A 576,716-nucleotide genomic window follows, 5' to 3' on the forward strand; every position below is an offset into this window, starting at 1 on the left:
TCGTAAAGGTAATCATCCAACACATATATTGCAACTTTCGCATCGAAAAATGTAAAAAACTGGCTTGGTATAAAGCATTATAGGTAACATTATACCCTCTCGAAAACAGGGTTTCTACCATCTGAAGGCCGATTCTAACACCTCGTGCACTCATTGGTTAATTTAAAATATAAGCTTCCCGGCTTCCTGTTACACACTTCCGTCTCTTTTCTCGAAATTCACTACCACACATTACAGGAAAGCGAGATGTAAGATATAAAACATCCAAAAGCTGACTATATTTATTTCTTTATTCCCATAATACATTAAATATTTTTCATATACAATCCATGCAGCGGCTCAGCGAAGAAAAACATTGTGAGGAAACCTACATGTGTCGGATTAAATTCTGCCACATGTATATGCACCAACCCACATTGTAACAACGTTATCAAATAAGCTCCAAAATATTTAACCTTAAACCGGAATACAATAGCATTTTGGGTGTACCTCCCTGGGCCTAGGACTAGTATTAGGATGATTACATGCTATAGATTGGATCCAGAAACAACACGTTAACTTTATCATATAAGTAGAGAAAATTTTAAGACGCTTATAGCGCAGTAGCGCAGTATATCTAGTGAAAGACGAGGTTAAAACTTACCGCTTAAGTTTGTAAGTTGCAATCTGATGCATTTATACATATTTAAATTCCAAGGAAGATAGTTCCGCCGGGGAAATGGGAAGCCAGAGGAAATGTTATTAGTAGTAATGAGAGTGGCAAGTACGACTAAGTTTTTGGCGTTTATTCGGAAATTTATAATAGACATTCCGTTAAATTCTCTATTCATTTTGTGTTACACTTGAAAGTTAATACAATTTTAATTGAAACGGCGCGGCGGTAGATTTGTTTTATTTGCTACTATTGTTTCAAATGTTTATCGAGTCGAGAAAATCAAATTAAATTACATATCTTCTGAAGTGAGTATTTTTTTCAAATAACTTTCTAAATATACTAGCGAAGTGGTCTAACAAAGTCTTGAATTAATTAAATATAAGACTATAATAACCAATATAGCATTTCGACTTTTATTATATTCCATTCAAAGTCCAAGTCGGTTCTGTATTAAAACTATGAATTCAAAACAGAACTGAAAGCGTTGCAATTTATTGAAGTTGATTATAAGTCTCGTATAGTTCCCATCAGTCAGTTATGAGGTGTCGTAAAAAAGGTATAAACCCAGATAAAATGTGACGTCCTCGCCTGCAAATGAGACGAGCAAGCTGTTGGAGATTTATAACGAAATGACGAACATTTTCTGCAAACTATCAAATTATCAGCAACTAGTTCTGTCACCAGATTTGTACTCGAATCCGTGCTAATTATCCCGTGTCTCAATCTAAACTGTGAAGATTTATTGAAGCGTTAAGATTGAATCTAAAAATGCATATCCACATGAAACTCGCTATTGATTTATATTACTATTTTTGTATAAAAATAGTTGTTAATAAATTGTCTGTATCAGTGAAGAAAGGTCTTCGTCACTCTTCAGTGATCTCCTAAACCAATCACCATGAAAGTTGGCGTGTTTACTTCATGGAGTTTTTTATAGAGACCATTTCATTTTAACTTGCCCCTGGATGCTAATCCAGGCACGAGGCATGAGGCACATCAACTTTAAACCGTTCAATCGATCTCCATTACAATCGATATACACACACAGACAGAACAACATCAGCTGGGTTTAACGAGTATTTTATAATATTGTAAGTAAATGGTAATGTACGATCGCGTTTAGCACGCCACTGTTGAGCAGTTCTATCTGTGGGTATCTAGGAGAGTACTCACGGAGAGCATTTATGTCTTATGTAATAGCCCCGAATTAGCGTTATATCAGTGAGTACAGATAAACATGCGCTTTTAATGTTATTGTGCACTAAGTACATTTAATGTACACTGGTACTTGCGACTCTTATCTTGGTTTAGCGTGTTATTCATTTATTTATCATAGCTAAGCTAACTGACAAATGTGCCACCGCATGCCAAAAGATATCGGTACTATAAATATGAATAATTTATGCTCTCTATTATTATGACCTGTTTTAAAATTATCCTGGTATTTCTAACTTTATATCCCAATTTTTGAAAATTAAGATTGATTTTCGTAGTATAAGCACAAAAAATGAGTACACTCATCCACCAGTTTCAATAGGTAATACGTCTTAATTCAATTTATTATTTCCAAATAACCCATGGCATAGCATTAAATATTGGCATGTAACACAATTTCTTATTTTAAAAATGATTGAGCTGTCATTAGAAATAATACAAAATCAGTTAGAATAAATAAATATTACCAAATTGAATATTCAGAAAAAACATGTATATGACACAATCATGCAAGCCGTTTCCAATAATTCAGGTGGATTATATTTCTCGGATGCACCTGGTGGTACGTGGTACAGGAAAACGTTCGTTATATCATTGATTTTAGCAACTATTCGATCGAAACAGAAAATTGCATTGGCACTTGCATCTTCGGGAATTTCTGCTACATTATTAGGTGGGCGAACCGCACACTCTGCATTAAAAGTGCCATTGAATGTACAGATGATTGAAACTCCAATTTGCAATATTTCGAGAAATTCTGCTATGGCAAAATTCTGCGATTAACGTCAATTATTTTATGGGATGAGTGTACAATGGCGAATAAAAAATCACTAGAAGCATTTAATCGAACAATGCAAGAATTACGTGGTAATCTTTTAATCGGGAAGCATTTTGGTGGCGCTTTGATATTACTGTCAGGGGATTTTCGTCAAACATTGCCTGTCATTCCTCGATCAACTCCTGCTAATGAAATAAATGCCTGTTTGAAGTCATCAGTTCTTTGGAGATATGTACAAAAATTTACACTAAACATTAATATGTTTATTAACCTATAAAATGATCCAGCTGCCTATGAGTTTTCAAAACAATTGTTAGAAATTGATGATGGCAAAATACAAATGGACAGGACCAATGTATTGATCGCTATACCGAACAATTTTTGTACTATTGTGCAATCGATAGATGAATTGATTGAATGTGTTTTTCTGAATATTCTTCAGAATGATATAAATCATGATTGGTTGAGAGAACGCGCCAATATTAGCACCAAATAACATTCATATCAATGCTATTAATTTTCAAATTCAAGAGAAATGCCAGGTGTATTCACGACATATAAATCAATTGACAGTGCTATGAATCAAGATGAGGCATTGAACTTTCCAGTTGAATTTTTAAATTCATTGGAAACGGCTGGTATGCCACCGCACTGCTTAAATCTGAAAGTTGGTTCTTTAATTATATTATTGCGAAATAGAAATCCACCAAAACTGTGTAATGGCACCAGATTGACAGTGAAAAAGTTATTGCAAAATTTGATCGAAGCTACGATCTTAACTGGTAAATCTAAAGGTGAAGTTTGATACCGCGTATCCCTATGATTCAAACTGATATGCCATTCGAGTTCAAACGATTACAATATCCTGTTCGTTTATCATTTGCGATGTCCATCGACAAGGCCCAAGGGCAAACACTTCACGTTTGTGGTGTGAATTTGGAAGAATCATGTTTTTCACACGGCCAACTTTATGTTGCCTGTTCTACAGTCGGTACACCCAGCCGTTTGTTTATTCACACTCAAAATGGAAAAACCAAATATATTGTTTATCCAAATGTTTTGAATTATTTTTTTAAATAGCTAGCAATTAAGTAAATATATTTTTTTAAGAAATGAATCGATATTCTAACTCATTTTTGTATTATATCACTTTATACGTAGCGAAGCACGTACCGGGCCGCTAGTCATCTATATAAACTTGTGTTGAATAATGCTGCTTTATTTATTAAAGTATTTTTTACAAATGATTTTAAATTATTAATCGTTAAAAATATCTGAAGAAATTTATTATAAAAACGAATACCTTACCTGAAGAAGGATTCATTGTCTATGCGGAGCCGGAAACTTAGCGTTATAAGCTTATCCACTACGTCTTGTGTGCAGACAATGACTATCACCGATTCTGTAAAAGTGATCAATGTTAATGTAAATATACATAACATTATTGTAAATATATTGTGACACAATAGTAAGTACTCCTACTTTGTTAAAAACAAAGGGAGTCTATAACTCCAAGATTATAAATAGGCAGATAGATAGATAGAATAATGCAGTAGAATACAATATAATTTTGCAAACACCACTAATTAAATAACCGAATTGGTTTAGATAACAAATGAAAAATAAAGTAAGTACTTACGAAATGACTGATTATTTCATTTAATTTGCAAACAATAACACAAATTATATTGGAAAACATACCTACATATTTTATAAGCCTTTATTTTCAGCCCCATCTATTTACTTGAAATTACATATATGTATTGATGAGACGAAACGACAAACGACAACCTAAATGTTTTACCCGCTTTATTCTTCGTAACGTCCAGATAACAAATAGTTTTATCATTTACTGATAGATGGCGCTGATCTGTATTACATACTATATTTCTGTTCCTTAAAATTAATATAATAATGAAACAATATATATGCACAAAAAATACTAAAAAATAACATCATTATAACTACAATATTATTCATATTTTTTATTTATTATCTTATACACGATATACGTAATGATTTTATAACGTGTCCATAGATGGCGCCTTAAAATTTTTTAAATTAATATAATATTTACGTATATACACTGCAGTAAATATAATTAATATAAACAGTTAATTATTAAAAACTTTTGTTGTATTTCAAATTTATTTTCAGATTTTTTTAAAGAAAAGTCATATACCTGTAATGTAGAGTATTGTCTATGACTGTTAAGAAGACAAAAAAAATGAAGTTGTCTCTGATTTTATATTTGTGTCGGATAGAAATACGTCGAGAGATACGCCGGCGAACAATTTATTTCAATTATCATGAGTAAGCTCACTAGACTCACTGCGTTGTATTGCTTTATATAGAAAAATCTTTAAACTTTACATTTTGAAGAAAAGGCTTTCTATTCTGTGTCGTGTTACAAATAATGGTTTGGGATGAAACGTTAGTGACATCTAGTCTTGCAACCTTGGTTATGGTTACAAGAAAAAGTGTATTTTGAAAATATTTCCTAGTGTTTTCTTCGTAAAAACATCAGTGAATTATTTGTTGACTGTGCGGTGATCACCTTTGTTTCTGTAGTGTTACAAAAAAAGTGTTATGTCGGGCGGCAGAAGCATCGACAAGGAGCGCAAGTCGCCCAGGGAAAGTGGAGAGGATTCCGAGGATGAGAGCGAAATCCTGGAGGAGAGTCCTTGCGGCCGCTGGCTTAAACGTCGTGAAGAGGTAAGTACTTGTATTTATTGAGAGCAAGTAGATAATTGACGAAATAATCGAAATGTAGGCCAGAACAAAGGTATCATCAGCTGATTCACAAGGTTAGCAGATATTTAAAATAAGTCGTAGTTAATTTGTCGTAAAATGATTAAACTTGACTCATTCTCTTTGTATATGTTTTTATTTAATTCATATAATAACAATATTATTGTAATCATAAATAATTATCTTGAATTTAAAATAAGTTTTTATATCTTTAGATTTATTTTGATATAAATTATATAAACTTAAATAAAAATTTATTACTTTTAAATCGTTAGTGTCAGTTGTTTTTTCTGAAAACTATAAGAAGCTGTTATCTTTTTTTATATAATAGAAATTATAATAAAATAAAATCCAAACTAAATATAAAAAAGTACTATTTAAGATATAATGCAAATAGTTTTTACCCACAGATTTTATTTCAAATACTTTATTATTATTTATAATTAATTAATGAGGTTTTCAGTCTGCGGTATCAATGATTACAAAAATTATATTTTAATACAATCGCTCGCTCCAGTGTAAGATAAAATGTGGTCTAAATTGAATTCAAAGTATTATTAAAAATTAAAAAAAATATATATGTTGCTATAGTACTTTTAAATTGACATTACATATTACTATTCTATACTAATATTTAATACAATTTACAATCTGTATTGCTATCTGATAAACTACATTGAAATAAAATAATAAATATTTTTACTACAGTAAGTTTCAAATCGAAAAGAACACTTTAAGCAAATCATTAATTTAGCTTAAATGACAGTTCGTCTCATTGTTGTTTTTTTTACCTGTAAGGAGAATAACGACATTTTGTAAGGATATTAACTACACATAAACACTACAACATATTAACAGAAATCTAATAAGGTAATTAATCATAGAAGCACCATATTTTAATTATTTGTTCATAATTGGTTATCATTATATGATAAAATATTAAACTCGGAATTAATAGTGAAAGTACATGAGATACCGTGTGTGGCCATAAAATAAAATTAAAACAAACTAAAATAATATGTAATTATTTCTAAATATCTAAATAAAGTGTATATATTGTACTTCTAAATAATTTACAACATTACACATTTTTTTTAAATTAAGTGGTGAATAGTTTGAGAGACTGTGTCTCGTAATATGTTACTGCTTCTCAAAATGTTTTGAAATCTGTGTGGGAACTTGCCTTTACTATTTTTTAAATGTAACACTTCTCAAAATACATAACTAATTTTTTTATTTCATTTATATGAAAATATTTTTTATGCTCGCTTATATACATTATATTTTTTTATTAAATGTTTTTTTAATAATAAAGTTTGTAACGTCAAACAAAAATATGGTGACTCATATTTTAATGAGTAATAATCTGCTTTGCAAATTATATATCAATTAATATATTTGATCAGTAACAACTTGTTGATAAGCTTTTGTTGTCACTGTAGAGAAGTTTCGCCCATATACAGATAAGTCTTTTGTAAATTGTTTTCCTTACGTTTTTCAAAGAGAGTTATGCTTTCTATTCCAGGATTGTTTAGTTAACTACATATCTAAATATATTCTAAAATTTCTACGCAAAAAAGCGAGTTATTGTAATTATTGATATTTGTAATTGTTGTTGTATTTTCTCTAATTAAATAATATTCTTAATGATAAACTAATATCATTATCTTTATGTAAACCAGCTTGTAAAATCAATATCTTTTTTCAATTAATAGTGTTAACTAATTGAGCGAGCAATTAGTGTTTTAATATATTTAGAATTGGTTATTTTTAGAAGAGGAATTTTCTAGAGATGTTTCGTCATACATTACTGTGATGACTCAATAAATATACAGTAAGTAATCGAACTAATTCATGAATAATGTCTAGAGCTGTCTAGACTTTGGTATAAACTATTTGGGTATGACAGGCGAACGTTTATGACCCATAATCGTAAGTCATTACTAAATGTATAAAATACATTGACTAATTTTGGCATGCGTAATGAAAATGGATATATTTTAAATAATCACAATGTTTCATATTAAATATGGTTGTAATTTCAGGAGGTATGTAATTTATAAAGTAATAATAGGTTGAATATATTTTTGCGTGTTATATCGACTTAGTGGGAAAGAAAATTGTCGGTCTGGGTGCTTTCCAAGCTTGCGCTGCCAAAATTTTCTATGTAAGTTAAGTAGATCTCCAAAATATCAACCAAAACTTCAGATCGCGTATATTATATTTATGTTAAAAAAAAAAAAGAGGAAAACATTAACGTAAACGGAACAATGCTTAATCGTTATCAAAATAAATAAAATGAATTCTAAGCGTTATCTGTAAATACAAATTACCGTTTACACTTCGCTACTTGGACCGGTACTTCGGGAGATATTGAATGATATTTAAATAAACACACGAAAAAAACCGTGCGGCGTGCGCTACGGTGTTTATTTATAGTAGATAGATAATAAGCGCCTTTATTATGGTAAAGGTTGATGGCTGTAAGAAATATTAACCATTCCTTACCAATCACCCATGCGCTACTAACCTTGAGATCTAAGATTCTGTTGATGGCAAGAGTTAAATTTAAGTTTTGCTGTTTGGCGGTAGAGTATGTGGTGGAATGGATGATAGGTACCCGGACGGGCTTGCACAAAGTTCTACCTATAATGTAAATGCTTGCTTCGATATTGTTAATAATGACGGTATTGAAATATTCGTTTGTACAACGGGTTTAGCTATTAATATTTTTTTAGATATTTGATTAGTTAAATACTCTTTTGAATGAAATGAAATTTAATTTGAAATTAAATTAATCAAATCGTAAAGGTTATCAATCAACCTGCAAGCCTTCCTGTGTCGCAGATGTTAATGGTTGGTGGTAGTCACTTTCCATAAGATAAGCCTCTTGCTCGTTTGCCATAAATGCCATAAAAGCTATATTTTTATAATACAAGTTTAAGAATTTCATACATTCTGAATGTAGATCATCATAAAAGTATTGCAGATAATTCGCTAATCATTAAAATTAATTAATCTAACTCGTGGCTAATTTAGTGGCCACCCCCCGTCTATAGTCTCAGCGTACGCACGAGAGTTAATTAAACAGTCATTACTTAGTAACGCGACTTTCCCCGCGCTGCGCCCGCGCCGGTCACTGACCGCTGGCGATTCGGCGCTTACGCAACAAAAATCACTGTCGCTTTCTAGGCCTGGGGTCATTTTTCATGCTAATCGAAACACCTGTAATAACTAATTGTAACTGCCTCACTTACTCAACATAAGGTAATTCATATTCGTAGTTAGTAGTCAGTAATATTCTATGAGTATTTCACTGCTGGAGAAAGGTCTGATCTTCACTTAAAGCCTAAAATGTTTTTTAATTTAACCTATCTCTTACAAGATTTATATCGAAATAATAATTAACACAATACTAAGGGAACCTTACTACCTAAGGTAAACACGGATTGTGAGGTTTCCGTGCGCCATATCTATCAGTAACACCCTATAGAGCAAGATCAATGACGCAATTTCGCCCCTTTAGAATAAAAGTTTAATACCAATTTCCAAATGACTATTTCATTGTGAGTTGGTTGAAGATGATGAGACAAATGTAGGTTTTTTAACTTTCGCCGCAACATGAATAGGTCCACATTTGATTCCGCGATATTCAGTTAAGTTAATTCATTCTATACAAATTTACACATTCGTAGACAAGCTTTCAATGAATTTCATCATTACGCGCTCATCAGCGGGAATATATCGTATAATTTCGAATTTAAAACTTTCAATCCAATTCATAAACTTTTCCTGCTTAAGACCATATTAGTTTGATCCAAGTGGCATAAATCTAAAATTCCGTAATACGAAGTTTTGTTCTCAACTTACTCGAGTTTCTAAATTTTCGGATGAACTGAGCCAAGTAATGTCGAATTTCTGTCGAGCTGGATTAACAAATTAGGAATATATAAGTAGCACCAAGAAGAAGTAGAAATTGGTAGTGTAGGAATACATTATCAATTTTTCTTCTTTCACGGAAATTTCACAAGTCGTTTCTCTTCGGGTATATCGGCTTAAGTTCCCATCTGATTATGAGTTGATTTAGTCTCCGTGACCAAAGTCGTTTAGGAGAACAATATCATTATTTCATATAATCAGTACTTATAAACTCTGTATTATAAATTCTACTATTTTAGGATACTCTATATTCTACATGCATTTTAACCTACAACAAACTTTAAATCGTTACCATCATTAAAAAGAGATCGCCTAGTAAGTAATCAACTTTGCCCATAGAAAATTGCAATGCAAGTCATAAACAACTCCTTACACCATAAATACACCGTCAATCGGTTAATCGATGTTCTTCTTGGTGGGATCTAAATTCCGAATCTGTGGTAGCTTAATATTTAATTCTGTAACATGACTCAAAAGTCCTTATAAAACCCTCCTTGAAGAAAGAATATTTTTATTTTATAAGATCATAATTCCCTCTTGACTGCAATTACACCAATTGACTCACTGTTCAAACCGGAACACAGAAATACAGAGAATTTATTTACTCAACAATTATATGTATCAGAAAAGAAAAAGTATTATTGATGTTTGACGGTAGAATAAATGACAAGTGGCTAGCCCGCGCAAATTTTAACCGCTAGGCGAAAGACGTTCTTGTAACCGCTTGCACGGTAACCGACGCCGTTTAGGTGTTAATTGCTCAATAATTACCATTTCCATCGTTTTCCGTGAACCGAACAAAACCGCCACTTCTTCGAAGACACGTCTTGTCAACTTGCAAGTTTATTTGAACCAACGACACGCTATTAATACATTTCAGAAGATGACGTATTCGTGGAACAGCAATTACATTGTGCCTTGTTTGTTTAGGAGATGTGCGCGATTTCATGCATTTGTACTTATGTTGTGAGGCTTAGATTTTTGTTTAAGTTTATCCTTGGGAACAGTAAAGCAAAAACTTTTTATTTTTTTATTTAATACCTTTTATTTAGTACTCGTTTATCAAAACTTGTCAGACATTTAGACGTATTTTAAATTTTATACGTACGAAACGTGTAAAATTTATACTAAGTCAAAATTTTCTCCCTTCTAATGTTGAATTTCCAAAATAAATCCTTTATTAGCGGATACCTACGTTATAAAATAACCTTATGTTCCAAATGCTTTCTCATACTCGTTGGTTTTGTCAGTGCGTCTATAATTAGCCGGGACAAACGATTTTATAAGATATTATACAGATAGTAAGAAACTAGTTTACTGAGATATTTTAATTAATTAGATGGGTATCATTTATATTATATATCTTCAAAAATCGAATGTTGAGTCTAGGCATAACTGCATAGCTAATAGTTCTACCAGTCCGGCGACGACGTACACGAAGATTGGAAAAATCTATTAGGAGCAGCAGTAATTGAGTGTCAACGATACGTCTGTCAAATAGATGCTCCTATTCCTGGCCCGACCTCGTGCTCGAGACTAGCTTTCGTCAATTGTCGAATCTATGACCTAGACGTAGTCCAATGTCATTCCATCAGTTTGCATATTGACATATATAACCGTGTATGTATTTTTTGTTATCGCTGACAAACGCTGTGAGAAACGCGCGACCTTTAGCTATGTTAATTTGAAATGTAAATTAATAGGAAAGCGTGCGAATGTTTTAGAGTTTATCTTAAAAATGAAATTCGATAATTCGAGACAAGGACGACATTTTTCCGATACGTCACACATGTTTATAGTTGATTGCATAAAGTAGAAATTAAACCAAATCGTACTCTTGTTTTCTGATCATTACCTTGTTTAGCGGCAACATTAGATTATTGTATGATACATATTGTTCTAGAATTATTTGCTACTAATGGGTTTCCCGCGAAAGTTTGCGTTTATTCAAAAGATTCTTTAGGAATTTCGATATTTATGACAGGTTTTGTTTTGATTTCATTTCATTGTAAACTGCAAGTAATTTTTTTCCGGTCCCTAAAATTAATTCTTTGTTAAATCGTAACAATTTAGTAAATAGCAATCAAGAATCCCCTTTACTTATCACTTGGTCAAAAATCGGCTTACGCTATTGATATATAAGATTTTCATCATCATCATCATCATCAATTACAGCTTATAGGTGCTACTATATATACAACAGGTGAAGTAAAATACAAGGTAAAACACATTATACATTTGAATTATATAATCCTAATATTTAACTGTAACTAACTAAATGTAATAAAACTGATTGAATTAGGTACGATTCGCTATCATCTGCTTGATACATTATAGCAACTTTATTTATGTGTGTGTTAACATTATGCACATTTAGGTCACTAAGCTACGATGCTAGCTCTTGTAAACTTGAGTATATGATAGTATATCATTTCAAATTAGTAATACATACAAAATTGTATGATATTTACATTATATATAATATCCACATCCGTGTCCAGGAATATTTTTTCGGAAGACGTAACCAATACTATTGATGCCACTCCCAGCTATGACGAGAACACTACGTTAATTACCAATGCCTAATTCCATTAAGCATGCGAATCTCCAATTATCCAGGTCACGTAGTTTATTGGCTGTCATTAAAAAACATGGGAATCTGATAATATCGATGAGATCATTGATCTCTTTGAACGAATGTCCGTGACTCATTGTCTTCGGCATGAATACGGCCAACTTCAGACAGGCACTACTGTTATTGGATAGTTCATTGTTAAAAGTCAGTGTGATGTTTTTTATGGTCACCTGATGGTAAGATCGTGGTTACCAATCACCATCGACAACCAGAAACAGACATATGCGCTGTAAAAAATATTAACCGTCTTTAACATAGCCAATGCACCACCAACCTTGGAAGCTAAGATTTTAGGCCCATGCACCTATAGTTACACTGGCTCACTCACCGTTCAAACGTTTTCATCTTATCACCTATATTTTTTTTATAAAACTAAAAAGTATGTTAAATTAATTGTTTGTATTATTACTTATCGGCAGAAGTTACAATTGGTCATAACTTTGAAAGAGATAATATTTGTACAGATTTAACTGGTTTTCCAAAAAATAAATAAATTCATAAAGTCTAATATTAATTTATTTTATAATTTCAAAACGGATCTACTATATTTTTTTACATGTTGCGTATTTTTGAGATCAAGCTTAATGTGACGAAACAGTAGATGAGAAAATCGTTGGACTGCGCGCTTTCAAAACTAACAGATAAACGAAAACTTTGTGAAAGATTTTTGTCGGTCTCTAAAATGTTTGCGGAAAAGTTCACGACCACTTTCTTGTTCACGAATCTTTAATATGTACTATAACAGGTAATTTTTTTACTTGAAATAACGGGCGGAAAATGCGAAATAAATTTAATTTATTTATCAAATAGAATAAACTATTATCAATATAAACATCATATTCATCATTTCAAATTAATGTTTATATTTTATGTTTTGGCGAGTTTTAGTATATTACGATGTGTTTGAATACTTGCATTGGATGTTGGCATGAGGTGACCGTTTTCGTGTATTAGCATTAGCATAGCACAAGCAGATAGACCGCTTACATTGGTAGACTAATATGTATACACTAACAGAAAGCTGAATAGTTTTTTTAACGGCGCTAATTTCAGGATGTACCAGTTCGATTTGCTGTCTTTTTTAATGTAGGTAGACGGACGGACAAGTGGGACATCTGGTGGTAAGTGGTGATCACTGCCCATGTCTAAAGCTGTAAGAAATATGTCCCTTGTGCCTGTAGTTCATTAGCTCACTCACCAAAACGCAACAATACCAAGTATTGCTGTTTGACGGTATAATATATGATCAGTGGCTATTACCAAACCAGACGGGCTTGCACGAAGCCCTAGGGACCTATGATAGTTAATAAAAAATAACATAGAAAAAGTTTCAATTTTACCCAAAGTGTCTGTCTGGCAGCAATCTAATCCATACCAATATTATGAATGCGAAAGTAACTCTGTCTGGTTGGTGCTCTTTCACGGCCCAACCTCTAAACAGAATTTGATGAAAGTTAGTATGAACTATTATGCCAATACCTGACGATATATAAATCACCTTCTATAGAAAATCCAGAAAATCAAGCTACCAAAATAAAAGCGAATGGTACCGAGGGCACTAGTCGTATATATCTTCCTTGAAGTGAGTTTGTCACGTGTGAAATTTTTATACGATTGGCATCAAGCCTACACGATGCCGATTCATCATGATTCGTTCCATTTATTTGACACCGATATTACACATCGAATGGTACGATTAATGTATCCTACCCCACCCTATTACGTATACATAAATATCATATTCGAATGGCAAATTTCAAGTTCAAGACTGCTTATTATATATTCCTCAATGGGTCACCGTTACTTTTATTTAGTTTGACGCGTACTTTTTGTATGAAAGTGAAATTATAACGTCGATTTATTAAAAGATGTGCAAAAGAAAGTCGGGGGATTCGCATTAAGTTTTTATAGACGCCAATCAAATTTAACTTTGCTCGAAAGTTTCGTCTAATACAATTTGATGGATGGATTCGTGTCTGTACACACATACATACATACATACATACATACATACATACATACACACAAACAAGCTAGTTAAAAAACCATATGATCACTGAGCAAAATAAATTAAAACCCACTCTCATTTGCCCAACTCGATACATATTAAAATAAATCGTTCGGTAGGTATTGGTTATACCCCACCGACTACGTTCTGAGCCGAGGTGCGATCTCATAGGAGACACCCTCAGGACGAACGTCACTCGAGCCCAAAAGGGTTCACCTTAAGGCAGAGTTTTAACACTCGCCCCAACGTTCGGTGACGCTGTAAAGGCCAGTAGGGCCAACAGCACTACTTCAAACAAGATACAAAAAAATAAATAATAGGTATTGGTTCGGTAATACATTACAAAATTAATAAGCCAGTGAAAAATATCCTCCCGACCAATAAATCACCCAACGTTATGTTTAATCATAATTTATGATAAAATATGATACTCGTGAAGCCTTCGACCTAAGTATATAATTTATGACTCTTTATATTTTAATGAAGAAATGCAATGTCTTCTTGTTAACTGTTTGTTTTAGCAATGCTAATGCTCGATTTACCACCTACCATCAAAAATGAATATCGTAACAACTCATATCAAGTAACGATTTCTGTTTCAGACTCGTAGGTGAGTAGTAAATACATATGTCTGTAATATGTTATAAATATTTAGTGCTAAAATGTTTGGTATCATTACTAGACATATACCTTTGCCATTTCGTGAGCGGCCTTATGTCGGAAACTGTCGCATTATGCACTAAAACAATGGGGGTTTTACACGCGATTTGCTGCTTAGATTGTAGCATCGTTATGGTTTTTTCCGTACGAACAACCATAATACAAATATACTTTATCGTACACCAAAACACGAGAAAAAATAATTTATTCCTAAAACAGAAGTCTCCCAAAAATCCTTTGTATAGATCCATAACATGAACAATAAAAATTAAAGTGACTAGGCTGTGTACGGACGTTTTCTTGATATTAGGTATCATGTATTTAGGTTCTTTCATAATATTAGCATTATCTATTATCAATTAAATGTATTCAAATGATTTGTCATCGTTTTCAAATTTTTCCTCAAGTATAGCGTTAGCGTTAAGAGCACATGAATGTTACTTATTGCTTTCGAAAAATCGAAAACAAATTTCACGTAAGTACTGGCCGTATGATGCCACATATATAATTTCGTTATCTGTAACCATTAAAGTCAGCTTGCATTGGTTGCGAGTTGCTTATTTAATAATACGGCTTTATCTAGATTAAACTCATGTATTGGTTTCAAAGTGCGGTATTTAATACCGCCCTACTTACAGCTCCAGCACTCTTCATCATCGGCACGGTTGTTAAGGCAAGACTGTAGTACTTTTCTCTGTTCATATTACATTATTTACACCCAACATAATAATTTTGATATAGTTACCTGATAAAATCAAGAAACGCTATGAGATTAATATCTTAAACGATCGCAGAGTTCAACGCACCACAAACGGCCATCTATTTTATGAAACACGTGATAGTGCTTGTTAAAACACGTGAAACTCTACCTCCAACACCGTCTGCCTAAAAGGAGAGGAGGGCCTTACCCAGCAGCCGTTATTATCACAGTCTACAACTCACTATTCTTAGTAGGATTGCCTTGAAGTTTTCTCATTAAAAATCCAACCGCTGAGATCTATTTAGCCTACATCCCTCTGCACCACAATTACCGACTTGCTCACTGCCTGCAATCTGCATATTTGCATCCACTTAATGGATTGCATAGCTACGCAAGCTCAAGGAATGAAAAATAACGTTTCGAAACTACGAATACCACCGGGAAGTTACTAAACGAAAAAAAAAAACCGTACTGATTTGTCATGCTTTTTGATCTCGTTGAATCTTGTCGTCAGACTTGTCTCAACATGTCTGAGACCAATTTAAAATCCATTACGTCACACAGTTAATAGACAATCAAACAACAATTTTTACATTGTTACATTGATATCGATTTTAAACGAAACATTTCGTAATATTAATTACATTAAATTCTTAACGATACATATCGGGGTTCTAAACAAGATTTTAGTTTTTATAAAACAAGATAATCTTATTAGATTTTACAAAACTGCGCACTTATCTTAAAACAAGGTCACGGCATTGATGAATTATATAACCTGTGATTATGTCCCTCTTTCTTGATAACTTCCGGTGTTAATTATAAGACGCAATCAGAGATTTTTAATGGTGATCTTTTTTAAGACTAATTGGAAAAACTAGGCTAATATACATTTGTATGAACTGAAATAAACTAGAACTTATAAAATGTTCTATCTTTTAAGAATAATGCTATCAATTATTATAGTTAAAATATTGTGTTGACACGATTATATAGACGGATTCAACAGGTACGTAACCATAAGTAATCTAGTGTTAACAGCTAACAAACACACTTACATTACCCACTCAACTTGGGTTTATGAGGGTTTATGTCGTTTCCTGTGTCATTATCATACGTCACGTCTACTTTTTGTTACTAGTTGCTGTGAACGTTTACTGCTTAAATATAAAGATCGAAAAATGAAAAATATTTTTTAGTAAAGGTAACGTCTACTACTGACAATATTTTTTTATCAGTTAATTTAGTTGTCTCGCCATTTAGCAGATTAATGTTGCGTCAAACTAAACTAGCAATGGAATTCGTATCTACAAAGCTTTTCCTTAAATTTTGTATGTGTATCAATGAATTTGGTATGAATGAATGTATTATATTCACTGAAGCGTGTTAAGGCAAACTGCTGCGAATGTCAAATGAGTCAATGAGAGTAGCTGTCGAAATAAGTATATTACTAATTTTATTATATGTATAGATTTTGGTATCGTCTTTAGAAAGAACGTATTTTCTATAAAATACTAATAAGGTGCCTTAAATATAACTGCTTGTTTTTTCAACGCGATAACCATTACATTACGCGTGCGTTCACCTTTAAATGGTTTAATTAATTATAGCAATTTATTATATTGCCTCGTTGGTTCTATAATGTCATAATGATGACCGAGAGCCTACAATTGTACAACTAGTTAAGCTCGATCGTTACCTCCATTAGTTTCATATTGGTTCGAGCTTATAAATTTGTTTTCAATTCCAAAAACGTATTGAAAGAGGAAACATTTGCGTTTACGTACCAACCTAATTACATAAAATATATTTTCCATTCAACAATCACTATCGTTGCCGTGATTTTTTTTTCGTACCATGTATAGGCGTCATATCTAAAAATAGAAGCTGAAATCAGACTGGTCGTTTTTGAATGCTGTAAGTACAATAGCGATGTGAAAGTGTTACCGTGTTACCGCATCCATGAGGCTGCCCCTCGCCCAGACAGACGACAGACAAGAGAAAGGCTGTGATTCAGTGACCAACAGGGCGGGTGCAATGATCTTAGCCTCACTTCCATTTAGAGGCCGTTCCCATTTAAAAGGGCCGAGTGTTTAGACGATACCATCAACCACGATCACGTTTCGATCAGACGAATAAATTTATACGGCAAGCGAAAGCGATGCAAGAACTGCGCGAACATTTTTGACGTAATTGGTTCCATTTTAAAATATATTATTTTGTACGTACTAAAAGCTTGTATAATACTTTATAATGTTAAAACTAAATGCAAAAGCAGTTTTCAAGTACTCTGAAAGTAAAAAGAGAAAATTAAATATGGCTTCTATCTATGCATGCATTTACGTAGGTAGCATAACGATGGCTGTTTTGAAGCGTTGACGACATTTTGGCGGAACATTGTTCAAACATTATTGCAATGTGAATCTGACGTGAGCGAGCAATATCCGTTGCAGTACGTATAGCCTTATCTGCTCAAAGATCTGCCTTGAGAAATAGCTGTCGTATTTTAAGACGTTGATATGTATTTTAATGTTTTCCGGTCGTTACTCTCGTGACGTCGGCCTTCTAGTTTCCCTTGTCAGCGCTCAACTGGTTATTAATGGTTTAGATTTATCTTATCGCGTTCTGGACTTTCTATATATAGATTATATTTATTTATTTTCTTATAAATACAACGGAAATTCTTTATTTAATTATTTGAATAGTAATTAAATTGACTAAGTGACAAACTTTGATGACAATAATGAATTTTATATAAACTACTGCATATATCAAATTATTTTATTTATGATATGTTTTTATAATGATAAGAATATATTCACATTCAACTTTGATTCATTCGAGTCCATCTCGATTCTCGTGGTACGTTAAATATTGAAATCAATAATGTTTTCAGCCGGCGTGTGTAGTGATGCAAGCGCATTGATTGACAATGATGAATTGTTTTCTATTTGCTCGCTCGTTTATTGACGATAGCAGTTAATGATATATCGAACGATGAAAGTTAGGATTTATGAAACATACCTCATGTTTCTCAAGTGGATACATTGAGTAGTCTCGATGTAGTTAATGATCGTGACCTTTGCTGGGCACCTATACGTTTGTTTATTGTTTTACAATCGCGATATTCCTAATGCGTAGAGGCGAATAGCATTTTTATTGTACTTGCAGTGGCATTGAACGCAGGCAATGGGCCGTGACATGTGCGGAATAGATTGCCGGATCTTAATATTTTATTCCGTCTGTCTATAAGTCTTATATATATAAAAAATATCTTAAATAGCTCCGGCTTTTACACAATTAACCACTATATTGATGATTACACATAAAACCTTCACCATAATAAGAAAAATAGAGATGAGAGTATTCAAATATATGTATAGATTATCGTATTAACGTTTTAATTTATTTACTATTGTAGTTTGTCTCATTATTATTGTAAAAGCTACATTCTCAATCCATAATTGACTCTACAATAGAATTCCCACACAAATTCATTAAAGTTACTGTCCATTCGGACCAGACAAAACACTTCGGTCTCGCAGCTTGTCCCGCTGAAATAATGAAATTGTTACATTTTCGTCGAAATATCTTTGTAACAGCGTTAAGTTTTACGAAGTAAATATTTTATCGTGCATGTCTTTGGTAATACATGATCTACGAAAATTTTTTATATATGTACATAAAAAAAAATCTGCTACCAGTAGAGTTTCACCCGATACCAGCGGTTTCGCTTAAAATGATCGACCAGTTGAAACATTATTGCTTCAACTCGGAACACCTGGGTTAGTTTGTGTAGCTTTCCAAAATGCCTATAGCAACGGGTTTCGAGTCTTACATTGCAGATCAAGTTGAAGGCGACTATAAATTTTGTCGACCGCCTGCGCAAATTGTCGCGTAGGCTGCAGAACATCAACTTGGCGTTGGGAGTACGAATTTAAATGTAAGGATAAATTGCGGCGTGTTCCGAGAAGTTTCAAAGTCCACATTATACTTTTCACACGGTTCGAAAGTATTTGCATTATCCATAATTAGAATAAATAAACTAGTTGATCTTATGTTATCTAGCTAATAAATAAACAAAAACTTATCGATTAATGAATTCTATTTGCGATAATTGTCGTCACTGTTTACCAGCCTGTATCTCGACTGTCCAGAATAGTTAGTCGACCTATTTGTATTTTACCTCATCAATAAGAATAAAATAAATTTGGAAAGTCCCGAATCTTTTCGGAGAATTCCAAAAGGTTGTAATGTCTACTTTGTTAATAAGGATATCCAGTCCATTTAAATATCCAATCCTTCCATTAATCGAAACAGAATTTCACGCAGCGACTTTAGTATCTAAGGTAAATATTGAATATTCAATTGAGCTCCGATCGTGATTTGCTCGAAGCTTAGTTGCATTTATATGTCACGCTTGTAAGTCTCGTATTAATTACATTTTAGAGAATTATTATTATGAATTTATCTGTATATTATGAAGTGTTTACATTATTCTAGTCTTTATTACGAAGATGTTCAGCAATTGCAACTATGAGTACATTAAATAGGATCAATAATACTAAAATGGCCCAGCTTTATAGCTTAATTGTTATTTATATGCCATAAGACGTTATCTATTAGATCTATTATTAGATTTGAATAATCCGTTTGATAGGTAGAATGTGTCAGTTGTAAAATCATAAATTTAAGTGTTGAAATTAAATATTGCTCAGTCGTTAACGCCAGTTCTAAAAGAAATGAGGATGAATGTTGATAAAAAGTAGACAAGCAATATAAAATCAAGGCCTATAAAATTTAATAACGTTTAAATGGAATATATAAAGTTTATTTGATACATTTAATATACGTTAAGGATACGTGTGGGGATTTAAATACCGGTTTTAATAGGCATGTTTGTCAAAAATAACATAGTTATTGGACATTTGTGTGGTGATGTGATTCTTTATAGTTTTATCTAAAACTATATTTGTTTCGGTTTATTTGTAAAGTATGTCGATATTTGTGTTGGTAGATTGAAAATATTTATTGAAACTATTGCAAACTATTTTCTTGTGTACAATTTTGAAAGCATCGTTCAGACACATGGCAAAATGTCCTCAACTTGGTTCGCTAGATTTACCTCGCTATTATCTGGATGATTCGCGACCGGCACGCCCACGGCGCCCATTGTGCCCCTCGTGTTGTCGGGGATTTATTGTAATTTATCGCTACACATCTCGACTCGTAACTCGCAAGTTTTTGTAACGATGTTTAGTATCGATAACTTTGCGAAATTAAGACTTCGAAATTTACTATAAAACGGTGAATTCGTTTATTCGTATTTTTACGTAGAGATGATTCGAAATAGTGGAGCTATTTTTAGTTTTTATTATATTTGTAATAGCGTATGCTTTTCTTGTTTTGTATTTTATTTATCCAATTATATTTATCTATATAATAATGTCATGTAAATTTCCCACCGCTGCACTGGGCTAAGGCCTCCTTTCCCTTTTGAGGAGATGATTTGGAGCTTATCAAGCATCACGCTGCTCCAATGCAGGTTGGTGGATACGTATGTGGCGGAAAAAGGGGCACTACCCCACTAATTGTTTCGCAATTAATTCTAGAGAATTTAGACAATTTTCGACGAACACTTTCGCCTAATTGACAGAATTATTTCTCTTTCTCTTCTTGATATGATTTTCCAAATAATATTTTTTGAGCAACTATTTCATTATACTTAATAAAATCCAAGAAAATATATTACCTATAACGTTTATTCATGTATAGTATACAAATTAGATTTTAGGCAGTCGATATATAATGTAGCTATTTGACGTCACTTGAAATCCAATATGGCTGACAATCATCTATTTAACGTAAATGGCGTTTTAATAAAACGTAGTCGGTATTTTATTTCTTTAAGTAATACGGTCAAAGTAATTCAAAAAAAATTCAGAGTTTTTTTTTTGTTAAGACAAGCAAATAGGCCATCTAAAGGTGACTGCAAGACAAACTTTACACAATTTCCATAGTTTGACAGCCCATGGACGGCGAAGAATGGTGAATATTTCTTCCAGTGAGAATGACCACGGTTGTCGGTGACCTATTTAATGCTAAGTATGTTAAATCAAAATATAAAATTACGCAGCGATACAAATCTCACATTCTAAAATATTATTTAGTGACATATAATTCCGACTTCTGTATCACGAAAGTTTTCTCCCGAAAGTTTGACACGCGAAAGACATTTATATACTTGTATTAATAGTACAAAAAATCTTCTTAATATAGATAGGCTATTTTTAGCACGCCTTGTCTCCGGTCCTGACGCACCCTACTCAAACCAATGCAAGGGTGACCATGTGAATGTTTGTGTCGAAACAATAAAGTATTATTTTGTATGACTATTTATATATCGAATTAAATAAAAAAATGTGTATTTTTGAATTACTTGACCGATTAAACCAGTGATTCCCAAAGTGGTCCAGGTGGATCCCCAGGGGTCCACGGGAGACTTGCTGGGGGTCTACGTAGGCGTGAATAAAAAAGGGGGGTCCATAAGATGTTAATGGGGGTGCACGAAAATTTATCTGCTTTTGATAGTAAAGAGCAAAAATGTAAGCATAGTTTTTATAAGGGCCTACCTACATTGTTTTAAGTACCTAAATAAACAGATAATATTTTACTAAGGCAAGCGACTGTTACTTGTCCAAACTTGCGTATTCGATATTACGTACAATTTCGTGTTTTTTTTTTTTTTCGTTATCAGTTTGAGAGAATTACTAACAAATCATAGATTGCTGAAATACTCGTAGGGTTACTAAGGATAGAATTAAAAGAACCAATATTAAACAAATTTAAATTTAGTTCATATTTTAGTGTTTCTCTCAAAGTGTGGTTACAGACACATGCCAATAGGTGGTCCACGAGAAAAATAAGTTTGGCAACTACTGTATTAAACATTCACACAATATATTTGTTCCACTGAGACGATGCCTTATTCATACCCCATCGAGTTGTTAACAATAAGTATATCAATGGACCAAACAAATAATTATGTTGGCTAACCATTATTAAATTTCACAAAACCGCGACGTAGTTTGGTAGTACAGGACAATAAATATAATATCTCGGTCGCTCCAAACTAAAACGAGTATAAATTTAATATATATCTTAAATCTATAACAAGAATTATTATGAATCTATGAAATCGGTTTGTTATTGTCATATCTGCGTCTCCCGTTATCGTGTCAAGATATAAAACCTACGTACATAAACACCTTTGCAGTCTAATCATCCTAATCTTAATTATACCTATTATATATTCGAAAGTTGTGATGGATGGATGTTTGTAACCCACTTACGCCAGAACGGCTGGTTAAATTTGGCACAGAGATAGACAGTCTGACATAAATATTGACATACATTTTTATCGAGGAAAAAATTACCTAACACCAGTAAGAAACAATCAACAAACAGACGAGCAAAGTCGCGAGCGGTAACTGGTGAACTATAAGTAAAACAAATAAAGTTTCAGCAAAAACTGTGTTGTGGTATTTGCTGACGCTGAGAAGAACATTGTACGTTAATTAATGTACAACTTTAGTAGTACCGATAGAATGTATAGACACACGCACACACGGCACTATTAATAATGTTAATCTATTTCTAATACTCTATCATTATCTTACGATAACCCTTCTGTGATATTAAAATAATTTAATATGTGTTTTTATTAACATTGTTGATTAAATTATTTTAAACGATTTTATTTTGATTAATTATAATGTGATATCATTCCTTCGTGCACATTTTTATTTCAAAAATCTGCTTTTAAAATCCTATTAAAATGTACACGCATCCTTTTACCTAGTATTCTTTGATTGTGATTTATACCAATACGATTTCTCATTCGGTTCTTTTCTGTTCCTTTAGTTTCTTAACTAAAGATTCTATTTAAATTTCTGTAATCGATTTGTTTATTTTTTTTTTATATCGGCAGCCTTTTCTTTAAATTGTTTTTATTTAAGCAACTTTGGAACAACAACAACAAACCTCAACAAGTCAACGGCATTACACGTCAACATCTCATTACTCCACTGTTGCCGAATGTTGACATTAAAATAATTATCATGTCACGTCTCAACGATTCCGTACCTATGCAGAATTCAAAACCTGACAGTTCTTTCCAACATCACGTATTATATTCTGGTCCTTGCTTATATGGTAATGAGGACGTTAATGGCGTGCAGCGTCACCGTACAAGCTGTGATTCACCAGCGTACCCTCTGATTCATGCTGTTAATTTATTCTTTAATGATGAGTGCTTGCCTACTTACGACACGTGCCGTTTCGTTAACGTCGTGGTAGATTATATCGTACGTTAACGATTAGGTACATAATAAAACGGATTTCATTTGTTTCAGCTGTTATCTCTACGGAATCCATTGATAAAATGTGATGTTTAATTCTCATATACATCATACCTACACTTTCAACAAGACTTTGAAAATAATTAATTGAAAAAAAATTACAATATTGAACCTACTTAGTTTGCACCCACGCCTTCAATGTGTGTATAAATTCAGCTCAATCGGTTTCGTGAAATTGGCGTAAAAGATACCAAGGTTAAACAAATGTTTGTAAAAAATAATATATTCACGTCAGGTGAAATTATATAATTGACACAAATTTCATCCGAGGAAAAGGGCAACTACTGCGTTTCTTGTCGGGTCTTTTCGGTAGAATCTACATTACTAACCAATTGTAACTTTAGTTTAAAATTAAATCTTGTTAAATGACGATTCGAAATTTCTAAAGGTTTCGTATATAATGTCGAATAAAGCTAAATTAAAGTAGGCTATGGAAATTTAGCTTAGACTTATCTTAATTTAATTTTGTTTATATTCAAGGTACATTAACACTTATGAGGATTTATTAGCATTAACGTGGAATTAACAAAGTGATCTATTTAAATTCCATCTAAATGATTTATTTATTTTACACGAAAGTATTACTTTTTAAAGAGTACCAATATTATTGATTTTAAACAAGACTACTGAGTTTAATTACTATGTTAGCGCCGTTTCAAAGTCTAGCGTATTCGCTGGATATCGTTCGTGATAAATTTAAAAATTATTCTTAGGAAGTCAGTAATAATTGAATTGTATACGACGTTTTTATTTAATAAAACAAGGTAATTTTTATTTTTAGACTTACTTTCTGCTTCCATAAATAGCATAGATATTGTAAATACATATTTTTGACTTTTGACAGTTTAAATTGAAGCTATGAAAATAGAAGATTAATATTTAATTTAGAGGCAAATCGTTAACAATTGATTTGCGGTATACTTATAACGTGACGTTTTCTCCTAAAAGACAACCGACGTATTATAAGTAAGGTTTTAAAAACGAATCACAAAATTCCCAAATGTGTGATTAAAATATAAGTATTTTAGTATCATCTAGTACATCTATTACCTACCCGTACTGACTTTAAAAAATAATATGAATTATAGCGTCAATTATATTAAAAATAAACAAAAAACTATTCTTTTTCTAAGTGAGTTTTATGAGATTCTAAACAAAACAAATGACCCCGTAAAAGTTTACTAAAAGCCATTCAAAAGTTTCACTACCCGCCCTCTGCCTTTATCTTTAGATCAGCTAGATGGTGTTAAATCATTGTATTGCCTTTCAAGTTAAATATACAATTCTATACTACATTTGAAAAGTTTTTTTTACGTACTAACTTTGTTTTTTTTACAAACAAGTAAAGCTAATTTAAAACCTATTAAAAGTGTCAAAATATCTTCTGTTCGGAATTAACATTGAAGAAAAATATCCTTGACCGCTAAATTAATTGAAAAGTTATTAGAATATAAGTTTTTTTAGTATGTATTATAATAACTGTGTCATGTGGTAAAACCACTCATTCAAAAATATTGTTTTAGCAATCAAGATGTATTAAGAGATACGGCGCCTGATGACCTTAAAAAAATATTGTAAATAAATATTTTAAAACAAATTTTAATATTAAATTGTAGTATTTTTTGAGAATGTAGATAAGTAATTATCTTAAACGCTTGACCAGCGTCTCTTGTAGCCTGGACCAAAATTACCAGAACAAAAAACCAGTTGTTCGAAAAATAGGGTAGTCTGCAATAAAGGACATCATCATTAAACTTTAAACATTCCTTGAACTGTAAATGAAGCAGCGTACTTTAAAATCTGTTTACATTCTAATTGTCCCTCAATTTTATATATAAATGCAGTAAATACGGCAATACTCTGTAGTATCATAGTGGATTCACTGGTATGGTATATTCCAGTCAGGCATGCAGTAAAGAGATAAAAGGAAGTATTTGTGTAAATGCGAGAAATATATCGATACAAAGAAGGAAGGAAATATAAAATTGGTTCTTGTACAAACAAACACCACACACGGAGCAAAGTCAGTGAGTGTAAAAATCCAGCGAGACCATAACCTCCAGTCGATAGTGACAAATTATGTAACAATATGGTTTCATTCTGCGCATACATAAAACGAAACAAGTTTAATATTTAAATTTTACTTGGTAGTAGGGCTCTGTGTCAACTTGTCTGGGTAGGTAGTACCCGCTCACATATTCTACCGCTAACGTCTTAGTTTCTAAGTTAAACTTTCTTACGGCGCCTGTGTCTGCTCGTATGCTGCTCGTCCGGCTTCTTACTTACAAAAAGGTGTAGTATTTTAACGTCTTAAGTAATATATGCAATTATTATAATTTATACCATATCGTGTATAACTGATTTATTAAGCTGGAAAGATGGTTATGGTTGAACGCGCTAATCGCAGGAATAACTAGACCGATTTGAATAATTATTTCTGCGTCAAATAGTCCATTCATTTTGAGCTAAAAACTTAACCGTACGGTCACGATTCGATTATTATCATTATCGCTAACCAATTTCACAAATTGTATGAAATTTGCATGGATGTATATCATAACTATAATCCTAATTTATAACAGTTGAAACCGCGGAGCATAGCTGGTGATATAATAAAAGTCTGCCCATAATTTTATCTAAGATTTACAATTGAACAGTGATTATTTAATATACACTAAACCCATGGATCATCATGGATATAATCATGATTATCAAATATGTAATGAATCTGACTAGCCTCCGCTTTCGGAAACGCTGATCAAAGTAGGATTAACTAATTTGGATTTAATCTAAATTGTAATTGATCGGTTTCAGTAAAACCAATGAGCGTTCAGATTAAATAAACTGTCAGAACCAGGGGGTAAATATGATTATGTTACAAGAAATAATTCTAATCTCTAAAGATTATTTAATACTCTTTAGAGATTAGAATTGTATCTCTTAAGAGTATCCAAATAATCAAAGTTAATTCGAACAGCCTCAAGCTCGGCTAGCCGGCGATAAAATTTGCACTAAAGACACGGCCATTGTAATTTTCCGCCACACGACTCCGACATTGTGCACCGAGTCTGAGCGTTTGGTGGCTGTGGTTGATAGTGACAAATGATGCAGCGAAGGGCGGTCCAGGGTACGTGACTCGACTCGCGTCGACCCTCCCAATTTTGTTTTTGTACAATTCCCCGTTTCCATTCATAAGAACGATGGCTTATCGCCGTTCGGCTGTTGGGAATATTCGACTACGATGAAGCAAAAAAGTTTACCCTAAGTAAACAATAGACTCGGACGCAACGGAAGATTCCTAACAATGAATGTCAATCTGCTACTCAAATAGGAGATTTGGATACAGGCCACGAAATTTCAAAATTGTTTTGATCACTTCGAGCCCCAAAAATTTGCATTGCTTTTGATTGAAAACATCGAAAAATCTCTCTCTATTTCCAAAAAGGAAAAAAAATCTACGTCACACTGTTTCGTTAGAAATAATTGTAATTTGGTATTAGAATTCGTTGATTTTGATGTAATATATGTTATTTAGTTGCAAACAATATATAATATTTAAGTAACTACTTACTTCTCAGTAGTTCAGTTCTCTCTACATTTGAACGGGATAGAAACAATACGTACAGTACTAGTAGGTATAGTAGTCGAACTTGAATATCTTGTATATATTGATGATATTAATTTTTAATATGGAAATCTAACAAAAGGTAGAAAGAACTGTCTCTAGAACATGGAATCCTATCTTTATGTTAATTAAACTTCTATAATTTCAGTCTGACCTCGCTTCACGGAAAGACTATTAACAAATTTACTCGGAATTTTCGTTTTCGTGTTCGGTGTTGCCTTCCATGTTTATCGAAAGTCGATACAATAATTATAAAGATAAATTAACGCAACATTTACGAGTAACAGTTTAACTTAACAAAATTGTCTGGTTGAGGATCGTAACAGATAATGAACAGTTTAAAGGTGTGAACTTTATAATATTGCGCTTACTGTTGACTCGATTAATAATATCCTGCTTATTATTATTACTACTCGTATTATTGTTGACCACCTAAAGTTATTTAGATGTGTAAGCATAGCTTAGCTGACGCACAGTGGCGATGTCTTCCAGACAACCTTCACATTAACGAGATTAAGCCAAGAAATATTCAAAACTATCTATACTATATGAACATACATGTGAAGGTATATACATAATAAGACATAAGTGGTAATAAAACTGCCTTATTATTTGATAATGAGACAAAAAATATCAGCGCAGATAAACGTCGTATAAAAAATATGGAATTCCGTATAGAATCAACTACCGCAATCTGGGATTTGCGGTTGCTTTAGATATAATAGATGCATCAAACATTTCTCTGCAAAAACTGCGACTCCATAAAGTTTAATGAGTTTGAACTTTCACGATATCCAACATGAATTTAATAATTCTAAATCTTTTGTTGTAATATTTTATATAATTACCAAATTCTGATTACTCGTCCACTCGTTCGTTATATAGGTTTAGATGTTTGATGTCTAATTGACGGGTCGGACGGGTGAATTTGCCACGTGATATTCAGCACCGCCCATACAAATGGCGCTAGAATGGCGTAAGTCATGTCATGAAATACGCCACCATTCTTGAAAACTGAGACGTTATGTCCCTTATGGCTGTCCTAAGTATTAAAATTAGATAAGTATACAGTATATATTAAATAAATAGTAAATAGTATCATGTTATAAATTAAACCAGCTATAGTTAGTTCAACAAAAACTTATTCTAATTGTTACGCCCGTCCACAAACAGAATTATGCTATCAAATTAAAAGTGTTGCTGATTGCTATTAGTTATTATGAAGTTGTAGAACAATTATTAAATTTGAAAACTCACCCATCTTGTCTACCTTGCTGAATATTAAAAAAAAAAACTTAGCCCTTTATTATAAATCTTACATACGAGGTTCGCTTACATAAATATACTTTTATTTGTATATCCGTTTTATTAAAAAAAAAAAAAACAAAACTAATTATTGGGATAACGCCTCGCATGTATTAAGTATACTATACTTATATATTGACGTTTGTTACGCATAACATTATTTGTGTATATAATAAACGTAGATCTCGGATTCGATTTGCTCTCCGGTAAAACGTTATAAACGGGTTTTACTGACAAGGATTTTCAGCAGCCTGGAGTAATTTGGCAGTGTCTCGTATTCGTCGTAAGGTAAAGCCGTTGGTTCTGCTTCTAATCTCTCCTGTACGTATAGAATTACTGTTCCATTGCGCTATGAAACTGGATCGTGTGTGGATCGATGAGCTTGTGTACTTTAATCCTCCGTGCGAATGTTGGAAAATTCGTTATAGAGATATTATTAATATTATAGTTTCTGTTACAACAATAGCACCTAGTATGAAATGTAGTATTAAATAAATAACTGATGACATTGACATCTCTTAGTTTAATTGAATATAACAATGCCCCCTAATTAGATACAGACAGAAGTAATGTATTTACCTAGATATAAGTAGACCGTCTAATTCAATTCAGTCACCCACTGGCGTGCAAGCTCCAGACTCGTAAGGCGATTAGCTTTTATTGTATAATAATAATCGATCACATACCGACGTATACACGCTAGGGAATACAGTAACGGTGTTGAATTATTTCATTTCTGTTATTCTGTCATTATTTCAATTCATGCACCCTGTTAAATGCAAGGGGAACTCTTCACAAATGATCTTATAGCTCCTGGATTCATATTGGATTCTCTTGTACTTAAATTCTCAGAAAACACGTAAAGCATTTCCGAGGATTCGGGCGCAGGATGTTCGTCCTCCGGTCGTGTCAAAATGCAGTCTCATCAGCTTATGAGACGGAATTAAAGAACTATGTTTGCGCACAATATCTCCTGCCCAGTTGTCTTTTCGATAAGCTTTCTTATATGTGATCGAAATTGGTCGGGCTGATGTTTTTATATACCACAATATAAGCTCAGTTCAGAAGGGAACGATACATCCACCAATCCGCATTAGAGAACCTCGAATGTTTCAATTGTAGCTTATATTTTAAATGTGTATACGCGCGGCTTGTCTTGAAATCAAGATATGAAATTCTAAGTTGAAGGACAAGCTCGTACTGTAATGGAATCATAACAAAAATTGTATTAAACTTCTTTTTAATAACACGTTTTCACTTAAATTATTTATTTCAACTGTAAAAAAAAAAAACGAAAACCAGTTTATACTTTAAAGTAAATTGTAAGTAAATAAAGTTATTATTAAATATGTATAAATATAGCTTAGTATAAGTTTTGCTATTTCACTGTAAAAAAAAAAGGAAAAACATATATCGGCCTATTTATATATGTATATGGAATATCCTCTATAGTGTGTTGAATGAATATGGAAAGTTGAAAGTTTACTGTAATATTGTGATTGCGAGACCCAAAAATTTTAAGTTTGTCATAAATTTATGTTTATACTATTTTAAATTACATTCTGTTGAGTTAAAATGTTACTAAAGACCTGTTTCGCGTCGCTCAATAGTTACAAAAATTATAATGAACACACGCATATTTAATTTCGATTAGCTAAAAAACATCCACCAACGTAACTGCATACACCACATTCATAATACTGATTTTAATTTGCCGCAACATAAAGAAAATTTGGATGTGGTCCAATTTTCAGTAAATAACGTAATGGATTACTTACTATTCTTCCAATCTTCAGCGAATGTATTCCTGAGGGGTTTATTTAACGTTCGTAAGAAGACTGAGGGAAGAAAACTTTTCTAGTACACCGGTTTATACCTAATAAGGTTATTACTTCGCTGGACTCTTTGTTTTGATTTAGCCAGAAAAGGCAATTTTCTGAACTTTCTCTCTGTACTGAACCACAGCTTTACTGAATGTAGCTGAAATATCTCAGAAGAGAAATCCTATCGAGCACACGGCTAGTCTTATTACAATAAAAAAATCCTCATTTTCCTCAGTCACGAACAGGTTTTCCAGAACTTTTCTTATATAGTACTTCCTACAGTAACCAGTAAAATTGTTTCGCAAAACTAGTACAGTTGGCATCAAAATTATTACTAAATTTTTCGAAGTTTTTTTACAATATTTTGTGAAATACAAATCATTAACTGACTATATAACAGACGTTTTCACACAAATACGTGGGGGTTCAATATTTTTCATATTTTTTGCGCATTTATTTATTATTCCTCAAGTATTAATCAGTACAACAGAACACGAACGAACAAATAAAAGTATTTTTCATATACAATTTGCCATACAATAATGCAATACTACATTACAAAAGCTGTTCGTCGATGTATAAATCATTTCGAGGCAACGGTACGTATTGATGATCCCCGTTGACGTCACGGTAAATTGACACTTGCGCACATAGACGCGACGTGTTTCATTTCGACTGACTGCCGTATATTTGCTCTTCTTTGTACGTGTCATGTGTCATGTGTCATGTGTCATAAAACTACGAATAAATAACGAGTGTAACGTGCGAATCTTGGAAATATATAATTTAAACGCTATAAGAATTGTTTTGTTCTCGGATTTTATGTTTTCTCTGTGAATTTCGTAATTGTTCTGAAAATAATTGCACAATTTGTTTTTTACGTATTTGAGGGTGTAATGTAATAAATGATTCTAATCACCTTTCGCACTAATATTATAAATAGCATCGAGGAACAACTAAAGCGATGAAATACGACGTAAAGTAGCTTATAACTTCAGTTATTTTGTGAGATTTAGTCAACACTGTCGGAGATAAATCGTCGGTTCGGGTACTCTACAACACTGAATATATGAAAATTATGAACATATATTACTGATTTGCGACGGCATCTTTAATTATCTCATGCTCGGCTATGAAGGAAAATATCGTTAGGAAACCTACACGTGCGGACGACATTCTGCCACACGAAAAAAACGCCTTAGATGTAAGGTCTTGGAGAGTGTAAACCTCTAACCTAAACCAAACCTCGGCTCAGTGAAACCTCTCCAACAGCTGTTCCATAATTATTCAAGTACATAACTGTGTGGGCGCATAAACTATCCAAAGATATTAATTTTAGTAAACAAACGACGAAAAGCTTACTATTCAAAACAAAATATGCATTTGATGTGACAATCATTATATTTAAGACTCTTGCGTTTCTGCGGACTTTGAACATGAAGTTACAATTGTTTATAAGTTTGAAATAATGTAATGCATTTCTATTATAATACAGGCAAATAGGCACATGTGATATGCTAAGATTGGAGCTATAAAGAATATTAATCATTCCTTAAGTCGCCAATGCGCCACCAACCTTGGGAACTAAGATGTCCCTTTTTCCTGTAGATATATTAGCTCAAACACTTTTAAAAAAAAATGCAGTTCGGCGTTTGAATATCGAATCAATGGGCCTACCTATCTAGCCTACTACCTAGAGAGGCTTGCAAAAAACGTTACTACCAAGAACACACCAGAACTATGCTTAACTCCATGAGGTCCATGAAATTCCGGAGGTTCAAATCCCGGGTCGGATCCTTTAAAATTATTGTGTTTTTCTGTCAATATATTCTCACTAGTAGCCTGAGGTTCGGTAGTGTTTACACTCCCGTGCCCTTTTCAAACAAGTAAAACCCTTGGACTCTTGAACTCTTTCCAATCTTGTTGGACTGTCCGTGCGACTGGATTATAAAAGGAAAAATATCGATAGTGCACTTGTTTTTGCGCGAACACTTGGTGCATTGTAATATGTCCAACCATTCAGGTTGCCGTGGCCGAAACCTGTCTGAGGAACATCTTCATCTTCATATATACCCGTGACAGTTAAAAAGTGTGTAATGACTATATTTTGAGAAAAACGTCTGATTGTTTTTATCTGTTTCTATTTTAGGTACAAACTATTCTTCGAAATAGTTACGCTCGATGGCTCGTATTGTACAACCAATTAGTTTAAATTATTTAGACTATAAATTAATTATCTGAATCGATACTAGCCATGGTCTTGTCCCGAGCTCATCCTCTTAAACATATCCTTGTTGATTTGATATTTCTAATTTAAGTAACGATTGACCTCAAGCTGGCACAGTGGTTTGATAACGCGAATCTTAGCAGAAGATTGCGAGTTCAAACTCGGCCAAAGAAGAAAAAACACATCCATTTTTCATGTTCTTAATTTATCTTCAAACTTGAGACAACATCGTGACCCTGAGGCAACTTGCATGTGTTATATCTGTGTGAAGCAGCATGGTAGAATAAACTTAAATAAGAGAAGAGCCCAGCGTGCCCAAAAACAGGATGTTACTTAAAATGTTCTTAAATACTTTAAATATAAGTCATAGCTCTAACTTTCACGATAAGACAGCGGGTGGTCTGCGGCCGTCCTTACAGCGCGACTTTGGTCATTCACCTCCAATTAACCTTTGTACGACTGTTACACTATTTATGTAATGAGAGATAGCCGGAATCGTACCTATTGTTATATCAGTTTATTGCGTAACGAGCGATAGTGAAATTCGCTTCACTGTCTCGTTTCTCGGAACTGTCTATGCATTAATAGATATTAATGTTGCCTACGAATCGTGAACGTTTTGATAATTATTAGTTACTCGCGACCCGCCCCGGCTTCGCGCGGGTGCAATGTTGATACTAAATATACTACAGAATGTCTTACAATACAAACCGCTATGTTCCTGCGAATCCGTGCGTAAATCTGTAATATCTTCGAAAACAATCATTTAAATTACATGCTGTAAAGGGCCATATTGATCTATATTAAATTCACAATGTATTTAAGGTGCTTAATTGGGGATTAATGCTTTATTGCTTAAAATCGCTTCGAAAATAAGCCATTATAACTCGTAAAAAGTATATGTACAAAGTGTTATATACTATGTAATGTAATGATTAAGAATGTGTGAATACATATATATTCGACGATAAGACGATCAAACAAAAGTCAAAGCAAACAACATCAAATTTTATTAATAAATTTAATTATTCATATAGTTTAGGATTCCGTAAATCCGATGTAAAATCGATACCATACACTGTGATCGTAAGTTTTTGACTGGCCATCTGTCAAAGCGTATTTGTTCTCTGAATTTATTCAAAATCAAAATATAAGTTTATTCAAGTAGAATATATAGAATCGGAAGAATGTTTTTTTTTTTAATTTATGATAAAATTTAAATTAGTTATTTATTAGTCATGTGATCCACTCACGGGTGGACAGAGAAAATTATTAATTTTGACTTTAAATGATATTGGGATAATGGATGAAAAAATTATAACAAAAGTAAAAAAAGATTCATTCCCTTTTTAAATAGCATCGTTATCGTATTAGCGGCGAATCTTAAATTTAAAAATAGAGGAAATAGAGGAAAACTAAAAGAAAATTCTGCCCTGAAAATTCTTCAAAATTCTTCTGATTATTCAATTTAATTTTTACGGATAATGTGAATATTATTTAGTTTTACTTTAATTTTTGAATACTAATTTAGTAAGTTAAATATACTCGATAAGTTATTTTTTTTTAATAAAACCTTTATTGCTTGTTTTTATATAATTAAACTCACTAAAGAACTTTTTGTTCTTTTTACTCCTTACCTACTTCAACTATTGTTAGTCGTAAATATTTGCAATTGAAATTGAAGCTGTTTCCACCCGACCAAATCAACTGAAGGCTCGCACAGACTTTAGATACTAGTGACGATATAGACTAGTGCCCTTGTTTAACTAAGATATTATTATGATATAGCTCCTTAGATTTTGTTCTATCGTTCTATTCATAGCTAAGGACTAAAATAATTTTACCGTCTTTGTGGTAAGAAAGAAAGAACCCTTCCATAGGAATCCTTATCGGTCTAGTTCTTCTTTCTTTTTTATTTTATTTGAATGTTCTACGAGACGCTCTCTGCATTGCCATCTACATATAAGGGTCCAGGGTCATCAGCGACACCCTCAGGACGGACGTCATTTAGAGACCTTTCCTTTCAAGGCGGTGTCTTCACTGTAAGTTCATAGACATTTTACACTATAAAGAAAATAAAATATGTATTTGTTTACAAGATTTAAATATTATAATTATAAACAAAAATGTTTTTCATTTTATCGAATATCTGCAGGTAAAAATCTGCATATTATAAATATCTTATAATGGTCTTGTAGATATAATTTATACTGCAGACGGGCAATATTAAATGTATAAAGTATATTTAAACTGCCAATATTTAAGTGGTGTTAAACAGAAATAAATATTTTTATACAATTTATCGCATTGAATCTAGACAATTCTAAATATAAAAATATAAACAGTTGACCTTACGTCTAAGAAAAACGAACGCGATGTATTTAGTTCTCAAGGAACTTTAAGCGATCTTAAAAGGATTTGAGGAAGGAAAATAAATGTTTGTCGACTGGGAATTCTATCGTCTGCTTATATAATCTGAGACCAGATCGACATACTCGCTGCGAGATAGACTAATAAGACTGAACGAACAAAGTCCGGTCGAGAGATTGAGACGTTCGACCAAATTGAAAGTAAAACGTTTATTCGCACGTTAGATATAATTGAATAAAATTGCCACTGATGGGCAAAGATTGGAAAAGGGGATAACCACGAACCACATATATGTGACAAAATTGTTAAAAATAATAATAATAAATTATTTCGCGATGAAATATGAACATAGAATAGACAAAGTCTATCTAGATTTAATTCCCGCAAACTTCGGTTAAGTTTAATATATTCTGGCACTGTTCCCTGTCGGTTCAACAATTATAACTAATGTTTATTTAGTTGGGAGGGTGAGATGAGAATTCCAAGTAGACTATAAAAGGATACATAATATTGTCTGACGAAGTTTGCACAAGAATTGTTCATTCGGCTTGAAATCAGAAAAAAAATTATAGCTTGACACAGATCGAAAGTCGAAGTAGTTTTTAATTAAAGACTGGCTTTAATGACCACCTGCTTAGAAGACGGTCTAATGATTCTGGATTTTGCTAACAAAGATTGAACTAGGAGAATTTATAGTTGGTTGCTATGGTGGGTTAGAACCTGTCCGAGATCTCTGTTTTTATGAATAAATCGATAATTTGCTAATTATCGTATTTATGATTTTGTACCGTTTTTTATATTTTTCATGAAGTGGTATTTGGGATTCACGGGAAGTAAATACCCATTAGAAAACAAACCAGCGGTACCCACTGCGTCTTTTTTTAACACGTAACCTAAAAAGCCAAGCTATTAGAGCCATTTCAGCAAAAAAAGATAAAACAAGTATATTTTCATTTTAAGCCTATAAATGATATATATGCGATACAATATCCTGATATATAATATACTACAGTGTATTATGTCACCGGTATCGAGTACGTTATAACGCCTTTTAAATGTTTTTGCCATTTTTTGCATCTACGATATGGATCATGAACAGGGCGTCGGGTTTCAAAAGGTTTCTTTACACCAACTATTATTTTTTACTTTTATTAAAAAAGTAATGTCTGAATGACCTGATAAGTGGTCAGCAGACGGCACTTCATGAAGTATTAAGAATAACTGTGTGAAACAACGCTCTGGGATTAAACTTTTGACTCATGTTCTGCAGCAATACAAAGTTCCCGCTACTTTAATGAGGCGATCGGGGGTAATTCATCACTCTTAAGGATCCATATGAAGGTGATCACCGATCACGATTTCTTATTCGGTTTATTTAATACATTTTTGGAAAGACGATCGTTTTCGAAAAATTTTGCTTGATATAATATACTTAAGGAACGAATCGATAAAAGCAATTTGAGTATGAAGTCCGCCTTTGCTAATTTATATGTCGAGGTTGTTTTATTACTAAATTAAATGTTTATGATTATTATCAACTGTCCGTATACTTGAAATACTCAAGGGAATATTTTTACGTTATCATAAAAATGGGGCCAAATAACTTAGGCAAGTAATAACACAACTAAAATATTTAAAAGAAAACTTTCGATATTGTCCTGAATGTACGCATATGTTATTCGATATAATACACATATAATTTACATACTAAATCCACAGTGAAAAATAACTATCAAAAACGGTTTACATCTAAAAATGTAAGTACACAAAAATCTGACACATTTGTGACGTATTGGTACTGATAATGAGTTACTTAGTAACATGTGCTGAGGATCACAAGCACTTTACCCTTTCAAATCGATGACTATATAGGACATATTGTAATGCACAAATGTGTGTGCAAACTTATGTGCACTCTGTTCCGCCGCTTTCGTAATCCGATGGGATGGCGAGTTCAACGGGACCGGAAGTGTGCCGGGCAGTGTAAATATTCTAGTGGAGAGATTGCCTTTGAAACCAGGACCTGCGGATCTGTCACCTCATAAGCTAACCACTACACCACCGAGGTAAAATAGATATACGGGATCTCGTTACAGATTGATCATGTGTATATATTTTTAAACCTCTTAAGTTTATAAATGTGTTAAAGTAATCCGATATTGTAACGCGAGGCAAGTGCGTCTAATGTGCTCGCTCGTGTCGCATGGCCGAACGATGGAGGCCATTGTGGCAACTCGTAAGTACCACTGATTCCGATACGACGCTCTGATGGGATCATAAATGTTACATATGAAACATTTCATTGGGACTTTTGATTTTGATTTCGGACCAAAAATAATAGTTTGAGCACGATAATTACATTGTAATACATATTCTTAGCATTTGTTATGTATAGATAGATAGACGGACGTGCAAAGGGGCCGACTGGTGGTAAGCGCAAGCCACTGCCCATTCCATAGTCATTTACGGCGTAAGAAATTTTAAGCATTCCTTACATCACCAATGCGTCACCAACCTTGGTAATTCAGATGTTATGTCCCCTGTGCCTGTAAGTAAAAACGTCAATAAAGAGATATACGTTTAATTGTACATAATTAGCTCATTATATTAAAAGAATAATAATAATAGAGCTTCTTGAAAAAAACTCAAATGTTTTTATTGAACGCGCCAGTTTATCAAATCAGTTTTATGAATTGCACCACATTTAAAGCATAGAAATCAATACAAAACAATGGCCTTCAATCACGTCAACAATACTAACAGGCTTAGACAAAAGATGCGTTTTATAAATTAAATAATAACATACTTTTTTATTATGAAAAACAATTTTAAAAAGTAGAGTACCTATATAATTATAAATTTACAATTGTTGAAAATATCTAATCTTGTAATGAGTGATGCATTCTTATTCTTTTTTTCCTTTTTTAAATGAGATATTCATCTTTTAATTTAAACGAAGTTAATATATATTGTGGAACTTTATTTGAGAAAAGTTTACCTCGACCCAAGAAGGATTTATTACCTTTGCGTAGTCAGAAATTTGATGTTAGGTATAGGGCCGGATTTACGGTATCTTCACAATAAAAAAATTCTAAAACAAAAAAAAAACATTATTAAATACTTATTTCGACATTTAAAAATAATTTTATTATTTTTCCGTGTTTGATAAAACAATTTAAATTGTTCTTCAATAAATTATTGAAATACCCAACTGACAAAAATTGTAATTTATTAAGAAAACTAAGCATCCATGGACTTGTAAATCAGAACCTGGTTAGGTTAGTTTATTTTTAGTCTGTGTTGATCCAATAATTATTGTTACTGATTGTAAGAAAAAAAAATGTTGTGTCTATTATTATATTTAAATACAATGAAGTTAGAAGGTGCATGGATTTATAATTTGAAAATAGACATTTAATATACTTACGTAATACAACCGCTGTAGATTTAATATTAAAAATGAAATTCCTAAGAGCCAACGCCTCGAAGTCATAAGCGTATGTCATAGTGGTTTGAGCTTCAGGTAGGGTTGGCGAGTATTATTTATTATACACCAGTTGCTAGTAGGTACTCCTTGGCTTCGCCCTCGAAACTAAATATTCTTGCATTTTATTGTGACACGTTAGTATAATCCCAAAACGTTTATGGATACATATGTAGCGCTCTAAAGGGAGTCACAAGTGAAATGGGTCGTTTAAATTAAGTTAAATTTGGAAAGAGAGCAACGAAGGGGTGGTGTTTTTAAAAATAGGCTATAATATGTTAATCTTTATCGAAAGTTGGGGGTTCAATTCTAGGCAAGCACTGCTGTATTTTTATGGACTTAACTTTTGTTACACTTTATTTCGTGCTTGGCGATAAAGGTAAACGTAGAGGAACCAGCATGTGTCAGATGATCATCTACCACATGTACATCGACGAACCCCATTGAAACAGCTTAATTGAACAAGCTCTTAACCTTCTCAAGACGAGTAGGCTTTAGGCCAACTGTTGGATCGTTAATGACTGTTACTTTACAGATTAAAACTGTATAGCGGTCCTATCTTTATTTAAATATATAAATATTGTAGGTATACAACACGATTCAGTAATAGATATACTGTAACGTGTCGTATACCTAATATTTATATAGTCAACTATTTTTGGTTATTTATTATAAAAAATATTTCACATACATATATCCACAGCTTACATTATTGTTATACTGTAACAGGGCTGTACAGAAGAACGGTAAAGGTATTCCACAAGCAGGGACGGTACTAAAAGGACTTAAAAGATTAAGTTTCTGGAAACGGGTACGAAGAGAAAAGGTATAAGTTACAAAATAAACAATGTGAATAAGCAAAATATATAAAATAGTGGTTGGTACTTAAATTATAAAGTTTTGGTATCTGATTATAACTAGATTATGGGATAAGAAAACACATTTCAATATACTATCTCTTATCCGTCGTCCGGATGTCAGATAGCAACCGCTTTGAGTATAAACGAAGTCTGCTTAAAATATTTTCCTCAGCTTGACAATAAAAAAAAAAAAAAGTATTACACAAAGTATGTTCTCAGCTTATACTACCCTCAGCTAATCTGAAGTTGTGATAATAGGCTTAAATTAAGAAAAAGAAAAAGCAAGTCAACGAAGAAGGCACTGTTGTGAGGGATTGGCTTGAATACATTTGAAATCCAAGGCTAAGTCGTTTTTTACGTTGTTTTGGTTGAGATGAATGACACAGTTTTTGAAAGAAACCGAACTATGAAACACTTTATCGGACCTTGAGTTTCTTAATAATTTCATTGTTTTATTATCATCAGCTTGGAACGTGAATGATTTTCGTGTCTGTCAAGTTATATAGGTTCCTTAAATAAAGTTTACGATTAAAACAGTTCTCCACCTTTAATATCTAAAATGCAAAAACCTGTCTTTGTTAAGGCATAATATTGCGAAATGAAAGTATCCTCTTCAATCTGGACTGCTTATATGGTTTGATTATGTTAAGTTTTTAAATAGACATGATTTTACTCTACTCTCTACTACTTTTTAGTAATAATAAAAAATTGAAATTGCTTTTATGAAAAAAAGAACTATAGTAATGCATAATAAAGAACGGGCAGACTGATAGACGCAGATACAAATCCGTAAATCGCTTAAAAAATTCACAACCGCTTAAAAACATTTTGTATTACTCCTGTTTCATATTCAAAGGATGGAAAGAAAGAAATCTGTTTTGATATTGAATATTTATAGGTGATAGTTGAGCAAAATGGATGGCCAGTGTCTTGATACAGATATACATATGTATATATTAAAACTTACTAAGTCTGTATGAAAAAAAAAATTGTTAATATCATGATATTATTCAGTCCAAAAATATACATGTAAATATTTTCTACCGGTGCGATTGTGCATAGGAAAAATGGAAATATGGTAGTGGTAAGTAAAAGATAGAAAATATTATTTCGTCCACTAATAATAGATAAAGGTATTCTAAGAATAAAAGTACTGTGGTAACTTTTCTTATGAAAAATTCTTTCTACTTTCTTGATAAATGAAATGAATATGTAAACAGAGGCCTTATTGTAAAATTAACTCGAATGGAAACCTTGACGGTTAGCTTGCTAAAGTTATAATAGCACGAGCGACAAAAGCTCGCTTTGAAAAGCATAAAGCGAGCGCATTGTTTTGTCCTACGTTAGATCCATTCTATTTTCATATTACACAAGAAATAGCATCTCATTGATGTACCTAAATGTGTCCTACTTTAAAAAATATCAAGGGAATTTCTTCACTCTTAAACCATAAGAGAACCTCGGGTTTAATCTATTCTTAAGTATTTACTATTTAAAAATGATTAAATAGTTATCAAAACTAATAGTCATGTCTCTTTTGCCAAACGAATTTAAAATAGTTAATTTTATTCTCCTATAGAATACTATGTATGAACATACACGCGATTCACACATACATACTGTTAAAGAATGAATACTCGTATTATATTTTTATATAAAAGGTAAAAATTATTGGTTTATGTATCTTTGACTTATATGTTTATTATTCTCGTACAAAGTCAGTACAGATCGCTAGTCCAATATATATATATATATTTGAATGTAACGAAGCTAACTTTGTTTCAGGTAAGTCACGATAGCTGATACAACTTTCTCTTTGGTCGCACGACCTGGGCGGGTTTCAGGTGCTCTCGACCATAAAAGGTAACTCTAATGTAGGTACTGAACAACTATTTACGGCTCAGATTAGTAGATGTACTTCATCGTATATCTTAAACCCTAACGGCATTATAAACGTTTAGCGGGATCTTAGTTTAAATTAAAATCCAATGATGAAATTACCACAGTGATTTGATGAATATTGCGTACGTTTTCCGATGGATAAAAGTTGTTGATCTTTATCGAAAGATTTATTCAGTACGGTATTCTGTAACTCGAAACTCGCCGGAGAACACGGTCGTGAAATGTTAGAATGTGATATGTGACATTGATTATAATTTATGGGATACTCGTAACACGTGAGTGGCTTGTCAACATTTCACGAGTGAGATACGAAGTGAATTCTTATAGAATCGAATTGCTGTGTTTGCTATCATTAGTGTCTATCATTGATATTATGCTCGACGGTGAAGAAAAACGTGAAATATTATGTTTATATATTGGTAATAATAATATATTGATACATTAGTTTTTTCCTTTCATTTAGACATTACAAAAACATCTTTTCGTGTATTAGTATGTGTATTACACAAGAATGGCTGGTTCAATTTTGAAATAGAATTTACAAACACTATTACTGCTAGTGACAAATCAATCTAATATTTTCAATTTCATTTGTTTTAGTACTTATCTACACGGTTTAAATAAAGGCCAATTGGGTTTACCAAGTTTTATTTTTTTTTATTTAAAGAAATCGTATCTCTAGCTCTGATAAATAAATACATTTCGGAATTAAGTTTCACAATAATACACTTAAAAACAACGAGTATATAAATATTATTTCAATTGCATCACACGTACAAGCGAGCAAGTTGATTCATATTGTACAAATATTTAAGATGCAATCGTTCGCCGCGAACGACTAAATAAATAATTCACAGTCAATCAATTCGCCTTTGATATTGCGAACTTGTAATATTTGTTATTCGTTTGCCAATGCTTTTACTAAAACGCTTGGAATGCCTCGTCGGTCCAGTCAATACTATACGCTGCTGCAGCTCCTGTATTCTAAATTCGAATCGCTGATCGAGTAAATAATTATACTATTTAAAAAATAAAAATCTAATTCAAATGAGCATGAATTTGCGCTTCGAATAAAAAAGAACAATGTCCAAAACCAATATAATTGGGATGACTACGATAGGGTTTTAACCCAATATAAAAATAGTCATCAAAAGCAATTAATATAAAAAAATTAAACGCGAACATACATAAAATAATATACCTCACAGAAGAATTGCGAGCGTTCTCCTTTTTTGAAATCGGTTATTATAATATGATTAGCCCCGGCATTTTAATTCATCGCATCTCCTATCGGTCTAGGATAGCGAAGAAATAGTGCATCTGTGTACAAACACATAATCATTTAATTTTAATTCTTGCCCAGTTTACTAGTCTCCGTTGAGAAAGGCGATCGGTCAGGCAACTTCATTACTAAATGAAACGTACCACTAGAAACAAGATAAGACATTTATGTCGCGTCTTCTTGTATCTACCGTTGATAAGATTTCATTGTGGACACTCATACCTCGCACAATACCGTCGTTGTTAGACTACAATGGAACCAACCACGTCACCTTTAAATGGTGTCCGTCTTATTGACGTGATGCTATCTTCTTTCAAATGTCAGGGAGAAATATGTTTTTAACTAAACACGCACAAAACGACGTACGTAAGGTCGTTGTTTATTATGATATTGAACAATAATTATCTAAATATGTGCATTTTGATAACAGTATCAAAATGCATACATTCAAATCATTATTAAACGAACCTTTCCCAAACACTGAATTTTATGTACAAACTAATCACCCATCCCGACTTCGTCCGGGTCAAGTAATCATTTTATTTCCTTCCCGATTTTAGCGCCTCGAATCTAAACCAACAAGGGGCCACTCAAATACACATCCAAATATTTATTAAATATTGTCCAACCGTTCAAGAGGAGTTCGGTTACATACACCCGAACATATTTGTATATTTAAGATATTTGTAAATTTTAAAGCTATAAAGGCACCAAAAGTCTAGTAAATAATGCGTTCAGGATGATGTTAAAATAGAGTTTCTGTTCTTCGGATATATTGTGTCAGCTTATTTTAATTTTTGCTAATATTATAAAGCCGATGCATCTGAAAAGGGTATAGCCTGTACATGACCCTCGGGAGTGGAGAGGTAAGGCTCAAAGTGCGTAAAAACCTGCGGAAGAGATAGTTATTTTATTTTTTTATCGTATAGTTTTATATCGTAACTTGGGCACCTGATCATAAGTTTTAACACCGTCCTTAAACATTAGCACTGTAAGAAAAATTTACCATTACTTACATCGCAACTAAGATGTTAGGTATGTCTCATGTGCCTGTAATCATACTGGCGTACTCGATCTTCAAACCGGAACACAACGATACTAAGTATTGCTGTTTGGCGGTAGAATATCTGATTTGGTGCCGACCCAGACGGGCCCGCACAAAGCCCTCCAAGTAAACAAAAATATCTAATGATTAGATAATCGTAATTGGAAAGCCATTTAAATTGAAATATCATTCCTTTATATAATAATACGTTGTTAATCTTGTTAACGAACGCGTATTAAATACGAAAGAATTATCAAAACAATTAATATAATTATGATAATCTGTTATCATATCGTCACTTTACGCGGCGCCCGCGCCGGCGTCAACGCACACATGCTCACGCGCTTCCATCTAAATGACTAATTATTTAATTGCGTAAATTGTGTGTAATTATTTAGTATTTTTTTATAAATACAAATTTTGAAATAAAATACAATAGTTTTAGAACGTTCGATATATGTAGGTACCTACGATTTCTGGTAAAAAAATTCTTGGTTCCTACATTTAACGAATCGTTGTAGGACATCAGGCACTAATCGTTTTTGAGTTACAAGTGACGAGCCGATGGAGCCGTTTTTGTGACAAGCTTGCGATTTCGAAACTTACCCAATCTTTTTTAATAAGACGCTTTTGAATTAGTGCGTGTTGACATTTCTATCATCCGTACATACAGTAAGTAAAATGAAACGTTTTGTGAACATTTTAACATAAGGAAACAATAGTTCATCATTATACGTTATAATTTATCAAACGGTTTATAGTTCGCAATATCTGGATAAGGCAACCTTCACCTCTAGGTCGTGTTATCATATAGTATTAGAATTTCGAATGTCTATTAACATAACAATAAATTAATTATAATGAACGTCAAAATACCTCTGATTCTAACCTCGATTTATACACTATATTTAATCGGTCGTAAGGTAAAATTTATCTGATATTAATCCAATCGGTGCTTTAAGTGTATCGCAATAAGTGTAAATTTCGCGTGTACAAAATGGCGTAAGTAGATTGGAACGCGATAACACAGTCCATTAGGACCATTAGGCACCGACTCCAAGACCTAGACGGGTAATGATAAAATTCCAAGCCCAGCAAAGGTTAACATTATAATTGGAAATTAAATTAAACTAATGGCGTTTTGCTTTCCAAAAGCCCGGAGAGAATATTTTTATTGCGAAAATCGAGATAGGCAGGGTTTCTCCGTTATGACAAATTCAAAAACCGGCCTAGAATTCAACCGGTGAATACCAAAAAGAGCTTATATTGATGTGTGCGTTGATAGTCCTTATATTCAACTACGCACGTCCCATATTTGTTTATTAATATTATACAATCGATAAAGTCGTCAATAGTTTTATATTTCTATAAAAGAAATTCTGGTATAACGTAACTAGGATTTGTGTTGCGGTATAATAAATAGTTTGTAGAACCCCCATCCCCGACACGCGGTCTGAGTGAGCACGTCTTAATAGAGGAAACATAGATCCGATCACTCACGAAAGGCGCGTCTTAACTAACTAACGTCTAACTCTACGTTAAATTAATATATTTTTTAAATAAATTAAACATCACAATAACAATTGATTTTGTTTTTTTTTTTGGCAGTCTTTACTCTTACTCGTATCACTCACACTTAGACATCTTGAAGGCACGAGCGTCACTCACACATACTCATAAAATAATTTACGTGGAAGGGCGCGTCTTCGCGAGTGAATGGACCTGTACCAGTGTAACAAGATTTTTCTGTATCCTTAGTAAACAATGTAATCGTCAGTAATTTGTTCCTGCCGCTGTCAGAATTAATGCTAATAAATCATGATAACGTTATCACTGGTATTGAACATTGTCAGATACGCCACGTATCACTTCATCTTAAACAAGGCTATAGGACAATCTTAATGGATTTAATTTGTATTAATATGTATGTATGATAGTTATAAATGAATAATTCAATTTTGCTTCTCTAAGTGTTTTATGAATCGTCATTTTTTAAGATCTCTAAAGTGATTTCTACAGAGAAGAACCGGTAGGAACTCAGTAGTTACTATTTTCCGACAATTAAATTACATCGGTGTCTAGATTACATTCAATTATTATATAACCCAATGAATACTAGAGGTACTGATATAATATAGATCATGATCTGAATGTACGTGCTCATAGTGTTTGGCACTGTAGGAGGACCTTATCAATTCTTCGCATTCCATTTTATATATTGAATTCGGATTTCTACTACCAACATACCTTTTTTATTTCACCCGACGTTTTTCCCGAGGGTTTTCAAACCTCAATTATAAGCCTCAGGCGATCCCTGAGGTCAACACTCTTTACATTTCAAATGACTGCCCCGTTAATCTAGTGGATAGCTTATAAAACCTCAGACCCTGAGATTCTTGGTTGAATCCTCGACCAATAAGAAATTTATTGGATGCTTATGTCGAGAAATCTTCAGTAACAACTTCGAGTCTAAAAGTTGAAGGTATTTACGTTCCTCGAAAAGCATGTAAAACTATTGCTCCTGCGCCTGACTATCCGATCGTGTCGGGTTGCTCGTCCCTTCGGATAGACCTGTGTTTGCGCACACGCTCGTGATCAGTTTAGTCTCCATTGCGGAAGGTCGAACTCTGTCGGATAGTTACCATCACCTTGTTGCAAATGACTGGCGGAAGTAGTTACTACTTATAACGTGGGCCGTATGCTCGTTTTCTCATCTAATACCTGTACAATTTGATTATAAAAAACCTAACCAATAATGTATTTAAAATCAATCGTTTAAATAAGACAGCATAACATTTCCAACATTAAAGCAGCAACAGCATAGAAAATATCGTAAATGGGGAACTATGTAGCCGTCGGTACGAATGCGTGTACGTCTTCAGGGCGAACACAATCGATTCACATGTATAAGTCATACATAACTAAAATTACAAAGTTCCACAGAAATTCTGTCTAAAATACTTTTATTTCATGACAAGATTTTTTGGCACAGTGGTTAGAGAGTTAATTTACGTAAAATTTAATATTCAAAGATTTTTAAAGAATTCAAACCCTGGCAAGCACCACTGAAGTTATGTGCTTAATTTATTCTTATACTTTATGCCGTACTCGTCGGTGAAGGTGTTTTGCGTTTGTTTATGTCTTCTCCGTTCCGAGTCGGTATTTGCCCGCGTTAAAGGATACTTAGGCCTCCATCGAGCGAAAACGTAAGTTTATCTACACTCGTGTGTAAGCTTTAGTGTGGGAATTTACTTTTATATAAACGCAATAGTATTTTTCCAAAGGACACAGCGCTATGGCGATAACATAAGCTAATTCTTAGCGCTGATGCCAGTTGAGTGCGTAAACTAAAGCTATGAACGCATGCAAGTTTCACGAGACACGTCTGTCACACCGCCATCGCAAGTACAAAACACGTCAACAGATACGCACAAAAATAATTGAGTTGGTATTAATTATTTTTGGTGACGTTGTCTCATAATCTCGGAGAAAATATTACTTTCGCCCGCGGCTTCGCTCCCTCGTAGCGGTAAATGTTACCAATGTCCTTTACTGGTACCCCTGGCAGCGTGTATGCAAAATTTCATGATCGGTTGAGTACGTGAATTATCGTGAACGCAACGAATAATCGACCACACTTTCCCTTCTATAATATTATTTAGGACATGAAGGACAACGTTAAGAAAATACTCGTAGCAATTGATTATTTTTTATTCGTAGTAGTAATCCATATCGAATCCACACAAAGTCACGAACAACGGTGTATATTAACTTTAAATTAATTAAAAATATATGTCCTACGTGTTAATGAAATTAATATAATACGTTTAATATTTATGTATGGCTGGTTTATGGCAACTTTCTTTTTAATGTTATAATAAAGTTGTTTAATTTACGTAAGAGATAAAAGCAGTTCCAGTGTTGATATGTTCGTGCAAATAATTTTCTGTGCCAATTTAATTATATTATGTCACATTCGTTTTGTAAACATTATAATAATATCGACAAAGAATAAGTGATGTTTAGGAAATAACGTATTACGTAGAAACGTTGAAAAACGTGTTTCGATTGACTATACAAAGTAATTAATGTTAATTTTATAACGACGCGTCGAACAGAAGTCATGGAAATGATTTTAATAACAATCGTCTAAAACACTTCATAAAAGAACAACAGACGCATGTTTAAACATCATTTTTATTAGATACGTCGTATTCGTTGAATACGTCGAATAACATAAAGTTTACAAACAGTGCTGTAAAAAATGATTTACGACAAAAGGTATGCGATCATTACGTTGAATATGTAAGTCTTAAAACTCAAAGTTCATACATTTACCACGTAAGTACAATAGTGTGGTTCTTTGCGTCGAATTTTGTTGATACGATTTCATTTCGTAGTATCTTCCATTAACTTGTGCGGGCGTATCGAACACTTGGTACGGAATTGTAGATAGTAAATTCTACTGCCAAACAGCAATTCTTAGTACTTCTGTGTTTCCATTTGAAGGATTACAGGGTAAATATTTCTTACAATGCCAATGTCCACGGATAGTGGTGATGACTTCCTATTTGCCAATGGCCAGTCTGCCAACCAGTTTTAATGAATTAAAATGAGTTCAATGAACAAGTTCATTTTCGAGGAATGGATTTGATCTTTTGTCCTGTCTAACATTCCAAACATCGTCATTGCATCTTTTCTTATACGTATGTATGTAACTCATTATTATTACTTGTTTAATCAACGGCGTGTATAATGAAATGAAACATTTATGGAGGTGCTAAAACGTAAAACAAACGATGACAAAAGACTCGTGTTATCTGTTATCTTAAGAAATAAATGTGGACGGAAAACAAAGACCAATGTTTATGAATTTATATACATATATAAGACTACGTATGTTTATATGTATGTTTCCCAAAGTTTGCGGAAATTAACAATTCGTTCGCTGAAAAAAAGCAAGGACATCGCTTTAGTATATATTTAGTGTTTTAACTCAGGGTTAGGTGCAGAGTTTTTCGTGCGCTCGATTTTTATTTAAATTCATCACGTGCTCAGCGTCAAAGAAAATAAACAACGTCATAAAAACTGCATCCATGCGGAACAGCTTGCAGCGAAGCCTTAACCTTCTCTACGGACTGGGTCCAGCCCAGCTGTGTCACCTTTATGGAGTGATTGTTTGCGATGCATGAGTTTTGTATATTTACTCATAGGAGATATCGATTCGTTTATTAATGGACTTAATAAAAAAAAGGCTTTAATATTGGAAAAAATAAATACAATACGTACTCATTTGTCTGTTTTAGTAGACTGCATAACTTCGTTAGTATTAGTGTATTGTAATTAGTAAAGTTTTAATCATATTTAACATTTTAACTCGAGCTAGAGGAAAAGTCGTGCACATAATGCATTCTAATTTTTGTTGTTTTTTTATTGAATAAGTATTCAGACGGAATTTTGGTTTCGATTTCGAAGCAAAAAATCGATTTCGCTTTGTCTCGATAAATACTACTACATATTCTCAATATCATCTTTCTGGTGTAGACAGGCGGATAGACAACGGTATCCGATTGTAAATGGTCAGCACTGCCCATAGAAAACAGTGCTGTAAGAAACATTCACGATCAGTTAGTTCACCAATGCACCACCAACCTTTTTTTTTCCTCGCTCGCGTTTCCCCCAGTAAAGTGTGGGGGTATGTGGGACTCGCCGGTTCCCAGGACTGCGCTAAGTACACCGGAATACACACTAAAAAACCAGCGGTACCCTCTCCGTCTTTTCAGCGGGCGCCACAGGATCGCTTTCGCATGCTACTGTGACGATGCACCACCAACCTGGGGAATTAAGATGTCATATCCCTTACGTCTGTGTTGTAGTAGTCTCGCTCTATCTTCAAACCGGTAGGTCGGCAGTATTTTTAAAGTGACGCATAGTCTAACAATAAATTTAATTTCAACTTCAAACGCATTACCTTTGTTCGCGCCGTTATAGGTGAACAAACATCACAAGCAGAGGATTAATATGCGCAGTATTTCGTCCGTCGCGTGCCACTACGTATCATCAATCGGTCTAACAAACTGCGCATTTTCGATCAACGTCAATATTTGCTATCAATATTCCGGATTTTACGCCATACGCCATACGTTAACAGGCAAGCAATAAATCGAATTTGTCTGTCTATAACGCGGTATGTGCTAATTAATTCGGCTAATAGCCACTTTGTCAAACTTCGATATGTGTTATATTGATTCGAAATATATATGTAAACGGGACGTGCTTGTGTATTTGTTATAACTTAGTGATTTTGAGAAGGAACTTAAATCTTAGGATTTTTTCGAAATTTATGTTTGTAGGAAATTCTAAGAAATATTTTATCTTTATAACTTAATCTGTAGCATACAAACTTAGGGTATAGCAATCAGCGGGGTATCATTTTGCATGCTCGTAATACCCATGTACATGTGTATGATATTAATTCGTTGAATATTTGTTTCGTGTAAACTTCGTATCACAAATGCAATAGGCAAGCTAGAGGGCCTGAGACACCTCGTAATTTTGATATCAACCATTTCATTAGGCATTCTTACAGTTTTAATCTCACTGGATTGTAAACGTAAAATATTTTATGAAAATATGTTTTATATAAATTGTTTGTAAATAAGTGTTTAATTTGGAATCTAATGTAAATGCCTGAGTGGTCCCGATCAAGAAATAATTTTAAATGCAATAAACATCTTGTGATCATCTATGAAAACACTTCGAGTATAACATTTTTTAGGAAAATGATTAAAAAAACGCTTCAGACTCGGTTTAAAATCACTTATAAACTTTAATATTCAAATGATATACTTACTTATTTAACCATGTTAAGATCGAACCGCAATTGTTATACATTCACACAATCACAATAGAATTGTTGTCGACAGCTGAACCGGACTGATCGGTAAGCCAAAATATAAATCAAAACGTCATCCATTCAACTCAGAAAAATATTAAAATATTATCGCAATCGAGATCAATTTCAGTTTTATACTATAGGTATTTAAAAATCACCTACTGCTCAATAGTAACAGAAAACATTGCGAAGAAACTTACATGTTTCGGATGAGATCCTACCACATGTACCTCCACCAAGTATTCGAGCCGCGTTGTTGAATAAATTGCTCAAACTGTCAGGACGCTGCCAGCCTGTTAGGTTAGGTTAGGCTAGCACAATAGGGCGTTTGTTTATTCCGCACTAAACTCGTTAACTGATTAACATTAACGATTATCTGAAAATAAAAACGAAAACAATGTAATTTGATAAAGCAACACAATATAAAGGCCACGTGAAGTTATGGTTCAATTATGTTACACGAGCTTAACAATGACTCATATTCAAGTCATCTTGCTCGTTTTAGTTGCAGCGATCACAAAACGAACAAGAGTTATCATACACACGCTATTTATAGCCCGTCGTATCCAATAACAGCGCATAAGGGATGATCTCCATATAGGGAACGTAGAAACGTTCATACAATAATATGCTTTATTGTTTAATGAATAGAGACGAAAGCTGTAAGTGTTCAATAAGACTTATTTTGCAACAAATTGAATCGAAAAATGAATCAACAGAGGATAGTATTTCTCTTTGGACAAATACTCTGATGGAACTAATGGAATAAGTGGTTCTGAGATATATCTTTAGATAATAGTAATTCTATGGAATGAAATACATATTAACAATAGATTTTATATGTTAGACATTTTCATTGAAATCACGACATAATCTAATCGTATATAACAAATCGTATTTAAATTTTTTTATGTGTTTTATTATCATTGTCTGATTTGAAAGAGGTCCAATTCTTAGGACTCAATCGTAATCCCCAAAAATCTCAATCAATATAAATATTGCAAATGCCTCTGGATTATTTTATATAATTACAAAAGTATGAAGAATTATGGCCAAATTATTACAAAGATGAATTTTAATACAATTCAGTTTATTATAGTAATTCAGATAGATTAATGCAATTCAGTTTGCATTCTGAAACAAAAGAGGCTAAGGATTCAACTAGAAGGCTTACTAAAATAGAATCGTGCCTAGCTGAAATGGTACTTTCACTTGAAGCGTACTTATATGGGCACGGATGTCCTGAGATATATCGCATTGCGCGCTAGAACGCGGCCGAATGACCAATCGCCACTTTCGTTGTCGCATCGTGTTTACTTGTTTTTATTCTGGAGTATTTGTGGACGGCACGCGTAACATTGCGAGTCTTATTTCACTTTGGAAGTACATTATTCTTGTTGAAGAGGATTTTTTGAATTTTAAATCGATAATTAGATATAAGCAAACTTCCTCTAGAGGCTGCTTTTGCAGAAGAAGAATATTCTAATTACGATAACTGTCCTTTTTTATCTGTCAAATAAATAGGCGACCTGGCAAATGGGCTACAACTGTAAAAAAAATTAACCATTTTTTATATCACCAACCTTAAGAACTAAGATATATATCCCTCGTGTCAGTAGTTTCACTGGCTCACTCACCCCTCAAACCCGAACACAATAATACTAAGTATTGCTGTTTGATGATAGAATGTATACTGAGTGGGAGGTACCTACACAGACGGGCTTGCACAAAGCCCGACCACCAAGTAGTGTTACTAATTGTTAAACTGTTTATGTAAATTGCTCATTGTCTTAATCGTATTAAGCTGAACGTGGAATACTATCGATATTTGTCAGCTCTCCGAGATAGAACACTGTCGGTAGGGTGAGTAATTTAACAAATATTTGCAACGACTCCATCAACTCACATTATCACATTGTAATTTGATCTGAAAACTCAAACAGGTATATTCAACATACGTTAAATAAATTACAAGCGGAAAAAATATCCATAAAAGCAAATATCCTTCTGATAACATGTAATCTAATATTTTAATCTCTAATTTGCAAATATTACAAGTAAATAAATTATGGTTATTTTCATATTCATATCAGTTTTAGGTTAGGTGTTTATGTTCGGTTTTAAAATGTCGTCTCCCAATGATTACCATTCGTTCAATAAGTTTATGCATTTCTGTTTATTAGTAAAATATGTCAGTTAGATAATGCGTTTACCAAATTGTTTGAACGGTCCAATTACGTTATTGCTATTTCAAATGTCGAACGACGCAAATATTCACGTAATACTGAGCGGAATTTACAAGGAAACAGATTTGAAATTCATTTTATTTTTGTCTCGCCGTTGCAATTGTAATTTTTTTTCCTTTACATATGTAACATCAAAGTACAAAGGCAATATATATTTTGACCGACCAACATATGCTGAGTACTTCAACTTTAAGTCTCTGTCGCCTCTCCTATGATCAAATTGGTGAGGTATTTCAGATAGTGCATTGGCGTTTGGAATAATGCCAAAGCATTGTGGCAAATAGTGCGCCGGCGCCGGGTCGACGACACCGGACGCGTCTTCGTGATATGAACGACAAAATTGTAATGATGCAGTCATTATCGAACGGACAAACTGCTATTATGACGATAAAATGAAATTCTTATTGAATTTAGAACAGCTTAAAGATACGAAGATCAAAATAAGAAATGTTGTTTTTTTCTGGACATTTCGTAAAAACATTCGAACCGTTTTAAACACACGGTACGCTTATCGAATGCACCATCGTCCCACGTAAAAATCAATATCACGATAGTATCGGGTGGGTAGAAAATTGCATTGATATACATATATATATATATATCTAATGCGTAATTACTCACATTCAAATCAACACCTTCCGAGCCAACATTCGTCATGAGAATTGGAGACTCCATCGTCCGAGATGTCGCCAACAAAACGTAAAAAGTATAAGATCACGTCACGGATTCCGTTCGTCACTGTCTCGTAATGAAAGCTTATTAATAAACGTGTTAATTCCATCGATGTTGTACATAGAGGTGGGCGTGTTTTTGCGAAATTCACTAGACGTAATTCGTGACGACATTCACTAAACTGTAATGTATAAGAATAGACTCGACATTAATCCCCGTTGGTGCGTGCCTCCCTGAAAGCCATCGATTCCCCTTTCCCGGTCCGTTGAAGGTGAAGTTCAATGTCGTGACCTCGTACTGTATCATTTTTCGATTGCTATTATTATTATTTCGCTAGCTATTTGTGTTGTGGAACGCTACCGTGATTTATAGAGCTATGGTTGAAAGTATTCGTGTACTTTTATAGCAACATTATAGAATTATTTTAATCTAGCGTTGAGAGTCATGGTGAAGAAATGGATATTTCTTTTAAACATAGTATCTAGACGTACCAAAATCGCATGTATGTATTCCATTCGTATGTATATTATATGCGTAGCGGCTATTTCGTTTAAATTAAATATAGATAAATAGATATACCTAAGTAACTGCGTGACATGAAAATCATAAAATTAAAATGGAAACTTAAGTTAAAATAATTTCAAACGTAACATCCCAGTACTATTTTTTTGAATTCATTGAAACGAAATTGGTTGTGTTTACAGATTGAAATGCATCATCACATGATAAATTCCATAAAAGCAATAAAAAACATACGTATAACCTTAGAACCTTTTCTGAAAGTATTTAAAGTGTGAGATAAGTCCAATTTTGAAATCCCTCAAAAACGCGATAAAGATACGAAATTATGAATTCGTACAATTACACGTTAGTTAATGAGATAATTTTAGATGGAAATGTACAAAGCGATGTTAATGTGGGCAATACATTATCATTTTTGGCTTCTTATGAGACTTGTGTAACTGTCAAATTGCCAACATTATTATTTCGGTTACATGAGGCGCCTCGAAGCGTGCCTCATTAAATTCATTTGTTGTATAATTAAAAACGTACTGAAGCAAAACTTAAACCGAGTTCACATATGTAAATTTTAGTCTATCAACACACTTGATTGACAGCGTTTGCCATCTTTCAACTTTTGTTGAGCCGATTGCATTATATTCGTATTCAACTTCTAGGCTAATTAAAGACGTACTGTGTGTTTTTGACTAGACTATTTCTTATAACAAGTACTATGTTTATCTATGAATCATAATTAAAACAACATAATTAACTTCATATTATCTTATCATATCAAAGGTGACATCAAACTGCTACTAAAAATGACCTTATTTAGGTAATTCCCACACTTATCGTCGCCGGTTCGAATTGAATCGACTAAAAACTCGATTTTCAATAACACTAAGTGATACCTTATGGTCAAGCAAAACTATACCTTATGTTCAAATGAGTGCCAAGTGGTAATCTACGCGGGTATGCAGTATCGTTTCTCTACTATCTGTTTCCTTCATCGAATACCTGTTGAAGTATTCCTGCAGGTGTGCAATTAATGTCGATTATATTTGCCGGCGCAACCATTAAGATCTGCGATGGGTCGGCGACACCATGCCAAGAGAACGAACATCGTTGAAACGGTATAATTTATGTATATTTTTCAAAGGGAAAAACTTACGGACCGATTAAATTGCATAAAATTTAATTCGATCTCTCATTAACAGCGAATATGGAGAACATAACAAAATAAATGTCACTTTTAAAGTTCAATTAATGTTATAGATAATAAAACTCGAGAGCCGAGATGGCCCAGTGGTAAGAACGCGTGCATCTTAACCGATGATTACAGGTTCAAACCCAAGCAAGCACCACTGAATTTTCATGTGTTTAATTTGTGTAAATTTATAATTCATCTCGTGCTCGGCGGTGAAGAAAAACATTTTGAGGAAACCTGCATGTGTCTAATTTCAACGAAATTCTGCCACATGTGTATCCACAAACCCACATTGGAGCAGCGTGGTGGAATATACTCCAAACCTTCTCCTCAAAGGGAGGGGAGGCCTTAGCCCTGCAGTGGGAAATTTACTGGCTGTTAATGTTATAATACAACATTGATAATCCGACGAGATCCAATTATTTTGAGCGATGCCTCCATATGAAATCCCCTGTGAGCGCAACGTCCAATTTAATTAGCACCCGTACCTACAATGTGTCTGTTTATTACGCTCCAGTGCAATAACCAGGACTTGATAAATTGTAAATCGAAAATATACAGATGTATCTCTACACCTCTCTGTAATCTCTCCATACAAAACTATTAGCACGTAAAGCCTTCCAACCACAAGAAGAGTAAAGACAGCTAACTTTGACGTTGAATTCACGTATCATTATGGTTTCGAAATCGGTCAGAAGGTCACCACAACACATAAATAGCGTTTTGAAAAAACGGTTATTACTACTACGGTACTGTCCTTTAAGAATCAAAACACAGATTCGAAAATTGCTACCTCTATGCTTTCCATATAATATTTTAAAAATATAAAATTGGTCTTTAGTTCTGTCCGATTTCCCTCTTTAAAAATCCCAAGACATTTTTGTTATTTGTAATTGTCTATTCGCAAAATAAAATCGTGGAAAGTTCACAAACTTAACTTTACATTAACAAATTCCCCGCGGTTGAAACGATCGCGTTACATACACTGAGCATGATCACGACTGTGACGTCACGGTGCAAGTGCAACACATCGACATACATCGACTGCATGTGAACGAACCCTGCGCGTGCGCCGATAACAGCGAACTCTGCTCCGTGCTTAATTGTCGCTATAAATATTAGTACCGTTAAATTAATGTGTGTTTAATATTTTAATTACAAAGTATTTCGACATTAATTATACGATAATTAAAATATATTCGTTTATAAGTCGAGAAAATTGTTTTTTTTTTTTCGTTAAGTAAATAAACGGAACTCGAAAATAAAATATACAACATAAATTTTCTTCTCGTGACCCAAGTTAAGCCATCTGCGCCGGAGATATTATTATGCACAAGTTTGTACAAACTAATAATCCGATAGGATTATGAGTTATGGGACTTGGGTCATGACCCAACGTTAAATAGGTTGGTGTCGTGCTTTCCGAGGTACGGCGATCTGTCAATTCCCCATCTCCGGGTAATTGCAAAGTATTCTGTTATAAAATCCCTCATTTGTATACCCAACATGGAATTCGAATCGTAAAGCTTATGTTCCACTAGATGGTTAAACTCTAACTTCTAATACAATAACAGCCTGTAAATTTCCCACTGCTGGGCTTAGGCCTCCTCTCCCTTTGAGGAGAAGGCTTTGAAGCATATTCCACCACGCTGCTCCAATGCGTGTTGGTGGAATACACATGTGGTAGAATTTCGTTGAAATTAGACACATGCAGGTTTCCTCACGATGTTTTCCTTAATCGCCGAGCACGAGATAAATTATAAACACAAATTAAGCACATGAAAATTCAGCGGTGCTTGCCTGGGTTTGAACCCGAAATCATCGGTTAAGATGCACGCGTTCTAACCACTGGGCCATCTCGACTCTTAAACTTCTAATAACGACCATATAATATATTTATGCCCTATTAAATTGACCCTGAGGCATTTTTAATACAGACCTTAATCTTAAATAACTATAAGAGTTTTTTTTTTTATATTTTTTACAAGTTAAATAAAGTGTTAATGAAACTCATATTTTAATGGCTCTGATATTATTTGTCAAGTGGCCGCAATACCACTAGTTGGAGTGTTGGCAGGCAGCAAAACGTTTTTAAATGGAAATGCAGCTGAATTAGAGGTAGCCATTTGAAGAGGCGTCAAGTGCGTTGCCGGTGCATAAACTGCACGGAGAGAAATCGCTCGTTATTCGATATAAACGCGAGGCCAAATCTGATTACTCTGATGAAATGTTGAATTACACGCTATAATTATTTTTATATTAAATTCCAACTTATTATATAACTGATACGGACGTTCGTCGTTTCAGACCCGAGTTTAGATACATAATTAATGTATAAAGTGAAAAACATTTCTCGTAAATAAATTTCTTTATTGCAGAGAAAATGCTCGATTTCAAACTCAATGAAGTATAATAAATCTAGCTTTTACCTTAAACTCGTTCGTATTCGTATTCTATAATTAAATCGTTCAGGTCTTCTTTTAAAGAAATTCCCTTCGCCAGAGTTGACGTTCATTGATGTCGATGGCTAATTTTATTGAAATCGATTCACATATTTAGTGAATTGGAAATTGTAACAGACTCGTCCCGGCTTCTCATAGATAGCGCTAAGTAGAGCTTTAGTGGAGTTTTCTTCGGAAGCTGATTGTCAGGGATCAAATAGATTAAACGACTGTGAAACGTACAAAACAAATGAAAACAGCTGCAACAACGCAAATACATAATAATATGATATATACTTTTAAAAATATAATTCATTTATCTGAAATATTTTTCGTGCTAATAAAAAAACGCCACCTTTACTATTCAGTAGAGTACACAAAATTAAAAAGATTTTCTTACATGAAAATTATTTCAGACATGCTCATAAAAAGCGCAAACTACGAATGTACTTCGACCTGAACTAAATCTCTCTCCGTCCGCAGCCCATACCTCACTCGTTACGAGTTCGCTACCTTACTTCTGCACATCGGCAACTATATTTTCCGTATAAGATTGCGCTGTTCGATAATGCATAAAATAAGACTTGTGAAGCTAAAATATTCATACGTTATGCAAACGATATTATACAACTCTAATGTATCATAAAGTATGTTGGGTTGTACGTTTTTTTTTTTTCATATCGGTTCCTAAATTAAACATACTATTTCAATGCTTTCTTTAAAGCTGTTGTTTTCATCGAGGGTCTGTTTTTTTTTAAATATTTTTTCACCTCATATAAACATTATATTTGGTGAAATTGTGTGTTTTTACTTTTATAGTATATTAATAGATTTTAATTCATTATTATTATAGTACACTCAACTATGGTAAAAGTAAGAATCAAAATTAATATCATCCGAACGAAAATGTGCTCTTAATGTGCAAAAAAATTATCTAAATCAAATTTTTATCTCACATGTTGCAAGTAGATAATATTAATCTTGACTGCAAGTATTTGAATTCGAATTCAATTTCAAATCAAAGTTTACAAGTAGGCAGTGAGCACATTTGAAACGTCGAGCGCTACCAACAGTTTGGAACGTATCGAATTTTTTCTCCAAAAAAAAACTTGATAAGACTTTTGTTATTAGATTATTTACTAAAGAAAATTTTAATTGTTACTTAAGACATTATTTTTAACTAAATATACGAACATAGTTGGGAAATAAGCAGTATATATAAATTGTACGATAACACGTTTATAACTGTCAGGGGTTATCTCAAGACCTTTAATGATATTCGTATCTTATATAATATGAATGTAATGTAATGTCATGTCATGATTATATAGTAAAACAGTCAAGTGTTTATATTGTTTAATTGATATTATGTACGATATATGTTAACATATATATTGTATGTTTGATAAATATTATATATATAAACCGCTATCAATTAAAAACTTATCTAGAATAATGTTTAAGACTTCCAACTGGCATCCTATAGCCGTGATTATATTATTTTCCAAAAACCACTTCAGGCATAGGGTGACTTTTTCGTAGATCTGTTATATATCTACTACTAATTAACACGATACCGTAACCGAGCTGTTATCATTGGTAGCGCTTTATAATGACGCCACATGCCTTGTAATGAATAATAAATAGTCAGTTAATGACGCCATTTGATGCGATAGCCTCACTAAATGCTCGTGCCTCGATAAATTATATGCTATTGGATTGGTCAGGCACTGTGCCCATATCGAAATATACTATAACTCTATCGTATAAGTCGCCCGCTATTTCTGTCTGTATTTATTTATGTGTGTTTCGAAAACTGCATGGATGTTCCATTTTCACCAATATACAGATTGAAAGATAGAAACGGTAACAGCCTGTAAGTTTCCCACTACTGGGCCAAGGCCTCTTCTCTCTTTGAGGAGAAGGTTCGGAACGTATTCCACCACGCTAAACCAATGCGGATCAAACAAGTTTCGATACGATACTTCTCTTCGGCGGCGATCCCGATCATAATCATCAACGCTTATAATTAAACTAGCGGTGCTTACTGGGCCAAACCTAAGGCAATCTTTGGTGTAGATTCATGCGTTCTGCGTTAGTGGCTACTAACGGGTTGTGTATATCATTTTCATAATCAAAATATACTTAACAATAGTAGCCTCTTACAATGAGTTTAGAATAGATATCTTACAAGATTATTATAAATGTAAAGTTACTACCATTTTTACATTCTACCAAGAGGAACCGGTCAGAAGCTCAATCGTTTTACAGTTTGACATATCGTTTCCTGCTTCGTTGCTGCATCACCTACAGCATCGGAGCAGTAAGCAGTAACGCGGAGTCTTATAGGCTAAAGACCTCAGTTCAACATGATACAAATGCACTATCATAAGCAAAATAAAAATATATATTTAAACCACTACTTCCAGATATGAGCGCGGTTGAACAAACAAATTCTCGAAACTTCCGTAGGTCATTTTACGAGCCGCTTAACGATGTAAAAGCGGCCGGTGTGATAGAAGACCTTTGAACTGTTGTCTGACACGAGCTTAACACTGAATTGAGCGGTAAAATTGTCGCTTATTTTTTTAAATCTCTACCTTAACATACAATTCATTAATTCAAACATTGTTCTCATTTCATGCTTGTTACTGTTTTGTAATATTAGAAAAAATCTCTCTAGTTCGAACTCTAGTTCGAAATGACTGCATACTGCTAAGTATTTTGCATTATTTGAATTATTGGAAAATTGCAATAGAAATTAATAAAAACTTGCATTGAGATTTTTTCTGATATTACAAATACACAGTAACGAGTCTACTCTAATTCCTCGAGTCTACTCGAGGAATTAGATTTTGTCCTTTTCCTCCTTTTTCTACTTGATTGCAGACGCTTACAAAGCATATTATAATCCTATTTTTTACTAAACTTTTTCTTTTCACTAAAATTTGTAATGAACTCTTTTGCGAACAAAATCAATTTTATCTTACTATCTTTGGTAGACGAGCAAACGATCCACCTGATTGGTGATGGTCATTATCGCCCTTAAAGAAACTATTTCACATACCGTGGATGCGCCGCCAACAATTGTACCTAGAATGTTGTAACCTTTGTAACTACACTGGCTCACTCAGCCTTCAAACTGGAACATAGCAATACTACTACTCAGCGTAAATATATTCCAGTCTATTGATTTGATCAAAAACATCGTCAAGATCAAAATCAATAATAAATGATATAAAATTATATTTATATACAATGTCAACAGCGTCACGTAAGTTTACAACTCGTTTATAAATAACTCAAAACGCAAAGTGCGCAGAGGATTCAATTGAATGATTGGTCCCTGAAGGAAACACGGCCGACGGCTGATTCGCCATCATTGCATACATATATCATCTATATGATAACAAAAGACCATTGTTTGCAAATTGTATAAAATATGGACGATAGGACATATGTTGTTACGGATTTATTCATCAAAATGCAGATTAAGGGGTTTATATTTCAACAAATAGATATAATATATATAACTTTAGTCGAATTACTACGAATATCTGAATCGTAGACTGATTATAATTTTAATATTGCAGAAAGTTACGTTTTGTTACGTGAAGTACTAGGAGCTCATAAAATATTATACAAATAACTAAGCCATAGCAGCCTGAATACATAACCTAACATTAGTTTCTTGCAAAGGATTTTAGAAAATCGATTGTCTTGAGTACTGCCGCATATCGTCGCAATACCTTAAAAATATAAAATTTTAAAATAGCTTTGTTATATTTGCTTTCAGGTCGAACAGCGAGATGTGCCAGGTATCGATTGCGCGCACCTCGCAATGGACACAGAGGAGGGCGTGGAGGTCGTTTGGAACGAAGTCCAGTTCTCCGAGCGAAAGAACTTTAAAGCGCAGGAAGATAAGATCCAAATGGTATTCGACAACCTCACACGGCTTGAACACCCAAACATCGTCAAGTTTCATCGGTATTGGACAGACACACACAACGATAAGCCAAGGGTGAGTATATATTCAATTTGCATATATTTTCAATGATAGCTACTGTAGATAGAGGTATATATGTATATGATTTATTCTATTTCAGGTGATATTTATAACAGAGTATATGTCGTGTGGATCTCTAAAACAATTCTTAAAGCGAACTAAGCGAAACGTCAAGAGGCTGCCACTACAGGCGTGGAAACGATGGTGTACTCAAATACTTTCGGCTCTCAGGTATGTAAGGTTATTTAATAACATTGGTCTACTAGATTAGTATAAAATCTAGTTGACCACGTCATGTGAATTGTCGAGACATATCTTCATATAAATTAAATGATAAAATCTATCAACCAGCTATCTTCACGGTTGTGTACCACCAATCGTCCACGGCAACCTAACCTGCGACACGATCTTCATTCAGCATAACGGGCTTGTCAAGATCGGTTCAGTGGCACCAGACGCTATCCATCACCACGTCAAGACCTGTCGCGAGAACATGAGGAACATGCATCTCATCGCTCCAGAATACGGATGTAAGTACCGCTCTCCTAGTTAAACTGGTTAGCTGTAGGGGTAGCAGCTAGTTTTCCTTATCTCGACCAAAGCACAACTTATTTCATTAATTAAAATCAGATTTCACTGGTTTTTAATGAACCTTGTAACAAAAACGGAATATAATACCAATATTACCTGATAAAGTCACGCGAAAGTTGTGTCTGTGTCGATGATAAGTGAAAACTATAGTCACATTACGTATTTATTGCAATTTTATTTTCCTCGGATCAGCATCTCAAATGGTGACGCCAGCGATGGATATCTACTCATTCGGCATGTGCGCTCTCGAGACCGCAGCTCTTGAGATTCAGGGCAATGGTGACTCCGGTAGCCACGTCACTGAAGATCACATCGTTCGGACAGTTGAGTCTCTCGAGGAGCCCAGGCAGAAGGACTTCATATACAGGTACTTTATTTTCCCCCACAGGTTCAGCGTCGGTAAGTTGGGCGACTGGGTTTTAACTTTGTGTTGTGCCATCGGGATTTTGAGTGGATATTAATGATATCGGATCTTGTGTTTTCAGATGCATAAATAAAGATCCGGCGAAGAGGCCTACGGCCAGAGAGCTCCTGTTTCATCCTTTGCTGTTCGAAGTTCACTCCCTCAAACTGCTAGCGGCTCATACTCTCGTCAATACTAGTGGTAAGTTATTGGTACACCTCTCTCTTGCTCTCTCCAGTCTGAATAGATTGAGTTGTTGATTTTTTGTTATATGAGGTCGTAGGTTCTACACTGCGGCTCTTTTCCTTACAAATGTATTCTCGATTCATGTTTTGTTTTTAAATTTTTTATTTTGAACAATTGTTAAAGTTAAAAATGAATTTTCCTCAGAACTTCTCGTTTGGGCATAATTAAGCTTACGTTGAGGTAGTTTATACGAAGGGAGGTTACATAATTTTCCGTTTTAAATTTTTATAAATTTTCGGCCCGAACGATGCTCAACGCTTCGATAGTAACTAAACGAGACGATTCCTTCGAAATCTTCTCCCAAAACTAATCGGCAACGGGAGGAGCTCGGTGAAAGTGTGGGATCTCGTCCGCAGCGAACATCTCGGAGACGATAACGGACGAGGTGTGCGGCGGCGCGGGCGGCGCGGCGCTGGCGTGGTGCGAGCGCGCCGGCCTGCGCCACGAGCTGTCCGCCAAGGACCTGCCGCACGCCGAGAAGCTCGAGAAGTTCGTCGAGGACGTCAAGTGAGTGTCCCCCGCGCCCCGCGCCCCGCGCGCCGCCGCGCCACCCGCCGCCGCCACTCACGCGCGCTGTCCGCAGGTACGGCATCTACCCGCTGACGGCGTACGGGCCCGCGCGCCGCGCCGCGTCGCCGTGCGAGCGCGCGCGCGCCGCGTCCGAGAGCGCGCCCGCCTCGCCCGAGCCGCGCGCGCGCGACCTGGAGACGCGCCGCGTCGTCAACATGATGTGCAGCCTCAAGCCCGCGCCCGCGCCGCCCGCGCCGCCCGCGCCGCCCGACACCGACCTGCTGGTGAGTGCGCCCGCCCCCGCGCCGCCTCCCCGCCCCGCCCCGCCCGCACTCACTCACGCGCGCCGTCCGCAGATGACGATCCTGCTGCGCATGGACGACAAGATGAACCGGCAGCTCACGTGCTGCGTGTCGCGCCGCGACTCCGCGCACGCGCTGGCGCACGAGCTCGTGCAGCTCGGCTTCATACACGAGGTGGGTACCGCCCGAGTGGGAGACGCGTAGCGTGAGTCGAGCCGTCTGACCGTCCCCCGCCCCCCGCCGCAGGCCGACCGCGACAAGATCTGCCGCCTGATGGAGGAGTCGCTGCGCAGCAGCTTCGGGCAGCTGCCCCGCGCGCCGCTGGTGAGCTAGTAACGCCGCGGCCGCCGCGCCCGCCGCGCCGCCCCGCCCGCCGCCCCGCGCCCCGCGAGCCCGCGGGAGCCGATCGACGCGCGTCGTTGGCGATTGTAGATTTGAGGTAGTATCGGTTTATACAAAACATATATATATGTAAATTTTATGGAATAAAATTGTATCTACTATGCTTAAATTTCGTAATGTAACTATTAGCTAAACAGTAATCAGCGGTACGTTTTGCCATTTGTAATAGTGTTGATTTTATGTAAGATAATAATAGATTATATCGATTAGAGACTCTAAATTTATTTATATTAGTAAAATATAGTACATATCCGACCTCTAGAATGTATTCGCTTTGTTTTGTCATTCGTATGGATTTTGAAAAACGACAGCACAACATGTCACCCCGTGGAACGCCCGCTGATTTTAGACTAATATTTTCCTATCAAATATTTTTGGTATTGTAAAAAGATTTTAAAATATTCAGGTCGGTCGGACGACTGAACTTCCATTACATTGTAATTGCTGATCGGATAATATTTAAAATAATAGGTCGGGATTTATCACTAGCATTTAAAAAATCTACTAGTTTTAGATTTTTCTGGATAAAGGTCCCGACGATCAATGGCCTCTAGCATTTCTTCGAACTTCAGAACCACTTAGCTTTTACCGATGTCCTATCGAGGTCTCGATAGCCACCGAGCACCGGGGCCGAGTGGCAAACGATTTTCATATGATCTATGAAAGTTGCGGATAATTCGTACCCGTCTATTATAGTTTAGTTTTAAAATGCATATAATTATATAAAAAAGGTCTTATGAAAGAGATTTAATATCGAGAACGTGTATTTTTGCATACGAATGAATTGTAAACGATTGAACGAATAGTCGATGATCGACATCGATTTGTGTTAATAGTTTTAGCTGTTAACGCGTTGTGACTGGGATTGTTAAATTTAAAACTTATGTACCTTCTAAACTTTAGTGTTTAAAACATAAAATGTCGATTATAACAAAGTTACGAGTCACGAGAGAGTTTCGTCGGAGGTATCAAAGTTTGTAAGGGCTGAGATTACAAATTTTGTCTCTGATGATATACTTGACGAGCATTGTACACATCTACGCAGTTTCCGGTAGTGAGTATCGCTTATTGAAAATAAAATATGTACTTATATACTTGTAAAATACAAATCGAATGGTTCAATGCGTGCATAGTGATCGTCAAACTGTATATCGTCATGTTTAATGCATTTCGCCTCCGCGAGAACTATTTGCTAGTCGAAAATGAATCTAAATCCGAGCAACCACAATGTCATTTTGTATAGATTTGATACGCTTTTAACAGAAATTGTTGAGAACCGTCACTTTAAGGACTCCTGTGTAAATTGTAAATGAAAAAAAAAACGTTTGAAATGAATCGTAGTGGTTAGTTTGGACGGTAATGCTTTAGTTATTTAGAATTTGTATGAATGTGTAAATGTAACAAATGATATTTAAAAAATATTTAATTAAACGATTACATTAATTATTATAATATATGTATAGTGAGGCTTCCTCTTAGAGCTTTATGGATATGGTTATGTAAGTATACGGAAATTTAAACATACTCACTATTGAAATAAGGTTGAAATTTGTACCGTCGCTCGCGTTCCGGTTAACATCCCGAGTGTCGTCGTGGAACTGCTCCGTCTCCCGACGCCTAAACGAAAACAGTCCCGTCGTATGACCTGTCGAAATAATAGGACACAAACAGGAATATTATCTGGTTCACGTCTCTGTATACCTAAAATCTAAATCTGCGATTTCCTACTCGTTTTTAGATAAGAATTTAGACAAAGTGATGAACGTGACTATAGCAGATTAGAGGATGGTACTTTGGCCGATTCGGATCCTGATAGTTACAAAGAAGACTTAGATATGTCATGTTCACGGCGGAAACGATCGCCCAGCGCAAGGTCATGTCAGCGTTCCAGAACAAAAATTCGAATAAATTCCGCCGCCGTGGTGCGGTCGGCTGAGTCGGACGAGATTGCATTTATAGCGGTTCCGAGTGTTGGCATTGTTAAGGTTCGCCTCGCGTTTGCGGCTCCAGGTTCCTATCGCTCGTGTCGTGTCGCACTCGCAGGTTCTTCGGTTATCGATAGCGGTGCCAAATATTAGGTGCCAATTATGAATTGTTTTAAATGAGATATTTTCATTTCTCTAGCTTGTACCCCGGCGTGCTTAAACGTAGTTTGTGGAGTTTCGTTTGATAGATTTCGAATTTTATTGAATCCTTTCGGTGTGCTCGCATCCGTCTCTCGCATTTAGTCAATAATTAAAGAACGTTTAACTAATTGTTGCGTTGCGTAAATAGTTTCATATTGTTGAAGTTAATTGGTTTCGACGGTAACTCTGTAGAAACGTTTTCGGTCGTTATTAATTATTAAAAGATAATCGATTTCATAATCTTCTGTCACGATCCATATCCATGAATACTATAACACGGTAGTGTGTGTGGCGAGCGCTTAGTGTAGTGTAAACGAAAGACTGGCTAATGTAACGAGGTAGGTTCGCTGAGGGCACACGCGCTCGCGTCTGTGGCCGACGTACTTCATTTCAATTATTACACTTTTGCATCATTCTATAACGAACTCAAAATCTCTACCGAATACATCACCCACTATATTTATATCGACTACGAAATGGGACTACAAATTTTTCAAACAGTTGACTTTTAACAATTTCGCAATAATTGGAATGTGTACACGTTTTCGTTTTTAGAAAAATTAGAAAATATTGTAAAATTATCAAATTTTGGGCACAGACGTACGAGGGCGTGTTCAGAGGGAAGGTATGTAGCTAGTAAAGTGGCGTGCCCTTGTAAATATTCGCTTAGTCTAAACTATACTTATAAATGAATATTATAACTATAATACTGATGTAATGTACCTATCGTGATTGTACGAGCTCGGTGGTCAGCGCGAGTCCAACTTCTTCTATTGCTTTAATATTTATTGGTTATTCATTTGTTGTTCCGTTGATATTTGTTTTTTAAATGTTTACGTTTACAATTGTATCTTGTGCTTCGACTGCTTGGTTTTAGCTGATGTCGATAGTGTCGTGATCGCTGGGAGTGGTGGCGGCATCAGCGGGAGATGATCTCTTCGTTGATGGTATTGTTATTGCTGCCCAAGGTCATATATCACCATAAATATATGTTAAAAGTATTTTTCGTGGATACGTTTTCTTTACTTTTTCTTCCCGTAACAAATTTTAAAATGATAAAATCTTATATTAATATAGGTGCGTTAATATCGATATATGTTATCACAGGATAGGGTAGGCGGACCATAAAATTATCTAGGGTCGATTTACGATGAGTTAACATTTAAACAATTATAAAACTAGACTCTGCTTCTAGATCGTGAACGGCCGTCGTCTGGGCAGTCCATGTATAGTTATATACAGCAATAGTCTTTAAAGAAGTTTTAAATGAATTTTTACACGAAATTACCTTCGATTGTACCTGTTTCTGATATATTAAAAGCTATATTATAATTAACAGACCCCAAGTTACGTCATGCGGTTAAAGCCCTATTTAGTCGATATCTTCTAGCAATAACGAAATAGCAATTTTGCGTTTGTTTTTTTTTTATAACGTCGATACTTTGCAATATATAGAGATTTACTCGTGTACCTCTGATCTTACCTGCCTTTTTATTATTATTTGTAATATACACCTTTTTTTGTTTTAACATTTCATTTTATAACTATTTATTTCTAGTAAAATGGACACATAAGTCGACTTCAGTCATTTGTATATAATCTGAATTGTTCTTTTTATCCAAAGATGTATGTGTTCATTTATGAAAATTGTATTTTTTATTTTATTTGATTATTTTTTTTAAATCGAAATTGTAACAATTATTTATTGGATCCAGATTGCATTTCCACTCGATTTTATTTCCCTCAAGAACTTATTGTAAGCTTCCGTACCGTATGTTATCGCCTAATATATAAATATGCTCAAAATCACATAACCAATTTCAGATGATCGAACGATCGAGTGATGTTTGCATACTATTATAAAATGAAAATGTCAATAAAGTGGTATTTTAAACGGCCGAATGTATTTTCTTAACAACCTATCTTGTCAATAGCCCCGTATCCAGACCCGATATTGTCATGAAATGAACACTTTGGAGCCTAAGTTTAATATGTCTTCCTTCCGCTTCCTCGATCCTGTCCCATCGGTCCCAGATCACTATGAAAGAGTAAATGATTCTAAACTTGTGTTGGTTGTTTTTTTTATCCTTTTTATCGTACACCATGTGTGTAGATACTTACAACAATATCTATATTAATACAATGTAAGTTCTAATATGAGTTTTTTATGAACTTTTTCTTGGTTACCACCAATGTGGGCTTTGTGCAAGTGGTTAGAAGGGTGAGTGAGCCAGTGTAATCACAGGCACAAGGGACATAACATCTTAGTTCCCAACGTTGGTGGCGAATAGGTGATGTAAGGAATGGTTAATATATCTTACAGCGCCTTTGTCTATGGGCGGTGGTGACCACTTACCACCAGATGGCCCATATGCTCGTCCGCCAACCAATGCCATAAAAAAAAACTGGTTTTGATAATTATGCATTTTAGATTAGGTCCAGCACCTGCAGCTCCAAGGTCTCTGTCTCAATCTTATTCTTATTGGATATCGTGACGCTTTTACTTGAAGCGTACGTTCAGGCAAACTCTTGAAATCTGTTACTATTTATGGAACAAAATATTGTATATCTACATTATTGGTATAATAATATCCAACGAAAGTCACGCTTTAACATGTCGCCTTAATTATAATATTTATGTGTTCCTTCTATTTTATAGTAGATCACAGCTTATAAAAAAAATCATGCAAAACAACCTAAGTGAGCGTAAACAAATTGGAACGATGGAAGGTGGACTATGAGCAAACAAGCAATTACATGCTTTATCAGGAAGTACCTTTCCTGGTATGGGTGCTCTACTATCAGGAATACTATGCATCTGAATTTCGGTTTGAAATACGAATGAACCAGTAAATCTTAGGTTATATGTAAGTTGGCTCATCGAAGATGTAAATTATAGGTATTTTTTCACAATTAAAATTCATTTATTCAATGAAGTAGCACGAAAAGTGTAATCTTGCATTAATGCATAATCGGAGTAAAAAACTACCACCGGTTCGGAATAGAAAATACACTACATGAGAAAAATTAACGAAACTCAAGAATCACGTCCAAAAGAAACAAAAGAATTACAAGCAAACAGAGTTATTTATAGAAATGGAGATGAAATTAAACATATTCAACGATTTCGTTTATTACTTTCAGGACACGTTATCACAATAACATTTCTTTGAGTACAGCCCCATCTCAGACGATGCTTACACGACGTTACGTCGTAAAGCTAACATTTAACCTCAGATTCAACCTTATATGATTATAAACATTGATATAATATCGTATAGTTATTTACAAACTAACCGAGGCCTTTTAGCATTATTTATATATTTTACATCACAAAATAAAAAACAATTTGATATCAATCTTAAACAATCGATTGTGTGTGTTTCCTTAGTTCATTTTCTTTTTAATAAATATAAACGAAAAAAAATCAACAAAAACATATTCTACTACTAGAACTAAAGGTATCATAGTTTCTACGATTTAATTAAGATATATTACCAGTAATACATCGTTATATTTCAATCAATTTCATAATCTGTATTGGTATGGCAGCGTAACTTGTTGCGGGACCGCTACTTCTTTTTCTTCCTGCTCGGGCATGTAATAATGTAGCTCGTAGGACGGCGATAGTTCTACGGTCATGTTATCGTTATTTGGATCGTAAGATTCCCTTTGAGCGTGTTTTATCTTCGGATTTGTGTGATAAAGACCTCTCATAAACGCCCTCGATGACGCGATATCTCTACCGTTTTCTGTATCTCTATGAATAACGCTGTTGTTAAATAAAATTGGGAATTCTGATTTATAACGTTCGCTGTTTTGATTGAAATTATCAACGAATCTTTGTAAGACGTCTTTACGAAACTGTGTTTCATAGTCATACTCGTTATCTATGTTCATTTTTGCTTTTTCCGTCACGTAAGTTATGAGATCAGTCTGGGTGACGTCTTGAGGCGGAGCCTTCGTGTACGGAACGTAATCTATATTCTTATCGAAGTCATTATCCTTCGCGGCTTCGCTTAAGAAATCTTTATAGTGTCTAATAACATAGGAATCTCTATCGTAATTTCCGTCACTGTTCAGTAACGTGAATTCTGTTTGTCTCGTGTGTGGTGGTTGGGTCGAATAGAAAGAATTTCTATTAAAGTCTGGCTTTGTCGCTATCTCAAAAGGTTTAACTTTTTCATTTTGACTTTTATGCTGATGAGAATTGTCTATAGTTAATGGTCTATCTAATGATACAGGTAAAATATTCGTTGGCGGTTCAGTGTTAGTAAACGAATTAACTTTATGTTTAAAATCACTATCGTAATCGTTAATGTTGACTTTTTGGGTGGAGAGCGGTGGGAAATACTGTATTGTAGCTTTACGCTCAGGTGATATTGTGTGTGATACCTTGTTGAATGTCCACGGCCGTTGTGTTGGCGTTGGAGTTGTGGTGGGTACTGTTTTGGGCGAAGTGGTGAATTTTTTTATGTCTATTTTAGCCATATTCAAATAGTCGACATCATCCTCATCAGTGCTATCGTAGTATTCGGGAACGTTGAAGAATTTTCTAAACTTCCTCGTTGAATATGAATTTCTAACTTTGCCTCTTGCTTTTTCCGTTGTGAAAATAATAGGTGTAGTGAGATCTGAAACTTCTGATGAATTGTTGCTGTGCTCGTCTAATATGTCAGTCGCCAGAGATTCGGCAAAAAATGTAATAGCCGATAAAGGTTGATCTGTCGTGCTATGTTCCCCCGAACTGCTATTTTCTTCATAATCAAAGTAAACAATATTACCGAAGGAGTCTGTTTTCTTCCGTTTAGATTTCCTCATTTCAGCCATTTTCTGTAATCGTTCTTTTAAGTCAGGTATGTCATTTTTGCTGTCTCTCTCCATTAAACTGTTCCATTCTGTCTCTGTCTTATTTTTCAAGACTTGAGTGAAAGGTTTTGAAGAATTCTTTGGTTTAAAAACTATTCCCAATGAGCTTAAGCTTTCATTCCTCCAGCTATTGTCGTCGGGGTCTCTAACAAATTGCTTAGGCGCTTGCACTTCTATTTTTTTCAATGGTTTGTAATTAGGATTTACTGCATATAGTGTTGTGTTTTTTACTTTGTCACCGTTTATCGGTTTTACGCTCAGTTCATTAAAAGTATTAAATTGTATTGAAGTATAATTTGAATTATCTACGTCAAGCAGAGGTTGAATTGTAGGATCGAATCGATCAGCATTTTCATTGTTTTCATTTATTAATTTTTCTTTCAGAAGCTCCTCTTTAATGGCGTCTTCGTTCTGAAAAATAAAAACATTATAAAAGTTTGCGTGAAAAGTATTTTTAATGAAAAATATATGTACTGAAAATATAATAAAAGAGACGTAATTACATTAATTTGTGAAAATGAATTTCTCATACTTTATGTTTTTGCCTTACCAGTTGACTCTGCGACTGCATTCTATTTTCATTTTTGTCTTCTGCCATATCGGCTTCTACACCTTCGATTTCAAACATTGCACGTATAGTTTCTTTAGAATTAACTTTAAATTCGGGATCTCCTACTACAGTCCGCTCATTTGACACTTTTTGTGATAAATCCAAATATCCAGCTCTTTTTGATTCAAATGTGTCCCATTTAATTGAAGACTGGTGTTCTGGTGGTGTATTTATTTCCGTTGAAATTAAACTTACTGTTTCAGTTTCACTTTCCAACGCTCGATCTTTTAATGTAGAATTCAAGAGCTCATTTTTTAATTGTTCTAACGAGGGTATATCAGAAGTAACAGTATCCTGAAGAGAAACCCTTAATGGTTTTGTTTCAGCTTTGATCATTTCTTCTGTTTTATTTAACGGAGTACCTTCGTCATCGATTGTTGTAGCTACTGGTCGTTTTCTATCAATCGTCGTATATTTTTTCCATGTTGGACGATTTTCCGATTCATAAGATGTTGTAATTTCAGGCTCATCTAATTTAAACGTAGAATATGGTAATATATCTGTTGAATCAGATACAGCAGTGGCTTCATTTTGAATGAATTCAACTTTCCTAGAATTGCTAGTAATTGCTTTAGGTTCATTATTGATTTGGTCTGATATCGGCGTGGTTTCATCGACAGATTCATTTTTGTATTCGCTCGTCGTTGCAGGTTCCGTTGTCGTTTCAGCACCATTTACTAGCGCTAAATCGGGCTGATCGGAACTTAAAACTTGGCTTTCTTCATCCGGATTTTGTGAATTATTCGATTCTATAATTTCGTAGGTATCAAATCCTTGTACTCCATTACCTGTCCTAGGCGTCGATAAGGATGAGTTCAATATCAAATTATCATTACTTTTTAAAGTCGAAAGAGTGGTAGTTGATGCTTTAAGCTCATTTTTTACTTGTAATGAAACGCTTTCTTGAGCAAGATCTCGGCTCGACTCGCCGCCGCCCGCAGTGCGACGGAGCGTGAATGCTGCTGGTGTGTCAATACTTGACAACACGATAATCAAGCTTACAACGAATAACCTGAAACAGAAATTATGATAATGTTAACACAAACATAAATCGATATCGACAATTATAATCGTCTTTAAAACAATGTAAGTATATAAACACAATATATGCAAGTTATCCGTTGCTCCATCAATTATCATACAAGCAATTATTGCTGAATTAAAGTTGCTTAATACTTCTTAACAACAAAGTTGAAAACTGTTTATAATCACGCAATATTCTAATAAAAATCAAAATATTTATTATACGCTCGTTCAATCAAGACACGCGTAACCTTCTAGCCGATGAAACTCAAATAAAAGTGTTCAGTGTAAACCTATAAATCATTAAAAGTATACTAGAAATCAAATACACTATGATACTTTATTGCGTAATGATAATAATTACATAAATTTAAACTCAAACTAATATCATTCCGAAACGGATGCGGATGGAAACTGGTTGAAAAATAATGTATTAGACATTATTTGTTATTAAACAATTACTTGTCGGATAATGTTATACACATATATAAAAAACACATCAACGTTGTTTATAAAATAATTGTATCATATGTATTGTATTCAATTGTTATGATTAGATGCTGACGAAGTACAATCATATCGTCATGTGATTATAATCAAGATTGGCCGTAAGTTCAAAATAAACCCCTCACAATATGACATTGTTCGTCGCACCGCCTGCCAAACTCGAAATATAAATTAATTTGATATAGTACCTACTTGGACAAATCCTCCAAATATAATGATGTTTCTGCAGTTCTTTAATATTGTAACCCGACAATATTCAATATTTGATATGGATTTATTGACTACAGGACGAACTTTATAATTCTTGGAAAAAATTAACCAGTATTTTTTTAATCTTTATGTTGTAACGTTTTTGTTACGGTGTTGTTACTAATATAATTAAAAACTACATAAAATAACAAAAAGAAATATTTAGATTAGTATTTTTAATTGAATGTGCTGAAATGATTTTCACGTATCTCGCAACACGTAGTTTATTAGCAACAGCGAGGCCTGACACAAATTTGCATGAATTATTCACATTGCATCCAGCAACATATAGGTATAGACGTAGGAACTGGAAGTATTCATTAAAGGGTGTTTGCATCTGTATTCATCACTTTCGACTAATTAGCGTACTGATATGATCAGTGACTAGGTCAATATTGATTTAAATTACCGTATTCAAATTTACATCTTAGTATCATCCTTTAATACACACAAGTCCCTATCCTCACCACTTCGCATAATCTACCGCCAAACAGCAATTCTTAGTATTATTGTTTTCCGGTTCCGGGGTGAGTGAGCCAGTGTGAATACAGGCATAAATACATAACATCTTAGTTCTCAAGGTTGACGGCGACGTATTGACGTTGTAAGGAATGGTTTATATTTCTTACTGCGCCAAATGGAAGTGCTGAAGGCTTCCACCCGATTATATCAATTTGTATAGCTGCCCAGGGAAGCATTGCAAACAAAAGTAACTAATTGTCAGTTAGAATCAAAATAGTCTATATTTAAGTTGCCCTTACAAATATTTCAGAATTAAATTTAAAGCTGCCACCGGTTGGGAATGTAGATTTAGTATCTAGTTACTAGGTAGTAAACAAGTTGAATTTAATCTACTTTAAAGTGTCGACACTTTGCAAGAGTATGTGATTCGTTTGACAATACTCTCGTTTTGCAGCTGTCAGCTGATCTGTTTAAGTCCCGAAATAAATAGAGGAACTTTCAATTACCGCTAGACTTTTTCGGATATTTGGACTTGTTTTGACGATAACACTTACAAAGGCGGGGTGTTTGATTTGTTAATAATAACTATTGATTCATGCTTTATATAAGTCTATGCCGGACATACTCATTATCCATAAGAGATCATCAGATATACTAGGTATACAGTTAACTTGAAATTATCGGCCCTCCCCGCTAGAATTAAAACATAATGAAAAATATATTTTTTTTGTCACATTTTCTTAAACTAAATTAAGTAGTTAGAGTTTTATAACAATGACTTCCGTGATAAATAAATATAATAAGTTTATTTCGAACATATTAAATTCAAGAAAAGTTATCCACGGTTTTTTTTTTTAATTTACACTCAACTGAGAAAAACTAAATGTTTTAGATCAGAAACCTTCTTTTTCATCAATGATATAAATATATTGATTATAATCAACTTATTAAAATAAATTAATTTATTAAAATAATCTGACACGAGACAAGGTACACAACAGAACATTAAATAAAGGTTGGGGATTTTATGAAGCCTTAGTCTTCAAATCCAAACATACTTAATTCAAGATAGTTTACTCTCAGATACTCGTGAACAGTCACTAAAACATTGCACTAAACTTATAACTATGACCAGTTCAGAAGTAATTGTACCGATAAAGTACTCTTTTTATTAATTAAATTACATACGACAAATTTTTTGCCAGTTCGCCGGTCAGAGTATTTTTATTTTCGAACCGATTAATTTGACAATCAATAAGTGTAATGCTATATATTCAATAAATTACATTAACAGCCTGTAAATTTCCCACTGCTGGGCTAAGGCCTCCTCTCCCTTTGAGGAGAAGGTTTTGGAGCATATTCCACCACGCTACTTCAATGCGGGTTGGTGGAATACACATGTGACAGAATTTCGTTGAAATTAGATACATATAGTTTTCCTCACGATGTTTTCCTTCACTACCGAGCACGAGATGAATTATAAACACAAATTAAGCACATGAAAATTCAGTGGTACTTACCTGGGTTTGAACCTGAAATCATCGGTTAAGCACGCGTTCTAACCACTGGGCCATCTCGGCTCATATATAATGAATAAATTAATTAGATTAATATTAGTTATACAGGGTTATTGGTAATTCGACGTATTCCCGTTAGGAGGTGATAGGGGTGATTATTTGCGATAATTTTAACCCCCATATGCATGATGCAAAAGTGAACCGTTAATAATTGTTTAAATATTGAAAAATATCCAGTGTTTAATCGTTTTTATAAATCAGAAGAAAAAAATAGATTTTAATTGATACTTTTTTTTTTAAAAATTTTGAGTTGCAATTTTGACTTATTTTGAAAAAATCTAAAAAACGCGATAACTCAAAAATGGTTCACTTTTGCATAATTCATATGGGGGTTAAAATTATCGCAAATAATCATCCCTATCACCTCCTAACGGGAATACGTCGAATTACCAATAACCCTGTATATGTTCATTTATATTTACTTACCTGTATGAAAATCAACGAATATTAACTCAACGATTTCTATCTATACTACCTACTATTATAAATGCGAAAGTAAGTCTGTCTGTCTGTTACTCTTTTACAGCTAAAACAACCAAACGAATGTGATGAAATTTGCCATAAAGCAAGCTTGATCTCCAAAGAAGGACATAGACATATATATTTTTTGACCCGCACCTGACGACTAACCCCTAAAACGTGAGCAAAGTCGCGGGCGAAAATTAGTCTATATTTATCTAATTCAATAACTATTTTTTTTTTATGTAAGAGTTAAATGTATTAATTTGCAGTATGTAATTATAGAAATAATACCTTCCTTCCTATTTATATGGATTCAAAAAATTGCCCTTACAAATTTATATTTGCGCTGATACTATTTGTTGGTTCTATATAAATAGTCAGATATATTGGATGTAGAATATTTTATTATAAATAATGAAAATGATATATTTGTCCCTCATTACAAAACATTTTATGTATAGCCTTATTGTACCTGTGCAAAGCTAGGAAGGGTAGTCGTTACTTCGTGGGTACTTCTGCACTTATAAATATTTTATGTAAAAAGCCGTTATAGCTATTTTTAGTAAAATAAAAACACTCACAGTATCTATTACGTCATTTAAATGACATTTTAATTATAATAATATTTATAAGTTCTCTCAAAGTTACGCACACAAAATATGAGATATGCATAAAAATTGTTCTGTTCGTGCTTTTTCTCTTCAGATAATAAACTGAACCGAACGCGGCTCAGTGATGTGCTAGAACACCTCTAAGTGTTACGGTAAGACAGCTAAAGTACTTCACGAAACTAGTTTATTACATCGGCATGTTATATTGTTCCTGCACGTAGTTATTCCACTAGTAGTACATAATTCACTTCAACCGCTTCATTCGAAAGATTTTGTAAACTACACATGCTAATTTCATGTAACATTAATAGGTCTAACCGACTTTACTAAATTCTTTCATAATTTAAATGAATAAACGGACGTACTTGACAATAAGCGTGCGTGTGCAAGCACTGGAAACATAAGCAGTTCAATAAGTTCACCAAGAACAGAACTTATTAAATGAATACTATATTTATTAATAATTACTTATGTTTATCTATGGTTAGCACGATAAAAGGCGCTTCGTTGCGTTTAAAAACAACTTTTTACTTGAAGCAATTATCGATAAATTTAGTTAAAAAATCAATAAATTATGTGAAGTGATGTTCGATCGCTAAAACGATTTTCATGCACTAATTAACGTACCTGAAAGTGTTGCACAGTGACATCTTCATAAGCACGTTGCGTCACAGTTTACACATGATAGCACGCACGCGCGCGCGCCGCGGTAGCCGCTCGGTCACTGCAGAACTATAGAGCGATCGACATTAGCCGATAGCCGATACTAGATTAATACGAGTGTCGAAGAACTTCCTTCCATTGAGCAACGAAATGCAACAGTAAACAACTCAGAGTGTCGGCTGAAACTATCTAACTGCTCGACGGCCTCGTCCCTCTTTCGGTTTCCATCCGAAAAACTAGGAACTAGCAATTACTTTAAATACAACAATTATAACCTCTTGATGGATAAATTATATTGTTTCCGAATTAGCTTTTTTTATCGTTTGCAGAACGTTTTGTAAATCATCTACGGATGCCAGCTGTCAGGACTTTTGGAGAAAAATTGTTTTTCCATACAGGCTCGTCTTAGTACGAACAATGCAACTCGCATGATATTATAAACAGACAGGTGAAAATTTTATAATGTATTATATTTCAGAGTTGAGGATGTATGTGCCGGTGTAATTATCATCAAGTACAATAGCAACATCGGCATTTAACAGCGTGGCTTGCAATACGTTATAATCTATTAGGTAGGTACCCTTGACTTTGTCCATATTCATGGGCTGAACATGAAATTTCCTCTTTTATTTAGTGGCTAGCTTATGCTGCATACTTCAGAACTGATTTTAATTTGTGGGTCAGAATAATTAATACTCAGTCCGATAGTTGTGAGTAAATTAATTTAAAATTCCCGGCTTTAGCATGTAAAACCATTGACCATGCGTCTGATATTTCTACGATCGTTGGATTCTTTTGCCAATGTAATATAAGAGTTAAGGAGTCGTGGAATCGAGGCGTACATATTTGTGAACTATAATATTGCAGTTAGTTCTCGAACTGGGGCCGGCTAAACTTAGACCACTTCAACCCCAAAAAGATGCAAGTTTGCGCGTTACCCGCTAATAAATTACCATTCCGCGGGCAATTGGAAGATAAAGCCAAAGTGTCATCAAAAAAACTCGGTGTGCTCAGCAAGGCCAGGCATTATTTCACGTTGGCCCATCGCCTAAGACTATACAAGGCGCAAATTCGGCCTCACATGGAACACTGCTCTCACCTCTGAGCGCGTGCTCCCAGTGCCAGCTCCTTCCATTTGGCCGAGGAATTATTTGGATTAATCCCGGCTGCTGAATTTCACCATCAGACATCATTACAAAGTGATAAAATTAGACAATATAATTTCACTGTTTTTGATTAGTTATTAAGGTATCTGTAAAATATGAAAGTACTCCAGAAGGCCGAATAAGTCTGTATTATAATTACGTATATAGTGAACTAATAGTTAAGCAACACTTATAAAACAAATGTACCGCCATTGTATATATACATACATAATACAGAGAACTATATAATTTCTGTAACAGCATTACAGAGTACATTCAGCGAATGATATGGAAATCAGGTAAGTTGTTTGCCAAATAAGTGCGACGACTTGGTATCTCGTTTCTATAAAAAATATTTAGTAAAATAAAAAAGTCTGTAAATATTTCTCGGCTTCCACCACGCTGCTGCAATGCGGTTTGATAAGTATACGTTTCGTAGATATCGATCCGAAACAATCAATTTACCACCAGATAAATTTTAAGCATATGAAAATTATGTAGAGCTTGTCTGGCTTTGAACTCGCAAGCATCGGTTAAGATTCACGTGTTCTAACTGCGGCCATATCGTATATATATATTATATCGCGAGTTTTATAAATTTCTTTTTGTTTTAAAAATTTTTACTTTGGGTTTTAAAAATTTATAAAACTCGCGATCAGTGAAGTATAGTAGTGGGAAAGGATCCAAATCAATCATAGAGAGTGTCTTTGCCTAAAAGGTAATTCACTGGCTGGTAATACTACTTCTACGAACGATAAGAGAAAACATGCAAGAAAAATTATTTGTGGCCTAGGAGAGAGTAGAGGACGCCTTTATTTACATCAAATAAACACGTGTGGCACTAGCAGAGGTATAGCTAGACGGATAGAAGCCCCGGTGTACCGTTACATGTAAAATAATAAATTTATCATTTTATTATTTTTACTATTCATAAAAATATATACATTTTATAATTTGTCGATAAAATTAATAAAATAAATAAAGCATTATAGATGAACGTTTTTTTTTTATCTTTTAATATGTTGCCCCGCCTCGCGGAACCTGGTGCACCGCTGCCTTGCTCTATAATATCCTATTTCAGTCGAAAAATTAGTGATAAACAGACCTTAGACTTATTAAATATTTATTATACGATACATTTTTATTATTTGTTGATTAGGCTTTTCGGTAAACTCCTGCAGTCAGTACGTGTCAAACTAACGTGATCAGACACGTAGAATGACTATGCTGACTTTTCAGTTTCGACAATAAAGTTTAGAATGTATGTTACTAAGCCATTGCTTAAAAGATTCTTAGATAATATAATGTAGATTGTTTTTATACTAAACAAGAGCAGTTTTAAGATGTTTATTTAAGTAAACTGCTTATGTATGTGTATTCCATAGATAGGGTTAATATATTTAATATTTTTTATGACAAAACCACGTTAAAAAATGCTCACTACTATTACCGATATTTTTTTAATCGTTGGAGAGACGCATGTGGGATTCACCGGCGTGTCGGAATGCTCACTGAAAACCAGTAGTACTCTCTTCGTCTCTTTGTAAGGGACATTGGGATCGCTTGCGCTTACAGCTGTGACGCCCCAGCGGTGGGCTCACCTAAGCAGGCTTCTAATCTAGTGGGGTTCCTGAAGTGACAGAGAACACAGGAAAAAGGTCGTCTTCTCCTCGGTCTTCTTCGTTGGAGCGAATCATCGGAGGCACTCGTTTCACACACCCGTTCTGCGGCCTCCTTTTGCGATATTACATTTTCGCGGATCGTCAACTTCCAGCATCTTTTGCTTCCGAATATGGCATATATCGGCAGCGACAGGTGTTCGCCGATAATGACCGCCAGAGAAAAAACATACAAAACCTATATTTTGTTTAAATTCTAATTGATATAAGAATTCCGCAAGGATCAAATCTTGGACCTATTCTCTTTCTAATTTATTAAAAACATTATTTTGTTTTAACTTATTAGCAACAAACATGAGATAGATTATATTAAAGATATATCATCAGCAAAAGAATACCAATATTTTCAAAAATAAAAAGGGACAAAATTTTGCCCACCAATCGAAAGGATATCCAAGGAAATAAAAATGGAAGGAAAAAAAAATGAACGCGTGCATCTTAACCGATGATTTCGGGTTCAAACCCAGGTAGGCACCACTGAATTTTCATGTGCTTAATTTGTGTTTATAATTCATCTCGTGCTCGGCGGTGAAGGAAAACATCGTGAGGAAACCTGCTTGTGTGTAATTTCAACGAAATTCTGCCACATGTGTATTCCACCAACCCGCATTGGAACAGCGTGGTGGAATATGCTCCATACCTTCTCCTCAACGGGAGAGGAGACCTTAGCCCAGCAGTGGGAAATTTACAGGCTGATTATGTTATTTTATGTAAAAATGTTCATTAAAATTCAGAAAATATCTTGGCATTATTGTTTATGCTAAAAAGTGGCTTAAGGCATGGACCACGTGGGCCACGGCCTCGCCGTCCAAGCTTACAAAGTCAAGATTAATTTCGAACTATTGAAAATTATAATAAAGTATTGCATAAAGAACGAAAATAATAACAAATATGTTTCTTTTATTTAAGAATTGTCTACATTCGTTATGAATTGAATGTTGCTTTGTTAATGCTTTTTAGTTACATATTTCATTCCGAAATTTTTTTTTAACATAAGTTTCAATATAACAATTACAAAAGAAAGAATAAATGTTTATTTCTTTTTGTAATCACTACTTAACGTTTAAATTAAATATTATTGTAATACAACATTATTAAAAAAAAAGTATGCAATATTATTTTATTTCAAATTTTCTAAGGTGTTTTTAAAACGCATCACTGAAATCAAATGTCAATGTCAAATTGAGTTGTGTGTCCGCTATTCGAGTCCGTTGTAATGACAAGTGTTTAAAATTTAAGGATAACAACGTATCATAACACATTTAAAAGTTATTTTATTAAATTTATAAATCAAAGATGTCTGAATTTCGAACACCAATTAAACCAAAGAAGCCTTTAGATGCAGGTGAAACAATAACGATTCCACCTTCCCCATTTTTGAATAGACTCGGATATGGCACAGGTATTTTCTATTATTATAAGTGTTATATATTATTCTTATAAGTAATTTATGTTTACTTAACGAGATAACTAACGATATTTGGTGTATATCACATAATGTTTTATGATTAGGTGTATCAGTGATGCAGTTGGTGAGATCGCCTAGAGCGGGACAAATTCGTTCACCTTGGGCATTAAAAATGTTAAACAAGCGCGTGAAACCCAATCGTGTTTACACCGATCGTTTAAAAGTCGAGGCGGAGCTTTTGCAACGCATGTCTCATCCAAACATCGTGGGGTTCAGAGCCTTCAGCAAGTCCAAGATACTGTATTTGGGTATGGAGGCTTGTGACCTGTCCCTTGGTGACATGATCGAAAAAAAGATTGAGGATGACTGTGAGCCGTTTTCTTCAAAGCAGATATTAAAGGTAATTTTCGTTATATGCTTTTATAGATGTTACTTTACAATTTATTGATATATATACTATTGGAGTTAATCTTAATAGTAATTAATCAAAATATCATCTTTATTTAACATATGCAGGTTGCAATAGATATTGGCAAAGCACTGGACTATTTACACACAAAGATGCAGATTCTTCACGGAGACATGAAATCTTATAACATTCTAGTAAATGGCGACTTTGTCATATGCAAGCTATGTGACTTTGGTGTTACTTTGCCTCTTGATGAGAATGGAGTATTTGATAAGGAAAACGCAGGACAAGCTTTATATTTTGGTAATATCGCAATATAAAGTATAATTAAACTAAACCCATTTAATAAAACATCTTTCTATCAATGTCTAAAATTAATACAAAGTTATATATAAGCCATAAATCATGTGGAGGCTGATTATAATACTGATATAAAAACAGTGTTAAATCTAGCATATACTTACCGATCTTGATATTTTTTCAATTATTACTGAGGTTTACATTCGCATTTACATTCATAATCAATATTAATATCAATTTCTTGATATGTAGGTACTGAAGCCTGGAGTGCACCAGAAGTTATTCATGGGGGAACAATAACAAACAAAACAGATATCTGGCCTCTCGGTCTCACACTGTGGGAGATGATGGCCCTCATGCCTCCACACTCACGAGCTGATGACACACTGGATGAGAGTGTGACCAGTGTTGTAGACGATAGCATGGAGGAAGATTACTTTAATGAGAAATATGGTAAGATCAAAGAATTTTACTACACAATTTTAGATCATGCTGTATTTTGATCATAAATTTATTATTTTAACTCTAGGATATTTGTGAAATGTTCATAAGTTATATGAAACTTATAATACTGACCCTTACCTAACACCAATACTTGTACATATTTAAACAATTAAAGTTATTGCTTATTAAGCTTGTAGAGGAACTCCATGAAAACTTTTATTACAGGCACTCGTCCAGATGTTCCTGCTAACATATTGCCAGACCTATACTCTAGTGCTTTGACACTGTTCTACTGCTGCACTGAGACAATACCCTCAGCTAGACCTTCAGCACAACATCTGGCTGAAGCCGCTGAACACATGTCTATATTGACATGAAGATATTTTCAAATATTTGTCTTATCATATTAAAAGTATAAGTCATATTAAAATACATAAAATTTGGTATAAAGCTTTAGATGCATTCTTATAATTTATATTCATTGATAATGAAACAACAAATTAGTTTAAAATAACTATATTCAAGTAACATAAATAAAAATTCAACAACGTCCATAATAAATACCTGCCTGTACCGCTGTGTCGGTTACAATCTTAAAATCTATATAATATAGTTATACAATCTTGTGATCCTAGATACTAGATGATGTTGAATATTATTCAAAAATATACTTTTTATTGCATTGTGTTGTATGCTTGAGACAAGCTGGTTTTGTATAAATCAACAATCTTAAGATATGCTGTGCAAATTTGTTAAAGTATAATTAAAAGTGTACTTATATAGAGATTCCATTTACAAATAACAAGTTAATTTTAACTTAATTTCTCATGTTTAAGAGTAATGAGATGATCCCCTAATTGACTAGTAACTTAGTATACTTACTCATAGGATTAAGTTAAACTCAGAGCTTAAACAAAAAGCACCACAACTGTTCTTTATTATTCACTATGTAAAATGACCACAAATGTGATTTATGTAAAGTGTAAAATTTATTGTGAAATAATTTATTCTATTATAAATCTTAGTTCTTTTATTACAAATCAGATGTGTGTCCTGCACATACGCGCATACAATATTTCAGACATACATATATCTATGAGGTATATGTACGGCATAAAGACGATACTTAATGTACGAACATAACGTTTGAGTTATATTTCTTAGTAGTCAAAACAACTGAAAAAAAATAAGATATTTAACTTAAATACTACAACAAATATTAACTAATTCATCAAAAAACAGATAAGAACAATCAAGTTTTATCTCATGATTTTCAAAGCGAGATTGTGAGTAAACAATATATTCTGATTTCTTCAAAGTATTCCAGGAACAAAAAAAAAAGCATTGGGGAGTTGCAGACTCTGCCATACAGACTCGAGTCATAAGTATAAAGATTTACATCGTTATATTTATGTGAGATTTTATATAAATAATTACATATATGTAATTTTAGCTAATCAAAATGGCAGCTCATGTGTGATACTCGATTCGAGACAAAACTTAACATGCATTTTAAAATAGTGGAGTTAATATGAGATACAGACGATATATGAGACTAAATATAATTTACACTAGGAACCTGATGCTGACAGGAACTACATGTTTATGAAAATATCATTTTGGACAATTAATATATTGGTTTTTAATATACAAAGTCATGTTTGATATTTAAGAAAACTCTTTCAATAAAAAAGATAATAATTGGTGTCCGTTATCCTGAAATGTAAAATACAATTAGTTTAGTAGTTAAATATGTGTAACATTCAACATCGTTACGAGTTAAGTTGTTGGTAAAACATAAGAACTGTCGGTGAACTGATTTCGAATTTGTGAAAGTTAGTCCACGACTACCACGGGGTTCGCGTTCGTAAACCTCATTCATAGGGTGTTCACATTTGATTTGTTTCAATTTGCACACAGGCATTTGACTATTACAACAATATTATGTGTTCACAGTAACACTGATCACTTTGATAGAATCAGTGATATTGTACGTGCACGAGACGTAAATATATGCTTATAACGCCAAGATTCCGACGAAATGTAACCGTTCCTATAATAAAATTCCGCAGATATTTTTCACTTTGCCGATTCATAAATTCAAATAATTTGTAAAATATACATTGGTAAAGGAGGCTTATTATTCAATACAAGATTCTTCTCGGTAGAATCTACATTCCGAACCGGTGGTAGTTTCACTTAATATAGTTTGTTAACTGACGATTCAAAAGTGCTCGTAGAAACCTACTTGAATAAAGTTTATTTTGATTTTGATGACTAGATTGTACACACTTGATTGATGATCAGAATAAAAAATGTTTTATTTGCGCATTAGGGCAAATTAATCCCGAAATTTAGATAAACCAGTATTTCGGGCATCGAGAAAATAACTCTGATTATTAAAATATGTATTATATTCGCAATTTGTAATATTATAACTTCGAATAATGATTTTAATTATTCTTAGAACAGAACGGAGACACCAACGCCATCTATGTGTTCAAGGAGTAGTATATTAAAGTCGTCTGCTTTCTACTCCTCGTTACAGGATTCCGTGCCTTGTGACGAAATTAGTACCACCGAAAGCAAGATGTTACACATAAATACAACGCACAATAGTATCATACATCGCAGAAAACTAAAAAAACGACGAACGAGATAAATAAATTGATACGTCAGAAAAAAACGAACAAATTACGAAATCAAAAGAGACGCATTTACTGCAATGACATACTTAGACGTTCAAGAAAACCGCTGCGGCGGCTATATTTGTCTCGGTCCTGTGAGCCTCTACGTGACGCCTCCGCAGTAAATGCGTCGCGGACGTCCGTCTATACGTACTCCAATGTTATATCGTTAAGAAATTAAATTTCCCCGCCGGGCGAGGGGGCGGGGGGGGCGCGCGAGGGGCGCGAGCATCACGTGTGCTCGAGCGAGCGCAGGTAGGCGACGACGTCGCGCTTGCCGGCCGCGGCCGCCGCCTGCAGCGGCGTGAGGCCGCTCGCGTTGCGCAGGCGCGTGGGCGCCGTGACGTCACGGCTCGCGCGCCGCGCCAGCTGCCGCACGCACGCCAGCTGCCCGAACATGGCCGCGCCGTGCAGCGCCGACTGCCCGTTCTGGGGGCACGGGGTCGGTCCGGTCGTTTCAGAACTACTTCAGTACCGAGTGAACAGTCGCAGCGAGGAACATCGGGCATCGGTCGATTAAAATATCGACCGATAACTCTGGGCCCAGGCGTCACTCATGATTACACAAAATCGTACACCGTCGACTCACCGGTAGCAGGCCGAGCTCCGGGTCGTGTCGCAGCAGCTCCGCCACGACCGCGGCGTGCCCCTTGTGCGCCGCCTTGAACAGCGGAGTGGCGCCGTCCTGCAACATGACGCACCGTGAGCGGGGCGTGCGGGGCGGGGCGGGGCGGGGCGGGGCGGCGGCGGCGCGCACCTGTCGCAGGCGGTCGACGTGCGCGCCGTGCGCGAGCAGCGCGCGCGCCACCCGCTGGTGCCCGCACTGCGCCGCGATCCACAGCGGCGACGCGCGGTCGCTGCGAGTCGCGTCCACGCGCGCGCCGCCCGCCAGCAGCGCCAGACACGCGTCCTCGTGCCCGTTCTGCGCCGCGATGAACAGCGGACTGGCGCCGTCCTGCGGAGTTGGGCGGAATTCGATGATCGGTCGCGTGATCGACGAACACCTCGCGGCGTCCGTTACGTTACTTTTTAAAATGACGTCGCGCTCGAATTTATCGAAATCTCGATTAGAATGTTTTACGGATAAAATCTTAGGTTGAGTCGTGCGATCGAGGAGTTCTGAATGATTGATTACCTTCATACAAGAGTTGACGTCGGCTCCCCGTCGTATGAGCTCCTCGACGACTGACAGATGACCGCATTGACACGCCACAAACAACGGAGTGCCGCCGTCCTGGAATGTTTCGTAAAACTTATTTTAAGATGGAAGACAATACCGAGTCAATATTTTAATTAGCTTTATTTCCTTAAAATTATAAAAATAGACAAAATAAAGTCGACGAAGACAACAGAAGACAATTTTTTATCCTATATATACAGTGGTAATTTTGCAAAAGACAGACTTAAATTTGTCGCTACATTCACTCGTGCTTCAATATTTATTAAATTCTAAACACATTGTTTTTTTTACAGACATGCTAGCGTGTGTCGTTCATGGCAAACAAGATGACGTTATTACATCTCAGATTTGAGCAAAGCTTTTGATCGCTCGTTACATAATATACTTTTATATAAATTATTTGCGTATGAAATCACTGGCACCTTTAGAGTAGGTTAAGTTTTTATTTTATTTACAAAATCCTCTGTCAAAGTTTCCCCAATCCCCAAATCCCCAATCAGAAACCTGTACCCGGGGGTTCCGCGACGCTCTCACATGAGGCCGACTGATGCCGTTCAACATCTTTATCATCGATTGTTTTCAATTCTCTGAACAGCAATAAAATGTATTTTAATATTGAGAAATCGTACAATGTCAAAAGGAAAGGAAATAGGAAAAAGATATCAATACAATCAATAAATATATCACATCGGCTCTAATGCTACCGATAGGGCGAGTAACATAAGGACTGCAGTAATTACATGTCTGTAATGGCAAAACTTTTTTCTCTGGTCAATTGCTCAGGAAGTTTATTCCCCGTTTATTATATTGATGCGCAATATGGCTCTCTTGCCATATTCCGTAAAACAATGTTTAATCCATAATCATAATATTGCCTATGCATTACGTACGCGGTAGGTACCGAAAATCGAGCTACAAGGACAAGCTGCACGAAGGAATCTTCACTGAATTCCTTATGCTGTTTTAAATTAACTATATGTTTGCTTATTATTTGCCATGTAATAAATAATCGTATGTTCTTACCGTACTAGGCGCGTCGATGGCCGCGCCTGCGTCCAGTAACAAGCACGCTATGTCGAGGAAACCGCCTTGTGCTGCGAAGAACAGCGCGGTCGTTCCTGTCTGCCATCATTACGATAATACTTCACTAATTTGGTTAATTGAGTACATTGCTATAGTAATTTAGTGAATTACTTAGAAAAATAGACTTGTACCCACAATACGTCTTGAGCTGGAGGCGAATATCTGTCAAACCGTTCGCTCGGACTTTTGTAGCAAAACTTATTTTTTTTATGATAATGCTTATTGTTCTAAAAGGTGTACTACATTTCCTTCGACCATTAAGACAGATATTCAGATTTTTCATAAAACGAACGAACAGAGGCATCCAGACATAGTGAGATTTCAGATGAATGATAAATGATTCAAAATCAAAAACAAAAATTTAATCAATTAGGAACCATCGGTTCAGAATATACATACATGCTGCCGAGAGGAACCGACACGAAACTCTGCAAGTTCCCTTTCTGAACCGCTGGTAGGTTTACATTCAATACATTCCTGTAACTTGTCATATCGATAGTGCCTACTTAAAGTACTTTTCTACTCGTACGAACAGTTTTATTGCATCATTATTTCTAAAGGAGTAACGAATGGGTTTAATTTTTGTTTCTTTTCGGTAATATAACATTCTATTTATGGCCAGTTCTAATTAAATTTTTGTTTAGAAAGTTTTAAGTTTAAAATTATTTTCCTTACTACTTACTACATGTTTGAAAACATTCATAAACAAATCCCATTTTTTTATCAACTGTACGTATAAACGTATTCGTGATAAATTGTGAAATTGAAACCTGACCTAATTTTGAAATTTAAGCGCAGTTACAAAGAAAGGCCAAAATGGCTCGAATATATATTTTTTTTCAAAGAAAACTTAAGCCACATTTTGTCTTGAACGGCGTATGAAAGAAGCTCATTCATATCAAACAGCGCTGCTCTGATGAAAAGACCTCTTACAAACGAGCGCTCTCGAGCTGAAAAGTTTCCAGAAGGTCGCTACATGATTAAAGACTCATAAACCAACATCCGAGAATGAGCTCTTAATATTTCATGCCTAATCTTTTCCCGTCTAGGACTAAGAAAACGGAGGAATAGAGTGCATCTGTGTTGCGCATACATCTACACTATAAAATATCCTGCGCAGTTCTTGAAATAGCTAAGTGGGCGAAATTCGATCATAATGACATTTGTTTTAAACATGTCTTGATTTATTTTAACTGCAAGTTGTCAAATCATATGAAGCATAAAGTGTAGGTATACTGAATTATATAGAAACGCATACACGTAAAGAGCAGCAGCGGGTTGCGGATGTCGCTATATTAAAAAAGTCCGTGTAAAGGAACACCAGCCACAACACGTAAACACACAACTGGTTTCGAAGTTTATTTCAAGATTAAAATGATATCAAGTGCATAATATTAATATAATTATATTGTGATTGACGTATTCGACTTACTGAACTTATACTGACTCTTACAAAAATTTGTACCTAAAACAATAATTAAGTCTATAAACTTACCGTTCTACTGCACGCGGGATCGGCGCCCTGAGCCAACAGTTCCCTCACGCACTCCGTGTGCCCCATCGCTGCTGACAGAATCAGCGGTGTGGTGCCATCCTGTAACATATTGTAGGTACACATTGCTTTAAAACATATATATTTTTGGTTTTAAAGGGAAGCAACCGACTGTAGATGTTCCCTCGAGGGAAATTTTGGATTTCATTCCACTCATGCTCTGTTTTGTCGAAGTTTTACTTCACATGAAACGTCAGTCAATCATGGTAAAGATTCCCGTGTTCTAACCGGCACTGGCAATCGTATCTTTTTTGGATAACGTGAAACTATTTAATGATACCACGAGGGACAGCGCTTAATAATGTTTCACCAACGTATTCCACGTAATTAAATAATTATGTTTTCAGTCATGAGCTGTGTCTATTAATACTGAGCTATGGTTTTGTCAATAAGCGTTGATGGCAAAATATTTAGGTACTGAATTAGTGGTCAACAATGTAAATATGTCATTTGTTGTGGTTGACTTTCCGAAAAAGCAATCAAAGTATTTGATAGAATTTGAAAATAAAATGAAACCATTCTAAAGTACATATATTCATTACGTCAATACAATTTATATGATGAACTAAACTTACCTTGAAATCAAGGCAAGGCATATTGCCACAGGTACATCGCATTAGTAATTTAAATTAGAAAAGAAATGTTGTTCAAACGTAAATATCTAATTAATATAAAATTGCATTATGTGTCGCTCCAGCGACCGCGAAGGTTGATGTTTTAAAGTAACTGCATTCGCATGTAAATTATGTTAGTTCCCATCTTGCCTTATTAGAATTCTCAACGCAATAGCTTTGACCGTCCGAGCATGATGGTTAAAAAGTTAATGGAAATATTGTACCGAAGGAACAAACAGATAATGAAAAAGTATACCCTTAAATTATAGCTACTTAAGGCTGTAATAATCCTAGACTAAGAAATCGCTACAAACCTAATATATTTAAAACTGTCTTTTATTTCGTCACGCAAATGTTTTAAGCTAAAGAAAAAATATCCTCAAGTGAATAAAACCTTTAGTTATGTAAACGATTACGTAGCGGGGAACGGTACGAGATCGATAAATCATAGCCGGTAATAATGATTACGACCTCGGGAGGTTGGTGTGTGGAGTAAACTGGAGCAAGATTAAAGAAAGGGTACCAATTGTAAGATGAATTTAAAAAAATAATATAAATAGTTAGTGGAAGTTTATCGATCACAATAATAAATTATATGACGCTTGATTGTAAAATTCCTAAATGAAAATAATGAATCAGAGTCAATCCAAATATAATGCAATGATAAACGCTGTCGCCAATCACTTGTAACTTTCGGAAGAGCTCCAGGAGTGAGCGCAAAAAGAATAGGAATTAACTGAATGTGGGCCAGTCTTATTTTAGTACAAAGTTGCTGAACGGCAGTTATAGCTTTAAAGAATTCAAGAAACAGAAAATTCACTGAGAGACAGAAAAAATAAATCGTGAACATTCAAATTTGATTCTTAATACTGTTTCTGTTCATGAGATATGCTATCATTTCTTTTTATGTTTATCACGTGTTTATGGATTCTTCACATGTATCTATGTTTTAAGAAATTTCAAGGAAGTGCATTCCGTTATAAATCATCGTCCATCATATCCTGCTACAAACACCTCATTAACCTAAAAACTGGAAAGCTCTTCAGCGTTTATGGCGCATGTTGAAATACTATAGTAATGCTATAATTAGATGAGAACTTTAAGTTATGACTAGATTTATTAAGTTACGGTTTCGTAACGTTGGTCAATATTCTATGAATAAATAAAATTTTATCACGACTTTGGTACATGGAATGAATGATGTAAATTTATACCTACAATTGGAACCGCTGTACCAATAAATTTATGCGTAAACTCATAAGTTTAAGTAAACTTATGGAGATAGATCTGTTCTTGTCTCAGTTGAATACAAAATATTACAATTCCACACACGTTTTACATTTACCGGACCTGACCCACTTGGAGGTAAATTATTGTATTTTAAAATATCACAAGAATAATGTTAGAAACTATTAAAGTTTAACGTAGTTGTGAAAATTATTTACGCTTCCAATAAAAAATCGTTTAAGTTCTATGATTTCTATTGGTAAGTTGTGCTTAAATAAATGTCTAGAAAAACTGTGGGATACGTTCATTTTTTTTTTAGATAGCTTCAATGAGAATTCAACTTGAAATCAATTCTTTGTTATTTCTTTTAGTGGCATAAATATATCGACAATTACTATTTGGATGTATTGATTTGGTTCTGTTGATATGTTTTATTTTTAACTTGATTATAATTTGATTGCTTTCCTAATAGTTCAATTCGTCTTCCAGTTTTACGTGGTATTCGTTTTCGTTTTGAAAATTGACGTTTTTATTTTTATTCCTACGAGTTCTTTTCGGATTTCAATTTTGTTATCTCCTATCTTTGCCCTTCACGCGACCATAAAGAAAAAATGGCGTCCAAAAAGTTTTTTGTCTATTCTTCCTGTCCGACTTATTTTACTGTAAAAGTAGGTCTTTAATCAATTTAACTCGAGAATCTAACTCTATATAGTATTTAATCTGTAAAATGAGTACAAATAGTAATGAGAGGAGAGTAGTAAAGGAGTAATGAGTTTATACTAACATACATAGCACACTTGTTCGTAGTATAAATTAAATCAAAAATAGTATTTAAGATAACGCTTTCCGTTTCTACTGATAATTAATCTTTAACAATGAATATGATCTGTTATACTTCATCCATTTCTTATCAGGTTACTACAACTTGTTATTATTTTCTCTACACACAAGTTATTTATGAATTTTGTCAAAATTTTAAGTATCAAATTAATTCGTCCGTAATATGTCTATGTCATTGCAATTACGTACCCGATCTCTGGAGTCGATGTGCACTTTCCCAGTATCCAACAACTGTTTAAGTCTCTCGCAGTCGCCCCGCAGCGCCGCCAGATGAAATTGTACATCGGTGCGAGACTCTTTCTGTAAATCAAGGAGAAAATGGCTCTTCATTACCTAAACACTATAATAAAACTAGATAAAGGATAAAGGGTCATGTTTGTACATAAAATTACTTAAAAAAAGTATAAAACCGAAGTCATCATAGAAAATAGGTTACTTTATTCAAGGGGTTGTATCAGTTCGAATTAAAGAATCAATTGAGAAAAATGCACTTAAAATGACTTTATGAACGTTTTATAATAACGCTATAAATTATGATTATTGTTATAATTAAATCGTTACAGTGTGGGATGATCTGAATATTTCACATCGCACGTTCATTACTGATTTCATTGTCAAGTTCAATAAAGTTAACGAGATCAAGCAATCGGCTTTCATGTCGGTTGTGATTTAACAAAAAACGTTTCATTGTGTCATTGACAATCACGCGTATCGCATCCACTGATTCGCGTGTTATCAGACACAGCCGCGAACTATTAATATAACTGTTTTGCTAGCTGTACATATGTGTACCGTTCACGCGAAACAACGATTCATTTTAAATGCCAAAACTGACGTGAATACTCGTGTGGGCGAACTGGTGCGGCAAAATCTTTGCTCTAATGAATATTGTATTAGTACCGGCCGTTATGGACAACGAAAAACAAAAAAAAATGCATTATGAATCGCACATATAAAGTAAATCGGTTTGATCAAGTCATTCTGCATTGAAAAAACACGTGACTCATTAGTATAAATTTAATATCAGAATATATAATTGACAGAAATACATAAATTTCTGGATCGTGTTGATACATAAGTAACCCACTTTGGACAGATGCCACATGGCTGCATTTTATCGTGTCATGCACATTTTAGGAGTTTTTCCTTCACTTCTGAATTCAAGACGAATTATAAACACAAATGAAGCACACGAACATCCGAACTGCTCGGCCGGGTTTAAGCACAAAATCTATGTAAGATTATCGTGTAACGTTGTAGCCCATAGATTTTTTGAATGTGAAATATTAGTTGGTAATATAAAAAAAAAACTAAGTTTTAAAGAGTAAGTGGATAATATTAAGTTTCTTATCTTTTCTTTTTAGTAGGATAATGAGCATTCCGAACCGGTACTGGTAGTAACGCTCGAAGAATCAAAAGAACTTGTTAAAGTATCATTAAATTGAAACATACTTGATTGGTATTATAGACGAATACAAATACAAATGTATTATATGTGTATGTTTCATGTAGTCTCAGTTTCCCCTACTCAGGCGGGGTCAAATTAATCAGAACGCTTTATAAACCAGCTCAAATAGACACCAGTTAATTACGAAGTATATAGAGACTATTACATAACAAATTTCACTAAAACTTCAAACGTTGATTTAAGTGAACATAAAATTTTCAGGTAATACAGGTCTATAATTTTTATAAAACGATTTTCGAACATTACAATTTAAAATGATATTACAATACGGTTACCAGCATTATGCGACCTGAAACGTCCATTTGACGTTGTTAAATTACTTCTCGCATATACCATGATAAACTATCATTACTTTAAAATCACAGCGTACTCAGAAAATTCCAACATCGCGTGTTCGAGCTCAAGTAAAGATGTAATAATGGCGAAATACCTCCGAGGAAATGATCTAAGAACATCCATTTGTCATTTTTTCACGTCTTCGTTCCGAGTCTGATGTGACATTAAAGATATGATTTGCTAAATTGGTTAAAGGTCGGTGTCCTTTTGATAACTAGACCTCAATTAATCAATAAAAGCAACGGCTATTGTTATAAAAATTGTGATAAAACTTCATACTCATTATAACGTGGAGGCGGTGAAGCGAGTCACGGCAGGAAAGGCAATCCGTTCATTCCGCACACCAAACCGTGCGACTCCGTGATACGTATTGGATTTCTTACAGCGCTCTCTGAACCATATATGTAGTTATGATAAACAATATTTGCTTCGTTGTGGTTATATGCTTTAAATAGATTCAATGTTTATACAACGAATTTAAGTTTATTCAAAGTCAATACTATTAGCGTCATTATCCTCATCCGCAATTAGAGTCTACCCACTGTTGATCATCAGCCTCCTCTTGTCTGCGATAATCTCCACAGTCCTGGGCTAAGATAACCAAGTTCAGCCAACAGCTTTTGTAATGTTATTTACCTTGCTCGACAATCGACGTTTATGCAGTGTTTCTTAGGGATTTTTTTGATAAATAAATGGCATACAAAAATTGTTAGCGTTAACATAGCGATTTCGATTAAGATTCAAAATAATATAAAATAAACAAGCGGTCCTTTATGTAACTAAAACTACGATTACGGAAAACTTTTGCTTAACGAATAAAAATAAGTTTAAATATTTTTTTGCAAAAATGTTAAATAAGTTACTCGATCACTCTTTAATGGATCAAATAAAATGAAATCGAGGATTCTGTGGTTGTGATCATGTTTGCTCGTAGACAAGACGTGACCATTGATCTACTTGCTTGTAACAACTAGAATACCTAGATTTCTCCTCTTATTAAGGCTGTTGTCATTTTATAATTGGCTTCAAATCTATTTACGATGAAACATTTTAAAATATTTAAATAAGGTACAATGATGTTTATTAAATTCACTTTACCGAAGCTAATTATAAAGAATTTAGTTTAATAGGTAAAACGAATCCCATCAAAAACATAAATGTAAAAATGAGAGCCAAGTCCAATATTATGATATATAACTTGGTTTTTGACTTCAACGACAAAAGAAGTGAGATCTAAATGGGAGCCAAATTGAATGGTCCTTTCTGAAATTTATTTATAACTACATAAAATATAATTTCTTCTTATAACTTAGGATAATATATTGTAGCATAAGGTCTGTCTATTTTTGATCTATAGGTCAGTCAGTGATAAAAATGACGATTTTTAGACGTTAATATCTAAATAACCGTTTCAGATACGTTTATGAAATTTGGAACACATATGTATCTCGCGAATTTGACACGTTTATGTCAAATCGTTTTTGAGTTATGAGGAGGTCAAAAGTGGCTCCAAATGGTTCGTGTAATATTACACACGGTGCTGCTCGCCAGTTCTGTTACTTGAACTTGGCTGACACGCTACCGCGTGTCTAGATTACAATCTGGAACTAAATCAGATATTTAACATATTGAACAATTATTCAATTTATAATTGAAGAGACTTCAACCGTTTAAATGTATCTATTGTACTGTAAACAAGAAGGTAAAAGGCCTACTTTTTAATCAAACTTCTTTGTAATACTTTCTTTCTTACGTAAATAGAAGATTAAAAAGCAACCAATTGATATCAAAGAGAATTTTAATCTCGTTTAAAGTAGACTTGTGCTGTATGTGCCAAAGGCAAGTAAAGTTTGTTTATTTGATCTAAAGTATTTTTAACGGAAGTTGTAGTAGGTAAATCTGTCTGAAGAAAGCTCATGCAAACTATGTCTATTTATAAATGATTTACAAAATGTTGATAGGACTTAATTCTGTAGGCGATTCTGTATTGGGTTTATTTATTGTTGAAAACCAGGTGAGCTCAAATACACTCAAATACGCTCAAAGACAAATACACTCGCATCGGTATTTGTTTTTTTCTTTCAAGAAAGTCTCAGTAATAGCCCGGGTTTTGGAAGTTTGCAGTGTTCATAGTCCCGAATCTCGGAGAGCACGTTAAGCTTTATGTATATATTGTCGTCTCTTTACTCTTAGGATTATGAGAGGAGGCAAATGGAGAGTGCGTGTTTAGTGCGTACTTATACACTATAGTATATCCTGCACAGTTGGCTACTGCCACTTGAGAATTGCCGCCACGGTCAAAATCGGTCTGGCATCGTCATAATAAACAACGCCAAACTGCCTAAAACTATACTACTCGATACACCGCATCTTTAACACCATCCGGAAAACAGACTGATCACAATATTCAAATTCAAAGTTTTTCTGATAACGATTTGCTAATAAGACATGCAACACTAATATCGCAACTTAGCGATTACAGCTGGCCGATTCCATTCCATTGTTTCGCCGAGTTATTTGCATAACCTAAACAAAATATGTCCTCATTACTATCAAAACCAAATACCCATTGCTAGACAATAAAGTTATTTAATCAATTGTTTTTTCTGTGTAACTGGGACATGGTAGACTTTGAAAGACCGCAATATTTCATAACAAAGGAGTACTAAAATTATGTAATAGAAGATTATTTTTAAGATTTCTTTCTAGCGATTAATTTAACTGATACTATCACTAATCGTAGCTGGTTTGATAAAAAATACAAAAGCGATTTATTCAAGAAAACTTTTGCTGCTGTAACATAAAATACCGCATAGAGGTATTTTATGTTTACGTCTAACATCAGTTTTCTAAATATCTTAAGTTATATATTGACGGTAAAACGGTTATTCCTTTATTGTTAGTCTCGTGTTTCACTGAATTATTAAAAACAATAATATTTGCGTCACTATTTGTGTGCTTAACGCTATATTTATTTTGATTGGTTGTTAAAATTTAATTGCAATACTTGTTTTTCCTTTTTCGAATATTCTTGATCTAGATCTTATATGTCTTAATTGGTATATTCGCTGTTTTCGTATCTCAATCTGTCAATTATATCTGTTTTACATCCATTTATTCAAGTGCAAGAATCGGTAAACTTTTAGTTAGCGGTTACGTGTCTGTAACATTAACAAAATGATGACGACGAACAGCAGTCGGTATTCGGTGCGCATGCTTTAGAAATAGAGAGTTGTTTACATCCGGATTTCAGTGTCAGTTTTTGTGGTCTACAAAAAAACTGACGGACGGTCATCGACGCCTGCCTCCGTACTGACGTCGGTATTGTTCGAATTGCGTAACCGGTTCCTCAAAGGTTGTTACAACTATAAATCATGTTACGTATTAGTCATAAGAAGCGGTCCTGCAAAATAAGGTAGACAATATGGATAATGTGTACACATTATTCATTGTTTTATAAATATTCAAAAAAAATCTTTATTAATTAAAATTTAAGTAGGTAATGATATTACAACGATGTTGGATACGACGATTCTGAGCTATATTAATGAGGAAAGAAACGGAAAATCTTTCTTCTTATTCCTGGGTATGATTGAGCGTCAAAGCATGCGACCGAGACTATCACGATCATACAATTAAATGCAAAATGTATGTGATGAATTGTTTACTTCGTTGAATTCAATTAACGTGAGCAGAGAAATAATATCAATGTATAGTTATATTTCTATATTAAACAAATAACATCAGAGCTGCCTTAGATAAGACAAGCAATAAAATCGCGAATAGTTTTGCGAAGTAATCTGCTGTTAAATTGGTACGACGAAAATTAATTCAGAAAGCAATTAATAATTGGAAGTTTCGACTTGATAAGTTTTTAATTAAAAGTACAATGACGTTATATAATTATATTATTATTTAAAGCGGATGAATTAGTTTGTCTCAACGCTCCTATTTAGGATCGATCACTACGATTTGCTTATTAATTGAGGAGTGTTATATAACATATAACATCGTCATACGACCCAAAAGGGCGGGTAAATAACGTTAAGAGTAAATGAATCCTCGTGGAGCAGCTAATTTACATAATAAAACTCAACTCTTTATCTTATATTTATTATAAAATAAACTATTTAATGTTTCAAATTTTATAAAAAACATAATTATGTTAAATACAGCGAAACTGTACTGGTAATTATAATTATGTAAAGGGCTACTGTTAAAATAGAAATGACGACCTTATCCTCACAAGAATATTATTATTAATATAAATAAGTTGCTACAAAATATGAATGCACTCGATGCGTTAATGGTGTAGGAGTTTTACCTCGCGCGTAAATTGTCCATGTAATTCATAACCGACAATTTTCTTTGAATCGCTTTATCAAATTAAGTAAAGTAACAACAGCGCATGACAAAATATTTGTCGAATATTATATTAAGAATGTTCTCAAGAATATTTTAGAAAAATAAAGATCCTTAGTATATATTAATATATTCAAAGTCACAATGTTTCTTAAATGTTTACGATGTTTATTGACTGTCAAATAACTCAGATCTATAAAGAAATGCCAAAAGATGACTTAAATATTATACTAAAAAGTACACTGTCGCGACATTACAATATATTTGCATCTAGAACTCACGCTCATGATCCTATTAAGCAGTGATAGCTGATGACCATGACCACAACTTATACAGCATAAAGATTAAAATTGTCAAAACAGTTGACAATTATTTGTGATTAATTATATTTACGACTGCTGTTTCCCAAACATATTTTAGTAATTCATATGACATTTGTATGTCGACCGACAGTCACGACTTATGCTTAACGAAACTAATTACCTACTCGATAAATTGTCAGTTATTGAAGGAATAGACTGGCTTTGACGAATGGCTATGAATAGTCTTCAAAACCTGATACCACTTGTGATATTGACAACCATGTCCTGTAATGATATGTATACAGTTTTGTATTATACATAAATAAATAAATATTAAAGTTGTCAGTGTAGTAACATTCAAAGTCTCCCTTTACATTTAGAAAACTAAAAATGATGCAAACAGAACATACCTCTATCTTGATCAACCTAAATATCTTGAAAGCAAAAGCGAGATGAACAAGCGAGATGTGTGCGTTACTGATATGCTTTATAATAATAGCGTTGAACAATGTGACCCAGAAGGAGCGTTATCGGTGTCAAAAGTAAACTTTCTCTGAGACATCGCGTGCAAATATGTTTATAATATCGTTCATCTACCGTGGAAATACACAGGCCGATTAGCTAGAAAGTCATAGATGAAGCGGATTCGAAGCCGAAAACAATAACATGAATCTAGAAAAAGGATATTCAGAACTCCAGCTAACTTATTGTATCATTGGTATGTGAGTCTGAAAACAAAAGAGTATTTATGTTTTCTCTAATGTCCATCGAAATAAAATGAGCAATTACAAGCAACGTATGTAAACTAAATCTTGATAAGCAAATTAAAATGTTAAATAATTCAACAGCAAGAGCACAAAATAACCTTCTCCTTCAATAATAATCCAACGAAAGCTAACAATTTTCAATATAATCCATTACAATCATTTGCCATTAAGGTTGCACAACAGCACAGCTTGACCTTTCCTGACGTATAATTAACTAAGCCAAGCACAACGTTATGTATTACTTCAGGAACTTAGCTATTGTTCTTGCGAGATCTCTTTAGAGATATTTTATAAAAAATGTATCGAGATGGATTCATACATACATAAAATATAAATGAAATCCGGGCAAATGATTTAAATCCTACATACGTATTTACAATTCATCATGCTCTCGGCAGTTAAGAATAAAATCTACATGACTCGTCAGATAATCTGACGCATGTAAATGTTAGACAACAGATACTGTTTGGAAATCAAATAACGTGTAATTACGAAGAAAGTTAAATATATATAAAAAAACTTGGCATTCATTTTACGATGTTTCTGTTTCTGCAATAACAAAACCTCGAAGACAATTTGAAGTCATTTTTGCGAGAAATAACGTAATTTAACTTGACATCCTAAGACGACTCTGTATTCTAAAGTGGTAAATCAATTAACAAACATTATACGTCTCTAAGGTCCTATTTACGAAGAGTCACATGTCCCATTTGTATTCAGTACGTCAATGAATCAAAATGTGACACGAGTCAGTTAAATAAATCATTAGAAAGTTGCCTTTAGAATTGACAAACTCCAAATGGTTCGCTATTTAATCTCAAAAACTGTTTGATGGTGCAATGAGAACAAAGCCTACGTCTCGGGTTCAATGCCCCCCGGGCGGGCCCTTACTTTTTGTTCGATGCACCAAGCATTGTTGCATAATGTTCCATTAGATTTGTGAACGGTAATTATTCACTAATGCTGTCATTATATACTGCAGATTGAATTTGCGCAATACATCGACTGACTGTGATTGGGCTGATTGCATCGATTGCTGAAGTGCAGTCGGATTGTAGTTTTTATTTCAATGGGAACTGTTATCAACGTTTAATGGTCTTCTAACTAGAATCGTTTTCATTCCGATGCTATTTAAGTTGTTAACATTTAAGTGGTGTCATTAACGGTTTTAATATCAGACAATCTTGTCTGTTGAAAATTAAATTAAGCTCCGATTTTCTCTTTATGGTTTTAACAACATAAAATACTTCTTGCAATGAGATTCGAACTTCTTACGAAACTAAATAAAGGGTTTTTTGGGTTTTGTTGATTTTTAAATATAATTGTAATTCTAAATAAATAATTATTTTATACTTAATTTTTACTTTTGTTAGATTTTATAATCTAAGAAAAAAACAATCTGTTGTTAAAAAAACGATTTACGAATCAATGCTAAAGTTGCGAAGAGAAACATATCAAATATTGGAATTTCATTTAACCATTTTCATCAAACAAAATCACTTCAGTTCGGTATGTTGCAACTTTCTTTGACATAAAATTGCCGATATTCCAATTTCAATATCAAAATCGTTTATTTCCTCTCCTACAGTCGCCGAATTGTTACTAACGATCATTATTAAAGACATTTGTTTTGAAATACACAATATAAAAGCTAAAGATATTGTATCTATATTTTAATAATTAAATATTCGAAACAGTGGATTAGTGGAGAATCTCTAATAAGGTGACCTTGCAACAATGTTTAATTCTCAGTTAAAACTTCGCTACTCATTAAGTATATACATAAAAATTGCAAATTAGTTTTCAAAATGACGCTCATAATATATATTTGAAGCCGGAGTCGTAGGATGCTTTAGGGATACTCTGTTTGTTTGCAGCTTTAGTTGTTTTGATTTATGTAAGGCTTTTGAATGCGTGAAATATTAAACTCTGATTAGGAAGTTAAGTCACATTAGCGAAACAGCGCTCAATTCTCCGATTTCTTAAATGAGCAAGAAGTAAGAAGAGCAAGTTCATAGAATAATATGAATATATGAAAATGGGTCGTTCACAGGAATCTTAACAGAAATTTGAAGCAACAAGAATATGCTTGTATTGTTTGCTGAAAATAATTCCATAATTGACGACGAGAACTACATTATAAAACCTCCAGACCGTTCCAATAAAAAAAAAACATATACAATCCCGCTGAGTTTACATCGCCAGTTCTTCTCTTTCCAAACCATTTTTAAATTAACAAACAATAAATATAACGCTTCATTGAATAAAGACATTGACATTGATTTTCCTCTAAAATATAATATCGTGCTTATTATATAGAAAGTGCTTGTAAGAAACTGAATGTATGTAGATATATAAGGATTATTATTCACAGCGCGTTCAAGATACATGTAAATATAATTTGAAAGGTCTCTGTAAAAACAAGACGGAAACATCCGACCTTGACTTGAATACAATTATTTTAAAATGCAAGACATTCATGATAAGATTATTTATTTGTTTAGGAAGTTGTTTGCATCAAATTCAACCTTGGCATGTTCACTTTTACCGTCGCCATTTAGTTCTGCAGTTTAATTATTTGATTAAATTGAATTGGATTCGTTTCATATCTACAGCTAATGTACAAGCGGATAATTTGGAGCACCTAGGACATTTTTCTGTTGATCTGAACTAGTTGTTCTGTAAAAGGAGTTTGAAATTATAAGCATAGATATAATTATTCTTATTTCGTCATGTTTATATTACTTTAGTGTGTTACAATTTGATTGTTAAATATTGAGGTACTACTGATATTATTTGAAAAACTCGCAGCCATGTTAAATTCAAAAACCTGTTAGTACATACGAACGAAATACATAAAAACATAGAAACCTTGACTTCTGTACTTGTCGTTATAAATAAGTTAGTTGTTGGCAAGGAACTCCGTCTCGTAGTTGTTAATATTCCTCGAACAGCTCTCAAGGCCGCTAAGACAATTAGGCTCAGTTTGTTTGTATTGTTTCAACTTGTAGAAAAATTCTACGACCGATATTTTATGTGTTTTATCATCCACACATAAATTTATAACAGACATACACACTACCTAACTAGACACTAGCCTTTGTAATTACACTGGCTCACACTGATCATAGGATCTCAGGATCTCGGAATTCCTTTCAGCTGTCACTAGAGGAAATTTTAAACATCCAAATTTTTAGGTCTTGCGGCTATTTAACTAAAAGTTTATAGAAATAAATATCTGTCTGTCTTTAACTTTACTGTCTTTGGATATGTTATTAATTGTACGACGGTCAGATGGGCCACCTGATGTTAGATCACCGCCGCCTACAGACATTGGCCCTGTAACAAATATTAATCATTGTTTGTATCGCCAATGCACACAAACCTTGGTAGCTAGGATGTTATGACCCTTGTGCCTGTAATTACACTGACTCACTCAACTTTTAAACCGGAACACACAATATATTACTGTTTGGCGGTAAAATAGCTGAGGACTGAGCGGTACCTACTCAGACGGGCTTGAGAATGCAAAGCCCTACAATCAAATAATATAAATCTCCACGATCAAAGATTACAAAAATACTTGTATAGGGAACAAATAGTGAACAACAGAATCTTCATTCGGATAAAAATCGAATCGGAGTCGGATAAAAATACGAAAAACATTACTGATGAAATGGTTTACAATTGGAATTGGTCATCAACGTCGCCTTGTCTGCTACGTCTACAGATTATAATTTGATTTTACATGAATATCTTTTATTCGTCAGACAGGAATGTTTTGATGGCAAGGAACACGTGGGCGGTATGTTGGATATAATGATAGAAGATTCGTACAACGTCCCGCAAATTAAGATTGGCAAATCCGAATAAAAAATAGAACAAACATCTTAAAAATGTTAACTACGAAAACAAATAGTTAAAGACACAAGTAAGAATGACCTGCGGTTTAAATTTGCACTATAGAATATAGCTGACAGTTACATTTAGTTTCTTAGACAGTTTGACGTATAATTAAAAAATATATATATTCATAATTATCACATTTAATCTAACTTTTGATTAAATTGATTTGGTCTTTCCTTTTATTTCTTGTCTATAGAGTTCTTTCCACCAAGGTTCTGTTAATAAAATAATTAAAAAAAACTCCACCATCGACGTTCCTGCTCTCACTGAGCATTCTTGATTTAGTCATGATCAAAGGGAATGGGTCTCGAGTGTGGAACGCTACAAGTCTCCCGTAATTATTCGTCACTAATTTAAATAGTTATAATAGTCTTATATAGTTCCGTTCGCAGTTGAAACACTTCGATTTGGTATAATAGAAGAAATACATTTCTAAAATATTTACAACCCGTGTTCTTCTATTGCCTTCCACTTGGTGTCAGGAGCGCTGATTCATTATTCACCCAAAGAATCGGAATAGCGATTTGTGAACGGAAAAAGCTGCCAACATTAATCCTCACCGACATAATTTGTACCCTGGCTATTCTAAGTTTTCATTTAATAATTGCTATGTAATTAAATGTTCCCAATTGATTAAGAAACAAGCGTTTACTCTTATGTCTGAATATTAGGCAACAGCTTTTTTTATGTATATTACAATAAATGCTGAGTACATTCCTAAATGTATATTAGACAATTATTATGTGATCGTGACTGTAAATACATTGGGTCTATTAAATCACATAAAATAACATGTATCTATAAATAATGCAAAGTGTACACACGAGTAGGTGCTAGGTTGTATCGTTTAACGGGAAAGTCCCTCAATCGATAGTGTAAACGACTATTTATACGGGACACGTTGACTAAGTTATTAAGTATACTGAGAATAAAATGTTAATGCCTACATTAACTATTAACTCGATCCATTACAATTTTGATGTACAAACATTTATTTACAAATTTGAGATAATATATGATATAGATATTTGTTAAATAATTAAAAAGGTGGCTAAGGCTAAGGCTAATGGCGTAGGAATGAAGGATAGACATGTGATAGACTTTATATAGTATTGTCCAATAATTCCTTACTATTCTATGAAAACTTCGATAATTTTACATGGAGGGACGCGCCTTCGTGATAGATGATAGAATTCACGTCGCATTATATTTGAGGAAAAGTATATGTTTGCGACCTTGTAGATTTTGTACTATTAACAGAAAGGTCAAGTTAATAGTTCGTCAGCTGTTTAACATAATACCGAGTCACGGTTATTTACGAGTTGCGCAAACATTATAGATCGTAGGACAAATCGCAAGTGTCTCTGAAATTAGTTCTTGTGTGTAATACATTAGTTTAAACAGCCCCGCATCTAGTGAATAATAAACGCTGTCCACAGAGAAAAAAATTAAATGAAGCTGAATGTGTAATGTATGTGTTTACAATTATCTCAAAAGCGTTTTCTCAAAATTCACTGGAAATACTTTATGAAATATTATAATATTGATACTGAGGTCATGGTTATATCCTGCATACATTTAGCACTTTTTTATTTAATAAGTAGTGTGTACTGTGTACGTCACGTAACTTACAAACAATGTTTACCTATTCATGCACATGTTAAATATTTCTAAGTAAACTGTTAAGATAACTTAAAAGCTAACAAACTTTACACAAACAGCTTTAAGTGTCTATGTATCTATACGATATATTTGTGAGATTCTATTACTTATTTTACGATATTTTTAGTGCTGTTCTAAACTCTTAGTTAAAGCCTTAATGAGAGAAACTATGTTCCTCTTTATTTTATATTATCATTAAAATATTAGATCGTTAAACAGATTAATTAAATACAATTATTTTGCGTAATGATAGCGTTTCTATCGGCAAGTCTTTGGTATAAACTTTTTTTTTTTTTGTTACCAACGTATAATCTTTCTATTTATGACAATTATAACCATATAGAGAGTCAGTTAAACTAAAGTCGTTTTTTTGTGCTTTTCCGGTGTTAAGGATGAATGAGAGGGGTTAATTAAAAACACAAGGGCCATAACATCTTAAATCGCATTTTTGGCAGCGACAATTAAAGAGTTGGTTTTTGTCTTTTTATTTAGTTGGTTTTTGTCTTATTGTTTAGTCAACAATATTTTGAGACACTGTATGAAAAAAAAGGGCTGGGCGTGGGTGTATTTCTTCCTACATTTATAAAAGTGAGGACTAACCATCATTCCATGCATATGCGTGTCTGCCCTATATACTATTAATACTATAAAAGCAACAAATAAGTGTGACACTGGATTTTTAAAAAAATCCAAACAATAAGTTCTCTTATTTTTAATATTTCTTGAGTCAGCGCTCTTAAGGTTTCTGCCAGACTTACGTGTTATAAACTGCAGACATAAGCAGATTAAACAAATAATAAATATCGTCGTATGGACAGTACGCGTCTGTCTTTCAGACGGATCTTACTACATATGTATATAATACTATGATTACAACTAGTATATAGCCTATTCCAATCTAGGACGGACGGATATAATATATTTATTTATAATACAACACCAATACACTTATCTATATGTACTTTCATTTTAGTTTTTTTCCGAAAACAACTTCGTCGACCATTAAAACCTCATTTTGGTGCGAATCCATAATGAATATCATAGATAGGTCGAGATCTCGACCTTTTAACTAATTAATTTTCCAACAATGTTGTTAACTTGTCTTTACGTCTCTTGTCGTTGGAATAGGTTATACTTTAATAGTTCTATCGCAGTAAGTATACATGATTAAGATGACAGAAAGATCAGGCGCAGGGTGAACCTGTGAACTGCCAGTAATAATTTATCAACAGAAACTCCCATATATCTTTTACCATACCGGATAGAAGGTCGGGATCAGCTATCTTATAAGTTATAGTTATAAACCATCAGACTAAGGACTCAAATATTCGTGTAAATTCTACTAACATTCTATGTTTACTACTCTATTCCATTATAGTAGTAGTAGTTTTCATTCGATTACGACATAGTAACAATTTTTTACTAGAAAGTGATTAGTTTATCGGGAGAAAATTTTACAACATTCTCTACCAACATTTATATTTTGTAACTTTATTGCGAAACAATATCGGGAAGTCGTTGACCCATTTGGCTCGATGTGCTTAACAAAATGTCAAGAGATAGGTCACATGAAAGGTGCTAGTCGGTCTAATAAAATCTTATTTTTAAGGACACACAAGGTAATCAAGTGAGCAAAGTGTTACCTTGAAATATTAGGGCATTTAAGATCACCATAAAAGATTTCAAATGAAAGATCACTTAAAGTATGGGTTACAATTTGGTTAAGAAAAGGCCATATTGGTCCAGTTAAAAATAAAGATTACGCAATCATCAATAAGGTTCTTGTTGTAATTATATTTATATTTATTAAAATATAACATACTTGCTATAGTATAATCAAAACTTCAACTTCATCCAACAATATAATAAATATATTAGCACTTTACAAATATTAACCGCCCGAAAAAAATATTTGCATATATTTCAAGAAAATTGAAAAAAAAGCAATTAGCAAGACATACTAAGTGCGGACATCTCAGCTTGTCAAACAGTAAAGCGACCGGTTTGAGCTGAGCTTGCGCAACCGTGCCGCGTTTAACTAGTTTATTATCGCGAATTAGGCACACATGAGTAATTATCTCACCAACTACGCACTATTACATGACGGAGCACAATTAACCGGCAGAGAACAAGTTAACTGTGCGTTTTAACTGGAATCGATAATGTGTATCTATGAGTTGTTAATATTGTTATTTTGTTAATATTTGTTATTTGGCGTACTCGTGCGCGATTTTCGAGTATGTTAAATTGCAATCTTGGGCTTGGATGATGAATGTTTATTACTTGGTGGGAGGGATTTACGCAATCTTGTCTGGATAACACCCTCCTATATATGTATATGTTTAACCGCCAAGCAGCAGCACTTAGTATTGTTGTGTTCCCGTTTCAAGGGTGAGTGAGCCAGTGCATCTACAAGGTACAAAGGTTATAACGTATTAGTTCACATAGTTGGTGGCCCATTTGCGATGCAAGGAATGGTTAAAATTTCTTACGGCCCCAATGTCTATGGGCACTCGTGACCACTTACCATCTCGTGGCCCGTTGCCCGTAACAACTCGCCTAGCAATGATATAAAACAAAAATACAGGTGGTAGTGATTTATGCCGGCGCGTCTCCTTGGGTTCACCACATTGGTAATTCTATTGCGAAACAGGAATACTTCGTCTTAACAGATTTTGTTATGAAAGACGAGTGAGCCGTGGAATTAAAGGCTCAATATCGAGTGCAATATACTAGGCCAAAAATTATGACGTTCATCGTGTACCGTAAAGTTTAAAATTATTTCACTATGCTTTAAACTTCTCTTGAAGGGGCCTATAGGGCAGAGGCATCAGTTAGATATTAACATGTTTTTTCCTCACATTTCATTTATAATGCACCAAGATATAATGATGATGATGTCCTCCTGATTTCGGCTAGGGCAGCCAATATCAGCCAGATACGCAGGACATAAAGTGTACAGGTGTATAGGCAAGCAAAGGTACACTCTATTCCCTGACTCTCACAATCCGATTAGACAGCAAATCCAACATTATACAAAAAGAGTTCGGGCGCAGAATCAAATCAATAACAGCAGTATTCATTATTGTTGTGTTCCGGTTTGAAGGGTGAGTGAGCTAGTGTACAGGCACAAGGGACGTAACATCTTAATTTCCAAGGTTGGTGGCGCATTGGTGATGTAAGGAATGGTTAATATTTCTACGCCAACGCCATTGTTTATGGGCGTTGGTGACCACTTATAATCAGGTGGCCCATTTGCTATATCATAAAAAAAAATCGATTGCGCCTGGAATTATATAAAACAAACTTATATATCTAGCCACTTGACCAAATCTATCCATGGTTGGCTCCAGATTAAAAAACTCAGGTTTTTACTAACGAAATAAAATAGGTTGTATTTTTTTTATTATTAAATTATATTTTAAATTTCATATTACTTTATGACCGGTTGCGACCGCTAACTGCGGTTATATTCGAGTTTGTTCTTACAGAATACCCTACTGTGTATTATGCGAATGTTCAATGAACTCGAGCAATCAGTGACGTAATTCTAAAGTCTCTTATACTGAAAGAGTGTATCATTTCACGATAACGGATGCGACATTTTTTTCTTTTTAAATCAGATGGCCGAGCAACTACATCGGGCTTGCCATATGGTCCCTTCCTAACGGAAAGAGGCAGTCAGTAGTAATCTTTTCTTGTCTAAGAAGATAAGAAAAATCTATAAATAATGAAGATAAACAAACCTTAGATTTATGTATTCCATGCGATTTGCTAATAGCTCAGCTATTCAGATATTGTGCATGCAAAATGTGCTCTTGTGCTCTTGATTAATATATCTCTATTCCCACTTTAATTTTATTTCGAAGGTTTCGCCATTTTTCGGAAATCCATAGTCAATATCATAGATTATCCAAGCAATCAATCGCCTCAATTTCATGTCAAATGTTGTTATGTTGCCTTTGTAATCTTGTGCTTGGAATAGATTTTATATGCCTATTGGCATTTTTTGTTAGCAAACGTGAGACCTAGCCTAACTTTATACCTATTGATTTATTCATAATAGTTTTGCCGTATTGGATTAGGGTCGGAAGAAATAGTAGAACAAATGAATGTAAAGGAGACAATCGACCAAGTAGCTCGGAGACCTATCATTGTTATATAAATACATAGTTGATGTTTAGTGTTCACGAATCGTTATGTAATTATTGTTTGTTTGTTGTTATAAATACACCAACCAGCTCCATTTCTATTTTTACACGTCCTGACCCAAATCGCGGGTATTCGCGTTATTCATACCTTTGATATTGTTTTTACTTGTTTTGAATTCTTACCTTATTTTTATATTAATATAATATGTACGATAATAAATACTTGGACCTAAATTAATTACTTACATTTATTGTCGTTACTAATTTATTACGGATATTTACGGATGTTAAACGGTTATTATTGCCGATAAAAATATTATACAATATTTTAGTATAGAAAAAATTATATTTCTGAATCACGCTAACATTTGGTTCTCCACGATACACAAATATATTTTTTTAAATATAGGATTGTCATTTTTGAAACGTGTTTTATTGCAACTATCACGTAGTTGTAACAAATGTCACCCAAAGCTACGGAAGTGGTTTTCTGATCGTGACTAAATTAACAAACCGCATGTACCTTGAAACGATTGCCCAACCCTTTTGTTCCTTTGGATACCGATTATTTAGTTTGATTTAGTAATAACATTTGTATTTCATAATTTCTGATGTATGTATACGTAAATTACTTAGAATTGAAACCTCTTTTTGTCCACTTAACTCGAATTGACCGTTATTTAACAATAAATTTCACATGTTCTTATGGTATTGTATGATTCAGAAATAATGAACGTTGCGGCCTTGTATTTCTTGTTGCATTTATTCTGTGACAAACATACAAACAAAGCAATCCCACGACTCTGCAACCATTTCCATTGTTATGACCGGCAATTGTCACTTGAGGTTATAATTTAATTATGTATGCTAATACAAAACTCAGTTATGTAAAGATCTATAATGCATACGGTAATTCTTCTATGTATACGATATTGTTGTCGTTTGTCGTTTTGTGCAAGCCGGCTTGGGTAGGTACCACCCACTCGTCGGGTATTCTCCCGCCAACAGTAATAGTTAGGATTGTTGTTTTCCGGTTTGAAGGGTTCGTCAGTGTAACTTGCACAAGGGACATAACATCATAGCTGCCAAGGTTGGTGGCGCATTATCCGCCTGCCAGCGAAATAATCACTATTGTGATTAAACTTTCATAAAATAAAAAAATAAAAACTAAGACACTGATATAAACATCTCAATATATTTATCGAACGTGAAAATTTTAGGCGCGAAAGTTATATTGTTAACCAAACGAATCTCACGTCTGTTGCCCTTAAAAATTGTATAGCTATAGTAACATATAACTTTCATCGATAAATTAAATTTCGAATGTATACGCACACAGAGGCACAGATATTTATAATTCAATATATTTTTTAATATTATGTATTAATGCTTAAATGAGCCGAGATGACCCAGTGGTTTGAACGCGTGCAGTCTTAACTGATGATTTCGGGTAGCACCAGTGAATTTTCATTTTGTGTTTATAATTCATCTCGTGTTCGGCGTTGAAGGAAAACATCGTGAGGAAACCTATGCTCCAAAACTTTCTCCTCAAAGGGAGAGGAGGCCTTAGTCCAGCAGTGGGAAATTTACAGGCTGTTAATATAAAAAAAAGCGTAATATAATCAATTCGCTGTGTATTTCTTACAGTCAAAATGTCTTAAATACATTTGTTAATCTATGAAACCTTTTAAAGAGAAAAAGGTAAACATTGACTGACAATTTGACACAATCTTGCGCCCTCAATTTCTCATTCTTTCTACATTTATGGAAGAAACCTAAGAATATGGTGATGTAGTTTCACTCTAAATAAGTTTATGTGGGATACGCATCAAAGCGAATAAATTTTCTAGGCGTTAGTTACATTGTAAATACAGTGCTGTTGGTATGTTACATATATTTTTGAAAACTGACTTCTATTAAAAATTTCAAGGTCGATTTGGAATCCGAATCGTTGCAACATGAATATTTTACAACACTGTGATAAACAATCATTTTCATGGTATAATTTTATTTGATTATATAGATTTTTGAAGAATTTATTTGATCCATGTGTTAAATCATTTTTTACAAATGAATTATGCATATAGAATCCTTTATTTGGTGGCAGTGCTTTGTATTTAGCCCTTTTGTGCAGGTACCAGCAAGATCAGCGGTTTAAAGGGTAAGTAAGCCTACAGGAACAAGGGAGATAACATCTCAGTTCCCAAGGTCAGTGGTGCATTGGCGATGTAAGGTATTACTTAGGCAGTGTTGATCTTCAAGCATCAGGTGGCCGATCGGCTCATCCGCCTTTGTTACAAAAATATAAAGAAAACACGTCACCAAACACATTTATATGCAAAATATGTAAACGGTTCATTTCAGTCGCCAACATCTGTCTAGACATTAGATACCGTTATTTCACTTCACTGATAAACTATACGTGATTAAAGTGTCTTCTGGTTTATTAAAAGCAACTTCTTTAGGAGTGATTATTGTCTTAAAACCTTTGATTTACAATTTACAAGTGAATGGGAAATTGATTAGACGCTATTTTCAAATTCATAAGTCCTATGCGTGAATCTTAACAGAAGACCACGGGTTCAAACCCAAGCAAGCAATTTAAATTCAGTAAATTGTGTAACTGTTTCAGTTTTGTGTTTGTATTTCTCGTGCGGTTAAGGAATACGTCGTGGTGACTTGTATATCCAACCCGCTTGGTATAGCAGCTTGGCTACCTTTTCCTTCAAAGAAAAGGAGTCCTCAGTGTTGTATAAGATACATAATTATTTAACGTAGTCTCTTACAAGCTTTTATTTAAATTTACCTGTTAGTGCGTGTGGGCAAATCTTGCAACTTAACTTTATACCAGTTTCACCGAACCGATTTAACAGAGAATCTGCACCCGTTTGGTACGATACTGGTGACGATAAAAAGTCATACAAAATCGTATTTGTTTTAGTACCGCAATTTTTTTATGTTATACGGGGCAAACAAGCAGGAGGCTCACCTGATGAAAAGTGATTACCACCGCCCATGGACATCTGCAACACCGGGTGGCTTGCAGGTGCGTTGCCGGCTACACCGGATTGTTGATGGACACCAGTCACCGCAACCCACAGACATTGGCACACACCATCATCCATAGGACGTAATAGTTGTTTCTCAATTTTGATGGGACGGGCTAACTCATCCTTCGAACCGCAACACAGCAGTAACGAGTTCTGCTGCTTGACGGCAGAAAAGTGAAGTGAAGAAGTGGCTGATGAGTGGGTGGTACTAACCCCAACGGACCTGAGTAAGGCCCTACCACCTAAAAGCTATTACATAAAAGCTAGTTTAAAAAATACTACAAGCTTGTTTATATATAGAAATGAAGGATTCTTCCTTCTTAAAAATGAACGAGTTCTATTCCATACCAAATGTATTAAGTAAATGTATATTTTTTTATAAGCTACTGATTAATGAAACAATGAGTGGTCTAAATAACCTATATGTTATTTGCTTGCAAAAATCATACACCGTTTTATATACGGTATACTAGAATGGGACTAAAAAGTATAAGGGGGTCGCACGGCCCCTTCAAGTGTAGTGCCCTTTCATTGGGAAGCTTGGCACCTTTAAATCTCCACAAAAAAAAACTAGAAAAGATAGATGCGATAGTATTAAGAAAACTATCTTATTCTATGAACGGAAGATGTATTGACTAAATATCATTCGGGCCGCTGATTGAACAACCCTGCTTAGTTAAAAGGCTAGGCTGTTAATTGAATAGATAATTAAGCTAGTTGCCTGCGACATATGTATACTAACGCAATTTTATCTAGGATAAAGAGAGATAAATTTTGTTTGTTTGTATGTAGGGGTAACCTCCGGAACTAATCAACAAATACCAAAATTGTTTTCACTGGTAGAAAGCTAGAAGATTCCTGTAGTTAGTTGTTAGCGCTTTAGGTATAACGTATCATATTTTTTATAAAGAAATTGCACCCGTGCGATGCCGGGACGAGTCGCTAGAAATCTATAATCATTCCGATAAATAGTTCGTAGTTAGATTTTTGAAATCGAACTGATAAATTCGCACGTACGAACAGACTCTTCAAATGTATGTATTAGTATACTTACATAATAACACTATATATATTTGACCTTAAGTTATAATCACATATACAGATTATAATCCGTTAAAAAACAACCTACATCCAGATGATTTTGCGGTTCAGTGACTGAGGCTCGGACTGGTTTCAAACAGGTCGAACCGCTGCTAAATATGGACCTCGCCCCGGGCTGTCCCCCGGCCACACTTAACGTATACTTGCAACACACTTGCAAAATATCTGCATTTTGCAACTTTATAAACATGTCTAAAAAACTAACCAACTCTTGAAGTCACACTTTTATATAAATAAATCCAATTAATATATTCATTGTAATTCAACAGTTAAATAAATAATGTTTCCGCTGAGTTTCTTTCGCCGACCCTTCTCAGTTTGGTGTTTCTTCCCGAAGCGGTGGTAGAATTACTTGACGATTAATTAGTAGGTGTTACCTACTATATTGAATAAAAATTATGATTTAAGTGGGGGAAGCAAAAACAAAAGTTTCAGATGAATTTTTGTGTGTCATATTTTTGTTTTTAAATGATGCCTGCCTCGTGTTTAAGGTAAACATCGTAGAAGCCTGCATGTGTCGGATCAAATGCTGACGCACGTATACATTTGTAGAATTATCTCCAAATATTTTTTCTTTATAAAAAGAGACTTTTACCTATCGGTGGGACATTCACAGGCAATGCTTTTTTTCATCAACAGTGCAAAGGTTCGTTAAAGTCCGTAATTGACAAATTAGATTCAAATTAAAAAAATAAACCTTAAATCCCAAAAGCACCATATTGGAATATTTTTTTACGAGATCCTCGGAATCTACAATACAAATTACGTTGAAAGAAGAACGCAGATGAGAATAAACGTACGTAATGGTTGTAAGCGAAAAGAAAATATTTTGCGCGAATTGAGAATAAAGAATATACGCAAATTATTTTTTGTTTAATTATTATATAAAAATAAAAATCATTCAAGATACATAGCTAAAAATATTACTCGCCAAACTGCTGATGCTGTTAAGAGGTGGTATACTAGCCAGTTTTTCGTTGTTCATACATTAATACCCTTCGAGATATTTGTCATTATGTATAACTACACCTCCGTTGTGTAAATACATAAAAATTATACATAAATGTATAATTATTTGGAAATCATCAAATAAAATGCAAATCAGTGGGTCTATAACTATATATAACTCTATATATTATATGTGATGGAATATTGAATTTACTAAATAATATAGTTCAATGAACCAACTACTTTATTTTGAAAATTTTGCTAATGTTACAGAATATATTATATACTTAAAATTATTTTTGACTAAAATATTTATGTAAACATTAAATCTTGTAATCAATAATGTTTATTTTTTATTCGCTAGAAACAAAAATTACAAAAATGTCCTACAGATACAAAATTACAAATTAGAACACAATGAAACAAAAAACTATTGTTAGACCTGTAAGCATCTTATGTACCTAAAATACATAAAGGTAGCATTTATACATTTAATGAAATAAATTAAAAATTAATATCAGATACCTATACAAATATTATAAGCAAATCTTGTTATTACTGTTACATAATTGAGAATAAAAAAACAAAAAAAAATTGTTCGAAGAAGTATTTTTTTAAATAGAAGATTCATCTTCCTTTAGGTTAACAACCAAACCTATACATTCTAGAATACAAAAATATATTAAAATATGACTGAATAATATATTATAAATCTCAAATACATAACTTAAAAGCAAATGAAAATCATAGGTTTCCTTTCTGATTACCAGGTGGAAATAATATATAATACTCAATCATTGATATTTTACAATGTTCTCAACAAATCAATCTGCAAAATAGTTGATACATATTTGCGGTCTGTCCTAAATTAAAAAAAAAAACTAAATATTTTTTTTATCCAACATCTTAGGCAACAGGTGTAAATTTTATATTAATTAATTACTTTGAACAGTTAATTGCATCAATCAATGTATAAATAATCTTAGCAAGAAATTATTTTTAATCTTCTCATAATATTGACACTGAGCAAGCCTCACTTTAACTCAACCTCTACAAGGTTGTTAATTTCATAATAATAAATAAAGTAAAGATCAGTAGATCAAAAGATAAAAATGTATATAATTATTTATTTAACGATTTACAAAATTTATATTATATAAAACCTAAAAAAACAATAAAATATTGAGTTGAACGTAATTTATCATTTATGAAATGAATGTATTGCTGAATAATAATTTTGCCCATGTCAAGTGCGCCGGTGAAGTCATAAATATATTCACGACTTGTAATAAAATGCGCTGCAATGCAGTCGAAGTAATCTACCCTCGAGATTAAATAATTAATAAATAAGAAAACAGCTTACCTTCAACGACATCTTCGTTATAAATCGATTTGCAGCTTACAACACTTTGAAATAAACAAACATCGTTCAAAGGATAATTAATTTGCAGCGCGAATTTAATATTTATTATACGTTAATATTATAAACGTACGGCTTATGATTATGTAATTTTAATTAACGATTTATATAAAATAGTCCTGTATTTTTATTGTCGCGTTTCGATCGAAGGGTCTCGAAAACCTTATCCGAGAAATAAGCACATGCGAGCACACAGCGCAAGTCGCCTCAATTTATAATTTTTTCCCTCGCTTCATGCGAGGCGACTAGGTTCTGTAGAAATTGACAATTCACCAGTGCTGCCATATGCTAAAAAATCTCTCTAGTATATTATAATCTTTAGGATGCGAACAGATATTGAAATAACAATTATTTAAAAAAAACTATTAAGATTTTGATAAAGAATAAAATAAATAATATTGAATCTAAAATATCCTATGTATTTTGGATGTTGAGAGTTAATTGTTTGAGTAGTGCCATCTATCGCGTTATTGTTGTGATATTGTATGTCATTGTTTAGTTGTTGAGTGTCAGATGGCGTACTTTTAGTTTATTTTAATAATTTATCAAACTTCAAATTTGAACTATTAATACTTAATGTGTATTTGAATTACACATATAAAAGTATATTCTTATTTGAATTATTATGTAACCAAGTTATTTGTAAATAAAAACAGTTTTTTTTTTGTTTTCGGTTATTTATATTTGTAATATTAGCTAATTTAAAAATTACATTGCTCAAAAAAAAGACTAATCTGATTTCGATAATCCGTAGATCTACGAGGTATAGCATATTAATGGACGGAGCCTACAGCATATTAACTAAAACTAGGCATTTTGAAATCACAGACAGATACTTCAATTTTATTTATTTGTAAAGATATAATAATACATCATCGAGTCGATATACTTCCAAGAATTGTTTTTATGCAATTTGAAGTCGTTCAAAAGCAATTACAATAGTAGAAACAATTAGGGATCCGGGTCGGCTATCATCAGATGCCGCTTGACGGCCCGCCGCGCCGAGGCGGCGTCGAACTGGTCGGCGTGCGCGGCGGTGTAGTGCGCGCGCAGGCGGGCGGCGCGGTCGGTGCGGAAGGCGCAGGCGGCGCGCGCGGCGCACGCGTACAGCGCGCGGCCGGGGTGGCGCGCGCTGCGCAGCGCGTGCTTGCGCAGGTTCTCCTGCGCGACCGACCCACACAGTCAAACGTTAATGAGAAAGGAGCTCGCACTTTCTGCCTGACGTTTAAAACGGCATTTCTTCGAAAATCTATGATGAATATCATGGATTATTTGAACTCTCGACCGATTATTATATTAAATGTTGTCTATTTGACGTTGGTCGTTGGTCTTGTGGTTGGAATAGAGACTATAAGCTCCTGCTAACCGGCTCCTGAAGCTCGACTGAAGGAGCTGGCGACAGCTAGTAGTAGATTTATATTATGTAATCTATCAAAATATTTTTTTAATCAAAAAAAATGGGGCAAAACTGTTAGTTCTGCATCTGATCTTCCCGAACGTGCCCGGATTGTCGTCCTACTGGATTATGTGACTGAGAACCATTAGAGTAGTTACACCATCACATGACCCTGAAGTAACTTTGCGTAGTTACAGCTAGTCTTCGAGACTAGTTATCGTGACCAATTTTATATTCTTTAAATATTTTACAAAATAACTTTAACAATTTCATTTCTGTCAGTAAGGTTGCCAATTGTTCATTCACTTTATGTATGAGTAACTTTAAAACTGTGTTAATTCATTAATTCATTCAATTCATTGACTTTACACATAAGTCACTGCAGCATTTGGTAATATTCTTATAAGTTGACTATATCTTGATATCTAAAGATATATTGAATTAAAATTGATAACTCGTCGGAATCTATTATGGGCCCCTCTCTTGTGAAAAACCCAAGTTGCCCCGGTTTCCATTGTTAAAATCAAATTTCTTATAGAAATGGCTTTTTATAGATGCTGTATTTATATAAAAATTTTAGAATTATTGATTAACTTTATTTGATAGTATCTGTTAAGTATATTTATATATAACATTCTTACCAAACTTGCACAAGTAAATGGACAATGTGGACAGGCATACGGCTTGACTCCCTTGTGGCACAGTAAGTGCCTCTTCATATGACTGGCTTGGTCCGTTTTGAACTCACATGTCGGACATTCGTAATGTTTTATGCGCTCGCCGTGTTTCTTTCGATGTCTGTAAATATTTAATGATATTTTTTCTACTGATCATCATAGATGTTTTTATTCTTGTATTACATCAAAAAGTTATTTTAAGGGGACTACATGAGCTAAATGCAAGTTTTATAATGCAAAAAAGTATAAGATCCGATGCAGTAAACCAAATGAAAAAAATATATGATAATCTTCAGGATACATGCTAGTTATTTGCTATTTTGAAAACATGATGTAATTAATTTGGTACGATAGAAAAAAATCACAAAGTTACCTCTAAAAAAATCTTTTAATAAATAAAAACTATACTTATATACATTCAATAATTCTGGTTTTTTGTCAGATTATTCTACAAGCAATATATTATTTAACCTCTGCGTCACTTTTTTAATAACTTCAATAGATTTTTTTTAAATCAGATATTCTTATTTTCGAACAAAATTCGTACGCATGTGTGCGTAAACGCCGTGTACAGACATTGCCGGCCGAGGCCTGATGCTATACAGACGTGTCGATCTTTTCGTTACGAGCCTCATTACGTAACGAAATATTTTTTTGTAATTTTAATTGTAAATTCATTGTTTCATGTTTTCTTATAATAAATATTATTCTTTCTTGTAGATAAATATATTAAGTTAAAATAATGTAGTAGTAATTAGGCATTTGTTTTTTATTATATTATTTGTCATAAATTTTAATTGTGTAAATATGGGAAATGAAGTGAAACGCGTGAGGAAAACTAAAAAACGTTTATATAAATTAAGCGCCGAACATACTTATGAACGATATTAAAAGGTAAGAGTATTTTTTTAGTAAACATATTTTTTTTTTATAAATTATGAATATTGAAAACATCTATTAGAAAAAATGTGCAATCAGTTCACATAGAATCAGATTTTTCGAGCTGTTCTTCAAATATTATGATAGAGTATTTGGTGAAAGTAAGGATAAAATCAATTGAGAGTGACTACGTTCGATCCCCATGATCTCGAAGCAATTTGATATTTTTCATTAAAAGTACTATGGGGCATATTTAGATACATATTTTTTAAATACATAATTTTATAATTAATAAAAATATAATTACTAACATATATTTATTTTTTACAGAATAAAGAAAGTCGAAAACAATAACACGGAAGCTATTTATATTGCGTAAGAGTTTAATTTTATCGATTTTGTTTATAATAGGAATTAAAGTTATGTATGAACTAATTTTAATAATAAAAAAAATAATGTAATTGTTGTGAACCAGAGAACTAGAATATTTAGAAGTGTCATTTGTACGTAATTCAAAAATTGTAATTTTTAGTAACGTCCGCCATATTAGATTGAAAATGGAAGCAATTCATGAATCGTGGATTGTCATCGAGACTAAATATGTGTGCCAACTTTCAGCTCCATAGCTTCAATGGAAGTAGGTGTAATATTGATTGCAAGATTTCAGAACATACGTACATACATTCATACATACAAGTGAAATTAAATAAAATATTTTAATAAAAAAATTAACACTAAATGTTTTTTTTTTTTGTAGTACCAAATCCAAATATTTTAAGTTTAATTAAATCAGTTTTATTATTTAATCATTTTCGAATAACAGTCCAAAGCAAAACAAATAATTCTAATATCCTATCTATTTTTATGAGATTTATAATTAAACCTAGTATGATTAACCTAGTTAACCAATGATTCAACCAAATGGACTTGACGACATTTTTTTCTTGTAAATATTTAGATGTTTTTGTTTTAATTGAATTTTATTTTTCTTTGTGAACCGATATTAATAAAACGAACAAACACTACGCTATATGTTACCCCACGGTTACTACACTACAGGTTTCGAACACTTACGATTTTATTATATAAATAGATTATCAAACTTTTATAAAATATTAAAAATTGGTATGTTTTAATATTTAGTATAAGAACTAATTGTGGTAGGTATAATAATATAAATAAAAGAAAAAAAGGTTAAAACTAACTGTCTATTTTATTGTGTACAAAATATAAATAAAAATATTGTAAGTTTAATTGAATCAGTTTTTTTTATAATCATTCGTTAACTAACATCGAAAGAAATAAAAACAATTCTGTTGTCCTATCTATTTTTTATGAGATTTATGATTGATCTTACTTAGCTCGGTTTGGCGCCATCTATTAGAATATTTGGGCGTAACCTCGTTACCTCGCTTAACCATTAGTTCACGGGCTTGCCGTTTTTGTCGATTTTGTAAGTGTGTGCGTGCAATTCTCAAGGGCACTTAGCTCTTGTAGTCCCCTTAATTTTTATTTCAGTATAGGTACCTAAATATTTCAAGGTTATAAATTCGATGACGAGTTACCTCTATCGAAGTGTGACGGTTAAAACTTAAAAGCCGAACAAAAATATGAACTTGATTAACTAATTTATTAATTTTAAATCATATCAATATGAAATGTCCTTTTTCAAATTACTTATGATTTTTTTTTAAGTATTATTTTTTTATAGCAAATAGTCCACCTGTTGATAAGTGGTCCCCATCGCCCATCGACAATGACACTGTAAGAAATATTAACCATTCCTTACATTATCAATGCGCCACCAACCTTGGGAACGGAGATATTTTGTCCCTTGTGCCTGTAGTTACACTGGCTCACTTACCTTTCAAACCGGAACACAATAATACTGGTACTGCGGTTTGGCGGTAGAATATCTGATGAGTGGGTGGTACCCATCCAGATGGGCTTGCACAAAGCCCTACCACTAAATAAACAACTACTAGTTCTTTGATGGTTCTTCTCGAAATAATGTACATTCTAAATTGGTGGTAGCTTTACATTTAGTACAGTTTTTTAAAATCAAAATCAAAAGATGCCTATATTACATTGACAAGGACAATTTGTTAAAAGACCTAAAAGTTGCAACGCCACCTAGTGTTCGTTATACGTTAACTAAGTTCTTTTAATGTGCTGCCATCTGTGTTAAGAATTAATAACCAAGAGAGTAACCTTGCACTAAGCGGGATAATGTTTTCTTTCAATTCCAGTTTAAAAATAATGCTGCAGATGTCGCTGCATACATATTTGTATTTGTAATTGTCTTTTAAATATAAAAAGCCATTATTTTGTGTGTTTATTTTACAAATATGGCAATGATAAATAATAAATAAAATATGTATATATAATTACATTGCATGAAAAAACCGGCTGAGTTCGACTCAAAAAACTTAAAGAGAAATGAGTGAATTTCAACCTTTTTCCAGCTTTTTTATTTTAATAAATATTTTATACCGTTACCCTACCTTTGTTAAGCTTTAATAAATTAAGATAATTAAAGTATACAGTACAAAAATATTTTTTTTAAATTAAAAATAAATAAAAAGTAGGTATGTCTTATTTATATTAAAACATAATCAACGTTTATGTATAAAATTTCATAACGACTGGTATGATATACATAAGAAAATATTGTCCTTTTAGTTAATATTACTATTAAAAACTCATTTCAATCTAACCTTGTAATCAATTAGGTTAGATTAGAATGAGGTTTATAAAGGTTAAAGGGCATTCGTTTGATTTTGTTTCTTTATACTTATAATAAATACAAACAAACAGCAATACTTAGTATTGTTGTGTTCCGGTTTAAAGGGTGAGTGTTTGAGTGAGCCAGTGTAACTATAGACACAAGGGAAATACAATCAAATACCAAATTAGTTACCAATGTTGATCGCGTATTGGTGTCGTAAGGAATGTGTAAAATTACTTGCGGCCGATGGTGACCAATATATACATATAAACTTTAGTATACTTAAATATAATAACATATCTATGTAATTTGATACATAGAAAAGAGCCTATGCTATACCCAGAAGAATCGGTTTCCCTCGACAGAATCTAACATTACGAACCGATGTAACCGGGTCGGTTTTAATGTACCATGCTTAAGTGTTTTTTTTAACATTGTATGTATTACGGTTGAATTTTTCTACACTAAATATATCAAAATATCATATTGTAAAGGTTCCTTTTTTAGTAATGGTGATAACTCGAAATTTAATAAAAGGTATACACAGTTTTGTTTGATATACATATTTTTATCATTAACCATACAATTTGATAAAATTTATATTTCTAATATCTAAATACATATCTACAATTAAGTATATCGCCATTTTGGATAAAATATATAAATTTCAATAGATTGATTTCTAGCTATTTCTGTATTTTATAACGTTATTACAAATTAACTGTTTGTGGTAGTATTTTGAACTTACTAATAGTATCTAAAACGGGATATTTACCATGTTTTTTATTTTTATTTGGTGGAGCTCGATATTTCGACATTATCTACGAATGTCTTGTTCACGAGACTGACGTTTGCGGGTAGATGTTGACGGCATTAGAAGTGTCCATATCGGACTACCTACTTTCTCGTACGTTTGCTGCGTAAACACTGGTTACCACTACCACTGTCACTTTCAGTGACAATAAAACAAATAGTAGGGGTGAAAGTGACAGTGGTAGTGGTAACCAGTGTTTACGCAGCAAACGTACGAGAAAGGAGGTAGTCCGATATGGACACTTCTAATGCCGTCAACATCTACCCGCAAACGTCAGTCTCGTGAAGAAGACATTCGTAGATAATGTCGAAATATCGAGCTCCACCAAATAAAAATAAAAAACATGGTAAATATCCCGTTTTAGATACTATTAGTAATAAAAATAACCATGTTAATTTAAAATCTTATATTTTGAACTTAGTTCGTGTAAGTCTGTCTGGGTAGATAATAGATCTCATACACGCGTTACTCAACTGATAAACAATGTTACTTTGCATTGCAGTGTTTCGGTTTAAGTGTGAGTGAGCCAGTGTAATTAGTATGAAAATCGACGACCACAAGGTACTTCATTATTAGATTCCATAAGATATGGAATTTCCGGTTGCCTTCAATAAATAAAGAATTTTTCTAACTGAAGTTATTTTCGTATGCAATGTATATTTAAACGATATTAACAGTTCCTACTATTACAAACAGTTACCTAGATAGCTAGGTTTACCTAGATATACATATATAAAGTTTAATCTATGCGTGCTTATGTAACAAATAGTCTCGTTTAGTAACATTAGTTAGACACAAGTCGTTACAGAAAATGTATCGTGAGAACCGTTATAGATATTTGTGTAAAGTATGATCGAATAGTTTATTAATGATACGCTGTCTCGGTGTCATGATTTAAATTATTTCACGCATACCTGTTGAGTTGCGCGGGAGTTGACGCGATGTAGGAGCACTGGTCGTAGGGACATCGCCTCTCCTCTGTTTCACACGTGCTGGAATGCTCGTTCAAAGCTTGGCTGAAATTATTTAATTAACCAATTTTTAAGTTTCTATTATTTAATGCTTTTCACATTTTCTGCCTCGCACAATCACTCTGTGGAACCAGCTTTCGCCGGCGGTTTTTCCGAACCGATACGACTTGGGGCCCTTCAAAAAAAGAGCGTACTCCTTCCTAAATGGCCGGCAACGCACCTGCAACCCTCCTGGTGTTGCAGATGTCCATGGGCAGTGGTAATCACTTTCCATCAGGTGAGCCTCCCGCTCGTTTGCCCCCCCCCCCCCCCTATAACATAAAAAAAAATGTCGCTTTCTTATGTCATCACGAAATGCCGCCGATCATAGTCGTATTTATAATAACATTAGATATAAATGCGGCAGTAGCTGTGTCTGTTGCGTTTTCAACCCTGAACCACTCAATAGACTTTGATGACATTTGATATGATACAAACTTGGACAGACATGGCTACTTTTTACACCTAAGCCCCACAACCAACCCGAACCCGAACACCGCCGAAGCCGCCGGTGAAACCTATATTTATTTTATCAACAAAACTCTGCTTATTTTTACTCTATAATCTATATTAACTAAATGGATTTCTTAAATTCGAGGCAATTTTAATTAACACTAATACAGTATGAGAAAATCTTAAGCCATAGATTCGAAGTATTTTTTTTATTATTAAAAAATATTGATAAAAAACTTGGGGTAACAACATCCAAAAGTGATAAACCGTAACATTGAGTTAAAACTCCTCCGTGCAGGGAGATGGCATAGTTGGCCGATGGTTGATGGCTCCATTAAATTCTATAAGGTAACATAACAAAATTGATTTTATTTAATTTGATGACTTCGACGAAGACACTCGCAGTGGAGCGATGCAAGATGAATTTTCCATTAACGAGACATGTAGCTGTCACCTATATTAATCGCCCATTTGTACGGTTTCAGGTTCACAACCGTACAAAAATCACCGATTTTTCTGAAATTAAATAATCGTGCTAAGCGGACCAAAGGCAGCGTGGTATATTGTGCTCACCTTTGTCCACAAGTGGGACATTTAAATACTGTTACGTTAGGAATTAACTATATAGACGTTGAATCAAGGATGTGTCTCTCGGATAACACATTCTGTAAACAGTACGAAAATTCCTTTGTCCGTAGTCCGGCTTAAATTATGTAATTACGGCTTCGTGTTTATTATGTTTAGTAGATTAAGTACAGTCTACAGAAACATGCCGAGAAACGGGTTTATTTGTACGTGACGACATCTCTAATTGAATAACTATTATTCATGTGATATCATTTATTTTTTTAAATCTCTGACATCAGCGCTTTTCTTTATAAATTGTACGTTTAAAGTTTACAATATTTCTGGTTTTAACCAATTAGGTATCTACCATAAATTACTTTTACTTTTTACTTTTTGTCATATATGATATATATGTCCCCCTAAAAAATATTTTATAGAGACCTTCACCGATGGTTTAAGACCTTCGTTTGCGATGTTGTCAGAATTATTTACGAGTACTTATTGGTATACTTTTACAATACTAAGTTGCCTAAGCATTCATTACTAGATAAATCTAATTGAAGAAAATTAACAAAACACTTAACTGTTGGGCTTGGGCCTCCTCTGCTTGAGGAGAAGAATTCCAGCTTATTCCATAATGCGGGTTAGTAGATACCTACATATGTGGTAGAATGTCTCAGTTCCGATCAATCATCACCGCTATATAAGTGATGAATAATAAACACAATTCAAGCACGTGAAGACTTAGTACTGAGTCTCCGTATATGAACCCGCGATTCGGTCTGACGTCACTTCGATTTAGGCTCTACTGTTGAGTGTTGACTTTAAAAGTAACAGACTGTAAATATCAAACTGCTGGACTAAGGGCCAAGTCCTCTTCCTTTGAGGAGGTTTGGAGCTCATTCCACCACGCTGAATGCACATGTGGCAGCATTTCATTGAAATTAAACATGCACATGCATTATTCTACTTGCAATAGATAAATAGAAAAAAAAATAAAGATTTTTCTTTGTATAATACTTTTCCCAGACTAAGCTTGGTAAAGCCGGTTCTATGATGAAACTTTAGTTTTATTACACGTATAAAAGATATGTAAATATAACGTTATTCCTGTTACAAGTAAATGTAGTTTAGCTAAGATAGTTTGGTCGGAAGTTATTAGTAGTAATTCTAATGTAGAACTGGCAACACCGTAGCCATTGACACTTCGGTAGCATCCGCCAGCGAGCGTTAGTGGCGACTGCATTAATGCAGCGGGCAATAACGCATAAGATATTACGCAAGTTAGATCATCAACGGTGTTAGACTCCCTCAATGGCTCTACAATGTTCTAGATATGTTGAAAGTTCCAGTAATGGCGGCGTTGAGTTGATTCATTCGGCTTGCGGTCTGGATTACACGTCATAGTTACGGAATCACGCTGATCTTAGGCTAAAATGCGCCCATGCACCTTTATTTATATATATTTTAACTTATTACTTATAATTATTCTTAGTTTACAAATATATCAGCTGAAATACGGCATGATTTGTGAAACAGTCAAGACGAGGCTGACAAATAAAATTTAATTGAGATTTACGCGAAATTTATGACAAGTTATTACACGCGTATTAATAATGACACCCAGTGCAAGAGGACGAAGTAAAAATAACGCCCGAGTGATCGCCGCTTATTTATACACTGATGTACGACGGATAAATTGCAAGCTCCGACCTGTCAAAACGTATAAACTATGCGATTTGGCACCACACTATCACATCAAGTCGAAAATCACCATACGTTAAAGAGCACACACGTGCGTACAATAAAATCAAATATCATCTCTATTGCACTAATATTTTGATCCAGCGCCGCTCAAAATACTGGGCTGCGGAAGGAATTTATTACCGCTGGATGTAAAAACATCGTCGCCGGCAACGTCTCGGCGGTTGTATCAAAGAGCTCGTGTCAAATTATGAATGTTTCCCGATATTTGTGAAAGAGTTGTGAGACGCGCGACACGGACGCATCCGCTCGCCGCGCGGCTATTTTTGTTTCGGGCATTTGGGAGGCCAATCAATTGATGCCGGCAGATCGCACGCAGCTGATTGATGAGAGGATTATTGGAGACATTCGTTACTCTTATATGATACTATTTTGAGGCGTTGAACACCCAACTAGATGGTCAAAACTGGTAATTACGTTACTCTCTGGTAATTGATCTCGTGGCCGACTGACGACTTATAGTATTTGTTATTGCCGGACATGCACTCACAGGCCAAGATATGTTGTTAACATTAATTGTCGTATCTTGAGCAATCGTTTAATTCATTTTGGTTACTTATTGTTATTTATCAATATCTTACCTGTCGCTAAATTTTTTCTTGCACTTATTACACTTTAATTCTTCCTTCGCTATTTTTGTCATAACTACTTCGATGGATGTTAATTTTGACAGTTTGGCGTCCAAGTTTTCATGCTCGGTCCTCGAATGGTTTGACAAACTTGACTGACGAGTAAAATTAGCTCCACATATCGAACAAACAAACGGTCTTTCGAAGGTGTGCTGCCTCAAGTGTAACCTCAAGGAAGCCTTCTTAAAACTCTTCGGACAAAGTGGACACGAGTATTTTAGAACAGATTTCTTCAAATTCTCATTTGCAAGAGGCTCCGTATGAAGAACTTCGTGAAAGAAACATTCAGCCTGTGAATCAGTGGTAAACAGACACTGACTGCAATTCCAGAGAATCGAAGAGTTGATTGTTTCAGATTTTTGAAATTGGCAAGCATTATCTCGTATGTGTCTTGTCACTTCTTGTGAGAAAATAAACGATTTGCCACATTTGGGACACCCGTAAAATAGTAAGAGTTACTACTTGTATTATAATCCTTATTTAAACAATAATTAGTCAAAACTTACTTCTTCCTAATGTTGGGATGAGCTCGTCCAATATGATCCTTAAGTTCCAAAATATTCTTCAAAATTACTTTTTCCGTGCAGTAAGGGCATTTTTTACTTAAATCTTTCGTGGAAAAACCTCTCTCTCGCAATTTCTCTTTTCTTCTAATCCTATGTTCTGAAGTCTGGCGATGACGTTTAGCTTCTTCAGAAGAATCGAAATTTTTCGAACAAACGAGACAGAAGAATGCTTTTTGCTTGTGTCTCGATTTCAAATGAGCTGCCAACGTTACTGATGACTTGAACTTTTGCCTGCAGTGCTGACATCTATGGAGTTCTTGATAGTTGTCTGTTGCGGTATGAGTTATTTCGTGGCCAGTTTTTAGACAGTGTTGCTTAATCTCAAAATTATATCGAAATTCTTGATGACATGTTTCACAACGGAATATCGTCTTCTTTCGTATTATAATCGGCATGGAACGATTAATCACTGCCACCACTTCGCTGTGTTCAGAGCTTGACATATGATTCAACATCCCCTGAGACGTTTCACATTCGAATTTGCAAAATGAACACCAGAATCTACCATCGATAGAGTTGATTGTATGATCGTGTTCCTCGGAGAACCAATGGTGCATAAAATTTGAGAGCCAGTTGGTATAAAATTTACAAGGACTACATTGAAACGGAGCTTGGTGGACTATGGCGTCCATGTTATTAAGAATGAGTTGTTGGTACACTTCACTCTTTATGTCGGTGGCTTTTCTGAAATGATAGTGTGATATTAAATGTTTTCCCATTAGATGGGTTCGGACACGTGACTTACAGCCCGAGCATTGAACAAAGTAAGCCTTCCTTTTCCTTTTCTTCTTTTTAATTTTTATGTTTAATTTTGGTTCTGATAACTTATGCTTTTTTCTCTGAATTTGGTTACTTGGATTTTCACTGACGGACGCTGGTCGAGTTGTTCGCTTGTCAGCTACGGTTCGAATCGGATCTAAATGTCCTGAAAACTCTAGTTCATGTTCTGGTAAAACTTTGCGCATGTGCAAGTTAGACATGAGATGTTTTTCATAAATCGCACGAGAACCGAGTCTTCGATTACATGGACCACACCAATATTGAACTGATCCTTTTGATTGTATTGTAGTTTGCATTATTTGAGTTTTTTCGTTGGCCCCAGGAACCCATTTTCCTTTTGTGTGTTCAGGCGGAGGAGCATCATAATCATAATCTCTGTCAATTTGTTCTTGTTCATCCCTCATATCCCAATCTTCGTGCTCCGGAGATGCCGGCCGCCACTTACCACCGGTATAATTTGGTGGTGGTTTCCATTTCCCTCCATGCGGCACGACTTCTTCCTCGTCATCGTCGTCTGTATCGTCAGATTCTTCAGTATCATCTTCACCTTTAAAATCATTAAAGCTGCTAATATTATAGGAAGTACTAGGGAGATCTTTTTTAACAGAGCCACTAATACTTGCAACAGCATTGATCAATTTCGTTTGGTTGTCTTCATTAATTCCAATCCTTAAGCTATGTCCCCCGATCCAGTCCTCTCCTCTTAAGTTGTTTTCAATAGGACTCATTCGAGGAAGATGTGACGAAGACGCGACCGTCAATGTACTCTTTTTATCAAGACTAGCTTTGGATATCGGCGTGGGTGGTGTTAATCGTGACAAAGATGCCTTTTTAACGCTACTCTGTAGTTCTAGCGATTGAAAAAATACATCGGCGCCTAAACTATATGTCGGCTCCAGCGGCTCGATGGAAGGGAGTTCAGTTTTAGATTCAGTTTTTCTTTTCCGGCAGCTTTGCTTTCTATGTTTAACATAGTTATCAAGGCCAATGATGGTGGCGTTACACTTGATACATAAGTGGTTGTCGTCATCGTCATCGTGGGGTGACAGCATCTGAAAATAAGAAGGGCATTAATCTCGAGACCGTTCGCCAAAAAGATTGATAGTCGAGGCGGGTCGGGGTGGTGACATCGTCGCGGGGTGGAAATAACTCGTTAATCGCGTGGTGCATAGATATTAAGCGGTGACGTCTCGGAGGTCGTCACAGCGAACTGGGGCATTAAATACGCTTCGAATGCGAATTATTTAACCACTGGAATACCTAGCTATTTCGTGATGATCGATAATGTATGCAAGTCACTACGGTCTCATTACCGAGGAACTTTGTTTCGCCATAACCTGGTATTTGCATAAGGCTATCTATCACTCCATTAACGTTCAAAGTAGACCAAGTTAAATAGGAATGTGATTGCTATTCGCGTCGTCAGCTAGGCTGGGGAATAAATAGAAAATACTGCTGCAATATGACGGTATTTCAATTTGAAAGAAGTTCTAGCTTTTAAATTGTGGTGAAAATGGTTTTCAGTAGAAGGTGTCGCGGTTGTCGTCGATGGCAGCGGTGACGGCGCGGCCGGGCTCCGAAGGACATGTCCGAGGCGCGAGTCGGAGGGTCATTAATAATTCGCCGTTCACCTGTCCGACTACAAGCCGCTCTATTACACTTTCTCGATAGTCGTTTGGGAATTAGATCAGAAACTGATTTATACTATTGCTTTTACAATCGAGGTACCTTACAAGAGAAAATGTGTACTAATACAAAATTGATGGCTTACAGTGTGCAATAATTTATGTGATTGTCATATTTTGTAACACTAATTCAAAAATCAAGCTAAAATGCCAATAAGTTGTCTTAATTTATCGTATTTTATTTCTTAGATAGAAGATTTTTATAGCAGTTATATTTTTTCTAATTTTAAACTAGAGTATGATAAAGTGAAAAACAATTAAATTTGAATTTGTCTAACTTTACAATGTTTAAAAAAATAATGCCATTGGACAGTCACTGGGTTCAATCGTCAGTTCATAGTAGCACGTGACAAGCGTCAATCGACCCCGCGCCGCCTGACACCATTGCGGCTAACAACAGCTGACAAACAGCTGACAAATGACCGTCGCTGTCAGTGGCGTGTCAACGTCATGATTGTCATTACGTTCTTTCGGGGAAGTTTATAATTATTCTGACGCCGATTTACACAGTTCCACTTTGACGGTCTGTTTATGTTATATATAGAGTTGTTAATATGATTTAAACTTCTATAATAGAAACAGATTCTGTAGTAGGAAATATTCTATTATATTTTCTCATGAGACGACAACATTTTTGAGATTATTCCGAAAGCTTACATCATGGATTATATTGGAATTTTTTGTACGTATCGTATTACGTATGACTCGCTGATTGTGAAAATATCCGCAATGTAACTTATCTAAATAAAATGTGACCCCTACTAAAAAACTAAATTTCAAGAAACGTGTCAAATAGGTGAACATGCACGATCCAAACTAAGAGTATATAATGCAGCAAATATGCTCATTGAGGCAATATTGGATATTTCTCTAAAAATAATGATGACTAATATTGTTTACAATATAAAAAACAATATTTCTATAGCAGTTTCTCTTCTCTACAACCTTTGTTAGAAACATTTCTTTGTTAGAAACTTTTCAAAAAGTACTTTGTATTAAGGGCCGAAACGGCCTGGTGAATAGAACGCATGGATCTTGACCAAACATCACGGCTTCTAAACCAGACAATTGGCAAAATTATATTAGATTAGATATATAATATATACTCTGTATTCAATATTTTTGTATGAGAAAGATGTATCCACCTGTAATCCACCTCGGACTCGTATGCCGTGACGGCCAACGATATGACTCTCTGTGTGTGCGAGGCGAGGTGTGTGTGGTCTATATATACTTCGTTATATTAGTATAATAAAAGTTTTTTTATTATACTGCAAATTAATTTATTGATTTTCTTTAATTATAAATCACTTCAGTAACCTTCAATTTAGATGTTTCGCATCTTCCCGTCCCGTGACGAACACATATTTTTTCATTTGTCAAAGTCGAATGTAAATGTTACCTACCTACATAATTAAAATTAAAATAAATTTAAATTATGTAAATTTTATTTATTATTTAACTGGCAATGTTTGTCTGTTTGTTAAGATCAAATCATGGAAGCTGAATTAGAACCGCTTTACATGTCGGTTCAATTCTGACGAATGCATTTTTATATGCGTGACCTGATTTTACACCGACGTTTGGCTACAGAAGAAGATTCTCCTCAACAGTCAAGAGCATTAACACCAAATTTTATAAATAAAAATGCTTATAATAATCGCTTTATCAATACGACAATAAATAATAATTAAAAAAGCTCGATGTAACCTCTTTATACAGCTGTTGGCAAAAAATACCTATTTAGTAAGTAAATCTTTGTCATATCACAACAAAGAAATCAAGTCATATTATTATAAAAAAATAAGATATTTCATCCCTTACATTTAAAATTTGCAAGGTTATATTAGTGTGTATGTGTGGGGTAGTCTGCGTGTGTGCGCCGACGTCCGTCAGTCACGTGTCCGCGAGTGGTGGACGCCTTCCACTGCACAGGCTTGTTCTGATTCGGCAAAAGTATTTGGAACATTTAATAACAAAATAAATATAATTAAGAATATAATGCAGTTATATTATTTACGATTAAAGTTGTGAATATCAGTAAGGAATAATATTATGTAATTTTTTGATAAGTTTAATTTTATAAAAAAAAATCTTTATATAACTGATTTTATCAGAAACGTTTCATAAGAAAACACTAAAGACTAGTTAATTTAAATATCATCGGACTAGCGTATGTTATCGTAACACTTAAATTTGAGCGATATTTTTAATCATAAGATCAGTTTGAAATATTCAATCAAATGTAATTAACAAACGACTTTTTTGTGAATAGCCTACACATTGAATGTGAGTTCTGTAACACTACACTAGCTTACCGCCTAATTAATAATATAATATGAAATAAAACGAGAAATAAGCGAATCGGCACAGGGCCGCGTCGTCAAAGGCTGTCGCCCTAATAACGGCTTCGACATCGATCCGTCCCGGCGTCACCTTCACACTGACATTACGGACTTTTTAAACAGTTACATGGACGCGAAATTGTAGAATCATTTATATAATCTGTGGTTTTATACAAACCACTGTAAATTATTTGATATAATCGTGTGAGTTAAATGCATACCTGTGTACGATGAGAATAAAAAAAATATTAAATCTTATTTTAAATAAGATTGTATAACTCAATAATTTAGATATGATAAGCAAACTCGTATCGAAAAATATATATTATTAATTAAATATTAAAAATTTAGTTACTATTTAAATATTATTACTTTGTTTTGTTTTGAGACATATTGTTACCGGTATCAGTTTTAGTTTTACGAGTTCTGTATATGCATATATCTTATACATTGATATAAATTAACTTAAAAAATTTAAATGTGTCTTGGTAAATTAATTTATTTTTGTATAGTCTTAAATTTTACGTATAAGTAATATTTTAAGCATACTTTATATAATTGTCAAATGCAGTTGTCTAAATTATCCCAATGTGAATATTAATAGTGATTTTTCCTAGGACTTTGTCCTAGTCCGTCTGGGTAGGTACCACCCACTCATCAGATATTCTGTCGCCAGTATTGTTGTGTTCCGATTTGAAGGGTTAATGAATCGGTGTACCTACAGGCACAAGGAACATACTCGTATCTAACATTTTAGTTCCCAAGGTTTTGCAATTTGGTACCGCATTGGCGATGTAAGAAATATTAACCATTCCTTGGTTAATATTTCTTACAACTTCATTGTCAATGGCGGTGGTGACCACTTCATGACACCATCAGATGATCCATTTGCACCTATATATATATCCATCCATCCATATCAATATATCAAACCTACGTATATCATAAAAAAATATGTGTTATTCAATATTTGCTTAAAATACGAAAAAATATATAAATTATTTTACAAGTTTAACTTACGAGTACTTAGATACTTTTAGAGTAATTAGAGTTATATTTGCGACGAAATATAACTATGTAATATAATTAAAACACCATGTAATCATTGTACATAGCCGATGTTGAATATATATTTATGTACGTTTCGCGTTACAGAGCGCGGTCCGTCGATACGCAAGGTGCTGTAGTGAATTTTTCCCGGCAATAAATCCGACGCCCCGCCCGAATCTAATGAGAATAATAATTGATTCCCTCCCAACTAGCCTGATCAATGTTGTTGGGATTGTTCCGTCGACCTCCATCGTAGTATTGAACTGCATAGAATATATTTTAATACGAAATTAATGCTCGATTTCGGTCTTACTGTATGCACGCATAGTTAATACGATTCAGAACCTCGTGCAATAGTGCGATTCTGTAAAAACCACGATTGGATTAGAATTCGCTTTCATTTCTGAACTTCTTGAATTGACAAATTTGATATTCCGTTACAGTATGTCATATAATGTAAAATGATAACTCCGATGAGATCCGAGACGATACTGCAACCACTCTTGTTGCCGCTTCTTAAAATTCATTTCCGATGTCATATTTTTAAAAAACAGAGGATTTAAAAAATCCATGTCTTCGTATTTTATACAAAATTTGTTATAAATGCGGTTATAAATAATTTTATCGGTTAAAGTTGATCAGTTACGGATCAGATATTTGCTTAGTGGCTGTCAGTAGGCCTAACAGAGGAACTGTTACTTGATCAAAGAAAAACGATAGAAATCACTTCACGTCACTTCATGTCAGCCAGTGTTCCCTAAGAACTCACTTCGTATGTGACTGAAATTTCTCAAAACCAAGTAACAGTCATACGCTATTTTGATCCGTGTATTGTAACAAAATATTCCAAAACCAAATTTCCTTTTACTATTAATTAAGCATTTAAGAATCTCAGTACTGCTCATTTTGATCAGTACCTACGGTATAAAATTAAATGTTTTAATTACTAGGCTTTCTTGAATAAACTAACAGAACAGTTTTTCCGCTGACTTTTTTCGCCGGTTCTTCTCAGGTCCGAGGCGTTTTTTTCTGAACCACTTACTATCAATAAGCAAGGGTAACACTTCTATATTGAATTAAGACTTTTTAATTTGACTTTGAAGAAGGTTTCTAGTTTATTGCATCGATCAGTTTCAGTCAGTCAGTTCAGATGGTCGATATGACAGTTGTATCCAACTCGCGTAGATTTCCTCACGATGTTTGTGAGTGTAAGTGAAATCATGGTTGGAACTTCATTGTAAGTAGTTACTCATTATACTTATTTAAATGATACTAACCTTGGCATTATAATAATTAGGGTGTCCGGTTCAGTAGTTCAAGAGTTTACCTATTAGAATCAAATAAGTCTTTCCTCTTTATAATACATAGAAGTACATATGTGTGTATTATATGGATACTGTTTTGCTTTAATTTCGCTATTATAATAATAATCAACTCATATGTGAGATCAATCTTCGGTGAGTTGGTCAGCGGTCCGCACGGATGCTGCCCACGGGATTACTCAGTCGTTGTCGCATTAATACATAGTTAATATGAAGTTCGATAAATACAAAACAAAAATATTATATAATAAACTAATTAGTTTATTATAAACTAAATAATTACGTAAAAGTTTTGAGTTTTGTTAGGCTAAGCCGATTTTGATGAAATATACATTACATGGTACCTTATATTTTTAACCCCCCCCCAAATAAACAGACAAACAGACGGATAAAATATTATAATTTTTTGGTTTTGGAAACTTGCAAAAAACCATTAAAAAAGGTAATCATTTTGAAGTCACAGACAGTCAATTAAATTTTATTTATTTGTATAGACACACATATAATTAAGATTATCGATAAAGGTGATCGACTTCTGTGATATGATTGTGTTTCGTTTTTAAAATATTCTTTTGAAATATGACGCCACCTGAGGCAGTTGCAACGATACAGCCTTCAATGCAATGGTTGCCGGTTTGAATATCGCTCGTAACGGATTTTTTATTTGGTCTCCCACCGTCTCGATATCACAAACAATCAAACAAAACATCTGATAATATTATTGATAGGTATATTATTTAATACAATAAATATCTAGAAATATAGTATGGTATAGATCTATTCACGAAGACGCACCTATCCACAATATATACATATTAGATCTATATTTTAATGTGAAAGGAAAGAAACTTTCCAATGTGCCACCAGGTGTTAGTGATCACAATCGCCCGTAGACAACAATCCCAATCCCCACAATGTATGCACCAACAATCTGGGGAACCCTTCAAACCGAAACACAACAATACTAAGTATTGCTGTTTGCTGTTAGAACATGTAATACGTGTAATGACCAAGACGAACAGAGCTCTACAACGTATAATGTTGTTATGGTTTATTATACTGCAAATAGACAAATGGCTACCAGACGACGTTACAAACATCAAATCAGTTCGGAAGCTTCATCGGTTATAATTAAACACAAAGTAACAGGTCTTCGGACTAACGTGCGCGGACGTTTCACTGTAATTCTAGTGCCTACCAATCAAACGGACAGCTCCTCGCGAATTTATACGAGTGAAGATCTCTATCGGCAACATGTATATTACATACAATGGCTTGAAAAACGCGCCTATCCGTCATTGGTTTACTTGTACAGCCATCATTACTCTACGTCATGGCTCGGCCGAGGGAATCGACGTCCGCGCGTGCAGTCATTATGCCGGCCAATCACCGCTCGGCGCACGCGCACCCCGCCGCGTTCTTTATAACACGCATGCGCGGGAATATATCACGCGTCAAGACTGAAAAGGGCTTTTTACAAACGTATCTCGTATTCGTCATCGTTAACTTTCCGTCGGAGGCTGGCTCGCCGGCGTCCAATAAATAATAAGATGTTAAAACGAGTTATTTATAAAGCTCCGTGTCAGTGTAGGGTGGCTTCGTTTTTTTAAAGTCACGTTCGAATCTTGACACGGATTTGTTGAAATTGATGTGTTCGTTTATCCCGGCCTGACCTAAAGAGTGCGCGCGTCGGGGGCGACTATCGCTTTTAATTTTATCGTGATAAACTATATAATTGTGTGCGTGCGTCAGACGATGATATTTCTATTTATTCGACTCGTGGAATGAGATGAAAATGACTGAGTTTAATATTATTCATGGTCGAGACTCGAGAACTTAACGACAAGACGTACCTACGCTGTATGCGAGGATCTTAATAGGGGCGCAGGTTGAACACATTATAGTGGACATTCGAGAGAATTATTAAGCTGGACGAGGCTCCTGTGGTTATTTAATCGTCTATTGATGCGTCTTCATAATTTGTAATCTCGCATCTTTATTATGTTATATATTTGGTTCTTATCTATCTTATTAAGATATTAGTTAAACGTTATTATTACAATGAAGGCAAACGAGACTTATATACTAAACTAACTGAACCTGCGGCTTTTTTTTTACAAGGAACCTAGCTGCCAAATTTGAAGTTTGTAGGTGTTACAGTTTCTGAGATTTCATGATTAATCAGAGCGTGGTATTTCGGTTTTATATACATATATATAGTCACCCGTCGATATCATATATGGATCAGAAACATAAATCACTTTTTACATCGTCATTGTGCCAACTGTATCTAAGATGTATCCGTAACATTGGCTGGCAACAATAAAAAGGTTTTTTTTTTCGATGATAGAATAACATGGAGTGATATGATACGTTATAAAAAACCTGTCGTGACTATATTAGTTAGGCGAAGGATTGAATTTGAAGACATTTCTGTTATAACGATGCTTGGCATTTGCATAAAAACTTGTTAAATTTGACAATAACATCATCATTATTATGTAAATATTGAAATCGATAAGAAATACGATTTATATTTGTGTTTGAGATACAGAGCGTTTTGAGGATTTTTTCAGTATACTTATAATATTATCCTACACGAGCCTACAGTAGCCTTCCAGTTACACCAGCTTTAAATTTTGACTATGAGACGTAACAAGCGTGAGTTTCATGTACCTGTTACAAATAAACAAATTTGTCACTTGTAATAAAAGTCACTGTCCAAAACAATCAACGTGAAAAAATAACTCGATCGATCTAACAGTGTAAGTGTTTGAAATGATCTCGATATGGGATTTACTGAGACAGCACAGTTCCAAATGTACTCGTATCAAACTCGCTTTCGCTTCGCACGAATACAGCGGTGTTTTATTACCCTTAAGCTTAATAATAGATTACATAGTCTGAACTGAAGTCTTTATAAATACAAGCGGCTCGCGAACACGCAATTTCTTGAAACCGAACTATAGAACTGCGTACTTGTGTAGTATTAGCGCACTCAATAAGTACCTAGGTATACTTATTCTGAATTTGTTGTTATGTCATAATGTTTTGATACAACACGCATGTTTTTTACGTTTCGTAGGTCGTTTAATATGATATATAAGCTTTATTTTGCGATGAATGACGATCTTTCAAGTGAATATTAGTTAATAGGGAAATATTGGTCTGAGTAATCAGTACTTTTAAGTATAATAATGGATTATTTTTTTGCTCTATATTTTATCAAATTAACAACTATATTCATAATATTATAATTAAATTAAATAATAATCATAAATATCGATTTTTGTAACCTTAACACATTGGAAATTATATTTCGTAACGTCATAAGAAATTGAAATCATAACAAAATGATATTGTCTGAGAGATTTAATAGGTACGTCAATACTTCGATACCATCAGAGCCGATGCGATATAAACGCCGCAAGCTAGGTCTAGGACTCCTGGGAGGTACAGATTAGACTATCTGGACCATAACGAATAAACATAAACATTGCGAGTCCATCACATAGTCCATTGAAAATGTATCCAGGATCCAAAGGCCTTACTATTATTATGCATTGGAAATGTAAACAGTTAACCCGAGGTGGCTCAGTGGCTTGAAGGGAATCTTAACCTATGATTAGTGGCAAGGATTAGTGCAAATCATTTGCAATGTCTCGTATTGTTGTTCTTTGAAAAATGAGCCATTGAGTCTACATGTACAATTGACATAACATCCTTGTTCCCAAAATTGGGGTGCATTGACAATGTAAGGGAAAGATATCCTCGTAGTGCTAATGTCCACGGGCGGTGGAGATCACTTAGCATCAACTGGTTTGTGAAAATATTTCAAATGAAATAAAAACAGCGAACACCAAACATAGTTCACAACTATGTATAATTAGCCACGTGCTTGATGAAAACATCCGAAAGGAATCTTACACGTTTTGGATGAGATTCTTACACATATGAATTCATCTGTAAGCTTTCTTAATATGATAAAGACTGTTACTCATTCTCTTATTATAATTAACGCGATTCAACCCAGAGTTTGAACCCGGGACTTCTGATTTCATAACCTAACCAGCCCAACGAGACCCACAGACCAGCGGTATACATATATAGCACGTTTCAGCGATGGAACGTCCTAGTCCACGCTCGCAGACGCTGGGACGTGACGCGATAAATCAACGGTGGCACAATAAACTCCAAGATTTCAATTAAACATAAATCTCGTATGACACACCGCTAATGGAGTTGAAACTCGCGTTCCTAAACGTTTGGTCGCAATTATATTGCATAATGTTATTGGCGATGCGTTTGTTTTGTGAGCCTTGGCGGTGGGGTGGAAATTGGAATAATAATTGTTTTCATAATCACAATTATAAAAATAATGAAGTCCTACATGATAATACTATTGACTCTCTTCGGGGTGTTTTAACGAAGTTTTACTCAGGGGAGCGTCCCAATACATTTAATTAAACAAGTATCATTATACTTATTTACTTAATATCATATATACTATACAAATAAATTTAAAAAAAAAAACATTTTTAATTTTATTTAAGGTTCTTTGATAAGTATAAGCAATTGTTTAATTTAAACAACCAAAATGTATAATTTATTTCAATTCATATACTTTTAAACGTAAAGGGTTATTTATTTATAGTAAAGTAATCTTAAATTAATATTAAAACTTTAATTAATAAAATATCTTTAATTTCAATCTTAATATTGTTTGTTTGATACTTTACTAGATGGCGCTACAAGTATGAATAATTCTTATAGTTTGTTTTATTTTTTTATGAATATATTTAAAACTTGTATTAAAATACTAAAATAAAAAATATGTAGATTTAAAAAATAAAATATGTAAAATAGTTTCTAGCAGAGCGTGGTTTCGATCCACGGACCTCTGGGTTATGGGCCCAGCACGCTTCCACTGCGCCACTCTGCTCTTGAAGAAATGTCCGAAATAGTCGTACTAATACGTAAAGTATTTAGATACGGTACAGTTTATGAATCTATTTTCCTGGTATGAGTAATATTTAATACAAAGATTAAGATAAACTGAATTATCACATGTAATTTAATAATTTTATATTAAAATTAAATGTAAACTCTTGAAGTTTTTCATTTTAATATTTAATTTTTTGATGATATTTATAAAAGCATATATAAAGTTATTACGAATCTTTAATATTATATAATACAAAACTCCGTTTCAGTTAGTTTTTACAAAAAATACGCGGACGAAGTATGGAGTTTGGCAAGTTAAATATTATATGGAGAGCATAACCGCGAATTACACATATAGCAAATTAAAACAGAAAAAAAGTAAAATATGCAAGTGCTTGGTGTAAATGCTTTGTGCAAGCCCGTCCCTACTCTAAGTATTGTTGTGTAGCACACGGGCACACGGGACGCAATATCTTAGTTCCCAAGGTTGGTGGCGCATTGGTATTATAAGGGACGATTTAAATTTTACAAGATTACCTATGTCTATGGGTAGGGCGGATCCTGACAAATCTATTAAATACTACAACAAAATATATTTTAAACAAAGAATAAAGCCACACGACTATATTAGTCGTATGTATTATAAAGGCCCGTTTGCATCGCTCGACTCAGATGGATCACTTTTATGTGCACGGGCTCTAATAAGTTTCTCAGCGCGCGGAGTAAAATAAAAAACCCGTCGATATTGTTCCGACGCGGTGTTGACGTGCTTATTAAGAGGGAAAATTGTAAAATGACTCGCTCCATGATTGGCAAGGGAATATTAGCTGGATGCAATTTTGCCGCGTCCCTGTTTGCGTTTTTAAAGGAATTTCTTGACGCTAATCCATCATTTCTTTGCGCCATCGCTTTAGGTAAATACACTTTTCAATATACTTGATGTAACGTGTAGGTAATTACGAAATTGTCAACGCTATTCAATAGAGTTTGAGAAATGTTTTTTTTTATTTTACACGTAAGCGCGATGTTGACATGTTTAGTGTGTGATGTGATACTAGATGGCGCTACTGGTACAAAATTGTTTGATGAAATGTGTTTCGTTTTTTTGGATTTTACTTAATAAATATATTTTTATCACTGGCTCGTATTATGACTTATAATGTTTGATATTGGTGTTAATGATTAAAAACCCTAAAATATTAAAATATTGAATATTACTTTTGTTTAACGAGTGCTTCAATTATTTGTTAATTATATATTTTCTAAATATAATAGCTTTAACCGATTTCATTAGTTACTTATTAACAAGCTAATCACGGAACAATTATTAAAATATACAATTTGATTCAAAAGTAACTAATAAAGATTACGTATTAAATTTTTATTTTCGACACGCGTACTCGCGACAGCAGCGCCCCTGGCGGCGGGCGCAGCTGCTCGCCCCGCGCCCTGTTATCGCTTTATTATTGTGGTATTTCCAATATCTTCAATATTTTCCCTTTCCGCGTCTCCGCCATCTCATTACTGGCTGACGGCGCTAATCCGTCGGGAGACGCGCCTAATGGAGGTGATCATGTGTCCTACGCATTCAGACATGACGTATTAGTTGAACCTCGGGGACCGGCCTTAATAAACGAAAAAAATACATCGCACACCTCAATATAAATCAACCTGAGAAGAAATGCCAATAAATATCGCGCCGAAATCCAATAATTACGAGGCAATGAGCCGACCGGCAACAAATCAACGCGCGCGCATACTAATGTCTTATCCTAACATCAGATTAAAAACATCAATACTTGTCAATAGAGGTCGCCTCCCACGTAATTATAGCCAACAATATCCCGGGGAGGCTGAGCCGAAAGGATTAACGTATATCAAGTAGAAATAATTGAAGGAATCGATTAAATGAAGAGTATTAATTGGTGATGCGCCCGCGCAGCCTGATCCCATCTCGCGTTCGCGTTCTTGATGCGCCCCGTGTTATATCATTCGTATCTCGATCTACGGCTAGAGGATCTAGGTTCTTATTCGGTTTATACGTTCCGAGCTAAATATATTTTAATTTATGGTATAACTTTAGTTATTTTGGGTCCGTTCTAATTAGTTGTGGAGGATAAAACTCTTTATTAGAGAATATTTATTGAAAGTAGATAATTAACAGACATTTAATATTAAGAATAAACAAATTAATTTATAAACTCGAATATTGGTCCAGTGGCGATGCATATTGCCAAAAAATCGACAGGACTTAGATATTTGGCCACACGTACCCGTACCTTATAGGAGCAGGTGTGCCATAAGGTCCAAGCCTTCATAGAAAAGGGGTTCCTGGCAACTCCCAGTACTACTGGCACTTGGCATTCGAGGTGAGTAACATAATAACGAACACGACTAGGTTCATTACTCTTAGATACTTATTATAATTTGTTTTTCGAGTGTAACGTTGCTCTTAAAAACTCACTTTATCTTGTTTTAAGAGCAGCTGTCAAATATTAGCGGTTTAAGTAGGTATCATATGACATTTTTTTAAACTGCCTTTTTTTACTTCTATAAGCTGTATGACATTCAACTTGGATGTTTTTTTAAAAAATTCTATATAATAAAAAGTTCGGACCAAATTCGAAATTCAAAACAGTATCAAATAACGCTAAACACTTCAACATAAAAGTCATAACTTTTTAATTTGCGTTTAACGAAACAGTATCGCGATTAACTCAGTTAATACGCAATTTAAAAACCGAACAAACGAATGTATGTAAATTGCTCAGCTATGTAAAAGCCGGCGATAACCTTGCAATATATACGTGCGACTGTTTTCAACGAAAGTGAACTTTATTCCCTCGCAATAAGAGTCGTATGGAAGTATAAAAAACATTGTCAGTTCGGAGTGAGCTGGAAACAAGTACGTTCAGAAACTGCTTACACGAATTAGCGCGTCAAAGGGGCGAAGGAGGGCGAAATTAGAAAATTCGCCTCCTCCTACGTTCCGCACGTCATAAACTGACAATTTACGATAACTCCCGGATTAGCCTGTTTGTCTGTTATGCGTCCGAGTATGACGGGGGACGGGGTTGCAGGGGGATTGTTTTACATTTGCATTCGCGAGCTCCTCCAATCAGATCGATCAAATGTTTCCACGCTCCGAAACTAGATAACAGACTTTTACTGTAATTCGGTGTTGAGTGAATTCGAGATTTCAATTTCGACATTATATATACACTTGTACATAGAATCATTATATACTAAATATACAAATACGTAATGAAAAAGAGAGACCACAAAATCCTTTCCGCGTTTTGTGTCTTTTTTTGTATAATTTATTGTTTATTTTTATCTTAATTAAAATAAATACATAGTCATTAAATGCAAAAAATATTCGTTAAAATTCGTTATTTCAAAGCAGATACTGCACCAGTCGATAAGTTTGAAAGTACCGCACCGCTGATTACCGGCATTACCCAGAGCCCACTAATAAAACAACCACGAAGGTGTTTTATTGTGAAATTAATTTGACTACAAAGTCGTTTGCTTTGTCCTCGTCCACATCTATGTAGGCCATTAAACGTTACGGCGACCATGCTTCATAAAGAGTACGGCCGTAAAAGTTAACTATCTGTCCCGCGGTCCCGCCGTCCCGCCGTGCGTCCCGCGCGCCCTGCGGGACAGATTTCGGAGCGTATTTCGTGTACTGTCAAATATTTTTTGATATCATTGTCGTTATTTAGACTAGGCTCGGAAATGTTTGTGAAAATTAAAGAGTCATTTTTAATGAATGTTTGAAGTCTTAAGATTTTTCGAGTAACATAATTAACAAAAATCATATATTGTATTCATATCTATTTTTAGTTTGAAGCTCGCTAACGACGCTGGATGTGGTAAAGTATCATTTGACATATGCAACACAAACAAAGAACATGAATATTTATATGTACTCGGGTTTGAAGCCACAATCCTCGGTTGAGATTCGCATGGTCTAACTACAGGCTATCTTCGCTCCTATTCATTATAATGATTCTACATTAAGTATTATATTTTGATAATAATTAATTTTACATTACTCATTACAAGTTGTATCAAGTGAACCTTTAGTACAGCCTTTAGTATACCTGTTTGTGATAAGCATTCACTACTTATTGTCATATAGCAAAACTGCTTGTATATTATTGTGATATAACGGACACTCGGTTAAAATGTACAGCAACTACATCTGAAAGCTGATGCAGTAGTAATATAAATAATGCTTCTAACAATGCCAGTGTCTATAATATAATTGTTGATAAATACAATGGACTATCATTTGAAGGTCCATAGTCATTAGACAAACCATGAGGTGACGTTTGTTTAATGGTAATTTAATTTAAATAATACTTTTTATGTCCTTAAATGTTATGCCACTGTGGTCACCGCATTGCTAATTTCTTAAAGGGCGACTGCGACCACGCTTCGTAAATAATTGTCGCGCTAAAAGAAATTCCCAGCAAATCTACGCGATTAGCATAAAAACCATCTAAACAGACCGACGGAAGACATCGTCTTCCTTCCGCAATATTTGTGAAAAAATTACACACTTCCGACATTTTGTCTAGCGCTAACAAACAAAGTTGCTAATGTTAATTGCAATGGAGGAATTAAACTTTAACTCGACTACGCGTTGTTACGGAAATCCATTCATTTGAACATTTATAAGTTCAGTATTTCTTATCAGCTCTGACCTCAAAAGCTTAGATAAGGAAGATGCTTAAATAAATAGATGATAACGAATTAAAAAATCGAATAAAAAAAATTTAAGCTATATTTTCTATGCCTCTAAACAAAGCTTTAAAACTGTTTGTTATTCGAGGTGGCCCAAAGACAGGACACGAAAATGTTGACTGAAGATTGCGGATTCAAACCCGGGTAAGCATCACAGGGTTCATTAATTAATCTCGTTAAAGGAGCCCAATCATGAGGTAACTTGCATGTGTCGGATTAAGTTTGCCACATATCTATCCATCAACCCTCATTGGAAAAGCATGTTGGGGTAAGCTTTAACTTTTTCATCAAGAGGAACTTTCCCAACCGTGGGATAGGTACAGGTTATTTTTTGCTGTTACTTTGATATTGATAGAACTCTTATACTTGGTTGCGGAAGAATTTTAAATTATATGAATTGGGATTGTTTTTGTTAATTTTTAATAAAATATTTTATTTTTTAGTTAACCTAAACAAAGAAAACATAATTATGTATGTGGCTGGCAAAGGCGAAGAAATGTAATTCCTTTGTAGGCAAATATTTTTTAAATTTCATGGCGCATTTTTTCTGCAACGATGTATTTAGGTCATCTCAGTATTCCATCTCAGCCAAATGCCATTCTGCGTCCCAAGAATTGTCAGCCACGTCGTATCCCATTGGTCGCTTGAGACGCATTTCGTTCATCACGAAGTCGTCCATTTCACTTCTTCTGCCGTAGCATACCTATTTCAGAACACATATCGAATGACAATTTAATTAAATTCAATTGATGACTTATTGAATAACACAGTAGAGAAATCACACAGCCTCAAGCAGACACGTCGCGTCGTTAAAATTTAGGAATAACTTCGCCCACAGAAGCCCCCTGAATTCTCCAGACATCTGTTCCGAATCGCAATAAAAGTAGACGGCGGCAGAAACATAGAATTTTATCACGGCCGTGTCCATCATAAACCATCCCTCGCAGGGAGGGGGCGCATAAAAGTTTACAGGCATTCGGCTAATAAATCGTGTCAAATAAATAAGTGTTGAGTCGGTTGCCGGCATATTGATTCGTCATGTGCCGCCTTAGAGAGGGTCGGGGGGCGCGGGGCCGGGTGGTCATAAAGGTGCGTAATGGCCGCCGTCGGAAGACAGCGCAGTGGCGCGCATCGATTAGCGCTCCGAGTCGCCGTCAGCCGCCGACGCAACGAACACTTCAGCGGGCACGACGACCTGATACCGCCACACCTTCTAGCCCAACGCCCCGTCGTCTTATCTCGACCGTTCCTTTTCAATTTCCACTTAAACTGCCACAAATCCGTCCGCTCTAGATCTCAACGTTCCATTTTGAAGTTTAAACTGAACTTTACCGATTATCGTTCATAGATGGCGCTACTCATGGCATCGGGCGCCTTCGTGCCGCTCCAAGTTTACAATAAAACATTGGTTAATAGCTGTAATTGTGTCATAGCAAGTTAATAAGTCGTATAAATCATACGCGGTCGAATCGTATTTATTAAAGTTGCCGGGCGCGATATAGAAACGTCATGTAATCCAATGCGCGTTTTGTTTATTGCAAATAATACTCGGATACAAGTTTGCGTGTTCGTCCGATCTAAATCTCTCGTAATGGGTAATATGAAGAATTTTAATAAAACGGAAGGTTAAGACGATTGTTGATATTTATTGATCGCTCGGCTCGGCGTGTCGGTGTGTCGGTGTGTCTGTGTACAACTTGACGTATTATTGCCGTAAATTACAATATCATTATTGTCGGAGGACTTGTCTCAGGATTTCCAATAACAAATAACCGATTTTACAACAAAGTTATGGAATACAGGATGTTACAAAAATAAAATAAATAAATCTTTCTTTAATTTAAAAAAAAAAAACAGCTATTATTATTTAACGAATTTTGATCTCAATCAAAAAGTTTACGAAACAGCTAATTGGAAACGGATCTATTTATCTAGCTATCATATTTAAGAATCATTACAAGAGCCGATCTTGAATGGCTTTAGTTTATTTAAATAATTATATTATAATTAGTACTTATCTTTTGTTTAATCAACATCAACAAAATAGACTTCATTCAAGTACATAGATTCTTTGAGGCACATTGGAATCGTTTAACAGGATTGTAACACATTAAAACGTGAACGTGTTAGGTAAATAATATATCATCATTGTACATTATACGGCATGTATTTAATTACGTTAAGATGATAAAATATAAGTCATTACTTTTTATAGATAATTGGAAAGCATCCTGTGCACGGGCCGGGTTTGAACGCCGGTCCCTCGACTTATTGCCGCTGCCTTCGGACGTTGATTAAAATCTCTCACTACATTCACACAAAGCTTTACTTTGATATATTTATAAATCTTACGAAACGTCTGCTCCGACCCGACGACCTGACCTCATCGCTACACGATTACGACCTCTAAACCGAAAGCCGCTGAGTATTAATTAGCATATCCGACGAGTCAGAGTTGCCTACCACCTGTCAAGTGATATATTGACTTTAAATAACATATCTTATTTATGTTGAATCGGAAACAAAATGTACAAAAAGTTTTTATTATAAATAATCGAGCTGGCGGAGTGGGAGGACGACTAAATTTGTTCGATGCCTTGTATTGTATCTTGTTCTGTGGATTTGTTCGCTAGTTCGAGATAAATTGCACTAGATAATGTTTCTTTCTGTAATAACTTGATACGAGCTGTTATTTTTAACGTTTATAACATGTACGGTATCGGAATCTATTTACAAGCTGTCGTGTGGGTCAAATGCAACTGAATTTTAAATAGAGTTGTCAAGCGATCGAGCTGTTTTTCACACACTGAGTCCAACACAATTTAGTTTTTTTTTTTTAATATGTAAATTGTTTTTTTCCTTGGATTGATGTTTATAGACTTATTAGCTGTAACTGGAATTAAATAAAAAAAGAGGAAAGAATCAACGGAATTCCAAAAAATACGTTTAGTAGTTTTTACATGATAAACGAACAACGAAAAAAAATATTATTCATCTACATAAAGATTAAAGATGAAACTTGATGGCAGTTCTAAATTTGAATCTTGTCATCGACTTTATTATCATTCGCCCTTGAGCTGATAATCACAGATTCAATCCTAGTCCTTCACAAATATTTGTATATCTTAAGTATTTGTTCATTATTGACATGCCTGGAAAGCTAAAAATTGGAACGCTGGATTATTTTATAACGTAACTGCTCTAAATTATATTTTTTTAAATTTCAACTTAAAATTGGTAAACGAGAGGGGTAGCTTTGCTCTTACTATGTTTTCCTATGTTTAGTTCCTATCTAGATAACCAACATTGATGCTTTGAGAAGTATTTGAAGAGTTATATTAATTAATTAACTCGCGTTTTATATCGCACAGGCATTTCTTTAAATATAGAGAAACGATAGGCCAGATGAGTAAAATGTCGACTGTTAAAATAATATCAGATGTGCAGATATAACAAATGACTGTGAAGATAAAAATTGACTCATACAATTGTTGTAATACATACACTTATAAGTTGAACAGTAAGTAAATGACATGCTAGGTAACGGACTCTACTTAAGTAGGTGTTTTATTTCTATAGACGTATATTATTATAGAGCCTTAACAGATAGCTGCTGTACCCTTGTTTAAATAATTTGGTTAACAGACTATTTAAAACAGTGTAAACTATATTGATTGAAGATGGCTATTAAGAAGGTTGGGTATATCAACATCATTATAAACACATCAAGCACGGGAAAATTGATCCGAGTTCTGTGTAAAAAAAACTGAATATTATTTTAAATTTATAATTGTTAGTAGTTAAATGGTGACTTAACTTAACAGCACATAGTCCTTGACTTTTTAAGAAATATTAACCAAGCCTTACATAGCCAATTTACCAATAATATGTATATATTCCCGTAATATGAGCCATTTCTTTTATACCAGATTATATAAAACGCAACTAGGTAGGAATTCCATATCGAGATTAACATTGTTATACATCACCATCAGTATTAAAGTAAAAGATTTAGACATACGTCACGATAGTCGATCTCAATTCAATCGAAAAATAAAGAATTTCATTTGTGCTCAATTCTAATCATATGGTTTATTTTATTGGTTTTATTAATTATTATTTATTATATAATAGTTTAAAAAATGTATTATATTTCTTATTTTTAATTATTATGCTTATGTTTAATTTATATTTTCAATAATTACATTGTGTAATACGATAAAGCACGGTGAGACTACCTGTAAGTAGTAGAACTTTTGCCTTGATAATTTTTAAATGTAATTTTTTTTTTTTTTTATTTTGGATGTGATATTGTATCTACTGTTGGTTGTCCTAATGAAAATAAAATAAAATAATCTTGGAAACTAAGATGTTACCTACCTACACTGGATTCCTCACCCTTCAAACCGGAACGCAACGAAATTTAGTATTGTTTAGCAGTAAAATTACTATTTTTGCACCTGTGTTAGACATTAAAACTTCCAACATACATTACTAAAGTAATTTTAATGGAACATAATATCTTAGATCATAGCTGTGACATTAATGTTTGCGTATCGAATAATATAAGTGGTAGATTACACTTCTTACCATTCTGATATCTATATACAGAACACGACCACCAGGTGGCCTCTCTACCATCTGCTTTCCTAGAACGCAATATAGTTACTGATTACATCTACTAATGTATTTCAGTTTTATTGAGAAGTTAATTTTGTTAATTACTAAGTACTGGATTATTTGAAGTTTGTCTCAGTTTTTTAATGATTTTCAATAGTAAGCTGTTCGTATGTTTTCTCTTAGTTACATTAATGATGTTTTTCAACTATGGGTACTGCTTCACTGCAGTAACCCACCGTGGTTAGTCTATACGTTTGTTTTTAAATTAAATTGTTAGGCCGGCGGGTAAATGGTTCTCCTGATGATAAGCAGTTACCACCGCACATAGACACAATCTTTGCTAGAAATATTAACCATTTCTCACTAATTTGTTATCCCCCTTGTGCCTTATACGTGGTTCTTACCTGGATTTGAAACCGTGATCTACAGTCAACATTTACACGCTCTATTGATTTTGTTATATTAATAAGCATCTGATGCATCTGATACGATAAATCCCTCATCTGGTTTCGATGTGTATTCATTCTATTCGAAAAATATATAGCCCGTACATTGTTCGATATTTCACTTAAACGGGACATTAATATGAATTTTAATCATAAAAATTATTAATATCGTTATATATCAGAACCTTTTTCGGCGCAATCCGGGGAACCATTAAAACGAGACATAATTCAACACAGATCGAGTCGCGAGGCCCTGAGTCTATGACACACTCGCTAAATCTCTCTGAAGGCGGTCTCTTGGCCCATAAATTATTATTTTGTAAATAAAAATAATGAAAATAAAAACGCGTCCCGCGCCGGAAACGTTTGTCCCGTCACGGATAATCCGGGACACTTGATTTATTAATAATTACCGCATTATATTCTAAGTCACGAGGCTAGTACAACCTGTATAATGGAATAATATAATTACAATGCTGTGACGTACCTATAATGAAAATTATTGCTCGTCGACTCGTATGAGTAGTCGGGGAATACGATGGCCGAATGGGGATCTTATTGGCGTAAATTAAGTACCGATAGCGAAAACATAATTCATAATTGCAATTCTTTTTCAGTAACTAAACTATATTCCTATTCAATAATAGTTGTCGCTAATTCGAAAGAAAGTTTGTTATGAAATTTAACTGTGAATGACCTCTCTTTTAATAGTAAGAATACAATACATATTTTAAAGCGTAAATTAATTGTACATGCCGAAGTTATGAATACCATGTTATGTTAGTAAATCAAATCAAATTATACTTTATGTAGGGTAGGGTTTTACAAGCACTTTTGAATCGTCATTTAACTAACTATATTAATTGAAGTTACCACCGGTTCGGAATGTAGATTCTACCGAGAAGAACCGGCAAGAAACCCAGTAGTTACTCTTTTTCAACATTTAAAAATCATGTTAGTTAAATACAATTATGTATGTATGTAATATATCCTACCCGAAAGTCAACAAGTAGTAAGTGAACTCAAATAATTTAGATGCTATTTATTTTTTGATTAATAAATTATCTTTAACCATAAACCAAGCACATTTACAATTCATATGATATAATTTCTATGTCTTGACTTAATATTGTAATAGTTTACAGGAGCTATGTTGTAAGACTGCAATATATGTTGCTGCACAAGTCTTGCTTGATATAACTGCCTCAGAACTAGCTGCTTATAACAATATCAATAACCATAATTACTTATTAATATTGCCCACAATTATTTGTTTCTATGTATTAAAATAGCATTTTTTTTTATGTATTTAAATATTTAGTGTAGCTACGTATAGCCTTGAATTCGTTTTATTTTTGTAAGAGTTTATTTTAATCTATGTACGTATATCAAATTAAAGTTATTCGCACAAGAACGCAAAAAGGTAACCGATGTATTCCTTTAAATATGTAGATCTTAATCCTTACAAAGTCAGTGATATATATTTATAGAAAGAATGAATTTTCATTGATTTCTCACGACCGTTGTTCTCGGTCCACTATTATGCAACTAGTCGTAAATCTGTCGCATTGGACGTGCGTAATCTTCTCTTTATGACGAGTGATGAACTGCCATTGTTTGTAAATCGTAAATTTCGTTTTTTCTCCTCATGTCATTGTTGAAGTTTTACGAAATATCAAGGGAGACCTTTCTAGAAATATTACAGTTACAAAATTGTCTTTGGTGTATGTGTGTGTGTTTTTTTTAAATTTAAAATGTGTCTGCGCAATACAAGTAAGAGTATATACAAATGTTGAGTTGTTGTTTCTTCTGGTTTATAGGATGAGTATTATTATTAAAATATATTTTTTTATTTGATATTATGTACGTAATTTAATGTATGAGGAAGAACATACCGACCAGAAGAACAGAAGCTAAAAAAAGAAAAGACGTTTGAGTGGGACACTTACTTTATTTTTTACTGAAATATAGGTATTACAATTTAAAGATAATATATAAGTCTGATCGAGTGGGGTTAGAAGCCGTAAAACACACGCCCAAGCTGCTGTTTTAAATGATTATATAAGTAATAAAGTTCCTCTATGGTAAGTATGTTTATATTTCATGTGGATGATTTAAAAAAGGCCAAACAATGTTTTAGGTATCCCGTGACCGAATGTATTACATCATATATTTATATTTATTTCTATGCAAATATTAACTACTTTTATTATCTTAGCTCGACTTTGTATCAGGCAGGACACCTGTTTCTGTGTACATAAGGATGGTCTAAAATATGAACAATGTATTATACTTCCAATGTGCTGGCAACCATGAAATCGAACTTGTTACACCTCTTAAACCAGTAAATACACTGGCTCACCGACTTTAGATTAGCATTATGAAAGAGCAATGGTTGTAGATTATCTATCTAGTACCTGAGTGGTACCTTCCGAAGCGAAGTACTTGCGGTCTTACGAGTTGATAATAAAAAAAAAAAACAACGGAAATATTGTAACGCTTACGTGGTCACACTTTTATATATTTTTATCAATATGATAATCTCTACCTTATAGGGTATAATGCAAATTCATTAGTGATTTTTATCGTTTTAAATGCAAATATTAATAAAAACCGGTAATTTATCGTTTGTATACGTTATTTGACATGTTAACTTATAGTTTAATTGATAGTCGATTCTCACGTATAACATATCGCGTGTTATCATAATCGTTCACCGGTCTCGCTTCTAATCAAGGTTTCGTTGAGTGAATAATTATATGTCAAAATGGTATTCATTAAGCCATAACTAAAAAAACGTATTTAATATTTTTACGCTATAGGAATTTATAATAATAATCAATTAATAATCTGGGCAGAATAGATTTTTCAACTCTTACATACTTATAATAAATTAAAAAAAAAAGTAATTATATTTAAATTAAGTTCTACGTTTGAAATTGTCGTTTCAATTTACATATGTAGGTTCCTTATTTGAGTCGTGTTGTTCATGGTACACTACTAGGGGCTACGGACCGCTCTCCGCCCTGTGGGTCGTATCAGTCTATTATTTGCCATTACGATAAAAAAATATTGATATCTCTATCTTTTAAAAGGTAATTAAGGTAAGAAATGATTTTAAAATTTATAATATACTTAATTCATTTTCTTTTAATAATTAACTAACTATGTATATCGGCTAACTTATAGGGTTGCAAATAACCAAGTCTCGGATTGAAAGGTCAAGTAATATGTAATTTAGGTTCTACTGTCTAGGAATTCTCAGTAGGAACCCTGAGTCAGGAAGGTAAAAATGGCGGAGAAGCTTCTATACCCTAACATCATAGGTATCTACTTATAGTGTAACTGTATCTTATCATGAAACTAGTTAGATAGTCTTCAATATTCTCTTACGTGGTAGGTCTTTTTCGAGCCCGGCTTGTTAAGTACCACCCATTTATCATTTATTCTACCAGCAATGATTTGTATTGTTGTTATCCGGTGTGACTACAGACACAAGGAATATAGGCAACATATTCGTTCTAAAGGTTGGTGCACTTTGGCGATGTAAAGAATGGTTGAATTTTTTTACGGCGCCAATGTCTATGGGCTGTGATGACCACTTAGGTAGATACCATCGGGTGGCCCCTTTGGTCGTGTGCTTTCATAAATAGAAAACAATCTCAAGGGAGATAAAGAATAAATTACTATTTTGAAATGATTAAATAATCTATTTGGGAGACCGATTTAGTACAGATTTAGTAAAAATATTGTTGAGTTACTTGCACTACCTATTCGTTTTTTTAGAGACACAGGCTATCTGTGGTTGCAATTCATGTATTTTGTGTTTATTATCCGAAGGGGTATAAAGTAAACCAGTATGAGTAAATAGTCAGTATGTTTGAAAATTAAAAAAAAACATGTGATTTATAAAATAAGTATTATTAAATAAAACGTATACTAAGACTTATAATCCGAAAGGTACTAAATACTTTTCAATGTACTATAAAATTGTAATTATAACATTATTTAAAAAAAACTGCCTAATAAATAGTATAAACGATTCAGTTTTCGAACTATCTTAATTTAATTACCCTAATATTATCAGTGTGCAAACTCCGCCCCTCAGTGTCAGCGCCATCTATGTGTGACGCTGAAAAACTTCAATGTTCGAACATTTTGAGGTTATGTTCGAAGATTTCATTATTAAAGTAATTCAAGACCCTCGCAAAATGTTATACATTGAAAAATCAAAGTACAAACATTTTATCTTTGATGTTCTGAACTTATTCTTCGGTAAAATTGTGTTTTAGTCCTACTACAATGTTTTAGTACAGACTGCTTAAAAAACATCAAGAAACATTTTAAAGTATCTATAAAACAGTAAAGACATATCCGTGATTTTTATACAATGAAATATCAATAATTAGACATGTAAATAACTTACCAGGCCTTATAAAGATTCCAGATTTATTTTAAACACAAATTGAATAAGGAAACAACACGATTGTGACTCAGCTCACTTTGCGTCCGTGGGACAGAGAGCGTTCCGAAGTTAGCCGAAGTACGTGGCCCGTCCCTCGGCGGCCCGCCCCCGGCTTGACGGATTCTTCTGACAGCAGACGCGCGAGAAGCGCCCGCTGTTTTGTACGCGTGGCGCGAAACGCAAAAAATTTCGCGCTTCATGCGAAACATTTAAAAATCGAACGGAATGAGCCCGTACGCTGACTTTTTGGTTGTATGTGAGAATGCCTTGATCACTTCATAGAGGTAACGTAAAAAAACTAAAAAACATGATTTTTTCAAATGAACAAACTTATTACTCGTAACAATTGTGATTAGTGCACGAGTGATGATAATGAGTACATTGCAAACAGTTTGAGGTTTTTTTCGTGCCTCGATCCCAGTGTTGTGGTATATTGAGGAGTAAATAAATTAATGAAAATAAAAAGGTATATGACAAGTCCGTGTAACCGGTCGGCGGGAACAGATTTAAATCGTTGAGCAGGTAAGTCGGACAATGGCCATCGAGCCACGATTCGCTTAATTAAACATGATAAATAAAAAACCCATAAGCAGACCATCGTACATTCAAGATCAGGCAGCTGACTGCGTTATTTTGCTTTGTAAATGTTGCGAGCTACTAGCTAGCGCGGATTTTTATTTTTGATTTCAGCGAAAACTTTTAGAACTTTCAAACACAACTGTTTTTAGTACCTTGTTTCATTTTAATTCTCTTTGTTACATAGATAATTTAACCACCATAAATAATGTAAAAAAACTATATTGTAAAGTATATGTAAATATTTGCATGTGTCCTTACTTTCATTGTAACAAAATGTCAAGATATTTTATATTAATTTTTACGATTAAACTATTAATATTACACACGTTGCCGTACACTAATAAGTATAATTAATTACCTTTGAATTAATTACTGGTTTTGTACATTACGAGCCAACTGATATCTTTCGTAATGCCGTAAGAGATGGCGCCACCTGTCTCGAAAACATGAATATGGAAAGAAATAATTGAAATAAATTCACCGACTATCACCGACGTTATAATAAAATGAAATGTTTGCATACATTTACTTTTATTTATGTATGAAATGATAATTTAAGGATACATTATATCGTCTGGTTATTTCTACGAACACGTGAATAATTAACCCGAATTAAAAATAATATAATTAAGTGCCAGAGCGTGGTATGCGATATTTATAAATTTAAACTATGCATTACATAGAATTGAAAGTAATAATTGTAATAAAGTCGGTAGGTACGTAGGTACGTGTTATTTGTTTGCAGGTGCGAGTCAGGAAACCATTTGTAATTACGTATATGGAAATCATATAAAAACACTTTAAACATAAAAGTTTTATATTTTAGCGAGAATCCAGTCAAATTGCAATAAATTATAATTATTGTGTTTGGTAAAATGCATTCAGGCGTTTTATTATTGCGAAGACAGATGGCGTTACTTGTTCTGTTGAGTGCTTAATATAGAAATGTTTTGAATTTATTCGAATGTATTTTAAAGTCTGTTAAGAATTAATTGTTAACACAATAGACACGTACTCATTATTTATGTGTTGAACGTGTAAACATATTATCATTAGTGTAGGCGTGAAAAAAATATTTTTTACTTTTAAAAATGACATCGATATCTTCTTGTTCTCTTATCAAAATAAAACTAAATTCTCGTTCATTATTATAATTTATTGTTATCATATATATATTTAATAAAGCACATATTTTTGTCTAGGTTTTATACCTACGTGGCGTCTTCGTAAACAGTTGGAAGACTGTTGATGCCGCCGGCTCGTTCTATATGATATAATATAACTAATAATTGTATTAGTGATACTAAATATATAAAATATAATATATCGATCTAAATACTTAACCTACTAAGTCGGGGAGGGTCATGATCGATTCGCGTAAAATATCAGTTGTGAAGGGAAACATAAACGAACAGTATATTACGATAGTCGGGACGATTGAATGTCATATAAGGCGAGTAATTTGATAACAAAATCATCTTTGAGTTAATCTATAGTTTTTTTTTTTAAATTTATTGTATGAAGGCAAACGAGCCAATGATCCTGACAGTAAGTTACTTTCGCCCATGGCCCCTGGCACCGCAATAATAATAAACCACTCCTTACACTGTCAATGCGCCGCGAATCATTGGTCATGAAATATCTAAGATATTATGTTATTTGTGACCGTACTTACACCGGCTCACTCAGCTTTTAAACCAGACAGAAGTGGACAAAGCCGGTCACGTGTGTTTATCAACTTAATACTCGGCTTCTGATGCAAAAAAATACACTCACAGATATCGTTTTCTAGATAATATGTCTCGTTTAGATGAAAAGAAATGAATCGCATTCTGAAACGTTACCTGGAAATAACTTTGAGGGACAAAACATTATTTCTTTCGAAACAGAAACTTCGTTTTAAAACAAGACAAACGTCAGGAGATGTTCCGATGGGCGCAAAAATCTCATCTCGAAGGCGCGTGTTATGTCTACCAATCTAACTTGGCTCGTTGTCGCGCCGTTAGTGTTGCCGGTTGAGGAAAACTCCCACTATCCGGTAAATAGGAGGGAGGGTCATCACGGGGAAAGTTTTAATGAATTGCTTAGGATTTTGTTTCATTCGTTTTGGGTCATAGTGAGCTGCATTGCAGATTAATTAGATGGTGTTTGTAAATAAAGAAACGATATATTACTTTACGTTTAATCAACTTGTAAATAACTATTCGAAGGAACTTATATACTTACATACGATTTGAATTAATTTTTAATGTAGAGAGTGAGGACGAGACTAGCGAGTTTATTACCGGTTATATCCGGTTAAATCTACACTCCGAACCAGTGGTATCTTAAGACGGCTAAGAAATATATAAGATTTTCATTATAGTAGTCAATAAGCCTTTTGGAGTACCTTTTGATTCTTGAAGCAAATCTATTTGTTTTAATAAGGAAAGGCAGTCAATACTAAACGTCAATAGCTAGTGATGTGAATATATCGTTCCGATTTGTGAGTGAGCCAGTGTAACTACAGGTACAAGGAACATAACATCTTAGTTACTAAGGTGGACCGGTTGCCCGTCCGCCTAATTCAAATAAAAAGTAACTTATTATTTAACTCGACATTGTTGCATTATTATATTTGATATTTCAATCGAGTGCTTTATAAGATTCTATATTGACAAGCGTATCAACTATGAATGACGTTTGAGTGAATGTTGACGAGATTAGATGAAGGACGCCGTATCTCCGAGATTAACTGAGAAATATTTGCACGTAAAAGTATAAATTTATTACGCATTTCATATGCGTATAAACAAAAATATTATTCAAAATTGTTTTTCTTACTTAAGTAGATACTCATATTTTTTGCACACAACGTTCACGAACTAATAACATAAAAATACCGAAATATATATAAGCATATTCTTAATAGCAATATATTTTTTTGTTATACTGTGTTGTTAAAATCATTATATTATTTGGCTTTCACAAGTACCTTAAAATCAATTCACACTCAATTAATAAGTTACTTATCCCATCAAATCTCTACCAGCACACGTGTAGTCCTCATAGAACCTGGGTTCCTTCAAAAGAGGTGTGAAGAGGCATCTTGCTGTCATGGCGAGGGCGACTAGTTCTATTCATTTTCCCTGACTGTACCATCTTCGCTTTTGGATTCTACCACTTACCATCAGTTGGAGTGGAGTCATGTGCCTACCCGGTATATAGAAAAAAGAGCATCTTTGGGGGTACTCCGTTTCTAGATATGTGTTTATTTACTGTTTAACATTTATGATGTTTGTGTTGATTGGCACATTTGTATTACATACAAATGATTATAATTAAAGCTGATTTTACATATTAAATTTATCAATTAATATACAAAAATAATTAACAGTCACCTTTTCATATTATATGTTTTAAATTATTATAATTAAGCTTAACTACTTTGATCGTTAATTTATTAAAATAAAAACAAACACGTGTATTACTCTCAGTAGCAAATAACCTACTAGTGGGACTATTTAACGTAAGGTTTTAGAAGTCACCTCGTTGATCTAGTCGTTAGGTTAAAAAGTCGCATATCCTGAACTTGAGTTGAAACCCTCTGCGAGTATTCCTTACTTACACTCCTTTTCCTTGGAAATCAATTGTCCCTGAACTCGTTCTGATTGAGTACCCGAAATCGTTTATACATCGATATCCTGTTAAAAGTACTACTACGAGATCTGACAATAATTTATACGGCTTCACTCAAAAACTACAAGTAGTTGCACGTTTTAAAGCTACCACCGTTTAAGTAAGGCAAGAAAGGAGCTACAATTTGCCATCAGTTTATACATATATTAACTAGGTATGTTAATTAAGAATAATATTAAATTTTCCCAGTCGGTTAATACATGAACGAACGAAATAGTTTTCATCACAAACTATATTTGTTTATTGAAATCTTTGTAGTTACATAGATATATTTATTTATATGTTATCTTTGTAATTGCAACAATTAGCAAATAAGTGTATCATGTAAGACGTCGATAATTAAGATATAGATACATAATTAATTAATTCTTGTCGTGTAATTGAATTATGTTTCAGCTATTGTGCGTAACACATTGTTTAATTGTAATTAATGAACAATTCGTTCAATTAAAACATTTTAAGATGTAATACAAATTGAATGCGTGTTAACTGGTACAAAATTTACTTGTTGAAATTAATTGTATAAAAAAATAAGTGCTTTATATTTTCCAAACCGGTGGTAGTGTTTACTCTATCCACGTAAAATCATTATAATGCTTCTTTATTAAATGAAGGGTTTTGATTTAATTTAATCTAGGAATTATAAACAGGCAATAGTAACGGATTGTTCATTTGATTTTTTTTTTTCGTTTTATAATAACTTTTCTATAAAAACTACTAAATTCAATTAAAATTGTAGAAAAAAGCGCTCAGTTAGCCTCTCGGCCGTATTAATCAATGTGAGAATTAAAAAAAAAAATAAGCACTATAAATTACAGAAAACCACGGATTGCATCGTTAAGTTAGGCTAAGCAAAATATTATAACAGACAAATAACAAGGTTAATCGAATAGCGATTAAACAGACAGAATACTTATATTGAAAAAAATTAAACATCTATAAAAATCATATCTATTAAAATAACATTCATGTTAAAAATAATACACAAAATCAAAATATTCTTTATTCAAGTAGGCTCATTTCTAATCGTGTTACAGTGTTAAATTAAATGTAAAACTACCACAAATTCGGAAAGTAGATTCTACGGAGAAGAAACGGCGAAAAACTCAGTATTTACTCTTTTCCTCCATTTTCAGTAACTCAATAACGTTCAAATAAATTTATGTATACATACATAGAAAAAATTATAAATTCACGATTTTTTAATTAATATAATCTTGGTCTGAGTAATTAATTCAAAATAAATTAAGATGCATATCGGCTTATGTATTTCCCAAAGTAATATAATGCGTCTTAAGTCTAAGTATCTATAATAATAAAAAGTAACCATTTTCCTCTAAATTTTACTTGGTGTATCTTTGTTGACATCTTGAGCACCCAGAACTGGTTATTCACTGACTCACTAAAAGGTACGACTCATGTGGCAAGCCACAGGATGTTTGTGAAATCTTTTTTAATTCTATACGAATAAAAAAATAATCAAATGTATATTCGAATTGATAATCAAATTATAATTATTAGTAGTTTCTGTCCTATATATATTTAGGCACATGTAATACAGAGATGGATATTACAAAAAAAAAAGCTTTCCCAAATAAAAATTATATTGTAAATGAGATAGGGAATTCAAATAGCAGTTTAAAACATTTGGTGAACATATATTTATGTGTCTAAAAATAAAAAAAGCATTTCGTTCACTATCAGTAGCTATTACGGGGCTCTTTATTATAATGACCACCGCGGTGAGATTTAATCGGAGCCGCGGACACGTCCGCTCCCGATGACAGATAGCAACGAAATGCGTTTAAAATTTTTAAAGTCCGCCGGAGCGTGCGTGCGTGTGCGCATCGAAATACCATAATGAGCGGGTGACCACCGTATCGCGACGTGGCATGTCAACTTAGTGTCGGGTAATGTGAGGCGAAATAATTATCATTTTGTTCTTAAAAGACTATTTTCGGTTTGTCGCTTATTCGTGCAAATATTATTATAGTTTTATCTTTCGAAATGTAAATACAGACAGACGCAGGCAAAGCGAATAAGAGTTTTTATTTGTATTGTTACATACTAATTAGTTTATATTTTTAATTGATATGAATCAGGAAGGCAGGATGACGCAAGACCCGGTATAAATGGTCTCTTGAATTTATTGTAAATATAAAAAAAAAAAACTTTTATTATTTTATTTTATTATCTTTTGAGTACAAAGGTACCAATTTAAAAACGTACATACAATCATACTCACTAATCAATTAAAAGTATTCGTCAAAATATTTATTAAATATCTAAAAATAACACTTGTATTAAGAGTGCAATTAGCTACCGGTCCGAGAGATACCCCAACTTGAAAAAAACAGGAAAAAAGAAACTTCGCATAAATAGCTTAATCTTATACAATTGTGACAATTATTAACAAGTCCCAGTCTTAGGTGAGTCAATCGAAGCAGGTGTGGAAACGGCAAAATAAAAAAGAGCCTCCCCAGAAGCCGTATGTCATAAGCGCCGACTGGGGGAACTTTGGTAAGCGCAAACATCGATCTAGCAAATACGCCATAATTAGTGATGAGGAACCAATACACTAACAAAAGCGTCAGGTCAGGCTGTAAAAGTCGGTAAATCCTATTAGATACAAATTACCCAACGCACTGACACCGAATGGGATTAGGAAAGTGAATGGTGATGGTCAAGGAAAAAAATCCAAATATATTAAAACTTAACAATACAATCATAAATCAAATCAGTCTTGAATAAAATAGTTCGAAATTAGAAAAGACATAGTTAGAATGAAAAGATTTACAAGAGGCTAGTACTTAAAAGGTCATTGCTCCCTCCTAACAAAAACACAATTACTTGAACAATGTCGAAAGGTATTTGAAAGCTAACTAAAGTCCTGAATTAGCCGATATATATTTTTAGAATCATTCAAAGGCATATTCTTTGCAAATTGAATCCTCCACAAGCGTGTGTATAAAGAATTTCTTAAGGACATAGAGCCTACAAGAGATCGGTAGTCCCTTAGTATTAGCGTATGTGGACACAAAGCGAATACAGAAAGAAAAAATATACAGCAAAAAATGTCTGCCGCCGCGCTATCTACAGCTCGCGATCCTGTCTCAAATAATGGCACAGGGATTGAAGTGGAGCAGATTGCTTCGAGTTTCATTAGCATTATCAAAATAAACGATCATTTGATATACATTTAAAAATTTAATAAAAGAAATATACATTTTATAAATATACGTTTCTAATCCCAAATTATATCTTTGTTCTCTTTGCAAATATGTTTTTAAAATATACAACGCCCCGTCTTATTGCCTTAGCTGGTAACAGGAGGGCTGACTAATTTTCGGCATAGAGAATCAGAATTGCGATTCAACGGGGAAATGGTGCTAGCATTTTTGCGTCCACACCACGCATCATGATATTTACAGTTATTTTTAATTTTGATTTAAATATATCGATTACAATGAAATTATAGGTTTATATTATGCACTTAGTTAAACGATATATTAATTTTTTTTTATTAACATATTAAAATTTTTACAGTTTTCTAAACTAGAATTTATAAAAGTAGATCCTGACAACCGCCTAAACAATTGAACAAACTACCAAACTTTACAAATGAATTGGAAATGAATTTAAAATCAGCATTTAGTAAAAAAAATGTACCTCATAATTGTAGGCCTATCTCCCCAATAGAAAAGTTTCAGACAATATCTGAAATAATACAACTGCTTCTCGCCGATGATGGTCAAGATGAACCATTAAATTCTTGTTTGGAGGGAGAGACGGCTACCAGAAAACTGCTTAAGCGCTTTTTGTGTTAAGGACTGTCACGAAATTAATCAAACCACAAATTAATGATATGCAAAATATGTCAATTGGGACACCTTTCAATTACAAACACATTAGAAATACACGTCGTACAGACTGTACGACTGTATTACTGTAACTGTACGGTACAGTTTATAATTGAAATGATAAAAAAAAAAACCAATTGAAATTAGATTTTTCAAATACCTGTATTCTGACCCATTTCTCACTAATCTTATTAATTTAAGTATATCACCACCTCTCCTCCCCTCCCGTATTCCCAGGTCGGTCCAGTAGAGCACCCTACGCCCGCAGCACGTAAATCTACATCAACACGCTGTCCCCTTCGTTTTGTTCTCATTCACTTAAGGCTCGCACATACAGCCCCCCTCACTGTCCTCGCACACCCTCCCCTGCGCACCCTTCGCCGACCACTGTCACCGCGCGAGCCTTATTAAGGCATGCTGAATGATGTCGCCGATATAACTTGTAACATTGTAAGGATTTACTTCTTGGATATGGTAAGTTATTGAGTATTAGGAAATGATTGGATAATTAGTGCTTTAATGAGATTGTGACGATTGTGTTTACATGCCCTCCTATGGAGCCTCTGATACTTGTCACAACATCTATAATTATCAAAAAATATTTTTATGCTACACATTTGTTTTCAAAATTTACTAATTATCTGGGCTTTGATATGTTCTAACTCACATGAAAAGCATTTGTTCTCGAAGTTTCATCATTTTTATACTTATGTCAGAACTTAGACAAGTAAAAGATAAATCTTGTTTGTTTCAATTATTACTTGTTATACTATTAGAGTTACTTGCCGTTTCTTGTAGGTGGAATCTACATCAACCATAAATCTTGATTTAGTAATATAATATAATGATTCAAATCTATCTAAGATTTGAATTAAGTATGTTTTGATATAATTATAATGAGTATAATAAGCGTAAAAATTTACAAAAACAACATAACTTTATGTAGAATTATGTAAAAAATATATATATCAAAGTTTAAAATTTATTCTAAAAATATTTTCAGTCATATTTATTTCAAAACGAGACGCATACGTGTCTCTTTTTGAAACCGATTCGTGAAAATAGACTGTCACGCGTGACAAGCTGGCTGGAAACGGCGTGACAGCTTCATATCGCGTCAATGTCAATCTTCACGAATTTAGAACGGTTTGACGTGCCCCGTCAGCTGATTTTGACGTCGCTGTCAGAATTGACGGCGACGGATTGCCGATATCGATAACGCAATGTTTTGAATTTAGAATGTTCTATCTTTGAAATGCGGAAATGTAAACATATTATTTTGTTTATCTGTTTATGTCAATTTGATAAGCTTGGAATGCATAAGTATATTTTAAAAATGGACATAGTAGAATATACATTATTTCATTTATTGGATAAGTCTTACCAATTAGTGTACATAACTACTAAAATTATATTAAAAATATTTTTTTATATTATCTAACTTAAATGAAAGTACAACATATTTTAATGTTTAATTATTCAAATATATTTTTAGTACATACTCTGTGCGGAATTGATATAAAAACAGGATAATTGTATAAGATTAGGTTAGTATTTCTCAAAATTTTATTGGTAATACGAGTTTATGTCTGTAGGTTTTTTTATTATAAAATCATGCTGTATAGTTGTTTACAAGATAATTGAAATCTATCTGCCCTCCGCACAAATTTCGGTCACATCTCAGACAAATGAACCAGCCTCGGTCACCAGTGGGGACAATCAGAGGTATGAATGTTTAATAAGGGTTTTCACACCAAGGTAATCAGTATCCTTAGCCGATTTAGGCCAAGGCGGACTATTTCAAAGGAGAGCAGCCAATTATACAGGACAAATTCTAGTGTACAATTGGGTGCACCGACACAGGTTTACCTTCTTATGCCCCTTTCTCATATGTGCCGATGGAATGGCACATCCGTCACGACCCGAGAGAGTTCAAGCGCAGGACCAACGGCTTTACATATTTTCCAATGCACGGGGGTGTACACATCCTCAACTACTAGGCTCCGGGCTGTTAGTAAGAACTTTTTCGACCCTACCTGGTGTTTAAACCCAGGACACCCCGGAACCAACGAGCCGCTGAGCGGTCGTCAACGAAGTTACTAAATCATTTACACGTGGCTTGTTTTGGGGCTGATGGACAAAATAATATTGAAAGGAAAGAAATCCATAAGACATCCAGGAGAGCTTATCATTATCAAGTGGCGTGGTCATACAAATGAATAAGAAACTTCTTTTGTATGCCATATACAGTTGGTATATATGTATGTATATCATTCATTCGAGATGACTCCCTGAATTATTAATATAATAATACTCTCAATTTCATTTACGGATTGAGTCGTTAAATTAAAATATATATATGTCTGTATGTGTGTTTCGACGATAAATCTCTCTAAAATTTCTTAATATAAGCATAAGCACACAAAAAAGCGCAAGACGATTTCTCGAATTTATATTGGGGACTGTAAACACACTGGTAACATGCTGACTTACTTGAAGTCTTTGTTGGCTTTATGCAACACCTTCTGGGTGGGTACCAACAAATAATATATCGCTGAACAGCAATACTTAGCGTTGTTGTGTTACAGTTTGCAAGATGAGATCTAATCCGTAATATTTAAATATTGACAATTCAAAAACGCTTAATTGTGAGGTTTACTTGAATAAAATTTGATTTGATAAATGATGATGGTGTCTTCCGGCCGGTTTCAGCCACGGGGGCAAATCTCAAGGGAAACCAGCCAACTAACAGGACATATTATAGTGCACAGTGCGTAAACACAGGTGCACTCTTTATTCCGTTCAAAATCAAAATATACTTTATTCAAGTAGGCTTTTACGAGCACTTTTGAATCGTCATGTAACAAAAAAAAATAGTTATATTAAGTGAAGCTACCACCGGCTACTCTTATAATCCGATAGGATGGCAAATACGTAACGACCGGATAGAGTTCAGGCGCAGGCTTTACACACTTCCAATTTCCAGACTTTGGGCTATTACTGAGAATTCTTCACCGAAAAACCCAATAATTTAGCCACTAGACCAACGAGACATTCAATCAGTCATCATGCTTGCTTTTGAAGCAGTGTCGATTGACAACGCTTGCAACAACAAAACCAACAGCGCTGACTGAGTCCTTTTAGTATCTATAATGAATCTGTCTTTTTATGTGATAGGTGGCAAACGAGCAGGAGGCTCACCTGATGGAAAGTGCAACACCGAGGGGCTTGCAGATGCGTTACCGGCCTTTAAGGAAGGAGTACGCACTTTTCTTGAAGGTTCCCAAATCGTATCGATTCGGAAAAACCTTGTGAACCCAAACCTAATATCACGTTATTGAAATGTTTATAAAATTAAAATTTTAACAAAAGATGTCGACGTTAAATAATAATCGGAAAAAAAAATATTTTATATATAAAATTTGAGTTGATAAAAATTTCATACCGCATTTTCTCACCCATGAGGCTGCTATTTATTTTCAAACTTAAATGGGACCAAACCGGAAGTGTACCCGAACTCCAAAACTCCCAAACAAAAATATCATTTTCAGAATCGATTCATGAGTTTTAAGGTAACACATAAAAAAAATATTTTCTCCTTTCCATTTTTGAAGTCGTTCTATGTATATTTCGTATCTATGTAGGTACTTATTTTTAATACATAGATACGAAAGACATGAATTGTTTGCCTTAAATTAAAAAGAAAACGTTGTAACGTATAAATATTAATAAAAGATACAGGTAATATTAAAAAAAAACAAAAAACTTGAGAACAATTGGCGTTATAACTTGCACAGCCGTTTGTTACGTAATAAAATAAATATATTTTTTCTTGCATCAGCGACGTCACATAAATTGAACGACACATACTCGTCCCTACCGTCTCTTCCTGTTCGGTTATCTATAAAAGGATACGGGCGCTTGTCTATAATTACATCGGTAATTATATTTAATTACATTACATATTTCAAACTCATTACCACTTCAACAAACACCAACAAGCGTTCCCTTAAAGCGCAGGCTTGAATAGCAGCTACTGATATTTTTATCAGCGACAAAACTCACATTAAGATATATAAAAATAATTACTTTAATTAGCAAACTCCTTACATTACACACAATCGTTCCGAGACTACGGACAACTGTTAGGTCGTTCGTAGCACATTTCGACCATAGGTCATGGAATTTAATTATTTTTTCTAAACCATGTAATTATTGATCTGCTAATTAATAATCGCATCGTATTATAGTCCTTAAATCTATTGACATAAAGTCTCTAATAAATGTGCATATAATTTGTGTAAACGTTTCTAATAATAAACATAGTCTATTATGTTTTTTTTCCGAGATACGATCTGAAAGGTGAAAAAAGGAATTTATTTTGCATACCTTCGGAAATAATAAAGCGAAACGTGAACCTATTAAGCATACAATTGCCCTGACTACGATCGTCAGCGAACGGTCGCGGTCTTGGACTGTTTTCAATTTCGAATTTTGGTATATCTGCTTGATATATACGGTTATACGGGTTGCCTTCCCGCGACTTTGTCCACATGCACGTTAAATATATTATACATATTATACAAAGCCGTAGGGGTTTTTGTTGGATCACTCTTATTTATATATGAATGATGAATGATATTTTGTCAAAGTTTATAGACTATGTGTTAAAATAATTTTGTCTATCTCGAATTAAAATCCTCACTAATAAATCTATGATATATTTATAAAAAACAACTGTACTTTGAATCGAAATGTTTTAGTACACTTGGATTTGAACCGGAAAGGGCGATTGCAAATCCAAACAGTCATTAGTTATTTATTTTCATGTGCTTTATTTTCGTACATAATTGAGCTCGTCGATGATGATAAACACCGTGAGGAAACCTACACGTGACGTATTCAACTCTTCACGTGTCCCGATTGCACTGGAGCCATAACCTCCGGCGGGATATACTCAAAACCTTTATGAGCCTGGTTATTCTGATAATTCCCTATTATTTGAATTTGCTAAAATTTGGCATTTATAAAAACGACTTAAGTACATATTTACAACGAGAAATCCTCAGAGCTGATTATACAATCTTAACCGCGAAGTCAGCTTTATATCGGAATAGTTTCAGTGAATGCATGTTAAATATATATCATAAAGCTAATGACTTTATGGTTACGCTACCCGTATTTCAGACTACGCGTTCTATAATTCTATTCAAGTTTATTAGTCCGTTTGTTGAGGAAGGTTATAGGCCGTACAACTTCTAGCCGCGACATAAAATAAAAATGTTTTAGTTATTTGACAATAACTAAAAACCCCATTTAATACTAGAATAGTAAAAATCAATTTCATGTAATATACGTAACGGTTGTTTGTAAGAACTTACTTCTGTGATATTTTATATTGTATATGAATTTCTGACATTTCACGATTTTATTTTATATTATACAATTTTAGAAGTAAAATAAATTTTAGTTTTCGCGGTGCTATTAAATAATCTAGATGTTGGTAAAAATATTCTTACGTTCAATGAGATAGGAAGATGCTTATTTTGATTGGTCGCTATTAATAATGTCATAGTTTAATAAATAAACATATTGTTATAATCTATACATTGGTTATCTACGTTATCCGTGACCATGTGACGTAGAAGTAACTTTTTCAAATCGTTTTTGTGGTCTGTGTGAATTGGCGCATACATTTAAATTTATTGATTTAAATATTTTCGAATTCATATTTATATAATTCTACACAATACATAAGGACATATATACATACGCCTTATATATGCACTTATCGGCAGATGTTTGTTGCATAAATATCGGCATTGCGTTCTCAAACTATAATCGAAACTCCAAGTTTAGAAAGAAAATAAAAATAAAAATAACGTAACGCGATTAGCGATTTATAGTAACGTGCTTGCACGGCTCACTACACCGGCCTGTCAGTCAAACGTCAGAGCGCCTCGTAAATTATGACGTTTTTGCTGCGCCCGCGCACGCAAATAAGACCGCCATAGAGTTTACGCTTCAGATGTGACGCAGGAATTTACGTTATTAAATTGTCGTTTTTTTCTTTCATTTACTTGATTAAATTATCACTTTAGATATGTCAAAAACATACTTACGGATGTGTATGTTTAAGACTAATGATTGTACAATCATGACCCGCTAGCATAATTCCTATGCTCTGGATTGTGGAAAAGAGTAATTACTGAGTTACTTTTGGATTTTGGGTCGGAGTAATTACTGATTTATTTGTCGGTCATTAAGTAACGGTAGCTTTTAATTTATTTACCTAGTAAAATGCCCATCGGAAATTACTCGTAAGTCTAAACAAGGAAAGTATTACTTCGATTGTAAATAACCTCATGTCGTACCCACCGGTCGAAAAAATACCGGGCGTTAGTTTTTTTATTAATTCAGTTGTCAGTTGTATATACTTGTATGTACATGATATTCTTATTATCTTATGTATCTGATTAAATAAGACACAAGAAATCCTTGCACTGGTTAAAGCTAAAGGCTAAAAAAGGAATACTGGCCTATTTTGTGTTATCTATACGTATCGAAGGGCTTTAGGGTAGCGGGTTGTACACGCTCGTCAGAAATTCTGCCGTCAAACAACAGTACTGAGGATTATTTTGTTCCGGTTTTAATGTGTGAGTGAGCCAGTGTAACTTTAGGGTCTAGGGACAATGGACAGTTTCCAAGGTTGCTGTAGCATTGATTATGTAAGTAATGGTTAATATTTCATGTGGCGCCATTATCCATGGCCAGTGGTGATCACTTACCATCAAATCATTGAGTCGTTGACAACATTTCCTACCAGTGTTCCCCTTACCGCCGCGTACGAACTTGTGTGTGCTTGCCCGAGTTTGAACGCGTGATAGTCAATTAAGATTCACGTGTTCGAACCTGGCCATCTTCAGCTTCCATAAAACTGACTTTGTTTGTTTGACCTTTAGGTACATAGAAATATATAATTAAATGTAAATTTGTATAAACTATTAGTAAATGTAATTGAAGTTTAATCTTTGTGAAGCAGTATGCCTCTCACGTACGCAAGGGTGGGCAAAGCCCAACTATTAGCATATTCATTATGGACACACCGACAAGACAGTCGCTCGCGTGACCACTGACTTGCTAACGTTCGATTACGGAATATTACATGTACGTACAAAAAATAACAAACTCCTATAAAACAATACGCCTGAATAGACTTGTGATGAAGTCACTGCTAAACTTGCAATGTTTATAAATTAAATAATTTCATCGTTGGAGTTAAATGGATGCGTTCTTTTTAACGTATATACGTATGAACTGGGTAAATACATTACTCTCCTTAGCTTCATAGTCAGGTATTCAAGACAGAACGCCTTAGACAAATTAATCAATTTCGATGTAGATAGGTTGCCCACATTTCATAGGAATCCAGGACGCGGAAATCTTAGGTGCTTTTATTCATGATCCAATGCAAGTCAAAAAAATTCCGTCTTAAATGATCTTATGTAAAGTGAAACTCTATTTGAAAGAATATATAATATATGCATACATGTTCAATAATTTATAGTAATATCAATATATTTATTATCTTTATAAAAAAAAATGCTGTCGCTTGTGAAGGCAATAAGGGGATCTTTCAATTTTAGTTGAAACTGACTATTACAGATTTAATTTTTATAGAGTAATATTTGGATTTTAAAGAGCTAATCTTAACCTAATTAATTGAGCGTTCAAATCGGAGCAAAAATAAAACTTCATCAGTTGAAATTCATACGCTACCACATTGGAGCTCAGCGGAATAAACTTCGAAACCTTATCCTCAAGTGAAGGGCTTACGTCTATTAAAAAAAAAAAAAACAATTTCAAAACACAGATCCTGTCCCGGAACAAAACGCATGGCAACACTATCCGTGGCGAGTAAAAAACATCTGCCTTGTAATGAACTTTGCTTCCTATAGACTTATGGCACACGTTAGCTGATATGCATGAAATAAAAAGTAAACTTAAACATAATTATAACGGCCGTTGATTAATGAAGTTTTGAAGTAAATAAGATAAAAATTACAACTACGAATAGGTTTTCATTTTTAATTACTGGATCTATCTATTATTAGCGTTAAATTGACTTCGAGGTATTACAGGCTTATCAGTTCAATTTGTAATGTAATTTTCTAACCGACTTCGAGTACGGTACATAAAGTCTAGTTTTCTTAAATAACAAGTTAAAGGATGTACGCTTTCAAATTTAAATGTTAAATAAACATTAGAATTAGGTTTATTATATAGATAAATAATATGTAAATGGTAATACTATATAGTAAAATATGATTGTATATACTTACCTATGTACTTCATTCGAGAAAATGATTAGCTATATAGTTTTTGGTCAAATATAGAAACCGGACTTTGAAAAAATTTAAGTTATTTAGCGAAATTCCAACCCTGACCATAAAGCTACCTCGTCAATAGTTTTTGTTTTTAATATTCTTCAATAATAACGGTTGGACTAACTGACGTTTTTACTCTGTATTCTCTTTGCATCATCAGATGCTTCTTCCGATTACCTTCAATGTTCTATTACCAAATCTATGTTTTTACTTGAGAAATAAGAAAAAAAAACAAGGCAAAAATTGAAAATAGAAACTTTATTCCTTATCCTCCTTTTTGAATTTGCCGGATTTTTTTTTATTTTTAGGCGAAAATGATTTAAGAAAGACAACAGACGAACGCCAAGAGAAATATTGCGTGCAAAACCCGAGTCGAAACGGCGCTGGCATTTGAAAGTTTTATCCTTTTTAACAAAGTAATATAAAATACCTATTGAAATCTTATTCACAATCCGACCGAGACGTATTAAAATTTGTAACCCTTTCGCAACCGCACGTAGCGTTATCCAATTAGGGAGGTATAATTACCTCGCGCGAGGGTCTGCCCCGCCAGTAAATAATAGATGCTGTCCGCCTGATCGATTCAGTGCGCCCGCGCAGATACGCCGCACGGCAAATTGTCTGATTGATTTTTTATTGGCACTGCATTAATTGTGTTTTTGCTGTTTCTCGTTTTGTTTCAGATTAAATTAAAGGACTGATAACGTCCTGCCTGTGCGAGAAGTGTAGTCAACTCGACTTTTCAACTTTTTATCAGTACATGTTAAATTAGTTAAGATGCCTTCATAGTGTCATGTTTTACATATATTTAGCAGATATAGACATATGAGCCGGGATGGCTTGGTAGTTAGAACATATTAATCTCTAAATCTTAACCGAAGAGTGCGGGTTCTAACCCGGTCAAACAGCACTGAATTTTCATGTCTTTAATTCATGCTTCAAATTTATTCAGATTAAGGAAGAGGAAGGAAGTTGGTGTCAGTGGTCCGCCACATGTTATTTTTTCCATCAAACCGCATTGTGGCACTATGGTGCCATAAGCTCTATATCTTCTCGAAAAGAGTGCCTTAGACTAGTATTTAAAATGTCGTCTTGACAATATCATCTGTTGAAGAAGTATTGTATACAAGTGACTAAATTAAAAAAAAAGTCTTTCGATTTCGAACCAATGTTAGTTTTTTTACAGTCAATAAGTAAATGTAAGTCTTTTTGACTATAGATTTTGACTTTGACTGAAATCACAGAGACGTAAAAAACTGGATCATTGGTTTTCCAAGACATGGAAGTGTTAATCTGCAAATTTCTGCTATCTTCTGCTACTGATAATTTCTTGACAGAAAGACAGAACTCATTCGCTCGGGTTTGCATTATTATAACTAGCACCTTGTCTAACGGAGAATGTGTTTTATGTATTGGGAGCACACGAGCAGGAGCTCACCTGATGGAAAGTGACTACCACCGCCCATGGACATCAAGGGATGATGAAGGCATATCATTGTTTTGATTGTATGATTACTTAAAACTGAATACAGTTTAAAATGTATTAGATATTTAAATGAAAATACAATATCTGCTACGTATTCTTAGAAGGCTCTTCTTCGAAGAATATTTTTAAGTCCAGTCAGCAGCTGAGTCAGTTTTGAACAAATCTTCTACCGGTTCAGGATTTACATCCTAGCGAGCAAGAAACTCAGTATTCACTCTGAGTACTGAGAATTTTAATCAACCAAATGTATCTCACCTATAAATTAAATTACACAACCTACCTCCACGTTTTTTATCATCTATATACTCTTGTATAAATTAATATTCAATGTTAATAATCCTTTAGGTTTTGATTATTATAGCGACACTTCGACTTCTAATAGCGACTGTGTATTGTGTGTGGACCAATTTAGATACAAAACACAAATTCACTAGGAATTCTTTTGTTAAACAGCAATTGCATTGTTGGGTTCCTGTCTTAACAATAAGTGAGCCAATGTTATTGTGGAGACGATGAACAAATTGGGTCCCACGGTCAATACACTGGCTATTTGTGATATGAATAATGGCTGTCATAGCTCTTGAGCAAATATGGCAGATATGGCTACTTATCGTAACCCGTATTCCGTGGACATCAAACGATCCGAAATTATTCCAAAAGTGTAAACAATTTTATAGAATTAAAATTAAACGAAAACCGATATTCCTGCAATTGACAGTTAATGAATATGAAATCGTTGTTTCTGAGTTTCATAACAGTATTTTGAGCTCGCCCTCGGCCATTTGGTTTTAGCAATTATTTCTGGTGGAATGATTTTTTGTTGCAGTCGTATTACTTAATTTGGATACTAGTTTTAATTATAAGTATATGCCTTTTTTATATTTTTATATTTCAAAGGGCAAAGGTTCTAATCGGTAATGCAAGAAGTACTTATAAGAAATAGGTACATTGTCAAAACCCAGCTGACCATGACTCCTAAGTAATATCCCTTGTATATATTTATAATTATACTGGCTTACTTTTAATACTATAAAAATTTCAGCAAACATTGTTGCATGAAAATAGATTAAGAGTAAAATGTTAATATGTAATAGAGTATAAATGACCCACGTCAGACCTATGTCTGTAGGTACGTTGTTTAACTTCGAATTGTTTTCAATAATTCAGTGTTTCTTTAGTCACTACTCATCGTATATTATAACGCGAAGCAGCTGTTCTTAAAAATTTTGTATTCTGGTTTGAAGAGTAAGTGAGCCAGTGTAACCCAAGGTTGGTTGCACATCGGTATCGGTATGTAAGAAATGGTTAAAATTTCATTCGACGCTCCACAAAAAAAGCACACCCATTTATAAAGATGAGTGATACTTGGTACTAGACTATAATCTACCAGCTTCAGATCACTTGATTCGAGTTCTATTAGATATGTACATATGTACGTGTATACCAACAGTAGAGACATGTCCTGACAGACTTCAGCAGCTGCAATTATATTTAAAAAAAATTGCTCGCTAATGCTTTTGCAAGTTCATACTCCCGTCTTTTCTCAAACTCATGATTCGATTGGGGAGGATCAGAGCCGAGAAGCACGGAAGTGTAACGCTGATCATCTGTTAAACTCCAAGATGTTACTGATAATTTGAAGCTTGTGTCTGTGTGTCTGTAGGCGTAAAATCCAGTCACTAAATTAAGTAGTAGCTTTGTGACACACATTGAACATCCATTCTGCAGCGGCAGAGGAACGTGTTTCCATATCCTAAACAGGAGGCCTGCGACGGAGCGGTGCTACAAAGACAGGGTATAACTTATAGTTATTTATTGTGTAAAACTTAATACTAAGAGGGCTTCGGCGTGCATAGAAGGTTCTTATTATACGTTGACAAGTTGTTTTATAATATTTATGAGTTTGAATCAGCAGTTAATTTAGTTAGTACAGTTTGTTGGCATCAAAAAAGACCGCTAATTCGCTTGACCTTTACCGCGACACCTGTCGGACCACACAAGGATACGCCACCCGTTCGGAAGACGTTGACACGGTATTAACATAGGACGAGGATTATGTATTATATATTTCAACATGAAATACCTTTTTTGTATAATATTCGATGTTTACAAACCTTGTGAAATTGCAAATTTTTTAGTAAAAACAATTTTCGATTTATTCATAGGAAAAACGTTTTAAATATTTTCAGATTCATATACACATATATGTTAGCATAGATAAAAAACGCAATAGAAAGAAATACATTTGAAAAATAAAGCCAGGTTTATTTAATGGCTGAGTCTAGATATCGTGCACTGACGTAAGTCGACACAGACGCTGTCTCTGAGACAGTTCCAGCCACTGATGGACGTCACTGAGGCGGAACTGCTTCGATTATTTTACTTTCAATTAAATGTCGCAACGCAGCCGTCTCATGTTAAACACAATCTAGTAATAAAATCCTAGCTATATATTTTAATTAACATTTGCCAATCATTAAGCTTAAAGTTTATGTTAACTAGAGTGAGGGTATTATAGCCAAGATTATACGTGCATTTGCGATAAAAAAACATGGATATATTATTCGTTATTTTTAATTTATGTATAAGATATAAGTGTAAATAAATAATAAATTTACGTTAATTAGTAAATAGTACTTTTTGTCGGTTTTCGATACCCATGTTCCAAATTGGTGGTAATTTTGTGGTATTTTACCACTTAAATTAACATTAGTAGGGAACATTATAGAGTTAATCGATATTATTAATTAAAATTTCGAAACTGCTAATTTAACGTTTTATAATTATGATATTGATAATTTAGCCTTTTAACGTTTTATATCTTTAACGGAATTTTAAAATTGATTTACTAACAAACATGTCTTTGTTAATTCACCCAATTAACGTGATTTTAAAAGAATTTTAGTATTAAACATTTTACAAACAAATTATTTATTTTGATCTCTAACTGTTGTACATAACATAACATGTATCCAATACATCCTTTGCGTCTGTTTAAACTAAGTTTGCGCTATATATGTAACCAATTATAGGAGAACACATATCAGACTATAGTAACAGTGTATAAAAATTGTTTAAAAGTAATTTAACAGTTAATATAATTTAAATGTTTACAGTTTATTTACAGTTAGCAACGTCTATAATATTAAATAATTAGAATCACTAACTAAACATCATAGATAAAAGAGCTTTCTTTTTCTGGTAACATTTTTTAAAACATAATGTCATTGATCTTAACTCGTTAAATCCTTTGATGAAAACAACATAACTATATAATCTTGAAAACAAATATAATTAATTACTAAAAACATTAAACGTCCTTAGTACCCAGTTTTATATGTATAAACACAGTCAAAATCGATTGATCCATTGATCCTTGCGGTTTATATATGAGGGCCTGTTGCCCGGAGCTAGTAATGAGAGACGTTTACACGGAAGTGAGCAACATACTTGCGTGATGTAAGTCGTAAGTCATCAATCTACAACGCTCTAATACCGGACACCGTTCATGTACGTCGCTTTGGATACGCTGGATATATCATCGATTCACATTTACATTTAACGTAAACAAACTTAAAGATCACGCGAAAAATATATTCATGAATAATCTATTTTATAAGTTGGATTTTTCAAAAAACATTTCTCAACGGATATTTGTGTTATAATATAAAATTTCAAGAATCCGAATATCAGTTTTTTAGATTCAGTACTTTTGTCTGCGCGTTGCTAGTCAGTCAGGACAAAAGATTTTAAAAGATATATAAATTGAATTGTAAATGATTATTACGATTATATGACTGACGAATACCTACGACCAGGATCGTCACATAAGCCGTTCATCATAACTGGCAAGCACTATAGAGTTGTAGGTACAACACCCAGTGTGCATCACGAGAAGACTGACTTCGTAACTACCTAAAAAGACTACAGAAGCTGTGAACATTAATAGTCTATTTTCTTGCCACGTGTCAAAGTTTTTTCGTTTTAAACTAATAGAGCTATTCTATATGAATAAACTCGAAACTCACCGGAAAACACGATCGTGTAATATCAAAAAGTGATATGCAACATTGACTAGGTATATTATAACCTAGCCAAGCAGCGATACTTAGTACTGTCGTGTTCTAGTTTTAAGGGTGACTAAGCCAGCCATAAAGGGTAATACATCTTAGTTTACAAATTAAGTGGCCCATTTGTCAGATTCACTACCTACATGACATAAAAAAAAACATTAAATAATATACTTTTCTGAATTATTGAACCTTTTTAAGTTAATTATCGTGATATTGTGACAAACGACACTGCTCGGCTTAAGAATGGTTAAGGTGACTTTCGCATCATGTCAACATCCTCGTGTCATAAGCGAGATAAATTCGTTGTTTTTTCATTGGAATTATTTTAATCTTATACCCGATGTGACTTTTTTAATCATACGTTTCATATAAAAAACCGTAACGGACGGATATTTGTATAGAAAAAAATTACGACATTTTTAAAAAACGACTCGTCTGTATTAAGTAATGCATTACAATTCTTCAAAGTTTACACCGACACCAAATAACATTACCAGGTTAAAAGGTTCCTTGAGGTTGATATTAAAGCGATCCCGTGAGACGGATAGGGTACCGCAGGTTTTTTAATGGGTATTCCGGTGTACTAGGGCGCACAAAGCGTTCTGGCTACCGGCAAGTCCCACATATCTCCCACCTCATGTGGTGGAAAAGCGTAACGCGTCTTTCCAGTGAGAACAAAATAAAAGTTTTTAGCGTGTTGCAATGTAAACTGCATAACCAAAGGTGACTTACCACCAAATACCCCGTATGTCCATATTCATGATATAAATAATAATTGATAAACAAAGTTGTAGATTTGTGATTTATGCCCAAAATTCTTGTAAACATGACCGTGGGTAGATATTATTTTCAAAAAATATGCAAATCAGTGCAACGTTTCATTAAAGACAAAACTATTTTATCATTTAAGAAAACTTATTTATTATCTTGTAGATTTATTAATTCTTTAGTCACTCGTCCCGTATTGATACAAGAAAATTGTGGTGTGTTTATATCTTTTACACACATATCTACTACCAAATATTATCATATTCTACCACCAAACAGCAATACTAAGTATATGGACGGTGAGCGTACCACAGTTACAAGGAACGTACCATCTTAGTTTAAAAAATTGGCGGCATTGATGATGTAACGAATGGTTAAAACATATTTCTTACGATGCCATTGCCAAGAACTGATGTTACTGTATATTTATGTTATAAGTACATTACAGTATAAAACAAAGTCGCTTACCGCTGTCTGTCCCTGTGTATGCTTTGATCTTTAAAATTACAAAACTGATTTTGATGCATTTTTTTAATAGATAGATTGATTCAAGAGGAATGTATATATGTATACATGCCCACACAGTTTAGTATGAGCATTGCATCCATGCGAAGCCGGGGCGGGTCGCTAGTTATTTATATTTAATTAATCAATAAATTTTCTCTCTATGATTATGGAACGGATAATTGTGTAAGTACTTTTTGTCATGTTTTAGGGTATAAGCCCACATGCCATATCCGATGTGTAGTTGGCGTGTGCAAGCGCTGATGTAATTAATAGAGGGAGCAGATTGACGCGCGCCTGATTACCGTGCGAACGATGTTCCGCCGCACCTGTAGATTTATTGACCTCACGGGACACTGCCGTGGATGCCAGTCAAGGAAATGGACCCGTAGACTATTTCGCGTTCATTAAGATTTAAATTATAGTCGTGGATTATAATCCATGTAACTTTAACTTCTTTATATGTACGCCAATGTTTATTTATAGGGTGATGTATATAAACGGTCAGTAAAGGTCAGTCAGGTCACCAGCACTGCGATAAATATTAACCACTCATTAAATCGTCAACGCGCCGCCAACAATAGGATCTAAGTCTTATAAATACACTGGGTATACCTATGTATATAAAAAAAATATTAAAAGAATTGTTGACAGCTGTCAAAGTGACAAGTAGTGATTAGATGATGAGATATAGGTAGTGATTAGATGTCAATAAGTATATATAGGTATATATATGTCCATATTTATATACAATTGTCAAAAGTTGAAAGCGAGTGAGTTAAGCGTGGGTTATATCTGATCTCGTTCGTGTACTTCACATAAACTTTCAATATATACGGCTGCTTGCGGAGGTCTGGATGTTTCATAACGCGAATCTACATACAGCTGTAAAGTGTAAGACGAATTTTGAGTTGCCCGTGTACTAAATTCCACGTAGATACTCAGGCGGATGCAAACCAATAAATATATCGGTTGAGGGGTTGGCAGGACGGTGAATAAACATGAATGTACTGAGCGCAACGCGGGATGGTTAAAGTATACACTATCGGTATTGTAATATTAAAAAAAAAAAAAAACATTTTCGGACGGATATCTGTGCCAAAAAATATATCTTATTAGTAGGGTCGGCCGTAACCATCTAGACGCCCCGAGCTGGACTTGCCTTTGGGCCCTTTTTTGTATTCGACCAGGGTCGGAGTGGGAACGTCAAAGGTGAGTAAGTATTAAAAATCGTGAACAACCTTTTTCCCCTACGTAGCAAGCATAATTGCAGTGTGATTGAGTGAGAATGCAGACCGGATCAGACCGGATGGGGAGGTAGGAGACTCCAGATCTCGGCGCTCCCCAAAATTTGGAGCCCTGTCGATGGTCAGGATATCTATTCACCCCCCTCAAACGTCGGCTCTACTATTGCGACTCATGCTCTTCATCCTTTGTACGTTTATTGTACTATGTCAGACACTTTCACGCACGTAATGTGCAAGGTTTCAACTGAATAGGATGAACGTGTGCGTGAACGCATTGAACACGCGCCAATTTCAAGCAATAATTGGCCTATAAGATAATTCAGTCGTATGCACGATCCTGCTTTTTCGAACTAACGATGGACAAAATTCGTCGTTTTTCAAAATTATATCTTTGTTCCGTTTGCACTTGGATCTTGGGGTAATAGTGATAAAACCTTTATTAAAAGTATAACACCTCGTTTTTTTGTCTCAATTCGTGACAGGAGGGCTTGATTATTTTTGGCTCGAGGATCGGAATTGCGATTCAACGGGAAAATTAAGCAATCCTGCCAATATTCCACGCGGTCATGATTTGTACAGTAGCTATTTTTAATTGTTATTTACATATAATTAATCTAATTACATCTAAAGGGGTCTCCATGTAAATAATTCTTATATACATGAGGAATATAATACCGAGAAAATGACGTATCTCTAATATTTCCACATATCGTGAATCTATCGTCGCTTATATTTCCTATGGCAAACGCTTCGAGGTACGAACTAAGTTAGAGTACGATCTCTTGTTTGTGTCTTGAGAGGATCAAAACAGAAAGTACAATAATTTTATAAAATACCAACACTCGAATCGAAACCACGAACAATGACGCAGAAACTCAGATGATACTAAAACTTTATAAAAACACCTCCAAACGTTCGCAGTTATTTCGTCCCGCGGTGTATTCGTTCGCTCGCAAGACAGGCCTCACTCAATATCGGATATTGTTCTTGCAAATGAGTATTTATGTCATCGTTTGTATAAAATGTGCTCCGATGTGGCTCGAACGCGTTTTTCCCGCTATCGCGAAGTGCCTCGGCTTTGTTTATTGGAGAAACTTCCAGAATATTTTCTTTCTTGGAATTTGTTGGTTTCCCGGAGCGCAGGTCGTAGATTGAACGAGTTCTTTTTGTTTTCGTTATATCCAATTAACCGTTTGTATCCAGGTCGATAATATTAGGGGATACCGTAACTCTGTTTTCACTAAAGATGTTTACGTTCGCGTGGACTTTTTTATGGATTACGCGATTAGACGCGTTATTAGATAAGTGCGGTTACGTGTGAACGCGTGTGTCAATAACAATGAGAACAGAAAGTATTAAATATTTGCTCTGATATGAATACGTCATACATATGCGCGATACCCAATTATTTAGTACCGTATACCGCTTTTACACATGCTTGCTTGTGATGCGCTTTGCTCGTTGAGTACAACGAAATCATCGACGGACTTTTGTGTGGTCTATGGTCTATTGGCATCTCTATGTGTTTAGTTTCAGAGCTGCTGTGACAACGTGTGATCCTTTTTGTCATTTATTTCGACATTTCGACACAAATAGTAATTAAACTAAATTAAATTACAGCACAAATATAAGATCAATCAAATCAAATCATCATATTTCTTTACTGGAATCACAAGCTTCTTATAAATCGTCGGGATAATAGTTGCTTGTTTCAAAAATACATTCTAGATTACTAAACACTTACTATTAATATTAAAAATAACTCGATATGTAATTTTAAGTATTTCTATGAGGTTGGTGTATACGCGTGTAACACGATACAACACATTGAGATCATAATTGCTATGATAGATGCAATTGTGTATTTTAAAAATGTATCTAATAAATATAAAGATAATGAGATAAAATCTACTTATTTGAAAAACTACGTTTAGTAAGGTTCTCATCAAACTTTACTTTGTGGTAGGGCTTTGTGCAAGCCCGTGTCGGTAGGTCGGTACCACCAGCTCATTACATATTAAGCCAAACAGATATACTCAGTATTGTTGTGATCTGATTGGAAGTTTGAGTGAGCCAGTGTAACTACAGGCTCAAGGACATAACATCTTAATTCCCAAGGTTGGTGGCGCATTGGCGATGTAAGGAATGGTTAATGTTTCTTACAGCGCCAATGTCTATGGGCGGTGGTGACCACTTAACATCAGTGCTCGTCCGCCTACATCATAAAAAACCGGTTGTACCTTCACTTGTAATGAACTTGCAAAATGACGGTTCAAAAACGTAGCTGTACAACTTACTTGGATAATTTATTTTCTGATTTTGAATCAATATGTTCTAGAAATTAGGTGATGTATAACTTTTTCATTCAAATTTTTAAATATTTAAATTTATAGCAATTCAATAATTCATAATAATATGTCTGTATCAGATAAGGATAATGACGACGACGAATACATAAAGTAAAAAAAACAGTTATAATATATAAAAAATAACACGTATATATTAATATTTAATGAGTTTTCGGCAAGTCGGAACTTGTAGAACCACACTTTTACGACACATTACCGGCGCAGGCGCAGGCTAGAAACAAAACATCACATTATGCAGGCACGCAGATGACATAAAATCAGAAATATGTACGCGTATGATTAGCAACTTGAGTGGTGACCCAAGGAGAAAGTCGATGGCGGGGAATTGAAATGAAGTTTTTATTAGTACCTTCTAGAACTTCTCAATGGTTTTATTTATAGTATGACTTACTGCTAATAAAGAAAAATACTTTATATAACAGATTTGGTTCAACAGTAAAAATTGTACAGTTTATTGTTTGAAAGAATAAAGAGTCCGACGAAGGCGTCTCTTCTTTTATAAACCAGTAATTTTGGAAGAATGGTTTGAAGAGTTAATATATGGCAGACCTTCACCTGCCACATGCAGATGTCGCCACATTATTTTTCAAGGTGAATAAACAAAATTTAATCTATTTGTGCACGCTTGGTTTTGAACCAGGCTTAGACCTGCTCTATCAATTTCAATAAAGTAGATAAATTTTTTATTCAATTATTATTGCAACATCCTCAATAGTTGCTCAGTTATGCGATGTCCTCGTCAAACATATGTGGAATGTATACGATCCCATCATCTTGTAACTCAAACCGCGACCACATCATACCAACTGCTGCGAACAAAGATGGCGGATTTACATAAAAACTGTTTAATCGTAACTCGGCACCGGCTATCGCGATCTGAACATATTACCATAAATTAATCCAATAAGGGATTGAGGCGATCAATTTATCTACATTACTGCGCGGGCGCCGGATAAAGGAGCAGATATAAAATTGCGAACGACGCTAACTTGTGCCAAGTTATTGCTTCCATTAGATGAAAACATGGAGTATGTTCTGACCGACGACGAATACTTTCAATGTTGTTTGCACTTTTGAGGACTGACGGACGACCTGCCTACCTATTTATATTACACGTATTATGTATCGTTTTATATATATTCAATTGAATTTTAAGACATATTTGTGATGTAAGTGCTTTCTGCAAGTAAATTCAATCTTCAATTGTATTAATCTGTATTCTTCTGCCAAACGTGAATGCTTAGTATACTTGTGTTCCGGCTTTAAGGATGACTCAGTGATTGTTACTATAGACGTAAAGATATATTATGTATATTCCATTCTCGCGTCTTGATGGTGCGTTATACTTTTTACTTTCTGTAAAATTTACTTTCATTGTTTCATTGTAAGATCCTACTTGAATAAAGTATATTTTGTTTAATGCGTCTAAGTGTGAAGATGAGATCTTACAAGACAGCCGTCGTATAAAACCTTCCTGACCTTCTTTTTTCAAATTAAAGAAATATATTTTAATATTGACATTAATATATTCAATAAACATTGAATTCTTGGATTTGTTTAATAATTTGTTTTTTTTTTTGTTTAATTGATGGATTTCAACACAGTTATTGTGATGTATGTTTAGGTAGTAAAACCCTACCAACTTGAACTCAAATTCCAAATGTCCTAAGTTATCTGGAAATCGTTATAAGAGATAAAAGCGCCTTTTGTGTTGGATGTGTTATATTGATATGAAACCATTATTGGCGCGCCTTGTGGGTAAGATCGAGTCGTATGTCGTGACGGACAACGGCACGACGCGACGCTCGAATGCGGTCATATCATCTCTCTCATCTGTTGTGTGTATACGATAAAATTCGTTGCTAAATATTTAAAAAAAAAGAATACTGAATTTCTACTGATTAATTGTTTTTATTCGTATTCTTTAATTCTATATTTCAAAGTCAAATGTTTCCCATTTACCGGGCGTTCCATGACGAACACATATTGACATATTTTTTAATTATTTCATATTAAAATATAAGAACTATTTTTTTAAATTACTTTATTGAGACGTGAGGACTGAATTTATAACCAATAATACCTATCTGTAGCTGATAAAGCGCTGGTTGCACCAATTACCTTAAATTCTTGAAAAGGTAATTTTGTTTATATTTTTGCACGATTAACGATAGTCCTTGAAGGGTGAATTTGAATTCTTTTTCGGCGAACGTTAAAACTAAATCAGCTTCAGATAAGCGAATGTGCTTAAAGTACATGCTTTAATACCATTCGTTCTCTCAATCTTAAAAAGCGATGGCTCTTTTAATGAACTTCGTTATCTATATTTATAACTTTATAAAGAAATGCACTTTATGGGAGTTCGGTTGTCTCGTGCGAAGGTTGAGTCCATTCGCTTGAAATTATCCGAGCTTACAATTTTTAGTTCTTTGCATAAATCGTTATATTTACCGCCTTTGTGATTTTCTATTAGAAAATTCCTTTGGGCATTCCGTTTGCCTTTTGTTCTAAAGTGTTTTATTAATAAATAAGATACGCAGATTGTTAAATATTGATAGATATTCACTAAGTACAATGTTATGTAAGTAAGGAGTAGAGTTGTGTTATCTCAGATCAAAATCAAAATATACTTTATGCAAGTAGGCTTTTACAAGCACTTCTGAATCGTCATTTAACAAACTATATTAAGTGAAGGTACCATGGTGAAGTTTTATGGAATAAGTGTGTAGACAATTTTTTTAGATACCTCATTGCTAAATGTACACTATTTGCCAGGATTATTTTATCATAAAAATAACCATTTCGGTAAAAAATTAAAAATAAACCTATTTGAAAACCTTTACCAGGCATAAGTTTACATACATCAATGGGGATTTAAAATAACAATCCTTCTTATAATCTACAATATAGCTTCTTGGGAACTCTATTGTTTGTAACTAACTTGACCAGACCATCATAGATTGTCAAAATCAATTGGAAAAATTATAACTATGATGTCATTATTACTAATATTTGTCGAAACATAATACTAGTTTGCTATTATGAACCAGTGATTTGACTTTGTGACAAGCATACGAACAATTGGCGTGGACTAGCAACAGGATTGAGCCCTTTGAGTACGGAAACTTATAAAATGGAGTTTATTAAAATTATGTAATAATTCAATATTGGATCACGTTTTTGTACATCTATAGTGTGTACCTATTAATAAATAGCGAGTAGAACGTGTCAATGATTTATTAATCACTCGGAATTTGGAACAGATTGTTAAGAAAATCAAGTTAGTCAATCATACCTAGGTATACGTTTCTACATCCAAGTTCATCGCGTAACATAATTCTCTTTTCAAATAAACAGACTTATAATGCTGTTATTCACAATAAGTGTTCAATCAGCCCTTTGTTTTTTGTCTAAAAAGTATTCTTTTGGTGAATAAGATTGATTGATTAATTCAGTCTTAATAAACTTTTTAAATTTGTTAATTGGTAAATTGATTATATTTTCCGGTACCGTATTATATATGCGTATATCATTGCACAAAAATTAATTTAAAGTTCTCGAAAAGTCAACTTAATAAAGTGTATTATGATTTTGATTTTAATGAAATTGAGCTGTTTCATTTTGTAATAAATTGAAAATACATACTTTAAATAATACCTTAACACCTTTGTACAAAGATAACATTAAAATTCAAAGTCTCTTAAGGCCGTGTTTTTAGCTCATAATGTAGCTGAGATGATCCATCTTAAATTACCATCACACAACGACTTTAGTGAATATCGATTAACAAAAAGTATTTTTGCAAAATAGGTCTTCAATTACGAACCCAGATGACCGAGAGATAAGCACGTGAATCGTAATTGAAGATTGTCAGTACAAATCCGGACAAGCACTAAGTTATATAAATATAAACATGTTAATCATATGCTTAATTTGTGATTATAACTTCATCTCGTGGATCTGAAAGAAAACATCACGAGGAAATCTGTCGAAAGAATCTCGCCACAAGTGTACTGATTTTCATTGGAGTAGTATGGTGGAATCAGCTCTGAAGCCCATCTCGAAACTAGAGGAGGCTTCTGCTAAGCTGTATAATTATTCATTCACTTTTTACTTTATTTATATCATAAATGGCTCGCATGATGATACCACTGGTAATGGTCACTGTAATATGCATCATTCCATCACTAACCTTGAACACTAACAAGTTGTGTATCTGTGCCTGTAGTCACACAGGCTCACACACTCCTAAAACCCGAACACAACAACACTGTATTGATGTTAGGCGGTAGAATGTACATATGTTGAGTGGGTGGTACCTACCCAGACGGACTTGCAAAGCCCTACTACCGAGTTAAGACTTGGATTATATTGTGTTGAATTGTCTCCATATTGAGAAACAGAGTCGAGTCGAATGAATGACAACTTAATTGTTTCCGAATTAAAACTGTAATATAACCAGAGTTCTTAATTTTGATAGAAAATATGAAAAGAAAACCTTTAATTAATGTAATTTTCGATGGTATTTGTTTTTGAAGAATAAAATTATTTTTTCCCGAGGTTGTCAGTTGTCGTTTTTTTATTAATCACAGTTCATAATTTGCCATTTATTCCTTGACAATTTCAATGGCTTTTGTTTCAACTTCATTTTAAGATACGATCATAAATATTGCAAAATAAGTAAATATGTTACAATTTATGTATTTTATCTTTAAGAAATGTCGAAATTTAATTTCATAACGAACAACATAACATAAATAATCGCCTACATACCGATAAAGGTCGTTACTTAGCGACTTTAGATTATAATATTGTAGAATTCTTTACTTAAGTTTAAAATATACGTTACACATATAAGTTAATATATAAGTCTAGTAGTATTATGTCATTTTTTTAAGTTTTTATAATAGACAGTATCATCAAAATCGGAATTTATAAGAATTCAGGAATTCTATAAGATATAGTCTATAAGTCTCTTTTAGCAAAAGTATTAAAATATGTATATCGTAACTAATATTAGAAATGTGTGTTTGTTAGTTTGTTACGTTTTCACGTCTCATATACTCAATCGATTATCATGGTGTTTCAAATACTCGTTGTCAAAGGTACCCCTCTCAAACTAGTGTAATTATTTCATTTTTAATTTAATATCGTTATAGAAAATTTTATTGTTTGTATTGCTAGAGATTACGCTACGAACTGTCAAATCTAAGCTGCTAGTTCAAGTATCCACCGTCGAATTAAATTAATATCCAATTACAAAATTTAAGTAATGAGTAGTAGGTAGGCCTTCAAAAACCTATTATTAATTTAATCGCATTATCGTATTATTTATTTAACAAATGGTATTCATAAAATCTAGACTTAATTGTGAAGATCACGAGCCGTTAAATACAATTTATTAAAAAAGTAATATTCCCGCCACAAAATACAAGGCTTGGAATGAATGAACGACCGACGTTTTTACGTCTCATTCATAAACTACTTAACAACGTAGAACTGATTCACCTCCTACGTGCATAATATATTATTACTATACGTTCAAATATTATATTATATGCATAAATATTAATATTGATCTTGTATTAAATATTTGAAAATTGTATTGATGATATTATTTTTTTATTTCATTTTTAAATATCGAACTTTATGTTTAAAAAAATCGAATCAAATAATTTATTATAAATAATTTTATTACATTTTCGTATTATTTTTTTATTTTTATTACACCTATTACTATAAAATAATAATACTTTATTAATGTTAAATATTATTTCAAATTAATTTAATTCTTCATAAATAAATAATAAACTGTATTATTTATAATGAAAATAACGATGACATTTAAATTAATTTGCATATTTTCTAAAATTTAAATGTGACGTTTCTATTATTTGCAAGATCGCTAGATAAAGAAGTTAATGCGATCTTTTATGTTTGAATAAAATATTTATAAGTTGTAATAATTATTGAATTCTGGTGGTCTAGCCGTAAAATATGCATAATTTATCTAAATATGTGACTTTGAAATAATAACCGAAATATTAAACATGTTTTGTTAATGGCTATTTACTTACGCTACTGTCTGAAATTTTATTAATTATTTTGATAATTGTACGTATAAATATGGAATGTTATTTTATATAAAATCGGAAAGATCACAAATTTACATTAAAAATAATGATAATATATTTTTATGTTGTATGTACTTTTTTTCTAATACATATCTATTTTGTAGTTATTTTTTTAGAAGGAGGAGGTTTTTGTAAAAAATCTTTAAAAGTTAAATATTTTTATTGAAAATAGTCATTTTTTAACTAGGCTAACTATTTAACAGGATACTTTTCGTCCTCCCGTTCCTTCCGTCAATCTCAAATGAGTAATCATAATATAATAGTCTAGACTGGCCGGCATACATGACACCGGGCCACGTCACCTACACTTCCTCCTCACGATAAATAAACAATAATAAAGCAACAGTTGGACCACGCACGCAGGAAGCGGCCCCGCATCGGAACAGCGAAGTTGCATGCGGCCCGCTTTTAATTACCACCTCCCTTCCATTTCTACCACAGCACCCCCCCCCCCCTCTTCACCTCGCGAGATAATAAATATGCACTTCGCACGCAGCTATGCCATGTAATTGACTGTTTTTGTACACAGCTTCTCAAACTTCTAGAAAATGGAATACACAGAATCATCACTAGCAATTAAACTATTTTTACCCGAATCTTAGAGTTTGCCTTTACTGTACCTAAAAAAATTATTATACAATAAATATAATCTTAAATAATGAAAATAAATGGGTACAAAGTCTAACTTATATCACTAAAGAATCGGACAACCTTGAGATACTGAGACGGGAATTAATTAAGAAGGTAGAACATAAACAGCGTATAGAAAACATAAAAATGTCTAAACAGTCATACTAAGTCAAACAAGTATACAATTTTGCAAATCTAACGAAATCAAAATGAGTCAAAGGGTCACCATTGCCTGAGAATGTGAAAAAGTAAATTACGTAAATTAATCTAAAATGGTTCTGTTTTGTTATTACAAAAAAAAAAAACACTGATTAGGGGTATTTGTTGGTGCGTTTGTTTTTTAAGCTTATTGGTAGTTTTCTTTAGCATCATACTTTGGATATAATATTGGACACAGTTGACTTAGCAGAGCACCTTCTGAAAGAATCGAGTTTGTATGCTGTATATGTTATATGTTTATTTTTCTTCCCGGCTCTCTTTACATACCATTACAAAACTGTGTAATATATCTAAATTGTTTGGTCATATGTTGTCTTTTTGGGGGGGTCCCAACCCTACCTTACCCTTATGTGCTCCGCACCACCAATAGCATCACAAAAAAACACTACAGCATGATCCTTTTGGAGGCCCCTTGACAAAAAGGGCCCTGGCCACGTGCCAACACATAAAGATTGTAATAGTTACAAGTTTCTGTGTCTGTCTTGCTCCGCTAGTTGTTTGTTCTTAGTCGTTAGGGCATCGAGGGATCTCAAATATTAGCGCACACACTTGTGCCCTAAACTCGCAATATCGTTGACTAATAATAAAAGTTATATAAATTATTTTAATTAACTTTTAAATTGGCTGCTGCTGATATTCTGACGTACACACTTCCAAACCGATACTAATTGTTATCAAAATGATTTATTTATTAATTTGATTGCTGTCGAAAGTAATTGAAGTTTGAGAATCTCGTGTTATTATAAAGTAAGGGCATCGGTTCGCGGTAAGATGGACGGCCGAAACCGAGTGAGTCTTGTTCGCGGCTCACCGTGTAATTACTGGCCAGGTCTAGCTAAGTACTAGGTGAATACTAGCCGAGTACTAGCCGGGACTGGGCCTGAGAGCCCTGTAATAAGGAATTAATAGCTTTGAACAAGAAGCTCGGTTTGTATTTAAATCATTGCTTGTGTGAGTTGTGATTTGATTGCTTCATCTCAAATACCGTGTCTTGCTGAGTCTTAACGTAGTAGAAAATATTGCAATTGCGGAGATAAAAATATGTTATGTATAATTAATTACTTATTATTGTATAAATAAATAAATTAATATTTTTTATAAATGTAGGCAGATGAATAAATGAACCTGAAGGTAAGTGGTCACCACCCTTAGATATTGGTAGGTAATATTAAACATTGCTTATATCGCCAATGAATACCAATCTTGGGAAGAAAACTCCTGGCTCAAGGGACATAACATCTTAGTTCCCAAGTTTGATGGTGCAAATTCGTTTTATTTACATACAATTACATATTTTACATTCATTCGGTTATCCAGTCATTCATTCATTCAGAATATCTCTAAGTTTGTAGTTAATTAGAATATTTGTAATAAAAAATTCCTTAGCAGCAACGCAATACAAATGATTACTTGGTTGAACTTTCAAAGAATAAAATAACTGTAGAGTCGATTGTATGATGGTAATTAGCTACCATTGAAAGGTGCTCTGAATATTACCAAGCTAATTACATCAGTAACACAAATTCGCATCAGACAGGATACGGCCGTCATTCGAATCTAATTTCCAAACAAACAAATCCGTCAGACATCAATCAACCGTTACAAAACCTTCATCTTGCATACAACTAAAACAGCACAGCCTCTATCACAATACGCATAAAGTCGAAAATACGTTAGCAATTACGAAGTTAAGATTATTAGGATTGCGTGTGAGTAATTTAGCCTCGTAAAATGGGTAATTTTCGCGGGCGCCATGATGTTCTGTCATCGCGGTTGGGTTTATGGCGGCAAATTATAGTGGATCGCGTACATCTACTCTCAATGACGTACAGATCGTGTTAGGCCCTTATGTCCATTATCACTATACTTATGATATTTAACATGATTCTCGTGTAATTGTAGAGATATTACCGAGGATATAGAACATGTAAAAATCACGACGCGATAAATTTCAAGGTTTGTTTTTGGAAACTTTGCGAGGAAACATGCATGTTGCCAAGGAACTTCAGGCGCTAATCTCTAATCATAGACCTTATTGAAATAGAGTACCTGACTGACTGTTCATTAGTCTAATGACTAGCTTATTCAGAATGAAAGAATGTTGGAATAATTAGGGAGGGCTACACGTGTTTTTTTTAAGAAATAGTCAGTGTTACACTGGCCTGCTTCGGAAATTACATCTGTTGTTACTACGCTGTGTCTTTTTAGTCCTTATTAAAAAGGATTGAAGAATTTAGTGAAAATTTATATTTTATGCTGACTGTACCGTTTATTTCAAAACTGAACCTGTATAACATTAAAAATAATAATAAAATAAATAGAATAGACGAGAAATTGATACATGACAAGTAAATAAGGCCGAAGACCTCCGCAGCCGCAAATATCATAAACATCGTACATTACGGTAGGATGATATGACGACAAAAATTGCATATGTTTACGACACTCGTTAAGACAAGACTCGACACACTGGTTCGCCTACGGACCTCGTAACGTCGACAGTTTATTGTCAAGTGTCACCCGCTTGATACTCAGGCAGGTAGCCTCATTACCGTCGATGAAGGATTCAAAACGTTAAGATACGATACGACTTTGATTTAAATTTATTTAATTCTCAAATTATTTTATTTACCTTAGATCAGTGTGGATTATGGAAATGACGTCAATATAATTATTATTTATTTTATTTGGTTGGTATTATTCATCGTATTTGTTCTTTCTTATATTTTTTATAGGTACCTATTTGTTTTTTATTTATGAAAGCGAGTTGTTTATTATGTTAAAAGCTTTGTGTAATCCGTCTGGGTAGTTACGATCTACATGCTGTGTTGTAAGTAAGTGTAACTAAGGCACAAGGGACATAACATCTTAGACCCATAAGTGATATGAAATTAAATGAATAATAAAATATTTCATAGAATAACAATGATTAGTATAAACATAGTAGGTATATATGTAGTAGAGTTAAGATCATCTTATATGTAATAAAGTATGTATTAATAAATATGTACCTACGAGAAGCTACTACTATTACTGGTTAGACAACTGTTCAGATTACCTATTTGACTTATTACGAAATTGTAACCAGACGTTGGGAACCAGAAGTTATTGAAATTAAATAGTTATTCATAAACCTTACGTTCTGGTTTGTCAATCATTTGACCTAAGTATATTATAATAATTATATAAGTACATATAGCAATAAGTTTAGCTATAGTAGGTACACTTGTAGGATAACAACAGCTGTAATTTAAAGTCACAGAAAATATCTAAATAAATATTACTCAGTATTAATGTGCTTGGTTCTCCTTGTTGACCCCTCGCAACGTGTATGCAAGATGTCATGATCAGCTGATTGGTTGAGACGTTAAAGCGTTACAAATAAACATACTTAGGTACCTACCTAATTTCGCATTTATACCTAATATTAGTTACATATAAAAATATTTCATGTTTGAGGTAATTGTTCCGTCACGTGTTAATTTATTTTAAACAATTAGAATTTTGTTCCAAGTTCTAACATATAGATACTGAAATTATATTTTTTACAATGTGTACCTACGTACCTACCTACCTATAACAAATCTATTTAAACATTTCAATTGTAAATATCTAATTAGTTTTTAAATTTACCTCTTGGTGTGTTACAAAATTAACCTTATAAATATAAATGAAATCTAACTTCAATATAATGATACCTTATGGCTACATACGAAATAATTTCGATTGAATTTATTTTTTAAATTCAATTACTTTTAATATGACTATTTCACCAATAATACAAGTAATATTTAAGTTAAAAATGACTTAAACTGTTAACCAATCATACTTAAAAGTTCACAAACAAAATGTAATATGAGTTTTTTGTAATAATCAAAACTAAATATGAGTTTATGTTTTCGGTCGTAAAATCCACCTCGCGGCGATTTCGTGCTACGATAATATTGTCTTATTCATTTATGACCGTTTAACTTTAAATCCAACACATTTTATGTTTACAAATAAATTTAATTAATAATATAAAATTAAATAAATATATTTTGTCTCCACGCATTATTGAAAATTCAAATAACTATTCGATTATTTAATAAATAAAAATGAAAATATATTTTATATTTGCGTGAGGGGGCGTTTAAGTATTACGTAACGCAATTTGGGGGGGAGGGGGTGTCTCGTAAAACGTTACGATGCGTTACAGGGGCGGGAGCGGTTCTTTCTTACAACACGTTACGTAACATTGTTTTTTTTTAAATAAAAAATTAGGCAATCCCAACTCTCCCAAACTCGACTCCCAAATTGGCAACCATTTTCATTTACGTTTTACGGGGAATCCCTCGATTGTATTAGACTGGTCGTCATTTTTGGCAAATTGTGGGATCTATTTCACATCTCACAAGAGCATTAAAATGCACTGTCGTTACGTGCATGGCAAGACTGTCTGCCATGACCATTGTGAAACTAGAGTACGGCCACAGCGCCTTGCTCCCAGAAGGGCGAATGAGCTTTTCTGCATTGTGCGTCGTTATGAAACATCGTCTGAGGATACTGACTAACTGGGGGTACAGAAAAACGTTACGCTGCGTTACAAGGGGAGGAGGGGGGATTCAAAAATCTTCAAAAGTTGCGTTACGTAATACTCGAACGCTACCTGAAAGGCGACCTTATTTTAAGGTTTACAATTTTTATTCTTTAGTATAAACTTATATACCTACTATGTTTATTACATACTACTTCCTTCAAAGATTTTAACCTATGTGGGTAAAAATATTTTGTTACAACTTAAGTAAATAATGTACTTACATATTATTTCTATATATTTTGGTTGATGTTTTACGAAAAGATATTAGGTAAATAATATGATTGTAATTTTTTTACGGTGTTTTTAGTTTTTCTTTTGGAATGGTGCTTAATACAGTAGGTAGGTTCCTAGTGGTGAAATAATTATAAAAAACAACACTCATTAGGAACTTTCATTAGGAATATCCCAAATCGTAAACCAAGTAAACTTTCGTAATAATTCTTGGTATAGTTAAACGCATTATTTTTTGAATTAAAATCGACAGGCATATGTAATTCACTTAATTTTTTTTAAATATTTTTATTTTTCGTAGATAGGTTATAAAATTATTTATCCTCTATGTCTTCCACTTAAATGAATATTTATTACAACTAATAATCGTATACTTAATGCTGTTTAAAGAAATGCATTAAAATATGACACGCGAATCCGCAAACAAAATGTAGGCACAACAATAATCGCGACGAAAGTGAGTTACGCGGGGAGGGCGAGCGGGGTGGCGCGGTGGGCGGGGGGCGGGGCCTCAGGCGCCGCCCGGAGCGAGCGGGACGGCGACACTGCACGCTGCATCGCTGCAAGGTCACGACACGCCGCCCGCCGCCGCGACGCGCCGCGAGCGTGACGACTGACGGCTGACGAGTGACGTGACGGACAGCTAGATTACTTTTTCAATGCACATTACTTTTTTGTATTGTTCTATTACATTTATTTAATTTGTTTTTCTATTATGATTCTGGATCGCAAATACGATTTTAGTAAATAAATTATGGTTTTTAATATGACTTTTTGTTATGTTTTTTTTAATTTTTGTTGTTTTTTTACAGGTGTATATACGTTTTGTATTATATTGTAGAATTACTAATTTATCGTAACATACTCTAACAACTGAATTGATGAATATGATATTTGATATTTAAAAATACAACGTCGGAATGCATAGTAAAAGGCGTGCAAATAGTGACGGTGATCCGCTGGACACTCGACATTTGATTGAGTGCGCTACTCGCTAGTTCGTCGGCGCGCCGCTTGGCGCTGGCGAGCCGCTCGGCGGCGACGCGTCACTCCGGCCGCGGCGCGCGACCACTTCGCACCGCGCCCCGCTCGCTCGTACCGTGTAAACACGTCGCGCCGCACGCCGCACGCGTTCGAAGCGTAAGCAACAACCCCGTACGATCGCGAAGTGCCAAAAACTAGTGCCCCTCTCGCTCAGTGCCAGTTTCTGTGAAGTGAACTACGTGACGAAAATAACACCAAACACCTGTTCAAATACGATTGTTTAATTTATATGATGGATTGGAGGTTCGACGCGCTGTGAGGAATTCGTTTCGTATGACGAACGACAAATATAAGTCGGAAAACAAAGGATATCTGATCGCGTTGCTTGCTTAGGTGCAGGTGACAGGTGGACTCGTGACATTCGTTTGCTCGTCGTCTATCAAACTAAATAATATCTGTTCCACGTCCAGGTAAGAAGCGACAGTTCAAATATACTATTCAATAAACCTGATAAGTTTATACACACAATACTTTCCTACTTCAAATGTTGAATGTGCCTTTGTATGTATTATAATGAGGTTAAAATGTAAAATTGAAACAGGACAGTGACTTTTGCCGGGTTTAACAAGTTTTAGGTAGCGTGACACGGGCGGAAAACTTTGGAAATTGCCCGTGAAACTCAGTGGCGACGCGGCGGCAGTCCGCGCCGGTACTCTGAACTACAAACTTTTGTGTTAGAAAAAACCTAAGTTTAGGTTTGTTAAAAATGACACATAAAATGATAAAATCCTATGTAATATTGAAATGTGGTTTTAACAATGGTCGAAAGTATTAAAATATTTTACGAGTGTATACATACTAAAGTTTCAGATAAAAAAACACAGCATTATGGCAATTATAAATAAAATATATTTTGTAAGATTTCAAGTATACAGGTTATTATTTTAAGAGTTTTTAAAGAATAGTTAAGTCGGTATATAAAACCTATATTCTTAGACATAGGTACTCAATACAAGAAGGTTCCTTCCTTGATATATTATAATATAGTTGTGTGTAAGTAACTTAATTGCTGTGTGTGTAGGTTTAAGGTGGTTAATAAGTATTGACGTAGTAAAAATTCACTTTATAAACATACCATAAATTAATCTAAATATTCTATGTAAATTTTTACGAACAATGCTTTGTTTCAAAATATTTCAATATGCAAGTTTTTATTAAATTTAACAAAATGACGTGATATATAAATGCGTATATTAATAAAAATATTTATTTTATATACCTATGTATGTATATTGCAGATAATATTCTAACCTTTAATTAAATCAACTGATCGTTTACATGCACGCTGGTGATTTTCACCCCGCGTATTTTTTTTGTCAAATCCGCCATCTTTACTTGTAGTTGAATGCACGTTGAGGGCCGGGGGCGGGGCGCTAGAGCGGGACGGCGCGCAAACACCGGACGGATAAAACAATTTCAAAAACGTTCTGTAAAATTTGAATTTAGAATGTAGATATTTAAATTTTGTAAATGTTAATCTTTTTAATAATGAAAAATTATTTGTAAATAATAGATTTATTTTAATTAATATTTAAAACTTTTGACTTTTATTTAAATTAATATCTATATTGAATGAAATATTGTTTTCGTATAATTTCTTTTTTATTAAAATACTAATAAACATTATTTTTTACGATAAGTAGCAACATTATACTCTGTTAAAATAATTTAGCATTCAGCAAAAATGTTACTATTTAGATAAAATTTAAAAAGTAATTTCGTAACAAAAATTAATAATAGCTATCGTTATTAGTTATTAATTATATACTTATATCGTTATGATTATATTTGTAAATATATTTAATATTTACGAATAGGTATTTCAGTTAAAGTTATTTTTAAATGTTGTATATTTTTAAAGTTATTTGAATAATATAAATATAATTAGGTACATTGTGCCAGTAATTTGTATTCACGTCGTACCTACTGCATAGCTATTTATAAATAAATTAATTAATTTAGTTAAGCAAATTGGTTTGTTTATTTTATAATAAGTGTCAGTAAAATAATTTTAAAAACGAATAATAATTGAGTATTTTTTATGTAGCATTGCATAGCTTGTTTTAAGTTACAACAAATTAGTTGTTAATAAATCAAATATTATTAATAATTAAGTATATTAAAAATTAAGCAGTTTATTTATTATATATTAATACTGTCATATTAGCATTCACAAAATTGCGCCTAAAATATTTCGGATTTTATATTTAATACTAATATTATTATACTTTTATTGGCACATAATGGAAATACTAATAAAAATGACGACTAATAGAAACATTAAACGCGTAATTACTCTCTTATGATTCTTAATAAATGTTTTATTAATAAACTAAATTATCACGATAGTGTCATATAAAATCATAATTGATAGCATTCCGAAACACGGTGGTTATTAATTATTAATATTTATTATTGTATATTATGTAAATCGTGTCGCTTTACCATAATTATAGTTATAATTCTTAGATATGAATAAGGATATAATATACGCTTTATAATGTAGAGAAATTAATAGGTATATCTGATTGATATTCATATCAAACCATAATCAAACCGGTTTAGTAACGTCAAAATTAAAAATTTTACATTTAAGCAAAAATAGTGAATATATTTTTGTTCTATTGAAAAAAATGGATTAATAACTGGAAAAGTAATTTGCACTAAATGTAGGAATATAAATATTTTGTATTTAATTACAAATTTTTATTAAATAAATGATAATCAATAATAAAATAATTGTGACGTGTATATGAGTATTAAAAAGACTAATTTTGTTTTAATTTTCTGAAGCGTTAAGTTTAAATATAGTAGGTACCGTAACTTAAAATAGTATTTTATTATGAAGCAAGTAACCGAATTGTAGGTACTTAGAGTTCTATTAATAGAAACAAACTTGTTTTAATATTTATTTAAGTAGTTTCCTTCACTGTAATTAATTTTGTGTTTAGGCACTCTCATTTTTTACAGCTAGGTATATATTTTGGAATTCAATAGATATGTTCTTTTTAGATGAAGACGCTTTTTAGATTAAAAAATATTTATTAACGCTTTTAATTAATAATCTTAAACTCCACAGACGAAAGTCACTGGCAAATGCCTCAGAAAGCTTATTCATCACACTGTTCCAGACCGTTATTTTACAAAAGGTGTCGCTTTTAAAAATTCAAAATACTCATTTTCGTCACGTATAATGGTAGAGCGAACAAACAAATATTTGAAGAATAAATACAAACTTAACAGTCGTCTAGAAGACCAACAAACGGCAAGCGAAACACGAAACGGCTTATTCAAATATTTGTCGATGTCGGTTATAGAACTAATGAATTTTATTTAATATTTACTAGCTGAACCTGCGGCTTTACCCGAGCGAAATTTGTAAATTTAAAACTACCTATAGCACGAAAACCGTCACGCCCATTTTTCTCCCTCGAGGGGTGAATTAAAAAATAGCCTATGTCACTGTCCTCGGGACTCAAACTTTCTCGATACCAAAGTTCATCTAAATGTGGTTTGCGAGAAGAGGTAACAGACAGTTACTTTCCCAATGATCACATTAGAAGGTATGGATATTATTTTCATATTGTGTAGTACCTACAATGACACAAAGAAAACAAATACGTTTATACAATATGATGATATGTAAATATTAATATATGATAACATACAATATTAATTTGTTAGATTAATGTATGAAATTAATATATGAATATCGATTAACTTAACAAATTCCTCATTCAGTTCGAAGTAGGTACCTAGTTATCTCAGGATTTTCAATAAATTGCAAGGGTTCAACAACTGCCTGAAACCACAGAACAGATTTGTAAACAATTTAAATTAATTTGTAAGAAATATTGCTTTCTCTTTTTAATGTATGAGGTTATAAAGGATAACAAGACTTGCATTATTATTAACTTGAAAATATACATTTATTTTCCAAAGGCTACGGAGTTTTGTTAAAATATTATTTTAGTATGAGTACTAACTACACATGTAAATTGTGAACCAGTTACAATCATCCTTTAACTACACTTTTGGGTCTGGTAACAGTTGGTACAAGTTAGTATACCTACTAAATATAGTAGGTAGGTAATTCTAATAGCTTAAACGTGTAACATCGTTATTGAGATTTTCAAATACGTGTTAAAATTAAAAATCAAATTCATTAAAATCTTTTAGATTCATTAATCTGAAATATATATTTTTTTGAAATATAAAATAACAAAATCAAAATTGGCAACAGTAAAACATAACGTATTCATATTTTTCATGTAAGTAAATAAAAAATATGAATTTTAATTTTGTAAGCAAATAGGTTCGTAAAAATAAAATATTAACTCAGTCTAAAATTTAATAAAAATATTTTAAACATGTTTAAAAGAAATATATTTATATAATATTTTGTTAAATTGTATTTTTACAATTTTAATAACGTGATCACTAATCTTTATACAAAGTCCGACTATTTATGTCAATTCACACCACATTTCAACTTTTATGATTTAGAAATTATCGAAGTTGTAAATACAAATTATTTTAATGCTTTTACTTCATAAAAATATTTATATTTTTCTTTTAGAAAATTTGATAAATAAAAAAGTCAGTAGATACATTTATTGGTAAATAAATTATATTATTGTATACAATGTTCAATTCATTAAATTTATAAAGGAAAAATAAAGGTTTTATATTTCAATATTTTAATTCAAATTTAATTTCTAATTGTATGTTTATTAATTTTTAAAGTCCAACATTGAAAAAAAAAAGTACATCGTTATAAATATAATACTAGTATGTTTCAAACTTCATAACAATTACAATGAACATGTTAAAACTTGAGGTAGGTTCATTTTAGTCGACTAGGACTAAGTTAGTTCTCTAATAACTGTACCAATATAACAAATATGACATGGTTGTAAGGGATATTATATCAAGAAGAACCACTCTTAAACTAAATAGTTTCTCTTTCTCAAATGAACCATACAACAGTTGATAGTTTATAAGGATCTCAATCCCAACAAAGAACTCTTTCAAAAAAAGTCGCGAGTCGAGTTCTCATAATAAACGAGTTATTATAAAACATGCGATAAACATTTCAAAACATATAAATAGACAACATATTCAAACAATAATAAAATATTTCTTTCTCAATAGCCCGGGGCTATGAATGATGTATATTCATTAATAACTCAATCGAAACCATCGACTGCATTAAAATGACTATTGTAATTGTGATCGCGTACATTCAAAGACAAAGCGGTAAACGTGAATAAATATGTTTAATAGTCGAAATAAATATGGCGGATGATTTATGTCGGTATTGACATTGGCCGCGCGGGCGCAGGCGGCCATCTTGTTTGCTAATTGCCGGTTTATGTTGTTAAAATCAGTCACGCATTGCAGTAGAGACGTGTGAATCTTGATTTAATATGTTATTTTTTCGATTTGTTAGAAATAATGGCAATTTTTTTTTGTAATAGGTTTAATTTGGATAAAAGGAAATTTTAATATGAATGCTAAATTAAATATTTTTAATTTTATCATTTAAAAAATATTACATTGAATTATTATTAAATTATATTGAATATACAGATTATATTTGTGTAAATCAGATATGAAAACCATTGCTACGATACTCTGTACAGTCGGGAAAGGATTTAGGTACAATACCTACTACGCTTTGTTAAAGTTTAAGAGTAGGTAAGCTAACTTTGGTCATGTTTCGTTTGGAAAGTGGCTTTTCCTTATTGACTTAATTCGCAAATGTTTTAACTCCATAAAATAAACGATGACGAAGATCTCATCAAAATTTGTCAAATACTAAAGTTATTGGTTAATAAGAATCCTTACTGGAGAATTATTTAAAAAAAAAAAGTATTTTAATAAAATATATACAGAACATCAACATATAGCAATTATATAAAAACATAACTTTAATTATATTAATTCTAAATCAATTTATAATCTTCGTGATAAAATTAACATATTTAACGACAAAATATATTTAACGGAAACGCAATACAAATAATAAATCACGGATCAAATCGGTAGAATCGATTTACTTATCGACTTAGGCTTCTCGGAATCGACTTGAAAAAATGTAGTCGACTCGAATACGAGTCGAATACCGGAGTTAAGTTATTGCCACTCCTTACACGTGGGCGGACGGACATTTTGAATTTTCCCGCTATTTATGCTTCGAAGTTCTACATTGACCAGTAATTAAAATAAGGGACCCATTCCGTATCAATAGTTGATTCTGTCATCTGTTATTTTAATTAGTTTAAGTTCATACAATTATAAGATACTGAAAATTCAAGAACAAATATCAAAATATACTTTATTTAAGTAGGCTTTTACAAGCACGTTTGAATCGTCATTTTACAAACTATATTAAGTGAAGCTACCACCGATTCGGAATGTAGATTCTACCCAGAAGAACCGGCAAGAAACTCAGTACTTACTAATTTTCAACATTTAAAATACAAAGATATGTTAGTTAAATACAATTATGTATTTAATATATAGTGGCTGAAAGTCAACGAGTATTAGCTCTACGCCTTTCTATCATCTATATAATCCTGTATTGAATCGGTTTTTAAAATAATTATAATAGTAACTAATATGTTTGAATGCCATCAAAAATAGGTGACAAAGATTCACTTACGTTTCTCACGTAAGAGTTTCACACATTAAATAAAAAAATGCTAGTATTCATGTATTCAAACACACAAAGACTGTACAAGGAATACAATTAACATACAACAATGAAACAAACAATTATGTAATCCTGAAATTTTTATTGATAAATGTCTCGAAATAAAATACAGGCCACCGACTACTAATCTACCGAATTCTATTTAATAATGGAAAAAAACAAAAACACGAATAACACGACTCTGGAAATTTTAAAGACTGTTTCTATCGATTGATGATTCATGCTCGAAATTAATAACAAATTAAGTTAGCGGGGTGATCTGTTCAGCAACGTGGAGTATCTATGTCATACCGTGTTCACAATTCAGCCTCTGTTAAGGAAATAGCGTGGAGCAACCCATACGAGTCAGGATATTTCTGAATAGACTACTTAGAAGAGATAAATTAATGTAATATTTAACTGAATTTAGTTTTATTACCATTTTGATAACTATAAAACGGTTCCTAGAAACCACACGTGGTCAACCGTGGAAGCTAAAATGTAATAATTATATAAACGAATACGAAATATTACTGTGTGTTGGCTGAATAATATATGACACTACCCCAAATCAGCTTGCATAAAAACCTACCACGAGATACAGCCGATGTATTTATAATGCAGTATTTAAATAAAAGCTACATATATGGCCTGTATTTGTTCGAGACATGAACCGTAACCGAAGATAGCAGGTTCAATACTAGCTTTTATGTGCTTTCATTGTGTTAAATTCCTATCTCATGTGGTGATGAAAAAAACTTCCAATCGTGTCTCCCTCGGCCTCGCATTGGAGCAGCGAAATGGAATAAGCGCCACGTTTTCTCAGCAAGATAGAAGACCTTATCCCGATTTTGGGACTTTTATTGGATACTTAAGTGTTTTTTTTTCTTCTTTATATACATATGCACAGATAATATAAAGTCTAGCCTGATAACGGCAACGTTGTAGTTAAAATAAACTTCAATTCTTGATATTCAAACAGCCGTCTATAGTGAATGATGATAGTGGCTCTCATTTTCCAAATCCGATTGACATTTTTAAATAATGTCCGATTTATCGAAATGTCCATGACCGTGTACTTCTTTTTGTCTAAACCGTGTGTCCGTTTGTCCGTCAGACGAGAATTTACATAAATACAACATTAGACCTGAGTTAATTGACACATTTCACGATTTATATATTGACTGCGAGTCATTCGGAATTTTTAGTGGTCGTGTCTTTACTTGGAAACTAGTTTGTTTATAATATATTTATTGCTCAGTCAATATTTATTGAATTTTATATATTTCTCGACGTATGGTCACTTAACGCGACTCATGTATACAACGCTTTTGGACCAGACGGCTCACGGCTGCTTTTGGATTCATTGCATTTGTTTGTAATTGGTGGAAAGATACAATTATACGAGTGGCGGTGTGCACATAGAATTAAGCAACTTCGCCGATACTTATACAGTCATGTGAATGCGAGAAAAAAACTTCTAATCAACTAAAACAAAATATTGTCAGTTTTGTTCACAAATATCTATACTAATATTATAAAGAGGTTGACTTTGTTTGCTTGGTTGTAATGAATATGCTCAAAAACTACTGAGCCGATTTAAAAAAATCTTTCAGCACTCGAAAGCTACATTATCCCCGATTCGTCTTCTTACTTCTGTTTATTTAAAAAAATATATATTTTGTATCTCTATGGGTTATTTTGATTTCCGTTTGAGATACGCAATCCTGTCACAAATCCGATATCTACGCGGACGAAGTCGCGGGCAGAAGCTAATGTTAAATAAAATAGATTTGCGGTTGGTTTTTTACTAGGAGTTCTAACAGACCGAATTGTATTTTTTTCTGAACTCTTTCTGGTATCATAAGTATGGTAAAAGATATTTAAAATTACTTTTAGATATAATAGTCCCCGTCTCTTACAATACCATGGACAGATCGCCAGCCTAACGATATGCGGAAAAAAAATATACTTTAAGTAAATCTCTCAGGTTATTTCATAATAACCTTAGGTTCATACCTAACTTATTGGTAAGTTTATTTATTAGTAATTTTGAATACTATGTTAGAAAAAAATATAATTTAGACAAGACTAAGAGATAATAAAACTGTGGAGTTAGTATTCGTTGATTTCCATACAGGGCATATAAATTGAACTTCAGTGATATATTTTAGTATGTATTTTTGTTTCAGTAAAAGAATAACTACTGAATTATTTATAGATATAAATTCAGTTAAATCCTGTAACACGACGATTGAAAAGTCCTTATCAGAGCATGTATAAAGTATGTTTCGATTTAATTTTGATCGATTTGGTAAACATTATCTTTGTGTTACCGTTATTTGACATATATTACGACGAGATAACGTCAATCATTCGTAACCGTCACCGAGATATGTTGGCTAAATTGCCGTTATGCAATTAATTAAATTATGTGCGTTGAATACTGAATTTCTGACTTTTTATTAACAAGAATATATATGTATTGTAAATAATATAGTATTTAACTAATTCCAAGTGGTCAGCTTCGCTCATAGACTTAGGCAATGCGAGATATATTAATTAGGTGTTCATTATACTGCCAATTCACCACCAGTCGTGGGTTCTGTGCTATGTCTTTTGCCTGTTTACATAGTCTAACTGACCCTTTAAACCGAAAAAAGCAACACAGTATATGTCCTATGTACAGGACAGAGATTTTTAAGAATTGATTGATTGATTGAAAGATCTTGGGAAATATGCTCTAAGGTATAATTGAAAGTAAATAAATAAATATTGGACAACATCACATACATTACTCAAATTGGAAAATCAGAAATAACGACGGTACCTACCACAAACACCCAGGCCCAAGACGACATGGAAAACTAATGAACTTTTTCTACATCGACTCGGGCGGGAATCGAACCCGGGACCTCGGAGTGGCGTACCCATGAAAACCGGTGTACGCACTACTCGACCATGGAAGTCGTCAACCAGTAAAGAAACAGTCAGTAACTGTTTTACTGTTGGGCAATAGCTTATAAGGAGAAAATGAAATAATTAACCCTCCTCGTAACAGATAAACCCTAGCAGTGTTTGCTCAGGCTTTAACCAGTTTACTCGTAACCTTCGCTCGAGTTCCACGAGTTCTAGCCACACCAATAAAGTTGGCTCTTTCAAATTTATTATGATACATTATAACCGAATATCACATATCTAAAAGACTTGATATGTGATGTCTGTGTTCATGTAAATGCATTAAAATTAATGGTTGAGAGAAGAAGCTGTTCAAATTCAAATGTTACGTTATTAATTTCACAATTTGTAATAAATACGTTCAAACAAGTAATCAGCGTCGTACCTCAAACCGCATATCAAAACAAAATAAAATGTTCCAACGGTCGCCGGTTAAGCAAGGCTTTTTATAAATCTTTGATCGCGCGGCACCTAATCAAATATTATTTCGGGGCATCGAGTAAACAATAAAAAACGTTCGATCGCTACAAGTGCAATAAAATAGAGGAGAAAAAAGGAAAACGACATGAATGTAGGAACATCGCGCGATCGTCGACGAGAGAAACATGGCGGACGTGCGTGCACGCGTCGATCATAATCATAGCGCGAATGCGCACGATGAGGGAATAACGGCCCGAGTTATTTCCGTTCGACTTTGATCACGATTAATCGTAAATCGTTTAATGTTTGTTGAATCGAATCCGCTCGGATGGGTAGTAAGTATTTGTTTTCTATCATTCGTTGGCCAAATGTTTCGTTCGATTTCGCTAGTTAACGTTGTTTTGACAGGCTCACTCGTTCCCGCGGCGCAATAACGCTGTCTTCGGTCCATGTGTGGGCCAAATTAGATCAGTTGACGCGCGCTCCTCGGAGATTTATATGGGAATACTCACGGCCGCGCTGTGTGAATCGATTGTTTGTTTTACGTGGAAATAGTTCACTTCATTATAGGCTTCATGTAGATCATTAAATATTACATGGTAACTCCCATTTCCATTGCAACATTAAGTGTACATTTCAATACATTAATTTTCTCTAAATGGGAAGGATTTTTCTATAGTTAACACAATTGTAATATTTACTATCAGTTAGTTTTCAAACTACGATACCTATCCACGTTGAACGCAATCGCCTTATTTTGATACATGGTTTACCGTTTCGTGTATTTGTTTTCCGATATAATGACCAGCGCTAATTGATATATGGCTAAAATATTAATTGTAACACAGTACAGTATGTTGCCAGAAGGATGGTTCATCTATTACATTACAAAAAAACTTAATTTTCATTCTCGTATCGCAGCTGCCAACTCAAAAATGAACAAGCTCGGGCTCACGGGACTAAATCAATATGATATGACAGTTAGGGTCAATTTATGGCCCCCGGTTAATTACAAACGGGCGGGGGGAGCCCGTAGGAGGGGAGGGGGGTCGACGAGCGTCTAATGACTTGTAAAGATGCTGCGTGCGTTGCGTTGCGTTATCGTAAGAATATGATATTTTTATTTTAGACTCCTTGTATTGATTATATTTCCTCCAGTTAATTTATTGAAATTATATTTATTATTTATTGATCGGTAATGTTTATTTTGTTATGTAAACGTTATGAATAATATTTTGATAGTTTTGGAACTTATTTATTTTGTACACTACGAATGCTGGTATTTATTAAATACAATGTATAATCGAGCTACATATTGAGTGCACGTGTGGGTTCATCGGTGTGTTCGCTCACGACACCTGACACTCATCGCGCTGATCAAACTAATGAGTGACATTTGTTAGTTCGGACGCCTTTTATCACTTTTCGACCACATAAGTCGAGGTATTTGGCTGTTGTTCGCTATTAATAATATTTTGTCAAAAAATATGTGTTTAACGAACTCCGTGGTCGAGTAGTGTGTATACTGGTTTTCATGGGTACGCCACTACGAGGTCCCGGGTGCGATTCCTGGCCGAGTCGATGTAGAAAAAGTTCATTAGTTCTCTATGTTGTCTTGGGTCTGGGTGTTTATAGTACCGTCGTTACATCTGAATTTCCATAACACAATTGCTACTTAGGTACATTGGGATCAGAGTAATGTATGTGATGTTGTCCAATATTTATATTTAATGTAAGGTAGGCAGACTAAAGGTGTTTTTGCTTAATTTAATTGCTATATTGTTTGTTTTGTGTACATATATTATATAATAATAGCAAATGTTTTCTTCTATATTATTATATAAATATGTAATACCTATGTAATGCCTTTGCTTTTAAATTAGACATTTAATTTCTATGATACCTTAAAGTGTATACAATTTTTATTATAACCCTTCGGACTGCTGTTTCGTCATAGGTACATAATAGACCTTAGGCGATTGACAGACGATATATTAATATATGTTAATAATATATAACATTGAGACGTATTGTCTGCGGATTGGAAGGTAATTAAAAATTAAAATATATAGTATTCATCTCTATATACAATCATAAGGAATACAATTTAGTATAGTATATTGTATATCAGGACACTAAAGATATATAAAACGATGGTCCTATGCGGTGGAACCGATCTGTTAAGTGACAATAATCTTAATAAGTATGACCAGTCGAAATTGAGTAAATAATATATTTTTTATTTTAGTATTGAGAAGTTTTCCAATGTTGGAAAATTTGAAGCTTAAAGTAAGATTCTCTCTAAGGTTCTCAATAACATTTTTGTTTTTTTTTTATATTTTAATCTGAGTTTCATCTTAAAATATGATGAGCGAACTAAAAAGGTTTCATTGTTTCGATCTTGCGAATGCTTACATCAATCATTTTTAACGTGCTTAATTGTAAGTGGGGAAGGAACATTGAAATAATTAAATATTACATTGTAATGTAATAAATAAAATATAATAATAAATAATCAATTATAATGTTAAGTGTAAATTTAAATAAATTAATTTCCTGTATTTAGAAAACATGTTTCTGTAGTTAACACAATCGTAACATTTACTATATATTTACTTTTATTTTTAATATAATGCAGCATGTCCACCTAACATTTCTCGCTGTCGAAGTAAACGTCGAGGAGGTCCCAAACTAGTACGATAATTTTACATACTTTTAATCTATCCTAAGTCTAAGAAGTAAGTTACAATAAAACACTCGTATTAGAGTAACGTAAAGTACGTAACACAGAAGGACTATGCTCAGCATCACACAAATATATAGTGGCTTTTGGAACTTGAAGATAGATATTCCTCTTTCTAAAATATCAAGTAACCCAGAGTGTAGTTACAGAATTATAAAAAATAGTCACTACAAAATTCCACAATTGTTTTCGTACGGTGCCAATATTAGTTATTAATAAATGACCGCTATTATCAGCTGTATCGATCAGTCTCGTGTTTCGCTGTCAGCTGTCAATCAATTAATGTTATCCCAGAATACGGTTTGTTTGAAAACCAAAATATAAATGGAACGTAACGAAGAATGAATAGTTTAACTAATAATGTACATATATGGATTTGATATCATGTTTAAAACTGTTAATAATGTATATATTTTTTTATGAATTATAGCAAATGGTCCACCTGATAGTAAACGATTCAAGCGCCCATTGGTTTGGGCACTGTAAGACATATTAACCATCTCTTACACCAATCTTGGGAACTAAGACGTTATGTCCATTGTGCTTGTAGTTACACTGGCTTAGTCACCCCGGAACACAACAATACTAAACATGGCTGTTTGGAGGTAGAACATGTAATGGTGGTATCTACTGAGATGGGTTTGCACAAAGTCCTACCACCTGATTTAGTTTATATAATTATAGTTCCAATGATTATAATTCCAATTTGCATAGCGTTCAATTGTTATGACTGGGACGCTTATATTAAATTATCGAGAGATCAGCTTAAGCTGGAATATAAATATTATAATTAAATAAATAAGAATTGTATCTTACTAAAATCGGTCGTGTAGTACAAAACGGATATTCTTTCTTAATTTTAAGTTATAATTTTAATAAAAGAAAAAACTTATCATAATAATCACCGGTCATTTACGTGGAATTGTATTTCACGTAAACCATTACCTATCTATGACGTCTGTAGCGATTGATCATTATTCAAAGGCGCGGTCAAGTGTGAATGGTGTTTTTTGCCCTTCGCATTGAGTGGAAATCGTCTTTGTTATAACAATTATATTGATTCACATGTATTTTAATTGAAGCAACTCAATAGTCCAGTGGATGGAGCCAGTTTGGATCAGTTGTTTTTCGCTGAGTGTTTTGACGTCTATGGTTCTCGGAGGTTAAAGGGACCTAATAAATTCAGGATGATCAGCTAGTACAAAAAATAAATTCAAAGTTATTACAGAAATCCAGCAAAAATATTATGTATACTGAGGTTTCAATTCACATCCGTCATAATTTCCACGTTGGATTCGGTTAGCGAACGCACGGATAATCGAAAACGAAAACATTACTCATTACAGATAAAACATAATAATACATCAACAAATCTTATTGATGGGGTGCGAAGATAAAACTAATTGATCGAATTTTAAATCTGAACAAGTACTTATAAACTCAGTTAGTTCATTTAAGCGGTAAAGGAGACACTGTGAGGACACCTACATAGGTACTTAGCATATAGTATAAACTTCATATCAATCAATCAATCAAACAATCAATGAATCTTAATCAATTCATCATTCAATCGACGTATGACGTTGTATGGATGCTATTTTTTGGGTTAGACGAAGGTGTCGTTTAAATAGTCTAGTTATATATTTTTCCATTAGTGAGAGTTTATATAAAAACTTTCTCTTAATAAATAAATCTTTCAAGTGAAAGGAATCGCACACATTTCCCTTAATTACACTTAAACATACTATTGCACCAAAATGTCGTCACAACGATGTTATCTTCGTTCTTATAAGAGATTGATTAAAACGATTTCTCGATATAATTTTAATATCATTACAATTTCGCCTTTAGTTCCGCTGCTGTCGTAATATGGACCTTATGCCGATGAAATAAGCTTGTAATGAGTTTGTTGCTATGTCGTGCGATTTAAAACATGCAGTGTAATTATATCGAATCTGCCGGGCTGTCTGTCAGTACGTCAATCAAAGGTGACGCGCCAGTGATGCGGATCGATCGGTGTACCGGTACACTCGACCACGCCGTGCACTTATCGGTCTTATATCAATACATCTAAAGTCCATTTTCCGATAGTTCTAGCGATATCGGTGCATTGTACGCTTGGTGACTCTCGTCTACATTAACAGGACTCTTCCATATAAGGAGATAAAATTAATAATGATTGACTGTCTAAGATTAGATTGATTTTCATTTGGAGTGGAAGCCGATCGAGTGTTTACGTCGTTTTATTTAATTTATGTAGACTATAGTTACGTTATAATTATTTCTCGGCAAGGGTAATGGATGTATTTTGTACATACTATGTAAATATATAAGTTATTACAAAAAATATTGAAGCCTGACAGCGTGTGACCGTGCTATCGGTGTTAGGGCATTGAGTATATTAGCCTGGTCTTCACCAACATGATGATTACCAGAGCCCGACGTCAGAAAAAGGACTTTATCTCAATCAGTGGCTTAGCCGTCCTGTGCTTGAAGTCTGGTTATGGTGAACTATAAGATTGACGAAATATACACCCAGTCTGCTGTTCCACCGGATTATGAGGGAGAGAGAAGTGCGGGTGTATCTGTGTTTGAGCATACACTTCTGTGCTATTAACTAGAATATTTGAAAATATATTCTCTAAAATTAATGCTCCAATAACAATTTCTTCGCCATGGAAATATCCATTATGTACCTTTAATCAATAGAATAGAATAGAATACAAAATATATGAGTGTCTTGTATATTCGTATAAACGCAGACAAAGCGATTTATTCCTATTATATCATTTAAACATCAACACGGTAGATGTGACAAGGTTCGAAAGGCCTGTTGCTACATAAATTGATCACAGGCAGTCACGAAGTCGATATTATACTTTCAAATACATCATTTAGTATCAACCGCTATTTGTTTATATTCACTCCCACGTCACGTTTACAACTTTGTTTCACGTGTTATGCACTGACGATTTGCCTTATAGGGTAATGTTGGTGACATTTATAACCCACGATACGATTACAACGATTTTATGTCGTTGCGTGTGAGAAGAATTAATGTCGTGTAATTTGATATTTAAAAACGAATTGTGTCATATATTTTGTTTTTATTTATTGTTTCATCAATAAGTCAAAACATTTATTGATTTATTATTCAATGTTCGTTAAAATCGTGATTTTATAATTAAATTAAGGAATTTGTTTCGATTTGAATAACAGTTTTACTAATTAATTAAAGCATAAACGCTTTCATAATTTATCTGTTCGGTTATTTGAGTTAAGATACAGGTCAGTTACAAAACTAGTAGATTTTCAATATTATTATAACGATTAATTCGTGGCATAATTATGCTTGCTTAAAGATCGTTGGACTTATAAAAATATTATATTAATTTAATGAATGCAGTACATTAATGATCAGTAAATAAAAACTTCTCATATAAACTGTATCTACACGTATCAAATGCATTTAAATAACAGAACAATGCAATTAAAGAACAAAAGCTATTTACAATAGCCGACGTTATAAAAAAGTCGTCGACGTTAAAATCGTTTTAGTGAATCGGCATTGTCAATTTTGTTTTATAGCCTATCGACACGGGAAATAATTGCATCGGTGACCTTTCCCGCTATGCAAATCGAAACTCTGGACCTTGGTGTCACGGTGTGAATTTCAATGTGGATAAAGACCTTTAAACGGACAATATGCAAAACGCCCTTACATCTGTCCAAATCGTGCTTATTACTAGCCGCTGTCAACTTAAACTGACATTCGCGTGTACTGCGACACACGCCATAAATAATAGCTGCTTAAAGCTATTGGCGTTTTTCTGATATTGACTCTAGACTTGTATTGTGATATAAATGGGAAAATTACTTAATAGATGCGGTTTCTTTATGCGAAAGGTTAAATTTAAAAGTGAACTAGGCTTGGTTATTGGAAAGTGAGATATATGTGTGAACTTGTTTACTAGATTTGTTCCCATCGATACCCTTTGGAATCAATTCATTTGTTCTCAAATTAAGTTATTAATCAGATGATTAAATGTAAGATTAGATTGCCTCGTTGATGAACTATCAGATGAGACTGCAGATCCCGATACTGGATATAAACACCAGGTTGAACCAATAAATAGCCATTCGGATTTTCAGTCACGAAATTATTAGCAGGCCGGAGTCGGCAGTATTTACTTATTGTGTTATGGAAAGCAAGTAAAGTCTCGTTAGTTCTGCGTCTGAACTCTTTCCTGTTGTGTTGAGTGCATCGGAATTTAAGAGTGAGGTAATGGATGAAGTGACTGTGTTTGTACCCACGCCTGTGCACTTTAAAATCTTCTGTGCAGTTGGCTTCCTCCGTTGAGGAATGCCGCCGTAACTGAAAAAGGAAAATATCATCATCACTTTAAAACTTATAAAGTATTATATTATCTAGTTTTAGTGTGAAGGTATTCACGTCAAAGCGAGCGATTCGCTTCCCGTCCGGCCGTCAAAACAGTATCGGCTGGGAATTTTGAAACAGCGCGATCGACAGCGAAATTAACTATTTTCGATGAACGTTACAATTTCAGACTTCGCGTATAGAACCGCGTCCCTTACTATGCCAATCATTATTTTATATTTACATTAATATGACCATATTTTTTAAACATAGTATCTTACGAAACGACCTACTATTTTATGTATCCATAACATATATGATTTTATTAAAACAATCACCATAACACCAATATAAATCTAGTTTATCAAATTTTGTGTCATCACAAAAACATATATCCTCATCAAAGACAGGTAACAATAGTTATTTAAAGGTAATATATACACGCAATGTTTCGTATAAAACAGTACCCATATAAACAGGTAATTGCGACCCACAGTAGGGGTTCAACTGCTCCTGTCGGCGTTTTACAAAACAATATCTGCCGTCAATCAGCTGACCAAACATGGCGGCCAATCGACCATCTACGCAATTTGCTTGCCAACAGTTAACCGCTTCGCCTATTTATTTACTAAATAATTAAATCTCTAATAGAATGACTGCATTTGAACAAGGACGTGTGATGGATGAAAATTGTTTTTAATTATACTACGGTATAATGTTGAAGGTAATAAACGATCGTATAGTTTAATGGTATGATAAATTCGCATATTGTGTACGTCGAAAGTTCGATTTATTGCTGACAAAACAATCATAAATATGATCAAAATTTAATTTGTTCCTTAGGTCATTTAAGTAAAAAGCAATAATATTGGTTATTGATAGTGAAATTGAGATTATTGTCTCCGTCCTGTTTCTCCTACTAAGTAGTACAGTCTTAAAAGAGGATACTTGTTATGGAACATTAGTAGTTGCTGAGATGGTTCATTTCGATTCTGGAAGGTACCTCCTCTTTCCAAATTTCTGGAGATAAACGAGGAACTTTTCTCTTTATGTATTTAGTACTTTCGACAATTTTTGAATTAAAATAGGTACTCTATCCGAAATATTTTTTAGTTTCAACTTGAGCTACTTACACTTTCATCGAATATTCCGTCGATTTTGTTTACGACTCCATAATGATTAGAAGTATATAAAGGAATCTACTAAAATTGAGAATTTACATAATTTATCATATCATAATATCTCGTTTATGTTATCGTTTTAGTACGTGATCATTATATTTCACCTTTTGTCATCATTGATCGAGATTATCAGTACTTCTTACAACCGGTTCGTTATCTTTAGCAAAATATTTGTATCCGTCGATATATTTTAAATAAAAGCAATTTTGTCTGTTTCATCGTTTTATTTTACTATTTGTTGAGATTTATTTTAAAAAATATTAATGTTATTTAAGATGTCCTTGCAAATGACATCGCTCCATGTTTTTTTTTCTACGTAACAAATGTCAAGCAATAATATAATCAATATTATGATGGCTGTCGAGTTCTAGTCCATTAGCTGTTTGAATGACTGAATTCATTCAGCATCGACCGTTCGGTTGATTGGATTGAGAAGCAATACTTAAATATCAGCCTATTTTTAACAAGAACGTGTAAAATATATCACTTAACACATTTTAATAGTTTCGCAGACTTTATTCGTATCAGGTGCAGCATTTTAATTCTGAGCAATAACTAATAATATAACATCAATTGGTAGTATAAACAAGTAACAATAATTTATTCGAGAAAACAGATCCAGGAAGCTAGTTGCGCCCGCGCATCACGTATCATCTATTACTCGCAACTAATCTCCGCTGTTCTCACCATCATATTGTAAACTATTCGCATTAATCTCAAGCTTGCGATGCATTTATCGTCATGTGGCGGGGACATTTGACAAAATGGCGGCCCTTTCTTCCGCGTCACTTCGCCGATATCGGTTTAAGGTTTGCTATGCGTTGGTGGATATTATGTAATCCATTAACATCTTCGTGTTAAATGTTTATTTTAGTTCTTTCGTAATTTTAATAAGCTACATAATATGTTACATATATGTTCTACAGATGATTTTTATCAAAGTAATAAAAGTTATGTCGCATTTTTATTACATTATAAATATGAAGGTGTGACGCTTCGTAATATTTTTCGTTATCTCTTTAAAATCCGCGAACAAAGTATGCACATTTCAAACATGTTTAAATGTTGTGATAAAAGTAAATTATTTATTAAAACAAGTCAAATATGTTGTTTAAGCGTTCAAGCTCATTAGACGGGTCTTCGTCCTCAATAATGAGGCTAAAAAAAACACATTAAATAATTCTGAAGCAACCCTACGATCCCACCTGCTTAGATATGCACAAAACGACCCACCGAAAAACCTTCGCGCTGTTTATTAGTTATAATTTACAATTTAATGATCGATATCTTGACGTGTGAAGCGCACTACTACCAATCTGCCAAAGACATCGGAACATGAATTCGACGTTTTACGACGACAGCTCTTCATTAATTTTTATAGTTATCATTATGTTTTGACGATCTCGGAAATCGAATCGTCACAGGACACTCGGATCAAATGGTTTTTTGAAAACAATTCGAGTCAAATCACGATCTAAATGATGCATTAATTAAAATTATCTTAGTTGACACGTTTTGATAAAAAGGTTTATTATTATTATTATTTACTAAGAATATTATTTTAGTATAACATTTGATGTATTTTTAGTTAAAAAAGTTTTTACTGATAAAATAACTAACCGTCAGCTTTCACGGCGGAACCACTGGATCGATCGAAGTAATGTTGAAAATAAAGAGATGTTTACAAGTTCTTGAAGCATATTCACTAGAAACAGAATTCCAAGCTGGCGAAGAAGGGGTTCTAGTTAGTACTTGATATACTTACGTTATTAGGTCGAATTTCTCTTGAAACAACTTAAATATTTGTTTAAAAAGAGTGCTAGGAAAACAGTATTGTGTGTATAAAGTCCAATAGATTAGGTTATTTATAAGAATTTAATATTAATTACAAAATCAAAATTAAGATATTCTCTATTCAACTACGCTCCTAAAAGCACATCTGTATCATCAAGTACCGAGATTCTACAGAGAAAAACCGACAAGAATCTCAGTAGTTACTCTTCTCCACTATTTTAGTTTTTCCATTGCAGAGTATGTCAGTAAAGTACAATTAAATTGACATATATCCTGCCTACAGGTACATTGAGTGTCTATGGTGCTCAAATATAACGCATTAATTACTGCGTTGCGTTATAACACGAATATCGTATCGTGGCCGTGTCGTATAATCAAAAGTACTCTTTATCCGTCGATCATAGACCACACATATTTATGTAAATAAACAAAATTAAAAATTATGATTAGTATCTCGCGGTTAATTTTGGTATTATGTAAATTTTTTATCAATTCAAAACACTGTTAATTATACCAAGCGTTACGTTAGAATATTTTATTGGGTGGTTATAGTTAATATTGAACGGCGTGCCAAGGTTCGATTTCCGGTACGACTTAGTTCGGATCGAGTTACGAGTGAAACTCGTGATGTGATATATACAGTAGATTCACATTAATATAATTCGTTTATGGGTATATGAAATCTTTTCGAAAGATCTTTTCGAGGAAAGGAAAACTAGTAACAACTAGTCTCCGAATTCGTCATGGGAAGGATGTATTAAACATCCTTCCCATGGCACGGTATTCGTTTCTATAATAAGATTCCATAGCTATTTTTAACTTGGCGTATTAAAAAAAAAAAACTTTGATAAATAAAGCATATTACTCACTACAAGATTATATTAAAAATGAAAAAGCGTGTTTTACTGATTTCTAGGCAGGATATATAAAAAAATAATTGTTGTTTACTGACATATTCTGTTAATGAATAATGCTTGAAAAGAGTAACTACTGAGTTTCTTGTCGGTTCTTCTCGGTAGAATGTACTTTCTGAACTGGTGGTAGCTTTAAATGTAATCTAACTGTGTAATATGACGATTCAAAAGTGCTTTTATGAGTCTATTTGAATAAATAATATTTTGAAGTTGATTTTTTGATTGAATACAGCTATTTATATACATATTATAATAAAAATATGTATATATATGACTTAAATAAGCATATGTATATATATGTATATATATTTAAAGCTAAATTTAATAGAACTGCTGTGCAAATGGTGGTTCACCACCTTCATTATCAAATTAAGATTTCAATCTTACCAGAAATTATTTGTTTTATTTAATACAAATACTGACCGTCGACGAACACCCCAAAACCTATCACAATAAATTAATTATTGCTGTGCGCTACATAAAACTCCTTGAAAAGACACAAATTCAAGCCCAGACCTTGCCAATAAAACTAAATTTAACAAAAATTTAAATCATTTTTATTATATTATATTCTATTAACAATAATAACATATGTTATTTTTGCGAATTAAACGCCTATTATATATGGCTATGTATTAACTTAACTCTATTGATCCTTGCTCTAGTGTTAAAATTCGGATCGTGTCAACCAGAATCCTTTATGGCTAAATAAAGCCACATGTTTTGATGAATCAAAACTTAAATTTTGCGGAATCCCTTCTCAGTTCCTTTAAATTTATGTACATATATAACGTTTATATAACGTACTGCATTGGTGACTATTTATCATGTCAATTCATTTATTACTCGTATGTCAAAAATCAATTAACAAACGCATTAAAAACTTTAAAATACGCGCAGAATATTTTGTACATCTGAATTTGCTAAAAATGAGCCGAGATGGCCCAGTGGTTAGAACGCGTGCATCTAAACCGATGATTGCGGGTTCAAACCCAGGCAAGCACCACTGAATTTTCATTTGCTTAATTTGTGATAATTATTCTCGTGCTCGGTGGTGAATGAAAACATCGTGAGGAAACCTGTATGTGTCTAATTTCAACGAAATTCTGCCACATGTAACCAACCCGCATTGGAGCAGCATGGTGGAATATGCTTCAAACCTTCTACTCAAAGGGAGAGGAGGCCTTAGCCCAGCAGTGGGAAATTTACAGGCTGTTAATGTATATATACGTATCAACATCGATTCTATAATTTTTATGATTGTAAATGTGATTAATCAGATTCTATGAACCGAATGATACTGTTAATATCATTTATTGATTGAACAAAAATTAAACATTTTATTGGTATTAGAATATCAAGCAATTACTATTTGAAACATAAATTGATTTAAATATTGTTAAATATATATGTCAGCAATTAACGCATCTATGTGTTAAATATATCATTGAATGCCTAATGAATGTTTGGCGGTAATGATATTTAAGTATGGAATCACAACTAAGTAATACTCGGGTACATCATTTTATTTAAATAATATTTATCAAATAAAGTTCATTGGTGAATTAATAATATATTTAGTCGGGTGGGAAAACGGGCCATCTGATGGCAAGTGGGCCCCAGCGCATAGACATTAACGCTGTAAGGAATACCGACCATTTACATAACCAATACGTCACCAACCTTGGAAGCTAACCAAGATTTATTGTCTCTTGTGCCTGTAGCTGCACTGGCTCTCTCACCCTTCAAACCGAAACACAACAATACTAAGTATTGTTGCTTGGCGGTAGGATGATGAGTGGGTGGTACCTACAGAAATGGGCTTGCACAAAACCCTTCCACCAAGCTAACTTTATTTAATAACTTTAGTAACATAAGATAATATGTGTTAATAATAAGCAGCATGTCAGTTTCCGAATTAGCTGTAAGCAAACCAAATATAATAAAGGCATAAAAACGTATTCATCCAATTGAATGTACACCTGTGTGAGCGACGTGGTCCCAGCTGTTCCGTCCCAACGCGAAACTAAGGGTGGCCCCGCGCGGTGACTCAGCGCATTCCTCGCGTCTGTACTCAATAGATTACCGTTTCTTAATGTGGCGAATTTTTTAATTAATGTAAGAACTTTTCATTGGTAAAGTCAATGTTTTTCACTGGGGCGAAGATTCCCGATTAAAAGTTGATTCATTTCGTTGTTTATACGATGTCAGTTTTATGTTGTTATTTTAAATAAGTATTTGTTCTATCTGAGTAGAAATATATTTGGTATAATTGTATTATATTATACAGAACTGGTGGTTCAATGGTTAGGATAATTATATCATAACCGACGATCGGGTTCAAGCTCCGGTAAGCACCATTAAATGTGATTAATTTGAGTTTATGAACCACCTCGTGCACGTGACGAAGAAAAACATCGCGAGGAAACCTGCAAATGATATTCTGCCACAAGTAAATCCAACCCACACTCGAGCAGCGTGTGTAAACTCTAAATCTCTTCAAGATTCTTTGCAGTGGTACTTTTAACGACTGTTACATTCCTATTTATTTATAAGATTTTTTTAAAAGAATAAATAAATAAATAATGTATGAACGTTCTGACTTTATAATAATAAATATTAATCATCAATTATATTAATTACTTTTAAGAAATGTTAATCACAAAGTCCAACTAAAACGAAAATTTTCTGTGACTCAGAAATAGTGTGTTCAAAGCACCCGAACTTCGCGCCAAAAGTAAACCCAAGCATTATGACAGGCGATAGACTTTTTTTTTAAATTATTATTAATGTTACGGTTCAAGGTATTAATGCATTAGGCGGTAAAAATATATTATTAAAGATTTTTAGATACTTATGCCATTAGCTATGTACTACATACACAGACAAATAAAAGCAGCTTCGCATTTCTCCTCTCGAGCCAGTAAAAGACGATATTCTCGAACCATCCATCTTACATCAAAGCAAATGCCATCGTCACCTCCGTCAATGGACGTCTAAGTGCGAGATCGAACTCAATACATCACGGCCCATTCTGGTCCATTCTTGCTCATTTTCCACCCGCTTCCCGTCCATAGCAAACAACATCATTTGTTATAGCGTTCTCTGTTATTTTTTTTCGATGATGAAAGCTGGTGTTAATAAAATTGCACTTCATTCATTTTTGTCGATCACCGTCACTTAGCCGCGCTGCTTGATACGCGAGGGTGTCCATGATCTATGGTTTTGAAAAAATAAAAAAGTATATTCCTTTTTCAGTCTTCATATCAACTTTTCGCAAATAATTAGATAATATTACAAAGTAAGAGTCGAGAGGGCCCAGTGGTTAGAACGCGTGCATCTTAACCGATGATTTCGGGTTCAAACCCAGGCAGGCACCACTGAATTTTCATGTGCTTAATTTGTGTTTATAATTCATCTCGTGCTCGGTGGTGAAGGAAAACATCGTGAGGAAACCTGTATGTGTGTAATTTCAACGAAATTCTGCCACATGTGTATTCCACCAACCCGCATTGGAGCAGCGTGGTGGAATATGCTCCATACCTTCTCCTCAACGGGAGAGGAGGCCTTAGCCCAGCAGTGGGAAATTTACAGGCTGATTATGTTTATGTTTATGTTATTACAAAGTAAGTTCTTACAGAGTAGCAATACTGTAAAGCATTCGTTAAGAATAAACTCGAAACTCACCGCAGAACACGAGTGTTAAATTTTAGAATCTGATAGGCGACGATGCGTTCGCGTAAATTCAGTCGGTGATTTTACGAATTCTTATAGAATCGTACTGCTGTTTCTGTACAAAACAATTTAAAAAAATTGTAGTCCACTGTAAGTATTTAGTTCGTTGTTACTCAATACGTCATTCTATTTATATATCGTTTCTTGACTGATGTTCAAATTTCATAGAAAAAAAAAAATTAATGTGATGATATTTTTCATATTTTATCTAATAATAATTACTCTATAAATAAAACGTAATAAACATTACATATGCGTTGATAGTGTCGTAAATAAAAATAGCACCTTATATTTTATTCTTTCATTAAACGTCGCTACATAGCCGTATATAACACAAAAACAAACCAAGTTTGTAGTGTTTACAAGTAGCAGTATCAGTGTAGTGTGGCCACCCCAACGTTCAACAGGGTGCTCCCATCCCGCAAGTCACGCTCGACGACAGCCCTTCACTATCATTGTGCGAGTGTGACTTGACTCTCAGAAACATAATCACTTTAATTTACCTCCAAATTCTCAATTTCATATAAACATTACGATGTACATACGTTATAAAATATACTCAAATATTACGCTCATAAAAATATAAAATCCAATGACTTTATTGAATTGTTATGTTACAGTATAATATGTACATATAGTTTACTATATGTGTACAAACCAATTTATATGTTCTGTAAGGAAATCAACGAATAAAACTAAAATTTGACGTTTTTTTATAATTCGCATGAACTCGGATTACCTTATCAATTAAAGTTTCTGATACAACATTTAAATATATTAAAAACCAAAATTGTAGTCAAATCATTTTAATGCAGCTTAGTTATATTGTACAAAATAATATTTTACGTGAACGTATTCTGTAACAAACTCGAAACTCGACGTCGAACGCGATCGTAGATTATCATAAAGTGTTATGCGACATTGATTACTGTAATTACAATATTCAAAAGCAACACACATCGAAATAGCGTACCTACATTTAAAGTTTTCGACATTTACGTTCGAGTCAAGCATCGAGTTCCAAAGTTATAGAATAGTTTTACTGGTTACCGTAATTTGTATATTGTAATTTAAAATTGGAATAAATGTCAAAGAGCTTCGATACGAGATTTAACACCACGTGATCACAATCTCTTATATCTACGATCGTTTCTTCGAAATCCATTCATTACGTTCAACTTTACAATTGTCGAACAATTAGTGACTATTACAAGAATTACTGTAAAGGTTATAAAATGATAGTCGATTAATTCTACGTGTTATTATAAATGATTACGCAGATAAAGATGATTTAACGATTATATCATTTTTATTATAGCAAAACTGTACACGGTTATTTTATATATGTTTTTAGGTACGCGTGTAAGACAATGAATTCCTCGTAAACGACTGGATCGATTTTGATGATGTTTTTGGACTCACTAGGTGGTGCTTTGATTGGGGTCTAGTATTTATTTTAAACAAACGTATAAAATTTGGAACAGCTAGTATGATATACCTACATATAAATATATGTATAATTACTATGTAATAATATATAAATGCGTTATTAAGTTTGGATGTTGATTATTGAATTACGCTCCAAAGATTTTAGCAAATGGACCACCGGGGGTGAGCGGTCACCTTCACGCGTTGGCTTGGTATGAGAAATATAACACCACTATATATGCGCATCCAACCACGGGGTCTAAAAGGTTATTTCTGGCCACCATATCGGTAATATTCGACCAACATATAATGTTTATAATCGATGATATAGTGTCATTATTAATTATTGCAATATACTTTTTACTGTTGTGTTAGCAATAAAAACAATTAATAAACATATGGAAGTATACCAATTCAGTTTTAAAACATATTGAATACTATATATAAAGATGTCTTATCCGGTATCTACATAGCATAAAACAAAGTCGCTTCCCGCCGTCTGTACGCTTAGATCTTTAAAACTACGCAACGGATTTTAATGCGGTTCTCATCAATAAACAGAGTGATTCAAGAGCAACATTTATATGTAAGTAAGGTAAGGGCGAGATTTTCAAATTTCGAATAAAACAGAATTCTAGAATCCTAAAGTTATTTATATACCATTTTTGTACCCGTCTGAAGAAGGAACAGAACGGTTTGTTTGTTTACCTAATAAAAATTTACTCTTGGCAAATGAGATCTAAAGTCAATTTATTAAAACTCATTTTCCAAAATTTCAATTTTGGCGTTTTAGGCTTTCTACATCTTCACTGACGACATGATGTCATTTTAAATGAATACATTATACGATCTATTATCTGTAATTATACTCATTCAAAAACTCGTATCTATTTTGACAAGTAAGTAGCGTTGTTTAATTCGTAGAAATGTTTAAAGCGCTATTGGTTATAATTATAACGTCAATACAATTGTAATAAAGCGAAGAGTAGCCGCTTTAATAACCTGTTTATTGTGTGGAGGAGTTTATGACTTCTTTATAATAATCTTTTATTTAGAGCCGCGTAAATATCTAATTGTTGTATGATTGCTTAATTGTATACGGGCTTATCAAATCAAAAGAGCAGACGGCCCGGTGGGTATAGCACGTAATTTTATCGTGAGTTCAATTCTGGACAATAACTACTGATATTTTCTGTGCGTAATTTGTGTTTATAGTTCATCTTGTGTGCAACACGGTATTTGATTATATTATATCTACCAACTACCACGATAGATAGCGATCAGCGTGGTGATTAATCTAAAGTGGAGGGGAAACTATTGCCCAGCTGTGGTACTTGATATTTTATCATCACCCAAAATTCCGGTGTCCGGCGTAAGTGACGCGTCGATCATCGAAAGCCTCGACTCGACTACATTCACACAGTTGCGAACTTGTAACCAAAGGTTTGTTCCACTTTTCACCTACAATTGCAAAATATGTAGTTATACGTTTTTGTTTCCATACTTTACTTCTTATTGGTTTACATACATTAACAGAATTTAACAAAATAATTGACGTATTAATAATATTTATTTGAAGGCTCTGTAACAAATGAATGTACGAATATAATAATGGCGCTAAAGTTAATTGTTGGAGAGTTTGCAGGGAGACCACAGCTTACAGAAATATATCTTATATATAATACCATATATAATTATATTACACATAGATAATTTATACATTTACATATATATTATACATACAGTTCATTTTCAGCAGGCCATATTTATTTCCAAAAATATGAATGAACTCGTTTGTTTGTCTCGATCTGTTAATAAAACCCATCCATTGATTCATTGAATGAAGATAAAACATACAAATATCGCATATCTAAAAAAAAGAACGCATGACTCTTTCTTAGTGTGTAATTTTTTGTATCCGTAAATGCCCCGTGGATTTGAACTATTTACTGTACTTGGAGAATAGGTCAAAAGTCACTGAAATTTAGTACTGTCGGGGTAAGAAAAGGTTCGTTACCTTAAGGTCTATTTTCGTGTGCTCAGTATGAGCGATAACCTGCTTTACCGATTGAGTATGACATATTGCGTCGCAATGTCATTATAAGTCGCATCTAGCAAAGAGTATAATAGCGTTTAAAAGCTATAACAATAATAAGAAGCAGCCGTCAATCGGTATGATAATTCACGAAACCTCAGTCCTTCGTGAATGCTCGTGTAACATCGGAGATTAGGACATTGTCTTGTCTCTTATAAAAGAGAGTGCATAGTAGTAATCCTACTTCCTACTAATATTATAAAGGCGAAAGTTTGTGTGTATGGATCTGGCTGATTTCTCTGAGGTATGGCTGGATGTTTGTTACTCTTTCACGTTAAAATTACTGAATGGATTTGGATAAAATTTTGCACACAGATAGAATATGTACTGGAATAACATGTTGGACACTTTTTATCCCGGGAAAACATTAAATCTGTCGGGAACGCGGGTGAAACCGCAGGACGGAAGTAGTAAATAAAATGTAAAAATAAATAGTAATGATGGTAAAATTTATTAATTTAAACAAATCTTATTTATTTTATTAAAAACGAGTATATCCGCCATTCGTATCAATCACAGCTTGTAGTCGCTGTCGCATTGATCCAACAAGGCGAGAGCATATCTCGGTTCCTCTGAAGCCCTCCCAGACACTTCGGCAATGTTCTACGACAGCTGCTTTGGTTCTATCGTTATTATTTATTCACTGCTGCACCATCAAACCCCATAGATTTTCGATAGGGTATATCCGCCGCTTTTGCAGGCCAAGGAATCACCACCACTTCCCGGTGCCGATGGAACCACTCATCACACGTCACGTCATTACATTAACCGTCACTTAAAATAACGGCCAAATAATATTACAAGCGTTTTTATTCTAAGATTACAAGATATTGAAAGAAAATATATGAAAATGACAGACTTTGACAATTCAGTAGAAGATATCATTTCTAATTTAAATCTTTCACTTAACTTTTTATGTTGATATGACAGTAGACGTAATCCAAAGATGTTACACTATTTTGAACCAAGTTATGCTATTTTAGTTTAATTTTATTTGCAGTTGTCTGTTTAGTGCTTTAGAATCAAAAGGTAAAAGTTTACGACTTGAGAAAGAAATGAATTTGAAAACAGACGAAGGTTTTCTTACTCTGACTGTACATACTAAAACCTTTAAAAAGCGTTGCATCTTCAGGTATACTTTTATGTATATAGTTTAGCGTGTCCAGTTAGGCGTTACAAACAGAACATCGCATTTATAACTATAGATAGAGATACATATGGAGAAGCTTCGTGTTGCTTACATTGTTGTTCCGTATGCAACAATGTGACGCAAAAAGTTTTCAACACTGACACGTGTATTCAATTACACGCAATTTTTTTGTAATACCTCGACGTAGACGACTGTTATATCTTTTAAACATAATAGATTTGTAAGTCATCACAAATTATTTATTTTCTTTTAATTAGGAGCAGAGAAAATATTCGATTCAGAGATGATTCGAAACAATCTTGAAAGTGTTACCACCACCAGTACACTAGTGGTATGGCTCAGTGCAAACTCGTCGGGTTCTGTAATCAGAAGTCAGCTGTTCTCTCGCCAAACAGCCGGTTTGATAAGGAAAGGTTACATTCTTATAATAAAGGTTACCTCCTACCCTGACCTTTCTGTATTATGTAACAAGAAGTTTTTTAATCCAATGAATGTTTAATCGTATTTAGCCGGATATACTCGTATTCGTAATGTTTTTTACGCGGTATCGTTCGTGATCTCTTGTTTAATTAAACAATATAATCGCTATCGGTGGTGATGTCCTGCAAAGTGCGTGGTCACGTCGATCATTCTAATTCCTTTGAGTCGACAGCGGCTGTCTGTAGCCGTGATGCCAAACACTACGGGTTTGTTCCGCTATGCGCCGAGATTATTTTTTTAATTTACTTTAGTGTACATTTTTGGCTCTTACTTTACTAATAATTTAAAATACTTTATTATAAAGTAAGTAAGATTTTTTTTTTATTATAGAGTAAGATAAAAATACATAGTTAAGGCATAAACTATTGGCATAGGGAAGGCTCTTGCAAGGTATAAAATTAATGCCTCTAGCTATGTTGTAAGAGACTTTTTTATTCAGCAACATTGTAATATAACTTTCATTTTATGCAATTATTTTTTGCAGATTATCACCTGCAAATAATAAATTGCATTTAAAGCTTATTAAAACAATATAAAACAAATTCCACGAATGTGACAAGAAAACAAGAATATTATAAATAGAAGACAAATCCATTTTGATATTAATGTGAAACGTAATAAATAATTTATCAGCAACATTTGAGACATGACAGCGACTCGAAGCGGTTCGAGGCGGAACGAACCAGTCGCATTGACAAGCAAGCCGACAAAGCGACCGACAGAGCATACAACCGATCACTTCTAATTGTGTGATTTGATACGAAAACGCTTTGTTAAACGCAAACGAAATCTCTATCGTAATCGATAGATCCAACAAATTTCTCTTTTGTGAGCGCCGATGGTACGTTCCACGATTTTAGGTGAGTCTAATTAAATAGGACGCTACGAACGGTTCTTTCGTGGCTCGAAGTTATTGACTTTTGTCCATTGTGCTGTGATTGTGGCCGACACTCGATTGTTTTTGACGATAATCGCCAACGCTTCGTGACGTGATAACGATTTTTCAATTCCTACGAATTTTCTTCGAATTAGATTGATTCGTTTAACTTTGTTGAAGAGTCAATAAACTATTCTCCTCGATATCCGACTGTACGAACAGTATCGTGTGGAATATCCTACTATATGTGAGATTCGATGTGGAGTTTCCCAATGACGTTCGATATCCATTTCATATTTGTAATGATTTGTTTGATTTGGCTTCCCTGCTTAAATTTTGCAGCCAATTTGAACTGAAGCAGGAGATACTTATATTAAATAAAGTTCTGGCGCAACACGGGTCCCGGCCCTCTCTAATTCCTCTTGTAGTTTAGTCTAGTCTATGAGGCAGGACCAAGGGCTTCACGTGCTTTCGGAGACCCAACAGTGCAGTAATACCAACTTAATATGTTCACCAAATGTTTGATCCATATAGGTGACCAAGATCAAAATACGCTTGAGTGAAGCTTATTAAAGCCCTTAATCGTCTAGTTACAGGATTAAATAGAATCTAAGGTTAGGAATATACATAGATTGGATCAAGAATAATTAGGAAGACACAATAGTTAGTCTGTTTTTTAATTAGACTTATTTGGTTTGTCAAACGTCTTGAAAAACTGAGAGCCCGAATTATAGCGAGTTGGTGCGAAGACTAAGAATTGATAAATGTTTTAAATTTATTCCGTTTAATAATCATTAAACAAGTTTTAATGATAAAAAATATCCCACAGTAAAGTGATTCAAAAAGACGGAATTGTACTTAAACATAAAATGTGTCTGAACTTCCGTCTGTGTCGTAATTAAACGGCGAAGTTCAGATTTCATTGTAACAATAACGTTGTAATAAAAAACGTACATCATATAAAGATATGGGAACATTTTTTCTTTAACGAGATTCGTAGTAAGTAAAACAATAATTATTACAAGAGTGCACTCGTATGCGCGTGCGCAGCGGGCGACGGAGGTCTTCATCAACGCTCGACGATACAAGCAATCGATATTGAACCTTAAACGTTTACATTAAGGTTTTTATTCCAATGAGAAATTGTTATAAAAGTTGGACTACCCCAAAATATTTATTTGTAATTTTGACACTTGGATTGTTAGCATTAAGAGTCATATTTGCATATATATGTGTGTCATGGTTTCCTTGGGATATTTACATTCAAATGATTTATTATACCGACCGATATAATACATTATTAACGATTAAAATAACAGCAAATTTTATGACTTAGCTTGAATTACAGGGCAATTATTTTTGTTATTTCGTGATATTGAAACATCAATCATTAATCAATAGGATTGATTTTGTTTCTGTGAATCGTTTTCGCATTTATCCCTGAATTACTTTTTTATTTTATAATAAATGTTTCTTAAATTATGTTTTATTGTGAAATTAAAACTGTTTTAAATAAATAAAAATGAGGATATTATTTCGCTTCAATAAAGAGTAATAATGGTAAGGAACACATAGTTTTAATATCCCAAAAGTAAAAAGTACCTAAGAAGTATTTTTTTAATAATTTTCATAATTTTATAAAAAATATATTTTTTTAATATTCTAATTTTAATTTTTTTTGTATAGTGCCCGTCAACATTTTTAAAATTATTGTCTTATGATATGTAGCATTTTAAAAAAAAGTTTTTTAATTGTTTTGGAATGTTCAATCTTATACGCTCTTAATACGTCATAATAAGTAAAACGTCGAAATCAACAGAAAGAAATTGTTGCCACCAACTTGACTGACATGTCTCTGTTCTCGATAGCTGCTACTGGTAATCACTGTTAATATATTTTGTACCTTATATGAATAGATATAAGAGCTATCGGATTCTTTGATGGTGAAATATGTCGTAAAATCTGCTTTCGCTGTCCTTAGTTGCGAGTCGTAAATTAAATGATTGGCGCCGGTGATTGAACAACAAAAATATCAACGTTTACATGATCGTATAAATTTTCATTTCTTTGAATTAATAACCTACATTATAAGATTTAAGCTTTTATTTGCCAATGACACTTGTAATTTCATAATGTAGAACGATATTAATGTGTTTTTATCTCTCGTGATATATTTCTGCTGCATCTTATATTCAAAGTGATCTATCATTTAATGACTTTTATTCTAGAAAAGGTTTTTTTTTAATTAGTTCCGGTTTACAATGTTTGAGATGATATCCTATAATGCCAAAAAACGTTACTACTGTTATTTTAGATGTCTAACCGTTTCCAATATATTTTTTAATTCTATAAATCTTATCGGCACACTCTTAAATATTCATATTTTTAAAATAAAACAATTAACGAAAATTTGCAGTACGTGAATATTTTATTTACCTAATAATTGTATTTTTTAAATATCCGTACATAAATTGATTCTAAATTTAAATTCTTCCCCGTTAATGAAATTAAATAATCGTTTAAACATATTTAAACACGAACAGCAATCTATTTAGTATCGTTAAGAGGACATTAGTTCTATTTCAACGTGGTTTTAGAATTCCTAGAACACGTTATGTTCTCATTTTAAATGATTTACGTGAAGACTGAACGATGAACGGCGAAGGACAATATGACTAAAACAAGCGAATGAAAGTTTAAACGTGAATGGATATTTTTGTCGTGGATATTTATTTATAATTTTTTTTTAATATTCGTTTACTTTAAAACTCATATAGAAATTTGGAATATTCAAATTCTATTATGTTTAGGTCATTATAAAATGTTAATTTGCGTGAATTCCTTTTTGCTATAGTAGTGAGAGACTAAATAATTTAATTATGTAGGTATATCGATTTACAGTTCGACATAAACAACACTATTGGTTAATCAAGCCAACATTCGCTCAAGAGCAATCATTGGATGGTGATAATTCAACTGAAACAATATAAAATTCATATTCAGATTTATAAAGACTTGTCTCGTATTTTAATGCGTTTTTGTAATTTATTACATTATAAATTATATCGAACGCTTAAGTATCTATTAAATGTTTAGGTACTCAGCTTCCTTCAATAAATTTGTAAAATCAAGCTTCGTATACACGGACTACGTGCATTGGACAAGATTTAAACAGATATCGTAATACGAAATACGGTATTTTCAAAACGGCTGTACAAAAATATCCTAAACGACCAGGAAATTCGAAGATTCGCAATAATAAATCATGTGCGATTTATCGTCGCATCAAACGGGTCACATAAAACTCACGACACGCGCCCGACACGGACACGACTTTACGACTTACCAGAAACGTATGACGGACGAAATGCTGTCGCATAAATCAATTTAATCTAAGCGCAAAGACAATTGCTATCACCTTAATACTTCGGGCGTCATTCAATAGTTCGAAATTGGAGCTTAAAGAAACGAACTTAGAGTTTAATTCTTATTGCACAGTCCATGGCGCTTAGGTTAGCTATGAGCGCGCATGAATCAAATGAGACGGTGTATTGCAAGTCTTGGTTTGAATTAATGTCTAATACGGTACGTAATCGTTCGGTGACTTTTATACTTCAATAATATTCTGGTATAAATCAAAGCATGAATCGTACAAATAGTTCGAGCTGTCGATAGAATCGGACAATCGAATGGAGCGGTACAAATTCTGAACAAGTTGGTACATTATCCTCAAATGCTAAGTAAGAGTAATTGTATCAAAATTGCATGTTTATTGGTAACGGGGGAAATCAGCATCGCAGGAATTTGAAAGCGTCGTGATTCATCTTTTTCTTGTTATATATGTTACTGTAAAAGCTCGAACTACGGTAAATCTTAAGATTTTCCGGTAAAACCTAAGTCTAAGGTCCTAAGGTCGTAAGCGTACCTATTAAACAAAATTTTTAAAATCATAAAGTCAGAACAACTTGAGGGTTCGTATTGATAACTAAACCGAGACAGAGGGTTTAGGACTATTTTAAAAGTCTAGAAAAGAGTTTTTTCATAGACATTCACGCCATATGATATTTTGACTATTGGTTACATAACCAATGCGCCACCAACCTTGTGCTTGTAGTTACACTGGTTCACTGACCCTTCAAACCAAAACACAACGATACTAATTATTACTGCTTGATGAGTGAACCTACCAGACGGGCTTGCACAAAGCTATCACCAATATATATATAAGTCATGGCTTCAGGATAACCCTAATACCCTCACATTTGTAAAATGTCGTTTCAAGTTACTCATAAAACTTAAGTAGTCGTCTGGCATATGGCTAACAACTGGAAATATATTGGAATTATTATTAGTAATGTCTAGGTTCTCAAAATTATAGCATTTGTACAATATTCTCAATTCCTTCCAATTTTCGGCAATTCTAATGAAACATTAAAAACAAATGTATGGTGATCATTGAAACCCTAATTACCAAAGATATTAGATATAAAGTTTAAAAGACAATTTATAACATATCGATTTGAGTTTATATCAATGAACGATAAACATTTAGGACGAATCTCATCAAGATCACCCAGACATGAATATAGCACAAAAATACAGCGAGTCAGACAGTCCTAATTGATATTCCAACGCTTGTCTCAGCCTTAGTCTTAATTTTGGACTATTGATCTGCTGACATTGACAGCATCTAAATATAATTGTAGGTCATATCGATATGAAGGTTGACCTGTGACTCGAATAGTCTGACTGACTGACTGCTATTTTGATATACTTCTATTTTAGTTTTAGGTCAAGTGCTATTATTTTTTTGTGATTTTTATACTTGATCACCTCTAGTGAAAAGTAACGAACTTTTGGAATATCGATGAACTATCCTGCCTCCTTTTTTTCTGGTCTGGCAAATAGCTAGCCGGCCTGAAGAAATATTCCTTATTTCGCTTGTGCACCACCAACCCTGGGAACTAAACCGTTATGTTCCTTGTGCACTTACCCTTCAAACCGTTACACAAGTATAGAATATATGTTAAGTAGGTTACCTAGACGGACTAGTACAAAGTCCTACCAACATGTCCTGTCCCTACTCCCGTGTCTATGATATCTGTCCGGTCGTTGTGTACCTGCACCTATGTTTGCACACACTTGTCCCCCATAATACTTCAAGCGAAATTACACAAATCTTGTTCTTGAGTTTTACCGTCCCGAATTCCGGTCTGTCTGCGAAATGTTAAATTAAGATAAAAAATACCTACTACATAAGTTTCGATAGTATTGTTTATTAAGATACTTGATTCTGAATATTGAAGAATTGTTCGGAAATCATTAAAAGTTGGTGCTTCAACGCGAAATCCATCACAAAACGGGACAATCTTTTCAATATCAATGAATCGAAGTTAAAACATCCGGCCAATGAGGAATACCGCTTTCTTATCAATCCGCACAAAGAAATCGTTAATCGTCGATGGATACGCAGATTCGAAGCCATTGTCATCGTCCATTGTCCGCGAAAATCGGAAAACTCATTATAGAACCAGCCGGTTTTTGATTGCTTGGACGTCATTTTGTATTGGATATAAAAGATTCAACGCTTGACTCACCACTAAAGTGGAATTGAACTCGGATCTCCGTATACCGCTTATCAATTTCTATCTATATGTCGGAGCGGCCTTTTCACGCAAATTCCAGATTATATTCGGATATTAGAATATCATATCATTAGTGTTATTGAAGATGGATAACTCGTAATGTATTGGTCAAGATACTACTAATAAGTCAGTGAGATAAACCATTTTGGTCCAGTGAATAGATTGAACTTTTGCGTGGACTGAAACTGGATTGGAAGGTTGCAGGTTTAAATCCGAGCAAGTACCACTGACTTTTTTTGTGCTAATAATTTACCTCGTGTTCAGTGGCGAAATGAAACAACTACCTGTATCTACTGTAGTCGAGTAGATTTTAACCGTATCCGCAAACTCGTATTGAAGCAGAATGATAAAATAAACTGCAAATCCTCTTAAGAGGAAAAGAGGCCTGTATACAGTAAGACACAGGCCATTGCTGACCTTTACATCACGGATGCAATTGTTACTTTTACGTTTGTTCTGGCAGTGGTTCAAAAAGGGTTGAGGATCATACGTGTACAACATGTCCTTTGAAAGAAAATTTCAATTGAGGTGTGTTGTGATGTTTTCATCGTTACTCAATGAATATTTTGCAAAAACCACGGGCCTGTAATATTATACACACATTTGTAATACACCGTCACCCACTCACACAGTGACTCAGCCGTATTATCATACATTTATCACGACCGAGTATCGTATATGCCTCCGTTAACGTAAGCCAGTTGTAGGAACTTCTACCACACCCCGGAAACACTCGATAAAATGTATATAAACAAATGCGTGGTAATAACTACTTGCATAGCTATGTGTGCGTGAGTGTTCTCAATGTTTGTGTGTGTGAATTTGAAATGCATTAATTGTCACCATTTAATTTTCTGAAATTTGGAACTACAATGTCAACGAGCAACCAAGTCAGTAACACCAATCTCGATGGACAAAGTCAAAAGTATACTTTAACCCAATTTATTTGAATCGTAATCGTTAATTTTACAGAATTATATTAAACGTTAAGCTATTAGCTTCCGAATCAGTTACGAATATAGATTCAACCGAGGAGTACCGGCAAGTAATGCAATTTATTTTTCAACATTTGAAATACAAATTTATGGCAAACGATATAATACATCCTGTCTGAAAGTCAAGGGTGTTAAAAACAGATAATAACAAAGCCTTTATTTAACCTACAATATACTAATATTATAAAAGGGTAAAATTAGCTACCCAGAGATCTTCGAAACTAAAAATCCAATCGGCTAAAAAAAATAATCGGTAGAAAGCTTTATTCTTGGGTGTTATAAGTTGTAAATTATATTTACATCATAACATTTTCGCGTCGTGCTTTATATCTGTCAATAAACGTATAATTGAAATTCAAGAATACACTCCTGTAACAGCTCCTAAAATCATGTTCAATGTAACAGACTAAGAAGAATGATATAAGATACTACAATTGGCATAATGGCAATTTAAGTAGTAGTTAAGTATTTCTCGCAGTGCCCATAAATGGTGATTGTGAATACTTAACCTCGTCGTCCCTTCCACCACATATAAAAAATACCCAACATAAACAATTCCAGAACAATTATATTATCTAAACAATTAATAATCTCCGCAGTGATGAGCTAACAGGATCCGATTAATAAAGGCTCATACACGTCAAAACTGAATAGAGGATGACAGGCGATTGATTGGTTGGAAATCTAATCGCTTTTTTATACGGAACTCGGGAAATGTTATCTCGAATCAAATCGAATAGTTCGTTGAAGTGTTACCGAGATGAGATGATGCAAGATATGATACCAAACGTATTGTTCTTTTGTGATGCTCTGCCCTTACGGATCAGTGGAAGAGAACGGGTTTCGTCAGATTGTTTTGAGTTTTTTTTACGTTTGATTTGGAGATTGTCGTACGATTGTCAATGCTTCGTGGGTTAGTGAAACCGGAAAAGTCTATGATTACCGAAATGTAACCACTACTGATGACGACATCGAGTTTTTTGGAAAGAAACCTCGCGTCGCTTGGGAGATCCCTACCCATTATCTTGGGTTACTTTAAAAACTTTTGGCTTGACTCTTTCTTCATTGCCATAAAAGCACTGTCTCTCATAATCTGATGGGATAATCCGAAACGACTGGAGTTTAGGCGATCTAACTGACGTATTTTCAGGAGAGTTTTAAGGCTATGTCACATGTTCAATCGGCTTAATGATTAAATAAGATATGACCGAATAAACAAGCTCACTTAATAAAGTCTTATAAAAGTGCTGATCATTTCCAAAGGCCAATGTGACCAAAAACGAACGCAAAAACAAACACAACATACATTAATTAATCATACAGTGAGGAGAAGGTTTGGAGATCATTCCACCACGCTGTTCGTATTGTATGTATCAGTTTCAATACACGCAGATTTCCTTTCGATATTAACCTGACTGCCGATCACGAGACGAATTATTAACCCAGAAGAAAATTCAGTGAAGCTTCTTCACGAATCTTCCCATTCGCACTAATAAATCGGAAAGCTAAGATCAATTCCGTGGATGTTTATATATTTTAATTTAATCCAATCGAGTGTGTGCGTTTCTGTTCTGCGGCTGTCATTACTGAAATGATATTTCAATCATTCCGCGCTCAGCAATTACGAATCGTAAACCACGCTCCACTGCACGTCTTGCGATACATATTAACATCAGTATGCTTTATTGCCTCCTCACTTTTATAACGTACAGGATTAATTATTTAATCTATCAGACGATATAAATGTGAAAGTAAGTCTGTCTGTTGCCTCATCACGATTCAGGCGTTGAATGGTCGTTATGTAATTTGATATGAAGGTAGTCCGAGACCTGGTCTATAAATTACAGGATCTAAGGGTCAAATATTACTACGGACATAGTCAGGGGGCCTAGCTTGTCTTTATACCTATAATATAATTCTCATATATACATAAATCACACACACAAGTTTAAGGGAGGGAAGGATGTTTGGTATGGTTTGGGTTATTATTTATGAATTTTACTTGACATAGATAGTACTTTAGTAGATACTACTATGAGAAACGAATTATGCGATATTTTGTTTTAAGGGCGCTGCATTCCTTATATAGACTTAGTTATATTGATCCGTTTAAAGTGTCATAATGTTTACGATGGGATAAATACATAGTTAAATCAAAATGTCGGGCTAGAAACCCACCCTAAAATAAAGTTAAACTAAAACTGTATGGACTTTGAGCAAGTATTCAAATTAAAGTTTCGTAATTTAAGTTTGAATTTTATAACTCCATATTATAACCATAGATTATTATTACAGATTATATGCAACATATATATCTATGTTTTAATCTATATCACTGTTACGTAATAACATAAATACCCTTTACATAGCCGGTGACAGGATTAAAGGTCTCGGTAAAAACAAAGGCGGTTAAAAATAAATATTTTATAAACATGTAATTTCTGTGTTCAGCAATATTGTTTATAGATAACGAATTAATAAATGCACTTTTATATGTTCCTCGGTGATCATTTGCATCGTCGCACGCGATAAAATAGAAATGAATTTGTTTGTCCTTGATGTAGTTAGTCGATCGCCTGTTTCACAAAAAAAAAAAACTATCATAATTGCTAATTTAAAAAACGATTACGAGTTCCGTATCCGTTATAAATATAAACTATATCCGTGTGTGATAACATCCGAGTTCAGATGCAGACGAAACTCCATACCTCTGAATTAACGCAATCAATCATTTGACATTAACATACTTACTATTTATTCTCGCAGAGCACGCAACGATCGTCACATTTTATTAACACATTAAACGAATATCGATAGTCGATACGAGTCGATACGAGTCGATACTTATTCGTAACACGAATAGCGCTCGTGTCGGCTTCATTAAAAAATATCACGCCAACTAATTCAGTATCTGGGCGCAATTATAATAAAGGTGCCGGACCTCACACGCGGTTAATTACCAGCTGTCGATGAAAAAAAAAGGGTTGAGACGCGTTTCAGATGCGATAAAGTACGCGAATCGGTGAGGTCTCTTAATGAAGCTATGTAAATAACACAACGCCTACGCACGACGCGTTTGATAATACCCGCTGAATTTCACAAAGGCTGCCTTATCGAGTAGATAACGATGGTTCGATTTATTCAATTGAATTAATATATCGATTATAGATAATTGGGTATGTTTTATACGTGTTCGCGCTTACGATTCCGTGCGGACGTCGAATATGTATATTAAATGTTTTGACTGTCAATGTAACGAGTGCCATCATAAAGGTTAGTCGTCTAATCGAAGAATTGTTGACCCTGCAATTGGGGCTGGAGTATTATAATATTTATTTGTATTGGTTTTATTAAAGGTATTAAGTTTATAATTGTATTTATTATTTCAATATAAGCTTTAAATACTCATTACGAACAAACTAGTCTTCGTATTTTTTTTTATTAAGAGCTGAATTCGTCTTAGTGGATACAACGCAACAATAGCAAATCTGCATTTGTTGAATGGTATTCAGCCACATTAGTTTTCAACCAGACAGAGTAGCTTGGTGTTAAATGAGTCTTGCCCAGGAATTGGACCTTTATATATCCCAGGGATATTTGTACTAAAAAACTTATAAGTGTGATTAAGAATCAATTAAAACTAGTGTAACTACAGGCACAAGGGACTTAACATCTTAGTTAGCAAAGTGCTGCAGAATTGGCGATGTAATGATTGGTTCTATGGATGTATTTCTTACAGTGCTAATGTCTACAGACGATGGTGACAGCTTACCGTCAGATAGCTATACAATATAAAAATTACAAACATCAAATGTATTAGTTACTAAAGCTATCTTGTATTTAAGTATACAGGTATTACTCGTAAATATAATGTTAGAGTCCCGATGTTTATCAAAGCGAAGGTCATGTGTAGTTCATTGTATATATAAAATATTAATTTAGCTCAAGTTGACGGCACTTATCTAACAGTTCATCTCCCGACATCGGCAGGTACGTCTGATCCCGATAACTATAGATTTGAAATGCAATTTCTTATTTTAGATAGGGTTACACTTGCTTCGGTAATTCCGTACGGTTATCGTCTTAAAAATGATGTGATAAGGGCGAAAGTTCCTTGTACGTGAACCGATGTCGCTCAACTAATGCACTGTCTATTACAACTGTTCGATATTTATATACAATTTTCATCTATATTTCGTGGTGATTGAATGGGACGTTGACACAGGAAAACTATTAATTACATAACAAAAATAAGATCCCTGAAAGTCAGTACATTTTTTTTTTTTTCATCAAAAATTGTGGCCTACAATAAACTTAATAACATTAAATTTTTGTGTGGCATATTCGTCTAAACTGGAAAGAGTTCACGCACAATTGTTTTTTGGTGTTTTCGAGGTAAGGGAGTGTACATTTCCAATTCCTAGACTTGGGGTTGCTTGTTTAAAAACTTTATAACTTTCTATGGTCCAACTCAGAGTTTGAACCTAAGACCACTAGACCACCGACACAAAAATGTATTCAAATTTCAATATGTACCTACTTAATGTGCAGTATGAAATCAAATACTAAATTTTGTATTTTCAATTATTTTTCTCGTCAACATGTTTGGTGTTAATAAAAACACCACTAATCAGATTGGGTATAAGGACTAATAACGTCGAGTTCGTCAATATGTTACTCGAAGTTTCCAATATTACTTTTTTCGCTTCACCGCCGAGCTGCACATTCGCGAGCGTGTCGAACGCACCCCCGTCAAGACTAAGCGGTCTTTAGATAAAGACAACATCGCCCCGAGCCAGCCGCAAACGTTCTCCCAGCCGTCTACGTTTGCGTGAACCGACCGCGTCAAATCGTTCGTCGTTGTAACGCAAACGCAAACGTAACAGTTTCCGTAGACTACAGAGGTTCACTCTGCACATGTCCGGATATGAAGATAGCGCTCGGAAAAACGACCACTTCGCCTGTCGCCGCACCCTGACTGAGATGAGTTATATTTTGTTCTTGCGACTGTTTCTTTTTTTTATCCTCGTTTTACATATTGTTCGGATCGCGTATTTTTTGTCACCTTTTGTGCTCGGTTGGATTTATATCGATTCGCGCCCATATGGCACGAGCGAACGCGGGAATATTCATTAATTTCTGCGTACGTTCAGACGTCAGACATTTTATTATGTATTGTGACTTTCTTTGAGATCGGTGTCGGTAGTTGCACACACGTCAATAATGAGGCATTCAGTTCATTTTGGCGTTTAATCTCCGTTGTACTTGTCTATAGTCCGTGTTATTTTGAGTCTCGGGTGTCTCGCAGTCGACATCCTGTTTACAAACGCATTAGCGGAGCGACACCTTTAATAAACATCCAATTTTACTGTTCTTGATTTTATTAACTTTTTATTGCGCCTTCCATTCGTCGCCTGCGCACCGCGAGCCGTCATTCGCTTTGAAATTGATATGAATTAAAACAAACCATGTCAATAAACCGATAAAATTTTATATCGTCGAGTAATAGCGGCTATTTAATTAAAATATTTAACTTTAAAAGTTAATATACCGTGAAGTGTATAATTTCGCGAATCGAAACGCGAGTAGATTCAGGAGTCGTGTCGTATTTAATCGATTAACAATAGACTTTGTTCGATTAATGTGGCATTCGCGTCGAAATCGAATCGTATGAAACTAAATGACGGAATAAATGCGATTGAATCGAGACGGGTCACGATTAAAGAGAGGAGTTCTACATTTATCTGTGGCTATAAAAACTTTACTGTCGTGTAATTTAGTGCCCGGCGTCTCCGTCGGCCAATCAGCTGGTGCTGTCAGAGGTCTGACATTAGCGGCAAAGTTATGATTGAACCGCGGCGTTTTTCGCATTAACATATATTATGCCCGATAAAATCACTCGATGTGTATTATGTTAGGATAATAATTCTTTAATGCGACCCGATGCCGGCTCGTATCGAGTCGGTTTCGTGCCTGTAACGAATTAATATTAGATTTCATAAATTCGATCTTACGCCATTTTGATTATTTACTCAAATATTTCCTTCGTTGTTTTTCTTGACTTGTTTAGAATTAATAGTTTCACTTTGAACCGGAGTTTGCGAGTTCTATTTCGATTGTCATTTTATATGCGATTAATGGAAGGTTTCGAGGGACGAGTTGACTCAATGATTGAAGTTAGTCAGTGAAGAACTTTGGTTCAAATCCGGACAATCGCCACTGAGTTATAACGTTCTCAATTTTTTTTTTTAATTCAACTCATAATCAATGATTAGGAATAAACCTTAGGAAAAATTCTGCTTATATTACAAATAAAAATAGGTATATGTTATATTTTCACAATTTTTTTGCAAAAATTACAAATATTTTAAACTGTATGTAAGACTATTTTATGTTTGTCTGCAAATCCTCCAAATTTGAATGACAAAAAAGTAGGAGCATTAATAAACATCGTGGCTCGGACTATGACGCGGAACTGTTCTTTACATATTGCGAATGAGTTAATTAGTCACATATATCAAGACTGAAACGTTCAGTCCTAGGTTCATCGACCGAACCACAATTGAGATTCATGTCTGTCACGCCGAGCAATATCAATAAGGGCTGATTCATGTGTAATGAAGCCGTCTGTTCGTCATCGTCATATTGATGGGCTTTTTGACTCCTTCGAGATGTGGTTTTTAATCGACTTGAAGATACTTGTGTATTCATAGTTTTGTTATGACAGTTTATATGTTTATTACAGGTCGGGGCTTTTATAGTAGGTACATACTGTTATAGAAAAGATATAAAACCGTTTTCTTTTGGTGGTAGGGCTTTGTGCAATTCCATCTGCTTAGGTACCATCAACTCATCAGATATTCTACATACAAATAAAAAATATATATATTTTGGTGTTACAGTTTGAAGAGCGAGTAAGCCAGTGTAACTGCAGGTCAATGGGACATAATATCTTAGCTCTCATGGTGGCTCATTGACGATCTAAATAGAGGTTGATATATATTATAGCGTCAATGTCTATGGAGAGTGGTGAACATTTACTCGTCCGCCTTTATATAAAATAATCCTTAGTAACAGTCGCAGCTTTGTGGTCACCCTACTCATATTAAAATAGTCATGTCTAACAATTACATATGTCTTTAAAGCTCGACTATTCTAACAGTATCATTATCGCTAGGAACTCTAAGCGTTCCAAGATGTTCATAAATAACTAACTCATAACGTTGCCAAACGGTCTGTCTGTCCGTTTGTATCACGTATCTGGTAATTGGACTTGATTCGTCCAGTCAACGACGCTCGTCAAAGAATATGTCATATCAGACACAACAGTGGGATCGTAACTTATTCGTAGTGTACGTAACATCAGTTGGTTTTCTATTGTCTGTTTGTTCGATTTAGTTACAGCAATCTACCAAAGTCGTTATATGATGACATGTCAGTCCGTTAGTGGGGCGTATCGTATATTTTACTCTTCTGAAACAATTTACATGGTAAACATATATTGTGAATCTTTAGTCTAATTTACGGTCAAATAAAAAATCTATTATAATCAATCTTTTATGCACTAGTTTCAAGTCCATACTAAAAAGTGTGGTGTCTGTTTGTATTCTGTTTACTTTGAATACTAAATTTTAATTTAGTAGCGTTTTCTGTGTCTGCGATTATTTATTCTTTGATGATATATTTGCATCCGAAGACTTTGATCAAATACATCAAATAGATGTCATTTATAATCTCACTTATCACTAGGGTTAACCATAACGATTTTTTTCAGATGCTCTTTGAATTATACAACAGCTTCTGCCTTCGGTTTCGCCCGCGTATGGGGTGGGGGGCGGTCAGGTGATAGGTACCTACTCTATGCCGTTTACTATCTCTCTCTTCTCTTGACAACTTGTAAGCAAAATTTGATGATGATCGGTTGATCACATACGACGTAACCGACAAACAGACATTCGATTTTTTAACATTAATTTATGATTTCAGGTTAATCCCAATTTAAGCCACTAAGTTAAGTGTTCCCTCTCTCTTGCTCAGTTCTCTCGGCTAGAATTCAAAACAGTACCTAATGATTACGAACAACGTATAACACAAATACATATAACATTCTAGAAATCTCTCATTGCAGATCTTAACTGCGGTTGTCTTATAGACGTAACAGAATTAAACCCGTAACCGTACACCGAGGGATCTGTCGCATTCATTACGCTCACAACACTTGCGCCCGAGTCGACTGACGTTTACGATTGATACCCCGTACAGAAATACACGAATATACGACTCTATTCTTATAACAATAGAGTATAAATTCAATTAGCCAACCGCAATGCAGAATCTCGTCTTATTAAGCGAGAAACGAGGCATCAGCATCCATCATAATTCTACCTCATTTTGTAATGCGCCTGAGATGCTATATTTTCATATGCAAATGCAATTATTTTAATGCGATTTTAACGACTCTATGTTCAGGGGTTAAGGGTGATTTTTCCGTGGCGTACGAGCGTAAGTTTGTTTTATAAGTGCGTAGGTAATGCCTGGTCGGACTAGTTGCGAGTTGAAAGTTGTTGATATCACGGTTTTATTTCGCTAATCCGTTATTGCGATTTCGCTGGGAAATTTGTATTTATAATACTCAAATGTACTGTTGTTCTGGAGATTAAAAATTTGACAAAACTCATTTTCTATTGACGAAAATTATATATACATGCATGGTGTTTGTTTTTGGAATAATTCGTGGTTAGGTTATCAGACGGCCTGAGTCTCAATATTTATATATTATTTATTATTTATTTTGATAAATATATATCATATCATATATCATTTTAGACAAATGGGTACGAGAAAATTATTTTCCTAGATTTAATATAATATCCATTAAAAAAAAAAGTTTTAGGCTATTTTTTTCCATAATCATATATACGAGATTGTAGGTCATATATCATTTAGATCAATCTTAAATGTAGTTTAATTACAGTATAGTAGGGTTAGATTAGCTGTTCTGTTATAGGGAATGTACACTTTCGTGCTTGCGTGAATCGTTGTCACTTGAAATGTACTGAGAGGGAGTCCATTGAGAATATCGCCGTAGCCGAAGTTAGAGGAACGGAAATCATTTGACAATGGATTATCAACATTACTTAAACACACGATGACGTCAGTGGTCGTCAAACATTATATATCCTGAGTCACCCCTGTTATATTTACATATCTGTGTTTCGTATATATTGAAATACGCAAATCTATATTAATGTACCAAGCTATCTAATAGTAATTTTGCAGTACGAAATTAATTAACAAACCTTGAATAAAATAGTCCGAACGTCCCGTCACGTCAACGATTTAACAGATGGGCACTGGGTATTATGCGATCTAATGAATAGTGCCATTAACATAGGTGTCGGTGACAGGTGATCAGGACGCAATTTAAAATAGCCGGGTAACCACTCGACAGATGAGTATTAGGATATGAGGATGAAATTATTTGGTTACCAGTTAATCCTCCTCCAGACCTGATACTCCACTCGAGTGACATTTCGATAAAAATATAGCCTAAATAAATATATATATATATGTATGTATAAATTTATCTTCGACGTTCCTTCTATCTACTTGAATCATTTCACGATAATCAGTTGATATATTGAGCTGTGATAACAGGACAGCCTATTCGCTATATCGCTTCTGTTATTAATATAAAAGACACATATATATTAAGTTATTTGATATTTAAATATATATATATATACATAGTCATGCAAGAAGTCTCTTGATGTTTTAATTACGATGGTACATTCTACCGCCAAACACCAAACCTTGGTATTGTTTTGTTTTGGTTTGGAGGGTTAATGAACCAGCGCTCGCAAAGTTGGTAACTTGGTTCCTTAACTAATTAGGATTAGGAATACTTAATATTCTTTACGGCGCCTATAAGCGATAGATTTTACGTCCGCCCATTTTTTTTATATTACAAAAAATATATTAACTTCCCAATAAAATCTAATTATTAATTTTTAACTTACTAATTATAAGTAGGTATAAATAGTGTTGGTGTATATATTTTAACCAATTAACAACTTATATTATTATCAATACATGTAAGACTGTATGCATATGGATTCAAGACGCTTAATATGTAATAGTTACTAAGCGACCCAAGTTCCAATCTTTGACATTAATAGACTTAACACTGTTGGACCTACTCAATATTAAATTTGGCATACATTGTTGGAACTCACCGTTAGATATCAGCAGCGTCAACTCGTGCCGTTTGCCATTACAATTGGTATAAACGCACAGATCAAGACCTCTTCAGAAGCATCTTTCTTCCATGACAAAACTTAAAGTGAATTCATTTAGTTACATTTAGTTTGCTAAAATCTATCTTCAGCGATGTCAAGCCTCTCCTAAACGACAATCCTGGTTACGCCACTGTACACAGATAAGCCAACGTCTATTTTAATATTAATAATCACTGATATTGAAACAGAATATTTGGCGATACGTTTGGTAATACAAGACAAACATTAAAAGTAATCAACGTTTAACCAAACATATAAAGATGATGGTTAATTGTAAACTTTTGTTTATATTTTGTGCACTTTTCTCTGGGTAGGTTACAATTATAAGCTACTTTACCGCTAAACGAATTGCTGTATTTCGGCTTCTGGGGTGAGTATTTGAGTAAGTCCGTGTAATTAGAACTACGAGAGACATTAAAATAATATCTGAGTACTCATGGTTGGCGGCCCATTGATCACGTAAGAAATAGATACTTTTACGTAAATTGCCAATGTCTACGGGCGGTGAAGACCACTTACCATCAGGGGGTCCATTTGTTCGACTGTCTACATAGTCACATTTTTTATAATGTCTCATTGTCCTAATGACTAATTTATAATTAGTAGGATCGGAACAGTAATATGTTCATTGGGTTTTTCTGTCAAGGAACTCAACTGTCTAAAGCGATATTTGTATTGATTTTAGAAGTATCATTCCTGTTATTAAGAATTGTTCAATTGATTATGATTCAGGTGTTTACAATGCTCCTTTAGACACAGTATGGTAAAAAAATTTTTTAAGTGCGACTCTATATTATAAATCTACTAATACGTGCGGTCTGTATCAACAAATATAATCTAACTCGTATTTTTTGTACTGTCCCTATTTGTACATTAGTCATCTTACGAACTCATACTAATGCAAGCTGAGAGTTAAGCGTGGAATAAGGAACGATGAGCCCTCCAAATATGAAAACATTTAGAGGTGTTCGGTTAAACTCTGTCTGATCTGTCTTTTTCGATCGAATGTCAAATCAATATAGAAAACGATGAATGAGTTACATCGCCGTTATATCACTACTTGTAATACACAAAGGGCACATTCGACCACGTCTTCACCCGGGTGTAATTGAGCCGGTCGTGCAGGTGTCATATATATTTGTCCGGGTTAAAAAGTTAATTTATGTCCTACTTTGGACTAAAAGATTATAGTATATATCTCACAGCCATATTTCCTTTTAGCCGTTCTGGTGGGATTCAAAGATATATCCAAACTTATTAGTAAGATAGCTTAGTCAGGTGTTGATACTCGACCAGTAAGGATTGCCATTAATTAGTATATATGTAGGTATGTATATAAATACTTTGATCAAACATATGACCTGTACTGAATATTTAACCACTTTTGGTAGTTTGTTTGTACATAATACGATGAGTGACGGGTAGTTAAAGTGAAATCTTCCAAACAGTATTGCTTTGACATGTTTTTAATCAGTGACACAAACGACGGCTCGTATTAATCATCGGTGTTACGGATATTTTAATTAAGGCCATATTATTAAAAATTCGGCATCGAATTAACTGCAATTTTCCAACGAAAGCTTATACGAGTTTGTTTATACTATACGATGTTTTTATCGTATGACGCTTAGGGTTCCTCGTTATTGAAGATCTTGCTATCATAAAGTAGCTTCGAATTTGAATGATCTTAAAAGAATTGTTAACATTATTCGAAAAGCCAAAAACAGAGGGTGGTTAAATAAGTATATATTATATACATATACATACGTATATATAGTTACTGCAGCCTGTAGAAACGAAGAAGCGAAACTTTTTCATACAACACCGGTCGTAGCAAGGGTCGCAACGTCGTCGTATCGTCGAGCTTAAATGACAAGATATCAATATCCGTCAATATTCAGGTAATGAGGGGTCGGTAATTAAATGTCGTCTGTCAAAGCAGTCGCTGTCAAAATATGTTTATTCAAAATGGCGCCGGTGACGTCACGGAGGCGTTCGCGCGGCAAATGGTGGATTTACTTTTCGACTTTGACGCGATGTTGATTCGTCGGGATTCAATTTAAGTTTGTGATAAAATAAATATAAATAATTAATACGTTTCGATTTCATTTTATTTATTGAAATATTTAATGGAGTTAGCTTAAGCGAACGGATGCGATCGAAGTAACGCTTTCTGTTGCTTGTTTCAAAATAAATATCCATTGGCATATTTAGAAATAAAGATATCAGGGTATCCCAGGCTTTAAGATGTGGTTATAAAAGTATATATATCTACCATATGAATAAACTTTATTTGGTACGGAACACTAATTAAACAATCTAATAATATACTTAGCTCAGTATACCAAGATACCCAATTAATATAAGTAAGAATCAGACAAATTGCCTTCCTCTAATAAATCTTATGGATACAGTAAAACTGGTACGAAATTAGGTCCACTAATAGTTATCATGGTACGTATGTAGCTACCACTTACATACGCGGTAATAGACATTCATGTACAAAAATAATAATGGTAACAATTTCAGAAAAAAAAGCCCAAATGTTTCACACTAAAATCTATTACTCTAAAAAACAAATGAAATGAACTATTACAAAATGATTTCCGTCTCTGCTGGAAGCGTATTCCGCAAGATATCGCACAAACGACAATAGTTGTGCGGGCACAATAAAAACAATACAAGTCGACCGAATTCCCGAAAATGTGACAAAACACGACAAAGCGACATTATCAACGGGCCCGGCTTTGGTTGTGCAACGTTCGTATTGTTGCTTATGAAAAATTCTGGCTTGACGCTCTTTTTGGACTTTCTTGTCAGGCCCCCACAAAGCTGTTCGGACATTGTTATTTATGGCGTATTCGAAATTAGAATCGCTTTGATGATATGACTGAACTGTGGGATTATATCGGTGATTTATGGAGGATGCACCTCATCTTGGTCAAACGTAACACGAACCATATAAAAAAACGGCTCGCGACATTCGTTATACTATGATTAATTTAAATATATATATTTAATTAAATACATTCATCTGTATGACGAGATTCCGCTGATATTTTACAGAAATCATTGACTTACTATTTGGAAATCAAAATAGACAAAACAGTGTGGCGTTAGTAGCCGTCGATTTTCAAGCAGGATAAGTGATAATCATTGTATTTAATTAATATTCTTGTCAGTTCTTCACAGTAGTTTATGTATTCCAAGCCAATGCTAATTAATTCGACTAGAATCTTGAAAGAAAGAAGTCTTGGGACACCCGATCGGTTCAGTTACTTTTGATGTATGTGAATAAAACAATAACAATATTATAAATATTGTTTTATAAAACCGTATATAAACTACCTAAAGAGACGAAGAGAGAGACAGATAGATTGGTCGCCTGGAGACAGGGTGACGATTTCTGCCAGTCCACTCTACTGTAAGCCGCATAAAAGAATTTCGTTCAAAAAATGATTAAAAAATTTATTTGTATACTAAATATATTTTCAGTGAAATCTTTGTTACATGAATAATTTCAAATATTATCAATACAAAAAAAAAAAAAAAACTCCGACCATTCTCAGCGACATCCATACGAGACAACTTCTTTAAACTACCAGGAACCTACATTTAAATGTACACACAAATCGAAATGTAAGTTAGGAGACACGCCACCAGAATCGACTCGCATTGCAGGGCGTCAAACGCTATCTGCCGGGCCTGCATCTGTCTGTGCATAAATCTGTCGCATATGAAAAGAATTAAAACGTTCGCCATTGTAGACGACCGTATAAATCTTAAAGATATCTTTGTGAGGGACGCGACGCCCGCGGCTCTTAACAACGCCCCACACGGAAACGCAACACCCAATCCGACCTTTATGACCTACGTCACAAGAACTATAAATGGCTGTTCCACGTGGTGCACTGTACTCGGCCAAAGCGATATTTTACAAGTTTTTGACAGTCGATATGGCGCCCCTAAACGGCACCTGCTCTGATGAGCTTCAATCGCGATCGGTAACTTTGTATTAAATATAATCGGTTAACTGTAATATCTGATTAGGAAAATTCTTATCAGATTAGCACCATTGTACAGTTTATCTAAACAATATAATATTATATAGTAATAATAATAGAATATTGAAATACTCGAATGCCTCAATTATGTTTCAAATCACGAACCCTCCCTCTTGGGAATTGTGATGGAAAAAACTTCGACGAAATTTTATGTAGTCTTGTAACCATTGGTGACTTGCTCATGAATTGCGAACAGAGACATTACTATTTTAATCGAAACACACTAATGAGCAGTTAATGATCACAAAAGAAATAATTTAAGATTAAATACTCAAAGAAATGACTTCAATTAAGAACGTGTCGCTTTATAATTGCATATTGCATTGACCATTGGTTTTATTGCAAAATGTATTAAACGTATAATGTATGTGAACTTTAAAATAATTCTTCAAGATCCCTTTGAAGTTTCCATAACTATATTAATAATTATTAATTAAATTAATAGCGTTGAAAGCAAATTAAATAATTGTTATGACGGTTTGTTCTTTATCGAAAGTCCAGGAATACAAGTTTAATTTAATTGTTATTTGTGAAAACATATGTCGGGTTTCGTTTAAGCGATAAAAGTGTAAAATGCAGCAACATTATGAAAATTAATAATACGTAATGAATAATTGTAACGTTGTTATTAATTACGAAATGAAAATATTAATGTAATAAAAATGCGTAGTATAAAAAAAACGCAGAAGAAAGTGTCGGTATTAATGGCGCAACTACACACTCACTCATATGTAATAGTTACTGATAACTAATTACTTGTAAGTCATTTCTTATAAATTTATTAATAATATAGTTATTTTATAACATCAAATCTAAAATTATTAACGGTGAAATTTATAACAGATAAAAATATTTTTTTAAAATTAGAATTAATTCCATTTTTAATTTTACTGGAATAACTAGCGATGATATTATAATTTTACCAAACCGTCTTCAACCGTGGCGGTTGGGGCACTTCCCCCCAATTATTTAAGTAACGTAAAATTAGCCGTTCGGTAATCTTCTACTGCTTCAAATGTATATTTGAATATCATTAATGTTATTGGTTTTCCGTTAATTCCTTATGAAATTTCCTTCACGCGTTGTCATGAGAATTAATTTCAATTTGTTGTTTTATCGACTGGCGATGTTGACACGTTTTCGACTTTAAAGTTTATATTAAATGTTTGTTTTACAAGTGTCTCTACATGTTTTTAATCGCAATTAAATATGCTAAAAAAGGTCATTTGTCATGCGGATTAAATTATTTGAACTGATATGTGATGTGGACACTTTAAGGACTCGAATATTGTAATTTAATACCGGTCTAATTAAATTATTTTACTTTCGAATTCAGTCGATTGATTTATTTAAAAAATATACCGCGTTTTAAGTAATAAATGTGTTTATTGCGACTGAATTATTGGGATAATATTTTGTCTTTATTTAGTCGTTAAATGTAAATTTTATTGATAACCAGCTGTGAAATAAATCGTTACATTCCCATCGCTAGGCTCAATATATCGGTCATGGAGTGCTCAGAGCGTTGGTTAACCACAGCAGATCAATTGATGTACTTATCAAAATATTTCTCTTGAAAAATTCAGATTTACGATGCTTATATAGACGCGATAGCCCAGTACAATCTTTTTTATCGCTTGGGAGACGCGTTACGTATTTCCTCCACATGAAGTGAGGGGTATGTGAGACTCGCCAGTGCCCAGTAGTTTACCGGAATACTTACTAAAAAACCAGCCGTACAGTGTGTTGATAAACTAATTTAAAAAAATGTTTTACCTATCGACCGATACACAGTGGAGTTTCCTGGTGAAATACTCAAAACTCTAATTAAAAATTTTTACTTTCGTAGCTAATTTTTAAATGAATTTATTTTAAATGAAGTTCACTAACTTAAAAATTTAAGTTCTCTTAGCGGTTTATATTTGTTCATATCAGTTCATAGTCAAGTAACTGTAAAAGGCAGGACCTATTATTCTATATCATTTGATATAGTATGTAGTTTTGGAGCATTAATCAAATGTTGTAAACAAAAGTTTTTAAGAGCTCGTCATAAATCGGTACTTATCGTTGCATCGTCGACGTCTCGTATTACGACATTGTGCGTTTGATATCGAATATACTTAGTATACAAATCACCGGGAATAGGGGTTCCATGCGACAGAAATAACAATCAGTACCGTCCTGAAACTTTTTTCATCACAATGGTTTCCTTATAAAATAATATCATAAAAATCATGACACGCAAAAAAATAAATGAACTAATAAAATGTATCCGGGTATTCGTCCTGCTATACTGGTCACCCTATAAAGGACACGTCACATGTCGCTCGCCGCTCATAAATTGAGTGACATATCGCTCGAGTTCCGAGATTTTTACCTATAAATATAAACAATCTTTTCAAACTACGACACCTTTATGTTCAACGCGATAAGGTTCAAGTTCCCGTAAATAAGTTCAATCTTAAGTTAGTTTTCAATATCTTGCCTTGTCTTGCCTCATATTAATGACGGTTGGTTTTTAATCCGGGGTGATTGTGTTTGGACTTTAGATACTTTAAGTTATATACACTTGATCCACGTTTAAGTTAAAATTATATTTATTTAATGTGCCTTTAATCTTGAAAGTTACTTAACTATGTCTTTGTTTAGAATTTATTGTGACAAGGATTTTATGTGATGGTCAGACTTGACACTTGCGTTGGTTTTTGTACAAGATTAAAAAAAAACTTTTGGTAATGTAGGTCGGTTTTGCGATCCCGTGTGGGTGGGTACCATCTTCTCCGTTACACATTTCATCGCCAAGCAGCAATACTTAAGCAACAGTACTGCTGTGTATCGGTTAGAAGGGTGAGCCGGTGTAACTATACGCACATAACATCTTATTTCCCAAGATTGGTGGCGCATTGCCGATGTAAGGGATGGCTAGTACTCCTACACTAATAATACCTATGGGAATCGGTGACCATTTTACATGACATTGCAATTAAAAAATTGACTTTAATTAAAGAAATCCTACAAAACACTTTCGTATCTTCATTCTACAATAAATATTAAATTTAAAGTTACTACCGGTTCAAAACGTAGATTCTACCGATAAGAATTGCCAAGATTCTCAGTAGTTACCCGTTTCCATCAATCATACATGTCATAATCATGTATAAATCAAGGTAGGTATCCTGTATGAAAATCAACGATTACTAACTCCAGGCTTGTTCATCGTCTATATAATCTTGTGCGAACTTATTTCTTAATAAGGTCGATTTATTTTAGTTTTTTTGTTATACCTTACACACTGTTGAAACGAAATACGGTCATTTTATTTCAACAGTGTGTAAGGTGGTTAGAACGCATGCATTTTAACAAATGACCACGGGTTCAAGCTCAAAAGCACCACTGAATTTCCATGTGTTTAATTTGGGTTTAAAATCCATGCCGTCCTCGACGATGAAGTAAAACATCGTGAGAAAACCTGCCTATGTCTATGTATGAATTTCAATGAAATTCTGCTACACTAGTATCCACCAACCGGCATTAGAGCAGCGCGGTGGAATTAGCTTCAAACCTTCTGCTTAGAGGGCTTTAGTGCAGCGGTTTACATTTATTGTACTGTACTGTTATAGACTGTCCTAGATAAGATGTCCTTGCGAAGTCAATCTCTCCGTATATAGTATATAAAATAATGTATTGTATAGTAATTGGTATGTGTCATTACAGATGTGTGCGGGCGAGGCGCGCGGGAAGCGCTAGAGATGCGCTCCAAGCAGCAGCCGCGACCATCCTACCGCTGGCTCAGCACTAACGAAAACGGTAAATAACTTACCATCTTATATAAATAATGTAACATGTAACTATTAGTTACGTCGCATGTGTTTTAATAGTTAGTATGTACTTCATAAACTATCGTATCGAATTGTAATGGCAGTTTTTGGTTTCAACGTTAATATGTTATTATTTAAAAAAAATGAATTTAAGAGTATAATTTAATATGTTTAATAAAAATATACTTACTCGTTTTTTATTTATAAATATAAATGTTGAAAAGAACCTGTTTAATGTGTTTATGAAATTAAACAACACCATAGGTTTGGTTCATAGAGGTCACGATTAGGAGTGGGATTTTTTCTTTAGTTTTAAATGAGACCTCTTTTGAGATATATACTATTCAATAAAAAATATATATCGTAACAGCCATTTCATAATCAGAGCCTATGTCGAGATTCATACACACAAAAAGAAAATAGTAAGCTGGCTAAATAAAAAAAGTAACAACTTGAACTTTTTTTTAATTTGCTTATACAGATTTTTTTTACAGAATTGCGTTCGCAACCTTTGAGTTTTCTTTTTATTTATATTTTGCGGTGTTAAAAATAATTTTATAATTATTTTCGGGTACATACTTATTACGGTTTGTTTAGATTTAGTTTTTTTTTAAATTGATTTAAATTTATATTGACAAGTATAAAAATAATTTATATACATATTTATGAACTCTATGCAAATTTTAATTACTCGTACATTTTTTCTTGTATAATTGCGAGTACACATTAAGGGCATCCGTTTGAATAGATTAATTAACGATCAAGACTGTTTCTCACGCAATAACCTCACTATTAAGAAACTAATCATTCCACGCCTCATTATTCAGTTTAAATATATGTTTACGTTTCAACAGCAAACGTAAGTTTTTAATACCAACGCATTTGCCGACGGTTTGAGCTTATGTCGTCGCAATAAAGTCGAAAATCGTTTAAAAGGCAATTTAGGGCCCCGAAATGAGCGCATTCAAATCGAATGCGGCACCGTGACGTGACAACTTTGAATATTCAACTAGAACTGGCAATAAATATGAAGTTACGACTATAGAAAAAAAAATGCTCTGTACAAAACACAAATGTAATACGGTGTAATAACTCATAGGTCGCTTTGTATGGAACTAAGCCACCGTGAAGCGATAAATAATATTTATTTTTGCTATTATACGCGTTTTTGTCAGTTGTAATGGGTGTAAATGCGCAGGGCGGGCGATTTCGGGTGGGGCCACGGGACAAGCGACTGTCTGGCGTTCTTGTGCAACTAGTGATGCAATCCGGTATCAGATAAAGCGGAAGAAACAGCGCCATAAATTAATTTATTAATTACGTCCAGTTAAAGTTTACTTCAATATTTACTTCGTTTATTGTGATAGTTTGTGTGGCAATGTCTATTTTAAATTATCGCTTCTCATTTTACATTTCAACATGTAATATTACATCCATGTCCGTAAAATATTATTATTTTCTTAAAGTATGCGATCCTCGCTTTTTGAATATTGAGATCATTAAAAAATATATATATATCTTTAATACTGATCACTTTAATCTTAAATAACGCAGCAGTTACGCTCTACTTACGTTTGATATGGAAGTAAATTGAAACTTGAAGGACATAGTACGTATGACGTCACTATAGTCGCCAATACAAGTTAGTGTTTAAATATTTTCTATTTATACTCAGTTAGTGTCAGTACATCTCATACTATAACTTTCCATGGACCAGCTGCGTCCTAATCAGCGTAACACAACTACAATGACTCCGGAGCAATAAAAACTGTGCAACGCAAGTTTAGGCAAATTTATGACTCTCTGCGGGTTCGAATTACAGGCCTCCCGCTTTCTCCTTCTTTTGTTCGTCAAAATACTGGGGGCCATGCTTAAAACCTGCTTTAATTTTTATTTGCGTGTACGCTAACTGTTGTTAATTTATGATGTTGGAAATTGAAGTAAATTTTAAATGTGATATGTGTTATAGAGAATAATATAGGGTCACCAGAAAAGGTTAAGCTACCTAATGGTCAGTGGTAACTTTTATCCAAAACTTGGTTATTTTTAGAGCCCTGATAACGTTTTTTACGTTTTATTTCTTTCATTTAATACAACCATATCGCACGCGGCCTTACGAACGACGTAGAATCTAAGATTTTATTCTTAATCTCGATTATAAAACGGATCTAAACATATAATATAAAATATGTTGATGATATCTACATACTATTAACCTTCAATCGACTGTCAGTACGCAGAAATGATTTTAAAGCTTTGAAGAATAAAACATGACATTTACCTTAAGGACATGTCACACGGTCTATTAATAAACAATCGTAAGACAATATCAACATTATTTGTATTTACGGAACGATTATTTCACTGACATCTAGCGTGGATAACAGACAACTGTCAACTGTCGCTAGAACTAATGATAGACAAGTGCTCGGCGGTGATGTGACATGTTTATGTCGAGTACTTGTTAGTGGACTAGTAATAGAACGGTAACTGCGCCGTAAATTAGTCGGTTTATTCGTAATATAGACTGAATATTTGTTGTAATTTCCTATTTGTTACTTTGATTATAGAAACGAAACCGACAACAAATTTAAATTGTGCCTGAACCATAGCGTTGTTATTATACTAATCAATGTTTGGTGTTTAGCAAATTGATGTATCTGTGAGCGTTGTTAGCTTTTTTCATGTAAGGTCGAAATTCGTTTTGCAGTAGCCAGTAAGAGCCGTATAGTACACCATAGCCCAACCATGGGCTAATTTATTGCTCCATCACCACAGGTTTTATCACCTGTTTTTACGCACGTGAGAAAACAATTGTTTGGCCACAAAGTGTCGAGCCACTATAAAGCTAAGGGTTCGCCTTTGTTATTTTACGAGTCCTCGGCTCCCGTCTTTGAGTTTTATTAGTAATCCTTTAAGTTTATTGAGTTGCCAATCATTATAACGTGATATACGATTTCGTTGTACGTGGTGTATGTTTGACCTGGCGATGCGGAAGTTCTGTGGTTTGGTTATAGTTTTTGTATAGGTAATGACCACTTAGAGGTTTTAATTGTAAATATAGCATGTCTTTCCTAATTGCAGTATATGATGAGTAAATTATAAATATTTAGTTCCACTTAAAATATTGTAAAAGTATGTATTACCTTAAGAAACATTAACATTTTTTAACATTTTGGTAATTTATTGAACTGAATTTGCAACTGAATTTGTGTTAAAAATTAAGAAATATGGTATATTAAATATTAAATAATGGTAAATTAAATATTAGTATTTACAATCTGTTTTAATTGAGTATGCACTAATGTTGAAGAAAACAAATACTTTAAATTGTATTCGGCTTAGAAGTGATTCATTAACTTTCCATAGTCAATAAAACTGAAACAATTCATATGTATACGTACAAAAAGTGGCCCCTGCACCCTGTAAATGAAAACGAATCAATCACCGAGCAATCGCAATAAAAGTCGTACTATATACAATCATAAAGTCCTTCATAAAAGTGGAAACAAAAAATCTGTCGCGTATGCGTAAAACTGTTTACAAACATCGAGCGTTTATCTTTACGATCGAGTCCGAATAGGCCCGAATCAACCCGATGCCTGATTTATAGACTTCGGAATAGCTCCCGTCTTTTAAACGGTCGAACCGATCGCTAAATTTACGGCTTCATAGAGTTTTATAACTGATTTTATCCGTCGTAAACTTTTACAAGGCGATTTGGCCGCCTTTCATTAACGTGCCTTGTACGCTGTCGACACGCAATAGACACAACTGTAGTTGTTTCGAAAGGTTCTCGAAATATAATTAGAATGCGTTCCAAAATCAAAAAATACTTAATTTAGTAGACTATTATAAGCTTTTTTCAACTGTCATTAAAAATATGTTGTGGCTACTAGTATTTTAGCGAGAAGAACCAGCTAAAGTAGTCACTTTTTTTTATTACAATACAATTGTAAATAATTAAAGTATGTATGTATTCTGCATGTAAAACAACGAATATATGTTATTATGTTTCTAAACACAATCTTTAAATTTATTAGTAGTTAATAAACAAATGATTTTTATTTAAAATAAGCTTATATGAGAATCTTTTTCACATGCGTAATGAATTAAATATACAAAAAAAATCCTCGTAAAATTGCACCAACATTTAATTACCCTACGAATGTTGTAAAAAAAAAGGATGTAGAACAAATCAATTTATCGTCCATAAAACTAATCGATCAAACAGAATAAGCATAAAATCATGAATTAAATATATGTAGGACGTGTAAAAGCCGTAAACTTCTTTTAGTTGTCAATAAAAGAACGTAAACAGTTGTCGAGTCATGTCTCGTAAAGGCGGTATCGCTGGTTGTGTGGCCACACAAGATTGTATCTTTAGTGACATTTTTAATTACTGATTTTAGTTTATGTCTTATATTAAATTATAGGAAACTAAAACTAATTATATTCATCATTTACATCTAGAAAATACATTATTTTATTTTTAAAACTGAATCTTAGTAACGTCATTAAAAAATTGTAATTTAGCATTTTTAAATAAAAGTAGTCTGAATGTCCTATCCTGTTAAGGAGAAAGAAGGCTTAGAGCTAAATCCATGTCGCCGCTTCAATGCGATTAGGTGGGTACGATCTCCTTGCGATATTTTTCTTGACCGTTGAACACGAGATGCCCTATAGAATCGAACTAATTATCTGGAATCGAACCCGTAATCTTTGGTTATGTTTAATATCCCACTGGGCCATCGCGGTCTCTACAACTAATGTCGTTCATTAAATTTATTACAGACCTAATTCTTCTCTCGATACCAAAATACCATATCTTGACACTTCTACGCCTTCCACCTGGAGCTGTGTAAACACTGGACTTGCGGAAAGTCTGTCTAAATTATACATGTTCAAACAGAATAGCAACAAATCGTAATTTATAGCGCTCTCTTGGCATTCGTATGATTTAAAACATCAATGTTTTCAATACGAAGATTTAAATTAATGATTTATGAAAGGAAATCACTGGACCTAGATTTATATGTAAACTATTTAGGGAATAGAATGGCCAGTCATTTAACTTGGGATATTTTTAATAAGAAGCCATCGGTACAATAATTGACGATTCAATTGTCCAATATATACTTTTATTTAGTGGTAGATAGTGCAAGCCCGTCTGGGTGGTAGGGACATAACATTCTAGTTACCAAGTTTGGATGTGTTCTGGCGATAGTTCAATTTTTTTTATGTGCCTATGTTATGGGCGGTATTTACCACTTACCTAATAATAGTCACACGTAAGCATTAGGTGGACACTTGCTATGGTATGGTAACATGTTCCTTGAACATCATCACAAGAAATTATTACTATTCCTGACACCGTTATACGCAACCAACCGTGGAATTAAACATCTAAAAATGTTTTGTACTTGTAATTACACTGACTCACTCGCCATTCACCGGTGGTAGAATAGTCGATGATATTGATAAAGCAATCCATGTCCCGTCTCCTCGTATTCGAATATTTGATCTGAACTCGGTTATTTCGACGATATACACTAAGTCCGCTTAGCCATTTCTGCATTAACCATAAAATAATTTAAGTTAAGAGAGGTAACGTCCATAAATATAATTTATACTTAGCTACACAGTTGCATGTTAAACATTTGTTTTGAATTTTATTGGCTATAAGTTTGTCTCGAAGCCGTTCCTGGCCCAGTATCAATCTGTTGTAATGAGCTCAGCCTAGATACGTCTAACCGTCATTATATTATATCGTATTTAATTATATTTAACTTCATAGCCGTTTATAACACATTTATAGCGTCTTCATAACAGCAAGCTTCATCAAGTACTAGTTTTAAATGTTTGTCTATTTGTATTCCGAGGTATCTGAAACTACGGGAACTGTCTTATTTGATAGGTTTGTGTAGATATTACTTCAGGCCGCGAATGCGTTATATCAACACGATCCCTCAGCTTTTCCTATCCATGAAGAAAAACGGCCATCGCGGTAATATTTGTGGGTAACAATTCCACATAACCCGGTTTCTCTCCAGGGGTCTCTGGGTACCTTTTAGAAGATACAATGCGGAAAAAGATATATTATTACTCGAATAATAAAATCGGCAGAGTAGATGACTCTATCGCATCTCAATATGTGGGTATCTTTTTTTTTTCCGGAATGATGTAGTGCTGTTGGCCCTACTGGCCTTTACAGCGTCACCGGACGTTGGGGCGAGTGCAAGACTCAACCTTGAATGGAACTCTTTCGAGCTCTACAGTGACGCTCGTCCTGAGGGTGTCTCCTGGTGGTGAGAGATCGCACCTCGACTCAGAACGTAGTCGGTGGGGGACTGTGGGTGTCGTAGATAATAAATAATTTATCTGTATAAAAAGGGTAAGGTAACATAGTTTTAATTAAACGAAGGGTCTCCATCATTATTACAAGAAACTAACCATGCTCAAACTGGTGAACGGCATGTTTTACTTAGGCAATCTATTGAATATCCTCATGGTATTGTTGCGATGAAACCCGCCACCAAAATATTCGCATACAGGTAGGACATGTCTACCAAATCCCTGCATAGGACTATATAATAATATCAAAATTGAAATAATTTGTAAAAATACTTTAATAAAAAAAAGCATATTATTCAACACAAGTGTATATATGATAAAAAAACGTGGAGTTAATACTCGTTGACTTCCAGGTAGGATATACTATATACATAATTGTATTTAACTAACATAACTTTGTATTTGAAATGTTGAAAAAGAGTAACTACTGAGTTTCTTACCGGTTCTTCGCGGTAGAATTTGCATTCCGAACCGGTGGTAGCTTCACTTAATATGGTTTGTAAAATGACAAAAGTGAAAAAAGTATATTTTGATTTTTATTTAAAAATAATAATGTTCATGATTTAAATTATAAAAGAAAATTATAATACGGAATACATAATATTAATTAGACATTTTGGGTTAATTCTAAAAGTAGATAATACTTTAAATAAAATATCACTAATACTGTACCTTAAACACTTCTGATAAACGGTATTATTCTGGAAGAACTCGTATCTCACGCGTGAAATGTCGAAAACCGACTTCGCCACGCGTTGATACGCTATTTTCGTTCGCGTATCTCATAAATAATATTATTTATTACAAATCGATACATATATTAATATTCAATATTTGCTCAACAAATTTAATACTAATAGAACATAAGAAAGCATCAAATTTAATTATTATAAATAACTAATTAACAACCGTCTATCCGTTTTAATATTATTCTTGGTTAATTTATTTGTCGTTTGTTAAGGTTATTTCGTTTTCATTTTGTTATAAATTGTTGTTTATTAGTCTTTTCGATCGATTTTTATAAAGAGATTGGTTCGAGATCGGTTCACCGTTCCGTATTACTGGTTCGAATGTTACTGATCTTCGGAACAGGTTTCCAAAAAGTGTTTAATGGATTATTAAAATGCAAAGTAAACTGTTTAAAAGTGATTCATTAAAGTCGATTAGCTGCTAGATAGGGTTGTCTGCGTTTAATATATCAAAATAAAAAAAAATGTCTTTAAATAAAAATAATAAACGAAGGGCCGTCACGGGAGTCCCGGTTGATGTGGAAATATCGAAATTGGTGATTATTAAAAAATTACGAATAAAATTATAAATAAAGTAAATTTAAATAAAAAAAGACTCATAATAATATATAGAGAATGAATAATGACATATACTTGTCATCATAAAATAAATATATTTTTCGTAACAACATATAGCAACAATGTACATAGTAGGTATATGCACGCATGCACGAGATTGGAGATCGGCGGCGGAGATGGTTCATGACGGCATAAAATAGCTTTATGCCGTTTGCCGTCACGGCATACATAGTCTGTCTCAGTTGTGTCATAATAAAAGTGTGTATTGAATACTAAGACGGGTGGTGCTGTCCCCTAAGATTAGAAATGGAATTTTGCATCGCACAGTACTGTGTGAAAACTTAGGGTATGTACACATATGGCTTAATTAAAAGGCCTCGGGTGTAATTACTCATAATCGAGATGCGGGCTCAAATATCGATGCACCTAATAAGACTTTATAAAAAAGTCTAAGCAACAATTTATAAGAAATATTAAAACACTTAAATTATTATAAATTTTAGTTTAATGTAACAAATAAAATACAATACTGCATAATACTATGTTAAGTATGCGTAATTTTAAAATAAGTATTTTTTTACAACTAAATGTTACCTAATATAAAACTAAACAGCCAACCCTTATTGGTGTTAAAATAATGGGCTTCTACGGTATATAACGGTAGCAACTGATCCATTTTAAATTATATATATATAATTAACTTAATATATACATTAAAATGACGATGTCTAGATGGACGACAATTCGAGACGCTAATCACTATAATTTACGGCTTGTAGATGTATATGTGTTTTGAGACAAAGATGTTTTATTTGAATATATTATATATTAATGGGATTTTAGTAATATATTCATCACTTTCTTTGTTCTAAATTTGAATAATGTTGTTTTTCCATAGAAATCTTGATTCTTTAAAAACCGATATTGCCAAATGAAAAAATGTCTTTATTGTAAAACTAAATATTTTTTTTCTTATGTTCGTTCTTTGATCTAAAAGTTGCATATATCCTTTAAGTAACTAATATATATATCTAAATTGTCTATTGTCCTTATATCACTAGAAAGAAAACATTCTACCAATAATACATCAGTTTTTATACCGCCAAACATCAACACTTATTTACAAAAGCATCAAGTTTTATACATAGTAGCAATTCATCTATTACAAGGAATTACTAATATTCCTATTTAACAATACTATACAATACGTGCAATATTGAGTGTCTTTATTGTGTATTGTAGTGGTTATAATATATTAATTAATCATCTTATTTTTTTGATAGGTTTCCATTGTTCGCTTTGATTCATCAAACTGTTCATGCGTTAAATTTTGCAACGATCTGTTGAGGAGTTCATGTGTATAACGATCTCACAGTAACATTTATGACATTAGTTAGAATCTATTTTTGTAATAATCGTTTGCATATTTAAAGCGCACACAATTATGTAATCATATGAATATTTATTAAGAAATTGCATCCAGTTCTATAAAAAGGCTAGTGTCGTGTTCTGTGACTAATGACGAAGCGTTCATCCTCGAAGAAACGATTTAGTATCGACTATTAGCCGACATGTTTATTAGTGCCACCGAAAATATCGATATAAACTATTCGAATATCATCCGACAGATATTAATACTCGCTAAATGTACTCGCAAAATTAGATATGCGACCGAGTAAACAATGCACTCACGACATTCCATCGAGACACGATCTAAACTCGTTCAGAAACATTCAAAACGATAATAGAATCATTTTCCAAAGTGTACAGTTTAAATTTGTGAGATTTGACTTAATTCATTTCGCGTTTCACGAAATCTTTATCGATGTTCTATTCAATAATCGTTTCGTACCGATATATTGTTACTGCTGGCGTGAGTTACCGATTCGGAGATGGCGATGGAAACAATCGAATAAATATCGGTCAGGATTTATATTTATTTCGTGTCTATTCGCAGATCGAATGCTGCTGAAAGTTTAATGCGTTACACCTCTAATACTATTCAGATTTTAATGATTTGTTTCTCACGTTCTGCTGTTCGAATGTATCGGCGCATATTCAGATAGTATTGATTCTGTTACGCCCTTTATTCGTTTACAAACAAATAAACATTTAGGTTTTAAATATGTATCTCGTTTTTTTTTATTTCCATGGATAATTTGAAAATCGAATTCAATTTTAGGATGCAAAATTTCATGGTTTCTTCAACTATTCTATAGACACTAAACATAAACATTCAACTTGTTCTTTAGGAAACTTTAAAAACTGAATTGTAAATAATTCAAGGACTTCCAATGTTGACCTGGATTTCCATAATTCCTGGCTGTGGTCACGTGTCCAATGGGTTCTATCAGTCAATATTATCGTATCGGTAAGAAGTCGCTTTTGACCTGTGACATTAGCTTAGCGAGAAATATAAATGACTTGTACAGATATGCGATTGAAATCATTGTGTAACTTATTTACGTATTAATATGACTTGGTGGGTACGGCTTTGTGCAAGACCGTCTGGTTACCACTCATCGCATATTCTTATTTTTGTATTCCGGTTTGAGTTAGCCAGTGGACTTAACATCTTAGATTCAAGATAGGTGACGTCTTGGCGAATTCTTTCAATGGTGTTGACTACTAACCATCAGGTGTCGCCTATGGTCGTCCTATGTTTATCATAAAAAAATAACCATTTGTAAATAAGTGATATTCTGACTGTTTTCTAAGCGAGACTACTACCTTGCAAAGGCTGTAAACACACTAGTGCAGAAGTGTGTGTCTTAATGCAAGTGCAAAACTATAGTACAGGATACGACCGGAATGGTTCTAAACCCAGGTCGAGATCAACAGCAACACTATACCAATATAAATTGGAAGCAATTATATAATTAGTTATTAATAATCTTAATCAATTTATGTTAATTAATTGAAATTACTTGAACTTTAAACCTACTTAAGACGGTTCAAACACATCGTCAAAAACCAGTTCAATTCAACATAAAACCGAATGTCTTACATAGGTAACGGTGTAAGGTTACACCTAGAAGCCGTGAAACATAATGACAGACCACTCCACATTAGCATCTACACGGCTTCGTTCGCACCAACCGGTCGACTGCTGGTAGTGGTACCATCCTTTTGACTAAAAAGGGGACTGTCCTAAAAACGGGACTCCTCAAATTACTCAAAAGCACTTCTGTTCTATCTGAATATAATCATGTGGTATATAAAAACGGAGTTTTATTAATAATAATGAATTCTAAAATCATCTCAAATCTCATAGTTATATCAAAATATGGTTTTACTGAAAGCAATGCCTGTTGTTGTGTACCTTGTACAATATTTAAGGACGAGGATACTGACGTATTAGAAAACAGTTTCAAATTACAATCAACAATCAAACAATTGATCTGATGCAATTATGACGGATTTAGGCATTCGTAATTTTAACAATAATTGTATTCGATAAACGAAGGACGTACTTTTATAATGTAATAAAGTATATTTGCGAACGATATTAAGGTTTAAATCTGGTCTCTTTGTACTTAAGATAAATAAGGCAGGTGTCGAGATAATAGAATGAAACCTACTGTTGATATAATGCAAGATGTCCAAATGAATGAAATCCAAGTTAACATTGACGTGTGGTCACCCCAGCCGGCGCTATGTTATGAACTCGTCTCCCATGACTTATAACAACGTATCGATATGATTGCTCATGATTTATGAATCCGATTAATTTTAATATTTCTTGAAACACGTCGCATCGACTTATTTATTTTTATCAACTAGTTTTCACAAGCGACTTCGCCCGCGTGGGTTTTTTGTTTCAAAAAGTGTCTATGCCTCTGTCCTTCTTCGGGGTTTAAGGTTCCTTCATACCAAATTTCATCAAATTCGCTTCAGCGTGTTAGCCGTGAAAGCGTAACAGACAGATAGGAGTTACTTTCGTATTTATAACAGATAGTGGCACTAATATCAAAAGGTGCTTATCAAAAAAGTATATTGATAAATTTTAGCTTAACAATAACCTTATTTGGTGGCAGGACTCAGCGCACGCATGTCTGGATACAACCGGTCTGGTCTGGTCTTAGATACCAACCGTTCATCAAAAATTTAACTGCCTAAAAGCAATCATATGTTTAGTTCTAGTTAAAGGGTTAGTGAGCCAGTATACAGCTATAATAGACATAAGTTTCTACGGTTAGTAGTTGCATGGCGGTGAATGTATTTATTTATATTTACATTGCCAAAGTCTATGGTGGTGACCACTTACCATAACTTAGCTTATCTTTAAACAGATTAAATCGACAGGCTTATCAAAATGTTTCTTTCTAGATTTGTCATGAACTATGGGATATATCTATTACGTAGTTTAATGTGTCTCCTAAAAAACTTTTGAGATAACGTTTTAGAATATGTGTCATGATTCTTCTCGAATCCCATCCTGGTTGTCAGCGGGATCGGTCCGGGATTGATGCTAATGTTCTCTTTTACTCAGCCGTTTTAAGTGTTCAGAATTGATGGCCGCCGATCATGAGCCCTAAAATGCCGTCACGTTGGGTAAACTATAATTAAAAAAATCAATTTTCAATTGTATCGATTTTGACTTACTTTTATATTAAGTCAAAATGAATTAAGAAATAATGAAACGAGTTACGTAGTGTTATATTTCTACCAATAAAATGAATATAATATTTTGTGCTTCGAGAAGTTATTAATAGCCCACTTTTTTAAATAATAGTTTTCTCAAAACGATTATCGTAACGGCGACTACCTTTTTTTGAATCGAACATATTTTATCGCGTTCTTACTAATGTCAAAAGCGAGAATTAATTTACATGTAGACGTCTTTATAAATTAAAGTAATTTAATAGAATATGTTAATTAACTATTTAAATATCCAAAGATGTTTTGGCCAAATGTCGTTTTATCAATGGGAATATTTTTGACTCTGTGTTAATTCGTATGGACGATAATTAATTAAATACTTTATAGATCTAACATCGTAATAACTCCTTAAGTTTTATAAACAGGCTTAGTAATTATAATATTTTCGTATATAATTGTAACGATCTACTATAAATAAAATTTATTACGAAAAACTATGGAACTTGGTATATTAAGGATGAAATATTTAAATAAATTATCTACGAATCGTCGAGCGTCATTTTAGTGATCGAGTGGTTCTTAGTGATCGCTAAATTTAAAAGCTGCTTAAATTAGAGTGTGGGCATGCGTGCCGACATGTTTATATGTTTTGTTACCGAATCTTAATTAAGTTTCACAGATGGAGTTTTGGGGCTTAGTTTTACGTAATTTAGGGAAAGAATGCGCTTTTCGTTGAGCCCTTCAGTTGACACATAGTCTTAGTTAAGTGTAATATGGAGCTTTATCGGTGCTTGTATTCGTTTCTAAACTCTAATTATAGTTGTGCGTCTATAATTATTCAGCTCAGTATGTATATGCTATGATGTTTATCCTTTTTTCATATTAAAAAAAAAGGTTTTATTATGACCTATGACAAAAAAAATTAAGCCAAAATTAATTCACCGGTTTTTCTCAGGTCCATTATTTTTTGTTCGGTTCGGTTGTAATTTTCACTCAATTAATAAGTGTTATACTTTTGTGTTGATTAATGGATTTTGGTTTGATTTCATTATAGTAATACATGAGGAGAGGTTTATTCTGTAATACATATCTCATAACTAATAAATAAATATACATAGAAATTGTACCAGAAGTTTCGGCGCGTTTCAAAGAAGGTTTAAGTATAATATATGATATATTAATAAGGGCAACCTAATATATTTTTAACAGGAGAAACTAATGCGTTATAACTCTTTGCTATGTAGGTATGTACGAGTATGTTGTAGTAAATAAAACGCGTAATGTATGTAAGTTTTAAGACATTGTTGATATGTTTTAGACATACTATGATTGTAATTGACGTTACGATCAGTTATCACGACCCATTAATGTTATAACCCGGGTACGTTGAAGCCGCAAGTCGCGCAGGTAGTTTACAAACTATATGATTTAACGCGGCGTGACGCGCCCGCGTTTGGTGCTCAACTTTTCCAATGCGTACAAGTTGCACGCGATTAGCGATTCTTAATATCATCACTCATATATATATATGCTTATATATGTTTATTTTTTAATAGAAGATATTATTGAATAATGTTATGAATAATATAATATATGAACATTAAAATTACATGAGTCGAGTCTCATCGAAATAAATGATCTTGACCTTGTGTAACTGAGGTACTTATTAAGAAACAAAAGATCCTTCTTAGATCTCAAGTATTTATTACCGTTTGATAGTTAACAAGCAAGTGTAATGCTTCTATATTTACTGGAGGTTATTTGGACTCTGCTATATGCTAAATCAGAACTTGTACTTGGGTGAGGAAAAAATTTGTATGTGGCACCCACTTGGATGATCGGTTCTTATCATAATTGACATCAGGCAATTGTTATCCACTGGCGTACGTAGATTTTTCTTAAGGTTCACCAAGGCTGAATGAAAAATGACTAGGGTTATTCGCCGTCCATTTCTCTTTGTAATAGAAAAATATTATCGAATTTGAACAAGCTGGCTAGCTGGCTCTTATGAATAAATATTGAATTGTTTGTAGTAATATTTGTAGTTGCGTAAACATTACCCGCGTATTTCCTAACGCTTGTACGGGACTTACGCTCGATCGCTGATAAATTCTATCAATAACAGAGGCGAGAGCCGTCGGGCGCCTTCAATAGTGTTTACCTCCTCAAGTGTGAAATAAGACGTTTAGTTAAAGTTGACTCCCGCTTTGTCGCTGTGTATTATCTTTACCGCAATTATTGGCCGCCTTTTTGTCTTCTTTATTTAAATATTACTTATAGCCTGCCAATGGAAGTAGGAAAAAATATAAACAAACCTTAGATTTACGTATTTCATGCGATTTGATAATAACTCAGCTATTTTGTGCACTACAAAGAGTTTATGATTAATATATCTTTATTTATAATACAACACTATTGCTCCTAACAACTTATTTCCACTTTAACTTTACTTCCAAAATTCCGATAACAGTTTCGTCGACGTCCAAAACGTCATTTTTTCGGAAAATCATGGTGAATATCAAGCAGTTTAAAAAATGTTAACCATCCTGTACTTCGTCAAAGCGCCACCACGATTGGAACTAAGATATTATAACCCTTGTGTAATGTTATAACACTTCAAACCGTAACACAACAATATTGTAGTACTGTCTGGAATAGATGATGAGTGGGTGACCCAGAGGAACTTGCGCAAAGCCCTACCACCAACTTGGCATATAAGTCAGTATACATATAATATGTTTATAGAACATAATATGGTATTTTAATTATTCATACGAATATATACATACTTAGTAAATTATAAAAACTGCCATTCAAGCAGTCAAGTTTTTGTCTTTTATCTTTTTTTTTTTTGTCTTTTATTATATTTCTGAGTCTGAAATAATGTTAGCGGTTGTATTACTCACCACACGAGACAGCTATGCTACAGCGCCGGTCGTGACCGGTCGCCGCTTCGAGCCCGACAGGTGCAATCTTCTAATGCACTGAAATAGACGTAACTTGTCTTTGGCTATTTTGATCCTTCTGCTTTGAGAAGAATTGTATTCGAAATCAAATATAAATTAAGTTTTAGTATTTTAAGTACATTAGTAAACAGTTTTTTTTTTTTTTTACTTATCTATACTTAAGGTATCGACATTTCAGAGAACGAAAGCAGAAGATTTGGTCCACACTGGGATATTGATTCTAAGGTAAACATCAATAAAACTTTTTGATATAATTGTATAACAATATCGATTATTATTATCAATTACACATAGAATTTTCACATAAAAGTTACGTAATATGTCCTCGGAAACTATTTGGAGAAAATAATGATGAATTAAAATATTATCATACAATAATTAGTGACTTCAAACTAATACTAGCTATATATATAAATGTGTGTGTATATATTATATTAAACCCACACAACGAGTACTTTTATTCTTCCTTTACCTCAATAGCTTATTGGTATACAGGCCACCTAGCAATGTCATATTCACATAGTCGATCATGACCCCTTAGGCTAATGTCGTACTCAAACCTACCATAATAATCTTACGCTTAAGAAATACAGCCTTATAATAATATTACTTCCTAATTAAAATATTTTATCATTTTTTTAACTAAACGGATGAGTGATTTTATCTTAACTCATTAAAAACCATTTTTTTCCGATAATGCCTAGTTAAGTAAAAAATTAAGTCATTTTCGTTTCCCTCGTAGATAACCATTTTAATCGACTTAGTTTAAATAAAATTAATGTTAATAAGCATCGGTACGACGGCCTTCAGTTCTGTTCCCACAGCGACAGGTTGGTCGTAGATCAGACTGGGATTGTCAGGCGTCAAACTATGACTTATGCCGTCGTGATAGTTCACGTTATGTCTTTAGCTAAGTTCTCGTGAATTGTGCTGATGACTTCATTGGTATATCTGGTATTGTTTAAGAATTCATTGGCAGTGGGATTGCGTTTATTGAATGGTGGGTTATTTTTCGAGTCATATTTAATGCAGGCGTTCTATAAATTTATTTTGTCTGCTTGTGTGAGATATATATATATATATATATATATATATATATATATATATATATATACATATATATATATATATATATATATATATATATGATAATGTATTCTTTCACATGTATATCATTATTAATCATTTATACAAAAATATATTCAAAATTAAAAAAATGCTGATTAAGTTCAGTCAGCCATTACGTGGAAGTTTACTATATCGTTGGTGTTTCTGGTTTTTGGATTGAACGAGGTTTAACTTTTTAAGGGCACGTCAGGATTTTTGACCTTAAGAAAGAAACTCTAAATATCATGAGGAGATACGTTATTTAGCGACATACGTAATGCCTTGAAACTAAAGTTTTTGTGCCCAGATGAGTTTGTACAAAGCCCTACCACAAAATAGCTGTCTGGGCAGGTACTACCCACTCTTCAAATTCTACCGCCAAGCAACAATACTTAGTATTATTATTATATTAATGATAACATGGTGGCAATTTGCCCATTGGCTTAAGGCCCGTCCAATGACGTAAAAAAGAGTAATTGTACTATTACTTTTACTAATAGGTTCTGATGGTAACTTATGAGAAAAATCAACAAATTCTAGCTATGATCTATAGACGACTAAGTTATATCTAACGAGACAGTAACTTATTATGTACTTAAATATATACCTACTTACTATAAAATAAAGGACAATTTTAGCAAATTCCGACAGATTGTATTATTCAAATAAACCGTTACGAGATCATTTCTTATGTAATAAAATGTCATATTTATGAGTTATACGAATCATGTAGACATTAATACGATGTCGTTAAGAGGCTGGAACTGGTCACAAACTCTCGCTGTAATTTATTTCGAAAGTCTGACTTTCGTTGTAATATTATTTTTGTTCAATGACAATCCTTCTGTCAGTTCGACAAATGTCCCTGATCTGAGCCCTCCGACTCTCGGATAGATCAATCTCGACACTGTCTTGTGTGATTACTTGAGGGGTTAGGAGGGAGGCACCTGTAGAATTACTTGTTGAGCTTCGAGTTTTCGGTAACTTACGGCGATTTGTTTTTCTAATTTTGTATTGAGATTTGTGGATTCTACTTCAAGAAGAATGCTTACTATGAATTGTTTTACCTGCGATAGTCTCGTCTAGATAGTCGTATTCTCTATTGAATACTAAATTAAGACATGAATATTAAGTATTTTTCGCCAGTTACTTTGGACTGCTCTCTTTTAACAGGGTTCTCTTTCAAATATAATATTCAAAATAATTTTATTCATTGCTGGAGCTTAATGCAAACCTGTCTGAATAGGTATCACTCGCTTTGTGTTGCTGTGTACGAAAATAAAGTTTGCACAAGGGATCTTAAATCCCATTGTTGATGGCGCATTGGTGGAGTAGTTTATATTTCTTGTTATATTTGTGCAAATGTCTATGGACAAATGTTACTAGGTCGCTGATTTGCTCGCCTGCCTAAGTGATTTAAATATTATTAATGTTGAATGGATTTTATGTTTAACGTAAAGTTAAAATAGTTTTTTTTTAAACTAATATACACGTTCTTCTGTAAGTACGGCAATCATATAATGATGACCTGTCTCCACACCTTTATCCCCACAGAGCACAGGTACTCAAATGCCTCGCAATCGATGTCCAAGCGATCACTGCAGCTTCTATTTAATATATTTCTTGAGGAAGTACATTTATATAGTTAGTATGTATCTGTCTAACGCCCAATAGGAGCCTCGCATTCCTCGCAAAGTATTCACGCAAGGCGTAGAGGCGCTGTCCGTGCAATTTATTATGCCATTATACGTCATGTCGTCTCAACGCACTGCACCGTTAACTGGGCCTGCAGCCTTGCACTTCCATGGTGTGGATTTTATCTTACTATGTTTGTTTATAATAAACATTTGCAAGACATCCTTTGAAAATATCGTATGCTTAATATTGAAACGTTTGATTTCATTTTAAAAACCTATATTCTAATTATATTTAGCTAAAAATACTGCAATAAAAACTCCTGTTTCGTTATAATCATAATATTATAAAGTCAATATAGTAAATTCATTAAATTAATAAGATTAAATCAGTACGATCCTTGCAAGCCATTACTTGGTAGGTTAAAAGCATATTTGAAAAAACTGGACAACGAACCAGCGACCAGAAGCGATTTATAATCTTATTTTTTATAAATGTTATTGAAAAAAACATCTAAGTATTATCTTAAAGTTTTAATCTGGTGGAAGCACAATCCGAACTCCCAGCCTCCCATCTGACAATAAACCGACGCAATTTCTGCAATCTATAGTTCTCTGCATCAGCGTACAAGATAGCATTAACTTCCTAATAAGTACAAGCCAGTAATGAAATCGAAGCGATTACGACGATCGACGCGATTTATTGCTGCCGAGACGTTGGAAGCGTCGGATGCGCGTACGCATCGATAAAACGTCGCTATTATCTTTCCATGTGAGGGATACACCGGGTTTAATTGGATAATTTACATCTACATTTTTTTTAAACTATCTAATGGTAAGATTAGTTTTATATACATAATTAATAACTATAAAAATGACAATAATGTTGGCTGTGCCAGGTACGTATCAATACCGCGAAATTAAATAAGATATTAGATATTCATATAAAAATGTATTAAATTAATTTATGATTGAATAAAAAACGAACTTATACAAAGGAATCCCTTGCTATTTTGATACTGACCGAATAGAAACGAATGTATCGATCGATTTAAAGTTCTTAACATGAGACTATAACTTAAACTCTTAAGCGAAGCCACGATATAATAAAAAATAAATAAAGAAATAAAAAATAATGAGATCCTTGGTATAAAGAGGCCTCATTGTGCCCCCGCCCTTGGGCTCCTTGTGCTCCTCTCGCACGTTGTCCATTACATACCGACATGGTGCATCTTATCGTTAATTATAGCTAACTCGTTTACCAATTACCGTGATTTACCGGCGTGCAACGGATATTATTTTACATCAATCAGTTATTTATCTTTTAAATATGTTTATGATACCATATACATGATGTGAGCAGGTACGAGGTCAGCGACGGAAAGGACGTAACAGCATGTCATATTGTCCAACATATATATAATATTATTTTCTATATATCGAAAAACATACAGACAAGGGGACCTCGATTATTTCCTTATTTTGATTATTGAATTTATCGATTGGTGTTTACAATAATATATTCGTTTGAAGTTCGAAGGTGGCAGATGAGATGTCTGAGATGTTAATTCCCTTGTGGCTGTAGGTACACTGGCTCACTAATCAAACTGGTACACGACAATACTAAGCTTTCCTGTTTGATGCAAAATATACCTTATATATTGACTGATAGATTGTATTTGCCGTTTTAATTTTTATGTTCTTTTCAACGTCTCAGTATTTAGCGTAAAAATGATTAAATTACCGATAAATGCGAATGTTTATTCATTCGAACAAGCCGTCAAATACTATCTCATTGTCTGCCTTTCAGTTCCATAAAACACAGGAACAAGTTATCTGCTAGACATTAATTAAAGGTTATATATTCCCATAACATGTCTCCGAGTTATCAGCAGCTAGAACATCGGGATCGGAACAAGCGCTTGTTAAACAAGAAAACAATAGGGATGGTCCGATGATATCGTTCAAATACAACGGACTGGCGAAAAGGTACATCTCTATAGTTAACCCTACCAAAGTAATTAAATTTCCTACTACTACTGAGCGAAGGCCTCTTATCTCAAGAAGGGTTGGAGTTTATTTCGCAAAGTTGCCTCAAAGCGTTGTGGATACACATATCCGATATATTCTGCTCTATGCATGTGATGACCACGATTCCTTCGTTTAACCAAAATCAGTTATAAGCAAATTCATTGCATGAAAACTGATTCCTTTACTCCGCATATGTTCTAAACATTTTACCGTCACGTCCCTTAACTTTTTATTATTTAATATAGATACATTATCTCAACAAAATGCTGGCTAGGTAACTACACAGGAGATATACGTGCACATCTTAGTTCCCAAGATCCGAGTATGCGTATAAATCTGCGTGTTTTCTGAGGCACGGTATTGCAAAACATTACTGACCGTATTGACAACTTATATAGATCAGCTGTGCTATTGCGTAAGAACGTCGTATGTCAAACGTGGAATGTTGGAAATCGAATTACGGTGATGTACTATTTTGATGCGTGGGATACACGTATTAAGTGTCATAATTATTATAATCAATGTCGTATATCACCTTCTGACAGTCCACGGTGTTCTTTGCCGATTTTCGAGTTAGCTCCACAGTGAGAGCACTGCTTTAAATCCAGGATAATTTGTAGAAGTTATTTAAGAAAATTCGTAAGCATACAATACCTCAACAACTATTACGCAGTTGGTATAAAACAAATGTACATTATATTCATTTTTTTAAGTTGGATAAGTGTCGAGTCGATCGGCAGAAGTAATCTAAAAGCGATCAGCCATTTCATTAGCGTTCAGTGAAATCTTTAGTAGGAACCATTGTTCAATCGACTCTTTGTCGTCTGAGAGTTGACGCGGAAATGAGCCCTGATGACGACTCGATTGCTTTTTTATTCGAAATTTTGGTTTGCATTGCCGCAAAGAAATATTGATGACTCTCTGTATTCTACTAATGGACTTGGTCAACTATTAGTGATAAAATATAAACAAAAGACAATACTCAATTTGTCTAGAATATCGGAATTGAATTACAATATTCATTCAACGTGGAAATAATTACTTGGTGGGTCGTGCTTTGTGCAAGTCCATCCGGATTTGAAGGATAAGTGAGCTAGTGTAAGTACTTTCTTGCAGTACCAATGTCAATGGACAGAGTGAACACTTACCATCAGGCGGTCAAATAATAACAATGAAAATATGAAACTTCATCAATTAACAAATTATATAAAATTAATCGTCAATAGAGCAGTGGTTTACGGGCCGCCTAGCGATGTAAAAAGTCGCAGGATCGAACCTAATCCCTTGGGCTATTGTCGTCCCCACTCCTAACACAAGTAATTCCTTAATTAATATGGGGAATTGCTAGCATTATTTAAAAAAAAAAAATTAAAAAAAAAACATGCCTTACAGGGGATTAGTATCAAATTGATGAATGATTATGTCACTATAGACACTTGTGTAGGTACAAAGTTTAATGATTGCCCCATTAGTCTTTTATAGGCATGAATGCAGAGGTCCTGAGGTACAGGGTACAAACCGTCGGTTAAGCAAATTTTTAAGTTTTTGGTTTTGGAAAATTTGCAACGACAGCTTGGAGTCTGTAAATAAGTGTTCACATACTTGTATCACGGAAAGTGCGGAAATCTGTTGGTCTTGCGCCTAACTCTAGTCATGTCGGCTTCTCATCGACTGAGAGAGAGAATAGAGAGGGCACTTGTGTTCGAGCCCTCATTTATGAACTGCAACCTATGCCGTTGTATAATCTCCGTGTATAGAACTATTGATGCTGTCTAAATTAATTGTAATTTCCTCAATATCGAATATACAGGTAATGGAAAGTCTCATCAAAATTATACCATTAGTTTTTGAAACTAGTGATTAAATAAAGATTATCTTCAATCTATACAAACATTACATACATAATGAAAACCATTAAAGTTCCCATTATAATCCCAACCGTCGTATAAAAAACTCCTAGATCGTTTTCAACAATTGCCACATTTAGTCACGCGTCCCAGCTATATCCAGTCGACCAGTCGACCAATACACGGCGCTAATAACGTCTTCACAAGCCAGCTCTACTATAAAAACTTATTACCGTCCGTCCAATGGTATTCCACCGAAAGCACGTCACATTTCTCAGTAGTTGGAAAACGATAATGCACCGCGCGAGATAATAAATAAGCCCTCATCATTTACATTGTGTGCGCGACGGAGACGGGGGTAGAGTACGCGGTGGGTGCGAGCGAGAGGGAGTAATGTTTATGCGCTCCACGCCCACGCTGCGCCCGCGCGGTCTGTGACAGTTTTTCTGCAATAAACTTAAATGTTAAGTTGGACGCACCGTATATTTCAATTTGCTATGTTTTCCGAGGATTCTTTAAAACATTTCTCATGTCAAATTATAAAAAATAAACGGTCATTTTTATGACATTTCTCATAAATTACGGTGTTTTTTTTTTTGATTTTTCACCTTTAAAAGATGGGACACGGAATTGAAAACAGCAGGTGAACTTTTAATGTTTCTTGATATGACCAGTGAGTTAAGTGCTAAGGCTTATGAATACGCTTCAAAATCAAAATTAAAATACAGTTAAAATCGTTTATGGCGACATCGTTTAGAACAACATATCGGTTATATTGACCAAAATCAAAGGTCCCGGCTGAAAGTTATATAACTGTCTTATCAAAAATATTGCTTTGTACGACATTGCTTACTACGAAATACCGCATTAAACGACCACATTTGGCTAATGTTTTTGGAGAATTATATCTGTAGAACAACCAGCTGAGCCGTATTGTAAACAATTACTACTGAAGCAGACGAGTGCATTGATATAGATAGGTCGATTTGTGCACCGGCTACGGAAGATGATTTGATGATTTTCTTCTTGAACTTCTCGTACAATAGTACGAGAAGTTGAGGAAGAAAATGACGAACTGATGAACAATTTACAGTGGCAACTTAGAATGATGGTCTCAATGCTGTTAGTGTTTTACACAAGATTGTTCTTTTTAATAAACAGTTTCATGCAGGGAAATTATAACGATACGCTGATTAAACTCCAACGTGAATTACAAAATGTGTATACAAGACAGAAGTGTTCCAAACTTATTAGAGATTTTATGCATACAGGAAAATGACGTTGTTCTTTCTTAATACGTATACGTTTTGATTGAAATAAAAGAAATATTATTTAATTTCATACTTTAATATATTTTGCCTATTAATAGCTATGACCTACACATTCAATAATTCCACTTCATAAAAAAATAAGCGTCACCGGTTGTTACGACTATCGGTTTTTACGACTAAATATGAGTAGTCCCTTCAATGTCGTTATAACAGATTTTGACTGTATATATTTTTGGATTAAGTGGACTCTTTCAAGCACTTTTCACCAAGTAAATTGAATTTAAAACCACTACTGGTTCGGTAGATTTTACCGAAAATAATCGACGCGAAACTTAGTATTTTCTTATTCAATTGTAGTGAATTTCCATTTGAATCAACAAACGTTGAAAGGCGATTCAGATGGTTGAAATCGTTTTCGATTTGCAGTTGATCAACTAAAATTTACTCTTGTGAGCCAAATCAGACGTTGAAAACAGTAATGTACGACTACTAAATGAATTACAGTTGGACTAAAATATCTACAAATTAGGGTTCTATTACCGAACATACTTATCTTAGAGTATATTCAAACAAATGCAAGTTCTCTCGTATATTTTCCGTTCACGTCGCGACATGCATTGTAAACATAAATTTAACCTTTAAAAAACTGCAAGCACTTGTCCAAAATGTACATCCCACATTTCTTCTAGGAACTTCAACAGTTATCCTTGTACCACCTCGAGAAAATATGTTACCGTCCATAACACAGATGTAACGTACCGTCTCGCTGATGTTCCCATGTTGCCGCGGTACACCGAAACGCCGTAAATATCAACACTACACTGGAGTTTCCATTTCAGTGCAACAGAGTCGTTCTGTGAGAACAAACTCGAAACTCACCGAAGAACACGACTGTGAAGTGACATCCACTATAGTCATTATAACTTAAATACACGCCTCAAAATACCGTATGACTGTAAGTTGGTCTTCAACATTTCACGAGTGAGATACGAGATACGAGAGTTCTTACAGTATACAGCACTGCTGTTAGTAGCACAAAATTATTCTATTCTGATACTTTGGGCTAAAAATACATCAGCCATCTTGGCGGCTGATGTATTTTTAAACATCACCATAATTACTTTTAATATGACTGAATTGATAAAAAAGCAAGGATTGCCATCCTAACTTCCTAACTAACATAATAAATATGAAAGTGAGTTTGTTTGTTAAGTTTTCCCGTCTTAACTATTCAATCGATCATCTTTAAATATTGTATACACGTTGTCTGGGGTACCTGGTCGCCCCCCCATAGGAGCCGGGTAGCCAGAACCAGGTGTAGCAATTAATAGTATTTCTAGGTTAATAAATAAAACAGTTGTTATATTATTATATACTAATTTAATATATGTTTTTTTATATTAATTTTCATACTGTTGCTTAACATACAACTTTGTCAAAATTTTATGAGAACTTTATAAATTATCACACAAGCGACTGTCTCTCACTAGACGGTATTCTGTTGAGCTATTAGGCTTAAATATACATATTACACAAAGCCCATGTGTCATACAGACAGCAGTAAGAGTTTAAGAGTCGGTTATGTGCAGGCGCATTACTATAAAATCAAAACCCTTTGAAGGGTTTGAAAGGACACAAATAATAATCCTACATGCATTGTATGTCGAGGTGATAAACATTGTAAAAAGTTATTTAAATGTTATGTCAGTAAAACCCACTCAATCATCAATGTATTGGATAATACGAGCCGACATGCATGCGTTAGTGTTGTGTAAGTGCCTCATTAAGTGTAAAATCCTATACTCTATTCCAACCATAAGAGGAAAAAAGCCAAATGAACAACATTTGACAGCAAATTGACGCGATATCATTGGTCGAGAGCGTGATTAATCTATGATATTCACTATGGATTAGCGAAAAAATGTCGTTTTGAACGTCAAAGACACAATTGTGTAATAGTGATTTATTCTAAATAAAGATGTATTAGTCATAAATCCTTAGTAATGCACAATATTGCTAAGTTATTTTAGCAAATCGCATGAAATACGTAAATATAAAGTGTGTTTACATTTTTTCCTACTTCCATTGGAATAGGATACTAACATACTGACAGTTTATCGCAATCGAATCGAAATGATCGTTGAAGTACAGTCGTGTACCTACTCTACAAACGCAAATGCGGTATCTTCACTTAATATAGTTTGTTAAATGACGTTTCAAAAGTGCTTGTAAAAGCCTACTTGAATAAAGTATATTTTGATTTTGCAACGATCCCGGTTACTGTCAAAGTTGGATCGGAATATAATGGGGAACGAATCATTACAGTTATAAGTATAATAGTCTTCGTGTATACATACTTCTAATGGGTGAGTGAAGTTTTGCTGATTAATCCTTTTTTTAATAGCACTATTTTTTATAATGACTAATTGAAACTTTTATGGCGATTTTTGGATGGGGTTGCCTAAAAAGTGACGTGGGTCCTGTAAGTTTAATCGAAGGATGACGAATCACAGGATAATTTCGACAATTTGCTTAATCAAGTAAGTGGTCATCTTCTCTCGTAGACTGATTTTATAAGTTAGTGCAAATCCCACCTAATATAGGTTATGCCTTGCGCTGAGATTAACCCAATATAAAGTGTTTGAGGCCAAAACAACTGTTGCACTCAAGCCAGTTTCCGGGAGTAGTCTCGGAAACGGCCTTGTATTAAAACGTTTACGTATTTTTTATATTTTTTGTAATGAATAGGTAGACGTATGGGCGAATGGGCCCCATGATTGTATGTGGTCACGATCGCTCATTGTGCTAGACATTGACGCTGTAAGAAATATTAACCATTTCTTTACATCCCCAATGCCTCAACCTTGGGATCTAAGATTTTTTTTGCCTGTAGTTACACTGGATCACCCTTCACATCGGACCACATCAATACTAAGTATTGCTATCTGGTGGTAGAATATCAGATGAATGGGTGGTACCTACTTAGACGGACAAAGTCCTAGAACCAAGTAACTTACTAAATATATTGGCAACAACTACTTTTATTCCTCATCTGAGTTCATTTTAAAGTGCTTCTTCCGAAATCGAATCTTGTTCACGATAAAGGACGTCATCTATCGTTTATTAGCAATAATTTTTTAATATAATTACCTGAGCCGAGGTAATTGCATTGGATACGATTCCTCCTAGACTCTTAGCCGTCGTCTGCTTAAAATTGTTTAAGAATTAGGACATGATCGAGTTAGCTTCTATCAATTTAATCCGGTATGACTCAGCGAATAGAACAGATCTTAACTGAGGTTCGGGACTTCAAATCCAGACAAGAGCCGTTAAATTTATATTTACTTAATTTGTGTTTTTAATTCGTCCCGTTATCAACGTTGTCGTAAAAACAAATATAAGAAAAATAGAATATCCACTAAAGCATTGGAGTAGCGTGATGGAAAAACTACAAATCATTTCTATGTTATGTGTTTTGTTTGTGGCCCTACCACCTTCGGGCAAGCCGATTTGGGTACCACTAACTCCGCTAAACAGCAATACTTAGTTTTGTTATGTTCCATTTTGAAGGATGAGGCAGGCAGTGTTCCTATAGGCGCAAGGGACATAACGCCTTGTTCCCAAGATTAGTAGCACATTGGCGGGGTAAAGATTGGTGAATATTAGTGGTTACCACTTACCGTCAGGAGGCTTACCAATTGTATATATACAGTGTTTTGATTAACATAAGTTTCTAAATAAATTAAACTATAGTCGGCTGAGTCATCACAGCCATAGTACCAGAGACCACGTTTAAAATGGTCATAACCAATTGACCTATAATACAATTTCCTTACTAGTAACATGTTTACACCTGTTCTCCTCATTTGGCCAGAACAATGGCCGCGCTCAGAGCATATGATTGCTGAGTCAGAGGTCGTTGAACCGTAGGTCAGTTATGTATGGAGGTGGTTATTACGTTGTAGGTCGCGTGTAGTTGAGATGTAGCGAGTTCAAGGTTGGGCGACATTTTTTATATATTTTATATGTTGATGGTACAAGCTACTTTCAAAATGAAAGTTAATTATCTATTTCATATTCATTATATAACTATTACATAGTCCTTCTATATCAAAAATCATTCCGTAGATTAGTCAAACGTGTTTGATCAACGAACAACCAGACGCATAAAAATAACGAATATTACTCTAGACTCCTTTCTGGACGATTTTAATGAAAACTTGAAGTATATTAAGCATACTTAAAATAACATTGAATTTTTTGATAAAAACTTTGACGATCATTGTGTAAACACGAGGCAAAGATAAATTTATAACACCGTGTTTCCGACTTCTTAAAGTCTATAAAACCTTCATGGGGTATTTCTTTAGAAACTAGTAACATATAAGCCATATTAATTATTCAATCAAATCAAAAATATAAAGATATTTACACATAAAACGTAGAATTAGTATTTGTTTACTTGCAAACAGTATATTTAAATTAATTAATAATCAGTGATTTGAATGAAATAAAATATCGATTCAAAAGTGCTCGCTAAACCTAACACTAGTTTACTACCTCTTATTCACAATCAAATATGAATCAAAGGCACTTCAAGAAATAATAATCGTTACTTCCTAAGACATTGGCTCACTGACTCCCCAAAAATTACAATACAAGTATTTCATGTTTGGTAGTACAATGAAGTACCGATGACTACTACCTGCAAAGAAAGTCTTGCACAATCCAGTACCGTGAGTTAAGTTTAACAAATAAACTTACACAAAATTCGACATTTTCCGATTCAACACAAAAACCAAATAAGAATTATTAAAAGACAAACGTGAAAATGCTGTTTCGAACTTGATTAAATATACAAGTACCATTAGCCTCCGTCTGAAATAATCTATACGACGGCAAACCCCCCCCCATTAACAATTCAAGAGAAAAATAAACAAAACGGACAGACCACACGTCTTGTCGGCAAGCTTTCATCCAATAGGCACTGATTCTTTAAAATTTAAATGATAATTAAAAATAAATTGCACATGTTTTTCCTTAGCAATCACTTACAAGTCTACTGGTAAATAGTGTTAATTAGATTTAACTAGTTTTTATACAGAGTGATTCTTATTTTTATCATTAAATATACTAAATAAAAATCCTAGTCACTTTAGTCATAATAAACTGTCATACAGTTAAAGTTAAATTATTAATTAAGTTTGTTATTAATGTACTCGTAAAAACTTACAAATTAATTATTGTATCGGAATCTATTTGATTGATCAAGATGGGGTTATATATCATTTCAGACGTCTACATAATGAAATCATATATATATATATATATTTTACACAAGTATATAATGAAATCATATACAGTGGAATCCGTTTATAATGACATCGAAGGGAATTGACAAACACGTCATAATAACCGGACGTCATACAAAGCGTTTTGTGAAAAAAAAAAAAAAAATATATATATATATACATATATATTTTGCACGTAATAAGTACATACGAAACATGTATGTATGTACTATATTTTTCATATTTTAATGTAAGTAATCAGTAATTTTTGTCTGCTTTTGTTTTTTTAATTTTTTTGTAATAACAGTCTCTAATACTATTGTGTATAGAAGACAAAGCCATGGTCAAATTATCATTTTCAATATTGCTATGAACAAATCTGCAGACGACCTTTGAGTGAAAATTACTCACTCAGATTAAAAACAACGAGCCAGGTGCGGAACGTCGCCGGGAACATTACCGGAGGTGTAAAGAATCATGTCGGTCACTACAACCGGACACAATTTATTAAAAATGGGTCATAATAAGCGAACTGTCACTATAAGGAAAGTCGTTGTATCCGACTAATTTTACAAATAATTTTATATGAGAACCAAACATCATGGTGTAAGTACGTCACAATAAACGGTTGCTCAATATAGGCGGAGTCATTATAAGCGGATTCTACTGTATATATTTTTTTTAAACAAGTTGTATTGAATAGAACCGAGATAGCCCAGTGACGGGAACACGTGAATCTTTTTCGATGATTGCGGGATCAAACCGCTAAGCAAGCACCATTAAATATTCATTTCTCATATCCTATTTAGTGGTGAAGTAAAACATCTGATGAAAATTTGCCACATGTGTATCCACCAACCCGCATTGGAGCAGTGTGGTGGAAAAAGACTTACCTCAAACGGAGAGAAAGCCTTAGCCCAGATATGGGATTCGTAAAGCATGTTACTAACTTAATTAGAATTTAAAATCGGAAGGTATTCAATATTAAGTTAATAAACAAAGAGTCGTGTCTTCTACAAGTGGCGACCACTCACCGTCAGGATAAACTGATTCCCTTGAATAAGTTATAACGTTTTAAATTCTCAGACGTGTTCACCTGATTAAGCTGCAGACAAATGAAGGAAGTATGGAAAAGGTAGGATGATAATTAAATCGATTCCACTCGTACTTATTCGATTATAATCGAATGAAGTTTTCATTTAACTCGACTGAGAACGTTCTGTTGAAATTAACCTTCAAGTTAAGTGCTGGAATTTTTCAAAGTATTTCTAGTTTTTAGTTCGTAACTTAGTAAACATTTTTACTTCCTACATAAAAGTATTTATTGAGTGTATTGACAGACACGGGGGACATACAAACTTAATATGCATGGTGGTTAGCGCACTGCCAATGTAAATGAGTGCCTTTTTCAATGCTAATATTTGCTGAGATGGCCAACAACTCTCAAGGGACTTACGTATATATTTTAACAATAAATTTTAAAAAAAAGCAATCCATATTATTTTTATTCGTTAGCTATTTATATCAGACTCGTTGTTGCCCGCGGCTTCGCTCGCGTTTTAGGGGTTAGTCGTCAGATGTAAGGTATAAAAATGTAGCCTATGTCCTTCCTTTGAGTTCAAGCTTGCTTCATACTAAATCTTATCAAATTCTGTTCAGTTTGGTTGTGAACCAGCAATAGACGGACAGACAGAGTTACTTTCGCATGTATAATATAAGTATGACAAAGTTAGTTCATACAAATGATTAAACTAAAGTTTCCTAATGTTTCGCAAAATTAAATCCTACATCCCCATATAAGTAAATCACTGTATATTTAAAAAGACTCCCTAGTCTGAGACAGACCTTACGATTCTTTTTCGTTCCGAAACGAAACGAAGTCCACATTACGTATGTGAACACCCCCCAACCCCCCTTTAATTAAAGGCCAGTATAAGGTAACACGTCTCCTTTTATAGGTTCTTGTCTCGTTGAATTGAAAGGTTTTTTTCGAATTAGGGTGGATTAAGAGTCAATCCCGAAAGGGTTCGTCCGTCTGATGTTCTGTTTGTGCGAGATTGCTTTAACGGGTTAAAGGCTTCGTGGAGAGCTCTCCGCTGAAGTATGTATTGTTTTGACGTGATCGTATGTATTCGAGGTTCTTAGTTAAAACTTTTAATCGTAATACACAGTGTATTTATTTATTTATATATATAAAAGTAACGATATATTATTTATAAGTCTATATTATTATAATTATTTAAATAGATCCGTAATTTCGCGGCGGTGCCTTTTTGTCGTATAGCTTTTGTTGAGTCATTTCGCACGTTGCGTATGAATTTAACGTCTAATGTATAATTAATTTCTCTACAAATAAATGTAGGTAATTAAAGTGAACATATATAACTAGTTTATTTACTTTTATGTTTCCTTATGATATATGTTTTTTTAATATTTTTTAATTTCTTTTTCCAGGTAAGTGTTCGTGAACTATCTCCGTGGGTAAGATTTAATATTTAAGAATTATGGTCTCTACTAATAAGCGTTCAATTAAAAAATATCTATATATGTATTAATGGTAAGCATTAATTTAATTTAAACTTTAATTTACTATATAAATTAAGAAGTTTAACAATAATTTTAGTTAATTACAAGAACATCATATTCGTTATGCGAAGATCATAAAAATTAACATAAAAACTCAATCGAATCAGAATACTATAATTTCGTCATTTCGTTTATCATAGATTTCTTCATTTCGTCTGACCTGCGCCCACGCACGTGACACGTTCCATTGTACGGTGATATCCGACCACCGTTTTATGTGCATACCATCATAACGTTACTTTTATGACATATTTATTTTAACATATGTAGATTTTTATGGAATATTTCTATACGATATAATGTGTTGAATACGAACAATTTAAAGAAATTGTTTATATTTGTTTGTAACTTTACGATGTTTGTAATTCGAACATGAAATACGGATCTGGTTATTTTGTTTATTTTAAATTACTTTTACGTTCAATAACGGAAAATTGTTATTGGATACGTGATAGTGTTCATAGAAGTGCGTGTTTACGATTCGAATCACTATAATTTTGATCACGTTAACAACTTTTATGACGTTATATAATATTTAAATCAAATATTTAAATCAATTTTATTTATGTGTGTGGACGTATCCACACTCACACATTCACACTCCGTCTTAGGGCCCGGTTCAGGTTAGGTTAGGTTAGTTTGTCTACGAAGCTAAATACACAGTAGTTATAAATTTTGTATTGATATATCCCGGATGCATATGCTAGTGATATTATCACAAGTAACAAATTATCATAAAATTCATGGCTGACTGTTAGTGGATGACGGCCCTTACCATCTGGTCGACCAATAGCTTTGTCTAGAACAATCATATTTAAAGCCATAAAATACAGCGTTAGTTAATTGCTCGAAAAAGTATGTATATGTAACTATTGAGTTTCTTGACGGTTCTTCTCGATCTAATCTAAGCTGCCTTACTTTTAATTTATGAACTTATAAAGCGACAATTCAAACATGCTCGTAAGAGCTTATTATTTTTTTTTTATTATTTTTTTTTTTTTATGTTATAGAGGGCAAACGGGCAGGAGTCTCACCTGATGGAAAGTGATTACCACTTATATAATATTATTACTTATATGAGTAAAGTATACTTACATTTGAGGTGTGTTGTATATCTCAATAATAATTGTCGAAAATTAATAGTCAAGTTTAGTATATATAGCTCTTAACTCGACAATATAGTATTAAATTCAAACCCAGCTATTATACGGTGTGCTTCAATTAAGCAGTATCCATTGCCCGCCCGCTGAGGCTCTGCAACTAGAATTAACTTGTCAAGCACGTAATCGATGCGATATAATTATAAACAGTCAAGGTCCAATCGAGTCGTTTAATTACACGACTGTCATGGTAATGAGGAATTATGATTTGATTTGAATGAAATATGTAGTGATACGATGGTAATTACTATTAGTACTCGGACGCTTTTTTCGCAAATGTGAAAACTGTTACTACTGAGCTAAATTGAATAGCCCTGCGTTATGAAGTTTTTTCAATTTTGTAGTAGGATTAGGAAGAGTTATAGAAGGGTTTTCGTATTTTATCGTATTATTTATTTGTATTCACTTATGTATGTGTAATAAAATTTAAGCTAATTTAAAAAAGTATATATTTGATCGCTAAACTTACATACATTTTTAGGATTCCGTACCCAAAAGGTAAAACGGGAGTCTATTGCTAAGACTCCGCTGTCCAATGTCCATTCGTGTGTCTGTCCGCCTGTCACCAGGCTGTATCTCATGAACAGTGATAGTTAGACAGTTAAAACAGAATAAAATAAATATTTAAGAGGGCTCCCATACAACAAAGTAATTTGCTTTTTTTATAGATAGTGCTACGGAACCCTACGTGCACAAATCCGTCTCGCACTAGGCTGGTTTATATTGAATATCTTGTAACGTTAGGATTAAATTAAATGTAAAACCAACTAGATACTCAGTAGTTACTCTTCTTCAGAACCTCTTATATACTTTAAACTGATCACACACATGATATATTTATATAAATAGCACAAATATTAAAAGATATATAACAAAGTAACAATATACATATATTAATTTGACGTTGAAACACATAACGTGAGAAGATGCAGTACAGTGCTTATGGCAGCGGGGGTCCAGCGCAAGTTGTCGACGAAGAGCGATAAACCTTTCTTGAAAAACGACTGTTTTAGGAGACAATTTTTTACGTGACGTTATTTATTATTTTTTATAATTATGTTTAGAAGTTCCTGCTAGATGTTGATACTTCAGAATTTTTTGAGTAACATTTGTACGATTATAATATTCTCGACTAAACATTTAATTTATTTACGAAAAAAAGATACTTAATTGTTTATCTCTAAACTCACTCCGTGATCTTATACGGAGGTGATTCAGTAACTTCTTAAAAACATATTATTTGGGTCATAGAGGTGACCACAACTTATCAAACGTGATGCTTATCTTAATTATAATGACGAGGTCTTAATTCGTCAGTTTATGGGATTTTCACCATGTTTATTATGTGTTTTATAAATCACCAACATATCCGCGCTGTTACGTCCTCGCTCTCACTGGTACTCCGCACCGCGGGTCGTAGTGATTTTATATATTCAAACAAACAGACAAACTCTCCAGCTTTATATTATCAATGTATATTACTTCTGCATTGTAATATCTCTTTTTTTCAAAAATATATGGGGTACAACTTGCACATCAACAGATTTTCTTTCAAAGCAGTAAATGGCGAGTTTTTTTATGAATGATTTAGGCGGAAATGTAGGAAAAATAAATGGGGGTGCTGAGAGATATATATAAAGAGAGATTAAGATATTAGATACTTATGCCAGTTACGCTGGGTTACTTATTCTTCAAAGATATTCGTCGGTAGAATATGAGTATGATAATTAGGTGTTACGTACCTCAACAGGCTTGCGTAAAACGCTACCGCCCTAGTCCCCCACCTAAGAGGTACAATAGGAAAGTGTTAACGTCCTCAATGGTCAGAGCTTCGGACACGTTGCCATCGTTCGCTTGTAAATTATGCCGCGTAACACATAGACAATTGTCACGTCAGGATCAGGTCTTTGGCGATCAAGGATCACTGTGAATGGTACAATCATTCGCTTAATTAAACTTCACTTGCTCACTGTAAATCATCAATCCCAATGTCGATCCCGTAAAGTAACAGCTCGCAACGGTATCAATTTTTCTTGAGATGCTTTGAAGCATCTTTCACCACACAATTACATTATAAACACAAAGTACCTGTAAATTCAGTGATGCTTGTCCGGATTCAAACCAGTCAACGGTTAAAGTTCACTTTTCTAATCATTGGGCCATATCGGCTTATTTCTTTATTAAAAAGAAAAACATAGTACGATGAAAACGACAGTTCATTGCATGTGTAATAAATGAACATACATGTGTATTTATCTGTCGTCGCCTATAAATTATACCGCGTGAGATGAAGACAATCGGCATGTCAGAGACAGAGGTCGCTGGTGACCACAGATCAGTGTCGTCGGTCAAACGTCGCGCTCCATTGAATATTATGCGGAACTTCGTGTGGTGTTTACCAGGATCGCTTTCAAAAGCAATGAAGTTATTACTTCTTGTCTTTGATGTATAACAGTGAAATAATTAACATACTACAGTACGTCACAGTCACAGAAAGTACCTGTTTCCTATAAAGAAAAAGGCGGTGTAAATATTCAAATCTAGACAGCGATTACTACAAAATCCGCTTGTATGTTAAGATTGGTACCTATTTTAAACTAAATTTATGAATTCCACCGCGCTGTTCCAATGCGGGTTGATGGATACACAAACGTGAAAAATATAAAAATAGTGAAGTGTAAAGTGCAAAATCTTTATTCAATATAGAATATTTATTTACTTACTTATTGATTGTCAAGAAAAAATCTAGCTCCGGTTCGGAAAGACGTGGGAATAACTGGCGATTAAATTGATTCTGTTTACGAAAGAATTGTGATTGTTCTATACCTGAACTCATTAATATTTCATTATGTACTTTGTGTCGTTAAATATTTACACCAAAGTTTAAGTTCTCGCATTAGCGTGAGTCGTAAAAGTTAAAAGCCGACATGGTGATTGCGATAGTGAGATTGACTTCAAACTCGCCCGGTTTTAACTGCAAGATAACAGTAAAGAAACGTGAACTCAGCTTCTCTAAGGCGTTGTAAACCTCGCTCGTCCCTCGGCGGTCCTCTGAAGTCACAAGAATTGCATAACGCAACGTTAGAGGGGGACAACTGCTCGACCCCACGAGTTGGAGAGGGAGGTGAAACGTTTTGCAGTTGTCATAATTTCACTCGACAGACTTATAATAAAGATAAACCGGGTAGCGCTGTATTTATTCAGAATTAAATAGTTTTTACGTCGTTTTTTCAAATTTTGTCGTTTTAGATGCTGTTGGCTTTTGATGTGTGGCCAAGTTTGGTACTTAAGAGTATTTAGGATTCATAAATTATTTACGTTAAATACGTGGTTTAAATAAGTTCGTGTAGCTTTTGGAAGTTACTTTCCTTTATTGCTTAGTAGCGACAACCTCTCTTTGAAGTTTTACACCACCACCACGACACTACAATGATTGCTAGAAGCACATGTGGCAGAATTTAATCCCACCCTTGCGATTTCCTGTACCGAGCATGAGATGATAAAACACACGAAAATAGCTTCTCTTAAGATTTGCATATTCTAACTTCTTGTGTATTTCTCTTTAACAACAAATGCTATTATTGATAGAGATAAAAGAGTTAGAAGATAGACTGCCTTTATAGACTATATCCTTAATAATAACTCATATTGTAAGAAGCTTTTTTAGAAAATATTGTGGTGTCATGAATTCGCTCGCTTAATCGCAATTGCTATTCGCTGGACGAAAAATAAACCAGTTCTCTTGTCACCAACGGATTCAATAAGAGAGGCTGTTATATGGTTTTGAATTTTGACATTATTTAAATCTATATCAAAAACAGTTACATAAAATAGCAAAATATCAAGACTCCGAGAAGGTGCAACTGATCCGGTCGTTGGTCGTTGATAACTTTTTACCCACGTTGCATCTTTGTTTTACCGCTAACAACGTTATCTGTAGCCTTTATATCATACACATTAAAGGATATTTTCCTTTAACGTAACGCCTATCATATGTTATACTCGTAGCGTCCAGTAAATCACGTCACACAGCGATTTGCCGCGAAAATTACCGGCCGCGGAATCCGAGGGACGCAGTATAGGTGAAGATGACAGATGCAGGGATTATAATTACACGTGACAGAGAGTGAGAGCGGAATATGGTTTGATATTGTGATTGGTATTGTTTGTCTCGTTCGGGAAGTAAGAGAAAATTGTAACACATTTTATAGATGCATTGACATCACACAACATTTTAACTAAGAAATATCCTCAAGATATTTTGGATTAGGACATTATCGTTGAGAAATGTCGGAGAAGAATTAATCTTAAGTATATGAGAGGTATCTTTGTGGCTAGTGTATGAAACGATGAGAAAATATCTTACCTAAAAATAGTTCTGATTAATAGGACGCAGTTAACAATCGCTTAGAAATTTTAGTAACATACCGTCTTCCTGCGTCAATAAATAGGTAACTTGACGGTGTTTTATCTCCAATCGCTGCGTGTACTACAGCGCCCAACAGCCTCTTAGCCAATGATTTGTTGCGAGTCTGCGTCAGCCGATGCAATCTCTTACACTTAGCAACCGATCGAGATTAACCGTTCCAGCCGTGTTCCAACAACGACACAGTGTTTCATCACTATCAACTATTCGTGTTGGAATGTCACACGCTAACGCGAACACGGACGAATAAACTAAGCGAAGTATTCACCGAAAACGTCCAGCAAAATGGGTCAAATGTTTCACAGTCGTTTTAATTATGATTTCAGATATCATTTGACTTTTAGAACGTTTGTTTCTATTTTATTCGTTTCCAATAATATCGAGTCGAAGTTTTAGTTTATTATTATTTCCCTCGAGATATTATCATACCCAATGAAAAGAAGACAAAGTATTATGTTTTCATATAGTATCTCACTCACAACCGACTTACAGTGATACGCCATTTTGATACGTGTATCCTATTAATTTTGTTATTATTATAGACCATGTCGCATATCACATACTGACATTTCCACTTCGCTTTCTGCGGTGAGTTTCGAGTTTATTTGCACGTAATATATCTACGATAGAGTATAGCTTCCAAGTGAGCACTTCATAGACGTGAAATAATGTTCACATCTCAATGTTTTATGTGTAAAGTTTATACATAAATATGTGGTCATCACCAAAATATTCCCATTAATTTAAAGATTACTAGTGAGTTGTCAAGAAATACTGTTTTACATAATCGTCATGCATGACACATTGATTGATTTAGGTACCAAAAATAATGGGATCTTCTAATCATTTAGACTTAACTTTCTTAATCCTTTACAATGTTAACACAAAAATAAATCAAATAATGATCAAGAGGCTGATTCGGGTCAATGCGGACATTCTCAAAAGAGGTTAGCTAACTGTGAAGAAGGTGTTAAAGACGTTAACAGTGTGCACCCACACAGATACATTTGCTATTTCATACCTGAAATTTTATACTTACGACTTGAAAGGTCTTAGGTCTGAAATTTCACTCTTCAAAATACCAGTGTAGCCTTAATTATTGACTCCACCCAGGGATTTAATTCCAGACCCGCCAGATCTGCAACCTTATAGACTAGACTGCTAGAGAAACGAGTGAGTCGACAAAAATACTCCAATAAAAATACAATAAACTGACTAATCTTGGGTTTATTTTATAGAAACGAAGGAACAGTGCGAGCCTGCATCCACTGCAGTCTACAGTCAGATGCAAAACTACTTGACAGTGAAATGAAAATGCAAATCGAATGGCCAGAGTTGGGGGTTCATTTCATTTTTGAATCGTTCCCCCCATCCGGAACTCGTTCAACTGGCCAAGTGTCGTAAAGACGGGTATCTTATTCTATAGTTTCCCCTATCTTGCAGGTAGATAAGTGTAGTTATATCTGTATGCAAAGTTGGTTACTATTATGAGTTGGATGTAGTCTTTAATAGGTCAGTCATCATCTCTATACTTTTATGTTGTATGTGAACATACGACTTTGTTGATGGTTACATCTCTAATATACGTTTCATGAGCTTATTCAAAACAATGATCCAATTTGATTTAGTATCATTGTTAGCTACAGATTAATATGTTTCTGTTCAATACCTAGGTCTTAAAATAATTAAACATAGTTGTACCCGACATACATAAGTTGGTATCTTATGAGATAAATTTAACTTAACTATATCGAGAAAAACTGCAAAATTCAATAGCTTTTATTCGATCGTATACGTGCTATCACAAACAATTGCATTTACATATCAGGCAAGAAATTACAAAAAACATTTGTGATAAGTTCTACATTAACTTAATAATGATTATATGTCGTATCTGTGCTCATAATATTAATCTCATTGTAGTCGAGGAGACTAAGAGTTGCAGTTCGATTTCTACAATTGTAGTTTTCAAGCATTTTATTTTCATTATATATGTGTATATCATGACAAAAGAAAATTCGATCGCACATCTCTTGAAGTCTGCTGGCTCTTTGAAGGGGATAAGTTGACTTATAACTTAGTACCCCCACGTGATCATTACTTTTAAACCCAAATGGTTAAGGTCAATAAACACAATATGCACTAAAGACTTGCATCGTGAACGGCATCGGTAGACACATTCTCATGCTAATGGGGGCTGTGTCTGAGTTCGCTAAACGCACTTGAGATTTTCATCTCGCTGTATAGGATTGCATAAATATACGATAAGAATATTTACTTCATCTTAAATTTTGCATATACTACATCAGGTGCTGATTTGTATTCGGTGATGTTGAAACATATAATGACAATATATGTTTGTATGTATTCGATTTAATCGGAGTTTTAAAAGGCTTAGCAGCATATATATATGTTGACTCCGCATACATAATATATGTATTGATTTATAAAGGTGAATAGTTTGTTTGAACGCTATAGTAATAAGATCTGCAGTTTTATTTAAAAAAATATTTATTCGTTAGTTAGCTTTCTTTAGGTTCTAGATTTGATAACATATAGGATTTTTTTTATATATTGTCACGTAGGAAAGGCAGACTGGGAAATAGACTATCGAATGATTAGTCGCAACCACTGCTTATAGACATTTTTACTGGAATAAATATTAATCATTGCTCATAGCCCCAATGTGGCACCAACTTTAGGAACTAAGATGTTACAACCAAACACAACAAAACCATGTAGAATTAATATTTGATGAGTGGGTAGTATCTACCCAGACGGGTACTCAATGGTCTACCACCATGAATCGCTTAAATAGATAAATAATGTATATTTACTGGTAGACATGTGTGGTGACTCGTCTGATACAGCAGTTCGCAGCTAGTGCATGCTTTTGTTTCGACTGAATGTTTTTTTTGTATCACAATGTTTGGCTGAAGTTCTATTAAACGTCCGTGGGAAGCAACGTGCGCCTCGACTTGTTTCAATGAAATGTGATGCATTTTGTAAGTGCGATGCAATTTACCATCGCGAGTACATCGCCGGATCTATCAATCGTGTTATCAATCATGCGTCCCGTCACATCGATATTCTTGATGCATTGAGTTGCAAAAAATCGATCTTATACTAATCGATTATATTGTTTTAACATTACTCTTTATGTTACAACTTTTCAATTAAAGAACGAACAAAAAGAAAACGGCCAGGAAATTTTCGATTTTCCCCTACTATAATTCATTATTACATATAAACCTTTCTGTTGAATCACTTTGTTTGTTGATGAAAACCGCATTAAAGTCCGTTGCGTAGTTTAAAAGATCCAAACGTACAGACGGCGGGAAGCGACTTTGTTTTATAACGTTTATACGTTATCTATACGATTATAAAACTGTGTTTCTTTGTATATTACTGAGAATTTGTATTCTTTGTTATATTTATTCCGTATGTTTTGGCGGAGCTGCACCTGTCCCGATCACGTGCTGCCTGGAAGCTTTTCGTCACCTGACGTATATCGCTCGAGTTTTGTTTCGTCTGTGCATTAAAATATAATCGTAATTTCTTCAATTCTCTCTTCGTTCTTTATTAAGTCATTTTTATCTCAAAGGCTGTAGAGACGTGCGTAAACTGTACAATAAACCAAGCTCACTTTACAGTGACGTTTTTAAAAACATATCATAGGTATTCTACCGTTTTATATAGTACCTAAATGAATTACTAAAACACTCCAAAGTTCAACATACAATGGAACAAAATACACACGTATATAATGTAACAATATCGAAAACGACCATTTAAAAACAATCCCCTCACCACGCTCGAGCGTTACACCGCGTCATGAGACAACGCATCCCGTCTAATGAGACCGCGCAGCCTCGCGAATTACCGCGTTTTAATTAATCAGGCGAATAGAACCGAGATTGCCTACACCTACGTACTTTCACTCCTTAACCGGAAAATCATGTCCTTATGTTTAATTAGAGGGCTAATGAATTCCATCTGGGGTATGGACGCGGCCTAATTAAGGTAGGTGCAAGTGAGCGCGATGTTAGAGCTCCCTTCGAGACGCGTCTTAATATTTCTTTTGGTTTAAATACGGTTCGCTTTAAATTCGGTTAAACATTTTAAATTTCGAATGTAAGTTTACGCAACAATGTACGTATGTTGGTATATATATTCTGTTTCATTGAACTTAAGGTACTTATTATACTTAATAAATGACTTGTTAGCTAGTCCCGTGTATTTATATCTCGGTGATGTCTTCAAATCGATTATATGTGAAATCCAATATAGCCAATAGGAGTTTTCTAAATCTAAAGGCAGGATATAAAAAATTGTTGTATTTTCTGTGGTATAGCCTTCTCTCATGAGGGGAAGCTTTTTTTCCACTACGTTACTGTGTGGTCTGGATACACGTGCATCAGAATTTCATCCGACACATGCAGATTTCCTCACAAAGAATATCCTCATTGTCGAGCAGCCGAGATAAATCGAAAATTTAATTAATATATTTTTTAATTTTGTGTCACTTTCGTGCGTTTGCTCCCCTCTACGACTCGTCTACACAACCGTCTATATTGATGTGATATTTATTTTATGATTTTTCTGGAATACATAACGACACTTGTTTCTGTTCTTCAAACGGCAACGTTTATAAATAAATTGGTCACCATATCTCCTACGCTTCTTAATAGTGGTAGCGGTCATATCGTCTCCGACGCGTCCCCACGTCGCGCGTCGGATAGCGCCCGCGCAGGTCGTGGATCAGATACGCGCGGCTTTCAGCGCCATCTACCGTCGCGCGGGCGATCTAAATAACGAGTCGATCTCGCGATAAATCGTAGCCGGCTCCTTCCCGCCTCGCCGCTTGTTAGGTGCTCGTAATTAATGATCGCTCTCAATCGCTGTTTCCGCACCGGCCATTATGATTTTCTATAAAATGGCCGTTGTTAATGCATTGAACCGTCTCTGATAAATGCTGCTCGCTTGTAAACTAAGTAGGTAATTGACAGGTGAGTGGGATACCGTAAGTAACAACCCGGGTATTGGACTGTTATGTCAGTCTAATATAGGAATTATCTGCACAACTAGATGCTTTACGAAACATCATTAAATACTGATATTGGAACTGCCGTCGTATATAACAAAACTACGTTTCTGAGAGTTAAAAAAAATGTAACCGTTTAAATCAGTTGATTTTCTAAAATTGTGTCTCCGAGGAGATTAGGCAAACGGGATTCATTACGAATTCATTATTGATGTCGACACATTTAATGTATAGACAAAGTATCAAGTTTCTCACATGCAGCAACACATTTATTAGTCTTATTTATCGAGTAGTCATCACTAAGTTGCATGCAGATTATGTAGGTTTACATCATATCAACCAATGGGCGTCGACGCTTGCTATAAAATTACCGCGAAAACGTTAAATATTTCGAAATTTGCAGACTCGTCGACGATACACGTCTCGGGTACCATAACGTACCGTTTTTGTCTCCGTCCTGCACCATAAATTATTCTAAATCGGACCCCATTAGATATTCAGAGGTTAGGTTGGAACGGTGCATTCTAAAACATCGCTCGGTCCGATCGTATATCAATCGTTTCGATAGCGTCTCGTTTTTGGTTCGGGGAAACGACGCGAGCAAAGCTACCTGTTTGTTGTCGCGCGCGATTTGTGGTCGCGATCCGCGGACGAGCGACACAGACTCGAACAGTATGATCAATATTACTCATATTTATGCAATATTTATACAATACTATATATGGCAGAATTTAATCCTTAAAGATTTAAACTACAACTACGGTATGCGATGCCATCAAATGAACACAGATATTCATTAGATTTAGAGGATGATGTTATTTTAAAACTTATACTTGATTAAAAACATTTGACGTGTTAATCCGTTAATAGTTTCCTTTAGTCGTTGACAACTGGTAATAAGCGTTCTCTCGATGATCCAGTTTTGCGCTGGTTGCTTCTTAGTTAATATATCAATACTAATATTGTAAATGCGAAAGTAAGTCCGTCTCTCTGTTTGTCTGTTGCTCTTTCACGCCAAACCGCTGCTGGATCGAATTTGGTGAAATAAGGTATGAAGCGAGCTTGAACTCTATGGAAGAATATTAGACTTTTTATACCTAACAACTGAGCAAGGCGATATCTAGTCTAACATATGCAAGCTATAAAGGAACTTTAAATTTTTTACCTGCTCATACCAAATTAGTAAATACCAGCACCAAAATTGAATATAAAACTTCAGTTGCGCCGGTTCGGGAAGGTGATTTAAAATTCAGTCGCAAAATTTCACACATAAATATTAACACGTGAATAACAAAAGCTATTAATTTATAATCAACATTTAAAAAAAAAAAATGTTATACATATTTACAGTATTGTGATTACAATAGTAGGTTTTGTCAATTACGTTGTGAAAACTTTTATTTATTTAAATTTTATCCGACTTTGATCAGGCTGCCGTTTTTAGGCTGGAACCTATCTGATGCGTCGCCTTGTATCATATCGTCCATATAAATCTTACATCTCACAAGGTATGGCACAGGATGCTTTTGTTTCGCATCTCTGAAGACATAAGTTATACAAATTCTTATCTCTACATATACGAACTCTGACGACGAATTTTCTAGAATAGCTATTTTCTAAATTGTTGCGATATTATTAGTCGTATATGATTCCTATCTAAAAATATAGGTTATATGACCAATTAAGATTTAATATTGCGTATTTAAATCACAAATGTCTGCAGTGCAATTTTGTGTGAAATCGTCGTATCTCCCTCATGAAAAAACCGACAAACGAGACACGCCATCTTGATACGTGTGCCAATTAAATGTCATAATTAAATATAGTAAATGTTGCTTATTACTTTCTGTCATTTCAAGGTTTTTTTTTTGGTGTGATTATTGTCAGTTTGTCGCAGAATAGCCCCACTGATTCTATATCTACTGAACAGAATCACATACATCTTATTATTTTATGGGCACACACGATCGAAGATCAAATTATCTTCCTGTATCAAACTCGCTAATCGAAAATTTTAAATAATCCAACAATATATTTACTAGCATAAAAAATGAGATTCACCCAATCATCATTTTCCTTTTAAGTTAAAGCCCATCTTATTAAACGTCGCTGGAGTTTCATGCAAATGAAGTCTTAAACAGTCGCAACAATATCGCCTTCACTTGTCGCGTGTCACGCCGCGACAGACTTGCGGCGGATCGCGACATGTTTATTCAAATATTAATGCCCGTCGTAATATTTTATATTTATATTCACCATCTTGCTCTACGGACCGCACCGTCTATTGCTGTTGCTCCTATATAATCGTGAGTTATATTGATTGGTTAACATTTTAAATTTGTTTTTTATTCGGTTTCTCGGTTTGTGATTATTTTAACATTCTATTTATTTTACATGGATTTGTATTAAGCGTTTACATGTGTGTGTGATTATGGTGCTATTTCATGAACATTTATGCCAGTTCTGTGCATATTTTGCACAGCGAATCAGTTCTTTAAGATATTTTCAAGAGAATATATGATATACATTGTACATCTTGTTATTTTAGTATATGATATAAATTGTTTTTGAAACCAATATATAGAAGTGATGACTATTAAATATCGACTGCGGATTAATCAGATTTCAGACGGGAAGCATAATTCATAACGCCCCATTAATGGATGACATAACACAAAGAGACTTCGTACCTTATATGTATCGTCTTAAGAGTACATATGAACGATACATAAGGGACTGGATGGACGGCGTCATTCTCAGCCACCCGCCGATAAACAATAAATTCGACTTAGTAGCGTGGAAACTTATTATGTCCGGACGTAAGTTCAGATGATATACTGACCAATAAATTGCTTCACGACATCGGAATCTATGACGGTCGCAGACAGGTACGGACAAGGAGATCTGAACATAAAATTAAATTAGATATTTTTCGACCGGCATGTGAGAGCTATTTATCTTTTACGGGCCGTTGATGGTCTTTTTTTGGTACGTTTGTAACATGTGCCTGATTGGGGTAGGTGGGGTTTATTTATTGGAGAAATTTGTTTTGATGATTATTCTAAAGCTTTTAGTGTTGTCAGTTATAAAATAGACGAGGATAGCATATCTGAAAGAGATAGGTAGATAGATCTGTTAATAAAAACAAAGAAACGGTACTTTAATTATAGTTAGCTTGAAAAAAATAGATTGTTTTTTAACGAAATTGATTGATTTAACTCAAATTATAATTTATCTTACTGAACATATAAATAAATATGAACTAACCGTTTAATTCACATGCCGCACAGTCACATTGGTTTACCAATAATTCTTAACCCTAAAATTCCGACCGTTTTATTCTGAGCTCAAATCAGATCAAAGGAATAATGTGAGTATCCTCTCTATTAGCACTAGACTTTTCCGCAGCCATGACTCACGTTTCGGAATTATTTATGGCCGCTGCAATTGGGTGGTCGCCATTTGAAAAGGTGACGAATGTAGGTTAAACATCAATATTTCTGATACTTACAATCAAGTTGTAACAGGTGTGCCTTGCTCAAGTGACAATGTACTTGTCTCGATCAGTGTTTGTCTATGACTCATGCCTAAAGTTTATTGCATCTTCTAAATTTAAACTAATAGTTCGATGAATACCATTTTCAAATGTTTCACAGATAATCTCTGATTTATGCTTATCTGTTGTCGCTGTTAAATCGATGACAAGAGTTTGACTTGATATATTATATACTTTTTAGATATCTCCTGTTATTATATAACTAAGATTAGAAATCTTAGTCCTTACCTGAATAGTCTGTGTAATTCATATTTTTTACTTTAATTGTAAGTAGTGATAAATCTTTGTATTAGAAAATGTATGTGTACTGTAATATAATATGTTAGTCGTTGTATTTGCCAATATTCTTGCCACTAAATCATTCCTCAAATGCCACTGTCAAAGGTGTGCATACTTTTGATGCTCCTAAGTGATTGTGACGTTGAATTAATGAGCGGAATTTATGGGAAAGTTTGTTTTGATTTAAATTAATGTTAGGTTCACTTATTATACAATTTTTAATGTCCTTAGGTGTATTTTTTTTAATCGTACATTACTATTTATCATGGTTGCGTATTTAATAAAGATTATGTTTCTTTAGGTCGTTAACTTGCAACTGCAAATATATTTTTAGGAATTTATTTGAACTATAATCGTTTAGAAACATTCCTCTGAGGAGCCAAATGATCTTTAAATATATACAAAATGCTTTGTCGTTTGCATGTATCATATCAGTATATGATACTTCATACATTTCAACGCCTCTAAATAAACTTGCGGTTTTGTTGCTCACACGAGTGTCACAACTGCATTTAAACCGTCATCAGTACTCTGGGAGGTGACGCGTCGAGCAGTTGAAGCATTACAGGTAGAATTAGGTTAGTTTCTTTTTTTTTATGTTCGAAATGTTACGAATTACTTTCTTCTGATAAACATTCTTGATATTTATCAAAATTAATGAAGAATGCAAAGAAATATACTCTTTATTTTTAAGTGGTTTAAATAGCTTCTACGAATTGTTAAGCTTTCGTACGTTTTGATTTTGACGAATTGATGCGTTCCGTTGTTTTCGTGTTTATTTTTCGAGTTCTAAATTCGGAATTCTCAAAGGGTTAACATAAATACGTCCTTAGCGCAACCGTCATTATCACCCTGACAACTACAAGGCGTCGACTGTAGATAAATACTAATTTATCGTCAATACTCGTTTAGACGAAAATGAACTTTATGCATTCGTCACAAAAGTCGTTGGATCTGTAAAATCGTTAGAGGTGACGCTGTCAGAGGCGTAAAACATCTGTCATTCGCTAACAAATGCAGACAGAAATTGATGCGCGCATGGACAGTGAAAAACGCGGAATCGCGCGTCCGGCGACTATTTTTAGTCGAGCAGCTGTCCCTAGGCATCAAGCTACCGTGTTACGGCGAGCACCTTAGATAAATAACACAAATAACACAGTCGTAACATTGTAGTCGATACCTAATTATCACGACAAGGTTCGACGGAAATGCCCAAATTATGACAATGCGGTACCATGATTGTAGGAAAGTAACAGTGGCGTGACCACAGAGGGGATATGGCGGAAGTTTGATTTTGTTCAACCCGTCATATGTCAATATGGCATTATATTCAGGATATTTTTAGACTATTACTGTGTATATACTGCGAGTTGACACTAAAAATGGAGATAGAGTTTATGGCTATTTATTGAGCTCGTTTTGGTTATTCTGTATAAAATGCTTTAAATAGTGACTGAATTTATAAAATATAAAACGAAGTTTTATTGGGTTATCTGCGATGTTTTATTCTTTACCATTTTAGGTTTTCTTACATTCTGTGGTACCGTAGATACTTCTGATTTTCCATAACACAAGTGCTTTAGCTACTTACATTGGGGTCAGAGTAATGTATGTGATGTTGTCCAATATTCTAATCATCATGTCAATCAACATCAAGTACACTTTATTCACGAAAGCTATCAAGTACTTATGAATCGATAACTTATACAAGATTTAAAATTGTGGCGCATACTACGTTTCAAATATGTGCATTAAATTGTAAATTAAAAAAATGTTACCGTCGTTCCTCTTTTATGGGATGTCGTTGGAATTTCTTAAGAAATTTGGAATATCTACCGATCTTACAAACAAAATTTTTATGTATCTGTTACAGTTTTGGCAACGTCCGCTTTGCAAGTGCCCTTTATTTACGAAGCATTTCCATCACGAAACTATAAACTAACATAATATAAAAGGATTATTGGCTACTTTATTAATTACTTGGTATTAAGGCTTTGGTAAACCCACTCACGCAAGTGGGTTGAACTTCTAATACATTATACCGCCAAACAGCTAAACTTAGTATTGTTGTGTTTCGGTTTGAAAGGTGAGTCAGTGTAACTACAGTAACCTGGGACATAACATCTAACACGGTTGTCATAACCCCTGTAAGGATTGGTTAATATTTTTATAGTGCCAATGTCAATAACGCAATGGTTTACGGGCCTAGCGATGCAAAAAGTCGCAGGTTCGATCCTTGGGCTATTGTCGTCCCCACTCCTAACACAAGTGATAAGTATAAAATTAGGGGTAAATAGGAATATTAATAATCGATTAATTAATTTGGGGTATTTCTACTATTATTTTTAAAAAAATCTAAGGCAGTCAGTGGGCCAGTCCGCAACACATTTAGTATTAAAAAAAAGTTTGGTAACAAAAAAAAATCTCACACTAAACTATACCTCATTATAATTCTTATACAGATCGCTTTATAAACCTGTTATTACGTCTGGATCTACTTATCTTATGTGGGAAGACAAATTTTGTGTTCGTCGGAAATAATGGCATCGGTCGAAGGAAAGACAGATATTAGTTTCCAGACATTGAAAGCGGAGAGGCGATAGATTATTCTATGTTCAATTAAAATCTAGACGCAGGTGATAAGGTAACTAGATCTGGATCTATTTGTTCTTGACTAGCGATTCGATCCGGCGTCCCTTAAGTATCGACGTGTTTCGAGTAAGTAGCATAAACTTTTTGGCGCATTTTGAATAATAATACTACTGAAGTGTCATCGTTGCTTGACTATGACTTATATACATATTATATATGTATATAAGTCATACAGACTGTATAATTATAAGGCTGTCCTTATTAGATTGACAGATTTAATGAAATTAACATTTAATGTATTAGCTATGTCGAGAAATATAGAGCAAGGTCGATCTATAAAACACGAGTCTTATGTATTTTGGTAAAAACCACCGATTCTTATAATAAAATTGATTGAAAGGTGATTTTTTTAACAGCATCCATAATAATTATATAAATTAACTAATAATTAGTGTATTTTGTAAATATGTTACTATATATTTATTTTATTTCATTTAACACATGAATTTATATTAAAAAAAAAGATACAAAGTCAAAGAAATGTCAAAAGTAGACTTTTTATGTCAAAAGTAGGCAGACTGGCAATTGGGCCGCCCGATGGAAAGTGGTCACCACTGCCCAATGTCTGTTGATTGGTTGCAATGCGCTACTAACCTTGAGAACTAAGATGTCATGTCCCTTGCGCTTGTGGTTACACTGATTCACTCATTCTTCAAATCGGTACGCAACGATACAAAGGTTTGCCATTTGGCCGTAGAATATATGATACCAGGGTGGTACCCAGATGTGTTTGCAAAGCCCTACCACCAAATAACAACTAAGTCATTCAGTATAAAAGGTACATTTCTCACAAATATATTTCTTCGAGCACACCCAAGATAAAAAATTTATTTAAACGTATTAATAAGAGTTAGATAAAATGACATCACATAAACGTCACATGTTTTTTTACATACGAATACAGATTAACAGACTGATACCTCTGTAGCTAGTTAATCTTTGTTAATACAATATACTAAATACTCTATTGCAATTGTATTATTTTTTATTTAATTTATTTAAAAGTAAATTTTGATTTTGAATTTTAGTACTATATATACAATTCCTAAAGGAAATACTTGCGATCCTAGCTTGTGTTATACAGTCTCGCTGAGGTTTGAAGTATGTATCTGCTGGAACATTGTCGTAGTTCATCGTAAGTTACTCACGATAATCATGGGTCAGAATCACCTTTGGGCTGTTAACGATTGTGATTGGAAATATTTTAGTCATAGTCCTGTTTATAATACGTCATCGATGTTTGGAGGGAAAGCAAGTATTCAACGACATAATCTAAGTCGACTAAGCAATTTTTTTAAGCATACAAGTAAACATAAGTAACGAAAATCTCGCATTAAATTAAAAGTAAATTATATTCAGTTATATATTAATTGTGTTTCCAAAATATTCCTAATTCCATAGTGTTGATTCTTTAATTGTTCTTTGATGATGAAAATATAAATTACACCGTATTATGTAATACTAGTTGTCGCTTGCTTCGCTCGCGGTTTAGGGGTTGGTTGTCATGTGCTAGGCAAAAAAGTAGCCTATGTCCTTCTTTGGAGTTCAAGTTTGCTTCATACAAAATTTCGTCAAATTAAGTTCATTGGTTTGACCGTGAAAGAGCGACAGACAGACAGACATACAGACAGACAGAGTTACTTTCACATTTACAATATTAGTATAGATTAAAGTAATATATAAGTATTTACGGGTTGGTTATCAGGTCTTAGGCATAAAAGTCTATGTGCTTCTTTGGAGTTCAATCTTGCTTCATACCAAAATTCATTCAATTCGGTTCCATAGTTTGGCCATGACAGAGCAACAAACAGACAGAGTTACTTTCGCATTTATAATATTAATATACATAATTATAATTAAAAAATGGTATATAGGTATATTTTTAAATCAAATAAAAAAAAACACATTATGCATATATTTAAATATTTTTTTTATCAAACTCAACACACCGATACGAATAAATTAACAACTACAAAAAAAAAACAATCATTATTATAGAAGTAATAATAATAAGTCGAGAAGAACGTCGAACGTAAGATCACAGCATCCGTCACGGCTCTTACTTTACGACACAAAAAAATTCTAAGTTTCATTTCATCAATCGTAGGTACCGGAGCGTATTCCTCGGTCATTGTGTTATTTCTAATAAACTATCTCTCAGAGCCATTCTACGACTTTTACGGCCGTTTTTGACATATTTGTGATGGTCCATAGATCGAACGCATGGATTTATAGATTCCGAACCATTTCTTCCGAGTAACCGCGGTCATTCTCGTTTCTAGCTTTATTTTTGTTTATGATTTACTGACATCTTGTTATGTTTTTTTTTTTGTTTCGATATGCGATGAAAATATTGTTTATGGTATATAAAATATGTTAACTATGATTTAGGTAATGGTACCCTTTTGGGTAACTTATAAGGATATCGAGGTCCAGGGGTCAACCGATCCTACAAATCGAAAAATATTGTTTTTTTTTTTGTCAAGAGATCTTCTGAAAAGTTTTATTGTATTTTTATTTAAACTTTTTTTTTTAAATATTGCCTTTGTGTACAAACATAATATTTAAAAGGTGTGCGATATTTATACGAAGAAAATAAAAATATTCTAAATAAAAGAAAAATAAAAAAAAAACTGGCTGTTGAAATGTAAAGGTGTACACACCATAATATGTTGTGTTAAGTATTCATAGATACTATTACAGCTTTAAGTAATTTTAGATAATATTTTGAATATAAGACATAAAATAATTAACGAAATAAAAAAATAATTAGCGAAATAAAAAATTCAAGACGTAACACTTAATTTAACTAAAAGCTGTTTATTTTACAGTTTTTTTTAAATATTTTGAATATATGATTAAACACATTAAAAGATATGACAATACAGTCGCTACGAAAACCTTTTAAGCAATCTGAGTTTTTTATTATTATTACAAATTATAATCACATAACTTTATTGATCGTCTCAATATTATTCTAATAAACTTTATCTTAATGTATTTTTAAATGTAATCGTAAACTTTTGGAAGCTAAGGTGACAAAAAATTAAAAAAAAAACAAAAATAGGTTCAAATATTACTCGGTCATTGAACTCAAATATTATATTTTATCGGTTCATTCCTTGTAATAGTAAAATTAACAAACTACTATTATCCACTAGAGTACTTTAATTTGGGTTGCCTAATCAGCACTGACAGACAGATGTATACTAGATGTTATCTAAAAACGGAATGAGGAAAATATCGCCAAACAGCAATACTTAGTATTATTGTATTCCGGGTTCCAGTGAGTGAGCCAGTGTAATAACAGGCAGAAGCGGCATAACATCTTAGTTCCCAAGGTTGGTGGCGCAAAAGCGATGTAAGGGATAATATTTCTTAAAGCGCCAATGGCAATAGGCGGTGGTGACCACTTACATCCTGGTGACCAGTTTTACCATCCACCTGCCTATATCATGAAGAAATACTTGTTTTATTAACTTTAAATTTAGAACTAATATTAATTAATCAGTTAATTAAACGCTTAAATTGTATTCATTGATTAATATTGTCTATTGAATAAAATACATGGATCTTAACTGGGTTCGAATTCCATAAATCACAATTAGTGTGATTCCATCTGTGAACACGTATCATCCAACTGAGAACCAGCGTGATGGAATTGACTCCAAACCTGAGGTGGTTAGTATATACGAGGTAAATATGCCCCAATTGTGGGACATCTAAGGATACTTTAACGGAATCAATAAAATATACATCAATATCTTTAAATTTACGCTACGACAATATTTTGTATCATTTTATAACAGCGAGGGAGGGCCTTAAAATCAATGAACCAAAGTTTACGCGTTACGTTAACGGTCGCTTACTCATATAAATCTCTTGACACTTACTTGTCATTTCAACCCAATTTGACAAAGTGAAATTTAATTTTAAACGATTAACTCCGTCTTGGGACAGCGCAGACTGCAGACACGGGCTACATTCGGGCGCAGTCATTAGTCGTCGAGTGGGTCGACCGACTTGATAAATATAAATAGGTACAATTAGCGCTGATTTATACACGGACGGACGGATTAAACTCTCCGATTAATTCTGACATCTGCGCCGATCGATCGTCTGGTGACCTTTAGCTTTTCTCCGTGACTGTACTTATCGGTTTAACACTGTACTCTATCGCAATAATTTACTAGCTATTCATTCCGTTCTAATAACAGTGAAATTTTACTTTTTAATGTAATTCGTCATATCAAAATCATAATCAAAATCGAAATATACTTTATTCAAGTAGGCTTTTACAAGCACTTTTGAATCGTCATTTAACAAACTATTTAAAGTAAAGATACCACCGGTGCGGAATGTAGATTCTACCGAGTAGAACCGGTAAGAAACTCAGTAGTTACTCCTTATCAACATCTTAATATATATATATTTTGAAGACATTGATAGTTTTATTTCTTATATGTAATGGCAAAATGTTGTACCGATTTTGATGAAATTAGTCATAATAATAGGTTGTAGTATACTTATACTTAAAATATAGTTTGTGTTGGAAAAAAGACATGTTCAAATAGAAATTTAAAAATATATATAGTTTTCTATCACCAGGAACAAAAGCTCGTAAACGATTTTCGTTTTAGTTATAAAATATTCGTTTTTGTAAATAAACGTAGTACATTAATGTAAATAAGGAGTAAACATAAATAGTGATAAAATGCAAAAAACTATTTCGTGAGGTCGCCGCGTTGACGACGAGAGGAATTAAGTGGCTCGAGACAGAGCTACGTGGAGTAGTTATTGTTCTTGTAAATTTAAAAACTAAATAAGCTATTTTCGAGTTCGTATTCGCTTAAATGCTTTTAAATTAGTTAGTATCTTGTGTGATAGATTATCTGTTTCCTAGTTTGAAAAAAAAAATGATTACAGTTTTCTAGAAGTATTTAAAAGGTCAGTGTTTAATGGATATGCGTGGCGCTAAAATATGAGGATGTTTTTTTTTTTCGTCACTTTAAATCAAAGTGAAATTTCTGCATTTAAAGGTTTTGAAAACTCTTCCTTACAGAGTTATTGAGTTAAGCTTATAAAATAAGTATAATCAAAATCAAAATATACTTTATTCAAGCAGGCTTTTACAAGAACTTTTGAATCGTCATTTAACAAACTATTTAAAGTAAAGCTACCACCGGTACGGAATGTAGATTCTACCGAGGAGAACCGGCAAGAAACTCAGTTGTTACTCTTTTTCAATATCTAAAAATACAGTCGTGTTAGTTAAATATAATTATATAAGTATGTCATGTCTCCTGCCTGGAAGTCAACAAGCATTAACTCCACGCTTTTTTATAATCAATATACTCTTGTATCGAATAATATGCCTTCTTTACCAATGTATTTTTTACAATTGACTTGAATCTATGAAACGGCAAAGTTAAAATGTCTGCGGAATTTTATTATAGAAGCGGATACCTTGCCCCAAGAATGAATTATTGACTTTGCGGAGTCGGAAACTTGGCGTTCTAAGCTTATCCTTTCTTCTTGTTAATGGATTGTTATGTGTAGTTTAGCATATGCTAATAGTAATACCTATATTATATGCATTTGTGTTATATCAATGTTTAGTAAAATTTTAAGAGTCAATAAAATTATTTTTATAAAGTTTCTATAGACAATTCTACTCGAACGATTTCTATGTTTTCCATTCAGAGACACGAGCTTGCAGTTGGTTGCCCATTCAGCGTTGGACTGTTTCACACGGCTTACGAAAAAAGAATGCTTAAATATGTGTACGTGTGTTTGTTACACAATAGCTTATGATACATTAATCACTAAATAATTAAAAAAAATATTTCAATACAGTAGTTTTGAGCTGTCTTATCGATTGTGTTATGGTTTTGTATTAAATTCTAATCGCCATCTGCAATTTCGTCCGCCTTTGGTATTTGATACTGTAATTGTCTGTATTTAAAACTTGTATGTAAAATTTAATTTTAAAGTCGTCCAATAAGTCTCCGTGATCTCTACGAGTATATTGTAAGGATATGTACACATCGGCTTTGCTGCTGGTCGGCTGACAGCAGGATCGTGTAGAATCGATGACATCTGCCGTTGACAACTCTGCTTTATGTTGCGTACATAACAATCCATTAACATTGTAATATATAGAAATACAAAGACATATGTATATTACATAAATATACACAAGTAAAAATAAATTCAAGAAATATATTAAAATTAATAGATATATTAAGAAAACATGAAAATTAATAAAATCTAGAAATAATTGCCTTAATTATGAAAAAATCTGTAAGGAAAGAAATACACTCAGATTAAAAATGATTGAGTTTAATAAGAACGTGAAAGATATGAGACAAGGTTATGAGGCTGATGTGAATGCTCTTCAGGCTGAGATATCATATTTAAAAAGTTCATTAGACACCATATCAAAAAAATATGAAATGTCCCAAAAGGAAATTTCTGGTCATATCGCTGCCATGAACGATCTACTAGACTTAAGTAAATATATCTGTAAAGGTGATTAATTCAATTATTGATGTGATTACACCTTATCTTGCAATTATATTCAATGATTGTGTTCGACGTGGTGTATTTCCTGAACCGATGAAACATAGTAAAGTCATTCCAATATTTAAATCTGGTAGCTCTTCAGATCCTAACAACTATAGGCCAATCTCAATACTACCAACTAAATAAAAAAAAATTGTTAAGGAACGCTTGTGTGCGAAAGGTTACTATACAATTAGTGAGTTTATGTTTGATAGCACACCTTGGGAATGAAACGATCGCCTCCTGGCTGTTTCTGTTCATATACAATTATGTATCTACTTAATTTGACAAAAAAAAAAAAGAACCGCTGAGTTTCTTACGCCGGTTCTTCTCAGGTCACGGTGTTCCTTTTTCCGAACCGGTGGTAGTGTTTAATTTGACCATCAATAAGTAAGTGTGATGCTTCTATGTTGAATAAAGGAATTTTGAGTTTGAGTTTGAGTTTAACACTAGTTTCATTATCTGACAAATATGTTTTGTCATATTGTTTATGTTTTAACTGTTGTTTTTGTGAAGTTTTATATGTCATTGTTGTGGTTAAATAGCGTTAAATTCAATCACAAACATTATATTGTATTAATAAATAAAAGTATTAGCCTTTTTTTTTTAAATACATTTTAAATACAATTGGAATCATTAAAAAAATATATCTCGTATTTTTTCACCGTTATGATTGGTATTGTTTCTTCAAATTTAAATAGGACCAAATCTAAAGTTCACCCTGCCAACCAAAATAAAAAAATCCAAATTAATTCATAAATTACTGAGTTCTGAGGTAACAAACATAAAACAACAACAGAACTCAGAAACTCGTTTTTGAAATCAATTATATTGATTATTCGAAATACTCCGGGTACTACCCTAGTTGTGAGTACTACCCCATTATTTAGTCTATAGGCTTTGACAACAAACGGACTATACTATATAAAAAATGCAATTCAGCCTGATAGTTTAGAGATAAGGTTTAATCATACAAATTTTCAAGCTTCGTAACACGAACTTAAATATGTATAGACTACAACAATGGCTTTTGTGGAATGTCACAGGTATTGCGTGTTATGGTGACAGGGTTGTGGTAAACGACGGACGATGCTCAGTCCTCAGCATCCTGAATCCGTGTTAAGCATTGCATAATCTTGATAGGCATAGAAAATTACATATCAACATCAAATACATCTATAGATATAACGACGACGACGACCTCCTTGGTCGAGTAGTGTGTACACCGGTTTTCATGGGTACGCCACTACGAGGCCTCGGGTTCGATTCCCAGCCGAGTCGATGTAGAAAAAGTTCATTAGTTTTCTATGTTGTCTTGGGTCTGAGTGTTTGTGGTACCGTCGTTACTTCTGATTTCCATAACACAAGTGCTTTAGCTTCTTACATTGGGATCAGAGTAATGTCTGTGATGTCCAATATTTATTTATTTATTATAACTGTAATAATATGTTAATATGTTACGCGTTCCGCTTCATACCGCTGCTTGAACTTATAATTATGGGTAAGATCGCAGGCGCGTTGAAGAAATCATGACTGCAAAACTGAGAAGAATCACCTGACAATCAACCTCTAATAATGGCAAGGCACCCCAAAAAGAACACGTAGAACGTATTTGATTATCTGTGTTGTTAAAATAAAAAAAATTAACAGCAGTAATTTGGTACGCTTTGTAAATTGTTTATAGTTCTTGTGTATTTAGTTTTAAAAACATTTCATATTACATTACTTCAAGTAAATAAATAGTAATCATTATATATATATTTATTTTAATTTAGAGAAGAATAATAAAATAAACGAGAATGTAAACTGTCAGTTAATTTTGAACGAAGTTTTCAGTTAACAAAATCACGGGTTAATATCAGTTGATATTTAAACATGGCATAATAACGGCAACCGCCGTAGCCCAGTGGTTAGGAAATGAGAATATTTAAAGAAATGTGCGAATTCAAACTCGCAAATGATTTTCGTGTGCTTAATTTTTGTCTATACTCAACTGGTGGTGTATAAACACATCATTAGAATACCAGCGCGTGTCGGATGGAAATCTGCCACATGTGTGTGCAATCAGCATTGAAGCAGCGTGGTGAATAACGCTCCAATCTGTAACATTTTTAGGCGTGGTTGATGCTAGTTTTATTATAATTTAACGGTAATTACAAGTGCTCAATGACATACATATATAATGCATATCAAAGATAAAATTATTGATACACAGTGAATGTTAATATTAAAATTCTAGAAACAAAGATTTATATTATGTATATACGTAAGGATTCGGTTTGATATATATTTTATAGAACCTATGAAAATTAGGGTTTATGGTGTAATACTGTATATCATCATCTTGGACTTGAGTCTGGTGACAGCGTGTGGTAGGACTTGTCTGCACTGGACAGTGGGCTTACCGTTGACATGTCTAGCGCTGTCTTAGGTATATCAACGCGACTTAGGTACCCTATGTTTGGACTGTGGTTTAAGATTCAGAATTCAAGTTCTTGCCTATACTATAGGTACGAGTATATTTCATTGTTTAGTTGTAAATATTATTATTTATAATAAACTAAGTATTCGTGCAAAACAATTGTGTTAAACTTTAAATAGTTATATTTTTTTTAATGTCAGAATTTTTAATAAATAGTAAATTATTTATATATAAATCATACTGGGATATATGTGTATCGCCGTATTGATATAGAACTTATTCATAATATGTAGTTATAAGACGTTTATAGTCTATGTATTGCAATGTATTTGATATAAGATGTGGTTAATTATGACAAAGTATTCTGAAAGAAAATTATAGAGCACATGTTGCGAACTCCACCGTGACTGTTAGGTGCTTATGTTATCAAAAGGTCGTATGTCGAATTTACTGAGCTTATAAATGACTACGGAAAAGTCTACGACATCATAATCGATCAATCTCTCTGGGCCTTTGTTAACATAGAGCAGCCTTTTTTTTTAAATTATCAATTATTATTTTACGTTAATTTATTTCAGTATTAATTACTATTAAAAAGTTCTTAAATGCCTATAAAAATATTTAACTTGACGTTTTGTTAGCGTATATATTTTAAATTAGGTTAATATAAACATATCAACGTCAATTATTTAAGTAAATAGCATCGGAAGTGGCCGGTCGTATGAGCGAAATTGCTACCGATTTGTCTAGACGACGTGACGATGTATTTTTGTCGCCGGCGTCAATAAATAATGGACCACGGGTCAAAGTCTGAAAGCTAATGTGTGTTGATCTTATCCTGTATCGTGTAATACTGCTGGTTACCTTACCATTGGTACCGGAAATGTCAAAATATCGCTTCGAGACGAGTTCGAGTTTCGTCAGTGACTTCTGCTAATATCAAGTCAATTTATTACGATTTCTCCAAACATAAATTGATATAAAAGCCTTGCATATAAATGTATTGAATATTTTTAAATAAAGAATCAATTAAAAATAGAAACATTCGAAACATTTATGCGTATATTCGGTTTATATTATATAAATTGATAGGCATCTTGTTGTTTTAAACATTCTTGGAATTCGAATAACCTGGTTTTTGTTATAAATATTCCATTATAGTTAGTTATACGTATTTGTGGATCCGTTATGAATTTTTGAATACTAATTAACATTCGACCTTTCTTATATTAAAATATTTATTTATGTTATATTCTTTTATTCGAGATATGATCTAGTTAACGTGGTACGGTTCGAGTGGCTCTATAAATTCTCCAGTGTGCCACTGTACATATTAAGATGGAAGCTGGATTACTGAAATAACTAGACTGGACACATCCCGCCGATTGGTTGCTAGACAGCCTAGCACGAAATGTTATTCGATTACGAACAGAGTTCGAGAATAATTAGAGATATATTTTAGTGGAGTTTCTCAATATTTATGCGGCTCGGTAACGGTTCGTTGGATTTATAGTTCGAGAAAACGATTAAAACGTTTATTGACTTACGTAAATTTGCAAATATTATAAAACAATGTCGGCCGGGCGTGTATTTGCCGTGGTTTAAAGATTTTCCTTAATAGTTTTAACATAGCTCACATATTGTTTATAGGTTTTCTTAGGAATTGACAACATTGACCAAGTGAATTAATTGAAGACTTAATATTTAGATTTATTTAAAGTCATTTAAATAATTAAATATGTACTTCGAGCGAGCTTGTTTTAAAATATTTATTTTAGGATGACGAGTTACTTAATTTTTTGACAGGGCTTTGTGCAAGCTCGTCTGTGCAGATATCATGCGCTCGTCACGAATTCTAGCGCCAAGCAGCAATATTTGGCATTGTTGTGGTCCGGTTTGATGGATGAGTGACCCAGTGCGACTGAAGACATAACGGGCATAAAATCTCAACTCCATGGTTGGTGGTGCATCGGCAATATATGGATGGTAAATAATTATAGACAGTTCCTATGGGTAGTTGTTACCACTTACCATCATTTTATAAAAATAAAAATAAAACAATATCTGGAATCTACTCTATTATCTATACATACATCTTATGTACTGTCTGTTACACCAACTTTGAATGTTTGATAATTTTACGGATAACATACAACATATTAAATTAAAAGTAATAATAATAACACTGTCCACTAAACCGCTACTAGGACTTATAATATATAAAATTTGTATTCTCTATGTCAAAAAAAATACGGCGACAACGTTTAAATCGATTTTAATAAAGACAGTTGTCTTACTGTTAAACAAGTACACTTAAGCAACGCCTAAATATATTTTGCAAATTGTTTCTAAGTAATTGAATAAGCTCTGCCTGTAACAGTGATTTATCTGCAGATCAGAACACGGCATATGGAACGAAGTCATACTGCAAATTCATAAAAGTCGTTAAAAATATTCTTTCATTTCGCGATATATTAAGCACAGTTGGGCGATCTTTTCATTTCGACCCCCACCCTTTACTCCCCCCTAAAATTACGTATCCAGTATGTCTCGGGTCTTAATGTAGTTGTCACAGGCTATTTAGTGTACTTGGCTCCTAGACTACAATTTGTCGGTCGCAGAACGAGAAATATTAGAAATGGAATGAATATATTATGCAATATTATTGTAAAATATTTTAAATTAACATATTGTAATGGAACAAAAAGTTATACATATATATTATATTTAAAGATTTATCGTCAATTCGATATAATGTCATGTTTTGTTATAAGTCTGAGAGTCGAAGGCATTTCCATCGTGTTTTTTTGTTCTGTGAGTATTCTACACCACTAATGAGTTTTTTGGACGTTGAATTCGTTTCACTGTCTGTTTGTCTCTCCTACAATTTCTGTTTAATATATTTTTTGTTGTTGTGTAATGTAATCTGCATAAGAAAATTAATTTAATTAGTTTGGCTCCTTTATTTCTATTGTTTTGAATAAATAATTTTTGGTCAAGACGAAATTAAACTTTTTGTTGTCTTTGCTTGATATTTAAATGTGGTTATTTGGTATAAGTGTAGAGAATCTTTAATGTATTCGTAATGAATATTAAATACTATGTTACGTTAAACAGTTTGGGTTGGTAGTTCTTAATTAAAGTATGTTTACTGTGTTAAGGATTCTTAATATAAGATTTATTTTTATATTTCAGTAACGCAATATTCAATTGATTTTATTAAAAACTATTAAAGTTGCAAGTGAGGTATAATGACAATTATAAATATGAAGGTAAAATATTTAAAACTCTCTGAAATAGTGAACTGTTATTAAAATTCTAAAAAATCCTAATGCTGGGCCTAAACGTTCTGTTTCCTTTTTGAGTACGTTTGGATCGTATTGTTTCGTGCAATTTGGAGCAGCTTTTCCTTCATCGGTAACAACGACATGAAACATAAAAATAATTAAGGGTATATATTAGTACAGCTATCTCATTAAAGTGTTCTAGCCATTGACCAATCACGGCTGCTCTGTGTATGTATAAAATCAACAATTAAATTTAAATATGTCTAACATTTTTTTTTCTTTTTACAGGTACGTATTCCTGATATTCATTAAGGAATCAAACTTATCAAATTAAATTAAACTCGTAGGTATATTTGATCATTTTATTACTATTAATCAACAACTTAAATCACACTTACAACTTTAAAAGTCGTTTATTGTATTTACATTTCGATCAAAGCGTACCGCGTGTCTAAGGCATGCTACACACTTTGGACAATTTATCTCACGACTAAATTTAAGATATAATAATTTATTCTTACAATTACTCGGCTTATGAGCATTTGTACATTCAGCATGCACATTTAGTATCTTACTCGTGAAATGTCGAAAATTAACTTACGGTGATACGCTAGTGACGCACATAACCTTTAAATATTATAATTATAGTCTATGTCGCATATCAATTCCTGATATTTCACGATGGCTTACTGATTGAGACCAAGTTCATTCGTAAAGACTAGCTGTACTGTAATCGAATGTGATTTGCAAACGCAAACTTTATCGTTTACGTTTAAACAAATTTGAAAAGTTATAATTATAGACATTATTCAAATATAATTATTAGACACTTTGTAAGCTTACAGTTACCTATACCTATATAAGTACCACACATACTATATTTATATGTCTTTTAAAAAAATTATTTCACGCACTATTGGCTCTGTTGACAATTGTTGGACACACAATATATTGATACAAATTTAATTATATAAAATGTAATCTATACTACAAAAGATTACTTTTGAAATGTTTTTACAGAATAAATAAATAAATAAATACTAAATAAATATTGGACAACATCACATACATTACTCTGATCCCAATGTAAGTAGCTAAAGCACTTGTGTTATGGAAATCAGAAGTAACGACGGTACCACAAACACCCAGACCCAAGACAACATAGAAAACTAATGAACTTTTTCTACACCGACTCGGCCGGGTATCGAACCCGGGACCTCGGAGTGGCGTACCCATGAAAACCGGTGTACACACTACTCGACCACAGGGGTTGTCAATGAATGCGTTATGTAAATCACTGATCGTCTGTAGATACCCTTAGCACAGATAAAGCAACTCCCGCTCGACACATACCTCTTAAACCGAGCCCATTAAACTATTATCGTTGCTATAAAAAAGTTATGGCCGTCTAAATATTTTCAACGCTACAGCCGATGTAGATCATAAACTAATAACATTTTCCGCTCAAAATAGACCGGCTCCTTACCTTGTTCCAACTTATTTTGACTTCTGCCATTAACGTTAACTTGATAAACGTTTTATAACATAACTTTACATGTATTCGTTAAAGTTGATTACGAATTTTCTTGAATTTCCTATTAAAAATTTAAATTTTAACACAGCATTAATAGGTTTATAACGGCTGAACGCACTTTGATTGCACTTTGGCGCAGAGATAGATTATAGTTTGGAATAGCCAGTCGGTGAGTTTTACCTTATTCTTAAGTAAGATTTAAGTATTGAGAATAACTTATTTCTATGTAACTTCATGAAATTTAGTCACCTTCATTTAAGACACTTGGTTTTAGGCAAAGCCCATTCATCAACACCACCAAACAGCAATACTGTGTGGTGTGGTGTTCCGGCTTGAACGAGCCATTGTAATCTACAGGCACAAGGGATATAACATCTTAGTATCAAGGTTAATGGCACATTGACGATGTAAATGATTATGATATTTCTTACAGTGTCAATCAGTAGGGATTGTGGTGACCACTTACCATCCCATGTGCCATTTTATTTGAAATAAACGAAAAGGAAGTCGGGCAGTTTTTACCGAATAATTGTTCCTTGCGTCCTTAAAATTTAAATCATAACATAATATCGTAAGCGTCAAGGTTGTATATATTTATTATATTATATATTTAAAGGAAACACATAATCGTAATAGGTAGAAATAAATAATATTGACTTGTAATTTAACTATGTATCTTAATGTTGTAGAGATAAAAGGCGATAAGAAATTAATGTTGCCTGACTAGCAACTTGTAACATTTAAAGGTTACCATAAAAATAAATCGTTACCGCATAGATAACATAACAAATTAATCAATCAACGAAACGATAAAAAAAATAAAACAATTTATCAAAAACATGTCTCGCTAAATGGCGCGGATAAGAGACGTAAAAACCACGTATAAAAAACGCACTCGCGTCTCGTACACCTACATACTCATCTAACCTGCGCAAGAGTCGAAGGGTGGAATCCATCACGCTGTCAACGTTGAAAAAAACTACCGCCGGCCAATCGGAGGGCGACGTTTGAATAATTGTTCGACATCGACCAATCGCGTGCGCCCGCGGCGGTCTTATTCTGGATCGTTCAATGATTAATGCGTTCCGTCGACGTATTTACGAGTTCGTCCGATTCGAGTTTGAATGATTTGTCGGCCGCGTCACTACAACGTCGGATTTACGATCGCGTGTCGATTCCGCGCACTCTTAGCGGGTGTTATCTATGTGTTGGTATAAATAGATGGACTTACTGCGTGATTATTATATTTATAACTCATAGTCTGGGTAATTTTACGTTACTAGCAAAGATTTGACATCGTACATATTGCATGCGTCTCTGTGTGTGTGTAAAGCTGGCGAAGATTTGTTTGTGTGATATATCTTATGGATTGGCACATTATTCGTAATATATAAATAACGTATTTATATCGTGAAATTAGTATTAAAATATTAGTAACAGTATAAAATTGATAAAAAGGTTGTTTACTTACAAAAAATCTGAACGAATCTTTTCACCGGTTTTGTTTAGACAAGATTTGTTTTCAATGCTTCGACTACATTTGATGTTCAAAATTAATCATCCGGTCTGAGAAAAGCCGCCTCAAAAGTTGAAGGTTATATTTTCGTAGTAAGCGGGTAGTTAAAGTTATGTATCTTAGGCATTGAATTATAAACAATTTGGAACAAAATGTATTATTTTTTAAATAAAATCTTCAGATACATATGACAATTAATTTCTAAATAAAAATTCTAGTTTACAAAATCAATATATTTTTTAATATAAATAAACCAAACAGCTTAAATATATATTATATAAAAAGGGTCGACCATTCAATTAATTATTTAAAAAAAACGTAAGCACATATCGTTGATTATAAATTTATTTTCTCAAAGTACTTGAAAACCGGATGACACCGGATACCAGCTCCCTGTCCACCTTATGGTTGATAATTTTATGAAGGTACATAACTACATTATAAAGTTTATACCCACGTATATGTGATCATTTAAAACCATATATTTACAGTAAGTAATAAAATACTTTATTGCTCAATATAAACTTATATGTGTATCGGAATCCAATAAAACATTCCACTGTTTGAAGCTAGATTGATTTGTTCTTTAACTTTTATATATTATTTTTTCACAGGCCTATATATTAAACATTTATGTACGTAGAATACTACAATAATACAATTTAAACTCTACATCACACAAACTCGGCTCCAAGAAGACATCCATCTGGGAAGGGAGACACAAAGCGTTAATTATCTAATCGAGCACGCAATCGCCGGGTATAATGAGGGGGGATGCCGACTCGTCCCACATAAATCTGTCATGCGCCCGCGCCGGTAAAGTACGCATCTTGATCGAGGGAACGAAACATTTTTGTTCTCGTCATTTTTTTTTATCTAGCACAAAAAGATCTTTATATATTTTCTGTGTAGAATGTTTCAGAGATTACTCGATGTTTTTATAACACATTAAAGATACTTTAAATCATTGTAATCGTAAACGAAAATTGTTGTTGAAAATGTAAAAAAAAAATACATTTTAATTAGACACATAAAACACTTTACTAAGATTTCGCATTTCAATGAAAATAGAAAACTGTGTAGATATTTTATAAACAATGAGGATTTTTTCTTTATAGCTCAGACCATCTCGGTGGTAGGTCGTTTTGCAGGCCCGTCTGGGTGGGCTGTCATTCATAAATTCAACCGCCAAGATCAATACTCTGTGTTTAAGTTGCGATGACTAGATTGACAATATATCATCATGGACTTAAACCCAAAGCTGTGTATATTGCTTAAACTTATTGTATTGGTAATATTTATAATAACGATAATGTCGAAAATGATTATTTTCATCAGGTGACCAATATATTATTTAAAGATATATGTAAAAAAAAAAAACAACATGATAGTGCTTTTTGTATATTGGCTTATCGTCTATTACATTCAATTGTCCGATTCTTATATATATATGTATGTATGTATATATAATAATGTATCAATGAATATTTCGAAACAATGATTGAATAAACCCATTCACTATTATGGACATCAGTCAGTGCGCCCGCGCAGATAATTCTCACACCTCGACTGAAGTCTATTAACACGGACCGGTCTAGAATGTTTAGTTAGCTAACAGCTTAGGTAATACTGTATATAAAACAGTGCAGCGAGATCGGTTACCAATCGAAGTGAAATATCCAACCATTATTTTTGAAAATAATTTAAATGAGAAAGTCGCCCTGTCCCGCTTTAACGTCAACGTGACAACTGTTCAGTGTCTCCGTCGCACAGACGAACACAATAATTACTTTTGATATTAAAGATAAGTTAGTATAGACGTTTACATGAATGATAAATTTGTTAACATTATTTGTTGTCTGTCTGTAAACGACGCGTAATTGTTGATTCGCGATAAGATTCGTTTTTGTATTATTGCCTTTGGAATGACATACATATGTAAAGTTTAACACCTGCCTTCTAAGGCTGCTTTTATTAAATTGTTATAATGTAATTAAACACATAAATTCCGATGTAATTAACCGACTAGTGCAACCTAGGAGAGTAGTTTATTCTGTGTTTATGTGTGTTCACATCTAGAGCCTAAACGACTGCTGTTGTTAAATTCGTTATCAAGTTATGCCTGGTATGCGTTGTAAGGTGATATGTTTTTTATTTATTATACTTTATACGCGTCACGTTTCAATAAAATAGGCTTCTATTAACGTAAAATCATGGCGTAATTTCGGTGCGATCAGATGAATGATCTTGGAACGCATAAAAGTTATACATAGAAAAGCATATAATCCATTTTAAATTAATTACAAAAGGTACGAATTAAAAATACAAGCTATCGAATTTAAGTTTAATCAAAATGATTACGCAAATTAAATATATTATATGTTGAACATAAAAATCATTATTTCTGCAGTTAAATACTATCAATTATAAGAGTGTCCGCATCCCTAATTGTTATATAATAGGTATGGGTTTATGTATAAATATAGAATAGTTATATGAATATTGTTACCCAGAAACAAAAATACTTGGAATGGTTGTTTTGAAGAGTAAGTGAGCCAGTGTGATTGCTAGCACAATTTAACATCTTAGCTCTTAAATTTGGTGGTGGTGATGTAAGGGACGGTTAATATTTCTTACAGTGCCAATATCTGTGACCACATACCATATCATAGGAAAAGGATAATAAATAAGTATTACATTAACTAGATGTCATATTCATAATTAAATTTAACTGTTTTGTGGATAATATCTAGATATGCCGGTCTATATGGCTGGAACCAGCTAGGCAAGCTGAAGTGACTATAGTTAAATTTGGTAGCAATTATTTTGGACCGGTGCTAAATCTTGTCGATTGAAAAGTACTTGAACAGTATATTCGAATTGAAATATTTTGATTATATTACAAGATGTTTGAATATCCAAAAGTTTAAGCAATAATATATATTACCTAATAAATAAATAGAAAATAGAAAAATAATTTGACTCAGTGATTGGACTTTGTGCAAGACCGCCTGGGTAAATACCATCTTCTCACCACATTCTACCGCCAAACGACATTACAATTCTTAGTATTGTTATGTTCCGGTTTGCAGGGTGACTAACCTAGTGTGACTACAGGCACAGGGGACATAACATCTTAGTTCCCAAACTTGGCTATGTAAGGGATGGTTAATATTTACGGCACCAATATACATATATACATATACAGGGCCGTTGTGACCACTTATTATTAAGTCCACTTGACCGTCCGCCTACCTTTTTTATATATATAAAGAAGTTGAAAATGTAACCTTTTTTTAATAAGATATATGAATAAACGTATATAATAAACATATATAGTACTACTTGATTGCCTCCGTTGTTATTTTTAAAATATAAAACTTGACACTGCGTAGATTATATCAGATTGATTCGGAACCGGTTTTATATTCATGGAACCAAGTTTTTACTAAAAACAATTATTTAATTGTAATTTAATTACAGGTAATAAGTTAAATTTGACGGACGCGAATTAGCTACTGTGTTTCTATGTTTAATCTAAATTCTGCTACTAGTCATTCAGTATTTATACCTTAAACAAAAATGAAGTTACCTCTAGCCGATAGTTTTTGCCACAATAATTGTGACATATATCCGTCTGTACCTACACGCATCAAAATAGTAGTATCTACCTATTTCGGATTCAGATCATATTCCGATCGGCTTGATTATTCAATATTAATAACACCAAGATATACATAAACAAAGTAGATATAGAAATACTGTTACATAAAATATTAAATTGTAAATGCTGTTTTAATTAAAGGCGTTACGCATATTTACCGAAAAGCACATACAGTGACGGTAAAAAATGCAGTGATAATTAAATAATTTGAAAAAAAACATGCAAAATAGTGCTCTATACATTTATTTAAATTATTTTTCACGTACGTATTAATAGTCTATTCTAATTACAAGAGTATAGACGTATGTAGGAATGATTTTATTCAAAAGAATATAGTTTCATATAAAATATCAAGTAATCTCATTAAAATACTAATCACGGGACCATTTCTCATGTATCCACAGTTCGTCCACCCACACATCCATTAAATATTTGATTTACAACCGAATATGAAATTAACTATCATGTTTTAAATTACAAAATATCATTCGTGTAATATATTAGGGACTGTCCGTAGGAGATTTATAGCCACTAGTGTGACCTACCTGTCTTTGAAACGTGGACATACGTAGAGAATCGAAAATAAATTAGTGGCTTATAAACATACGAATATTTAGTGGTCGAGTATGAGTTAACTTAAAAATATGTATTTGTTTCCGTTTGATTTAAAATTTAAATTAATCATTTAAAATTTGCTTAAATAATTCGTTTGGGACAATATCGTTATTTAAAAAATAAAACAGTTTATTAATAATTAAGATACATCGGGTAATATTGATGGTTAGTTATTAATATTTAATTTAAAACATGTACGAAAATTTGTTTCAACATTAGTTTTAGAGCACAAAAAATATAGGAGACAGTTTTCAGAAAAATATTAGCAAGGATATTTATAAAACACTAGTTTTCGTCCGCACCTAAAGCGCGAGCGAAGCACTCTCGCGCTTTAGGGGTTAGTCGTCAAGTGTAAGGGATAAAAAAGTAGCCGATATCCTTCATTGGAGTTCAAGTTTGCTTCAAACCAAACTTCATCAAATTCGTTTCTGTGGTTTGTCCGTGAAAGTGCAACAGACAGACAGATTTACTTTCTCATTTATAATATTAGAATACATTATTTCAATAATATATCTATGATGATACCTTAAGGATCAGAATCGAACCTACGACATCGAAAACTCTCATACACCTTTGTCCTATTGGGATTCACACACATTAGTTAATATACGAAACGTTCACAGATACACGCACAATTAATGCAATCGTAAAATTTGCATAGCTTATATAATTTCCAAATATATTATTACGAATCAGTTTTAACAAGATAATCATTAATATTTAATGTTATTGCTTATTACTTTCACAGCCATTGTTTATATGTAAATGAAAACATTTTAACGGCGACATAACCTTACATTTTCTTGGCTATCAACCCCGCTATTACAGCATCAAAACGAACATTACCGTCCTAACGAATGTCCTGCAGATTACGACATCATGGACCCCCTACGGGAGCTCTGATTATGTTTCCGAATACGTCAATTACGTGAATTATTGTAAACTAACTTTAATTGTGATCGTTCATTATGATATTGTTATAGAAAAGTTATATTAAGCACAATATTTTGTTATTTCTACTAATGCCGTTTACGAGGATTTTCTAGGCGCCGATTATAAGGTCTTAGATGCTCATATGTTCAGTCCTTTTTATCCATATCAATTTTATAAAGTTGAAGATATTGTTTGTTTGCTTAAACATGCAAATCTCAGGAACTACTTGAACCGTTTTGTTTTTTTTTTTTAAGTATTAGACATCCCATTTATCGAGGAAAGCTACAGGCTATATACCTTCACACTGCGACCAATAGAAGCAATCATGTGTGACAGAATATAGCTGAGCAAAGTAGGGACGAGCAGCTAGTCTGAAATAAAAATTGGTTCACTCACCATTGGAGTTTTTTTTAACATCTAGGAAAATAAAGTATGTTCCAATTTGGATTTAACTTCATAGTTTTGTAGTGATTTTCTTCTGAAACCTTTGTGTTAGGGATACCTACATAATATCAATACCTTACGTAAACCTTAAACATTTTTTTGTAATATTAAATAAATAAAGGAAAATATACACGCCGAATAATACACTAAAATAATATACTAAGTACATAACATTTATATTATAATATTCAGAAGTAAAAATTGATACGTCTCAGTTTAAATATTCGATTTAAACAAAATATCTGTTGTCAATTTAAGGGTAAATCTACCTTTACATTGCTACTCGAGTGATCAATCATCATTGTACAAATTCTTCGTACTGTACCATGATTCTTTTAATTGGTCTAATGGACAAATAAAAATTGAATAACAACGAAATTCAAAGTTCGTAATAACAAAGATACAATGAACGTGAGTACGAGTACTCTTTCAATATGGTATTCATATTAAAGAATATCAAGATGATATAAATAATAAAGTAAATATGGCTTAGACGTGTAAACATTGGCATACCTTGGGAGAGCCTTTACGCTACCAGCGCTGGCTGAACTTCGGTTGGCTAATGGACAATTAGAAAGAAAACAAAAAGTCCTATCGAAGTGTTTCAATGTTCCCAATAGAATATTAATTAAGAATCTTCGTCTCCTTATCTTGAAATGCCAATAATGACAAGTAATAAATCACTGAACTCTCAAAATATATCGAATACCGATTCTGCAACGGATGAGGTCATCTTAATTAATTCCATACATTACTTACCGTTTATCATTTTTATGGTCGATGCCATAAATTCGTTGTCAGGACGATGATCTATTGGTAATCATTTTAATGGTAAATCTATCGTTTTTTGTGTTTAATGATGTCGTTCAGCTCGTCTGTGCCGCATTCTAGTCGATTGCTTATTAAAAAAGTATATTTTTAAACTGAGAACGAAAGTACATTAACATCTAATTATCTAATTAGGCGAGAACCTCAGCCGTAACCGTTCCTTTTGATATATGTATATGAACGTACGTGTAATGAAATTTTTACATATGTTAAATGATTAAGTCGCATATTAACTTAATATATCGTTAGTGATATGCTCTTAAATCGGGACCGAAGCCTTAGCGAAAACTCATAAAAATGTCATTAACAGAATAATCACCGGTTCGTATTATCAGGTTGTATAAAATTCGAATTCGTCGTTTGATTTAAACTCCCGGTGACTTGAATCTCATGAATGTTTACTTTGAAATAATAAAATTGACTAGCAACCGTTCTGACCAGTACCGATGGTATCATTCAGTCGCCTCGACTCTATGAGAATGCTTTGACCATTCCTATGCTAATTTTATTACTCGAGCCATCGGGAGCCACAATAAACCCCCCCTTCTTGTATTGATTGATATCTTAATAGAGCATTAGTTTGTCCAAAGACTGGTTAATGGGTAGATGTGACATTCTTCGATGGGTATCATTTTCCAATTCGCTTTCTTCTAAGCATTGTTCGAAAATGTTTAACAGTTGATTACAATGTTAAAGCTTTAAAGGTTGGATCAAAATACAAATTGATATTATTCTCTTTTAAAGTCATATCAATTATAGGAGTCTATTTTCTATCTTATGTAATTTTTTATGATATGATATGATATGATAGGTACGTGGACGAGCTATTGCGCCACCAGCCTTGGGAACTGAGATGTTATGTCCCTTGTGCCTGTTACACTGGCTCACTTACCCTTCCAAAAGGAACACAACAATAGTGAGTACCGCTGTTTGGCGGTAGAATATCTGATGAGTTGTTGATAACTACCCATACAACTCGTACTTATTGCGCAATGCCCTACCACCTTAAAATATATTTTTATTTAATTAGTTTAATGATATATTGTAACAGCCTAATTTGTAATTGTCATTGTTAATCGATTTTAGATTCTGAATAGTCAATAGAATTACAGTCCTGAAATCAACGTTTTGAATAACGTAGTTCCTATTAGCTAATCAAAATCAATACAAAAAGATCGGGCAAGTCAAAGACCTTCCGAACCAATGCGAAACGAACACAATGGTACATTAACAGCTTAGCCGATCAAAGAATAAAATAGGCGCAGAAACGGCAATACCTTTCCTACCTACGATCACTAAATTCGCCGAGTACATAATCCTGCTCCGGTTCGTAACTTCGTACTCCGTACTCTATAAAGGAAACGGTATTAACGGTTAAAACCGTTTCGTTTATAGCGGTTCTCACTCAGCTCGATTGGTCGCACTAGAGCGTAGGAAATTGTCTTTAATAAGTTACTATAATAGCAATTGTGCAGTTTTCTTATACTAAATTTCTTCCAGGACGAATTTAAATTTCGGTGTCTGTCCCATTTTGTCTAAGGTCAGTCTAGAATTTACATTCTTTAGTGGAACGAATTACATTACATTCTTTATTTGACTTTATGGCTAAGTGTTTTTTTTTTATAATTGTAACAATAATTTATGAAACCAATATTTAAGAAATGAACGTCAACATTTATTTTGCACCGCGTTTTAAAACAATACTTTGCAACATGGTTTCGTTCAAGTATACGTAAATGGTTTTCAATAATGGAACCTCTTGGGACATTGTTAATATTGTCTCTACGAGGGTCGGTATAGTTATTGCTGTATTCGCGTGGCGCGTCTGCGGTATTCTTTGGCATAGTGTCGTTTATGGCAGTTTTCACTCAGCGCGATTGGGCTCCCGCAATGACCTGCACTCTTATAGTGCATTACCTTGTTTTTCGATTACGTCTATTGCTAACTATCGGGTTATAGCAACGGCATTACTCGCTCGAACGAGATGTAACAGTTGGAAAGCTTGTAACTTAAAACGGGAGAGTATTCTTATTAGATTAAGGACTTGGGATATTTGGCAACCGAATTGTAAGCGCTTACGTTCAGTAATACACATCGATTTGCCAATTAAATACTAAAATAATATATCTCTTCAAGCTTGTACTGTCTTGTACTTATTTCCCTGAGTTGAGTCTATTTGACGATCGTATTTGTTTATTAATTTCATCTTTATACAAAAGGTTCGCACTTTAGAATACTATACAGAAGGAGATAATAAAATACGCAATACGCATTATTGTCTACCGACTTTTTCTTGATTTTAATCCAACGTCCATTAGTTCAAGGATCGCAGATAACTATAGGCGACTAAACAATTCTAAAAGACGGCATCCCATTGCTTCATATCATTAGCTTAGAATTAACATTACTTCGAAGCTCCTTGTTCACGACCACTCATATCTATCCCAATGGTATAAGGCTCAAAATAGCGTAATTCGCACGCAAATGTAATATTGACTGACGCTGGCAAAATTTTGATCTGCGTCCAACGTGTCCTTATTCCAAAGAGAATAAAGCCTTATTTCGCTTGTATCATTAAATGGTGTCAAGTAGCTTTGTTGTGCAAGGGATGGCCCGTAATGCGACAGTTTGTAAGCATGAGCCTCAGACGAGGGGTGGGGGGAGGCCGTAAAGAAATACGTACAAGTTGTTTCGAGTACCTGAAGGTCGTTGACTTTAATAATATATTTATCTATTGCGCTCACCTACAATGTTTGTTTTGTTTTATATATATTTAGAAATTTGTGTAACTTTCCTTATGTAATTTTATTTTATTTATATGTTTTTTCAATAGTAAAACCTTATATGTGACTTTTGTTTAGACAAAAAAAATATATAAGCACATTACTCGTTAGGAATTTATTAAATAATGATTAGAAAATATTTTGATTGGAAAATTGTACGAATCGACCAATCCACATAAGGCATAACGATATAACGTAACAGGCCCTATGGCTATTATTTTTTTATAGAATAGTTGTGTCGGACGGGCAAATAAGCCACCTGATGATAAGAGGTCACCACTGTCCATAGACATTGGCGCCGTAAAAAAATGTAATCATTCCTTACTTCACCAATGCACCACCAACCTTGGAAGTGTTGTGTCCCTTGCGCCTCTAGTTACACTAGCGTCATTTTTGATGTGTAAAGTGGTTAATATTTCTTACAAAGCAAGCGTCTTAGATTGGTGGTAATCCACTTCCCACCAGGTGATCGATTTTCTACATCGAATTAAACAACAACAAATTTAAACGTATCGGTGTGGTTTTTGAATCCGAATCAAGTTTAATTAACGCCTGAATATTACTCAGGTAAATTTAGTCATCAGCTCGTTCAGAAACATATGTTAATTTAAATGTAACATGGCGTATCGTTTAATCAAAGACGTCACTCGGAAAAAAATAAAGGCGCAATTTCGGAACGACTGATCAAAAACTAAAATAAACACGAGAAAAAGAATCGTCTCATTAAGCACAATCGCTGATTGGACAGTCAAGGCGTACGGACCTAACTAAGTTTTCGCTAATACGACGTCGCACAAAGTATGCAATGAGCGATCGCTCCATTCCGATCACGTGCTCCCACCGCCTCGGGCTCCTAATTAAAAATCGACCGATTTTTGTTAGCGAATGTACATTTGTTACCCCCCTTCGCCTCTCACTCGACCCCTTCCCCAGCCCCCTACCCGATAATCGTGTAAAGGAAAGCGTGGACGTTTTTTAAAGAGCTCCCGCTATTCAGCCGGCAGATTTTAAAATGCTGGCTAATTAGAAGGAATAATAGAGTTACGTTGAAATAGGAAATGAGCACGTGAGCCTTTGTTCGTGTCCGAGGTTCGCTAGCACAAGAACATCGGAATGTCCTTTCTGTTTTTATGTTGATCTATGGTCCATTACCAGTATGGCTTTGTTTAAATTATTGTGTAGAAGGTATGAATCTGAGAAAATTGTTTACATAATACGTCCAGTATGCTTTCCAAGCCTCCTGAGTCTCTCTCAAGCATTTTTGTATCGTTATTTCATAAGAATAAATGCGGTGGTATTACCGATTTGGAACGAAGATTATCCGAGAAGAACTAGCAAGAAATTAGGTGTTTTTTTCATTAATTTAATTATATATTATAGTGACGGAACAAAAAGTTATAAAACATATTAACTAATTCCCTACTTAAAAAAAACACAAAATCTAAGATTAAAAAAAATACTTATTAAATTTTTTAATACTTTATTGTAGTCTACTAGTTTGCCTGTGGCTTCATCCGTGTGCGTATGTGTGTCATTTCGTAATGGTTGGTTGATTAGTTAAGACATAACAATATAACCAACAAACAAACTAACTTTTGCATTTATAACATTACTTGGGAGGGTGGCCATTCTATTGTTTTTGTTGTCTATGTTTAAACTAAATACTTATTTTAATTTAACTCGATATCAGCTCGACTCAAACAAGCGTCCCGCTAAAAGCAAACACATGAGGTTTTTTCTCAAAGTTCTTTACCTAATTTTTAGCATGAACCGTTCACCTCCGTCCCGCGTCCCGTGTCCCGAGTCCCGAGTCCCGCTCAAAGGCCGGCCGTCACTCACCCCTCCATAAATAGCTAAAAATAAACCCGGTGTGTGCAAGCGTTTCTTTGCAAGCACTTGCTTTGAGGCGATTTTAATTCGCTTATTTCGCTTGCGGGAAATTGCTAGTGTTTCCGAATTAAGGTGCGTATCACGATCACAAGCGGGAGCGAGTCAGATCTAAAAGATTTAAACGCAAATTACATTATTACTTTTGACTGAATTTGTAACAAGTTTAAAAAAAAAAACATTCTAAAATTAATTTATATCTTACAAACATATTATAACGCCTATCTTATTTAGAGATTTATAAATTTATTTATTAGTGAATTATAGAGTAATCAAATAAAATACTAATATTACGTATTTATTGCATTTTATTTAAATTCGAAGCTTCGAGAAATCGCTATTTCTCATGACTGTGGTATCTAGCCCAAGTATGTCGGAGGTCTGCCTGCGTCAGCTCGGCGATTGTAAAGGCGCGATGTGATCCCAGTGTGTTCCGGCTTAAAAATATAATTTTTCCCCACTCCTGTACACTCCTTTACGATATATACGTTTTACTAACCAAGCAAGTGACGTTTCTTGCTTCAGACTCGTTTGAACATGTTGTTTAGTTTGTTTCGAATAAACTCCTAAACGTTGTTACCGAGTAAATGTTTTTTTTTGTATTATTTATTCTAAAGTTGTACACTTAGTTATATAATAAAACAAAAAGTATAAACGAGTGTTTGGTTTTTGATATCAGGATAATTATTGTTTTATTCAAAACCAATAATATTTATTATGAATATAGATAATGTTTTGTCTACGATCCAGCGCCGGTCCAAACGTTGCAGGTTTGCGACCTAGGTAAATAAAAAAATTGACGTAAACACTAAATGGTTGAAATATTAAATCATAATTAAATTCTAACTATAAGTTTCCGTTGAAATACGAAATGCCGATAAATAATGATAATTAATAACTTCATATTAAATAGGACAAGTCGAAGTGAGCCAGCAACAAATTAGCGTGGTGTCATGAATCGTTAATCAAATCCCCGACTCGTCATACCTCATCTCAGTGACGTGCATCCGTCGTTGTGACGAGCACCGTCTTCCGTGTTGCGATTTTCAAATACTAGTGTTGCTTGACTTCGCTTTCAAGTGGGAAATGCGTCTAGTCTAATAGATATTTTGAAGCTTAACCCACCACGCTGTTCCACTACAGGTTTGTTATTGTAATTGCAGTTGTAGTTTACTCTAGCACGTGAAATATCAATTGTGCTTGCCTGGATTAGAGCCTACTTATTTCAGTAATAACTAGATCTTGTTCTGTCTACTGGAGTATTAAAACTTTCAAATCAAACATAATTCCAATGTCCATATTTTTATATAAAAAAAAAAACAAATAAACTCTTAAAAATGACTATTAAAATATTACAATGGAAGGAAATCAATTAATTCATTCATTTTTGTTCTCACTTAACCAGATTACCGGTCAGTTAAGTAATATAAATTATAACACTTGTACATCACCTCGCTACACCAGTTTTAACCGGTCCGGTGTATTGATATACCAGTTACAACCAGTTTATTTATTGCAAATAACATTTTATATATTATGGTTTTGAGCGAATTTCCAATGAAAATAATCTTTCAAAAGCAATGTCTATGATCAGCGGTGACTGCCATCACGTGGTACCGTCAGGAGTTATAAATTGTATTAAATAGAATATATATATATATATATTTCTCGATCGATTAAACGTACATGTCACATTTTAGCTTTGTCGTCTTGAACTTATATTAGTATAATATATCTTTACGTAAATAATTAATTCATAATATATAATACATTCAGTTGAAGAGTTAAATTTCAGGATCCAGTAGACTGATTTGGAAAAATTTGTTCCCGCTGATAGACCTTTTTTACATAGATATATAAATAGACATTTAATATTATATTCAATGACAAATGTAATGAGTTTGTTTGAGGTATCAAGTGACAAGACTTAATTCCCTCGAATTACCCTCAACGTCTAGAGGGGAGATTCTTCTTGGCGTCGGTACAGCGCTAAAAAAGCGGAAGGGATAATTTTTTTTAAATATATTATTCAAATTTTTAAAAGTTAAACTCTTTGGATGCAATGAGACTGGGAATTAGAAGTTCAAACTGGTTTCATTGTACTGAATCGAACGTGGTCTTTATTTAAAAGTAAATTAAAAAAAGGATAAATATGCTCTTCTATATATTAATTCAACGTTATTAAAACAAGCCGGTAATAAAGTGAAGCGACGTCACCGATCATTAATCAAATTACCGCGGCCGTCACATCTCATCTCGTTTGACTCGCATCCGTCGCTTTGCGTGTTACGACTTCCGTGTACGCTTTTATTATTTCATTTATTTATATAAAAACATGTAATTGATATTTAAATTTAAATATATACGCTATATTTAATTTATATTACGGGCTAAGGTTTTTAAAATAATGATTTAGAGCGTAATATTCAGGCGTTTTTATGACATGCTGCTTCCGATTCAAAAAATACAATGCATTCATACTCAAAACTCAAATTCCTTTATTCAACATAGAAGCATTACACTTTCTTATTGATGGTCAAATTAAACACTACCACCGGTTCGGAAAAAGGAACACCCTGACCTGAGAAGAACCGGCGAAAGAAACTCAACGGGTCTTTTTTTTTTGTCAAATTAATTACATATATAATTGTATATGAATAGAAACAGCCAGGAGGCGATAGTTTCATTCCCAAGGTGTGCTATCAAACATAAACTCACTAATTGTATAGTAACCCTTAGCACACAAGCGTTCCTTAACAATTTTTTTAAATTTAGCAACAGAAGCATTTTGAACGCTTTCTGGGATCCTGTTGTAGAAGCGTATACATTGCCCCACAAAAGAGTTACTGACTCTATGCAGTCGAGTAACAGGAGTAACAAGATTGTGTTTGTTCCTTGTACCAATGTTATGAGAATCACATTCATATTTTTCCGTACATACAAAACATTACAGAACATATATTGAGAAGCAACAGTTAATATCTTAATTTCTTTAAATTTATACCTTAATGATTCCTTGGCTCCCAGGTTATAGATTGCGCGAATAGCCCTCTTCTGCAGCACAAATATAGTATGCAAAAAGTAATTTCATTAAATCTAGAATTTATTTTTTATGTTAAAACCTTCTTAAAACACCTTGTCCAATGAAACATTAAAAAATATATCTCAGTTATAATATAAGGAAAGTTTTTATTTTTTTATTTTTGATTTAATCTGAATGTATTACACCAAACAGCCAATATTTAAATATATACCGGATAGCATTTATAAGCAATTACCGTACCGCATTAAAATATATCTTTTATAATCGAAGTTATTTTTAACATCTGTCAAATCCCGCAAGTCCCAGCATCCGATTATATACATCACATCTCATTATTCCCTCTGATTGCGGAAACGTGCCGTATCCACTAATCACATGTAACTGTCACTCATTCGTCTACGTCATCCGAGTATCACTCAAGTCGCGCTCAGAACAAACGTATCTAAACACTCGAAATAACACCTAACTAAACGAAATAAAGTTCATTACCGGTTACTCGGAACGTATCAGGAACGTGTTTAAATTCACCGACCAACGAACAATGAACTCCTTCGTCTCCCGCAGTTTTAAGAAATTTAGACGATTGCAAGGATTGACCAGATATTTAGACGGTTCAAAGACAATTGGTCGGGTCCATATGTCATGGCGTATTATCGGAGTCTCTTAATTGAAGATAATAAGGGTGTACATGTGTCTCTGTCGCATTTTTATGGGGTAAGAGGCGCGGGGAGTTTTACTTTTTCGAGTCTTGTTAAGTCCAGCTATTAATTTACGTCAATCGTATTTCCGTTACTTTGTTCGGAATGTAGATTTAAAAGGGTACTTTTTCATTGAACGATTCCATCGGTGTACAGATTTAGTAGCTAAGACTGACGTCTATGTATAGATGTGTATATTTGGGATTTTGTTTTCGTTAATGTTAGCGGTGATGTTACATTAGTAGGTTTGGTTACCATCGGAACACTTTTAATAGACTTTCAGTTTCACAGGCGACGTATATTTTAATTTTTTTATAGCTTCGTTTCCAAAAATGGTTACTTTTATGGTCATTTAAGATTTATAGTAGTAGACGCAGAACTATTTTGGAGCGATTTTTATACTTATCACATAATTATGTTGTTTACTAGGGACCTTAAACTAGATCGTCCGTAGACTTATCTAGTAAAATTTGTCAGTAGGGCTAAAACGACCCCACGAGTAGATAACGGTTAATAGAAGTATACCGTTTCATATTAAACATCTTATTAAAATAAAAATACATTTTGAATAATTTGGCAGTCGATGAAAACCCTAAATTCCAATACAAAATTTATACGGAACCATATGCGATCTGAGTATCTCGTAGTTCGAGTAAGCTAGCAGCAAGACACAAGTTTATAAATCGCCATTGTTCCGAGATCGCCGGCTCACCCGCTCACCCGTTCACCCGCTCACCTGCATTGGAGCAATATCAATCCATCTGCCGCGGGTGGTGGGGTGGACGGGGGCAGCTTGACGTCTTTGAAGGATATTTAAAGTTCCGTCAAACAGGTAGCGTTTTAGCTCCGATTTTTTTCTTTGTTTCTCATATTTCCATTTAATTACAAACTTGATGTATACGAGACGCCGTGGCTTCGCTCCGGCGATTAAAATCGAGCATTAATTAAGGTAAACGGTTAATTAATACTGAAGAAAATAATTGCACCGTAACAGAACTTCTGCCAAAATTTGGACTTCAGTGCACTTGAGTCATTTGTAGTTTTATATTTGTTTTAATTTATTGCTTGTAGTATGAACTTACATGTGTGGATGCTGAGTAAAAGTATCAGGCTCGGGTCTCGTCTTCCTATGAGACGAAGTTGAGCAACTTGCTACAATTGTGAGTTTTGATAGAATTTCATGTAACACATTGAAGTTTTCCTTCACAGACATAGACGAGCAAGGAATTCGTTATAAGCACAAAATAAGAATACCAGCACCGGTAGTGGTATGAACCCGCAACCTTCGTGGCACCGCTGGCATCTTGTCTTATATATTAGTGTTAAAGCGGTTACAGTAATTAATCGGTGAGCTGAAAATAAATTGATTCTAAACATAAACGTTTTTAGTAAATACACAAGTCGCATCAAATTTTGTTCAGAAGATTTTCAGATCAAATTTTGTTCATTTTTTTTATACGGAAGATTTCTTAAATATTTTATTTGATTGGTCGAATTTGTGTAAAATTGTGTGTGCGTGTGTGTGTTTCGATATGTAACATTTGTGTAAATCTTTTTTGACGAAAACTTTCTGTGCAGTTAGCTTCACGCTTTATTTATCTTTAAATATATAAGTACATATTTTAATTAAAAACAGAAAAAAACTTAATGTTATATTTCATTTATATCACTAAGTAGATTTAAGTAAGTTAGCCTGCTTTGTATGACGTGACGCGTCTGCGACATGTCTCACCTGCATCGCGGGACGGCCGTGGGGTGGGAGGGGGTTCGGCTGGAGGGGTGGTCCGGCGAAGGAACGTCCGTCTTTGAGGGTATTTAATTTTGTGCAAATGACGTGACGTCCGAGCCAGACGTTTGAAGTGTGCTTTGTTAGAATTGTTTTACTTTTTTTTTTGGCATATTATTTTTATTTTCATCGTCTCGAATATCTTGTACATCTTCTTGATTTTGTTGTTTGTTGAAATAATTTAACGTTACATCTATAATATTTCATATATCAAAATAACTTTATTTAAGTATACTCTTACAAAATCCTTCTAATTTTACAATAGTAATTAATTCTAAGACGTATCATGTCATATGAGAAGAACCAACGAGAAATGTAGTGGTTACTTCTTAGCTCAAATCAAATTACATAAACTGTATATAAATTTTTTATAAGTAGTTAAACTAGATGCCCGGTACTACGATGAAATTAAAAAAAAATAACTTCCCGTTCGCAGCGTCACCTACCGGGTCCTATGTAACCATCCATCTCACATACACATAAAAAAACCATCGAAATCGGTCCAGCTGTTTACAAGTATTTCAGTTACAAGCACACGTACATAAGATTTATTTATATAAAGAAGATACAAATGTTAAATAAAATAATATTAATAACATATACAAAAATATTCTTACTTCAGTGGAACGTAACCACATACATATTTTTCGAAACGCACACATCTACAAGCCACCCCCCTCCTTATTATCCCGGGGGTGACACCCCGGCGGTCCGTCACGTCACTGTCCCTGGATCGCCATCACGGCGTTCGAGCTCGCTTGTCCCGCTTACTTGAAGGGTTGGAATATATTTTCAGCGAACATTTCATGTTGAATCAGATACGAGAATTAATATTAATTAAAATTATTGCATTGCCAATGTCACACCGCAGACAATAATAAAATATCAAACCATACGAAAAGTCGATGTTACACGTCAAATTGCTTTTTTTTTTTAAATTATTGTAGCACGCAGAATCGACTTATCTGAATTTATTGTAAAGTTTTACGTAAATTTATACCTATGCCTCACTTAGGCGAAAATCAACTCGATTAGTCCTGTTGATATTCGTTTCCATAATCGAAGATGCAAACCAATAGACCGTTATAAATCAACGAACATTATGACGTCATTGGATCGAATTCAAAATTCGAATCCGTAATCTATCGTTCGATTGAAGAATATTTCACCAATACCTGAGTTCTAAACCTTTTTTATTTCCCGTATGCAATCGCTCCGTCTTACGTCTGCTCAGTGCAATATCAATCCATCTGGCGGGTGGGTTCCGTTGCCCCCTCCACCCCCTGTCAGTCTTAAATGACTGTCACGGGTGCACTGGGGCGGCATTCGCTTCAAGAACGTCGCTCGGACGGACGGCTCCACCCGCTTTTGATATTGCCTCGTTATTTGTTATTGTATTACGTTTTATGTTTATAACGTTCTAAATTTTAACATTGTTCTTTGTTCCTAGCTATTCGTAGTCTGTGTTCTTTTGTTTATTTCGAATATTATTTCTAATTGTACCTATATTCGCGATGCGATACGATACTTGGCATCTTTCTTCTTTGATAACTTGCAATTGTTATAATCTTGTTTTTAAGAGAGACGTTACCTGAACAGGTCACAAAGACTATTGGAAAATAAGTTGTTACCTAATTAGGAATTATGAGTTATAAGATTATGCGTGTTGATTCGAGATGGCTGCACGTATCTTAACCGGGGCTTGCGGGTTCAATTCCGGGCAAGCACCACTGAATTCTTATGAGCTGAAGCGGTGGAGCCCTTAGCCGAGCCGTGGCATATTTGCACTTAATTTCAGAATGTGACGTCACTAAAAACTCACAGTCCGCTTTGAAATGTTTTGTAATAGTTTGGTAAATTTATGATTTTCGTTTTACAAGTGTTGTAAGTTATTTTATCGACACATCTACCTAACGGTCTCGTCGCCGGCACGACGGTCTTGTGCCGCACGTGTCAGTTACATCGTGTGGCACTCACATGTTTTTGCCGGTTCTCATTGAACTGTCAATGTGACGCTCATTCGACGTCCATCCGCAATGGTGTTCGGTATAACTTCCAAGTTTATAATATGTTCATTTTATCGGTTTGCACCTGATGACATTGCGTGAGCTTTGTTCGTTTGTTTGAAATTAATTGTAGGCGACTTTTAATTTAACAAATAATACAAAATGCAATAAGACAAAAAACGTCTCCATCTGAATGGTTAATTAATGTTTTTTTTTTTTAGAAATGCTATATATACATATATTATTAATCTGTACATAATATAGAACAAAGTTTTCATTCGCGCTTAGATCTTTTAAATTACGCAACGAATTTTAATGCGATTTTCATTAATAAGTAGAATAATTTAAAATGACAGTTTTCATGTGTACTACTTGCATACTGTAGGACAGAAAAGCTGAGAATATAAATTTCCTAGTTTGTTTAAGCTTGGCTTGTTTCATGACAAAATTCATCATACAGAGTTACGTTCGTATATATTACAATACCAGTATACATTACAACTGAAACTATTATCTTTCGATAAATGAAAATGACCCCAAAATCACTCGTTAAACCATAAACATGACCGTTTTTATCCAATTTTTACTTTTCATAAACAAAAAACCAAAGTCTCTCCAGCGACATATACACGAAAATCAAATAAAACAACTACTGAAAGTCTTATAAAACTTCAATTTGCTAATTAAACAGTAGCTGTCACTCAGAGTGGCAGTTCGGAGCTGCATTATCCACTTGCATCGAGATGACGCCAGCGATGTCGCTCCCACGTCCCCGAGTTTACTTGGCTCCGTTGGAAATTTCACTCTAGACTTGGCGGGTCGAGGTCCAAGCCACGAGCTTCATTGGTCGTGTAATGAAAAATCTTTTTTACTTATAAAATGTGATAATTATAACACATTACCAAATATTACTAGCTAGTACTTACTCTACTCGTAGTAGTTACTCTACTCGTGTGGATAATTCGGTGCAAAATTTCAATATGATCAGTTCGATGGTTCAGTCGTGATGAAATAAAGCAAATTAATTTGAATAAATTGAATCAATCGACCGCTTTTCATACACACGACCCGTTTACAACATTTAAATAAAACATTTAACATGTAAAATGTATAAGATCTGTAACATTGTAATATTAGTTTTATTTCAGAAAGAGACTTAAAAAAAAAATATGCATCAAAATATGTAACTAGCTATTTTCTTTAGATTATAAGTTAAGTTAATGTTGATCATTTCCGCGTCCGCTGCCTCTTATAACTCTTGTATCCGTCTCCAAGTCACTGTCACGTCAGTGTTTCTGACTGTCTCACCAGCGATGGTGCCCGCGGGCCGTGACTGAAATCTTCAGCTCCTATTTCCTTTCTTTGTTTTATTAATAATTAAACTTCCTGGCGAGTGAAATTACATTATAAATTGTCGGGGACAGAGAAATAATTTTACTCGTTGTTTAAGCCATGCATTAAATGTCATATGTTATTAACACTCGAGCGTTCGAGTGCACCGCTCCCGTTCTATACCGACACCAACCGTTCAAAGTCACTCCTGTCACGTCAACGTCCCGGCTGTCTCGCCAGCGATGACAGCGCGAGACTGGATTGTTCCGCGCCAGTACTGACTCCTTCGTCTTCGTTTATTTCTGTCCTCTATATTATTGATTGCATCTTAGACGTCTGTTCGATTGACAGCTCCCGTTCCGACTAGCTCTGAGTGTTGTCTTTTTAACGTTCTCTGATAATATTTGTATTGTGTTTCTTTACTCTATTAGTACAATAGCGAACCGTACCGAGATGCGAATAATATTTAAAAACATTTGCTTTCGTATATGGAACAAAAATATATAGTTACAGGAGTTAATGATGAAATTTGTTCTTTCGCTAGTTTTATAATTGTGTCCTAACCTATTTGCTTTTTGATGATAGAATAATTGACGAGTATAATGTATGACTACTTAGAATTAATTTTATTGTAGGATTATTTGGTCCGCGCGGCTATAAATTTTTGAAGCCGTAGAACTATGGCGCCGTGGAGTGTAGCTTGACGTTATATAGTCTATAACAGTCCAGTGGATCCAGAATTATCTCTTGGGGTCCTTGACCTCGCTGAGGGCTTAGCAAAGTAAAAACTAAAAAAGGCGACACGTTTGATTTTGCTTCAGGTGGTGTAATGAATGCTAAAAAGTTTCAATTTCAATCAATCAATTAAGAAGGCTATGCAATACAGAATACAAGCAAACAACAATACTTCCAGCTATATGATATATAGATCAATATATACATACATAAATTAGCAGCCTGTAAATTTTCCACTGCTGGGCTAAGGCCTCCTCTCCCTTCGAGGAGAAGGTTTGGAGCATATTCCACCACGCTGCTCCAATGGTTGGTGGAATACACATGTGGCAGAATTTCGTTGAAATTAGACACATGCAGGTTTCCTCACGCCTTGTTTTTCTTCACCGCCGAGCACGAGATGAATTATTAACACAAAGATATATCAATACGTTCACTTTATTTTACACAACATGATAATTTCAGAATTCCCTGTCTCGTATGTAGAACTTAAAGGCAAGCTCGTGTGTTTCAAGAGTAGTGCACTTGACAGCGACGGTTGTCCAACTTAGAACCATAAGTGAGCAATACTTCGACTTCACAAGTTCCTAATTATAAGAGAATCGATCGTTCAATTTAATACATTAAGAAATATAATCAGTTATTCGTGTTCGCACTGATGCGGTATTTTTACGGAAAATCCGAAAAATATCAGATAATAAAGTTTAGTAAAAAACTGACAAAACATATAACAGTTTTGCGGTATGTTTAGTTTTAAAGCCTTAAGTAAAAGTATCCGCTTGCAAATGCGTCCTCACCTCTCGAGAAGGTTTGGGCTTATCCTATCGTGCAAGATCACGGGTATTTAGGTGTAACCACATGTATTAAAATTTAATCTGACCCACGCAGATGTCTATACCTTATTTCCCTTCACCATCGAGCACTAGATGAATCATTTGCACAAATCCTCAACGGTGCTTCTTAGGGTTTGAATCGAAAATTTTCTAAATTTAAGATTTTAAATTAACATGGTTATTTTTATTACTACAAATGTCTCGTGAACAAGACATTCGTAGATAATGTCGAAATATCGAGCTCCACCAAATAAAATTAAAAAAACATGGTAAATATCCCGTTTTAAATACTTGTAGTAATCTTTCTAAATTATGAGATATTCAATTGGCACACAACGAAGCCAACGAATACAAACTCTGCACTTTTTATTTTGTCAATTATGAATAAATAATAACAATCAATCGCACTCCTTAAGATCTACATCAAAACACCTTTTCGATCATTAAATATTAAGATCGATGATGTAGTTTGCAAAAGGAAAACATTGAACGACACTTACGGAGAGTATGAAATATCAGCACGGGGAAAGCATAGAGCGCTGTCACTCCAGAGCGTGTCGCTGACCATATTGTCACGTCATACCCAGCACAGCGTCACGGAACTACTTATTAAAACTGTTTGTTTAATGTTACGGAATTTTTTTGTTCGTTATTGGAACATTCGTATATCCGAAAAAAATAGAAGTCCATGTTTTTATTTAAAATACAAATGTAACAATTCTAGTCGATAATTTTTTGGTGTAATTATTTAATAATTTCTATACGGGGTATATGCTTCATTGTACTTAAAAATCATTAATAATTTGATAATTTCTTGCTGATTCTTCTCGATAGAATCTACACTTCGAACCGGGGGCAACTTTAAACTTATTTTGTAAAATGCTGAAAAAATTACTTTGGATTTGATTTTTAGGACGTTGTCAATAATAATAATATAATCCCGCGCATATATTTAATGTTAATAGATATGATGACAGGTGTTTTTTTTACTATAATTTAAAAGGCAAAGGCAGTGTGCCGTAGTTCGTAAGTGTATGTTTTAAATCAATATAGACTACTAGAAAAAAATGTATATCAATACAGCTGAAGTCTAGATAAAAAGAAAATATTTTATAATATAAGTATTTATTAACCGAGTGAGATGAAATATCAGATGTATAGAACAGCAGTGTGCACTGACTGCGGGGCGTGTCGGTGACAACTCTGTCACGTCATTCCCCCGCAGACCAGTTAGACGTTAACTTCAAGTATAAAATAAGCACGTTACAACAAAACATTAAGTCACTTAATAAACAGAATGTTAAAAAAACAAAGTTCCATTGTTCTATAAATCATTACACTCTAAGAACTGTGTCAAAATAGAACTGCTATATAAATATAATTTACTTTGTAAATTATCGACGCTGGAACGAACCGACGGAAGCAGACTGAATAGAAAAGAAATTAACAAGTACAGATCGTATGGACAGAAAGACATATCAAAGAAGTCCTCGTATGCACTTGATCGGACGTTGCACCAATGTGACGACCATCGATTGGGGAGGAGGGTGGCAAAGAAAGCTTTAAAAACAGAGCGGCGTCGTCTCAGGGACGGCCCAATACGTCCCCTGCCGGCCGTCGATTACAACCACGCTGCACACGCTTCATAGCGTTGACAGAAAAATGTTATAAGCTTTTTAATTTTGTTCTCTCCAATTGTTTTTTCGGACAGATATTCAAAAAAAATTTATAATTTTGTATACTGTGTGGATTATATACATAATTGCTTTAATAATAAGTAAAAAAACAACGGAAAGCAGAGATATTCCACTGTGAAGAGACCTTTAAACCAAAACCGTTAGTTGGAAATAATTGAAATTTATTTCAGAAATTATATAATATAATAACAAAATACGTAAGTAACGTAAACATCCAAACCTATCTAGTAGAAATAAATTGATTTCAATATCATTATAATGATATGATGTTTTACAGAAATACTTTAAAACATCTATTTTATTGGTCAATAGTCTGTTTTCGAGTAATTTGAAACAGATCAAAACATAAATATTTCAATACATAAATGCTACAAAGGGATCTGTTTGAATAATAAAAATGAACATTTTTAACTGTAATTTTAAGGAATAAACTTATACGACTCGTGTCGGATAAAAATTTAAATTTTTAAAAAAATACGCAACTCTTTCATGCGGGCGGTATGTGCAGCTGACGATGAGTGCGGAAACACACGAACATCGATAATACAACATACGTTATTTTTCGCCACCTTCGTATTGATTAGTGCTCATTGGCGCTTCAGACCAGGTGCGAGGGAGTTACACATGTTTCTAACTTGTGCATACATAATTGTTTTTATTTTTATGAGAGAATCTTCGGGATGTGTTGACGTTTTTATTTTGCAATATCCCAATGAATTTATTATCTGTGACTTATATTTCGTTGTTTAATTTATCAGCTTTCCATGTATCATTTAAGTTCTTCGTCGAGAAAAATTCGACAATTTCTGGTTCTCTATAATTCCCTAAATGTGTCGGGCAGTCCTTGATGAAATACCGTAATAATATTTTACGTAAATCCGTTTTAAACCACTCAATATTTAAATATAAAAACAAAATTACCGGTAATACTTAAAATAGGGAGATATCCATAAATAATTTTATGTCTACCGAAAACCATAATTACCGTCCATGAATTGATTCGTTTTAATAAATCCAATACACAAAACATGCCCAAACAAGCGAAACAGAACGCGGGCGAAGTTTCTAGAAAAACGACAAAGAATGAAACATGAAAATGCAGCTCATTATGACCGGGACGGACGGTCAAACGGAGAAGTTGTCTTACCCGTCACCCGAAATTACTATCGGAGTAAACTTTTCAAATTAAAGTTGGTTTGGATTCATAGATATTTGGGTGGCGTGTGTGCGAAAATTTGACGATTCTTTCCTATATATAAATTTGTAGGTTTGGACGTTACATGATATATTTTGGATAAATTATGTTTATTTATTTTATTTCATTTATTTTTATCGTTGATTCGGTTTCTTTTGACGTTAATTTTTCCATTATTTTAGTTGGTGGTAGGGCTTTGTGCAAGCCCGTCTGGGTAGGTATCACCCACTCATCAGATATTCTGTTGTGTTCCGGTTTGAAGGGTGAGTGAGCCAGTGTAACTACATGCACAACGGACATAACATCTTAGTTCCCAAGGTTGGCGGCGCATTGGTGATGTAAGGAATGATTAATATTTCTTACAGCGCCATTGTCTATGGGCGGTAGTGACCACTTACCATCAGGTGGCCTATTTGCACGTCCGCCTACAGATATCATAAAAGAAAATTGCTTCTGATATTCCAAATATTTCCTTTTAGTTTTGATATGTCTTTACATTTTCTTGTTCAATTATTATTTTACTCATCAATCCCTAGCTGATGTTTATTTTGATGTTTAATCGTAAATAGCAATCAAAACACTTTGCTGAACTCTTAAGTGTAAGGGTTCCGCGTGCATGCGTCAGTCCTAACAATGATTTCTTTACAAACTTCTCCATATTACCGAAACGATTGCGTTGCATTCCATAATTCTCCTTCAACTTCCTCGCCCAGAGAAACGTACATCTAATTAAGGACTTTTCACCCCGTATTGACACAGTGTAAGGATTTATTTTTCCATTTACAAGTTTTGTAAGTAGTTTGTTTTCATATTTTCAAACTGTTCTTTCGTTTCGACAGCTCGGTGGATTGGTTCGATTGGTCTTAAGACGGAGCGTGGAGCGATGTGATTACGACATCAAAGTGTCTCTCAAATTAAACTTATATTTGTAATCGCTAAAGTATCTAACCCGAGATTATCATATTTTTATCCTATTATTCTTATATTTATTATTATTATTATATTTCTTCTTAAGAACGTCGTTGATAAATTTATCGAGTGATTTTTTTAAATTTTTTGAAATAAGTAAATAATCGCTCAGACATTTCCACTATACGCTTTATTATACAGTCCTTAGATGGTCAATGTACCGCTAAACTTGGGAACTAAGACGTTATAACCCTCATTGTAGTTACACTGTCTCACTTACCAAACAGCACAACAACAATGCTGTTAAGTAGTTTCAAATTAATAATTAGCTCTTCATAATTGTTGGCACGGTTATTTAATCGCTTTCCGCTATCTCTTATACCTTCATCTACATCCTTACCGCGTTTAAATCTCCAACTTTTCGCTGTTTTAATTAACTTGACGTCACAGTTACAACTGTGTTGATTTGTTCCACCAGCCCGCTACATTCGAACGTTCGACCGATTCTTTAGTCGCCCTAACTAGCTCAGAAGTTTCCTATTTAATATTGAGTTTGTACGTTATTTTTAACAAAATTTAGTTATATTCGAGCTTGTAGTGATGTAAAAATTAACTACGTATAACTTGAAGTATTTCAATCGATTCAGTTCTTCTCCTTGGTAGCTATTTAGTCAATTCTTTTCATTCCATTACTGGAATTACCAAGTAATATATTCCACACTCGCGATTACCTGCAGCTAAATACAATTATACTTTTTAAGAATATATTGGCACCCTTTGTTTCTCTCCCATTATAGCTACTAATGAAAAAAAATCTGTCTGTCGTAATTTTCAGCGACATGTGTTGCCAGTACGCTGCCAATTTCAACTCGTTTTCAGTTGGCGATCATCCATTGCTGGAATGAAGAGATGAACTTGTACAACTTTGTATTAAGTTTTTTTGACAATTCGACTTATTAAAAAAAAAAAAAAAACTGAAAGGTTGAATTAAAAACTTGAATACAGTCCTTATTGAAGTAAAGTGAACAGCCGTTTCCGAAAGTCTGCCCCTGCAGATCTATTTTTGAAGCCAATACACCCAAAAAACCCTGACATCTCTTAATTGCGCTCATTAGAATTCTGTCCCAAGTCCTATTTCGGAGGTTCGGCTAATAGCCATATCTGAAGAATCACTTAGTACTGCCTCACTTAGTGCGACAAGTTGAAACAATGATACGATTATTAATGCTCGACCGAAGTTTCCAGAATTTTTAACTCTTTCCGCGTCGACAGCTGCCATATTAAGCGTCCTGTCCGTTGTACCTTACGAGTTTTGACGCAAGTTTCAGTTTAAACTGTTGTAATGATTTTTTTAAGCAATTGTTAAAAAACTTCATTCTTATTTATAGTATATATTGTTAACTTAATGTATCAATGCTTGCATCTTAACTAATATTTGCTCTATGTATGTACCTACTTTACGTAAACTGGTTATGTGATTATCATTTTTGATTATTATGGTTGCACCTGATATTTGTCGAAAAGTTGTTAAATTCTGATAAAGCACAGAAACCCTTTCTGCGTCATACACGTGTATCGTCGCATGAATATTACATTTTATATATCCAAGTTAAACAAACTCGTTTAGAAAATATCATAAATGTTCCAGGTAAATGTACCGATATCGGACAGATAAGGTAACATCTGGTACCTTTCCCACAAATCGAATTTCGTATGAATATACCCTTTAATTAAAAGCTATAAAAAACATCGTTGACCCTACGAAAACCGCCCCCGCAAAATAAGTAACTTCCCAAAGACATAACCCGAAATTGGATTACAGAACGAACGCGGCCTCACCGTCACTCCCTCATAAATATTTTAAAAACTCAGCTCGGCAAAACTATCCGTATCACTGAACGGTTAACCCTGTATCTGCTACTGCGGGCACTTTCGACCCCGGCGATATTAGACGGGCAGGTAGCACCGATATTCGTCGAATCCCATCACGGTATTACGAAAGAAATCAAATTAGATATACAATAAGCGCGGTCGTGTCTCCATTTGCATATGTATTCCAGCTATTCGGCCCGTTGATACGGGATTGCGGCCGGGACAATATTGCTTGTGTTTACACCGACTGTCTTGACTCGTTTAAACACTTGACGTGGTCCCGATTTCTTTTTTTTTTTTCAATGTATATTCATTGGCAATGTTGTGAACTCTTTTTTTTATTTAACCAGCGAACAATTGTAGCTAAAAAATTTTTTTATAGATACGAAATCGTCTTAGTCCAATATGCATTTAGAACTTTATTAAACCCATTGTGTTGCTAAATATAAAAAATAGCAGCGTTAAATTGTTCTTTTCAAAGTTTAAAAATAATTAAATTAATACGATATAAAAATAAACACAATAGATATGACAATAGTTCTAAAAGGCTTATTCACTAACGTAAATGCAATGACCGATAAAGTACGATTTGTTTGAACCTTTAAAATTGTACCTCTCGAATGGAAATCCTCTGTTATGTATCGTTCACGCAAATCCAAACGCGTTAAATAAACCATAACTACGACCCTGCGAGTATTCGTAACTGGCCTCAATAAAAAGTTGGCACTTCATAAAATAAAATTCGATCACGGTTCTGGGAGGCGTTATAAAATTCCGGGTTGTGGACAGGGCTTAACGTAATGTGGACGGTACATACTGACATATACGACGTATAAGGTCGAGTTTTTCGAGATTCGATTTTTAAATTTTATAATTATTTAAAAATATATTTCATCATAATTATAACTTATAGGACTATTAACGTTTAACGGCCTTACGTTATAACGTTGGTGTTAAGTTATAAACTGTTTTTTTTTTTAAATTGTTATTAGAAAGAAAGATACATGCGGCGTAGGGGGACGGGGAAATTACCATCTCACGACAAGTGGTCACCACCGCCCATAGACGTTGGCACTGTAAGAGATATATTAACAATTCTTTACCTTGGGAATTAAGCTGATATGATATGATAATGTCCCTTGTGCCTTGTGTTGTTATAGTTATATTGGTCAACTAACCCTTCAAATCGGAGCAACAATACCAATTAATGCAACAGCATTAATGGAATATTGTTGGTAGCTTACAAAGCCCTAGCACCTAGTAACTGATTTGAAAGTAGCTCCCTGCTTACATTCTATTAAAAAGTGTTCACATCATCATTAAAAAAAAATTATAACGACGTCATAGTAGCACAACTGTATCACAAATTCATAGATAGCGTGGAAAGTCATCAAGCACGATACATTCGTGTATGTATATGTCAATTATACTGGATCGCCTCGAATCGCACGTCTGGTCTCTGGAGGCCGGCGGCCGTGTCCGGACACTATCTTTCAATGCGACATTCCGCCCCGATATTAAATCCACTTCATTCTTTAAAGAATTCCAATGGACTTCGTCCCGGGCGTCCCTCGTCTGCGAAACAATGGACGCTGTAGCTTCTGCTATTTTTGCGGCTACTATCATGGGACGTTTGGGATGTCGTGGTTGGGGCGCTTATACTAATATACATGCACATTTTGGCAGATATTTGCTTTGGATTTTGATACGAAATTATAATTTTGTACTGAGTTAAAATATATCGCTGATTTGAAGTTTAAGGGCCGGAAAGAAATCGCTTTTGTAATAAAACTATATATGTATTAATGATTTGTTTTCTTTTGTTTCAGGTATGCCAGCATTTTAAATTAGTGATAATTTTTAATCGTCGATTAACATCGATTAAATACGTAAACAGGTAAAATTGATCCAAATCATGACTTCAATACAAGTTTAACTAGTGCCAGGTATAAATCTCATTACTCCTAAACACGATCATCCAATCCAAGTTAAATTGCATAATATACACAAATATAATGTAATTTGTATTTTTATGCTGTCTCCGACATTAGTCATCTCACGCACATTGATACATTTTATAAGCACGAGCGTCACTCACACAAATATATGCCGATAGTTTAGTGTAGAGAGACTTGCCTTCGTGAGTGAATAGATTTTCAGTCGCTATTCGGTAAAGATCCGATTCGTAATGTTGAAAGTTAAAGCCCATCAAATACTACAGCTGCGTCAAAGCTCTCCGCTTAAGAATGTTTCTTATAATTGTCATTCCGTCACCATGATCTTATAACGCGGGTCGGATGTGTTACGTTTCATCCGATACATGCATATTTTCACGATGTTTTCCGTAACCGAGCACGAGATGTATTATGTTAAAATACGAGAAGTGAAGAAAAACTTGTAACGTGGTTTTCGTCTCCGCAAAGTCCATTCATCCTCGGGCAAGGTTTTGGTTCTATAATAAAATTTCTCGAATACTTTAAGCTTTTCCAATTAATTAATTTAAATCACATGTTAAGAAAACATAGATAAATACGGTAAAGTATTTTGGATTGCCCTTTTACAGAATTGTATTAAATTCAAAGCTACCTAGCTCTAGCTACTAGATTCCACCTAGAAGACCTGGGAGGAAACTCACTAATTAGGTACTCTTTTCTAACATTGGGAATACAAAGTTGTGTCAATCAAATAGAATGAAGTTTATATAATACATCCTGTTTGAAAGTCAAGGGTACCGGAAACGTCTAGTTTCGGATTTATATTTACAAAAAAATCCCACTTCTTAGATTCCATTGTTTTTAATAAAAAAATATTTTATGAAAATAATGTTGAAACTTCACAACTACAAGTTGAAATAACATGAAAAATATTTTCAATTCTCTACTTTAATTAAGCGCACATCATTTCCGAGCTCACGTCACCATCTAGGTGAGAGTCCTATTAAACCCTCGCCTTATCCCGCGGCCCGGGATTGCCAATCATCCCGGGATCACGGGATCATGGGCTCTCAGCCCCATTCTGTTAATAAGTGCATTTTTGTGAATATTCATACATTCTACGGAGTGAATTTATTGTAAATATTACTATCGACGTATGTTTGTATGATGTTTAAAAATGTATTATATTTGAGTTTAATTATTCAAGTATGTATTACTATATGAAGTACCAATTTAAAACCAATAGAATACTTTCGTCTTACTAATAAAATTATCGTAAGTATATATAAAAAAAAAAATGACGTAACCGCCCCTAATTTTCCCACAACTAGACTCGTCTAGCACTACTAATTTCCCATTTCTGGCAAGGGGTAGGGTTAATTCCATCACTTTTTTTCGATGTTTTCCTTCACCGCGAAACACGAGATGAATACATACAAATGAACAAACTAAGTTTACGATTCCCTTAACACGCTTTTTAGCCACTGAGTCATTATGACTCTCAATCTTTTTAATTATAACCTAAATAATATACAGCTTAATAAAAAAAAAACCGAAGAAAATAAATTGTAACATAAACTTCAAACCCAATAAAAATTTAAATCGTAATTTTACACCTATAAGGGTGGTATTTTTACTTAAATTTTAAAAAGAACAAATCAGGAACAAGTAAATAATTTTCCAAATCGGTTAATAAATATCGCAATTCGCAATCGAATTGATAACCTCCTTTTTTGAAAACCGGTTAAAATAATCATTTTCATACCTTGGATTATTAAATATCTGTTTCAAAAGCCGAGACGTTTAATTATGAGGGTAGATAAACAAGATAATGATACAGCATCCGATCAGACGTCATCGCGGCTCGGCTAGACACGTGCATTCAATCAATGTTTCACGCGACTGATGGCGTACGTCCGTGGCTAATTAAGTCACCTCTCAAAACTGCGATAGACTTTAAATTGACTGCGGATAATGTATTAACCGAATTTGATTTAGAGCCAAGAACGTTATAGTATTAATTGAATGTATTTTATTCATATAAAACTCGTTTATTATAAAGATATTTATTTATAGATATAGTCCAATTATTATTACACGTAGTCATTCATTAAAAATCGACCTCATGAATATTTTAAAACTTCCTAAATGGTATGCATATCTAAAATACCGCATAATCGGTAATGTCAAAGCGTAACGCGGCATTACAGAATAAGTGCATCTTTAAAACCGTACACGTAAAACTTCACACGTATACGACATGGGATAGAGCGCTCTGGGGGGTGGGTAGGGAGTCCCCACGGAAGCGGCATTAAAACTTTTGAGTGATTTCGCTCAGTCAAACGCTGCAAGACGGGCGAGGTCTGACCGGGACGTGTCCAGACGGGGTGCACACGCGTCCGGATACACACAGGACCTTATATTTTATATTGTAATTTAAACTTGGTCTAGTTTAGTTAGTTTCGACCTGAAGTCAATATGAGCTCTGTCGAATCAGCTTATCCCAAGCATCCTGTTCAAAGTTCTAACGTTATTAAGCGACTTCAAACTTTGATATTCGAAGATTTCTCAAATGTGTTATAATTTTTAATAATTAAAAATGTAAGTTAATAATAATATTCCACATATCAGTTATAATATTTATCTAAACTAAAAATCAATTATTTCAAATATTTTTCACAACCATAAAAATGATGCGAACTTCAATTAAATTTTATTAATAAAATCTTAAGTAAATGCTTTTAGTGGTATTTTGTATTGATAATATGTTAATATATTATTGATATATTAATAATAAATATTTAATGCATAATCTATTATAGCAGGAATTCATATATTAAGATATAGAATAAAGAATACATGATTAGTCACTAAGTCGTCTTGTGACGTTGTTTGTCTTTGTGTTGACTTGACGTTTTGAAACTTGTCCGCACTGTCCACGCTTTCACGGCGTCGTGGTGACCCCACGACGGATGTGGAGATGGGTAGAGTAGAACGAGTGCTTCACTAATTTGTGACCAGTCGCCCGATTCAGGAATTATAGTTCTATGTGCTTTAGTATCGTATTTTCTACTTCGTTTTCAAGCTATAGCAATTATTATGTATTTAACGTTACCCTTCAGAGAGTAATCATTTATTTATTCTTTTTGAAGTTAGGACTCCCAATTGTTGAAAAAAAATAAACGGATAGATTAATTCCGTAATCGAATTGAATCTTAGTCTTATTATATACAGCAGATACGTAAAAAATAAATCAATTAAAAAAACGAAACAAATTAACGGCTTATTTAACAAAAAATATATTCTAACTATTCCTTGAGTTTATTATGATTAGAAAGTAACATATCAAATCACACTAAAGATACTCAATTGTTATAAAAACAATGTAAAGTTACGTATGTATTCAAATTTGCCGTATATATATAGCATCTATCGATTCGTATGCACAAAAAATGATTCATGTATTAGGTGATTTTATGAAAAGTATATAAAAACTAGCAACACGTGACATATGTCCTGTCTTTATATACATATAGTACATTTTCATGCCGTTTACTAGAAACCTCCATAAAAATACACATATCCTTCAATTTTTATGAGGATCGGTCCAACGACCCGTACATGTGTACGTCAACGGATCGGTCAAACGATGTTGAACTAACTTAATCTCAAATAGATATATCAATACCTATTTATACTAGTAGTCGTTCATCAGTCGATACTCGACCGTCATTAATGTTATTAAAAATATACGATACATTAATTCGAAAGGCATCTTGCAAGTATTACAATAAAAAAAAACGCAAATCTTGAAATGACGTGTGTTGTCAATAACAGGATGAACTTAAACTGTTAATGTTTTACTTTATTTAATATAACAAATAATTTTCACAAATATTAGCTGTCTACTCTGCTTCTTCATGTAAAGTTTACCTATGGCAAATTTAACAATCCTCCGTGTTCACAATATACTTAAGAAGGGTATTAAATTATAGACAAGATATATTCGATTGTTAATCGTGACAGACTCACGTGCTCGCTAAGGCACCGTGAAGAGGCAAATAAAACTTACTCTTAAATACATTCGTCCATTATCAATCGGACGTCCACACGTCGCTGGGGTGAGTCAGGGGGTGACGTCTCCATCGGCAGATCAATGCGCCCCACCTGCACTTTTAATTCTCGAGACTGCCCGTCTGTCTTTGAAGTATATTTTTTGTATATGTATCCTTGGGTGTGTGGAATTTTTTACATGTAGCTGTATGTACGTTCAGACTGTTTGATATAGAACTGGACTCTATTTAAGAAGGCTTAAAGATTTTAATTTGTAGTTTTATTTATCATCGAATAGAAATGTAATATTGAGACCACCTACTAAGCGCCTTCTTTAGTAGCCCTTTCACACGATGCTTAGGCTTTAACTGTAATAAGCTCTAAACCTTCTCCTCAAGGGAGGCCTCTGCCCAGCATTAGGGCAGTGGGACATTTACAGCATTTTACCTTTATTTAAATTTTATTTTCATTTAACAACATACAACATGAACAGCCTGTAAATTTCCCACTGCTGGGCTAAGGCATCTCCCTTTTGAGGAGAAGGTTAGGAGCATATTCCACCACGCTACTCCAGTGCTCGTTGGTGTAATCACATTTGTCAGAATTTAAATGAAATTAGATACATGCAGGCTTCCTCACGATGTTTTCATACACAAATAAAGCATATGAAAATTCAGTGGTACTTGCCTGGACTTAAACCCGTAATCAAAATGTTAAGATATGTCATTTAACAATTCCCCTTAATAATGTATAATAAATACAGCCGAATAATTTTGGTTATCAAAAGAGATAAATTAGAATACATTGAAAATAAAAGTACGTGAATGATTGATTTATAGCACACATTAACATATTATTCTATATTTAAAATGAATATATTCCGAACGATTTTAACATTAATATCGTAACACGTCTATCACAATAAAATTATGATAAAATATAAAAAAAAAAAGTTAACAGCAATAAAAACACCAACCGAGGATTTATCGAGTCAATCCGGTCAGTGGATCGGTTAAGTGGTATTTCAAGTAACCTTTGATTTCCCAAAAGAATGTCCAACAGAATTGCTATCGGAGCTATAAAACTTTGACGTGGGCAGTGAAGGGTTGAGGACATGTAACATAACGATGCACTTAAATTATATTTATTTGTTTTAAATACTTCAATGATTACTTTTCTAACTGATAGCACATTGGTTGGTAATGTTGAACTTGATAGAACATTTGATGACTGCAAATTTAATGGGAAATTGAAAGCTTGATAAATATTACTAAAAATTTGAGTTTCATATTAAAATAATATGCCAATTATGTAAAGGGCATACTAGATACACGGACAGCAGATCTAATGAGATATGATTCCTAAAATAAAAATTAATGCGCTCCTTCAGTCGTCACACACATAATGGCGACAGTGCCCGTGGTCTAGTCAAATTTAACGTCGTTGACGTGACGTTACACGTCGTAAAGATGTAAACTCTTCTTGAAATCCCGTTGAACAGTAATGAAGATATAAATATCTAAGTTAATCTGTAGATTAAATATTAAACGTACCTTGAAAGATTACTTCCAATGTCTTCTCGTATATCTTAAATATCTGCAGCAGTTGTATATGTGCTAAAAACATGGCTTGGACGCAAGGGTTTTGCTGGCTGGCGGCTCAGTAATGAATATAAATAGCTTCGGTCGCTAATAGATGCAGCGCGTCAAGAATTTCGCCACGATGGACATGAGGACACATGGCTTGGTCGGCGAAACCACTAGACCATGTCCAGAGACGATCCATTATCACTTTGTCCAAGAATTTTATATGATTTTTAAAATAACCAAAATTCGATATCAAATTTGAGTATTTAATAATAATAATTACTTATGTAATCATTATATTCAATAAATTCTTCGTGCAAATTATTTAATTGAACAATATGATTTTTATCATATATTTAAACGTTATTTATGAATAATTTATGTTTTAGATTATAATTAGCAAAGCACAAAACTGGATCGTAATGCCAGTCAAAGCTCGACAGAACTACGAGTTTAAAGACTGATTGACGCAGTGGTACTGACTGAACTAGCGGGTGCAATTCCGTTTACAACAAATATTTGTATTACGAATATAAATTGCTTGTATGTTTATTATCTTAATTAGAAAAATAATAACACAATAATATTTTATACTTATTATTCAAAGCAATGCAAACCTAAAATTCAATTTAATAATTCCGATTGATTTCCGCGATGTACCAACTTGGTGGAGTATTTTCGAACCCTGAAAAGCAAAGGTTTGTTTGGTTTTCCACGAAGTTTCAAGGTAATTGAAAAAAATGTTTGATTTTCTCCGCCCCAATTCATACAATATTTTTAAAGCGTTTTTATCATACAACTTATATTCAACGAAGCCCTCTGATAAGGCATATTTTTTTTATTCTTTCAACGGAACTCAACCCTTTTGACGTTATCTCAATGATGTCACGGGGCGTCTTGTCCCCGTCGTAATGTCGGACGGGTTGCAAACAATTGGTAGAAAAAAAACATTGTTTTTTTTTTGCATTATCTGATAATATTCCATATCTTCGTTATAAATGAAAACCATCTCTCGAAATTGGCCGTAAAGACGGTTTCATTATTTTCTATTGCAATTGAAATTAATTTATGTTACATCACAGATAACAAATGTGTAAAAAGATTTTGACAAGTGAATACGTTATCTTTAGATTTCTATTCCATTCATACACGATTCCTTCACTGCTGATCTAATTCAGAGTGCTTGCCCAGGCTTAAATCAGCGTCTATCTTGTTAGTTACAACTTTAAGAATTTCGAAAAACTGTTTTCCGATCGTACCACAGATGTATCCTCGCTTACATATATTTCTTGTCAAATGTATCCATAAAAAGTCACCTGTATTAATTGATATTTAACCGGTGTGAACTTCATATTATCTGTTCTGGTAAGACATTTGTTTTTATTAACGAAGTGTTCTCGTTGTGTTTTCAATTTAAACATTTTCATCAAAGCAACAGTCAGACCACGTTAGACAATACAGGGAGTGTGTCGCAAAAGTAAATATCTAGCCACCCGCTGCACCCCTGGTCGTTATCACGTCCCGGACATAATTTAAGACGAGTCAAAGGGAGTCCGTCTCGACCAGAGATGGCTACACGATCCGTCACCAGCATCTGCAGCCTGATTTGTTACGGATTTTTCGAGTTCAGCTAAGTGAGAATGATTAGGAGATAGATGGCTTTAGGTTATTTTACAATTTCGACTTTAAAGTTGTTTAGTATTATGGCAAAATATTATTTTGTTTGTTAGACAAAAATAAAAAAAAAAATAAAAAAATTGTGCTTTGCTTTTTTACTGAAAAATTTCATACTGATCATTGAATCGATTGACGGTTTGTGGTGTAGTATCAATTATACTTAATCATTGCTGTCTATCTATTGAATATTTTAATATTCTAAGTTAAAAATTGAACACCGTATTTTCCATAACACGTCACAAAGTCGTCACACAAATGTGTTTACTAAAGAACCATCCACGCGAATTCCCGACTGTCTTACACGGACGAATGAATTATGCGACACCCAGTGAATTATGGAGTCAATAAAAATATTGATGTAACGATCGTAAATTACGTTGACGGAGACATTGAGTGAATACCAATCGAGTAATGTCAGACGACCCTGGCTGCATCCAGCTCGACTGTTCCATCATTCATGTCCAAATTTATGTATTCATATCTTGAGCAAATGACATCTAAATCGATGCCATTAAAATTATCCGAAAACATCACATACCAAGTATTGAGTATCTAAAAATTTCAATGCAAACATTTTTGACGACACATTTTGGTATCATGCAAATCCACATTAATACGAAGAACGCATACGAAACTTGCTTAAACCTCTCCCGACTAGTTCTAGGTATAAAGACACCAGATAAGCTAGACTCGACTTCAGACTTCATTACCATAGTAAATGTGGCCGATTTATAACTCATTCGAATTCGCTGGCGCGGTTCAATTATTATAAATATGGCGGCTATGTGGGTCAGGCGAGTGCGCTGAGGGTGGTGCAAGGAGTGGGCGCGGGTGGAGGGAGGGACACCCGTCAATCGATTGTCAAGGAGTGCAGCGGATCGGGCGGACGGTGGATACACTCACGAAGAACTTACCAACACTATGCATTTAAGTATAAGCGTACTATTCAGCTTGTTTCGTTATATGTGTAACGGCATAAATCTTTGGACAAATAAACTACATACATGATATGTAATTAATCAAATGTCAGTAATTAGTCAGTCAATTATATAAAGTGTTTATATTTTTCCAGTCAAAAATGAGTTTGTAACGTAAATGTCAAATGTCGGTCGCGTAAATGTTGAACGCGGACATCATAATAAAGGCTTCGGCAACCACTTAATTTTACTATTTAGAGTAAATAGTTTTTATATTAAAACTGAATTTGTCTTTGAAGTTGATACGATTGAAGTTTGGTTAAAATCGTACACGTCTTGAGGAATCATGGGCAAAGTATTTAAAGAGGACGCTAGTCGTTTGATGACAATAACGCGTGTTTTATTGGTTTCCCCGTGTGGGTGAGCTTCTGTTTACGACATTATCGCTCGTCACGAGAGCCGCGGACCTCGAATTAATAGATGTGGCATACTTATAATAAATAAAGTTACTTTATAAATTCGAACGGATTTCTAACTCGAAATTTTTGATGTATATTTTATTTTACACAAGGTATGTTTTGAGATTAATATTAAAAAAATATTATTCTCTATTAAAAATCCTTGCTAATTTGGCATTGTTTTTAAAGATATTGTTATGAAATTTAGCTTGAAAACTATTGCCATTTATAATAATATTTTATATTTTGGCGTTTAATTGTGTCGAGAACCATTTATAATATTTACCCTATAGTTTTAAGACAGTTCACCTGTAGTTGTAAGACATCTCTCACATCGCTTAATAACGAGATAATTAAAAACAAAAAGTATCTTCGCGATTAAAACCCGAAAACACGGCAGTTTTGAGTTTTTTATTCGTATTAATATAACCATATTTCAGTCCCAGTAGATTTTATTCTAAAACACTTCAATCCCTGCGATTCTTCTATCATTAATAACTATTATTATAATACTAATTATGTTAGTATACTTATTATGAGATGTAAACGCAGAACCAAAAAATACATATTTGGTAACAAAATTGTATTATTTATTAATAACTAAGTTTTATATAGAACCAGGCTCAATTTAAACGGATATATTATTGTTTCAATAAAATATTTAAAAAAGCAAAACAAAAATTAATGACATGTTATAAAAAATAAAAGTGTCACGCATTCGTGTAATTTATATATACATATATGTAGGTACATAAACATTCGTAGTTACCGGATCCAAGAGCACTTATTACGAAATCCGGGAGTCTTCGACGTACCACGAACTGTTCTAGATGTTTCACAACTATAAATATAGTTTATAGCGCTATCAATCCCGACACAACAGCTGGACCACTCGTTAAGAGGACGATGATGGATGCAGTCACATGTCTCAGATACGACGGGAATATTTTCTTTGGATTATCACAAGATATTGTTGTTTTTCGACGAATTTTCGTCGATATTCCAATTGTTTTTAGCTAATCGTTGAATTTTCATTTTTACATTCACTAGACAAGTAACTAAATCTATTATATTTGTTTAAATAATTTATTGATTACGAAATTGATATAACTAATTTTTTATATGAAACTCTTTTATTGAATTTGATTAAGAGATAAAAATATTATATTTAAAAAAAAATGTGTTGTTGTACAGCGCAATTGAAGTTTGCCGTTTTGAAGTCTGACTTAGACATGTGCGCATAAAACTCGCAACTTTTTCGCATTTCTTGTCTAACCTTAAGACATTTGACTTTTAACATCTATCCAGCTTATCGGGAATATTGACCGGTCAACAAAAATCACTTATATAACTTGTTACTTTTGGTTACTTTGATCAAAAACATAATTCAGGTCTCAGTTAAAATGTTTAACGAAAATATAATTCATATAACGATGGTAAATTATCACTTGTTTACTCAAAAACCTTTAAAGGATAATTTAGGTTTCAATTAATGTATTTTACATACTCATTTTAACTAGTATTAAATCCAGTTACGATCACACTAAACATATTATAATATTATGTTTTTAAATTTACTCGCAGACCATTTTATGTACTTTAAATATACAATCTTCGCATTAATATATCTCATATACTAAACTCAGCTCTTTCCATCAAGTAATAAAGATCACACTACACTAATAGCCGATGCGGTTTTATATGCTATTATTATAGGGGAAAAAGTTGTAAAATCTTCGAGCACGGAAGACATAAAACGAGCGAGTTATGATGTATAGCAACATCAGTGGACGAAAAAAGAAAACGGGGAGACGGTGACATTTCGTGATTTATACAGTAAACACATAAATCCGACTTCTATCTGTCAGGAGTTAAGGTCTCGGCGCACGGACGACAGTCGCGACGCGTCGAAACATTCGTTTAAAAATCTTATTCGGGGTGGAGATTTTTTCTTTTGTATTAATACTAGATCTAACGGACACGGATTTTTGAGTGAATATTAGGGCGTTTACATTGCGACGAATTTGACTTATTTCAATTTGACTTACGTATGTACGTATGTTACGTATGTATGTGACCAGATTACATTCGACGATTGGAAAAAATTGAAAACTGATAGTCGTAATATGCATTAAAAAAAATTTCGAAAATTAAAAAATTACCTTAATTTCGTTATTATTAAAAATTCAATTCAAAATAAATTCAGACTGTGTTTTAATCTATGGACTTATTTAGCGTTGAAAATAATTTAATCAGGCTTTAAATCGTACATTAGTTTCTTAGTATGCGTGACACTATAAAATAAACTTACGACTCTTGATTATTTATTATTTTAGCTTAATTAAGAATCGCCTTATTAATAAAGAGACAAATAAATATATAAAAAAAATATATTCATCACAATTTATATTCTATATTGACATAAAAAATTGATTACACCAAACCAAACCAATGTCCATGCAAAACAAATCATCAGCAGATCAATTCTTATAATAATCATTAATTGATTTAAATATGAAAGAAAAATCATATTAAAATAAACGTCGCGTTGTAGGCAGCCTTATATTGTCTCTTCATGTTAAAGGTTTGAGTTCAGTCGAAAATAAAGCAATGTGTCACGATTAACGTACATAGTACCAGAATCATCCAAAGTAGAATTATAAAGTTTCAACGGATTAGTTCACATTAAACATTATACTGATACATATCTAAATTTTATATGTTATGTATCAGTAGACACTATCATTGTAACAAAAAATATAATAACATCTATTAGGTATACAATATAAAAAAAAAACCCGCAACAAGAAATTGTTGTTGGTCCCAAAATATAAATAAAAAAGTACATATATACAAGTATATCACAATTTATGTGAATCGTGATTTGTCCCAAGGTTCCACAGAACACCGAACCGATTTTTAATGACCCTTTGTAGTCATGACGTACCGAAGTGTTTAATATTACAGAGTGGTACAGTTATTATCATCAGAAAAAGATAATTTTGTCTTACTTTCTTATAGAGCCAGTTCTCATCTCTCATCTCATCTCAGTTCTGGCCGAGGAAATTGCCTTTCCTGTCTTCCCAAAATACAATCTAAAAAGAACCTTATACTAATATAAGTATATGGTACAACGTGCTTATATTCCTACTTATTAGGTGGCAGGGCTTTGTGAAAGCGCGTCTGCAAGCACTCATCAGGTATTCTGCCACCAAACAGTAGGTAATACTTAGTATTGTTGTGTGCCGATTTGAAGGGTCAATGAGCCAGTGTAACTACAGCCACAAGGGACAAAACATCTTAGTTATTTTTACGCCCAAGATTTGCGATGCATTGGCGATGTAAGGAATTGTTAAAATTTTTGACAGCGCCAATGTCTGTACCGCTTAATATCAGGTGGTCCATTTGCCGGTCCACCAATCTATTCAATAATAAAAACGCGTTTTTTTTATTACGTAAACATATACAAGCTAATCTTTCATAATTGTATTGGATGTTACCAAAGAACTACTGAAGCAAAAATTATGCAATATTCCGCTCAACGAACACCGCAGTATTCGGAAAGCTCGAACTGGGGTATAGTTTTAAAGAATCACGCAACGGGTCACTGTCATTCCACGGTCTGAAACTTCACCCACTTGAAACTGACGCCTCACCGAACATGACGTGCGATAGAACGTCCTATACCGCCTATCGGAGTGGAGCTATGATTTTTAACAAAGTTCACGTGTATTAGAGTTGGAAGATTTGACTTCGAAATTTTGGATCAAATATTTAATCTTATTTTTAAATTGTTTTCATTTGATTTCATCATCATCATCATCATCAATAAGTGTATTCTTCATCCTATAGTTATTGGTAAACTTTTTTGGAAGCAATTACCGAAAATTCTTGGATTCCACTAGCTTAACACCTACTAAGATGGTGTCTATTCTACCCTGTTGAAACAACCCTTTGATCTTTTCAGATTAAATTGATAATCGTTTTATTTTGTACCCAAGTTTTACTTTATATATGGCATGGTTATATTCTGTCTACAATAGTTTCTTAACTTTAATTAAATACTTTTTTATGTTATGTTGTTATATATTATATTACGAAACTGCAATAGGCTTATCGCAAGAGCTTGCGCTACAAGACGCTATAAACAGTGGTGGGGCTACCTTAAACTTGGCACTGGCGTCTAGGGGGTGCGTGCAAATATGACAAATTTATGTAAAGCGGGCGCCCTCTTTGTGCGCGGCAAGGCAGCGGGAAATTAGTGCTCATTTCATCTGATGTTTATGAGTCCCGAGCTGTGCGCTTCAAAAATACGATAATGGCACCGCGGTCGGCTTCGTCTGCTCCTCGTATCGATTGTCAGGATTCGGATGTTATTACGTGGATTGTTTTGCTTGGTTATAAGAGTTCTGGAATGTTCGAAGTCGCTTGCTTTTGTTTCCGACGAATTGTATCGATATGAGATCTGATATTATGTCGTATTAAATTTCATTTTGTTCGATTTTTTAAGTTTATTATTTTAATTAGATGTTTTAGTAAATGGTTATAAATCAAATTAGAAATATTTATTAAGGATCTTTAGAAGGATTAAACTTACTTATTGATTGTCATAAATCTGCTATCGGTTCACAAAGAAATACCTGACCGGAGAAGAACCGGTGTAAGAAACTAAGTTTTTTTTTAATAAGGTGCAGTTATGTTTTACTTAAAACATGCATCGTACTATATAGAATTATTCCATGTACCTTTGATCTGAAGGGCGTGTTATTATATATTTTACTTATGTCATTTTATATAGAAGAAAAATAACAGATGTAAAATATTTAGTTTAATTTCGAGTTCCGAAATAAAACACCCTTTCCTTAGTACGACTTGAGAGGATTGATTGATTATGCGCAGTCAGAGGTCGGCGCTAAGTGACGGCTCCGAGTTAAGACTGACAACTGATTTTTAACTTTAACTCAACATTCGCAAAGAGTTTTGGTTAATGTTATTTTAAAGTTAAAAGTCAAGTTATTCAGAAAGTACTTCATAATATACATTGTTATTTAAATTATTATGATAATACATTATTTTGGATATTTAGGATTGTAGAGATGTAATTGTGTCGCTATATTGTGAGTGGTGACCATCCTTCATTGCCTTGTTGCCAACCAAGTTACCTGTACTGTTATCCCTTGTGCTTGTAATTCCATACCCAAATACGCAATAGAGAGCGTTCATGTTTGACGTTTGATTATTTAGTGACTGAATTGATGGTACCCCTCAGGCAGACCACAAGACAATGGCATATTGAATAGTAATGATGATTTCTCATATTTTAATGCAATTTAATGTCAGATTTGTCATTAGGATTTAATTAATAATCGTTCAAAAGCATCATCATAATCTTTTCATAGTATAAAACAAAGTCGTTTTCCGCCGTCTGTAGGCTTAGATCTTCTAAACGACGTAACCGATTTGAATGCGGTTTTCATCAAAAATACAGTGATTCAATGGAAAGGGTTATATTTTTAATAAATATTTTTTCATTTTGAGTTTGTTCTTCAATGTAAAAGCTGTCTGCATACCCTTATTGTAAGGGTATAATAGAAATCATTTCGATTACCTTAATACAAAAATAAGTACAGGAATATAATCAGTGAGATCACGTCAGGGAAATTCTTAAAGAACGGGGAAAAGGAATAATTTCTTTATAAATTATTGCGAGCGAGAATTGAACTGATATCCTTCAGGCGAGGGAGGCGGTGATTTATTGGGCCATAAAGTATTATAATTAAAAGCTAGGGTGAAACTACGCGGACGGTGGAGCCTCGCCCGCAAATGTTCGAGTCGGTTCACACGGAGACATTAAAACTATTCGGCTATTATTATTGATAAATTAATGTCGTTATATTTAATTTATTGTAATGTTTTTTTTTTTTTTGGAATATTTATTTAAAATAATCGAGCACAGGTCGAACTATTTTATGTAATGTAATTTCATTTACTTTCTTAATTTTTTTTAAATACTAAACTTTAAAGGTTACTTTATAATAACTTTGTCATAGTTAATATTTTATATTCCATAAAGAATTTCCTATAGATTAAAGACTCACGAAAAGTATATACTTGTACTAAATAAATTACTTTGGAAGTTGAAAATTGATCAATCGAATATATTATTAATGTTTTTTGTAACAACTCTATATACGAACTGTTTAAGAGTACAAAAAGTATTCTCATGAAATAAGTCTCACTGTACGCGTTTTTTAAAGTTTGATAATCTATTCAACTGTCTCTGAGAACATTTTTATTTTACGTGACAAAAATGATTATAAGTACACTATGTTGTACGTAATTTTAGCGTGATCTTCATATATGTTTACAAAATGAAAATGAAAAATCTAATGCTATGCCTCCTTTTAAAGCTTATTCTATTTAGAAGCAGTCTTGTTATATTATATATGTATAAATAAATAACGTTCTAACATCTCCTAAACCGATCATTAAAGCCAATTTAATATTACCAGGACGTTATCACTGTGTCGCCGTCCTTACAAGTTAACGGCGTCCTACCGTCTACGCTGTGACAAACGCTCTGTTTATTAAAGTCAAAACATAATACGGGGTTGGCGTAAATCATGCGCGGTGCAGGGTATGAAACCCCCCTTCCCTCCCACACGTCCACTAATTTTCAGAAATGGCCACCGAACTTCAGACGCGCTCGGATCTGCATCGGACGGCTTGCATTCTTTTTGAGTTATAATTTTCTTTTATTTTAAACGTTTTTTTTTCTAGTTACTTATACGTCTGATATGTTAATGTTTATTTATGTTTTATTAACTATTAGAAAGTATTCATTATTAAGGGTAATTTCAATGATCATGTATGCTTTAACATTCAAAGATGTTGTTATAGTCCATCTAAGGTACAACAAACTAATTAAGCTATTTCAATAGAATGCCGCTGGCGACGTTAGTCAAAAACAATAACGATTTGCCCCTCGCAGGATGCCAAAAAAAGATTTTCCACAACACAATGGATATAATATAAACCAATTATTGAATACGTTTGAACTACCCATATTCATCGCATCAGGTCTCTTTCGAACTCCGCAGCCCGAGGCGGAGCGCTGATCTAACGAGCCCCGTGTAACTCCATTAAAAAGCACCCATTATCGGTCCTAAAGCGAATTCGACGATGACTCATTAAAATATCCAGATATTTGCAGCGCAAAATTAAATTCTGTCACGAGGGTCACAACAAATCATATTTATTTACACCTAAAAATACATCGGGTGGCCATTACGTCGCATAAAACGCGGACTACGCGGTCCGCTCAGGAGATTAGGCAAGGAGCGACATTAAAGTGAAATTATTTATTTAGGGCCCACCGGCTAGATTACATTACTCCATACACATAAATAACGAAAACAATAAGAGCTATTCTAATAAATTATCTTTTTATTGCCGGATTGTGAAAATTTTAGACACTTATCCGGGGGGGAGGAGTGGTGGGAACGGGGAGGGTTTTTGTCCCAATTATTTATGGCGGTTGAGACGCGGGGGATTTTGAATTCGTCGGCGCGTCTGTGTCGCTCCTTTCTTATGGAGAGTTCCTCTTTTTTTAATTAAAACTTTCGTGTAGGTTAATTAATGGCCGCATAATAATAGAATAGATATCTTTATTCGAACGGCCCTCCGACGGGCGCTAAAGATACCTTATATCGTTAAGATTACACAGGATTTATAAATAGTTTTGTTATCTTTAAATTCTAAAATGTATGTATATTGTTATATATAAAAGTATCACACTTAAGACTTTTTTATATAAGTAAGGAGTAAATATAATAGTCAACACAAAGATTCTGTTTGTTCAATTACTTTTCATATATATATACAATATATATAATACACAAAAAAACTGATGCAAAAAGCGTTGTCATTATTCAGAATTTAACAGCCACGGAAAATTATCAAATACCTTACTTTTTATAACCCTAACTTAGTCCCGTGTTTGTAAACATGCCCTCATGAATCAAACATAGCAAAGCGATGCAGTCCAACGCGTCCCGTCCCATTGTCTGAGACCGCGTTGCCACAAATCAATCACAAAAAAGTCCAAAAATCGATACGAAGCACTAAATGTCCTTCAAACCAATACGGCACAAGAATACCTCGCCATGAATAATCTAATAAATAATCTTTTGAAACGTAATTTATTAGCTACGGCATTACCGGACGGAAGGCTTCTGAGAGTGAGATGGGTGTACGTCGGTTGTATCGGTATGAGCGGGATGGAATTAATGTCGTCCGTCATAAATAACATCGAGCAAAAACAATGGACAATGGATTGTGGTGCCGAGATACGTCTTCTTTAGGGCTCTCCCCCTGGAGGGGGGCGAGGGTGGTTCTTTTGAAAATGAAGACAGTCCTGACTGAACGCGTGCGCAACCTAGTGATTAAATACGAATTAAAAGTTGCTATAAATTTGTATGTTATTTATTCTATCTACACACTGTCTAAAAGAGTCCTTAAACCTTGATAAAATTTGATTATTATGTTACTATAAGTTTTTAATTTATGTTATTTGTTTCACAACTTAATAGAAAACGATACTTTTATGGAAAATCAAAAAGTTAAAGAGCATTTATCAATACTTTATAGAACAGCATAAGAATTCAAACATAGTCACAATCATAACATACGTTCACATGTCAAGGAATAGGTCAAAATCTGCTCTACATGTTAATTGAATATATTCTTACCAAGTACTTTATCGCGTTCCAATTTAAATTAATCAGTATTCACTCATGAATATACCTCAAGCGCAGAGCCAAATCCATTTGCGCCCGCGCAGCTGTCACGCGCAATTAAAAGATGGCGCTACTGCGGCTACCTGCGACTAATTGACTTTTCATGTAGCCCAACCTGCGTGTGGGCACCCACTTTGTTGTCGCCTTAATGATCTAGCGGCGTGTTTTACTTTTTACTAATTGAATGTTTAAGTATATATGTATGTATATCCGTCCGACTGTTTTGTTTTACATTATTGTCTGTGTGTGTTTTTATTATACTTAATCATTATTTATTTTGTGTTTTATTAATAGGAGTTTTTGTGTGCTCGAAGACTGAGTTCATATTATTAAACAGTTTTTACGTCTTTGTCGTGTTGTTATACGAATATATAATATGTTTTTATTTAAGACATCCATTAAGTCTGACTTCTAAACTGTCATTATTAATAAAAAATATATCTATAAATTTATTTTTGTACTCGTAAAAGTGAAGATGTTTAAAATATATCTGCATGTTATTTTTTGCTTAGATCATTCGACATTATGTAAGCACCATGTGCTTATTGATTTAAAACGGCGATGGAGCTTCGAATGCACGATGCAATGAAAAGAAATTAATATGAAATATGTTGAGTACATTTGAAATTAATCACTTAAGACTCAGGTATATAAATAACCGTTCGTCTTTCTCCTTCAAAATACATAAATTACGATTTAAAACGTATGAATTACTTATACGACTATTTGTTATGCAATAACTATTTACATCGCTAAAATGTTATCTTAAAATAATTTCATATAATTTTAAAATAACCACAAACTCGAAAAACTAAGTACGCCCGTGTGTCGTGAGTTTTACGACCAATTGGAATCCTCTTAGCGGAGGAATGTCGGTGTTACACGGGGTGATATATTAAAAACGTCACGATTTTCACGTCGTAAAAACTAAATCTGATCTGACCTAATATTTGTTGTGCTGGGAACTAAACATTTAGTTTATGGTGAGACAAGAATTATTTTTATAGCCGTTTTAGCTTTCGTATCTATATTTGTCACAGGTATCGGTAACGTTATTTAACGTTATTTCTTCTTATCAATATTAGTACTTAAATAACAAACTAAACAACATAGATACCGATGATTTATTAAAAGTGACACAGCTTAAACTTATAAGAATTTTAATATATTGTTCTATTAAAAATCATAAACTTTTAATAATTAAATGATTCGTTAATTAATTGCATATTCTTTTTAAATGTACTGTTAATTAAAGAACATGTTATTGACTTATGTTTGCTTACAATACATATTTGAAATTACTTTATTATAAAGCTGATGTTACATTGCTGCTACAAATAATTTATAAGATTCTAATTATGTTTCAGAATTTTCGTTCTTTTACATAACATTTTAAAATACTATATAATTCAAATGTCGAAACCAACGTTACTATGGCGCCTAGCTTAAAAGATCACAAACCCAAGGTATTGGGTTCATATCCAGTTTGGTTTGTTTCCAGCAGCAGCCTGGAGTATGGAAGTTGGCATTTCACACTCTCGTGCCTCAGAAAGCACGCTGCTGATCCTTCATGATATAGAGTGCATTTGTGTTTGCCCACACTTGGTCTTTAGTGTACTGCCTCTAATCTAGTCTCTCGTGATGGTTTATGTGTTCGAAGTGGGTCAGAAACAATTAATTGGAATAAAGTCCACTTAGCAATGTTTATGAACGTTTAAAATATAAATTACATTAATTTATAGTATTTAATTTCATTAGTCGAACTTTTTCTGCTCCACAACACATTTCACGATCTCGTAATAGTTTCTGTTTTATGACCGTTGACAGCCACTTTAGGTTTTTTTTTCTTATTCGAATGTATTCCACTTTCAAAAATATTCCAACTTAATATTGAACTAGTTATTTGTTGCGGTTTTCGTCTGTTATGTGAACATTATTTGGTAATGTCATGGAAATATTTATGACAATTATATATGTCAATTATCCCTATATACTATAGGACAATAGTCACACTGTTAAGGGTATGAAGTTAAATTTGGCACTCGACCCTTATTTTGTAGATTCGGAAACTCGATATTTCAATATGATAATATTGAAATAATTTTAAAACAACTGAGTTTTTGTCATGAGCGTATTCTGAATATGAATGATTTGAAATGACTTTATAAATATCATTGGATTTTTTATTATAGCGAACGCTTGTAAACTTCTCTTAAATTAATTAAATAGATTATAGTATTGGTATAACGGCCCGGAACTGTCTCACTGATGTCCGAGGACACCGTTTTAGCAGACGTTTAGACAGACGAAACCTTGGCAGTTTCATCAGTCGCTGACTTGGTCGATAGAGGTTCATAGATATACAAAAAAATATTCTTCACGACGATTTTCTGCTAGTGTTAATCACGACATAATTTATAAACAAAAAATAAGCACATGGTAAATTGTGATGTATTTGTCCGAATTAAAACACACGGCCACCGGCTAAGGTCCACCATATTTGTGATATACTGAGCTAACTCGTTTTGATTATTAGTGAAGCATCGTAATCTCTCAAGTTTGTGAGAGTGAGTTTTACTAGGATTTAAGTCGAACGCTTTTATAAGTCAGTAAGCAAAGTCAGTCGACTAGACGCGAGATTAGGTAAATAAATGTTAAAAGGGTTCAGCACAAACATGACCGCGTTCACCTTCCAATATGTATTTGTTATAGAAATGGCGCGGACCGCCTGAGATGTTTACCTCTGGTTCGTGTCTAGAACTGAGATCCTTTGATACTTTACTATTAACCGACAGTTCAAACGTTGTTATAATTGATTCGGACCGATTCAGCGAAACGATCTTGAAAATGTCATCTAATTAGTGGAAATGAGTAAGAATTGAGTTTCTTGTCGAAGTTTCTCAAATGAATATACATTTCGATACGGTGGAAGCTTTGCATCTTAGTGTAGTTATCACAAGGTAAGGCGCAATCAGAATCTAACGTAACCTAACGTAAAAGTCTAATACCGATTCGAAATGTAGATTCTACTGAGAAGAACCGGCAAAAAGCTCAGGCACCCTTTGCCTTAAATTAAATTCATATATGATTCTATCAACGAATATCACGTGGACACATTTTTATCATCTGTATAATCTTGCATTGTGTAACAATTTAAATTAATTAATAGTCATGGTTCCAAACAACTTTAAAGTTAACTGACTTTTTAGTCAATTCACAATTTCTCTATGTAAGAGTGAAAACATCTGTTACTTTGCAATAATATTTCTAAATTCCACTGAAATATGACTTAAAGTTGCTTAATTAGTCTGAAAAAATGCAACGGAATAAATTTCTGAACGACTAGTACTTAAGTTACATAATATAAACACGGCACCAACACATTCCAAGATGAAATTACCCAATACGTTAAAATTGGAACAGGAAAAACTTGGGCACTATCGGTCCATTCCCTTTAAAGTACGTCGATGTTTCAAGAGGTTTCCTCTTAAACCTGTCATTTTTAGCAGCTGCTAATGTCAGAGGTGACTGGCTCGTCGCCAGGGCTGGAGTATTGGACATACCGATTCTTAATTTATGGAGTCGTTCCTTCACATGGAGCTGTTTCCACGTCGATTCTGTTGGCAAGAACCAGTTGACTTTGTTAACGAATATCAAATGATTTTTTTAGGTCTCTCAATATTATCACAGTTATGAATTTGTTACGTAATGAAACGGTTCGAATTGCTTGAACTAACTTTCAATTATATTCAGGCTTTCAAAATCGATACAGTTGGTATTATTCAATTGTTTATTCGGAAGATAAATTGTTTTTTATTTTCAATTGATCAAAGATTTTGATTATTTTATTAATTGACAAAATATTTTTAATTTATCGTTGCGAAGAAATTAATTATATTCAATTAATTCCTCTATCAATCTTGACTTCCAGAATATATTGTATCTTATTTATCTATCATACCGTAGAGATTTGAATAATAATCCTATTCGGTTTCTTGAAACATGCTGTTTGATATACACGTCGCGGTTGACACGTAGTTAAAGTCATCACGCAAAATATAAATATTAATCTTATGTTATGACAGAGCTTACTACTTCGTAACATTGTTCAAAAAAGTTTTTAGAAAAATTCACCATATAAACAATAATATTGTTACTAAAAATATTACCATTGTTGAAAATTAAGTCCATTCTAGTCTCAGATACGCCACCTGCCTAATTTTCCCTAATCATAAAAAGCAAGCTATTCCGAACTGGTGTAAGTTTTTACTTTGAATATCAATCAATGTAATGTTTTTACAAATGTTGAATACACGCCAGTTTTGTTTGTAGTACATGTATTCTCGAAATGATATTCCATTAATTATTAATCAGTAGGTATTTATTTATTTGTGCGGATAATATATTTTTCCTTAATATCGTAGGAGGTTTTTACAGCTAATCGCAAGCCGACGAAGAAACAAACATAAACTTTTCGAAACAAAGTGTCATGTTTATTATTATCAGCGGTTGAGTGGTGGACCTGCTGATGGACCACGGATTCGCGTATTTGTATAGAGACGCTGCACATCTTCACGTTGCACCGTACATCAACGGCTGCATAAATTCCTCCGCCTGTTTTGTTTCATTCATCTCCTCGCGAAGTGCATGTTGCGATAGATATAAGTTAGCTGCATGACGCGGAACATTGCTCAAAATGCTGTCTGGAATGCTACTTATGATAATAAATATTGATTTTTATTGTTTAATATACTAGGTTAGACTTTTTCTTTCTTCTCACGAGGTTTTACTTAGTGGTAGAGATTTGTCCGAGCCCGCCTGGATGGGTACCACCCATTCACCCCATATTCTACCGACAATCAGCAATACTTAGTATTTTTGTATACCGGTTTGAACGGTGACCGAGCTAGTATGACATCTTAGTTCCTAAAGTTAGTGCCGATAAAGGATTGTTAATAGATAGTTCTTACAGAGTCAATTACTATGTTATGGTCATTTACCGTCTGGTGTCACATTTGTAAGACCGCCTGCCTATATGACAAAAAAGTATATAATATTATCATTAATATTTTTCTAGGTATCGATTGAACCAGTTTATTCTAAGTCATCTGGCCTAGTGACTTCTTCTCATGACGAGAGCAGACCCTTATCCAGCTATGGGAACATACAGGGCGTTACTTAAACTTTTCTTAACTATATTTGAAATAATTATAATTAGAAAAGATACTTAATCTAAGGAATTACGTGCCAATGTAATGTTAAAAAAATAAATATAATATAAATATTACAATAGTTTTATTTGATTCGAAATCTAAATAAACAAAAACTAGCTTTTTCTTCGTTTACGTAACGCACACTATAATATCGCCCACATAGTTCAATAAATAAAAATAAAAAAGAATCTTATGCTCAGGTCATTGAACTCTGCGTTTATCAGCTATGAATGAACAAAACTAGATATTTTATGATATTTATATTAATGTTAATGCAAATGGCGTCTATCATAACCATGAGCACGAATTCACACGAATTATAGATTTGATGCTAATAAATAGCTTACTCAAATATAGTTCTTATATGTCTGGAAATAAGAATAATTTATTCAAGCTGAGTTTTTAATATGTTTGTCTAGTTTTAATTTATCTATCTATCAAATATAACCTCTCAGTATTGTCTTAGAAATATTAATAATTCATCACATCACAAATGCAACACCAACCTTGGGTACTAAGATGTGATGTCCCTTTTTGGCGGTAGAATCTGTGATGGTGGTACATATTCAGACGGGTCTTAGGGTAGACGGGTAAAGTTAAAAATTCGAATATAATTTGAAGTGAACTTTAGAGGCTCATTCTATACATAGATAGAATAGAAATTCAAAACCGTTATAACAATATCCGTGTAGTTTTCCAACGGATGTTCTCATTCTACGACATGCACGAATTATAAACAAGTATAAACCTGTGAAAATTCAGTCTTTAGTTTTGATTCATATGTGCTAACTACTGGACCTTTTTGTCTTCTAAGACATATTATATACTTTTTTCCGCCCTCGGGTTTGCTCGCGTGTTTGGGAAATCCCGTGTGCTATCCCAGTCTACCTAAATTTTTGTGTCAAATTCCATTCGGATCCGTTTAGCCGTTCTGGCGTGTTTGAGTAACAAACATCCATCCGTACAGACTTTCGCATTTATAATATTAGTAAAATTGTAAAACATTAAAATGATCTTCGAGAACGCTGTTGTAAAGTGTGCGACTAGAAATATTTCTATTGATCATTCCGATTGATTTTAATAAAATTTAACATATTTATAAATTACATCCTAGAAAAGCATATCGTTTTCGATATATACATATACCAAACATATATAAAAGCGAAGGATTAGTTCATCGCACAAATAACATCACTAGTTCAAAGCAGTTTCGTAGAACGACTATTTAAACTTTACAATAGTTTTAAATCTTACAATGAATATTAACTAACAGTTTTTATTTAAGCGCGACATATGTCCGTCTTTTATAGATCTAATTCTAGGTTATTCGTCGTCGCGTCCGTTTTTCAACGTATATTAACCATTAATCTTTGATTAAAAGTGCTTATAAATCGTCTTTATATAAAAATATATGCAGAAATCTCAGAGAGGTGTCGACGGGACGTCGTTGCTATTTATCGTCCACCTTCCGCCCACGACGTCTCATATGTTACGAATAACGTATTATTTTTCTTGTTTTATGACAGAATCATGTTTAATTTTGTTGTAATAAATAATTTGTTCTACACCTACGACGAATTTTGCTCGATCAACGTTTTGATTCCCGTCCATCTTTCCATTGTTTGATCTGGTCTGATCTGGCGAAAGAACTCCACCGGGTTCTCTTGGCAATTTTTGTAATTGTGTACGAGTAGTTTGATAAGGAAATAGGAAGCGATCGTTTCAACGCAACAAATCACTAGTTAGTACCGGTTCATAAACGCAATTATAACTTAATATTGTCGTTATTATATTTATAATAAATTTGCTTAAAGATTAAACAAGATATTTGATAATTTATATAATTAGATAACAGTTCATATAATTATAATTATACAATAATCTATACTTACGTAATTTAGTTGATCTTGTAGTAGAGTTTATATCCATATTAAACAGTTAATCTTTGTTGGACAATGAAGGCAATCCTTTTATCCAACAGAAATGAACTGTAGGCTTGAATTTTGGGTCTATTTAATGTTCTTCTATGTGTACCAATGCAAATCCAATTCTCCCAAACATGGAGCATGAGATCTATATAATTGGTTCTGTGTTTTCACATCAAAAAAATTCATCACACCAATTTTGGTTCAATGTTTGATCGAACTCATAATATTAGTATAGATTACGTGTACATCGAGGCATTTGAAATATTTTCTTAATTTTTAATATCTGTAATGAAACATATAATTTAAGTTATTTGAAATGTATGCCATTAAGATATATGTAAGAAATTTTCGTATCATCTATATATATATAATATATTTATTTCAAGTAGTTAGAAGTCCATATAAAAGACCCGAAAAGTTTTGTCGTCAAGAGCAGGAATAGGCGTTAAAGATTTTTATTTCGACTGGTAACATCTACGCAAAGATAGTCGGGAGCGGAGTCGCTCATTTGAAATAAAATGCATGCGATGTTACGTGGGTGTTGACCGAGGCATGCGATGTGGAGCCAAAGCTAACACACGGCAGATTCGTCATCTCCTGACGGCTTTACGGCCTGTAACGGATGCGAACACATTACTAGTTTTATAGGACGACGTGGGATCGACGCCCGAAATTGTTTTTCGGGCTATTAGCGTGGTTTAATTGTAGCGTGTCTGGACTACAATGTCTTAAGAATTTTGGCTTACATTACAAATTGTTGATTACCCTCTGAATTTACTACTTTTGATTTTATTTACTTCGTGGTAGGGTTTTGTGCGAATTCGTCTGGGTAGGTACCCAATCATCATTTATTCTACCGCCAAACAACAATAATGTTGTGTTCCGGTTTGAAGGATGAGTGAGCTAGTGTAACTACAGGCACAAGGGACATAATATCTTAGTTCCCGAGGTTGGTGGCGCATTTTCGATGTAAGGAATTGTTAATATTTCTTACAGCGCCGTTGTCTATGAGCGGTGGTGACCACTTACCATCAGGTGGCCCATTTGCTCTTCCATCCTCGTCGTATTTTAATATAATTAAATTAGTAATAGTCTATTTATTTATCTTATTATGAGGATAGCTTGTGCTATCTACGGGGCCGGATCAAACCTACTATTTTCACAAAGCTATGCGGCTCGTTTACCAGTGAGCTATTGGGGGTATTATTCTATAACATGAGTATGATGTTGGAAGTGTATATTATAATTTTTAAATTCTTAAGGCCATGCCCAAAGCTTATGACGTCATAAAGTTGAATCAACTTTCACGGTTGGAGCGTTTTGTTAATGAAATCGTGTTTGTGTGTATGTTACGTGTTCACACGGCGCGGTTTTGTGGGTGTTACGTTCATCTCAATATTATTCATTGACAAGATTTTTAATAATCCATACCATATTAAGAACAGTCGCTTAAAATATCGTTTTTTAAATATATTTTATGGAACGAAAATCCGTTTTTATTACATTACGAAACTAATTCGTTTAACCTTCTTATGTTTTTGATTATATTAATAAATCAATATTTAAAACCTTTATTGTTTTGAGGATTATAAAAAAAAATAATTAACCGATTCAAATTTAAATGCGACCAAACGGGAAGTATCACTAATCCCAAACAACCAGAATACTGCTTACGTTATAAACATAGTAGTAAATCCTACATTTACCTACTAGTTAGCCAAATAAACATGCTGTTTAATTAATTTTAATAAAAATCTTTTCACTGATTATTAATTCCAAAGTATTCTTCGAACAAATATATTTCCATATACTTTTATCATAGCAATGTCTTATGTAAAAAAATTTTTTTTTTTTTCTTACAATAAACTAAGTAGGTACGTAGCGTCTCAATGGAACTCTCGAGTTGATGTTTGGAATTTGATTAATGTCGACCGAAGTATAATGCATTGTACTTGGTATTTGGTATGAACTATAAGTGAAGTGAACTGTATACAGCGTCGTGGGTTAATATCTAATCTGCGAGTGTGACTTAGTTTTCAAAGTAGTGACAGTGGTATTATGACGAGAGACAATGTATGTATTTACAAAATGATACAGCTTAGTACGTGGATATTTAATGTAGAATACTTTCCAAATTTCAAGCAAATTTGGAAAGTGCCTTCAGATTTGACTGCGTATCAAACATAGCTAGAAGCATAAGTTACTATAGATTTAATAGGGCACTTAGAAGTTAAAGTGTAAATAAACATTTTAACCAACAATTTCAAATAAATTTGGACCAACTCATTCCAAATGACACGATTCCGTTCAAAGCTTTTAATACCGATCAAACTTTATTTGGATTATTTTGGATAATTTAAATTTCTATTTTAAACTACGCCATATATGTTGCTATGTAGGTGTATTCGCATGTAAACATATAGTACGTAACTGTCACCGACCGAATTGGTGGACAATTTGACTCACTCGTCCAATATTGGTGAAACGCAATTTAAGCCAACATCGTGATTAATATGCGGCTATATATGAAAATAAGGATGTCAATCGCGTGGAAACATTCGTTACAAACCGCTAGGAAATCCCTTAAACACCAAACTATGACATCATCCAATTATGACCTTAAACGTTTATGTTGTAAGTCGAGGTGACTCATGCGATTTGACAAAAGTTGCAAAAACTTGAGATAATGTTATTCATTTAAATTATTTATACCAAATATGTTGCGTATGATTCACTGTATCCTCTCGATCTAAATTGGTCACCATCGTCTAATGTCAGTCGTCAATGTTTATAACTCACAGACGAAAGTCCTTGAACTTTGAATTATTAATTGCAACTTCCATGTTATTAATAAAATTATAACGAGTAAATCTCGTCGAAATGTCATAATTTACATTTTACATTAGCAGCCTGTAAATTTCCCACTGCTTGGCTAAGGCCTCCTCACCCTTTGAGGATAAAGCATATTCCACCACGCTGCTTCAATGCGGGTTGAAATTAGACACATGCAGGTTTCCTCACGATGTTTTCCTTCACCTCACGAGATGAATTGTAAACATAAATTAAGCACATGAAATTCAGTGATGCTTGCCTGGGCTTGAACCCGAAAACATCGGTTAAATCGCACGCATTCTAATCACGGGGCCATCTAGGCTCACGTCATAATGTTACTAGAATAGAAAATAATATTTTAGCTAAGCCAAATTGACGGCTAATTTTCTTTTACCGTGGTAAAGTTTGCCAAATGGGCCACCTGATGGTGAGTGGTCAACATCGCCATATAAAATTTAAACCATATTTTTACATAACTATAGTACCACCAACCTTGGGAAATGAAATGTTACTTAGTGCCTGTAGTTACACTGCCTCAACAGTACTAAATATTGCTGTTTGGCGGTAGACTGGCTGATGAGTGGATGGTACCTACCCAGACGGGTTTGCACAAAGCCAAGTTATCAATCCAGCTAAAGTCCAGTATATAATATAATTTTACCATAAATCTTATCCTAGAAATTGTATTCCAGGGAATATAACAATAATATGTACCTGATAAACCAATCATATGTCATTTTTTTTTAATCTCATGCTGTAAATATATTAAAACAGTCAAAACTTAATTTATTAATAATAAGTTATATATAATATAATACTAATAAACAGTAAATGAACGTGACAGACAGACGTATTCAAATACGAAACAATGTGGACCAAGTTTCTAGAGCGTTGTTAAAGTGTAATGACACTGAAGGCAGTATAAGGTTTATTTGAGGAAAAAAATATGGCGCTGCAACGTACCAGTGACAATTTCTAAGCCCCGTAACTGCAACGAAACGACCTGGACGCGGCATCGAAGCGACTCCCTAGTCACATATCCATCAATCAACCCATTCAATTATAAACTTTAACCTAACAGCGTAGAGTTCGTTTTCCTTTGCAAAAGTAAATATCCAGATTTTAAATTGCGAAACGGCGAGACGTTAAATCGTAATCGAACACTTTACACCGACGGTCGCGACGAAATATCGTAGTCGGATAGTATAAATATGTACTTATCTTTCTTTTTAGTTAAAGTAAGTCTGCATAATGCAGGCTTCGCACTGGCCCACGTGTGCCGCGAATAAAATTTTACTACTCCCGCATTGTCCTATGCACTTTTCCGCGAGTGCGAGCGAGAGAACAGATAGGCCATTTTGTTGGAGCAATAACGAATCTAGCGACTGTAATTCGAGTCTCAGAATAGGGGTGTTTTTATCGAATCTATGCTGGGTTTTCGAGAGTATTCTTTCGTTTCGAGTGCGTTTTGTCGCCGATTGTATTGAAACATATTGTAATTAAAAATTAAATTATTTTAACACACAAATAAAACGATTACGTATATCAATTTGGGTTAGATCACTTTTCTGTTCATACTACAATTACAACAATAACAAACATTTATACATCCTATGCGTTTTACGTCTTTATTCAGTTCGTTTGGAACTCGGCATTTAATTTACCCTCAAATAACATCACAGTTTATCACTTTGTGTCGGTGTGAACAGTGATTTATCCAATAGATTCTCTAATTATTATTATAAATAATCTCCCGCATAGAATTCTTAGATTCGTTTGTAAAATCTTATAAATCATATTTTTCTTATGATAAACAAACAGACAATATTCTGTTTATGAATATTATAACGACGCTTGTCCTGGATGATCCTACTTTTTTACGTTTAATTTTTGCACTTTACGTTCAAATAATATTGCGAAGCTGATAATATGCTACTGTGTCTAATTATTGTGTAAGATATAATAATAATTATAGTATATAATCCATATTTTTTCTTTATAACATAGATAAGCAAATGTGGCACATGATGGTAAGTGGTCAATGCTACCCATCGATGTCGGCAATGCGCCGCCAATCTGACTAAGATGTTATGTCCCTTGTTACACTGGGTCATTCACCCTTCAAAACGGCAGGACTAAGTATTGCTGCTTGAAGGTATAAAGTGTGATGAGTGAGTGGTGCCCTTTCGGGCTCACACAAAGCCCTGCCACCAAGTAAATCTTGCATGGTATTAAAAAACATCGTAAACCATGCGCTGGATGAAGTTTTCGCATATAATAATGTGTGCATTAGAGGAGAGCGGTCAAAGAATCTCTATCCATGCCTTAGGCCATAACATTGTTACGCGATTAGTATGCATATTAATCTATAATTTTCTATACTTTCAGGTAAATACACACGCGTCGACCGAACGCTAGGTAAACGTATGAACGCGGCGAAATCAAATTATCAATAAAATTGATTGTCGGTTGTGATTGATTAATAACATAAAATCCGGTACGCCCGTCCGTCTGTCACTCTGATTGACATATTTTAGCATTAATTGACATATAGCATATACTTTTAATTGCGCCACTGATTGTATAACTTGACAGATACGAATTGATCGCACTTACTACATAATATTTTGTTGGATTAAAATTTTATTATAAGCTTCTGGTACGTGTCCGTCGCTCGACGTAAATTGTTTTTTTGTAGTAATAATCTATCACTATCAAATTATTAATCTTATTTCTTGAGTCAATTTAGGTATTCAAACGTAATTGTGATTGATAAACAAATTAAACGCATACACCTGTAATTAAGTGTCTTTATTCGTATCGTTATAAGGTTATGTACACATTAAGTGTTGTTATAAAATGAGGCTAGAGTCGGATTAAGGGAGGATTTTTATGTAAATATGAAACAAAATGCAAAAAGACAAGTTACAAGCTAATGCAAAACGGTGGCATATTCAAATGCAAAGAAATGTGCGATAGAAATTACTGTCATAATTAAGAATAAATGGAAGCAAAAGGAAGTGTCCGAAAATATTGCCCTTTTCCTGAAGTAAAACTTGGAACTCGTTCTGACACTGCCAGTCATTGAATTGATGGATATTGGTAATTCGACGTATTCCCGTTAGGAGGTGATAGGGGTGACTCTTTGCGATAATTTGAACCCCCATATGTATGATGCAAAAGTGAACCGTTTTTGAGTTACAACGTTTTTTAGATTTTTTCAAAATAAGTCAAAATTGCAACTTCAAAAATTTATTAAAAAAAAAGTTTCGATAAAAATCTAGTTTTTTCTTCTGATTTATAAAAATGATTAAACACTGCATATTTTTCAATATTTAAACAATAATTATCGGTCCAAATTTAAAAATGCGAGACGGAAAACGATATTATTTCAATATTTTTTCCCTCAAATATGCCTGAAAAACAAAAAATCATTATGAAACTTATTCTGCAGATTATTTTAAAAACATAATCGTTTAATTAGCTTTCCGAAAATGTATAAAAACTAGGAATTTATTTCAAAGTAACCGAAATAAATTGATCAGAAAGGACACTGGTGGAAATTCGTATTCGAACATGACCGAATTCGTACTAAAGATCGCTCTTTAAAATTCCCACTAAATTGATTTAAAATAATAACCAATGTAATAAAACTTACTTATTTACTTAACTTACTTACTTAATAAACATTTAAAATAAAATTTAGATACATAAACAGTTCAGTAGCTAAGTTACAATTAAGATATTTTGTAATTTAGCCTAGTTCTTGCTCGAAGTGACTTCCCCTATTGCGAACGCAAAGTCGCATTCGTTTTCTAAGTTGTGACTTAACTACCGAACTAGTCAAATTATCCCGCATTGTATTTGAAGCGTTCATAATTCTTATTTTGAATTTTTCCGCGGATGACACAGGCGAGAGTTCATAAACTAGGGATTTCATGTGACCCCAAATATAGAAATCAACCGGCGTTAAGTCCGGACTCCTCGCAGGGAATGGGGAAATAACCAATAACCCTGTATATATCAACAAATATATATATATATATAAATATGGCAGAATTAATGTGACAAACAGATTTACACACTTTGTGTCCCTTAACCGCCAAGTACGAAAAGTTTATATAAATATGTAACTATATAAGTATAGCTTACGCTTAAAATATATTGACATGAAAATAATTTTGAAAATCGATTATCAGTCAACTAAACTGTCGATTAACTGTCTAGAAATCGATGCGATCGTTTTCAATAAGGCACGTTATAACCGTATAATAATTTATCAACTAAAACCAAGTGCAACCGACAATCATAACACAAGGTTGATGACGCGACTCGATGTGTTAATTTGTGGGCGTTTAAGCGTTTTGAGTGACCCAGTATTAACGTTGAACTTTTTCATATAATTTAATCAGCCTAATAATAATTATAACGTATTTTTTTTAAATGTCGGTTTTAAAATTCGAATTCATTTTTGCGTATTAAGAAAGTATTTATAGTGTGCAATCTTTGTCAATATATACCTAGTAATTAAAAAAAAATGATGTATATTTAATACTTTAATCACAAAACTGAATACTCTGACATAAAAAAGAAAAACTCGATCCGTATTTATTGCTGTCTTGTACTGCCTATCAATCAACCGTCAAGGCTGAAAGGTAAACAAGGAGGTCAAGGACCCGCCCCCTCTCCCCCATTTCGGACTTGATTGATTCCTTATTGGCGTACGCACGCACGTGCCGAGACACTGACGAGTTTTGATGGTAGCACATTTTTTACCTGTAATATGTGGGTGCACATAGACAAGTCTCTAAACCCCTATTCCGTAGTTTTATTATTCGAGTATATCTTCAGGAACTTCTGAAGCAGTATAGTTAATTCATTTTCACTGAACATTTTATTTGAGAATAGTGCCATTGGTTTCATGGTTAATCGAACTGATTATAAACAGTAATATATGTGTGTGTATGTTTTAATTCGTTACCACAGAGAAGTAAGCTAGTAGTTAATCTAATTTAGTTTAAATATAACGTAATATATTTAGACAATTGATAAACAATGACATCAAAGGGACAATGAGAAAAATGAATAGTGATTATAATAAGTAGAGGCATTCGTCTCTGACATCGAAACGCGGTGCGATAGCCAGCCTCCCATCTCTAGATCACCAACTAATCGATTAGTTTTGAAGTACAATTTCTCACGTCACCCAACCGAATGTTCAAGACATCACAATTTCACATAAATACGTCATTAGTATCACTCATTGCCAAGTCTATTTACAATTATCAAGACGCTTCGAGCGCTCTCTAGCTGAAATATTAATTCTCATCATATCGCGAGTGATTGACGGCTGTCTACGCGGGATATATCCGTCACGAGTAAACACCCCCCGGCGCACCCCACCCGATCACCCCTCGGCCTCCAGAGTGAAATATCTCAATCTTCAGCGCGATTTATTGATTGATATATCGATTCTGCGAACGTCTTCCAAATTTATGGCCGTCGGTCAGATTTGATTTGGATCGTATGATGTATTTCAATTAATTTCTGGTTTATGGAACATGATATATTATGTTTTCCATATTATATGACATAGCTTTGTCTCGGTTAGCCATCGGTTAATATTGCACGTTATTTCTCATTTGAACTAGCATGAATTTGAAATAGGAAATCTTTTTAAGTTTTCACCGGAACCTACGCCGCTCATTGCTAATAGGTGATATGTCACTCATATCCATTTCTCTCTCGTTTGCAGCGGAGCTTGTGATTACAAGTTTAAAATTTCCTCTCAAAGAATAGGAAAGTCGCCGAACGAGGTGCTAACAGTCAAGCCGACCTCCCACTCGCGCGCGACATCTGTTACCTATTTGTCAAACATCGTTTACTATTTTCGTCGGCGGCGAAGAGTTTGTCAGTTCTGCAGCGGGTACATAGCGATTGCGTTTTTCTTTCACTTGGAAATATTTGGTCATATTTAATATTAAAGTTGTTACATAGTCGGATTTGAAAATCGAATCGGAACTATTTATTTGTTCAAAGAAAATATTTGTCGTGTATAATTTCGTAATATTGACTTTTATCGAATTTATTTATTTTATCGAAAATTAAAATCTGTTCGAACGTAAAAAAAAAATTCATTGTTCCGTAGAATTGCTATTAAAAATCGTCTTTTCGCTTTTACAAAATGTTTTAAATTTTCGCTTTCTTTTCCACTATGTCGGTGTCTTTAGAAACTTTTCTCGAAACTCTTATTGACGTACTGTCGTAGATACAAGGGCGGAGTTGCTTTGACACTTTCTTTGTGACATATGACGTTTAGCGATGACAGCTGTACATCTGAGCTTCATTTTGAAACTACTAGCTATCACTGTAACCTTAATTCATTCGCAATAGAGTATATTATTGCAAATTTTAAATCGGTTTTAATGTTGTCGTCGTCAGTTGCTTCTGCATGTTCGATTTCTTCATCGTTAATAAGTCTTATTGCTCTGTGATAGAGATTAAAATTGAATGATTGGCAGGTTTCTGTTAGGTTTGTGCATCTTCAAGGTTGTTTTGATGGAGTGGCCCGTCAATTAAATAGTCGAGCGCTCAGTACGTCTTGTGTATGATTGAGTGCAGTGATGCAGATTTACTTTGAAGATACGCTCTTGTAGAGCTCGTGGTTTTTTTGTTTAGCTTTTAAATGTGCTTTATTCTTTGTTTAATAAACGACGGATTTAACTTCTAGTTAGATTATTGTTAAATGAGAAGGTTGTTGAAGGATGTATGAGCTATTTTCTTATTCGTTCAGTGTATGATACAGATACACAATTAAAATAAATGCAACATTTATTTATCTAAATATATTTGATTTAAACATTTAATAATCAGGTAACTTTTTCATAATACTATTCTGCCCTCAAACTAGCGTCTAAATTCATCTAGTACGAATAAAACCATCTCAAACAAACATAGTCTTTATAATATAATTGTCTGTCCGTCACATTCACAATCGAGTTATTCTAAACACAAACACGGGGGAGAAAAATCGATGATAGGCATTGTCCAACCCACATCGACTTTGAGCTGTCAAGTTTGATTGAATCAACCGTGCGGTGACCTCGACGAAAGATAGAGCGGGCACATGCAAATTATTTAAAAAAAAACGACAACTGATCTGACGTGGTTGACTTATATTCATGTGTTTATTTATTATTTTAATTGTTTGTGGTTAATTTGATAGGTTTTGCAGTATGATGCTGTGTTGATAAGTCATAGTCAAATATAATATTATGCTGCCTAAAATAATATTCCTTCACGAAGTGGACGGAGTGTAATCCGTTACGCCGTTCTTTAATCCAATGCGGTTTGACGGCTATCCATGGTATTATTAATAGCAAACGAATTAAATTATCTTACGGAGGAATTGGAAAAATGTATCACATTCGTACAGTATAGTAATAACATACATCAGCGATGTATAGTTTATATATTTTAGGTGAAAACGAAGCATGGTAAGTGTCGATTTACTCCAAAAACGTCAAAATAATTCAAGTTCTAAACGCCTGGAACTATCGACGTGACAGAAACATAAACGAAAGCGAATATAAATCGCTCTGAATGTATCTATTGTTGTTTTAAAATTATTACAAGGAAAGGGTCCGAATGTCTGTGAACAGATAACACAGTGTGCAGCCACCCAGCGAGTCACGAGCTACTTTCTGGTCTCAATCGTTATCAATGTTAATATCTATTAGTGTTTTATTGTTATTTCGTAATGTATTAATTTATTTCAGTTCTGAAATACTGTCGTATACGAAATGAGTGGAGATTGCTTTCATTGTTGTCTTTTGTTAACCAATGGAGTTTCAATTTTGTGATAAATTGTGAGGCACGTGATTGGTTGTATTAGATGGGATGTTTATTGTGTTGACCCGAATAAATAAATTTAATGACGTTAGATTTTAAAATTATGATATACTTAAAGAAATGCAAATATTCATCGGAATTAATATTTTTTTGAAGAGTTTCGTTTCAAGGTCGTATTTAAGCGCAACGTTTTCGTGTGTACGTTACAATCTTTAATTTCTTTCATAATTTCCTAAGTCACTCAATTATTTAGTTAACTATAATTGAGTTATTTTTGATTTAGTAATCTATTACTTATGTAATTCATTAAAACAAATATGTAATTATAGCTAAGTGAAAGAGAACGTCGACAGTTACAAAAAAAACAGACGCCTCTATCCCTCACAAAGGCTACGGGTAAATAAAGCAACGGACAAAGACGTCCGTCTGCGCGCGACATCTGAGCGACGTGTGTCGACCCCCCCGCCCCTCTCGCCCCCCACGCCGCCCCCAGCCCCGGCCCGATAATGATGTTAACTCGCCGGGACCTGCTTTGTCGCGTTTTTGACCGTTCGCTAAGGATCTTGATTAATATTGTTTTTCTTGGGCGCTTGAATTTTTTATGAAAAGACATCTCATGGAGGATTTCGATGAATATTGAAGTACGAAAGTATATTTTAAGTGTTAAACAGCAAAGACTGGACTAGATATGTGCAAATGTTGACAATGATTTCGTTGTTTTATTTTGAGTATTTTAGGCGTCGTATTTGTGTTATAGAGTTCGGTTATTATGAGGATTACACAACAATGACGTCAGTGAGTGTTATTTCTGAATGATTGTTGTGATTGTTACTACTTAATCTTTATATCTTGATTTGGATCCCGAATCTTAGGACATAATCATTATGAAAAGGTTAGAAGGTACATGGTACATCGTTTTTGGAACGAAGTTCCTTATCGCGCGTTGTGATAGGGGGCCAGACGGAAAATATTCTCACGAAAACTTGTAACGACACTTGCTATAGTAAGCTATTGTAAGCTGTGCGGCGTGCGCATGTTTTCTCTGTCTGTCTCCTTCTCTCTTATAGAAAGCGAGCCAGATATTTTCATTTCTATTTCGCATTGAACAGTGTGGTGTCGCGACGATTATTTTTGTTGAGTGTACACAGGTTTTTTGTACGTAATAAATAATAATCGTATTAAATAAAATTTTATTACAATTCCTTCACTAATTAATCGAAAGGAACTTCGTTCCATCCGGGTGTCCCTTGACACCTCTCAACATTTTCTTCTTGTTTTTTAAAGTAATAAAGTTTATTATGAAACTGAAAAAGATGTTGTATCAACAAAACAACGTTGACAACCATTGAATCGTACCGAAAGCCTCGTTCAAAGCGCTCTATTTTAAACCAGATACAGTATAAACAAATCATTGTTTAATTTGCAAAATAACAGTTTACTATATTGCAAAATGCCCACACGACGTTCCTTCAAATAAATACCGATTCAAGTTGAGCTCGCTCAGTAAATTGTCTTCAAGAGCTGACCGCCCCCCTCTCACCTAGGGGGGGGCGCAGGGGGTGGGGGCTACCGTCTCCCCGTTCGTCTTGCTTATGACTGACAGGCGGACAGCTTGAGTGATTGAGAGTGACTCGAGGTATAATGCGCTCTGGCGAGATAGCAGACGATCCTGTTATAAGAACATAACTCCTTGTCACGTCTAAATCATTCATAACTTTATGTTTCGTTGCATACGGTTGCAAATTCATTGCGATGTTGTAAAGATAGAATGTATGAATTTAAAAAGTAATATGCAATATTATTACGAATTAAAATGTGGTGTAGTGCAAATTAGTCATTGCGGAATTTATAATTTCAAAGTTATTCTTTTAATTTTATTATGTTTTAAAGCTATTTCAGATGTACTTATTATAATAAACATTTTTAGTAAATTTGTTGTATTTTAAAAAACATGTATATGGTAAGCACTCATCTCTCACCGTATGGACTCTGACAAATGGTCAAGCATCGTTAGATTCGTAAGTACCGTATGCTAAATGCCACACCGGATAGTATATATTATGATAAATGCGTGACGTCACAAAGCCTAATAAACGTTTATCTAGATAATAAGATTCTAGAGTAATATGACACAACTTTTTACGTCACAAATAAAACCAATATCTGTGCCATTTAATGTTAACGTTAGAAACGAATAATTTAAGAAAAATAAAAAAAAAAACTCTGTCTACCAAATTTTGAATTTGGAATGTAGAAACTAGAATCAGTTTTTGAATCTCGAATACATTGGAACGAATAACTACTTACAGAATAGACAGCGATCGTACGAAAATACGACGCATATTTTTTCAGACGCGTTTATATTATGGGGTATTATTTGCAATTAATTCATCACAGGATACAAATCCTGCACGCAACATGTTATCCGTCACACGGACGGACAGGTAATTCTGAGCGTCAAGTCCTTTCATTATGGCGTATTATATTTTCTTTTTGTTATTATACTATACGTCTTACAAAAGAATGTAGATAGTTTTTTTTTTTTAATTCTCATACTGTTTTGACGCGGATAAGGCAGATGGCAGTGAGCCTAGTATTTCCAGTGAAGTATCACGTTGAATATAACTTTTCTTAAAGTTTTTTTTTTTAAATATAAATAAGTCATAATAAACGGCAAGTTCGAACAATATGTATATTTTTTAACTAATTTTTTTTTTCAATAAGTAAATCTTTGTAACCAATCGAAAACCTGAATTTTCATCTGTAGCTTAACCTGATTACCCGATATGCGCACGCGCTTTTCGAATAACTTTCATGTTTGAAAACATGTCAGTCAGTCAAGTCTGATCTGCAAAACATCCCACATTACCGTATATTAGCGTCCCGCCTCAGCTGTGAAAGTACCAGGCGCACATGAGCCATTAAGAGGTCGCAAATTATTCAACACACTAACAAAATTCATCGCGGTATGTATATACCTTAAACATAAACCCATAGGGTTCAATTTTCCACATCTGAAGAGTTAAATAAAATTGCAGAGCGTGGGAGTCCAACACGATGATCGTTCGACAATTTGATTCGAAATATATCGGTTAAGTCGAGTTGTAAATAAGTGTCGTAGGTGGGTGCGTGTTCGATTCCCGACGACGTGCGGTGTTCCAGCTCGGTGTGTGGCTCAATAAAGTACGACTGTACTGTGTTTAGACGTTTATGTCGAAGGAAATTTGCGACTTATCGGTATATATTTTATTCGAGAAAACAGACTACAGATACATAGACTAAGATATAATGTAACTATGTATGTATGTATTACTGATTCGATTATCAGATAATTAAAATAAAGTTGAACGGAATAGAAAAAGCCTCAAGGCCATTGTTTGATGCGACTTTAAAGGCTCGTGTGACCTTCGAGAATTTAAAGCAATTTTTAAAGGAATCCCTTATTTTTATTATTGGACTTAAGTCCTATTGACGATGTAGTTTTATTTAAAACAGTCTAATGTGTATTATCTTTGCGTCAGAGAAGTTTTATTTCACCATTTTTTTCATTCAAAAAATTGCTTAAATGGAGCATTTCCTTTATGAGCAATTAGGATTTGAAGCAATAGTTAATAAATGTACTTATATAATCTGCGTTATCCTTTTTTTAAGTCAGACAAAAACAAATAACAACGTCCTCGTCAAAAAATACTGGCAGACTAATTACGTCAGCTGTCAATCATCTCTTGATTGAATTAAGAGGTCGCAGGCGAGGTCTTAAAACGTAAATTGTATTAAATTACGAGAGGGGCTTACCTATAGAATTATAATAACAATTCTTTATATATAACTGAGCAACTAATATGCAATGTACTACTTCTACTTTTTTTATTTATTGTCAAGGTAAGTTTGGATCTCAATTATCGTCAAGCCGAAATGGCCCAGTGATTGGAAGACGGGATTTGAACCCATGACTCCTTGCTACAAAACCGGCCAAGAGATAAAACTTTAATGTAATTAATTTCGGTTTACAATTAATCCCGGTAAAACAAAAACAAAGACTCCTGCAATTGGTGGATGAAAATCTTTCATGTGTATCAACCGACACGCCTTGGCGCAGCGTGGTGGTGTAATATCCTAACGTTCTCCTCAAAAAGGAATTCATTTACGCGTCAGTGCGTGAAATATACGACTACGTCATTTAGTATCACTACTATGGTATAATCTTCTACTTGCCACTAGAGGGCACCTTAAGGGCCTAAGGTGCCGCAACGCCTTGCCTTATGATAGTTACGCCACGGATTTTTTCGCTACGATTTAATATTTTGAATTTTTTACACACACATCTAAAAGTGCGTAATTAGGTAATTTGTAATTACAGGCAAGAAGACATTACATCTTAGTTTTAAATGACAGCACATTTGCAGTGTGGAAAATGACTTATAATAAACATCACCATTACATAGTGTACAACAGTCGCTTACCGCTGTCTGTCCGTATGTGTGCTTAGATCTTTAAAATTACAGAACGTATTTTGATGCGGTTTTTTATAATAGATAGATTAATTCAAGAGGAAAGTTTATATGGATAATACATGCACAATATAGCAGAGAAACATTGATAATTTTAGAGTTTTCAGAAGTGATTTCGTGAATAAACACATTTTTTGCGCTTACATTGCAAACGCTGGCTGAATCCTACGAGATAGATCAAAATAATGTGCTACAGTATTGTACACCTTAAAAAGGTCTTCAAAAAAGTCACTGATGGTATATGTCTATCTCTTAGGGATAACCCACAATAACCATTTTTTATCCTTTACCTTTTAAGAGAAATAATGGCTTATTTTCGAAGCGATTTTAAGCAATATAGCATTAATCATTATCTAATTAAGTACCTTAAATGCATTGTGAATTTAATATATATCAATATGGCCCCTTACAGTATGTAATTTAAACGAATATTTTCGAAGATATTACAGATTTACAACGCAGGGACCTAGCGGTTTGTCTAATGACTGAAAAACTGTGAACGTTGCAAGACATTCTGTAGTATATTTTAGCGGGTCGCTAGTTCTAGAATATAATAAGACTTTTTACATTTAAATTACCTATTTCATTTAGCATGTTAACATAAATTCTCAGCGAAATATAAGCCCCATACGCCCGAGGTGGAACGTCCTGTTAATTATGTATTCTGTCAATCGTAAGTTGATTGAATCAGGGGTCGCGGAGTCAATTCCATCAGCCGTCATACGTGTTTATTTGTAGTGGATTAAAATCACTGACATACTTTTTGGATAATGGACCAATGTTTGTTGTTTAAATGCGTAAATATTATAGGTTTTATTTTCTTAAGAATGCTTTTATTTCAAGCGGTTGATTTGAAATGGACGTTGATTAATTCTTAACATAACTGAATAAATTAGAATATAATTTATTTAATCATTAAAATTTGTTTATATATTTTTATTCATTAATTTTATTGATTCAAGGAAGTATATTTTATCAGAACAAAGATATTTAAGTCCTCTTGCGATTAAAATATATTTCCAATCATTGCTTAAACATTTTTTCGGGGTTCTGTAGACAAAATATATTTATCATATTTTTTATCTTCTTTTGTACACCGTATACGATGACCATGTAATATTACTAGTTGTGGAACGCAGCTTCTCTCGCCTTTTAGGGGTTGATCAAGTTTTAGGCATACAAAGAAGCCTATGTCGTTTGAATTCAAGCAAGCTTTATACCGAGTTTCGTCAAATTTGGTTCTGTGATTTAGCGGCGAAAGTGCAACAGACGAACAAACAGAAAATAATTCCTTTCAATTTTATAATATAGGCATTATAGTATGACATCTCAATCTAAGAGATTTTTTTAATTAACCCTCAATATCTTAAGTTCCTTTTCATATAAAATTTGCAATGGAATTTGGTAGCGATACAAAACCGAAACTGTCGTTGTTTTAAAATAATAATAATAGCATCAGAATCGATCTAGCATATTTCGTATCGTTGTAAGCCGTTGAACTGTTGCAATTACCATTAATGTTTTAATAAAAAATCTAAATTATTTAAACGTTGACTTATGAAATACCTTAGCAACGAACATGTGCGTCCAATGGACGCAATTGATAAGAAACGCTTCAACCAGATAAGCGGGGTCGTTAATCAAAATCCATTACATTACGATAACATCAGTATTAATTATATTAAGTATGTCATAATCCCATCGAAAACCGAATACGCATATAAACTTAACACCGTCAGGTGAGAAAAATCTTGAAAACTTTATCGTGACGAAAAAATCTCGGCTACCTCTCATAATTCCGACGTGATTCGAGGAAACATCGAGGAACAAAGAGATTAAACTGATCGCAATAAACCTATTGACAGAAACGATAAAAAGATTACACGTATTGCGAATAGAATGTATCGTTATCAATAAATAACGACGATTGATTTATTTACAAAGTTTATCATTTAATTTGTATCAAAGTACAACGAATGAAAAATAATCTGTAACAATAAATGAGATGTTTTCTTTGTGCCTGACTGATATCTACTACGCCAATATATTTGTATACTAGCTCTCCGTTCCAGCTTAACACGGATACAGTAGGGGTTTATTCACATCTTTAAGTTCGAAGAACAAACGTAGAAACAAAATTCTTGTATTTTTTTCCCGGTTGAAATTCAAGTTCAAGACTCTTGTATAAAATGCATGTATTATACATATAAATATTCATTTGAATCACTCTATCTGTTAAAAAAAACTTCATCAAAATCCGTTGCGTGGTTTTAAAGATCTAAGCGTAAAAAGGGACAGACAGACAGCGAGAAACGACTTACTATATATACACGACGCAATATGTTTCGGAGAAGGCTTAAGCATGTTTGGCTTTAACAATGTTACAATAGTTAATGTAAATAGTTACGCTTCCCAGTTTCACTCGTTTGAAATTTAGACCATTGATGTGACTAGCGTGAATTTCATATTTTGTACTATAATAAACGCGTGAAAAAGCTAGGTTAACCACTTAAGAAATGTTTGGTTTATTCAAACATTCTGCTCGACTGTGTCTAAGTCTTTAAGGATAGTCACCGAAGTTCGGTTGAAAAAAAAAATTCTCCTGTCCTGATTCGACCTCCAAACAGCAATTCTTCAAGTGCTGTTTCAAGTTCTGTTGTGTTGGATGAGTGAGCCAGTGTTACTACATGTACAAATAACATAAAAACTTAGTTCATAAGATTGGTGGTGCATTGTGTTATGAGGAATTATTAATATTTCTAACAGTAACAATGTCTATGTGGCCAACTTGCCAACCAATGACCAACTGCGAATTGCGACCAACCGGTGACCAATTTGTCCATCCTATAACCCATATTGGAGCGGAGCGATGGAATTTGCTCCAAACGTTCTCCCCAATAGAAGACGCCACCTTTGCCCAATAGAATGTTTACTATTTATTAATTTATAGTATTGACTCATATGATATAATTAATCGGATAAAAAAATTATTAAATTAATTAAAGATTTTTAATTTAGTAAATATTAATTCGTAATTATCTCACAATTTAATCTATCCACGTCGACGTTGACATCACATTGCAATGTACGCTGCAACACGCTGGATGTAATATTATTTGTAGTTATTATACGATAATGTGGAGCTGTCTGTCCGTCTGTGTTACTGTTGTGACGTGAGAAGACTTCCTGACGGGGCGAACAGGTGGAGAGATGCTGGATTAAGTTATAACCGGAAAGCGGAGTTTTATAAAAAAATATTATTATTTTATATTTAATTTTTATATTGATATTGGCGATTTACCTCAAACCGGAACACAACAATACTGAGTATTGTTACTTAGCGGTGGAGTAAGTGGTGACTAGTTGGTACCCTTGCGGGCTCGCACGAAGCCCTACCACCAAATAAATTATATGCAAAAGTATTGTTTTTTATTATTATTATAAAATATTAGTTGCCCGCGACTTCGCTTGCGTTGCTTGGTTGGTAAGGGTCGGTCATCTGGTGTTGGGCATAAAAAGTAGCCTATATTATTTATCCTCAGTGGTTTAGCCGTGAGAGGATAACATACAGACAAAATTACTTTCGTATTTATATCAGTATAGATTAAAACTATCTATAATGGATTTTAGTTTCGTATGTTTATATTTTAAAGATAATAAACGATAAACTGTTTTTAATGACTGTAAAATCATCAGCTCATAATTTTGATTTTAATCAGTTTACAACAAAATTTGTTTTCAATTACGAATACTATAAATAGAATGGGAAATACCAGTAAAAATCCAGTTGTAAAATAAATATATTTTTTTAATATACCTACAGTAAAATGCGCTGCACAAAATGTAATAAAAATACCAACGACTGTTTCTTTAGCGCTGAATTAATCCATATATCTGACGAGTATTTATAATCATTAAACATAGCTTTACTCTATATTAAAACGAAACTCGTATTACATCGGGTCCAGTGACTAGCTTATGCGGCAGCAGAAGCTGAGATTACAGGTTCGAATCACAGATTGTGGAACGTTATCAGGTTTTTCTTTACTTGATGGTAGGGCTTAGTGCACCATCATATTACCACTCAGTGCTATTCTTATCAGGCTAGAAGGGTGAGTGAGCCATGATTACACAATCATGGCTTGTGGACATAACATATTAGTTCCCAAGGTTATTGGTACAATGGTGACGTATCAACACACCACCAACCTTATTCTCAATCAAATTCCTCAAAGGGATTAATATTACAGTACCAATGTTTACAGGCATTTGCCAGTCAGTTTTCTTGAATGACATAAAAAAATCTAAGTACTAATGTTGGAGTTGCGAAGTATGACAGTGCTACACTCTCGTCTCTCGATAAATACATAAAGGCGTTAGTCCTGTCTCTGATTTCCCTCCAGCCGCGTCGAATTACCGAATCATTGGACATTTTTTGCGCCGCACCTTTTGCTCTGTAATATTTTCTATGCAACTGATTAGTCCTTGAAATTGACCACCGTAGTTGAACCGAAATTCGGTCAGTGGGTCACTATTAAATAATAAAAACGAGGTGTCGTGGGACACCCGGTTAAAACGAAGTTTTGCTATATATTATGTATCAAATAAAATACACACTTAAATGAACAACGTTTGAGAATAATTAAATGGAAATGACGAAACTGTTATTAAAATCACGTGTCAATTAAAACATTTACAAAAAATAACATGAAATAAAACCGTATAAAAAAAAGAGAAAGAGAGGGAAATGTCGGCTGGAGGGGGGAATAACGCACTTTCCTTACGTGATGATTTTTGCCAGTATATTGTTTCTGTTAGCCGGGTTAAAGAACTTCGTTTCAATAAAAAAAATATGGCAGAAGGGTGTTGGTTGATGCTTAAAAACAGGTACATAATTCATTTACACAAAAACGTACGAAAAGCTATCATATCTATCACCTAATGGTGGCGCTGTAGAACTCAATAACATCATAAAATAGCTATAATAACCGACAGCTACATTCATTTTCATTAATTCATTATTTACACCACGCATATATAAATAGTAGATATGTACATAATATTTATAATGGTAAAACGAATAATATATTTTTAAATTAATTAGTTTGCACTGTATATGTCATTTGTGTTACTTTATAGGTTTATCCGGCTCGAAGGACCACATTCGAGTAAAGTTAAATATTTAGATTATTGAATTAAAAGAAAAACGTGTACCTTTGAATGAGAATTTGCAGGCAACAACTGATTTTAGTCTAAGAAAGTCAGCGTAGGCTTGTATGTACACTTTTATGATAAAGTATAATATTAAAAAAAAAAAACTATATTAATGTTGCATATCTGAACGTAAAATACAAAATTAAATGAAACGCAAAAATAAAAACAATTCGCTGTCATTGGAACTAGGTACGCTAGATATCGACTCGAAGGCTAAGCCGGTAGCTAGAGATGGACGCCTCTAAGAAGTCACTCAACTGACGCAAAGCTCTTTGACGCGTGTCGCCTCTTGCCGCCTCTTGCCGCCTTTTGCTTCTTGCCACTTAATTCAACTGACCGGTACATGATTGAAAATAATTTATCAACTTGTTAATAATCCGGTCATAATACAATTTATTTTTACAACGAAATGATCGTAAATGATGTACGCTAATAATATGACCTGAGTGTCGGTAAGTTTAAAGTGGTCGTATCAATTTCTTTTTGTGTTTTATTTCACCGAAGTTTCCTTTCGAAAAAATGAAGAGCGTTACTCCTTCTGATTATATGATGTCATTGAATTGAATCTTTTATTGTAATTATGGTTCTTAATTTGAAATTCTGATTATTAGAAAACTGTAAATTAGGTAACATGGTGAACAGGTCCTAGTGATGTAAAGGACGTAGGTTCGATCCTGTTCCCGTTGTTCTTTTATCGTTCCCACTCTAAACACAATATTTGAGTAATTTCTTGAAAATTTTTCAAATGGTTTTTTAATGAAGAATAACCATAATCAAACATTTTCTTTAGTCGTAGGGTATTTCAAGAGTTCAACATCATTCGTACTATCTATTTAGTCAATCAATTGAGTTATTTAATTTCTATAAAATCGGTAATTGTTTACTATAAAAATTCTATAAAAATGTCGACACTAAAAAGAAATACCGAGATTTAATTGTTTCGATTAATATTTACGTACATATAACAAAAAATATTGCAATCAAACTGTCACAAAGTATGCATTTGAAGGCACGAAGGATTAACATCAACAAAGCAACTCAGCGGAGGCTGGAGTGACGTTTATCTCGACGAGACGGCACCGCGTTACTTAAGAAACTAAAACACATCGACTCGTACCAGACTTTTCTCATGAACTATTTTTATTACAAGTATTATTTTAATTATTTATACTCTTAAAATTTTAACATATTTTCTTAAAAAATAACGACATCATACACCAAAATTGACAAACGAAATCTGTAACATTAATTTAAGATATAACTTAGAAGATATAGTAAGTCGTATCTTAAAAGAGTTAAATACGCCCAATGCTGCACTGAGAAGACTTGTCTTGTTGAGAAAGCTTGGATCATGTCCCACCACGTTCCTGTCGTTAAAAATGTTTTCTGTATACTTAAGCTTTTTTTTTTGTTCTCTCATACATTTATAAATTTTCACATAAAAATATTTATTGAATCGTATTAATCATTAAAAAAAAAGATATTAATTTTATTTTTTGAACGGGGAGGAATTTTGAATAAAATGATTCCTAAAACATTTATCACTTCAAGGTATATTCGAAAGACAGTCCTAATATTCTAAGACATATTCCCAGCACTTTCCATACCGAAACGCACCGGCAATAATCGGTATTAATCGCATCATACACGGGGGCGTTATCTTTTGCATCTGCGAGACCGAACCCGCGCCCTCCAGCGCTCTGCTGATTGATGGCGGCGATGTGCATCTACTGACGGCGCGGGCGTTGGTCAGGGTTGCTGTTATAAATTAAATTAGTTATTCAACGAATAAAAATTAAAAAATAGTTTCTGGAAAAAGCCATGACTGCACGGAAGGTAGCAAGAACGCTAGCATCAATATATACCTTCTGTCACCAGTGAATCCAATAAAATTAGTTGTTATACTTTTAGCAAAGAACGTTATTCAAATTATTGATTATATTATGTGTAACATTGGCGATATGTGCTTTCTATAATCTTGGATCCTTTGTTTCTGTCATTGTTGGTTTGCGGAGTGGTTTACTTCAGTTCTAGTGTACACTCGCGACGGTGACCACTTACCATTAGGTGAGTTATTTACTAGTTTTCCGTTAAAAAATAATTAAAAAAAGTTATTGTAGTTCGTTAATATTTTTAAGCCAAACAAACTTATCTATTTCATTAAAATACAAAGTTAATTATCATATCATTTGTTATTTATATTTACGTCATGGAGACCCACAGACGATATATGTATATGGAACAATTTAAACGATTCTAATAAGCAAAGTTGTAGGCTTCATAAAATAATACTTTGCATTACCCAGCTATCGCCAGCCCTGAAAGTCGGACACTTGAATAGAGGTTTATAAGATATGGGCGTATGAAACAAAGACTTACAAATAACGAAGGTATGATGCGATCAAAGCATCAAACCTTGATAAAATATGATTTGTGATAAGCTCAACTGAAATCATAAAGAACTATCCAACTTAGAACCAACCTCCTCAAACTGTATTTTATTGAAATTGTATTGAATATAACCACGAGTCTGGAACTTGGAAATGTTTACACTCCTCGGATCTTACGTACGCTATCCTGCACCTGAACTGGAATCAGTTGTTTCAGATTTGCCAAATCCCATCGGATTTTGAAAATAAAGGAATAGAGACTGCATCTGTGCACTGTAGTATGTCCTGCATAGTTGGTCTCGTAGTCTCCATTCAATTGTCTGTCGTGGAGCACATCGTCATCATCATACTTATGTACCTTGGATTGCAAAAACATTTATTAAACATAATATAAACCCTCTTATTGTCCCCATTGGTGACAGAGCATGGTTATTTTCCTATCAGAAGATTGGAATATAACTCGGATTTTTTTTAAATTTAATTACATTTTATTTTAAACTTGATTTACTTAAGGCTATTTAACATACAAAATGGAATTTGGTATTGGTTGGTATCTGTTTGAGATCCACAGGACTCGAACATCTGCCACATACCTATCCGAGACAGGTTTTTCTTCAATTTCACCACGTTCTCGTTGATTTTGTATTTTATAAGCATTTGAACTGCACAGGATTCTGCGTACAGAAATCTTGTAAATTCCATCACTTTCAGAGGATGACCCTTTACTAAAACCTATTTTCTCGCTGTCTTTGTATCGTACGATATTCAGGATGTACCTATTTGCGCCAATATCATAGACAGAATCTAATTTCAGTCAACATTGATATAGTTCACTTGTACCATCATATTTACTAGCTTATCGATAATAAAATTAGAGCAATATATCATCTACACGTACCATAACAGGATAATCAGTAAAGTTGTCTCCGTGTCCTTGAGTATTTAGCTGGTGTATAAATCGATCGTTAATCGGACACACCAAAAACACGAGAAACAAATTAAAATTCACAAGTTATCGATGTCACCTAAAAAGGAATGAGACATGCAAGTTCCAAGATGGATTGACGTGTCAGGCATATTGCAAATAAACCAATAAATCATAGTCGATGGAGCTGAAGATCAAGTTGTGGCCACGTCGACCGTGACTCAACGGACTTGCCAATCAATCAGATTGATAAACCAATTTATTGATTGCGTCATTCAATTACACAGGCCAGATTCAAAACGGAGACTTCATTTAAATATTATTTAAATTTTATACAATGCTTCTTCGTTTCTTCTTTTGATAAGGATTTGTTTTTACAAACAAATGCGCCCCATAATTGTTAGCGGTCACCAACACCCATGGACATCAATGTGATGCCAACTTTATACCTCTGTGCCTATACTACACTAGCTCACTCACCATTCAAATCGGAACGCAGCAATAAGAAGTATTTTTGGATAAGTAACTTATACTCAGGTGATCTTAAGCAAATATCTTTCATCAGTAAGATGGAACGATCCTTGGTATATTTTAATGTCAACTACCGTGGCTATTTACTATTTTATACACAGCCGTTTGACCAGCGATTAGTTATAAATAATTAATATTTTTATATATAATTTCGTTGTAAACTGTCAACGAGAATGTTATCAAATTCAGTTCAAGTACGCAAATCAAGCGTGATTGCTGCTATTTTAATTATTTAAGTAGATTTTTTGTTTTAAAATACTTTATTAACGCACTTTTTTAGTCAAATTAAAGTTTTAGTATGTTTTTTATGAGCCGAGATGGCCCAGTGGTTAGAACGCGTGCATCTTAACCGATGATTTCGGGTTCATACCCAGGCAGGCACCACTGAATTTTCATGTGCTTAATTTGTGTTTATAATTCATCTCGTGCTCGGCGGTGAAGGAAAACATCGTGAGGAAACCTGCATGTGTCTAATTTCAACGAAATTCTGCCACATGTGTATTCCGCCAACCCGCATTGGAGCAGCGTGGTGGAATATGCTCCAAACCTTCTCCTCAAAGGGAGAGGAGGCCTTTAGCCCAGCAGTGGGAAATTTACAGGCTGCTAATGCTAAAAAAAATAAAAATATGTTTAAAACTGCTTAGGCTTTCTTCCTCAAATATTATTACGTACATTGAACCATTAATAGTAATATTATAAAAACTAATAATCGGTTGGTGTAAATGTATTTAAGTAGTAAGTTTAAAGATGGTTTTCATCTAAGTTTTCTCCGGGACTAGGACGAGGGTCTATGCGGATCTGGTATAAAGGTATATCTTTGTTTAATCGCAATAAAATTTAGCTAGATCATTACATTTCCATCTACTCCGCATAGCTGACAAAGAAAATGGCGCATAGAAAATGGCGGAGCCACATTAGATATAGCCAGACTCAAGGTGTCCCAGGGGCGTAATAACGATGAGCCGACGTTAAAGAAGTGCAGTCATTTGCATTTCAATGCAGTCTTGAACTGTGAACGGCATACTATCGTATGGTATACTGTAATCCGTGGGATTCTCGCGAAATTCTGTATATGGCATGGAAAGCAGGCTCTGTTTTAGATAACTTGAACCCTATCTGCTCAGTCGTCAAAGATGCTACATACGCTTTCGGTTTTAATTCAAACGAAAGTGTAAAAATTTATGCTAAATATTTTGACCATAGTTAAGTTAAAATCGATTTATTATTACAGAATCGAATCAATAGACAAATGTATACAATAACAAAATCAATTACGTTGATCTATAGATATCAATGACCCAGTTGGCTTTCGTATATTTTACTATTGGATTTTATTAAATTAACTTATCTAAGCATTATACAGTTGAAAAAATAGCGTGGAGCTGATACTTGTTGACTTTCAGGCAGGATATTATATAAATTTAATCGTATTTAACTGACATAGCTTGTATGTTGAAGACTGACCTGCCGGTTCTTCGGTAGAATCTACATTCGCCGGTGATAGTTTTACGTTTATTATAATTCTGTAAAATGAGGATTAAAAAATGCTTGTAAAAGCGTACCTACTTGAACTAATAAATGGTTCAATGAATACAATAGGTAGAGTTCATTCGAAAGCCACGGGTTTAAACTTGGTTGAGCCCCATAATTTTTTATGTTTTTTATTCATCTCATATCTACATGGCATTGAAATCAAAACGTTCTAATTAAACCTGTGCTTGACGATACTTTATAAAATTTAACCACCAAATACAATTAGAGTAGCTTAGTGAGCTAAGTTGGAAATCTTAAAATAAAATAAGATCTAAACCGAACAATGGGACATTTACGGAGAGTTAATTTTACTTATAGTGATCAATAGGTATCTTAAATCAGTTCCAATAATCCTATCGTATCCTGTAAACGATGTGTTTCCACGATAGACAAATTTAATTAAACGGTACTCATTTTAAATATTTTTCTTCATTCACATCCATCAAAAACCGCTTCCCAGATTGGAAGCAATAGATGAATTAATTTAGTTCCTCGACACCTCTAAAGAGGTACAACTAAAGAGGTCAAATCAGCGGATGATTGACCGAGAGCCTGTCATATTTAATAACAGAGTCCGGTGGAGTGATGAATAATATTATAATTACGGACCCCAGGATACATCTTAATATCAATAAAAGCACAAATAACTCACAGGTAGGCCCACTAATGCCCGCTGAACAAACATCAATCAATCAATTCTTGATATGTTTAAACTCGAAGCAAAAACTCGAGAGTTTTTTGGATTTGAGTGGATAAGACAGATAGTGATCAATTATAAAATAAAGAAGGGGTTTTAACTGTCTCTTTAACAATTTATTTAAAAGTTATCTATATCTTTCTTTATTATTTATCTGTTGACTTACATGTTAATCAATGGTTTAGGCTGTAGAATTTCTTAGTGATTAAGCTCACTGACGTTTGTCGGCACGATCAGAGACTTCAACCAGACTCTTGGAGTCTGAACCGTATAAGCTAGCCAACCAACCAAAACCGAAAGAAAGACAAGTAACTATCTCATTAGGAAACTACAGGCACAAGGGACGTAACATCTTAGTTCCCAAGGTTGCGCATTGGTGATGTAAGGAATGGTTAATATTTCTTACAACCATTGTCTATAGGCGGTGGTGACCACTTACCATCAGGTGGCCCATTTGCTAGTCCACCTACCGATATCATAAAAAAAAAGAAGTTACTCGTGTAACGCTGTTGGCTATGCGCTGAATTGTAGCGAATCCTATTGAAATATAAGATTGAGGAAATAGACAGTGCTCACATTGATGCACAATATTTTCTCCAGTGCAATTGACTGGTTCTTGAAATTGCCCTTCGTGAAAATTCCGTCTATATATAATGAAATAATCAATAAACACACACGTGTATCGATATACCTACGGTCTTTGTTCTTCAATGTTTGTTTTTATGATATATAATGGTATTTTTCTAAAACTTGTAGAAAATCTTTAGGTTAGAATTCTGTGGGGAGAGGCCCCGTGTTACTGAAATACAAAATAGATTAACTTAGTTACACGACAATGGCTTTCTATGTTCACATGTTTTATTTACATTTGGTCGTAAATATATAAAATTATGTAAAAAAATTAATTAATATATTATTTTTATTAATTAAATCCATACTAAGTCCAATCTGAAATCGAAAGGGAAAACTCCCGTCCGACAATGAGCGTTGAAATATAAAGGTCGTTGCGCGCACGATCGCGCTACGTCCAAACTGTTTGTGTTGCCTGCGTTGACTTTAAGACAGGTGTGCGAGTGACGAATGGATATTACTCTTCTTAAAATCATTCGAAAAGTTTAATATGATTTTCTGCATTCATTTTCAAAAAACGAACGCGAGCGTCATCTCTTTTGGGTTTAAACGTTAAGTTTGATATTAGATATGTTCAATTTCGGATTACTCGTGCTTTTTTTCGACGAGGATTATTATTTTTTTCTAACATAGATATGCGATTATACCACTTGATGGTAAGTGGTTACCACCATCTGTAGATATTGGCGCCGCTAAAAATATGGCCATTCCTCACATTGTCAATGCGCTACCAACCTTAGGATCAGAGATGTTACATCCTTGGGCCTGTTGTTACTTTGGTTTACTCATCCTTCAAACTGGAACGCAACAATGCTAAGTGTTGCGTTCCACAAGACTTTACACCGAGTATATTAATTATCAATAAGGCCATCAATCTTCTGATAACCGTTGACACATAGCTCTATTTTAACTCTTTGATATGTTCTATGTCGAATACGGGATTTTTTTTTTAATTCATGAAACAAACGAACGTCGTTCCATTTATAAACTTATGCCTTTCAAAATTTCTTGGGAATCTGTTTAACGTATGCTACGTATAATTTCAAAATACAAAAAAAAAATTTAAACGTATTTCGTATTCGAAAATGAAACCTATAATGATAATCTTCTTTGAAATTGAAAAGTAAAAATTACAAACTCACGTAATTTATTTATGTACATATCTTAAGGCAAATACGAGAAAAAATAATAAAAAACCATCAATAAAAATCGAAATAACAGACGTTCTCTGCTTAAGAAAACAGACTACTAATGAACGTTTGAACTGTCGCAAATTTTGTAACTGCGGTCACCTTCAACCCTAACTCGCTCGAATAGGTGACATTTTCGCTCCTCGAGGTCACACGGCCGTGGTAATACGACGCGATGTCAATAAAGATTAAGTGGATTTCCAGAGTCGGGTTACGCGTTTCGGACAGAGAGACGAACAGAAATCCAGCCGCTGACGTGTGATTGACAGGAGGGTCTCTCGGACCGAATGTCGTGAAAAAGAAATACAAGACATCGACAGGTTTAGCTTTGTCATTCTCGTTTGCTAGACATTTATTTTGTTTAATTGTCTTAAACGTAGTTATAGATTTTTCTTTCTTATCTTTTTAATTACACTTTCTGATTGTCACGGGAGTTTGTTCTAATATATTGTATGTACTATTTCTAAAATTACTGTTATATATTGCAGAGTAAATATATCAAAGATTTCTCTGTCACTAAAATCGCAGTTGCAGCTTGAAGTTTGGAATGTTACTAATTTTGTCCGTGCCTCGGAAAGCACATAAGGCCTTTGGTCCTGCGTTTAAACTATCCCTAGTCGTGTGGAACTGTGGCCTTATCATCACGCCGGATTGTAAAAGAGTATAGAGATTACAGCTGTAATTGTGCACACACTTGAATGCTGTAGTATCTCTTGCGACCCTGAAACTTAGTATGGAGGTCGCCATGCTTCCGAATCCGTGATTGAAGATTCATACTAGATAGTAAACATTTCTACGTCAGCCATATTAGATTAATAATGACGTCATAACTATCTCCAATGACGAATGTATCATTGACCGGACCTAGTCTTTAAATTAACACATACAACTATGTCAAAAACTCAATCGTAAAAACGGTTCGGTCTACGTTTGCCAAAAAAAAAATCACAGTAAATCTTGTTCATAGAGTAGTACAAAATGTTTGGCACGGCATCAGGTGTCGGACCACCGTCGCGGTCGTCAGTCATCGTTCGTCTCGCTGGCGTGGTTGAATTGTCAACTGGTAAATGACAGGAGCTAATTATTCCACAAAAATTGTTTTGTAAATATTTTATGAGTGAAGTATTTTGCTTTTGCTTGGAGAGAGCGTAGGACCTTTCGTTGTTACTGATGGATCTGAGTATAAGATATATAAATACTCAGTTCTATATTTACCGTTAATCTGGTGATCTAGAATAAATCCACACAGGATTCTTTGATAACTATAACTAGATTACATCAAAATACGATGCGTTTTTGCGTTTACTTTAAAAATATATAAAAAAATAATCGTTATCATCCGAGAATAAATACCATCAAAGGCAGACAATATTAACCGACGACGACTTTAAATTAAATCGTCAACACATCAGCATCTCGTGTGTGGTCCGTCGGTTCGTAGAAGATCAGCTTCGTCCGGATACAATATACCATAACGTGCTGAGCTATTTAAAAGCCGAATTTCTTTAAGAGACCATAACACATGTAAACTGTTAAATTGTTTGATTTTAGAATTTTAAAGTCTTCAGTTTTCTTTTCGTGACTAAATTATACCATTTGTATATTACAAAGTCAAGGTATTTGTACAGGACGAATATATTACAAAATTGAATGAATTGATACATATATATTTAATTTACGTATAAGTTCTCGGTAATCCAGGATATCTATAGAGGGACCTTGAACACGGTTCCCGAAAGTTACTATAAAAAAAAATTATTCAAGATAAACTTCATTGATGATACATGATCTTTTATTTTCCTCAGACTAAAGACCTTCTCAGACCCAGATTTCAACCAAGGGTGACCTTAAAATCGATGTTAAATGATGCGGCCCAGAATCTAAAGCGACAGCCCCATCGCCGGCTGGTTTGAATAAATAGTATCGTTTCATATCAAAGCGGGATTTGATTGAGGGATCAGTGAATGCAATTGTACCGAGATGGTATCGGAAAAAAATGTTTATTTTTATGTAAAACTCAGCGTGTTATTTGATGTACGCGGTTTTTGTTTGTACGCTGTCACGGAGACGGAGCGCTCACAATATTACATAAGAGAGAAATACGATGAAAGACAATCTCATTACAGAAATGCTGTTTAGGAATAATTTATTGTGCTATAACGTCGAGATCAGAAGAATGCCCGACGAATGTTTATTTATATGGCGACGCTCGATCGCTTAAGCGCAATACGATGCAATCACCCAATAAAAATGATGGCACATATAATAATAATCCGAAAAATGGCCCCTTCAGATACAGATCGTATTAAACGGTCAGTCGAGCACGAAGCCTGACCAATCAGTGGGACGATTCTTCCGAGCTTCACGTATTTACGTCACATTTCTTCGATTTTCGCGGCACGTTCGAGACGTAATAAGCGAACGGCCGTCCCCGGTCCGTCACCGGGTGGGGTACACGGGGAAACGGGATCGGGATGGGGGTCGTTGGAGTTAATGAAGTTTTCTCGGCCGCGATTCCCACAGGTCGTCACATGCGGACGGAGTTTGCGGCACATATTGTGCACGTCGCGCTATCGCCAGATATTGCCCGGGTGAAATGTTTTAATAAGCGCATCCCGGGATACGGCGCCGCTCCGCGCCTGGCGTTATACGCTCTTATTAATGCCTATTGTTTGGAGTTTTGCGTTATTGCGTCTATATTGACGGTTTGTGTTTGACGCGTCTGTTCGTTATTATCATAAGGGATCGTGATGTCTTCATAACGGCGCTCGTACGTTTCGGTAGCCAATTACGTTGTTGATATGTTACTCAATTACAGCGAGACATTAATGATTATTATTTATGTATAGGTTTTTTAGACAAGGGCGTCTGTGGAGGGGCGTCACCGGCCCGGGCGCTGGCACCGGCTATTTATTCTAAACTATAAGCAATTCAAACTTGTGTACGCTTCGACGTGCGCTTACGATTGTGATTGCAGGAACAAATTAACAAACTCCGAGTCCGCTGTCTCCAAATTGCGCTGCACCGCATCGTTTTATTAACATCCAGTTCATTTTTTATCGGGTTTTTAATTTTGTTTCTTACAAACTTTTCAGTGATTTGCATTCATCGGTGAATGGTTTCAATGAAACAACATTTTGTTTAACTTATCGTGTTTCAACAAATGCAATATTTTATGAAAATTTGTTTTAAAACTGAAATGATTAAAACGATAATTTGTATGTTGTATATTTTGATAATTTACTAATATAAAGTTATCTATTGGTGGTAGGGCTTCGGTCAAACCATCTGAGGGTACCACCTATTTACCAGTTCCATCAGTACCGATGTGATTTTTAGTGAGCTGGTGCAATTACACATAGGACATACTTCTTATATTCCGTATCTGGCGGCATTTTATAAGATATTAACACATCTATACGAAGTTCATCAAATATTGAATACTCAAAACATACATAATATATAAATGAAATAGTGGCAGTATATATGTATGTTAAGCCATATTAACGTCTCGACAATTCTATTGATATCGGGTCGAGTCAATATGAACGCGAGAGTGCATTAATGACATTTTTCACATGTTTCTTACTCGGATCACAGGTCAAGTCAGGTTGGGGGAACCCCCCGGTGGGTGGTCGGGTGGGGGAGGGTTGCTCGGAGATGGCGCGGACGTCTCGTGTCAATCAGTTCGGGCAGACGTGAGTGGAATGAAAGGGACTTTCGTTGAACGTTAAGACGTTTTTTTATGATCGCCGGTTAACGTAACCTATTTCTATATATGTGTTTGTTGGTATGTATGTGTGTGTGAATGTAGGTTTTATTTATATTTAGACGTATATTTGCAACAGCTTATATATTGTTACATTGTGAATTCAACAGCTAGTTTCAAATTTCAATCGTAACTTAGATAAAAAAATATATACATAAGGATTAGAGAATATATATATATATAAATATATATAAAGCCGTGAAGTTTTCATTCGTTTCGAAATAAACAGTATTTTTTTTTTTTTTACTTTTATTAATATGTAATGGCAATGAACTAATAACATCGCAAACAGGAAATAATTAATATTGACCACTGAGAGAAGCGTATCAACATTTTTGATTGTCATTCGACTCGATCGTGATCAAAGCCAGTGGAAAAACATTCCAAACTGACATACCGACCGTTTCATAACGTTCATTATCAGTAAAATTAAAAAGATTTATTTATTACGAAATTCGTTTAAAATCTAATGCAACATATGCATCCGCTTAAGACGTTTTTTAATACGCACCCCTCAGGTGGGTCCCGATCTTAAGTCAACTAAATCCGTTCCAAATTATAAACACTTCAAAAGACAGCCGCGTAAAAAATCCCATCTGAATTCAGTTTCGCATAAAAAAGGTCCGCGAAAGCTGATCTGTGATCACTCGAAGCCGTCGGAGTGAGTGAATGAATGGATGAGTGAATGAGTGAGAGAGCGGCGGGCCACGGGACACCAGTTGATCGGGCATGATGCGACCGTGTCCGTCAAAGTCAACGGGTAGGTCGGTAAGTAAGGGTGGAGTGGCCTTTGAGGTCTAATTTTATAATATCGACTATAAAATTAATACATATTATTGACGTCAGTTTCGTTTATGTAAAATATTGTTTCGCATTAATTGTCCCATCAGCCGCGAATATTTAAACTCCAAACGAATTTTAGCGCCGATCGACGTCACAGTATTATTGGCGCACACGAAATAAATTTCATCAATAACGCGAGTGAATTTATTTGAAAAGTCGCCTTTATAATCCCATTCAAAGCAACAAATCGAAACAAGCGGGTTTCATTGAGCGATTTTCGAGTTTTATTTACCATCGTACAACACGGGTTATCGTATGCATTAAAATACGCGGCAATAGTGGCCGTGTAAATCAAAAGCCCATAAACGCCACAATTCGGCCGAGCCGACTCCATGCTAGCGTAGCACTTGATTTATTCCTCGCCGGTGTCGGCGCGAACGTACCTCGTGACGTCACGGCGTTTTTTTTCCTCGGCTTTTTGGCTTTTTATTGATGGCGCTCGGTTAAAAAGTGGCCGGGGCGGGCCGGCTAAGCGAGTGGCGTCAGAATTTGTGAATGATTTTTCATCCGACCGACTCATCCTGCGTTTCACAGCCATTTGTCAGCCGAGTGAAAAAGATGCATGTACGCGCGCCTGTTGTGCGATGTTTTTTTTTTATTATTTTTTCTTTTTTCGGCTTTTTAGGCTTTTACGCGGATCCATTGACATTTGAAAGTATGTTAGCGTCGGTCGAGTTTATAAATCTACCGTTGCGTTCGTTTCGGCTTTAAGTCAGATTTAATTTCGCTTTTTGTTCCGTGTCATAGTTTAAGTGTGGCTAGTTTTATGATTCACGGTTTTGGCACGAGCCGACATTTAGTTTTGGCCCATATTCGTATTTTTTCCGACCCGTTCAGATATATTTACTGAAATCATATCGAATTGTCAATACAAATTCCACACGCCTGTTCAAATTAATATTACATCTTTCAAAAGACTTATTTCATATTGATTGTAAAATGAATTATAATCTTACAATAGTTGAACAACAAATTATTAAAAATAAATCAATAGACGTGAAGTGTAATAAAAATGAAAAAATAATAACCATAGAACGTCAAATGAAAAACAAAACACGATATGTATAAAAATACAAAATTAAATTCAGTTTGCGGCGACGCGAGTGTGATCGACATGGGACGTGCTGATGTATTGGTTGGCGTAATTTATCGTTTTCAAACATCAACTTTGATGAATTTCATCGCTTTCAGACATTTAAGGTAGACAAGCCACATGTATACATCGATCTATGTAGGTATTACTAAATGCTAAAATGTTGAGTTTGTTTGTTTGTTATGATTTCACATCTAAACTAGTCAAGCGATCATCATGAAATTCTGCATTCACGTTGTCAGGGGTTCAGAAAAGTTAATGTGTCTAAGACCTGTAAACAAAGTTACTGTAAATTTTGAGGTTTTTGTTCCTGTCGCCGTTTTAACTTTGTACTAATTTCCCAGCGCGGTTTCGGTCGAGTTTGTTGTGATGTGTGAAATAAATAGTACATATATCAAACACACCAATATCTTTTTAAATCTGCCTCCGACAAACAGAGATACTCTTCAAATTAACGTATTATTATAGATACATATTAAAATTCAACCGGACCGCCCACGATAAAAACGGTACATTTAAGATTCTAGTCCGAGGTATCTTTAACACAAATGAACTTAACACTAGACACATAAGCACATGAAACTTCTTCAAACCTCAGTCTACGATCAAGATTCACGAATTCGAACTGATGATTCCTGTATTTAGTTATTTAATTTTAGTAGTAAGACTGTTCAAACCCGTCTGGGTAGGTACCACCCACACGTCATATATTCTACCGCCAAGCAGCAGTACTTAGTATCGTTGTGTTCCAGTTTCAAGAGGGAGTAAGTCAGTGTAACTACAGTCACAACTGACACAGCATTTTAGCTCCAAATATTATAGCGAATTGACAAAATAAGGGCGAAGTTGACCATGTTATACGATCCACGAACTCTTTAACCCCATTCTAATAATGTAACTTTTGTACTATGTTTCCAAAATATAAAACAAATATTTAAATCTACTAAAGAGGTTTTTGTTATTTCGTACAACACACAATTGTAGCCATACAGGTCGTGATTGAAGCGTCCCCGCAAAAATGTCAGCCAACAGGCCTGTGACGCCAAACCGCGTCGATTTATATTTCACTATTTTACGCGCGCGCCGCGGATTTACGATTTCATTATCACGCTGCCGAGTGACCGCGGTGGATTTAAAAAAAAACTGCTCTCCGGAATATTTAGCATTTATTAATAAATAACAGTATTAAGGAGTAAATCGACCGAATCTGTAGATGTACATTGAATATTTTTTGAAAATTCAAAGCTTATTATATTTTTATATGTTTAATAGCGGTCGCCCGCGGCTCCGCCCGCGTGGATATCGGTTACCGCTGCAAGAAGCATACCCAGGAAAGACACGGTTAGCAAAATGATTCCCAGGTCAATTCGCAGACACCGACAATAATATCGACGACGCAGTCATTATCCGCAGGCTGCATAGATGAGCCGAGATGGCCCAGTGGTTAGAACACGTTAATTAAATTGTTTATTTCGTTGACTGTTTCATTCCTGGGAGAAATTTTATTGATAAGGATTAATAGCATTAGTAAAATAAATGCATTTAAATGTAGTCCAAAAAATTCAAGATTTTTAAATAAAAAAAGTGTTTGTTGTGCCCGACATAGATAGGTATAGTGTGTCGCGGACCTTTTTGTAGATATTTATAAGATCTACAATTAATTTGAACATTTTTTGGTTCTATCTTTTATAGTTTAGGCAGCGTACGTAAAATAAGAAACTTCTTCGTTGATTTTTTATACCTTGAATCCGAAAAACCCGAATATCTTACGGAACCCTATTTTTTTCAAAATAAAATTTAGCCTATGTTACTCGTGGATAATGTAGCTTTCGAATGCTGAAAGATTTTTTTAAATCGGCCTAGTAGTTTTTGAACCTATTCATTACAACCAAACAAACAAAGTTTTCCTCTTTATAATATTAGTATAGATATTTGTGAACGGATGTATCTAACATCAAAATAATGCTTTATATTTTCAATTATAACTTCGATTTATTTACTAAATTCATTTATTATAGAACTATAAACATTAATATTATTGAATTACAATCATTTATATAACAATAACTGATTACTGTCGATACAAACGCAATCAAAACTTCAATTGATTGAAGTGTCCCGCAAATATGTGGGCCAACAGCTCTGTCACGCCAAACCGCATAGATTTTTATTTCACTTTACGTAAACGCTGCGGATTTCAAATATAATATAAAATATTATCATTATACTAATTGAAAAGAGCTTGGTGTACATTGAATATTTTTATGTATTGAACTTTACTAATTACGATCGAAAAAAAAAAATATCAGTGTGTTTCTTGTGGGTTCATTTTTATATATAGGGAGGAGGACTGGCAAATTAACTATCAGATTGTAAGCGGTCACCACTGCCCATAGACATTAGTACTTTAAGATATATATATATTTTCTCATATTGCCAATGAGGACCAACCTTGGGAACTAGGATGTTATGTCCCTATTCCTCGTTCTTAAGAAGTGAGCCTACGTGAATTAAATATATTGACTTAGGAATTTCGATCTCTGCTATGATTTGAACAAAGTTGAATTTTAATGTTAGTAACATCCACAAGACTTGCCGCCACTCGTCTCTTGGGTACTAATAAGTGTCAGACATACAAATCAAGGAAGTATGCAATTCATAATAATATTAAAGTACATGTCTAATTAATTATTAGTCTAATAATATATTTTTTACTCCCGAGACGACGTGCTGTTAAGAGGAATGCATATATTTTTTACAATATATTATGATTAAAACGTAATAAGTGCAGAATTAGAGATTTAGTATTTTGACTTCAAAACCATAACGACATTGACATTCAACTTATTAATCCCGAATTTACTATTATCGTTAGTCTGATAATGCTGACTTAGCAGATCCGGCGATGACGGTCAGATCATATATTGACATTATCAGGTTATGAAGAAAAATTTCAATTGATTTTCTTAATAATTATATAATAATTGCTGTATATTTTGGAGAGTTTATTATAAAACTACAACTAACCAAACTTGCATAATTCGAAATTCAACCGAAAGGTCTGGCAACATTTTTCTAATCAACGCTCTAAATTCAAAAACATTTTTTATTACAATAACTAAAACACAAGACAACACAACATTAGAACAACAAAAAAAAACCTATAATAATTACAATAGTACGATATCGATAAATCAGCACTACGAGTATATTCTTCACCTGGAATTAGAAAAAAAATCATATTTCGTTACGAAATTGAAAACGCAAGGTCGTTCAAAAATCGCCCCGTTCCAACCCACCCCTGGTTCCCGCCAACACGCTTAATAATAATAGGCTCCTTGCCCCGCGCCTTATCTGCAGTATTAACCCATAAAACATTATAATTTACAACGGTAGTCGCTATGACGTTGCGCAGTCGGTGGCCTGTGATGCTCAAACTTGGGAAAATATTTTTAAAAGTGGACTCAAACAACAGTTTGTGTCGTTGTAGGGGTTATTTATTTTTTGATTTGTTATATTGTTTATGTTTCGTAAGTTTTACTTTGTTAAATAATATAAATATAAATATTCGTTTTCTTAGTTTAAGAAGAAGGTTCTTCTCAGATCAGAAAGCATACCTTTCCATACCGAACCCGAGGTAGTTTGAACTTTGAATAACAATACAAGTGAATATATACATTGTATAAATGAATTTAAATAAAATGACTTGTATATTTCACTGTTTATAAAGATTTAGTTTCGAATTTGTGGATCGTTTGTTATGGAAAATCTTTACTTCGGTAGGGAATTTCCGAGATAATGGTGGAATACTAATTAACACTTTAATCAATACTTTATTAGGAGAGAATAATTTCCATAATAAAATGTGTCACTTTATAAAATATTATATTGATTATTAATAAAAACTAATTAAATTTGAAAACCTATCCAAAACTTACCCCTATAAAGTTTGCGAACCAGTGGCGGGAGATACTTAAAAATAACGAGATTCTAGCAAATATTGTAATAGCCGCTCGGGTATTTAGCTCTCGTTTGTTTTAACACCGCTCCTCCGCTGACTGAGCGTTTTTACTCCTGCCCGAGTGTCGATAAACTTTGTTTACCTTCCATCGATAAGTGCGTGTCCCATCTCTAAATATGTTTTGTGTTAATAGAGTGGGGTAATGGTTATTGTCGGGTTAGAATTAGACTCGTCTGTTGTGTTTGCGTTCTTTTGTGACGTTCGCCGGGATTATGTTGGTATTTATTGTTCTAAGCTAATTTCAGATTGTTTTGGATATAATTTCGATAGTGTTACGCTGGGTTCTTTACGTTTATTAAATGTGTAAATTGTTCTGCTGGGGTGTAAAATGTTGTGTAATTATTTATGATTACAGTTATCATATTTTAATAGATATAATCGCTTCGTGCGACTATATTTGGAGACCGTAGTGTGAAAATAGATTTATTTTAGGACAGTCTAGGATCATTCAAAAAATTTAATGAATAGTCTTAATCGTTTATCAAAGGTTGTTATCACGAGAAGTGGCAGTGGAGTATGACAATGTATAAAGCAAATAATGGCTTGTGACGGCTGTCATTGGAGTAGATTTTTTGATGTTTCGACAAAATTAGAAACTCATCACATCTTACAATCAACTTAGGTTCTAAGCCATGGACTTAAACTATATTTCAGGAGTCAGTTCATTATCGTGTTCTTTTAAAGATTTTATTAATTTGTTATAATGTGGTCAAAAAACTTATAGTTTTATTTTGCAATTGTTTTTTTTATATTCTTTCTTATGAGATAAATATCTACACAAAATATGTTTTAATATGTCCACAGACAACCTTTGTCATACTAACATTCGCTTCAAAATACTTAACAATAATAATATTTATTTTGCCGTGTTATCAAAACAATCGTTGTAGTGTCATTTATATAGTAATTTTTATAGTAGTCCTGTTATATAATACAATACATATTATTTCAAAGACAACATTTTTTTATTCCATAACACGAGTTTAAATCTTAATAACTTTTATTTATGTCTTGGATTGGAACATGTCTGCATAATAAGTTCAAAGTAGTATATATTATAATAAATCTTAATAATCTTAATACATCGGCGTAAACTCCGAGCCAATATATGCTCGTGTAATTAATTCAGAGCTCTCTGATTATCAGAAACGCTCCGTAAACAGATAACCTAGACCAATAAAAAGGCAAATATGTATAATCCTTTTGTTTGAAATTGCACCCGACATTTTCCATATCTCACAAGTATCTGATGGTACACGTGAGATGCGAGGTCGTCTTAACTTACCCGCTTAATATGCTGTGTCAATATTGCATGGCTATGTGTGGGTGATGATACAAGCGGTAGCGTTTTTATGTGAGCGTGAGCTATACAATAACGGGCGTGTTAGGAAATTAACATTATTAGGTTTGTTATACAACCAGCTTCAATTAAAGTTTAATAATTTTTAATTGAACGATTTCGTTAAATGTTTCTGAACTTTTGTGTTCATTGGGATACATTGGAAACGAAACGATATTCTGCTAAACAGTTGCAATAAAAATATAAACACATTATAACTATTGTTGGTAACGGAGATTTTCGCTAATTAATAAAAAAGTGTAATACTTTATTTTATTGAATAAGTTTTGTTATTTCTATTCGACCTCCGATCTCGGCTTCCCTTTCCCAAGGTAGAACTTATTACTTGTAACCACAACATACTCTCAAACCTCTCAAACTCTTGAACCTTTGGTTCCATATCGTATAAATAAATATAATTATTCCAAATTAAAATAATTATGATTTATTCAAGTTGGGTTTTACAAGCTCGTTTGAATCGTCATTTAACAAGTGAAGCTACAACCTGTTCGGAATGCAGACTCTACCGAGAAGAACCGTCAACAAACTAAGTAGTTACTCTTTTTCAGCATTTAAAATACAAAGTTTAAAAATTGTATAGACTTATAAAAACGATATTTATTTTATAAAAAAATTGGGGTAGCATAAGAGTATTATAATAGCAATAAAACGCAATCGCTTGTAACTCGCACCCCGTGATAAATGTTTCATTTATACCTCACCGCGTTTGTTGAGATTACAGAAAATCTGCGACTGTTGGCCGGTGTATTGATACAGTCTAACTATCTTAGCACCGCCGGCCGTCCACTCGCTAATCTAATGGTAATGTTTGCTATATGTTCGTTATTTTACGCACATATGTTATCTATTTTATCATTGTTCATTTCTATTGTTAATCCCTTAACGGCGACCATAAGCGTGATTATGTATTATTAATTGTATGTTGTGTGATTTTATTTGGACACTAGCTATCCGGCGCGGCTTCGCATTGAATAATGGTCTACATAAAACCTTTAAATATTAATACATACACCGACAGGTTTTCATTTTTGTCTTATTTTAATTGACACATTTCATCACTCCGTCCATTCGGTGAAAATCGTATGAAAATCCGCTCGGTATTTTTTTAGTCTTTAGACAGACAGACTTAACGAGGAGACTTAGTTTTGTTATACAAACAGTTCGATACAGCACGTTTTTATATTTATCAATACAAAATAACACTTTTTAATTCCCTATAAATCCAATCAATTTGAATAATATCGAACAAGTAAAAGGGTATCCGATACAGCTCACTCTGAGATAAGTGTTGAGAGTATTAGACAGGTATCATTATGCGGGCATACTTAGCCGGGAGGTCGGGTGGTGGGCCGGTGGGCCGGTGGTGGGGAGGCAATTTAATTCTGTCCACGTTCTAATAATGACCGTCATAATTCGTTCAAAGTGTCCGGTCCGGGACACTTTAGCCTCCGCGCGCCCGGTGATTCCTTTGCATTCTCCCCTCCCTTAATTCCATTTCGTACCTTGCACACACTTGTACGATGTCTGTGTATTGTCTTTTATAACGGGTTGGGCCGAAAGTTGGAATTGCCGATTAGTGTCGCTCTGCAATAGAGGTGCTTCCATACCCACGACTATACGATACGTTTGAATAAACGAAAAGAATTACTTCAAAATAATAATAATAAAAAAATTTATAAATACTACCCAAATAACACAATAAGCACATAAAACTAAATAAATCATAATAAGAATAAACATATATTCATTAACAAAATATTACAAAATTATAAATTAAGAACTTAATAAATAATATTAAATATATGTAAATATAATCAAACAATAGAAATATGAACTCCATCGTAATAATTCATTGAAAACATCATACACGTTTATGTGTTTTCAGTATTAGATATTATCTCCCTATGTGTGCAACTCTTAAGAACGGTCGTGTTTGTGTGTGTGGGCTTTATCAACACGTGTAGCTCGGTATTAAGTTTGATTTATACCTCTTTATATCGTAAATGGATTAGGGAAGGTCCCCGTGGTACACTTGCGTATGGCAGTTAATGTTCCCGTTTCATGGCGATTCGTAATTGCCGCCCTAGGCACCTATTTTGTTATATCAAACTGAAAGTTCAAATATTGCGTTGTTTTTATACTAAAACTACTTCAATGAAAATGTTTTTCGATGTCTATTTAAATTTCGAACACTTCCGATGATTTTATTCTTAATAATATTTAAAAAAAAACATATAATACATAAATATCTCAAAACAGTGTTTTCATGAAAGAAATAATTTAGAAATATAATTAATTAATTAATTTTATCCTTTTCAGGTACGTTCCAATATTGACATTCCATCGTGCCGTAAGTAATATGCAGTAATCTTCCAAACAAATCGAGTTACGATTCGAATAATCGAATCGGCTTCTCGATCAAAATTTTACGTTCAGTTTTTAATTAAAAATAGAACGTAGTTACTAGGGTCGTGCAATAAGGAACTCCGGTCGGTTGTCTACTGGATTTAATTAAAGAGTCTCACATCGATATGTCATTTATATTATAATGTAGTCTGTGGTCGTTGATTTGCATATTTACAACAATTACATTTAAATCGAATTACACGTCTAAGTTACCTGTATAAAATTGTTGTAATTTAAAATCCTTGGCCAATAAAACGCGAGAAAAATGAATATTCGTATTTGGAACACATAAACAATAGATTTAAAATATTCATACACAGATCACAAAAAGTCTAGAACAATACGTAAAAACGTATTTTATTAAAATACAAAGTAATTCGACTTTTCATATTCGTTGTCTGTTTTACTAGTGTTGCACATTTATCGGCAACCGTCGATATTTACGGTTTTTAATTAGAGCACGCCACTAATATCGATACGTGATTCGGTTGTGTTCTGTGTATTTTGTAGGATGTAGATTTTGTGTTCGATCCGTGTACAAATATTACACGTTTTTGCTTAAACGAAAAGTTCTGATATTCAAGTCCTTTATAAAATATAAAATTATAACTATACTAATAAAATTATTATCAGTATGACTTATATATATATAGTTGTTGGGACGCGTGACGATGTTTGCGAAAAAATTACCGTCGTTTCTTACCGGTTTTCTTTCGTAGAATCTACTTTCGGAATGATTTTTCTCGAAAATCGAATAAAATTTGATGAGATTTTTGTATTCATCGAACTGTCTATATTGCTCTTGTGAATATTGAACCATAAACATTAAAAGCCAAACATATTAAATTTTATTGAAAAAAAAAATTTGATACTTTTAAAAGAAAAGACTTCATTAAATGAAAGTATTCGTATTAAAAACAACGTTTTCCTTATAGGAACAAATTTTCGAAACGAGACGATTTTAAGAAGTCATTTGACACGTACTATTTGAAATTAGAACGGATAGAAAAAAAAAACCGTTTATTTGATTATAAACGAGCCGTTTGCATAATCAACTTTTCTATTGGATATTAGCGACTTAGTGTATGAACTCCTGATGGCATTAACATTCTTGTGCTGCAGGGGTCACGAGTTTGATCATTGAGATGTATGTTGATATTTTATATTCAAGAGACGACTCAGTGTATAGAAGACTCGGAGTTTAACAGTGCATCATTCGGTTATTATTTTTATATTCTTATATATCTAACTCATAGTTGCTCCAAGTCATCCCCTAACAGTATAGGTGTTAACTGTTAAGACACTTAGGTAGACAGTATCATAGGGATTATTGATTTTGTTAAAGATTTCGGACGTTTTTTAACATATAAATTTATTGTTTTTTTTTAATCTTGCTAATTTGATGAACACGTTTTTCTTGAATACATTATGTTATATAATACACGATTTCGTCGTTTCAATAAAAGTATTACATATGTATAACACGAACAATTAAGAAAGTCTCCAAATAAGTCTTATTATTTAAACAAAAACATTTATAAGCCAAAACAGAGTCGAACGCGAAGTAGAGAATTATTTCAGGAATGATAAATTGCAATTGAATGAAAATCAAACAGCCGCCCGCTGCAGTACACCAGTCACGTGCACAATTCACTGATGAAGCAAAAAACTGCGCCAAATGAACAAAATGCACACACAATCACAAGTCTTCGAGGCTCCGACTTCATCAAAAGAAATCCAAACAGAGAACGGGAGACAGTCCGTCCGTTGAATACAAAGAGGTGGGAGCGAGAGGGGGCACGGATGTCGGGGGTATGAGTGCGACAAAAAACATTTGCTTTCCACTAACGAAACAATCGCGAGTATAATTGATTTTAACTTAGTCTGCAAATGAAGTTACGGGCGTGTGGGGTCATCCAGTACAATGGTTTGATACGATTTCTAAATTTACTTTATACGAACGATTAAAATGAAATAAATAACCGTTATTATTCGTTAATTCTGTTCTATTTTCAAAATGTATTTTTGAAAAAAAAAATAACAATTTAATTAAAACATATTCGATAATTTAGCTGTTGCATTCCTGAATTCATAAATGGAATTCGAATTTAAGAAGAATAATCTAAGGAATAGATTTGTATCGGTATTCTCAGGCCTTAGTTACAGGTCCCGTACATGCAGGTGCAGAATCGAACGGTCCTTTTTAATCAAGAAACTCATTTAAATAAACACACGATCGGCGATGTTGCCTTAATCCTGATTCATTAGTTTTTGAAGTAGGAACAGAGTAATGAGGCGGGCATTAGGTTACGTATAAAGAATGATAATTCCAGAGATATATACATGAAAAAGTATCAAAACTTATCAACACTACATGTAATCCTATACTAATTATTATTAGTGTCATTTTATTTAAATTATATTCACAGTTTGTGATGGATTATATGTTTGAATGCTAATTGATGTAATCGGTAAAGGTTTGATATCAAATTTTGAAAATACGATATTGTTATCAATAAAAAAAGATGCTAGGATAATTATTAATAATTTTGAAAACATATGAACGTTGCACAATTTAACCTGAAACGATTTGAATGGTGGAGTGACTTGAATGAATTTGAAGTCTTTGCTTGTCGTATACAATAAATTTAATTGTATATGTCGGTGGAAAATCACGTATTTAAGAAAAACACGTGCCCGGAAATTATTGTTTTAATTATTTTTAATAATTGAAAATATTTCAAATTGAGATGAATGAATTTTAACATCTCAAAATTCACTAAATATTATTAATTTAATAATCAAACAGTTTTCAATAATTAAAACAATAAGTACCAAGCACGTGTTTTTTTTAAATACGTGATTTTCCGCCGACATATACATATGTATGATGGTGTAAGAATAAAGAATTACACAGTTTATCGCCAGCTCTTCGTGATGGCTTAACATCTAATTTATCTTGTTAAATTACAACTCAAAAATGCATGTTAAAAGCTTGAATGAGTACCAGGAGTCCATAAACTACGAGTATATTAGTAATGGAAACGACATCGCGATATCAGGGATTTTTAATATAGATTTTCTATTCAGTTAACATTTCAAACACAATATCCCCTTAAACAATCGCTACAAGAACACGACAAGCCAACCTACCTCTCTATAAACATATCCGACATTTAATATCATTAATAATTTATACTTGGTCAAATCAATGCGGTACCCAATAAACAATACAATGTACAATGAGATTAAGCAAGGGGTCGCGACCGGCTACCGGCTACCGGCTACTGGACCACGATCGAGATGAGCGCACAAGATATCCACCAGGCGATGCTCGACTTGAGATATGTAAATCGCTTCGGGCTTTAAGGTAGGTCAGTGCAATGAATTTAAATTGGACAATAAAACAACAACTGACAATCTGCGCCGGTCACTATCTTAAAAATTCTTGTTTATGCTATTCGAAAATGTTCGTTCCATTTTCAATATTAAATCGAATTCGAAAATATCGACGATTCTAAATTTGAAACGTAATTCGATATTTCATTTCGAATTCAATTATCGTTATATTATAACAGAAATTCGAATTGCTTAATTCGTCGGGACAAATGTTAAGTCATAAATCGGGACGAGTAAAGCGGGACATTGTCCATTCTGTCTGACATATAGTTATGTGTCACATACAGTAATTAACGAGCTAATCGGAATTCAATAACCATGCGTCTAAGACGTCCCGATCGAGCAATCACGTACATATGATCCCAGCAGATGAGTACGTCATTGGCGCAAGACTTGCTCGGGCGAGCACGTACGCTGGACACACTGCGAATAGTAATTATCTATTTGTGATATATACGACTTGCTAATGTATATTTTTCAGCTTCACAAATATGATATTACAAATTGAACTTCTCGGTTTATTAAAATTTATAATTATATTTTAAATCGTTATTATTATAAATAACTAATCCAAATAGAGTGAATTGTAAAATAGATGTTTCGATATTTAATTGAACGAAATTATAAACAATAAAACGATTAGAGATGATTTAAAGAAATCCGTTATAATAATTTTATCTGTAAAACGGAACAAAAATTTGTCACTTTAAAATTTCTAAATTAACATAAAATGATCGACATAAATATTACAAAGTAAATAAACTAACGACGTCCCGCTGCTTCGCCCACTCATTTTATCGTCCTAACTGTGAAGAAATTCAATGATTTCATGAAATTTAAACATTTTTCAACGTGATTAGTTACGAAATAACGGATCGGCGAAAGTTTAAGGTTCATAGGTCGGGGTACCTACGGCGCCACCGCGGGGAGTCATTTTTAAAATAACTTTAATTACATAAAACTAGAAGCGAGACGAGAATTAAGACGTTGATGGGCCTAATTATAATATCTAAAAGCACTGATTGCCTGAATTAAGAAATTCGTTTGTTTTTATTTTTATGTAATTTTTAACCTGTTTCGTTTTACATATATTAGCAATAATTAATTTGGGATATATTTTTGTAGTGACAATTATTTGGGCGCCATAACAGTAACGTTCTAAGGTTCAGATTACGTGTAACATTTAACTCAAGTTATATAGTTGTCTATAGTTTAAGCTTTCTGGTATTTTGTAATGACCTATAATATATAAATAAATAATAATATGATTATTACTTGTATCAGAATATTTTCAACTTATAGAATTTACACTTCATTAAAATATATACAATATTTTCAAATGATAATTATAAGAAGTATATTAAGAACAAAGCGAGTGAATCGTCCCTTTCCGTATTATCTGTTGACAGACAGACGGTCGTAGTCGGATACAAAGAATCATGGGGGTTCAAAAAACCATCTCTAATAAATTTGTCACGCTTACAAATTCAATGACGGATCAACTGATGTCGAGTAGATGTGACACTAGCATAAATATGCTAATCATAAATATACATAAATATATCTAATCAAAATTGATTAGGTATATTTATAAAACATTATCTCTGCAATAAAATAGATAAAAAATATATATATTGGCCCACATGACTTGTTTTGTAATGTTACACACATTTAATCTAACACCACTAACACAGCTAAAAACTATTTAAAGTAATAAATTGTATTTCCTAGTTATTATTTATGTTTACAAATTATTATTTTAGTCACTAACCGACATTAAAACAAAAGAGAACCTCCTCCCTTTTTCGAAGTCGGCAATTATTATATATAAATATATGTACAGAGTAGAATTATTCGTAAACATAATTTCTCGACATTATTGTATATTATTCTAATAAAATAATTTAATCATTATTACAACTATGACATCTCTGAAAGTTAGTTACTCTGTGGCTCGCATTATTCGATCAACGGTTGATTGGTATAAAGCTGTCGACGCTCCATGCCCTTTCCGGTCCTAACATTTTTTTGGACTTTTCTTAATTTTATCATTTTGTTGGGTGATTTTTTACGTCTGGCGCCTCTAGATCGTGATTGAGCGACTGTATCGGTATAATTAATTGTATCCTCGCTTTGTCATATCTCTCGACACCTCTAATGACAAATAATTCTATTCGTTTTTTTTATGTTATTATTGGTTTTGTGATGTTTCGTGTATTAATAAATACGAAGTTATCAAAGAAGACTGGGAGGCTTAGACTTTTTATGTACACAGTATTTATTACAGTTCTGAATATTGTATACGTGAAAGACAGACGTAGACTTATGAACAGGGTTCCCGTGAGTACGGATCACTAAACTTAAAAAACAAATAAAAAACGAAAATAATTATATCTGATTGAAATTAGTCATAAGATTAAAATAAATAATGATAGGTAACTAAAAATATGATAGTGGATTTCATAATACGATGATATCTCCGATTATATAAAAAAGCAAATGGAACGCGCAGAAGGTAACAGTGTAGCAACAAAAGCGAATATAAAAACAAAAGCGAATGCAAATTCACGCGTATTCCGAAACGACGCGTGTTTTTGTTAAAACTTCAAAAGTGCTATCAATTTAATTACTAATGTATTAATATATTACTATTTACTACGCACACAGTGGTTGGACCGCATGAATAGTAATCGAAGGTTGCGGCTTCTAATCCAAACACCGCTTTTTTTCATTCGCCTAATAAGCGTTATGTCATTTTCGCCATTAAAAAATACCTTCAAGTGTAGGATATACCAGACTGTACAATGGACCTGATGGTATTGTTGTACCCATTGTCACCACCAATAGACATTGGATCTGTAATAAATTAACCATCCCTTACATCGGCAATGTACCATCAACCTTGGGAATTAAGATGTTATATCCCTTGTGTAGGGGGATAGTGGACTATATTGGACTGTGTAGTGCCTCACTTTACTACTGCAGTAATGCGTCGAATTTTGTAAGAGGATAGTTCCCAGACGATCTCACACAAAGACCTACCACCAAGTAAGTATCCTATTAAAGGTATATCTAGAAGAAAATTATATACATGGCACCAGTATCATGTGATTTGAAAACGTTGTTTTCCTCGTATTTTTATCAATATGTTATCAAGTAATACATTTTATTTCAGTAATATAATCAAATCAATCGAAGCATGTCATTAATTAACCATTCTATCTGTCATTATCCTCGTTCAAATAGATTATATCATATCTAACGTATAAAAGATAGCCTAGGTCCGGGAATCGATTATAATTCTGCAAACTTTTAACGGTAAATCAAAGAAGTTCGTTGAAATAAAATATTCTTTTTGAACTGTTAATAAAAGCAACGTATAAGTATATAAATATATATATAGGTTTAAGTTTAAAGTCATTTATTCTCAAAAAGATATAAGTCGCTTACATGAGAATACACATACAAGGCAATATAACATTCGCGTTCGACTTAAATAATAATAATAATATTAGCTATGTTAGTAGCTAGCCATTCAACGATATATATATAAATGACAGTTCAGTAACCTTTACCTAGTGGTTTTGAATTACTATTTTGTTTCTGTTGATAAGCTTTGGTGTTTTGGTAAAAAAAAAGTAATAAGAAAAAAAAAACATGATCGAAACATAAAGGATCGAACTTTGGTTATGATATAATATTAGAAAAGTAATAGCATATAGATTTAATAATGTCTGGTGCTAGGCTTCCTCTTCTGTAGTGGAAAATATTTGGAGTATCAGCACGTTCTTCAGTGTCGATTATTTGACATGTTGAATTAGACCCAACCCTAAAACAAATCAAACACGATATTAATCAAATAACTCTTGTCTTTGAATGCGGTTAAGATTCACGTTCCCCATCCAAATCTTAACTATACCAACATTAAGAAAATAAAAACAAATAAAATTAAAAGCTCTGTGGTGTGTTTAATCTGTGGCATTGTGAGATTTAATAGGTCATAACGATTCCGTCAAAAGATTTTAAGTGCGTTTTTACGATCAGGAATCGGATATAGTATGTATTTTTACGATAACAATGACTTATAGTACATTTACTCGAGCTGTTAAATTTGATTCGTTATTTTTTTGAAATTCATTGGTTATTTTAATATGATAATATTTATGATTTCATTTTTATCTTTTAATATACATGTATACATCAATGGCCTGATACCTTATATATATATGATATTATGTTCGGGTTTCAATCGTGATTATACTTTTTAATATTATCTAGACGAAGACTGTACAGTTGACGCGCGTCAGAGGGCTCGCGGAGCTCATCTTTGCAACTCGGCTGGTAAAATAAATAATATAATAAAAAAAAAACATTGCGATCAATAATACATCAGTCCAGACAAGATTAGAATATAATATCGTAAGTGGTAAGGACGAAATGAGATTTAAAGGCAAAACTTTAACCTCATATCCCAAATGTAACCATGTTGGCGCTTGAGCTCTTCTTCCATTTCATTGAAAAAACTAGCAGCGGTTTCATCCGCGTTTAGCGTTCCTACCTCGCTCTAATGAGCTATAGCTTGAAGTTATATAGCATAAAACCTACCTTAACAATTGGACTATGAAATGCGAGCAATTTTTTTTTTCAAATACGATTAAATCCAGAGGTTACGTTGTCCAAACAAACTATTAAACTTTTTTATATAATTTTATTTTCGGACAACCAACAGTAGATACAATGTCACGTGAAAAAACAATGAAATAACTCACCGTGCACGATCACAGTACACAATATGTGTTAACGAATTAATAAACACGAATCAATCACGCATGTGTCAATCATAACACATTTCAAAGTTGAAAGGAAAAAATTTGAAATTAGAATTAAATATAAAAAAAACAACAATAATATATAAGTATGTGTGTGTACACACAACGCGAATATTTAAAAGTGTATAAATAATATCTATAATCTTGTTCGATAATAGATAATTAATTAAACAAATAATTTTCCTTGTTTGATAAAACGTAGCCGTTCTTCGAAACATTGTATGTCGTTTAGTTAAATATTTTCTCTCTTTCCGTCATAATTGATTTGACATTCGAAAGACAAAGACAGCATTGTTTAACTAAGCACCCTCTAAACATTTAATTATAGGTAGAACCGATGCTGTATAAGTTTAACTAAGGCAATAAGTCAGGTCAGAAGCTGGCCGAAGTCGTGGAACGCCGCCTAGTATCATTACGCTAAGAATGTTCTTTAGAATGGCGTGCATAAGTTTCTTTAAAGGACCGGCTAGATTCGATCGTCGCCGGTAGAACGTGAATTATGAATGACATTGAAGATGGTCGATGATTCGCTAAGAGTGGATGCGGTATAATTATTTATTATTATATCATGATTTTTTACTTACATAGGCACGTTGAAATAAGTGACCTTTTATTCGTAAATCATTTATACATTTGAAGAGTTATATCATATTAATATTTGAAACGATTATAACTTTAAATATTTGACACAAAACGTAACTTAAATATGTATTTCATTATAATTTTTGAATATATATATTACATAATAAAGCTGTTAGATTCAAGTTGAAACATTTTTTTTAATGTATATATATACTTAAAGACTAATTATTATATAGCTTGAAGGTATTGAAATACTAATGCCACATCCAGACAGCGGTATTTCCACACGTCGCTGTTTCAGGCGAGTCGGTCCGCCGGTCTCACAATAATAATAATACGTCAACGCCAGCTCGCTATCTAAATGGTGTTTGAATTGTTTCCATCAATAAGGCACCGAGTGTGTATCCCTGTACGTTGACGTTTGTTTTTATTTAATTTATTACACCGTGTCGCGCCGTGCCGCGGTTCGAGGTGACTGAAGGTCGATAGAGAGCTTTTTGCATTTGTATGTATATAAGAAAGTTATGTAATGAAAACTCTAGAACTATATTTATTATTGATATATGATGTATATCCATAAAGATATCGGGAATATACATGAATTATATACCTATAAATTAGATGATACCTAGTCAATAAACACAAAGTTTTTATGTGAAATCGATGAAAAAAACCGGCGCTGCGTGCATCCGATCAGCTAAGCTATAAGCTGGCTATAAGTATAGCGAGTAGGGTGACAAAGCGTCGCATGTCTGCGGACAATGTTCGCGGGACACGCGGACAGCGTGTTCACACGATCAGATTACGCCTGCTTTATGGCACCGAACGGGCCCCATTAGTACCGGCCGCTGCCTGAATTGCCTAATTAGAATTACACGGCCGTGCTCGGACCGGTTTTTAGTTTTCGCTATTTGCGCTTAAATCGAGATTAGCACGAAGCGAGAAAGCGAAGAGCACCTTCCAAGTTTAATAGGTATTTATGCTATTTGATAAGTTTGGTTTTTTTCTCCTTCTTACACCATTAAAGCTCATTCTGTACATGCATATAGTTCCAGCCAATCAACTCATTGCTGGACCTTCCAGTTAAGGAGAAAGTTTACAGATTGAACCACGCTGCTCTACTGCGGTTTGGTCAATATACTCGTAAAGACATATTCAGGATATAAGTTATAAATACAAATTTAGCATAGAAACACAATGTCACTTGATAAGACCATCTCAGTTTGTCGTGTAACATTTTTCTTTTCTTATGGTGCACGGTGAAGTTGCGCCTCCGCTATCTCACTCCAACAAATCATATTATAATTTGATGTTATATTATTTTATCGCAACAAATAAACAGACGCCCCGCAGTACACCGGTTTATCAGAACAGTATGAACATCCGAGAAATGCACACATAAAGATATCTGTTCCGTAACACAAAAACATTACTGTTGAAATATCGATACAATTTCCTTGATCTGTAAAATAAAATCTCGCGGCTTGACGTTTTGTTTAAATTTACGCACGCGAGCGCATCGAAAGGTTGTCGTAAAATTGAGGACGTTATGGTCACTGATAAGTACGATGTCGGGTATCGGACTGTCCGCTGTGACATGTTTATTGTGGACACCCTACCAAGCGGACTATTTGAACTTTGCAGTTTTTTATTAGGCTATGTAAAATGAATTTTAGAGGTTCATGGGAATTCAACTTTGTCTCTGTGAAGGGAAATTATTAATTAAAGATTTTCAATTCGTTCTATTTTATCGAATCAAAATGATAGATAGATGTATATTTTGTTACGGATTACTTTTTTAATTTCCTCGTAAAATAAAAGAAACATCACATTTGAATATTGGAAATTAATTATTATCTTTTTTCTACGAAAATATCACTTAAGATAACAAACAACATAATATATCATTTCCAAGGTAAACCCGTCTATTGAGAAGAACTATTGGAACGAACTTCACATAAACGTCATAAAATTATCTTTATTATATGATTCGTAGCCAATTTAGTATTTAAAAGCTTATTATATATACTATATACACTTATATATACACTTATATAATATATACACTTATATATATTGAAACGAGTTATAATATTTCATTTGGGTGAATATACAAAGACATTTTTATCACAACGGCTTATGTGGAGACAGAAATGACTCGATTTAAAAAGAAAACCTTGTATGTGAACGATTTTTGTAAAGTTTTATGGCGTGTGTACATCCAGCTTTATTGCTAACCACGGCCGGCCCTAAATTGTTGACAAAGCATCAATCATTCCTCATCTATACCAACCTTATCCTTTAATTGGTATAACCTCATCATATCTATCTAATTTACTCGAACTTCGTCCGTAAGTCAATAGCGTTTAGGGTTAATTCGCTGTGTGTTTAAACAAAATGTTTACTAAAGCGCACGTGTCGTTAAAAAAATGGACGGTGTTCAGGGGCCCGGTGCTATTGTTTACCTGGTTAAAGTGCGAGGGCGATCAATCATATCGTGCAGATAAAGACGTGATAAAATATGATAAGGATTTGTGTGAATGCTTCGGTTGTGCATGGAGTTAATTTTAATACGTCATCCGGTATCGCTGCCCTCGGCGATTCTAAACCGTTGAAAATTATAATTAGCTCAGTAATTATAATGCACTTACGTTATTTTTTATATTCATATTTTATTCATTATAGTCCAAAACGAAAACGAACACCTTCGTAAATAACCTATCACTGATGCAGATCCTTTTAATCATCGATATATACTTTAGGTATTCGGTGTTAAATTTTCCTAAACTTCTTAAGTAAATTAACCATCTACGTTTGTACATATGTAAATGTTGTCACTAGACAGTGTAGAGTCGTCTTGTTTTAATCGTTGGTCTCGAACGAAGATAAAAAATCTTTCGGTCTTCTCTAAACAAGTACGGACCTCAATTGTATCTCCTCACGCAACTATTGCTATGCAATCTGTTTAATTATTAGCAGTTTAAATATGCCATTGTAATTATAGGGGACACAATACTTTAGATTGTTAGCTGCTGATAATTTAGCATGCGTAAAAAGGAGAGGAAAAATTGACCAAAAAGCTTGTTATAGATTTAGGAAAGACCAAGACCGAGTATACTAGCACAGTTCTAGAAAGTACTAAGGTGTGGACAATACAGAAGTATTTAAACCATTATAGTTATGAGATTAGATACAAAATAACGATCAAACGGGAGATTGATGGATATATTGTCATAGTGCAGATCCATCATGAGACGCGACGAACAGACGCCGGTACAGAAAAAAAACCCTTTTAGCCACAATATTTACTATGAGTTTTAAGATGATTGTGATGGACTCATTACAAAATTCATTGTATATTATGTAATTGACGGTAGGGCTTTGTGCAAGTCTGTTTGCTTGTGGCCGTCTCAGTTTCCAAGGTTGGTGGGGCTTTGACTACATAAGGAATGGTTAAAAATTTCTGATGACACCACACTGCCCATAGAGAGTGAGGTGATCACTTACCATTCATCCTTGGAAGTTATCAGTCGTGTCGTTTCACAAACTCACTTGTTTATTACTATTCAAAACTATCCCCAGTTACATTTTTCAATTAAATATTATCTAAGAGACCTGGTTAAATCAATGATAAAACTAATTCTTCAAGTAGAATGTGATCATTCTGTCCCTTTAATTAATGAAGGTTAGGTAGGGACGGTGTTTCGAAAACAGTGACACATTTTGTTTTGTAGTTCTTATTTTTTACGCGTTTTGAACATTCAAAGAGTAAAACTTCGAATCGATACCTTAAAACATTTTATTTGTTAAAATTTGAAGAGACAATTTTCGCTTTGATCTCTCTTCTAATAGTCATATGGGCGAATGACAGTAACATATATTTTTATTAATCACGTTAAGGGTGTTGTTACTTTAAATATTAATTCTTGACGTAGTAACAAATTATAAAGGACTTTACACGCTACCTGGATTTGGTATTCACTTTTGATTTCATATTTGCTTTTGTTCCTTCACTATAACGTTCTGTTTGCGTTTTGTTTCATAACATGAGAAATCCTACTATAATTTCCGCATATAATACATATAGATTTTTGTACTATTTGTCTATGAAAAAAAAAATGACAACAATAGTGTTTCTCTATGACAATTTTAATCCTTCATATTTTATGTTATCCCTTCCATAATTGAATTAGTTGAAATAATCCACAAATGCAAACATCAATGTTGATCCTATCAAAGAATCGCGTGTAAAATTCTGAGTGTAATTACGAAACACGCTGTAAAATTTGTCCGGGGCTCGAACCACGTAACCTCGTGTTTCCGAGAAACTAGCTTATTAGCAAAAGAAACGTTTATAGGATCGTCGCATGCAACCAATTATTCTAGCTCCGCTTTGCAGACTATGCTGTTGGGCCAACATTTTCAACCAATACTATGAATCATTCAAACCAAAACGATTGTAATAAAAGTTCATCTCATAAAAAAAAACGTAATTTATTAAAAAAAATAGCCGTATTCTTAGTAAGAGGTGAAGCACAAAATTTCTAGTAACATTATTAAAGAATGAATTTTCCTTATAGCTTATGCTTCAAAGAAATTGTAAAGTTATGAATGTTATGAAAAAACCTACAGCTTAGAATTAACTAATAAACAAGTTCCAACATTGGACCCAATAAATTAACACAGCATAACGAGTCGATTTGTCAATTACTCGTCGCAATATCGCATCGGCCGGCCATCTTGCTCGCGTGTAAATGTCAACCGGCGCTCGACCAATTACAAGCCGGCGCGGGCGCAGTTGACGGCAACAACGCACCACTCGATACCATAAACCCTCTCGCCATTTATAGAAGGCGTAATCTTGGATCGCCAACCGTTCCAATTAATGCTAATCCCATATTGAAACAGCAACAGTATAAATCGTCGACGAAGATTCATAGCCTGTCGGTTAAGATATACCTTTCAAATCGTTCGAGAAAACGTACGTCTTGAATACTTGTAGTTTAAACGAACACTACTGAATTTTATGAAGTATAAGGATTTTTTAGAATCGTATCATAACTGTCTCTGTCAAACCAATCGTATTATCTTAACGAGAGAAAAGGACCACAATAATTTCCAGTTATATGACATTCCACGAAAATAATATAAACCTTAAAATCGCATCTGAGTGAAACATTTATGTTACAATGCAACGATCAATGTTTGTACCATTATATCTCGCTAAAGCAATAAATAAGCATTTAGGTCGTGATATTGTCTATTACGGAAAACTAAACATAATACTAGAGGAGGACGTTTGAGTGTTCGATAATTTAATGGCACAGCTTACCACCCGCGTTTTAATGTAACACCAGGCCCAAGGGCCTTAATAATTTCATTCTGGCGCGCCCATTGTGCTCTCACTACCGGAGGGACACTCACGATCGCGTGGACGTCATCGGTGCCTATCTCGTAATTCCTCCCCGGTATCCGATCTCATCCCATGTAGAGAAGGCCTAACTTAATATGTGCATCACGACATGAGCGTATATGGTCTGCGCACCCCGCCCCGTACCACCGGCCAATCCTATCGCGCATTTTAATGCCGGCGAGCATTGTATGTATATTGCGAAGATGCCACCGCGAATAAATTGAGTTTTCCTCGACGCATTGACGCTTCGAGACGCCTTCGACCAGAACCCGGTAATCCACCCGGAGCGGATTTAAAAGTGCTTATCCCGACTTTTTCGGAGGACCCCACTGAACCTACAAATCAATCGTCCACCCGCACTCCATAAATTAAGTGCGAAACAATGACCCTAAATTATTGGACCGTCTCCTTTATCGGTATTGTTCTTTTTTCCGGTCGACTCCTTACACAAATGAGACTGGGCGACTTATTAGGTTTCGGTATTTCGCCCGCGGCAGATCGACAGCGTCGATAGCGCGAGTGGGAATGCGTCGGCCCTGCGACGAGACGTCGTTAATTATTCCACTTCCTCGTGTGACGTGTCCTATAATGCGATATGTTACGATGCTCGAATTTTCTTTCGATTTCTTAGTCTCACGACGTGCCTCTGTAATTACTCGATATCTTGTATTTCATCAGAACTGACGACGCTTGCGATATTTTTCGCTATTCGTTTAAGGTTGCATTAACATAAAACAAGAAAGCATGCGCGGGCGCGTCCATATTTCTGCTACCGTCGTCGTGACGGCCGGCCGCGGTATTGTGCGCGCGATACAGATCTCCCGACGCATGCGCACGCCGCCACTGGATATTTAGAAGCTGTCTCTTAAATTCGCGTCCGAAGCGACTTAACGAGTCGCATTCTGCGTACGGCGACATGCGATCGGCTATTGTCCTTTTCCTTTATTTAGAACCTTTCCATAACTGGACACTCATTCTGTAGAGCACGATGAGGCGGCCCACGGTACGGCACCTGAGGCTCTTTCATCATAACATGACAAAGAGCAATCGCATCGAATTATGTACATGAAATGAGACAATTTAATGTGTTTTAGAATAATAACCCTTAACGTTAAAGAGGAAAACACCAAAGGCGAAATGCATGCAGGTTAGTGTCTAAATATATTTGTAATCCTTACCGCAAACGCTTTCTCTAATTTCCTCGGACGATAATACGGGGTGACCTTTCCACCGCCGAGTTGACACGTTCCATTACAGAAGGACGCTCTCATAAATACCTTATTGGTGGTGCGAGGTCCCCACCTTCCTCATTACGGCCGCTGGAGATCATTAGTCGGAGATAAAATGCGGTCGCGTCGCGCTCACCCGGAATCGGTGCATCCGTAACACCTCACCCCTACCTTTGAATCTCCTTTGCTTTTTACTTTTAACATTAATTACCTTTCTGAATCATGATTTGAATTATTAGTCGATACGGGATTATAAAAAACGGTTCAATATTTTTATTTTTTCTAGATTCGCAGAATCTAATTCGAAATTTGAAATTTAAAACGTATTAAGATGATGATCACTGAATGAGTTTTAATATGAATTTATCATCAATAGAATATCACACCTAAACCATTTGAGATGGAGAAACTTGCAAGCTATTGAATATGATAATATGAGCATTATCTATTCTAGAGCCAGGGTCTAATCTGGCGACGTATCACTTATAGGAGCTCGTGTAAGGCATGCAGCGTGTCTGTAGTCGAGTGCCCTCGAAAAGCAGTATGATAATGAAATTCGATCTGTACATTCCCAAGTTAAAGATGGCTCTTAATGCGCTCCTGAATAGTGTATTATAAAATAGTTGGTGTTGAGGTCGACGCGCGTTCACGGGAGAATTTGCGGACGACCATATCTATTAAGTTTTTTTTTTTTATCTTAATAATCGTTGCAATGAAATTGGAACGTAGTCCTAGTAAATATTTTATGGAAATATATACTATATCTACTAACTGTATATGTATTTATTTTAGTGTATATATTGGGGAATATCATTCAATGGGAGATGTTTTGAAAAAAAACTGTATCTCAAAATTATAAATTCAAAACCGTAGTTTGTATGTAGGTTCGCGATGGTTTTTGACAAACCACCGTAATGATAAAATAATATTTAAAAGTCTGCTATTCAAGCCAAGCATTTGCTAATGCTCATTTAAATTAATTTTTGAACGAAACAGTAAACTATGGTAAGTGACTATATTCATAAATAGTTACTTAACAAAAAAAATATTTTAAAAGTAGACAACTAAAAATTTATGTAACGTTATCAGAACACATTTTTTTTTTATTTACTACTACATTATTTTATATAATCAAATAATGAACGCTTACTATAATTTTACATTTCGTATAATTTATAAATGACAATGTTTTTTTCAATAAATTTTATTGAATGGGATGGTATTTACCCGTGTGTGACACCCTGAGATCGGACAGTGCAGTGTCGAGCCGGCGCACTCGCGTTATGGTAATGAGATCGAATCCGAAATTGGACGCAGTGTGACCGCCACTCGGATATACAGCGGCACTGCGATTTATTTAACCGCCGATACACTCGACTAAGGCTTAGGATCTTAAACATTGTTATTGCTTTAAATAATGCAGTAATTTTCAAATATATTTTTTTTTTTTTTATTAATCTTAATATCTAATATTTACGAACACGTGACGCAATTAAATGTTACTTGCTTAGATTGCGGTAGTTGAAATTGAATTTATCAACGTTTCCTTGGATTGGTTGATAATGATTACCATTTACAATCATAAAGCTTATCTCACTTACAACTACGACAAAAATCAAACCGCCAGCTTAAGTAAGATTTATCATAAACACACAACAAGAGATTTAGTTATTTAACACACTGAAAATTTGCTCAGTCGACGTCTAAGACAAAGAAAATCCTTATCTTAAATGCAATGTAAATATGAGCTGTTATCTATTCGTTTCTAAGTCACGCCTCAGCAACTAAAAACGTATCTATTGTTTGCAGTCGCGTTTATACATGCGTTTATACGTACCGATGATCGCCGTTTAAACATTATTTCGTTATGTTTTGTTCTTTTATTGTTGTGAATAATATTCTTGCATTTTATCTTTTAAACTATAATCAACCATTATTTAAATATGAGAATCAAAATGAAAAATATAGTCGTGATAAGAATTAATTGAAGTGTGATCCTATTTCAGAATTGATTAGTAATACGATAGCGCAGGAAACGGTTGATCTTGACGGTGACAAACGTACGACGGTGGTCGAACCATTTTAATTCTGTTTACATTCTATGAATAACACGACCCTTCGTATTCAACCAATCCTATTATCTGTCTGTAGTTTCGGTTGTATCATCTGCTTATGTATTGTTATTAATTATTATTACCAAAAATATTAACATAATTTGTTACCGAAATATAATTGTTAATGAAACATATTTGTTTATGTAATACCCACACACTGGATAGGCACTTTGACCCACTTTTAATATAAAACCATATTTCACAATTGTTAGTCAACGATCAATCTTTCGTCGGAAAGCACTCAACCTCGCCCCGATCTTTGAATTTACCTATTATTGTTGTTTACTCGAATCATAGCCACTGTTAACCTATATCCATTATCGCCCGCGCAACACGCGATCGCATGGATGTGAATGTATTAACGAAATTTCGTAACTGCAGATATGACAGCCGATGTTATCTTTGACTAATTACATTTCGAATGTTATACCTGTAATACTTCATAAGGAAAAGTATTCTATTTATAAAAACGTAAATTATGACAAAGATCAGAAAGTAAAACAATCTAACATAAACGAGAAATTAAATTCGAGATCGTTTATCTGGTACACTACCCGGATTAAGGACCCTTCAAATAAATTCAATGCAAAAACGCCAAACTTGTCCCATAAATCTCTGAACGGTGGGACTAAAGAATAAATATCTCAACTCGAGTTACAGCCTTCGGATTCCAACCGCAGAAAATATCGCACCCGAATTCCCCTACTCGATGACAGGGGCCAAAGGGAAAAAAGCGTGAAAGTCGAATTCCCTGACTCCGCCCACGTGCGAGCGACAGGTGAATGCGCGGGCGCAGGACGATTTGCTGCTCTGTTTTCGCAACGTGGAATACATTCAGCGATATATTGATTATACAATGCGGTTGACGTTATCTCGGGCGAGTTTTTTCCTTTTGTACTAGTTGTGTAGTCTGTTTCCATGCTATGTTACTTATTCCAGTTTATTTTTATTATTCAATAAACAAGTCCAGTCAACTCCTTCGTGGTAATAGTTTTATGTAATTAAACCATAGTTTCTTAATCGACTGTAAACATTTTTAAATTAATAGAAAATATTCTAGCATGAAATAATTTAGATCCGAGCGCCATTATGAATGGGGATTATCGCCTCTCGCTCAGAACTTTGTGATGTCGGAAAAACAAAAGTTGATAGGCGATGCATCACAATGCATATGCATGAAAACGTATAGCCAGAGAAAGACATACAACAATGAACAATGGGAGCATAAATCAGTATAATTAGTTTTGCCTGAACGGAGCGAAATCATTGGTCAAAACGCAACAAAGTCTCCGCCCTCTGCAGTGAGGATGGCGTTAGAGCAGGTACTTGGCAACTTGGATTGGATCAAATGTAACGTCAGCAATGAGAGTGTCACCAACGGATTGTAATAAATAATGATTAAATCATTAATCTTTTGATATATTTTTTTATCCGTACTAAAAATATAAAGTACTATCGGATCATGTGACGCGTAATTAATATACCAATCAATCAATACTAATTGTAATCGTTACGAAAATAGAAATGAACGGTGTATATTTAATAAAAATTTGCTGAAAATAGATCGCTTTATACACATAATTTCCAATTAGTATAATCATTGATTGAGTCGATCAGGAAAAAGTAACGTCAGATATAATGGTATGTTTATGCTGTCGTTACGTGGCTGGTCTAGGCCGAGCGTCGCGTGAATAGCACATAGCTCACTGCACCTCTTTACAACTGTACGTCACACGTTTTGCATTACTTACTGGATCTCAACATATAAAGTGTATATGAAATGCGCCGGCGAGTCCCTGTCACGGCATCGCTATGTTCGCGCAATTTAACAGATAAACCCGATAACAATTGTTTTTAGAGTAAGTTTTTCTTTTAAAAATTCAATAAGTATTTTTATTTAATGAGCGAATTTATTGTATTTATGTTAATTGCTTTGGTTCCGCTTAACAGGATGATTTTATTATAAAAATAAAATGAATAATTAGCCTTACATGTGTATAAATGATTAAGTCTAATTAAAAAGAAAAGGCTATATTTTTTATTCTTTATTTAATTTTTCATTTATGTATTAATAATATAAATATATAATCTAATTTATCGCTACATAAAATGTGAAAATAATGTACATAATAAAGTTAAGAAAAGCTTTGTAAGGTTCTTTAGACGCAACAAAATTATTTTTATCTACAGAACCCATATATTTTTTAAGCTTGAATAGTTTTACAAATGTTAATTATACGAATAAATAACACAAAACGATTTTCGTATCAAAGTTTGACATACATTTTCAACATATTTGTCATATTAAATGTAATTAATATTTAAAACATACACATCTAACGGTTCTCCATAGCTTGATTTGATAACATATAGATGTATGTCATAAATTGATGCTCACACGTATAGAAAATGATTTAAGATTTTTGATATGAATTATGCCCACTGATTAGCTAGTACCTATATACGTTTTATATAATAATACGATTTTTTTTAATAAGCCATCGCTGTGCAAGCTCCTCTCCTGATAGGGATCACTATCCATGTTTTCGACAGTGACGAGATGATTCTATACTCAAATTAAGTACATCAAAACAATACTTGAACCTATTACAACCATTACTATATTATATTACAATATATTACGATACAGTTACAATCAACGTGTATCTACTGAGCGATCTTTACTGAAATAAAAAATATTCGTCGTTTAGGATACATCAAAATGAATCAACAGTCAATTGTGCATTTTGCGTAACAATAAACTGTGATTATGTAGATAAAAGTTTCCTTAATATAGAAATGTAATTTTAATGGATCGAAATATATAATATATTCTGTATTCGAGTGGCCCTTAGAGACACTTTTTAGCGATGAAAATTAAACGTGAACGCTATTAATTTGAAACCAACCGGCAATAAGTGTATCCGTTTATTAATTTGAGTAAAACAAGAAATATTTTATTTCTAGAAATATTTTAACTAGAATAGGATTAGATGTATATTTCAATTTTTGTATATGTGTGTGTAACACTTTTTAGTAGAGCTTTATGCAAACACATCCGGATAGGATTACCCACTCATCAGATATTCTACCGCCAAACGAAGGAATGTTTCATATTTCTTAGGCTGCCAATGACTTGAGCGGTGGTGAACACTGATCCATTTGTCCGTCCGCCTACCTGCGTTATATAAGAAAGCATATGAATATTAAGTAAAATTTCATACAGATGCAAATTAAATTCATGATCAAGTTTTATTTTTTTAAATTAATATTTTCGAAAAACCATTTCGTACCTTATTGCATTTCAACTGAAATAGTTGGCAACTTGTGTCCGATGTTCAAAAAGTTATCAACACATATTTTGTATGGATTATTGTTTAATTTATTACAGTAACTTCTTTTGAACACATTGTGTCAGAAAATGATTGTTTCAATGATCCCTTTGTAAAAAAATAGATTTCGGTTTTAATTAATACACGTATATATCAATCGCAGAAGTAATTAATGACTTTATAAATATAGAATGTCGATGATCTTATCATAATTATATGATAAGACAAAAATACAACACATTCCAATGTATGTATATATATATTGTTCCAAATAGATTCAAGAAAGAAAAATAGGAATAATAGAGGGTTTAGGCGAGGCCATCCAATTCCACCTCAGCATTAGTACAAATGGAGTCGAGAGTCGCTCCTAATGAAAATGATGTCCAGATGTCTCTGAGTCGACGCGAACGGATGGCGACTGACGGCGCGAGTTACCGGATTTCTCCAGACTAATCCCGGTCGATGTGACCCCTGATGTATTTGTTTAAAAACCATGATCATGTTTAGCGTTTTGTTATTTCTCCTCCAAAAAAATGTTATCTCTATTTATTAAGTTATTGGTTTTTCAGAGCATGTATTTTTTAGTTTTAAAACAAAAAAAAATATATGTCGATATAATTTTTTATACCAAATTTATTAGTTTCTAGTATTTGTCAGGATCAGCGTTTCGTTCATTCGAATTAAGGATTGTTTTGGGATGTTGAAGTTTTGATTTTTAACTGACTTCGTTTCTCACTCGTGAAATTTTAACCGGCTTACGGTGATATGCGTGTCCTACTAATTTTTAATTACATATTATAGTCAATTACGTATATCACTCAGTAATATTTCATGATAATTGTTGACGTTGAGGTTCTCGTTTCACTGTACATAATACATTTAAATTTAATATATTATATATTCAGAATATCACAATTGATTAGCAGTATTTGAACAAAGAATAATCACAAATGATAGATTTGTATTAGAAAAACTAATGACGTCATCAGTTCTTTATATATTGTGTCAATTTTTGTTACATATAGATATAACTTTGTACAGCCGACCCAGAATGTTGTGGCGTAGTTAATAAAGTGGATTTGTCCTATTTTTTTTTGTGGGCTTAGTGCAAACCCGTCTAGTGAATACATTCATCATTTATTTTACCGCCAAACGCTTTGAAGGGTGAGTAAGCCAGTAAGGTTACACTCAACAGAGACATATCACTATTCGCTCTACGTTTAGATCTTTTAAATTACTCAACGCATTTTAATGCGGTTTTCATTAACAAACATAGTGAAAAATCTACTTTTAATGTTTGTAATTCGATGTAAAAGTTGTTTATAGACCCTTATTGCATCTGTGTGATGCTTCGACGGTTACCTAGTAGTAGTAACCCGTTATATAAGCTCATATCAAAACTAATTAAAGCAAGCAACAGATAATAGTCATAAAAAAAATATTGTTTTGCATCAGCGTCACCCATCAATCAAGCATCCTGATTGATGTGACGACACACGCTTCACAAAGGTATTAATTTAACTTCGATGCTGACGTTGATTGATATTATCGATATTAATGTGATATACTCGAATAATTACCCTGCGGCCTCGATTATCGATTATTCGTATCGTGTATAACCAACAGGGATACGTATCGGTCCCGATCGGTGCAAGTGCACTCATACCCATCGACTATTTTGTTTATCAAACGAATTAAACTATTGGTTTAGCTAACCGCTTATAAAGGTCCCGAGCTCCTGTATTCTGTCCCAGATTTTCAACAAAAAAGTTCACAATGGCAATTCGGTGCTAGTAAGGTCGCAGTGTTTCTGAGTGACTTTTGTTAGCTCAATCGTTCAGGACATTTGTTTGCGCCACTATTTTTTTTTTTATTTTTTTGTTAAGTATGTACATAAGAAAAAAAAATCAAAATTACGTGTATGTAGACGTTATTGCATTTTAAACGTGAATAGTTCAAAAATTCAAACTAATTCAAAAACGTGTTTGATTGTATTTGTTTTTATGGACGAGTTTAATATAACAACACTTTGGGTGTTTGTTACAATAGCAAAGTCAAAGTCAAAAATCTTTAGTCAATATAGAAGTGTTTACACTTGCTTATTGATAGTCAAAAATCTATGACCAGTTCGGAATTTAACACCTCGGACCTGAGAAGAACCGGCGAAAGAAACTCAGCGGGATATTTTTTTTTTTTCATTTTTGCATGTACAATAATAATTATATTTTAGTTATTTGAAACAGCCTGGAGGCTTCCGAGATCCGGGATCGATTCCGAGATTACCCCTACAAATAAAGAAATAATATTTACCTCTGTATTTTCGCGTAAATCGGAGAAGTGACAACAAACTAAACTGAACTTATCTAAAAAAAAAATTATATGATTTGATTGATTTATAATGCTTTACTGACAAATCCTTATTTATTAGCAGCTTGGTTCAAAATTGATCATTTTTAATATATGTTAATATTGGAAAAAATAACATATTATAATATTTATTTTTATTTATTGTTAAAAAAATATCATCTAAATATACAGTCATCCGAAAAGTTTATTTCAAAGTGTCTCTAATTCGTATCTCACGAGGGTCTGAGCTGACAGCTACAAATTGATACTTGTTGCGCCTTCCGTACCCGCGCCGAGTCATTCGCTGTTAGATGGTAGCGTTTGTAAACGTTTTGTTTGAGTAAATTTCAGTTCGCGAAATCTTTACAATTTGTCAATTCGTTGAAACGACACGTTTAGAAAAAAAAAACCAGGATTTTTTATTATAAATTTATGTCAAATATCAAAAAAGCAAAATATTATTCGATTTTTTGATAAAAAATGAATCGTAATAGAAGAAACTATGTTTGTTTTACTCTATGCGTTTTTTGTCATATACGATTACAGCCTTGTATTTTGTATTAAGCCTTATTAAATACTAATACGCTAAAAATATTATCGGATTATTATTGTAGAACAATTTTCAAGAAGTCCTGTCTACATCCTTCTTGAAAACAATTCGTTTTTGCTAAAACACGCGAGTTTGATAAAGATACGAGAACGTGTATATAGTTCAAATTATGTAATCTTCTTGGTGGCAGGGCTTTGTGCAAGCCCGTCTGGGTAGGTACGCACTCATCAGATATTCTATCGCCAAACAACAGTACTCAGTAATGTTGTGTTTGAAAGGTGAGTGAGCCAGTGCAACTATAGACACAAGGGACATAACACCTTAGTTCCCAAGGTGGGTGGCGCATTGGCGATGTAAGGAATTGTTACTATTACTTACAGCGCCATTGTCTATGGGCGGTGGTGACCACTTACCATCTGGTTGCCCATATGATCGTCCGCCAAACTATGCCATAAAAATAATAAAAAACTAGTTGTCGTACTCGGCTTGTCGCATTTTAGGGATTGATCGTCAGCAGTTAAGCATAAAAAGTACTTATGGACTTCCTTGGAGTTCAAGTTTGCTTCGTACCAAAATTAATCAAATTCATTTCGGCAACAGACAGACAGAGTTAATTTTGCATGTATAATATTATTATAGATTAAATATAAAAAAAATAGTTATTATATTTAACACCTATAAACTAATCTTGTTATATCAACTAAAATCAAGTAAATTCATCCAAATCCTAAATGATTCGATATGAAGCTATCATTCCGCGATGATCACATGACTTTGAACCGAGGTCCCATTAATATTAAACCATATGAATCTAACATTTGAACATTAAACCGACTACAGTACAGTATCTAGATTTACTGACACGTAACTAAATCAATCCTAGTGAATACGATTCAACTTGTTGCGTCACGTCACGGGCGTCTGTCTGTGTCACTCGTCCCACAAACATCTACAGCATCAATTATCTCTCATTTATTGTGATGTTTACAATAGTATTGACATAATTTCTCCCCCTTCGAAATTAAACTTTATTATACGTTTAATGTTAATAACTTTTAGTAGAATCTTGTTCATTGGAATTGTTTCCAATATTGGTGAAACGATCCGGTGTTTCCCTTCACATTCAAAAATCCACTTGAATAAACTATATTTGATCGCGAGATAATTAATGCTAGACATAAATTAATGACGAGAAAATTCAATCCGGTTTTGAACCGGCACTCTTCGCTCGAGATTCACAAATTCGTGCGGCCGGTTCTTGTCATTATCTTTTTAATGTTAACCAAAATGATAACATTTAGGGTTCTGTAATTAGTACTTAACAAAGACATATGAAGAGGTTGATTACTTACAAAACTGATACGTTACAGTATCACCTGAACGGAATACTCCAATATATTGACATAGGTAATGGAATAATGATAAGGAATTTAAAATCTATATATGTCGTGTTATATACATTTAAGAATCAATTTTTGTTTGTAACTTGTTGTCAACCGCAGTTTCGCTCGTGTTTTAGGGGTTGGTTACTTCATACCAAATTAAATCTCGTTCTGTGGTTTGGCGCCAGTGAAAGACAGACAGACAGAGTTACTTTTGCATTACTAAATATTTATAGTCTAGATAATAATATGACTTTTGAATGACTAATGACATTAATACCATAATAAACTTTATAGATTTAGGATGCATCCTAAGAGAGTCTGGCGTGTGCTGTGAACTCGATGTAAATCGTGACGCCAGCTTATTAACACAAAATAATCATTACATACATAAAATATTTTTGACAATGATTATTGTAAATAAAAAAACGAAAGATGTCGTCGGATATTCGGGTGGTACGAAGTTGCTTGCGGTGTAAATTATGTATTTAATAATAGACACAACAAAATAAATTAACCACGTTTTAAAAATAATTTAAATTTAAAAATAAGTTTGAATCATTTCATGTAAAACTAAAAGAGAGAGAAGGGAAGGTATCCTGGAGCCCTCTCCAAGATAACATTCCCTTACGTGACGATGTTTGCCAGTTCACTCTACTGTAAACCGCGTAAGAGAACTCGTTGCAAAAAGCGAGTACACACACGCAAAGACACGTACATACAGATACATTTTAATGTGTAATATATATTGACAAATAAGCCTAGGGATACATAATCAGGGATACATAATAAGGGATACATAAACGGATCGCGTGATCGTTAGAATTGTTGACAAAAAATATATTTATTTTATACCTATTATATCCAGCGGTTATCAACGTGATATCAAAATAATCATTAATTTAATTAATAATTTTCGACTAATTAATATTGTATATGACTGATTATAAGTATGTTGTTACACGTCACTACATACATGTTACTTATCACGAATTCATGACATGACATATTTTTTGAGTATTTATCGAATATACGTTAACATTGACAAATTAAATTATTTGCGCGGTGGTATTTTTTGATCACGATACAGTTAACTGCTAAGTATAAGGGAGATTGTAACTAACGTTCAAACAGATTAAAAATAAAAAAAAAACATAATCTATGTACAGTAGGCTTTTACGTTAAGATAACTAAAGCCTTCTTACTCACGTCTATAACTCCAACCTGACCTATCTTGGCTTCCACTGTTTATTGCTTATCTGCGCAGGCGCCGCGGACAACGCATCAGACATTTTACGATCCCTTACCCCGGTCAATTACCGTGATAGCCAATGCGATAACGATTATAAAGCTAGACTTAGCGAGCAATATGTAGCATTCTAGCGAGCTTGTGTATTCTAAGAAATAAAACTTTAAAAGATTCATCCAAACACACATATACAAAATACCAGTTCTATGTGTGCGAGTGAAATGTTTTTTGGAAGGGTTATTTATAAATACAAATCACGCACACATAAATGTTATGGACTTTTTTATTTAGTCGCTTATAAATACTAGATATTGAAAATGGTTTACACTAGGTATAATCTTTGTACACAAGGTCTTTCGGAACAGGCGGCGGCATTATATATTTGATTATATTACGATAATAAATATAAAAAAAATATATATTTATGCTTATTCATTTGATGGATGTATTGGAAACTTATCTTATTTAATTGTTAATTCGATAATAAATTAGAGTTATACGCGATGTAATTCAGCGATGTCACAGTGACGTTTTTATCATTTTAATCTGCTATTAATTTAATAATATACAGTCATTTTAATACCAAAACTGTTTCTATTCGAATCAATCTTTTATATGTCATGAAATTAAATAGATAGATAACACACTAATTATATAAATATACAGATACAATTCATGGCACCGAGTTAACTAATATTGTGTTAGTTTACTTAAATGTGTGGTTATGTAGACCGACTTTAAGCGCAGGTTCGATCCTGACCCCTTGGGCTAATGTCGTCTTTAATCCTAGCACAAGCTTTAGACTGAATTGGGGGATATAGGAATATTAGTAGTTCCTTAAAATAGGGTATTGCTATAATTAAAAAAAAAACTATATAATTTAATGAATTTTAATTTTAATAATCCTTATACGTTATAAAATCGATAATTTTAAGTGCTGTAGGCAATTGCGTTCATACAGACCAACGAAGGTTCTTTGTACTACCAGACGTTCAAGTCTAGGAAATTACGTGTCAATTGTGATTGAGACTTGGATTCTGGAATTGATTAACGGGAAATATTATAAATAAATTTATATAACAATGACTTGCAACACACGTCACGTGGTTGACTCGAACGTTGGATTTGAGTATTCTTATTATCATGAAAACGTTAGAATAAGATTAAAAGTATTTAATATGATTATTTAATATTATTATGATAGGTAGTCAAATGACAGTCTGCCAAATGGACCACTTGATGGTAAGTTGTTACCACTGCCATTGACATAGGGACTGAAAGAAATATTAACTATCTCTGACATCGATAATGCGTTAACTTTTGGAACTAAGATGTTATGTCCCTTGCTGTGATTCAATGGTTTAATATTGATACTTTGTATCGATGGATTGCGGTGTAGAGTCAGTGAGCCAGTGGAGAGGCACAATGCACGTAACATATTTTATAAACGACTGCTTTTATTTACAACTCTAGGACTTATATGTGTTGATAAAGTTCCTATTACACAGTTTTTTTTAAATATTTACACGAACAAACGATATAAAAAATTTCGATATTACCTGTTCGGAAAATATTATACATATTTTGAAACTATAGAGCTACAAATATGTTAATATAATAATAATTACTTAATATACATTTATATGCATAACCAAAGAAAGATAATTAATACGAAAAATGTCCTGTAATTTATTTTAAAATCGGTTATTGACCATTATTTTTGGTATTTTTCCATCTTATCTCTTCAAAATGGAGATATACTTAAAAATAACATAAAAATAATGAATGTCCGGTAAAAATAATGAACAAATGCTTCTCTTAAGGAAAAAGATCATAGAATTTAATCGAACTATACCCGATTGCTGATAGGTTTGTTGTCTTAGAACTTTTCCAGGGTAGATTTTCACAAGATCGTTCGAGCCTCTGACAAGATTTTCTATGATTATGCAAATTTTCGATTCTTGGCCGTCACCTAAATAAGTGGACAGGTGGAGCAAAATGTGCTTCGTTATAATATTATATACGTTCATTAATTCATTTGAAGTTCAATGTAAATAACCTGGTTACTGTTGCAAAACCGACACGCGTTATCGAGTCAGATACGTTTCAGGATTAGCTACCATCTGCCAATGATTGATCATTAGATAAACACGATACTAACTGCGTTTGAGCGATTATAAAAATAGCTGATAACTTAGAATACGATCAACGTTCAACTTAAAAAAATCATATTCCAGTAATAATCTTCGAATATCAATAAATAGTAAGAAATAAAAACATCATGATAAGGTTCACACTTGAGTGAAAGGTACCGTTTTATCGATAGACCTATTTACGTTACTACGATACAATCGAAATTTATAAGTTTTATTGCGACCCAGTGCGTTTCGATAACTATGTCATCCGTATCGCTAATCGTTAATTTATAATCGACGATCGAATATTATATCGATTTCACGATGAATTCTGGTGAAATTAATCTATTGTTTCCATAAAATCGTCTACTCACCGTTCTTTGAACGCTCTCCTATTGTGATGACTATTTCCAAATTGGGCGCAGACATTCATCTGATTAAGTACATCAGCATTACACGCGCCACTTTGGCCGATGGCTCGAAGCGATTTCGCTGGAGTCGGACAGATGACTGCTGCACACCGGCGCTGGCTTAGTGCAGGTAATAATTCAAAAGCGTCACGATAACGCCATGCGTCATTTAAATTTGACTTTCGAAAGCGGTCAGCGCCAGACATCAGCAACGGATGCGCTTGCTTCCTTTGATCGGAATCGAACGGATTCAGTCGTTTGTGGTAGTGCAGAACGCCCGGGGCGTTTCATTCGGTGCATCTTTGCTGTCCGTAACGGATTGACACGGTGCGTTTTAATCAATTAACGTGCAGAAACGCGGTTCACGATCCATTGGGCAGTGAAATAAGCGGAGCCAACGGGCCACCGTGGCGCTGCGTTTTCGAACGCTCTCCGGTTTCAAAACGATGTTTTTTCGGCCGTTTTTGGATGATAACTTCATAATCGGAGCGAAAGTCGGTCTTGATTCTTTTGTTTTGGTTTTACAGCTCGCGAATTTTGGTCGGGCCGACGCTTCACTTTGGGGATTAGAAATTTGATATGAGATTGAAGGCTTCTCAATAGGTGTTTTAAAAAAAATTAAGCATCGAATCAACTTTATCGTGACTTATCGAAATATTCTCGTATTACAATGGGGCAAATTCAAATAAAGTATTGTTTGCGAAATTGATTGCTATAACCTTATTACGATTTGAATGACATCGAACGGATTTTGTATTTTTTAATTGCTGTCTATTTATGATAAGTGCTGGTGTGGAAACATGGTCGTTATCGATTTATCGAAATTATGTCAGCTGATAACGAACTTTGAATAATTGATCCGCCGGGTCGATGACTAACACAACAATCAATCATTAATCACATGTTGTTTGCGCAATGCCTTCACGATAGCCCCGTTTTAATGTATTTTTCCTATTTTTATCATAGTAACATCGTAATGACACTTTATTATATCTCTTAAGTGTTTTTCCATTACAATAAATATTGCGTGTGTGACGACGCTGGAGGAAGATTATTTTCAAGACTTCATATTTTTCGGTTTCAACAACATTGCCTAAGTTAAGAAAGACAGCGTTAAAACTGCGATATTTGGAATAAAGATGCAAGTCTGTTATCGAAGTTAATTTTAGTAGTCATAATAGATTTAGTCTAATGTCGAATATCGTCATATGAATAGCCATAATTGTGGTACTAATTTATTTTAAGTTGTGTAAGGAATGGTTAATATGTGTGGTGACCATCAAGTTACACATATTCCCGCCCCGTCCGACTTCCTATATTAAAAAAAAAAATTAGCAACTTCAGGATTTTTTTATTTCGCACTCTTTAGAATATAATGAATCTAACAACAACTTTTCCTTGTCCACAGAAGAATCCACAAGCCCAGAAAGCGGTGTGAAGGAACGCGGCGAGCGTGAGAGGGGGGCGCGGGGCGGGGGCGAAGGCGAATCGCGCTCTGCGTCCCCCGCGTCCCGCGCCTCCCCCGCGCCCGATGAGCGGGACATCGAGCACAGCATACCAGCCACCCTCATACAGGACCCTCATGCAGAAAGGTAATATTATGCTTACGATATCTTTAATCATCAGGTCACCGAGTTCAAGGTCTGCTCAAATGTGAATTCTAAATGACCTAAAATAAAATAAATCTATAATAAATTTATCTTATTTCTAGAATCGTAATGTGGTTTAGATCTGCGTCTAGGGAACAGTCGTTAGAAATGTAATTATTCTTGCTACGACTTAGTTGTTCAATGTCAACTTTCAGAATTTGACAAAGTTGATGTTATGACTGTCGACTTTCTATTCTATGCCTCGTCGCATTAAGATTATTTTTTTCTTTGTCTTATTGAATTTAATAAAAATATGTCATTGATTTATTTAATTACGTTTTATAGATATTATTATTTTATTTTAGTTATATCACCAAATTTTACCTAGAAACATTATGAATTATGAAATTTAAATTTGTATGATTATATGCTGGAAATATCAGTGATCCAACTGAATGCTATCTCGTACAATGCATTCATAACACTTCTGACGCGAGCTCATTGTCTACTTGACGGTGGTCTCGGCTTCAATCCGCAGTGTCCACTTTAACGATCCCATTGTTTTCGATGATCAGTTGTCGACTGCTGTCCACGTTCTTGATTCGACCAATCAGAATGACGTCGACGATAACTCTTATTTCAATGTCCTAGAGGCTGCTTTAAGTCGAATGATATATCAAAACATATTGGTCGGAACGGAGAAATGAATGGATGCGCGATAGTGACAGCCAGTAGGTAGTGACACTAAAAATGATCAAGAATTTTTCATTTGACACTCCATCAATATCTGTTTTATAGTCTCCGTCATGGTTACATTGCAACGACTATCTAGATAATTATTGTTGTAGATAATACGCTAAGTTTTTTTAAAGAATATGATTTATAATCTTGCATTAAAGGTAGCTGTTTTTGCGGATTTATTTTTATTAAGCACACAATATTGTTTAAAAATTAATACTTGTAAAAAGTACCGTTGTTCGTGTAAAGTTCGTATTGCCTATAAGAAAATGTAATTAGGTATGAAGCAAGATTAGGATGAAATAATGGTAATTGAACGTTTGTAGTTAGTTGGTACTGATACGTCAATTTACTTTTTTTGGTTTAGATATTATTGAAACGAAAATATTCCTTTAAATTTTGCGTATTGCTTATTAACTTTGTATTATAGAAAACTATAGTAATACCGATTTAATCTTTACTATTCAACTTTTTACGGCGTATTAATTAAAAGATTTGTCAGCGATTTAATTTTTTAACAACTTAATTAGTATATTCAAACAATTAAAAATTGAACTTCACAAGGCAGGTAGCATTTACTGCATTGATATTAAAACATGAATAATGATCAGTCAAAGGATTTTAAATCTTAATGTTATTGCGATATGTTAAATTATATTTAATGCCATGTTTTCTTAGCAGCAAATTATATATTGGTTCTGTATCAACGTTGCCTGTTCCATCACTGTCAATTAGCTGCAGTGAAGAGACATCATCAATCATAAACATTCTCTACAGAGCTCTGAAGCATCCATCCTGAGGGTCTATTGTTTAGATTTTGGAGTTTCATATTTCTAATATCTCTGTCTGGTCATAGACGAAGAACTAATATTACAAGGCATTTGTGATCCATACATCCAGACGCTAAGTCGTACAACAGATGTCCTCTGTTTTAGTAGACTTTATCCTTTTGAATTTAAAATATTAATTGCGGTTACGTATGCTCATCAATGTATTCGAATTGTAAAAGGAATTTGTTCGTGAAATAAATAAAATTATAAAGTGTCGAGGTAAATAATATACAAAACAGTACCCAATATATTAACATATTGCAATTTTATTGCCTCAAAGACATCTGTGCCGGTTTTAAAATTCACGTAACTGCGAAATTATTCAAACAGTGTCAGGTGTCCCCTATGCCCGCACGATGCGAAACTAAAAATTTCTTACCTTATGTCAAACTACCCCAAATGATGCCACAGACGGCATTTATTCCTGAGTTTCTGAGTTGAATTTTGGGTATGTTTCGGAAAAATTGTTGATGATATCTTTAATCTGCGACCAAGGTGGCTAAGTCGTATTTCTGATGGCGTGCGTGAGTGAGGGAAGGAGAATACAATACACGTCACATAAATACGAGTGATTGATTGACCAGCAGTCGACTAATGATTATAGGAAGCAATATACAGCTGGCGATTCTGTTAGATCCAGTAATTTAAAAAAAAGTTTATCTTAAAGTAAGCAAAAAGGTTTAATGTAAATTTTATTAGGTTAACATATGATAGTTCCTTGTGGCTCTTATTTGTGTTCCTTTGTCTTCTTCAACAAATTATTGGTCTTCATTTTTATTTATGGTCTTCAGTTATTTCATTGGCAATAGATTTTGTTATGAAATAAATAACCAATTTGATTTTGTTATTTAATCTTATAAGAATCTATTTCGATTATTAATATCAATAATTAATTAACAAAGCATTTCATAATATAATTTGAATTATTATCTCAATGTGAAAAATGTTCGTAGTGAATTATTATTTTAAGGTAAAAAGGTACAACATTTCTTTCTCCAAACAGGAAATCTATTCGTGATACGTGTAAATCCATCGTCCCATGTCCATCCTGGCCTCGTTAAAAAGGCTCGTGCTGACATTTTGTTACAGGAGATTTTCTTGTCAGTAACCTCATACTCGGGTGGGTAATCTTCACTAAGCCGAAAACTTCCATAAGGGTTTCTCGTATCACAAACATTTCATTTTGATATTATGTTGATAACATGTTTTATAAGACATAATGTGCCGATTGGTCATCGTGTATCGTCTAGTTTTCATTGGTGTCACGAGTGACTCAGCTATGCGGAGTAGCTCGATGTTGTCGAGAGCTGTCATCGAAACGATCGCCCGTCATTGCATGTCCACCTCGCGCATAGCACGCACGCTTGCATTACGCAGCGCACCACCCCTCAAAGCGCTGTCTAGATACCTGTCTCTGTTCTTCTCATCGATTCGTCGGTTCGTAGAGCAGCTGTCTCGCTCTAGTGAGGGGCGTGCGGGGAGAGGGCGCTGCAGGCGGGTCGTAAATCACGCGGCGTCTCATTCCACGCGGGACCGCCGCTGCCGCCGCAGGCACCGCGCACTTCCCTCTCGACCGCCGGCTACGCGGCGCGTCTTTCGCGACGTGTTTACATTTCTAACTCTACTGGGAAGTTCATTATTTTATAAAAAAAGTGTCTTTGAATATAAAGTGTTGTTTGTTTGATGGATCCAAGAACGTTTTGACATCAACCGTTCGGAATAATCTGAAAAAATTTCGTCCAAAATGATCGTCGAAGCCGACCACGTGAGGTAGGATTTCTTTATACAAGTGTTTTCATTGTTTTAGAAAAATGTATTATGTTAAATAATACTGACTTTCATTGACATACATTGATATATCGAATATTCCTTGTTTTTAAAGGGTTTTAATTGAATTAGGAGTTTTTCGTTTATCTGTAACTTTTGTTAGTGATTGTTTTTGTATTTTCGTTTCTGCCAACTTAGTTATAGCATTTGTAATCTTCATCTTTCGTATAATATTAAAACAAAAGAATACATATTCAAAGTTGTCGTCTGTATGAATGTAATCAGAAAACGTTTTAATATTTTTTTCTGGATTTTGTTTTCAACCAACTACTATGGAATGGAATAAATTATAGAGTTTTACGACAATTTAATATTCAATTTTTACAGCGTGAAATCTATTATAATTTTAATAAATCTTTTACTGTTTATTTTATGAATTATAATGTAAGAATGTTTACAAAATTTTAACAATGACTTTAACGTTTTATTGAATACGTTTATAGGCTCGTTGAAATGTGATTTTCGTTTATGTATATTTTATTTCTATTGTGAATTAGTATTCTTATTTGTAAGTCAGTTTATTAGGTGTTGATACTGATTTAATTAGGAATTCTTTTATTTAAATGATGTCGAATTTAGTTTCATTAACGACGTTATTTTTTGTCGGTCATTAAACCAGTTTCTTTTTTATACCAATGAATAAATGATTTACGCTAAAAACTCGTGTGCTTATATCGGAATCATTCATTTTATTTTTTCTCCTCATTCTTGAATTAATCGTATATTTTTAATATTAAAAACAAACGACGAGCTGTTAAAGCGATGGATACGGCAGCTATTTACATTTTTAAATATTTTATTAAATTTGAACGAACTTCTATTCACAATAAAAAGCTGCTAATCTTATCATTAATATTCAATGTGACAAAATTATATAAGTACATAGACGTCCTTATAAATATTAAAATGTCGTAAACTAGTTTATGCAAATTCAGAGGGAAATATTTATATGGTTATAAATAATTTTAACGGTTCTATGTCATTGTCCGCAGGGAGAGTCCTAGATGTTTATCGCGGGAGTCGTCGGGCGCGCCGCGATGTCCCTCCAACGACTCGGTGTACTCGGGTCGGAGCGCGCCGAGCCTCCCGCTACCGGCCGCGCTGTCGGCAGCTCTGCCGGCCGCCCTACCCGCTGCGCTGTTGCCGCCCCATTCCGCCGCAGTTGCCGCTTACCTAGGCGCCGCTGCCGCGGCTGCCCAACAGCGATTACTCATGTCGTGCCAAGAAGACATGACGGACGCTGACCGATCCGACGCTGTTCTTGACTTTAGCACAAAGCGAAGTGAATCTCCTATCGATGAAGAAGATATCGATGACGCAGTCAATCTTAGTAAGAATGAGAATGGTCCATTGGATCTATCAGTAGGCACGAGGAAGAGAGGACCGGAAGATTCTCCGTCACCAGTTCCGACTAGAAAGAGCTCACGGTCGTCTGATTTTAAACCAATCAGTACTCCATGGACGACACCGGTAGCTCCTCATCTGCCATATTTTGCAGCCGCTGTGGCCGCTGCCAGCTTGTCGTCTAAGGGCGGTGTGCCATCCGATTGGAACGGAAAATTAAAACATGGTACACCAACGCCTAGCGATGCAACCAAAGCACTCGAAAAGATGAGCGAATTGAGTAGACTAGGCGGCGAGGAGCTGTTTAGATCAGTTCAAAGTGCAGCTTTAAGTGCAGGGCTCACACCCAATGCTGCCGCCCGCCACTCCGCTTGGCAATCTCACTGGTTGAACAAGGGAGCTGACCAGACTAAAGATGTTCTGAAATGTGTTTGGTGCAAGAAGAGCTTTAACTCGTTGGCAGATCTGACTGTTCATATGAAAGAAGCAAAGCACTGCGGCGTTAGCGTCTCTGTGCCCCCATCAAGTGGTGCACCATTACCTGCCTCGCTACAACCTCCATCGAGCTCACCTTCCACACCATCTCATAATTCTTCTTCTTCGAGCGGATCGTCTAAACCGAATCATAACGATCTCAACATGTTAATTAAAGAAAATATGCCCATACCTAGAAAACTGGTCCGCGGTCAAGACGTGTGGCTAGGCAAAGGGGCGGAACAAACTAGACAAATATTGAAATGTATGTGGTGCGCTGAGAGCTTCCGTTCGCTGGCTGAGATGACCAGTCACATGCAGCGCACTCAGCATTACACTAACATAATATCTCAAGAGCAAATAATATCGTGGAAATCATCAGATGAAGCAAAGGGTTCTAATTCAAGCACGCCCGGTACTAATAATGCTGTCCCGCCCACGACGGGCACTAGTAGTCATGTTAGCGCTGTGTTAACTTGTAAGGTTTGTGACCAAGCGTTTAGTTCCTTAAAAGAATTGAGTAATCATATGGTTAAGAATTCACATTATAAAGAACATATTATGCGTTCCATTACGGAGAGCGGTGGTAGGAGACGTCAAACGCGAGAAAAAAGAAAGAAGTCGTTACCGGTTAGAAAACTACTTGAACTTGAAAGGGCGCAGCACGAATTTAAAAACGGGGAAGGTAACGGCGTTCCTATGGGAAAGCCGATTAGGGATTTCGGTGCTGGTAGCCGAATTACGTGTGAAAAATGCGGTGATAAAATAGAGACCGCGGTTTTCGTAGAACATATTCGTCAATGCATAGGCGCGCCCATGTCTAATAGCCAAAGGAATTTTCTAAAAAGTGCCCTCCTTTCTAATAACATCATTCCACCCGATGTCCCTGGCCATATCACGCCCACTGGCCGCGATGGGCGTAAAAGTATCAATGAGGAAATTCCCTCGCCTGGATCTGCACATCATCGTTCCCCTTCTTCGATTAACGATTCTTCTCCCAGTTCCAAAGACCATAATGCCAGCAATGATAAAAGTTCTTCGCCATCCGTGCTCAATGCCATAGAACAGTTGATAGAAAAAAGTTTCGATACTCGCTCGCGGCATTCGGTACCTGGTATGCCAGGAGGAGCTTCACATGCTCCAATTGGCTCTAGTATTTTGAAAAGGTTAGGTATAGACGAGAGCGTAGACTACACTAAGCCACTCGTGGACGCGCAAACCATGAGCATGTTAAGAAATTATCATCATCAGCAGGGATACGGTCGCCGAGAACGTAGCGGAAGCGAATCTAGCTCCATGTCTGAAAGGGGGGGAAGTAGGGTCGAATCTCTTACTCCTGATAGGAAACTAGATTCTTATCACATGACCCCCCGTACAACTCCCGACACGCGCGGTTCTCAGACTCCTGCCTCAGAGGACCGTCCTACAGATGTTAGGATAAAAAAAGAGATAGCCGATGAGGAGGAACGCGAAAATGGTGTCGATTTGAGCAGCCAACCGGTTAGGGTTAAGACTGAGATAGACGATGACGAGGATCAAGCAAGACCGAGTAGTGCGACCGAAGAAGACATTAAACCGCCCGTCCCTAAGCGTGAAAGCGAGGGCCCGAGCCCTGCCGCTAGCCCTCGTAGCCCGGCTAGCGATCGTTCTGCGCCGACTCCGGGCGCTGATAGAAAACCAGCTTCTAGCTTAGGGGCACTTTCTTCTATGTTCGATAGTCTCGCTGGCGGGGGCTCATCTAACGAACCAAGTTCCTCTCGTCGCAGTGGAAGCCACCCCCTAGCGGCCTTGCAAAAATTATGCGATAAAACTGAGACGAATTCTTCTCGCGCTCCCGCACCTGCTCCGTCTCCCGCTGGGCCACCCAGCATTTTAACCTTCAGCTGGGCTTGCAATGACGCAGTAGTGACCGACTCTATAATGAAATGCGCTCTATGCGACACGCCATTTATATCGAAGGGCGCCTACCGGCATCATCTATCCAAGATGCATTTCGTTAAAGATGGTGCTTTGCCTGATCCAGTTCCAGTCAAGGCTCCTCCGGCAGCAGGCTCTCCCGGTGCTCACAAGAGCGGTGGGTCTAACGCGGCCTCACCGCAAGACCCGCGTAGTCCATCGCAATCGTTCGACGAAAGTCCTCACTCTAAATTTCTCAAATATACGGAACTGGCAAAGCAGCTATCCAGCAAGTACGTGTAGGCGTAAGGGTCGGCCGGCCATCAGTTGTGATGATACCATATCCTGATACGTTGAACCTTTCTAGGGTTAGGTCGCGACGCGACGTTAAGTATTTCAAAACTCTTTGCCAATTTAATTATTTAGGTAATCGTTAGAGTTCACCGCATAGTTCGGTTAGTGTAATTTACGACTAGCGACATAAGTATACGCCAAACGTCTTACGTTCGTTTAGATATAAGAGAATATTTTCAAAATATTGCCTTTAGGAGAGGGACGGCTGTCGCGCGGCCCGGTAGCCGCGGCTTTTCTTCCACACTACGTTGTAATTCCATTTCGATAATTGTAAATATAAGTCACATTAAGTCTTAAAGGTTCGATTCGATCTCTTGTAAATGTATATTTTTTGCTAATAATCCAAAATGATAAAATTCGTTCGTAATCTTGTCATTCGCTGCGCGCGGTTGCTCGACGGTCCCGCGGCGACGACGAAGCGTGGTCGTGTCGGCACAGCTCTGTCAGTATTTTTATGAAAATTCGTTGCAATATCATTTTTTGAGTTACTTAAATTTTATGTAAATCAGAGTTAGGGTTAACGATTTTAGTTTATTTTATGTATATTTTGGAAGCTTATTTTCGTTACGTGAAGTGTTGAGATCCGATGCCCGTAATCTCGGAGACCAAATCTCAATAAGTTCGGTTCGTGTAAATACGACGCAGTCGGTCATAGCATGCAATATTACAATCTCCTTAGTGTAAATTTCGCTCTAGATACGCTCTCCACGCGAGAATGCTATTTATTATTTAGTGTTAAGTACGTATTTTAAGGCGACTCTTCTGTGAACACGTGTATACCATTGTATCAGCGCATAAATCGGTTGTCCAAATCAACCAATTGTATTTTAAATAAAAAAAAGTGATAATTATACATTTTTTTCTTTAAAAGGACGACTACATACGTATACGTTTAGTACGCTGTAATGAGATTTCTTCCATTAAAAACAGTTATACGATGATGTATATACGGTACTCGTGAGTGAAAACTCTTTTATATATTATAAAAAAAATATTGTAAACTGTTTAATGTAAGTTTCAAAATATCAATGTGATTCGAAGTCTCGACGCACCGCTGTTAATTAATAGAAGTTCATTTGCTTTGAATTCGTTTAGTGGTCACGTGGTATTGAAATCACCAGCAGTGCGACGAGAGTTCGAAAATGTGAAACTGAAAATTTTAAAATCGTAAACTATCATTTTAACGATAATAATGAAACATTATGACAAATATTATGTATACGCTCGCTCTGATGAGGGATTTTTGCTCATTCTTTAATGAAAAAGTGGTGTTGAATATTGATTTTACCAAATTTAATAATCTTATTTAATATTTTATGTTGTATTTCAAAATGCAATTAAAAGCTCAAAGAAATATATATGTTAAATACTATAAAAGGTATTTTATTTTATACACCCTGTATTTGATTCAAATATACAAACATTATAAAGTTAAATTCCTATTTTAAAGATTTCCTTGTTGATTTTGATAAAATTAAAAAAAATATATATAATATTATTAACTGAACAGAATCAATGAATTTGAAAATAGAATATTATATTTTATTACAAATTAAATTACACTTTAATAAACACAATTGTTTGCTTAAAATATACATATTGATTAAAATCTGATTATGTTTTATTGTTAGGTCCTTTGTTATGGCAAAGAGCCTCTTAATAGGAATGAGTGGCATTGATTTGATTGAAAACAGTATTTAATTGATGCTTGACTGTACGGAACCCGTTACGGGCTAAGATTGGTAACAATAAACCTACAATTTTTTATCTTTCAAGACGTTTTGGCGTTAATGAAACAAGACAAATAGTTGACGATCGAAACATTTTCTACAAGAGTTAAAGAAAAAGTTCATTTAAAATTGACAAATTCTTAGTTTTGATTTAATTTAAAATATGCAAAATGGTGTATTGCATTTTGTAATCACAATTTAATCAAATATTTTTCTTCTTTTTAAACTTTAATTACCTAAATTAATTTACCTATTAATTCCACACAATATTAATACATATTTTTGAATCATTTCATTGAATATATTATAAGACTACACGTAATACAAAAAATATTTTGAGACAATATTTAATATTTTAAATTCCTAATAATATCATTATATACAATAATTATTTCAATGTAGAAGATCAATTATCTATGGTATTTAAAATTCGAATTACAAAATATTTAATCGAAGTAAATTTATAATATTGCAATTACTTAAATTGCAAACTTTATTTAGTTTTGTAACGTATTGTACGTTTCACACATTTTATTATTTATGTTATAAAATATTTGTAAATTTAAATTATTAATTCAATGTACACAACAATAATATACATTTAAATTTTTATTCAATTAATATTTTTTTATCAGTTGGATAAATAATTATAAAAAAATATGCAGTATTAAACAATCATTTTTTAAAAGACCTGTTTTCCGCACACAATATTAATAGTCTTTATTAAATATTAGTTAAATCGAATTTATTTAATTGTTTCAAAATTGTATTGCATTTCAAAAACGCTTCTTCAAAAATTTTTTTTTTTTAATTACGTCATGCCATCTTCGAAATTGAAACGCGTTCTTTTTTCGAAATCGACGGTGTTTGCCTAAATAGGGAAGTGGGTTACAATTAAAGTAAAACTATTTTTAATCTTAAAATGATTTTTAATATTTATAATATTCTACACTATAACTTAAATTGCAACAATTTAATTAAAAATAAAGTACAGGTTTTTTTTATACATACATAACCACTTTAAATTACATAAATTAGATAAGAATATATTCAAATTTCGAGTGCAGATAATCGTGATTTTTGTATCTGTAAAATATTGCGCCTCTTTGAGTCGTGTCGGATGTGCCGTCCGATCGGCTTATGATATATGTTTAATGTGAGCTGCGCAATTCGTTAGTCTCTTGAGAGTGCTCGTGGAAGTAGAATCTTTCACGAGGACATCATAATTATCAACATCATCACCAGCTATAATACTTCAGACCTAATAACGATGTGTATTGAATACATACCATATTAACCATACAATTAATAATAAATAAATAAATATTGGACAACATCACATACATTACTCTGACCCCAATGTAAGTAGCTAAAACACTTGTGTTGAGGAAAATCAGAAGTAACGACGGTACCACAAACACCCAGACCCAAGACAACATAGAAAACTAATGAACTTTTTCTACATCGACTCGGCCGGGAATCGAACCCGAGACCTCGGAGTGGCGTACCCATGAAAACCGGTGTACACACTACTCGACCACGGAGGTCGTCTTTTTATAAATAACCCTCACTATGTTTCCAAATACCAGTAAAGTTTACAGAATTATTATTTAAAATATTGCCTCCATGCCGAATATATTAATGTTGTAATAAGCGTGCACAACTCGCGTGTCAATATACCATTTCATTGGACACGCTGCACTGTGGTACGAGCAGATCTGCACTTGGAGGTTCGGGGATCCATCAGTATCCAGGGCCGGACTGTAAGTTTAGGGGGTCCTGGGCTAACAATACGTAAGGGCCCACCTAAGACATATCTGAACGTAGACTTGAATTAAAGTAATTGAATGGGTTTGATTAATTGCAGGACTCGCAGGGCTGCAAACCATACGATCTGTTTAATTTAATACAGTTATTTTTGACTTTGCCTTGAATTGCCCTGCCCTGGCCTGGCCCTGGGCTGAAGCCCAAGAAGCGATATGGTAGATCCGGCCCTGTCATCCCCCTACATTTGATATATTTAAGACGAATAAGGTGTGCTAGGTTTTCGAATAGTATTCTGTTGAATGGGAAATATAACTTTGTTCCCAAGGTTGGTGCGCCACCACTCAGACGGTACCTTGGTGCCTGTAAACACACTACCTCACTTACCCTTCAGGAATACAACTATACTTAGTATTACTGTCTGTCGGTAGTGGGTATGAGTGGGTGGTACCTACCCAGACGGGCTTGCACAAAGCCCTGCCTACTGCATATTGCTGGATGCTGTATAATCTAATTGCAGTCATAGGGTTGATGGTGCTCTGGCGATATAAAATGATGTTTATACACCTTACAGAGCTGAAGCTAATGGGTAACTGTAGCTAACAATTAGAGTAGTAGCTTATCTGAATCTCTAAAACAAAACATTTGGTTTTACGAATCTAAAATATACATCTGACGTGAATAATTAAACTTTTAGTACCGTCACTAATCGTCAATGTAATTGGTAAATATCTTAATATAACTAAAATTTATACTTATGCAAGCCCTGATGGTACCACTCACTCATCATAATTATATTTTCCCGCTAAGCAGCAATACTTAGGATTGCTATGTTCTGGTTTTAAGGGTTAGTGAGCGAGTGTTATTAAAGGCACTAGGATGGTAAATTACCACTTACCATCAGACGGCCCATTTGCCCGTCCGCACAAAAATCTATACATATAAAATTGGAGTGTCTGTTTGTAATATTAAAATAACCGCTTTTTACTAAATGCATACGTATGTACACATGGTATTTATACCAAAATAATATCTTTTCAATTTTTGTCTGTCTGAATGTTTGTTCCGACTAATCTCTGGAACACCTGGACCGATTTTGACGGGACTTTAACTGGCAGATAGCTGATGTAATAAGGAGTAACTTAGGCTACAACGACTACTTTTTTGACGCGCACGAAGTCGCGGGCACAGCTAGTTTTATATATGAATAAGAAATCAATCATACTACCCATTGTCACAATAGACTGACAGATACCTGCTACTGTACTATAAATTAGACGAATCTAAGGTCAATTTGTCGAACACACGTCGCCTCCACCTCATCCGACCTCGTACTGGTTTCTTAGTGATGTGTAGTTTAACCGCCGAGCACGAGAATTAAAAAAAAATCAAACTTAGATAAACTCTTGCCTACACCTTGACAGATCGTTGCTTACTGTGTACCTACCTAAAGGTCTACCTTACATTAGAAAAGGTTTCATCCAACATTATCTTCGCTGATAACCAACGTGGCATTCATATCAGAATACAATCAAGGTATTTGTAAGCGAGAATACGTTTTTCTACTCTATTGTACAACCAAAGACAAATAACATGACCGTCATATGGTCTAATGAAAATTATAACGCCGATTTACCAACAGAGAAATAATATTTGGCTAAACCATCAGCGTTCATACATGTAGAGTTATTTTGTTCCTAGCGCTACCATATACCGAATAGTGGTACCATAACAAGTGCATTGAGTTAGTAGTTCACTTATCAAAACATTAATTATGTCTCACGAGATAACGTGTTCATTTCGACGGGACCTCAATTTAATCGAATTAATGAGGCAATTCGTCCTTAGACGAGACATGTTGGTACCCCAAGTTCTGGAATTAACACTTACATGGTTTTGAAAATTTATATTTGAACAACAAAAGAGGGATTTTATAAGCGTACGTATGAGTTTTTATCGCCGTTTGTTCTCAGGTCCGAGTTGCGTATTTCCGAAAAAGTTGGTTAATTTTTGACTATCAATAAGTAATTTTATATTTTCCACAGCTATGCTTTGTGTGAACGTTTTCCTTCACCACCGCACATGAAATATACACAAGTTAAGCACATGAAAGTTAATTTGTATGTGCTCGAGTTACCACTCGTTTTCGGTTATGATTCACGTGTATTCCAGGCTCGGTTTGACTCGGTTCTGTACAACTACATATTACTATATTTTCCTACTTGATTACATGAACACTCGTAATAAAATTAATACCAATATATAAAAAAGTGGTGATTATAAATAAGTAGTGAATTGCAAATTTATCAATGTATCTATTATTATAGAATACGAATACTGTTATGAAACTAGTGACCTTGAAGAAATGAATTCAGCGAATAAAAAAATTTTACATGTTTTTAAAACAGTCTTATCAATAATACAATAATTTTATTCATAGTTATTAAGGAAACTCAATGATTCCAAATTCAATTATTTTAAAATAAAAATGGAACGTTGTTTTGAAATAATGATTCGATCAATTTAATTGAATTAAAATATAATATAATCATTATATATTTTATTATTAAATTAAAAGTTCCAAATTTAAATTTTGTAGTAAAGAATCGAACCTTTTATTGCTTTGTATTAAAATCAATAATATACTTTGATTATTAAATAAATAAATATCTATTCAAATGAATCAAATATATTTTATTCAAGTAAACTTCACAATTAAGTGTTTTTGATGCATCAATATTGAATACACTACGACCGTTTCGGAAAGCAGCCTCCAGCTAGAAGAAACGGCAAAAAATTCTCATAGTTGCTCTTTTCAAATAAACAGATTTACAATGCTGTTATTCATAATAAGTGTTCAATCAGTCCTCTGTTGGAACCCGAGCCTAAATCCACGTGCTTTTTCTAAAAAGTATTATTTTAATGTATAATAAGATTTATTGATTAATTTAGTCTTAATAACCTTTTTAAATTTGTTAAATGGTAAATTGATTTTTTGTATTCATTACGAAGGTTATTAGTGACCCGCGCGCATACAAGATGTCTTAGTGTACGTTAAGACTGCAAAAAAAATGAGAATTAGATGATGTTTGTTAACGCACGCCGACAATTTGACGAATGCGTGCGACTTCGTGAGTGAACAGGTCCATCTTGAATCTCTTAGAAATCATAACTATTTATATATTTGACACTTATTGGTAATTAATAAGATTATTTTTATATTTGTAGAAAATTATAGGTTTTAAGCAGTATTTATGAAACAATGAACTCGGTGAGATTTACAGAATTAAACCCATTGAGGCCCGTCAATCACATCTCAGAGGACGGCCAGTTGTGACAGTGTACACACGGACAATTTTACTACCACGAATATTTATATTTAATATATGTATATGTTGGGTTTTGCCTGAAGATAATACTGGAATTAAAAATTGTAGAAGATTTCTTATTAAATTTAATAAAACGCCTTATGGCATAAAAATAGCAATTGATAAAATGTTGTGTTATTAATAATACTTACGATTAGTAACTTAGTAGTAAGTTATAAGGCAAAGTAATTATTTTAAAGTCATTTTTGGTATATAACTTGTGATTTTATTTGATATAACTTAATTGTACGAAAATTATTAATTGTATAACGCGTTCATGTATTAAATAACATATCTAACAGCACAGGTGGTTTTAGAAGACTATTTATGGGTTTTTATAACGGGTATTATTGATTTAAAATAGGTCATGTACTTCATTATTTTTAAAAGTTGATATTAAATATTAATTAATATAAACTCTAAACTTACAAATAATACAATTAAAATTATACAACAGATATTAAAAACGTATTGTACGAATAAATATGTATTTTTACTGATTATTAACAAGCGGTTTTTATTCAAATAAACATAAAAATAATAGAATTGAAAGAAATGAAAAAATTCTAAGTTCGATTTTGTCCGATCACGTCCGATTTCTTGAAATGTTCGTAGAAAATAAATAAATTGCCATTATTCCGATTCCTCCCCCGTGCATCATTACAGAACCCTTGACGTTACAACCCTTCCGTTGTCTGTCACTGTACATCAATTAATGGATGCTAATTAATATGACGTTTTGTTTTATATCATCAAATTAATGAGTACCGCAAGCATCCCCACCATTGTGGGGGGGAGTCGTCAATTTATGCGAAGGACGCAACGGATAGTTTGATTTATTCCATCATTTATCATCTTTTATGGCGATTTATGGGTTCGAGGGAAATGATTTCGTATTTTTTATTTAATTATTAATTATATATATTGCATCTGAAGGTTCTTAGTTTATTAATTTACGAGTTCGGAGTGATGAGGCGTTTTAATTATACGTAAGGAAAAGTTATTTAAGGGCACCGGTAGGGCTTAGCGCTGGCCTGGGTGGGTATCATCCATTCAGCAGTTAATTTAATGCTAGACATTCGTATTTTATGTCACTGTGTCTCAGTTTTAAGGAAAATATCTTGACATAAAGTATATGTATACTAAAGTACTGGATACAATTTTCAGTATTCCACAAAACACACAAACAAGAGCTGAATTGTGTAACGTATAGCATAAGAAGGCTGTATTATCAATTGTAAAGAAAAACCAGCAAGGTGCGTGAAAATCTAACCGATCAACTTCAGCGCCACAAAAGAGTCCAACACCTGACTGATGGGTCCCTTTGACCCCTCGTTGAGTAAATAGCCAGATTTGGATCGCACAATAAATGATTTACTTTGAGGTCGCGGTAATAAGTGAATTGATGTTCCTCGGTGGCCCGTCATTTGTCTCAGGGTTAACTTGGTCGGGTTTTAAGGAGAGCTTGAGGGTTTTGGCGAGCGAGTAATGATTCGTTCGTTAAATCATTCGATAGTTGAATGAAATAAATATTTTGTTACTTGTTAATACTAATATTTTTTTATAGTATTTTAAATTGAAGAAACTACGCACAGCCATTTTTTTCTTTTATTTTAAACAAAAATTGTCTCTTATTTATTTTTATATTTAATCTTTTAAAAATATTAATGGTAGCGCGTACTTAAATATGAATACTACCGTAAGTATCTTTTTAGTGATGACTCGTCTACGTAATATGTTCCAAAATATACGTTAATACCTAACCACAAAAAGCAATAACAATTTTGAGCGACATAATTGAAAAATAACCTCAAACACTCCGAATTAGGTACTCAAACTCATTGAAGCGCCCCGAGTCAAGTGGAGCACGCAACACGTGTCCAAAAGTGGACGAATTGTAAACACGTGCAAATATGCCGGAAGGCGTTACTTGACGGTTAATTTACAACAGATTATAAAATCAATTGAATGCAAAAACTTTTATTAATCCATTTTCTTTTTTTTTATAAATGTTTAAGTTGAGACCTTGAGACGGCTTAGCTAGTGCACGTCAAATTTGATTGAAGATTTCCAGTGCGAGCCCAGGCACTCTTGAGCCTTGACTCAAACCAGCTCCAGTAGGAATTTTCCTTCATGGTGCTGGATGTAATTATGCCACAGCCCAAATCTACTCCTCCAAAGGATATGGGGCCTTATCAAACCAACTATACATTTACAAGAGTTTGCTAGACTTTATAAATAAAGTATTTAAATCAATAAGAATATTTGTTCTAAAAGTATACATAATAAATGTTATTATTACAAAATTAATTTCAAGATCTAACTCTACTTAAAAAGTACACACACACACAAAGACAACTGCATTGCATTTGCAATTGTGCAAGAGAGAAAATAATAAATGTAGTACGAAAATTTTATATTCATAACCAAATGTCATACCTATACGAAGTTGTATTGTCATATTTTAAGAACGACAAAAAGACATGTTGAGTGTTCGTGTTGGTTTTTTTTTGGATTTCGGACGTTATAACCCGTTGTCTGCGTAGGTGATATAAATTAATACGTTTCGTTTTTGATGTGATGTATGATATACGGTATTTCCTTGTTATTATGGCGTGGCATATTAAATGTGATCGTGATTTACTGTTGAGTGTTGTAGTGTTTTGGTTTTGTTTATATTTTTAAACTAAATGAAATAGGATATCGTTTTATAACGTTTAATATTAAACTACTGTGTGAGGTTTTATTGAATTCAATTTTAGCTATTGTATTGTATGATTATGTATATAATTAGTATTTTGTATAGGTTCAGCGGTTGATGTTCTAATACGAATTCTTAATGAAGGGTGAGTGATTTTTATTGTATTTTATGGATTTCGTCATTTCTTTTTAGCTATTGAGAAATGTTTTCGTTTAGAACCGGTGGTTCCTATCAATTAATAAGCAAGTGAATTTGAAAATAACGTGACCATACTTCCTATTTTTACGTAGGACAGTCCCGTTTTCAATCTACGTGCCCCAATAAGTAAGCTCAACACAAATTAAAAACAAAAAACTGATATTTTGCACTGAAAACTTTCGAAATATGGCAAAAAGTCGGTCCACGCTCCATTAAATTATATTAAATTCATTATTTACCAATAATTAATAAACATGTAATAAAAATAGAACAGCTAACGAATAAGGTATCCCGCTTTTATGAGATAAATAATTTTTTGAAATTGAATTTATAATACATTCAAGTAATTTTTAATTTTAAGGATTAATTATCATTTAATTTATTCTTAATTTAATATTAAAACGAAAACAATGAACACTCTTATCATTGTTAAACTCTTAATATATTTCCATCATTCGAAACATGTTTAAAAAAAGAAACGTAGCTATTTAGGTTTTAAAAGCTCCTCAAGCTTCACATACATAAAAGCTCGCAACAGCGCCATCTGTTGTGTCGTGATGGATGAGCGGACATGTGTCCGTAATGCGCGGACAAAGCCGAAATATTCACGCTAGCTTTGCAGCTTTGAGTCAAAAAAAAAATGTCATTAATCAAATTATATGCGTTTTTGTGCAATATACATCAAATTAATGTGCTTATGGACGTATTTTGTTAATTATACGTTACTAAATTAAATGTTTTATTTATGTGGGTATTACAATAGAGGAAACCAAATAAAAATATTTTATAGATAATAAAAAAAGCATGAACTTGATTGGAGTGAGGTGAGATCTAATTAAAATAGCTCTGCTGGTGATTCCGAGGTGTATCCGATCTTACTTGAATTCGATCTAAGTACAAAGCAATAAAATATACATTAATAGCAATAACAAATCGCTAGTAACGTAGCATATTTATCGATAAAATTTCATCCAATATATTGTGCACTTATCGATAGAAACACATGTTTCATAATAAATAGAATAATGACGCACCATCGTGATCACTTTGTTCAGCAACCCTTACGTGCATTCGACTATGACGGATGACGGATGGACGGGGGCCGGCGAGACCCGCTCCAGATATATGCCCGTCGATCAATCCAAGTGACGTTGACGAGTTGAAAGCAAGCTCCCGTGCTTCGTATTCTGGTGAGCGTGACATATGTTTATATATTGCACGTGAAAAATATTCCATAAATTTATAACCTTTTAAGCTCAATCGAGTTCTTAGTCACTTGCGCTTATACTACGGCTATTTTTTTCTCCAGTGTGTGCATAATAAGAACTAATTATTTTACGAACACTTTTATTAGTCCTAGCCAGTGTCATGCGCTGTGACCAAAGATATCTGATAGAAATTGTAATTATAGCAATGAGATTGTTATTTCTCACAAATTTTTCGAAGTATTAGTTCTTAGGCGGTGATTTGATAAACGATAGGTGGACTTCATTTGAGAGTAACATTTTAAGGACGCGTCACGTTAAGGTAAATGTTTGTTACATGAGAGAGAAGAAAGATATGGAGTAAACTGAAATAGAAAGCTATACGATTTTTTTACTGTATTAGATGGTTTTTGGTGTAAAGTGGTGTGGTGAAGGATAGGACAGGATGCATATTCTACCACGCTGCATCAATGTGGTTTGGTGAATACACGTGTGACAGTTTTTTATCCACTAGCAGATTTCCTCTCGATATTTTCGTACACCTCTGAGCATGAAATAAATACTAAACACAAATTAAGCACCTTTAAAAAAACTTTTGTCTGTCTTTAGTTAAAATTTACCGAATCGAAAACACTGACTATTTGGTGTCCTAAAAAAAAATATCGACGTTATCCCTACGTATTACAAAACATAGTACCCCTACCGAATCTATAAACGCAAGTCTCAAAAACTACCGAACGTGTTTCCATACGTTTTTCACCGATAAACGGAGTCGCACATGAGTAAGGTTTTTGTATAAATTGACTGAAATATTCCGATGAGTGTTAAGATGTCGATAAAAATGCAGACCTGGAGATTAACGGGCGTACGCCGCGTAGATCAATAGTTTTATGTATTACGACATTTTACATAGAACTTTATTCCACTAGTAATTATATATATATAAACAAATTAATCCTATAATACTCGATAACACTATTATTTATACCGATATATTATAATCGATATAGCATCCGTCCGAACTTCTTAACCCTTCAATGCGCGCGACATTTCGACGACAGCTGATTGAAGTGAGTTGGGTCCCTCCATTTAGTTATTGTGACGGAATCAGGTGTACGCCTTGAACAGTGAAAGGGTTCGGCTTGCTGTCTACTGGATATGTAGCGCTGTTATAAGCGTTTTTTTCTGAGGATAGAATGACTCACCTGTGCAATTCATTATATGACTGGGGTTATGATTAGCGCAAATTTGTGAAAGTTTTTATTTTTTATTTAAAACATAGACTGAAGTGAAATTGAGGTTATACTAACTTTAGCGAATACTCAAATGTGAAATTTAGAAAAACTGTTTTTTTTATAATATATTATTTTTAGAGGCTTAATTGAGATATCGACTTGACTTAGCGGACTTCAAGTAAATATAACAGAATTATATAATCTACCGTCAAATTAAGTAGTACTGATGTGTTCTGGTTTGAACGATAAGTGAGTCAGTATAATTACAGGCACAAGGGACATATCTTAGTTACCAATGTTGGTGATGCATTGGCGATGTAAGAATAATTCTTATAGCGCCAATGTCTTTGGGCGATGGTGACCACTTACCATCACATAGACCTAGCATAAATGGATCCAAAGTAAAATTTTAATGCTTAATATTGCTTTTTTTAAACTGAAGCTAAGCTATAGACTTAATTCAGTGTGCAACAATCTGTACTTGACATTCAATATTTAAGTTGTTAATTTGATCAGATGTCAGTCGAAATGATATGAAAATCATTTTTTAGGTCCTGTCTCGTCGAAGGCTCGCGGGAGAAGGTTAAAATTTCGTTGGGAATTATTTCAATATTTTTTTTTTAACTTTAATACTGTTAAATTGTGATCACCGATTGTCAGTTTTGGGTCATTCGCGTGTAATTTCAATGTCAATCAAGGTGTCATAGATATCGAAGGTAGATCGTGTATTTCGAAAAAGTCGAAATTGTAATTTCATGTAATTTGTACGGCGATGGGTTTATTTATAAGAGGCAAAGGCAGTAAAATATATATATATATATATATATATATATATATATTGGTCTCATTATAATAGTAATTAAATGTCGCTACATGAAAAAATTGAAATCTCTGATCAGTTTAGTTACGAATGTAGATACGTACGTACAATCCTAATTTTTCGCTATTAAGGGTGGCGTGTTAGGCGTGTGAGTCAGGAATTTGTATGTATTAGTTAGCTGCTGCGTTAATTGTAAAACTAAATAAATGTTTGTGATTTTATAAAAAAGAAAATCGACAAGTCGTTCGGGTGTCGAAGTTTGACAATCAAACTTGTATGTGTATGATCTTATTATAAAGATACCCATTCCGAAGTTCTGGGTTCAAACCACTCGTCGGCCACTCAGATATTGTCTCGTTCCTGTGTCAAAAAATACTCAGTGTCAGTCCGGATCCAGGAAGTTGACAAGGTTACACTGCCGCCTGCGACAGAACATACCGACGTTGGTTCTTCGCCAATTGTATCAGGTCGTATTGAATTCCCGTTCCATTGGATTTTGAAAGTAAGCGAATAGTTTATGCACGTGCACAGTTCTGCTCTATAACATCTGTAAAGGTAAAGATAAATAATCATAATAGATTACTTATTAGGAACGATTACCTATCGAATAATAAAAACAAAAATTGAAACCCGAACTCCGACCGCGCCCTATTTAAAACAATATTCATAACCATTTAATTTACCGGGCACTTAATCGATTGAAAATTCACCTACCCTTGACCGAAAATATATCTACGTATTATATACCTTATTTACATTGGAATAAGGTCCCGAAATGTTTTAAAGTTGAAATATGAGTGGTACAGTCGCCGGCAACAGTGATTGATGTGCGCTGACTGACGTGTGCACGAAACGTGGGGTGGACGTAGTGTGGGACAAATTATAGGATTTAGCGATTTGATACAAAATAAACAACTGAAGGCATTAACTTTTTTTTTTTTTTATTAAACACTTTTTTGTCCATCTTATTCCTGAATTCGAATGTCATCCTTGATTTGTGTGATTACGAACAGTTATATGAAGGGATGTTTGTTACTCTTGTATAAGGATTTATTTTGAAAGTTTTATATTTTTTAATATTATGAGATACGATGAGATACATTTAGGAAATGCAATGATCGCCTTATATTATATTACACCAGCGTCCCGGTTTCACACGGATACAATAGGGGTCTATATGCAACTTTTACATAGAAATAAACAGGAAAATAACAATTCATATTTTTCTGGCTAGGACAGTTAAAAATCTTGAAATTTCTCCTCTAAAAAATGCATATATTAAACATAGATCCTCCTCTTGAATCACTCTGTTAATTGACGAAAACCGCATTAAAACCCGTTGCGAAGTTAAAAAGATCGACGCGTACAGACGGGAGACGACTGTGTTTTATACTATCTAGAGATAATGTTCCTTGACTCTAAAGCATGTTTCGCTCTTAACTTGGACCGCATTCAATGGTTGGGTTATAGTATACGTAAACATCGTTTTAGTATACACAATGTGACCTGGTCGTTTTTATCACGCGCCATCGGGTTAAGCTTAGTAAAAACTAACGATTATGTATTTTTAATATTTGTTTTTCATTTTATACGAATTGAGGAATTGATGTAAAACTAAAACGAAATGGATCATTGATCGTTTTAATTTAAATCGACGTTATTGATAGTTTGGTAACGTTTCATTTGTTTAAAATATGTGAATGGACAGATGGTAAATGGTCACTGCCACCATCAAGTCAAAATGTACTTATTTAAGTAGGTTCTAATAAGCACTTTTGAATCCTTTAGATTTTACCGAAAAGAACCAGTGTCAAAAGTGCTTGTAATCCATCCCTTATTTCGTCAATGCTCCAACCAACCTTGCGAAGATGTAATGGCCCTTGTGCCTCTATTTACACTGGCTCACTTACCCTTCAAACCAGAACACAACAATACTGAGTGTACTGCTGTTTGGCGGTAGAATATCTGACGATTGGGTGGTAGCAACTCAGACCAGCTTGCTTGGTTTTTTAAAAATTATATTATAATATTTGTAAACTCCAACTTACATTCGAAAATCAAAAAAACAAGTACTTTATTTAATATGTACAATATCTCTGTCTCTTTCCCGCCTTTCAAAGTGTTTATCTCTTTATTGATCATTCTACAATTCAATTCAAATATAGATTTATTCACTCACAACGGCGCGCCCTTCCACTTTAAATTAAATAATTTTCAATAAAATAACAAACATAACCTAATATGTACTTTTTCGCTGTCTTTATCGTAATCGTCTTACGCCCACTAAGATATCTTGTAAGCACGAATGTCACTCACACATACTAACGTACATAAGTTTACGTGGAGGGGCGCGCCCTCGTGAGTAAATAGCTATACAAGCTACATTTCGCCACGTCCGGCTACAGAATTTAATTGCATTAAATTCCTCTATATTGCAAATCTAATGATTTTAAAATTCATAGCTTGATTGAATTAATTAACCGGATCTTATAATTGATTCTTAACACAGATACAGTTTACATTTACAGATACAGTCAGGTATTCTGGATATACACAAAATAAATCAACAAACACAACAATGTCTCATGGTCCAGTCGCAACAGTGTTGGGGTCTTTGGATTATTACATTTTTACATTTACATTACATTAACAGCCTGTAAATTTCCCACTGTTGGGCTAAGGCCTTCTCTCCCTTTGAGGAGAAGGTTTGGAGCATATTTCACCACGCTGCTCCAATGCGGGTTGGTGGAAGACACATGTAGCAGAATTTCGTTGAAATTAAACACATGCAGGTTTCCTCACGATGTTTTCCTTCACCGCCGAGCACGAGATGAATTATAAACACAAATTAAGCACATCAAAATTCAGTGGTGCTTGCCTGGGTTTGAATCCGAAATCATCGGTTAAGATGCACGCGTTCTAACCATTGGGCCATCTCGGCTCTCAATTTCGATAATTAGTAATTGGCAATCCGTCGCGACCACAGATCTAATGTGCCAAGTGTTGTGAATTTCGATTATTGTTGTTTTTTAACCCTTGTTAAAAGAGGGGTATTATACGTTTAACGTGTGTATCTCTTTGTGGCATCGTAGCTCCTAAGCGGATGAATCTTTATCGTTTTATGTTTGAAAGGAAATTTGACCGAGAGTGTAAACTGTTCATCTGTTTGACTATTATCAGTTCTTTTCTTGTTGTTGAAAGCCAAGCAAATTCTACTGATCTGATCGATTCTAAGATTTGTGTCCTGTGACTTCACAATATTAACATCGATAGGGCAGCAACCTGGTTATTTTGATCTGACGCTGCAGCGTCATCTGTAATTAACAGCATTCTCCTCACTAACTTACAGCAGAGGTATCGAATTTGAGTTCATTGATATGGATGTTTCAATGAATAGATTTTAGTTTTATTATGAACTTTTCGGGGTCATTTTGAGGTGGGTGTTTATTAAATTTTCCATTTTATCATCAAATCAGAATGCAGATTCTACCGAAAAGAATCGGCAAGAAACTCAGCCCATGTCTGTCCTCTGCTGGATAAAGGCTTCTGCGTTAGCACTGAGCTCGATCTTCAGTTCTCCTGCTCCAATCCCTGCCCGCCTTACGGGCAGTCTTATATCATAAACAATTTTTCCACTCATTACAGGATTTGAAGAACTGATATTGAATCACAATATGGATTACGACTGGCGAGTTTGTATAGTTGAATATAATCTTAGAAAGTTTATCATTGAATAAGTACCAAATCTCATCTTTAAAAGAGGGGACCTTTGCGAAGGACCTTCAAGAGCTATCTATATACTTTAAACTAAGAAAACTCTAAGCATGACTTTTTAAATATCGCTGTTTCTAATAATGTAACGTTGCTATTCATCTCCTTGACAGTTTATTGTTGAAGGTCAGAAATGGCGCTTGTCGTTTAATAAAAATAAAAAATCTTATTTTAACAATCTGTCAGATTTGGACCAATTGAGATTGAGGTATACTTCATTTTTTAAGCTGATTTACTTTATTATTTGATACTGTTTGTGTGTGTGTGTGTAATTTCTTTGTCAACTCACCTGTACTGTTAGTCTCGAAGAGTTTATCACTGTATTTAAATTTCATGAAATAAACGTTAATGATTTAATGAAAACGAGACTCGATGTGACTAGATACAGTTTGTATCACATTCAAGTGACAGTCTCGTCATGTCTCATCCAGCAGAACACATGAGATCACTTGTAGTATTAATTGCATATGAGTTAATCGATTGGCTCCCACGACCGCAAATACACACCTCAACCCAAGTATTTATATCGAATTATTAAATTATACAGAAACATAGCTCTTGGGTGATTATGATAGAGTTGATATTTCTGTGTAGGTTTGGTGGGGGTGTACCAAGTTGTGTTGTTGCGTGTACATTTTAACGACAGTTTTTGTAATGTTGGAGCGCCACTTGGACTTATTAAGCGACCGCCGCGAGTGCACACTCGCTGAGTTTGGAAGACGTATTTGTGTGGATAAGACAATAAATATAATAAATATTTTTCAAAATGTATTTATAAATTTGAAGGAAATTGTATATGAACTATAGATACTGTTGAATAAATTTGACAAAGGTATTTCACGAAGACAAATTATAAATTTTAGTATTGCTGTTAAATTCTGGTGTAAAATCTAATAAGAATATCAATTAAAACACACATATAAACTTTAAACTGTACATATTATTGATATATTTATTGTATTATAATCAAATCCTCAAATCCAACCGAATTAAAATTAAAGTCCAAGCCAAACCAAACATACAATACATTGAAATCCAAGAAAAAATCAAATCAATCGCCGTTCGATTTTTGAAAATGTCACCAATATTAAATTTACTCGTCAATAGTACGTATCTGTCTGTCTGTTGCTAATTCTGCAATATCATGCAATAACGCAGTTCTTAATAGAGCATTTTCTTTAAGACGATCTCGAGACAAGTCCACTCATCTCTCGTCGCTAGCTATTAGTCTCTCGAGATTAATGCCGTCGGTTTTGACAATTGATTTATGTCCGTCAAGGCTCGTCACGGCGGCGCGCGCGCATCTGCCCTCCACTTCTCAGAACAAATATTGGCCAAAGATTATATAATGCAGAGACTTCCACTTAGTTATTGCCTTGAACTAATCTTGTGTTTTAAATGTTAACACATTAATGTTGTGTACATAAGTTAGAATAGACAATGTTGGTAACATTTAAATATTTTTAAAGCGTGTTCTATTAAGCTTTTTTTTTTTTTAGTAATATTCTACAAATAAGTCAAGGAACAAAATTTAAGTAAAATAAATGGTAATGACGTAACAATATACTTATTTATTAGATATTATATCAAAAGCATTGAGTTATTCACAGTAACAGTTTTATATCGAATTTGAGTGCAACGTATATATAACATTACAAATATTTTTAAGCGTAATTTGTTTAAATTTTATCAAAATCATACATCTACTTCGCTTCTCACTTCAGTCTAAATTGAAAGCCGGTGGGACTGCGAAGCGTAACTACTTTTATTATGATATCATACACTAAAACCTTCACCGAAACGCCTTCATCTTCTAATATATATTTTTTGTATATTGTTTAAGCAGTCTTTAACAAGGCATTACAAAGAACACGTATCATTTATAAGTATAGACTAAAAACATCAAAACAAATACAACATTTGATTAACAACAATGTCGTTGAAACGAATATGAATCGAGTGACAATTCTGTTGAACGAGGACAAGTGCCTGACAGAAATCTCGGTGATATATCATTACTAAAATAGTCGGGACGTGTTTGCGGGAGCGGGTTTTAGCGAGAAAAGAAAATTTATTTTGATCTATTTCAAATATAATCGTTAGCAGCTGTTAACGATGCCGCGTTGTGAGGCGTTAGCATGTTAGATAATGTTGGAGCTGTGAAGACACATTGAAAATAAAGATCTGGTGTTGTACGATCGGTGTTATGATTTGTAGAACGCGACAATATATCCCAAGGCCTAATCCTATTATAAAATACCGCAGATCATTTTGAGTTTACTAATAAATTTTAAGTTATGAGTGGTCCAGTGGTTTCAACGCGTGAATTAACTGATATTTGTAAGTTCGAACCCACACTAGAAACAATGAAATTTTATTTGTTTAATTTTTATTTATTGTTTGTCTTGTTATATATATTTATTGACGTATGGTGCCGAGACGTGGACACCGACGGTGGGGCAAGGTCGCGCAGCGGGCGATGGAGCGAGCTATGTTAGGTCTTTCTCTCGCGGATAAAATCAGAAATGAGGCTATCCGTGAGAGAACCAAAGTAACGGACATAGCTCGGAGAATCAGCAAGCTGAAGTGGCAGTGGGCTGGCCATATCTGTCGTAGGACCGATGGCCGCTGGAGCAGACGAGTCCTGGAGTGGAGACCTCGTCTCGGTAAACGTAAAGTGGGGCGACCTCCGACCCGCTGGTCCGACGACATTCGCAGGATAGAATCTAGCATCGCCGGTAGAATCTGGATGAGGGAAGCAGAGGATCGAGCAACTTGACGCGCTCTGGGGGAGGCCTATGTCCAGCAGTAGACAGCAGTAGGCTGATGATGATGATGACGATTCGTCTTGTACTCGGCAAGTCTGTGTCAGTCATCAGTCATATCTGCAGGCAATGGATGAGATCTACCTTTCACCTGAACTGCATGGGAGCAGTATTTCCAATCCCTCTCACAAAGAGAAACGGAGCCCAAACACCAGTAGTGGCACCCAGTAACTTTTTTACTTTTTATGTTTCAAATATTAATGAGTATATAAGATTATTAAACTATAATATAAAATAAAATAACTTTGAGTATTCGTTGATTTTCATACAGGTTATATTAATTGTATTTCTTACTAATATAATAAATGCGGAAATTAGGATGGATGCATTTTGGCTAAACGGATCTGAATGGAATTTGGCGCGAAGATAGTTTATCGCCTGTAATATATAGATAACTTGTTATCCCGGACAAATAGACCTAACATCTGGAAAAGTACCGTGCAAATAAAAATTCGATTCAGGAAAAAAGTAACTATTAAGTTCCTTACCGATTCACAATAAAATTAGTTTTAACATTTACTTTTAAGAATCAAATAATACTCGCATTCTAAATTTTAGATGAATAAATGCCATATTATACGATTTAATATTTTATATAAATAATTATATATAATTATGTACATATATTTTACATAATCTTATTGTAAGATTATATAGGTGCCAAAAAAACTTAGAATATTCTTTTTTATACAGAATGTTTAAATTTAATTGTGCGATAAACAAAGTTGGCTGCTGAAAATAAGTAAACCAGTCTGGATGTTGGTTCACATTCAATTTAATTTTGATAAAACTATTTATAAAAAGTCTCGGGGAAGTAAACTTGAATTTTGAAAATAAAATACAACTTAGATTAGTATCACAATATTACGTGGATACATTTGTATACATAATTTTAAATAACATTTCTTACCCTAAACTATTTTACATAGGGATTAAAATTGGTACAAGTATTGGTGCTCTAAGAAAGTATTTATTTGGTGGTAGGATTTCGTGCGAGCACGCCTGGTTAAGTACCACCCATTAAAAAAAAATCTACCACCAATCAGAAATAATTTTAGTATTCCAGTTTAAAGGTTTAGTAACTTTGTGCCGATTAAAGGTACAAAGGACATACTATGTTAGTTCAACGGTTGGTTAACATTTCTTAGTGACAATGAATAAGGGCGGTGTTGACCACTCACCATTAGGCGTCCCATTCTGCTAGTTTGTTTAAAAATATATTTGCAGCAGAAATTTACCATCATTATTGACGTATAAAGGCGACAAATAAACACTATTTAATATAACGACATTTATTAATAAAATTAATCATTACTTAGATACAGAGTTCTACCAGAAATATATCATACAATGTCACAAATATATATTTAAGTCTAATTAACAATCTGTCGTTGTAACAGTTGGCAGGTGAGTGACGGGGACGTGACGTGACGTGATGTGACGTGACAGTGACGTGACGTAATGAAATTTAACTTAGAGTGTATTGATTATGTTCGAATTTGATCCTTATTTTGAATGTGCTTAGATTGTATTTACTTAATACAAATCTTGTTTACGTGTCCGCTAATATTATTGTTACTTTTTATGATTATTATTAAAAATTAAGCTCTTAATGGAAAGGTAATATATGCATAACTAATAATGTTATCTTAGTGACAGATTTAAACCACGGCTCTCTTCCTGTAACCTTTTCTTGGGGATGAACCTGGGGATTGAAATTCAAAGCTAATGACAATAGTCTCTGTTCACTTTTGCTTCTAACATTACAATCGCTTTAGCTGCCGTTAGCAGAGCATTAAAATTAATAAGAAAATATGCCATATTGATTATTATTGATATATTTATATAAATAATAATAATAATAAATAAATATTGGACAACATCACATACATTACTCTGATCCCAATGTAAGTAGCTAAAGCACTTGAGTTATGGAAAATCAGAAGTAACGACGGTACCACAAACACCCAGACCCAAGACAGCATAGAAAACTAATGAACTTTTTCTACATCGACTCGGCCGGGAATCGAACCCGGGACCTCGGAGCGGCGTACCCATGAAAACCGGTGTACACACTTCTCGAACACGGAGGTCGTCAAATATAGCACTGTACCAGTAATAGTTTGATTGGCATTGTATTTTACTTTGTGGTAGGGCTTGGTGCAAGCAGCTCTAGACAGGTACCATCCACTAGTCAGATATTCAACCGCCAAACTATTTTGTATTGAGTGAGCCAGTATAACTACAGGAACAAGGGATGCTTGATATTTTTTAAGATGCCACTGTATTTAGGTTCACTTACCATCAGACCAGTTTGCCTGCCCACTTATTTAACAATCGGATAACATGAAATGAAAGTCAAATGTTAGTTAAATTCGGACGGAAAATTATTTCGATACAAAACTAAAAAAAAAAGCTATATAATTGAACACTCAGCGAAATAACAAAATGGATACAAAATAGAGTTGTTTTATACAACTTTGATTATTATCATTTGAAAAAGTGCGCTTTTTTGTTTAAATGAATTTCATTAACGACAGACTTACGATAGACTTACGACAGACTTACGACAGACTTACGACAGACTTACGATAGATTTACGACAGACAAAAGGTAACTTACGTTTACGAGGTCTTATTTTGGGTTTTTGTATGTTGTTGTCATTTGTAAATATTGTTTTACGTTTTGATAATTTGGATACATAGCGAGATTTAGTAAGTACATCGCGTTTTTAGGTACAAACTTGGTGGTACGGCTTTGGGAGAGCCCGTTTGGGTACCACCTACTCATCAGATATTCCACCGTTAAACAACAATACTTATTATTGTTGTGTTACGGTTTGAAATGTAAGCGAGCCAATGTAACAAAACACACAAGGGATATAACATCTTAGCTCCCATTAATATCTATGAACGATTGTTACCACTCACCACCCAGTACCACTATTAAATTATTACCTTATAAAAAAAATCACATATATTATAAAAAAATTATCACCGTGGCTCGAAAGAAGAATATATTAATTTATCACTTAAAGAAAAAAAAACGAATCTTGACCACGTTTGAAAGGTCTTTACAAATTTTTGAAAATCACGTGTTATTTATTTCATGCCGTCGCCGTTTGATTTTACATTCGTACATTCTAAAAAAAATCAATATATTTCGTCAAAATCGTGAATTAACTACGCTCCGCCGCCTACAGATACGCACAACCACGTAACAGCAACTATCTCAATAAATCAATTTTATACAATTCCACAAAAATACAATGACGAACAGACCGTGCTCCGGCCGTAAGGATTTGCATTAGTGATTACATTAATCATCCCCACATACAATTGGGGCAATAAAATCCATAAAACTTTGTATGGGACGCCATTAATTGTCATTGACAGCTGACAGCGGGGGAATGATTGACAAATGTCAGACGCGCGCGAATCCATAAAGGAAGTCTTTCATTTTGATACTTTTGTTTATTTTTTTAAATTTCTAATGATGCAACGATGACTCGTGATATTCTTTTATTTCTGTCTTCATAATTACTGATTATTTGTTAAACGTGATGTGAAATTTTTAGATGAATAATGTTAGTGACAAATTAAATTTTTAACGTAAAGGTGTATCATGGGGTCTTAGATGTGTAACAAAATACATTTTGTTACTGTAATAACATTGTTACGGGGGTGGGGGGGGGGGGGTTGATAGAGTAAGTGGGTTTAAGTCCCTTGACAAGTGAAATGTAAGTTTGTAATTATCTTTTTGTTTTTTTAATTATTTGATGTACATATTTGTATTAAAAGCGTTAATTTTGAATAGAATTTTTATAAATTATATTCTCTGATTATTGAATTCTTATTACATGAATTATTAACAATAAAATTAATAAAATAATTTTATTTGAAACAATTATTTATAAAAAAAAATATAAATGTTATCATAGACTTAGTATATTATACATATATAATATTATGTTTATTGGTATGTTGCGCCCGCTAACTCTGATACTAATTTCTTTTAAACAATTTAAAATTTGTTAATAGTCATTATAAGCAAATATAGTTATTGTATTCGACGACACTGTGACGACTATTGAACGGCAGAAAGCGGTATCTACGATGGATCGATCCTTCGTCAATTGTCAGATACCAAGTTATCTCATAAGTCTGACGCGCGTCACTCAAACTAGATATTGAATGAAATGTCTACGTTGAAACTAAATAGATTTTTTACTTTCAATTGTAATTCATGCATCGTCAGAGTCGATCGTGATAAGTTTATTTAGAATTTAAATTAATATCGTTTTATTCGGCGTAACAAAATGTTAGTGTTTTATATAAGGCATTTTATTATATTTGTGTTTTAAAAACTACTATTTAGTATTATTAATTTAAAAATATCTATCAATAGAGTATGAGTAGATGAGAAGATATACTATCAAAAATGGCAAATATTGTTTTTTTTTTTTAATTTACTGACGTTGTTGCAATACTTTTAAAAATAAAAATAATCAAATTTTTTTTTCAAATTTTGAACAACCCTCGGAATATATCGAATAAAAAATTAAATTCTAAAAAAAGAAACAAAATGAAAACCTAACATAACTTAATTTCTTATACCGAATTCAGTTAAAAACAGTATTAGCTACAAAAGGTTTTTTTCTAAAATAACAATACTTAGGTTTTGTGTGTGTATTTGTGCAGGGGGGGAATGGTATGTCAATGTCTAAAACTTTACCAAAGACATTACTAAAACCGACTTTGAAATCGATCTTACGATCGGTTACAGTTTTAATATTTAATTTATATTAGTGGAGAAAACTACGGAACAATATTAGACGCCCCAATTGCTCGGCCTGCTACGACCAATAAAAGTAAATTATTATATATTTTTTCCTCCTTAAATTACACAAAATTCAAGTTGTTGCCAGCAAGCATAACTCAGCCTTCATATTTCGATCACATGCCGGCAAAAATAGTAGATTCATTATCAGGGCGATACATCAGAGCGTAATGGCCGGGAGGGGTGATTCATAACCTATAAATCAATGGTTTGACCGAAGTAATAGGCCAAATATTGTATATTAGGGTAGGAAACTTCTAGAGCTCGTACGGTGATGTACGTTGCCGTGGCAAGGTTAGGTTCAACCTGGTCTCCTAGCATTATTTCAATGGAGAAATACAACAATTTATGAACTGTATCGTTGTAAATGGTTGATGTGTTAAGTTTATAAATAATTCTAATTTATAACGTTATTTTTTATGATGTATATAGGCGGTCGAGGCTCACCTGATGGCAAGCGGTCAACACTGTCCAATAACACAGGCGCTGTAGCAAATGTTAACCATCCTTTACATACATACGTTAATTCGCCTCCGATCTTGGAAACTAAGATATGTCTTTTGTAGTTACACTGGCTCATGAACATTTAAAACTGGAACACAACAAAAAAAATATTGCTGTTTGGCGGTAAAATACCTGATGAGTGGATAGTACCCACTCAGACGGGTTTGCACGAAGCCTTACTACCAGGTACATTATTATGAAAAGATTATAATCGTGAGGGAACAGAGAGTGTACCTCGCCTTGCTCACCTACTTCTGCATCTCTTGCGCAGTTGGCTACAATCGAGATCGACAGGAACAAACTGACGGTAAGAAAATAATTTTATATAAGTTAACATTAAAAAAAAACAAAAACGGGCGTAAATACGCCTTACAAATGTCTCATATACTATGTAACATCTGACATCTCACTCTGATAATAAGCAACATTATATCCTCTCAGAAAATTGGTACCATCCGATGGCCAACTTTGGCACCGCGCACTCTCATTGGTCCAATCAAATTGCGCGCTTCCCCGGCCTCCTGTTACATACTTCCGTCCCTTTTCACGAAATGACACCCACAGGTTGAAAAGCGAGAAAAAATATATCACACATAAGTAAATTAATTATGATTTACATAATAATATAAATTATAGAAATAATACACGCATCATTAGCGAAGTCAACCTAAACGTTCAAGCAAGCACACAATTTATATACAGATGGGTTTATTAATGAAGTATATAAATAAATAATTGAAAAGAAAGCATCTGTCTGTATGAATAGTGGCTTAATCTCGGTGAAGTTATTAAAACTATAAAACGAAATTTTTATAGTTAGTGTTTTATACAAAAGTCGGCTTGACTGGCACACGGCATAATAAAATGGAATGAAACAATCCGATGATTTATTTTATAACCTCGGATGGTTTTATGCGTCGAGTTGTTATTTATAAAAATTCGCATTTTTATTATTTCACGTTCTAATTGTATTTGGGTGCGCGTGACTCTTATTCGGATGTCGCGAGTTCAAACTCGGGCAAGCATCTCTGAATTTTTATGTAGTTAACTTGTGCTTCTCAATATATCTGGAGGAAACTGGCAAAAGTTAAATGTAATATATATAGTTATGAGAACTTAGATCAGCTGTTTAGTAGTTAGTTTAGTTTGGGGGTTATTTATGAGTTTGAATTACTTTACTTTTACTAACAATGAAATACTTTCATAGTTACTTTTCGCTATCAGCAAAAAACTTCTGTTTACTGTTTATAAAATGAAATACAACTGTTCAGTGCAATTAATGCAATAAAAGGGAAAAAGGGAGGGACAGGATATTGCTCGTTTGAAGCCTCAGGGCAGGCACATGTCTGGTGCAGAGCAGAACAGGCTCGTGAAGCTATTAGCGCACATATATTCGAGGAAGTGCGCTGATGCATGACTTAGCTATTTGACTAACCAAATTGTTGATTATAACATATTTTTGAGTTTGCCGGTACTCCTATCCCGTGGGAACCTTAAGTTTGTTCGTGTAAGCGCCTACTCGCAGTCTGCGATTACGATAACCGCCTTAACAAATTCTTGATGACGATGATGAAGTTTGAATCATTGAACATTTGGAGTATAAATTAGGCGCGCGGCAGATTCAGGGTGCGCGGTGCACCGTCACATAGGACGCACACTTATGCTGTCGAAGACTTATCGTTGCTTTTCCCCCTTATGATTTGGAACACCTCATGTATTTAGATGATGATTTTACCAAGAAAATTAAAAGCTGCGAAAATCTTCTGAAGACTGAGCCCGGGTGAATTTTTTTTTTTTTACAATTCGTGTACTAAATTCGATTAATCCTTTTTTAGGAAAGTAGACGAGAAAATTGACTACCTGCCATATATTTATATTGTTATAATACATTGTTCAGATTAAAAAATAATATGTCGCCGTGCTCGGTAAATAAACATTGTATTCAATAAGGGGACCCTAAACTTCGTGTTATCAATATAATAAATTACAAACGTAAATGGATTAAAAAATTAAAATCACGCAACACGTGAATTCTTGAAATTTTATTTACCAGATACCGTGAAGTTATTTCGCATGAAATCGTCCCAGAAATCGATAGAGTGCTATTATTTATTTCGGGCTGAATGACACCGTGTCATAGGCTGATCTACGAGCTGGTGGACATCAGTCCGGCTACATCAGAGGCACCGCGATTGATGGCGAAATAAAAACTACGAGTGCATGACAAAAATATATTCCTCTTTTTTTTTGCGTGTCGGCTTCAAACTTTCAAGTCAACCGATGGTTATTATATTATATCTCAGTCTGAATTATCATTAAAATTTAATGCTTATTATACGTTTGTCGGCTTAAATATTAAATAAAAAAAATATCTTAATATTCTTCATACGATAGGTTCTTGTAAGTTTAAAATTCATATTTAAGGAAAGGTACCTGACTGTTAAGGAATGTAGATTCTATCGAACAGAAAATGCACGAATTTTAGTACCTTTAGCATTCTCCAACCGCAAGAGTAGTAAAGCAAAATTACTAACTTTGCCATTGAACTGAAACGATGCCATTGGATATCTTAAATAATATGTGACATTAATTATATATGTTACTGTAAAAGCTCGAACTAAGGACAATCTTAAGATTTTCCAGTAAAACCTAAGATTTACCGACATGTGTTGGTAAATGTAAGTAATAATTATAAAGGGACGACTTTTTCGGACTTTTAAATAACTTACCTAACCTAACATATTTAAATTATTTACATTTCAGATATTATTTTATAACACGTTATGACATGATTTTTTTTAAACGTTTACCGTGCCTTAAATGTAAATCCTAAGATTTACTAAGTGAATGGTGGCAAAAGTTCGAATCGCAAACCGTTTTGGGCATTTACCCTTAAGAATTGGTAAATCTTAGTTTTTACTGGAAAATCTTAGGATTTACCGTAGTGCGAGCTTTTACAGTAACATATATTCGAAAATATTGCGTTTTAAATGTCGGTGAAATTTGGATCGGAACATTGGAAATAAAATTGAAGTGCATTTAAGTAAACCAGTTTAACTCGCTTTCGACTATTCGATTTGATAACAATTGAATGACAATAGTTAACTCCTATTCCTATACATGTTTTTGTATAGGAATTAATTATAAGGAACATTTTATCATAAATATATTTTGTTTTTTTATTTTTACATTAAATTAATTGTACAGTAAATTAAAATAGGAAACTAAAACAGATTCTTATTTATTCTTTTGAATTTAATGTTAGTAAAAAAAACTTGGATGAAAAAACTTTGGAGTATATTGTATTAATATACTTATTTTCATGTGTATCTATTTAATTCTATGTATATATTAAATAATTAAAAGTATAATTAATTATTAACATTTAGCTTTGCTTAGGATATAATTGTTAGACAAATCATAACAATTTTATGCAAAACGACTTTGAATCGCTTCATGCACGTTTTTTTTTCTTGATAGCAATTACGTACTTACCCAGTAGTCGTTGTACGTTTTATTAAATTAATAATTATTCAAAGCTATTTTGAAGTCGATAGTTTGTTGATTTATGTATAAGAGATAATTATTTAATTCATTTTAATACTGTATAGTTATTTTTCTCAATAAAAATGAAATAAAATTTAAAGTATATTTTTTCTTCATTTCCTTTAGATAAAAGATCCTGTTCACAGGATCGCTTGCGTGAATCTTCTTGAATCAATTGAATTCATCCCTAAGTGTTGGCATAACTATCACGTTCATCACAAATAGTATTGCTGCTTGGAGGTAGATTATATGTCGAGTGGTATCTACCCAGAGAATTCTTGACCACAACTCGGTCATCAGGTTATTATTATAACATCGATTCAATTTAGCACTCCGATGAAGCCGCGGACATCAGCGCGGTTCATACAATTTCATACTTATCGCAATCAATCTGAAAACGCCGTCATTTTGACCGACGTGTTGTTTAATAACGCGATTTTGTTAAATCTAGAATGTAACGTGATTAATCATAACGACGTCGGTAATTAATGAAATTTATGTGTGCCGTATATTTTATAGCGTATTATGAGATCGCTATGGGGTCATTGTTTCCGAACTACGGAATATTTGGTTCGGTATTCGCGTGAATGTATTGTACGGTAATGGTCGTATCTTTATATTTAGATAAATTGTGATTGATATAGATTTCAGTGATTAATTTCTGAGTTCATTTGCATTGTTTATAAAACTGTTTCTGTTTTGGAAAGTTGTCAACATTTCTTGTTCAAACAACACGATGTTGTTCAAACATTTTAAGATTCATTGTAAAGTTTAATTTTATTTTATTCATATATCTTAGTACTATTTACTTGGTATTAGAACTTCATAAAAGCTAAGCTGAGCTAGGTAAGTACAATTTTTTTACTAATTATCGAAGCAGTTGAAAGTAATCACTTGTATAATAGGTGTTTTCCGTTTCAAACGGTGAGTGAGTCAGAGTAATGACAGGAACAAGAAACGTTACCTCTTAATACTCATGGTTTGCGATGATCTTAACTCGAATATAAATTGATAAATATTTCTTAGACAGTCAAAGTCTCTGGGCGGTGGTGGCAACTTACCACCAGATCTACTTTTATTTATTTTAAATATATTCGATGCATTCACGTTATCCAGCTTTCTTAATACATATATTTTATTATATTCTTAATTTAATATTTGGTTGATTTCCTTAAATTTTATTTTAATGCCAAAATAAATTATGAAAAAAAAAAATTAAATTAATTTTCAATTCCTTTCTAACTACGATGTATATGAACGTTATATATTATTGTAATTAGTATTTTAATGTATTTTTATTATGTTAGATATATTTATTTTGTACTTAATCAATTATAATTATTGTTTTATTAATAAACCTTTACGTGCCTCAGGATTTGAGGAATTGGTTCGTAAATAATGGAATCGTTAAGGCTTCGAGGGCAATTACAATTTTCTTGTACAATAACGTCAAAGTCAAAGGAAACATCTTTATTCAACACTGACCTTATAACATTAAAACTTATAACATTAAAACTTATAACTTGAGACATTGATCTTTTATTTTTTATAACAGAGGTTTGCAGACGACCCCATAAACATTAGTGCTGTAAAAAACATTAACCATTCCTTACAACTGAGTTGTTATGTTTCTTGTGCCTGTAGAAACCTAATAACCGATTATCATATATTTCACTTGAGAAAAATGAATTTCCATACGAACATTCATCCCCAATTGAACCTGAAGGAGATTTGATAAATCCAGTCTTAGGGCTTATTTACGTTCCTGTGCAAATTTTCATCTTATTAGGTCCACCAGGTTGCGTTTATTTAGAAGATGAAAGTGTTTTAATTAGTTTTTGACTGTCACCAATTTACCTCCAGTGCGGAAATAAACACCTCGTTCCAGATATGAAACACACGTGTAACAATTATATGTTTTATTATTTGTATTCGTTTCATGCCCAAAATTTCTGATCATACAAGTCACTAGGTTTGTAAGTTTGTTTGTAATAACTTGGGTTAAGATAAGGTTAGTGGGTAATATTACAATTTAATCGAAATTATTAAAAGTAACTTAAAGACTCCGTTCACAGTTTTTGACTGTTAACATTGCCACTAGATTTTTTACAAACTAATAAAATCAAAGTAGTACATTTTTCAGCTTTCTTTCAATTTACATTACATTAGCAGTCTGTAAATTTCCATTGCTGGGCTAAGGCCCCACTCCCTTTGATGAGGTTTGGAGCATATTCCATCACGCTGCTCCAATGGGGGTGGAATACACATGTCGCAGAATTACATTGAAATTATACACATGCAGGTTTCCTCACGACATTTTCCTTCACTGCCGAGCACGAGATGAATTATAAACACAAATTAACACTGGGCCCTTGGTTTTTCAGCTTTAGGAAAAGGAAATTTAATGAATTTTGAATCCGTACACTTAATGCATATAATATGAACGTTATATAGTATTGTAATAGGTATTTGAATGCGTGTTCATAAGTTATACATACGAGTACATATTTACAATCTAACGGGGCTGACGGTCATCCAGTGACACATTCGTTTTCGTCTGTTATTTTCGACTCGTCTGTTGTGTGACGTACACCAGTCACGATTATAGCACCTTAGTTTACTTCATGGAAGTTTACAATTACAAATTTCTACGTTCTATGTTTTATTTAAATAATATTTATTTACGAATTTTGATTCTTGCTGGGTATATGTATTGTGTTGAATATTTTTTATTTAATACTAGAATAAATATTAAGTAATTAGTTCGGTGAAATAAAATAAACTTCGTTTGTTGATAGTCTTTGTAGTTAGGATCTATATACAGAATCGGTGGTAATTTTACATTTAATTTAGCTATGTCATATTTTGGTTGATTATTTAATGCAATATTTTATATTCAACTTAAGTAAAATGTTTTAATATTATATATAAATAAATGAATAAACATTTCCTATATTATAATTAAATTAAAAAAAAAACACTAATGTTTAAATGTAAAAATAAAAATCTTATGAAATAAATAAATTAATGTTGACATAAAAAAATCATAATAAATATGACAATACAAATATATTGTTGTATTTATAACAAAACATATTTTCACAAGCTACCACATCACCTTAGCTATTAAACAACACTTAAATTATAAACGCTGTTAATGATCCCCGCTCCTAGCGATCAAACAACGCCCTAATGTTTACCAGATCTCCTGAACACCAGATAATTCCATCAGCGTCAACTCTAAATCACTCAGCTCTGACACTATCAAAAACAATATTGGAGGAAAAAAAGCGTGAGCTTTGTACTTCGTAAATCCAAAAATTATCTTCTGACGCTCCAAGATATCGCCTGACATATTTACTGCTGCGGTTTAGGGCATAAAACTAATCCCTGCAGGGAGGCAGGGGAGGGAATGAGGGACCTTTATTTCTACATTCGTCACATAGTAGTCGTAAATTATCATACTCAGCTATGATATGACGGGGGACGCCCATTAAAACGCGTTTGATTTAGATGGGGCTATAAAATTGATTTATGCTTTCACGCCAACAAAACCCGTGGTACTGAAGCAACTATAATATTAACATTTTCGTGAATAACCTTTTCGGGTGTGCAACACCATATATATAAGTTATTAATCAGCGTAATTTAAACTCAATATCATAATAGCAGAGTCAAAATTCCTTTGACAAACGATCGATAGATTAAGTCTTTTGTGATTGAAAAAAAAAACGTGCTCACTCGTAACTGCATGTATGATTTGTTCGGTTAAAATGTAACTTTATGAGTGATAGACATATGTATCATTTTCTGTATATCTAGTGTCTCTTGATGTATCGCGTTATCAGAGCCATTGTTTTGTCGATAGGGCCTTTTGTAATTTCGATTACTTTACGATCTAATATGGAACAGAACTAATTAAGCTTCATTGGATATATTTTGATGGTGTAAAATTATGGGATGTTGAAAATAATTTTAACATCGATGACCGAATGGCTGAGTTAATTGTTGATATCAATATGCCTGATGGTTTTTTTCTTATACTAACTTTGTAAAAACAAAGGAGTGTGTTAATTATTTCCAGGCGGTATATTTGAAAAAAATACTGTACTTTACTGACATAGTCTGTAATTGAAATGGTGGAAAAGAGTTACCAATGAGTTCCTTGTCGGTTATTCTCAGTAGAATCTACTTTCCGAACCGGTGATAGCTTTATATTAATTCAAGATTGTAACATGACGATTCAAAAGTGCTTCCATGAGCCTACTAGTCTAAATCTTCGATCAATATAATTCGTTCATTCGTTAAACTTGCTTTTCATTGATTGTCAAATCTTTAGATAAGAAAAAAAGCAAAATAAACGTAGAAATGTCCGAATTAGTTTAACGAAGGGATTCGATAGTGATCGCATTTGATTTATAACATATAAACACGAGCCTAGTATCAAAGCACGTAGTAAATGATATAACCCAACATAACCTTGAGATATTAGCTGTTGTATGTTAAACATAACATTTTATAACGTTGACATAGTTTATTAAATATCATCATTATAAAGGCTATTCGGTGACAGCTCTATATATATTTTTACTAGCGACACGCCCCGACTTCGCACGGGTGTAATAGTTATACTAAATATACTACATTATATACGAAGCTTTAGTCATTAGACAATACAAACCGCAATGTCCCTGCATTTTAAATCTGTAATATCTTCGAAAATATTCATTTAAATTACATGGTGTAATGGGCCATATTGATCTATATTAAATGCACAATGAATTTAAGGTACTTAATTGGATAAGGATTAATGCTGTATTGCTTAAAATCGCTTCGAAAATAAGCCATTATTTCTCGTAAAAAGTAAAGGATAAAAATAGTTATTGTGGGTTATCCCTAAGAGATAGACATATACCAGCCTAGACTTTTTTGTACACTTTTTTATTGTGTACAATACTGTAGTACATTATTTCGATCTATCTTTTAGGGTTCAGCAGTTTGCATTGTTTATTAACGACATCACTTTAGAAACCTCTAAAATTATCTGTGTTTCTCTGCTATAGTGTGAATATATTATACATATAAGCGTTGAATCAATCTTTCTATTAAAAAAACCGCATCAAAATCCATTGTGTAATTTTAAAGATTTAAGCATACACAGGGACAGACAGCGGTAAGCGACTTTGTTGTATACTATGTAATGATATCGATGTAATAATAATCTAATTACTTGGTTGAGCTTTGTGCAAGCCCGTATTGGAATCAGCCACCAGATATCTTTGACTTCTTCTTTCGAATATCATATCAATGATAACGAAAGAGACGACAATATATAACTAAATACCTTCGGAACAACATAATATGGAAAGGTCCTTAAAATTTAAAAGTTAAATCAGTTGACTGTTGATAATAAGTGATGTTAGGTTTATAATAATTTTACCTCTCTAGAATTTCATATTTTAAAAATAGAATACTAAAGATCTTTTAATTACTATTTAACCATTTGATTTTATTTCTGATCAGGAGTTGGAATCGAAATTATATCATATTAAATACCGACCCAATATAACTGGATCAGATCGGATTTAATATATTTTTTTAACTGTAAACCGTCTCTGGAGATCATTATTTATCTTTTTTACGAGCATATCACATTCATGATTGGTGATGCGCCCACGTGGGATACGGTAATAAACCAAGTACCATCGGATTGGATGCCGCACTCTAAATCCAAAGGTTTAATAGCTTTTTTTATGTTTTTTCGGTCATAAAACTTTGAGGTGTCAATTGCTCGAAAGAAATCAGAAAACGTTTCATGTTGATATATGTTTGTAAACATTTAAAAAATATATATTTAGTATATTATTGGTACAATGCTGTAGTTTAATAAAATTGTTATTGGAATCCGAAAGTGACATCGCCCGTGAAGGATGAAGATGGGCCGATGTGCTGCTACCTTCTCCTCAAAGGAAGAGGAGGTCTTAGCCCAGTAGAGGTAAGTTTACAGGCTGTTATATAGATGGCTAGTCCCCCTTGAGATTATCTTCCTGGACATCATCATTAATCAGGTTGATAATTCATATAACCCGATTCCTCTTATTTACTCACAAAGTTTGTCTGTTTTGATGAATTATTTTGGTGAAATAAAGTCAGTCAGTGACGTGAATTCATTGTACGAAACATTTTAAATAAACAACATAGATATTACATACGTAATAATATCAAAACTTTATGTTCCTCTATAAAGTGCACTTCACTGCTTGGAGTAAACATTTGTTTCCGCTGGAGTGAAATGTAACTATTGTTACAAAAATTAAGTTTCAAATATGTATATATGGAGTTTCTTTTTGGTATTACGTTTTGAAGTTTGAGCCGTGGCGATCGGGAGGTTTGGCATACATCTTAACAGATGATTGCTGATTCAAACCAGGGCAAACATCACTAAGTGCTCAGTGTTGAAGGAAAATATCATGAGGAAACCCGCATGTTCTGCCAGATGGGTATCCACAGATCCGCATTAAAGCAGCGTAGTGAAATTAGCTCCAAACCTTCTCCTTAAAGGGAGAGGAGGCTTTAGCCAAGTACTGGCACATTTACAGGCTGTTACTCAATTTTTTTATAAACTAAAATCTTTTCTGGGAAGCTAATGTCAGTAAAAAATAACTGATCTTAAAAGTCTCACTGCTTGCCCATTCCTTTACCTTAAAGTTAGCGTTTGCAGATAACTCTAGGTTGTTGCGCTAACACAGGTTGGTAATTTACGTAGAGAGCTTATATCAAGTATAATTTCATTCAATACATACTAAATGGGCCCATGATATTTATAAGGCAACCGGCAGGGATTGGAGGAGGATATGCTAAATATTGCTTGGCGATAAAATATATGACGAGTATTTGGAACCAACTCAGTCGAGCTTACATAAAGAAGCCAACTGCACAAGATATATTAAAGTATATCTAGTCCTTAACTTCCACAATCCTATGGGCTGGCAATCAAACACGACCAAAGATAGGTTTAACATACTTTCTGAGTAAAGGGAGTTTCATCACCAACTTCCAATACACTATATGAATCTCATGAAAGAACGCTATTAACTTTTTACTGGCCCAACCTGGGACCAACTCACCAATATACCAGCTTCCAACTACGTCAATTAGGCTTCAGACCAAGAAGACATCCTGTCGCGTCTTCGAATTTTTACAATAATTAATTAAATAAATTAAAGAATACACATTTCACCTGTTCCTTGATATTGATAGTGTAATAAGTGTATTTTTTTTTAAGTACAGATAATTTTTAATTTGATCCTTAAATTGAAGTAGGAAATTTGAACTCGAAATTTAAAATATATTTTGAATCTTATAAATCAAATCTTTGATTAATGTTGTGTTAAGTTTTTTCATTACGTATTTTTATTTCTTAATATAACGATAACATAATTTAAACAGGCTCTATTATCTCATACAAAGATCTGTACCCCAAGTCAGAGTTGTTAGTTAAATTCGTATTTTTGCTAAACGTCTGGCTATGCGTTAATTTTTCAATCAAATTAAATTTAAAATCACTTCTTATTAAAACAAGTGACTTTTTAGTATTTCTTGAGTTTTACTGTTTGTTACATGTTTTTGTACTTCTAAATATTTATGACTCTCAAATTTGTTATATATATTTGATTTCTAAAATAAAGTCGGTTTATTCTCTTTGTTTTAAACATTATAGGATTAAAAAATATAATCCTAATGTTTTATATGAACTGGAGTACTAGATTATTTGCTATGCACAATGATAAGGACTGTAAACAGTCCATATTTGAGGTTTACCGTTCTTATATAAGGCGATAACTGTCTTGTACCTTGTATAATATGAATAAATACGAAGTTGCCATAAAAAAATGCGTACCATTATAAAGCATATTTAAGTTTTTGATACAAAAAAGTGTTGTGATATTATTATGATTATATTCTTCATAATTAAAAAAATATTATCTAATATTTAAGTAACAAAGGAAATACACAACAATTAATTTACTATTTAAATAAAAACTTCCCTCTCTAATGTTCTAGAATCGAAAGCTTTAGTAAAATCTTTTTATAAAGCGTCACCTTGAAACTAATGTCGCAGCCGTGCACAGGCCGCGTGTTCGCGAAGTTGCCACGTCGACTACCCCTCAACTAAATAAATCAATTTGTCAGTGACGTGACACACACAACTTTCCGTACGCGCTGCATGGTTTTTTTCACATTTCAATGTTTACTTGCCTCGTAAAAGATTTTTTTTATATAAATTATGTTTTAGTTCACTTTAGGTGCGTTAAGGCATATTTTTAACAGCGTGGCGTATAGTAATTTATTGATAACCTGGCTCATTATGTTTATTATATGTTTTTGTGATATAAAAAATATTTTTATAGTAAATTATGGAGATACAACATCAACAAAACAAAAAAAAAAATGGTTAAAATTTTAAATCATTTCAGATGCAGTAGTTGAACTCTTGAATCTTGACCGAAGATAGCGGAATCAAAACCGGGCCGGTAACTCTGAATTATCAAGTGCTTAATCTATATTTTCAATTCATCTCGTCCTTAGCTGTGAATTTTCACCAAAGAACGCTGCACGTATCAGATGAAAATCTGCCTCTAAATTTTTCCCTCAAGCAGAGAAGGCCCAGCACTGGGATGTTTTTAGGTTACTTTACTTTTACTGAAATTATATAAGCTCAACCTGTCTCAGTAAAATATATGATATAGTAAACCACTGCCTAAAATAAGTCGTTACAAGCGAAGTCGACATTAGACACACCTATTTAGAAAAATGTTGTTTTAAAATATAAGTACACTTTGAATTCAGACAATTAAACATATACATTGATAATATAAAGCATTTTGCAATTTTAAAAGTAAATATCAAACATCAGCGTCAGTATTTCTCATGATTAATTCATTCACTTCACATCACAGTTATTCATATTAAATAACGTCAACATAAATCTCGTAAACAGGCAGCTGGTTGTGTTTTTTTTTGTACATAAATTAATTGTATTACGTATAAAAACATTCATACTTGTTAAATTTTTCAAATTTAACTTGTAATCTGAAACTTGTATACGTTTTATAAATGTAACTAGCAATCAACACTCACTGTTAGATATATTTCATATAATATTTCTTAGGACCCTTGCAGTTTGAAACGATCGCGATTATGCTACATGTTTACTCAATAATTCGATACGAGAAAGGCGTTTTAATTCATAAGCGCAAGCGGTTTTACGTAAATTTTTCAGTTGCATTAAAATCTCTTCATTAAAATAAAAATATTAAATATGTTCTTATTTATAAACGAGTCGACACATCTTCGCTAAATTAAAACTTAATATTTATTTAAAAAATATATTTAACGCGGATTATCATCTGCTTTAATTATCAAGACAATTTATGACTATTTTTCAAGGCCGTTTGATGTTGGTGACATGTTTAATACATGTGACGTCGCTGTCGCTCGCTTTTTGCTACAAGCGAGGTACAGCGAGCGATTCGGTCGCAACTCGTCATTTCTCGCATTGTCGTAATCCGCTGATTTACAGCGACATTAATCAGGTTGACGGCCGATAGGGACTAAATCACTGCCAAACTTATACTTGCTACTAATAAGGACTCTATATCAATATGCTAAGCGCCAAAATCGCTCGCCGCATACGTCCATTTCTTTTGTAACGCTTCCACTACTGCATGTTATTGCTTGTAATTCTTTTTGCGAATTTTGTGCAGCTATACACACATATTTTTTTTTTGTTTTGTGTCAAATGTTTTATTTTGTCTAGCGTAAGGCGTATTGATTTATTGTGGTCGTTTCCTGTCGTGCCCTTTTTAGTGTGTATGACTGCAACTTGAGAATGAATTTGATCCGTGATGTGGAGTTAAGAGTGAAATATGTTCGCGAAGATTTATTTCGCTCAGTTTCGCATTCTGCGGGAGGGATACAGCACATTGTACTCGTAAACGAGTAGATTTACTGATTAAAGTAGTTTGTAGAATGTTAATCAAACGTAGCCGTCGTGGCGTCCTGTGTTGAAATGTGGAACGTGACTTCATGACACTAACTCACACATAGGTACTATTTATTTCGAATACTAGCTACTCCCGCGGCTTCAGCTGTGTGGGTTTTTATTTGCGACGAAAATGAACTTTCGTACAACTTTTCAACTAAAAATTCACCTCCTAGAAGAGCGAAAAAAGTATCCCATGGTATGCTTGGGTTTCAAGCTTGCTCCGTACAAAATTTCATCATACTTGGTTCAGTTTTTAAGGAGTTAAACGATAGCAGACAGACAGACAGACAGAGTTGCTTTCTCATTTATAATATTAGTATGGATTTACACTATTACATAAATTCTAAGGCATATATGTATATAATACACTGGTTATATTTATTAAAAAGCACGAGAGGAGCATTGTTATTTCTACATGTCCGTTTTTATGTTACAGCTTAGTTCTTATACAAATAGTGTACATTTTTATAGAAGATTTATAGATCATCATTATCATGAAGCAAAATCGGAAATGCCTTATTTAATTATACAATACTGCCTTAATTTCTATGTTAAAGAAGGGGTTGTTGAATGTACCCTGAGAACCCCCTAGGAATTGGAGGCCCGCAGATTTGGTCCTACCGTCCGTACGTCACGGTAGTATCCAAGCAATATAGCAAGCGATCCCGTGACGTCTCCGTAAAAGACGGAGTGGGTACCGCTAGTTTTGTAGTGCGGCTGTGGGGCTCCACATATCGCCCCTACGTCACGTTTTTCCAGCAAAAAAAAAAAAGGGTTATTTATTGTTGAAGGCTGACTTTGAGTGTATTTAACAGAAATATATAAAAAAGCATATCCACGAAACTTAATATCTTCAGAACATGTTCTTTTTTATTCCTACTACTGAGTAGTGAAAACTAAGTAAGTTTAGTTAAGACTAGCTTAACATCGTATATGGTAGAAGTATATACATTTATTCATAACTTGGTAGTGGAGCTTCGTGTAAGCTCGTCTGGGTAGGTTCCACCCACTCACCATATGTTCTACCGCCAAGCAGCAACACTTAATATGGTGTTTCGGTATGAAGGATGGGTGGGCCAGTAAACTACAAGCACAAGGGACATAATATTTCAGTTAGCGTCAAATTGGTCCATTGGTCCGTATGCTGGGCTAAGGCCTCTTCTCCTTTTTAAGGAGAAAGCTTGGTACTTATTCGACCACGCTGCTCCAATACGGATTGGAGGATGCACATGTGGCAGAATTTTATTGAAATTAGACACACACATATATATAAGCATGCACGTTTTCCTTGATCGCTAGGCATGAGATTAATTACAAACACAAATTAAGTACATGATAATTCAGTGGTGCTTGTTTTCAACCCGTATTCATCAAAGGGCCATCTCGGCTTTTTGTTTTTTAGAAATTAGTTATTTAGAAATGGTTATAAATATCATACGACGACAACGTCCATCAGCAGTATTAGACCTTAATATTTAAAAAATGATCATTATCGTCAGTGATTATCGTAATTCTAAATAAAGACAAGCCGACAGCGAATATAATTTTGCTCAAATATGTGTGGAAACACAGATGAACTCTGTGTTCCCCTACTCTCATAATACGACGAGAAAATCACAAACTCTGGACCGTCCCTATATATTTTCCAAAGCACGTGAGTCGAGTCGCAGCATTACCGGTCGAGACTTTTCCCACTCCCAAATTTACAGCCGGTAAACCAAAGCCTTTTTTTACGTTATCAACGTTGGAGTCAAACCCAGAACCTCTTGAATTATCTTATAAACTACACAGCCCAACGAGACAACATTAATCTTAATTAAAGTAAATACTTTAATACTTCAATTAATCTTCATTTAAATATCGATGTAGTTTAGCCTGTACAATTCGTACTATTCTTTAGATCAGAATAAAAAATTGTCCCGTCACTTTGTCTCAAGCTATCCGTGGTTTCAAGTTCTTAAGAATATAAAGGAGAAACAAACGTAGTAACTCAATTATCAATACTTAAATAATTCACTATTGATGTAATTTGTGTATTGTATATATATAGTTTTTTTTTTTAATTAAAAATAATTGTATAATTAAACGTATAATTCCTTGATCTAATTATACAGTGTAGTATTTTATCACCAAATTAAAAGAGCATCAGGATATTGTTAGGGTAAGTTGGAGGGAAAAAAGGCGAAGAAACAGAGCCAATAATTATTCATTGTGTTTTTAACAGGCGAGCCAGAAGGCCGCGAAATTGTAAGAGGCCACTACGCGCGCGCTTCAGCCATGTCGTAAAAATTGTTCCTCTGAACCATAGAGACTCTGTTTGATCTAAAATTATTATTTGTCTAGTTTAATTTTTGAATATTTGATAATTTTTCATTTACATTAGCGACCAGATAAAACGAATATTTTTTTAAATTATTTTATAATCGATTTTTTTAAGAAATTCCTCAAGCGTCCTTGATTTAGAATAAATATCGTATGAAAACAATTATTTTGTTTTGTTCTTTTAAGATATCGTTAATTCAGCTGAGATGGCTCAATGGATATAATACGTAGGACTCCACCGAAGGTTACCAGTTCAAATCCGGCAATAAAAACTCAGTTTCAATCAAAATAAAATATACTTTATTCAAGTAGGATTTTACAAGCACTTTTGAATAGTCATTTAACAAACTATTTAAAGTAAAGCTACCATCAGTTCGGAATGTAGATTCTACGGAGAAGAACCGGCAAGAAACTCAGTAGTTACTCTTTTTCAACATCTAAAAATACAGTCGTGTTAGTTAAATACAATTATATATGTGTCCTTAATTGGTATTTAAAATATTATATCAAATTAGATTCCTCCTGCTCAAGAGAAAATACTTTTACTATTGTTGCTTGCATTATGGCTCATTATGTCATATCTTCCTTTTAATTTACTTTATCTAAAAAAGCAATAATCTCTACAATATATCACAATTATATTTTGTTTAAGCCTTTTACGTTTTTTGTAATATGAGTCGAGTCCATTCCACTCGTAGCCGACATCCGAGCGCAACCATCTTCTGACTTGTTAATACCAGCAGCCTACTATCTTAGCATATTGCAAGCTTCTAAATAACACCATTATTCCCAGCACCCACCCAAATATAGAAACGTTATCTGGGAAAATGTTTGAAGGCAGGCGAAAATTGAATTTATTATTTAGGTTCAATCAACGGGCCGCTATAAAAAGCCTGCATATTTATGAATTGTGTATTGACGCGCGAACTTCTTTCAGAATCGGCATGGTAGTTTTCACTGGTTAATGTAATGGGGATTTCGGCTCATGACGTAAATGTGACCGAAATGTTGCTCGGATTCGATATGATGATAAAAAATAATGATAGATTAAAATCCTGCAAAATGAAAATAGTTTAATTGTAGACGTAAATTTCAAATTAATACCATATTTGAATATTTGAGTCCGTCTATAATTGCTGAGAAGTACGTAACAAATTGAATATAGTTTTATTTATTGACTGTTATTATTTCTGTTTCAGAAATGTAAACATAGAACATTCTAGTTATATAAAATAAATATATTATTTACGTTAATCGTATGTACTATTTTGTCTGACTCGTTGTATATCCGTTTCTGAACCTGCTACCATGTTTATATGTATTCGAAAACCATTGATTTCAAAATGCTCAATGACGTTGAAATATAATCAAAACTATTGACGTGGCTGCGTTTTTTATCTCTATTTTATTATTGCCACATAGTGAAATTAAAACACGTTACATTCATTCAATCTAATTAATTACAATCATATAATTACGTGTTCGATTTCACATAAAACAAACAACATTTAATGAACGATCCAGTTCAGCGTCACCGTTCGGAAGTTCGTAATAATGTAAATTACGTACAAAAAAAACGCAGTAAATAACCGTATACATACCTACGTAAAACAAACAAAGTAAATTTATTGCCTCTTAACCATCTAAGAAAAACTCAGAATCATTCTGAGGGGAGTGAATCAAATAATTCCTCTCAAGAGAACAAAATGTGCCGTGGAAGGGTATCCAACCCTTCGAGCCTTTGTTTGTTCGGCATCCGATTTTAGTGTTTTAAGTTTTTGGTGATTATTCAATTGGAAATATTGATTTACGAACTTTTCTTCATTCATTCATTAATTTGTGATATAAGACATCAATTTACAGTTTTTTTTTTATCTGTACTGCAATGTGCTCTATTTTCAATTTGAAGTATGTAAATGTATTTGCTTAACACATTACGCAAAGGCAAAAATATAAAAACAGATATGTAAAATATATATAAAAAACTCTTTTATTATGCCGTCTTTAATAATAATATTTTTTTGTACAGATTAAATAGGTATTCTGATTTATGAGCCGTAATAAGCAGTACACGTAGAACACATTCATGATCAATTATATATATATTTTGGATATTCTTATTACAGCTTTTCATGGCAAATCTTATATTTATCATTTAATTTATTTGTTTAGCCTGTAATAATGAGTTATGTTTGAGGCAAGTTTGAGCCAGAGTAAACAAAAAAAAATCATAAATGATCCATAATAACTACTTGTGGAATTGTAACATAGGAATTACATATGTATACAAATATATAAAGGTCTGAATTCGAGGCAAACCTCGTACATAATATATACAAAATAACTTGAATGTTTTAAAATAACTAAATGGAGTCTGGCTGTAAAATGAAACAAGCCAAGAGACATCTTTATAGAATATATTTTATAATATTTTGCGTCGCTCGTGTTTTAGAGGTTGGTCCAAGCTTGCTTATAACAAACTTCATCAAATTCGATTCAGTGATTTAGCCGTGAAAGAGCAACAGACAAACCGCCAGAGTTACTTTCGCATGTATAATATTAGTACAGACAAGATTTTTCTATTTTATGCAAGTACATATTAATTTTTATGCCAAATTTAAGATCGAACTTCGAAGTAAGCGCACCCAGATCGCAACGAGGCGTGACCTGAACGTCATGTTTGTCACTGTAAAAAGTTGAAATTTAAAAGATCAACATTAAGAAATATAGTAACTCAGGAGTCGCGTTAGGCCTCTACAAACGCGGCTAACTTCAAATGCCTGAAGTCAACAAGGCGGCTGCGACTCAAGAGCCACTATTTACCCATTTTTTTGTTGTTTCAAAACGGTTGTGATGTTTTGATAAGTCGGTAAAAGTTTAAAGATTAGTTTGAGTTTATGTGAATTACGTGGTTGAGAAATTTTTAATGGCTTTTCGCTTTGTGCGGCGCCTTTCATAAATTATAACAAAAGTACCTACTTTTTTAATTACTAGTTAAGTATTAGAAGTGTAGCATATATAACAGTGATTTTAAAATTAGACTACAATCAGAAGTGTATGTAGTGTATACAAAAATGCAAATGTCATTTCTAATGTTGTATATTTTAGAACCAATATAAATTATTTACGTAAGTCATACAAGAAGTAAGAACAATTATTTTAAAGTTTTAAACGTTAGATTCTAAAGTTGAATTCGGAACACGCATTAAATATTGATTATGTAGTTCGTATTGTTTGTCGTTTATAATGTTCTAAGAAGCAAAGAACTTGAAGGTTAGGGCCAAAAACATCTCATGAATTTAAACTCTATTTTTTCATGTTTTTTTTTTTAATACTTACCTTTTTAGTATAGGCGTATCATAGGTATTTCTTTTGTATTATTACAGAAAATAAATAGTTTAAATTTTGTAACAAAAATTAAGATTATTTGTAATTATAACCTAGTGTCCTTAACTAAGCATACAAAATAAGTTCAAAATTATATCAGTTTTAATGCTTAAGAAAACAATTTTTTTTTTTTTAAATTAATTTGGATGATTGTAATGAAATACTATAGTATACGCGTGTTTTATCTATCATTGTTTTTATATTATAAATGAATTTATTAGTAGGGAGTTGAAAATACCTACTGAATTTCATTACGGACACTTAGTACTAAGTTAATCTTTAATTCTCGTTTTTATAAAATAACTGTCATTATTTCTATCGAAATAATGATATTGTAAAAAAAAATGCCTTTCACAATTTTCAGTATATTTTTTTTCTAAAAAGTTATATTAAAATGTATTGTATACAAAATAACAACAAAACAGTTAAAAATGTTAACATCGTAACCGTGTTTGTGTAGTGGAGTTAATAAATCCAAGGCGCCATTAGTTGGTTCGAGTCCCTGGCCGGAAAGCATGCGTCTTGTTGATTTGTGACGAGCGCAGATGGATTGGGGAGTGGTGAGAAAGGAACGACTCTGGGTATTTTGATTTGTAGCTGTTTTTATGACGTATAAAATATGCGATTTTTTTATTTAAGTGTTTGTCGGGTTTTTTTATTTTTTTGTTATTGTATTTCTGTATACGTCTTAATTTTATATATTTCTGTATGTATGTCATTTAATTTTATATTGGCGATGAAGGAAAAAGTTAGGATTGTATATTTTATTACGAACGATTGATGACAAACTACTGACTTTGAAGACGGTAGCTTTACAATATGCCTTGGAAAATGACGATTCAAAAGTTCTCATAAGAAATACTTGAACACGGTATAGCATGAATTTGTTTCAACAAACTATTTAAATATTAAATATTTATTTTCAATTGTTTATTAAGATAATATACATCGAATGAGAGTCGTTTTATTTAAAACGTTGAAGGTATTATCACTTTGTTGTCTATCTTTAAAACATTATTAATATTAAATACTCAGTTTATTTCAGATAGAACCCTATCTTTACCAATAATATAAATATAAAAGTAAGCTCGTCTGTCTGTCTGTGTTTCACCGCCAAACCACGAATCTATTTGGATGAGATTTAGTATGAAGCAAGTCTGAACTCCAAGGAAGCACATAGGCTCCTTTTTCATCACTGACACCGAGAGCGAATCCGGACAACTACTTCTTTATAATATGTCATTGATTTTTTTTAAAAAAGAGATATTAATAAAGGATATAATCTTAGATTTCAAGATAAATGGTGCTTTGGCGATATCGGGAGCATTGCAGCACCAGTGATTGGACCAGCACCAAAGACAAAACAGTTCGCTGCCTATTTCTCCTCTGTTTGTCAAACGTCAACGAAAAAACAACGGGATAAAACTAGTATTTTATACACTAAATACTTATATATACTTACTGTAATATTATAAACACTTTGAAACATCGTTAATTCCAGCAATTTATCGCTTAGACTACATTAACAGCCTGTAAATTTCCCACTGTTGGGCCAAGGCCTCCTCTCCTTTGAGGAGAAGGTATGTCGCATATTCCACCACGCTGCTCCAATGCGGGTTGGTGGAATACACATGTGGAAGAATTTTGTTGAAATTAGCCACATGTAGGTTTCCTCACGTTTTCCTTCACCGCCGAGCACGAGATGAATTATAAACACCAATTAAGCACAAGAAAACTCAAACACGGTGTTGCTAACCCGCAATCATCATAAAAATAATTACATATTAATTATTTGACTTGTGTCAACGTCCCTAAACCTGATCAATGATGTCAAAACTAGACCTTATCACGTGTCATGATAAACAGAACCCCAATCAACAAAGTTAAATCGTGTCATTCTGAACATACGGTGTTTTTTTATTTATTTAATAATATGATTTATTGCTTCCTACGAGCTGGATTAGGTGCAGTGTTTTTACAACGAACGGGACGACTGCGACACGGTTTTGTGTAACTTAGACGATCGACTGACACAGTCTCATTGATATGTGACTGATGAAGCTTAATATTTTTTTTGTTTTAAATAAAGTTTAAAAAAAATATATCAAAATCGAAATATACTTTATTCGAGGTTTTTACAAGGTATTTTGAATCGAAATTTTACAGAATTAAAAGTAAAGTAACCAACAGTACAGAATGTTCAACCGGGAAAAACCGGCAAGGAACTTCGTAGTTAGGTACTGTATCCGTATATCGACATTCCTTTGTACGTTTGGAAGATGATATCATATATGATGTAGCTCTTATTAACTTCGGTCATATCATAGAATAAGTATTTGTAAATACAGGTGCACTTTATTTTCCCTCTCTAATATTCCGATGGGACAGTGATCCGATATGACCTTAGAGATCTGATACAAGAGCAATGACTTAATGAGACACGAGAATTAACTTGGAAACTTCGGGCTACATCAATCGCTCCTAGGTTTGAATCCAGAGTTTCGTGATCGTGCAACCTTATGAATAACCCCCGAGATCAATGGACGACCTACTATGGATGGAAATATGGAACTCAAAACTGTATGAAAGTTTTCGTAATGGGTTGTAATCGCAACTAGAAGCGAGTTGTGGTGACCGTTCGATACTCCCGGTAAGAAACTCAGTAATTACTCTGTTTCATAAAACATGCAGGAATAATATCTTACCCAACAATTAATTTACAGTTATGTGTTTAATTATTTATTTTTTGGAAACAAACGGTATTATTACACTGAATTAAATATGAAACAACAATAAAACTTTACCGATTCCGATATTTTATTGATATCTACAAATATCAAATTAAATCAAAATTAAATAATTAACAATAATAATCTCATAGACGTATGATGAAAGATACGTCTATGTGATTTTAATAAATTAAACAGAATCACTATTTATTATATATGAAACCAAATAAATTAAATGTTAATCATATAGAGTTAAATTACAATTTAACTTGCAAGAACAACAAGCTATATGGGACAGGTCTAATTTATTCATATCAAAACATTAATTAGGCATTCTAAAAAGATTAACGAATTACAAGACTTTAAGTACTTATTCAGATATTCGTTCTCTTTGTAAAAACACTATTAAAATTTGCCTAAGCACTTGTACAATTTTCATTATAACTTGCGATCAATATTAAATCTAGTGCGTGTCTTTCTGATATAAAAAAAAAAACAATATAAATCGCTTCGCATCGAGTCATACGAATCTGTAAGCATGCTTGTCCTCAATAGGTTAAAATATTTAATATCTCGAATCTGATTGGTCCAAAGACAATTATCAATTAAAATCGACTGTAGATATAATCAAATTCGTTTAAAATTCTCAAATCAAAATATCTAAACTCTCAGGTAAAAGGGTACGCGAGCCCGCATCGCCCTGGGATGAATTTATTATATTTCATTTGTATGAGCGCAGCCTAATTATTAGTTATGGGAGAAGTTTGCAGGTTGCCTTAATACTGATTGATGCGGCTTTCGGTCGGGTTTTGTCACTTTTAATTTACGTTCTGCAGATGTTTTTACATGTGATAATATAAGATGCGTGCTCGTATCTGCGCTCCGAGCGTTCGGGACGCAATGATGCGAATTTTTGACTTATCGTCGACAAAGAAACAAGGTTTTCATTAACAATTTATTATCATAGTTTGAGTTTAATTGATTCAAAATAATTGGTTTGAAATACAGTTGAAAAATTTGATCTTTTATATGAAACGTTAGTTAAAGCTTGTAGGCAGTTCAGCTTTAAAATTTAAATTTAAATTAATAATAACGACGAACAATTTAACGGTACTAGATTTGAGTTAAAGGTTGAGTTAGTTGTAGGGCTTTGTGCAAGCTTATCTCGGTGGATACCACCCACTCATAATATATGGTTACCTGCAAACAGCAATACTTAGTATGTTGTGTTTTGGTTTCAAGGTTGAATGAGCTACTGTGACTACAGGCACAAGGTATAACATCTTCGTTCTCAAGGTCCATTTGCCAGTCAGTCTAACTTTTAAACAAAAACCCTTGCAAAAAGTATGTTATTTTTACGAGTTTGCCATCATTTTTCAATATCAAATTATAACTTTAATTTTGTATTTTATAAATCAATAACTCACAATCCGCAATAAAAGAGGTCTGACTTATTACCCAAGTTCTGTATAAACAATCGAACAATATTTTCTGCTTCGTTAAGTCCTATGTCATTATAATACAGCAAATACTCCACCCATTATTAAAACTAAGGTTTCCCTCCAGAAATTGAACTGTCAAAAGTCACAGATTAAAAATGGCGCGCTCCGAAGCGGCAAACCGCGGCGTCATCGATTGATTCCATTGTTTTAGCGGCAAAGACAATAGCCGATGGAATCCCTCTTAATGCCACACGATTTGATCATTCAATTAAACCTCAATGGAAAGAAAAGAGGTTTTAAGTGCAAAATCCTCATAAATCAATTCAGATAATTACCTAATGTTATGAGGTGGTTTTTTATCTGTGATTTCAAATTTTTTTGCAAGAGATAAATTCAATTTTCTCGCTTTATTTCTTTTGGGTAACTTTTTGTTTGGAATCTTATAAAATATTACTTAGAAAAAATTAAGTGTCTTTTAAGATCGTTGTCTTAATCTTAATTGTGTTATAATAGAATATTATCTCAATCAGAAGTCTTACGAGCTTGTTGCCTGTCTTGCTTAGTAACACATATTGGAGCACTATGTGCAAATTAACAGTTATGTGTAATGTTATGTAAAGCAATTTTCAGTACAAAAATATTCATAAAAGATAGTGTAGTTATGTACTCGACTAAGAAAACAAAATTCTAAGTATATCCAATTAATACTAATATGAAAAAAGTACTGCAATAAACTTTTTTTTTATTAAATTATGATCAAAGACGAAAATCATTGGATATGATATTAATTTTCTTATTTTCTATAAATCTTAATTATAATCACAACAGAAAAATCCCTACATTTTACATAATAATAGCACATTAAAAAAAAATATAGTATATATCACAACAATTAAAACTCATCAAACCTTCCATGCACTGTAGCTCCGAAACTACCTCAATGCCTAATGAATTAAAGCCGTATTTAGTTCGCCCGTAACGTAGGGGGAGACACCCCATCGGCCATTCCGTAATTTTATCGGGTTATAAATTTGAATTTGTATAATGCGCTGGCATTAACGCATGATTTATACAACTTGACTCCGCTAAGATTTCAAAGATGAAAAACAATAAATTTTGTACCCGTAACTATTGCGTTTAATGGGAACGGTCGTGGGAGAAGTGTGGATGAGACTCGACGAATGTAACGTTATTTATTGTGACGTCAGATGATATAACGCTATAACGAAATACAATTTATAATTTTTCATGTATGACTAAGGAGGTATATACCTATATACCTATGTAACGGTTACCTTATTTTTTGTTATTTATGTAAACATTAGATACCATTAAAGACAGTAATATCTGAGTCTTATAATGAATGTCACTGTAACGATGCAAGGAAATGAAGTGAACTTGTATCAAATATATATTTAATAACAAGAGTTTAACACTTATTTCAAATCGAAGACATAGAGTAATTGTTCAAACATTTCATACATAATATATATTTTAATATATACAATAAGGCTGGAATAAATAAGTGTACTGTGAAAAGTGGCTAAAATAGCTGAAGACGTTATTTATTACGTGACCTTCATCGAATAGCTATAAGAAATATTAACCGTTCCTTACAATGGTCTATGGCTCAGACAACCATGTATAATTTCGTCTGTGTTTGTTACACTAACTACACTGGCTCACTTCCTTTCTTAAATTAAATTAAATTATATAATTTATTTGATTATTAATAGTACTAATAGTTTAAATGATTGATAAAAAAAATCAACAAGTCATATCCACTTAACGCTATCGTTTGAAAGTTGACGACTTTTTACTTGGTCGAATTTATGCGATACATTTCGGAGGTGGCCGTCGTATACAAGTCAGTTAAATATTTAGCTTTCATTCTAATTTATTCGGCTTATACTGAAAAAGCGTACTTTAGTTCCGCGCCATAAATAGACTTGATTGATATTCTTTATAGCTGAGGACAAGGTATTTTTTTTAAATACGTGCCAACTTTATTTCAACGATATTAAGTGAGTCGTTAAGTACTTTTATTCGATGAGGACATGTTTGTGTGAAATTTACTTCTAGTGTTCATACCGAGTCGTATTAAAATAACACAGTTTTAATTAACATTTAATATGAGACTAAGTATCTATGTCCAACTGTGGTATAGGTACTGAGTCTATCAGTAAACAGCCGTTATGCCAATAAAGGTATCTTAACGTTATAATTGTTTTTTTATTATACCTGTCCTTCTCATGTTGATGCATTCTCTTTCCCTCTCGAATCTCTACAAATATGTAGTCTGTATTCTGTCTGTAGTAATCTTATATATGCTTCGAAGTAGAATGGAATTCACTCCAAACCTTCTTACAATAAAAGAAACATTATCTCACAGGTGGGTTATTTAGCGACCGTAACTTGACTGTAAATAGTATTTACGCAAATGTTCAAAATATAAAATAGTGGTCTGCGCACACTTATCGCTCTTGAACTAATTCATAACATATATAAAAGCCTGTAAAATAATATCACATGTATATGTTAAATAAAATCCAAAGTTAAAACGATACTTAAATGATAAGACGCACTATACGAGTCGGGCATGAAGGGATCAAAACTTAACAAACGCTCTGATATATTTATCGTCGTTTTAAGGGAACCGACTTTTATCGACGAATAAACATCACTATTTAGTAGCTTTTATAAGATTTTTACATCTAGCTAAGTTCATGTGGAAGCGGATCTTTTGAAATATATATTTTATATTTTTCTACGTAAATTTAAAAGAAATAATTTTTATTTTTTTTTATAATAAATCGCACAGTGTTTAAATTGAAACTAACTGTAAATAATGTTATTAAGCAAGATTTACTTACTGATATTTGTACGAATAAAATATATAATTTATTCTTAAAACAATATGAGATACTCGAAATTTTAATTTAATCATAAACATAACGTCACTTTTAGTAATTTGGTAGATTATTTTAATTTATTATAAGCCTACTCCATACTTAGTCCAGCTCCAATGATTACCCACACATATCACCGTTGATCGCGTTGGGCAGTTATCAAATATTTTAAATTTACAATCGATATAATCTTCTCTCTCCTTCTCAACGTATCCCTGTCTCATCAATGCATTACGTATGGTAAGTTATATGGCGGTGCAATTTTATATAAAATTCTAATTTTAAATGTGGAATCATAAAACTTTTAATGTAATACGAATGGGTTATATTATATTATTACGAGGAATGTATGTACTTTGGTAAAGGTATATTATATAAATAGTTGGATGAGTCGAAATTAGTCCTAAATGATGATTATATAAATAAAGTTTTTCTGCTCTTATTATTTTTATTAATAACTAAAGATCGTCAATAGTTGCCAAACAAAAAACGGTTGACAGACAGCGGAGAAATTGGTAGCGAACGGTTTTGTCTTTGGTGCTGGACCACACCAGCTGAGGGAGCATTGCAGGTGCTGAACACTCCAGCACAACACGCCGGCAATGCACTATTAAATCTAATATTATATCATTTATTTATATCTTTGTTTTTAAGAAAATCAAAGCCATATTATAAAGAACTAGATATCGCCCGACTTCGCTTGCATTTTGAGGTTGGTTTCATTAGTTGTGAGGCATATAAAAGTAGCCTATATCCTTCCTTGGAGTTCAAACTTGCTTCATATCAAATTTCAGCAAATTAGGTTCACTGGTTTAGCCGTGAAAGAGCTACAGACACACAGACACACAGAGTTATTTTCGCATTTATAATGTCAGTATAGATTACCTATATTACTATTTACCCCTCCAGTTAAGGTTAAAGCTAGCAAAAAGCTAGGAGGACGACAATAACTCAAGAAGTCAGGATCGAACCTGCTATTTTTTATACCGCGAGGCGGCCTGTAATCCATTGAAGTACTCAACACATCTAAGTATTTTTGTAAATATATAAATTGAACACGCCCATTCGTTGTTGCAATTAATGGTAATAAAAATAGTTCAGTAATTAAATCGTATACGAATTATTTTTGACGTACCGTCCAAAATTTAGTGTGATCGTCATCACCGACTGACGTCACGGTAATCTGTCAAGAGTAAATCATTTTAAGCGCGTTTTAAATCATTTTAAATTAACACATATGTCACTAATATCATATTTATGTTATAACTTGCAAATGGCGTCAATATCAAAGGAAATATAACATATTAACATTTCGACTACAGCGCTTTCGATGTTTACATTAAGCGCTTAAGCGTTTGCGCAAAACAGATGCAAACTTGGTCTCCTTATTCTTTTATGGGATATCTGATGGGGCGGCAATCAGACAACTAGAGATGCTCAGGATTAAGGCTTTGATGTGTTAACTGATTTATGGTGACCACATAGAAAACTGTCAAATTTGAGCTGTTACTGAGAATTTCTTAAAATTAAACCTTTTGACTCTAATCTCTAATCAAACTCGAGTTTAAGGTCTTCCAATCGAGCTCCGAACAAGACAAATATAAAATTAAAACATATTTATTGAAAGAGAAGCAAATAACTTAAGTGAAAGCTAAGGAATCCCATGATTAAGTATCGTAATCTAGCAAGAAAAATTGCTTTTTTGAATCGTTACAACACGTAAAGATTGCGGGTTCAAATCTGAGAAAATTCTGCCAAATTGCATTGGAGTTGCGTAGTGTATAAAGTTGCCAAATTTCTCCTCGAAAGGAGAAGCGGTCTTAAACTACCAGTGGAATATTTATATGCTGTAACTATTTACGTTGAAAGAATTATAGTATTGAAACATACTTGACGTATCTCATCAAATTCTGACACGATTACTTACCGAAAGGGACATCGATACATTCCGAGATTGTCACCAAAATACGCTTATATAAAATGACAAGATTTTAGCGACAAACATACAGTAAGTGAATGATAATCATATATAATAAAACTCAGAGGGCCATTTGTTCTAATAAAAACACAATCAAAATCGATCTATTCAATTAACCTCAAGCTATCGCTAACATACAGTTACACGAGAGGTTAATGAGATCATACGTTAAAATATAACAACGTATTATAAAACGTGCAGACATTCAAATAGATAATTATATAGCTCTTATTGTGTATGTGATAGAGTTCAAAGCTGCGCATATTCGTGAAACCGTGGCCCACCCTACAATAGACTCGATTAACTAGTTGGTGATTTCGATCGATTTTCATTAAGCGAGTTGAATTATTCGATGTTGTTTCACTAAATTAAGTACAGCCCCTTTATAACTACGGTTACTCATTTATTGGTAAGGATTTGTATATCATATTTTATAGCCGCAACCGATTGTGCATCGGAAAGGGGTAATGTCTTTACTGTCTGCGTGTGTTTATTAATTGTAAAATTACGCTTCTATTTAAATTAAACTAGATAGATTTTTTTAGAGTGTAGTTATAGTATACCTAGGTGGACAGGCAAGTGAGCCAATTGATGGTAAGTGGTCACCAACCCCTCTGGACATTAGTGCTGTGAGAAATATTAAATATGTCTTACATCGCCAATGCGCCACCACCTTGGAAACTAGAATGTTAAGTCCCTTGTGCCTGTATTTACACTAGTCCACTCACTGTATTAACGGTAGACTGATGAGTGGGTACCTGTTGCCGGGTACCTACCCAGATGGGCTTTCAAAACAAAAGATGCGGTCTGTCTGTTTGTAAGAAAGTGGTATTCTTAGAATCAATCTCGAATCAAATCAAATTAGCCAAGAGTGAGATTTGACAAAAACTTTTTGAAGTCGTTCAGAAAACAAAACACTTTCTCATTAAATAGGGTTATCTAAAACTTAATATATATAAATATTTGAAATGTATCTGTATGTCTTTGTAAATATATATTTTAATACCGCAGCAGTTTTCCGGTCGACTGGATTATGTTTTTTTTTTATTTTCCTTACACGAAAAATTCATATTGTAATGTGTGAAAATGTCTTCATATATCATTTTGTGCTGGATCACTTAACATTGACTTGTTTCCATTGTAAACTGACGTATCTTTAACCAACCATTGTCTAAAGACATGTTTGCATAAACGCGTGTGGCTATTTGATTTAAATGAAATAAATAAATACTTTTTTCTTAAGGTAGGTGATCATCCCTGTATCCTTTTTTTCACATAGTTGAATCCTCCATAAATATAACCGGGCACCTGGGGGTAGGGGGAAGATAAGCCGGGTTATGTGGTATTCCTAGCCACTAAAACCACTGGGACGGCCGTCCTCGTCACGGATCGGAGAGGCTGCTGGATCGTGATAGCGCATCCGCGCCCCTCCCGTGCAGTACATTCCTGGGTCGGTGGTGTTCTCCTCAGAGGAGCTAGACTAACCTATTCTAACCAAGAACAGCGGCCAAGGATGAAGGAGAGTCATCATGTCATTAAAATAGATTTGCGCAAAAAAAATATTGAGCAAAAAACTTACAAAAAGGGAAAATAAATATATAAAACAAATGAAAGTTTTCAATTCTTGCTGGCAAACCAGTTTATTATATTTGAGACATATAGGGCTTTATCTGGACAACATACTACTCAACTAATATTTTTGACATCTTAACAAATCGACGAAATATGATATTGACGAAGGTCAAACTCTATCTCAATTTGAGGTATATGTTCGCTAGAGATCGTGACTTATTTTTCTTTAATTTTGATTTATTATATTTTAAAGATGGCTCACGTCAGTAAATACGTTGTTAGATGCTGGAAAATAATCACTGTTAGTTAAATTATTGGTGATACATAGACATTTACACGTATAGATACGCGGATTCATTACCGAATTTTCATTTAATTTGATGAAATGGATCTGCTTACCTATTGAATTGGGGTAGTGAACAACATACTAGTAATTATGATGTTCTGTACATCATCTACACTCTACAAAACATATGACTTAAGTAAAGCACTTTGAGAGGTTCCTACGGATTCTGTTCGAATCACAGTGACGTGTGACATTGGAAACGTATCCGCACTAGTGGCCATAGTCCGGCCTGCACTGCTCAGATAGTGCCCAATGATTTAACGCTCAACTTTTGACACAACTAAGCTTTTTGGACATCGTCTTGCCTATAAATAACGTCTTACACATCTGAGGGAGAGACAAACAGTGACCGAGTTTGGCCTTTTTAATAACGGTGTATATAGAAAAGTTTATTGAACATACGTTTAATATATCTTACTTAATTTTCACAATTTCAAGTGGCTGGCTGTAAAAATCACTACCGCCAATGCAACAGCAATCTTGGTAATTAAAATGTGCTTGTAATTATAATGGCTAACTCGTCCTTCAAACTGGAACGAAAAATACTAAGTTTTGTTTAGCAGCAGACTAAGTAGGGCTTTGTGCAAGCCCGTCTGGATAGGTACCACCGTCACATATTTTACCGTCAACAGTGCTCAGTATTGTTGTGGTCCGTTGTTCCGTTTTAAAGTATGAGTGAGCCAGTGTAACTACAGGCACAAAGGACATAACATCTTAGTTGCCAAGGTTGGTGGCGCATTGGCGATGTGATGAATGGTTAATATTTTTTACAGCGCCATTGTTTATAGGCGCTGGCGACCACTTACCATCAGGTGGCCAATTTACTCGTCCGCCTACCTAAACAGTGATAAGTGATAGTCTCGTACCTACCCAGACTGGCTTGCACAAAGACTGACGTATCTCTCTCGAACCTTTATAAACATGAACCTGATGTAGGTAAGCATAAATTCTAAAATCACTTTCAACTCTACAATAATTTCTTCTGAAAAGCGATGTCGTACAAAAGTTTCTCCCTGGCCCCGCACAGACGATTTCTTACAGAAAAAAAAAACACATTCATTTACAAATAAAACGTACAATGAACAGCTTAATAGCGATAACTAAAAATGTACTCTATGCCTTGAGTGGTAAGGTTGAAAAATATGCTAATGTGATTTTAAGTTGCCATGTGTACATATTAGGGCACTGTCCACTATATCGATATAGCCTTTTTTACATATCTTTTATATGCGCGTAAAAATTCATGGCTCGCTTCTTTTTCACATTTTCAACAAAATTAGGAAGGCATTAAGAATATATTGTCTCAAAACACAGCGTTTTATGGCGAGAACACGGAGAATGGAAATGGTATATCGGTACGTTATAACGTATCATATTTTCATTTATGTCAAACTCAAAACTCAAAATTCCTTTATTCAACATAGAAGCATCACACTTACTTATTGATGGTCAAATTAAACACTACCACCGTTTCGGAAAAAGGTACACCCTGACCTGAGAAGAACCGGCGTAAGAAACTCAGCGGGTCTTTTTTTTATGTCAAATTAAGTAGATACGTAATTATATATGAATAGAAACAGCCAGGAGGCGATCGTTTCATTCCCAAGGTGTGCTATCAAACATAAACTCACTAATTGTATAGTAACCTTTCGCACACAAGCGTTCCTTAACAATTTTTTTAAATTTAGCAACAGAAGCATTTTGAACGCTTTCTGGGATCCTGTTGTAGAAGCATATACATTGTGCCCCACAAAAGAGTTACTGACTCAATGCAGTCGAGTAACAGGAGTAACAAGATTGTGTTTGTTCCTTGTACCAATGTATATGTATGTAATAGCGGCTGCGTTAACCCAAAGCATAATATCAATATTTGAACATGTTATTTGTTATTATATATTAAAATTATTCTATTTTGATATAAGAAGGCGCTAAAGGGATTAGAGGGGTTCATTGCCCCAGGAATCCTTGCAGAGACGGGCCGACCGTCAGGGTGTCACGGTAGCATGCAGAAGCGCTCCCGTGGCACCCGCTGAAGAGCCGGAGAGGATATCGCTTGTTTTTTACTGGGTATTGCGATGTAATAAGGCGCACTAGGCGTCCTGGGCACCGACGAATCACACATACTTCACGCGTGCCCTGTTCATTTGGGGGTAAAGCGTAATGCGTTTTTTTAAGCGAGAAACAAAAAACAGACTGACGAATGGGCCACCTGGTAGTAAAAGATCTTCGCTGCTCAAAGACATTGGCGTTGTAAGAAATATTCGCCATTATACACGCTTCCAATGTGCCACCAATCTTTAGAATTAAGATATCATGGTAACAAGAATATATTAATTAACTCAGGACTCGCACAGTGCTCTACCAATAACTTAATTACATAATTCTATCTTAACTGTTTCGCAAATCAACGAGATGCCATATCCGATCCATTATCGTCATTGGTCTTACAAAGTTTCGATTCTGTGACGAAAAAATTCAATGTTAAATGGCAACTGCTAAATATTAATCGGGCGTGCGTTGTTTTTATACTTTACTTCTGCCACTTAACCGGACTACCGTAATAATTGCATTTAACCGACTGCTATTGCAACGGGAGGATAATGTATTATAATGTTACAATAACTGTTGTACGTTGGTGTCTTACTTGCGTAGATTTTTTATGTGAAATATATTAGTGCTGGCATTTGGCTAGGTACCACCACCACCAAACAACAATATTTTGTATTATTGTATTCTGGCTTAAGAATGAGTAAGCCAGTGTAATTACAGGCATAACATCTTAGGTCTCCCGATTTGCAGCACGACGATGTAAGGAATGATTAAAATTTCTCATGGCGTCAATGTTTGTGATTTGTGACCACGAACCACCAGGTGGTTTAGTTCACCTACCGATTTTTTTTTTTTAATTTAGCTTTGATTAATTTGATTGCCTCAAGACCGTTGTGAATAATAAATTGTTTTGTAAAATAATTGTCAAAAAAAAATACAACTCGATGAGTTTCTTTCGCGGTCAGCTCTGTGATATTTCCTTTCAAACCGATCATAGTATATTTTCAGTCTATGAACAAGTGTATTTTGAATTAATATTGATATGGAAACTATGCCTACTGTTTATCTGTTGCTATCCACGAGACGAGGACTCATCCCATATGTTCCTAATTATACTGACTCACTAATTATTATTAGTACTATTAATAATAGTTTGAAGCTTGGCAGACTCTATACTGAGTCCTGCAATGAACATATATTATATCGAAACATACTTTATTTAAGTGGGTTCTTATGAATTGTGATATTACAAAACTAATTTACACTTAAGGCTGTGTATTTAAAGTTTATATAATATAAGGAATAACCAGCAAAATCCGCAGTACCTCTGTCATATATATTTATATAGAATTATTATTATTAATCACTATCATTTCCATTCAAACTATTATCCCCTTAAAATTGGATGAATTTTCTTTGAATAAGCATTATAACGCAATATTATATTTTAACATAAACGAAAGCTTAAATACCGATTTACATATTTAAAACATTGAAAAAAGGAGAACGTTCATATATATTTTCATCCCCAATTTCACACTCTTGGGATAGTGAAATTTCAAAAATGCTGTAACAGCTTCATTATTCTCAAACAGAAGCCTAAAAAACGATTGCCATATTTCAAACACTATAAAAAGGAGAAGTTTCATCCCCAATTTTACCCCCTTGGTTCATGAATTTACAAAAATGGTCTAAGCGCTATATTTTATATTTTTAACTTTCAAAAATGATGATTTTCCGTATAAACTTTCGTCCCAAAGATGAATTTTGAAATAATCTTCTGTTGGAGCTCACCTATAGTCCATGAGGTATTCCTGTGCGTTATTCATTCTGTTAGACCCAGCGGCTTAGGCTGTGCGACTGCCACTCAGTCATTTTCATATTTTTTTAAGTACATGTAACATATAATTTATACATATTCAATTGGCTCGTTGGTCAAGTAGCTACTTTAAAAAGTGCTCCAAATTCCGAGGTCAGGACGATAAAAATTGTTGAGTTTTCTGCCAAGAAATTTTCAGTTACAAAGGTGGTGTTAAATTCTCGTGCCTAGGAATAAACGTTAAGCACCTGTTCCCGATTCGTCTACTATTTAAATTTAATATAGTGAAAGACTGTATTAATATAAATAAATTATACTTGGAGGTAGGGCTTTGTGCAAGCCCGTCTGGGTAGGTACCACCCACTCATCAGATATTCTATCGCCAAACAGCAGTACTCAGTATTGTTGTGTTCCGGTTTGAAGGGTGAGTGAGCCAGTGTAACTACAGGCACAAGGGACATATCATATTAGTTCTCAAGGTTGATGTAAAGAATGGTTAATATTTCTTACAGCACCATTGTCTATGGGCGGTAGTGACCACTTACCATCAGGTCAATATCATTAAAAAAAATAAGAGTCATGCATATCATTTATTATTTAACGGCTCTTAATTATGTCATATTGCAACATTTTCACCAATGGATTCCAGGATGAAGAAAACATAAAAACATACAGAGGAAATATGTCACAGAAATTGTTTTGTAATATTGTAAAAAAATTGAAGCTCAGTACTATATGTCACGGAAATTGATCAGAAAAAAAAATGGAAGCTCAGTACTATACTATACATAGTGCTTCTATATATCGTCTTACGGAATAACTAATTTAGAATTCTCGAACGAAAATTCTCAGTTCTTTAATAATTATTAATAAAAATTAACGCATCTTTAAAATTGTTAAATAAGACTGACAATTCAAATATACAAAAATTCTGATTAAATTAATTTTAATTTTCTTATAGGAATCAATTTATTGTCATCAATTTGTTTTTTTTTTTTTATACTATATTGAGAAGTTAGCATAGCCAAGGTGTTAATTTGAGGTGTTAAAGGAAATCGCTACCAGTTTTTATTCATCCAATATAACGATGACTTAAGACGCGATTCTTAAAACAATATACGTACGCAATATAACGACATGAATTGACACTAAATAGTCGTTAAACCGAATATTTTATATAATACTGTTCAGTTTTAACAGCGTTGACATTCAGGGCAAATTGCATTTTTTTTTTTTTCGTTATACGATACCAACAGATAATTATTATTGTTTTTAAATTAAACGTTTAAATAAAATATTAAAGCAATTATTGTATTTGTATGTAGGTATGACGTAATATTTAACAATTTAGTTACGATGTTTAAACAAATATAATATTATAACGTTGCTGTTATTTCAAAAATATTATTATTTTTGTATGATAAAATTCTAAATATTTGTTATGCTGCATGGAAATAAAAAAACTGTAGGCACATTAAACTATCAAACTCAAAATCATAGAACCATTCACCAAAGACACGAACAATACGACTACGGAACCAAAAAAAAAAATGAGGCGGAATAAAAAAATAAAACATCTATAGAAAATATTTTTAAGGGCGATTTTTTATTACAGTTAACATTTACTAATACGAATTCTTCGGGTAAATATTGACGTAAGTGAAAGGTAAATTAAATTAAATCGATTTAAAATGACAGCGTTAATAAAAATGCTCTTTATTAAGTAACAACCTATAATTGTTCCTCTGTTACGTTTAGCCTTTTCTTTGGCCCTGGATACATATACGACAGAATTTCATTCAACGCTTACAGCTCACGAAATTTTAATACACGACCAGTACGAGGTTATCAAAGGGTTTTGAACCTGGCATTCGGTTAAGACTCATGGAAGTTACACACTAAGTTATGTCGGAGACACCGGAGTGAAAATGATTGAAAATCTAATTGATAGATGCAATCAATAAATATTTAAATCCAAAGAATATATAATTATATAAGTATACAGATTTTAACACACTCAAATTGTTTAAGTTTATAAAAAAAAAAGTGACCTCATTAATATAAGCCATCAATTCTGCTCCTTTGCTATTACTTAAAATGAAAAAAAAAAAAAAAACTTTACCGCGTTTATATAAAACGTGCGTTGTCCATTACGTGACAGATAATATCCTAAACAAATTAATCTTGAAATATGTTCCAATTTGTTTTACGATTCATGATACATTATCGATTACCGTACTCTGAAAAGTACGTTAAAAATTTTACGACGCGTAATCAATTGACGAGTTTACGATGTATTTTTTTTTTACATAGTGACATTTTATAGCCCTACCGATCAGCAGTATATATGGCGGTAAATTGCAATTTAGAATTTCTGTACGTTACTTTAATCGTAAATATTATATTTATAAAGTATTCATCTTGCGAGGAGGATAAGTTGAAAAAAAACAAAACTATTTAAATTTTATTTTGTATTATATTTTCCTCCTTGGGTGTTCTGGAAGAAATCTCTTCAAGGGATAAGCATCTTCTATAAAAAGATTTCTTTAGGTATGTTTTGTAACTATCACGTGGACGTGATCGAACATCGACTGACTCTTAGATCAGCATGGTGGAATAAGACGGCTTATATTTAAAACAGACAATTTAAAAAAAAACGTCAGTATATAGTCCGAATTCGGTTATTGAATAAGTTTTTAAGAAATATTTTTATTCTCATTATTTAATGTAGAATTCAAAGGTAAAAGTAACATTCGTATCATAAATGAAATTGTTTTAAATAAACATTTGTGATATTATAAGAAAAAAATTTTATATTTACCCATTTTTTTTTACTGTTTTTGTTTAATATTATACGTTCATTTTTTTTATAACGACTGCTCAGTCAATGTTTTTTTGTTAACATTAAATAATTACGAAGTGCGAAACCTTTCACGGACTGGTGATCGGACGCTCTCGTAATGTCTCCGTTTGATGCGCCTGCGCCGATGCGTTTCCATTGTCATATTTTATATTAATATTAAAAAAGACATTAATTATTATTATTTAATAACAAAGGAATTAATGCTGAATTATTCCTAGTAATATTTTTACTTATTTGGGTAGAAGCTAAATGATTATTATATAGTGATTTGTACATGGAACCATCAACCATCTAACTTTAGAAATTTTATAATTAAATAAATTACAAAAAAGATTATAATGTTAAGAACTTTCCACGAAACTGATTCATTCTTCTGATGACCCAAGAACTGTTTATTACTTCGAAGAGTACCTACACGCCCAATGACTCTTTATATGTTCCGATAATATATCAAATATCTATTAAGTGTAATAAATAAATATTTAATATTGAAACTCACGCTTGTCACGAGAATAGTCTAAACTTAAATCGGTTAAAACTAATAATATTATACACTAAACCCTCCTCTGAAACGCGTTGCATTTTATGGTATAAGATGTATATACATTGGTGTAGGATTTGTTTTAATTAGGCTTTACAAAAGGGCCCACTCGCTTATAAGAATAGATTATTATTTATGACAATGGAAACCAGCGTTGAGAGTTCATCTTCAACGTCGAGTTCAGCGGTAGACCAGTTCGTCGCGTTGCTTGGCAATGTTCAATTATAGTTATTATATTCGCCCCGGCTTCGCACGGGTGCAATTTATTAATAAAGGAAATGATTAGATATAAATGTAATATAGCCCATGAGACACAGTTTCTAAATTTATTTTTAGTTCATTAGTTCTGGATCTTACCCCCTACATACAAACCGATAAATTTTACCTCTTTATAATATAAATGTAGATATCGATTCATATTGTAAAATTTATGTTATATTTCGTATACACCTTTTTTTTAAATTTATGATGTGTAATTTAAAAAACAGAACATTAACCGTTAATATATTTGTGGAATTATGTTTAACTTTTACAATTTGGAGAGCCGTTTTTGTTGAATTAGTAAAATGTCTGAGCTGTAGTTCAGTTGACACGTGACGATAGCCGGATAAATTCCCTGCTAACGCCATTGAGTTGTCATCTGTTTTAATTATATTTTATTTTGACATCTTACTTAGATATCGTAAGCTACATTTAATTATAAAATATATTCAGTAACCGTGTCGTATGAGAATGGAAACAGTCACCAATCAGGTCAATTTTCAAGTGTCAATATAGGAAAGGCGAATGACGGTTCGGGTGTTAATTTAAAAGTCGTTAAATTTTATTATCAGATGAAAGAATCTTCTGAAATCTTTGAACTCACGACGAACGACCAAACATACGGAGAGTGAAGCAAGTTTGAATACGTATATAACTATTTTGTATTATTAATTAATTAATTAAATATTCTGGTTATGCTAAGTACATGAACTGTTCAAACGGAGAGGGAGTTTTTGGATATTCTATTTGATTGATTACACTTTAACAAATTAAAAAAGAATATCGCTGCGTTTTTTGGCAGTTCTTATTAGTAATTACATTTTAATCAGTGAACATAATATCAGTGAAATTATCATTCAACAGCGTATGTACTCGTATGTTACTCAAATCAAAGGGATCATCAAATTATGTCATTTTAATAGATTGAGAATTTTATACTATAAATATACATAATTCTGTATTGAAACCACGCTTACGCGATTTTAGTCGCCGCAATCATGTTACTTATTAAATGATTATCATTTCCGAGATATTATCTGTGGATATGTGTTGCCATATGTACATGTAGTCAATACATTTGAACGGACCCGGTCACTGTTATGTGGGTTAATTATTATATCCAAGGATTTCGCGGGAAAATCAACATATATATTCTTAAATAATATCGATATGAACGGCTGTTAAATTACCGATTTAATTTTTTTAATGTTATTTAATTTGTAATTCTTTGTGTAAAAGTAAACTAATTAAGATAATTAAATCTGATGCCCCGTTAAATTAGTGCGTGCGAACATTAAACGGTGATTTTTCGGCTTTTTTTAATGTAACGACTAATATTTGATTGCAATATTTCTGTTATTTCCATTGAAATCTTCGTGATAAAGGCTGTTATTATTCTTACGCGCTCCGCTATTTATAGCCTTAAAATTGATATTTTAATTTCAGATAGTATTGACAAATAAAAACTATGATAATATTTAATGTCATAAGTATTTTAATAAAACTAAAAGTTAAAAAAATAATATAAACCCAACCAATTAATTTATAAATAAATAAAATGGTAGTTTATCATGCACTTTGTTTCGGGTAAACTTAATTTTAATTATTTATTTTATAATTAGAAATGTTTAATTTGTATTGTACAAAAATATATTTATTGTGTGTTTATATTTTATAATTATTGTATATTTTAGATAATGTTTCTATAATTGTTTTTATATTTATTTTGAAGGAATTTTAGTTTAGACTCGGGACGGATTCGTGCCTTTTTGTAAGTTTAACTTTTTTTTCGAACTGTGTACATTTGAAATAAAAGTAAAATATCAACTAACTAAACCTAACTATGAAAACAGATTATAAAATAATAAAGGTATTCCGAAAATAGCTTTATTAAAGATTGAGGTAATTGTAAAATAAATTAAAAAGTAAAGTGATACAATATATCATTTTCTTCGTATTATTTAGTCAAAGAGAGCGTTACGTGCTGGTAAGTGGGAGGACCCACTCATAGTGGAGGGTATAAATCTTGCGTTTCACGAAAATTCCGATGTTTATAGCAATTAACAGTTCCCGACGTCGTGTCACTCGGATCTCCACATGATTTAGTGTTAGGAGTAGAATACACGACTTGAATCCATACAATTTTCTATACTAATATTATAAGTGAAAAAGTAACCATATCTGTTACGCTTTCATTGTACGGAGTATGCTTAAGCCCTAAATAGGAACATAGACTATTTTTTAATTCAACCTTCAACAGCGTAAAGTTGGGGATAAAGGTATGTGCTATGAAGTTTTGTGAATTTCGAGCGGGGAATGTCGCGGAATCAGTTAGTTCTATAGAAAAAAAAGTTCGTGTCCCTATAAATTTGCTTTTATAATGTGTCTGTTTTACTTACTGACTTAATGCAGTTACAACATTGTTATTAAAAATAATATTAAAATTATAGAAATTTACATAGGCTCACCTGGTACTGTCACCATTTTTTCTACACCCAATCAGTCAGCCAGTGTAACTAAAACAAGAGAAGTACTATCTATCATAACCGGCGCAGAGCACACATGTTTTTAGAAATATAAGCACAATGCTAACTACGAAAAAACCTACAAAACCGGATAGAATTAAGGCGCAATTTACGTGTTATCTGAGGTACGTGAAACTCCGTCTCGCTATTAGAACTCCCGATACGACAATATGAGTATTTTTTTATAGTTCGAATTTAGGTTTTAATTTACGAAAATGATAGCCAGAAGACCAAGGAAGCCATTACAAATAGACAGACCGTTCGGCTGTTTGGTTTAAAAAAATACTAGACTTATATGGTAAGCAGCTTGATCCGTACGTGAATTGAAACGTATTTCGCCATTATATTTAAATTACGTGTCTAATTATCTAGAGACGTTTTAATCGTTAGCATTAATTGTCATGGCGAACGAATGATGAACGAATGAAAAAACAAAACATAAATGTCTGAACGAACAAAGCATATTAACTAATAAATAATGTTGTTAATTTTTAAATTACACATTTATTTTATGGTTCCGCGACAAATGAATTAAATGCACTGTTTATTTATAGATCTAAGAATTAAACTTTAAACTGTAGTTATCTACGATGTACCGTAATATATGTATAAGTTATATGACGTTTGATTTTTGAATTGCAATTACAAAATTGTCAAAAATATCTAATGATTTTTGATATCGAACTGGCTCCATATCAAGCTCACAGAGAATCAATGCTGCGTCAGTGGAAATGTTTGGGTGAGGCATCATACCTCATCAGTAGTTGATTTTTTGTTTTGATTATCATTAGAAGACAGTTTGATTCGAACAGAAACAAATAATTTGATTTCGTTTTCCAATATATATATATACCTATATCAATATTATATTTCTCTATTTGATTTCTGATTATTTTATATATTATTGTTAGTGTACTATACATTTCAAGGCCTACGTATATCTTTGGATATATCATGCTCGTGCATAAATAGCCTTACGGTCCGTGTGCACCGAGCCTTACCAGTCCCGCCTCTTAGTTATTTATCGCCATCTTAATTACTAACTCTCGATGCCCGGACGTTCTCGTACGTCAGATGGCTCGAAACAAACGTTTAATTGAGAATTGTACGTATTTTAATGTTCGCTAGATTTATTGTATACTTCGGTATGACATGACAATACAATCTATTACATTACTCAAAAATATATTTTAATAAATGATGCGACGTTACTTTTTGTATACATACGAGTAGAACTTATATCAGAATATGGAAAACGTTTCTCACGGACATGTATAACATTGTAGTTATTAGTAGTAGCTGTAGTTGTGTGGAAAATCAGTGATAAAATTACAATTTCTAAATTATTCATGATTTATTTAGTTGAGGTAGCGTGATCAAATGTAAATGATTGACTGAGTCCGTCCGTAAAGATGCGTCAATTCGTGTGATTGTTGAGAAGTAGATCGATCAACAATTTGACACGGATTCGATATTCGAATTCGATGGAATAATTCCAGCGCCCAATCAGACTGCAACGAAAACTGTGCCGTGAACATCTTAAATTAAATTTTAATTACGTAATTAAACCTACACAGTAGTTTTTTTTTATTTGACGTATTACGCCCTTCATCATATACAGTATAAAAAAAACGATTGCTGTCGCGCGAAATATCAAAGAGTAAAATGAAGAGATGTGATGATGCTCCTGTATTTTGTAACGGATTTAGTTGCGTACGCGCACACACTTTTATAGAGTCATGTCCACATGCTGCAAGTTAGTTGCTGCGCAGTGTGAAGTGGGTGATTGGTATCCTTCATAGGGCTATTATAAAATACCTGCTTATCCTGTAGGATGAGACATATGTAGTGCCTCAGTATATGAATAAAATATATTTAAATAAATACGCACGCCTTTTAAAAAATATTACAATATCGATTCTAAATTCAAAGTTACGTTGCTCTAAAATTACGTCCTAGAAATTACTAACTGCTGGTCTTAGTCCAGCTCTTGAATGGTGGAGGCTAGTTCCACTCCGGATTGGTAGATACAAATCTGGAAGAGTTTCATCTTATTTAAGCAAGTTTCGTCACATGCATAATATATTACACATAGATGAAATACAATGTAATTTGTTACATAATAGCATTAGTAGAGATCAGTTTGATAGCGAAAATCTTTCTAAAACTGTTCGAACGATCTATTGTTGAAATGATATATTAATTATACAACTCATAGACACACATAGAGTATGTTATGAAAACAATACAGTACAAAAACAATAAAAACAATTTGTATGTTAATTAGAGAAAATAAGAAATAACTTTAGTAAAATAACGATTAATCTACTATTGCAGTTTATCTTGTCCACTATTAATGTGAACATTTAGAGCTGATCTCACCACGTTACTTTATTATGACTTAGCCAGGTACAAGTATACGAATAACTTAGTGTCTCGTGGTGATTTTAATCATTGTAAGTCATTTCGTTCCTATACAATTTTAGTAATACAAAAGAGCAAAGATTCGCCTTTTTTCACGTCATGGAAACCTTCGTAACGGTAACCGAGCCTTAACCGAGGTTATGTGGGATTCTTAAATCTTCGTGGGCTGGGACAGGAAATGCTGCGGGAGCGTGTTGTTATAACGCATCTACCACGGTCATGTCCTATCTTTTAAGCCCCAGACGTTGGGGCGCGACTTATGTTAAGTTGTCATTTTTGCTACAGACAGCAGAAATGTTAGATTTAGGAAGCCCCATGTCTTATTCTCTGGAGGGATAACTCAGCGAACATTAGGCTACGGGTTATTTACTTTACTTTATAAATGACTAGCCGAACCTGCGGCGTTACCTGCGCGAAATTTATAAAACATAAACTGTCAACCCCGTTTTTCCCCTTGGGTGGAGTTTTGTCAAATCCTTTCTTAGCGAATGTATACCCTATACAGAACCTACCTGCCAAATTTTAAGTTTGTAGGAGTTATAGTTTCTGAGGTTTCGTGATTAATCAGTCTAAAATCAAAATCAAAATATACTTTAATTAAGTAAGCTTTTACAAGCACTTTTGAATCGTCATTTAACAGATTATTTAAAGTGAAGTTACCACCGGTTCCGGATGTAGATTCTACCGAGAAGAACCGGCAAGAAACTCAGTAATGGTATTTCGCTTTTATATACCTATACAGATTTTAGAATATTAAGTATTATTATTATTAATTTATAACTTTCTTGAATGCAATCACATTAAATGGTATTTGTAATTAGTTATTTATATAGACATGTTTGTACTTCCCACGATATCTCCTTAACTAGCAATAAATATTAAATAGAACCAATGAATCAAGAACGCCCATCAAAGTTTCATATATTAAGGTAACGCCTTTAAATCGATAAATCTCTAAATCCATATAAAGTAATTCGTTAAAAGAAACTGTAACAAAAAACGTAATTATTCATACAAACGAATCACCTTATGTCAATGTGGTTAAGGTTCAAAATCGCACCGAGCATCCCTTAAAACGTAGAGCTGTAAGATGCATTTGATCCTTTAGTTTAGTGAATCGGATTTTAATCGATAATCGACTTTGTGGTTATTGTTTTAGGGTTGAAAATTGTTTAGAATAATTTGCTGTAATATATGAGTTCTTGCTCTACGCAAAACAAGAATCCACTTTAACTTCATTCGTATCATTCAATATTCTTTACAATCGTGTAAGGGACAGCGCTATATTTATTTAAACAAGCGATTTTCAACTTTATTTCATTATATTAAGGTATATTTAAGGTTGATTTTAAAAGCTTATGGTCAGTATATAAAATCAATCACAAATCAATACTGACGTCGTACATCCCAGTACGAATGGGGTTTAATTGTCGGTTTGGCATTATCATTAGTAAGGTGGGTCGTGCGCAGGCGCATCGGAGATGTTATCTCGTAGATCAGATGTTTAGTACGATTTTATGGAACTATAATGGACTTATATTTTTTCTAGTCCAGAAATAAATGGATGAAATATTATTAAACGTCATAAATCGTTTTCTTTTTTAATATACAGGATGTTGCGATTGTCTGTGATACAGAATACATACTGAGACAAATTGTAAATATAAACCGGTTTGAACATTTGTAAAATTAGCTCATTTTTAATTGGCTGTTCTTTCCAGATTAAAATAAAGACTATGCTTCTTCTAAATTTTACGACAAAATGATAGCACTAGTTTCCATCAAAATCGGCGAAGAGAACAATCTTCCCTCGAACATTTATTCCTCTTATTGGATACTAACTATCCATCCCGGCTTCACATGGGTACAATAAGCCTATATAAAACTTTTAGATAAAAGACCAAACTTAGATATTTTTTTAAACGGCTATTTATGTTGAAATTGTCAGCTCTTCTCTATAATAAAATGCATGTATTATACATATAAACTCTATTTTATGTACACCCCTTTAGGTACTGTATAATGTACATCATATTTGTATATTACCTATAGTTTATTTCTTAAAAAGGCCTCCAATCTTTATAAGAAGGAAGAGGAAGGTTATTACCAGAAGAGAATATACTGGTCTTTGGAAGTTATAAAAGATTTTTTTTTATTATATAGGTAGACAGGCAAACGGGCTAATGGACCACCTGATGGTAAGTGGTCACCATCGCCCATAGACATTGGTTCCGTAAGATATTTTAATCATATACACCTCCAATGCGCCACCAATCTTGGGAGCTAAGTTATTATGACCCTTGTGCCTGTAGTTACATTGGCTCACTCACCCTTCAAACCGGAATACAACAATACAAAGGACTGTTACTTGACGGTCGAATATATGATTAGTAGGTGGTACCTACCCAGACTTACACGAAGCCCTACCAAAAAAATTTATTAAAAATAACATAGTTGTAAAAATTTATTAAAAAAAAAAAAAACTATTAATTAATTCGTACGTACCGGAAGTCCATTTCGTTATGTATTGTAACAATATTAAAAAAACTAATTATAAAATAATAGTTGTCCAGTAGCGGCCGACTTCCGACTGAGATGATAATGTATCTCGATAATATCAGATTAACTTGATAGACAGACAAACTAATATCTATAATGAAAAAATCTCGCCATTTATCTTCAAAGCTATCTCTTTTACATCTTTAAAATAGCATATTTAATTGATCACTTTTAAAAGAGAAGCATCATATGTCGTTTAAGCTTTGACGTGACACAACTAGCGCCATCTAGTGACGGCTTATAACAATTTCGTACTTTCCGTTCGATTTATGAATGTTATCTACTAATGTTAGAAATGAGAAAGTAAATATCTGCCTATTTGTTTTTTTTATGTGTTATAAAATCTAATTTAATAAATATAACAAACCTCTTTGTCTGAGACTTACCTTTGTAATGAATTTAAGATGTTAAGATCAGTGAGTCAGTATACATTACAGGCTAAGGGAAGGCATCGTCAATAAACATATGCATCATTATCAATATCACCAACAAATACTGTTTGTTTTTTTTTACAGTATGGTAGGCGGACGTGCAAACGGGCTACCAGATTGTAAGTTGTCGCCACCGCCATAGACATTGACATTTTAACATATATTGCTTTTTAACAACATTAACAACCTTTAAATTTCCCACTGCTGGGCTAAGGCCTCCTCTTCCTATATATACATATACACATGTGAAAGAATTTCGTTGAAATTAGACACCTGCAGGTTTCCTCTCGATGTTTTCCTTCACCCCCGAGCACGAGATGAATTATAAACACAAATTAAGCACATGAAAATTCAGTGGTGCTTGCCCCAGGCAACCCGCAATGCTCTAACCACTGGGCCATCTCGGTCATATTGCTTTTTGGCGCTAGAATATAATATGATGAGTTGGTACCTACCTTTATTGGCTTGCACAAAGCCCTACCACCAAGCATTGGTAAAAATATATAATTATAGGTCAGTAGCACCCCCTAGCCGTGTAAATACACGTGTAAACATTATCAACAATAATCATAAAACGTCCTTCTTACTTCCATTGTAACTAACCCTTCACTAAAATAATACCAACGTAAATCAAAAAGCAAATTGCCCAAGAAAGCGTCTGTTGGACAGACAGGTGACTCCTCGACCGTCTACCGTTTTTCTATGTATGTAGCTAAAATAATAAAAACACAACTAATATCATTTCTTTACACGTGAGATAGCTTGTTAAGTAAAAACTAGTGATCTTTAAGAAAAATATTAATTATAATAACTTGTCCGTCTGTCATACTCAAGCTAAGGAACCTTTACATCGGAATTGATCGTTGCACTTTATTGAGGCGGGCCGGCTTCTAGACATTCGATATCAACTGATATAGGGTCTAGCTTTATGTACAGCGTTCGAGTAATCTTGAACCATTTACGTAACTGTACTAAATAATATTGTTTATATATTTAGAAATTATATTTTATAAAGATACGTATAATCAGTATTTTAACAAATTAATAAAGTTTAAGGTCTTAAAATAATTTGTAACTTTATCTCAATGAAATAGTGAAATTTTATATGATAAAAAAAATCTTAATTTATCGGAGCAGTGTTATCGAAAGATCAAAACTTTGAACCTGGAGAGAAGATCAGGAAAAGTCCCCTAGCCCAGTAACAGAACATTAACGGCCGGTTACTTATTTATAAATAGCAATATATAAAAGTTAATATAGATAGAGTCTTACAAATATATTGTTACTAACAAAATAAAATGAAGCCTAAAATCAAATAATTATTTTATATTAAATTATTATTAGTACATACCACTAACAACATAAAAAATTATTTGATAAATTTTTATCATGTTTTAAAGTATCAAAACTCCCTAATCCAAGTTCACATCGGACAGACGGCATCGAGCTCACCTTCCAACAAATCATTCACCGGAGCGAGTTCTGAAACATTTCCATTCTTTTATTGATTTATTTCGTATTATTATTAATTTAAGAAAAAAAACGAACGAGTTATTTATTAAAACGTTAAACTCCCGCCCAATCTGATAAGTCGTTATTTATAACTTTTTTTTTTTTTTGTTGATCCATTTGCCAAGGTGCGATGCGTTCGTATTTATGGTTTTAGATAAAAATTGAGGCTAGTATTGAATAAAGAGTGATAGGGTAATGAGAGTTTTGTTTTATCCTAATCTTAATTATTTGATTTTATAATTAAGAACATTTTATTTAGTTAATTTATATATTTGAATACAGATGTATTATTATTAATTTTTTTTATATTTTGTACGCCAATTTTTGTTATCCAAATATCTTAAAGAACATTAAAACAACAAATTGTATCAAGTTTAAATTTGGAATGGATTTTTTTTATTTTAAATTTGAATTCTAACAATAAAGAAAAGAACAAATTTAAGATTTATTTGTATTCGTACTTGTATAATTTAAAAATAGTGTTATATAGATAAAATCTAATTTTAAAGTCTAGTTACAACCGAATCGGTATTAATGTTCGTCTGTTATCAAGACTATGCTTATTGGTTCTCTGAAAATCTATGTAATTTGTGATATAAAATACATTTTAACCAATAGAACTATATTCTGTATTATATAATATCAAAATACCAGTGCTTGAATAGGAATAAAATAATGCGTTAAATCATGCGATCAATTCATATTGATGTTAAACGGGAGATGAATTGTCAACATTTGTGAGGCTTGTCATACATTCGTTTACGTACAACGAACCACCTGTAAACTATCAAAAACGACCTATTATAAACCTTGTCCCTTTACAATAAGGAACGATTAAATTAGACCGACTGTACACCCGATACAAGCCATTTTCATAGAGTACCTATTCAGAGCAGAGGTTACACCTACCGAATAAAATACAGCATATAATATGTAGTTGTCACCGCTTGATAGAACCTGTCTTTCAAAATATCTACTCCACAACATACTCCGAAAAATGATAAACATGCAGTGCGTTAATTGAAATTCAACTTTATTCTAAATATACAAAGTTGATTTTACCAAACTAACAATATCTACATAAGACTATGAAACTCGCGGAAGGAACTCGCATCCTTTTTGAAAACTCACCGCTTACAACACAGTATTTGTTATGCATCGCTGGTTTTGTACAATCAAAACCTATAATAAAGGGAACACTTGCAGCAGTGTATGTCATATGTAGAGAAAAAATCATTTAATTTTGTAGTGTAAGAGCAATATAGTTCTGTTGACGTCCTGAGGGAGACAGAAGGTGTTGAGATGATCCCCGTTTGGATAGATCAATGATATGTCAAAATTGTGTGATACTTGTGGGATTTATGCTGGCTTGCGGTAAGCGATCCGGACAGTGATAGATTCTGCCTGGATTTCCACCTGATTCCCTGGTGGGGGAATTCGATTAGATTTAGCTTCGAAACTTCTTATGGACAGACGGTTTGAATTCAGATAATAATAATAATACATTATTTACTGATAGTAAAATATATTCAACACATGCCAATAACCTGACATATCTGGTATACTGGCAAACCATCTCTCTTCTACTATGATTATTATAGGTGGTTCGATTCCTGTCAATGCAAACATTTAGTATTTCATTTTACTGATCTAATAGTCTCAGTTATTCGATCAGTCTAATGTTCGGAACAGATTTGTCACGTTCAAACAACCCTCAAAACTTTGAATAGATTAAATGTAACTGCCTGTAACCAGTCTAATCTAGTTTAATCTGCAAGTCGTTAACTATTAAAACTGTATAGAAAAAAATGCAAGAAGTTCGACAGATTGAAAGACTCGGTGTCAACTAATCGTTTTTATAAGTATCGTCATGTAATTGTCAACGAATATTGTCATAAACGTCATCATCGTCGTCCGTCAAAACAATTGTCAGATTATTTTGATTACCTTTCTTGTAACAAATTCAAATTCAAAATCTTTACTCGACATAGAAGCAAAACACTTTCTGGTAATTGCGATAGCAATTCTTGTATAAGTAAGTGTTAAGGTTTAACAACAGAACAATAAATAGTTGGTACCTATCCTACACTAATCCTCACCAGCTGTTAAATCAACCTATCTATAAAATCTGAGCGCAGTGATCACTGAATTTATAACATGATCAAAAACACAAGCTGGAAGCCTTCAAAATACCATTAAATGAAACCTCATTGTCTCTATTATCGGATACGGATCGAATCTCAAAACATCGTACCTGAATAACCCAATAATTGTGTACATAAATCATTTGAACGACTCCTGATAATTCTGCAAAGGTAAATGTTTGGTGCAAAGTATGAGGAAAGTTAGACTATTGCCTTCAGAAAATAATATCAGAGGCATTTTATTTACGTTATTAAACTGAGTATTTTTAGACCATGATATGATTTGTCTAAAACTTTTTAAAACCTCGTGTATAGTTACACTTTAGTTTTTATTTGGAAGATGAGTGAGCTTGTGTAACTTCAAACACAAAGCACATAACATCTTAGTACCCAAGGTCGTTGACGTATTGGTGATGTAAGGTGGTATTATTTCTTACGGTTTATTTATTTATTTTGGTAGGTATACTAATATTTTAATTTCGGCTAATGAAATATGCCGGTTAAATGTAGTATGTTTTATAGTTTCTTGGACAAAATTTATTTAACTTTTGCGAATTTAAAAATACTTTTCATCCCTTAATTATCAATGTACAGCAATGCACTTAAAAAATGCACGTATATTTTTAAATTTGCTTGGAATTTTAGACCCTAAGTCAATCTCTTTTTAATCATTCTTTGTTTTTACAGTGACAGCCGGAGTATTGAATGTCGTAGTGTTAAAAATCCCGTGCATCGAAAAACGCGCTAAGGTATATCATTGTTCATTATAATATTCCCTGCGTAATATTTATTTCATAATATTTCAACATTGTATTATAGAAAATAGTAATTTTCTTAGTTCTAAATATCGTATATAACATAATAGTAAACATAACTTATAATATAACTCTAATTAAACAAAATAATATATTCAATCTAATCACAAAACACAAAAGTATGAAATGGCAATGAAAGTTAAAACGACGGGTCATTTTTTAAATGAATATTGAATCTCCGACCATATTAATATTCCGAAATAATTTTGTGATGATTTTATATCTCGTACGTATTATTTTAATTATAGGTGTGGTTATTAAAGTATGTTTGTTTTTGCACATGGTGTATAGAGCACATTTGTTATCTAATATAACTCAAACTTTCATACGGAAGGTATATCTTGACAACAGTCGTCAGGAGTATATCGTCATCATAATGTAATCATTTAATATAATCACACCGATTTATATTAGATATAATTTATTATTTTTTGGTTAATTAGATTGATTAATTTGTATTGAAGACCTTTTCTGTTTTATGAGTGAGCCAGTGAGCAAATGCAAATGGATATCTCAGTTCCCAAGAATTGGTGTCGTATTAACGATACTACTGAGAAAATTGTATGAAAAACTCTCCATCCTCAACTAAAAGTCGTAATGAAAAGTCCGTACAGACATTTTGTCGATAGACCTTTTTACTCAGACTGTAAGTCTGTACAGATGTCTGTACGACAAAAATATGTGCCAAGCGTGTCGCGTGGACCTGCCTTTAGTGTCTAAGCTTTCAATTGGAATGTAATTTTCGCATTCGCTCATCACTTGCGTTATCCAAGGCGCCCCGAACGTAAGGGTTGCTACATGCCGGTGATAACGTTACCCGTGTACTTTTCAACCTTTTGTGAGGAGACGATAATGCCTAAATATATGCGTTTTGTTGGGTCTTTTTGCGTTTGTCATATTTTATTTACCATCTCAAAGGGTTTCTCATGTCCGACTTCTAATTTTCGCCATTTTGTTTTATTACGTTGTAATTGGTTGGGGATTGTCTTTTGTAGTTGTAACGTTTATCTGAAGGTCTTTGACTTTGAAGTATTTGATCTCATACGTTTTGTTAATTAAAATTCATTATCATATTACAGATTCACTTCGTATTCAACTCGTTGTCAACCGACTTAGATTGATACGCCATTTTGATACGTGTATCCTATAAATTGTATGATTATTATAGTCACTATCCGACATCTCACACTCATCACTCGTATTCTTCGGTGAGTTTCAAGATTCTTTTTACATAACACCTCTGCCAGTCCGGTTTCGCTAGCCTAGCACATGTGTTTAGACATATACGGTTTCACCTATAAATATTCTTAAGGGCTGATGAGTTAAATAATGCTGTCTTCCTCTTTCGAATGCGATATCTATGATGAAAGACTAAGATGAGTATTTAAATAAATACCCGCTGAACAATGCTTAAAATAAAATGTCTCAGCGACTTCTCATTAGAATTAATTGTGATGAACACTTCACGATGACGAACATAAACCTGTACTATTTTCATTTAACTATCAATTTAAGGAACGCTTGCTCTTGATAGATCTTAAGATATATTTTATTTTATTTAATAAACTAATATCAGCCAAGGAAACATAATAATCTCTAATTTACACAAACTGTTAACAATGGGAAAAAGTTTTATCTTTTCTAAGGTCATTATTCGTTTCTATGATAAGTGCGAACTTAAATACTAACACAACTAAATATAAATATGTATTTTCAAGTATATAAACTTCTTCGGCAACGCATCTGCAAGCCCCCCGGTGTTGCAGATGTCCATGGGCGGTGGTTCCGTCCATCAGATGTGCCTGTTAGTTTGCCACCTATGACATAAAAAAAAAATATTTCCGTGATACTAATTTGATGTTAATTGTAATATTTTAATAAAAACTCTCGAAACAAACATTAAATTTGTACTTTATAACAAACGCTATCGTATTTAGAATTGAATATAAATTATTTATTTAGATAATAAATACCTGACGTTTGTTTTATGAGCGTTTATTTAGTTACGAAAAAAAGTTTGCAAACTTCGATATAAAGCGTATAGAAGTTGATCGGTTGATATACCGACCGTGTTCTTATGTATGCGTAGTGAATAAGGGATGAAAATATTTACTCTTTGAACCTGAAATGTTTGTAGTGAATTATGTGTAATTTACATTAATCCAACGTTAACAATTTCACGAGTAGCCGCCAAAGTTTTCAATTGTTTCACAGAAATTGCATCATTAAGAGTCAACTCGGCTGTATAACGAACGAAATACTTCATTTTTATTCCCGCCGTCTGTCTAATAGATTTTCCTGCTAAGTGCTCTCTGAACAATTTCATAAAGAAAAAAAAAAGTTTGGGAGCGCGTCTGCCATTCATTAAGGCACGTACGGTCGACCACGCGGACATATGAGACGATGCAAATTCAACTTTATATCGTTGATGATAAGAGCTAAGGGATGTTGGATATAGTACACGTAGAAGGGCGTCACGTGATGATTTAAGGGTTCGCAGTAATGGCGCGATAAATAATGCGGTCAAGCTACTCGTAAGTACATGAAAATAGCACCACTTAGCCTGGCAGCGCCATCTACCGTTGGTGTTAAACAACTGCGCGAATTAATCATTTTGATGTATCGCTCCTGATGTATTTTATAAGCATAATCTTTATTTTTTAAACGATAATATCTGAGTTTAATTTGCTGATTAATGAGATTATGTTTTGAGGATCAACCTGTTGCATTTGTTGTACATTTGAATACTAGCTGTCGCTACTTATATGGTCTTAGACCATTTGGTTAAGTATATATTTATTATTCGTTTAATGGTTTAGATGTTTAAAACTACTTATATTATTATTTATTGAAATAAATTTAATAAAGATAAATAACCATTAGAACATTCGTTAGTTTCAAATGTGGAGGTGAGATGGCAGCACTTATGTGGTCGTTGACCATATAGTAGTGTTATGCCAAAAATCGATAAAGTTTCATAGTAACGCAATAGATGTCGCTGTAATCAATCATTTTTTTATTGTGTTCTATTTTAAACATTACTGTTTGTTATCAAACAGTAAAATTAATGAAAATACGTTATAACGTTGAGTTAACTAAATACTATAGTAAAACCATGAATAAAAGTTTTCTTAAAATAAAAATCCATTATAGTACTTGTATAGTAATTATAATAAAAACTTCTGTCAGCAATGTTAGATTATCGCCGATGGTAATAAATTGAATTTTATTTAGAAAATAAAAAAAAAAGTCAGATATAAATGTTACTCAAAATATAACATACAATCATACGTTCTTTATTGAGTAAAAGTATTTAATTATATATATAAATTGTTTTATTTTTGCACGACAAATATGTTATATAAATTAAGTATATTATTTTATAAATCCAAGAACCGAAGGTTCTTTAATAGTGCCTCCTATTAATAAATAAAAACAAATGATAATTATTTCACCAACCCAACGGAAGTATCATTTAAATTTTTTATAGAACGTGCAGGACGAAATCGTCAATATTAAAGTTACAATTTTAAATCTACTAAGTATAATTCGCTTAATGACCGCTATCTATGTCTTTGACGTGATTTACAGCGGAAGTCGGGCTCCGCAGCAGTATCTCATACCGATCATTGCTGTACCGAAATGACTGTTATCATTATAATCTCACGTTTTTATTTATTTCTTTTATTTCAGAGATCGTTGCGAATTGTTTTAATATCATTTTCTTTTGAAGCAGTATTAGCATTTATGGGAAAATTATAGCCCGTTCGCTCGTGTGATAGCACGTCCTGGGTATGTCCTTTTCTGTATTTTGTGTAGTTCAGACGTGAAAGAAACTCACTGGTTATGATACTAAAATTAATTTAAAAATGGAATATTATTCAAAAATTTTAAAATTCTTAAAAGTCGTTCGATCTGATTTGAAATCAATTTACCAATGTTGAGTCGTGCTGTGAATCGTGTTCGAAATTCGAATTCTTAAAAAAATATATAAATAAATATTCAATGACTACACATCAAAAGGAAGCATAATTAAATTGATACGTAACATTGTCAAAAGCGTTATTTATGAACAGTTTAAACGCAAGTCAACCCTCTCGGCGCTCGCGTCCCGATTTCTCCCTCGTCACCCACCGTCCCGATATCACCCAAGTTACGAACGAAGTTCGCGCCCAAATTTTAATAATAATATATCTTTGTAATTTATTCGAACCGCTAGGCGGGCGACAACGTTTGTTCCTATTTTAACGTCGATCGACGCCAGTGAGTTATATCCTTGAACTTTCATTATAATAACCGAGTTTCAGATTCTCAGCTCTGATTGGTCCGATTGTAACTCTAAACGTTTTTGCCGGCTCTAGGAGAACGATTTATATATCAGATATGGAAGTAACTATTGTTTTGTACTCGTGCGTCATATTTTTCTTGTCATTTCGAAAAGTTATAATTAAAAGAATAGAAACAGTATCTTTTAATTACATTTCCAAATACTTATGCTTACTATTTACCAAAAATACATACAATTTCTAAGATCTAATTTTAGTAAAACGATTTGCATTTAACATTTTCCAACAATTCTGCCCCAAAAAGTTTCATTTCTGTCAATTTTATTTGGTTTAAATAATACTAAATATTGTAATACCTTGATAAGTCTCACATAAATCATAAAGATAATCAGACAATTCAAATTTAACACTTCAAATGTCCCGAATAAAAATCCCTAACGTCGATCTAGTCGACCGCTGCCAAAGATTTGACGCCAATGGTAGCGAATCGTAAATTACCATTATCTGCAGACGCACCGTGCTAGTATTTATTATTTATGGGCCGGATCGACTCGCCTCGGGCTCGATACGGGGTGTTTTTCACCGAGCGAGCGCAGGGTTCAGTAGACTATTCTGTAAGAACATATTCGAAACTCAACCGTCAATTCGAAAGTGAAAGATAAAAATCTATTCGATGTATTTGTGCCGTGGCTTTTTTTAATCTTTATTAATTCAAATAGAGTTCTCTGTTCTTTTTTTGAATTTCTTCTCATCATTGATGGACGAATTTCGAATTCGGTACAGCAGAATAGCCGTTTAACGTAAGGCGTGTGATGAGCGTTCATATCTTGTTCGTAATTATTGATTCGGCCCACATATCTCATTTTATATGACATACCATTACGGGGTTAATAAACTTTGTGGTTTTTGTGAATTTAGCTGCTTGTTTTGTTTGTTTTGGTGTTGTTTTTTTTAGATATAAAATAAATTTGATATGTTATTTTTTATCTCGTGATCGATGGTCGAGAAAACCACAGTGAGGAACCTGCATATGTGGTAATTCAGCAGTAGGACGATACTGGAGTGTTACTTTACCATGATATTATTATGGATCTTTTATTATATTTTCTATTGTTTTCGTTTAAATTTATCTCATCATCATCTCAGGTGAAAGATGTCCACTGCTGAACAAAAGCCTGCCTCTGCCTACAACGACCGGTCTTGAGCTACACTCATCCAGCCCTTCCCGCTGCCCTCGCAAGGTCGACAGTCCACCATGTAGAAGCAAACCACGCTCCGTTTTCTGGTTCGTGGTTGCCACTCTAGAACATTTCTGCCCCAATGGCCAGTAATTAATTAACACAATGTATTTACTACTTAAACTGGACATAGACATGATATTTGGTGGTCGATAAGAAAAACAACTATGAGTGGTCCTACACTAAATAATTCTCACTCACAATAATAAAAATATTAGGTATATTATACAGGTGGTAAAAGAGCAGGGGGCTCGTCTGATGGGAAGTGACTACGACCGCCTAAGAACATCTGCAACGCCGGGGGTCTTGCAGTTACATATACGCTATTTTCTTGAAGGTTCCCAAGCCATATCGGTTCGGAGAGACCACCGTCGAAAGCTTCCACAGAGTGATTGTGCGAGGCAGAAAATGCCTGAGGTGAAATTCTCGGTTGTAAGTGCTTTAGAAGATGTAGAGTGATCCGACACCTCTACCCAAAGCTAAAGGATCAAGCAGGTCGAATAGGGCTTGATTGTCAATAATTCCGGCAGCTCTGCGTTGAATACGGTCAAATGAAAGAAGCTGGTACTGGGGAGCGACTGCCCAGAGGTGAGAGCAGTACACCACATTTTAGAAGTGATTGATGTTATGTGTAGAGATAATTGATAGTACATAATTAAATATATATAAATATATATATATTAAATTATGTTTGTTAGTAAATTATCGATAAAAAGATAAGCTCGAACCATCCCGCAGGAAGTTCAATACATACTATTTTTCTACATACTCCACAACTAACACTAAAACCTTAAACTATTAATATATTTCAATCGTTATATAATACCTTCAAAATCAATACATAAGTATCTTCTTTAAGAAAAAAAATAACGCTAGACTAGTAACGCAGCCGAATTTTTTCCATTAAATAAAATTCGTTCTCATTAAAAAATAATTATTTATCTACGACATACTCCAATTATTTTGGGCGCAATTTTTTATTAAAAAAATAGAAGTCAACTCAGCAAGAAAATATTAAGTTGGTACATTTATTTATTAGTTTATGTAAGTATGACATAAATGAGATATTTAAATAATAATATTATTCGAAAATATAGGTCATAATTTACATAATGTAACCATGACTTACAAATTCTTTGGATAATTTTAATATTGACAACATTTTATAGTAGTATTCGACCATACGTTTGGCGAACGATTTTTTTGGTACCATGTAATTTGAAAATGATGATATCTTCTAAAATATTCATTAGAATGATACAGTATATAAGCCAATTTTAATCTATATTAAATGATAAAAGCAACTAATAGATTTGTTTTATTAAATATTAATAATAAATTCAAAAAAATCGCTTTTAATTCTTGACTAATCTGTCAAAGATAAAAATAGTTATAATAGTTATTATGAGTCTAACTTAGAAGATAGAAACACGCTGTATAGAACTTTTCTGTGGGACTTTTTAAGACCTACAGTTTTCTAATACATTTATTTGATGTATCTCCTAATATTTAGCCAGCGTTAGTCATATTAGCCTTCGAAATCACATTTTTAGATATCAATTAATACAAAACATTCACAAAGCATATACATAAACCTTGCTCGTTTATCGCTGTTTCTAGTAGTTAAAGAGACGTTAGCGAATGTACAGTCGGACGATATACGTCAACATTTATCTAGTAATACATTTACATGAATTTATATGACTACACACAAATGATTTTCAATGACGGTTATTCTCAAATCGCTCGTAAATTAATGTTATAATATTATGATATAATAAGATCGTCATACGCAGTCAATATTGCCAACAATACGAAATAAGTATACGAAAGAAGTACTTGGTACCGCCCAGTCGAAATTGTCCCATATTAGATTTATCGGCCAGCGTAACATTGCAACAAAGGCACTGTTTCATACGCTGACAGCTTTATGATCTTAACAGTTTTTGCTAACAGCCACCCCCGTTTTATTTATGACTTAAGTTTTATTAATTAGCAGTTTACCAAAGATGCTGCAATACATATTTATTAATTCTTCGGTTAGATTATTCTAATTATTTACAATCAAATCAATTAATCAAAAACGGGTTTGAATTTTAATTTTTAGACGTTCATTTCATGGTAGGTATTTGATTGAGCTCGCATGGTTAGTTACCAACCGCTCATTAGATATTCTACCTATTATTGTCGTGTTCCAGTTGAAAGGGTGAGTGAGCCAGTATAACTACAATCAAGGTAATAACAGCTTAATTTCCAAAGTTGTTGGCGAATTTGAAATTTTATGAAATGGTTTATATTTCTCTCAGCGTCAATGTCCATGAGCGTTGGTGACAACGTAACATCAGGTAGCCAGTTTGCCAGTCCACTATCCATATGGCATATTTAAAAGACAAGTATATCTCCGGTTTCTGAAACGTTGATCAATAATTAATTAAATCTGAATGGTAATTGTTCAATGGCAGCTGATGACGCAATAGACAACCAATGAGGATTTAGTATTTAGACGGATGAGTGAATATATTGTTTAACGTTTCAGAAATGGAAATAAATTGAACATGAATTTGTCTCTGGGTTCGGAATGTAGTTTTTACTAAGAGCACAGAAGCAAAAGGAAACTTCTGATCGTGATTATTGTTGTTTTTATTAATAATAATAACGTAGAAAACATTCATAAATTGTTTATTATTATTATTTAATATCAAAATAAAGCCTGTGAATATGTAACGAGCAATGTTTTGTTTACAAGTTTTGTAAACATTATATTAGTGATGTATGTGATTTAATTTCGAACGATCAGTGGCGGCACTAAAACAGACGTAGACGTCATCAGCTTTGAGAGGCCTTTATAATTTCCCAGTAAAAAAGTAAAAGTTACATTTAATGGGGCGATTTAAACACAACTGTACGAGTCTATGAGATTAACCGTGAAAAAATATATAAGTTGTATTGTCTGTACTTAGCTTTTATTTTGTATTAAATTACACGTTCCTTACTCATTATCGAAACGATAAATAATTAGGTATCTATACCTATCGTAAAATGGATATTGTATGAATATAAACATAAATATTATCTCACCGCAAGTCCTGAATTTGTCCTGTCCTGAACCTTAAATAAACTACTTATTAAAGCGAATCTTGCGTATGCGTAAATCTTTGATTACCAAACAACTGATGTAACTGAATCCTACTACAATATAATAAAGAAAACAAAGTTTGTTATGAAACAAATAAAAATTTGTTACTTATGCGTTAGGTGTAAAAACAAATACTTCCCCTAGGGTGACCACGCGTATATAAGGAGTAATACGGATAATCGAGATGAATTTAATCGGTGGAAAATATTTTCTTTTCAGTATATCGGACTTTCGGACGCTGGCTATTTTAAATTTTATCAAATTCGTGAAATTATGTTTCAAACGCGTTGAAATTATTTAGGAATACCATTTTAGTAACGACAACCAATTTTGCAACTGTACAAATTACCCAGTGAAGTCTGAGTTGGAAACGAATGAAAATATATATAAAAAATATTTGATGAGAAAATATTGCACATTTATTATTTACCTTTAATAAAAGGACATAATATTATCATCAAATCGTATAAAGTTTCCTGGGAAAACGTGACGGTTGGCACTTGGAAATCTAATTCATCTAGTTGCACGATTCCATTACCATTCCAAACAAACCAATCTCAAACTGAATCCCGAAATAATTCAATTAGTTTTTAATGAGATGAATCTTTTATCCTATTTTCGTCAAAAAACTAATGTTATAAGATTTAAGATCCCTATAAAAACATCGTCAGCTTATAAATCTCTCGACGAGTGCTGCCATCTATCACGGTTTGGCGGTAGTGTGAAAGGTAATGCGTCCCGGCGACGGATAGATGGCGCTGATCGTGCGCGTGCGCACCGGAGATGTATTAGTGGAATTTGCTTATGTTAAAGGAAGAAGGTATCAATAAATCTTATTGTCAAAACATTCACCTAAATGGAGGTGATGATTTAAACGATAATTCGTTATGTGTTAAGTGTATGTGCACGTGTAATAAACACGAACAAAATTGTGTTACAAAACATAATTTATAGAAAAGTTACATTAAGTTACAATCTGAAAATGTGACAGCGGGCAATGTAGTGCGTTGCACTAGTGGCAATATATTAAAAAAGGTGACCTACTATTTCTTACTTACTTATACTTTTGGGTTAAACTTTTTTTCTCATTAAAGGTTGCCCTGGGTTGCGTTGCTAGACTGATAAAGTCGTCGTTCTTGGTAGTTGAATCTCAAAGTATGTGTTGAGTGGAAAAACGAAAATAATTTTATTCGACATACGCATCTGATAAACGGTTATTGGATACTGCCTTGGCATTGGTCTTGTTGGGTTTTTCTATCGGAAAGTTCTCAATAACAGCCCGAAGTCTGGAAATTGAAAAGTGCACACTCCCATGCCTCAGAAAGCACGTAAGATCGTTGGTCCTGCGCCTGAGCTCTTTTCGCTCGTGATAGCTGTCAAATCGGATTATGAGTGACAGAATAGAGAATGCACCTGTGTTTGTGCACACACTTGTGCTCTGTGTTGGTGTCCCATGATGTTGGCTGCGATGACAGAAATCGTCCGGAAGATATGATCATGATAAAGTGAAACATTTAAAAAAACACTATGACCACCTTGAGTTGAATTATAAACAATGGCACATAGACAGCTTTTGTTAACAGTTCATAGATTTAAGGTGCAATAATAATATCTCAGTTCATCGTATGGATATCAATATTGCCAGAAAATAAACCATTTCCTTGTGCCTATTTCTTATTTAAGGAATAGCGAAGTACTGTTAACGTCGCCAGATAGACTCAGGCGTCCTATGCACGTCCTGAACGACGAAGACGATAGCTTCACTATCGCAAACGCGCCATTTGTAGGGAATAATACACTACACAACTCACACTCACAGCGTTTCCGCCGGAGGAAACGAGGACTCAGGTTAGTGACGTCACGGAGGCGGCCGTGACGTCAATTAGATTCAATCAGTGTTCAATTCAAGTGTGTACACCCCACCGACTACGTTCTGAGCCGAGGTGCGATCTTATATGAGACACCCTCAGGACGAACGTTACTCTAGAGCTCGAAAGGGTTCAATTTCAAGGCTGAGTCCCCCAACGTCCGGTGACGCTGTAAAGGCCAGTAGGGCCAACAGCTAACTACATCATTCAGGAAAAAAAGTGTTGACGTCGCTTAGAAATCGCTTATTTCATTCTTATGAATGAATAGTATTACTTTTTTTCGTTTGTTTTGCTGACTGTATTTGTTTTTTTCAAGGACGTTAATAACTGAAACTCGTACAGTTTGACTTTCCTTCAATCTGTCTTGTGTTAATTTAGGTATTTTTTTCCAATCTTAAGGTTTATTTACGAGCCGTATTCTGATCTTGCATAATAAAGAATCAAGGAAAAATTGTGACCCAACTATTAATTAAACATTTCTTGATATAAAAGGGAATGAATTCTTCCTCTGATTATTTTTGTAAATACTTTAGTTATATATTACATTATATTTGTATATATATATACAATATCAAAAGATAGCTCTAACCAGAATGCATCGCCGTCAGTCTGTCTGGAGGGAAACGACGTGAGAGGTCGCGAGGGAGCTTTTCATCACGGCCCTCGGAGAGAGTGGGTGTTTTATAATTATTTCGAATTTTGCCTTTGTTTGTATCGGATTTATACGTGATAGATAATAAAGTAATATATATATAATATATACATTTAAACTGCATCATATTTTGTGTATTTTGATTTAAGGGTTTTTATTGATTTTGTAAAGTTTTTTGATTATTATAAATATTATTCTAACTACAAGGAGATAAATATTACTTTATGAACGTCTCATTGCTGGGCAAAGTGTTCTCTCCTATAAGGTAAAAGGCTTAAGAGGCACGGATTTGAACTCACTATCTTCTGTGGAGATTGACTTTTTTTTCCACTGTGATTTATAAGTCACTAAGCTACACTTTTTTTTTAAAAAAAAGAGGAACTTCCTTTCAGTATTTCTTTATTCTTCGTATTAAATTCGGTCACTATTTTTAATTCGCTCATATTTACTTTTTATGAAAGCTATCAATTAACTTTTAAGGTTTTAAGCGATTCACCTTGACAAAATTATTATTTTACGAAAGCTTAATATGGACCGACTTAACATTGACATACGTGATATCAAGGGCAATTATATCTGTTTGTAGAGTCGATGTTTCATCATTGAAGAATGTGATTAAAGAATTAAATATATTGCAATATTAATTAGATTGTACAAGATAATATTTCAATAGACAAACTAAAAAAAGATGTATAACAGTGTTGCGTTTGATTGTAGAATTGATTCAATGTAATTGTATAGTGGAAGATGGTCAAGGCTTCAGAATGGTGAGATAAGATCGATCGGTGGTCACAAAAGTTTGATGGTATTTTTAAAATAGTTGTAATGTTGATGGGGAGAGCCGAAGGTCATTAAAAGACGTACGAGATCTAACAGTAAGTAAATACCCGTAAATGCTGCATCATATACATGATGATGAACTAATTAAAAGCACTGTTGAGCACAGACTAGACTCCTGATAAGAGATATATTCTATCAAGCAGTTTAAATAAATAAATGCATATAAAAAAAATTCATCCGCTGGTGAAATTGGCGGTATTTACAATCACTTAAGACGATGAGCTGGATATTATTTGATAGGAATGGCATAGGTCCTACTATATGGACTGTCCAACCTCAATAGGAGCTCCATGTCCTAAGACGTGGTTGTATTTCAGTGGTCAAAACGTAAGACAGGTTCGACCTGCGACCCGTCCACTTCATCACTACCCACGCCTTGTTTTCATTAGCCGACTTAACGTATGACGCAGCAAGGGACTAAATCTTCATTTTTGACGTCCCACGGGAGTGAAGTCGGAGATAAATTAAATGGATGTGGCTTTGAAATGAGTAGCTACAAAGAAAATGATATTAAAATGTAATTTAAAAAAAAAAAGATATTTTTTTTATTAATCTATCCGTATTTGGTGCTTATAGTATTATTATCTCATATCACAGATCTGTAATGGAGACTTTAGATACAGATTGTCTAGGCGCGGGAGAGCCAGCCGTAAATAAATTCCAGCGCCGGATTCAGCCCAGTCAATTATCTATGTATTTTCAGTCTTTCGAGAGACTAGACCAGCTAAACCTTAACATTGGTTTACATAGTAAAAGTAAATATGTTAATTTGATTTTAGTTCAAAATGAAAAAAATTAATCATTTGCGAAATTAAAAATGTCGCTATCCCTACAGTGTATCTTTGGCTCTTTTAGTTTCCATAATTCCCAGTTCTATGTCTCGTCGCAGTCGGACGGGGACAGCGCTAATGTTGATATATCGGTCGGAGTTCGGACGGACGGACGACTTTGTACTGTGGTGTTAAATAATAACACCCTGATCACGGTTGAAAGGAATTTGTTTAGAAATTACCTGCTTTTTTGCGATATAAAATATTTTCTATTAATTAAAGGAAACATCCTAACTTATATGAAACGAAATTATGTTTACACGTTATCAGGGGTATAGAAAAGCAGATACCTACTCATATAACTAGTTAAATTCATAGAACTACTATTTATTTAATGTATTTTTTACTTTTAATTGTATTAATTGTGTTTCGTATTGATATGACCACTAATAATAATACCCCCTAAATAATTTCAGCCCCCAAACAAGTTGAGCACATGAAAATATCTCGACTGCCCTGATTTGAATTCGCGACCGTCAATTTATATCACAGTGTTCTATCTACAGGGTCATAAGTGGTATTTTATATTGCTCCTATTATATTTTAAATATACTTAATTACAAAGGTTCATAATTTTGTAAACCAATTCATATGTGTAAAGGTACGCTTATAATCTCGAATATATTTAAAATTAAAATTGAAATTACTTACGAACAAAATGAACGCAATATAAATTAGCAAAACATTTGTTGCCCCGTTTCAGAATCTCAATATTTCAGAATTTCATAGAGATATTCTGAAGATTGATGAACTGACCACATAACAGAATAATATATTATGTTTTTGAGTCATAGATCGTTTGATGATCAATATCTGGACATGATGTAGTGATGGGGCCAATATTTCAGTCTGCGCTAAGTCGCCTGCCCCTCCAAATTATCGGGGCTTAGTTCTGGCTCAACACGACTTGGAATATGCTCCACGTCAAATTTATAGCTCTATAAAAAAAATTATTAAGCCTGTACAAAATGTCTGTGTCTATGTCTAGTAATAATAATATATATTACAACGGTAGTAAAGATAGCTTAGATCATTTTAGTCATTAAAATGTAATACTATTTAAAAATGTACACATTTGTACGTGTTGTGGATAGAAAATGTAATAATTTTTATGTTAATACAACTTTTTTGAATATATAGCAGTTGCAGCCCAATTAATTTAGCAATTAATTTATTAAATTAGCAATAAGTGCAAATAATAAACTAAAAATCAGTTAATTAATTAAATACGTCATGCTTATCATGTAAAAAAAGTTTAAAGTATAAATAACAAAAATAAAAAAAAAAAATTTAATTATTACCTGCAAGATTTTTTTTAAAGAAGTCGTCTTATTTTTAAATCGAGCATTTTGCCCTGCGGTTCAAATAGAAGCAGCCAATCTCGCTCAAATAATTTATACTCCGGCATCACGAGAGGGTTAGTCTTATAGGTTACGTATACTTCATACTTTCCTCCAAAGCCTCCGACCTCCGACAGCCGTTGTATAAAAATCTTATAAAAATAATCAAATCCTAAAAACTGATTGGGATATTCATATCGATAACCTTTTCTTGCCCAACTATAAAAACACAAGGTAATGGTATTCTTTGTATGTATGTTTATGTAAAGTAACGAAATAGTTAAACTGCGCTAAGTCTTACATTGATTTCAATGTACAACATAACAGGAAATTATATAATAAAAAATCACATAAATTTGTAAGGAATAGAAAGAAACGTGAATATATAAAAATGTAAAAAAAGGAATTCAAATAATCGATTATTTTTTTTTATTAATTTGCCGTACTCTCCAAATATTGGTGAAAAATTAAAAAAAAATAATTATTTTTAAGTGAGATGAAATCGACTTAGTCATCAAATTAGTCAATTTGATATGGATCAAAATAGAAGATCTAATTTAAATAAAACACACACACAAATTTAATATACAGGTCGAATAAAAAGTAACCTTTCTTCACTAACAAAATTCAAAGTTTTGTTACAATATTTTTAAAGAAACGAGTATTACAGAACTTCTTTACTGTAACTCATCCTGTGTATAGAAATCACAAATATTATGAGATACAATTAAACTATTTGTTTGTTAAACCCAATTCTAAATATACCAAAGCTTAAATGGAACAGTCTAGAAAATTTCTCACTAACTTTTTTCGCTATCTTCTTTCATAAACAGGGATCAGACCCTTTCGCTATAAATCTGGACCCCCTCTCCCACCACGAGGTGGTTTTGAATGGAGATTGAGCCAATTAAAGTAATCGCCGTAACAGTCGGCGCTGCCTTGGATTAGTTCTGCGGGAAAAATGACGTGGAGTCGACGTCGGTTGCGAAAAATTTTCGCAGATCAAGATCTCAATTAATTAATAAAAATTATTTACAAAATAATTACAATTAATAATTATTATTATTCGTATTTTGTTAAAAACATAGTACCATAGTATATTAATAAGTATAATATCTTAAACTATCATTGGAAAAAACACGCAAAAACTTTCTAGAACTTTCCAAGACAGGTTTACGCATTTAGAGTGTTTATGAATATAAATAGGGACTGAAAATATTTTATGGGATAAAAACGGATTTATTTAAATATAGACAGTAAGTTTACATGAACTCGCACACTGCTTTAAAACAAACATACTTCAATCACACGTATAGCCGAATGTTATAACCATGACCAAATCAGTTGGCCCATTTGCCAATCTACCGTCCTATTATGAATTTAAAAAAAAAATATGCAAATGTAAACTTTTTCATATTACAATATTACGTGTACGTATAATACGGGTGTTTGTATGCATGTGGGTAACCACACATTATCACTTAGAGTGTTCACTCCCAGGTAACTGGGAGTGAACACTCTAAGTGATAATGTCACCTTTGTATATTTTATAATTTACCTATTATTTATTTATATTTATTGTAAACTGTATGCAGTAAAGACTTAATAAAAAAATAAATAAAATAAACATATTTGTATGTAACAATATAACATACATACATAATAGCTAAAAAAAAAAACAAAACATTCAATGTCGTCTCCACAGCACTCTTGCTCCCTGGATTAGTATCATACAATACAAGCACCGACTGAATCCTTTTATTTATTGCTATTTATTGTTATTGCATTCGCTCCGTTCATTTCTCTGTTCTAATATTGTCTTGGTGTAAATTTCGCTTAGCGTTTTGGATACGTTTGTTTTAAATATTATTACTCTAATTAGCCTGCAGATGCTTTTAGGAGATGAAATTTTTTAGTGCGCGTGTTACAGCTGTGTCGGTTTGCTGTTTAGTTTTTGCAACTGAAGTGGGTGGTGTATTTACGTTGTTTTAGTGTATGTGTGTGTTATGTATGAACCTGCCTTCAGATTGAAAACGTCTTAAGCTATTTGACAAGTTTGATTCGAAATCTGGACTACCCGCGAATTCTACACACACACATACAAACAATCCCTTATACAAACCATAAGTAAAACCTTCTTGTAACAGAAAGTCAAATGTAACATTCGAATTACATTTTGAAATTGTACTATCATTGCACTTAAAAAAATCACCTGAAAATATGTTTCATCTGTACCATAAAACTAATTTAAGCCAACGTTAAAATTCGTTCTTAGTAAAAAGCCAAACAAAGACTTGAAACGCAAGTAAAATATAAAAATTAACGTAATTTGTCACGAAAGTCTGGCACATACTTTAACACATCTACCCAAAGAAATATGAAGTAATATATTATACATTAAACGTAATTATGGCAATATTTTCCGAAGGTATTAACAGTAGATCATCCTGTATAATGCGTTGTTCGTTTATTTATCACGAGCCGATGTTTTTTGTAACCCCTGTGACATCTTAGGTCGTGTGCTCACTTGTGTGAATTCACAGGTCATCGAAAAATAAGTTTTTAATCAAATTTAATAATTAAATAGTGAATTTAGTACATTTTTGGACTGTTAGTTCTGCCAAGAGAAATCGATATAAACTTCAATTGTTTTTTTTACAAAGCCAAGTACAGTTATATTATTTACTTACAACTAGCTACCCATCCCGACTTTACGCGGGTAAAATAAGGTTCTATATAAAATTTTTAGATTGAAGAACAAACGGAAAATACTTTTTTCCCGGGTAGGATTGTACTTAAGATTCTCGTCTTTTCTCTATTTCCTTCCCCGGGAATCAAACTACTTCCATAGCAAATGGCATCTAAATCAGTTCAGCAGTTTAAGCGTGAAGACGCAACAGACCAACAGGTTTGGCACATAATATTACTTTCTAAATTATTAACATTTTTTTAAATAGACTTTGAGTTAAACCTCGGATGACAGAACGGTCATATCATCGCAATTCTTAAGCTTAATTTAATTTACACAACCTAAAGCAAACAGTTATGTAGATGTTATATAACATCCATGGGAAGATTGAATCGATTCACGGAAATCCTGATAACATCCTTCGTCATATTATTCGAATCGAGTTTGAGTGAACCTGCAGCAAAACCAGTTGTACCCCGCGACCATTTTTGTTATGTAACGTAATGAACGTACGATTCAATCTGTCTATGACCACGAGCCCTAAAAATTACTAAGGTAATTTAATGTCATAATGAATACTTTAATGGAAGATGGCAATTATTTACATTACACGAGAAATTTAATCATTTTAATATACATATTGTGGCCATGACTTTACGCGAACAACTTACTTTACTTGGTCGTAGGGCTTTGTGCATGCCCGCCTGGGTACCACCCACTCGTCAGATATACGGCTAAACAGCAGTATTTAGTATTATTGTGTTCTGATTCTCACGGTTGGTGGCACATTGGCGTTGTAAGGAATCCTTCATATTTCTTACAGCACCATTGTCTATGAGCAATTGTGATCACTTACCGTCAGATGGTCCATTTGCTCGCCTACCTATACCATGAAAAAAAATCTATTTATAAAAAAAAAAAAACTAGTTTCTAGGGAGGTGTTAGGTATGTATTAAGTCAGGTATATAGTATGTTAACAACCAATTTTTTCTACCACATACTGAGACCTGAGGTAGCCGAGTGGATAACAAAAGACCGTATGTTCAAATCCAAGTAAGCACGGCGGAGTCATCCAAACGGTTAAATAATATGTATTTATAAATATTCATTTCGTGCTCAGCAGTGACCGTAACACACCGAACCACCGTGAATGATGATGATGATGATGGTGATGGTATTAGATGGAATTGCACACGGCATAAAGACAGATATATAATACGTAATTTATATAAATTGGAAATATGTGCAATTGCATTGTAAGTATAATTGTTGGAAGAAAAAGGAGAAGACCCGCTGAGTTTCTTTCACCGGTTCTTGTCAGGTCTGAGGTGTTTCTTTCCAAACTGGTAGTTAGTGTAATCCTTCTATATTCAACAAACCTTTTTATTTTTAAATAATTAAAGTCGCAGTCAAACTAGTATATACATAATTTTGTTTTAAATACAAATCAAGGTCTAAACCTCCGTAGTGACCTTAAATCATTCAAGCTCAAGTAGAAAATAGTATTCAGGTTATTTAACTGGAAAAACTAGTTCGGTTTCTGTATTTAATCATAGTATGTAGTCTGTCATAATATATGTTACATTATATATATTATAAGTATCAAGTAATAACTATTCTGGTTTGAAGGGGAGTGTGATCAAATCAAATCTTAGTGCCCAAGGTTGGTTCCACATTAGTGATGTAGTAGTACCAATGTCTATTGGCGACCAATAACCATGACCAAATCAGTTGGCCCATTTGCCAATCTACCGTCCTATTATGAATTAAAAAAAAATGCAAATGTAAACATATTATTTTCAAATAGGTCTGTTAGATTCTGAAATCTTCTGAGGTTAACGGCTTCAAAGTAATGACTGAAATGGCTCTAGATAATTAACTAAACTCTGTCACGCCTTAAACATTCACGTGCCATAAATAATCTGACCATCCTTGCGTTTCACAAGACATCGTTACGAAATAACTTTGAAAAGCACTTGTTCTGATTTTGCAACGTCCCGTCTCTTTTTATATATAATACAATTTTTTAAATGTGTGAACCGACTTAATAAAAGGAAAATTAAAAACATATCATGTTTGACGTACGCCTGTACGTTTGTACTTGCGTTTATTTTTATGTTCCTTAATTTTGGAATAAATCTGTATAGTCATGGGAATATATATAGGCATTGTACATTGAATTATTGGCTTATAATTAAAAAATAGAAACACAAAATGCGTCGGTATTTAACTGAAATATAGTTGATATTAAATAAATAAATAAATATTAGACAACATCACATACATTACTCTGATCCCAATGTAAGTAGCTAAAGCACTTGTGTTATGGAAAATCGGAAGTAACGACGGTACCACAAACACCCAGACCCAAGACAACATAGAAAACTAATGAACTTTTTCTACATCGACTCGGCCGGGAATCTAACCCGGGACCTCGGAGTGGCGTACCCATGAAAACCTGCTATACACACTACTCGACCACGGAGGTCGTCGAACTAAATTAACATTACATTACATTAACAGCCTGTAAATTTCCCACTGCTGGGCTAAGGCCTCCTATCCCTTCGAGGAGAATGTATGGAGCATATTCCACCACGCTGCTCCACTGTGGGTGGAAGGTTGCAGTTGATATTACCAGTAGTAAAAGTGCATATCCTGTGTCTAATAAAAACTTGACAGAGAAGTGAATATCATACTTGTGACAGATTTTCACCCGAAATTATTTAATCTTCAATATGAATCATAATTTATAAATACAAACAGAACACGTCATAAATCAATCGGAACCTGATGTATTCGTTTAAGATTCGTGTTCTATACACACTGGGCCTATACACTAATATGTTTCATTTAAGTAATGAGTATTATATAACTATATGTTATATTATCTCCGTAATGACTCATATATTATGATCAAACTTATATATGTAACAGTGTGGCAATAATTAATACAAAAATATAATTTCTTCATATAATAAAATTACTGTAATCCGTCATATAATATTCGGTACAGAACATGTGGTCAGTACGTTCACTGTTGCGCAAGCGCAACCGTTCTTTGTACATTCCGAGATTGATCCATTAATGAGACAACTTGAACGAGTATTGTTTTGAATTACAATTTTTTTTTAAGAACTTCTTTAGACACGATGAATGTTAAATTTAAATATAAAATTTGAGTCTGTACCTTTTTTTCACGTAGGGGAAACCACTTAAATCAATTATGGGGGATTCTTACCCCACAACTAAAGCCACTAGGATAGCCGTCTTCGTCACGGATATGAGAGGCTGCGCGATAGAGTTGTTATACCGCATCAGCGACTCCGTGCTGTGCTCCGCGGCCCGGAGGAGCTCTCCTCAGGTGATCTCGCCCCCCCCCCCCCCCCCCCCGCACTCCTCGTCCATCTATAAGAGACCATCGCGGCGCATTCCTCCTCGGTTTTACATGGTATACGTATGTCCCAAGATTTTTAGCTTTACCTAAGTTGTAGTATTTAAATAGCTATAAAAAAATTTACTCTAATGTCACATTTTTTCTTGAACGTTAGAAATAAATACGCATTTATTTATACAGGGATCATTACATATATCAAGAATTAATGATTTTACGTATTCGAGGAACAGGTAAGTTACCAAGTCCCTAATTCGATATGAGAATTCGATAATAAGTTGTTATAAGTCCCTTGTTCTAACCTTCGATCAAGAACTTCGTAGCTTTATAGATTAACGTCTAGACTAGAGTTAGATGACCATCTGTTCTATGCTTCTTGAATAGATTAAAACCTGTTTTTTTTACGAATAATATTGCCAATGCGACTCACATATCCGTCCTCACTTCCTGCATATCGTGGAAATTTTAAACTTTGAGTACATCCGCTTACCAGTAACAAACTGGTGCACACAACAGCTGAACTTTTACTTTTATACCTCATACTAAAATACTTCTCAAATAGTTGCTTGGTCGTTATTAAAAACCGGTTCAAAATCAACGAAAATCGAGAGTACTAGATCCAGCTGAAATATCCATACTTTATTTTATACTGTTAAGTGATTCTTAAATAGTAATGTTATCAGCATGCCTTCCAAGATCTGGTAACAGTGGGGTCATTGGAAGCGATGATGCAATTTGGCGTTAAGTGGTACGAGTTCTATGGTACAGTTAGCGCTATTAGTCATGATGTGTAAACCAAATATAAGATGTAGGTATTACGTATCGAGGAGAAAGGCTTGACTACCGTTTAAATGTAATTTAGAACGAACGATATTTGTCACATTTGAACATATATGTATATTTTTTATATTTAAAGTTAAAACACTTTCTGTACAAGATAACTATTCAAAGTCAGCATTTAATTAATTATATACAAATCTATATTTAATGACATAGCTAGTGTACAAATCATGACCGTAGTGAATGTTATAAGTGCAAGCAGTATTTCCTTTTTGAATCGCAATTCGGTTTCTCTGGGTAAAAACTGAATCAGCCTTTTTGTTATTTTTGTCCTATTCACAAAGATTTAAAATTTAGGTCATACGTCTGATCTAACGTTTACGTAAAACTTCACTGATATGAAGATGACAATTACAAGTGGATATATACATTTTGTGTATCGTTCATTTCCTGGTGTGCTCTCATTTCAGGAACTGGATCAACCACATTACGCGCTTTCTGAAGGATACGAATGTAAACACTGTAAACTTCCAAGCTCTGAACTTTGACTGAAAATGCCTTGACAGCCAATAGCTTTTTATTGGCCGAAGGGGATATTCAGCCCAGGACCTTGACAAGAGAGATTATAAGCAAAAACGTCGTATTTGCTCGAAAGGAAAGAGGAAGATTTATTCCATAGTGATACTCTATTAAGAATTTGGTATTGACTGTATGAAAATGGTTGTGTAGTCATACTTTACCTTTATATCTACCAGGATATAAAAATACAAGATCTGTTATTATAAACTCATATTTACCACATATTTTTAAACCTCATCGATAAGGCTAGGTCACATGATCAGAGGATATATTGCTTATTTGCTGTAAAGTAATTCACGAGAAAATAGATTACATTAACAAACATATACGATTTATACGTTTGGAGCATTTTGCTATTAACAGACATTAACAGTTTCGTCGGATATGGAACGAGTACTCAGACTCAAGGCAGGCTTCGTAAGACCAGTCACTGACTCAGAATACGAATTTTCTAATGGTGCCTTCTGTGAGGTCCTCCGCTTAGCACGTGTTATCGACAGTGAAACTGCAATTCTGATGACATAATCGCCTCTTACATTTATAATGCTGCTCCAACACCAGATACACTTCATTTGTTTACGCTCTAAATGGCAAGAGGCGCCATTATCATGTTGTTATAGGTTAAAAAGGATTAAGCTTAAATTATGGTACTGATCTCATACACGTTTATGTTATATAACGGACTTCACTTGACCTCACACCGTTTACAACATAAGTAAGTACTTTAAATGCACGGTGCATAACACATAACTCCCTTTATGAGCGTTGGGTTATTTGAAAGTGTCATGTGATCACCGAACCTCTTGGTTTGTATATGTCACTTAGTAAAAACGTAACAACGATTTGACGATGTCCTAGAGACTATTATTCATAAAAATTACCTAAAAATATCCACTCATAAAATTCGCTAAAAACACCTTAAATATGGCAGACTAGAAGTCCTCGCTTATTAGTAGGAGAAACATATAGATTTAAATCCACCCATCAATAAAATTGTACCTCCAAACATCAGTACACTGTATAACCGTGTTACATTTTTGGGGGTTTATGAGTCAATTTCGTTACAGGCACAAGGAATTCCGTGGATGACGTCAGATAAGGGTTTATATTTTTTAGTGACATTGTTTTTGGGCGAAGGTAAAGTGTGTATCTGCTTTCATAATAATAAATACAGATAAAATTTAATTGTAATAAACAAAATAATATTGAAAAAATACTTTTTATACTAAGTACTTTTTGATGTTTTGTTTTTTTTTTTTTCTGGTACGTATAATAAAGTCTGGAATAAATCTTTTCTATTAATTAACATAATATCGACTTAATAAACTTAATAAAATTATTTTAATGAATGAATTAATGTTAATCTAGAGTATTTATCGTCTTGTTTACTTCAACTGGAATTTTAGACACGCCTGTTTCATGCGATTATATCTCCTATTCTTTATGTGATTAAGACAAAAGTTGAATACAGATGTCGTACGTGACATAAACACAGATAGAACAGTGATTTAAAGCAAATAGGTATGTATAGCAATTAATTAATTATTACACAAGAATAAGGACAATTGCTATGGTATATTTTTATATATATTTATTCTAAATTTGGATTTATGTTTATATTTTTTATAGATAAAATATTTTATATGTCTTTATAATATTGTTAATGGCAATTTCAAAATTTAAAATGATTTTGATATTTGACAGATGCCACCTCTAACGATTCTCAATTCTATGATGTTATTCAAAGGAATTCATACTAATTTTGAAATAGCATTTACGCGCCTCAGTTAAGCAATGGTCCAGGTAATAAACTCGCGCTATGCCACTTCTGTCTGTTCTAAAGTCAGTGACGTAACTTCAAGGAAGCAATACGCAATGATTATCCTGCAACGGCTGACCGAGATTCAATTTCCAGATTACAACGTGTTTTGTTATTGTCCGTCCGTGTATAGAACAATATTGGATCGTCGGTTAGAGAGAAAGTGTTATGTTACTTGATTGTGGCCAAGAGGATAACGTGGTTATGAGTTAGCTTCTGAACGACTCAATCGAACGTGAGCCTCCGCCTTCTTCAAGATGGAGTCAGTTAAGTCGTTATTCTTATAGGATAGTTCTGTGAAATTTTATTTTTAGTAGATTTTGAAGTAGTTCACGTTTTGGACACAATTTTTTTTTATGAATTTATTTTTTTTATTTCTTATAGGTTGGCCTTAGTATAGCTAACATTTGGTTACAATATTTTTTTGTTAGCATTGGGCATTGTTAAATTTTAATTTGAGGCATATACATATATAGACAAATATTTGAAGCCCATTTTTATTTTCTTTGTCATTGTCAAAATTCAAGTAATATAGTATATTTCCATTCCGACTTTACTATAACTAAGATATTATCTTTTAATATATTTTTTTAGTTCTACCGTCAAAGAAACATTGATACTTGAACACAACCTTGATACTTAAAACTTAGAAAACTGTTTTCGTATTGTCTATAAAAAAAATCTTTATTATAATTTAAATAAACTTTAAGAATTTTGTTTTACTTCATAATCGGTGACTTTATATATCCATTCTTCTCAGTAGCGTTCAATTCAAACGTAAAGATGAATTCATTGCAAGACCATTGTTAAAAATCTTTGGACGATATTTATTTGAAATCAGTGGAATGCCATAATCATATATTTTTTATTAAGCAGGCAGACGGGCGAATGGTTCATGTGTGGGTAAATGGTCACTACCGTCCATAGACATTGGCGCTGTAAAAAATATTAACCATTTATATTTAGATTTCCAACAAAAAACTAACCTTGGGAACTGAGATCACATCTTCCTTCTGCCTACATTCACAATTGTTCAATCATCCTTCAAACAGAACAACAATTAATAATATTTTTGGCGGACTTTTTCTATTTTCACAGACGTACTTGCACAAAACCCAACCACCAAACATTACACCATATTTTTCAGATTTACCCCCATATTACAGAGATATAGATTATCATAAAACAATCATACGAAATTAAGTTACAATCAAACATAAAAAAAAAAGAAATACATTGGTAAAGAAGGCATATTATTCAGTGGTAGCTTCACTAAATATAGTTTGTTAAATGAAGCTTAAAATGTTCTTGTAAAAGCCTATTTGAAAGTATATTTTGATATTGATAATCACAAAACAATCATCATAAAACTACCATTACAAATATTTGCTGCGAATAGTTTTTGCACTTGACCCTAACATCCAATCACCATAACACCAGCTGGCATTCTCGAAACACCTTTGATATATGCTTTATAATTTATAGCTTGTATCATGTTTATAAATCATGTTTAACTCAACGAGTTTATAATTTGAGTTGCTATGTAGCTCGTGTGATAAGTGTCTCAGAGATGGCACTTTCAACGCGAGGTGGGCGAAAGTAGCAAATCGCATTGTCTTGTAAGGCCACTTGTTGTTTAGCTTCCGGATATATGTGGGAGAAACATGCTACTTTGTCTGACGTCATCGTTGACAGACGATATCGGGACACATTTTATTTTGACATATCTTGTCAACTGTATCTTTTCTGTAATCACTTTGGGGTGTAAAATTGAATTCGTATGCAACGTTTTAAACGATTCTGACAAAAAGAGAATATTTACTTCTACCACGTGCACTGATTGTCACATTTTTTTATTTTTCTGGCAAACGTGTGTTCATTCTTTAAATTATTTTTTTTTGTAATTGTTTAAAAGTTGTCTTTCAAGTCTTTGAAGGCCGTATTTGTTGGTCAATCATAATCAAAGCGCTTTGCTAAAATATTACAAATATGTACAACGTTTATCTTATTAGATGAATAGCATATTGTGTGCAGTAAAACTACGCATGTAATTTCAAAGTATCTGTTACTTAAAAAGATGATGAAAGCGCTGGACCAAGCTGTCTAATAACCTGATCTTGTGTGACATGAGACTGTGACAGCATTTGACGTTTTTAGACAATTATTAGGTTGTACTTATTTTAGATCGTGATAATTTCTTTGGGAATAAAATTTCCTATGCCCTGTTCAAGATAGATCGATCTTTTTGACAGATGTAAATTTTTCTGATCGACATAATTTTGTAATGACGAATTTTCTTAATTTAATGATTTTAAAAATTGTAAATATAATAATGATATTGTAAATATATAATAAGACTGTAACAATATCTTAATGGCATGAATTTATAATAAAAAAAATCTCGTTATTGAAGTGTTGTTGCTAAATGAAATGGTCATAGCGTACAAGTGACGAGAGACGCATTTATGTTGATTCGTGAACTCATAATAAAATTGCATCACATTTTGCGATATTTAAAACGTGCTATGATTGGTAATTTATCCATGGATCATTGCTAGTTGAAGAATTCCTATTGGTCAAAAATAATAGTATTATATCTACCTACAAATATGTAAAGAGCTTATTTCATTATTTAATACAAATACTGTCTTAATTTCTTTATCTAGAGTCTGGGGATTGTTCAAGGTCATCTAAGTAAATAAAATTGTATGACAGTGTTTTAGTTTAGTTGGATTATATATATCTTTTTAGTTCGTCCTGTTATAAGTGGACGACGTCGTGTCGAAATTTATTAAATAAAAAAAAAATCGTCACACGTAACTAAAATTCTGATAATTTTATTCATCAAGCTAATTCAAGATAACACGAATCGTGTTATTATCTAAAATGTAATTTCAACATTATATATGCAAATAGATATAATATCACTGTCTACTAATTATACAAGCAGTAAAACATCGATTGCCATAATTTATTTCCAGCAGCACATTTGTTACTCAGAGTCGACAATCAAATGTAATGCGTGGTGCGCGCGCGCAGGATTGATCGCTCACCTTTCATAGACTGTAGTAATACTATAGATATACTAAAAATATCAAAATCAAAATTTAAAAGAAATTATAAATCTTTATACAATGAAATAAATCATTTACAGGTTATTATTACTAGTACTTAATGGTATTTTAATAAAACGCTTCGTTAAAAAACTCTAGTAAAAATTAAGTTTAATATTAAATATAAATAGAATTACAAGTAACAATGGAAAATCTTTCATATATTTTAAAGTTTCATTTAATATTTAAAATATTTAAACTGTGTAAAAAAAAATAATATACAGTCACTTCTGACACATTCTTAAGTCTACATTTAGGAAGTGCATCAGTCGTTAGGCTCTCCTTACATAAGTGCACGTTTACCCTTTCGCTCTGGTATATCTCAAACTCTTTATTAGATAAAGCGAATGTATGAATACCGTGCATAATTATATGAAAATTAGCCTATTACTTGACTACGATGATATAATACATATTAAGTCATTTGATATTAGCTCGCTCACTTTGGCTAGAGAAATACTCGTGTTAAATTTAAATCGTTAAGAAGAAGCCCTAGCGTTTTATCACGGCAGAGTGAGTTACTTTTTCGTCCTTTTATTTCGGTCCAATAGTAGAGCTGTTATCAGAGCTTTATCACTTGCAGTCATAATCTCTTATTCACTCTCTTAATCTTGATTCTTTGTCATATTAAATATTATATGTGTGTTTCTTTTATAAGTATATCATTATGATACGTAACTTAACTTTCATTTGCAGTCCAATAAAATTTCGTGTATGTTTTAAGATCCATTGGAAGTAAAAAGGAATAAATTAATTAATATGTACATTGTACATATAGAAATGAGTTCGTTAAACTGTGGATCTGAGGACGATTGCATTCAAAGCCGCACTGTCGCGTTCGTCTCAAAACACGTCTAAAGTTTATGTCTCTAGCTTAAATTTGTCAATCTGAATTGCAAACTTGTCATTGCATAACAGCCAACAATACTGTTTTATGTAGAATGTATAAATTAATTTGTAAGTATATATATATACATATAGCTTTTTACAAAATAATAAAGAAAAGCAGACCAGATATTATTTATTACAAACATTCTTGATTAAAATGTATTTATTTATAAAACAACACCTTTGTCGACGTTTATAAAGGAATTTTTTTGCAAATCCTTAATTAATGTCATAGATTATTCAAGCTCTCGACCAATGATATCGCGTAAATTTTTGCTTATTTTGCTTGTTATATTGTGGTTAAAAAAGGCTATATATATTATTTATTGAAATATCTTTATATTTAAAATTTTGAAAAAAAAATGGCAACACTTAAATTACAATTAAATTTATTATTTAATATAGTTTTACAAATAATAAAATATTGTCAATTTTATAAGATGCTATAGAGAACTCATATTGTTTAAATCAGAGGCAACTTCAGGGTCGATATAATTTTACATTTTATTAAATATAAAATAATATATAACAAAAGAGAAAATGTTATTTATGGAGGATTATAGCGGTTTCATCGTGATACCATATATGTATTTGATAATATTTAATAAGCGATAAAATGACGTTCATAACCTCGTACAACTTTCACAGTCATCATTCATTTTATATTTCATACGATCTTTGACCGCTATTTTGTTTGCATAAACGAATGCAATGTAGTTTTTTAATTACTTCTATGTAAAGATGAAATTCTTAGTATAAAAAAAAAATTACACACTTAATATCCGATGGTAAATGTGGTACCCAGCTGTGGTGATCAGCTTAAAGGCATTGGTATTCAAAGTCAAAAATGTTTATTCAATATAGAAGTTACGTTACGTTACACTTGCTTATTGGTTGAGAAAGTCTAATACCGTTTCGGAAATAAACGAAAGAGATCCAGCCGATTATTATTTAAATTGTAATTGAATATATTTATTTCCGTTATTCGAAATAGCCTAGACGCAATATTTTTCCCAAAATCCCATCGTAAGCACACCTCTGCTTCTCAGTGAATAAGTCAATTTTAACCAACGGTATATCCCAAAATGAACCAATATGAAGCCCAATCAGTAAAAAATAATACGATGATCAGTAATCCGGTACGTATTTTTTGTATAACTCAACACTAATGCAATTAATAATCGATATAAAAGTCAACATTATACAAAACCAGACTCCCGTAGTCACTTCGCCAGTCATTTATGAGAGTCAATACAAAATACATATGTTTGTTTTGTATAAATACAGTTATCAACTCAAGGTTTAAGGTCACGTGAGAAATCACAATTGCGAGCTTAAAAGGTCATCAGATCACATTCATCATTATATATCATTTGTCAACGAAATAAATAAAAAACTGCTACTTAACTTCCAATTTAATTGTAAATCTGATTTAACCACAGAACTACGAATATAATAGAATTGGCACATTTGTTGGTAATCAATCCTTTGATCCTTTGTTGTATTAAAATCAAATTGAAACTCAAAATATAAATTATGATTTGAATAGGTTCATTCAAGTGAATTTTAATTGTGCTTTTAAAAGAGCGTAAAGCCAGTTGTTTGGCTCGTAAGCTCTCTCCCATGGTCACGTCGTCGTGCCTATCGGATTATGAGAGTGAGAAAATAGAGAGTTCATTTGTGTGTGCGCACACCTCTGTGCATTATGTACCGAGTTGTTGTCTAGTATCTCCTAAGATTAGACGCCGAGGCCAAGAACGGTCAGGAGGGCTTCAACATAATAATTTCCCTTGTCCATGTGGTACTCCTCAAACCAAAGGGGCTTAAGTTAATTTATTTATAGTAAAAAAATTTTTTTATCAAAATATATAAAGCTATAAATATATTATTAAAAAAATATTTTCTTCTTAATCGATTGATGCCATTTCTGAATGTTATAAATGCTATGGAAAAAATATGCGTATAAAATATCATTTCGTCAACATTGTTGCTAATTGTATTTGCTTATATGGAATCAATATATTCGTGGTTTATTTGCAGAAGATTTAAGATTACTGATTAAGATTTATGCCAATATGTAATAAAAAAAATGTTCGTGTACTTATATACGCTCGAGAGAATTTCTACTTCATCAGTGTAATTAATTTACAATAAAATAATAATAATCAATTTAATAATAATAAAATAATAATTAGCGTCATGATAAATGTAATTTCTTTTTTTTTTAATTACTAGCACTTACAAATTTAACATTCATATATAGGTATATTTTTTTAATAAACTTTGTAAAATGAGAAAAGGTGTGAATTTGTCTATTTCGAGGGACTTGATACCTAATTGGTGGTTTAGCGAGCAACGTCACCCTATGCACGCGCATCATAAAAAATCACTCTCATAATTTAAAATAATACGCCAAAAAAACTAATATATTTTTCTAACTTCGAAAAATCACATATATTCTTTTAAGCATTAAAACAAAATAGCACGAAGTTAGAAACTAAGTTGAGTTAATATTTTATTGTACGATAAAGTTACAATATTAAGAACGGTAGCATAAGGACTAGCAATATCCACATGTCACAATATGAAGCTCACAATTCTGAACTAGTGCTAAAACTGTTTGGTAGAACGCAGTTCGTCTCCGTTACAATATAATTTACCATATAGACAAATTCTAAGCCGAGACACTAGGCATACTGGGGCTCATAATTTATAGGATTAATAAACAAATAGTTACACTAAAAATAGTAGTAATATTTATATTAAATTAAATAATTGCGGAAACAGGATAAAAAATCCCGCTGAGTTTCTTTCGCCGGTTCTTCTCGGGTGAGGTTTTTCTTTCCGAACCGGTGGTTATTTACAATCAATAAGAAAGTGTAATACTTCTATGTTGAATAAATATAAATATTTGAATTGGAATTAATAAAAATAACTTGTAATGTAAACGCGCGTTAGGAAGGAACTGGAAGTAATAAATACCATCAAAAAGTGAAAGCTAGTATATTTAAATCACGAAATGAGAAGTACGAAATACGAACTATTTTAGTTGATTGTTCAAGATATACAGAAAAATAAATTGTGTTTTTTTATGTCAGAGACAAAGTTTTTTTATTATTCAGCCTATGACCACCTGATGGTACTGATCGATCGCGATGATCACTGTAAGAAATATTATTAATTTATCATTTCAGTAATTCGTCACCAATCTTGGGGACTAAGATGCTATGTCATTGCGCCTGTAATTATACTGGTTCACACTGGTTCAAACTGGAACATAACAATACTAGCTATTTCCGTTTGGCCAGAGAATCTGTGATGAGTGGTACCTACCCAGATGGACTTGCACAAAGCTCTATCACCAATTAATAACAATCAGTTATCTTCAGATAATTCTCTCTGTCGGACTCGGTGTCCATGCGTATGGTGCGACTGATAACACCAAGAAGGCAGTAGTCAGTGTTATTATGCAATGCTTGCTTTGCTCTAAGTGTTCAGCTATATAGATTATATAAGAATGGTTTATCAAGGCTCATGGGTCCTGCGCCGTTCTTGATTGTGTATATTTTTCAGTAAATGCACTGGAAAAAAATGGCAGTTAATGGTTTGCTTGTTCAAATTAACAAACTATCCATTTTTAAATAAAGAATTAATATTTTTAGGTCGGTTCTAGACTCTCACGGTTGTAATGGGATGGCTGTTTTATTCCGAGGGAATACACTTATGTAGACATGGGAACACACTATACACGCCTTTGAAACATTCAATAAATATGTAAATATATTTAGCTTACGAGTAAATTTACAATCCGATGGTAGGTTCACAACACACTTTAAACGGTCAATGCGTGAGATCCAAGGCATTATATTTCGTATCCCCGTATTTACACTGGCTCACTCACCATTTGAAACTGGACATAATAATACTTAATATTGATACTCAATCAAAGATAAATGCGTGGTTATAAAACGTGGGTGGTACATTTACACAAGAACCTATATACCAGCTTCTTAACGCACTATAGAATTTATTAAAGAATTCTTAATCGACAAAATATCACAAGAAACATGAATCGCTAAGTGTGTGAGAAAATATTTTTTATTCGCCAAATTACGCGAATTTGCATTGAATGAGTTGAGTTGAATAATTAAAAAGAGAAACCTCCTTTGTGTTATTTAACATACAAAATTCACCACAAGTTTCGTTATAAGATTTTGTTGAGCCGTTTATTCCTATACAAATATTTGCATGTTTGGAGCTAAAGATTGACCTTGGCGATGTACGAGTTAATGGTAAATGAAATACCTTGAAACTATTAGCAAGATCTCATAGTATTTAAAATATTTTATACATGTAGCGTTAGTATGAGCATGGACAATGTACCTTAGAGACCGTTTTGTTGGGCCATCAAACTTGTCCTTATATTACCGAGTAAAGGTATTTTTTATGACATCGGTAGGCGGACTGGCAAATAGGCCACCACTGTATAGATATTGTTGTTGAAATTGTAAGTAAAATTATTTTGATATAAGTCCGTTACTTATTCGGAAAGTACATTCCAATGATACAGATCTCTACGCTGATTCGAATTAGATCTCTCTTAAAATACTAGTATACGTTAGGTTATTATTTATACAATAATTTACAATAAAGAAAGTTATTTCAATAATCAGACAAATAAAAAATAATAACAATACGAAAAAACTTTACTGTCTTTAAAATTGAAGTCAATAAAGTTTGAAATAAACGCATTGTACCCAAGATAATTCATCCCACCAGACTTAAGCAAACAAAATATCGCGTTTCAAATAAGATTATATCCATGCATCTTTTAATATCTATATATCGTAATATACAAAGCAAGTTTGCGAGAACCAGCGTTACTACAATCTAAATGAGACTCTTGTGAAATTGATCGATAGTTCTTGAAAGCAAAATTATTCGTACCATCTCTTATGTAATTTAATAAGAGTAAAGTACAAATTATTTAATTACTATTTTTAATTCATATCATATTGGAAGACGGCATGTATGTCTTCGTCCGTAGACACCGGCAATGGAATATTAAACATTAAAACAACACAGTAACTGTTTACCATTAAATGTAAAATGTTATTACTAGTAACTGGGCTACGAGTACTTTATCAATAAATATATTGAACACGTGTGATTGTTATACACTGATATCATAATATGATCGTATTTTATAATAAACAAAACAAAATATTTTTTGTTATTTATTTTAGTTATAAAAGAAAAGTATAATAAATATTTCACCTGATGGTATGTGGTGACACAACCGTATTAACGTTGGTATGTTAAAACGGTCCCGCGATTCCAATCGGAGTCGAGGTCGACCCACACAAGGGTTTCAGTGGGTAAAAATCCCACGGAACCCAGGGCTCGTAAACCTGTTGATATTTTTTGCGCCGTAAGAAATATTCGCATACACTCTTACATCTAGAGACATATACTCTTGTGCCTGTTACACTGGCTCACTCACTGTATTGCAACATACCTGTTAAGTGGTAACCACCCACTAATATCGTTAGTCACAAAAGTTGCTTTGTAAACATAGCCTTCAATCCGCCGGCGACTATTGAATCTAAAATGTTACCTATGACTGTAATTATATTTGATAACAGAAATACAAAATGTTGCTAAGTAATTGTAATGACGCCTACAGGTGTTTACCGTCCCAGAAAGTGCGACGACGAGAAGACGTCCGTCGGACGATTGTATGGGATCGCCTGTTTGGTTGATGCTGATCGTTTTAAAAGATACTAAGCCTATTTACCATGTACTGTACATATAATATGTAATTGTATTAAGATAACTATATTAGACAGTTTGTTAGTATATATAATACTTTTTAATAAAAAAAAAAACGCAATTATTTTTATTTTATTTTAGCAGGCGGTAGCTAAAACACACTCGTAGTTCAGCCATTACGTACAAGATAATACGTAAATGATATGCACAAATCTTCCTCATTCTAAATTTTTCTTTTAGTAAAAATCGGACCTTGATCCGTTGAGTGGTTTAGGAGAAGAAGCAGAAATACAGATAGAAACAAAAAGTGACTTTTTCATAATATTTATTGATTATTGGTGGATACGAAGAATCTCCACAGACCAACCCTCATGAGCACGAACTGCTTCTCGTTGCGTGATAAGATGATACGTGAATTTACAGGCCGTGAGAAGGCAGCTTTAGGCTACAAGATCAGTGAGTTTTTCTTACATTTTAGGTTCTTAGTAGAACTTGGATTTTTCGTAAATTTCTGGTATTTGTTATTATAACAAAAACAAATAGGTACTATTTCTGTTTAGTGTGTGCTGATCATACAGACCTGATATCTCATACTTACTATTCCCATTCCTGGCACAATTACATAAAGTTGAATTAAAAAAATTAAAAAATAATTTTGTCTGAAGATAGTCTTATGATGTTCTTGGCCGGTAAAGGTGAATAAGCCAGTTAAAAGGCCTGACCTTATATCTTTGACCTTAGGTTACATCGATAAAACTACAATCGTCCTTTCTTAATTATAAGGATTAAATTTATAATTTATATTAATTGGCAAATATTTAAATTAAATATTGATAACAATCTGTCAATGTTCTACTCCTGGCTAACTGTCTAGACTACGAACTTGGAGTTTATTCCGGCATGCTGTTAAGTAGCAGGTTTGTAGAAAGATATGTCCCTCTGCTGATACATGTAGACTTGTTCAAGTGCTTTTCCTAATACGGATTTAAAGATGCGTTCATCGGTCAGCAACCAAATGTTCTAAGTACAGTCAACGGAGTCAGCTCTTTGATGTAGATCTTTTCAAACCTATTTGGTAAACGACTAATTATTGGCAATATTTTTAAATACATATTTATACACAAACAAATCGCATCACATCACATTAGCAGCCTGTAAATTTCCCACTGCTGGGCTAAGGTCACTTCTCCCTTTGAGGAGAAGGTTTGGAGCATATTCCACCACGCTGCTCCAAAAGAGTTGATGGAATACACATGTGACAGAATTTAGTTGAAATTAGACACATGCAGGTTTCCTCACGATGTTTTCCTTCACCGCCGAGCACGAGATGAATTATAAACACAAATTAAGCACATGAATGTTCAGTGGTGCTTGCCTGTGTTTGAACCAGAAATCATCGGTTAAGATGCACGCGTTCTAACCACTGGGCCATATCGGCTCGGCTCAAATTATTTCCAGTAATTATATAATAATTATTAGTTATTTATAAGTCGTAGTTTATCAAAACCGCAAAATCTCAATGTCATAGTTAATCTTCGATTACGACAAGTTGATTTCTGAATAATTTCAAGTGTACGTAGACATCTCGTCTGATCACTTGACCTACGGAACCCGATCATGAAATCGACAAGGACTCTCTGACATTGGCATAACGAATTCTATGTGTCAAGTCGAACTCACCAATTGTGGATACCAGTTTTTACATTCACTTTAAAGTTACGAATTATTTTCAAGTATGATAATTATCGTTCAAGTTAAGCGTTAATATCTTAGTCGGATAACGATGTGAAAGTTACAAGTTCGATTCTGACCTTTGAATTATTGTAGCCATACCTAATAGTGTTTCTTTTCTTTTAATTTAATTACCACAATTCATTTCAATACAAAAGCACACAGATTAGTAAGATCGTTACACTTCGCGGCCTTATAAAGTAATCGCCTACTGGCAACTTCGCATCGGTGTAATTTACTAATAAATAAAATAAGTGCGTTTAACAAGAAAACATTTAAGAATTTAAATTAACATGGTTATTTTGATTACTAACAGTATTTAAAACGGGATATTTACCATGTTTTTTTTTTTATTTTTGAGGTAGTCCGATATGGACACTTCTAATGCCGTCAACATCTACCCGCAAACGTCAGTGTCGTGAACAAGACATTCGTAGATAATGTCGAAATATCGAGCTCTACCAAATAAAAATAAAAAACATGGTAAATATCCCGTTTTAAATACTGTTAGTAAAACATTTAAGGGTTTAAATGTTTCCTTTTTAACGTTTATTTATATCTTAGTTTATAGAAGTATGTCGTAAATGTGAAATATAGGCACGGGCCAAAGATTTTAATTAAATGTTAATTTTAGCTGCGAATGTAATTTTTTTTATTTTTACAACTCCTTTTGCAGCGACCTCTTTTTTGTTACTTATAATTTTTAGAAGATGATATCTTATAAAGTTTCATTCAAATGTTATAGTGTAAAAGACAATTTATATTAGCTATATCTAATCAAAATTGTCTTTTACACTATAACATGCTCCATACCTTCTCCTCAAAGGGAGAGGAGGACTTAGCCCACCAGTGGGAAATTTACAGGCTGTTTATGTTATGTTATGTTATATAAATATTGGACAACATCACATACATTACTCTGATCCCAATGTAAGTAGCTAAAGCACTTGTGTTATGGAAATCAGAAGTAACGACGGTACCACCCAGACCCAAGACAATATAGAAAACTAATGAACTTTTTCTTCATCGACTCGGCCGGGAATCGAACCCGGAACCTCGGAGTGGCGTACCAATGAAAACCGGTGTACACACTACTCGACCACGGAGGTCGTCAAATTACACCCCCCATTAAAATCAAACGGATATTAGTGATTAAATTATACGGATAAATAGTTAAAAATATAGGAGTTACATTTTTTAATCTTTTATAATAATATAAAGCGAAAGTAAATCAGTCTGTCTGTATGTTGCTCATTCAAGGTCAAATCACTGAACCGAACTTGATGAAATTTGATCCCCACACATAAGCTAAATTTTTTATGCCCAGCACCTGACGACCGTGGGCGATAACTAGTCGTAAATAAATAGGTATTAGGTATGATAAATGATTTTAATTATTAAAAACAAGTTTAAAGTATGTTTTCTTTTGTTAATTCTCGCACATACCTCAATAAATTACGGATGTATGGCAACTCCATAATAATACATAAGAACTTAATTATACAAACATAACACGTCTGGCAATATTTGTACTGAGCTTATCTGTGATTTTTAAGTAACTATCGAATCACTATTTGATCAAGACTGAGACAACTGCGCTCTAAAAAATATTTGACTAGTTGTCGCCTGTGGCTTCGGTTTTGTTTGAGGCGTGGTCGAAGAAAAAAAAACAAAGTACTCTTTACTGTACACCAATAAACACATATGTAAGTCACATTCAAAGAAGAGGCACAGGAGGTGACCTTATCGCTAAAACAGCGATCTCCAGGCAACCTTGACGTAGAGGAAAGAAAAAGAGGTAAATAGAGGTAGAGTGTACATAACAGAGATAAACATAATATATAAATACATTATAGTGAAATAATAAAATCTTAAAAATAAAATAATGTATAGTACTTGATATAGGTACAGAAGCGTAAATCAAAATCAAAATATACTTTATTCAAGTACGCTTCTACAAGCACATTTCAATCGTCATTTAACAAACTATTTTAAGTAAAGCTACCACCTGTTAAGTAGATTCTACCGAGTAGAACCGACAAGAAACTCAGTAGTAACTCTTTTTCAGTTTCTTTTCTTTCTGCCTGGAAGTCAACAATCATATATATATATATGTCTATAATTAAATGCTCGCGAAATATACAGCATTAAAGTGCAAGATAGTATTGTTTTAAGATTATGGTGGTCATGGTGTGTTAGCCATAAAAAATAGACCAGTGGATTGATCGTAAAAGAGCCACGGATGCGTCACACTGCTTATTGAACGTCAAAGGTCGTTGATGCGAAATCAGAAGCCATCAAGCGAGTGTTAACAACAATAGAATGAACAGTTACGCTTCATAAAATAATAATTTGATTCATTCATCAAGATCGAAAGTACCATTAAAATACAGCTTGGCTGTATACATTCTTAATATGGTCATAATTCTTAATACGGTAAAAAAAAAACACAAAATATTTAAAATATATATCACTTAATATATAAAGGATTAATTTAATTTTCGTTTATTTTAAAATATATATATACAAATTTGTTTATTAAATAAAGTCGGTAACATTATAATAAACTTAGAGATGGTTAATGGCTTTCGGTATTATCGACGTGTTATATTCATAAATTGTTTCAAATTAATGGGCTTCAAGTTGTTAACTCACTCCTAATATCACGGCGAAACACATAACGCAAAGCGAAACAAAAATAACATCAGATTATATACATGAAATAACATTACACCGTAAAATCCGTAACATTGGATAACGATTCACTTGACAATATACAAACAGACACGTTTGCGCCGTGGCTTTGCCCGCGTGTGAGGTAAGCTAAATAAAAGGTAGCATACGCGCTATTCTAAACTATAATCTATCTCTGGGCCAAATTTCATTCATTTCCGTTCATCCGTTCTGGTATGATTGAGTAACAGTTCGGTCAACCATTCGCATTTATAATTTTACTAAGGTTTTTATGGATACGAAAGTAAAGGTTGATAATAAGTTACGATTAATATGATCAACCACTGAACCATAGCGGCTTTAGTATGTATTTGTAAAACACCAAGATTTTCAACTTAAAATTTAAACGGCCAACTTTTATTGATTTGTTCATATTACGTGTAACCGCTTGGTCCATATCAATATAGATACACTTTATATGGATAGTTTGAACCCACGCGTTGCGCAATTCAGTGCAGGAGAGCGGATTTAAGAGAAAGTGCATCTGTACAGATCACCGGCCTTATATTGCTAATTTTGCTATGACGTTAACCCATGTGATGCCATTAATTCTACCCAAGGCGATATTCCCAGTAGATCTATGTTTGTCAAATAATGTAAACATCATAAAACTCTAGCGAGTTACTGCAATACATATTAAATCGTATAAAAATAGTTACTTATATTAATAAATCGAGTTAATGTATTTAGTATTCGATGATCAGACGACATATCCGCTAATTCGGACGAATCCGTGACCGGTTATTTGAAAGTAAAAGTAAGGTGTGCTTAAGTATATCTTAAAACAAAAGTTGTTCCTGCATCTTTCGATAACGGATTACGTCAGCCTGCCTGTATTTTGATATGTTCATCATAAAGTCGATCGATGGAATCGCACAACTCGTTACCAACTCGATCTGATCGAGGTCTTGCATTGTCATATGAGTTTAATGTATTTTTCGAATACCATTTATGGCCCGACCAATGTTACGTAGTGAACATTCCACTTTACTTAAAACTGTTTAAAGCTATTACGTAATCACGCATTTTGCAATGTAAACTCACTCATTTAAGAAATAAAATGTATGTATTATTTTTTTACAAAAGATAGTTTTATTTACAGAAGCTTATATTAACAACAAATATAATACAGTTAACGTCTAGATGCGATCACATGGTTTTCATAACATTAAAGTGTAATGAGATGACTAATAGTTTCATTTTCGTTTAATGGTGAGGAGCACCGTATGAGGACGAGATGGATGGGACTCCGTAGGATCCAGATGGTGCACTGATGGTGTTGTAAGAGGCGGAGGGGGCGCTGTAGGAGATGGAGCCTCCGTGACCACCGGAGTAACCGCCGCTGGAGTAACCGCCGCTGGAGTAACCACCGCTGGAGTAACCGGAGTATCCACCGGCGTAACCTTCTTGAGCTTGATGGTACTGAGCGACTTGAATGCCTTGTTGCAGGGATTCCAATTCAACTCCTACGATTCTGTCGTGAGGTACACCGTAGACGGGAGCGGGGGCGCCGTAGTGGGATGAGATACCGTGACCGTGTCCATGTCCGCCACCGATGGAGGATTGGTAAGCCTGGTTTTGGATTTCGTCTTTAAGGATGATGTGTCTGATTTTATCGAGTAGATGGGGGTCGATGTGGTAGCCCTCGGAGGTCTGGTGGCCGACTGGAACGGAGCTGTAGTGACCGCCGCTGGCGAGGGGAGAGCTGTAGCCGTGTCCTCCTCCAACCGAGATGGAAGATGGAGCGGAATAGCTGTAGCCTACTGGGGGCTCAGCAACGGCGCAGCCGATGAGGGCGAGGGCGACCTGAAACGAAAGAACGGTCTTAATATAATAGTTCATGTACTAAATACGTTATTTAACACGATGTGTTCCTAATTTACATATTAAGTTCATAATTCGAAAATGAAAAACCGAATTTTAAATTTAAAAAAATCAAATTTTATCGAATAAAAAAATAAGAAATCACTAAAAGAAAATAACGTTTCGACTACACGTGCGTTACGATGTAATTCTAAATTTAATTTAATACGATCCAGGAAACGCGACGTCACAATTCTTACACTAAACCGAACACTAAATAACTTAATACTATCCAGAACACATCACTGCACTCCAAGTAACACTTACAATGCTCCACTTGGCCATTATTGTAGTATGAACTCAGTGACTGGTCGATGTGATATGATAGTTCTTGGAATGGTCAGGCGCTTTTATATCGAAGACTTTGATGTCTACTTTTACTTTGGACCATCCGGCGGCGCTCAGACGAGGACGAATACGGGTTACGAGTGGACTATATTTTTTATTTTTTGAACAAAAAAACTAACATCTGATTACTATTTCGTCGGATGAGCGCGTGATGAAGAGAAACCGCATTCGTATAAGCGTGACGTGATTTGTTAAATTGAATTGGTTATATGTACGTTACGAATTAACTTATGTTAATAATAATGTAGATTAACTTTGGATATACATAGTAAATACATAACGTTTCCGTGATTTGAATGTTAAAATAATCAACTAATTAATCACATTCGAAAATTAAAGAGTTCTAGTTTTAGGTGATAATTTTATAACACGAATGTCATCGTATGAGTCACCGTTTATAAATAAAAATACATATATTTTGACAAGTTAGTTTCACATGTTCACATATCACATATCGAAAATCAATTCTAATTAGGAAATGTTTTATTGGATGATATTATCTAAATTTACAACTAAGTATAATGATATTATATTTAATATGCATACTTCCCTTTTAATTATGCAAACGTGAGTTTGTTCGTTTATCAGTTATTTCTTTATTGACAACATAGCGATGGAACAATGGATGGAATATTTTCATAGATAGTCAATGAATTGAAATATGACGTAAGCCTTATTTTATCCGACACGAAAACAGAAGGACGCTAATTGGGGGACGCATTATCCGCGCTAATTGTAACATATATTTTTTAATATGATTTTTAATATTTATATTTAGATCATTTTTATTAATATTATTTATTATAACACCGCCATGTTCCCTAGACGTTTAGTTAGTTAGGTTTTTTTTTCAATTGAACAGCGCGTTAGAAAAGTCCATCAATATATTTATTGAAATCTAAATAGATTTGTCTTGCTTTGGCGTTGATTTGGCGTTGCTTATAAAATAATTCGTTTATATTTTAAATATTTAAATTTGTAAAGTATATTTAATTTGACTCGAGCAAAGTTACTGGAGAAAACTAGTTATAACTGGAAATATAAACATAGCATGATTCTAAATTTATCCTGAAAAACTGTATCGTGAGGCTTTTAGGGACGGAGCAGAAACGGCGTGGTTGTGTAAGGCACTCTGTAGGAAGGCGGTGTTAATTCGTGAGGTCGCAGGCAGTGATTGGAGGAGAAGCACTGAAGATCAAGGTTAGTGGCGTGCCATGGAAGATGCCTATGTTCAGAAGTGGACTGATGAGGTTAATGATCGTGTGATATATAATTAGTATTCCATGCCTCATCGTTCTTGTGGCTTATACGGCAATAGTTACAAAGGTCCAGAGTTCAATAAGTGGTCAGACAAAAAAGGTATTGGGATTAATAGTCATTCTGTAGCAGCTTGAAGTTTGGTAATTAGCAATGCTTACACTCTCGTATCCGGGAAGCAAGTAGGCAAATGATCTAACTATCTGTGATCTGATTGTCATCTTTTCTGATGATGAGAGTGTGGGGATAATGAATGCACCTGTCTTTCCGCCTATCCTTGACCACTGTAATATCATTTGACTTATGATATTCTGTTATTCTTGTATTAATTAATTTTTTAGATTAATCTTATTATAATACGTGTGATTTAAAAAGTATGATATTAAGAAACGTACATTTATTAATAATAAGTAATCGTACGTAACTGGACCGTGTCGGTTCATAAAAAAACTTTTTTAAGAGATCATTTAATGTAACACAATAATGTTGACACAGTTTAAAAAGAAACATGCCATATTTTTAATATATCATTTTAATTGCAATTATATGATTATAAATTTTTACAATTAAAATATACTTACTATAATTTAATGAAATATATACATTAGAGAAAAAAAAAAGACAAAAATAGAATAAATAAATAAACATACAAACATATTTAATATTATACATAACTAATAAGGGAAATAAAGCTTTAAAAAAATAAAATTATAAATTTTTATAGTAATGCATTTTTAAAAATTAATTATAATACATTATGATTTTAAAAGTACAAATGAAATGGTTCCAACAGATTCTAATTTGAGTGTAGGTTATATATATATTTATTTACTTATTATAATTGTATCATTAACTTAAGGACTCATCATGTCATCGAAGCTAAGTGTGTCTATCTGGCATTGGGTTCTGGTAATCGGTTCAATTAGTATTGCAACATTAACAATCACCTTTTTCTCATATACTTAACATTAACTTTCAAAATAAAAAAAAACTCAGATTACTTGCTGTAACAATTTAATATGTCGATCACATCGTCACCCCCAAATATCTACAAATTAAATTTTGTGTTAAGAATTTTATAATACTGCATATAAGGTTAAAAGAATAAAATTTTATTATTCAATAATATATTAGGTGCTCTTGAGTTATTTACGTAGATATAATCTAAGGCTTTAATATATATTTGTTCTATATAATTGATACAGACACAAAGATATAAAACATATCATTAGCGAGTTTCGCTATTTGTGTTCCGTGTTTAAGGATGAGTGAGCCAATATAAACACACATACAGTAACAATTGATATTGCGAACCCGTAACACAACGTGAAGCGACAGAGTGAGTTCTGGTTTTATTGTGGGTATTGCAGAGCAATCAGCTCCGGTGTCTCCGGCGTCAAAAAAAACATAAATGACCTAACATTTGACTTTCCAAGGTAAGTGGCGCACAGTGCTTATTTCTATTGGCGATGGTATTCTATCATGGTTGTAAGTATCATAAGATTGTCTCCCTAACAAATAATAATAATATATAAATATTATTCCAGAAAACGAATATGTTAATATTAATGGCAATAATAAAATAAGAAACAAAATTAATTATAACGTAATTCCAAGATGTTGATTTTTATCTTGGGATCCTTTTCTATATGTAGTTAATATTTAAATGAAAAAAATTATTATCATCCGTATATAATTTTTAAGCCGAAATGGCCCAGTGGTTAGAACGCGTGCATATTAACCGATGATTTTGGGTTCAAACCCAGGCAGGCACCACTGAATTTTCATGTGCTTAATTTGTGTTTGTAATTCATCTCGTGCTCGGCGGTGAAAGAAAACATCGTGGGGAAAACTGCATGTGTCTAATTTCAACGAAATTCTGCCATGTGTGTATTCCACCAACCCGCATTGGAGCACCGTGGTGGAATATGCTCCAAACCTTCTCCTCAAAGGGAGAGCAGGCCTTAGCCCAGCAGTAGGGAATTTACAGGCTGCTAATAATTTTTAAATAAATATAAAAAAATATATAATAAATATTTTGCACATTGTTCGGACACTAATGTTTAATGCAATACTAGTTTATTTAAACTAAACACACAAATGAAAAGTAATAAAACGATCAAATCTAACAGACATTTCATCGCAATTGTTTTATGAATTACTTCAAAATTGCTTTTAATTTCTACCATTTAATACCATTAAAAGTTTTTTATTACACTCTAAACTGAATGAAACGATTTTCCGTAACACAATGTTGGTAAGCGAAAACAAGAAAGTCATAAGTTAAAAAAGTTCATTTTTCAAAAAAATATGTCTTTATTATTAATATTTCTGTTGCTCCTCCAGATTGTCTAGACGTGGCTACGGTTAGTACATCACGGAAGCATACGTAGGCGATCCCGTTGTGCCCCACTATGGCGGTATTGAGTACTGCAATCGGCTGAGTACTATATAACTCGATTTGATACATAAATCTATTTTACCATTTACATGACCTTTAATCATCCTTAAAAATATATATATGCAGAAACGATGTGAAAATATGTTTATTAAGAACGATACATTACATCGGGATGAAAATATAAAAACTTTGACATTCAAAAAATAAACACACGTCTTGGGAGATTTTAGAAAATAACCTCTTTAGATCGTAATAGGTCATAATATTTTATTTAAGCTATTTTAATAAACTTAAGCGTGCGTTTTACACTTTTATGTTTTTTTTATTAGGATATTTTGTCATAGACTGCAATTACTATACCGAATACAATAAAATTTGCTTAGAATATCAAAACCGCGACCGCTTTTGATGACAGGTGCGCAACCATTGCGCCAGTTGCTTTGAAAACAAGGTTATTCGATAAATCACAAACAAGTCTGTCTAAAATATATGCATTCGTCTGTCATTTTACTTTGCAACTATTAATAAAAAAAAAAAACTTAAAAAAAAGTTACGTAAATCGTGATTTTCTACTTATACCAGTTCGTGCAGCGGATTTTACTCCGAGGATTGCGAATATGGACCTTTGAGACTATTAACATAAAAAATATATCTTATCAATTTAATTAAACTTAATCGGTGCAAATAATATCCGAATAAATCCATTGCATATGTGTATATACGTATTATATATGTGCTATATTAATATACTATGACTCATGCGATCGCAATGATAACTGATGCTTACATATAGTATTTACGTAATTCTAAGTTGAAACAATTCTCGTTTGTAGGTTTTTATGCAAGCCCGTCTAGTCATTCATTTATCATTTACTTTACCGCCAAACAGCAAAACTTCATTGCAATGTTCCAGTTTGAAGGATGAGAGAGTAATTACATAAGGCATAATCTGGTTCCTGGTTCGTGGTACTTTGACAATGTAAGGAATGGTTAATTTATAACAGAGCCAATGTTTGCTCCAACTCATTAAACCAAAAGGTCATTAGCATTCCTATTTTAAAAATATATATTACTTATTATTGAATAATAGTGCTTTCGCCCGATACGAACTCGACAGAAAAAAAAATGTATGGAAATTAATATATTCATATTTTATAATCAATAATAATAAAAGATTTTTAAATGACAAATGAAAGTCTTTCGTCTTGTTAACGTTTCACAATACCTAAACTTCTATGAATATTTATTTGGAACTACAACGAACTGTTCTATCAGAAAACCGTAGGATTCACTATTCGTAGGCTAGTTACGCAAATACGAAAGCGATTTTATTACAGTTCGACGATATTATCAATGTAAACTATGCCAAGGTTCCTTAGATGCGTTTGAAACATAGAAATTATATATTAAGATGGTGTCATATTGTCAAAACGTCACGCTTATTTACACAATGACTAATTTATATGTAAGGTTAGAGATATTTTCGAAATTAAGTTATTTACATATGGTAAGACAATATATATATATTTATTATATGTAAGGCTACAATTGAAAAACGGATGAAACACCAATAAACTCAATAGTTACACAAGTGTGTGTAACTAACACAGATGCACTCTTATAATGATTCGTTTAAGGACGGCTAATTGTCTCCTCAGTGGTAGGGTTTTGATAATAATTTACTTGATAAAAATTTTACTTGGTGGTAGGGCTTTGTGCAAGCCCGTCTGGGTAGGTACCACCCACTCATCAGATATTCTACAACCAAATAACAGTACTCTGTATTGTTGTGTTCCGGTTAGAAGGGTGAGTGAGCCAGTGTAATCACAGGCACAAGGGACATAACATCTTAATTCCCAATGTTGGTGGCGCATAGGTGATGTAAGGAATGGTTAATATTTCTTACAGCGCCTTTGTCTATGGGCGGTGGTGACCACTTACCATCAGGTGGCCCATATGCTCGTCCGCCAATAAATGACATAAAAAAAAAAAAAATTCTGGGTAGGCACAACCCAATCTTATTATATTCTACCGCCAAACAACAATCCTTAATATTACTGTTTTTTTGGTTTGAATGACTAGTACAGAGCACAAGGGACATAACATCTTAGTTACCAAGGTCACGCATAGGTTACAAAAGGTATGTTTGTATTTCTTACAGTAACATTGTCTATGACCACGTATCAGGTGACCCATTTACCAGTCGTCCCATATATGACATATATTACATAAAAGTAACGGCCAACGTTCTTACTTTCTTAGTCAAGGTAGTATAAGGACTGCCAACTCCCAAATTTAGGATTTTTGTTAATTGTTAGATCAAAGAATTTGAACTTAGGATATAAGCCTTTCCAACCTTAAAAGCTAACCAATAAACCGTCGAGGCATTCAATGTTAATAATATTTCGCTGTATTTCCCTCAGAATGTTGTTTTTCGTAAAATAAATTACATATTTTTTATTTAATTATCATACTCGTAGTTAACAAACAAAGTGAGTTAAACAAATATTTATACTACATATAGGTAAATTAAAAGAATAAAAAACTATTGAGACGAATAATAAAAGTTTATTTGATGGAATTTACATATTAAAAATGAGAACAAGATGACTATGTCTCGTAAATCGGTAAAGCAATGGCAACAAATTGGGCTGCCATTTAACTTGATATTAATTCTGGTTTACAATGAAACGTGTCAAAGTAACAGAAAGTGACAATTAGACGACCTCCGTGGTCGAGTAGTGTGTCCACCGGTTTCCATGGGTATGCCACTCCGAGGTCCCGGGTTCGATTCCCGGCCGAGACGATGTAGAAAAAATTCATTAGTTTTCTATGATGTCTTGAGTCTGGGTGTTTGTGGTGCCGTCGTTACTTCTGATCTTTCATAACACAAGTGGTTTAGCTACTTACATTGGGATCAGAGTAATGTATGTGATGTTGTCCAATATTTAATTTAAAAAAAAAAATGTTTTATGTGTATTTAAAGTTATGTTTTTGAAAATGAAAATTATGCAATTTTACAGCAACGTTTATACGTAACGTTGGAATAAACATTATTTAAAATAAAATTAAGGAAGTTGCTAAAATTGAATAATAAATAGGGTACTTATTTAATTCACATCGGTAACGACGCCGCGTACTTACACTGCAAATGCTTAAGTATTTCTAAAGGTTGCCATCAAATCTAAATACAATAGAAATTTACATTAAGAATTACCGAACACCATATTAGTTCGTTGCGATAAAGTTTATTTCGTAAATTTTGGGCTATATTGCACTAGCTTATGTGATATACATACTTATATACTGACAACACAATCGCTATTACAGATAACGGTGACCGTCCGTAATATCAGCTGGACAAGGGCATCCTTTTAAGATGGTTTATTCCACCAGCATATGGCAGAATATTAATCCACACTATTCCTCAAGATGGTTTTCAATTGTTGCTGATTACGAGAAGAATAACCATGAAGTAGGGGGAGGGGGGAGAATATGGCGAGACTGAATACGGAAAGCGGAGAACCGGTAGCTCTGGCGAACCTTGGAAGAGGCCTATTTCTACCATTGGATTACGATTGACTGAAGATTTATCGATCGATTTGTATTTTTGGAATAATGATCATTCTCAAAAGACTTACTATCTGCGCTGGATATATTATAGTGTATGTGAGTAATTATAAGTGACCTCCCTATGCCCTCACCCTCATAATCCAGAGGACGACAAATACGACTCGATTAGAAATAGTTTAAGTATAGGATCAACGTCTTAAGGGGCTTTTCAAGACATGGAAATGTAAATGCTAACTTCAAGTCTCCAGGCTGCTACTGAGAATTTCTCGGCAGAAAATCGACCTGAAAAGGGGTTTTCATGGCGACCTTGGAATTTGCCTGCCTTGTAAGCTAACTACTAGACTAATGAAACACTCTTTATATTAGTTTAGTTACAACTCTGGTTAATATCAAAGTCCATTTCATTCCATTGCTATAAAAAATCAACTAATTTGTCAATGTAAGAAATGCTGGGAATGAAACGATCGACTCCTGGCTATTTCTATTCATATTCAATATATGCATTTAATTAGGTTGAAGAAAAAAAAAAGACCCGCTGTGATTCTTTCGCCGGTTCTGCTCAGGTCAGGATGTTTCCTTTTCCGAACCGGTGGTAGTGTTTAATTTAACTATCAATAAGTAAGTGTAATTCTTCTATATTGAATAAAGGGATTTGAGTTTGAGTTGATGAAAAAGGTGGAGGCAATCACCAAATTTTAATTTGCACATCATCATTGACCTTTGAACTATCCACAAAAGTATATTTACTCTCATGTCAGTTTGACCTTCAAAACTGTCCACAAAAAGTGTAGTCGCCTCTCTCTCATTCCGAATGTGCGATTTACTTGCGTGATTTATACAAATAATGGTTTTACATAATTAAGTGCGAAAATCCATTATTATGGTCGGGTTCAATGTCGTCCAATGTCACGTAACTATGGAAATAATGACACCGCCGAAGATTGTTTGATTATTACGCAATACATTAGCACACTGCTCGAAGTCAACAAATGCTAAGTGTTTGATGACTATTATTTTCTATGGGCCAATGCCAGCGATCATTTAATGATGTAACAAGTAATGCCATGAATTAATTCGTTCAGAATTTTGATATGGAAATGATTTTCTATTACTGTGCCCTTTGTTTAAAGCAGAGAGATTTAGTGCAACACGTGAATTTAGTATATTTAGCATCAGTAAATTTCGACGTGATAAATTTTGCTTTATATTTGTCGTAATCATCGTAAGCTCAAGACTTAATCATCGAAAGATATGTTGTGTCGAATGTCTGTCATATGTATATTCACCAAGCCACGATTGAATCCAATAATGTAATAGGCTCCAAAACTTCTTAACACTTTATATATTTAGTAATTAATATGATTTTTACATCAGACGTCCTAGACGCTGTTACCAAGAGGGGACACTTTTGCCAAATATGTCATTGTTGCTGTTTTTTAAACTAATGACTAATGAGGATTTGCACACTAATTCATTAAATCTTTTTAATCTGTAGCGCTGTCTCTATTGTTTCATGTCGGGGTTCAATAACAATGTCATCTAAGTCTAGCAATTAGATGCTGTCTTGAACTTGAAACGAGGTATCTCCAACGGAAATTTTCCAGGCTGAAATTTTTTGGCTTCCAGGAAATTTGCATTCTACATATTTTGGTTGGTCTTCATATAATTTCCCTGCACTTATTAAAGGTAGCTCGTATAACATAAAGCCATAGAGCTCAACGGTAATTTTGGCTTTTTATGTAATATGAGCCACATGATGGTAATTGGTCACCACCACATATAGAAATTAGTGATGTAAGAAATTTTAACCACTCCTTACTTCTTATGCGCCAGCAAACTTGCAAGCTAAGATTTACTTATAAGCTGGCTAATTCATCCTTAAAGACGGAACATAATACTTAGTAGTGCTTGATTGCACAAAGCCCAACCACAAAGAAAGCTAAGCTGTGTATTTGTTTGTGCTATGTATCATTGTTAGTAAAACATTCTGGGCTTGTCTTTGTTTTCGTTACTTCATACAGACGTCTACTATCAGATGCTTATTCTTCATAACTATTTAATCTATGATGCTGTCTCTGCTTCATGTCGGGGTTCAATAGCATTGTCATCAAACTCCAACAATAAGATGCTGAGACGTGACTTTGTTTGTACAAATTAGGAGCATTAAAGATCTGAGGCTAAATACCGTTAAGAAGTCGCATCGTTTTATTTATCTCTCATTGTAAAGCGGTAAGCACACATTGTATTGAATGATTTATTTTCAATTTAAACGTGTTCAATAGGTAGGTTTGGTAGGTAACATCTACTCATATATTACCACAGTTTGAAAGGTGAGTGAGCCAGTGTACTACAGGCACAAGGGACATAACATCTTAGTTCTTAAGGTTGGTGGCGCATTGGCGAAGTAAGGGATGGTTAATATTTCTAATAATACCGATGTCTATGGACGGTGGTGCCCACATAAAAAAAATCATACAAAAATAGACTAACGAAAAGTAACTAAAGTGAAAACTTAATATTACATTAACACGTTACAGTCGAATTCGTCCTTGAATTCACTGATAATCCAAAGATTCAATGAAATCCACTGATAAGTGTCATTTAAAAAAAATTACTATTCGTTTTTAGATTGTTTTTTAATTTAAAATCGAATAAATAACTTAGCGTTTAACATATTTTAATAGTCTTTACATCTCTAATAGAAACATTAAAAGCTTATGAAATTTTATAACATTATTATCATAAAATAAAATCCCATTAAATCGTAAGTAATTAGAACAACTATTAAAACGTCTCAAGTAAATGAATTTAAGCCGAACCGAGACATTAACCTGAAATACGTAAGATGCAAATTTATCGTTAGATTCTTAATAGCAGGAATATTTATTATAAGTTTGCAATATTGTTAAAAATTGTGAAATTCCACAGACTAATGAAAGTATAGATAGTGTAATTTAAATATTTTAACAATTTAAATAAGTTTAATGTATGTTGCAATCTGTTAGATAAATTGATAAGCTAATAAGAAGGTATTTTTAAAGGCAGGGCCTTTCCTAAAGGGGAAACGTAAACATTAAAATATATTTACCCAGCAATTAGAAAAAAAACCAGTATAATTTACCAAAACTTTAATTTTTTATTGCATGTAATTGTACACAAAATCAACATTAAAATAATTTAACAATAAAATACAACAATATAAAAAGTAACAAAATTATTTAATTCATAATTTCATCTAAACAATCTCGAAACTCACTCTATGTTAAATGATACACGCAAAATAGCGTATCACGCGTAAGTCCACTTTCAACATGTCACGAGTGAGATACGGTAAGTGCTTACAGAATAGCACTGCAGTTATCTAACATAAAACAAGATTTTGCTAGACATTTCGTTGTATTCTTATCTGATGAAGAGATGATTGATGAACTAAGCTGCTTCGTAATAATAGTCATGTATAAATACACTACTTTAGTTGACACCGAAGGCGGCGATGATTGAGTTTCCAACTGAGTACACCTACAGTCAATCGCTTGAACATTAGTCTTCAAAAATGCCTTAAGAATTAAAACTATTCTGCTAAATGATGGGACGTCTGTAAAATTAGAAACTACTACCTAGTTTTTGTTATAGTAATGCTTCGTATTTGGAATCAATCAGTAATTAAAGACAATGCTATAATTATAAAGCTATGCATCGAAAATTGTGTCAAAATGATGAGCCGGACAAATAAAATTGCATTTTACTTTCAAAAACTTCTTAATCGCTGACCGAAGGAATTCAGAGGTTGGTATGTTTCACTCGGAATTTGAATGTACTTAAAGTTATTCGCCCTTCCCTCTCTCTTCGGTCATTTCAAAATCTATAAAAAAAAAACACCTATTTAATTGTATGTTTTTTTTTTTCAAATAGGAAAAAATATTTAAAAATCAGTACCAACGAGAATGTTAAAAAAAAAACCAGTTTTGTTGAAATATACTTAATTTATATCATTACTCTGTGTACGCTCATCTTCGCTCTGATAACTTTCATTCATCAGATAGTTCTCAAACATTCATACACACATTCGAGCAGACTTGTAAGAACAGCGTTAGCGTACATAATGCACAGTAATTTAGAGAAAGGCTTGAGATCCAACACTGACTCGCGTTGAAATCGTTTTCATTGACTCACGTTCTATAAGGATTATCGGAGTTACCAGAATTTTACATTAAAATAATTACGAAATAGTATAATAGATATATATCTACGATTATTTATTGTATACTATATAATAACTGAATTACAAAATTTAAAATATATATCTATATATAAAAAAATTAATTACATAGATTTTAGACCTAAAAAGTAAGTTATATATGTATATTGAAGAGGTTAAATTTTTATATAATTCTTGTCAATATTAAATAATAATTGTTGGAATATTAATTTTTATTTATTCTATATTACACAGAGTATATAAATACAAATAGATGTGCCAGGCAATCTCTATATATATTGAGCTTATTTACTTTTAATTAATATCACTGATCTAAATGATTTATTTTGTGACAGACATTTTTAACTTTGCCGTTTCATAGATTCAAGTAATTTGTAAAAAAAACATTGCTAAAGAAGGCATGTTATTCGATACAAGATTATAATAGATGAAAAAAAGCCGAATTATTGCATGTTGACTTCCAGGCAGGAGACATAACATACATATATAATTGTATTTAACTAACATGACTGTATTTTTAGATGTTAAAAAAGAGTAACTACTGAGTTTCTTGCCGGTTCTTTTCGGGATAATCTACATTCCGAATCGGTGTAAATTTGCTTGTAAAAGCCTACTTGAATAAAGTATATTTTGATTTGACTTGATTTGATATATACATATTTGTGCTTATTTCAATGTTGTGAAATAAGGTCATGCAAGCAACTAAAAAAATGTATATACATTGTTTTCGTAATATTTAAATCGAAATAATTCTAAATTCAAGGCGATTTGGGCTAGTAAAAAGAGATGTTTCTAACAGTAAGTATTGCGACAGAGACTTATTTATCTATTTTATTTTTAGGTAGATGACACTGTAAATAATAAACGATGGAATGAAATTCATAAATTTATTTATTTATTTGCATAAAACCAATACTGTTTTATTTTAATATGTTTAAAAATGAGTTATATTTTGTAATAACGCGGTACTTACACGTTTTCAGTATTAACTACGTCTGAAAAATATGCTACTAATGTTATTTATAATAGGGAGTTCCCCAGAATAGATCATTTCATCTTGAAGGCCTTTTTTTTAATTTATCTCTATTCGATTAGATTACTGTATGTTTTCAAAATATATGTCGTTTCGGACTTTTTTAAATTGACGACCTACGAGTCAGTTTTAGTTTAAGATGATGTAGATTACTTACGGTTTTTTCAATGTAATACATCTGAACACCATGGTAGTATAAGCAAGAGATACTCTGACGTATCACAACAAAGTAGGAACCGCTCGTTTTTGGTTGGTAGCTCTAGCTCACTCGGCAAAGAGTACCACGTGCTCTAACGCCTAAACTAACCTAACTACTAAAACCTTCCCAGATAAATTATATAAATTAAAAGGTTGTAGCTGTCATTTAATAGTTTTATTTATTTAGATTCAACCACGATAAGAAAATTAAAAATAATAGGAAAATTAATTAAGAGTAATAAAAAACAAGGATTTATATAAAAAAAAATCGTGTATAAGTACGATCACGATGAGGAGTTGGTATGGCGATGGCTGTAGAATCAAGTCAAGTCTACAATAAAAATGCATTGTCATGTTAAATTTCAACTCCATAGGCATGATTTGAATTCGAATTGCAAGAATCGACCAGACAAACCAATGAATATCATAATATTAACCGGTTTTTTCTCAATGTCCGACTTCATTTTAAAAAAAAAATTATCGTTGTAATGGAAACGTATCCACGACCTCACCTTCAATACGTCATAGCTGACGAATGATCCGCTAAGAACATTCACCGGTCACTTTTATGTAACTGGAATGTCACTTTTATAACGAACTGAATTATGGCTCAGGGTTTAAGGATCACAGCTACTTATCGTGTTACTGCACGAGTAACATATTATAATAAAACTAAGTAAGGTGGTAATGACTGTGTGATTTCACAAATAAGCCGTTAGACTGATTACAATAAAATGCCAAAGCTGGGTAAGTAGGGGGAGGGTTACAATCACACCACAAATTTTAACCATGTAGCTTCAATGGAAACAAAGATAAAAAAGAATTAGTATTTTGGGCAAGTTTTTTTTTTGAAATGGTTTTCAATAAAATAATATAATTTTTGTTGTAAATATATTCAAGGTGATTCACAGATAAAATTAAGAACCCAATCCAATAACCGAAATACACCAAAAAGTAAATTTTACTCAAACAAAATCAAACTTTTTCTAGAATATTCTTTCCAAGTCGGCTATTGCCTTTATGATTTACTACTCGTAGTTTGACTTGGTGATTTGTTATACCCGCTTGTTGATTATATTTATAACTTGTTTATTAATTATCTGTAAGGTCTTTCTTTTTTAAAGTCAAAAGTATTAATTTTTTATGAATTTTACCTGTATAACATCTCAACATTGCTAAAAAATACATGTTCGTCTGGTTTACTTATTTTCGACAAGAGAAAAAATTAACTAACTAAAAAATCCTAACTACTTCTATGTAATGTATAGTAAAAATGATTATGTACATAAATATAGAATATAGGAGCAGTAAATTAAGTTAATGCTACTGAAAACGATACGTCAAATAGAGCGAAGTGGAAGCAAAAGACTAGGAAAGCAGACCCCACCATCAGGTGGGAATAATAAATGCAGAGGACAGAGAGGGAGAGACAGAGAGAGAGAGAGAGATAGTAGCAGTAAATTAATGTTTCTTTTAAATTAACCAGAAACAGAAATCTAGAAATACAAATAATAATTAATGAAATAAATATAGGTATACTGTAAATAGTTAATTCAACTTAAACTAGCTTTAATTGATGCAATGAACAAAACTTTAATATTTAATTTTTATCACAGATAGCTTGTAAACTCCTTATAAAGATACGTTCTTGACTTAAAACTACATTAATGCATTACAAAATTTAGCAACTTGAACACCGTATTGCTGAATCGTTTTATATATCAACACATTACCCAAATAGTTCGTATTAGTCACAGTGTTTAAACGATTCGCTAAAAAAAATGTGAGTTAATTTTGTCGTAACTGCAAGATTAAATTATTCTAGTCTCGAAGAATTAAGATATGTAGGTTGGTACAGTTGTTTGAGTGCCCTCGCGTTGAGTTTTATTTCCCATCATTATGATATTTTTTTTTAAATTATCTAGTGAATTTAGTGGTCATAAAAAAATATATGGTAGTAATCTGGTAAGTAATTTCTACTTCCTAGTCAAAATAAAAATATTGCATTTAATAACAAACCCGGCTACACAATAACATAGCGTTAAGAACCAGTGATAACATATTAGTTTTTTTGTATTGATCGACCAACGGATTTGACTATTTTTATTACTCTCTTTCTCCACTTTAAAGGGAACACCGACAAATTAAAATGTTTATATACTTCGTTCTAAGACCAACGTATCGCACAGGAAAGGTACTAAAACTTTATTTTTTCAACTTTTCAGCAAAACGATTTCGCTAAGCAATTACATTGCAGGTGAATATTTTTATAAATAACATATCTTGTCTATAAATTAGAAAGGCATCATCAGGGCATATATTACGTCATATGTAATATGGATGTATTTGATATTAATCATTTTATGTGTATTTGTAACAAATCGATAATTGGACAAGTTCGGAAATTACGTAAACAATAATTTAGCTCATGGACAGAAATGTATGAGACGTTTTGAGCATGGGAAAAGATGATACTTACTATCCGCCATCTTCAACTAATAGCTTATGATACTTTTATTGTATCTAATGAAGACTCAGTTTCAAGTATTCAGGGCATTAAATGATTAACAATATTTATTTTAGTATAACATTTATATTTTCCAGTTTTTAGTACAATAGTTCATTATCCTCCGTCTTTGTCAAAATCCCATTCACAATTCCTATCATATTCAAAAATATTCCTTTTCACTTTTTTAAAAATTTCAAACCAAAAAGTATTCATTACATTTATATTATAATTCTGTGATTGAATATAACTCAATAGCTAAAAGCTATACAACCTTTAACGATAATTTATAAATATTTTATTAAACTTAATTTATAGGCTTACACTAATATACTACTTATTATATGAATATACTATAATATTATCAATATTTCTAATTATAAGAATTTTGAGGACGTATACAAGTATATAAAATCAAAATTAAGAATCACGATGGCGAAGAATTCTGGTAAAAATATAAGCAGCGTTTCCTCGTTGAATCTCAATACCGATTATATGATTTAAAAATGATTAAGCGTTATTACTTGTGGAGGCAATAACACGTAAATATGCTTTAATAATGTTTTTGCACTATTGTTTCAGGGCAATAAACATATAATTTGGATCAGAGACTTTCTCTTAAGATTTATTCGATTTATTGAAATATGAAACAGACACGTGGCTTATAGAAATTGAAAAATAAACGACTTTACGTGACACACTAATCTTTTTTACTTT

General features: G+C 33.6%; 7 protein-coding genes and 1 non-coding gene across 9 annotated transcripts; 3 read left to right on the forward strand and 5 right to left on the reverse strand.

The window, feature by feature from the left end:
* The first annotated feature begins 4,889 nt into the window (after positions 1-4,889).
* On the forward strand, positions 4,890-64,085 carry LOC113396241 (nuclear receptor-binding protein homolog). Its single transcript, XM_026634115.2, has 10 exons — positions 4,890-5,363; positions 61,443-61,667; positions 61,753-61,883; positions 62,004-62,182; positions 62,436-62,610; positions 62,729-62,847; positions 63,249-63,399; positions 63,476-63,686; positions 63,759-63,878; positions 63,951-64,085. The coding sequence occupies exons 1-10, from the start codon at positions 5,238-5,240 to the stop codon at positions 64,035-64,037; spliced, it is 1,524 nt and encodes a 507-aa protein (XP_026489900.1). The 5' UTR covers positions 4,890-5,237; the 3' UTR covers positions 64,038-64,085.
* Positions 64,086-69,349: 5,264 nt separating this feature from the next.
* LOC113396263 (uncharacterized) lies at positions 69,350-77,445 on the reverse strand. The gene is made up of 3 exons (XM_064215632.1): positions 77,230-77,445; positions 71,652-72,723; positions 69,350-71,512 (listed from the first exon to the last, which is right to left on the reverse strand). Exons 1-3 carry the CDS (start codon positions 77,256-77,258, stop codon positions 69,761-69,763), a joined length of 2,853 nt encoding a protein of 950 aa, XP_064071702.1. The 5' UTR covers positions 77,259-77,445; the 3' UTR covers positions 69,350-69,760.
* Positions 77,446-81,267: 3,822 nt separating this feature from the next.
* Positions 81,268-83,348, forward strand: LOC113396287 (lymphokine-activated killer T-cell-originated protein kinase). The gene is made up of 5 exons (XM_026634172.2): positions 81,268-81,491; positions 81,602-81,897; positions 82,014-82,209; positions 82,459-82,659; positions 82,876-83,348. The coding sequence occupies exons 1-5, from the start codon at positions 81,386-81,388 to the stop codon at positions 83,025-83,027; spliced, it is 951 nt and encodes a 316-aa protein (XP_026489957.1). The 5' UTR covers positions 81,268-81,385; the 3' UTR covers positions 83,028-83,348.
* A 2,192-nt stretch (positions 83,349-85,540) lies between these two features.
* Positions 85,541-115,564, reverse strand: LOC113396288 (ankyrin repeat domain-containing protein 29). The gene is made up of 8 exons (XM_026634173.2): positions 115,250-115,564; positions 92,023-92,133; positions 89,096-89,194; positions 87,541-87,639; positions 86,473-86,571; positions 86,095-86,292; positions 85,927-86,022; positions 85,541-85,766 (listed from the first exon to the last, which is right to left on the reverse strand). The coding sequence occupies exons 1-8, from the start codon at positions 115,259-115,261 to the stop codon at positions 85,569-85,571; spliced, it is 912 nt and encodes a 303-aa protein (XP_026489958.1). The 5' UTR covers positions 115,262-115,564; the 3' UTR covers positions 85,541-85,568.
* Positions 115,565-116,137: 573 nt separating this feature from the next.
* LOC113396317 (zinc finger protein Xfin-like) lies at positions 116,138-153,262 on the reverse strand. The gene is given in 6 exon segments (XM_064215670.1): positions 116,138-116,467; positions 117,344-117,500; positions 122,715-122,816; positions 126,176-126,681; positions 126,726-128,621; positions 153,163-153,262. Coding segments are annotated over 5 exon segments (2,871 nt in total). The 5' UTR covers positions 153,163-153,262; the 3' UTR covers positions 116,138-116,257.
* Trnam-cau (transfer RNA methionine (anticodon CAU)) lies at positions 138,842-138,913 on the reverse strand. The gene has a single exon. It is a non-coding gene; the product is annotated as a tRNA-Met (tRNA).
* Positions 153,263-192,999: 39,737 nt separating the features above from the next.
* Positions 193,000-447,111, forward strand: LOC113396275 (protein tiptop-like). Of its 2 annotated transcripts, XM_026634158.2 has the most exons (4): positions 193,000-193,399; positions 248,556-248,648; positions 438,091-438,274; positions 442,659-447,111. In XM_026634158.2, the coding sequence occupies exons 2-4, from the start codon at positions 248,591-248,593 to the stop codon at positions 445,681-445,683; spliced, it is 3,267 nt and encodes a 1,088-aa protein (XP_026489943.2). In that variant the 5' UTR covers positions 193,000-193,399; positions 248,556-248,590; the 3' UTR covers positions 445,684-447,111. The 2 variants fall into 2 exon arrangements, with proteins under 2 accessions (XP_026489943.2, XP_026489944.2); XM_026634159.2 differs by lacking the exons at positions 193,000-193,399; positions 248,556-248,648; positions 438,091-438,274 and adding an exon at positions 441,177-441,609.
* A 112,559-nt stretch (positions 447,112-559,670) lies between these two features.
* LOC113396314 (prisilkin-39-like) lies at positions 559,671-560,888 on the reverse strand. The gene is made up of 2 exons (XM_026634213.2): positions 560,732-560,888; positions 559,671-560,407 (listed from the first exon to the last, which is right to left on the reverse strand). Exons 1-2 carry the CDS (start codon positions 560,747-560,749, stop codon positions 559,808-559,810), a joined length of 618 nt encoding a protein of 205 aa, XP_026489998.1. The 5' UTR covers positions 560,750-560,888; the 3' UTR covers positions 559,671-559,807.
* Between the last annotated feature and the right edge of the window lie 15,828 nt (positions 560,889-576,716).

Source organism: Vanessa tameamea, chromosome 8 (assembly GCF_037043105.1).
Source record: "Vanessa tameamea isolate UH-Manoa-2023 chromosome 8, ilVanTame1 primary haplotype, whole genome shotgun sequence".
Lineage (NCBI taxonomy): Eukaryota > Metazoa > Arthropoda > Insecta > Lepidoptera > Nymphalidae > Vanessa > Vanessa tameamea.

Bases quoted from the DNA above. Each gene is read 5' to 3' on its own strand.
- LOC113396241 (XM_026634115.2), top strand. From the start codon at position 5,238: ATGTCGGGCGGCAGAAGCATCGACAAGGAGCGCAAGTCGCCCAGGGAA. The intron at 5,364-61,442 runs GTAAGTACTTGT...ATTTGCTTTCAG, and splicing joins GGCTTAAACGTCGTGAAGAG to GTCGAACAGCGAGATGTGCC. The intron at 63,879-63,950 runs GTGGGTACCGCC...CCCCCGCCGCAG, and splicing joins AGCTCGGCTTCATACACGAG to GCCGACCGCGACAAGATCTG.
- LOC113396263 (XM_064215632.1), bottom strand. From the start codon at position 77,258: ATGAAGATGTCACTGTGCAACACTTTCAG. The intron at 72,724-77,229 runs GTACGTTAATTA...TTTCTGTTTCAG, and splicing joins TCACTGTGCAACACTTTCAG to GTTATTCGTTGTAAGCTTGA. The intron at 71,513-71,651 runs GTAAGGCAAAAA...TTTATTTTTCAG, and splicing joins TGCAGTCGCAGAGTCAACTG to AACGAAGACGCCATTAAAGA.
- LOC113396287 (XM_026634172.2), top strand. From the start codon at position 81,386: ATGTCTGAATTTCGAACACCAATTAAACCAAAGAAGCCTTTAGATGCA. The intron at 81,492-81,601 runs GTATTTTCTATT...TTTTATGATTAG, and splicing joins TAGACTCGGATATGGCACAG to GTGTATCAGTGATGCAGTTG. The intron at 82,660-82,875 runs GTAAGATCAAAG...CTTTTATTACAG, and splicing joins TTACTTTAATGAGAAATATG to GCACTCGTCCAGATGTTCCT.
- LOC113396288 (XM_026634173.2), bottom strand. The intron at 89,195-92,022 runs GTACGTAATTGC...AATATGTTACAG, and splicing joins ACATCGACTCCAGAGATCGG to GATGGCACCACACCGCTGAT. The intron at 86,572-87,540 runs GTAAGAACATAC...GAAACATTCCAG, and splicing joins CCATCGACGCGCCTAGTACG to GACGGCGGCACTCCGTTGTT.
- LOC113396275 (XM_026634158.2), top strand. From the start codon at position 248,591: ATGCGCTCCAAGCAGCAGCCGCGACCATCCTACCGCTGGCTCAGCACT. The intron at 248,649-438,090 runs GTAAATAACTTA...CCTTGTCCACAG, and splicing joins GCTCAGCACTAACGAAAACG to AAGAATCCACAAGCCCAGAA. The intron at 438,275-442,658 runs GTAATATTATGC...CATTGTCCGCAG, and splicing joins CAGGACCCTCATGCAGAAAG to GGAGAGTCCTAGATGTTTAT.